The following is a 571,745-nucleotide window of genomic DNA, read 5'->3' as shown; positions in this document are numbered from 1 at the left end:
ACTGAGGGGCTTCCCTGGGCTCAGTGGTAAGGAATCCGCCTGCTAATGCAGAAGAGAAGAGACACTGGTTCACTTCTTGGGTTGGGAAGATCCCCTGGAGAAGGAAACGACAACCCATTCCAGTATTCTTGCCTGGACCTGGAGAATCCCATGGACAGAAGAACTTGGTGGGCTCCGGTCCATGGGGTCCTAAAGAGTCGGACATGATTCAACAGGCACACTACTACTACCACTTCATCAAAGATGCTCTTAAAATCTGGCAAATTTGTGCGGCTGAAGGATGCAGTGACTATGCACACAGTTTGGTGCTATGGCCTCAATTCATGGTTCAGTTCAGTTCAGTTGATTCGCTCAGTCATGTCCGACTCTTTGCGACCCCATGAATCGCAGCACGCCAGGTCTCCCTGTCCATCACCAACTCCCGGAGTTCACCCAAACTCATGTCCATCGAGTCAGTGATGCCATCCAGCCATCTCATCCTCGGTCGTCTCCTTCTCCTCCTGCCCCCAATCCCTCCCAGCATCAGAGTCTTTTCCAATGAGTCAGCTCTTCACATCAGGTGGCCAAAGTACTGGAGTTTCAGCTTTAGCATCATTCCCTCCAAAGAAATCCCAGGGCTGATCTCCTTCAGAATGGACAGGTTGGATCTCCTTGCACTCCAAGGGACTCTCAAGAGTCTTCTCCAACACCACAGTCCAAAAGCATCAATTCTTCAGTGCTCAGCTTTCTTCACAGTCCAACTCTCACATCCATACATGACCACTGGAAAAACCATAGCCTTGACTAGACGGACCTTAGTCGGCAAAGTAATGTCTCTGCTTTTTAATAGGCTGTCTAGGTTGGTCATAACCTTCCTTCCAAGGAGTAAGCATCTTTTAATTTCATGGCTGCAATCACCATCTGCAGTGATTTTGGAGCCCGAAAAAATAAAGTCTGACACTGTTTCCGCTGTTTCCCCATCTATTTCCCATGAAGTGATGGGACCAGATGCCATGATCTTAGTTTTCTGAACGTTGAACTTTAAGCCAGCTTTTTCACTCTCCTCTTTCACTTTCATCAAGAGACTTTTTAGTTCCTCTTCACTTTCTGCCATAAGGGTGGTGTCATCTGCATATCTGAGGTTATTAATATTTCTCCCAGCAATCTTAATTCCAGCTTCTGCTTCTTCCAGCCCAGCGTTTCTCATGATATACTCTGCATAGAAGTTAAATAAGCAGGGTGACAATATACAGCCTTGATGTACTCCTTTTCCTATTTGGAACCAGTCTGTTGTTCCATGTCCAGTTCTAACTGTTGCTTCCTGACCTGCATACAGGTTTCTCAAGAGGCAGGTCAGGTGCGCTGGTATTCACATCTCCTGAAGAATTTTCCACAGTTTCTTGTGATCCACACAGTCAAAGGTTTTGGCATAGTCCATAAAGCAGAAATAGATGTTTTCTGGAACTCTCTTGCTTTTTTGATGATCCAGCAGGTGTTGGCAATTTGATCTCTGGTTCCTCTGCCTTTTCTGAAACCAGCTTGAACATTTGGAAGTTCACGGTTCACATATTGCTGAAGCCTGGCTTGGAGAATTTTGAGCATCACTTTACTAGCGTGTGAGATGAGTGCAATTGTGTGGTAGTTTGAGCATTCTTTGGCATTGCCTTTCTTTGTGATTGGAATGAAAACTGACCTTTTCCAGACCTGTGGCCACTGCTAAGTTTTCCAAATTTGCTGGCATATTGAGTGCAGTACTTTCACAGCATCATCTTTCAGGATTTGAAATAGGTCAACTGGAATTCCATCACGTCCACTAGCTTTGTTCGTAGTGATGCTTCCTAAGGCCCATTTGACTTCACATTCCAGGATGTCTGGCTCTAGGTGAGTGATCAGACCATCGTGATCATCTTGGTCGTGAAGATCTTTTTCGTACAGTTCTGTGTATTCTTGCCACCTCTTCTTAATATCTTCTGCTTCTGTTAGGACCACGCAGAAGCATGGCCAAGAGGAGCTACCCCTTGCCCAAAGTCAGAGGCAGTGACTGAGAGCGTCAGGCTGAGATGGCACGGGAGCAGCTGAAAGAAGCTACCCCGCGTCCGAGGTCAGGGGCTGCGGCCAAGATGAGCTACCCCACGTCCAAGGAGCAGCGGCTGTGCAGGCCCAGGAGGGCTGAGAGGAGCTACTCCATGTTCAAGGTCAGGAGGGGCAGCCGTGAGGAGATACCCCTTGTCCAAGATAAGAAAAACCCAAGTAAGATGGTAGGTGTTGCCAGAGGGCATCAGAGGGCAGACACACTGAAACCATAATCACAGAAAACTAGCCAATCTGATCACAGGGACCACAGTCTTGTCTAATTCAATGAAAGTAAGCCATGCCGTGTGGGGCCACCCAAGACGGACAGGTCATGGTGGAGAGGTCTGACAGAATGTGGTCCACTGGAGAAGGAAATGGCAAACCACTTCAGTATTCTTGCCTTAAGAACCCCATGAACAGTATGAAAAGGAAAAATGATAGGATACTGAAAGGAACTCCCCAGGTCAGTAGGTGCCCAATATGCTACTGGAGATCAGTGGAGAAATAACTCCAGAAAGAATGAAGGGATGGAACCAAAGCAAAAACAATACCCAGTTGTGGATGTGACTGGTGATAGAAGCAAGGTTTGATGCTGTAAAGAGCAATATTGCATAGGAACCTGGAATGTTAGGCCCATGAATCAAGGCAAATTGGAAGTGGTCAAACAAGAGATGGCAAGAGTGAACGTCGACATTCTAGGAATCAGTGAACTAAAATGGACTGGAATGGGTGAATTTAACTCAGATGACCATTATATCTACTACTGCGGGCAGGAATCCCTTAGAAGAAATGGTGTAGCCATCATGGTCAACGAAAGAGTCCAAAATGCAGTACTTGGATGCAGTCTCAAAACGACAGAATGATCTCTGTTCGTCTCCAAGGCAAACCATTCAATATCACAGTAATCCAAGCCTATGCCCCAACCAGTAACGCTGAAGAAGCTGAAATTGAATGGTTCTATGAAGACCTACAAGACCTTTTAGAACTAACACCCAAAAAAGATGTCCTTTTCATTATAGGGGACTGGGATGCAAAAGTAGGAAGTCAAGAAACACCTGGAGTAACAGGCAAATTTGGCCTTGGAGTACAGAATGAAGCAGGGCAAATGTTCATAGAGTTTTGCCAAGAGAACGCACTGGTCATAGCAAACACCCTCGTCCAACAACACAAGAGAAGACTCTACACATGGACATCACCAGATGGTCAACACCAAAATCAGATTGATTATATTCTTTGCAGCCAAAGACGGAGAAGCTCTATACAGTCAGCAAAAATAAGACTGGGAGCTGACTGTGGCTCAGATCATGAACTCCTTATTGCCAAATTCAGACTTAAATTGAAGAAAGTAGGGAAAACCACTAGGCCTTCCAGGTATGACCTAAATCAAATCCCTTATGATTATACAGTGGAAGTGAGAAATAGATTTAAGGGACTAGATCTGATAGAGTGCCTGATGAACTATGAATAGAGTTTCGTGACATTGTACAGGAGACAGGGATCAAGACCATCCCCATGGAAAAGATACGCGAAGAAGCAAAATGACTGTCTGAGGAGGCCTTAAAAGTGAAGTGAAGTGAAGTCACTCAGTCGTGTCCGACTTTCTGTGACCCCATGGACTGTAGCCTACCAGGCTCCTCTGTCCATGGAATTTTCTAGGCAATAGTACTGGAGTGGGTTGCCATTTCCTTCCCCAGTGGATCTTCCCGACCCAGGGATCGAACCCGGGTCTCCTGCATTGTAGACAGACGCTTTACCATCTGAGCCACCAGGGAAGTCCAGAGGCCTTAAAAATAGCTGTGAAAAAAAAAAAAAAAAGCTGTGAAAAGAAGAGAAGCAAAAGGCAAAGGAGGAAAGGAAAGATATAAGCAGCTGAATGCAGAGTTCCAAAGGTTAGCAAGGAAAGATAAGAAAGCCTTCCTCAGCGATCAATGCAAAGAAATAGAGGAAAACAACAGAATGGGAAAGACTAGAGATCCCTTCATGAAAATTAGAGATACCAAGGGAACATTTCATCAAAGATGGGCTCAATTCATGGTAAGCAGCCTTAATTCGTGATAGTTTTGCGTACCATTACTTTTGTATTATTGGTGCAAAAGTCAACACAGTGAAAAAGGAAAATGACATCACAGCATTATTATGAAAATAGTTTTGACACTGCAGATCCCCTGAAAGGTCTCAGGACACCTTCTGGGGTCCTCAGCAACCACACTTTGAGGACAGCTGCATTAGGCCAAGGGACTTCCTAGGTGGCGCTAGTGGTAAAGAACCTGCCTAGGAATGCAGGACACATAGGAGATGGGGGTTTGATTCCTGGTTCAGGAAGGTCCCCTAGAGGAGGGCATGGCAATCCACTCCAGCATTCTTACCTAGGGAATCCCATGGACACAGGAGCCTGGTGGGCTACAGACCAGGCGGATGCCGAGTCGGACACAGCTGAAGAGACTTGGCTCACGTGCACATATTAGACCACACAAGACAAAAAAGGGAAATCCACAGGTATTGATTTTGGATAGGCACTTTCTGGAAATTCTACCGGAACCATATCTTGATCTCACCCTCCCCGCTCACTCTCAGGAAAAAGTGAACAATCTCACCTATGTAGAGGGCTAAGGCTGTCAGCTTTATGTGGTGATGCTGGGTCTTATTGAAGAAGAGGGATGCTTATTTAATTGTAATTTAGTGAAGAGCTCAGTGGGTGGGATAAGGAAGAGTGGCCGGGAATTTGCATTTCTTAACGTCCTGGGCTTGATGCATCCCCAGCCAGTGCTCCACTTCTCATAAGAAACACTTCGATCATTCTGCCTGGGACTGGGGAAGACGCATGGCCCAGAGTTTCAATATGAGAGATGAAATCTGGGTGGGGTCTGCTTTGAGGTTGGGACTAGAGATCAGAACGTTCTTCTTCTCATCACGTTCTTCTCTGATAACCCTCCTAACAGGATTAATAGATGCCCCAAATTCTGCTGGATTCAACACACTGTCACCGGCACTCACTAGTCCAAGGACTGCACTGAATGCTGGGAGCAGGACTGTGGTTGGGGTCGGGGACACACACCCACATCATGGCATCCCCTCCCTTTCTACTGTGGCCTTTTTCTTTTAAAGCTTGATTGTATTTGTAATTTTGTAATTTAATTCTCACTATGTGTTGTGCTGTGCTTAGTGGCTCAGTCGTGTCTGACCCTTTGAGACCCCATGGACTGCAGCCCGCCAGGCTCCTCTGTCCATGGGGATTCTCCCAGACAAGAATACTGGAGCGGGTCACCATGTCCTCCTACAGGGATTTCTCACTATAGAAGCATTTTTTTAAAAATCCAAACAATCCCAAAAACTATAAAATAATATATATAAAAGGTACTGTTTATTTGTCAAGCATAAACTTTCCATATCATCAGTTTATGATCTTATTTAATTACTCAACAACCATTATAATAGTAGGTACTACTGCAAAGAAGAAAGTGAAAATCACTTTAAATCCCACCATCCAGGAGTATATATTATTGGCACTTTGGTAAAATCTTTCTAGAACACTCTCTATGCATTCATAGAGAGAGGTCTACAATTTTATATGAGTGGGGTCATATTTTACAGATTATTTTGTATCTTGGTTCCTTTTATTCTCAACAGTAAGAGATATACATCTTCCCCAAGGGGGTGGATATTATCATATTTAATAATTGTAGAATACTCCATAGTATGTATGTATATGTGTGTGCTTAGTCGTGTCTGACTTTGCGTCCTCATGGACTGTAGCCCTCCAGACCCCTTTGCCAATGGAATTATCCAGGCAGGAATACTGGAGTGGAGTTGCCAGGCCCTCCTCCAGGGGATCTTCCCAACCCAGGGATTGAATCCAAGTCTCTTATGTCTCCTGCTTGGCAGGTGGGTTCTTTACCACTAGTGCCACCTGGGAAGCCCCCATAGTATCCATGTACCAATTTAATTAGGTGATGTTTAAATAGGATAGTTAGTTTTCAGATTTTGACATTACAAACACTAATGTCATAAATTTCTTTGTGCATGCTTCATCCTGAAGCAATGATCTCCTAAATGTACATTCTTTTAAGTAGGGCTGTCTGTGTATTTATTGAAAATGCTCTGCTGTTTTTCAGAAGAGTTTGTTTAACTTCTACACCTCCACAGAGTCTAAGTCTGTTTTCCCAGAACTTTAGCAATTTTCTCTGTATGGAAAGATGCAAGAGTCTAGCTTAATGAAATCATTCCTTTGGGGACATACACGGTGGCCCAGTGGTTAAGACTCTGTGCTTTCACTGCAGGGGGGATGGGTTCCATTCCTGGTCAGGGAACTAATATCCCACATGCTGAAGATCCTGCATGCCAAGCAGCAAAAAGAAAAAAAATCATTTCTTTGATATGCTCCTTAATTATATAGGGTCAGTATCCTGTTCTTTTCCATCCTGGATCCCTTCAGAGTCAGTTGAGGGCAGCTACAGAGGCTGGTGGTTTGACGGCAGGCAGCCTGTTTGTCTCCATCCTGAGTTCCCTCAGGGCACACCGGCAGGGTGGCTGCAGCGGCTTCCTGGCCGCAACACCCTCTGTTTGCTGATACGCAGGCAGGAAGCATCCTTTTTATACACCTGCCCACACCACACAGGAGCATTTCTGCCTTGATTTGTTGCTTTCCTATCTCTTTTTCCTCCTGAGGTAGGAGAAGCAGGACTTGAAGGATGCAGAGAAGGTTGGAGAAGCGGAAGCCCAAAGACTGAAGGGGAGAGTGGGGCCAGAGGATGCTGAAGAGGTAGCAAGTTATGAGCAAGTTATGTCTGTGCATGTACATGCGTTGGAACACATGTGTAGGTACCTCAGTGCTTTTGGTACGTGCATTGTTAGTGTGCTGGTTCTCAAAGTGCGGCCCCCTGGGGGTGGAGTGCAGTGCTCTGTTTTAAGAAGTCCTCCTGCTGGTTGCAAAGCCTGCTTATACTCTCGAACCCCTCCTACAGGATGAGTTTATCTGAACACACCTGTGTGCACCAGGCTTTGGGGTATTTGACTTGCAGGTGGAGATTTGCATGTAGACATCCTGGCAGCAGGAAGCTCACTCCGTCTCTCTTGACTTTGTCCTCTTCTGAGCACTCCCAAGTCTAGGGTAGGCACTCCGGGGCGCTCAGCAGATCTCAGGTAACGACAATGATGACAGCAGCCAGATGCCTCTCCACCCAAGTGCCTATTTCTTACCAGTCTCTGGATAGAACGGCCACAAGCCACCCTTCTTTGATCACAAACAGAAATCTAATCTCAACAGTGCAGGAAGCAGGAAGTTTGCAATGGGAGAGCCAGAGAGATGGCCTGTTGGGAGTGGAAAAAAGTCTCCCAGCACTTCCCCTAAACAGGTTGCTGGGACAAAGAAAGCGATTTCCTGCCTATCCCTGGCTAAAGACTCTGCGTGCAGAGAGCAACAGAAAGGGCTGGGGTGGGGGAGGGGGGACAGGGCCTCAGCCCAATACGGGGCAGGGGTCAGGGTCGGGGGTGGCTGGTGGTTGTAAGAAGGTGTCCTTCTGTCATGGATAATGCATTGTGGAGACCTGGGGAGCTGGGGCTCCTCATGGGGAGAAGGGGCCAGGAGTGCAGAACCCCTGAAGGCTATGAGCTAAGGTTGCATCTTCACCAAACAAATCCCAAACAAATATCTGCTTTGCACCTGGATTTGGGTCCTGGCTCTGCGACTGATCAACTGAGCAACTTTGGGAAGGTTGCTTCATTCTTTAGGTTCATGTTTGATAATAAGCATAGGGAAAAGGAGTCCAGAATGCAGAATGGTAGTGGCTAAAAGATAAGGAAGAGAAAAGCTGGTGAAAATTGAACAAAGCAAGGTCCGAGGACCCGAGTGAGGACCTCAGGTAAAACAAATAACACTCCTGGCTGGCCCAATTTACATAGGACAGGCCCAGGGAGAGAAAACATAAAAAGAGGAGCCTGAGCTAGCTCGTTCGCGTGGCTCTCTCTCTCACGCGCACGCGCTGGGGCACTCTTCTCTTCGCGTCTCTGGGTCGACATGCCCTCACGCCTCGAAGATGGATTTTCCTGCTATCTTCTAAATAAAATAGAGCTGTAACACTGAGCTGTAACACTGATTTGTCTAAGAGCTATAACATGGTCCGCTCGAGACCTGAGAGCTATACCATGGTCTGTCCAAGACCCGAGAGCTGTGACATGCCGAGGGCTTTAATGTCCATCACTCCAGATCTTTGTTGTGGAAGAGACATAACCTAGGAACATACACTCCCGTGATAGTTCAGTTTCCTTGTCTGAGAAACGGTGACAAAAATAGTATCTGTGTTGCAAGGCTGTTGTGTGGATTAAATGAGGGTGAGAGAGGAGAGAGATGGGCTCCAGGCTAGACATTTACAATAGCCCCCTGTTCACACTTCTTGAGGAAGAAAGAGACAGGCTCCAGGTTGGACACTTACTACCAGCCTCCTGTTTACATTTCCTGAGGCAAGAGACAAGTGGGCTCCACGCTCCGTATTTATGACCAGTCTCCTGACTGCACTCTGCTACAGAAACAACCGGAATAGGCTAAATAGCCAGACACTGGACACTTTCTGGCAGGAACAGAGAGGGACTAAGCCCTGTTTAAAACATGTAGAGGTCACATATTTCCCATCCTTGGGACAAGAGACACTACACACGTGCAGAAAGATTCCATAGGGTCAAAAAGGCCAAGGGTGCCAGACCATAGTGAAGGAGGAAACAGACAGAGCTGGACTCCATCTTAGGCCAGGCTGCGAACATTAGGCTACATGCAAGGTCACCCTCCCAATGGACTCTGAACTTTGTGCCGGGTGTCTATAGAAATGGCATACCCATGGAAAACCAGACCCCCAGATGGAAGAGCCTCAGGACTTGTACTTGGACTCTCCGTCACCTAAAAGAATATGCTAATTATCTCTGTAACAGAACAAAGTCATAAATTCCATCATGTTTATTGGGATATGATCACAGGCCTATTGATAAATGTCCACTGTTCAACTATCTAGGCTTATGACACATGAACCATGGGTTAATTTTGATCATATCTCTCTTTTACCTTGTCCAGACTAGTTTCAAGGAATTTGGGAAGGTGAGTTTGAGCAAGTACACTTAGGGTATATAAGGTTTTCACAAAAAGTGGTTGGGGTCCTTGGTTAAGAGGAGACTCTGCCTTGGGCCCGCTGGTTTAATAAACTAGACTCCACTATCTGCATTGTTCTTCTGAGTGAGTTTGCTTCCCGGAACGCATGGTTACAACAATAGTAAGTCTCGTCATCTCCCTCCACACACCCAGATGCCCTTGTACTGAAATCCATCTTGGCTAAGGATACGTGCACACCCAGGAGAGGGTCCTGAGACAAATTAGCTATGGGGTCAAAGAAAGACAGTTGGCCAAGAGGAAAACAAAGATTTGGAAGACTGCCCTCTAAAAAGGATTTAAACTTCCCAAAGATGTGACTCTCTTTACTCTCTTGCTGAGTTCGCCCGTGTGTCTTTCTATATGTATTGTGCTTTTCTAATAAACACTTTCCTTTCCATTATACCTTCTATATCCTTGTTACATTTTTCCTCTCAAGGCAGATGAGGACTGGGGATTTAGACTCTAACTGTTGGCCCCTGGTGTAGTGGTTAAGATTCCAGGTTTCCACCCAGGTGACCAGAGTTCAATTCCTGGTCAGGGAACTAAGGTCTCACTTTCAGCTGCCACTCACCCCTGCATGTGTCAGAAATGAAGAGGACGTGTGTGAACCCATCAGTGCCATGCTAGGCCTGTGGTAGAGGCTCAGTTAACATTGGCTGTTGGTATTTGTATTACCTCCCGAAGGCTCTCCAGAGACCAGAAAAAGGCATTCAGTTCTCTCGGTCACTCCCCAAACCAACTTGATGAGTTAAATTGGATGGATCAGTGGTCCTCCAGATAGGGGTGGGGTTGTCCCTCCTGGAACACCCAGTTCCCTGGCCATCTGCAGAGATACACGGGTCAGAGCAGTGCGCGTCCCTCCGACCCTACAGTCACTGCTGTCTTGTGTCTTTGCACCTGCTAGGACTTTATGTCTCAGTGATCTGCTACAGGGTAGAGTTCACTGCAAAGAGGGTCAGGAAAATGGGGATCGGTAACCCCTGGCACTTGAGGCTGTTGTGTGGGAAGGAGTAGGATGTGCCTAGTTCCCTGCCTGGTACGCCCCAGGTCCGAGAGAGGTGTCAGTTAAGGTTCTCTGGTAGAGCTGGTCGAAGTGTGCTTGGTCAGTACAGGAAAGTCAAGAGACCAACGTTTATTGAGCAGTTGTCATCACCAGGCACTGTGGTGGATATTTTATACATATTTTCCCTATCAATCTTCATAATAACCCCATAGAATAGAGTCCATCAATAATACATCTTCAGGGACTTCTCTGGTGGTCCAATGGTTAAGACTCTGCCTTCCAGTGCACGGGGTGTGGGCCTGATCCCTGGTTGGGAAGCTATGATCCCACATACCTTCGTGGCCAAAAATCCATAACACAAAACGAAGCGATATGGTAACAAATTCAATAAAGATTTTTAAAATGATCCACATTAAAAAAAAAACTTAAAAAAAAAAAAAAAGACCCTCACAAGTGAGGAAATTGGTGCTCGAAGTTAATGAGCTTGCTTAAGACCGATAACAGCACTCAGTTCTTATTAGTGATTATCCATGCTTATTCTGTGGCACCCCACTCCAGTACTCTTGCCTGGAAAATCCCATGGACTGAGGAGCCTGGTGGGCTGCAGTCCATGGGGTCGCTGAGGTCGGACACGACTGAGTGACTTCACTTTCACTTTTCACTTTCCTGCATTGGAGAAGGCAATGGCAACCCACTGCAGTGTTCTTGCCTGGAGAATCCCAGGGACGGCAGAACCTGGTGGGCTGCCGTCTATGGGGTCGCACAGGGTCAGACAGGACTGAAGCGACTTGGCAGCAGCAGCATGCTTATCCTGCAACCAGTTCATGGTCTTCCAGAAGAACCTGTTCTTTGGCATGGAACCTGCAGACGCATTATGGATCTCCCTGCTGAGCAGGAATTATTTGCCAAGGAAGTACATTTACCAGTCTCGCTGTTTTGGCCACTCTGACCCTAGGGGAGTTCATCCCTCTACCCAGCACTGACCTCTTCTGCATGTGTGTGTGTGTTGTTACTTCAGTCGTGTCTGGCTCTTCTTGACCCCTATGGACCATAGCCCGCCAGGCTCCTCTGTCCATGGGATTCTCTAGGCAAGAATACTGGAGTGGGTTGCCATGCCCTCCTCCAGGGGAATCTTCCCGACCTAGGGATTGAACCCAAGTCTTGTGCATTGCAGGGGGATTCTTTACCACTAGCTTCACCTGGAAAGCCCCGACCTGTCCTACTATAGGTAAAATCCCTTCTCTCGTTAAATCCTGGCCAAGGGCAGTGGGGAGCATTTAAATTGTGTGCTCCACGGGCCAACAGTTCTTAGGAAAGAATGGGAGATTGAAAAGAAACATCAGTTGCGTGGTGTCTCTGAGCCTCCCCTAATGAGGAAGGGGAGGGCTGGACTTTCAGTGGAGAAAGGGGCTGAAAACGGAAGCCTGACACCAAATTCAGAAGGCCTCAGCCTCACTGATTCAGCTCCTGAAGCTGGTCCTCTCCCAGGCCCTGCTCAATTTTCTTATCAGCACAGCGGAGCCAGGCTGGGGGCTCAGAAAGTCTGTGTCCAGTCCTCCTGCTTGGGCACCAGCCAGTCAGTCCTCTCTCTCCTCTGCTGGTGGAGGAACCAGATAAGAGAAACAGGCTCCACACGGAAACTTACAAACCCCCCGTGCCTTCCTGGCAGTACTGCTGACTCTGCCAAGCGCGTTCGTCTGCACCTCCCTCACATCTCTTTTTCAACCTCTGAGCCTCAGCCTCCTCTTTTCCCACCCCAACTCCATACGAGTTCTTCCAGCAAGACATCCTTGATTAGTTCTACTTCTTATTCTGATCCTTCTCTTGGAGGATTTTGGTATTTCCACTTTAACTGGGATGTTAATAATTGGCATTCAGAAATACACAGCTTAGTTAATATTTTTAAATAGTTTCCTTGCCTTTAGGAAAGTGTGAGTTTTCTCATCTCCTCAGGACCCTAGAACCCCTAGAGATGGGTTGGGCAAGGGAAGAATGATATGCCAGTACTCAGGAGACCTCACTCTGGTCCCCACTAGACCACTAACAAGCTCTGTGACTTTGAGTCAGTCAGATCCTCTCTCTGGGCCTTTGGGTCCCAAATTACAAAATGTTCTCTGAGGTCTCATCCCTCTCAAATATTGCATGGTCTTGTTTCCTTTGACTCTCCTCCTGTGTCAAGTTCAGGGCTCTCCACGGGGAAATCCCTTATGCCCTGTTTCTTTCAGACTCCGCCTTCCTAAGCCTGTCTGATCTCTCTCACCTTGTGTCTCTGGCCTGGCTTCCTGAAGCTTCAACCCACTGAGTCATGGGTGAAGTGCCATGTGAGGAGTTAGGGGGAGACCCCACTCTCTTTCTCAGTGCCAGGGAGGGTCTGTAAAGATGCTGATGCCCAGGTTGCAGCCCTGAAGAATCTGATCCATGGGTTTGTTGTGGGGGGGGGGGGTGGCTAGTCATCTTGTTTTAGTCATCTACGGCTGCAAAACAATATGCTCCCAAATTTTCTGTTCACTTGCTTATTTATTATTATTTTAATACCTGGAAGACCCACATTTCCTGGACTGAGAACCAGCGTGTTGGGCGTCATGTATTTTCTGCAATGGTTGTGACCTGAAACTTTTTAAAGAACCATCTACTTTTCAGGGAAGAATTTCTGAATTTTCATCACCAACCACTTCTCCTTGGATACCATCATGAAACACCTGTTTGCCAGTTGGAGCAGTCGTTTAATTTGATGCAACTTTGGATCCAGATGAAATATTAAATTGCCTTCCTTTTCCATCAAGGTTATGGTTTTTACACTATCATCGGCATTGCAAGTCTTCTATAAACGATATGGCAGGATGTGCACCAAATTTTCTGTTTAAAACAACGATTTCATTTTCTCATGATCTGAGGAGCAGGAATTCTGGCAGGGCCCCCACTCAGAGGTCTGTGGTCAGGGTCACTCAAGGGGCTGCTTTCAGCTGGGAGCTCAGCTAGGCTAGGCATGTCCACGTGGTGTCTCTCTCTCCCTCCTGGGTAGTCTGACTTCTTCCAAGACAGTAGGCTTCCAAGAGGTGGCCTTCTAAATATTTAAGGCAGAAGTTGCAGATCTCTTAAGGCCCCATCTGTAAAGTTACACGGTGTAGTTCTGCCTCTTCCTATTGCTCAAACCAAACCACAGAGCCAGCCCACACTGAAAGGGGGAGAAAAGAGACCCCACTTCTCAGTGGGACGAGTGACCACGGTTTACTGCAGATGAGCCTGTGGGAAGGGAGAGGCCATCTTTGGAAACACAATTTACCATAATTTAAAAAATAGTCTCCAGATGCATTTGCTGGGCCAAACACCTGTGAACCATGTCTCAGGGAGACTGCTTTCGTCTCTCCCTTTCTCCTTGCTGTCAGACAAGAAACAACTTCAGACTGCCTCACAGTGCCTACGTGGGGACTAATTATGTTGGATAGTGGTTTTTCTCTGTCAATCTCATTCCCGTTTTTTGCATTCAACAAATACCAATTATACAGCAATTATAGGGCTTCTCAGGTGGCAGAGTGGTAAAGAATCCACCTGCCAATGCAGGAGATGCAAGAGATGTGAGTTCAATCCCTGGGTCAGAAAGATCCCCTGGAGAGGGTAATGGCAACATTCGCCAGTATTCTTGCCTGGGAAATGATATGTACAGAGAAGCCGGGTGGGCTACAGTCCATGGGGCTGCAAAGAGTCAGACACGATTGAACATCCTGATTATACTGGCTAGTGGGGGAGAGGGTTAAAAACGTAGGCACCACGTAAGAGTAAACTTAGTTTATTCCCTGGGTGAAATCTTGCAACCCTTCTTCTGATTCTGAAAAAGAAAGTTCTGAGTTAAACTTAGGAAGACAGTTGTGCATTCTCTTTTTAACAAGGTGCCAGGAAGGAGTTGTGTGCCAAGGGCTATATAAATGTTTACTGTTAGAATAAATGGTCAGAATGGGGAGCATTTTAAACCCATCACCTCCCACTAACTACATCTAAGCTTCCATACCAGGCCTGAAAAATGAAAATCAATAGAGATAATGCTTTAAAAGGTAGACATCAAACACGCCTCTGGTCTGAGAGGCAATTTCATGAACAGCATCATCAAAGAGACAAGTGAATTACAGGAGGGTTGAGAGGGATGGAGCTTTTGATGGATGCAGGAGTCCATCATAAACAGAAAGGCAGCGGCTCTATGACCACAAGTGGCCAGGATGCCAGGCCTCTGGCTACTACTGGGTCCCCTTTGGGAGGATGTAGGTTGTTGATAGGTACCCGAGTTTGCCCTGTGTGGAAGCTCCTCTCCCCTCATGGCAGTCAGTCTGCAGGCTTTACGTGAGACTTCCTTATACAGAAGTTCAACAATCTGCCAGCCCTAAATCATTTTTACTTTTTTTCCCCTAAACTCCAGCTCAGGCTTTGGGGTGGAGGTGACGTTGGGGCTGCACAAAATACTAAATGGATTCAGAACAGTCTTACTTGCCTGGCAAACGTGTCTGGGCTAGTGGGTTATCGCCTATTTGCAAAGCTGGTTTATAGACCGAATGGAGATGCCTGCTGGGTCCCTAGGGTTCTTCCTGGCCCCCAAACTTAGCTGCAGCCTCTGTTCTGAGCCCGATCCAGTGGGTTGGAAGACAGTGTATGATGATAAACAGGTGTCTCTCGCCTGAAAGCTGGCTCCAGGCACTCAGGGAGGGGCAGAGAGTTCAGATGCCTGCTTACGCTAACAGGCTGTCAGTTTCTCTGTGCATAGGGAAAACAGAAATGCGAAGCTATTCTGGTCTTGTCTAGGGAGCCATTATGTACTGAATTTCCGACATCATTATATCCAAAGGGCAACATCACTCAGTTTTCTCCCATTTGTATTCACTAGGAAAAGACAAATGGGTGTATCTTTGCAGAGTGGAAAGGCTGGGGGGTGGGAAGGAGTGATCATGTGCTCCAATTTGAATAACCAGCAGCTCTGAAAGAAGTGTGCTCATAATTAGAGATCAGCACCTTAAGTGATGTTACATGCTTCCCAGACAAGTTTAAGTTAATCAGGCAGCAGTCTAAGTTTTCCAGACTAATGGGACTGAGATGAATTTTTCACTTGGAAACAAATCGCATCCATGCTTTGGCATGCCTTGTTTCCTGACATATGTCATAGTTTTCCTGTGGGAAGATAGGGAGAGATTTTATTTTAGACTTCCCCCGCCCTGACTGCCTTTGCTTTTCTTCCTTTTCCAAAAATCAAGATCTGGATAAAGATACCGAAGGAAAGGGACCATGCAGGATCCACTCCAAGAAGAGAGATGCTGAAATTTGTGTTTCTGATATGCTGGCACGCTTATCAGGTGTGTGCCCGTGGGGTTGTGAGTGGCAGGCAGAGGTCTTCTAGGGGAGGAAGGCTTGTGCTGAATTTCTTCTCTCTGGTGATTAAAGGCTGCTCTCCCCACTTGTATCCCTTAGGATTGTGTTTCTGCATGGAACAGAAAGCCAGCTACAGTCAGTGTATGTACTGGGGGCAGGGCGGGGCTGTCAGCCGGTGCCACCTCTAATAGAGGTGAGGAGAGCCGCTGACAGCCTCCAGCAGTCCCACCCTTTGAAGGCTCCAGCCTAGGGCCAGGGAGGGCCAGAGCTTACAGAGGAGGGGAGGCCTGGCCTGTACAAACTTCCCCCCATCCCATCCTTCTGTCTTCATCTTTTAAAACACTCAGTCTGGGAAAAAAAAAAAATTATGTACTAGAAGCTGAGTTTTCTCATGTAACAGGAACTTTGGAATTAGGTTATTCAGACATTGCTGATGGCTCCTTCTAGCTTCCTTTCTTTCTAGTCTGCTATCCTGAGTTGGAGACTTTTTTTCTTCACAGTTGCAAGATGGCTGTGTTATGCCCAAGTTACGAAATCTCCCAATGACCACCAGGGAGCCAATATCCGATGCAAAAGCAAGAGAGTTTTATTACCAAGCTCGAGCTGGGGCTCCCACCGTTACCGACGCAGCGGCTATAGGGAGGAGCCCCGAGTTTTGGGTTACATTGCTTATATAGGGAATATTCAGGTAAAGGGGGATTTTCAGGCTGAACGACATCTGATTGGTTACCTTCTTCTATAGGGTTGTGTGTGGATTCCTGACTGGTTTTTACTTTCAAGGTAAATCACAAGTTCCTGAACGTAAAGTCAGGAGGTTTAACCTGAGGGCCGATTGGCTCGTGAGCAGTGGGGCAAGGTTGGGTAATATCTAAAGTCTAAGTCTGTTTGCCTGGAACCTTTACAAAATGGAGTTCTTTTACAAGATGGAGTAGCTTAGTCTCTCCATTCCCCCCTTCTCAAGGACCCAAGACAGACACAATCATGGGTCTGTGGTTAGCTTTATATTGTCCTTCACCAGGGGTGGGTTTGGTAGGGCTGCATATTGGGACCTAAGCACCATGAGCTGCACCATGTTGATGCGGCCTTTGATAAAGTTTATTAACTTATTTAGTAGACACGGTCCGAAGGTGAATAGCAAGAGTGAAATGATCAGGGGCCCAGCAAGAGAAGATATGAGGGTCATGAGCCAGGGAGAGGAACTGAACCAGGATTCAAACCAACTCTGAGACTTTTCCCTTTCTCTTTTTCTCTGATTCAGTACCTCTCTTATTTTGGCCAGAGATTCCCTGATTACCCCTGAGTGGTCCACGTAGAAGCAGCACGCTTCTCCTAGCGCGGCGCATAGACCTCCTTGTTGGAGAAAAACCAGGTCTAGCCCTCTTCTGTTTTGTAGTACTACTTCTGCCAGGGAGCTCAGTGATTCTTGAAGGTGACTAACTGAGCTTTCTAGTCGCTCGACATTAAAATCAATGGCCGCCCTTAGGCTGGAATAGTGTTGATTTTGTAGCACTAAAGATATTCCGGTTGCTGTCCCGGCTGCTCTCAACCCCAACAAGACTGTGAGGGTTAAAGTCGTAACTGGTTCTCTTTTGACTCGGTGAGAGTCTCCCAGTCGTTGAAGGGAATCATCATTAGAGTGATAGAACAATCGGGGGACTAGTAGTACTAACACACAGAAGTCTTCCGAGTCCTTTAACACTTGCCCATGTATACAAGGTGCTAGGCCCGTGGAGCATGCCTACCAATTTTCTTGGGGCGGTATTAGGTATTCAGTTGTTTCTACAGAGTCTGTGTTGCAGAAGTGCCGGTAGGCTTGGGGAACATCTCCTACACAGAGGCCCTGTCCTGTCACTCTTCGGAGGGTTAATCTTGCATCCCCTCTCTGCTGCCAGCAGCAGGCCCTGTGGTCTTTTGTTTGGATGTAATTTCCCGGGACAGCTATGCCTTCATAATAAGGGGGTTTGATGTCATAACATAACCAGCAACCATCGGTTGGGTCTGGACGAGTGGAGTCCAGGACCCGGTAGGCACTAACTGTCATGCCAAATAACGGGTCTTGATCATCTTTAACATCGGGCTGATCATCTTTGACATCGGGTTGATCATCTTTGACATCGGGTTCTGTAAAGTTGATCTGAGGAGGGTTGTTTGTGTTGGTAAGGCTGGGCTCAGGAGGCGCCCGGGTAGGTTCTCGGGGCACTAAGACAGGAGTAGGCCCTATGCCTTGGCTTGGGCCTGTCTGGATGGGTTGTACTTTCAGCCTAATAGTGAATAATAATCCATTATCATACCAAGATTGATATAGCCAGAGGCCCCGAGATTGTCCCGCCTCCCAACTAGGGAACCTCTTTCCTTTAGTTGAGAATTTAAGTCTAACTGGGTTACAAAGAAACCCTACACAGGGCCCCGCAATTAGAGATCCCTCCACATGTCTTCCAGTCAGAATCAGTCCAGCGGGCCCTGGGACGCAACTCAAAGTGATCAAGTCTCCTCTAGTAGGGGGTTCCCAGTCGATAGTCCCAGTAGACTCGCACCCCCAAACGGCATAGTAAAATTTATCTGCACCCCCACAGTTATTAACTATCGCCCGGTTTCGTCTTCCCCCGGGGCACACGTAGAGGGCAGTGTCCCGCAAGGCTGCCCGTTGAATGGGGTGGCTGCATCCAGGTCCTGAGTTGGTAGGGGGTCGGGTATTACAGTGATTAATGCTGGCCCCGCATTCTGGTTTTCCTGGCGTTTTTACTTCCCAGTCGCTGATGTCCCAAGATCCCGCAGCCAGAAGACAAAGGTCAAATTTTAAATCCGGCCACCAAGTGTTTTTAGGATAGATGGCCGAGGTATAGTTAATTACTTCCCCGGTAGTTGCACTCAGAATGATCCAAGTCAAATTCATGGGTTGATGAGGATTAGTGGCAACACTAAGCCGTAGGGACAACAGTACAAACAGTACTTTTACTGTCTCTGTAGCTTTAGTTTGAGTGGGTTGGTTTTGTCCAGTTTGGTCTTCCACTGGGGGAGGAATTCTTCTCCTAAGGCGAACAGGTCCGCAGGCCGTACGTGGGTGTAGTGAACCCAAGCGGAGACGCGGTCAACCTTGAGAGCAGTAGGTGTTGTCAAGACGACTAGGAAAGGCCCCTTCCACCTGGCCTCTAGGGTCTCTTGACGATGACGGCACACGTACACCCCATCTCCTGGCTGGTAGCGGTGGGATTCAGGTGGAGGGCCTGATTCATATAATGCCTTAAGCCTCTTCCGTGTGCCCCTGTGGGAGTACTGTAAGGACCGGAGACAAAAAAGTAATCTTTGATCATCTATCTCTTTTAGTACCTCTATTTTTAGATTAGGAATTATTGGGGGAGGTATCCCATTCATAATTTCAAAGCGTGTAAGTCCCAGTTGGTAGGGGGAGTTTCGTACCCGGTTACAGGGCAGAGGGGAGGAGAGCCACCCAGTCCCTGCCAGTCTTAGCAACTAGTTTTGTTAATGTTTCTTTAAGAGTTCTATTCATCCTTTCTACCTGTCCTGAGCTCTGAGGTCTATAAGCGCAATGCAGCTTTCCATTCAGTCCCCAAGGCCCGGGCTACTCCCTGGCTTACCTGCGATACGAAGGCTGGCCCATTGTCTGACCCCACCTGTGCAGGAAACCCGAACCATGGCAAGATATCTTCAATCAGCTTTTTGGCCACCACCTGTGCTGTCTCTCTCTTGGTGGGGAAAGCTGCTACCCACCCTGAAAAGGTATCTATGAACACCAGCAGATATTTATATCCATATTTACCCGGTTTTACCTCAGTAAAGTCCACCTCCCAGTAGGCTCCTGGCCGGCTCCCATGTTCTCTAGGTCCTTGGTTGGTTGGATGAGGGACAGCGTTAGTGAGCTGGCAGGCCTTGCAGTTTAATACTATATCTTCTGTCGTTGACGTGACGTTCTTCATGGTAATCTTGGCATGTCTAATCGGGTCCTGCATCTTGCGGGTTCCCAGGTGAGTGGCGTGGTGCATCTTCAGCAACACCTGCTTTCCTAGTTCTTCGGGGAGGATCAGGGAGCTGTCCGCTGCCCTCCACCACCCGGCCAGTTGTTGAGTCATAGGCAGACTTTTTATCCCGTCTAAGTCTCTTGGTGAGTAGTTGAGTAGAGCTGGCAGAACAGGGCTCCCAGGGTCGGGCAATTGAAGGGTGGCTTCTATCACGGTGCCCTGGGCGGCCTCTCAGGCTGCTCTGTCCGCCAAATTGTTTCCCTTTGAGGTCAGAGTGTCTGACTTCTGGTGTCCCGGGCAGTGTATTATGGCTAGTTTTTTAGGCAGCCATAATGCCGCAAGGAGGGCTTTTATTTCTTCTTTATTTTTGATGGTTTTACCCTCCGCCGTGAGGAGGCCTCTCTCTCTCTGTAGATGGCTCCGTGTACATGGGCAGTAGCAAAGGCGAATCAGCTATCCGTAATGATGTTAAGTTTTTTGTCCTTTCCCAACTGAAGGGCTTTTGTTAGGGCGATTCCTTCAGCCCTTTGAGCTGAAGTGCAGGGAGGTAGCGCTTCCGCCCACACGATTTGGGTTTCTGTGGTTACCGCTGCTCCTGCGTACCTGAGCCCATCTCGGAGGAAACTGCTTCCATCTGTATACCAGGTAACTTCAGCATCCGCTAGAGGGCGGTCTTGCAAGTCCTCTCGCGTTCCATGTACGTGGGCTAGTATGTCACCGCAGTCATGGACTGGGGCTTCCAAATCCGGGTTAGGAAGCAGTGTAGCCGGATTGAGAGCAGTAGGCTGCAGAAAGATGGTTCTGGAGGGGTTTAGCAGTAGTCCCTGGTAGTAGGTCAGCTAGCGTTGCTGATCCACCCATCTGGGGGTTGTTTTAGTATGCCTTCAATGGCGTGGGGAGCGGTGATATGCAACTCTTGCCCCAGTGTCAGTTTATCTGCATCCTTGACCATTAGGGACACTGCTGCAATCATGCGGAGGCATGGGGGCCAGCCTGACGCCACGGGGTCTAGGCGTTTAGACAAGCTACCGGCCGCTTCCAAGGTCCCAGATGCTGCATCAGTACCCCTTTTGCCACTCCTTGTTTTTCATCTACGTACAGGAGAAAGGGTTTTGTAACGTCAGGCAACCCTAGGGCAGGGGCTGACAGCAGGGCGGTTTTAATAGTCTTGAAAGATGTCTCCATCCGCCCTGTCCAATTGAAAGGTGTGGTACTTTTTGTGGCTTCCTATAAGGGTTTAGCCAGTTCTGCATAATTTGGGATCCAGAGACAGCAGAACCCAGCGTACCCTAAAAATTCTCTTACCCTCCGAGGTGAGTCTGGGGTAGGGATTCTGAGTATTGTCTTCTTCTGTGCCTCTGACAGCCATCTCTGTCCTTCCCTTAATACATACCCTAGGTAGGTGACCTCTGGCTGGCATATCTGAGCCTTTTTGGCCGAGGCTCGGTACCCTAATTTTCCAAGGGTCTGCAGTAGTTCTCGGGCGCCCATAAGGCAAGTCTGTTGATCTTTTGCTGCAATTAAGAGGTCATCTACATATTGTAACAAGGTTAGTTGGGGATGTTGTTTTCTGAACTCACCCAGATCCTCATGGAAATCCTCATTGAAGATGGTTGGAGAATTTTTAAAGCCCTATGGCAGCCGGGTCCAGGTCAGCTGGCTGTTGATTCCTTCTTCCAGGTCTGACCATTCAAAAGCAAAAAGGTCCTGGCGCTTGGGTGCCAGGGGAAGGCTGAAGAAAGTGTCCTTCAAATCCAAGACCGTGTACCAGTGATGGTCCGGTGGGATGGAGCTCAGGAGATTGTAAGGGTTTGGCACAGTGGGGTGAATATCTAAAACCCGGCGGCTGACCTCTCGTAAATCCTGCACTGGCCGATAGTCACAAGAATTTGTTTTTTTGACAGGGAGCAGGGGGGTTTTCCAAGCCGACTGGCAGGGTCTCAAGATTTTCTGGGCTAGGAGCCTGTGGATATGGGGGGTGATCCCCTGTCGGGCCTCTAGGGTCATGGGGTATTGTCTGACCCGGACCGGGTCAGCTCCTGGCTTGAGTTCTGTGTACACAGGAGAGCAGTGTCTGGCGAAGCCGGTTCCCCCTGTTTCGGCCCATGCCTCGGGGAATTCATCTAGCCATTTTTGAATGTCCACCGGGGGCGATGTAGGTTTCTGGTGCAACCAATATTCATCTTCTAATTGAATTGTCAGTACCCGAATCGGTCTGCCCAACTGGTCAAGTATTTTAGTTTCTCCCGGGAGGAAGTGAATCTGGGCCCCCATTTTGGTTAACAGGTCTCTTCCCAACAGTGGGAAGGGGCATTCCAGAATGACCATGAAGAGTGGGATACCCGGCCCGCACCTAAGTCCACTGATCTTCGGGTCGTCCATTGGTATTGTTTCATTCCAGGGGCCCCCTGCACCCAAGAGGTCTTTCCGGCCAGTTTTCCCTGGGGCTTCAACAAAACCGAATATTGAGCCCCCGTATCGACAAGGAAGTCAATTGGGGTCCCCTCCACTCTTAGGGTTACCCTGGGTTCGGGGAGGGGCACCGAACCCCATCCTCCCTAATCGCTCAGCTCTCCGACGGCCAGGATGTGGGTCTTTTGTGGCCCCTTCTTTGTCTTTTTGGGACATTCTCTAGCCCAATGTCCCTCTTCTTTACAATAGGCACATTGGTTTTTTCCCAATGTTGGTCACGTACGGGGGCGGCTGTTACCTTCAGCGGCCAGCCGACGCAGCTGGCGTTCCCTTTTTTCCGAGTCAGGAACCGTTGCAGCCAACAGGATGCGCGCCATATTACGGGTCTGGCGGTCGGCGCTTTGGCTTGCTTTTCTTCGGGGGTTTCGCGGGTGTTGTAGACCTTTTCTGCCACTATTATTAGATCCTGGATACTCTTTTCACCCAGGCGTTCTAATTTTTGGAGCTTCTTTCTAATGTCGGGAGCCACCTGGTTGACAAAGTGCATCATTAAAGCAGCCTGGGTGCCTTCCTCTTCTGGGTCCATGGGGGTGTATTGTCTAAAGGCTTCCATTAGCCTTTCCAGGAAGGCTGCTGGACTTTTGGTGGGGCCCTGCTGAACATTTCGTACTCTAGCTAAGTTAGTAGGTTTACTTGCAGCTGCCTTAAGCACCCCCAAGAGAGTCTGGCGGTAGACCCAGAGCCTCTCCTTACCTCGTGCCGTGTTGTAGTCCCAATCAGGTCGTGATAAAGGAAAAGAGAGGTTAATTTCATCTATATTAGTGGTGGGTTCCCCATTTATCCCTGGGACCCATTCTGTATTCCCTCTCTCTCTTCTGTGGTGAAGATGTTGTGCCCAAGTCACGAACTCTCCCGATGACCACCAGGGAGCCGGTATCCGATGCAAAAGCAAGAGAGTTTTTATTACCAAGCTTGAGCTGGGGCTCCCACCGGCACCGACGCAGCGGCTATAGGGAGGGAGCCCCAAGTTTTGGGTTACACTGCTTATATAGGGAATATTCAGGTGAAAGGGTAACAAAAAGGGGTGTTCAGGCTGAAGGACTACTGATTGGTTACCCTCTTCTATAGGGTCGTGTGTGGATCTCTGACTGATTTTTTTTTTCACTCACACAAGGAATCATTATTTCACAAAGGTAAATCATCACTTCCAAGGTAAATCACAAATGTAAATCATTACTTCCAAGGTAAATCACAAATGTAAATCATTACTTCCAAGGTAAATCACAGATCCTTGAACTTAAAGTCAGGAGGTTTATCCTAAGGGCTGATTGGCTTGTGCATAGTGGGGCAAGTTTAGGTGATATCCAAAGTCTAAGTCTGTTTGCCCGGTACCTTTGCAAAAATGGAATTCTTTTACAAGATGGAATTCTTTCTGTAGCTCAGGCTCTACAAAGAGAATCTGGAGCAATTGTTGGCAGTCGTCCCAGGTGGGCTGATGAGTAAAAAGCACAGTCTCCAGAAGGTTAGTTAGATCTCTAGGGTTATCTGAAAACTTAGCATTTTGGGATCTCTAGTTATATAGGTCACTAGTAGAAAAGGGCCAGTATTGATGAGGTTGGTTTCCACCTTCATCAGGGGGACCGGCCGCTCGTAAGGGGAGGGCAATCGTCGAGTCTGCCGGTCCCTCCGGGGGTAGGGCTCGCCTGTGGCGAGTATTTTGTGTGGGCCCCCACCCTGTATTTCACCCCTGGGTGACAGGATAACGGGGGCCGGTGGTGATTCGGGGAGTTGGTAAGGAGGAGGAAAGATAAGTTCTGCTTCTGTGCCTCCCTGCAAGATGGGATATAGCAGCGCTGTTAGTCCAGTTTCCTTGGGTTTCTTCAGGTTCTCTCCCACCCGTGTCACCAACACCTGAGTGGTAGAAAGTTCCTGTTGAGGCAAGAAAGATGTTATCCAAGGAGGGCGGTGCACTATGATATTTTCCCACACTATGATATAGGGGACTTGGTCAGGGTGTCCGATCCACAGTCGGAAGATGATGTCTCGGACTCGGTGCACAGTTTCCAAGTCAAACGTGCCTTCTGAAGGCCAGCCCACATGGAATGATGGCCATTCTGTGCTGCAAAAAGTAATAAGTTTATTTTTCTTAATTTCTACACTGAGGTCATGAGCGCGCATCTTGACCTCTTCAAAATGCTCAGTCATCAGAGATAGAGGAGTAGGGCGAGATTGACGTTGCCCCATCGTTCCTGGATCAGTCAGATGTTGGTAAATTAACACAAACAATACAGACAGCCACACAGACAGACAGAGAGACAGAAGAAATAGACCTCTGGGAGTCCAGAGGCAAAACTGAAAGTAGGACAACAGCCTTTGGCTGTTCAGCAGGGGCGACCCGCTATTGTCTACAGAAAACAGGGGCACTCCGTCCCCTCCGAGGGGGTCGGGGACGTCTCCCAACGACCCCCACTGGTGACCCGTCGGCACGTCCACCTGAGTCATATACCGGTCTCAGAAAATAGGCCGTGTCAGAAATGAAAAGAAAAGCAGAAAAAAACTTACCGGTTACAGATAACTCTCTGGATCGGTCTTCCCGTGGAGCCGATGGGAGATCCCAGATGAGCCCCCAAATGTTATGCCCAAGTCTCGAAATCTCCCAATGACAATCAGGGAGCCGATATCCAATGCAAAAACAAGAGAGTTTTTATTACCAAGCTGGAGCTGGGGCTCCCACAGTTACCGACGCAGTGGCTAAGGAGAGGAGCCCTGAGTTTTGGGTAACACTGCTTTTATCGGGAATATTCAGGTAAAAGGGTAAAAGGGGTTGTTCAGGCTGAAGGACAACTAATTGGTTACCTTCTTCTATAGGGTTGTGTGTGGATTCCTGATTGGTTTTTACTTTCAAGGTAAATCACAAGTTCCTGAACGTAAAGTCAGGAGGTTTAATCTAAGGGCTGATTGGCTCGTGAGCAGTGGGGCAAGGTTGGGTAATATCCAAAGTCTAAGTCTGTTTGCCCAGAACCTTTACAAAATGGAGTTCTTTTACAAGATGGAGTAGCTTAGGCTCTCCAGGCGTAGGCCTAACTAGCAGAGCAGAAGTCTCTCTCTACCTGATCTAAGTTGGGGTTTTCCACATCTGAAACCAGCTTCTACCCTTGTAGTAACAGCAATTTAGTTAGCCCCTCTCAGAGATGAAATAGACAAGGGCCAAACCGGAGACCTAACAGGATGGTCATCTCTGGTCCCCGGAAACAGAAGGCAACATTTGGGGTGAGGGTTGCAGGGTTTGTGACCCTTTCTGATTGGTTGGTGGTGAGGCAACAGAGCTGTGCTTCAGGAATCTTGTGTTCAGTCTGAAGTTGCCATCTTCCACCTGGGTGAGGGGCTCAAAGACATTGTTATGCATATTTCTTTGAGTAGGAACCAGGACTCTGTCTGGAGGCTGTACCAACCTTTGATTGTTTCTGTTTTTGTATCCCCTCCCTTCCCTGATTAGTAATTGTTTGAATCCATGATTTGGAATTCAGGGAAGGTCAAGGAGGCTGAACACAGTCTATATCCTACAGATAAGAAATGGAGAACACAGAACAGATCTGTACTCCAGAGCCCCACAGAGTCCTGCTCAGTTTTAATTTTAGGGAACTAGGCAGCTATGACTGTGATAACTTCCTGTCAAAATGGGGCATAGAACTGCCCCAGCTTGGAGTATAGACACTGAATTGGAAGTATTTCTGACTTCCAAGTTCTAGATCTGAGTCTTGTATGACTAAAATCCTAATCCCTTGGTCTGCCATTTTGGTGTAACAAACCCAATTAGAAGTAGTTGGAGGAGTGATAACTGGAATTTAGTAGACAAAATAAATCTCATTTCTTTTTAGAAGAATAGGCCTGAAACCCAGCCTGGACCTGGCACTTCAGGGAGACTTGTAGCCATGTAGCCAGTTGCCTAGTTTTATAAAAAGTAAGGTTACTAGCTTCCAGCAGACATTGTTTTGAAAATGGTGGCATCCAAGCCTGACACGACTCAGAAAACTCAAGTGTTTAGCAATACAAGGTCTAATCTGAAAGTACACCCATAGCATCACCTAGTTATTTCCCAGGATATCTGAACCATAGCTACTCTATTTTGACTTTTAATTGTAAACTGTTCCTTAATAGCCAAAGCAGATTTCACCATTAATGATGTCAGTGTTTCTCTAGGTATGAGAAAATTCAAGAATTGGGATTCATAAAATCTTCTCCTGAAAAGATCTAACTATCTGAAGGCCTGTTCTGCCAGTTTTTCCCAGAGCACAGAGTGCCTCGTTCCCGATTTTCACCCTGAACTCCTTTCAGGGGCATTGAAAGTCGGCAGTTGCAGCAGCCATGATTTAATCTTTGTAGATGTAGATGGCGAATGTCAGTCTTCAGTTGGCAGAGCCCCTTTTGCTCATAAACTTGACCATGATTTTGAAGGGGGTATTTCATGACCATTTTATCCCATGGTGCTGAGAATGTCCAATCTCAGGTTTGGCAAAGATTCTGTTGACAGGCCACTCAATGTGCTGTTACTGGACTAGGCCATAAAACAGTATCCAAAATTCTCTGGACCACCTATCCTACTAGCTTCTTGGTCCAGGAAAATATTCCCTCTTGTTGCTTCTTGCCATATCTAGAGTTACACTGTTACCATCATCGATCTCATATAGGACTATTCTATTAGAGGCCTCACACATATATTTGACAGTGTAAGAAACAGCAATTTTGTAAAACAGGTGAAATACAAATGACATAGCCAGCAGTATTAGTAAAGTCACAAGTAAGACTTATGTTAAGAACTTCCATTAGATGTAGCCCAGTATATCTTCAGGTCCTCTGACTGAGTCTGCCCTGTAGAATCTTTATCTTCCAGGGAAATTATATATTGGCACCATCTATAAGGCACATAGTCCAGTTTTCTAGTGTACTAGACCGATTATCTTTAGTATGAGTCAATTTTTTAAAATTTTTATTTATTTGTTTATTTATTTCCGACACAGAGGAGACTTTAAACCTAAATTACTGTAGCCTGATGTTATCTATATAAATCCATCCCATAATTGTGGGAGATTTTCCTCTCCTTTGTGGAAACTTTTCTTGTTCTGATTGAGCTTGGGTAATAGAAAAAAGCTCAAATTTATAGCCAGAGTCAGAGCAGGCATTATTAATTGGCCCGGTGAGGGGATCCTATCTAGTAATATCACAGTGACCTGAATATGACTATAATTTTTAAGTAAATTTTCTCAGGGCCAACCAGTTAGAGTCTGGTGGTAGAGAAATTTACCAAGGTAACCCAGAACTAGACACAGGTAATTGGCCACAAACCCAACAATTGGATTGATTTTTAAAACTAGCATAGAATCAGGCCTATGATAGAAAAGCATTTGACTTATATGCAAAGGTCTAAGAAGTCAAGAAAACATAAATGATGATACGAATCGGGTCCAGCATCTCGGGGAAGCTGTCTCCCTCTGTTGTCGTCGTCGTCTTCTCATCCTGGTGTAGTGTAGTTTCTCCTGATAAAAAAAGTCCTTCCATCTATGTTGGAGACAGTCCCTTAAATTATATCTTTTTCCAGTCCTGGTTGCAGGTCATGAGGCATCTGATCTTCATCCAAAGATAGATTACTGAGATAAGCTTCAGAAACAAACTTAGGGTGTTCTTCAAGAATTCAATTAAGTTTTACATTAATATCACATAACACAGCAAAGAACTAAGAGATGAGTCTTACTAGATGCAGACCTCCATTAACAAACTGGTATTTAACATTTTGAAATATCTTTTTCTCCTTAAAGTTACCCTTATTTTTATTAAATATAACCAAATTAAGGCTAGTTTGTTTGCAAAATAGGTCTGTTCTCACTAATTTTGGTCTGATGATTTTTGTAACCATAATTGATTATAGGCTTTTTATTTTGCTGAAACATTTATAGAGTCTCAGACTGAACTTTTAAAATAAAACAGGGCTGAGAAACTCACACCAAAGGCTTATCACAGATTTTGCCTAACAAATCTGGGTGAATTCTTTCCTTTTTAAGGTCTCAAAAATTTCTTGAGATTTTTGTACCCATGAGATAACCTTCCTAACTCATTTGATAAACTTACTGGAAACCTAAGAACTTCCAATTTTGGGAGGAGTCAGATAGAAAATATAATTGTTTTGTTTATAACGTTTAATTTTACCAAAGTATTGTCATAATTAGTTTGAGAGGAAGATTTTCCCTACTCCCTGAAAACATAAGATTCAAACCCATAATTTTTCAGATAGAAACCATAAAAGTTATAAGCATATTTGCTGGTTCATTCAGTCCTTTTGTTAACTTTTGTGAAGTCATCAGGTTTTCCATTAAAATACCAGGACATATCAGAATGTTAAAAACTCCATATAATTTCTAGGATATCTGTATTAGTAATTTTACCATACAGTATAACATGAGTGGATTTATTACTCATTTGATAATCTTTTCCATGTAATTTAACCAACCAAATAAACACAGTTTAATATCTCTCTTTGGGATGTTCCAGGGGCCCTCTGAAGCACTCCAAAGTTAGCTAGAGATCAAAAGAACTTCAAAAGAGTTCTATTTAGGAATCTTTATCAAAAAGATCAATTAAAAGGGTTTAGAACATTTGGTCAGATTTTAAGTTATGCCAATCTGGAGAGACTATTTTAGACGGATATTTCTAAAGAAGAATTATTCTTAATGGAGTTTATATAAAAGCTCATATCTCATTTACATTTTTTAGAAGTTTTTTTCACTTGAGGTAATTTCCTTGTTGACAAACTTGTAACAGATATAATATTTAACTTATATTAAACCTAGGTACAATGAAAATATTCTACTTAACGTTAATTACTCTAAGACATGTCTATATTAGATAGGTCAACAAACAAACATTAATATCAGGTATTTAACATTGAATATTTCCCAGTTCACATGAATCTGGAATTTATTGTTTAATTTAGAATTACTTGATTTGTAAGCGCTTACCTTTTTTAAGCCAAATAAATAGAGCTCATATACAAATTAACCTCAAAAATATTACCCAGAGACAGAGACATACCAAGACTTTTTTAGACAGACACAGTGCAAGAGCTAGCTAGCTTCAAGTCTTTTTTTCCTTTTAATTTCTACACTGAGGTCATGAGCACGCATCTTGACCTCCTCAAAATTATCAGTAACCAAGGATAGAGGTGTGGGGCTAGAATGGCATTGCCCCATCGTCCCTGGATCAGTCAGATGTTGGTAAATTAACACAGACAATACGAACAGCCACACAGACAGACAGAGAGACAGGAGAAATACACCTCCGGGAGTCCAGAGGCAAAACCGAAAGACGACAGCCTCCAGCCATTCAGCGGGAACAACCCGCTATCGTCTACAGAGAACAGGGGCACTCCGTCCCCCCACGCCGGGGTTGGGGATGTCTCCCAACGACCCCCACCGGTGACCCGTCAGCACATCCGCCTGAGTCATATACCGGTTTCAGAAAATAGGCCTTGTCAGAAACGAAAAGAAAGACAGAAAAATGCTTACCGGCTGCAGATGATTCTCCGGATCGGTCTTCCCGTGGAGCCAGTGGGAGATCCCGGAGGAGCCCCTAAATGTTATGCCCAAGTCGCGAAATCTCCCAATGACCACCAGGGAGCCAATATCCGATGCAAAAGCAAGAGGGTTTTTATTACCAAGCTCGAGCTGGGGCTCCCACCGTTACCGATGCAGCGGCTATAGGGAGGAGCCCCGAGTTTTGGGTTACGTGGCTTATATAGGGAATATTCAGGTAAAGGGGGATTTTCAGGCTGAAGGACATCCGATTGTTACCTTCTTCTATAGGGTTGTGTGTGGATTCCTGATTGGTTTTTACTTTCAAGGTAAATCACAAGTTCCTGAACGTAAAGTCAGGAGGTTTAATCTGAGGGCCGATTGGCTCGTGAGCAGTGGGGCAGGTTGGGTAGTATCCAAAGTCTAAGTCTTTTTGCCAGGAATTTTACAAAATGGAGTTCTTTTACAAGATGGAGTAGCTTAGGCTCTCCAGCTGCTTCACCTCCAGGCATCACACTCATGTTTCTGAGCGAAAAAGGACAAGATATAGAAAACAAACTTCTGGTCACCACAGGTGAAAGCGGGAGAGGGATAAATTAGGAGCTTGAGATTAACAGATACACACTTTGTTGTTCAGTCACTCAGTCGTGTCCGACTCTTTGTGACCCCATGGACTGCAGCACGCCAGGCCTCCCTGTCCTTCACCATCTCCTGGAGTTTGCTAAAACTCATGTCCATTGAGTCGGTGATACCATCCAACCAAATTGTCCTCTGTCATCCCCTTCTCCTGCATTCAATCTTTCCCAGCATCAGGGTCTTTTGTAATGAGTTGGGTCTTCCCATCAGGTGGCCAAAGCATTGGAGCTTCAGTTTCAGCATCAATCCTCTACCAGATAAAGAACAAGGTGCTACTGATAGCACAGAGAACTACATTCAATATCTTGTAATAAATTATAATGGACAAGAATCTGAAAAAGCATATATATGTCTATATATGTATATGTATACACACAGACACAGACACACACACACACACTTGCATGCTCAGTTGCTTCAGCCGTGTCCGACTCTTTTTGACCTATGGACTATAGCTCACCAGGCTCCTCTGTCCATGGGCTTCTCCAGGCAAGAATACTGGAGTGGGTTGCTATGCCCTCCTCCAGGGGATCTTCCTGATCCAGGAGCCAGGTTCTTTACCCACTGAGCCACCTGGGAAGCCATATATATATATATATATACATACACATACATATACATTGTATCTCCTTGGTGATGGACAGGGAGGCCTGGCGTGCTGTGATTCATGGGGTTGCAAAGAGTCGGACACAACTGAGCGACTGAACTGAACTGACACATATACGTACACGTATATGTATAACTGAATCACTTTGCTGTATGCCAGAAAGTAACACAATATCATGAATCAACTATAGTCTACTTTAGAAAAAAGAAAGAGGAGGGGAAGAAGGAGCAGGAAGATGAGGAAGAAGAAAGAGAACAGAAGAAGGAACAAATGGAAAAAACCAAAGGGCAAAAGGGACATATTACTGTGTCTTTCTTAGAATTCTTCCTCACTATAACTCTGTTCCCATCTCCTTGGCTCAAACTGGATCATATGAATGCCCTTAGTTATTGAAAAATCAGCAGTTTAAACTGAACAAGGACTTTCCTGGTGGTGCAGTGGATTAACAGTCTGTCTGCCAACGCAGGGGACATGGGTTTGATCCCTGGTCCAAGAGGATTCCATATGCTGTGGAGCAACTAGAGCCATGTACCACAACTCTACTGAGCCTGTGCTCTTGAAAGGTTGTTGCTGAATTACGACGCCAGGATTTTTGGCCCCTGGAGGAGAAGAATTTAATTTGGGGCCAGAGACGAGGCTTGATCGCTCAGAGCTTTTGTGTAACAAAGTGTTATTAAAGTATAAGCGAGATAGAGAAAGCTTTTGACATAGGCATCAGAAGGGGGCAGAAAGAGTACCCCCCTGCTAGTCTTTAGCTGGATGTTATATAGTCATCAGCAGTCTGTTAATGAAAGAAAGGAATGTCTCAAAACTTAGAATGGCACCAGGCCCCTCACCCATTAGATGTATTTTGGGATAATCTTGGCACCAAATGGTTCATCTTGGGCCATAAAAGGATTAACTTGAATCTTGAAGAAGGGCAGAGCACCATATAAATAGTGTCATTTATATAGATTAGAGGAACAATATCGGAGTATAATATATTGGTTTATCAAGTAGGTTTTGAGCCAAAAGGTGGAACTGACTTGAAGACAGAGTTTGGGGTAAATGTATAGTATATTGGTATAGCTTAAGATAAAGGTTTTCATAAGAAAAAGGCAATGGTTAATCTTAGGTGAAACCAGGTGTCATGGCAACACAGAATTTTAAGAGAAACCTCCTTTTAAATTCGTATAGAGAAGGAAAAAAAATATCGCTAGTTTGTTTATTCCTGCCGCTTAAGGGAGATAAAAATGTCTGACACCTGCAGGCTATTTTTTCCCTTTGGAGACCCCTGGCCTTCCTGCCTGTTACTCTCTCACTTTAGGGTCTGTGAGCCCCAATTACTGAGCCTGCGTGCTGCAACTACTGAAGCCCGCCCACCCAGAGTCTGTGCTCTGCAACAAGAGAAACCACCACAATAGGCTCACACACCACAACAAAGAGTGGCCCCACTTGCTACAACTAAAGAAAAGCCTGTGTAAAGCAGCAAAGATATAATACAGCCAAAAATAATGAATAAAAAATAAACCAAACATGTTGCAACTGATCTAGGAAAAAGTTCTGATAGAAGGGAAAAGGAAGACATGGATAGAGGAGCCTGGCAGGCTATAGTCCAGGGTCACAAGGAGTTGGGCGTGACTGAAGCGACTCAGCAGCAGCAGCAGACCTGGTCTGCAAAGCCAGCGGTGTCTGCCGTCCTCTGCAGTTTCTACTGCTCCATCCACAGTCAGTGAAGTCCTGCTTTTCAACCCCAATGTCATGTCAGGGTTACCTGTTCCTTCTCTCCTGACAGTCTGGCCTCCTCTCCTCTGCCTGGGGCCTCACCAGCACTAGCTTCCTTACCCGCTTCATCTTGGGATGAGAGAACAAAGGAACTGCATCTCACAGGTGTGGTCTGGGCCAGGGTACTAGTGCTCAGGGAACCAGTTCTGAAAGGTTGTTGCCTGGGAGAGAGATCACAGAAGAAAGTGTTCAAAATGCATCTGGAGAGGTGGGTGAGGGTAGGATCACGTAGGATCTTGTGAGGTGTAATTCACCTAAATTTATTCTAAGTGGGTCACCATGCAAGACAGTGGGGTGTGTAAATGGAGTAAGATGGCTGGCTGATCTCAAGGAGTTCCCATTCTACCAGGGCCTCGTGCCTGTGTGTGCAGTCGTGTCTGACTCTTTGCGACCCCATGGACTATAGCCCGCCAGGCTCCTCTGTCTGGGAGATTTTCCAGCAAGAATACTGGAGTAGGTTGCCACATCCTCCTCCAGGGGATCTTCCTGACCCAGGGATCAAACTGGCGTCTCCTTATTGGCAGGTGGCACACATGAAATTAAACACAGAAAAATTCAGATTACGGTATGTACACGCACAGATGCAGAGACAAGGCAGTTCATGGCAGCATGGACAAGACAGCTTTAATTTCAATAAGGTGATATTTGAATTTCACTTTGCATGGTAGATGCGATTCATGTAAGTAGAGAAGGGAGGAACAGGATGTCTTAAGCAGAGAAGATTATATGAACAAAAATTTAGGGGCAGGCAAGCTGTGAATGGCCCTGTTGGTCTGGGGAACAGCATTTGCCAGGATCGAGGTGACCAGAGCCATAAAATGGGGAGGCAGGGCAGAGAATGGGTCAGGAGATGAAGCAGAAAAGGTAGGTGGGTGTTGGGCGGTAAAGGCTGAATGCTAGATTTTAAGCAACTGGATTTTGTAGAGAATCGGAGTCTAGGAAGGTTTGAATCACATCAGTGTTGTAGAAACTAACTTCCAAACAAGAGTTAGCATAAGGGTGGGGAGACTGAGGCGGAGGCACCAATGGGAGGCTGGCATCGTGGAGCCTGACCTAGAACAGAAGCAGTTGGGGGAGAGGCATAGGGATGGCGCACACTTTTCCAGATGAATAACAGTGTTGGAGCAGTGCCATTTCCAGGGTCAAGGAAAAGCAGGGAAGGAGAGTCAGCCCGGGAGGTGGGGGTGGGGATGGGGTTGTGATGGGGGGAGGGGGGAAGCGGGGTCAGATGATAGATCCAGTGTGAGTACTGCTGAGCCCCTGGAGATAACTCCTCTGAGTTTCTGGAGTAAGGACCAGGCTGAGTGAGTGGGTCATCAGCCCCAGGTGGGCAGCAAAATCATGATTGTGGATTGGACTATCCAGGAACAATGCAGAGCAGAGGACAAAGAGCCCAACACACAGCTGCTTGAGGGAGAAGCTGAAGAGTTGGGGAAAGACCAGGAAAGGAGGAAGGGAGCATGACCAAGGAGTGCTTTTGAAGTGAGCAGAACTCTTTCAGCAAGGAGTTAGGAAATAGTTCTGTCTTAGGATCTGGGGGCTTAGCACTTGGCTGAGGTCTGGGATAGCACGTCTTCAAATTCCTCCAAAGCAGAATGAGTACAAACGGACCCAGAGTAAACAACTGGTGGGTGGGGCCTGCTTGGGACCTGTAGTCTGCACCCCAGGATGAAACAGCACCCAAAGGGGCCTGCTAGGAAGGACAGGGATCTCCTTGGATGGCTTCTGGTCTTGCTGTTTTAATTTTCCCGGCAGGCCCTCTGCCTCCCGTCCATGGCCGCGTGACCTGGGTTGCTGACATGCTGAAGGTCTGTGTCTGCCCCAGTACAAGGCAACTGGGGGCAAGTGCTATCCACAAGGGGTCTTAGCTGCACTATTGCAAGGTATTTCGCTCAGCTTTAAAGCACAGATGAGTTCGTAAGCTTGAAACAGGTACACTGGCCTTCCAAACCTTAAGTCTTGGCATGGCTCTTATTCTGGAGGGGTGGGGGTAGGGAGGATTTTAGAAACAGTTTCTGTCCTTCCTCATCCTACTGTTGCTGTGGCCAGGCAACCCCCCCTCCCCAACCCCTGACCACCACCCCTCACCCCCACCCCCGCTCTCTTTCCTTGTTCCCTGGCCTCTGGAGATGCAGGGCTCCCTTCATTGGGGTGTAGGCCCATTTCCCAGCTTCACATGAGCCCTGCTCTCCTAACAGTTCCTCACCTTTGACTGTGGGATCCCCCACACTGCAGAATCTGCCACTCCCCAATTCTTGCTTGCAACAGCTCTCTTAAGGCCCTTCAGAGGCTTCCCATTTTCCTGAGAATAAGATTTGGATCCACTCAGGAACCACCAGGCCTGCCTGGACTGGCGTCTGCATCCTTCTCCAGCCTGTCTCTTCTGTTCCAGAGCCACGGTGGCTGCTTTCATGCCTGTGCCTTCTGCCTCAGGGCCTCTGCACATGTGGCTTCTGTTTTCGTGTCAGAATCACCATTGCCCAACCCCTCCTGTCACTCCAACTCTGGGCTCCTTCACCTCCTCTCCATAACACCTCCTGACCCTTCAGCTTGCTTCTCAAATGCTACCTCCTCAGGGCTCAAAACCATTTTAATGACACATTTATCTATGGGATTATTTGATAAATCTCTACCTCACCCAGCGGTTCTCATGTGTATTAGTCTCTCACTTGCGTCTGACTTTTTGTGACCCCATGGATTGTAGCCTGCCAGGCTCTTCTGTCCATGGAATTCTCCAGGCGAGAAGACTAGAGTGGGTAGCCATTGCCTTCTACAGGGGATCTCCTGTAGACCCAGGAATCGAACCCAGGGCTCCTACATTGCAGGCAGATTCTTTACCGGCTGAGCCACCAGAGAACTCCCATTGGCTCCAAGGGACCATGAGTTTTCTTTCACTGTGCAGCCTGGAGCTTGGCCCGGGGCTCAGTGCCCAGTAGCTCCTCATACCATAAATGTGTGGAAAGAATGAGGCAGCTTGTGACCTTTCTTACTGACGTCCGCATGTGTCGTAGGGGCTAGATGCGTTTCTTCCTCCCCTAGAAGGGAGCCAGGACGCCTGCCAGAACAAGCTTGTGTGTGACTCCATAGCTGTGTCACCCCTAACTCCCTCAGCTGTGGCCCTGGACGGACCGGGGAGAAGCACATTTTCAGCCCTTCCACTCATGATGAAGCTCCTACTGTCCCCCTGTGGCTCTTTGCTGCCCTGAGGCACCTGAGTAATTTGGCCAAACACGGCATTCTCTGGTAAGAAAAGGGCAGGTACTAACAGGCAGCATGGCTTTGGAGTTCTGCTCCCCCGGCCGGTGCTTTGCCAGACAGACTTGCAGAGCCGGGGTCTGACGTGGTCTCATCAGGAGAAACTCTGAAAAACAACACAGAGAGATGGCAGGTGGTAGCACTCAAGTGCGGCTGCGAAGGACACGGGCCTTGTGAGCTATGTCGCTTCATCTCTCAGAACAGAGCAAAAAGAACAGGGAGAAGGGCAGTTGGACCCAAGTGCTCATGTGCAGAGGAAAAGGTTTGCCCCTGCAAATCCGTGTAAAGTCACACGGATCTGAGAGATCTGAGCCAGGTTTTGATGAAAGAGCTTTGATTTTCACAGGCAACCAAGGAACTCGGGACTGGGCCAGAGTGAGGCGTCCACTCTGTCCCAGGTCTGGTGCTCATGGAGGTTGTCTTGTCCTCTCGGGCGTCCCCACTCTTTCTCAGTAGCCACTCATGGCTTCCGCATCTGGGCAAAGCCTTCTGGAACCCATGTTTATTTCCTGCCTTGGGGTTTTGAGACTGGAGCATTTCTCAAGATGATTTAGTCACAGAGGGTCCATCTGGAAGGCTGTTCTGGATTATCGAGTCCCTCTCCTTCATGTCACAAATGAGAAAACTGAGGGCCAGGGCTGGGAGTGTTGAGGTTAGGCTGGCAGTACCCATGGTTCTAGGGCACAGGGTCTGTGAGGAAGTCCCTGTGGCTCCTCTCAGGCTTGGACAGCTTCTCCCAGGAATTCCCAGCTCCATCCTGCCCGGTCTCCCTCCAGGCTCTTCTGGGCAGCTTCATGGCCGGCAGCGTGGCTTCCTGGCTACCAACCGAGTGGCCAGCCCTTGCTGTATCCGTGGTTTCTGCCAGTGCCTGGCCTGGAGCCCTTCCTACAGGCCCTGCTCCTCAGAGCAGCTGCCTGCTCGCTGAGCGCCCACTCTGTTCCCGGGCTCAGCTCCGGGGGTCAGTGTTCTCACCGCCATTTCACGAGGAAGGAAACTGAGGCTCCAGAGCGCCCTTCAGTGCTGTGCTCAAGGTGGCATCACGGGCGGAGTGGCCGAGCTAGGAGTTAGATCTCACTGAGGCTTGTCGTTCTCGAATTTGGACCTGAGAAGTGGACTGGGGAGGGGGGCAGTACTGTGACCCTGCAGGGGCAGGACGAGGCGCCCCGATGAGGAGGATCTGGGCTGCAAAGCTGTGGTTCCGGCGAGCCCCGCCTCCAGCAGCCCACCGGGCTCTCGCTGAAAATGACAACTCCAGCCAGAACCGGCGCGCCTCCGACACAGCCATTCATGCTTTACGTGCGCATTCCCCTTAACTGCCAAGCCTCCCAGTTACCGTGGGTCGCAGTGTCTGGTGCTGGGTTATTTTCTCGTATTTTCCCGTCCCCCTCCCCCCCCCCCCCGCCCCCCCGCCCCTCGCCGAGTTTACTATTTCGGAGAGACACTAGTTCTGCCATCGTGTTTGTCTTGCTGCCTCCCCACCCTCAGCGGAGGAAAACCAAAAAGCAACAGCTGGCGGCGGATGCGCGCGCCCTGGCCCGTCTCCGCGGCGGCGGTCTCCTGTTGCTTCTCCAAGCGGCCTGCCCCTTGAATCCCGCCCGCACCCAGGAGCAGCGGCGGCGCGCTCGAGGGGCGGGCAGCCCGGCTAGGAGAAGGGGGTCCGCGCGCCGACGCTACCCGGAGGCCGGCAGACGGTGACACCGCGGTCCCCGGAGCCCAGCCCCGGCCGAGCCCCCGCCCGCCACTCCCCACCCCTGCCGGACGCGCAGCTCCAGCCCGCCCCCACCCTTCCCAGCAGGGGAGGCGGGAAAAACAGCGAAAGCCTCGCCCACCGCCCTCCCCCAGCTTCGCCACTCCCAGGCTCCTCCGGACTCCACTCATCCTTCTGGGATTGTCTCGGAGGGGACACGCCGCGCAGGTAAGCTGCTGCAGAGGTGGCGAAGTTGGGTTCCTCTAACGAGGAGGGAGAGGGGCTGGGGTGGGGACCGATCGCGCGGCGCCAGAATGCTGCCCGGGCAGGTTTGTTTCCATGGGTGTGAGCGGTTCTCGCCAGGCACGCCGCTAGGGCAGCGGAGACCGGGTAGGAGATGGAAACCCAAAGGGGAGGTGGGCGTCGGAAGAGAAGAGGGGCGGCCGACGGGAGAGACAGGCCGTGGCGGTGGGGGTGAAGCTGTTCGGACAAGGCGTTTGCTGCTGCCTGGAGCTTGGGGCTGTGGTTTTCGGAGAAGGGGAAAGGGCTGCTCTCCTCGTACCAGGGCGGGGTAGTTTTCCCTTTGTTACTTGGAAGCTGTGGACACTTGAGTGTGCGGTTGTGAAGACGAGGGGAGGTGGCTGGCCATGAGCGTGCACACAGGAGCCATGCAAAATGGGACTTGCTGATTTGGCGCTTGGAGGACGGGGGAGCTGGGGCTGGGCAGTGGGCACCGGGAGGAGGGGCAGGTAAGAAAAAGGGCTGGCGTTCCAGGGCACGGGGTTCAAGAGAGTGCATCAGTGTTCCTCTCCTCTTGTCTAACCCGTTCTGGCTTCTTCCGAGGGCCGGGGGGCGGTGGGGGGGGTGCCTGGTCCCCTCGCCCCATTCCCTCCTTTCCTGGTACCCTGCCCTCTTTCCCCAGCAGGGCTGGCCTTGGCACAGCCTTCCCCATTGTGTCTCTTGGGCTTCCTTGCCGAGTTGGAAGGGGCTCCTGGCACTTGCTTCTGGGCTCTTACAAGTGGTGGCTGGTAGAGGAAGCACCCGAGGGTGGGAGCAGGGAGCAGGGAGCAGGCGTCCTGGAGAATGGGCCTGGCCAGGCCCCCGCTGCCCACATCCAGCCTCAGGGGTTGTGGCTTCCAGGGCTTCTCCCTGCCAGTGTGGCCTCTGTCTCCGCTTCCTTTGTCTTCTTGGCATCGTGCGCTCTGCCTAGGCCCAGATTTCCAGGTTTGGAGAAGGATCAGTGGGCAGCCCATGTCTTGGGTGGAAGGGCCCCCACTCTGGGGTCCCAGTAGCCTCATCGTGTGTATGTGCTGATGTCCATATCTGTTTCTGCTTTGGCCTTTTTCACGTGACCTGCCCAGTAGTTGCCATGGAAACCCCTTTTCAATTCTCAGCCTCCCTCCTTTTCTGCCCATTGCTCACCTCCATATCTCCTCCCCTTCCCCCAACATGGTTGCCTAGATACTGATTACCCCTGACTTCTCTGGGTAGGAGACCCTGAAATGTTAGCTCCCACCTCACACTGATGTCACCCCTAGCCACTCCAGCTCCCCCAACACACAGTACACATCACAAACACACCCCAAACATGCACACTCACCACACCACCCGCACAGACACGCACCTACTTGCCACACACACTGCATAAACACACAGCACACACATATATCACATGTACACCATGTACACACCAAATACACCATGCATGTACCAACCCACAGCACACAACCCACAAGGCTAGGGAGCCCTTCTCCTGCGTGCTAGATGCAAGAGGCTGGGCATGGGCCAGAATTTAAATCTCTCCCCACTGCTTCCTACCTGCCTTGACCCTAAGAAAGCCTGAGGCTCCTAGCCGCTCTTAGGAATCTCAGTTCTGCCCCTGAGCCTTCCTGCCTAACACAGGATCAGGCAGCTCCAAGACATGCTGAGGCTCTGAACCTCCGCAAAGGAAGGAGGAAAGGTGTGACTGTGTTAGGAGAGCAGGGGAGGGCACAAAGCAGGAGAGGAGACAAAGCCTTGAGGAGGGTTGGAAGGAGGAGGAGCCAGCAAAAGAGGAGCCAGGTGTATTTAGAAAGTATGGTAGGGTGATGATGGGCGGGGAAGGAGTGTCCAGGCTGCCCTCTATCCTCCAGGGACACTTTCCTGCTTTCTCCTTGGCTCCTCCAAGCACATCTGTGTGTCTCGAACAGGAAGGCAGTTTGCCAAGGGCTCCTGGATTGCTAGAGCTTTCCCAAGACCTGTAGCTTCTCTCCGGGTCTGGTGATAGACTCTAGAGGCCAGCGTCTCCTTTCTGGCCAACTTGTGATCTTTGGACTGACTTGGGCCCCACTTCATTCAATTATTCAGTGAATTGCTTTAAGTACCTACCAGGATCACGAGGAAGACAGAGTCCCTGACCTCAGAATCCTAGATTTCTCAGAGCCGGAAGGGGGACATCCAATCGGGACATCATGCAAATGGGAAAACTGAGGCTCGGAGGTCACACACTCCACTGTGGCTGAGGCCTCTGACTCTTCAGCCGGGATTTGTGACCCGCCCCCTCCCCCCCCCCTCCCAACACACACACTTCCTGTCACACATCACTTGCTTCACTTGCCTTTTTTCCTTTGTTGCCAGCAATCCTCTGGGGACTACCATGTCCCTTTCAAAGTATGGGTGCTCTAGTGGATGGGGAGCCTGCTTCCTTCTGTTTTCTTGAAGAATGTGGCCAGGAGAAGAGGGAGCAGAGGCAGTTCCCTAGACCCTGGAAACTCCCTGCAGCCATAGGGAAGCCAGAGCATCGGATCCCGGATCCCGTAAGCAGAGCCTGGCCCCTGGCCCCGTTGGGCCTTGCTGGCAGCCATCTGGATGGCAGACTGTGCCAGGCAGCCCCCAGGACTCATTGTCTAACAAATCATCCACCAGCTTCTGCCTGAGCACCTGAGGATGCAGACTAGTCATGAGAGGCCCCGCCCCTGCCTGCAGCATAAAGGAGGTGAGCCTGGGGGTGCAGACCCAGGGGTTGTCCTGGCTATGCTCCAAGGGGGAGTGCATTCATATCACAGATAGCCCTTTTAGATGCAAACTGGGTTTCTGGTGATAGTCAGGAATGGCTTAGACTGATCTCCAGCAACTGAAGCCTCCACAATTTTATTATCTTTTTTAGTTTTTGGCCACACCACGCAGCATGCTAGATCTCAGTTCCCTGACCACAGATGGAACCCAAAAGCCTCCATGGTTTTAGGCCTCTGTTTTCTCATCTGCCATAGAGGGGTCAGATTTCATGATTTCTAAGGCATTTGTTTTCCTCCCAGTTTTTGTAGACTGTACCGTCTTGAAAAAGATCCCTTTTCTCTCCAGGTGCCTAACTGTGCTTATAATTTTATAACACAGGGTTGTAGCTGAGCGGAACAGGGAAGGGGCTGGCCTCTGGTCACCCTGAGAAGGCTCCCCTTTCACCCCGTGAAACAGGAGATGCTCAAGAATCCGAGACTAAGTTCTTATCTCCCAGGCTGCAGCCCCTGACCCTCCTGGACACCATGTCCACTTGGTCCATTTTGCTAGGATAATAACCAGGGCCTGGTGGAGTCTTGGGAGATGTGGTCTCTGAAGGGATGAGGCCAGGTTCATTTGAGTCTATGAATCCTCTGGACAGAGAGCCTCGGGGCAACTGGAGAGCGTGACAGGAGGCACTGGTCAGGGCTGTCTGTCTCTGATGAGAAGCAGAATATCTCTGGCCGAAACAAAACCTTGGATCCAATTTGGCAGCATCTTCTCTGCCCTGGAATGGGAAGGGGGAGGGGAGACTCTGACCTGGGAAAGTATGAAGTTAGCCTGGAGCCCACACAGGAACACACTTGTTACAAAGATGCGAGGGGGAGCGGGAGGCTCAGGAGGGTCACTGGGGCCCAGGGGACCAGGCTGGGGCCGTGGGAATGTGGCTGCTGCAGCTCAGAAGCTCTGATTTGGGGCCAGGAATGAGGGAGGATCTAGTTAGAATGACAGTGACCCTCACGTGGCTGGAGAGCAAAGCCAGTCCTCGGGAGGGGACCAGAAGCAAGGTCTTAACGTCATACATACATCCCTTTAACAGTTGTTAACTGAGTCCCTTCCCTATGCCAGGCCCTGTGGGCTTTCCAGGACCCAGAGCCCTCTGAGATGATGGTTTCATTTCTCTGAGCGCTCCTTCCTGGTCCCTCCCTTTCTCCCTGGCTGACCTTACCCCACCTTCCACCCAGAAGGACCCCCCCAACCTCCATCTTCAACAAGCAGGGCCCCCGCACTCGCTCATGTGTGGCTCACACTTGCACTCTCTTTCCCCTTCTCACTCATACATAATATCCATACCTGACACACAGGCGTGAGCTCACAGGTTCCCTGCGCTCTCTCACCTCGCCCAGCTGCAGTCTCTCACCCAGACCATGGTGATGGGCTCTCTCTCCTTCCACTTTCTCAGCCCTCTTGCTTTTAATTACCACTGATCCTGTGGGCCAGTATTCCAACCTCTCTGTGCCTGTTAGTGGGGACAGGTGCCTGGCTGTGGCCCTCGAAGCTCTCTGGGTCCTGGCAGCAGCTATCGCACCAGGCACCTTCTCCATGTGATCATCCTGAGCCTTGGACTTCCTACCCTCTGCCTCTGCTCAGGCCCTAGCAGGAATGAACCCTTACTTCGGCCTGCGGAGCAGGGGATGGTCGCCTTTGGAGATGCACAGACTTGGGGTCTAATCTGGTTGCTGATGCTTCCTAGCTTGCTTAACTCTTCTAAGCCTCAGTTTCCTTATCTGTCAAATGGGCATGAGGATTGAGCAGGGCTAAGTTATGTCAACTGCTTCTTTGTGCCTAGCACATAGAACACACTTGCTAGATATTAACTGCTATAATAATAGTAATGACACATTATTATTATTATTAGAATTTCTTTCAATTTTTTAGGACTTCTCAGGTGGCGCTAGTGGTAAAGAACCCATCTGCCAGTGCAGGAGACGTAAGAGATGAGGGTTCAATGCCTGGGTCAGGAAGATCCCCCTGAGAAGGGAATGGCTACCCACTCCAGTATTCTTGCCTGGAGAACCCAATGGACAGAGGAGCCTGATGGGGCTACAGGAGCCCATAGGGTCTCAGAGGCGTGGACACAACTGAAGCGACTTAGCACTCATTATTGTTACAGTGTCCTTTGAGGCCCCCTCTAGTGCTCATTCTTTAAGGTAGCTTTTCCTATTTCTTAGAGAACGAAATGGCAACCCACTGCAGTACTCTTGTCTGGAAAATTCCGTGGACAGAGGAGCCTGATGGGGCTACAGTCCATGCGATTGCAAAGAGTCTGCACATTTCTTAGTAAACAGACAAACTTTCCTCTTCCTGGTACCCCTGAAATGCTCTGTTGCTTCTTCCCTTAAAGGCTACTCCCACTGGGCCTGCACTTAGCTACTTACGTCCATGCCTGCTCCCCACACCCTCTCCTGCTTCTTCAAAGGCAAGGTCTGTTTTTTCCCCACATGGCAGGGGGGGGTGGGCATGGTGTCAGACATGGAGCAAGCCCAGTGAGCATCTGTGAATTGAACATATGTGGGAAAAAGTCCTCACGCACCAGGGCATGTTGAAAGCCCACTTGCCCCTCCAGGCTGTCTCCCACCTGTCACTCGCCCCGCAGGTGCACACCACGCACACCCAAAGAGTACATTCCTTTCTGCCCATGGGTCATCTCAGTTTGTCCTGTTTCTTTGGTAGAGTTTGAAAACTAGGAATTTGACCTCATTGGAGGTCTGGGGGCGGGGGGTGCTTCCCAGGTGGCGCTAGTGGTGAAGAATCCTCTTACCAATTCGGGAGATGCAAGAGATGCAAGATCGATCCCTGGGTTGGGAAGATCTCCTGGAGGAGGCTATGGCAACCCACTCCAGTGTTTTTGCCTGGAAAATTCCGTGTGCAGAGGAGCCTGGCTGGCTACCGTCCATTGGCCCGTGAAGAGTCGGACACAACTGAGTGAATGAGCACAGCTCAGGAGGTCTGGGAAGTGCTTAAGGACTGAAGGCAATGGAGGGAAGCTGATTCATCATAGTGTTTTGGTGACTGGTATTTGATGGAGACCTGGAGAGTGGGCGGGAGGAAATGGGGGGAGGGGAGCACTGAAAAAGTCTAAAAATTCCTTTAAAATTCCACACAGATCCTTGAGTTGTTTTGAGCTTAGGTTGGATTTGACTTAAAAGGATAATGGTGCTGAACGTCTGATCCTTCAGTCATCAGCATTAACTGAGCAGCCTCTCTGCAAAGTGTTGGCGATTCAGAGAATGCCTAGAAGGTGCCTTCCTTCTACAGAGCTCATAGTCTGATGGAGGGCACCTGGAAAGAGGCGTGGGCCTTGGCTCTGTGGGGACTGGGGCAATGAGGCATGTAACAGGAAGGAGGAGACAGTACGTTTCCTGAAGCTGAGACAAACAAGGTCAGGTAAACCTCCACGCCGGCAAGTGACCGGGTTCGGCAGGTTTCCAAGTATACAGGTCCATAGGTCAGGGGTCATCCCACGTCATTTCCACCACCAGGCAAGTCAGTGTGAGCACAGACAAAGTGCCCTGTGGGCTCAACTGCCCACCCAGAGCTGTGCTCTCAAGGCAGTGGGCTGTTGGGCAGAGAGAGTGGAAGGGCCAGTCAGGCGGCCTTGTCCTGCGGTCTGCCTGTGGGCAGGGTCTCATGGGCCTGGCCCCTGGGCCTCTGGGCCTGGCAGCTGCTCTGAGTTTCTGTTTCTGCTGCTGGGACTGTTTGTCTGGCCTCTCTTGAATGGTCCTTTGTCAGCAGGCGTGGGGAGGTGATCCCATGGCTGGCCTGACTCACTCGCTCATGCCCGCCCGGCCTGCCAGGGCCCTGGCCTGGGGCTTCTGTGCACCGCGGCCCATCATCCTGACTCCCTGGAACTGGACTGAGGTCCCCTCGGGGGCAGGGGCGTGGGCCCCCGGGCTGGCCGGCGGCAGTAAGTCCCGCTCCCTGACTCACTCTGGACAGCTCGTGTCCTGGGCCTGTGGCGGGGTCGGCCGCACAATGCTGCCCCGTGTGCCCTCCTCTGGGGGCTGTCAGAGGAAGCCACGGGGTGACGGCTGGCCTGGCGCTGCCAAGACTGTCATATTCGGCGGTGACGGGGGGCCGGGGGTAGCAGCAAGGCCCCGAGACCCTGTTGGTGGGCCAGCTTGGGGTCTTTCCAAGGGAGTCTCTTTAGAAACCAGGCCTGTGGCTGTGATTTGTGAGTTCAGTGAGTCGCTTCTAAGAGAGGGCTTTATTTCTTTTCGTGATCGGCTCTTTTCCTTTTCCGCAGAAGTAATTCCACGTTAAAGATAAAGGTGCCTCCTTGTTCAAACAGTTCTCTGTGCTTGATAAAGGGGTTCTGTCCCTCCCACTCCCCCTGCGCAACTGGGCTGGATTGGGCCGGGGCTTGAGGACTGGGAAGAGCTCTGCATCGTGGGGGCCAGTAGGCCCACCTCGCAGCCTCCCTGCTGTTGGGCAGTGCCCTCCTCCATGACGGAAGGATGGTGGGGCAGACCCAGAGGTGGGGCTCCTCAAGGAGACCCTGTCAGGCCTGAGGGGCCTGGGAGGAAGGGGCCACCCTTGTGGGCGTCAGCTGCAGCGATCTGGGCAGTCAGCGGTCCAGCCGCCTCAGGGCAGTGCCAGAATTCAGTGAAGTGACTGCAGCCACCTTGAGCCCCTCAGCCTATTAGAATATCACCACTCTCTGCTCTCTCCTCAGTCCCAGGCTTTGACTTCTCTATGCTCTTCAGCCCTTCTCTGGAATTTTGCAGATAGGCTATTAAACAGAATACGTAATGTTTAATGCTTGTTTGATGAGTATTTAACATGCAAATCAAGGGAAGATGTTGCATTTTCCTCTGAAGCCCACAGATCCATCCGTGACCTCTAGTTGGACCCAAAGCACTTGTTTTAAAAGGCAGCTTTAAAAGCCTTTGCTGGGTTTTTGGCTTTGTGGTTCTCTGAACCATAGAATCCCAGCCCCTATCACAGAAGCATCGGACACCACCAGCAGGGCATAGGGCTCCACGCTGCTTGCCAGGAAGGTGACCAGATGTGGGCTTGATGGGGGTTGGGGAGCTGTTTTGTTTTTTTAACGGATTTAAGAATTTATTGTTTTTAATAGACTTTTTAAAGAAAAAATTTAGATTTATAGAAAAACTGAACAGCTAGTACAGAGAGTTTCAACACAAGCTGCCTGCAGTTTTCCTGATTACTGTCTTACCTTAGTGTGGTATATTTGTTACAATTGATGAAATAATGTTGATATATTATTATTGGCTAAAGACCATATTTATTCAGGTTTCTTTAGTTTTCCCCCTAATGTCCTTTTTTTATTCCAGAATCCCATCCAGATAGCCACATTCCATTTAGTTGTTATGTCTGCTCAGGCTCTTCTTGGCTGTGACATTTTCTTAGACTTGCCTTGTTTTTGATGACCTTGAGAGTTTTGAGGAGGACTGGTCAGATATATTGTAGATATACCCTTCAGTGGGGTTTTATCTGATGTTTTTCTTGGCTTACGGGTTTGGTGGAGGAAGATCACAGAGGTAAAGTATGATTTTCATCACACCAAATCAAGGGTGTGTACCATCAGCATGATTTATCCCTGTTGATACTGACAGGGAGGGCTAGGCTTCCAGTCCCTTTCAGCACCCCCACTTCTGCACAGTCCCAAAGCCTGGTGATAGGAGCTGTGCTCTTTCCCCTCCTCAAGACAAACATCAGTCTGTCAACCAGCACTTGGTGGCTGTCTGCACCACCCCAGCTCTTACAAGTCATGGAGCAACAGAGACCTTCCAGCCAGGAGAACCTTGTTAAAAAGGGAGCGTAAACCAGAATGTGTTGTGTGGCAAGTCAGTGCTAATGACAGATCACTGGTGTTCTTTGAGTCTGGAGAAAGAAGCCTGCAATTCAGTCCATGGGCTGGAGTGGCAGTTGGACAAAGACAGCGTTTCTCAGCCTTGGCTGCACATTAGAATGAGTGTGTGGGTTGCGTGCTCAGTTGCTTCAGTCGTGTCCGACTCCTTGTGATCCTATGGACTGTTGCCTGCCAGGCTCCTCAGTCCATGGGATTCTCCAGGCAAGAATACTGGAGTGGGGAGACATGCCCTCCTACGGGGCATCTTCCCGATGCAGGGACCAAACCCAAGTCTCCTGCATTGCAGGTGGATTCTTTACCGCTGAGCCTAGAATCAGTGAGGGATTCTAAAAATGATAGATGCCTTGGTCACACCCCCAGAGATTAGAATTTGGTGGGACTTAGTTGATCCCCATTATTATTATTATTATTATTATGCAAAAGCTCTACATGTGATCCTAAGATGCAGGATTGAGAACTGGACTACACAGGGAAGGGAAGGCTGTGCTCAGTGGAGGGAAGAGAATACTCAGTGGCTTGGGGCTCGATACAGTGTGGTGGGGGATGGGAGTAGATCGAGGAAATACTAGAAGGGTAGAAAAGAGACAGAGGTATTTCTATGCCAGGCTAAAAAGTTTTGATTTTTTAAAAAGTAATTAGGGTATGGAAACACCATGAGTACACTTGCATTTGATAGAGAAGTGATCAGCATACACGTTCAGTGTATTAAATCATACAGTCCAATTAATGTCCAAGACAGATTATAGGGAGAGGGTGAAAGATAGGTGCAGCCACTACAGTGCTGGGCTTCCCAGGTGGCGCTAGTGGTAAAGAATCCTCCTGCCAGTGGAGGAGACCTAAGAGACGTGTGTTCGAAACCTGGGTCAGGAAGATCCCTTGGAGGAGGGCGTGGCAACCCACTCCAGTATTCTTGCCTGGAGAATCCCATGGACAGAGGATCCTGGCGGGCTACAGTCCATGGGGTCACAAAGAGTCTGAAGTAACATGACTGAAGTAACTGAGCACGCAGGCACTACCGTATTATGCAAGGTACCACAACAGCCCAGGGGAGCAGTGATGAGGGTCTGAACTACAGCCAGCAGTGGAAGAGAAACTTACAGAGATCCTGCAGGAGTAAGCATGGCTAGGACTTTGCCACAGATAGGACGTGGTGTTCTGGAGGCAGGGAGCAAACCCTGTGAGCTCAGTGAGACTGTAAGCTCCATAAGGCAGGGACTCTGTTGCTGCAGCTCCCCCAGTGATGACTGAGGTCCTTGGCAACAGGAGGCCATCAGTACCTATTGTTAATTTGGTTCCTGGAAGAATAATGTTACCATTCTTTCCAAAATTACTCCTCGTTCCAAAATTAACCTCCTTTTCTCTACCAATTTCTCCACCTAAATGCAGGCAGATCTCAGCTGTTTGGAAATCAATCTAATTCAATAACTTGGGCCAAGATGTAAATAACTGTTAGGACTGGAAGTATTTACCTTTCAAACAAAATGTTTGGTGGAATTAAGAACTCTCTCCTTGGGAGAATGTTGCCGGTGTGGATATATTTTTGAGTAGGGATTGTCTTTATTTCAGTTCTACACCTTAATCTCATTTTGAGCCAGACCAGGAGAAAATGGGAGGGGGCGTCTGCAGCTTGGCAGCCTGCTCTGAAAGGCTGTCAGTTGCTGGGCCGGTAGTTCTGTTGGCACGCCCTGTGAGCCTGGTTCCAGTGGCCGGGACCTCCTGCAACCCGTCTGGGATACTGTCTTGCTTCCTGCATAGATGCAGATGTTCTGCTGGGCAGAGAGCAGCAGGGTGCCCAGCAGGTACTGTGGGGAGGCTTGGGAGGGAGAGAAGACAGCCCGAGCTGGTGTGAAGCTCAGCTGAGGGTGAGTGACAGGAAGACCTGTGAACAGCTGGGGTCCAGCGATGGCTGACGGATGAGCCAGCCCTCCTGCCTCCGAAGGGGCTCCGGGGTCCCAGCCTTCACATCAGTCATAATGGACAGAACAGAGCTGGGGAGGAAACTGAAAGGGAAAGAAAATGACATCATCGGCGTCAGCGTGAAAGCTGTTGAATTTTATCTGGGTTATTCTCTCGTCCTGTTTTTTCTCCCCTGGACTGGGTCAGACCACGTCCATCCAACGAGCCCTGCTTGGTCTCAAGTCAAGGTCAGCATTTTTATTTCCCTCAGTGCCCATGCATTGCTGCACTTGCCAGGGGACGCAGCAAGCTCAATGGAAAAAGCCTAGCATGTGGCATCCACAGAATTAGGGGCCGATGCCAGCTGTGCCGTCATTAGCTGTGGGGCCTTGGACAAGTAACGTAACTCTGAGCCTCCCCTTCTCGAATCTGTAAAATGGTGCTGATATCCAGCATCTCCCGCAGCTGCGATGTTTCTTTGAGCTGATGCTCAGGTAAGTCAGGCGTCTTACAGATGTTTGATGTTAGGGGCATCACCACCATCACTGTGATCATCCCCTTCAGCCATCATGGGCAGGGAGCAGGGTGGGTGGATCATACACAACACAGTTGGTCCCCCTTTGTCTTATGACTGCCACAGGTACACTCGAGGGTCTGAGGCTGAAGGACAGGAGTCTCTGCTCCGATACACCTTACTCCAATCTCCCTTAAACCTAGGAGGCAGGAGGACCAGGGTGTCCTGGGCACAGCATCCCAGTCTTGCAGAAGTCCGTCTGGCACCCACCCAACCCCGGGAGTCTCAGGGCCCAAGCCTCCTAGGGAGATACCCTGAAGGGGCCCCTTGTGGGAGGCAGTGGCTTCTCTTGGGAGGCCTCTGGTTTAGGAAGAAGACTAGGCGTGCTGACCTAGGGGTGGGGCACCTGAGGTCCACCAGGGCTAAGCCTCAGGCCCCTGGCCGCTGCCCAGCAGGCTGCTGGGACAGCAGAGACCCCGTGTCTCCTGTTGGGCAGCTGCCCTGCAGCCAGAGCGGGATGTGAACTGGCTTCTCCCAGGAGCTGCAGCTGTCTGCTGACCCTTCTCTCCACACCCAACCCGGGCACATTTTCCTTCCCCTGCTCTTTGGAGCACTGGTGTGACTGGGGCAGGCAGGGTGTGGTGAAGGCTCCGGGGGAGCCAAGGATGGAGGCCCAGCTGGGGGCTCATGGGGAGGAAGACAGCGTGGAGGCTTGCGTGATGTTTCTCCAAAGCAGATTTCTTTTCTCAGCAGTCTCCACCCTCCCCTTGCTTTGCCACCTTGTCCACCCCTTGTTCAGTTTCCATTAGGAGCGCCTTTTCTTTGTTGTTCAGTCGCTAAGTCGTGTCTGACTCCGTGACCCCGTGGACTGCAGCACGCCAGGCTTCCGTGTCCTTCACTGTCTTCCGGAGTTTGCTCAAGTTCGTGTCCATTGAGTCGGGGATGCCATCTTACCATCTTACCTTCTGTTGCTCCTCTCCTTGGCCAGCCTCCATTCTGTCCCGGAGCCTCTTCCTTTTCGCTTTGCCTGCCTGTCTTGCACTTCTCTTTGGGCCCCCTCCCCTGGTCAGCTTCTCTTCTCTGGGATTTCTTTCCTTTTCTGTCTAATGTCCTCTGTCTTGCTTCTGGGTCTCTGGGTCGGGGGCTCCTGCGCTTGGGGCTGGGAGGCTACGTCACCCATCTCAGCTGCCCCAGGCAGATCTGTGCTCCTCACGTCACCTGTCGGCAGCCCTGGGTAATGCAGCCTGTTTTTCTGAAGGAAGAAGAGGGCAGTGACCCCCGGAGGCCTTTTGATTCTGTTAAGCCAGGGTCTGCCTGCTTCTGCTGTGGACCAAGGCCTGTCCCCGCCCCTGTTGTGGGGACGCTGGAGCCTTCCAGGGGTGGAGGGAAGTGAAAGGAGGCCATTGGGGACTTTCCCCAGCTCTGTTCTGTTTCTCTTCCCCATTTCCCAAGAGAAGCTAGAAAATCAAGGCGGAAGCTGAGGAAGGAGGTGGGGGAATGATGATATTAATAGTATCAGCAGTTGATACTTTAAAAGCACTTGCTATTTACCAGGCAGAGACTTCCTGCTGTGACATGGTTCCCCTTCATTGCAAATGATCCAAACCATTGCATCTGGTTGAGGCAAGGCAGGGAGCCTGTGGGAGCGCAGAGCTCACCTGGCCGGTTCCCTCTCCCCACCTCTTCTCCCTGCTTCTCTCTCCTGCCAGCTCTTCCCTGGTGAGTTGCTGCCTGACTTCTCCACGCCAGATTCCCCACCTTGGCTGCTATGAACCCTCTTCTATTGCTTCCAGACTATGTGACAACCCCTGAGGGACACTGAAGTTTCAAACCCAGTCCTTTTAGCAACAAGGGAGGGGCTGCGATTGGCAGCCTCCAGTAGACATTCAAGGTTGGAGTTGGGGAGGAGCTGTCTACTCTCCAAAAGGAGACGCCAAAGGGACGGATGTAGGCGAATGATAACTGCTTATGCACAGAGGCTAGTTCATCTAATCCTCACAGCTCCTGAGATTCCTGTTTTCCAGTTTCAGAAGCAAAGACTCCAAGAGATAGAGTGACTTGTTAAAGACCCCAAAGCCACTGAGTAGCAGAGAGGCAGGATGGTAGAGAGACGGAGAGCAGGAGCCAGACTGACTGGGTTTAAATCCAGGCTCTGCTACCTTCTGGTTCTAGGACTTTAAATAAGTTGCTTATTCTTTCTGGTCTCAGTTTCTCCATCTGTATAATGAGGATAATCATAAATGGAGCCATTTCCTAGAACTACCATGAGGATTGAATGAGTTAGTACATATAAACCACTGAGAACAGTACTTGGCATGCCATGAATGCCTAATAGCTGTTAGGTATTGTTATTACAGAGCTTTACAGTTCACAAAGGACCTTCACGTATATTACCTCACTTGACTTTTATAATAGCCTTGGAAAGTGGGCAGTGGGGCTGGCTGACCCTCCAGATCCCTCCATGCTATGCTGTCAACTCTGACCTAAACAGCTACACAAATTCCATACTCTGTTACCAAAACAAAACAAAACAAAACAAAACAAAACACCCTCTCCAGTGAACAACTCTATTCACAAGGGAATAGAAATTCTTGGGTGTGAGCTGGCAGACACTGAATTCCACTGTGTCCTGTCAGGGATGTGTTTGAGGCCAGCAATGTTAGGACTTGGTTGGTAAATGTTTACCCAGAGACGGGAGCCCCCTCTTTGCAGAGTGCATCTGATTCTCTCCGGGCCTGAGCCTTGCAGCCTAAGCCCACTGGATTGGGACAGCAGCAAGGACTAGAGTGCCAGCTGCCAGGGGCGCGAGCCCTCTGGGAGCAGCAGTGCAGGTGGCCCATTGTGGCCTTTGTCCCTGAGTCGGTGTGAACCCTCCCTTGGGGTGTGGGGCTGGGGGCCCTGGAGTCCAGGGCTCACAGCAGGAAGTTTACCCTTCTTCCCTCAGCAGGGAGGCAGACTGAGCTGGGCAGAAGTATGAAATCCAGCTCTCATCCACCAAGGGACCATTCTTTCTCTGCCTCAGTTTCTTTCCCTTTAAAATGGGTTTGATGGAAACATATATTTTCCAGGCTATTTTTAAGATTCAATGAGAATGAATATTTAAAGTAGTAAGAATAGTACCTGACCGATATCTGTTTATCATGATTATTATTATCATTTCTTATATCTAATCCTGGCCCCAAGCTGGGCTGTAACTGTGGACCCTCCTTCCTTCTATAGGGCCCATAGAATGATTCCAATGCTCCCAGTAGGGCTCTGTCCCATAGACTCCCAAACTGCCAGTCACCAGCGCCTTGCTTATTCCTATAGCCAGGCTCACTGCTGGACGACTCACCTAGAAAACTCACCTGTCTTGGTTCCACATCTGCTCTCACACTGCGGTCCAGGCTTCTGCTCCCAGAAGCGTGCAGTGTGAGTGGGGTGGGGCTTGTGTACCTGCAGGAGCTCCAGCCATCATGGTCCCTGAGGTTCATGCCATTGGCTCCAGGGTTTTGCCTCACGCAGATGGGCCTGGGGGAAGCATTGTATGGAGGCTTCTCCAGTCAAGAAAGCTGCAGCTGTATCTTGCAGCTATATGAGGAAAGGGAGTTTTGAGCCTTCTGTTGTTGTTTAGTTGCTGAGTCACGTCCGGACTCTTTTGTGACCCCATGGAGGTCCTCTGTCCATGGGATTTCCCAGGCAAGAATACTGGATGGAGTAGGTTGCCCCTTCCTTCTCCAGGGATCTTCTTTTAGCACTGAGCCACTAGAGAAGCCCCCTTGAACCTTCCAAAAGTGGCCAAAGAGAGAGGAGAATCACCTTGCATTTTACAAAAACAGATGATGAAACTGGGTGATAACTGATCTCTGGGAGCTTCAAGGTCCAAGAGTATAGGGCACACTGTGGGGGTTTGAGGCCACAGTGTGGTCCCTGCCTCCATTCCAGGCCACTTGTCACATGGACGTGAAGCAAGGGACAGACCCTCCCCATCCTGAAAGCAGCTTGGTACAGGGAAGGTGGAGCGGAGTGCTGAGCTCAGTCAGGAAGGACACCAAAATACCCTCGGGAACAATTCCAAACAGAGCAGCCATGTAGGTGACGACTGTCCTTTTGTTTGCTTTCTTTTTCTCCTGTACATAAAATCCCAAGAGAGCTTTGAATCAAAGCATCTAAGCTGGGAAGCAAAAGGAGATGAGCAGTTTAGAGAGAAGGGCAGCTGCATGTGAGTGGTTTGCTTGAGTGCAGAGGACGCCTGGCTGCCCCAGCGGGGATGGAGAGTGGAAAGACCAGGGGGGCAGAAGGGGTGCCAGAGAAGATCAAGAACATTCCAGCCTGTGTGGCCTGGAGGCATTATGTCACCCACGTTCTCATAAAAGCACAGCGCACCTCAAAGCCGGGCCGGGAGTTGGGCCTCACCCACCAGATTATACTGACCATACACCCAAGCCTCATTCCTGAGCACGTATGATTGAGGACCAAAGGTGCCATTCATGGAGGGCATGCATGACCATTTCATAGAAACAGATGCTAAGGAGGCTTGAAACGGCTGCTGGAGCCAGGCCCCTGACTCCAAAGACATCAGACTTCTTGCCTTCTATAATATTTTCCTCCCAAACAGTAAGACTTACTAATGTCTTAGGAATGTAAAGCATCCGCCTCTTTCCCCATGAATCAGACCAATTTGTCTGTGATAATTTTTAGTCTCTGCTTTCAGCCCTTAGCCCCGGCCTTAGACCATTCACATCCATGCTACAGTGATGTGTGTGTGTGTTGCTCAGTCACGTCCAAGTCTTTGCATCCCCATCTACCATAGCCCACCAGCCTCCTCTGTCCATGGGATTTTCCCAGGCAAGAATACTGGAGTGGGTTCATCAGGGGATCTTCCTGACTCAGGGATTGAACCCGGGTCTCCTGCATTGCAGGCAGATTCTTTACCAACTCACCCACACAGCACAGCCAGAATAATCAGAAAGGACTCTTCTGATCATCTCTTTGCCTCCTGTTGAGAGAGTGAGGTGTTGGCCTCCAATCCTTCTGAAGACCCTTTGTGGCTGTGGTTCTATCAGTCACCTTCCCAGAAGCCAGCACGGCCCCCTTGACATCTGACCAACCAAAGGCAGTCTTTATCTTTTTGGACAAGCCACACAGCATGTGGGATCATAGTTCCCCAAGCAGGAATTGAACCCATGCCCTCTGCAGTAGAAGTGCAGAGTCCTAACCACTGGACTGCCAAAGAGATCCCTAAAGATGATCTTCTCATGCAGAGCTGGGAGCCTGTCAGGGCTTCTCTCCTCCCTCCTCTCTGCCTCGGTCACTGCATTCCTGTAGGTGCCTTGGCGTCTTTCCTGGCTCCAGCCAGGCTACTGGAGCACCCTCAGGCATTGCCCAGCCTGCTTGTTTCCCTCATGGTACTCCCCTCCTCCAGGCCTGGCCTGCCCAGCGCCCAGTCCCAGCATATCAGAGCCACAGGCAGGAGCTGGAGGTGTGAGTTCTGGGTAGATGCACTGGCTACATCACTTCTCTGTTGGCACTTGAGACTCCTCAAATAAAGAACTTTCATCTCAATCATTCTAACTCACTGGCATTCAGTGGTTCTGAGTCCATCTGGTATACCTCACATCATGCTTATATCCTATTTATACACTGCAAAATCTTCTTTTAACAGGCTTCTTTGTTCCAAAGATTTGGATATATCATAGGCTAAATCTTGTCCCTTGGCATGCAATAACAGTCTAGGGTAACCAGTTAGCCTAAACAATGAGGCCCAGGTATTAGTGGCTCAGATGGTTAAGAATCCACCTGCAATGCGGGAGACCCAGGTTTCATCCCTGGTCAGGAAGCTTCCCTGGAGAAGAGAATGGCAACCCAGTCCAGTATTCTGAAAAATCCCATGGAAAGAGGATCCTGGCGGGCTACAGTCCATAGGGTCACAAAGAGTCGGACTTGACTGAACAACTAACGCTTTGACTTTTCCAGGCATTCTGTGACCCCATAAAGGTCCCCTTCCGGCATGTCCTTTCTATGGAGGGGGCCTTCTCTTTCTTTGGGGATCCTGCCAGGACCCAGGCCTTGGTGATCCCTCTGGGCACATTTTTGATGAGCTGAATCCTAAGGAAGGCAAGCAGGTGGGATGCCAGGGAAGGGAAGCGAGGCCTTGGGGGCTGAGTGAGACAGAGATGAGGATGAGATGAAGATGTTTCCCTGTAATTTGGAGCTTGTGCATTTTAAAGGGAGGTTGTTTCTGAGTTATTTTCACAATAGAACTGGGTATTCTGATCTACCTCACTGCTTCATGGAATCAAAAATAATATAGCGTGATGCTATATCATCAGCTCGTGGCTTCTCTTTCTGAGCAGCTTTTACCCGGCAATTATGTGAAATTATGTGACTCAGTATGGAAAGATAATCACCAGAGAAACTCTTCTGATTGCTCTCTCCTGCACATGCAGAAAAGCAACTGTGCAGACGGCAGAGAGATCAGGGAAGGAAATTAACATGGACAGGCTGTTGCCACCCGAAGTGTCAGCTGTTCACCAGTGTCAAGATAAATGAGAGTGTGGAACGGAGCAGGAAAATGAGTGGAAACTGAATTGTTTCTCTGAAGGTGCTTCAGAGGAAGTACAAGGTGGCTGGTTCTGTTTTCCAGATGGGGAGGACAGTCTGAAAGATCTAGAGTTCCAGAGTACCCCACCCCCATCTAACAGTGAGGACTTTGCTGGAGCCCCATCCCGGGGGCCAGGTCCGCAGGCTCTCCCAGATAGGGGGGGTCCATGATCTCACATGTGCAGGTGGCTAATGTGATGTTCCTGAACCCCCTCTCCCAGCTCCACCCAACTCTGCCTTGCTCTTTCGGCTTCCAAAAATTCCCGCCCACTCTTCAATCTGCTACTTAGCCTCCGTGGCCTGGAAATGGAGTTTACCACGCCTGCCACCTCTCAACCTCCCCCAGTCCTCGGCCAGGCCAGCCTCGCCTCCTTTCTGGGAGAAAGGAATGTGAGGGGCAGTTGTGTGGGAGGGAGAGAAGAAAGAGATAGAGGTCCTCAGTGCAGCCATGAGAGAAAGACATTCTGTGTCCCTTCAGAGGCTCTGTCTGCGTCCTTGGCCACTCGACTCAGGGACAGTGCCAGAGGGACCAGCAAGGTTTTTAAAAATGGGTGTAGGGGCCAAGAGGGCCCCCCCAAGGAAGCTTATGCTGAGGTGTGGCTGGCGTAGTCCTGGCCTGGGCAGCAGCTTGAAGGAGGAGAGTTGGTCCCTTTCCAAATCTGTAACAGTCTTTCTCTCAGCTCACTGTAACTTGATCAGAAATGGTTTCTTTAGAATACAAAGACAGGTCCTTACTCTTTAGCCTGGCATGCAAGATCCTCTAGAGGCTGATTCCAGCTCTCTTATCAGAATTCTCGCCACCCACACTCTCATGCTTTGGACAACTCGATTGTTCACTGTTTTGGAAGGTATCTTATTCTCGAAATGGCAAATACTTGGCAGATGGCTCTCATGGCCCCTCCTGCGCTATGCAGACGTCACAGATGGATGAAGGCCCTCACATCTACCTGCCCTCATTCAGAAGCCTTCTGAGGAAGCCACTTCAGGTGGCCACTACTGAATGAAGTGCCTAGAGGTGCAACTTGAACTGAACTTGAAATTGAATACTGTTTGTGATCCCCGTTTTCCCTTCTCACTGCCTTTGCTCATGCTGTTTCCTCTGCCAGAATGCCTTTCCTTTTCTCTTTTCTTAGGCCTGTCCCTCAGAATCCCATCCTGCTTTCAAGGTTCAGCTGGAATGTCAGCTCCTCCATGGAAACAGCCCAGGTGCCCTGTTGTATTCCCTGCTCCCTCTTCTCTGCCCTGCCACGCTGGCTACTCCTTGAGTGTAGTCTCTGCCTCTTGTGAAGCTCTTTTCACATTTGCTGAAATATCTTGAGTCCTCTGCTTTCACACACTGCCCCCCGTCTTGCTTGCCTGTTTATCCCTTGCAGAACCTGGAATTGTATAACTCCGTTTAGGAATTCAGTGCGTACGTGTGTGGGGGCTGGGGATTTGCTTGAACTTAAGCATCTATGGCAGTAATTAGGTGGAGCTGTGGAGAGGTGTAGCGGTGACTAGTGGCCTGGGACCCTTGACCTGCGCCCTTCCTCCTCCCTGGAGGGGCCTTGCTTGCCTCATAACCCCTCTGCCAGCTAGAAGCAGTCCCAGCTGCTGCCCCTGTTCAGGGGAGGGAATCAGACAAAGGCTTGAATACTAGAAGGTTGGAATTACTGGGGAGTGTTAGATCTGCCCCCCAGAAGGGTGAAACGATAAAGAAAAACTGAGTTTACAGCTAATAGATCTCCATTAAAGAAAATTCCAAGATGTTCTCCAGGAATCAAGAAAAATGGCTTGATGGATGCCTGAGATTCAAAAGGAATCATAAATAGATGGGTTAGTAAATACATGGCATGAGTTATCTGTTGCAACATAACAGTAGCTTAAAACAACAAATGGTTATTATCTCGCACAGTTTCTGAGGGTCAGCAGTCAGGGAGGAGTGGAGCTGAGGGGTTATGCTTTGGGCCTTTGATGAGCTTGCAGTCAAACCGGCAGCAGCCAGGGGGACAGTCGGTGAAGGCTGGACGATCAAGCCTGCTTAATGGTTCATGGCAGCCTTACTTCCTAGTGGGCTTTTGAACCGAGCTCCTCGGTTCTTTGCCATGTGGGCCTCTCCATAAGGATGCCCGAGCATCCTTAAACATGGCAGGTAACTTTCCCTAGAGCAAGCAGTCCTTGAGAGAGAAAGCAAGAAAAGAAAGCTGTGGTGCTTATAATCAGATACTGGAAGTAACATCAGTTCTGCCATGTTTTTACCGGTCACCCATACTAGCCCTCGGAGAAGGCAGTGGCACCCCACTCCAGTACTCTTGCCTGGAAAATCCCATGGGCAGAGGAGCCTGGTAGGTGCAGTCCATAGAGTCGCTAAGAGTCGGACATGGCGGAGCGACTTCACTTTCACTTTTCACTTTCTTCCATTGGAGCAGGAAATGGCAACCCACTCCAGTGTTCTTGCCTGGAGAATCCCAGGGACGGGGGAGCCTGGTGGGCTGCTGTCTCTTGGGTCGCACAGAGTCGGACACGACTGAAGCGACTTAGCAGCTGCAGCAGACTAGCCCTGGTGTACTGTGAAGGGAGACTGCACAGAGGTGTGGATGCCAGGAGGTACTGGGGGCTCTCTTGAAGGCTGGTCACTATACACACAGGTGAATCTATAGACAAGTGTTTCTTTCGAAGAAATACAAACACTAATACCTACTTCATAGAATTAAGAACAGAACTGAAATTTTGAAATTTTGAAATTTTCTGCCTGCAATGAGGAGACCCCAGTTTGATTCCTGGGTCAGGAAGATCCCCTGGAGAAGGGATAGGCTACCCACTCCAGTATTCTTGGGCTTCCCTTGTGGCTCAGCTGATAAAAGAATCCGCCTGCAATGCAGGAGACCAGGGTTTGATCCCTGGGTTAGCTGTAGACATTTAAACTCATTGTTAAGGGAATTCCCTGGATGTCTAGTGGTTCGTGGGGCTTCCCAGGTGGCTCAATAGGTAAAGAATCCGCCTGCAGTGCAGGAGACAAGGGGTCGATCCCTGGGTTGGGAAGATCCCCTGGTGGAGGGCATGGCAACCCACTCCACTATTCTTGTATGGAGAATCCCACAGTCAGAGGAGCCTGGTGGGCTGCAGCCCATAGAGTCGCAAGAAGTCGGACAGGACCGAAGCAGCTGCGCATGCGTGCATGCTAGTGGTTAGCCCTCAGCGCTTTCATCGCCAGGAGCCTACATTCTATCCCTGGTTGGGGAACTAAGGTCCCGCAAGCCATGTGGCACGACCAAAAATATAAATTAAATCTTTGTGAAATTGAATATTGGTCTGTCATGACACTGCTATAACAGAATACCATAGGCTGGGTGGTTTATAAACAATAGATGTTTATTTCTCATATATCTGGAGGCTGGGAAGTCCAAGATCCAAGTGCCAGCAGATTCAGTGTCTGATGAGGGCTTGCTTCCTGGCTGATAGACAGCCGTCTCCTCACTGACCCCTCACATGGCAGAGGGGCCAGAGGGTTCTCTGCGGTCTCTTTTATAAAAGAGCACTAATCCCATCATAAGGTCTCCCCCAACTCATGACCTAATTAACTCCCAAAGGCCTACCTCCAAGTACCATCTCATTGAGGATTAGGTTTCAACACATGAATTTTGGGGACACAAACATTCAGTCTATAGAAAATACAAATGGTCAAATTCCAAAGGTAACTACCAAAAGGCTAGAAATAGCTTGGATAATTTCTTAAGCAGTAGAGGGAGAAAATAAATTAGAAAAAAAATCAAGAGAGAAATACACATAAGAAAAGTAGGAGGGAAACAGGTGGTAGAAATCTGACCAAATATGTCAATAGTCACAATAAAGTTAAATGGAGTAAACTTGACAGTTAATAATCAGGTCGAATTTTTTTAATTTAGCTGTTTACTGTAAGATGATATTGCATCTTATACATACAATGCATAAAGAAAAGTAGAAAGGAAAGTAGAATTTAAGACAGGATTCATATGTAATCGTAAAAGAGCCAGCTTGCAGGACAATGTAACAATTTTAAACTCACTGTTATAATATTATAAGAAATTTGGGGATAAATTTATAAATCCTTCCTCACAGTGGTAGATTATAAAGCAACATTCTCAAATTGGTCACACAGTCAAAACATGAGGAAACATATAGAAATTTCAACAATATGGTTAATTTTCTTAATCTAATGGCATACAGGGGCTTCCCTGGGAGCTCAGACAGTAAAGAATCTGCCTCTAATGCAGGAGAAAGTGAAAAGTGAAGTGGCTCAGTCGTGTCCGACTCTTTGCAACCCCATGGACTGTAGCCTACCACGCTTCTCCATCCATGGGATTTTCCAGGCAAGACGACTGGAGTGGGTTGCCATTTTCCTTCTCCAGGGGATCTTCCTGACCCAGGGATTGAACCCCGGATCTCCCGCACTGTAGGCAGATGCTTTACTGTCTGCACCTGGGTTCAGTGCCTGGGTTGGGAAGATCCCCTGGAGAAGGGAATGAAAACCCACTCCAGTATTCTTGTCTGGATGATCCCATGGACAGAGAAGCTCGGTGGGCTACAGTCCATGGGGTCACAAAGAGTCGGACATGACTGAATTGACTTAGCACACACACACAATGGAATATAGAACTTTTTTCCCAACAATAAAAGTATTTGTAATTTAATAGATGGAGTATAGTTTTTGAAGTGAATAACCATATACTAGATCATAAAGCCAGTCTCAATAAATTTCAAGATACCCAAATACTACAGAGCACATTCTCTGACCACAGTGCACTTAAGTTAGAAGTTAGTAACAAAAGTAAATTTAAAATCACTATACATTTGAACATTTAAAAAGCATGCTTCTTGATGCACAGGTCAAATAAATTATAGCACAAGTCTAAAATACTAAGAACTAAACAATAATCAAAGAGTCACATTTCAAAGCTTATATTTGGAATGAAAGTGGCACTTAGAAGATTATAGTAGAAAATCCCTGGAAAATCCCATGGATGGAGGAGCCTGGTAGGCTGCAGTCCATGGGGTTGCTGAGAGTCGGGCACGACTGAGCGACTTCACTTTCACTTTTCACTTTCATGCATTGGAGAAGGAAATGGCAACCCATTCCAGTATTCTTGCCTGGAGAATCCCAGGGACAGAGGAGCCTGGTGGGCTGCCATCTCTGGGGTTGCACAGAGTCGGACACGACTGAAGTGACTTAGCAGCAGCAGCAGCAGCTAATATTAGAAAGCAAGAAACGCTAAATATTAATGGGCTAGACATACAATAGAAGAAGACAAATCTAAAGGGAAAACAATGGAATAAACCCAAAGAATGTTTAAGGGCAGAATTAAGAATAATTTAAAACACCATAAAGAGGATCAACAAAATTAAGAGTTGGTTCTTTGAGAAGACTAATAAAACAGTTAAATCTCTAGTGAGTCCAATCAAGGCAGAAGGGAGTTGTCGCAAATAAACAAAATTAACAATGTAAAAAAGAACATAATTCAGATCCAACAAAGATTTCTAATGATAGCTAGAAAATACTACAAACAACCTTATGGCAGTAAATTTGAATAAAAAAGGAAACATTTCTGTAAAAACTATAACTCACTAACTATATTCAGGGAAGATCCCATGGAGGAGGAAATGGCAACCCGCTCTGGTATCCTTGCCTGGGAAATCCCGTGGACAGAGGAGCCTGGCGGCCTATAGTCCATCAAGAAAAAGGTAGAAATCTTAAGAATGTCGTGTGTGTGTGTGTGCTCAGCCACTTCAGTTGTGTCTGATTCTTTTGCAACCCCCTGGACTGTAGTCCGCCATCCTCCTCTGTCCATGGAATTCTCCAGGCAAGAATACTGGAGTGGGTTGCCATTTCCTACTCCAGGGGATCTTCCAGACCCAGGGACTGAACCTACTTCTTCTGTGTCCCCTGCGTTGGTAGGGAGATTCTTTTACCAGTGTACCATCTGGGAAGCCAAAGAGTGCCGTAACCATTAACTCATTGAACAGACAAGTTAAAATTATCCCACAAAGAAAATACTAAGTCAGGCAATTTTATAGTTTAGTTCTACCAAATGTTCAAAGAACACACTATTTATTTATACTATATTTATTTCAATTTGCTGCAGTCTCTTCCAGGGAATAGCAAGAGAGGAAATACTTGTTCTGTGAGGCCAGTACTACCATGATACCAAAACCAGGCAAGGTCAATACAATAAAAGAAAAATTGCAGCCTCGTCTCATTCATGCACATAAATGCAAAAATCCTAAACAACATATCAGCAAGCCAAATCCATCAGTTTATTAAAAATAATCCATTGGTTTCATCCCACAAATGCAAGGATGATTTAACATTAGATAATTTGACATTCACTTTACTTCATTGATAAAGGTTAAAAAATATAGATGTAGAGTACTCATTCATAATTGATATAAAAGAAACATGTTGGAAAACCAGGATTAGAGGGGACCTTCAAAAATGTTAGAAGAAATCTATTTAAAATCAGTAATCTCCTTTTTTATAAATAAATAATATCCCAGCGCAGGAGATGCCTGCCAGTGCAGGAGACACAGGTTCAATCCCTGGGTCGGGAAGATGCCCTCGAGAAGGAAATGGCAACCCATTCCAGTATTTGTGCCTGGGAAATTCCATGGACAGAGGAGCCTGGTGGGCTACAGTCCATGGGGTTGCAAAGAGAGGGACATGACTGAGCGTGTAAGCATGAGCACGCACACACACACACACACACACACACATAAATACATATACTATATTTTCATTATCCAATCTCAACACACATAGACAAAAGGTAATTATGTGAGGTGATGGAAGTATTAACAAACTTTCCTGTGGTAATTGTACACCTTAAACTCACACAATGTTATAATGTCATATCACAGTAAAGCTGGGGGAAAATTAAAAATAAACATACACACAAATTTAAAAATTAGTAGTAAGACGATATGTGTGTATGTCTTTTATCACTGATTCTATTCTACATTTTACTATAAGTTCTAGCAGTACAGTGTGACAAGAAATATAAATAAACACAATATTCTTCTATTAGAATAGAAGAAACAGTCTTGTATCATTTACAGATATGTCCACAGAGAAACCAAAAGAATCTATAGGTAGATTATTAGAAATAGTAAGAGAGTTTAGTAAGATGATTGGATTTAAGATCAATGTATACAAATCAATTGCCTTTTCCATACCAGCAAAAATTCGCAAACACAAGAGACAGTATTTTAAATAACAATAAAATAATAAGGTACCTAGCAATATATCTAACAGAAGATGTGGAAGACCTATATGAAAGCATTTATAAAACTTTATTGAAATACACTGAGGGACTTCCCTGCCAGTCGAGTGGGCAGTGGTTAAGACTCTGCACTTCCACTGCAGGGGCACAGGTTCGATTCCTGGTCAGGGAACTAAAATCCCACATGCCCCATGGCAGAGGCAAAAAAAAAAAAAAAAAAAAAAAAACAACATTGAAAAGAATCTAAACAAATGAAAAGATTTATTTATAGATAGGAGACTCAATATCACAAAAATGTTAATTGTCCCTATGTTCTGTGAAGTGAAGTGAAAGTCGCTCTGCTGTGTCCAACTCTTTGTGACCCCATGGACTATGCAGTCCATGGAATTCTCCAGGCCAAAATACTGGAGCGGGAAGCATTTCCCTTCTCCAGGGGATCTTCCTAACCCAGGGACTGAACCCAGGTCTCCCACATTGCAGGTGGATTTTTTTCCAATTGAGCCACAAGGGAATAGGTGAATTGTGATTCCAATAGAAATCCCAGTCATTTTAGATGAATTTGACAGACTGATTTGAAACTTTATATATAAGAGCAGAAGACCAAGAATAGCTAAGACATTCCTAAAGGAAGAGGGAAGAGGCAGAGAAGAGGGGAGAAAAAGAAGAGGGAGCTGCTTCCGCCACTGGGGAAGATTGCCATCAAGCTATAGGAACTGAAACAGTGATCTTGATGCAGGAACAGACAAACGGACCAAGAGATCCAAAGAGAAAGGCCAGAAACAGACCCACACCTGAACAGAAACCAGATACGTGACATGAGTGGCCGTGCGCACCGTGCGGGAAGATACCGACAAGCGGTGCTGTCCAGGACATCTGATGGTCAGGTGTAAAGAGCAAGAATTGGATCCCAACCTCATGCCTTCCATAGACATCCATTCTGGATGGAATACAGACTTGAATGTAAAAGACAGAACTTTAACATATTTAGAAGAAACAAAAATTTTTAAGTATTTATTTGGCTGTACTGAGGCTTAGTTACGGCATGAAGGCTCTTCAGTTTCAGCATGTGGGACCTTTTAATTGCAGTGTGAAATCTTTAGTTTTGGCCTGCGGGATCTAGTTCTTTGACCAGGATGAAACCTGGCTCCCTGCATTGAGAGTACAGAGTCTTAACTGCGGGACCACCAGGGAAGTCCTGCAAATCCTTTCTGACTCAGTGCGACAAGGAATATCTTTAAACAAGACAGAAAGATCATTGCATGCAGTCATTCGTATTAATAAATTGTATTCATCGAGAGACAGTAAAAATGTAAAAAGGCAAGTATACTTAATGACAAAACTTTAGTATCCAGAATAATAAGTGAATAATAGTGATGTCAACCCATTGGAAAACTGAGCAGAAGACAGGAAAGGCCCATCACTGACGAAGAAGCAGGAATGGCAAGTAAACAATCAAAAGCTAAACTCCATTTCTAAGGAATCCAGTTGAGACCATAGTTTACACCTCTAGATTGGCAGAAATTAAGCAGTCTAGTAACAGCAAGTATTGATAAGGATGTGGAGTAATAGGGACAGTCATATGCAATGGTGGGCCTTTAAAGAGGGGATGGTCACTTGGAAAATAGTTTGAAAATTTTCTATAAAGTTGATAATTTGTACAACCCAATGACTTAACTCCTAAACTTATCTCTTGAATATAATTTTTCAAACTGCAGAGTGACCCACTAATTAATTTATAGGGCTAGCCATTAATTGGCCTAACCATTTTTTCTTTAAAGAAACAGAATAGAAACTATCAGAGGGCATCATCCTTTTTAAGGCTAAGTATTGTTTAGCAATATTGTTATTTCTGGTTTACATGTATGTATGTTTGTACTGGGTTCCAATGTAAAAAATATTTCCTGTGAAAGTGGTAGTGAAAAGATTTGAAAAACAGTGCCCTTGTGTGCTAGGCAACAAACTCAAAATACGTTTAAAAACTACACTATAATAGCACATAATTGGGGGAAAATCTGTTGATAGAATGGACCAATACATGATAATATTTACCTGCACAGTGGAGTATTACATAACACTGAAAAATGAGTAAACTGTGTTTATGAATGAGTCTTAGAAGTGTTGAACAACAACAAAAAAGCCAGTCTCAGAAGATGAAACAAAGTGATACGATTATAAAGCTCAAAGAAGCTCCACTGATGTATTCTTTAACAGACTGGTTCCAAATAGGAAAAGGAGTACGTCAAGGCTGTATATTGTCACCCTGCTTATTTAACTTCTATGCAGAGTACATCATGAGATACGCTGGTCTGGAAGAAACAGAAGCTGGAATCAAGATTGCCGGGAGAAATATCAATAACCTCAGATATGCAGATGACACCACCCTTATGGCAGAAAGTGAAGAGGAACTAAAAAGCCTCTTGATGAAAGTGAAAGAGGAGAGTGAAAAAGTTGCTTAAAGCTCAACATTCAGAAAACGAAGATCATGGCATCCGGTCCCATCACTCCATGGGAAATAGATGGGGAAACAGTGTCAGACTTCATTTTTGGGGGCTCCAAAATCACTGCAGATGGTGATTGCAACCATGAAATTAAAAGACACTTACTCCTTGGAAGAAAAGTTATGACCAACCTAGATAGCATATTCAAGAGCAGAGACATTACTCTGCCGACTAAGGTCCGTCTAGTCAAGGCTATGGTTTTTCCAGTGGTCATGTATGGATGTGAGAGTTGGACTGTGAAGAAGGCTGAGTGCTGAAGAATTGATGCTTTTGAACTGTGGTGTTGGAGAAGACTCTTGAGAGTCCCTTGGACTGCAAGGAGATCCAACCAGTCCATTCTGAAGGAGATCAGCCCTGGGATTTCTTTGGAGGGAATGATGTTCTGAAGCTGAAACTCCAGTACTTTGGCCACCTCATGCGAAGAGTTGACTCATTGGAAAAGACTTTGATGCTGGGAGAGATTGAGGGCGGGAGAAGAAGGGGATGACCGCGGATGAGATGGCTGGATGGCATCACTGACTCAATGGACGTGAGTCTGAGTGGACTCTGGGAGATGGTGGTGGACAGGGAGGCCTGGCGTGCTGCGATTCATGGGGTCGCAAAGAGTCGGACACGACTGAGCGACTGAACTGACTTACTGAAGTGATAAATATTCTTTAAAAAGAACAAGATATATATATATATATATCTCCATACAATGGAATATTATTCAGCCGTAAAAAGTACTGATACATGCTACAGTATGGATGAACCTTGAAAGCTTTATGCTAAGTGAAGAAACCAGATGCAAAAGGCTGTGTATTTTATAATAGGTTTATATAAAAGACCCAGACTAGGCAAATCCATAGTGACAGAAAGTAGCTAGGTTAGTAACTGTCAGGGACTGTGAGAAAGGGAAGATGAGAAATGACTGGCAGTGGGCACCAGCTTTCTTTGGGGATGATGAATGTTTCTTAGGGATGATAGTTGCACAATTTTGTGAATATACTAAACACCATTGAATTGTACACTTTAAAATGAATTTTTGGTATGTGAATTGTATCTTAATTTTTAAACTTTTTTTTTTAAGAAAAGGAACTGATTAAACATCTATGTTCAGGGTACTGTTTACCTCTGGGAGTAAGGCAAGGGGATGGGTTGGAGGAAATAGAGATAAACGTAGCAGCGTGTACTAAGTGCTGGTTCTGAAGCGGCTTTATGGGTGTTTCCTTTTACTGTTTCATTATGTGTGTTACATGGGTTTTTATACATATGAAATATAATGTGAAATTTAAAAGAAATACAAATATTAAATGAAGTGACATTAAAAGCAAATGACTGCCTTATGAGAAATGCTTCTTGAATTCCGAGTGGAGTCCAGGGTCGCTGCCGTGGTTTGATTGCAGATGGAGCTATTCTGACCTCTGCTGGCCGGGAGGTGAAGGGCAGCTGGGGCCTGCGGGGCCAGGAGAGGCATGAACCCTCTGAGCACGTGTGGTCCTGGCTGCTAGAGAGTGTGCAGGAGGTCAGGCCGCAGCCTGCCTCACCCCACTAAGAAAGGGCAAGCAGCGTTGCGCTTTTCTGGCCTGGGTTTCTTTCCCTTTACGTCTCTGGCTCTCTAGTGCCCTCCTTTAAGCCCAGGGGTGAGGCATGTGTAACTGCACCGAAATCCATCCCTGGGAGGGACCAGCTGCCCTGCCCTCGGCCTGCATCCAGATGGCCCATTCAGGGACCACTGGCCCGAGACCAGGGGCTTGAGCAGAAGTCTCAGGCACCTGCTGGGGAAGGGGGGGCCGGGCGCTGATGCTCCGAGAACCTGTCTCCATGTTCCCTTTGTTTAATCAAACCACCTTTCAGAGGTTTATGAACTAGAGTCTATGAGAGGAGTTGACTTGGGCACTTTGGAGGTGAAAGGGTGCGGGGGCACCTTGAGGGAGAGCTGTCAGCCCTTCAGGGATTACTTTACAGAGTCCAGGAAACAGCAGGCCTCCCACCCTCGCCCCTGGCTGGACACGAGGGGCATTGGTCTCCCTGCCCCCATTTAATCGATAGAAAGGACTTCCGCCAGTGGGTCTCGGTTGTAGAGGACGAGGGCAGAAGTCCCAGGCATCTTAATGAGCTAGAGATGGCCATGTCTCTGGGTGGTCTAGGGAGGAGGACTCAGGTGAGATGTTCTCCCCAAACCCTTGGGGTTTTGTGACTTTGGCACCGGAGAGGCGGCCTGGTGGAGGCATTCCTGAGCTGGGTTAGGATCCAGGCTCTGCTGCTTGCTACCATGAGTGTTATTCACCTCCTTTAAGCTCAGGCTCTTCACCTGCAAAACGAGTTTTTAGTCACAGCGCCTGCTGGTTGAACTGATTCCATTGTAATTGAATTCATGCTTGCAGAGCCCTCTGTAAGGAGTCTGTCAATGGCAGCTGCTTCGGCTTTCAAACCATCCGAGGGGAGAGCTTGGAGTCAGGGTGGGAGTCCGACTGGGCCCCTGGCTGGGCTGAGGGTTAGAGTGGGGCGTCTCCTACCCAGAGAATCATTTCCCTCCCTCTGTCCCCAGACGCCATGGAAGTGGTGCTGCTCTTCCTGTGTGGCCTGCTGGCCCCAGCGGTCCTGGCCAGTGGTGAGTACCCCTCAGGACCTGGCTCGACAGGGTGGCAGCCACAGCCCTTTCTCATGGAAGGTCCTGGCCCTGTGGGACACTCGGGGTGGGGGGTCTGAGATTCGACATATCTGATCAGCTTCCCTGCCTTTAGCCTGCAAAGAAAGTCCTGGAAGGCAGCAGCTAACTCAGCCCCCAATCCAGCCTGCCCACCTCTCTCCCCACTGGCTTCTGCCATCAAGCCCAGCAGGTCCCTGTAGACTCAGCCTGAATACTGGGAGCCAGACTTGCACGTCAGTCTAGACTGTGCGAGTCACATTTCCTCCCTTGGTTTCAGCCTCCCCACCTGTAACAAGAAGAAAATCCCCCTGCCTTTTGGGGATGATTTAAGATTCAGAAGGGGCAATACGTGTGGCTCCTGTGAATACTGACTCAGACTCGGGCTCTGAGCTGCACCTGCCTTTGGCCCCCCGCAGTGACCCTGGCAAGGCTGGCCCAGCCTTCCATGCTTCTGTGAGCGTCTCTGCCTCCTGGGCCCTGCTTTCCAGGGATCCCTGTGTGGGGAGTGAGGCCTGTGAGACAAGGTGGGAGACTTGGGAATCAGGATGTGAGCTGTCTTCCTCTTGACCACGCCTGTTTGTTTTTCCAGCCGCTGAGCAGGAGAAAGAAAAGGACCCTTTTCATTATGGTGAGTGGTGATGGTGGGGGGAGGTGCAGCCCCACGCAGGGGCGGGACCGACGTGCTCTCCCTGGCCCTTCGCCTCTTCTGTCTCTCACCCTTGTTCCTTTCGCAGACTACCAGACCCTGAGAATTGGGGGACTGGTGTTTGCCGTGGTCCTCTTCTCGGTGGGGATCCTGCTTATCCTCAGTGAGTATGTTTGTTCCTCTGTTCACTCTCTAAGGACAATGTCTGTGGCTGTGAAGCACGTGGCATACGGTAGTTCTCTCTCCTGGAGAGGGAAGGAGCCCGTCTATCTTCCTAGTTATCTCCAGAACCTAATACACTGCTGGGCACATAATAGGTGCTCAGTGAAACAGCGAAGCATGAACGAAATAAGTACTCGATGAAAACAAGCACAGATACAAAGGGGCGGGGTGGCTGTATCCATCAGGGCGTGAGTCGGGGAGTCACAGGGGAGAGGAGACGGGGGCTGTCCTCAGAGGGCTCCGAGGCGTGTCCCCCTGCGTTTGTTTCCCCTCATGAGCCTGGGCTGCTTGCAGCTCTCAGCGCTTACGTGGTCAAGAAGACAGTCGTGTTGAACCTTGACATCAGAAGAGCCCTCCTCCAGCCAAGGATCGCCACATACAGCTGTGCAAGTCGTGCACTGCACAGAGTCCCAGGCTGCTGGTCACACAGTCCCACAGACTCACAGCGCAGCCCTGCTCGGGCTAAGCCGGACACTGACCCTGGATGGTTTCTTTGCCTTTCAGGTCGCCGATGCAAGTGCAGTTTCAATCAGAAGCCGCGGTAGGGATACCATTGCTGTGGGCACCTGGGGTGACGCTGGGAGGGCTCAGGGAGGGGCCCGTGGTGTGTGACCCCAGATGAATGATTTCTGGATTCTTGTCTCAGAGACAGGCCATGTGCATTGGGGTAGGGGTAGAAGTTTTGAGGGTTGCCAGGCAGCCTTGGGGAGAAGGCAATGGCACCTCACTCCAGCACTCTTGCCTGGAAAATCCCATGGACGGAGGAGCCTGGTGGACCACAGTCCATGGGGTCACGAAGAGTCGGACACGACTGAGCGACTTCACTTTCACTTTTCACTTTCTGGTGTTGGAGAAGGAAATGGCAACCCACTCCAGTGTTCTTGCCTGGAGAATCCCAGGGACGGCAGAGCCTGGTGGGCTGCCATCTATGGGGTCGCACAGAGTCGGACACGGCTGAAGCGACTTAGCAGCAGCAGCAGGCAGCCTTGAGGGCAAAGGAGAGGTCAAAACGTCAAGGGTCAGCCTGCCCTTCTTTCTTCTGATGTGTGTGGGGGGGGTGGGGGAGGGGGAGGATGCTGGATCCTTGTCTGGAGGCCCTTGAGACAGTTGAGCTTGGCCTCAGGGTCTCTCTTGAGGTCTGTCTCCTCTCCAGGACCTGTGATGCTGCTCTGCGGGTCACCTGTCCATGAGGCTCTTTGATTTTTGTGGAAATCTGGGCTTCCTCTCACTCCCCTTTTGCCCCTACATAAGGGCACACTCATTAGTCCCTATGGTAACCCAGGGCAGCCCTGGACCTCAGAAGTCCCAAGTCAGTGACAGGACACACACCTTCCCAGCACTTACCCATCTTGGGTGCCAACATCAAAGGGTGCCCATCAATTCCTCTGACCTCTCCCCCACCCCATGAGCCCCATAATGGAGAATGATCCACCATGACCTGGAGGAGATGAATCCCTGGGCCCTGCCCCAGCAAGGGGACTGGCAGTGCTCTCTGGGTTTGCCCTGGAGACCTCTGACGGGCTTGCATCTTGTCTGCCGGCAGGGCTCCTGGGGATGAGGAGGCTCAGGTGGAGAACCTCGTCACTGCAAATGGTAAGTGTTAAGACCACCTGCCCAGGTGGGACGGAGGAAACGGGCAAGGGTCCTTGTGCAGCTTGGGGTGGAGCATGGTTGTCAAGTGAGGTGGCTTCTTGAGAGCTGGCTGGCCAAGCATGTTTCCAGGTGCCAGAGAGGGGTCCCAGGTCCTCTGCTCTGTGTCATCCCCTTACCTCCACGAGACAGGCTGCTGTTCCTGACTACTGCTATTTACAGGGACTCTGCTCAGTGCTGGGCATGGTACAGAGTGTTTCACTTCTCAGTAATGGGCACACAGCCCCAGGAGGTAGGCATCACTCTCCACATTTTACAACAGAGGGGCTCAGAAAAGTTCAGGAACGTGCCAAGTCCTCTAACAGGCGAATAGGAGACAGGGATCTGCCCGGGTCTGTCTGACTCGCAGTCTGCATGAAGCACCCCTGCTCTGCGGGTCAGGCTCCCCCCAACCCCCGAGACAGGCATAGCTGCTGCAGGGGGGTGGCCCACTGGGGTGAGGAGTTCATTCCCCCCACCTCCATACATTCCCTGGGCTCCATTCTGGTTCTTTTTCCAGCCACGGAGCCCCAGAAAGCAGAGAACTGAAGTGCAGCCCCCAGGCGCAAAGGTAAGTGCTGTCTGCCCATATCTTCCTGTCACCATCACTGTTCTGACCAGAGTCTGGCTGAGGAGTCATCAGGGAGGAATTGGCTAGCTTTTGCAATGGACATGGCTTTGATCATGAGCGGTGCTCTGCAGAAACTCAAGCCTGAAGGGTGATGAGACAGATGGACTAAAACCTCCCAGTACCACACGCACACACACACAGAACACGCAGTTGGGAAATCGAGCTTCCTCACAACCCAGCAGTCAAGTTGCTCAGGCGTCATCCTAGCTGCCACGTGGGCATGACTTGGGAGGGAATTAGCATTCATGAAATGCTCCTGATATCAAAGTAGTATAAAGACAGTGGCTTCCGGTGATGATTCAGAAAGTTCCTCAGGCCATTCTTTGACGTTAACATTTTATTTTGAAACTTTCCAACCTACACAGAAATAGGAGGATTAGTATATGGCCCCGAACCCCCACCCCCAACACCATACCAGCATTATCAGCTCTTGACATTTAGGGGCACTAAGTTACTGTTTAGTATCCATTTCCATTGTTTGTTATAGTAATACAGGAAAGCAATAATCTAAATGCTTTACAGTTTTTAAATTGCTGCCACATACACAAACTCACTCAAGTCTGCCAGAAAAAGTGAGTAGGACAGGTGGGGTGTAGCCCCATTTTATAGATGAATAAATTGAGGTCAGAGAGAAGAGCCATACAGATGGTAAGTAACGGACTGGAACTTGAGCTCAAGGACTTTGTATTGATAGTTGAGGGCTGGATTCCACCATACCCCTCTGCTCCCTCCTGTCTCCCTTTATGACATACCCTGCAACATACTGGGACATAGCAGGGGGCAGTCTTCTGTTAGCTCACTCTGCCTTTTTTTTCTGTACAAATAAGGGATATGTTGTGGTTTAGTTGCTGCTGCTAAGTCGCTTCAGTCATGTCCGACTCTGCGACCCCAGAGACAGCAGCCCACCAGGCTCCCCCGTCCCTGGGATTCTCTAGGCAAGAACACTGGAGCTGGTTGCCATTTCCCTCTCCAACGCATGAAAGTGAAAAGTGAAAGTGAAGTTGTTAAGTCGTGTCCGACTCCTAGCGACCCCATGGACTGCAGCCTACCAGGCTCCTCCATCCTTAGGATTTTCCAGGCAAGAGTACTGGAGTGGGTTGCCATTTCCTTCTTCAGAAGATCATCCCAACCCTGGGATCAAACCCACGTCTCCTCATTAGCAGCCAGGTTGTTTAACATGGAGCCAGCAGGGAAGCCCCAAATAAGGGATATACTTTATCCTAAATTGTTGAAAGAGTTGAAAGAAATTTCTGGATTAGAATGCCGGTATACCAGCTCTTACCGTGATGCTAACAACATGGGAGCATTTGAATTCACTCCTAAGTGCTTTTCTATTCTCATGACAGCCCCGTGGGTGGGCAGTGTGGGGCTCATTACCTCCATTTTCTAGCTGGGCCCTGGGGAGGTCAAGGATGCCTCAGCTTGACGTGGCTATAGATCCAATCCAGGTGGCAGGTGTCCCAACTGTGGCTCAGTGATCTGTCCACATCACAGCAGCTGGTGGTTCCGAATCTGGGGGGCCCTGTGGGGAGGTGCCAGGGAGGAGCCTTGAGCCAACAATTGTCTTTTTTTTTTAAACTAGAACTTCCTTGGAAACCCTGTTCTCCTGAGTCTCAGGACTGTGAGCAATTCTTGAGGGTGTCCTGAGAAAGAAACCCGGTTTAACAGTCCTTTCCATGTCTTCATCTGCCAGCTTCCATTCCCCTGAGAGAGCCCCCACTGAGCTCCATGCCCTCCTCCACCTTCATCTCCTGGTCCTGCTTCTCAGACTCACCCTCCTTGGTTTACTGGAAACAGGGCACTTGGAGTGGGTCTCATCTTAGGCGTTCCCATGGGCAGAGGGGCTGCCCTAAGGAATGGCTGGGAGACGCGTGGATGGAGAGGTTTGAAAGGAAGCCAGAGGTTTGTTTTAATTTGAATTCTCTTCTGCTTCGACCTCCAGAACCTGAAGGCAGCTGCCTGAACCTTTAGATGCAAATACTGATGCTTAAGAAAACCGGCCACTTCAGCAGCGGGTCTTTCCCCAGGAGAAGCCAAGAGCTTATGTGTCCCCAGCCCCTCGACACCTGTCCTCAACTGAATAATGCAACCCCACCTCCCCCACCTGGAGCCTGTGGTCTCGTCCACCTCCTGTGACGTGTGTGTCTGTGTGTGTGTGTCTGATGACTGTGATCTCTGTGGTTGCTTGTTTGTGGATGACGTTGTGCTTTAGTGAACCTGAACCCACCTTCCTGGGCTGGAGCTGAGCCAGGTGGCTGCCAGCTCCTCTCTCTCTCCGTGGCCCCGTCACCTCCCACTCTTGGGAGTCTGCTTCTCTCTGAGAGACCAGTCCCTTCTCTTGATTTCAGGGTGGATACGGGGGTCTGGTGGGAATCTCCAGCTGGCTTGGGACTTGGGAGGGTTTACATCACCTTCATGACCCTTGTGCATGGCCGCTTTTCACTCCTTTTGTGAGAACCTTGCTTCCATACTTGTCCCTGGACCAAATCTGTGCTGAGGTCTCTTGGCAGTGGGAGGTTCCAGCAAGGAGCTGATGAGCCCACCTTGCCCTCGGGCGGCTGAACCCCTTCCCTGGTGCCCATATGCCCCGCCTTACCCTGCCCCCGGGGAAATGTGCTCCTTGCGTGTCTTCTCAGCAATAACCCCCCGGGCTCTGGAACCATACGCCCTTCTCCAGCCTTCCCTGCTCCAGAGACTCCCATCTATAGCCAGCTCGCCTGGACCCAGACTCTCATCCCTGAACTGGGGCTCTGGCAGGTGATGGCTGAGTGGATGCATTTGGCTGGGGCCCGTGCTCTGGGGAGGGGCAGCATGGAGAAAGAGCAGGGGTCCTCTGCTTGGCTGTCTCCACCCTGCTGGCCAGGCAGCAGTGCCAGCCCCTGCCCCCTCTGCTAGCCTGGCACCAGGTTAAGGAGCGGGCAGGGCTCCAGGCAGCCCCACTGCAGGGGGAGGAGCAGGAGGTCCCAGGTGGTGAAGAGAGTGGAAAGTCAGAGCCCACCCCTCCTGCCCCTTGTGTTCTCGTGGAAACTGACCAAACCGTGCGCTGTGACCAGGACTGCCGTTCTCTGTGTCGTGATCTCTCCTCTCAACAAGGACAAAAAGGAATAAAATACCACTTGTTTCCTAGCGGCTCTGAGGTGCTTTCCTTTTTGTGCAAGAATGTGTGTATTTGTAGGACCTGTGGTGCTCGAAGGGCTGAAGGGGGGGTGTCCTTGGCCAGAGGGAGGAAGTGACGGCCGCAGGGCAGCTGGATGCTCTTTAATTTGGCTGCTTGACCACTTAGCTCCTCCCCGCTGCTTCTCCAGCCACCCTTCCTCTCCCCTCCTTTGCCTGCACCCCCTCCTCCTCCTGCTCCCACCCCAGGTCACGGGGTTCAGGCTCCACCCCACAGCCTTACCCGTGCCTCCTACATGTCCTGGAGAGAGGGGAGTCCTTAGGGCTTGCTGGCCTGGACTAAAAGGTTCTAACCTGTCCCTCTGGTCAGTTCTGGAGCCAATATCTAAGAACTTGACAAAGAGGGGTATGGGTGAGTTATTTGGGTTATGATCAAAGCCCTTACCCTTTCATCTTTCTCTAAACCCTAATACCCCCTCCTCTGTGAAGCCTTCTCAGACTTGAGGTAGATAAGGCCCCTCTTTTCTGTGCATGTAGTCACACTGGCTCCTGCCTTTATAGCTTCGTGTTTAATACTCTATGCCTTGGATCCGTACTGTAGAGACCAGGTGGATAATGTCCATTTTGGCAGTGACACAGGAGATGGGGCATAGGGCCATGGGGTCACCTAGACTGTCCTCCCAAAGGCATTCCAATTCAGTTTTTAAAGAAGGACTGTTGGCCAAACAAACACAGCTGATGGGGCTGTCTTCCTTGGAGGTCATCCAGGTGTGGCCCCCACCTCCCAAGTGTTTTGTGTGTCTTTATTGTGAGACCTGGTTCCTAGGGAGCAAGGACTATGTCTCCTTCAGACATAAGAATGCCTGGAACGCTTTACAGTCTCAGAAAATCTTCATAGAGTCTGTCTAGATTCTATGAGTTGTTTGGAGCTGCAGGATCACAGGCACAGGTCCTGAGGGACTGCGGGGTTCAGCCATGCCCTGGTCACCCCCGGGACATGCCTGTCCTGCACTACTTGTACCCTCAGTCCCCTAGGTCCTTGGAAAGACTGAGGCTTATAGTTGAGATCACACTCAACACTGTCAACCCAGAGATCGTGGTGGCTGAAACAGCTCTGGTCATACTTTGTATATATAAGCTCACAACCACCAATCAGGAACTCTGACTATGGGTCAGGGTGTTTGTAGGCTTTGCAGCAGTTGCAGAGAAAGGCCGAATGAAGATCCTTAGAGGGCCCAGATGTACAAAAGTTAGTGAGGGACTTCCCAGGTGGTCCAGTGGCTAAGAAGCCACCTGTCAATGCAGGGGACATGGGTTTGATTCCTAGTCCAGAAAGATTCCACATGCTGTGGGGGAACTAAGTCCGTGCGCCACAACTACTAAAGCCTGCACGCTCTAGAGCCCAAGCTCCGCAACAAGAGAAACCACCGCAACAAGAGAGGCCACCGCAGTGAGAAGCCTGCGCCCCACCGCTGGAGAGGAGCCCCCACTCACCGCCGCTAGAGAAAGCCTATGTGCAGCAACAAAGACCCAGCACCGCCATAAACGAAAATGAGATTAATTTTTTTTATAAGTTGGTGGTTTTCTCCACACATTCATTATTGAAAAGAAAATATGAAACAATAAAAACAAGTGTAAGCAAGTCCAATGGGGAGGTTCTGATTTTTCTCATAATAATTATATTAACAATAGAAAATAGTAGTTCTCATCTCTAGCATAAACCATAAGATGGTTCTCTCTACTCTGCCAGACTCTGAGCACCTACCTATTTCTCCTGGCGATCTGGCATGATCTCTGAGCTCGATATTCACATTTTACAGCCTCTCTGATAAATCTGTGACAGGTCTAGGGCCACATGACTGGCAGATGGAGGAGCTAGGCGTTGGGTGCAGGCTGGCGGTCTCCAACGTTCTTCACAGAACACACATGGCTTGGCTTCCTTCTTCAGGAGGCTGGCATCCAGACAGAGGAAGAGGATCGTCTGGGCTGGTGAGACTGCGACTGGAGCCTGGCGATCCCTTTGGGGCATCAACTAGCTGAACTGTGCTCTGAGGAGGGTCCTGTGGGAAGTGAGTGGTCTGGAAGCAAGACACATAAAGAACAAAGAAACTGATGATCAAAATAATAATAATGGATGAATGAATGAAGACAGCTGACATTTACCATGCACCTACTATGTGCCAAACCCTGGGCTGAGGTCTTCATGGGTTCCAACTCATTTAGAGCTCAGAGCTATATATGATGGCATCCCTATTTGACAGATGAGGAGGCTGAAGCTCGGTGGGACCTGCCTGACTTTGCACTGCTGCTGGCAAAGCCAAGGTCTAGGCAAGGCCCATGCAGGTCTAAGGCAGTGTGACCCTGTGATTCAGAGGAAGTGACCCAGGGCCATGAGGTGAACGTGAGCAGGAGGCAAAAAGGCAAAACTTGGCCTCATGTGAGTAAGTCCTTAGCTCCCAGGCTATGATGATCCAAGACTGGAGTGAGCTCCCTGTCACTGGAAGTGTTCAAGGTGAAGGAAAAGGACCAGCATGTAGAATCCTCTGGGCAAGATGGGCTCCGAGAACCTACCCAGAATGACCTAAGTGTCCAGGCCTAACTGAGGACCCCTCACGCCCCAACCAATGGATGGATGAGCCAGTCTAGCTGGAGGGCGCAGGTCAGGGGAGAGGAGTCAAGTCCAGGCATGTCTTTCTTCCGGACTCGTACTCCATGCAGGCAGGACCTCGTCTGTCCACTCAGCCTCTAGGGCACTTGGCTTATATTTGTGGCTTGGTTGAATATAACAAGGAGTGAACGGGAAAGCTGGACTGAACAGGAAAGCTGCCGTGATGTGCCATTTCCCAGAAGGGTCTCAGGCAGAAACCTCAGGTTGTCCTACACCTTCCACCTCCCAGCCGCTCCCCCTGCTCCCCACCTCCCCCTGAATTCCGCTCCTGCAATTTTCAAGTCTATTTGCATGAGCTGTTTATGCTGCTTAGCACCACATAAAAATAGGTCAGCCTGCCTGCTCCCCACCCCTACCCTGGCCTGTGGCCCTCCCCTATCACTTTTTTTTTGTTTTTGCAGGTTGTGGATTGGAAGTTGCCACGTTGTTCTTGGAAGAGAGTCAGAGGCAGAGTGCAAGCAGCAGGGAGAGAGGGGTGGGTGAGGGGGTCTCCAGGCTGAAGCACACCCCAAGGTCACTGGGCACCTTTTCTTCCTGTGGGAAGGAGAGCTCTGCCCTCCCCAGGATCCTAGGTTGGCAGGGGTGGCTGGCGGGACAGGGGTGAGAGAGCTGTCCAGCTCTGTCTGGTTCACCCCACCTTGTCCCTGGCTATTCTGCCTCACCCTGGGCCTGGAGAGAGCGTGAGAGAGACTGGGGGCAGGAGGCGGGGTGGAGGGGGCTGGTAGGTCAGGTGTGTTTGCCTGAGCCAGGGGAGGAGCCTTGGAAATACCTGTCTCCAGGCCACAGAGAGGAAGAATGGCCACTTCTCACCATTAGCCTGATTCATTGCTGTCGCAGTTGAACTCCAGTGGGGCAGAATCAGCCAGACCAAGCCAACCGGCTGTTGATTTTATGGGGCCAGCCCCAGCCCCGTGCCTGGTTGCACAATAGCAGGCCACCGGCCAAGGCAGTGATGGCAGAGCAGGTGATGCTGTGATCGGGTGTCCTGAAGGACTCGCGGTGGTAGGGGCTGCCAGGCAGTTGGCCCTCTGCACCGTCCAGAAGAGGGGGTTCCTGCCTCCCAGCCAGTGCCTGCTGAAACTGAAAAAGGCTCAGGACACCCCTTGTGTTCCCTCCAGCTGTGTGATCTGGGCTAGACCCCAGCATCTTTGTCAGTTTCCGTCTCTGCAAAATGAAGTCCTTCCTAGCCATGGTGTAAGCTGGGCTCCTGTGTAGTCTCGGGAGCCTTGGTTTCTTCAACTGCACAATGGGTCCATCAGTATCTTTCCTGTTACCTCACAGGGTCAAAGTGAGATTATGGACATAAAAATACTGAAAAATTTACATGTATATATTATGTTATTGTCAACTGAAGATAAGCATACAACCTTAAAGTTGAGGATTATGTTTTATTTGGGGGTATTATTGAGGACTATTAAAAAGCCATCATTTTGCCAGCGAAGGTCCATGTAGTCAAAGCTATGGTTTTTCTAGTAATGTACAGATATGAGAGTTGGACCGTAAAGAAGGCTGAGCACCAAAGAATTGATGCTTTTGAACTGTGGTGCTTTAGAAGACTTTTGAGATTCCCTTGGACAGCAAGATCAAACCAGTCAATCCTAAAGGAAATCAACTGTGAATATTCATTGGAAGGACTGATGCTGAAGCTGAACCTCCAATCCTTGGGCCACCTGATATGAAGAGCTGACTCACTGGGAAAGACCCTGATGCTGGGAAAGATTGACGGTAGGAGGAGAAGGGGGAGACAGAGGATGAGATTGCTGGATGGCATCACTGACTCAATGGACATGAATTTGAGCAAACTCCAGGAGATAGTGAAGGACAGGGAAGCCTGGCATGCTACAGTCCATGGGGTCACACAGAGTCAGACACAACTTGGCAACTGAACAACAATGAAAAATTACTGAGGACTGTAGTCTGGGAGATGGCCTCTCAAGCAGCTCTGTTGTAGCTCTCAAGCAGTAGAACTGTTCCAAAGAGGTAAGGGAGAAACCAGGATATATAGGAGTTTCTACTGGGGAAAAAAAAGTAGCTAAACATGAAAAGATTACTGCTAATCGTAAAAACCAGGCATCCCAAGTTAAGACTTTAGTGCCTTTCTATGTATGGGAAGATGCAAGATTCTGGGCTTATTGAAATTATTCCTTTGATATGCATCTTAGCTATCTAGGGCCAATTCGCTGTTTTTCTCCACCCTGAATTCCTTCAGGGTACACTGTCATCAGCAGTGGCTGCTGGTTTGATGGAGGGCAGCATTCTTTATTGAAATGGCAGGCAACATTTTTGGGGGGTCTACATTATTAATATTTGTATGACCATTCAGGTCCTCTGTGCCCTTTTTGTGATAGCAGGGTTCCCCTTCTGTCCTGTAGACTGGGGCTCAAGTTCTAACTTACCTACATACCCTGAGAGTCTCCTTCTCCATGACTATCACAAAACCTGCTTGGATGAGTGGGATCAATGAAACAAAGAGACCAGAGTTCTTCAGAACTGTTGTGAATGATAAAATGGATGGAATTGCTACCACGTGAGCAGAGATGGGGGCCAGACTCCAGACCTGGTAATCTGTGTGCTCGAAGAAGCCAGGACAGACTTGGTAGTCTCTGAAGTCAAAGACAAAAATGATTACAAAGCCAGATGTGAGCTATTTGGGCCATGGCAGTGGAATCCAGAAGGTCATGGAGGAAGGGTTGGAACAGCAGGGGGTGGGTCTGCTCCTGGTGGTCTTCCTGGAGGTGGTGAGCTTGGAGCTAGTTTTCAGAGATCAGCAGAAATGTGGTTACTGGAAGGAGACTGTCTGCCACTGGAGAGAAACAGCCTCTGTTCTGTTCAAGCCCAGACGCAAGTTCTTAGAAAAGTCAAGAATGCATTTCTCTCCAGGGTGTTCGCTGCTGGAGAGGTGGGTCAAATGGGCTTGCCCTTGTCACCAGCTGTAGAAACAAGAGGGTGTCCCCAGCTCCCGCCTGCTCAGGGAGCAGGAAGGCCTGGGTGACCTTGACTCTGAGTACATTGCCCCTTGGCGGCTCCCAGGACCTGTGTGCCCCACAGCTCAGGCCATCTTGATGCCAACTGTTAAGGAATGGACCCTCCAGGGTCCACCTCCTCCCAGCCCTGCCTTATAAGACCCCAGTCACCCTGGCACCCACAGCCATAGCAGGAGCTAGTGTTCCCTGGGGTTTGGGACCTCTGGCAGCACAGCTGTGGCCTGAGAGCCACCACGTTCCCTGCCAGGCGACCGTGCATGCCACACGGCTGAGGACGGACCTGAGCCAGGAACCGGACTTTCTAGGGGCTCCTGGCTTCTCTCCAACTGCGAGCCACCTCCAGGACTGGTGGGAAGCCTGGAGTCCAAGGCTGTGCCCACTGCCATGCAGCCCCTAGGTCCAGGGCTGGTGGATCTGGAGGATCCTATCCCAGGGAGGCTGGCAATGAGGGCCTTTGCCTCAGTGCTGGAGACAAGGCTCAGGCGATGTCCCAGCCTCTCAACTCTTCACCCACCAGCCCAACCATGACCACCCCAGATGGCTGCCCGAGGCTGAGGAGTCGGGGTCGAAGGAGGCCTGCTAGGGAAGACAGGGGAGGCTGAGGCACACCAGCTGAGAACATTGTGCCTTTGGACGGGCTAGTGCTGAAGGTGGGGTCTGGGAGTTGGGACCACTTCTCCATGTCTTCCAAAGAGCTCCTTGATTTCTGGGTCTTGGGGAAAACAGCAGAGTGTGCCCCTCTTTGGCTCCAGCCTGGAACAACAGATAAGAGGGGTTGGGGGGGTCTTTGCATTGTAGTCTTTAGATGAAAGAATTGTGTTCCCACCTCAGTTGCCCCCATACCCCAGAAGAGACTGGAAGAACAAGAAAAGGGGCCAGACACCAGCAAGGAACAGCCATGTTGTGTGGGGTGTCAGGGGAGGAAGGGAAGTTTTGGGGTGCTGGGTGGGTGGTTGGCTGGCAGAGATCATGCTGAAGGTCTTGGGCAGAAATGTGCCCCAAGAGCCCACTTTAAAGATCACCCTGCTGGGGACAGCCTGGGGAAGAGATTAACTTTGAGTTAATCTTGTCTCCTGGAGGCCTGCCTAGGGTGGGGGTGGTGAAGGTGGCATCTATTAGGACCCTCTTGGCCAGGCCTTCTCCTACATCACCTCTATTCCTGCGACAGACCTGCAAGGTAGGTGCTATCACCCCATTTTACAGATGGGAGAAGGATGCACAGGATTTAAGTGTGGGTGCTTGTGCCTGCAGGGATCCCTGACCTGCCTGAAGAGACATATAGGGGGAGAGGCTCCCCTGGGCTTCTCTCTGGGGGATGGTGGGCCTTGGTCCAGGTTGAAGGAGCCAACACCTCCCTGGAAGAATGTAGGGTGTCTCAGTGTCAGCTAGGCTGATGAGCTCAGTCAGGACAAGGAAGGGCTGGGTGTGAGTGAGGGGAGAGGGCCAGGACCCCCTTAACTTAAAACATCTGGCTTCCCCTGAATGAACACTTTCATGAAAATTTCTGCAGGGCTCCAAGTGAAGTGCTGGAGGGGAGTTGAGGGGCAGGGACGGGGAACTCCCCAGGAAGGACTCTAGGGGAGCTGCCAACAGGGGATTGGGGGGAGCTGGCCACCCACTCTCTCTCTGTGGGGACAAACTAGTTCTTGCTACTTATTAGAGAGCAGGTGAGTCATGAGAAGAGGTTGCATTAGGCATACTGTGAGTATGCCTGTGCCACTGGCAAAATTATTTCACTTCTGGAAACCATTCATTCATTTAACGAAACCAGGGGTCCACCCAGAGCCAGGCCCTGTTCTGGCACTGGGGATCTAGGAACAAGCACAGCAAACAAAAACCCCCTGCTGTCCTGGAATTTAGTTTTAGTTGAGAGAGAAGTGAGAAGCAACTTAAGGAAAATATAGAATTTATCCGCTGTAGTAAGTGCTACAAAAATATAATAAGGCTAAGAAGGGATCTGAAATATTACAGAGTAGGTGTGTAGATTATAGGCTAGGATGCAAGGAATGGACATTGCCTGAGCAAGTTCAACCAAGGAGTTTTCTGGAAGGAGTGTCTTCAGGAAGAGAGAACAGCAGGTGCAAAGGTCCTGAGGCAGGAGTGTGTCTGGAGGGTCAGAGGATCACCAAGGAAACCAGTATGGCTGGAATAGAGAGAAGGGGCAGGGCAGTCATTAGAGACAAGGTCGGAGGGGTCCCTGGGGCCAGGTGCAGAAGGGCTTCTAGGATACGAGAACAGTTTTGGCCTTTACTTAAGGCTTCTCCGATGGCTCAGCGGTAGAGAATCGCCTGCAATGTGGGAGACACGGAGGACATGGGTTCAGCCTCTGGGTCGGGAAGATCCCCTGGAGGAGGAGATGGCAACCCGCTCCAGTACTCTTGCCTGGAAAACCCCATGGACAGAGGAGCCGGGCAGGCTACAGTCCAGGGGGCCGCAAAGAGTCAGGCACGACTGAGTAACAGCATGCACGAATGCACAGTCCTCAGGGGGTGTGAGCAGGAGAGGGAACCCTCGGTAAAGTGAGGGAGTTAGGGGGATGACCTGGGAAGCTCCTTCTAGTTAATCCATGACACGGGGCTCAGGGTCTCCATTTGGGATGGAGATGTCTTTCTTCACAGCGTTCGTGTCTGGGAGTGTGTGTGTGTGTGTGTGTGTGTGTGAGAGAGAGAGAGAGTGTGTGTGTGTGTGTGTGTGTGTGTGTGTATGTGTGATAGAGAGTGTGTGTTGGGGGTGGGGGAGGTGGGGAGTGGTCCTGGCTGACGCCTCTACTTTCTTTCAGGGCCACTGATAAGTCTGCACCAGGCAACCTCTAATCTGGTCCTGAGATTCAGGAGTTTCTCCAAGTTCCCAGCCTGGGGGATGTCTGCGCTGTGGCTCTGGTCGGTGAGCACGCAGGTTTCCACTGGCAGCATGTGCCCGGGGGCAGGGGGTGGGGGGTGGGGCGGGGGCAGCGTCTGGTGAGCAGCTAGGCCCCTGGGCAGCCTTCTGGGTGGTAGGGAAAAGAGGAAGGAGCCTAGAAGCAGGGCTGCCGGCTGGGGCGGGTATGGCTCCCCAGGACAGATCTCATACCAGCCAGACAACTCCCCCCAGGTCTGCCTGTCTCTGTTTCCGCAGTGTTTTCCAGCCCGGGTGGTTCTCTGGGGGTACATTAGTCATCCCCTTGGGGCAGGAAGTGTTGCTAAGGAGGGGCAGAGTGGTGGGTGCCATCTGACCGGAGCCCAGGCCAGACCCGCACCTCGCAGTCCCTGCTTTTCACTGTCTGTGTCGGGGCGACCCACGAGGGACCGAGGAGGAGCCCGTAGGAGCCCGTGGTCCCCAGTGGGCCTCACAGACTGCTTGCTGCAGGCTCCCTCCAGGCCCTGACAGGGGCCCCAGTGGCCAGAGAACAGGCCTCGCTGAGCTGGGGTGAGTGAGGGGACACTGCTTGCCCTCCGGTTCCCCCGAGTGGCTCCTGGCTCCAGCTGGGAGACGGGCCCTCCCACTAAAAGTGCTGTCTTCCGGCCCCCCCCACCCTGCGGCACCAACAGGCATCCCTCCGGGGCCTCGTGAAGCTGCTGGTGTCTCCAGACAGACAGGCAGGTCTGACCTTACAGCCTGAGCTCAGACCCTGCGGTCCAAGCAAGGGGTCCCAGCCGAGGAAGCCCAGGTTCCTCACCCGCTCCTCCTTGCAGCCCCAGCTGCTCCCCATCTCCGCCCGGCTCCTGGGAGACACAGGAGGCGGCTGACGGCACCCTGGGCCCAGCGCCATGGCCAGCAAGCACTCCCTCCCACCCGGGGCAGCCTCTAAGGGGCTGCCCACCGTCCTGTCCAGTCTCGGGGGGCTCTGGGCTCCAGAACAGGCCCTTGAGGACGCATACATCAGGGCCAAGGCCAGCTGAGCTGGAGGAAGAAGATGTCACTGGGGAAAGGTTTGGGGGGACCCCTGTGTGCCCTGAGTGTCTCTCTCAGATGCCCCTAGCCCAGGGACAGGGGAAGATCGGGGACTCTGATTCCACAGGCTGAGGCCCTGGCCAGGGACTTCCTGGCTCCTGGTGACCTTTGCAGACGCCCCGGGCTACACGGAGGCATCTCACCCCAGTGTCGGGGCTGCGGTTTGTTTGTGGACACTCACAGCTCCCCCCCTTTCTCAGGTGCTCTTGGAGGTCAGAGAATCTGCCCCCTTCTCACGTGGAGCCCAGCCCAGCCCGGCCCGGCAGGCAGGCACGAGGTGAGGGCTCCGTTGCCAGCCCCTCCTCCCTGCCTTTGTCTCTTCCTGCCCGTGGGCTCAGCTGGGCTGTGGAGAGAGGTAGGCCGGCTCTTCGCATTCAGGCCCTGGGTCACTAGCACCTCACGACTCTCTCATCCTCTGAAGACACAGCCAGCAGCTCCTGCTATGGACAGGTGGTACCTGGGTGAGTGCCCTGAACCCCGTCCCTGCCCCCCCGCCACCGTCCTGGATTCTGACACAAGTGTCTACCCCATCACTTTCAAGAGCACCCCCAGCTCCCTAGGAGTATAGGGAAAGCAGCAATGGTGAGAGGCAAGATTTCTAAACGAGGGCACCTCCTTCTGGGGGCCTGGGTGTGTTGTGATCTCTGCCCCCAGCATCTCTGAGCTGTCAAGAGCTGCGAAGGCAACTTGTCCCACAGCCCTCATTCTCTGACAGTCATCTCTCTGTCCAGCTGTAGGAACTCTGAAGCCAGACTGCTAGGTTCAGAGGTTGGTTCTCCCACTTTCCACCCGCCTGACCTCTGGGAAGTTATTTAACTTCTCTGTGCCTTCATCTACAAAACGGGGATGATAATAATGCCTTCCCTGCCTCATCAAGTTGCTGTGATGATTAAATGAGTTGGTTTTTATAAAGTCTTTAGGACAGTGTCATGCACACACAGTTAAAAATGTAACTATTGTAGGCGTAGCTATTGATTTGCTCCCTATTTCTCTTTTATCTCCTGCCCATCTATCTACCTATTATCTAGCATAACCATTGATCTATGTAGCTATGTATGTAGCTATCTATGTACCTATGAACTTTCCACCTATTTTTATACTCCAGAAAGAATGCACGGTAGCTTACAAAGATAGACAACATGTACTAAGGGAGCAAGATAATATATAATAAGGGGGCATCACTCTCTGTGTGGAGAGCCCCAGGAGTTTGGGGAGCACAGTCATGGGGGTCTGGCTTTCTAGCCCTGGATTTGTCCCTGACTGGGTGTTTCAGGCAAGTCGCCCAGTCTCCCTGCCCTCAGTCTTCCTGGGCTGTCCACTGGGGATCATGGCACTGCCCGGGCCAGCTCCAGGGGTCCTTGCGGGGGCAATGACCAGCTCAGTTTCTTTACCCGTGGAATGGGTCAAATGTGGAATCAGCAGGACAGTGCGTGCAAGAGCCTGACACATGCTCAGTGCCTGCCAAATGTCAGCTCGGTAGTGTTTTCATGAATTTCCATCACTTGGCCTTGGAAGCCGAAGAGATGAATGGGTGTCTCAGCTTCTGGTCTGCAGGCCGTGACAGTCTGTCTTTCCATCTCACCCCCATGTTCATTTTGCTGGAAAGTGGGTGGCTTTCTTGGTGTGACAGTGTATAACAGTTAACAATAATGACACTGTGTGCCAGGCCCCCCACCATGCCCTTCACTGCATGATCTCACTTTCTCCTCACAATAACCCATTTTATAGATGAGGAAACTGAGGCATATAGAGATTAAATAACTTGACTGGGGCTACATGCTTAGCAAGTGGAGGAGCCAGGAAGTGAACTCAAACCTTGATCCCCTGTCACTGCTCCAAGAGGATTAATAGATGGAGTCCTTTTGAAGGACTAACCTGCCCTTGGTGGACAATGACCTCTAACCTGGCCTTTTAGCTGCAGTTGAGCATCAGCCTCTTCTGGAAGCCAATCTGACTGATTAGAACTCAGCCAGGAGTATGAGCATCCATGGAGGACCTAGCACCGGGCCCCCAACGTGAACGGGGCCGCAGTGGAGGGAGAAGGAGTCCCTGCCTCCCAAAGCAAGGCCCTGGCTGCCGGTTTTCACCTTGCCTCTAGCCAGCTGTGTGCCCTTGAGCCAGGGCCACAGCCTCTCTGTGCCTCAGATGCCTCATATATAAAATGGGGACATGACACAAAGCACCAGGGAATAACAGTTAGAAACTTAAAAGCAAGGCGTTCTCTCCGTGGTCCGGCTGGGTCCCTTCCCAGAGGAGCCTGTGGCGTAACGTGGGGACTGGCATGGAAGCTGGGCTTCATGGCTGGAGAAGGACATGCCAGAGGCTGCGGGGACAGAGGGCTTAGTGAGGGGTGACTGGAGCCCTTCTGACCGAGGTGTGAGCTGTTAGATGTGGCCTGGATGGAGGAAAAAGGTACAAAGGAAAGGGTGTTCCCGGGCATGAAAGCCTGGAAGCGGGCACAGTGCACCGGGGGCGGGGCGGGGGCTTGAGTGGGTTGAGGGGCCAGGCACCCTGGGACCACCTCAAGAAAGCCCCGAATGCCAGGTGCCAGCCGCACCAGCAGCCTGCACAGTGGTGGGAGACGTGGGTGGCTGCTAGGGTCGAGGGCCTCCGTGGGACCCCTGACCTTGTCCCCTGCAAGCTGTAGTACACGCTGAATGCATTTCAAAACCCCCGCTTCCCTACTGTACCGGCCCCAGCTGTGACTTCTCCACCTGGCGGGTGGACTCCATGGCTCTTCTCTCTGGAAATTTCCTTTGGGAGGGTTGGAAAAACGGCCAGCTCCTCCCTGCCCCCACTGCCCCTGCACCACCTCACGCCTCAGCGGGAGCCCCACTGTCCACACCCGGGCTTTTCTTGTGACCAGGGTAAATATTACCTGGCACTGTTAATGTTTAATGCCCCCACCCCATCTCTGGCCACCCCACAGCCGGGCAGTCTCCCCGAAGCAGAGGCCACGGGAAGAGGGCAGCGGGCACGGGCCTGGTCTGTGGGGGAAATGGCAGAGTTGACAGATGACGGTGAGTGCATGTGTGTGCGTGTGTGTGTGCATGCGTGTATGTGAAGCAGGAGGTGCTTGGACCATCTTTGGAGGGTGAACAGGACCCCCTCTTCCGTCTCCGGGCATCCCTGCCTTCCAGAGCACCCAGCACCCCTCTCTCATACCGTGCGTGCCAGCCAGCCTCCTCTCTAAGAAAATCTGCTTTTAAAAGAGGATCCCACCTTAACGCCAAAGCAATCTAGCTTGAATGGTGGAAAATGGGTGCCACCAGAAAGTAGGAGGTTCTGGGGCGTGGGGGGTGGTGAGCATGCATCTTCTGGACTAAACCGAGAACAGGAGGTGGATGGGGGTGAGGCAGGGCAGCAGTGGGCCCCCCAGTCAGCCTTCTCAGCCTGGCTTTAGGGCGAGAGCCCCAAGGTTCAGGACACATGCCTAGAAGGCATCCTGCGAACAAGGGCAATCAGGTCTGGAATCTCCTGGGCCCGCTGTGGACTGTGGTGGTCTTTGAGCCAGATCTAGAAAAGCTGAGGTCTTTGGGTGGGGTGGGCTCTCCCAGTGGCTCAAGACGAGGTGGTCAGGGAGGAGGCAGTTTCCTGGAGCAGCAAGGGGAGTGGTTAGTCCCATCATGGCTCTGACACTAACGCCCGTGTGACCTTGAACAAGACTTGAACTGAAACTGGGAGACAACCTCAGAGGCCTTCTGCATGGGGACAGGTGCCTGGGGCCCCCTCAGGCCCTTCAGCGGACCCCTCCTAACCCAAACTCTCCTGGCCCAGGGCGTGAGCTGGGCTCACCGGACCCCATCGCCCAGGGCCCAGTCCAGCACAGCCTGGGAGGTGAGGCCTGGCGCGTTCCTTTGACCTTGGGCACTGCTTCCCTAGTGCCAAGAAGGGGCTCAAGCAGGGCAGAGAAGAGGGGCCACCACCAGACATGGCAGAAAAGCTCTGGCCGGGTGCCCTCCAGCTGCCCTCCAGCAAGTGCACTCAGCTAACAGGGCGGAAGGGCAGAGCCATGACCTCTGCTGGGGGCTGCAGACTGCCTGGGACCACCCGTCTTGAAATGTCTCCTTCCCCCTGACCATGTGACAGGCAGCACAGCAAAGGGGTGAAGCACCTCTACTGTTTACAACCAATGGCCTGGGTCATTCCCAGCTCTGCCCCTCTCTAGCTGTGTGCCTCTGAGTGCATTGCCTAACCCCCCTGTGCCTCCATTGTCTCATGGATGATACTGGAAGACTATTAATGCCTCACAGGATTGTCACGACGGTTAAATGAGCTACTGCTTCGTTAGCCTCAGTCTGCCGCATGCCAATATACTGTTTCTGAAATAAATTTGCTTTCCCCTAAGGATAGCAATGTAGGATAGAAGGATCTAGAAACAGGGGTCCAAGACTCATTTCTGCCTCCAACTTTTACCGGAACTTTAGAGAAGTCTTCAGACGGGGCCTTGGTTTCCTCCTGTTCGGTGAACGTTAAGGTTCTATTTATTTATTCATTGGTTCACTTCACAAATATTCGCCAAGTATTGGTTGCCCCAAAAGTTTGTTCGGATTTTTCTGTAAGATGTTATAGAAAAACCCAATACCTTGTGGCTGATTAGTCATATGGAGAGAGGTTGCTGCTGAGGCTTATGGAAGATGCTTCTGTAGCCTCCCAGAAATGCCAGCCCCACCCCACCCCCAGGCACCGTGGGTCCCTACTTTGGAGGCTCAGTGGTGGGTCCCAACCAGACCATCAGGAGCCACCGAGGGCAGATGGTGTCACCCGCAGTGGCATAACCAGCCCCTGCTCCTGGGATGTCCCTCCAGCAGCTTCCCCTGGCCCCCCTGAACCTCTGGGGGTGCTGGGACTGCAAGCACGGGAGTCCCCGTGTTTCTGTGGCTCACCCCACCCCGCACTGGCTCTCTTCTCAGGAGGCAGCCCCAAGGAGAACGAGGACCCATTCTACTACGGTGAGTCTGGCGGGCCCCTCCTCCCACCCTTCCTGAGTGACCCTCCCGGCCCCCGACCACGCATCCACAGTTCCTGGCCTCTCCCAGCCCTGGGTCATGTGCCCCATCTTCCCGAGTTATTACTGTGGGGCTGGGGGAAGGGTCTGTGTCACCCACCCCACCTCCCCGCCCTGTCCTTCCCCAGACTACGAGACCGTCCGCAATGGGGGCCTGATCTTCGCCGCCCTGGCCTTCATCGTGGGGCTCGTCATCATCCTCAGTAAGTGGGGCCGTCCTGTATAAGGGGGTGCTGAGGTGGGCACAGCTCCTCAAAGCCGCTGAGCACATTGGCTTCCCGGGTGGGGAGGGGAGAGCCTCTCACCCGCTTCCTGGGCGCCCTCGCCTCTCCCACGGAGGATGTGAGAACGGACAGACACTCTGATGCAGAGGGGGCTGTTGGTCCGCAGACCACCCAGGAGATGCCCTTTTCCTCGAGTGCGCCCTCTAGTGGACCCGAGGGGTGCCGCTGAGATGGGGAACCGGGTCCTGCTGGCCCCGGGAGGCTTCAGTGCCCTTGGGGCAGGGGAAGGGAGGGAACCAGCCTCCACTGGACGCTCCCTCCCCCAGAATTGAGCGCTTTCTTGGCCCATTTAATCCTCTCGGCAAACTGAGGGATGGCCGCCACTGTCGCCACTTTCCAAATGAAAAAACCAGACCCGCAGTGGTAGGTGCAGCAGCCTGCCTGAGGTGCCGCAGCCAGATCTGAAACAGAGTGGGTTCCAAAGCACCTCACCCCCACCCCGGCCTGCTGCAGGAAGGCAAGTACCCCTGGCAGCCCGAGGCCTTAGGCTCCCTGCTGGATTACCGTGGATCCCTTATTCCCCAGGGCCTTAGTTTGTTCATCTGTTAAATGGGGATGATCCCTCTTGTCTCTCAAGGTTAGGGCTGGCAGTCAAAGACGCGACAGCCAAGGGAGCAGTGTAGGTGTGGGGGGTTCTAGGGGAGAGAAAGCGCCTTGCCTTACCCCGGCCCCAAAGGCACACAGCAGGGGCTTAATAAGTGCTTGCGGACTGGTGCAACCAGAAGACAAATACTCAGAAACACGCCGGTGGAAAGAAGATGCGGAATGTAGCACATCCACTTCCAAGTCCTGGGATTCTAACGGGCGTGTTAGATGGTGCCCCCCCCCCCCCCACCCCTCAACCTGATGCCTCCAATCTGCAGACAGGGCCAGCCTCCCCGATTCCCCTGGCGGTTCCCTGAGGGCCCCGCTGTGGTGTGGCTGAGCTCGCGGTGGCGAAGGCGGATGGGCGTGAGCAAGGGCCTTTGCCCTGGACTTCCTGCCGTTCTTCTCGAGCAGCGTCCACATGCCCAGTGGGGCGTGGGGTGGGGCACGCTGTGACGGCCCCGTCTCAGCACCATTCCCATCGCGCTCATTGTCTGCCACGGACTTCCCTGTAGCTCAAACGGCAAAGAATCTGCCTGCAATGCAGGAGACTAGGGTTCAATACCCGGGTCGGGAAGATCCTCTAGAGAAGGAAATGGCAACCCACTCCAGTACTCTTGCCTGGAGAATTCCACGGACAGAGAAGGCGGGCTACAGTCTGAGGGGTCGCAAAGAGTTGGACACGCCTGAGTGACCAACACAGACACACACACAGTCCACCGTGGAGCCGCCGCCACAATAATCTTTGTTGACTGCCCAGCTGGCTGACTTGGACTTCTGAACGCTTATGGTCCAGCCATATATAAAGAGAGACAGTCAGCTGTGGTCTCTGAGGCGGACACGGAGCAGCGCTGGCAGGAGAGAGGGAAGGAGGGGCTACGGAGCTGAGGCCTCCAGGGTAGAGAGGGTCTCCTTGTCAAACTAACCTCGTTTCTCTCTTTAAGGCAAAAGATTCCGCTGCGGGGCCAAGAAGAAGCACCGGTGAGTGCCGGCCGGGGTGACTGATGGAGGTGGGAGGGGCCGGTGGAGGGTTTGGTCTCTCAGGCTGGTGAGGAGGGTCCCCAGCCTCAGGGCGCCCTGAATCCCGGCCCCCTCCACCCCACTACCGTTTCTTACCTGTCTGCTTTCCTCCATCCCAGGCAAATTCCTGAAGATGGGCTCTGAGGAGAGGTAGGTTTGCGAGGAGCGGGCAATGGCTCTAGATAATAAGGAGAAGCTAAGGACTCGGCCGGGAAAGTTTCAGGGTCTTTCATCCATCAGGCAGGTCTCTGTCACCCTCGTGTGGTTCTTTTCCTTGTTGGTTTTTAAAAATTTTTATTAGAGTATAATTGCTCTACAATATGTTAGTTTCTGTACAGCCGTGAGTATACATATATCCCCCGACCTCTTGAGACTCCCCCCCACGCCCACCCCCATCCCACCCCTCCAGTTCATCTCGGAGCACCGTGCTGAGCTCCCGGTGCTCCGCAGCAGCTTCCTGCTGTCTATCTGCTTTGCACATGGTCCTGTGTAAATGTCAACCCTACTCTCTCAGCCCGTCCCACCTGCTCCATCCAACTTGCGTCCCCGTATCTGTTCTCTGTTCCCACCTTTTAAAAATAATGGCAAAACACACACACACACACACACACACACACACACACACAAACAGAAAAAAAAAAATGTGTGTAGTATGTGTGACCAAGGGAGGCTGCAGAGATGCGCCAGAGGAAGGTAAGGGATGAAATGGAAGCCCCAGCCTCTGCAGCCCTGCTCACAGCCCCCATCCTGCCTTTCTCTTTGCAGAGCCAGCCGTGCCCACCCTTGCACCGGGGCTGCTTGGAAGTCTTCCCTGAGCTGCAGACTTCTGTCCCAGCACTGTCAGGCCCTCGGGCTGAAGGAAGCTTCGGGCTCCACGTGACCCCCCCGGGTGGGCTTCACCTCCTTCCGCCCCATGTTAATAATAAAGCCGGCCTCGGAGACGGCTCCTTCCCTGGCCTCCTCCCTCGCTCCTTCTCTCCTGTAACTGCCACCATCCGCTCCTCCAAGCTGGAGTTAATACAGCCTGGTCTGTGCCTTTTTGCTTATTCGCTCACGTGCCTGTGAAAGTAAGAAGTTCAATGCCATCATCTCCAGGCCTCTCCTCACCCCCCAAATTGCTGAGAGCCTCTGGGACAGAGGACTCAGCCTGCTTTCCAAATGCCAGGCAAAGAGAAAGCTGGCCGAAGGTCACAGGCTCAAAGCCCTTGGGTCGCCCAGGGCCCTGGGTGTGGCTGTAGGATCTCTCCAGTGGGAGTCAAGGCGGCCCTGCCCTGGGCTGCCCGTGTTTTAGTTGTTAGGTGCTCTGCCCACATTTCCCCAAGTGCACCGGCGTGCCAGGATGGGTGGGTCTAGGGATCTTGGGCAGGGGCGTCCTCGGCACATGCTCTCTCCCCATCCCTCACCCCCAACTGTGGTGCCAAGCTCCAGCCATGCCCTTTCCACTCTTGGGGCCAGGGGGCCTCAAGTTTGACCTAATCTTATCCACCTCTTTCAGTGCTGGCTTGGTTAATTTCAGGGCCAGAGGCCAGAGAGTGGACAGTGAGGGTGGGGCCTCTGTAACCTTTTCCCTAGCCCCCATCCATGCTGGTAGGCCTCCACCCTACCTCAACCCGAGATGGTGTCAGGCTAGCCCTTCCACCAGCCCCTGAATTACTGATGCCTGCAGCCCCCAGACAGCACAGTGCACTTTCTGCCCTCTGGAAGGAGCCTGTCTCCCCTTTCCCTCCCTTCCCTTGGTGAGAGGAGAGAGGCGGCTCTGAGGCTGGATGGGACAGTGGGATCATGGCACCACCCAGTGTCCATTTCCTCATCTGAGCTTTTGAGCGTCCAAGGGAAGCGGGGGAGATTGGACCAGGAAACCAAGACAACAGCAAGTCAGCAGAGTTTGAAATGAACATGCAGGGCACTGGAGGCAGTGTAGGCCACACTCGGCTTGAGAATTGAGTTCTTTGTCTTAATCCACTGTCCCCAGGACCACCAGCCCTCACAGAGTCACAGAAGGCTTGGCCACCAAAGGCCTGTAGGGAGCAAAATAGACAATCCTTAATTTTCAGAAAGAGAAACTGAGGTCCTGAGAAAGGCAGCGACTTGTCCAGGTGACACAGCCAGCCGGTATCAGAGACAGAGCAACAACCCAGGTCTCTGGGTCCATTTCAGAGTCCTTCTCATTGACCCCGTGGGTTGGGAGGAGACACTCCAGTGAGACACAGACTGGAAAACTTGGCTCTTGCAACTCAGGGCCAAGGTCTTCGTGACATCCTCCTCTGAATGTGAGCTCACGGATGACAAATAAAACCTGACAGGCCAACCCCCTAAATAGAATTCAGGACTTCCAAGACACTGGAGCTGTCCACAACAGTGGGAGAAATGAACAGGATGGGGCAGGTCCAGCCATGGGGGATTTCAGGGAGGGGGCGCTCCTGAAATTTCTTGGATGTAGCAGCAAGGCAAACAGGAAGAAGGGTATTCCAGGCCTGAGGCTCACCTGAGGAGAAGAGCTGTGGAGAGGAGTCGTGTTTCTAGAAGGTTCTGTACACAGGCCCCAAGCCTGCCAACCCAGCTGCCTTGGAGGGGGCTGGTCCTGGGTGAGTCACTTCAGCCTCTAACCCCCGCTGTAAGCCCTCCATCCCCGTGAACCGTGAGGCTTCCCTGGATCCCAGGCTGTCACCCTGGAGCACCTGGGGTGCTGTGCAAACTACTCAGTGTCCCCTCCAGAACTGTCAAATATTAACCTTGGGGTGGGCCCATGCCAGCTGTTACTTAACCAGCTCCCAGGAGAGCAGCCACTGCTGAAAGCCACGGATCCAGGTAACCTTCAATGTCCTCATGAACACTCTCCCCCTCCCTCTCCATGAACGTCACAAGGACTGGGAGCTACTGAACTTTCACTTCACTTTGGGATTTTCCACAATTCATACACAGATTAAGTCACGAATGAACACCAAGACTGGGACGTGATTGAATGAATTACTTTCAATCACGCAAGAGAGACAAAAACAGCCTTAGTCTGAGGGGATGCAATTCCGTTTGTCACCACCAGAGGGAGGATGTGTCTTACCCCGAATCCTATTCAAACGGCGTTTTCAACTCAGTCTAAGGGCTGAGAGAAGACGGAGACAGAGGATGAGGTGGCTGGATGGCATCACCGACTTGACGGTCGTGAGTTTGAGCGAACTCTGGGAGATGGTGAAGGATAGGGAAGCCTGGCAAGCTGCAGTCTATGGTGTCGCAAAGAGTCGAACACGAAGGAGCGACTGAACAAAGGGCTGGGCGTCCTTTGCCGGAAGAGGCCTCCGGGTCTACCCGGTGCCCTGGTTTCCCAGGAGCGCCCTGGGTTATTTGCATTCTGTGTGCACACCCCTCTGGTGTAATTTGCCCTGCTCTGGGGTCTTGAGCCCTCATTCCTCCTGGAAGGTAGAGACCCTCTGTGGCCTGCACGGACTCCTCGGCTTGGGGTAGTTATGTAGCCTCTAACCACATACTTTGATTTAATCAGTATCATGAGCAGGACCTGCAGAGAGGCAAGCAAGAAAGGGGAGTCCCCAAGAGCCCACCCTGAGCATCCCCACTGGCCCCAACCTGTCCTAGGGGGTGGGTTCCCGGGGCCGATAGGGATGGGGTGGGGCTGGGGGTGCTGAGCTGAAGAGGGGTCCAGGGCAGAGGGGGCTGTTGAGGCTCCCCCAGACCCAGGCCCTCCTCCCACTCACCCCTGCTGGAGAGATTAATGGCCTCCCTGTTGATCCTCGGCTCCGGGCAGCTGAGGTCTGAACTGCAGTTCAGCAGGGCTCTGCGCGGTGGTGACCCGCTCCTTGCCAGGCGCTCATTCTTCATCATCTGCCTGACAAACTCCCTGGGGGGGGAGGGGGGAGGTGGAGATCAGAGGCCAATGCCACAGCCGCCTGGCCTTGTCCTGTCGTCACAGTGAGCCTCTGGCTGGGAAGATGGATCGGGCCCGGGCCTTGGAGCCAGGACCACAGCAGCCACAGGGCCTTGGGAGGGGAATCACGGAGCCAGGGACTGTGCTGAGACAGCCAGGGAGATGGCCGAGTGACCCAGCCTTAGAAGAAACCCTCAGCTCGGCCTCGGTGTTCCCCGCCCCCACTGGGGACACTCAATATCCTCTGCAGTTGAGTGGCTGAGAGCATGGGAAGGAAACCTTTTTAGAACATGGGACCTTGGGGTCCATGACCTCAGCTTGACTCTGGGGGCCCCGGGGGTGGGGGGCGCCTAGGGAGGTCGCCATGGGAAACCAGGTGGGGGCTTTTCCCCAGGGGTGGACGGGCCTCAGGCCCGGACAGCACTGGAACCAGCTGCACCCAGGGTGGTGGCTCCCCAGGCTCTGATTCGGTGACTTATTTAGGGGGACTTTCAGGCTGCCTGCGCTGACCCTACTGACCTCCCCACTCTCCCGGAGGCCCCGGGGCACCCCTGGCTGCCGTTGGCCTCTGGAGCTCTTAAACTTGGTTCCTGTTACAAGAAATTCTTGCTGTTGCTTCCCCGAAGGGCTTCCTTGGTATCACCAGGAGGAATTCCCCAGGTGAGGCGGCCAAGGGGAGGTTATAGGAGGGGAAGTTTCAGGCTGGGGCAGCAGTTTGAGGCCCAGAACCTCATCAGCAGCCCAGTACCGTCCATGCTGGGGACGCTGGTCTCCCTGCCAGCTTTGGCCTCTGCCTCCTGTATGACCCTGAAACGCCCTCGTCTGTCTCTGGACTTGGCTTTGGAAAAAGCAAACACATGACCAAAATTGCAGGTGTTGACTTCAGAGTCAAGGGGCCCTAGGAAGGGGTAAGTGGGACCTGTAGCTGGTCCCCTTGTTACCCCCAGCCCCTAGATGAACAGTGCCCAGGGAGGCTGGGGGTACACACACACACACACACGCTCACTCCCTCCTAGCAGTTAAAACAGAGGTGCCCAGCAAGTGATGAAGGCAGACAAAAAAGATACACTTGACAAAGCAAAGGAGAGGAGGCCGGCTCGGCCCAGAGCCAGGAGCGTGTTGCATTCTCTCGTGGTCTTTGTTTCCTGAAAGGCCTATCAATCAGTAACAGAGTCGTGCCAAACCCAGCTGCCTGGAGCCAAGTGGCCCCGCCCTGAAGTAAATAACATTTCAGGTCTCCTGTCCGAGGACCATCTGCTCCTGAAGCAGTGAGTCACATCACTGGGGAGCGGCCTCAGCCCTCAGTCGCCCGCCCCGAGCAGGATGCGATGAGTCCCGCGGGGTCTCAGCGGCTCCCAGACCCTTCCTGAACCCTGCTCCCAGGGGACCTGTTAGAGATGCTGCGTCTCTTGAGACTCTGACCATTCCTTCATGTCTGTCTGCCTCCGTCTGCAAACCACATGAGGGTGGGCGCGGCATCTAATGGTTTACCCACCAGCCCCCAGTGCCGCACCCATCAGAGGTGTGTAGTACGCGCTCAGTAAATGCATGTGCCTGGCCAACCAGAGGAACGAATGAGGGATCACTTGTGCCTGCTGCTTCCCAGCTTCTCAGGGGGCAGGGAGAGCTGCTGGGCATTGCAGTCCGGTCAGGAGGCCGGTGGTGTGTCTGTGTGCACCCCTGGAGCCTGAACCAGGAAGGGGCTACTAGGGGCCTGTCCTAGCGACAGCCAGCATTTTGTCCCTGATGACAGTTAAGATCACAGGCTCTGGAATCAACCCACCTGGATGTGAGCCCTGGCCTGACCAGTTGTGAACTATGGGATGGTGGCTATGTCCCCGCCCACCCCCAATCTCAGTTTCCCCCAGATGGAGAAACAACGTCTGACTTGAGGAGTCTGGGCTCCAGAATGGTCCTCGCAGACCAGCGGCTGCTTTGTTTATACTCTCGAAGATTCTCCCAGTGTGGACACCTGGTGCTCCTGAACTCTGCAGGCACCCCAGCCCTGTCCTTAATGCCTACAGTTCAGTTCAGTTCAGTTGCTCAGTCGTGTCCGACTCTTTGCGACCCCATGAGTCGCAGCACGCCAGTGCATTCTTCTAGGACACTATTCAGGGCCAGGAGGCAGAGGCCCTGAGTCCACGCTCAGCCCGACACCCTGGAGCGCGATTTGGGCCGCAGTGTGGACATGGCCTGACCCGTCCTGGGAGGCCCCACCACCTTTGGACCCTCTGCCAGCTTGACTGGGCTCACCAGCCCCCCTGAGAGCAGTGGAGGGAGGTCAATGGCTGCTGTGTGGGGACCAGGGAGGGTCTGTGGGAAAACTTTGTGGGTGTGTTGGGAGTGTGAGTGTGTGTGAGTGTGTGTGCATGCAAGTGTGCCTGTATGTTAGAACTGGGGAGAAGCCAGACAGGCCAGGTGGCGGGTGGCCTGCGTGGACCCAAGAGGCTGTGCCTAGTATCTGGGGCATGGGGAACCGGTGGCTCCACCTTGCCAGCCACTCTCTGGACCACGACCCCTCAGCTGAGCATGAGGGCTGGGTTGGAGGTCACATCCATCACTCCCAGTGGTTCTTAGAGGACACGCACACAGCTAGGCAGGGAGTGAGCTTGGAGCCCAGCTTCACTGTGAGGCAGGGCTTGGGGTGAGGGGCGGCCGTGTGGTGTAGAATCCGAGCCTGCCCCGTCCCTTCTTGTGGCGCTAGGGGGAGGCAGATAACCAGATTCCCCGTGCAGTGGCTGGAAATGGAGGTGTCCACAGGGAACTGGAGACTGACTACAGTGCCAAGACAGTGAACTGTCCCCTCCAGAACCACACAGCTGCCAGGGCCCAGGAGAGGGAGGGGGAGGCAGCTCCTGGGCTTCACACTGCCCTGCCCTCCTCTCCATCTGATGTTTTTCCTCCTCTCAAACCACGCAGTGAAAACAATCAGAGCAGGAATTGCAGCGGAAGAGGCGCGGGGGGTGATGGAGCACAGACTTGGGTCTGGAGCCTGGCTCTGCCACTGACTAGCTGGGCAGCACGGGGCCCGCTCCTTAGTGTCTCTGACCCTCAGTTTTCTCATCTGCAAAATGGGGGTCACAATGCCCAATGCATTAAAGAGATTGAGCGAGATCTTCTGTGTAAACAAGATCGGGGACTTCACTGGTGGCTCAGTGGTAAAGAATCCACCCATCAATGCAGGAAACATGAATTCGATCCCTGACCCGGGAAGATCGCACGTGTCACAGAGCAACTGAGCTCCTGCACCACAACTATTGAGTCTGTGCTCTAGAGCTTGGGAGGCACAAGCTACTGAAGCCCGTGGACCCTACAGCCTGTGCTCTGCAACAAGAGAAGCAAGAGCAGTGAGAAGCCCTGGCACCACAGCTAGAGAAAGCCTACCTGCAGCAACAAAGTCCCAGGGCAGCCAAAAATAAAATAAATAAAAATTATATTAAAAAAACAAGATCGGTAAGCCATAAAGCACTACAGAAGTGCAATGTGGGTTTTAATTTCAGTGTGAAGCAATATCAATCAAGGTTTTCACTGGGTTGGGTGATTACATGCATTTCAATATAATTCAGCAAAATATGTATTGGATATTTGAATATCAAGTATGTGCCAGGCACCATGTTAAGTATTTTAATAAGCTTAAGTGGAAGTTGTTTATGAAACTGCAGAACGCAAACCCATAGACCTGCCTGTCTGGTGTTTCCTAAGTGCCAGTCCTAATACCTGTGCTGAGCAGCTGGGATTCAAGCCCCTGGGAAATGTAGAATACAGATCCCTGCTTCTGCAGTCTTGGATCTCTCTTTCTCTCTGTCTTCATGGTTGTGTGTGTGTGTGTGTGTGTGTGTGTGTGTGTGTGTGATTGATTAGTTGAATTTAGGAACCACTGATCTAGTTCAGTCTTTGCTGAGCAGTGAAATCTGAGCTCCAAAGAGGGAGATACTCTCAGAGGACAGCAATCAGAGGCCAGGCCAGTCCCAGGTCCCCTCGAAGGCTTGTCCTCTGAGGAGGTACCTCAGCAGAGCGTCTAGAATAGGGAAGCAGAGGACTTGAGCTGGAGTCTCAGCTCTGCATTTAGTGACTGCTTAACCTTTAGCAGGTCACTTGCTTCTTGCAACCTCAATTTCCTCATCTATAAAATGTGAGTATTGATACCTGTCTCACTGGTGTCTTCCAGGGAGCATGCTTTAAAGCCTGCAAAGCTCTACTTTTTAATTCTGGATAGAGCCAGACCTGACTTTTCCAAGGAGAAATCCCACAGACCGAACTGTCATCCACTTCCCTGAAGTTCAACCAGATCTAATATGGAAAAACAATCCCCTGAATGGAGCAGCAGCCGTCCCACCTCACCCTGCCCCAGTCCAAGGTTTCGGGTGCTAGTCTTTGGGTGACACCTGCTGGCCATATCAGGTACTGCACAATCCTGTCACCAAACAACCGTGGGGAATATTGTCTCCTTGGACACTCACTGCCACCCCACGTGATAGGTGTTATGCTCCCATTTTACAGGTAAGGAAAGTGAGTTCCTGCTAGGCACAGTGAATCTCTGATTCCAGGTCCTTTGCTCAGCTCCATCTCTTCCTTACCTCTTGCTCTTAGACTGAGCAGGGTGGGCAGGAGAGCACCCCAAACCACCTCGAATAGGAACTGGGATTAGGGGCATGGCCTGAGTTGGGGGGCCAGGTCCAGGCTGGTCTAGACTGTTGTCCTAGTGGCAACAACCCCGCCAGGCAGAAGACCTGGTGTTCCCCGTCTCCAGAGAAGCTAGACTGATGGCAGGGGCTGCAGCTGCAGTGAGACCCTCTGAGGAGGCTCAGGGAGACTGTTTGGCCAGGCTGTGAGCTGAGGGCTTTGGAACAGCCCTCTGTGAGCTCAGTTGTTCTGGGCAGTGGCTGGCCTGAAGTGCAGTGCACGCGCGCGTGTGTGTATGTGTGGTCTAAGCTACTTCTCAGTCAGGACAGCATCAAGTGTAGTGATTGAGAATGAGGATTCAGCCTTATCTCTTAGAGATGCGCCCTGAAGGATCTGCAGATGAACTTATATAATGCATGAGATTTGCTTAAAAATATCCTTGCTGATGGGAAGTGAGGGTGGAGGGGGAATACAGATAAGACAAGATTGGCCATGAGTCACCGATTGTTTGCCCTAGAAGATGGGCGCAGGGCAGTTCATTACACTCTTCTCTCTGCTTGTGATACATTTGCAAATGTCCACATTAAAACCTTTCTGAAAACTTGACAACAGAGATGCTACCAACCTCCACGAATGGCAATAAAGAGGAAGGAGACCCTGTGGCCAGTCCTGCTCAAGGCTTGGGCCTCTGACACTTCCTAGCTGTGTGAATTTCCCTATGACTCAGTTTCGCTGTCTGTAAAATGGGGATGATCCTAATGATATTAGTCTTACAGGTTGTTTGGAGGGTTAACTGAGATCATGCATCTAAAGTACTTGGCATAGTGCTGGATCATAATAGGGTTTAATGATAATAATCGTTATTAGGAGCCCATGGCTCTGGTTATAATTTGCCAAAAGAAAAAGCTACTTTGGCTGACTCAGACAAACAACTAGCCAATTCAGTTCAGGTTCTGACCAATGAGTCTTGGAAGGCTCAGCCTTAAACCACCTCATGCCAGGTGTGTGGGTATCTCACGCACCCGTATCTCAGATGGGCAAACACACCCCACAGAGCCAGGTTCATGAAACCCCCACAGGGAATTTGAGATGTCCCAGCTCCTGGTACATCTATTTCTATCCAGCTTTTACTCTCCAGGCTCTTCCCATCACAAAGCCCACTCACATCCTGCCTTGATTTTTCCTAACCACTCCTTTCTCTGAGCTGAAGCATCTGTCTTCACGGTCTCACTGAATCTCAGCCCTAGGTAGAATCTTAAATGTCTTCTAACTGAACACTATGGCTGTGGAGGACAGAGTGGCAGGCAGGGCTACCCAGATGACGGGCGGGAGACAGCAGACAATACAACCTGGGTCCTGAATGCCTCGGTAGATGGAGAGCAGGCCTGGGGTAAGGAGTCCTGCCTGCAAGAGCTGCCACTGACCCTCAGGCCATGTGGCCTGGGTGTTCTTCACCTGCACAGCCACAGTTTCCTCCTCTGTGACACAAGGTGCTCCCAATAGATGGCCTCCAGACCCCTTCCCACTCTGACCTTTAGAGTCAGTGTGCAGACCTCCGCATGCTGACCTCTCTCTGTCTCCTTCCCCTCCGAGTGCCAGTTCACCATGGTAGGGACCCACCTGGGGGCTTTCAGGGACACTGGGAGCTCCTTGCACAGGGCCAGGCAAAAACTTGCTGAGAGTGCAAATAAGCTGACAACACATGCTTCCTCTGAGTTGAGTGTGAGCAGTGGCCAGTGAAAGGACAGAGATTTCAGACTAGGAGAAATGGGAAACCTCCCCAAATACCACACTTTATCCACAACTTGGAGGTTCCCAATGCATCCTACAGTGTTTGAATGGTTCTGGGAAGTCCTTGCAGTGAAAGAAACCTATTTGCCTTGGTTATGCCACTGTTTTCCAAGCCTATTTGACCAGAACTCAGTTTTTGCATGTCACCTATTTCCTGTTCATGAAACTCTTGGGAAATGCAGTATAAGATCATTTTGCCTTGTCAGCTGGGTTTGTTTAAGTACGATCACATGTGGTAGAGATGCCACACTTTCAATGCCATGTGGTCTGAGATTGGGCCTCCCGCTCCTCACACCTACATTCTCAGCTGAGCCTGCGACCCACACTGGACTGGGCTGGGCCTTCAGGGGTTGTTCAGAGTCTTACTGGGGCTTCCCAGGTGGTGCTACTGGTAAAAAACCTGCCTACCAATGCAGGAAACTTCAGAGATACTGGTTTGATCCCTGTGTTGGGAAGATTCCCTGGAGGAAGGTATGGCAACCCACTCCAGTATTCTTGCCTGGAGAATCCGGACAGAGGAGCCTGGAGGGCTACAGTCCACAGGGTCGCACAGAGTCAGACACGACTGAAGTGACTTAGCACACACACACGCAGAGTCTTACCCGGTGTGTGTAAATGATGCCATTTGACCTTGGCAGCATTTCCTCTCCAAACATTCTGCAAAAAGTGTGTCTAGTCATGCCCCGCAACCCCCAATAATCCACACAGGGTCACAGGGCAGCAGCAGCTCATGGGAAAGAGGTCCAGCATCATTGGTGTGTCAGCCCCAAAGAGCCAATCAAATCTTGGGCAACAGAGAAGGTCCAATACCTATCTAGGGAGTGTCAATTTCTGTCCTCAGAACTGCTCAGACCTCATGTGGAGTATTGGGGCCATTCTGCTTTTAAGGGAGATGCAGGGATAGTTAGGGGCTTCCCAGGTGGTGCTAGTGGTAAATAATCTGCCTACAATGCAGGAGGCCCAGGAACTGTGGGCTCCATCCCTGGGTCAGAAAGATCCCCTGGAGGAGGGCATGGCAACCCACTCCAATATTCTGGCCTGGAGAATCCCATGGACAGGAGCCTGGGGGGCTACAGTCCATGGGGTCACAAAGAGTCGGACATGACTGAAACGACTTAACTCGCATGCAGGGGTAGTTAGGGAGTTTGGGATGGGCATGCACACACTGCTATATTTAAAGCAGATAACCAATAAGGACCCATTATATAGCACAGGGAACTCTGCTAAATGTTACATGGCAGCCTGGAGGGGAGGGGAGCTTGGGGGAGAATGGACACAAGCTTATGTAAGTCAGAGGCCCTTTGCTGTCCACCTGAAACGATCACAACACAGTTTGTTAATCGGCTATACCCCAGTACAAAATAAAAAGTTTTTTTTAAAAAAGGAGATGTTTTGAAAGCTGAATATGTGCAAAGGGGAAGACCAGGAGAGCGAAAGTTCTGGAAATTATGCTGGAACAGGAGAGATGGACAGAACTGTGATATTTAGCCTGGCAAAAGGCAGGCTTGAGGTGAGGAGGGCGCTGTGGAGGTTCTTCTCAAATATTTCCAAGACTGTCATCTGGCCGATCCTTTGAACTCCAGAGGGCTAAGGCAGAGCGGGCCCCATAAAGAAAAGAGTGAGTGTGATCACAGAGGGTAAGGTTAGGATGAACTTCTGTGTGGGTAGGGAGCCCCTCGTCCTGGAAGAATTTAACCAGACTGTCAGCACCTGTCTGGTGGTGTAGAGAGAGCATGTGGGTGTGAAGTGGAGCTGCTCAGGGGGGTTCTCAGACACTGCTGGGCCCCTCGCCGAGTCTATGGCTGTTGGGCTGGTACCCTCCACCCTTCTCACCGTTCCCACAATGTTGCCATTTCCCCTGGCAACCCCAAACAGCATTTTACCCACTGCTACAGCACTCCAGCTGTGACTTTGCCCGCCAGCATGTGGACTTTCTGTGCTCAGCGAGGCTGGAGGGGCTTCCTGGTGTCTTCCATGACCCTTGGGCTTTGAGGGGCACTTCAGTCCTCCATGCTGGTGTCCCTACCCCAGGGATGGGAGGGGCATTGTCCCCCAGAGAGGGTGCAGAGGGGACTCTAAGTGGCCTTCTTCCCCTGAGATGCTCTGCTCAGAGAATGAAGTGGCCAGATTTCTTAGGAAGAGGGCTTTGAGCATCTAAGTCAGGGCCAGTTCCACGGCTGGGACCTTGACCTCCCCTGCAGAGTAGAGGAAAATCTCTTCAGGGGCTGTGGCCTTTCAAAGTGTCCTCTGTGCATGTAGCACTGGACAAACACATAAATTACATGGTGTGTGACATCTCTGAGGCAAGGGACTGTGATGGGAATCCAGTCCTGGATTCCTGTGCCAGAATCCAGAAAACCTGCTTCTTGACTCATCTCAGCCTCCACGGTGTGACCCACCCCCTAGGATAGACTCAGGCTCTGTAGGACCTGAAGCTTAGACCATTTGGAGGGCCTTCCTTCAGGAAAACAATACACAGCTATGAATACAAAATGAGGGACAAACATGGTTATTTAGGATGCTAAAAAGAAAAATTGCTGCAAATTACAAATTCTGAAACAACTGGCAGATACCACAGACGTCACACAATCTGGGGAAATAACAATATTTATGTGACCTCACTACCTGACACACTTCTATAATGCCTTAAAAACATTTTTCTTAAACAATTTTTCTGCTCACAATTTTACCAACCAGCTCCTGGCTCCATACATTTCCGACCTGGTTTCTCTTCCATGACGCACATTTCTAGTATAGACATCTTAGGCCATATCATGCTGTGATTTGACTCGGGCCCTGCAACTTTGTGTCACAAAGCCAAGTAAGTTGATGCAATGGGTGGTCATATTCCTACAGCCATTCCCTATGCTGGGATGGCTGCGAAAAAACATACCTCACCAATCCCAGATCTAATGAGTGAGCTATAGGTTCATCTCTCACTCGCTTTGTGGGATCCTGAGTCAGATCCCCAAATGCACACCGGAACCCCAAATGCACACCAGAGTGGAAAAGAGCAGAAGCCGTAATTGACTGCAGATCAACTATAGTATTCTACCAAGTTACCAATACCATCTGACTATGTGAACTCATTGCCGAGACCCTGTAGAACTCTGGGACGTCAATTGTATTAGATTCACGGTAGCTCTGCCTCTGGGCACATCACAAGCCTCTCGGAGTTCCCGTTTCTTCATCTGAAAAGTGAACAAGACCTTTCTGGCCTCATCTGGTCTGTTATGGACAAGGATCTGAAATGAAAGAAAACGCGAAGCCTTTGTGATCCCCAAAGTCCCGCGTGATGATGAACATGAGAAAGACCACAGTGAGGCTGGCTGCCCGGGGATCTGCTGAGACCTGGCTTTAGGGTCAGAGTTCTTGAATCTCTGGCGCTCACCTGTCCAGGCCAGAAACTCTCATCTGATAAGGGGAAAGCTTAAGGCTTTGATTCCAGTTAAAGGACACACTGCTGCAAGACATGACCCATGAAGTTGTAATTGGGTATTTGCAGCCCTGTAAGAATGAGCTTGCCTGGTCATGAAATCAGCATCAAGTGCCCCTTAGTGCAAGGAAGCATCAGGCTCTGCAGGTACAAACCAAACAGGTTCGGAGCAGCCTAGTATTTGGAAGAGGAGACAAGTCAGATGTGTACATAAGTAGTAGCCATAATGCGGGAGGAAGGGGTAAGAGCCACAGGCCAAGGAGAAGTCTGGGGCAAGCTGAGTCCGGAGAAGGGCTGGTCCGTGCTGGCTGGGGAGAGCTGCGGGTGCCTGACCAGGCCTTGCTGCTAAAGGAGGCTCACACATGTGGAGAAGGGGCACCGGGCACTTGAGGAAGAAGGAGTGAAAAACATCTCACTCAGGCTTTCCAGAGAGAAGATGTTCCCGTACAATTTGATGAACACATTTGTGAGTGCCTTGTGGGTCAGGAGAGCTGCAGCATAACCTGGGAAGCTAGCAAAGTGAGCTCCCACTCACGGAATTTTCCTGTTTTTCTTTCTCGCTTCGTTTGGATTCCTCCCACCTTCCCCCGCCCCCACCTCTCGAGAAAGAGCTGGCAATGAGCTTCAGCTGCACAGAATTTGGGCTTCATGGAACCTCTTTGGGTTCAATTCTTAGCCATTTTCAGAGTGGAGAGCAGAGAGAGGACTACGGTGAAGTGGCTGCGGTTATTGAGGGGGTTTCTGCACCCCCTGACCAAACCTCCTGAGACAGTGGCCTGTACAAGGTCTGCGGGCCCCCAGAGGTGCCATCTGTCGGTGGTGGGGAGCCTCAAAGATTGGAGTCCTTTGTTCAGAGAGCTTAGGACCATGATACTAGAATACAAGATGTGGAGAGGGTAAGTGACAAAATGTACCTAGACATCCTCAGAGTTAAGCATACAGAACTTTGGTTTAAGAAATGCCCAGGTAATTTAATGACAGTAATGCCTCTTTATATAAGCATCATAGTCTATGAATTGCAATGATTCACCTTGTCTCAAGACCCTGATACTGGGAAAGATTGAGGGCAAAAGGAGAAGGGGGAGACAGAGGATGAGATGGTTGGATGGCATCATCGGGTCAATGACATGAGTTTGAGCAAGCTCTGGGAGATGGTGAAGGACAGGGAAGCCTGGCGTGCTGCAGTTCACGGGGTTGCAAGGAGTCGGACAGACTTAGCGACTGCACAATAACAACAAGCTTGTCTCAAAAAGACAGAAGTATTCCAGATACACGTGCATGCATTTGCAGCAAAAATGGTTTACTTTGTGTGGTTTACTTCTGAGTATCTGTGTGTGAAAATACATGTTTCTGTCTCTGCCTACACTAGAGAACATGCAGAGGGGAAGAAACTGAGGCCCCAGAAAGATAATGACTTGTCCAAGATCACAGCTGACTACAGTGGCAAAAATAGGACTAGAACCCAGAACTCTTCATAGAACATTAAAATCAATTACAGATTGGAGGGAAAAAAAAGCCAAGGAAATCCTTATTTGTTTTTTTCTCCTCCAACCAAGGAATAAGTACTAAGAAGGTCAATCCTGAATTAGCTATATAACCCCAAATGTCAAGTTTGTACCACTGATCTGGTTCAGTATTGATTCCTTTTATGAAAACCATGATCATACTGAGTTGTTAAAGAATTTCAGAGCACATAGGAAGGCTCTACTAAAATAATTATACGCCTTTGTTTTTGAAGGAAAGTATCCAAAATATATAAGCTGTTGTTTGAATTAAACAATAAAAACATCTGTGGTTTCTCATGATGGCTCTAGTCCTAATATAACATGGCAAAATAATACCCCCCAAAATATCCATGATTAACCTGAATTGGAAAGGGTTCACCTCCCAGCATCTTCATATAGCTGCTTGGTAAAACACTCACACGCACACCAGCTACTTCATCACCCACCATTCTAATGCAATAAAATATTGAAATTAATCACTGGTTTTAAATGAACGGTGTGTCTCTACTGGCAATGAATCCCACAAATTAGGGCATATGCATAGGTGTCAATGCAGGATTTTTGGATTGTATTCAAATTGCATCTGAGCACAGGTGTGCCTGTCATTAAGTGTTTATGTTTACCTGTACACATGGATGTTTGCCTGGGCAACTGTGTTTGTTCTCACGTCGGTGAGCATACATTTCTGTGGGGGTGTGAGGGCTCCTTTCCAAGTTGGGACTCTAAAGGAATTGTCCCTCCTATCAAAATTAAAAAAGAGCCCCTCCAAAATGTCAGCTGTGGGAGGAAAGCATCAGGGTTTGGTGTGGGCGGAGGTGAAGCACGCATCCCACTTTCCTGTCGCTTTTCCCTGGGGGTTCCCTTGCTGGAATTCTTGCTGACTCTGCCAGGCTACTCCCCACCTCCGTCTCCTGTTAAGAGGGGACTTCGGAACATCGCGGAGCCAGACTGTCACTTTCAAAGATGTTTTCCTAAATACTGAGGGACAAAACCTAGGAAATAGAAAATACGAAAGCAGAAGGACCGCCTGTTTTCAGGTCCTTCCTTGAGGACCACCACGCCACGCTTTTCCAGCCTCCAATGCACCTTCCTTCCGTGTTTCTGTGGCTGCTTCCTGGATTCACAACGCCTGAACTCTGGCCTCGCTGCCATATGGACTGCAGAACGTCACCCCAGTATCCTCTCCCATCCAGCTCTTTCCTCCCCTCCCCCGCACAGGTCAAGGTCCTCTGAGCAAAGCCAATAACATTAGCGATAGACGTATTTACCGTGCTTGCTACACGCCAGCCACCGGGCTGGTCTTATTTAATCCTCACGATAGCTCTCCGAGGCGGATACTGTGGCTGTCCCCACGTTACAGGTGAGGGAACAGGGGCTTAGTGCCCATGAATTCCCCAAAGCTGTACAGCTAGTGAGGAGCAGAGTTGGGCTGAGATCTTAGCTCTGGCTTCAAAACCACTCTCTTAACCACCACATTATACATTTAGAGAGCTTCCTTGTGCTAGAGGGAGTCTGCCCTCCTCACCTGCCCACCCCCGCTCCCCATATCCTCGCAGCCTTTTCAGGAGACAGTCAGCAAATGACTTCACCCTTCAGGTCCCACCTGACTCTCTCCACAGGATACTGTGGTCCCTGAAAGGCCCTCAGGTGTAACCAGCATAAAAGGGACACTCAGGTTAGAGGAGGTACTTCAGGTAAATGGAGAGAAGGGGGTCCCCCTCTCTCTTTCCAGCATGTGGGGCCCGAGCAGCTGTGCTGACACCCCCAGGCCCTACTCAGAGGCCGCCCCTCCCGACAGACAGCAGCCCCTTTCATCCTGTCTGACTTAGCAGTTTATTTTAGGCACGGCCTGACCAGGTGCTCTGGGTCAATAGGCTTAGTTTTAAATAACTGGATTCCTGTCGGCAATGGTCTCCTTCAGAAGGGGAGGAACAGGGCAGACGAATGAGCCCAGCAGGCTGGCAGTGCTGAAGGACGCTCTCTGCCAGCAGACTGGAGATTCCTGGGCTCTGTGACTGCCTGAGCCCCGGCAGGCCCCCCGCTTCCTCCCAGCAGACTGGAGATTCCTGGGCTCTGTGGCTGCCTGAGCCCCGGCAGGTCCCCCGCTTCCTCGCTCCGGGTCTCAGCTTCCTCACCTGTCAAGTGGAGGGCGGGCTGTGTCCTCTCAAACACCTGTTGCAGTCTGCCCCTTGTCTCTGATCTAGACCTGTGTGTGTGTTCAGTCACTCAGTGGTGTCCGACTCTTTGTGACCTCATGGACTGTAGCCTGCCATCCTCCTCTGTCCATGGGATTCTCCACACAAGAATACTGGAGTGGGCTGCCATTTCCTACTCTAGGGGATCTTCCCAACCCAGGAATGGAACCTGTGTCTTTTGGGTCTCCTGCATTGGCAGGCAGATTCTTTACCATTAGCACCACCTGGGAAAGCCCATACTTGTGTTTCCAGAGGGCAAAGCACCTAGTGAAAAAGCGTCTTCTGTGGAGTGGTGAGTTGGCGTCACGCAGTAGGGCCACCAGGGGAGGCAGCCCCGCACACAGCGAGCACTTCTGCCCCAGAATCAGGAGACCTGGGTTCCAGTCTTGCTTGTGATACAAACTGGGTGACCTTGAACAAGCCAAACCTCATTTTCTCACCTGTTTAAAAGGGCGTGATAAAGCTTCAAACAGTATTGTGAGGACGGCACAGCAGTCGCAGGTGAGAGCCCTTTAAACTCTAAAAGCACTATAGAAGAAAAGTAAATGCACCTGGCAGGTCCTCAGAAAGTTAAAAATTGAATTACCATAGGATCCAGCAATTACCACTCCCCAAAGAGTTGAAAGCAGAGTCTCAAAGAGATACCCAAACACCTATGTTCAAGGCAGCAATTGTCCATAATCGCCAAAGGGTGGGGGCAACGCAAGTGTCCACTGACAAATGAATAGACAAAACAAGTCTATATATACTGTGGAATATTATTCAGCTATGAAAAGGAATACAATTCTGACACGTTACAACATGGATGAAACTTAAAGACATTATGCTAAGTGAAAGAAGATACAAAGCTGTACGATTCCGCTTACGTGCAAATTCATAACGACGGAAAAGTAGATTCATGCTTACTAGGAGCTGGGGAATACAGAGTTTTTAGCGGGTACCTTTCTGTTTGGATGGTGAAAAGTTCTGGAAATGAACAGTGGTGATGGCAGCACAACACTGCGAATGTACTGAACACCACGTAAAAATGAAATGGTAACTTTTATATCATGTAGATGTCAATGTATTTTAAAAAGTAAATGCCTTGGGCCCCAGTACCTAACCCACTGCCTGGCACACAGCGGGTACTCAACATCCATTTTATAACTGAGAGGATACCCTCACTCAAGCCCTAGTCAATTCCATGCCAACTTTAGGCAGATTGCTCTAAGGAATAAACCAGTTTCTGCTTAGTGACAAAGCTGTGGGGTAGCGGAGATGGAGGAAGATAAAGGAGGAAGATACAGGAGATACAGCTGACATAAAAACTATTCGTTGCAAATAATGTCTGAGTAATCACAATGTGCGTGGTGGGAGGAAAATTCCCAGAGTGCTAGGGTGTCTGGGCTCACCTAGGGCTTCCCACGAGGCAGGCTTGCAGAGGGAACTAGGGGCTGGAAGGGCGTGCAGTTTTCAGCTCTGAGATGGACAGTCACCCGGGGCGGCACCAAAGGATCTTCGTCTGGCTTTTACTCCCAGAATCAGGTTCCCCCACCCAAGTGGTAAACTGAGTTGGGAGGAAGCACGAAGCCTTGGACCCAGGTGACCCGGCCGGGGAGACCCGGGGCGCCCTTGGCCCGAGCAGGGCGGGATCTTAGCACACGTATGGCACACGCCTGTGCGCGACCGCAGGCTGGGAGCCGGTGGGTGGCAGGGACCCCTCGCCTCTCAGACGGCGAGCCCTGGTCCGGGTCGTGGGGTCCGGGCCCTCGCCCCTGTGCCTGGGCTTGCGGGGGTGGGTAGGGGGGCGTCTGGGCTCGGGGCTCGCGCGGCGCTCCCCAGCCCGGGTGCCGCGGGGGGGCGGGGAGAGCGGCCGCCTAGCCCAGCCCCGCGGATGACAGGAGCGAGGGAGCCGAGGAGGGAGGAGCCGCCGCCGCCGAGCGCTGGGCTGAGGAGCGGAGAGAGCGGGGCGCGGAGTGCGGGCGGCTGGGAGCGCGCTGAGCGGGGGAGAGGCGCTGCCGCACGGCCGGCCACAGGACCACCTCCCCGGAGAATAGGGCCTCTTTATGGCATGTGGCTGGTAACTTTCCTCCTGCTCCTGGACTCTTTACACAAAGGTGAGACCCGCGCGGGCTTCAGGGCGGCGGAGGCGGCGGCGCCGGGGTGCGCGAGGCTGGCGGCGAGGCGGGGTGCCCGGGGGTGGGCGGCTGGGTGGGAGGCCTCCAGGTACTCGGGGCTGGGGGACGCACCTCGGCCCCGGGTGGGTTGCACCGGGGGCGGGGCAGGCAGCCGGAGAGCGGCCAGGTGAGAGTCCGCCCTGGACCGCTCGGCCAGCCACCCGCGCCTGCCGTTTCGGGGCGCGCCCGGCGGGGTGATGGTGAGAGAGCCCCTCAGCTCCCCGCTCCCTGCTGGGCTGCTGTTCTGCCCGGACCCCTCCCCCAGCCCCTTGCCCGCCGCCTGCGGCTGGGTGGCGCTGGGACCCCGGGGTGCCCTCCGAGTCGAGAGGTCCTCCGGCCGTGACGGTTCACCTGGAAGTCCTGGTGGAACCGGGCCGCGGCTTACTTCCCCTCTGCCGCCGGGTGCCCCTCCGCCGCCCCGGACCCCCTGCACCGCACCGCATGGCGCTTATCCTTGCCCTGGCTGGATGCAGGGCGAGGAGAGCTAGGGGTCCCGAGACTTGGGGTCCCTCGGATACCAAGTTTCTTCTCCAAACCTAGAGGTAGCCTTCTCCCAGCCCCATCTCACCCCCCACCCCTGCCCCAGGGCACTAGCCTCGGCTTCTTCGCTAAGCCACCTGGCCACCTCGGGCAGCGCGCCCCAAGGTGCGAGATTCTACGCTTCGGCGCCTGGTCAGCCGACCTGGGACAAGACTTGGGTTGGGGCGGGGGCGTGTCGCTTTCCCCGGAGAGAAGGCGTTGCTAGGGGTGGGTCCAGGTGTCCGGCATGTCCAGACCTGCTGCTGGGGCTCTGCGCACCTGATCCTCGAGGCAGCCGGGGTTGGAGGTTGGAAGTGGTCACACATCTTCGACCAGAGTCACCTGGTCACCAAGTCGGCATCAGGCCGTCCCCGGAGCTCGGACTTCCAGGCGTTCGCAGAGGACGTGCCCCCAGGCGCGCGGATGGCGGGAGAGGAGGCGGCCGAACTCCGCGCCCTTGCGCGGCGGAGCACACACGCTCGCTCTTTCGAGCTCAGCTTTACCTGTTCAGCCCTCCAACTTTTCTCCTCCGCGCCCTGGGGGACAGCCTCTCCCCCACTTTGCCCAGGCGGCTGCGCTGGCCCAGCTGCAACTCTTGACCCCTAGGCGATGGGGGAAGGGCAATCCAGCCCAGGGTTGGCGCTCCCGGAGCGGTCTCTAGTCCTTCATTGCCCGAGCCCCAGTGGTCTGGAGTCTGCAACCTGCTGGAACTGGGTGCAGTATCTTGTGGCTTTGGGGGAGAAAGGTGACCCTTATCTTATTTGTAAATACCGCCGGGTCAAAGCCAGATTGATGGCCGAGATGCTGCTGAGGTTTGCCTGGAGACCGGGGTGCGGGGCGAGGGGCGGCCTCTGAACCGTGGACAAAGTAGTTGAGTTTCTCTGACCCAGTGGGGTCCACGGGGTGACACACCAAGGCTGGTCTAGATTGATTAACCCCTTGCCCCCTGCACAGCACCCTCTCACATCACCTCAATGGAGCCAGAAGCCCGCCTCTGGTTCAACCGCGCCCCCACCCACCCCAGTCTCCCTTCTCCCCAGGCTCTTCCTGCCTCCCTCCGCCCCCGCAGGCTGGCTCGGCTCGCAGCTTTAATTACATTAATATTAAAAATACATAAGGTGAAGAGCAGCAGCTTTCTCTCTCTCGGTCTCTCTCCACCCGCCACCCCTTTGCATTTTGTCAGACGAGAAAGCACAGGCCGCCACCACACTGTTGCCCAGCTCGGTCCACACACGCCCCCAGGCCCCCCGCCGCTTCTGGAGACCTCTTCCCGCGTGGCCCATCCCCGAAGGCGAGGCCCCTTAGCGAAGACCTGATGGACTCTCCCCTCCCCCCTTCAGAAGGCGGGCATTAATAAATGAAGCCCAAGCTATTTGATAGGGAAGGGGCAGATGGGGGTGGGGGTGGAGAAAGGCCCAGGAGGCACAGGACAGCCCGAGGGGTTTCCCGAGGGGAAAATCTTTTCCCAGCGGAGAAGGAAGTCGCTCTGGCCTTGGGCCTGTGGGAGGCTGGAGGTGCCAGGTGAGGGACACCTAAGCGGCCTTGGATCTGCAGAGCCCGGGGTGCCCCTGCCATTCAGTCTCCAGCGTCTGTGCTGGGCGCCAGGGCGACTTGCCAGACAGGCCTTTCTTTTCCTTCGTGCCTTAATTGGATCTTAGGTGCCAGGCTGGTCCCGGGGGCCTGTTCTGCTTGGGGTGGCAAAGTGGTGGGGGTGACGAAGGCGGCTGGGGGAGATGTTGAGGAGGCGAGAGCAGCGAAGATGGGGTTTGGTGTATTTTTCTCTCCCGTTGCCAGTCACCCCCGCGGCACCAAGGAAAATGTAAATGTGAATGTTCGAGCCTGTTACAGAAAACAATATCCTCTTGCAATAATTTGTACGTCCATCTGTGAGGAGCGGGAGGAGGCAGGGAGAGAGAAAGAGGAGAAAACAAGATGAGCTGAAGCGTCCTCTGGATGGAATTAAGCAGTTATTGAATGTGTTTTAAGCTTCTGTTATTTCCATTCCTCTCGAAATACCTTTTTTTTTTTTTTTTGATGAAGCCTGAGCTTCAGACTGATTCCCCAGAACTAAAGTGGGAAGGTGTTTTAATAATCGGTTATCAAGTCTCCAATAACTACCTTATTATTGCCAAACGCATCCAGGTTTGGGCAGCCAGATGAACCCCAGTGAGGCTCTCTCTGTTGTTTCATCCAGCGTGCCAGCATCTGTGTTGCCTGCATTTGCATTTTTACTGTGCAAAAGAACAAGCTTCCCCAGCACTAAAATTCCTGTTTTCTAAAAGCCAAAATAATGGGTTGCATTGATTTTTTCATTTCCCACCCCAACCTCTTGGATGGGGACTCCTGGTTCCTCTCTCTTGAGAAGACCAAATTAAAAGGCTTCGTCAAACCATTAAGAAAAATCTCTAACACTCTGTTCAGAGTCTAATTAAAGGCGGGAGGGGGGGCATTCAGCGAGTGTGTTTTTAAAATCTCGACCTGGCAAACACAACTTTGGGAAGCAGGTGAAGGACCCATGAGCATTGGGGAGAGGGTAGGTAGGCAGAGAAGCCCTGGGTGCCTGGATAACACAGGGGGAGAATGGGGTTGTCATGATGCCTGACAAACCTTTCAGATGTTTCGTATTTCTGGGCATCAAAGTCAGCTGCCTTGAATGTATTTCTGCAGCAGACTGGGGAGCTCAATTAGAAACAAAAAGCAAGTAAGCAGTTGACCCAAAGGCAGCGCTTAAGTTGAGCAGATCCCAGGAGACTGGCTGAAGAGGCTTATTTTTCTCAGATTGAGGAATGAAGAGGAGGTGGGCAAGCAAATGGCGGCAGGGGTGGGGGTTGGCCCAGCCATACTTTGCTAAAGCAGCAAGCCCATCCCCACCAACAGGGTGACTAGGAGTGTCCGGACACAGGGTAACTCTGTTGGCTTTTAACAGAGGGGTGCAGACTTCGTGGCCCCCTGACCTTCTCCTGGTCTTTGGAGATTCCATCCTTGTGACTTGCTTGGTCCCCTGCTTAGCCTGATGAAGGATGATTTTATTTATGGATGAGTTGAAGGGAGGGTGGATGTTCAGAGAGCTTTCTTTTCTTTTTATTTTCAGGGGAGTGGGTACCAGACTGGGAGAGATTCTCCCCTCCCATGTGATCCTGGAGGAGGTGTTTCTTGGGGGCAATGGAAGCAGTCAAGAAAAGCCCCCCACTTCCAAAGTGCTTTCTCAGCCCCTAGCTCAGTAGATTCTAGCCACCATCCAGGTGCCTGAATGGGGTGAGCCACAGGCAGCAGACATGGCAGGGTGCCAGGGACCCAAGGGCAGGCCCTGGATTTGCATGTAATTTGCATACAGATTTGCATGCTCACCTCGCCAGGCCAGGAGCCTTGGGTAGCATCTTGATAGCATCTTGATCTTGGCCTCAGTAGAAGCCAGGCAGTGACTTCTTTCCTTGGGTGGAGTGGGAGTGGGGCAAGAGTGTGGAGAAGGAGGGTGTTTTCAGGGGTGCTTCTTTCTTCCAAGTTTTAGCCCCTCAGGGGTTTAGCACTGAGTCCTCCTCCTGGCAAGGCAGACCCTCTAGCTTGCAACGGGGATGGAATGTGTGGCAGTGGCAGAGATGCCTGAAGGCGGACCAGACTTGGGCTGTGGGTTGTCCCACCTGTGCTGCAGAAAGGAGAGAGGGGCGCACCAGCCATGGGAATCCAGCGCCAACATTCACCTTCTGGTGTGCGCACCCTCAGGATGGAGGCAGCTTAGGGCTGTGGTCAGTAGGTGGAGAAGCTGCAGCTGATGGGAAGGGAATATCAAGTGAGACAAAATGCCCTTTCACCCTCTTGGTTTGTCAGTGTCCAGTCTGGGACACTTCCTCTGAGAGGAAGAGGCCCCCGCTTCTTCTCCCTTCGTTAAGGTGCCTGCTGTCACATGCAGCGGTTGGAGTGGGGGGCAGTAGGAAGGCAGGAGCTGTGGTCAGAGGACTGATGAATAAAGAGCTGGGAGTAATGCTTGAAGAGCCAACAGTTTGTGGCAGCTACTGTGCTCCTTCCCAGAGAGCCAGCTGGGATGTCCAAGGTAGGGAGGTGGCTTCGAGAATTATTTTGTCTGCACCTCCAGGGCCTTGGGCAAACCCACCCTGGCAGGTGCAGCTCCAAGGCCTCCCAGAGTGCTTTTCTGCACATCTAATGATCTGGGAGGGGCTTCCCAGGTGGCTCAGTGGTAAAGAATGTGCCTGCCGTCGCAGGAGATGAGGTTCGATTCCTGGGTTGGGAAGCTGGGAAGATCCCCTGGAGGAGGAAATGGCAACCCACTCCAGTATTCTTGCCTGGAGAATCCCATGGACAGAGGAGCCTGGCAGGCTGCAGTTGTGGGGTTGCAAAGAGTCAGACGCTGGCAGTGATCTGGGAGGGCTCTGGTCCCACAGATATTTCTGAAGAACGTGGGGGTGGAGCCTCAGGGGATGGCTAGAGGGAGAGAAGGCCAGTGGGCAGAGCTTCAAGCTCCCCTCCCTCAATTCTTCCAACCAGAGCATTTTGTATATTAGAATTGTAAAGAGAAATGAGATTGCAACTTGATGGTGTCGTGGATATTCTGAGTCAAGGCAAACCTTTCATTCACATCCTGGTTCTGCCCTTAATAGGGGACATTTGGCCTCTGAGCCTTACTTTCTCCAGCTCTGAAATGGGATTAAAGGAGATGATGTATACAGCATAGCTAGAATATAGCTGATTCTCAATAAAGCTTAGATCTCTTCTTTTTTTCTGAACTACTCACTCCCACCCCACCACTGCTGCTGTTTAGTCACTAAGTCAAGTCTGACTCTTCTGTAGCCCGCCAGGCTCCTCTGTCCATGAGATTTCCCAGCTAAGAATACTGGAGTGGGTTGCCATTTCCTTCTCCAGGGGATCTGGGAATCTTTCCCACCCAGGGATCAAACCCACATCTCCTGCTTGATTATTAGGTTCTGTCAGTTGTACTAATGAGCCACAGTTCTGGCCAAGCCAACTGACTTAGACTTTGTAGCAGTAAGAAGACTGAGTGGTGTCCAGGGCAGGGAACGTCACAGCCGCCTCCTATCATCTATCAGTTGGGTAGCCGGGAGGATCCATCCTCAGCCAGGTAGCTGGGGCCATGCAGGCACCTGGGTTTCCCTAGGAGACGGGTGTCCAGCACACTCCCATTCCCCAGCCACAACTACTGGCAGCTGTGGAAAAGGTGAGGGCACAGGTGGGCTCCAGATTTGGATTTGAGGGTGAGGCAAAGGCCAGTCTCATATTTGCCTGAGGAAGGTTGGGGTTGGTTGGTAAATCTCGACTGTGATTGGACAGAGGAAGAACTAGCCTGGATTTAATGCCATGCTGTTGCTGCTAAGTAGCTTCAGTTGTGTCTGACTCTTTGCGACCCCGGAGACGGCAGCCCACCAGGCTCCCCTGTCCCTGGGATTCTCCAGGCAAGAACACTGGAGTGGGTCGCCATTTCCTTCTCCAATGCATGAAAGTGAAAAGTGAAAGTGAAGTTGCTCAGTCGTGTCTGACTCCTAGCGACCCCATGGACTGCAGCCTTCCAGGCTCCTCCTTCCATGGGATTTGCCAGGCAATAAACCTGTGTAAATGTGCTGCTCAGGGTGAGCACCTCCCCCTCCACCTTGTAGCTGGATGGATTTCGCTGTTTTCAGGTAGTTTCATGTAGAGAGAACACAACTGACAGCTCTAGACCTTGGGGATCCCCAGACCACTCCTCCCTCCATAACCCATCCAGTCACCAGGAGGCAGCCAGTGAGCCAGAGGTCAGGTGCTGCTCGTGGCAGGCTGTGGCCTGCGGGCTCGCGAGTGGGGGTGGTGCTGTGGCACAGCCGGTGTGCCCTGTTTAACAGATGTTTGTCCCACGCTACTTTAGCGTGAATAGCATTAGCCTTGGGCACCACCCCTGCCGTTCAGCTGCCCTCCCCTCATCCGTTCAGCCACCTCCTGCCCCACTTCCCTATGCCCTTGCTCTCCTTGATGCTTGTGTTGACGGTTTCCAAGGTCACCATCTTCATTAAGAACAGTTATTCAAAGGCTAGTTGCATCTGTTACACTCTGTGTGTGTCTGTGAAGAAGCATTAATCGTAAGCCTAGAAAACTATGCTCAGTCTAATTTAGGCACGTTACCTAATAGTTCATGTGCCTCTACTTCCTAATCTGTAAAATGGGCAAAATAATCCCAGTCCTGACCATCCCCCCAGGGTTGGTTTTTATTGCCTGGGCACAGGAAGGATGAAAGCCATACAATTGTAGAGCCTGTGACAATGCCCTGAAAGCTGACGAGGGCCACATATAAACACACGCGTGTGAAAAACCACAGCAGACCAGTTTTAGCCTTATAAATGCTCTGCCGAAACGTGAGGTATAATTACTGTCATCTCATCATTCAGGAACAGCTAAGGTCTCACAGCTGTGTGTGGCTGTCTCCCCCTTCCTGGGCGCCCCACATATGGAGAATTTTCTAGCCTTTTCATCAGTGTGGGGAACAGCCAATGTGACCCAGCAGGGCTGGCAACTATCTTCATGGAGCAGTCTTGGCAGATTCCCTGTGGCCCCAGTGCCCCGGGGGTGTGGAAGGAGCTTACCTCTCCTCCATCCCTAGGTGCTTAGATGTCTGTTTACTCCATAGTCCTCTGGACGTTTCCTTGAGGGTATTTTCCCTGCTGGGAATCCATACTTTTGTGTGTGTGTGTGGGAAGGAGAGTAGGCACAGGGTCCCATCTTGTGGGACCTTGTTTGAGGTCCAGGCCCTGAGCTGACTCATTGGAAAAGACTGCGGTGCTGGGAAAGATTGAGGGCAGGAGGAGAAAGGGGTGACAGAGGATGAGATGGTTGGATGGCATCACTGACTCAATGGACATGAGTGTGAGCAGACTCTGGGAAATGGTGGACTGGGCCTGGTGTGCTGCAGTCCATGCGGTCGCGAAGCATCGGATACGACCGAGCGACTGAACAACAACAGGCCTTGAGAACCCAGCTGAGTCAGGGCCACGGTCACCTTGGATCTGGATCTAGAGTGGCCTCCTGGAGCCCTGGGTGAGGAGGACAGGGGACCTGCCTTGAAGGTGTGACTGCCGTGGGTCCAAGTCTTCCAGGTTGGATGTCACATTCAGAGATGCTGAATTCATCCCCTCATCAGCTGCCTGATCCCCTCTGCGCTTTCCCCCCAGCAGTGTTCTTCCTCTGCTCCAGCACTTCCAGGCACAGGAAACTCCTTCCTTTCAAGGCACCCCATTCCCCGCCAGACGTCTCTGAGTCTACAGAGCTCACCCTTGTGATCAGCCAGTTCTGTCTTGGTCCTGACCTCCTCCTCACTGACTCTTGCTCCTACCTTTTAGGCCACATGGAGGCGGGATCTATGGATCCTCTCCTACTTGTCGACACACAGATGTCCTGCCCACCTGAGCCCTCTCCTCTAGGCAGCCAACCAGCAGCCCTGGCCCCTCTAACGCTCGCTCCTGTGCTGTGGCTTCCTTTCTCCATGATGCCTGCCATGCCTGGGTTGCTGGAGCAGCCAGAACTGCAAGATCGGTGGAGACAGGGCTTGGGTCCCAGCCAGGACTCTGGCCAGCTGTGTATCTGGGAGTGTATGACTCTCTAGGCCTCACTCTCCCCATCTGTAAATGGAGGAGATTGGACAAAATAATCTCTTAAGTCCCTCCAGCGTGAACAATCTAAATCTAGGAATCTCTGGGGACAACTGTGCTGTCTGAGCTGACTCCTGGGAAAGACCTTTCTGGCCATAAGGGGCCTTCTTTTGACAGGCCCTGTCTAGGAGGGGCTGGAAGATTAGAGTCTGTTTGACTGTCAGCTGTTGCTCATAACTCCTCCTGGAGTTCCATATGGAGCTGATGGTGAGGGGCCTTGTAGGTTGAAGGATCTTTACTGGATCTCAGAGCTTTCTGATTGCTGGTTATAGGATCTATGTTTGTGCTAAGAATCCTAAGGGGGAAAGAAAGAAAACCCCATGTTTCTGATGGACAGAGGTGGCCACTTGGGCCTTGGGGCATTGCTTCTCATTGGGGTGGTACTGCTTTCTTAGGACTGTTCAGAAGTTGGAGGAGATACTTTGGGGTTGTTATAGTGAGGAGGGTAGGGAGTATATAATGGGGGTGGGTGGGGAGGGATGATTAGGGATGAAATGTCTGATGCCTGGGGCGGTCCCAAATAATTCAGAATTGTCATCCCCCAGATGGCTCTCGTTCATCAGAAAACCCCCATGTAAGGATGATCACATCTTGGAGACATTCTGAGAGTAGAATGCAATGCTCCCGTAGAGAAACACAGCTGGTGGGTGTAAGGTCATTTGGAAATGCTGCTCTGCCAGCCCTGGCTGTGCTGCTGAGGAAATTACTTGATCTCTCGAAGACCCTGTTGTCTCAGCTGTAAAATGGGGTCTTGGGCAGTAGCTCCATTAGAGGGTGCTTGTAGCGATTAAATGCACCATAATGCAAGGAAGGGGCTTCTCACAGCACCTGGCACACAATAAATGCTAAAAAAAAAAAAGCAACGGTGACCATGATGATGGTGAGTATAGACATGAAGCAGGTATGCCAGGTTTGGGGACGGAGGGTATGGGACTTGGTCCCAGCTGCACCATCCTGTCCCAGAAAAGTATCAATGCTCGGATGCTGTCCGGGGAGACTGGCCCTTCTCCGCCTCAGGGGCTAAGCTCAGGTTGTCTCCAAAGTGTGAATACAGCATGGGGGGCTTTCCGACGGTGGGCTGGACCTTGTCTCTCTGGTCCTTGCCTGAGTTTTGGATAGACATGGTGATTAAGCTGAGGCCCCATTGGTTGATCCTCTCTGAGATCTGTTTTTCCAACTATGGAACAAGAACAGAGTGAAGTCAAATGATACATCTCTTTTATGAAAACCTTTGTGTGGAGCTGCAGCGGAGTAATCAACCTTGCAAATTAATCCAAGAAACCTCAAGGGGCCACATCTGCATTAAAACAACAGCTCTGCCTGAGGCCGGAGGAGCTGCGGCAGATGTGGGTATGGCAATGGCCTGTCTGTCGATCACACCGTTATTATTTTATTAACTTGATCGCCAAATTAAGGAAATTAATGCAGGGCTAAGATATTGTCAGCCAAGCCCAGGAGAACGGCCTGTTGTTGGGAGAGTGGGTAGAAATCCAGTATGGCAGATCTATGGAGCATTATTGTGAGTGTAGACAGAGGACCACCTGCCTCAGAAATGGAGTTCCCTGGCCCTTTAACAGACGTGGTGGATCTGGTATCTAAGGATGCGCATGGTAACAAGCTCTCCAGGTGGTTCTGACACACAATAATGTTGGAGATACTGTCTGAAGTTGTCACCGTCATCATCATTGTTGGTGAGCGGTAAGTATTTGCTGAGGGATGTTTATTCCACAAATACTTCCTGTCTGCTCACTCTCATGATAATACTTACAACAGCAGTGAACACTTAGGTGGTTACCTATACCACTTACATATTAACTCATCTAATTCTAACAACCCCTGAAGTAGATATGGTCACCCCCATCATATAGATGAGAAAACCAAGGAGCAGAGAGAGGTGAGGTCATCTTGCCTGAGGTTACATTGCTTGTCAGGGGGGAGAGCAAAGGGCATCAGAGTCTGGGTGTTTAACCTCTATGCTACGCGCCTGGTGCTGTGCTCAGCCCAGGGGACGGAGTGGTGACCGAGACAGCTCACAGTCCTGCAGGGAAGCCCTGCCCACTCCTCCTCTCCCCGCTCCTGTCCAGCCCCACTGCCTGTGCCCAGGTCTGGATACCCCTTGGGGGTTCTTGTCCATCTCTGGGTGTAGGGGGTGGCAGGTGGTAGGGGCCCCAGCATCGGCAGATGCTCCTGGATGAAATATGCAGTGAAAGAGATGGGTAAATATTGTAAAGGAAGAGAAAAAAACTAATGACTCACTTCTCCCGGTGGAGGTGGTGAGGAGTTAATATGTCAGTCCCCTCAGGTTGTCATTTATGATGATTGGAGATGATGACATGGGGACCATTCAGTGTGCACCTGGGAGGAAGCCTCAGCTGGCCAGACACCTCCATCCCAAGTCAGGCAGGTGGGGTGGGGGCCCCTGGGTGTCGACTGCACGCGTGTCGAGTTTCCTTCGTCAAACTAATCCCGGTGGCCAGACAGCACAGGGCAGGAGGACGAGTTGATACGATGGATATTTAGGTTTCAGGGGTGACCCTGGGGCAGCCCAAATGCCTGGGGGCGATTTCTGGTTTAAAAATATTGCCGTGCTATTTCTACACTTCTAATCTCCCAGCCATTTGGAGCCTGTTTTATGAAATGCGGCATCGGGGTGGTGCTCAATGTTAACCGGCGGAGAAGATTAAATGGGTTTAAGTCTGGGCGTCTGTCACATCACAACCAAGCCCATAACTTCCATTTTCTATTAAAAATCCATTTCCCCCTTTGACCAGAAGAAGCTTTGCTGTTGATCTGATCTCTCTCTCTTTATTTATGAAGTGTTTCCCCCTCCTCTCATTCTCTCTGTAAATCTGCCTGGTTCTGTCGGCAGAGGAAAGAAAGAGCTGGGGGAGATGGCTGAGATTTAAGGGGAAAGTCGGAGTTTCCTGTCCAAGGATTTGCTTTCCAAATTAGGACCGGCTTCCAGAGGAGAAATGAAAGAGAGAATTCTCATAAGGCCTCAAACTCTGAACTCTTCAGCGTCATGTTTCAAAAAATCTCAGGCTTGGGAGCCAGGCAGACCTTGACTGAGGGTTGGCTTGGTGGCTCCTGGCTCTACTGTCTTTTTTCTCACTTACAGGATGAGACTTGGGTTTCCCAGGTGGCTCAGTGGTAAAGAACCCACCTGCCAGTGCAGGAGATGGGGATTCGATCCCTGGGTCAGGAGGAGCCCCTGGAGGAGGAAATGGCAGCCTGCTCCAGGATTCTTGCCTGGGAAATCCCATGGACAGAGGAGCATGGCGAGCTCCAGTCTGGGGGGCTGCAAAGAGTTGGGCACGACTAAGTGACAATGTGCACGTGAGATGAGATCCACAGGGCCCACCTTGGACATCTGCGTGGGCATTCCGTGAGAAAATGCCCCTGAAGCACACAGTAGGCACTCAATCAGTGTTAGTCTTCTTTCTTTTGAGAACTATGTACCATCAGCCAGAGGGAGCCTTCAGGGGAGTAGTGTACAGCCAAAATGAAATTAGAGAAAGGGCTGTGAGCCCTTCTGCAGACTCTGCCCTGGGTAAAGGGTTAACCCTTTCCTGCTCCTGTCTCCTGTGCAGGCTCTTGAATGGTGGTGGTGGTGGGGAGGGGGCGGGAACGTTCTCTGGAGTTTGATGCTTTTCACCACACCTAGGGTCCTGTTGAGCACATGGCTGGTGCTGGGTAAAGACCTGCTGAAGGAGTGTCTCCTGGCCCCAAGTCAGGAAGGACCTGGGAGAGGAGATTGTTGGAGGGCGCAGGAGTCGCCCGCAAATGCAGAGCTGCAGAGGGGAGCTGGGCCCCGGCCACCCTTTGCTGTATCTTTCATCTCCCTGGTCTTCTCGGAGAATCTCTGGGACTCGAAGCTAATAACAATCCCATCCCTCCTGGTCCTGCATCCTCATTATGTGGAACCATTTCACATTCTGTCTCACCTGGAGGACAGGTAAGGTGGTACAGTCCTTCCCCTTTTGTGAATGAGAACATTGCAGGCTCAGAAAGGCTAAGTGGTTTACCTGAGGTCACACAGCACTGCAGGCATGAGCCCCAGGAGTGAAGACTTGTCCCAGGTCTCTGACTATTGTCCCATACTTCTGTGCTCCCCAGAGCTGGCTGGGGCTCTGTCACTGCTCTGAAGATTCAAACAGGAGCCTGAGAAGGAGGGAAAACCAGCACCATCAAATCCTCTCCAGACTGTGAGGTGGGGTCAAGGCCCCCAGGCCCTTGCGACTCCCCTTCCCATGGCTGGTGCCTGAGTGTGCTCATTGCTGCTCACTGTGCCCGCCACCATCTGGGCACGTGGTGGAGACTTGAGGGAGTTGGTGCCTCAGTTTCCCCTTTATAGATTTGCTTACTCCTTTCTCTTGGCAGATGGGGTGAGGCTGAATTAATGTTTATTTAAGGGCTTCTGCATTCTGGGCTGACAGGTGCCTTGTGATGGTAAAATATGAACCCAACGTAAGTGCAAAATGCTATTGTTTTACACCTGAGGGTGATGCTTCATAATGGCAATGCACTGTCAGAGCCGTAAGCAGAAATGAATGGTTTGTCTAATCCTCCCCAGCTCCCCCAGACTCGGAAGACAGCGGCTCATATCCCAGGGTAGGAGAAATATGAGGCTACTCACCTTCTGCTATCAATCTGATGTTTCTTCAGCCCTGACAGGTGGCTGGACAATCCCAGTCCATTCATCAATTACATCCACCCATTTGTAGTTCCTGAGAACCTCACGTCCTTGGCTCTGGCAGGATCCAAGGCCCAGAGGGCAGGAAGGCTGTTGCTATTGTGGCTGATGGTCCTTCTAGAAGCCTGGAGCCAAGGGAAGCCCGGGCCAGGGGTTGTCTCTGCAGGCAGGGATGAGGAGACTAGGAATATGTATTTAGGGTAGGTTTGGGAGGGAAGAAAGGATGGGGAGCGATACCCAACCTGGAAAACCAGATTCTGTGGCTTGATTCCTCTTCTCTTCAGCATGTTTCATACAATAGAGCAGTTTCATTCTCAGGATCTGAAGTCAGGCAAAGTTGGGTCTCGGCCCACCTCCAACACTTACACTCTGGGTTACGCTGTGTGAGTTAGTTAACTTCTTGGAGCCTTAATTTCCTTATCTGTGCAATGGGAATATTTCCCAGGTGGCACCTGGTAAAGAATCCACCTGCCAATGCAGGTTTGACCCCTGGGTGGGGAGGATCCCCTGGAGAAGAGGATGGCAACCCCCTCCAGTATTCTTGCCTGGGAAATCCCATGGACAGAGGAGCCTGGCAGACTACAGTCCATGCGGTCACAAAGAGCTGGACACTACTTAGCAACCAAACAACAACCATGGGAATTGTAACCTCACCTGGAGAGTCATGAGGTTAAGTGAGAGAACACCTATAACAGGTCTAGCACCCAGCCCGGCCTGCAGGTAGTGAGATCCGTGGCTGCTAGTGTTACTGCAGTTGGTCTTATCACTGAGGCTGCGTCACACAGATCCTTAAACATTTTCTTACCCGGCCCCTTAAATCAGACAGTTCCTGAGTTCCTCTCTGTCAGAGATCTTTCTCAGTTTCCTAAGTCCATTTGTCAGGCATAATGTAGAGTCTTTCTGTTTCTTGATGGATTTTGGCTTCCAAAACCCATAAAGCTGCCATGGTGAGTGTGTCTGATTAACTAGGTCGTCTCAGGAAGTGCCCAGAACCCCAGAGTGATGCTCCTGTTCCCACAGGCTGAGCGTCGTCTGAAGTGTTGAGTCTGCCAGGGCCCCCTCCCAGGATGTGTGTGTACGCACAGGTGTGCAGATGTATAAATCTTGGTGGTGGTCAGCTGAGTAGGGAAGTTGGTGGCCAGGTGTTTTTTTTTTTTTTTTTCCGGAACGGTATAAGCCCCCTCTTTATTGTTGCACTGGTTACCATCATCTGAGGGTTAAGAAATCAGAATCTGGATTCAGATTGCTTCATCTGCATCCTGAGCCCTTGGTTACCAGTCGTGCGATCTTGGGAAAGTCGCTTTAATCTCTCAGTGCCTTAGTTTCCTCATCTGTGACCTGGAATAATAACAGTATCTCCCTCAAAGAGTTGTTGGGAGGATGAAAAGAGGTCATACAAGTAAAGGGCTTACAACAGGGCCCGGCAGGAAGAAGGTGCTTAATGAATAATTGTTGATCGAATGTCTGTAAAGAAACCTTTGGAAGGTGAGCAGGCTTCTGGGAATCTGGGGAGAGTGGATCAGAGAAGAAACTTCCTAAGCCATAGCCTGCTTACTTGCGAATGGTATAATTTCATGGCCTTGGAGAACACCCAAGCCCCTGTGAATTGGGGGACAGGCTTCTGAGGGTCCCTTTCCTCTTCCACAGAGCAGACTTGCTCAGTGGAGGCAGTGAGTAGTGGGTAGGAAAGCTGTGCTTCCCAATTTCCCCCTCATCCCGTTGCTCCCCTGTAGCCAATAAGGGTGCAGTGCTGGGTGGGGAAAGCAAATGCATTTGCTGCTAAGAGGATGCCCCTGACACCACAGCAAGGAGCCCAGGGATGTGTTTTCCAGCTCTGCTGCTAATGGCTTCATCACGGCTTTTTATGAGCTGATGTGAATTGCTCTGACCAATGAGCCTTAATGGCCTTCCTCAACTAGCTGCCCGGTATATTCTCCCCGGAGGCTCGCTCAGAGTTAAGCTGAGAATATTAATATGGTCTGGATGCAGGCCCTCCCCCTCCTGATAAAGTTGTGGAAATTGAGGTCAAGTTGGGTCCCCTGCAACGTTCTTTAAACAAGCAGTAGAATCGTTTGGTTGCTCCTTGATCTTCCTGGTAGAGAAGGAGTGGCTTCCAGCTGGAGACCTGGGACTGGGCCCCTCTTCCTCTGGGTTTGCCTCCACCTGCTGAGAGGTGGCCCTTCCTAAGGAGGCAGGCTGCTTGGTAGGGAGGGAAGGTCCTGATTCCATCAGGCAGGGCTGTTACCCACAACGGCAGGCGAGACCGAGGTCCTGTGCTGGGCTGAGTGTTGCAGACAGCTGTCCTCCTTGTCAGGCGGCCTTGACGTTGTCAGGTAGCTGCTGTCGTGAGCATGTTCACCTGTGTGATCGAGTGTTGCAGCGGCGATGTGTCAGAGACTCATGGGGTCTTTGCAGTCTCATGGATCCTCCCTCCATTTCATGAGTGAAGGAACGGATGGTCAGAGAGGGGAAGTATATTCCATAGTCGGTCAGTGTCAGGGATGGTTTTAGAACCTGCGGGAGGTGGTGATATCTCTTATTCCTAAGCTTGGATTGATCTCCTCATGGTGCAACCAATCCTCATCCCATCCCTCGGGACAACACATTTTCCAAATTGAGCTCTGGAGGGGAAAGACGGCTCCCAGCGTCTTCTGCAGTCTTCTCTCATCCGGGCAGCATCCCACGTTGTGAGCCCTTCCTCTTAGAACATGGTCTCAGACCTTTTACCTTGTGGCTCTGGTATGTTAGAAAGTGTGCTAAGATCCTATGTAGAGCACTGGGTTCAGATTCCAATTCTATAGCTTATTAGCTCTGTCATCTCAGGCAAATCACGTAACTGTGCTTAGCCTCCAAAAGGGAATGATAAAAAAGAGGCCATATGTTTTGCCAAAAGTTTTACTTTATTTTAGGTTTGAAGGATTTGTTAACAAAGGAAACCACTCATTACATACAAATACATGACTTCAATATTTAATAGAGAATTATTTAACTTAATTTCAATGTACAGTCATTAAAAGAAAAGAGAAAGAGAAACAGTAGAGAACAGCACGTACAGGTTTCCCTGGTGGCTCAGTGTTAAAGAACCCACCTGGATCAGGGAGACTCCCCTGGAGAAGGAAATGGCCACCTACTCTAGTATTCTTGTCTGGGAAATCCCATGGACAGAGGAGCCTGGTGGGCTGTAGTCCATGAGGTCGCAAAGAGTCAACATGATTTAGCAGCTAAACAGCAATAACAACAGCAGCACTACACCACCAAATTGGGCCCACCAACATTCAGGCTTAAAACGGCATGCTGGGAAGTCCCAAGTAACAGCAATCTGGAGTCCCGATGAGGAAAAGGTCCTGGGCAACGTGTCCGCTCCACAGGTGAGACTACAACTTGCAGGGGGTTCCTGCTTATAATCCTGGGCCACAAACTGATGTCATCATCAGTTTGCACAAAAATGCAGCTCTGGCTCTCCGTTAACCTTTTTTACAACACTGTTTGTTTCACATTGTGAGTCATAAGATTTTGTTAGACCCCCAAGAGGTTGGCCTGCCCTCCAAGTGCTCAAGAATTCCAAGACCCACACCCTTTCTTACCTAAAATGTTGCCTGACTAGTTGTGTTTCCAGGCAGGCACAGAATCCGGGCAGTGTCCAGGCAGGTCAGAGGCCTGCTCTCCGGCTTCTGAAGCCTGAACAAGACTTCCTCCATTTTAATTTCTGTAACACCGTGCCAGCCCCTCTCAGGATTATGAAGATGGACTGGGGGACTGGGTGTGAACATCTTTGCATCTAATAGGTGCTCAATAAACATCCCGTATCTAAGCAATGTCAGCATCTCTCATACTGTGGATGCCTGGGAGTGGACCATGGCTTTGGACTTGGCTTGGTGTGGAGAATGAGCCGTTTCAACATTTTGCAGTCCCTGTGCTAGGCTGGAAGCATCTGCAGGGTGGCAACTGTCTCTTTCTCATCCTTGCCAATGCCTGGTGTATAGTCAGTGCTCAGCAGTACTTACTGAATGGCTGGTGCTCCGACGTCTTATGAATGCGTGCTGGCCTTTGCAGGCTTTGTGGACCCTGAGGGTATCCTTAGCTTCACTAACTGGCCTCTCTGCTCTCCTCCTCTCTTCCCTCCCGCAGCCCGCCCTGAAGATGTCGGCACCAGCCTCTACTTTGTAAATGACTCCTTGCAGCAGGTGACCTTCTCCAGCTCCGTGGGGGTGGTGGTGCCCTGCCCGGCCGCGGGCTCCCCCAGCGCGGCCCTTCGATGGTACCTGGCCACGGGGGACGACATCTACGACGTGCCGCACATCCGGCACGTCCATGCCAACGGGACGCTGCAGCTCTACCCCTTCTCCCCCTCCGCCTTCAATAGCTTTATCCACGACAATGACTACTTCTGCACCGCGGAGAACGCTGCCGGCAAGATCCGGAGCCCCAACATCCGCGTCAAAGCAGGTAAAGGACCAGACACGGGCTCCCCTACGTGGCAGGAATGGGGAGCAGGCAGCATCCATTCTGAGGACGAGTATAACAGGGAAGAAGGCAGCCCTTCAAGGAAGGTTGTGTTGTTTAGCTCTGCCACTTCTTGTGTGTTCTGAAGGCTTCCTAGGTGGCTCAGGGATAAAGAATCTGCTTGCAGTGCAGGAGCCACAGGAGCCTCAGGTTTGATCCCTGGGTCTGGAATATCCCCTGGAGGAGGAAATGACAACCCACTCCAGTTATGCTTTCCTGGAGAATCCCATGGACACAGGAGTCTGGCGGGCTACAGACCATGGTGTTGCAAACAGTCAGACATGACTGAGCAACTGAGCACTGTGTGTCCTTGGGCAGAGAACACACCTTTCTGAGCCTCAGCTTCCTCACCTGCAAAGCTGATGTAAGCATCTACCCATTCATCACTATATGTGTTGGTTCAATGAGAGAACACCTGTTTAAATTAAGTAATGTGTTCATTTTAGTACTCGATTCATGAAAAACATTCAGTAACTTCAAAAAAAAAAAAACCCTTTATTGAAATAGAATATATAAAAAGAAATGTGCCTAAGTATATAGATTGATGAATTTTCACCAAGTTTAATATCCAGATGACGGTATCAGCATTTCAGAAGCCTGTTCGTGCCTTTTTTCAGTCACTCCACCCTTTGGGGAATCCACAGTCCTGACTTCTAACAAGATAGATGCTTGCTGTTGCTGCACTTTTTCTAACTGGAGTCCTATAGCACCTGTTCTCTTGAGTCTTTTGCTCACTGTTGTTTGTAGGGCTTAGCCCTGCTGCTGCTGCTGCTGCTAAGTCACTTCAGTCGTGTCCGACTCTTTGCAACCCCATAGACGGCAGCCCACCAGGCTCCCCCATCCCTGGGATTCTCCAGGCAAGAACACTGGAGTGGGTTGCCATTTCCTTCTCCAATGCATGAAAGTGAAAAGTGAAAGTGAGGTCGCTCAGTCCTGTCCGACTCCCAGCGACCCCATGGACTGTAGCCCATCCATGGGATTTTCCAGGCAAGAGTACAGGGTTTAGCCCTACTGCTGTGCAAAGTTATTGGTTGTTCATTCTCATTGCCGTGGAGTCTCATCTGACCATCCTGCACTTTACCTATCCATTCCACTGCTGATGGACATCTGACTATAAGGTGTCTCGTGAGGACAGACATTTAGGTAAAATCCATGATGGAAAACTCTTAGCAGTGAAGGATTTTGGTCTTGGGAAGAGTTGACGGAGGCAAGGAAGTGAGGGCTTTTCAACTGGTCTCTTTATAGAAACTAGAAAGTCTCATTTCTCTTTGTTAGGTCTGGAGACAAGACAGTGGCTTAGATTAGCCAGTCTCTACTAGGATGTCATGATATGCTGGTGTGTTCTAATCCATTGTGCAGTGTGCCGGAAATAGTAATAAAACACTGAGGTTTCGTGAATGATTCTTAGGCATTTTGGGTGGGAGAGGACAGGTAGTGTTCTAGCTAGCCCATTACAATGGCCCCCAGCCTTAGGTGCACCATATTTCCTGGTGATTGTTTTGGGCAGCAGAGAGAGGTTTTCAGGGAAGTCTTCTGGATCTGCCTGCCTAGGGATGGATCCTGCTCTGACTTCCTGGCCTAGCAAAGAGTCAGCCCCTCAAGAAAAGTTGTTTTATTCTTGGGACTCTTAGCAACTTACCTTAGGTGCAAAACACACCTTTCTGAGCCTCAGCTTTGCCTCTGCAAAGCTAATTGCCAATACCTACCCCATTCATAGGGCTTCCCTGCTGGCTCAGAGCTTAAAAGCGTCTGCCCGCAATGCGGGAGACCCGGGTTCGATCCCTGGGTCCGATCCCTGGGTCGGGCTGCAAAGCTAATTGCCAGCACCTACCCCATTCGTAGGGCTTCCCTGCTGGCTCAAAGCTTAAAAGCGTCTGCCCGCAATGCGGGAGACCCGGGTTCGATCCCTGGGTCTGATCCCTGGGTCGGGAAGATCCCCTGGAGAAGGAAATGGCAACCCACTTCAGTATTCTTGCCTGGAGAATTCCATGGACAGAGGAGCCTGGTGGGCTACAGTCTGTGGGGTTGTAAAGAGTCGGACACGACTGAGCGAATTCACTTCACTTCACCCCATTCATCACTGTGTGATGGTCCAGTGAGACAATGCTCAGTTGCATTGAGATCCTTCTGCCTTACAGCAGCCTCTCACATGTACGAAGTTCCAAGTAGTAGGAAATGGGTGTATACAGGGGGTGAGCTGGGTTGACAGTTTTCAATTAAAGAGCTGATCTTTACCCCATTGGTCTTTCCAAGTGGCTCAGTGGTAAAGAATCCGCCTGCCAACGCAGGAGATGTAAGAGATGTAGGTTTGATCCCTGGATTGGGAAGATGATCCCCTGGAGGAGGAAATGGCAGCCTGCACCAGTGTTCTTGCCTAGAAAATTCCATGGACAGAGGAGCCTGCTGGGCTACAGTCCATGAGACCACAAAGAGTTAGATACGACCAAGTAACTGAGCGCAGACTTCATCCTGCTGGTTTGTTTAGAGGAAGAGTCTGAGCTCTTAGCACCCCAGGGCCATGCTTAGCTATCTCCTCTGGGGCTCCACGTGGACCCTCTCTTTGGGGCCAGTACTCTTCCCCTAAGAGGGCCCAGGTGCTGGACTGGGAGCCCTGAGGCCATGGTTTGGAGGCCTGTTCTGGCCTCCACAGCCTGGAGGATTGAGCTAACAGCAAGCGATGCCCTATTTCCTGTTTACCTGAATGTTACTGGGTTAGATGTCAGTTTTCACAATAATCCTGTCTGGTGTTTCTTACAGTGAGGTGTCTAAGACAAAGGTTAAGCCACTTGCCCAAGGTCATCTCACCAGTTGATCCCAGAGGTGTAGCTGTAATGACAAGCAGCACTGCTTTAGTATTTTCCATGTGCCAGGCCTGCTCTATGCTGCTGGTATTGTTTCCTTTTATGAATGAGGAGAGGCTTCAGAATGATCATTAGCTCTTGTCCAGGGTTACAGCGCTGCTCAGAGATGGCGGCAGGGGTGGCTTGTTTGATGCTGCTAGCCATGGGCCTCTGCTAGCCATGGGCCTCTGCTGGCCCTGGGGGACTGCCCCAGCCCTTCCCCCTCCTCTCTGCTCCCTCTCTTTAGTCTCTCTGTGCTCTCCTCACATCCGCAGGCAGTGCCACGTCCAGCGCACAGAAGGGCGGGGGGACCATAGCCCCACAGAGCTGGGGGTGCCTCCCTCCACGCCGCTCTCCTCCATTTCAACTGTGCGTCTTCCCATCACAGCCACGGGGAGGGAAAGAAAAAAGGCCAGGAGAGGACTGGACGGGGCTGGCCTGATGGGAAACGCAGCCAATTAAGAAGCTCTTGATGAAGCCACAGGGGCTGCAGGTGCACAGCCGGAGGGGTTGCTGGGCCCTGAGCATCACCCTGGCAACCATGGCAGGGAGAGCAGGAGGGCACGCTGCCCAGGTGCCTGCTGAGGGACAAGGTCGGGAGGCAGTGGGGCTCTGGCTGCACCAGCTCTGCTTGGCAGAGGAGACATGGAAGGATGGAGAAGGGCCCTGGGGAGAGGCCAAGCAGGGGAGGATCAGAGAGAGACAGAGGCGGGCCCCTCAGCTCTACCCCAAGGCTGGTCCAGCCCACCCAGGAACCCGGACAGGCAGAGCACCTGCAGGTGACCGTGCCCCAGAAACCAGCCCTGGGACCGAGGCAGGAGGCCTCCACTGCACACGGTGAAGCAGGGGTCATCTGAAGGCAGGACCAGGACTGAAGGTCAGGCTGTAGGTGGTGTCAGGTCAGGAGAGAGAGCAGCAAGGTGCTTCTTTTGGGAGAATCTTGGAGATTGCCCATGTCACTGGCGTTCCGCATTTTCAGAGATCTTCACTGTTTCAAATATTCTCTCTCATTGTTCTTATAAACCCCTGAGCCTTACAGAAAGTTGTGCGTGTTAACTACGTTTTCCCAGGCTGCCTTTCACTTTGAAGTGGCACACAGAAACATCTGTTGTTAGATCGTGTCTCACGGTTCTTGTTTCGGCATGTGATGGTCACCGGGCCCCAAACCGTTACCACCCTGGGTCCGGGAATAACGTAGAAAGTTGAGTGTGGTTTCCTTAGAGGCGTTCTGGTACTTTTCCTTATAAAGCACACATCCCCTTATTGAAATGATCCTATTGCAGGGTGGGGGTGCTGCCCTCCAGGCCTGTGCAACCTAATGCACTTTGTTAAAACTCACCAAAACTGGAAAGGCTAGAAGGTGGAGTTACGGTCTTGTAGAGGGAGGCTGGGTGTTTCTGAGGGAGAGTGGGGAGTGGAGGAGGTTGCTGGACAAGGCAGGAATGAGTTCCGTGGCAGGAACTTTTGGGTGGGCCAGGTGGGATGTGGGAGAAGAAGTGATGGTGGGTGAGGCCTGGGGTGCTGAGAATTGGCTTTCTCAGGTCCCCCACCCTGTCCCAGCCCAGCCTGTGACACCCTCTTCTTTCCGCCCTGCAATCTGTCTGCAGTTTTCAGGGAACCCTACACCGTCCGGGTGGAGGATCAAAGGTCGATGCGTGGTAGCGTGGCCGTCTTCAAGTGCCTCATCCCCTCTTCAGTGCAGGAATACGTTAGCGTTGTGTCCTGGGAGAAAGACACAGTCGCCATCGTCCCAGGTAAGAAAGGACCGGGGCGCTGCACAGGCAAGGGCGCAGAGGTGGGGTGCAAAATCAGAGGAGCCGAGTTGGTGGTTGAGCTCACCCAGCTCTTGAGGTTGGTTCTGGCGAGCAGTTTTTATTGTTCTGGTGATGCTTCGGCAAAAAAGTGTCTTCAGTCTTGGCTTGATGCGTCTCTGTGTGAGCTATTGAAAACCCATGTGCCAGTGGCCTGTGTGCGCGAAGGTCCCATAAGACACAGGCTGGTCCTGCTCCCCCGAAGGAGTGGGCTCACCTTCTTTCCTGACCACACTGATGGGTCTGTGATGGCCCATGGCCTTAGGGATGAAAGGCAAGGCTGAAAGACCTTACCTATGAAAGACTGTGGGGAGAGGAGGGATGAGAGGCTGGTATATGGTCCATGTTCCCAGGATTCTCAGGGGACCAGACTTGAGTGAGCATGCATGTGGGACTCTTATTTCATGAGCTAGATGTCCCTTCAGAATCCTAGCTGGCCTCATGCTGTGCCAGGAGTTGGAAAAAGGGGTTAATTCTGTGTTGTAGGGTCTCTTTGTTACAGGCACTGTGATTGCAGTCCCTTCATTGCTGGTTCCTTTTCCCTATGCAGAGTTGTCCCTTCCACAGGAAAACAGGTCTGGAAACCCCAAGAGAGGACCTCAGATCCTCAGAATACCTCCAGGCCTCCAGTTACAAAACCGTGGGGTTTTTCCATTGCTCCAACATTTCTCCCTGCATTGCTGTACATTGCAGAGGCCCTGCCACTTTTTCTTCCTTTCTCCATCAAGGGCCTTGGTTTTCCTTTCTGTAAAATGGAGGCACTTGACCAGATTGCTCGCTGAGTGCCCCTCCAGCACTGAGGGCTCCTCTCTGGTGTATAGGAAATGGTTCTAGTTGCTTGAGTTCTGCAGGTGAGTTGGAGAAGACAGACTTCTGTTCATGACACCAGTAAAGCTGGGGTTCCTAATCTTGCTACACAGCTGAAGTCCAGGGGAGCTTTTTGAAAAAACACCAGTGCCTGGGCCCCATCCCAGATCAGAAACTCTAGCGGTAGAACCTGGACATGAGCAGTTTTAAACCTCCTCCTCCTAGAGTGGCTCCAAGGTGAAGCTGGGAGACCAGTGCTTCAGCATCTTGACAGCCAAGGTGGTATGATTTTTTTTGAGACATTAATTTTTGTTTTGCCTTTGGAACTTTTTCCAGTCCCAAGCCAATGGGCAGGCCATTATATCTCCTGGTCTCAGATCTTGTACAGGAATCAGAAACTACTTGATGATATCTGGTCTTCCTGCCTTTTGTAAAACCATAAGTGAACAGAAAAGATTAGGATGGGTGTTCTGGCTGAGGAGGAGAGCCTCCGAGGGCAGTGAACAAGCAGGAGACAGATGCCAGAGGCAGGGTGGTGCTGTGGGCTGCTCAGTGGGTATGGCTGGAGGAAGTGGCTGGACTTCACAGGGTCCGCTGTGGGTGGCTCCATGGGGTCTGAGACTGAGGATAGGGTTCTTATATTCAAAGGAGGCATAAAGTACACAGCCTTTGACCCAGAGTGTTGATGCAGGCAGGGACAACAGGCTGGTGAGCACCAGAAAGACCCTGGACCTTGGTGCCTCCTGGGGGAAGCCCCAGTAAGGATGGAGATTGAATGTCCTGTCTCTCCAGTAGTCACATGGAAAGATGATCTAAAGAATATAAAGAAATGTGGTATTTTCTCATAGACATGAATTTATAGACCAAGAATTATATTCATTAAGATAATAATAATTTTTGAATGTTTACTATATGCTCAGCACTGGGCTAAGAAACTTATATATGACCTCATTTTATCCTCACAAAAAGCCTGTAAGTGTATTTTTTTCCCCTTCACTTTTCTGAAGAGGAAACTGAGGCTCCAAGAAGTAAAGAGACTTTGGGTTATACATCTTATCGTGCAGAGGGCAGGGCTGAACCCAGGATAGCCTGTGCCCTGAACCCCACATGGAACTGCCTCCTGGCACCCATACAAATGTATCCAAGAAGAGTTACTCTGAGTACAACAGAGGCTTGTGTGCTGTAAACAAGGGGGATCCTGGCCTCAGGAAGGTGAAAAGTCAGTGCTGGTATTTGGGAAAGGTTCACAGAACTGAGTGAAGTGTAATGACCAAGAGCTCAGAATCTAGGATCAGACTGCCAGAGCTTGAAACTCAACCCTCTGGGTAACTTTTACCTCCACGGTGGCTCATTTCCCCCAACAATAATAAAATGGGGTGATGATTGACCCACTTCACAAGGATCAAGTAAGAATGAAAGTAGCTCATGTGTCAGATGTTTCAAATACTGCCTGCCACACACCGAGGAAGGGTTGGGACTGTGATGATAATTATAAGGGGACGAGAGCGTTCTCCTCTCTGTCCTGCTGCTTCCTGTTGTGGGGTGTATATTTCTGTGTATCAGGGTCTGTGTGCCCCACCAGACTGTGTTTCCCAAGGGTGGAACCTGGGTTGTTTTCATGCACACACCCCTGTGGCTCCTAAGACACCACCTTGCACCACAGGACAAATGTCCCGTGGATATGTGAAGGGATGATTGGCAGAGTTCTGAAAGAATGTGGGAACTGCATGCACAGAGGCATTGGGGTAGGCTGAGCGTGGGGGGCGTGAGGTAGGCAGACGCTCATCTCAGACAGGAGAGACGAAGGTTAACCTGGCTCCTGTGTGGAGGAGCTGGAGGCAGTGAGCTTCCCCCAGGCTCACTGTTGCTGGTGCTTCAGGGCTGTCTTTGATGTCAAGCCTGGGCTGGTGGCCCCAAAGGGCATAATTATCAGGGAAGTGGGCTAGACGCCAGTCTGCTGGGCTTTGTGCACATCGGTTCTATAGACCTCTTCCTTGCCTTGAGCCTCAGAGAAATCCCCCCCCCACCCCCTGCCCAGTTCTCCAACTCCACCCAGCATCATTCTAGATCCTCTGTAGCTACGTTTTAGATCCAGGGATGGACTTCCCAAAGCACATGCAGCCAATTAGAACAGCCTCGCAGAGGAATTCATGAGAACCAGAAAGAGTAGAGTTTTGCATCCTTCAGGCTCTGTAGATAAAGGGCCAGAACTTGGGTCTACCTGCCCCAGGCTTTAATTTTGGAAAATGCAAATTGCTTATTGATTTTTTCATGAAAACAGGATACTTCGCTATCCATACCACACTGGTGTTTGTGTGTGTGTCCATGTGTGTGCGCACGCGCTTCAGCTGGGATGTTGGACAGCGGCTTTTCATGGTGATGGGGGAGATATAATGATGGGGTTGCCTTGAGGTTAAGGATGCATTTCCTTAGCAGCTCGAGTGACTTTCCTCTGACACTTTGGGGCAGCTTCTGGAGCAGGGAGAATGGTGCTGACTTTGATCTCTGGGTCTGCAGGGCTGGTCTCAGATCCTTCAACCACAGGGCCAGTAGGTACAGGCGAGAGAGCAGAAGGAGGAACAAGAGGCTTGTGTGGGCCATTCAGGGCCCAGGAGACACCTCCCTTAGGAGGATGGGTGCTCTGGGAGGAAGGGGTGGTTGCAGACCCCTATAAATGAGGAGGGGGCCCTCCAAGGCCTCTCTGAGAGTGGTTGAAGGAATCAGAGGCCAGGGCCCTAAGCAAGCCCTATGGGTTGGTATTGGCTCATGGGTTGGCCTTTCCAGTTGTACCCATTGGGAGGGGCAGGTAAGCCTCCTGGAGCCACTGCTGAAACTCTGAGCCTCTTTGGGGCTGTGCTTTGCACAGATAGGTAGAGGCTGGAGAGACAGCCCAAACTGCTACCTTCCCCAGCATGACCTACCACCCCGCCCATCTCTTCCTCCTCCTTCCTGCCCCCCCCCCCGCCCCCCGAGCTGGTCAACTTCCTCCCATCAGGCTCTTCAGTGATGTATGTAAAATAGCACAGAGCCTCTCACCTAGGAGCTGGCAGAGTGCTACCTCTTACTTCTCTCCTGGGAGACTTGGTCTGAAGTAAACTGGCTCTACAGAGTGTGTGGAGTCGGGGGTAATAGGGCAAAAGGCTGTGTGTAAACATAAATTAAAATTAAGACCTCCAGTGAAGCTGAGATGTGGTTTAATTTCCCATCTGCATGATCACCATTACAATGCATGTTACTGGATATAAAGATAAATCCGGCCCTGTTCCTAATAGCTTTTAATTTCCACCAGACCTGATTATATTGATGTGGGCTCCTTGTGGGAGTTTCCCAGCATGCTCTTCACCAGCATCCTGACTGGTTGTCTGGGCCCCAGTGGGGAGTTTTGGCCACTGCTCAGATGTGTGGACCAGATGTATCTGCCTGGGTGTGGAAGACAAGCCTGGAGCAGCTCCCTGGTCCAAGTGGGCTGGGCTTTTGGCTGCTGGGTTGTCATCAGGGCTTGGCCGAGGTGGGAGTGCACGATGGACCCTGTGTGTTGGGGGAAGAGAGAAGCAGGAGCAAGGAGAGACAGCTAGAGGGTTCTTTTGGAAAATGGGCAGTGTTCCCAGACCACAGGTGGGAGTCAGTGAGCCCACCACCCATCGGCCCCCTTCCTAATTGTCCCCAGTGTTCCAAGTCACTCATAGGTTGTCATACCCATTTGTATTTGGTCCTGCACCTCCTCCGCCTGTCTGCACCGATCCCCTCTTCTTTATTATTGACACTGCACTCTTCTTTTGTCCTTTAAACTCGTTCACACGTGTCCCCTTCCGCGAACCTTAACATCAGCCTGTAGCAGACCTAGGCTCCTCTGGTTCCATTCCTGGAACACTTAATTCACTGTGTCTCACAGTAGAGGAGATTGTTTCTGTCTGTCTGCTGCAGGAGAGTGGACAACTCCATCTTTCCCATCTCTTTATCCCCAGGGCCCTCATAGCACCTATGTTACAGTGTAATAATAATAAGATTAATGATAATATTCGTTATGTATTGAGACTTCCTTTGTGTTAGGCATTCTACATACAGTACCTCTAATCCACACAATAACCCTTTAAGAAAGACAGTTTTTTGCTTTTCTATTCCCCCACCTCCCGCAATTTTGTATAAAAGAGGACAGTGGAGGCCCAGGGAAGTTAAGTGACTTCCCCAAGACCACACAGCTAATAAGTGGCCTGGGTCTGAGCTGGGCTCCTCCAGTTACTCTGTCTCCTGCTGCCTCTCGGGAACAGGCTCCTCATTAGGAATGGCCTGTCCTCAGATTCCAGCATAGGAGGAGGGCTCATCCCTGTTTCCTGCACTTGCTCGGGGGCCAAAACATGTCCCCAGCACTTGCCCTGGCTTCTGGCTCTGTGTGCAGTGACCAGAGGCTTCGGTTTTTCTCAACAGCAACAGCTCTCCAGCTGCAAGATCAGTGAACCACCATTCTAACAAGGAGACTTTATCAGGCCCTGGTTCTGTTTGGGGCCCAGTGGGAGACACAAAGTTGGTCCTGATCTGGGAATTCAGGATTCTGTTCATGTCATCAGCTCTGATGGACAAGGATGGATAATCCCAGCACAATAACAATCAGATATGATCTTGCTTGGCTTTGGAATACAGGATTAGTGTATTAATTGCATTTTGCTCCAGCTGATGCTCAAGCTACTTAGATCCCATGAATCTCCACCAACTTGGACGGGGCATGGCACAGATGAGAGAGCCCAGGTGGTGCTTGGAAAACTGCTGGGCACGTGCAGGCTGCAAATGAACAGAGTCACTTACATAGGGCCTTTAAGGTCATATGGTCCAGCCTCTTCATTTATTGATAAAGAAATGGAGGCCCAGACCAATGCCTTCTTCTGTCCCTTCCCTCTTCTCTCTTGCTCATTCTCAGAGCATAACATCTTAACTACTCATGGGATGCTTTTCTTTTACTATCAGACTTCTTTCCTTCTTTGTCTGTCTAACCTACCCATCTTTCAAAGTCTGGTTCAAATACCCTCTTTTTCCCCATGATGTCTTTCCTGATTTCTGCTAAGAATGGATTTAAAAATCATCCAGATTAACCTCCTTCCAGGGGATCCTTTTCTGAACTCCATCCGAAATTTATCAGTTCCTTGCTCAAGACGCTAATCGTATTTTGTCCTATAATATTTTAAAATCTGTGTTATCCCCACTATGAGAATGTCTAATCAGCAAGAGCGGGAACTGTGTTTCATTCAGACCCCTCCAGTATTCAGAGAAGATGATTAATGATGGTGATGAAATGACAGATTCTCTCTCTCTCCCCTGCTGGACTGCCCTGTGGCAGGCAGGAAGGAAGGAGACCTGCCTAAGGTCACATGGAAAAATGATACTTTACAAAATCTAGGCTTGACGGCATTTGATCTCTATTACACTGAGCTGCTTCAGAGCTACATTGAGAGAGACCACTTCTGTAGATTCCTTCTGTGACACTCTGCTGTTTAGGTGCAAAATTGGGGATCTCAGCTCTTGACTACTTAAGGGCTTGGAGAAAATGCGCTGGGATTGTCGCCTGTACTAATATGAAATAGATGTTATGCTCAAGGTGATTTAACGAGTGGGTGCTGGGCAGAGTCTCATGCCTTACGGAGGAATTAAGCTTAACTATGACCTGTTTCTTGCCTTCAGCAGCTCCTATCTAGGGGTTTTAGTATCTTCCCAATAATAGATGATTTATCAGAGACTGGGGATTCTTTCTGATGATGTCTGCTCAGAAAGGCTCTTGAAGGAGAGGGAGGCCTTGGAGCAGAAATAGCATGTTGGGTAAGGTCACAATGTGGAAAGACAAGGAGAGGATGGGGTGACCTGAGGATGTGGCTGGAGGGTAAATAGAAGCAGTGAGAGAGAAGTCAGTCTGGAAAGGACATCTAACTCATAAAGGTTCTATCTAGTTCTAGAAAAAAAAAATGGCAGCCTGATAATAATGACTAATGTTTATGGAGCACCTACTAAGTTTCCAGGCTCTGTTCTAAACATTTTATATGCTTAGCTCATTTAACCTTCACAGAAATCTGAAGCTGAGTAAATAAGCATTCTCCATTTTATAGATGAACAAACTAAGGCACAAGGAAGCTAATTGAATTGCCAAGTTAGTCAGCAGTAGAGCCACAATTTAAACTTTTGCATCCAGACTCCATTATTTGTGCTTCTGAACCCTTTACTGTGTTGTCTCATAAAAAATTAATATACAGAATATATATATATTTTAAAAACTGCTGCAAATCAACAAGAAAAAGACAACACAATAAAAAAAAGGGTGACAGATACGAGCAGACAATTTACCGAAGAGGGAGAGGCAGGGGAATGTGGCAGAAAGAAGTCAGGCTGTGGAGTCTGCTAGTTCTAATCTGTGACCTGGAGCAACTTACTTACAAAGCTTCAGTTCTTTCACCTATGAAATGGGGACCATGAAACCTACTGTATATGGAATCCTTTAGATGAACATTAGACCTCTGACAAGACTTGGATTCTCAGATGGAAAGAGAGTGGGCTAAGCTCAGAAGGGAAATTGCCCACCCAGCTTCATGATGTGGTCCAACCATGGGCCATGGTACCTTCTCTGGGTACCGGACTGGAGACAGGACACAGGTCAGCCGGGGATGCAGCCTCCCAGAGGATCTGTGATACTGGGATCACTGGAGAATGGTTTCCCCTGAACATGATCTTGAGAAAGCTGTAAATAGCTGGGGCCAGGTGGATGACCACTGCAGTGCTTTTAACTCAAATAGGCCATCATGATATCTGGGCAGAATGAGAGAAACAAAACGGCTGTTGTTTTATTAATCTCTGTATCGCTTATGCCTTGCATGGTGCCGGATCAGAATGATGTTGAGGAAAGAAGGAAGGCGTGTGGTGGTATCAGCACAGCAAAGATCAGCCCCACAAACTACCTGGGTCTCATCCACTGAGTCTCGAACCCTGGCTCAGGAATAACACTAAGCAGTTTATAAGGTGCTTTTACACGATCTCATTGACTCCTCAAAGGAACCCCATTCCTTTCTCCCTTTTACAGATGAGGAAAGAGATGCAGTGAGGTTCTGAGACTTGTATAATTAGAAGAAAAGTCAGAAGGAGGAGATAAACATGTATTAAGATATACTTTTATGCAGGGCCCTGGCACGTACCTGGATATCAGTTACATTTAATTTTCCTCTTAACCCTTTGAGAGAGGCGTGCTTACCCCCATTTTTAAGTACAAAGAAATGAGATTCAGAGAGGCCAAGCAGTTTGCTCCAGGGTACACAGCTTCTCAGTGGCAGAGCCTATGCTTAGACCCAGAGCTTTTTTCCCCAAAGCCCAAGCTCCATTTCGGTAACATACTTTAATGACTTCACCCTGAAGGCTGACCCAGGGACTCACGACAATTACTCTTTCTCTTGTCCAAGCAGTTGTAAGAGGAAAAGGCAACTGATCCTTTATTTTGTTGTTGTTGCTTATTGTTTGCTTTTATGGGGAAGGGAACATCGGATTCAGACTCCCTCATCTTCCTCTTCTGAGGGCAGAGAGAAAAATCCACCTTCAGTGCCTACTGCAGTCCCCAACCTTTTTGGCAAAAGGGACCATTTTTATGGAAGACGATTTTTCCATGGACTGGCGGTGGAGGGGGCATGGTTTTGGGATGATTCAAGCGTACTACATTTATTGTGCACTTTATTCCTATTATTATTATGTCAGCTTCACCTCAGATCAGCAGGCATTAGATCTCAGAGGTTGGGGGACCCTGCCTTAACAGACCCTTTGAAGGTTAGAGGTTACAGGGAACGATTTTGAAGCAGCCAAGGAATTCTCTCCCAAGTCAGATGGCCTAAGGTGAAATGATAATCACAGTGATAGTAATAGTAAGAAAATGAGCGGTCAGTGATTGAGAGCTTGTGTGATAGGTGCTGTTCATGAGTCACTCATTTCATCTTCATAAGTCAGTGCCCTGTGGAGTAGATGGCATGACTAGCTCCATTTTGCAGATGAGCAGCCTGAGGCAGAGAAGCCAGTCCCCTGCCCAAGGCCATAGAGGGCATAGTAGGGCAGGATCTGAGCCCAGATGGTTCAATTTCAGCTCTTAGAGGTGACCTGGGTCACCTTGCACTGGACCCTGACGTCTGTGTCATCTTTCACTTATATATTGCTCTCAGGTTTATAAAGCCAGTTCACGGGCAGCATCTTACTGAATCCTTCCAACCCATCTGTGGGAGACACATTCTTAACCGCACTTAAGAAGCCAGGCTTGGGGAGAGCGGAGGGGCCCCTCCCGAGGTTACACAGCCAGGGATGGGTGCACCAGATCTCTGGTTTGATGCTCGCATCCCAGGAGCTCTTGAGGCTCCCACCTGGAGCGCATGCCCGCAGCTCCCCAGCACCCCTTCCTGTCTCCCTGCAGGCGGGCTGCTCTGCGTTTGCGTGCCAGTTGGTTGGCTCCAGAACCGTCAGCCGCAGCTCCTCAGTCAAGCAGAAATGTCTGTGTTCACAGGTGCCTCTGGCGGTGTGTGCATGTGTCGTATTTTGCTTTTCCATTTAGTTCGTGGCAGGTGCTGCATTTCCCGAGCACCCACTGGGTGAATTTCAGGAGATTTAAGACAATTGCAGATGAATGCTCTGCCCTGGGATCACGCCGTGGCAATGGACACAGAACAAGCAGCATTGTTTGCTTAAGTTGGCACCTCTGTAAGTTACCCTGAAATCAGAGCAGAATTCTTTATAGAAGGTTATCCTACACATAAATCATCATTAGACTACCTCATTTTTGTTTAATGCCTACCTAACTGTGCTGGAGTCTAAAAATGTGTGTTTAGTGAAGTCAAGGGTTGCAGGGAAATTATAGGGTTTTCAAAAACCCATTTGCTTTGCTGGTGCTCACATCAGAATCAATCTTGCCTTTAGTTCTCAATCTCATTGCAAACATGCAGTATGGCTCGCCGAATTCTGGCATTTAATGTAGGGTAGCATTTATTCAGAAGAAGCCAACGGTGCTTACAGAATGGTAGAGCTATGTATAGATGGCACTTCCTGCCAAGCCTGTGATTTTGAACTCTGTTGCGTATCAGTGAGACTTTGCCGCCAGAGCTGGAGCCACGTGGGACTGGCCAGAGCAGAGGCCAGCGGTGGGAGGGGAGCTGGCATTCATCACCCCACAAGCCTCACTGCACGAGCACATAGTAGGTGCTCAGACAATGACTGTTGAGTACCTGGAAAATGTTTAACCAGGAAGGTGACTGACCTTTGGATTAGGTTGTAAATGAAATGGTGTTTTTTTTTTTTTTTTTGGCTACACTGCATACCATGTGGGATCTTAGTTCCCCAACCTGGGATTGAACCTGTGCCCCCTGCAGTGGAAGTACAGAGTCTTAAGCACTGGACCACCAGGGAAGTCCCTGAAATAGATTTAAATGATGGGAAAGATGTGGTCCTGTGGCTGCTAGAATAAAGCCTTTGTTGGCTCCTGGGATGCCTGACATCTGCCAGACCTACTTGCAGCCCCTTTGTGGTGCAGTGATGCTATGTAGCAAAGCTGAAAGGGTGTGGGCTCTGGCCTCCGAGATACTTGGGCTCAGATACTGTCTTGCTCCTTGCTTGCCATGTGACCTTAGTTAAGTCCTTTAACCTCTCTGAGCTTCAGTGTCCTCACATGAGAGCAAGAGAAATTGTGTACTTTTTCTATATAGGGAAAACATATTTTCCATGTATAGTTTATATTTTCCTATATAGACCTACCTCCTATATATAGATCCGTTCTCTATATGTAAGTTTTCCATTTTTCCTGGTTCTGAGCAGGCACGTGATTAACTGTACCAGGATTAGTCATCATCTTGAGACCCAGAAGATCTCTGTGAGGAATGAGATTCCAGGAGTGAGCATCCAGGTGTGAGCATTGTCTCGTGTGTATACAAAAGCGAGCATCCGGGGATGAGCAGCTTGGGGTGAGCAGACAAGGTTGAACAGCCAGGAATAATTATGCAGAAGGATGGTCTTGGCTCTTATTACCCTGGAGGTCACTTAGCCTTCAGGGTGAAGGGCACAAGATTGGAAAGATCAGGAGACAACTCTCAGATGGGGGCAGAGGCAGGGTAAGTCCTTCGTGTTACCCCGCATGGCTGACGCCTGCTCCCTAACATTTAACCTTGGCTTTTGTAGTCTGGGCTTCCCTTGTGGCTCAGCTGGTAAAGAATCTGCCTTCAATGTGGGAGTTGTGGGTTCCATCCCTGGGTTGGGAAGATCCCCCGGAGAAGGGAAATGCTACCTACTCCAGTATTCTGGCCTGGAGAATTCCGTGGGCTGTACAGTCCATGGGGTCACAAAGAGTCGGACACGACTGAGCGACTTTCACTTTCACTTTGCCGTCTACCCAGCATCTTGCTGTGCGCAGAATCCTCAGGAGTCTAGGCATGAGTCTTTTGGAGCTGCCGAGCCTGCCTTTCGTAATGAAATAAATGCAAAGCCAGTCGGAAGTAGAACAACCCTCTGCCTTCCAGTACACGGGGCAGGGAGTATTCAGAGGCTTCCTGTAAATTGGGAATGTTTTCCTCTCACACATGGAGATTCCCCTCTTCCATTTCAAGGCCAGGGCTGGGATCCCCAAGAATCTGGACAGTCAGCTGGGAAACAGATGAGAGTGGGGGACAGAAGCCTCTGATGGCAAGTGGTAGAGTGTGCAGCCAGGCGTTGGGTAACCTTTGTCCTCTGTGCGGTGTTCCAGTGGGCTCTTGGACTTTGTGAAGCAAAGGAATCCCTTCTGAGAGCATGTGGCAGGGGTCCCTCTTCGCTGCCTTTCAGAATGGGACGCAGAAAAGGGAAGGACTTCTATCTGGAATATTCCAGAGCTGTCTGTCCTGACACTGGCTGAGGGATGCAGCTGTGAGAAGTTCGAGGGGCTAGTTGTCCCCGTCAGGTCTACATGCAGGAGGAGGCACAGACTCTGTTGGACTGCTCCTGGTGGTCTCAGGGCCTACACTGACTTCATTCTCTGCATCTCTCTAGGTGGCTGTGTTGGCATCAGCAACAGTCAGGTGGTTGAATTTTCAGTTCATTATTTAATCTAGCAAATGTTTTTGAGCACTTCCTGTGCGCAAGATGCCGTGTTATATAGACAGTGATTCCCGAGGGTCGTTGCTTGAGGATCTCAGGGGATGTGAAGAAATTCCTCTTCCTGCACACCAAAGAAACTCATATTAATTAAAATAAATATGTGTGTGTGTATACAAATAATATGCACGGTGTAACTTGTACAAGTTGAGTGTGCACACACATGTACTCACACACTCATACTCACTTTTCCTTGCCTATGTGAAGGGGTGAGAGATTCACCTATATAGACCAGAAGCACCCCAGAGCAGGGGCCAGGGTAGACACCTTGGCCCACTGTCTATAGGACAGCGCATCGCCATGGGAGCGTAAAGGTCAAAGGTGTGTCTGGGTGAGTGAGTGACTCTGGGCCTTTTCTCCTGAACAAAGAAAACAAATCCTTATTCCCTCCACGACTCCTCATTCAGCTCACAGTCTTCTGGGTTGGGCTGGGAGTGGTCCACGTGTTCTGAATTTCATGGACAGTTTTGAATGGATCGTGATTTAATGAGGCCTGTTTGGTCCAGGAAGGGTGAACGGAAGCTAGAATGATGTGGGGCATGATCTACTTATCTGCAGAGTGCTTGCTGTCTAACAGGTGGGATGAACTGGGGACACAGGTGAGCCCACCACGAGGCAGAGTGTGATGTGCAGACGCACGGCCTCTGGGGGCTCAGAGGCGGGTGCCCTGCCTTCTGTGATTAGCATAGGTGCCATGCAGGGCGGCAATTCCCGTGGGTCGTGGAGGATGGATGTTTTGGCAGGAGGAGCTCCTGCGGGGGAGACTGTTCTAGACCTGTCAGCTCTCAAGTTTAGAGTCGCCTGGGGAGATTTAAAAAAAAACAAACACCAATGGCCAGCCCAACTCCTAACAGTTAAGTCAGGATCCTTGGGGAAGCCCCTGGCACCTGTATTTGTGAAAGCCCCCTGGGTGAATCTAGTGAGCAGCTGGGTTGCAAACCTCTGTTTAGGAGACCATGGTGTGGGGGAGCGGATGTAAAATCCAGGAGCACCAAGAACAAGGCTGCACTCTTTGTGGGGAGAAGCCTAGTTTGGCCAGAGCTCAGAGTCCACGACAGGGTAGGGTGTGGTTGACGCTGCATTGAGTTGTGTGTAATTGAAGGGCAGTGGGGAGCCACTGAGGATTTTGATATGGAATATTCTGGAAGGACTTTAGGGAGTGAGTCTTCTATGATGAAGGATGTTCCTAGAGACACGGCGGTCATCCTTGCTCCGCCTCCTGGAACCGAGGTCAGCCCTTGAATTTCCTAGGAACGACCACTGGGCCTCCTTCAGGCTGATGGCTGTCCCTCACCCCACACTCTCCCTCTTTTTCCTGCCGCTCCCCAGGCGGCTATCCCATAACCCAGGGCACTGGCAAGGTGGACGCGGGAGCTTGCCAGCGAGGCCTGTGGGAGGAAAGGCCCCGTGATGTCACACCCAGAGTTTAAGCAGGATGGGGATCTGAGGCAGGCTCAACATTCTCTTTATAATACGTGTAAATGAATTTATATTGTGCTTTTAGAGTTTACAGTACACTTTTGTGTATGTTCACTTTGACTCAGCACAGTTCTGTGTAAAACAGATGTCCCGACTTACAGATGAGTAAACAGAGGCTCGAGGCTTTCAGGAACCTTTCTCTGCAGCCTCTCTGATTTCTCTGTCCTTGGGAGAAGAAAACCTCTGGGACACAGTAGGGAGCACTTCGGGCCAGCATTTATTCAGCCACTGGCCTGCGGGCCAGACACTGTGCCAGGCGCTGTCATAGCGGTGACCTCATGTTTTAAAGACAGAATCTCTTTTCTGCTTTCTCATGGTCTGTGGCCTGGGAAGAATGGGAAGATACTTAGCTTCACCAGCAGCGATATGACTGGATAAATAAAACCATGGGACCACTGCTCCAGGTCTGTTTGGGGAGTATGCCTCATCAAGACCCTTTTGTGGTATCTCATTTTATTCTTGTGAGAGGTGGTATCACCTCCACTTTCAAATGAGGAAACTGAGGCTCAGAGAAACACCTTCCTCTGGCCAGGCAGCAGAGTCAGATGGCAAGGAAGGTCATGCTGCATGGAGTGCATTGACGCTGCCCTGACTCCTCGCGTGGAGTTGTGGGGATAGTAAAACACACAACACCTGCCCTGCCACTATGAAGAGCAGGATGGAGGCCTTAAAAACTAAAAATAGAGTTAGCCTGTGATCCAGCAATCTCGCTCCTGGGCATATATCCAGAGAAGAATTAGAGTTCTAATTTGAAAAGATACATGTACCTCAAAGGTCATAGCACCACCATCACGAGGGTCAAGACATGGAGACAACCTAAATGCCCGTCAGGAGATGATTGGTTTAAGACGGTTGTGTATGTAAGACACATACACACACAGACACACAGACACACACACACAGACACACACACACTCACTCACTCACTCACAGGAATATTGCTCAGCCATGAAAAAGAATGAAGTAATGCCGTTTGCAACAACGTGGATGGACCTAGAGATGATCACACTAAATGAAGTACGTCAGACAGAGGAGAAGTATTATATGCCATCATTTATATGTGGAATCTAAAAAGTAATACAAATGAACTTGTATACAAAACAGAAGTACACTCACAGACACAGAAGACAAACTTAAGGTTACTGAAGGGAGGATAGATGAGTAGTACGGGATTAATAGACATAAGCTGCTGCTGCTGCTAAGTCACTTCAGTCGTGTCCAACTCTGTGCGACCCCATAGACGCAGCCCGTCAGGCTCCCCGTCCCTGGGATTCTACAGGCCAAGAACACTGGAGTGGGTTGCCATTTCCTTCCCCAATGCATGAAAGTGAAGTCGCTCAGTCATGCCCAACTCTTAGCGACCCCATGGATTGCAGCCTACCAGGCTCCTCCATCCATGAGATTTTTCCAGGCAAGAGTACTGGAGTGGGTTGCCATTGCCTTCTCCGAGACACAAACTACCAAATATCAAATAGAATAAGCTAAGGATTTACCGGAAAACAGAGGGAACAATATTCAACATCTTGTAATAACCTACAATAGAAAATAATCTGAAAAATATATATAACTGAATCACTTTATTGTACACCTGAAACTATTACAATGGTAAAAAACAACTATACTTCAATTTAAAAATATCCGTATAGTGTCTGCTGTGTGCTAGGCACTATTCCAATTGTGCCTATCCAATTCAAATTATTCAGTTTGTATAAACTAACTTGTTTAGTCCTCCCAATATCATGTTACAGTAGGTAGAATGATCATCCCCATTTTAAAGTTGAAGGAAATGAGGCATATGTAGAGTTGAAGTAACAGGAGGTAGAATTAGAGGAAAGCTATGGCAAAGCTAGACAGCGTGCTAAAAAGCAAAGATCACTTTGCCAACAAAGGTCCATATAGTCAGGGCTTTACGTATAGTTGTGTGTGGTTGTGAGAGCTAGACCATAAAGAAGACAGAGCACTGAAGAACTGATGCTTCCAAACTGTGGTGCTGGAGAAGACTCTGGAGAGGCCCTTGGACTGCAAGGAGATCCAACCAGTCCATCCTAAAGGAGATCAACCCTGAATATTCATGGGAAGGACTGATGCTGAAGCTCCAATACTTTAGCCACCTGCTCCAAGCAGTCAACTCACTGGAAAAGACCTCGATGCTGGGAAAGATTGGGGGCAACAGGAGAATAGGGTGACAGAGGATAAGATGGTTGGATGGCATCACCGATACAATGGACATGAACTTGGGCAAACTCTGGGAGATGGGGAGGGACATAGAAGCCTGGCATGCTGCAGTCCTTGGGGTCACAAAGAGTCGGACATGACTAGGCAACTGAAAAACAACAGTGACTCACCTAAGGCCACACGACTGGTAAGAAGTGGAGTGGAAACTCCATCCCAAGGCGCCTGGCCCCTGAGCCCACTCTTCACTTTTCAACCATGAAATCCAGGTCTCCTGTTTTTCTGTTCCAGGTTGTTCCCCTGGACTGGGTTAGGAGTCAGGAGGGAAAACACAAAAGGCAAGCTGCAGTCTGGGCCCTGGGTGTGCAGATCCGAGGCGACCTCATCTGGAGGGAGCATGTCCAGGTGTGACGACTACATCTGGAGGCCAGGTGTCCAGGTGTGACCCCTTTAAGGACCATTCTGCTCTCTGCCTCTTCCCTCTTTCTTTTGGATCATTTGTGTAATGGTCACCAACTCCCCTAGAGTCTGGTAAGGATCAGGCTGGAAAGATGGGCAGGGGCCTACGGTTTCAGTTCCAGCTCTCTCACAAAATGATTTTATGCTCCCTTACTGGATGTCAGTTTCCTCACCTGTAAGTGAAGGAGCTAAAATGGATGACCCCGTAGACCCCTTCCAGGTCGGTTCAATTTAACAAATTCTACTGAGCTCCACGTGCCCTCCATCAAACAGTGATAGGTCTGTGTCCTCCTGGGGAGACAGGCATGTTAAGAAATGAGCTCCAACACATATATTCCTTAAAGAAATTCTTGCACAGGTGCAAGACAGGAATTGTCACGGCAGCCGTGTTTGTGATAGCAAAACAACGGAAACCAATATGGATAAATTAAATCTGTTATATTCCAACAATGAAATACTATACTGCAAGGGAAACGCATGAACCAGAGCTTTACAAATCAACCTGGACATGTCATTGAAACATGCTGAATGGAAAAAGCACAGTGCAGAAGGAGGCGTACATTATGGTACCATTTGCATAAAGTTTGAAAACACGCAGAACAGTATCCCGTGTTGCTTCTGGCTACATGAATATGTAGCAAAAGTACCAAAACACGCAGGAGAATGATAAACACCATATTTAGGGCAGCGCTTACCTCTGACGAAGGAGGCAATGGGCTCACGGAGAGAAACATAACTGCTTTCAGAATGTCTTAGTTCTTAAAATGTTTCTTCTAAAACAGATCACAAGAAAATATTGTCAAAGGAAGCTTGGATATTTTCATATTATTTTTTTCCTTTTTCTGTAGGCATGATAGATTTCATTAGAGAAGTACCCATTTCAACATCATAGGCAAAATGCCAGGAGAGGGATGAGGTTACAGGCTGGGTGCCTCTGTGATAGTCTAGGTCTGGGGGATTGGGAGCAGAGAGCAGAAGTGGGTGGTGAAAGTGAGATTTGGGGGCTGATCCTGGGGGGCCTGAGTTGGTGGGATTGAGGAGGGGCAAGTACACAGCCCACATCTCAGCTATGCCTTCTGTGACCTAGTTCCTGCCCCCTCTGCCTGGGCCACCTTGGCCAGGCTTGGTGCTCAGCAGCTATTAAATAACAACAATGAAACGGTGTAAATTTAAGAGGTGGGGAGATGTGTCTGCCTTGAGATCCCACTGTAATCCATTTCCCGATTTAATGAGAGCCAGGAGACCCAGAGTGAGAAAAATTAAGAATACCAGGAGTATTCATAGGGCTGTGAGACCCCCTTGCTCTCTGAAGCTGGGAACCAAGGAGCATTCTGGCAGTCTTTCCTCTGTCCTTCTGTCCTGAGGGGCAGTTGATCAATGTCACAGGCCAGCTGGGTAGGGACAAGTGACTTGGGGGTGGAAGAGGGAAGTGCTGAGATAATTACCCATTTTGAGAAGTTTACTCCCAATTCCAGCTCAAATTACAAGAGAAGGCTGGGAGGCCAGGTCATGTCAACAGGGAAACCCGAGAGAGAAAAGTGATCTCCCAGTGCTCCTGGGGCCTGGAGAACATGGGGTGTGCTGGAGAGAGGGCAGGCAGGGATCAGCGGATGCTGCCTTCTAGAACACTGAGTTCTGTTCCAGTTTGCCTGGAAACAATGATTTCCCGTCCTGCCTTTCCTCTGCTTCCCCGACCCTCTTACGTACCCAAGTTCCCAGGTGGCACGTGCGGATGGTAGAATTGATGTGTCAGGGCTGGGAGGGGCCTTGGAAGCCCTGGAGCCCAGCCCCCTGCTCATGATATAGATGCCCTTGGTAGCCTTGAAGGAGCTAAGACCCAGTCCTCAAGAAGCATCCCACTGCAGGATGAGGGCAGATGTCATCCTCAACAAGGTGGATCTGGGGTGAGATTCCCCAAGGTCTGCAAGGGTTGCAAGATGGTCTAGCGTGTGTGTGTATCAGGGTGTGTGCGCAGGACAGCGTCTGTACCTTGTTTATCATAAGCAGGCAGATAACAGACGTGTTCCTGAAAAGTGAGGTCTCAATTCTCCTCTGAATACGGAGGAGTGCTCTTTTTAGGAAAAACCTTGAGGTGATGTTGGCAAGCAAGGGAAGAGTTGGGCAGCCTCTGCTGATAGGAGGAGACACCAGGACAGCCTTTCTGGGAAGCAATTTGGCAGTAGGTAGCTGAAGCCGTAAATGTCCATATCCTTTGGGCTCTATCCTTGAAAAGTAACCAAAGATGGCAATGAAGATTTCTGTTAACTGCTGTGTTATTTACAAAAGTGAAAAAAAAAATCCTACATATCCAGTGATAGGAGAATGATTAAATAATTAATCATACAATAATAGAAGTGAAACATTCTAATATATTTTCAATTACATGAAAAAAGATCAGAATATGATCTTAAGTTGCAAACACATTATATACGTATGGCAGGATCCCAACTGGTTAAAAAATACACACACAAACACATACATTCACACTTATATCTTAGATGGATATCTTGACCTACTTCAAAGCTGTTAGTGATTGCTATGGTTCTTTCTGGGTGGTGAGATTAGGAGTGATTTCTGTTTTCTCTTTTATAGTTTTCTACACTCTGCAAGTACATTTTGAGAAGATTAAATGTGAAGTGGTTTTGAAAAGCCATATTTAAGTATAGGTACCTTGCAAAGTAGCTGCTGCTCTCGCTAATTTAGGAAGTTCCTCCTTTATAAGTTCCTTCTTAGGTTGGGCTAAAATCTTCTTTCATGAAATTCATCCCTTAGGTCCTCACCCAGTCCCTTGCCCCTCCCCGCCCCAAACTTCCACAGAATTGCACAGTTTCCTTCTCTCTCCGTAGTACTCTCTGTAACAGGACAGCTGCCATCCTCTCCTGTCTATCCTCCATTCCCCCGGTGTCCCATCCCCCTGGCTCATGCAGCCTATTTCTGCAGCAGGCCCTTGTGTATTTGATCTGATCTCATCGCATCCTGGGTACCACCTCTGGTCAAACTCCAGTTTGTCAATGTCTTTCTCAAAACCCACACTCAGAGTGAGTGCCCTGCACCACAGATGGTAGGAACAGAGGGTTCAATGACACCCTCGCCCCCTCCTTGGTTGGAACATGCTGTCTCCGCTAGTACAGCCTGGAGTCTCCCTTTTTATTATCCACTCATGATGTTGGCTGCTTCTGAGCCTCCTGGCCCTCAATAGCCCTGGGCCCTTTAACCTGAATTTCTCAACTTCCTCATTTCTAATATAGGAGTAATAATATTACTCCACAACCCAGATATCATTCCAATGGTCCCTCCTCCTAAAGCTCTGAAAGTTGTCTCTAATTTTAATTCCACACCCTTAGGAATGTCCTGTGTCCTTCCCAAGATGTCTACAAATTCTGGGAAGGTTTATGGTCTCATAGAATCACTGACTCCTGCTCCCCAACTATTCTGAATCTCCGTTCTTTGCCCTTTGTTTCAGGGATACTCTGTCCTGCTGCTGACCAGATGTAGCCTCGACTTCCTAATTTTCACAAAAGTCCCACCCTCACATAGGTCCGCATGTATCTTGTAGACCTTTCTAGGAACTTTTGGGTGACGGACTGCAGAAATGTACTGCACTCCCTAAGGGTTCATTGGGCACCTGCCATGTTAAGCGGCCTTCCTCCTGTCCCCAGCTCTGAACCTCCAGTCCCATCTCTGAGAGGAGCTCAGCATCATTTTTCCCTTTTCAACTTCCTAAATTAACCTTCTAACAGGGGATTCAGAGGGTCACTAGGACCTTTCACACAGGGAGTATGTTGATATTGATGTATATTAATACCTTTTTATTGTTTTAGTCACTAATTCATGTCCAACTCTTTGTGACCCCAGAGGAACTCTTTGCATCGGGTTCCTCTGTCCACAGAATTCTCCAGGCAAGAATATTGGAGTGGGTTGGCATTTCCTTCTCCAGGGGATCTTCCTGACCCAGGAATTGAATCCACGTCTCCTACATTTCAGGTGGATTCTTTACAACTAGCCACCAGGGAAGCCCATATTAATACCTTTAAAAGTGAGAAAACCCAGGAGAGCTGATTTGCTTCCCTTTCCCTCCTCTGATGCTTCACCAAAGAGCAGGGCACTCCTGCTCCCAGGACAAAGGGCCTTTCCCCCAGGTGGTAGGGGGTGTAACAGAGACTCCAGACATATTGGTGGCTGTGGTTTTGGTGAGAAGCGTACAGGTGTGATGTCTCATCTTAATGATGGGTGGCCAACAGGCTGTCAGTCCGCGACCAGATGCTCCTTTGTTACCATGGTTTCAGCCCCAACACGCAGAGTCTTCCTACCCTACCTTGGGAGGGGAAAAATTTACAATCTGATTTTGTGACTTAATGAAAAGGGAATGTCAGAATTCCTCAAGAATGTTTAAAAAAAAAAATCAAGAACTCTTTAAAATGGCTCATTTTGAGATGTTATGGGGAGGGAGGTGGGAGGGGGGGTTCATGTTTGGGAACGCATGTACACCCGTGGTGGATTCATGTCAGTGTATGGCAAAACCAATACAGTATTGTAAAGTAAAATAAAGTAAAAATTAAAATTTAAAAAAATAAAAATAAAAATAAATTTAAAAAAAAGAAAAAGCAAGAGAATTCCAGAAAAATAAAATGGCTCATTTTGTGTTTCTGACTTGACCCTGCAGTTTGATTGTAGTCAAGAGGAGACTTTGTCTAGTTGGCATTCCTGAGCAAGTGGGACTCTTCCAAAGGCAGGAAGCTCTGATGTAGGGGAGAGAGGATACACTGGACGAAGCGGCAGACTGGGCCTGGGCCTCAGATGGGTCTCACTTGAGGCACTTACTTACCTCTTGGAACTTCCTCGTCTATTGAGTTGGCCAAAAAGTTCATTCACGTTTTTGTGTAATATTGAATGGAAAAATCCGAATGGATGTTTTGATCAACCTGTATAAAATGCTAATGGGAATTATTACTTTACTGGTGTTATTTCCTTGGCTATACCTACCTGATGCTGGAAAGATTGAAGGCAAAAGGAGAAGGGGACAGCAGAGGATGAGATGGTTAGATAGCCTCACTGGCTCAATACACATGAATCTGAGCAAACTCTGGGAGATAGTAGAGGACAGAGGAGCCTGGTGTGCTACAGTCCAGGAGGCCACACCTGTGACTTAGCGAGTGAATAATACCTGCCTTAGCCAGGAGCCCCAGTCAGCTCCTAATACTTCCCTGGGGAATCTGCCTCTTTCCTTTAGGGCACCTCTTCCTTAAATCTCTCTTCTGTCGTAAATCAGCATTCACATAATCCATGGTCCCTCTCCCTGGTCTTATTTGTGTTATAGTTTTCCTTACCAGCCCTGGACAAATCTTTGGGGACTGCATAGAGAAAGAGGAATTAAACTCAAGTCCTGTCTAGTGACTTACAATAGAAGTTACTGAAGGCTTTTGAGGCTTTGTTTCCTTGGACAGACAGATCACAGAGTCTGGAGCCCTAGGGCAGTGCTTCCCAACTGTTTTCACTTTTCATCGTGAGTAGAACAAAGATAATATCGACCTGGCATATTGGGGCAAAAGAATAAGGTTGCCTATTAGGGAAGTGACTGGTTCTCACGGCTAGTAGTGAGGCTGTACCTGCCTGGGACCCGCCCTGACTCATCTTGAGCTGAGGAGCTCTGCACACAGGTTAGCCACCTGTGAAGTCACGAGGAGACCGTGGGGGAATGTAGTGGGTAGGAAGGTACCTGTAGGTGGAGGTGGGGGGGTCAGTTTGGAAGCTGTGATTTTCAGTGGGCAAGAAAGTGCCCTGACAGTGCAGAGCAGCCCTGGTAGCTTCCCCGCCGGCCCCTTCTCTTTTTCTTCCTCCTCTGTCTCTACATGACTCCTCCCAAAGGGACTTTAATTATAAAGTCAATGTTTTCAAGAATAGCTAAAAGGAGGTGAGCCAGCGAGCTGTCACTGGCAGCTTTCAAATCCTTGTTTCTTCTGCCAGTGGTGGAAAGGAACCATCCTGGCCCATGGTCCTTCCTTCAGCTACCTTCTAGGAAGGTGTGTGTGTGTTGATCCATACACTCACCCACCCGTCTCCACCGCACCCTCTGGATCTGGGTCCTGGGTCTTGGCCCTCAATATAGTCATAGCTCAGGTGACAGTCAGGGGAATCTTCCCTTCTCAAGGGGAACTCTCGACATGAAGGTGGGGAAGATCAAGGAGCTGGCTGTTGAGGGGAAAGGGTGATGGAGGCAGAGTGACGGCAGCGAGCTGCATTAATTCCCTGGTGTCAGATTTAATGAAGGGCTGCCTTCTGTGCCGCCTCAGAAAGGCACATCATGGCGTGATCGGTGCTGGATGCACGCACAGCTCCAATTAAGAGTTTCTGCATCTTGCAGGGCCTGGGGTGCCTTTGAATCTCTAGACTAGGGGACTTTGCCCCCCTCCCCCTTCCAGGCATGCACAGCCCTCATCCAAAAGTCAGGGATCTTTGATTCTCTTAAAGGGAAAGGACTCCAGGATCTTTTTTAGCTGTGCACATGTGTCTTTGGTGACCCTTTCCTTCTCTCATCTCCCTTAGCTGTCCTTAGGCAAAGCCCCAGCCTCTCCTTTGCAAACAGTGCCTATTCACTTGGCCTCCAGTGACTGAATCCTACAATCACAGAGGCTTGGCACTGGGAGGGGACCTGGCAGAGTCCCATAATCAGTGATAGTTGGGACTTAGAACCAGGCTCTCTGAGGCCATCTCCCTGGTTTGCATCTCTTCTGGCAGCACGCAGAGTGAGCCACAGCTGCATCTAAGCCCCACTAAGTCACAGGTCCCAGCTGCCAGTTCAAAGCGATGCCCACAACCATGGTAACTTAGCCACATATCACACTTGACAACAAAAGTGTACGCTCCCCATCTTATGTTGTGCGTGCTGCACTGAAAGCCAGCACTTGCTTACACTTGCGTTTGAGTCCCAACTCAGCCACTAACTAATATGTGACCTTGGGCAACTTCTAGTGCTTATCTTCTCGAAGCCTCCTTGTCTCGTTTGAAAATCAAGAATAATAACACTTATTGCACAAGTTCATGACAGAGTAGACTCTCATTTTGTGGATAAAGGATAAGGATCTGAGATGAAGTGACATGCCCCCAACAGAGTGGCAGTGAGTGGCAAAGTGGGAACCAGAGCGCAGGGCTCCTCTGTACTATGTTTGCACCACCTTTTGCTACAGTGACGCTGCCATCCTCCTCCTCCTCCTCCAGCATCCTCATCGTCATCTCAGCTACCATGTGTTGAGACTTTGCTTTGGTCCAAACCCTCTGCTGAGCGCTTTATGGATTTCATACCATTCAAATCTGACTACAAGAGGGAGATAGGTTTTAAATGTATTCCCATTTCACAGTTGAGGAAACAGAGGCTCGGTGTGGCTGCATGGCCTGGGGTGAAGAGCTATTGAGTGCTCTCTGCAGTATTTGCAACCAGGCCCGCTGGACTCCCCACCCATGCCATCACTCCTGTGTCCCCACCCCTCCCGCCACCATCCTGGGGTCACAGCGCTCCTGGGACAGCTGTGGGCTGAGTGACAGGACAGGCTTAGGGACTGGCTCTTGCTGGCTCATGTATCAGGCTCTGTGTTAGCCCAGGGTGGAGAGGTTGGGAGGGGGGACCTGTCTGGTCCTCCTGGTGTCCTTGCTTCTCCACTGGCCCCACATGACAATACCATTCCTGACTTCAGATCTTGCAGCATTTCCCAATAGGGACAGAAATAGGCATTGTCTCCCCTGTTGTCAGAGTAGAAAATTGAGGCCCAGAGAGAAACAGCAGGCTCTCACACAGAGGCTCTAGCAAATCCCAACCTGTGGGTTGCCAGACCCCGCCATCTCCCCAGGCCGCTCTGCTGGAGAGTCCTGATCCTGGTGAGCAGCCCCAAAAGACACATTCTCTGCCTAATACTCAAAGAAATCTTTGTTCTAGTGACCTGTTTGTGGTGTGCTTCTTCCATGTGTCCTGGCCCTGAGGGGTTGGGAGTAAGCCCCCTGAAAGAGCTGGCACCTATCCGCCCCCTGCCCCACAACCAGGGTTCACTCTCCTAACACTTCATCAGGTAAAATGCTGCTGTGAGATAACACTCAACATTATATGTGCCCCAATGCCTTCCTCTTTATTGATGGGACTGCTAATGAGACCCTAACGTGAGTCACTGGAGTAGACGAACACAAATCATCGTCCCGCCCTGTAGGTCTGGACTGACGAAGCTTTCCCCTTCTTGCTCAGCTGTGGTTTTGATGATGAACTTCTCTTAGCTTTTATGGGTGTGAGTTCAGGCCCCTGAGGATTCAGTGAAAGAGGTCTCCAGGAATCAGTGCTCCTACCTCCTCTACCCTGGAACTCAGACTTTTGATCAAAAAGAGAAAGCTTATGCTAGAAAAGGAGACTCTGCGTTCTGTAATACACGCTGGATCTTTTAAGTCACACGCGCGCACGCACACACACACACAGAAGAGGTTCGTGAACTGGTGGTGTTAAATAACAATTAGGTCAATAATGCCCTTTGCAAAAAACCTTTTAATAAACTGCATCCATTGATAATTAGCCCCTGTGAGAATCTTAGTCTGGGACAGCCATGATGGAAATTGGATCCAGACTCAGACCCAGTGCTGGGAGTTGAGACTCTGCTTTCCCAGGAAAAGCTTTCCCTGTTCAGCTCTTCTTGGGAAAGACAGAGTCACAGCTCTGGGTCAATTTCTGCAACTCTTTTTGCCTTGACCTTGAACATGGATGCTATCTTTTCCCAGTCTGGGTCTCCATTTTTCTCCCCAGGTGGCTTCAGGGATGGTCAGGAAAGCTGTGAATTGAGGACCTGTTTCTGGCTCTGTGGCTAAGGGCAGAGTTTGGCACCAAGAGAATCTCTGAAAGAGGAGTGCTTTCTGCTGCTTGTCCAGGGCTTCCCAAAGAAGTGGCGCCTTCTCTTCTTGCTGCTCTTCTGCCCAAGCCCAGAGATGGTGCCCAGGCATGTTACAGAGAGAAGTAGCTTGAGAGGGGTGAGAAACTGTCTGAAATAATTCCATCCTTCCCTGGAGACTTGGCGTGAATTTTATCTAATCACCATGGCAACAGATAAAAAAAAAGAAAAAAGGTGTGAGCATATCGCCTTTGCTGTGATAATTCAGATTTATATATTCAGATCAGATTGGAGTTGGAGATTTTTTTTTTTAAGGGAGCAGATGCAGCAGAAGGTGTGACTGCAAATAATGTAGCACAAATGTTTGATGATCCTGCCCTTTAAGAAGTGGAACGCAGTTTCCTGCAGTTTTTCCAGAATATAATTATTCCATCAAACCCATTGCAATGAGGACTCATTACGGGCCTGGATAATGCAGAGTCACGTCCGTGCCAACAACACGCCTGCGCACACACAAACACACACAAACACGCATGCATGGGTAGCCCCAGCCCCCGCCCCCAGCCGCTGGCCTCCCCCAAACAGAAACCTCGGAAGGCGCCCAAAAAAAGGCACGAGGTCTCAGTAAGGGAAGGCTGTAACCGAAGGGCCGGGCAGGACAGCTCAGATTCTACCCCGGAAGGGAAGAGTCCCAGCTGATGTGGGGTGAAGGGCCCCCGCTTCTCCCTTCATCCCACCCACGTGAGCCTCCTGCCATTTTATAGCATGTAAACCCTCGGGGGGCAGGCACTGGGGCTGGATGATCTTGCTGAACCATGTCTGTCCAACCTGGGGGGTTAATTCAGGTATTTTCATAAAGTACGTGGTTCTGCACATTTGTTCAAGGTCCCATCTGGTCTGAACGGGTCTGCTGACTCCCAGGCCAGGCACTTTTCCGCTAAAGGCTTCATCTGGGATAAGGATCACCTCTTGCCTGGGAAATCCCACGGCCAGAGGAGCCTGGCGGGCTGCAGTACGTGGACGTGACTGAGTGATTAAACCACCATCACCACCAAGACCTGCGCTGTTTTCTTTCATCCTCATCTCGCTCCCTCTGGGGAAGACTGGCATGCATGCAGTGGCCCCTGTGCTTGGCAGCGTAGCCACACCCAGGAGACGTGTCATCAGTGTTTACTGGGCGTTATCTACCCCTTCTCTGCCTGACACATGTGCCCGCAGGTACCATCTTTCAGCAGCTGACAGTTTCTCTAGGTCTCATGGTCTCGAGCCATTGGAAGTTCCACTAATGGGATCACCTTCATAATCCACTGCCCTGGTGGAGACTCAGTCTTCCTCCCATTCTGCCGCAGGAGTAAAGACACCCCGCCCCCAGCCGTGTCCACCCCAGGCCCCACAAAGACACAGGCGTCTACCTGCCCAGGCCAGCCCTTGCCAGCTCCCCCCAGGAAAGAGTCAGCGCAGTGCCGGGGCAGGCAGCAGGATGGGGGGAGTGGGAGGAGGGAGACGGAGCCCCTTAGGGCTTAGTGGGGGGTCCCCCCAGCTCTGCTCCCACTTCTTGCTGGGGGATGCATCCTCCATCATTCTCTCTCCTCCCCTGAACTGACATGTCCCAAATGAGAAACGCAGGCCCCAAAGGGTCACGGGGCTCTTTGGGTGCAAAGCGAGAATACAGACACAGGTGTTCCAGCCTCTGAGCTGTCATTCCTCGGTGCCTCTTGTCAACCACATCAAACCCTGATGTGTTAGACAGTGGCCAGGCACAGGCCTGTTGCCCTGTGTGCCATGTGCCCCCTCAGGGTCCCTACTGGCCTGGCTGTCCGCTATTGTGAAACCCACCAGAACTCAAGTTTGCACAGCCCCTTGGGGCTGTCTTTTCTAACACCTCCTGTTCAGCCATCCTTCTCAGAGAGTAACCTCAAGTCTCTTGGCTGGAAGGTGGGTTCTTTCCATCATTTGCTGTGGGTCACACGCCCTTCTTGCCCAGGGAGAGCTCCTGGCAGACCTGCCCTTTCTGCAATGCAGCTTAGCCTGGGTTCCGTCCCGTTCACAAGCCCCAGGAGTAGGCTGGGTTCATCCGTGTCTGGGCCTCAGCATCTTGCCAGGAAGGGTCCAGGTCGCCCACTGCCACCTCCCCAGCAGATGGGCTGGTTCTTCAGGCTACAGTCTGCTGCCCACCTGGTCCTGTTCTCTGCTGCCCTCTCAGCAGACACTCAGAAAGTTCCTTTTCCCATAATTTACCTGAGATGTTCAGGTGACAGGGTGCAGAGCGCTCTAGACATGGGGCCAGTCCCTGCCCCCACCCCTCACAAGGAAGTAAAGCTGCTCAAGGATGGCTCACTCTCCCCGTGCTTGCCGCCCTCTGAATGGGAAGAGGCAGGCAGCAGATTGTTTGTGTTCGGTATGTAATTTATTTACCTGGGAAGGCACAGTTCCACGGCAGCATCTGGTTTCCAGCATGTTTTTAGGCTCTCATCCTGGCTCACGTCCCATCTGGCTCAGAGGAGACCAGGGAAATGGGGTGGGGGGTCTGGAGAAGGAACCCTTCATTCTAGGCTTAATCTTTCCCCCTCCTACAAGCTTGGGGTGTGGGTCCCCTCTGGGAATGTGCCTGTTCCACCTACCTAGGGCAAGGCTGAGGAAGACCACAGAGCCCTCCCTCGGAGCCTGGCAGGACCCCCAGGGAATATGTGAGGGTTGGTCCTGGGCTATGGGAACACAGAGCTAACTGGAGCCAGATCTAACCTGCTCCACCCTGCCAGCGGCTGGGCAGACGCAGTGGGGCCCTGAGAAGTTACCGCCCATAGCACCCCTGCCTCTCCTGCTGCCGCCCGCAGTGGTGGGTGATGGTGATTGAGATGGACTGGGAAGGTGTAGTTGATGCAGGCCTTTCTCAGCCTCCCTGTGTGGCTGAGTCTCCCTGAGTGGGGGTTCAGAGGGGAATCCAAGTCTCAACGCACTTAGGGTGGACTCCAAGCGACACCGCCAGCCTGAATGGAGCCCCAGCCCTCCTCTCCTCCAAGCCCCATCCATCGACAAAGTGGACTGCGGACCAGAGAGGCCCCGGCCCTGTGACCTACACCAGCTGGATCCTGTCCTCTGCTCTGAGCTACTCCAGGAGCGTGCTGGTGGCTGGTGACCAGGGAGAGTCAGGTCTTGTGAAAAAGCTGGTGGAATCAGACTGTGTGGGTGGAGACAAGACTTTGAAGGACATGCTTCCAGCCTGCCTTCTAATGGGAGGTGTGATCAGAGGGGGAGGGGCAGGCCTACCTCCCTTGTGTACCCAGCTTCAGGGGGCAGGAATCATGGCGAGGATGGAGGTGCTTCAGTACCGACGTGGTTTTTCTAACAAAGTGCTCAAGCAGTGGCTCGGATTCCCTGGTAAGGCAGTGAGCTCACCACTACTGAGTGAGTCTATGGCAGAGCCAGGTGGTAATGCTAGTTACCATTTACTGAGTGCCTGCTATGGGCCAGGGGTTCTGGTTCTGTATTCACTGTCTCCGAATAACACGCTAGAGGTACCATTGTCCCCATGAGGCACTGGTGGCAGTAAGCTCAGAGAGGTTAAGTAATCTGCCCAGGATCACACAGCTTATAAATAAGCAGAGCAGACTTGTCCTGCGGAGCCTGTGCTCTTACTGGCACCTTATGGGGCTTGTGGAGGGGAAGCCTCTGGTGTGGGGGAAGGGGTCACCAGATGACCTCTAAGAACCTTCTCACTAAAGATGTGGTGGCTGACTTCACAGGGAAGTCATCTTTGCTTAGCCCTTTGCCTCTGCTCACCTGGCGTTTCAGTCTGACCTCAACACTGAGGCTCTCTTGGACCTTCAGGGCATGGCCACAGCAGCTTATAAGACTCTCTCCCACAGGGCGCTGTGTTCCGGACACACTGCAGTGGTGTGAGTCAGGCCTCATCCTTCTCCCACGTTACCTGAGGGACTCGAGGTCCGAGGATTTGGGTGGTCTGTCCTAGACCCTGAGGCCCCAAGTTCCATGACTAGGAAGACCCCTGCCTCCTTGAGAGTTCAGCTTGCCCTCTGGCTGCCCTGGGGTGCCCGGCTCTCCTTCCTCGGGGCAGCTCAGTAGGGAGGGCTGTTTTTATTTGTTCAGGTATTTTTTCTGATGGGATGGGTTTTTGTGGAGCCATCTGGAGCTCCAGCCCTGCCCTTGGTGTTTGTGCCAATGGTGGGCTGAGGAGTGGGAAGAGGGCGGTGAGTGCTTATTGATCGACTGACCCCTGGGCACCGAGGTCACTGAAGTCCCCAGGCTGCTTGGCAGGGGTCCGTAAGTACACCCTGGCCAGGATTACATCAAGAAGTACCTAAAATCTGAGGAAACCCACTCCCGGGGCTGAGGGTTTGAGACTGATGAAAAGAGAAAAACTTCATTGCATCAGGGTTGTTACGGGGAGAAGGACTCTAGGTCGGGAAGGTCGGGGTCCAGAGGCAGGGGTCTCAGGAAGGAATAAGAGCCAACATAGCCTGTGGGTGTGGGATGGAGTGGGGTGGGGGAGGAAGGGAGGTGGGCAGAGAAGGCAACAGGGTGGCAGGGGGCCTGGCGTCGCAGCCCCGGGTGTGCGATATCCGGGTGGCCCTTGGCTTGGGTTTGTTTGCTCACTCATCTGTGACTCACTGTGCGCTCTCGGGAGTCACCACCCAGAGGTGAGATGCACCTAGCAGACCCACGGACTCTAAGCCAGGGTCGTGTGTCGAGATGGAGGCATGTCCGGGGTGCTTAGGGAGCCCCAACGAGAGAGGACGAGGGGACCAGGCCTGCCCAGGGAGGGAGGTGCCAGGAGAGTCCTGACATTTCTGCTGAGTCCCGAGACAGAAGTAAGAGCTTGTCTGGTGAGGAGGGGACAGGACTGTGCAAGGGGCTGGAAGCAGAAGAGAGCGCCCTGTGGCCCCAGGTTGCCAGCAGCATGCTCAGAGCTGCCTGGGGACCTAAGGAGGAGGCAGCATGATCGGGCGTCTGTTTCAGAAAGACGCCCTGATGGCAGCGGGAGGGTGGCTTGGACCTTAGGAAAATGACCCCACTCCTGCGGGCTCCCTGCACCTCCCTGGGTACCACTGTGCTTCCCTCAACCTCCCGGCTCCCTGTGACAGGGCCAGGGGCACAGACAGGGAGCCCCAGAGCCCTCTGCCAGGGCACTTCTTCTCAGCCACACCGGACCCAGGTGCCCCTGGCTGCCTGACCTCTGGCCTGCTCCCCAAGGCCCACATCTGTAGTGCCTAACATGTCTGCAAAATGCTACAGTATGACAGCACAGATCCACTTCCGTAGTCCTTACTGTGGACCTGGCACTGTTCTAAGCACTTCACATATATTAATTAAATAACCAGAGTAATGGTATGAGGATGGTGCTCTTTTTTTTTTTGGCTGTGCCATTAAGCTTGCAGGATCTTCCCCAACCAGGGATCAAACTTGCACTCTGCGTTAGGTGTGTGGAGTTTTAACCACTGGACCACTAGGAAAGTCTGAAGAAGGTGCTCTTATTATCCTCACCTTACAAATGAAGACCCCTGAGGCACAGAGAAGTTAAAGGGCTGCCTGGGCCTCATGCCACTAAGCGGCCCAGTGGGGACCTGCCTCTAGGCAGTGGAGCTCAGAGTCTGCTTGCTTGGTTGACTTCGGATCATGAAACAGAAGATAAGCTCTTTAAGAACTAGCCTGTTGAAAGAGGAGGAAGATGCTGGGAGCCTGTCTTGCATGGGTGACATGAGTCTCTCTGGGGGCTGATGTCCGCAGCCACCAGCCCTGGTGAAAGGGATGCCCTCTGGCTCATGGGAGTGAAAGGGATACACGCTTAGGGCACCCAGGACGGCTCCGCCTGGTCAGTGCTGGTCCAACTCCACGTGAAGGACAGAGAGTGGCAGGGTTCCTGCTACCCCGTCCCTGTTCCCACATCCCACCCCGCCTTTTCCTTCAGGGAAGGAAGCCTCCCTGGGGTGGAGCAGCCCAGACTCCCTTGGTAGCCTGCCCTGGTTCTGTTTTCTGTTGTTTTTGTTTTGCGGTTAGGTTGGGTTGTTTTTTTTTTTTTAATTGCCTCTTAAATGAAGTATGACATACAGAAAAGCACACAGACCTTAAGCGTATGGTTCAATGAGTCCTTACAAAATGAACGCACCTGTGTAGCCACCCTCTAGATGCCCCTCCCCAGCACCCCAGAAGCCTCTCGTGTGTTCCTGCAGCTGGTCCCTCCACCCCCAAGGTGACCACCCTCCTGATGCCTGTCACCATGGATCAGCGTTGCGTGATCTTGAACTTCAAGGGAAGGGAAGCACGTGTGTTCTCAGCCTGGGCTCTTGGACTCAGCATGCCGTCTAGGAGGTTCACCTGTGAATTGCATTGTCGTCCTGGTCTTTAATCACCCCGGCTGGCAGGCAGCTCCTGATCTTGCCCACCTATACCCGCTCTGGTTCCTCCACCCTCCGTGGGGTGGGGAGGTGAGGTTGGGCACAGGACCTGTTAGTCTCAGAGATGACCCGCTTTGATTCTATGATGTCCTTTATTCTCATCTGTAGTTCTGAGACCTTGGTCTTACTTTTCTAATAGGAAACCACTGTCTAGAATCAAAACCAGGCCTTGAGGGCTGAGGCTCCATCTCTCAGCCTCTGGCTCAGGCCTGAATGGGAGGCACAGAGCAGGCATTGGGTGAGGTCGGTGTGGACTTTGTCCCCCTGGGGCCCTGGTTACCAGGGTGACTTGTGGCTGGATCTAGTTGGAGAGTGGAGGGAATACCCACCAGCCAAAGCCTGGTGGGATGCTGAGGGGAACTGAAGGATTGCAAAGGTCCCTTCCAGCTCAGAAATCCCAGGGATCCAGGTTTCTTATAAAGATAGTCTTTCTACAGAAGGAAAGATGCTAGTGTGTATCCTGAGGCCTCATCTGGCATCCCCGGGGCTTGTCAAAATGCAGAAGCTCAGGCCCCACATGCCCTGCAGCATCGGCATCTGCATCTAATATGACTGGTTGCTGTAGCATGTTGCAGTGTGATACGTTTTGCTTTAAGCAGCACATTGAGGTGGTCAAGAACTTGGACTCTGGAGCCAGGCTGTCTGGGTTTGGATACTGGCTCAGCCACTTACTGTGTGACCTTTGAGAAGGTGCTTAACCTCTCTGATCTTTCTATAAAATGAGGATAATGATAGTACATACCTCAAGAGGTTGTTGTGAGATTTCATTGAGATAACCCATGTGCAACACTAACCCGTATGTAAGACATGATTAGCCACACATATTATCTAGAGAAGCCAGGGTGCTGTTCACGAACCACACAACAGCCTTAGAGTAAGCAGTGTGATTACATTCGTTTTCCAGATGAGGAAACTGAGGCTGAGGAGCTGCCCTGTCCAGGAGGCAGGAGCCAAAGTCTGAAAGAGGAGTTCTCTTCTCAGGTGGGGTAGAGTGGAGGGGTGGCCAGTAGCCACTTTCTGCTCACATAGGTTAGAGATGGGATTGATACATGGCAGGCCAGGAACAGGCTGCTGGTGTGCTGATGGGTAGTAAATTCTGCCTGTTAATCACGAAGGATTAGTTGTTAAGGATAAGCACAAGGTTTTTCTCTCCCAACAAGCTCTAACTTATATGAGAAAGAGGGAGGCAGAGGCCTCTTGGAAAAGAAGAGAGAGAATACTCAGAGGATCTGGGTTTCAGAAAGGACCTGCTCTCCCACAGAACCAGGCCAGGGGTCAAGTGCATGGTTATGCTGAAGAACAGGAGATACAGGGGTACTGAGCTCCACTCAAGCATCATGCATCTCAGGGGACTGGTGGGCCAATGGGCCTGTGAGCAGCTGGCTTCCTGGGGAGCCTGAGATGACCCAGGGCCCTGGTTGCACACAGGTGTGGTTGGAGATGTCCAGGGCTGAGGGGTCTCTGTGGGGCGTTGGTGCAGACAGGTCACCACCAGGCTCTGTGTCTGTTCCCGCAGACACGTGTGTGCCTGTCTGTGGTCCTCCTGCCCAGCATCCCCAGCTCCTAGCCCCCGTCTCTGGGCCTGGCTGTCTCCTGCCGCTCCCTCCCAGCCTCCATCTGCCTTCTGTTCTTTCTCACCACCTTCTCCCAGATCTGCTCCTCTCCTGCAGTACCTGAGGCTGTGTTGCACTGCATGTTTGCTTGTCTGTCTCTTCTGCTGACTGTGAGTGCCTTGAGGGCAAGAGCCTGTGTCTTAGTTTCCTCTCTATTCGCTCATCCTGGCACAAGGCTTGGCACAAGGCAGGCTTTTTGATGCTGGCTGGCTGGATAAAGGGAAGAGTAGAGAGAGCATTTCCATAGATGCCCTCCCAGAAGGGACACTCAGAGACTGGGAGAGGCCACTTGCGGCCACAGTTCCCTGGTGTTCATCACTGTCGTCTGACTTGGGTCCCTTGGTGTGCCAAGGACAGATTCTAGACAGCAGTTCTCAGAGATAAGACCTGACCCTGCCCTCTCCCCAGTGGCCTTCTTCACCAGATATATTTCTCTGATCCAAATGTATTAACTCTAAAGATAGATTAGTAGCTGAGGGGTAAACCAGCCCAAATACCACATGCATTTGTTGGTAAATGGAGTAACTAGGAACTCAGTTTACTGGGAGAATACTGGGCATGACTGGATGTGTGCGCAGTGCAGGGGCCCCAGGGGCTTCCAGCTGCAGGGCCTCCCCGTGGCTCCCAGCAAGGAGTGGCTCACCCCGGGCACACTCCCCCCGGACACCTCTGCTCCCTACAAGCCCAGGGTGTCACCAGGTAGATGGGATCCCATTGCTTTTCAGAGCATTTGAGATTCCGTGTTTGTGAGCAGGAGTGTGCCACAGCCAGACTTGAGGTGGGACCCCCACCATCCTCAGATGAGCCTCTGCCACGCCTGGATCCTCAGCTCTGTTGGTGAATCAGCTCCGTGTTTATTCCGTCGTCCTCAGATTTGGGGTCAGGAGTTCAGGTTCGAATCTAGGCTTTCCCTTGAATGTAGTGTATGACCTTGGGTTAGGGCATTCTGTTACCCATGCTTCTCTGAGACCCGCTTAGATCCCTGGGAACGCAGTATGAGAGGATGCCCTGTCACCTTACAGGCGGCCAGAGGACCCTCCAAAGGCCCATTGTCAGGGAGCCAGAGCCCAGGAGAGATGATGCCTTGTTTTGCTTCCTCCAGAGTAACCCCTTCACAGTGTGGAAGCAGACGGTGACCATCCAGTAGAGAGAAAACCCAGTGGATGCCAGAGTGAACCCTGCCTCACCTTTCCACTCTTGTCCCCCTGTCCTGCCGTGAAGGTGATACAGGTCAGCCAACTTTGCCTGAGATGTGGAGGCAGTATCAGGAACGAGCTTCTCCCAGGATGCAGCGCGCAGCTGGACAGAGGTTTTCGACCCTGCCTCACCTTTCCACTCTTGTCCCCCTGTCCCACCGTGAAGGTGATACAGGTCAGCCAACTTTGCCTGAGATGTGGAGGCAGGTATTAGGAACAAGCTTCTCCCAGGATGCAGCATGCAGCTGGACAGAGGTTTTCGGCATCAGCAATGCGGTCCACTGACTGTGGCTGGAGCTAGAGAACTCTCGGTGTTAGGCAAAGTGACCACTCATCCTGGTTTACCCACATTTCGTGGTTTAGCACTGAAAGCTCTCTGTCCCAGGAGCTATCCCTGAGACAGTTGGTCACCCTAGTGTTGAACAGCCCAAGTCTAAATTCCGACTAGGTATTTAGTGGTTGTACAACCTAGGGCAAGTGCTGTATGCTATCTATACCTCAGTTTCCTTGTGGATTGCACAGATCCATTTCCATGACTGGACTTTACTGGTGGCTCAGATGGTAAAGAATCCACCTAAGATTCAGGAGACTGTGTTTGATTCCTGGGTGGGGAAGATCCCCTGGAGAAAGGAATGGCAACTCACTCCAGGGTTCTTGCCTGGAAATCCCATGGACAGAGGAGCCTGGGGGGGGCCACAGTCCATGGGGTCACAAAGAGTAGGACTTGACTGAGCAACTAACACTTTCACTTTCATTTCCATGATTAGATACAATAGTCTATGAAAGGAGACTGATCCTCTCTTGCTATGGGTATTAGTAATTGTCCAGCTTCTTTCTGAATCTTCCCTGTGGCCAGGAGCCCCTGTCTCTCCTGTTCTCTCTTCACTTAGCTCTTTCAGCAATCTCTACTCACTGATTCTTCTGAACTCTGGTCCATATCACATGATCATGTGCCCTATTGTGGGGAAAGACGAATCAGTGTAGGAGTTGAGATATACCATCTCTCAGGGGACTGGCGCTGGGTCTGTGGTGAGGGGCCCAGGGGCTCTAGAATTAGAAACAAATGACTCTGCATATGTGATGACGGAGTCCCACCTTCTTACCCTGTTTTGGGGCTTCCCTGGTGGCTCGGCTGGTAAAGAATCCACCTGCAACGTGGGAGACCTGGGTTCAGTCCCTGGGTTGGATGGAGAATGGAACAGCAACCCACTCCAGTATTCTAGCCTGGAGAATTTCATGGGCTATACAGTCCACGGGGTCGCAGAGAGCCGGACACGTCTGAGCGCCTTTCACTTTCACTTTTCCTCCTGTTTCTGGTCAATCTATCTTGCTCGTTGCCACCACCACGTGAGACCAGCAGTGTGGCCACCGCACGTGGTTGGGCAGCGCATCTCCAAGGGCACTATTCCTTTGAGTTGTGCAGTGCACAAGCTGAATAACCACACACAGGGTCCAGTACATGCTGGGGCACAGGGGGAACTAAGGTTGACTTCAGCAAGAGAGCCTGCACGGTGTACAGTTGAGCCAGTTCCTCCCAGGCATGTCCTACTGACACCCAGGCTTTGTGGGATTAAAATCCTTTTGTCTGTGTTATCACGTTGTCCATCTCCAGGTCCCAGGAGAGTGTTCTCAAACTTATGTGTGCATCCGCATTGGCTGGAGAGTTTGTTAAAACACAGACTGGTGGATCCCAGCCCCAGAATATCTGAGTGGCCCTGGGGTGACATTTCTATCAATAGCTCAGGGGATGCTGGTGCTGCTGGTTGAGGGCCACCTTTAAGGACCACTGTCCTGGTCTGACAATTCATAATAACCTGTGTGATGGGAGACAGGATTCTAGGATTCATATCTCTTTACTGCCTCCTCTTAGTGGCAGCAGTTTAAGCCTGTCACCTCACCTTGCTGTGCTTTAGTTCTTTGATCAGTTAGGAGCAGAAATGCCTGCCTTCGGTACCCTGTGGTGGTGGTTGGAGGATCAGATGGGACAACATGTGTTCAAGAGCTGCGAGCTGTTTGCTAGCTGTGTATGTGGTTTTCAGCTGGGCTGCAGGGTGTTTCCCCTCTGTCTTCTGGTGGAATCTTCTTCTAGTTGCCTCCTTTTAGGATGTAACAGCATACCTGTTCATCGCTTATCATAGAAGTTACCAAGATGTGGAATAAGGGACTGGTGGCACAGGGTGACTGCTGGCTGCATCCCTGGTAGCCATCCAAGTCACTTTCCCTAAACAGAGATATGATTATGTTGGTGGAAACCCTCAGACGGCACCTGTGTGGGGCTGCTGCAGGTCATGAAGGTTAGTCTGCAGGAGACGTGTCCTGAACTTCTCCTTTGGGGACCTTGAAAATCCTTGTAAAGCCAGGGAGAAACGCCCAGGACACCCAAGCCTTTGGACCTGGAATCTCAATGGAGAAACCGATAGACCATATTTTTATGAACACTCACGTAAGTACATTTTGTAGAGAGATTCTGAGCAGAGTACGAGGGACTAAATGTACACAGTCACGGGATAGCCAGTGAGGATGAAGTGTGATTGACACTGACGTGGTAGGACTAATACTGACGTCACACAGAGGGCTCTGGCTGCTGCCGGGATCCAGGGGAAGACTTGAAAAGTAGTGAGGTAATTACTGCTAGACTCACAGAAATTCTTCCTAGGGAGGAAATGACCTGAAATGCAAAATAGGTTTCATCCTGTTTGGAAAACTGGGAAGATTCTAGCGAGAAAAGTACTGACGGGGCAGGAATTGCTGGGCTGCCGGCAGAAGGTGAGGAAGGAGCTCAGAGTGTGTGGGTGGTGAAGAAATGAACAGAAGCTATTTGAAACCATCCTGTTCTAGAACAATGCATAACACCTCCCTGTATATAGATGTATACTCACGCAGTCATTCACCGTAAACAGCTGTTGAATAACCTACACTCGGCAGGTTGCAGGCAGCCACCGTCTTTCACCCATGCAACCTGCAATCGCTTCCTAACTGATTTCGGTGCCTCCAATTTCTTTCCACCTCTATCTGAAATAGAGATCTGATCATATCGCTGCCTGACTTTAAACCTTTCATGACTCCTGGATGTCTAGGTAATAAATATCTCCACCCACTGGACTTCTCCCACTTCCCACTGACCATATCATCTCACGCCTCCCTGGATGCCCTCTAGTTGTTCCTGTTGCCTGGAAAGCTTCTTGATGTGAGAAGCCTAAGACGTCTTTCATAAATCCTTCTTTGCATGCATCTCTCAATGAAGCCTTCCCAGGGGCCAGCAAATGAATCTGTTACAGTTACTGGACTGTAGAATGTCATTGATTCTGAGCAGGGCTACCATCCTTTTCATCATAATAAGCAGCATCTTATATGTATCCCAGCAGGCATGGCTTGGTTTCATTGAGTTAGACAAGGCTGTGGTCCTAGTGTGATTAGATTGACTAGTTTTCTGTGAATATGGTTTCAGTGTGTCTGCCCTCTGATGCCCTCTTGCAACACTTACCATCTTACTTGGGTTTCTCTTACCTTGGCGTGGGGTATCTCTTCACGGCTGCTCCAGCAAAGCACAACTGCTGCTCCTTACCTTGGACGAGGGGTATCTCCTTACCGCCACTGTTCCTGACCTTCAACGTGGGATGGCTCCTCTAGGCCCTCCTGTGCTGCGCAGCCACCACTCCTCAGGTTGCTCCTCCCGGCCGCCGTCCCTGGCCTTGGGCTCCGGGTGGCTCCTCAAGGTCACCGCCCCTGGCCTCGGGAGCGAGGTGGCTTCTCCTGGCCGCCACTGGCCTCGGACGCCGGGTAGCTCCTCTCGGCCACTGCCCCTGACCTCAGATGCGGGGTAGCTCCTCCCGGCCGCAGCCACTGACCTCGGACACAGGGTAGCTCCTCTCGGCCGCCGCCACTGACCTCGGACGCAGGGCAGCCCCTCTTGGCCGTTCCTGCACCGTCGCAGCCTGGCACTCTAGGCCGCTGCCCCTGACCTCGGATGTGGGGTAGCTCCTCTCGCCGGCGCTTAGTGAGCCAGCCCACAGCTGCCCACGCTTAGTGAGCCGGCCCGCAGCCGCCAACCCAAGATGGGCGGGTCGTGGTGGAGAGGCCTGACAGAATGTGGTCCACTGGAGAAGGGAATGGCAAACCACTTCAGTATTCTTGCCTTGAGAACCCCATGAACAGTATCAAAAGGCAAAATGATAGGATACCAAAGAGGAACTCCCCAGGTCATTAGGTGCCCAATATGCTACTGGAGATCAGTGGAGAAATAACTCTAGAAAGAATGAAGGGATGGAGCCAAAGCAAAAACAATACCCAGTTGTGGATGTGACTGGTGATAGAAGCAAGATCAATGCTGTAAAGAGCAATATTGCATAGGAACCTGGAATGTCAGGTCCATGAATCAAGGCAAATTGGAAGTGGTCAAACAAGAGATGGCAAGGGTGAACGTCGACATTCTAGGAATCAGTGAACTAAAATGGACTGGAATGGGTGAATTTAACTCAGATGACCATTACATCTACTACTGCGGGCAGGAATCCCTCAGAAGAAATGGAGTAGCCATCATGGTCAACAAAAGTGTCCGAAATGCAGTACTTGGATGCAATCTCAAAACGACAGAATGATCTCTGTTCGTCTCCAAGGCAAACCATTCAATATCACAGTTATCCAAGTCTATGCCCCAACCAGTAACGCTGAAGAAACTGAAGTTGAACGGTTTTATGAAGACCTACAAGATCTTTTAGAACTAACACCCAAAGAAGATGTCCTTTTCATTATAGGGGACTGGAATGCAAAAGTAGGAAGTCAAGAAACACCTGGAGTAACAGGCAAATTTGGCCTTGGAATGCAGAATGAAGCAGGGCAAAGACTAATAGAGTTTTGCCAAGAAAATGCACTGATCATAGCAAATGCCCTCTTCGAACAACACGTGAGAAGACTCTACACATGGACATCACCAGATGGTCAACACCGAAATCAGATTGAGTATATTCTTTGCAGCCAAAGATGGAGAAGCTCTATACAGTCAACAAAAACAAGACTGGGAGCTGACTGTGGCTCAGATCATGAACCCCTTATTGCCAAATTCAGACTTAAATTGAAGAAAGTAGGGAAAACCACTAGACCATTCAGGTATGACCAAAATCAAATCCCTTATGATGATACAGTGGAAGTGAGAAATAGATTTAACGGTCTAGATCTGATAGATAGGGTGCCTGATGGACTATGAAATGAGGTTCGTGACATTGTACAGGAGACAGGGATCAAGACCATCCCCATGGAAAAGAAATGAAAAAAAGCAAAATGGCTGTCTGGGGAGGCCTTACAAATGGCTGTGAAAAGAAGAGAAGTGAAAAGGAAAGATATAAGCATCTGAATGCAGAGTTCCAAAGAATAGCAAGAAGAAATAAGAAAGCCACCTTCAGCGATCAATGCAAAGAAATAGAGGAAAAGAACAGAATGGGAAAGACTAGAGATCTCTTCAAGAAAATTAGAGATACCAAGGGAACATTTCATGCAAAGATGGGCTCAATAAAGGACAGAAATGGTCTGGACCTAACAGAAGGAGAAGATATTAAGAAGAGGTGGCAAGAATACACAGAAGAACTGTACAAAAAGATCTTCATGACCCAGATAGTCATGATGATGTGATCACTAATCTAGAGCCAGACATCCTGGAATGTGAAGTCAAGTGGGCCTTAGAAAGCATCACTACGAACAAAGCTAGTGGAGGTGATAAAATTCCAGTTGAGCTGTTTCAAATCCTGAAAGATGATGCTGTGAAAGTGCTGCACTCAGTATGCCAGCAAGTTTGGAAAACTCAGCAGTGGCCGCAGGACTGGAAAAGGTCAGTTTTCATTCCAATTCCAAAGAAAGGCAATGCCAAAGAATGCTCAAACTACCGCACAATTGCACTCATCTCACATGCTAGTAAAGTGATGCTCAAAATTCTCCAAGCCAGACTTCAGCAATACGTGAACCATGAACTCCCTGACGTTCACACTGGTTTTAGAAAAGGCAGAGGAACCAGAGATCAAATTGCCAACATCCACTGGATCATGGAAAAAGCAAGAAAGTTCCAGAAAAAACATCTATTTCTGCTTTATTGACTATGCCAAAGCCTTTGACTGTGTGGATCACAATAAACTGTGGAAAACTCTGAAAGAGATGGGAATACCAGACCACCTAACCTGCCTCTTGAGGACTCTGTATGCAGGTCAGGAAGCAGCAGTTAGAACTGGACATGGAACAACAGACTGGTTCCAAATAGGAAAAGGAGTATGTCAAGGCTGTATATTGTCACCCTGCTTATCTAACTTCTATGCAGAGTACATCATGAGAAATGCTGGACTGGAAGAAGCAGCAGCTGGAATCAAGATTGCCGGGAGAAATATCAATAACCTCAGATATGCAGATGACACCACCCTTATGGCAGAAAGTGAAGAGGAGCTAAAAAGCCCCTTGATGAAAGTGAAAGAGGAGAGTGACAAAGTTGGCTTAAAGCTCAACATTCAGAAAACAAAGATCATGGCATCTGGTCCCATCACTTCATGGGAAATAGATGGAGAAACAGTAGAAACAGTGTCAGACTTTATTTTTGGGGGGGCTCCAAAATCACTGCAGATGGTGACTGCAGCCATGGAATTAAGACGCTTACTCCTTGAAAGAAAAGTTATGACCAACCTAGATAACATATTCAAAAGCAGAGACATTACTTTGCCTACTAAGGTCCGTCTAGTCAAGGCTATGGTTTTTCCTGTGGTCCTGTATGGATGTGAGAGTTGGACTGTGAAGAAGGCTGAGCACCAAATAATTGATACGTTTGAACGGTGGTGTTGGAGAAGACTCTTGAGAGTCCCTTGGACTGCAAGGAGATCCGACTAGTCCATTCTGAAGGAGATCAGCCCTGGGATTTCTTTGGAAGGAATGATGCTAAAGCTGAAGCTCCAGTACTTTGGCCACCTCATGTGAAGAGTTGACTAATTGGAAAAGACTATGATGCTGGGAGAGATTGGGGGCAGGAGGAGAAGGGGACAACCCAGGATGAGATGGCTGGATGGCATCACGGACTCGATGGACGTGAGTCTGAGTGAACTCCACGAGATGGTGATGGACAGGGAGGCCTGGTGTGCTGCGATTCATGGGGTCGCAAAGAGTCGTACACAAATGAGCGACTGAACTGAACTATATGTATCCACCATAGTACCATGTATCCCAGATACTAGAACTTCCTCATGTGGACTAGCAAGCCTCCTAGAATGGTAGTTTTCTGTGCTGTAAGCTCAAAGTTGCCTGTTCTAGTCACAGAAAGCATCATCCTGTGATCTGCTTTGGGAGTGGCTGACTTGCCTAGTGCCTGGCACATAGTGGGCGCTCAGTGTATGCTTGTGGACCCACCTCTATGGGGACATAAAATGAAGCAGACACAGAACTTGGCCATTGTTCCCTACTTTCCACCTTGAAATCCTGAAAGACTTTTTACACCTATTCTTTCTTTTTCATCATAGCATCACTGGAAAGGAAAAAAATAACAGGAAATGATTTTTTTTTTCTAATTTAAAACTGGGGAACTTGAGGCTCAGGAAAGTTTAAAGCAACTCATCCAAAACCAAGAGCAGAGGTTGAACTTCCTGATTCAGAAGAGAGTGTTCTTTCTCAGCTCTCCAGGGTCACCCCCTTAAAGCAGTGGATATTAAAGAAACAGCACATCTCTGGCAGGAGTCCAGCAACTATGCCATGTACAGTGTTTTACGGGTTCCTACTGTGTGCCAGGGGCTCAACACACAGGATCTCATTTATCCCTCACAACAGCTCTCCGAGCTAGGTCTTTTGCCTCCGTTTCCCAGATCAGGAACCTTAAGGGGAAGGAGACAAATAACTTGCCCACATTTTCAAAAGCTCAGTGAAGTGGGCTGTGCACCTGAGCGACCGTGGTTGTGGTTCTGCCCTCTCACGTTATAGATGTCCTCTGCATTACTGCCAAAGCCATTCACTCACTGGTAAAATCAAGGGATGAAGCCAGTGGTCCTGTGATGCTTTGGAAGTATGGGAGTTGGGTGGTGTGGGGGGAGTAGGGGAGTAGGAAAGGGAGAAGGGAGGTGTTTTAGCTGCAGTATGACTGGCACTGGAAGAAGTTACTGGCATTCAGAGGTCGGGCCGAGGATGCCCAACCCAGTGTAGAGTTGACTCAGCCCTAATACTGCAGCCTTCCCGTGGTAGCCAGCCTCTGGGATGGCCTCCAAGTCCTCCCCTCCCTGCATCCACACCCTTGTGTCATGCCCTCCCACTTTGTACCTGGGTGGCAACATGTGACAAGAGTGTGAGGTCCCTTCCGAGACTGTTGTTGTTTTGGTTTGGTTTTTTGCTCTTCCGGGTCTTCACTGTGCTGTGTGGGCTCTAGTGCCTTGACCAAGGATCAAACCTGGATCCCCTGCGTTGGGAGCTTGGAGTCTTAACCACTGGACCACTAGGGAAGTCCCACTGGCGTTGGGTCTTAAATGACTGTGGCTTTTGACTTCATCTCTGCCTGTGGGTCACTGGCTCTGGGGAAGGGCCACCAGCCAGTTGCGAGTGGCCATAGGAAGAGGCCCACGTGGTGAAGAACTGAAGCCTCTAGCCCACAGCCAGAAGGCCTGGCCAACCACAGGAGCCAGAGTCACCCAGCCTGGCCACTCCCGACTCCTGGCCTCACAGACTGTGTGTAGTTTAGATGGTTGTGGTCTTAAGCTGCTCGGTCTGGGGGTGGTTTGTTATGCAGCATGCGTGAATGTTCAGTCACTTCAGTTGTGCCTGACTCTTTGCGACCCCATGGACTGTGTATAGCCCGCCAGACTCCTCTGTCCATGGGATTCTTCAGGCAAGAGTACTGGGAGTGGGTTGCCATCCCCTCCTTCCGGGAATCTTCCCAACCCAGGAATCAAACCTGCGTCTCCTGCATCTCCTGCATCGCGAGCAAATTCTTTACCCACTGAGCCACCTAGCAAGCCCTTGTCATGCAGCAGTGGGTACCCAATACAGCCCTGTTAAGAGACACTGCCAGTCTGTGATTTCCGGGAGGGCTCTAAGGAGCCCTATGGTTGGGGTTGGATTCCGATTAACAATAGTGATGTTACTGTAGGAGTGTGGGTCCCTGATTGCTCACAGTAGGAGCTGTGTTTGCTCCTGCGTAGCTGGTCTTTGGGCCTCCTGGCTCCTCCCTCGGTCTTGCCCGAGTGTGTCCTTCTCTGTGCCCCTCCCAGGGAGCTCCGGAGTTGGAGAGAAGCCTGGGTGCGGGAACAACCCGGCTGCTGTCTCCTCAGTGGTGACAGTGACAGGACACGCTGGGCACAGCTCTGTTGCCAACACAGTCTCTGCTTTATTACAGCCCCTCTTGTTTTTCAGAACCTCTTTCATTTTGTATGAGGGGACAGATGTGAGGGCCTTGCAGGCTCACACAGGCTGCCGTTCTGGGAAAAGGAAAAAGAGAGTTTGTGTTCCCCTCTCTTCCTATGGAGGTCCAGGCTTCTTCTTGCTTTATTTTTTTTCATGTGTTTTTTAAAGGGGTGATTGTTCCCCTCTTGGACACAGATGTATACACACAGCCACCACTCTCTCCAGGGACAGGTGTCTTGGATCTGCCCCTTTCACTTGTGTGACCTTGAGTAAATGTTGCGTCTTCTCTGAGCTTTAGTTCTTTCATTTATAAAATGAGGATAGTCCTACCTGCCCTGTGCGCTTCAGAATAAGATAATGAATGTGGAGGTCTTCTAGAAACTACCGCAGTGGCTCTTGGGGCTTCCCCCATGGCTCAGACAATAAAGTGTCTGCCTGCAATGCAGCAGACCCACGTTTGACCCCTGGGTTGGGAAGATCCCCTGGAGAAGGAAAAGACAGGCCACTCCAGTACTCTTGCCTGGAAAATCCCATGGACGGAGGAGCCTGGTAGGCTACAGTCCATGGGGTTGCAAAGAGTCAGACACAACTGAGCGACTTCACTTTCTTTCTTTCATAGTGCTTCTGCTTCTGGTGTTCTCACAACCTGGACACAGCGCTTGGCCCGTCCAGGCAGAGTTCTCTTGGTTGGCCTCCTTCCTCCCTGGCCTCCGGGTGGTGGCGGTGGGTGGGAGCACCCAGGAAGGGACACACTGTGGGACCCAGACAGTCCATCTCCCCAACCCTCTGCCTCCCCAGATACGCACTGTGGTTCTGGACTCTTCGGAGGAGCCCCCTGTGTGGAGTGAGGAGGGGCAGTGAGTGCTTTGGCAACATGACCTGATTCCCATTAAATAGCCAAGGCCCCTGGCTTTCTTACGCAAAGGTGACCAGCCACCCAGAGAGGCCACAGCAGCAGGTCCACCAGACTTTGCGGATTGCCATGTCTGAGTCCCTGCCCTCCCAAACTCAGTCCCAGCCTTGCCCTCCTCAGACATGTTCTCTCACACACGGATCATTTACTCACAAAAGTTATGGAACAAAACAGTCACGTGCCTGCCCTCATGGAGCTTACAGAAGAGAACAGTAAATGGATGTTAACCAAAGGTGGCTCAGCTGGTAAAGAATCCCCCTGCAATGCTGGAGACCTGGGTCCCAACCCTGGATTGGGAAGATCTCCTGCAGACAGGAATGGCAACCCACTCTAGTATTCTTGCCTGGAGAATTTCACGCACAGAGGAGCCTGGCAGGCTAGAGTCCATGGGGTTGCAAACAGCTGGACACATCTTAGCAACTAACTTTTAACTTTCACTTTTTCAAACACAAGTCCTGAGTAGAAAGAGTTCATGGGGAGAGGAGTGGAGGGGTGGGGGTCCCAGGAGACTTTTCTGTAGACCTGCTTTTGAGGCAGAGGCTTCAAAGATGAGTAGGAGTTGGCCAGAAGGAATGAGAGGAAGAGTCCAAGGCTGGCCCACTGAGAGCTTGGGACTGGCTAGGAATGGGCGAGCTAGGGCTGGGGAGGTGAGTTCAGGAGGTGAGAGCAACCAGGGTGAGGGGGAGAGGCAAGCAAGACTTTCTGGAGATCTCAGGTATTTCAGAGATTTAGGGGGACCCCACCTGGCCTTTCCTCTCTCTATACCTTTTCCAGCTGTGTTCCCCATCCCTCACATGGTGTTGCTTCTATCAACTGAAAAAGATGTACAACTTGGGAGTTGCGAGTTAAGTTTTATTTGGGGCAAAATGAGGACTGTAGCCCAGGAGGCAGCATCTCAGATAGCTCTGAGAGACTGCTCCAAAGTGGCAGTGGGGGGAAGTCAATATATAAGGTTTTGGTGAAGGGGAGTTCAATACCATGAAGCATTCATTTTACAAAAGGTTTTTTTTTTTTGTTAGTCCTGAGGATCTGATGTCACCATGAAGGGATTTAGGGCTTCTCTAGATATCAGGAGATGCAAGGATTGAGATCATAAAATCTGTTCCTAAAAACATCCAACTATCTAAAGACCTGTCCCACCTGATTCCCTGGAGCACAGAGAGCCTCACTCCACCCTGCATTCCCTCAGGGATTGTTGAAAGTCAACTGCTATAGTAGCATGGGGTTCAGTCTCTGTAGAGGCAGATGGCAAACGCCTTTGTTGTTCACTCATTGGCAATGCTCTTGGTACGTGCCAGTTTTTAGTTGACACGACCTCCTTGTGGTCATAAATCCAACCATACTTTGGGGGGCATCTCATGACCATTTTGTCCCGTGTTGCTGGGAAGGCTCATTCCCAGTTCTGAAGAAGGATTTTGTTGGTAGGCCACTCAATGTGCTGTACTGGACTAGGTCTTAACAGTCAAAGATCTCTGGACTCCTGTCTTCTAGTTATGGTCCAGGAAAGTATTCCCTTTCATTGCATCTTCCCATACCTAGAGTTACACTATCGCAATCATTGATTGTATATTGAGCTATACATTTGATCAACTGCTTCAAGTCTAGTCATTACTATTTTCACTGGCGGCTCAGTCATGCATTTGGTAATACAAGAAGAAATAATCTTGTGAAACAAACAAAATACAAATGGTATAGTTAATACCATTAGTGAAATTAAAAGTAAATATTTTAGCCATGAGCCTCCCACACCAAACCAGTTTTTAAAAGATCATCAAGACTAGGGAATGGGTCACTTAAAGCAGAAGTCTGGTTTCTCATATGGTTCATCAAATGTGTTACATTAAAGGATTTACGAAAGTATAGTATGCACTTTGAATTATAGCACAGATATTTCCCTGAGATGCTGTAAGGTGTCAAGGGCCTTGCAGTTGTGTAGCACTGCCTTTCTCATCATAGAGATCTCAGAAGTCAATAGGCTAAATAGCCTGGTTAATATCATTTAAAGCTTATGAAAGTTGTTAAGGCTTTAATATGGTCAATTATATCCTCTAACCCTATTGAAGACACACACATACGCACACACACGCACGTGCGCGTGCGCACGCACACGCTGCTAAATGGTCATACCAGTAGAATACAGATCCTTGACCCACTGGGATCATATCAATGGTAGATTGGTTGGAGTTACCTCTAATTTGTTAACATGTGCTTAGTCACTCAGTCGTGTCCGACTCTTTGTGACCCTGTGGACTGTAGCCCGCCAGGCTCCTCTGTCCATGGGATTCTCCAGGCAAGAACACCGGAGTGGGTTGCCATGCCCTCCTCCAGGGGATCTTCCCAACCCAGGGATCAAACCTAGGTCTCCCTCATTGCAGGCAGATTCTTTACCATCTGAGCCACCAGGGAAGCCCATGAGTACTGGAGTGGGCAGCCTATCTCTTCTCCAGGTGATCTTCCCAACCCAGGAATTGAACTGGGATCTCCTGCCTTGCAGGAGGAGTCTTTGCCAGCTGAGCTGCCAGGGAAGCCTGGTGGCTGTTCACTATGCTACATGTGAAGTTCTGCTCCCAATCTCCACACACTCCGCCTGGCACATTCCCACAGCGTCTGTCTCAGTGGATGGTGACTCCATCTGCACGGGCCAAATTCCTTGCTTTGTCCCTTATTTCGGGTCCACTCTGAAATCCGGCCAGGCTCTCCTTCAAGATACATCGAGATACTGGCCACTTCTCACAGCCTCCCTGATGTGGAATGTGAGCCTTGGGCACCTCTGACACTGGTGATCTTCTTCTTGCACTTGGCACAGCTGGGTGTGTAGCACACATTGTAGCAGGGTGGGCAGAAGATGGCCCCTTTCTCCTCGAAGAAGCCACCCTTTTCCAGAACCTTCCCACACTGGCTGCACACAAACTCCTCAGGGGAGTATGCGTGGCCCAGCGCCACCAGGTAGCGGCTCCAGATGACCTTGTGGTGCTGGTGGCACGTGGGAGTCTTGCCATTGCTGCCACCGTCCCCACCATGGCCTCCAGCGGCGGCCTGCAGGATGGAGGTGCGGTTCTGCATAGGTGTGGGTGTGGCTGGCTGGGTGTGCCGGGTCAGCACTGTGCTGGTCTTGTCCAGGGCATAGCGCTCAGCAAATGCAGGGTCCACAGCCCAGGGTGGGTGGCTCTTGGGACTGGGGGTGGTAGGGCCAGGCCAGGGTTCCTGGGGTGTAGCTGAGGCTGGGGTTGGGGCTTCCGTCCTGGGCACCTGGCTTGATTTCTTCAGGTGCTCCTCATCTGGGTCTTGCATGAACTCGGTGCCCGTGAGGTGGGCAAGGATGCGGAAGGAACGGGACTGGCCTGTCCCAGGCCTTGCCCACCGGTCCTCCATGTCCTCCATCAGCCACTGCTTGCTGGCATCTGGGATCAGCGGTCAGAGCAGCTGTCCATTCTGCTGCGGGGTGCTGTCTGCAGGCAGGTTTGCCCCAAAGGGTTGGGCTGTCTTGTTGAGGGAGATACTGGGTGCAACATGTATGACCTTAAACTCATGGGAATCCCAGGCTACACCTTCGTATCCATCACTGTAGATGTGAAGGCTATAAATTAGTACCACAAATCCACTGGGTTCCATACCAATCACTCTCTCTAAGGTAATAATGGGCATAGTTCATAAAACATCCAGCCTGTCTCATAATGACCAGTTTGATCATTTTTAGTATGATTTAACCCTTCCCGACATAGAGGAGCTTTTAAACTTAAATGACCATAGCCTGGTATGTAGATCCACCCCATAACTGTGGGAGTTTTCCTTTTAATAGATGAGCTATTAATTTCTTTTATTGAGACTTAGCTGGTCACTCTGATTGAGTTTGAATGACCCTAAGAGAAAACGTAAATCTATGGCCAGCATCAGAGCAGGTCTTATTAATTGTCCAGGTGAGAGGATCCCATCTAGTAATATCATGAATAGGTAGAACAGGACTGAACATTCATCTAAAATAAATTTCCTAGGGGGTATCCAATCAGAGCCCTAGAAAACAGAAATCCACCAAGGTAATCCAGAAGTACTAGACACAGGTAATTGGCCACAACCCAACAATTGGATTGAATTTTAAACTAGCATAGAATCATGTCCATGATAGAAAACATTTGATTGGTAGGCACAGGTCCAAGGAATCAAGAAAACATAAATGATCATACAAGTCAGATCAGCATCTTGGGCAAGCTGTATGCTTCTGATGTCTTCTTCTTGTCCTGGTATAGTGTAGTTTTCTCTGTTTGAGCATTGTTTTAAGGTGAGTTTGAGGTAAGCAGGCCTCTCTATAGACCAGTCCAGCTTAGGGATCTTTGAAAGAAGCAGTTAATCTGAATCAATTTCCCTTCAATTTCACTGGGCATGAACTAGTGAAGAGTACCTGATAGAAAGGTCTTTCCATCCAGGTTGGAGACAGTTCCTTAAATTATGTCTTCTTCCAGGGTTGGTTACAGGTCATATGTGAGGCATCTGATCTTCATCCAAAGACAGATTACTGAGATAAGCTTCAGAAACAATCCTAGACTGTCCTTTAATAATTCAATTAAATTTTACATTAATATACCCTAACAGCAAAGAACTATCCAGGAAATGAGTCTTAGTAGGTACAGACTTCCATTAACAAACTGGATTTAACATTCATTGAAACATCTCTTTCTCCCTAAAATCACTGTCATTTTTACCAAATAAACCAAATTAAGACTTGTTTGTAATATAGGTTTGGTCTCAATAAACTTGGCCTGATGATTTATATAACCGTAGTTGATCATAGACTTTTTTGCTTTGCTGAGGCTTTTATAATCTGACTGAACTTTTAAAATAAAACCTTTCAGGGCTAGGAAAGTCATCCCAAAGGCTTATCACAGATTTTGCCTAACAGATCTAAGTAAGTTTCTCCCTTTTCAGGGTCTCCAAAATTCCTTGAGATTTCTGTACCTGTTAGTGAGATAACCTTCCTAACTTATTTGATAAAGTTACTGGAAACTAAGAGCTTCCAATCTCTGGAGGGTTCAGATAGAAAAGATAAATGTTTCAATTTGTTTATAAAATTTTACTGTCATAATTAGTTTGAGGGAAAGGTTTTTTTTTTTTTTCTTACACTTGGAAAACACAGGTTCAAATCAGTCATTTTTTCAGATAGAAACCATAAAAGTTATAAGCATATTCACCAGTTCATTCAGTCCTTTTCTTAACCTTTGTGAAGTCATCAGGTTTTCCATTAGATTCCTTACCCAGCTCAGAAACTGGTATTTATCCAAAATTCTTTTTTATAAATCTTCTTGAAGAGGAAGCATTTTTGCAAAACTTGGTTAGTGCTATGACAATATTTTGAGATAGTAACTAGAATTATGCCTGATAACAGTTTACCTGAAAAGGCAACCCACTCCAGTACTCTTAGACCTGGAAAATCCCATGGACCGAGGAGCCTGGTAGGCCCCAGTGCATGGGGTTGCAAAGAGTCGGACACAACTGAGCGACTTCACTACACTGCTATCAGAATTTTAGGTGCTGCATACAGTTTCTAGGATATCTATATTAGTAACATTTACCATACAATATAACCCGAGACATTTCTCACTTGACGATACTCCCCATTTACAGAATGAACCTAATTAGTAATATCCCTTTTAGGGATGTTTCAGGGGCCCTCTGAAGCACCCCAAAGTAAGCTATAAATCATCTTCATTAGAATGATCCGGGAAGTTTTGTCAACAAATATCAAAAAGGTTTAGGACACTCAGTCAGATAGGATCGTAGGTTATTGGAAAACAATATTCACTTAGCCAAAGTAACAATAAAGGATTTCAGAACAGATCGTTTAAGAAATCAACTTAAATCTGTTATCAAAGGCAGTTCAGTTCAGATGCCTTATCAAAGGCATCTGAAGAAAAGATGTCCTCTTAACAGAGGGAAAAGCTAAATTCAAGTTTTTGCACCAGCTTACTTTATTCACAAGGTAAACTTAATTAACTTCATTTTAAACTTAGTCCTAAGTTTAAACCGTGTACAAAACTTTCCCCTTCACTGTTTGGTTCACTTTTCACAAGCCTTTTCACTTTCTGCATCCATTACTGTGTTCTTCCACCAAAAAAGCCACCTGTAAGTCAGGCTTACTTCCTTTTCTCTTCACAAAATGCAGTTCCATTCCTCATACCTTCTTTACTGAAAACACACTTCCTACTTTCCTTAAGCAACCAAGAACTGACTTTTATTATTAGCGTTTTATAGATTGGTGAGCATAAATACCAGTGATAATTTCTAAAACCTTTGCTTTCATAGAACATTTTAAGATGGCACCAAGCATCATTCATTTTTAATCTCAAACCTCTTTAGTTTCTCTGTAAGAGGAAATAAGTGTTCAGTAGTAAATGCTCCAAAATGTTATTTTATTTGGCAATGACTTAGCTACTCAACAGACTTCCAACACTTAGATTAGTATAACCCTTAGAAATTTAAGTTACCCCAATCTGGAGAGACTATTTTAGACAGACATTCCTAAAGCACAATTATTCTTAATAGTTCATCTAAAAGCTCATATCTCATTTACATTTGTTTTAGAAGTTTCTTCACTGGAGGTGATTTCCTTGCTGACAAACTTGTAACAGATATAATAATATTTAACTTATATTAAGCCTAGGTATAATGAAAATATTCTGCTTAATGTTAATTACTCTTAGACATGTCTACATTAGTTAGATCAACAAACAAACATTAATATCATGTATTTAATATTGAATGTTTCCCAGTTCACGTGAACCTGAAATTCATTTAGGTTAATTTCTCTTGTATTTAGAATTATTTGATTTGTAAGTGCTTAAACTTTTTTTTTGAAGGCCCACTAGATTAGAGCTCATTTACTAACTGATCTCAGCAATCAGCAATATTATCCAAAAAAAAGACACACGCTGAGACATACATATATCCAAATAGACAGAGATCCTTTAGCTTTGTTTTTCAAACTTAGCTATGAACACTAGTTGTAAAAAATGGTTGGAGTAAGATTTTAAAAGGCTTTTTTCCCCTTTTGGTTTCAGGAATTAGAGATGGTTTAGATAAGTGATCCAGAGAGCTCTGGTCTAAAGTACAGAAGGAGGTATTTCCTCGGGGCAGGAATTCTTAAAGAGATAATTTTTTTCTTCAAGCTTTCTCTGGAGTCTAAAGAATACTGTGACCACATTGTCAAAAATATTTTTCTGTGACCATAGTTTTATAGCCAAAATTTAGACCAGATAGTGCCCAACTTGGCCCTGATAAAAAGGGCAGATTGGTCCCAGCAGGGATTGTTCCTCTGGGGAAGTGGGGGTCATAGTTTGATCAGACCCAGGCTGTTGATTACAGGAGGAAGTGCTGGATGTAAGAGAACTTCAGTCCATTTTCCTATCCTGTGTCAATAAAGATCTTATATTTTTAGGCCATTTTTCTTGTCATTGGGTCATAGCTATAGATGGACCAGTTTAAAAAAAAATTTTTTTTTCCCTAGGGGTTCCCAAGTGGAGTGTGGAATTAGAGTGAGCAATTCCCATATTACTCGAGCGGTTTGCACCAGATGTCTGTCCATTCAAACCAAACCAACAAACCAAAACGAACCAGAGCTTCACTAGCCAGGAGGCACACTCCAAATGAAACAAAAGGCAAAGAGATGCCCAGAAATCAAAAGCCTAGTGGCAAGAGTTCCCCCATAAGATGGTAAAGTGATGCCCAGAAATCAAAAGCCAAATGGCGTAAATGCCAAACGTGACTTCCCAGTTCCACTAGGTCTGTGACCTGGCAAAGTCAGTGCTAGCAGCCTTTTTTAGTTCTGATATAGTTTCAAGCAATTTCTTGTTGGTTTCCTGCAAAGAAGTTACTCTATCATTTTGTTTTAGAAGCTTCATCTAGGATACCAGTCCAAGTAAGCATGGCAGCCTTTTCTAATTGTGCACACAAAAATATCAATTTTGGAGTATCAAAAGAACCCCAATTTGGCCATTTTAGGTTGAGATCTCTTTTAGTATAATTTCTGTAATTAACTAGGTACTTGCAAGTATGAGCTCTGTACATATTGTACATGAATCTGGCTAGAGTGTTAGTCAGAGGCTGGCTTTTTGACACCTCTTTGTTTCTGTTTTTGAGAGATTCTGCTTCACATTTTAAGCTGAATTTATTGGGGATAAAAATCACTAGCGAACTTGTGAAGTAGGCCCATGTGCTGTTTGTGAGCTTAACTCCTCCAGGAGTCATCCCAGAGTCATTTCAGCTGATCTTACATGTCTCGGATTCTGCCTCCGGCAATTTAAGACCACTGTGACTGCTCAGGTTGCTGAATGGCCAGTTCTTATGTGCGACCCCCAGATGAGCAAGTATTTTAATTAATAGTGGGTTTCCCTATGGGACCACTGCACGGTATGAGGACTAGGTCTCTACCACTCCCGTAAATTTCTCAGTCATCTGAGGAAACTGAAACCGGCCACTCTCATATATTTTCCTCTCTTTTATCCTGACAAATTCTATAATGGCAGTCAAATTGAGGAAAAGTGTCAGATCAGCCTCTTAACTACTCAGCCAAGACCATTCAGTCCCCTACAATGAAGCAACCACGGCACCTTTCAACCAAGCCTGGGGTATTCCTCGATTTTTTTTCCCCAGTCGAGCCCCCCTACCCAGTACTTTTCCGCTGGGTGGGCAATTCTCCTGGTATCACCTCAGGACCAAGCAAACCTGGGTGACAGCCTGTGCCTTTTGAGGATGTCCCAGCAGCTGCAAAGACTGGGTAGCAGCTCGAGGAGGCAGGATAAGAGGTGACTTTTCCAGTTGGTCCCCTAAAAGGAAAGCCTCATACTCCAGAATCCCGAGACCTAGGGGGACTCTCTGCCTACCCCCTCCCCGACTCCACATTTCCTTCCGGGACTTGTTGAGGACCCTGTACCAGACTGCTTTACCCTGAGGATCATTTGACTATAGGATTAGGGCAACAGTCATTGGCAGTTTATCTATAATCCTTTGGTATTGGGATGGCCAAAAAGTTCATTCAGGTTTTTCCATAGGTGCCATATGGAAAAACCTGAAAAAAATTTTTGGCCAACCCTAGAGTCAGCCAAACAGCCTGCTGCCACCTGAGTCCACCACCTGGGTGCTCAGAGGGAGAAGCAGTCCTTTGCTTGGAGCAGAGACCCACGAGGACACTTAGCCCCACCCGGGACCTCTAAGCCAGGGTGTGGGGTCCAGACCTCTGCTTCCCTTACCTTTCAGCAGTGATTTGTAGGAAGTCTACCACGTGCTGGCACTGTATGGGTCTAGATGGGGAGCATTTTTAACCATGTTCAACCAGAGTTTCACAATATAGAGCTGGATAAGGCTCGCTGCTCTGATTGCCTGGACTTTGCAGGGCCAAGGAATTACTCCCGATGCCCCTGCTGCTGCTAAGTCACTTCAGTCGTGTCCAACTCTGTGCGACCTCATAGACGGCAACCCACCGGGCTCCCCTGTCCCTGGGATTCTCCAGGCAAGAACAGTGGAGTGGGTTGCCATTTCCTTCTCCTGATGCCCCATCCACTCCTTTTGAATTTCCCAGGGGCGTGGCCTTTGAGCCTCAGGCAAGTCAGCTGCTCCCTCCCCTCCCCACCCACCCCAGCCTGGCTGTCTCTGGGTCCCTACTCCTCCTTCCTGCCCCCACCTCTGCCACAGCCCTTCCTGTCCTCCTCTCTTGCCAGTTCACCCCCAATGATGAGATTCCTACTTAAAAATAAATCGCTGAGATCTTTAATTGCAGACTAAATAATTGCTTCATTTTATTTAAATGTGGCTCTTGGAGGCTCTGGGAACAATTAGAAGAAAACAGAGGGCAGTGCTGGGTGCAGGTTTTCAAGCATATAATTATTTTTTTTATTATTATCATACCGATGTTTGCAGGATCTGGAAAAAGAAAGTGTGTCCTTTCTTCTGAGTTAGTCATGCACAATTTACATGCAATAATAACAATAATAATGATAATAATAATTCCTGGCTTTCCCCGGATTTCGTACTTGGCTCCCAAGGAAGCGGAGAAGTCACTGTGCACTTTGCCGCAGGAGAGGGTGAGAGCAGCTCCAGCCGCCTCCCGCAGACCCCGAGAAGGAACCCAGGCCCTGGCCCTTCCTGTTGGGGTACTGGGTTTGATGTGGGCTGGGCTGACCTAACACATAATGTTCTGAGAAGTTCTGGGCAAGTTCAGTACTCTATCCTCAGGGACCTTCACTGTGTCTAAAATTCTCCCATTCATTCTACATTCAGCGTTAAGAACTGGATGGGGCCCTAGAGGTCATGTACAGTCCTCTTTGTATGATGGAGGAAACTGGGGCCCTCAGATCACAAAGCTTATTAATAACAGAACCAAAAAGAGGCCTTTGTGTATGAAATATGAGAGCAGGGTCCTTAGGACCAGGCAGACCTAGAATTGAATTCCTGTCCTGCTTATCATGATATGTACTATCCTGGGCACATTTCTTTTTTTAAATTAGTTAAGAATATTGGGTTGGTGTCAAAATGGCTAAAGTTAAAAGAATTTTAATTTATGTTAAAATTCAAATTGGTTCAAGCAGTTTGAGGAATTAACAAAAATTTTTAAAATTTATTTTTAAAGTTTTATATAATTTTTAAAGGTTACACTCCATAGAGTGTCAGTTCAGTTCAGTTGCTCAGTCGTGTCCAACTCTTTGTGACCCCGTGAATCGCAGCACACCAGGCCTCCCTGTCCATCACCATCTCCCAGAGTTCACTCAGACTCACGTCCATCGAGTCCGTGATGCCATCCAGCCATCTCATCCTGGGTCGTCTCCTTCTCCTCCTGCCCGCAATCTCTCCCAGCATCAGAGTCTTTTCCAATGATATGGAGTGTATAACTCCAAAAATGTTGGCTGTATTCCTCATATTGTATGATACATCTTTATGCTGTGCTGTGCTTAGTTGCTCAGTCGTGTCCGACTCTTTGTAACCCCATGGACTGTAGTCTGTCAGGCTCCTCTGTCTATGAGGATTCTCCGGGCAAGAACACTAGAGTGGTTTGCCATGCCCTCCTCCAATAGCCTGTCTTATACCCAGTAGTCTGTATCTCACACTCCTAGATTGCCACCCCCACCCCCGCTGACAACTGTGCAGATTTCTTAATCTGGAAAAAATGAGAAATAATAATGCTTGCTTATTTTGAGGAATGAAGAATATAGTCTACGTGAAGGCTTCCAGCACAAGCCCTGCACATGGGAGATGCTTGATTGATGTTTGCCTTCTTTTCTCTTCTTTCCAGTATTCTTCAGTCTTTGAGTCAGCTGGACCAAGTATGCAACGATCCCTGGGAGGGTTAGCGGCTTTGACATTGGGGCTAGAAGCCAGTGAGGAGGAGAAAGAGGCCATTGAGCATGGAGGGTGCCTACTGAGAGGAAGAAGAGGATGGCACTCCATCCTGGCCTTGTGTGGGCTGTGTGGAGACCCCCTGTGTTCCTCCCCAAGTCCTGATGCTGTGTGTCAGCATCCTCACTGCTGTGTGTCCCGGCTGAGTCCTCCCGCCTCTAGGCTGGAAAAGTGGCCTGTCGGGCTGTTTAATCCACACTACTGAGCACCTACTGTGTGCCAGACACTAGAGATACTAATACTACAAAAGCAAGTAAGAGGTAGCTTTGACCTTCAAGGAGCTTGGAGGCTGCATTGACAGAGTCATGGATTGGTTGTGTTTACTGTGATGTTAAATGATCTGAAGAGGATCTTCAAGGAGCTGGGAGCCTGGGAAAGCTGCCCAGACTCTGGGGTTTAGAAAAGCCATTTAGGGAAGCCTCACCTGAGTGGGGTCTTGAAGGATATGCAAGAGTTGGGTGAAGCAGGTTTGCAAGGAGAAGGGGCAGGCTGGATGTATAGGTGATCTCGATGGTTCAGAATTATGCTTGTGTTCTGCGAGGCTCTGGGTGGCTGGTTTTCCAGCGTCCACGTTGGGGACACTGGGCCATCGGAAGGCAACACCTACCCTTCTCTGGAATCACAACTCAGCTAAAACAGAGGGCTGCATATTGTCTACTGGACTTGCTTTGCTAAAGTGGATATAAGAGGCCGTTCCATAATTAACTACCTTCCTAGGGTAGGACGAGGTAGGAGTCTTTTTTTTTCTTTTTAATGAGAGCTTTATTGAGATGAGGGGCTTCCCTGGTGGGTCAGACAGTAAAGAATCTGCCTGCAATGCAGGAGTCTCAGGTTTGATCCCTGGGTCGGGAAGGTCCCCTGGAGGAGGAAATGGCAACCCGCTCCAGTATTCTTGCCTGGAGAATTCCACGGACAGAGAAGCCTGGTGGACTATAGTCCATGGGGTCACAAAGAGTTGGCTACAACTGAGAGGCTAGTACTTTCACAATGATTGAGATGTAATTCACATATCGTATAATTTACAGTTTATGATTATAAAGTGTACGGTTAAATGGTGTTAGTATATTCACAGATTTGTACAGCTGTCACCATCATCAATTTTAGAACATTTTCATCACCCTAAAAAGAAACACCTTCCCTGTTATTAATTATTCTCCATTCTTCCTCCCACCCACACCCTGACTTCAACAAATCCTGTTCTGTGCCTATATAGAATTGCCTATTCTGGACATTTCGCACAAATGGAATCATATAGTATGTGGCCTTTTGCATCTGGCTCTTTTCACTGAGGTTTTTTTTTTTGAGGTTCACCTATGATGTAGGCTTCCCTGGTGGTTCAGAGGTTAAAGCATCTGCCCGCAATGCAGGAGACCTGGGTTCGATCCCTGGGTCGGGAAGATTCCCCTGGAGAAGGGAATGGCAACCCACTCCAGTATTCTTGCCTGGAGAATCCCATGGACGGAGGAACCTGATGGGCTACAGTCCACAGGGTCGCAAAGAGTCGGACACGACTGAGTGACCTCACTTCCACTGTGATGTCAGTGTTTTCTTGATCCATTCATCCATTGACGGACATTTGATTTGTTTCTGCTTTTTGGCTGTTGTGAAGAATACTGCTGTGAACGTTTATATACAAGTTTTTATGTGGGTGTATGTTTTCATTCCTCTTGATAGATACCTGGGAGTGGAATTGCTGGGTCAAACAGTGATTCTTGATTTACCTCTTGAGAAACTGCCATACCATTCTCCAAAGTAGCTGTACCATTTTGCACTCCCACCAGCAGTGTCTGAAGGTTCCAATTTCTCCACATCCTTGCCAACTCTTGTTATTATCTGACTTTTTTTTATTATAGCTGTCTTGGTATCCTGTTGCTGCTGTAACAGATTACCAGCAACCTAGTGACTTAAAACAACACACATTTATTATCTTACAGTTTTGGAGGTCAGAGTTCTGAAATGGATCTCATGGGTCTAAAATCAAGGTGTTGGCAGGGCTGTATTTCTTTCTGGAGACTTTAGGGGAGAATCTATCTCCTAACCCTTTCCAGCTTCTGGAGACCGTCCTGTATTTCTGAGTTCACGGCCCTGTCTGTCTTCAAAACCAGCAGTGGCCATCACTTTGACCTCTGCTGCTGTTATCACATCTTGTTTTCTGACTCCATCCCTCTTGCCTCTCTCTTACACTTAAAGGAATTCTTGTGATGGCACTGGGCTCGTGTGGATAATCCAAGCTCCTCTCCCATCACAAGATCCTTGAGTTAATTGCATCTGCAATACTCCTTATGCCATCCAAGGTGACATATTCACAAGTTGCAGGGATTAAGATGACGGACATCTTTGGAGGACCATTATTCTGTCTAACGTCGATAATGGGTGTGAAGTGGTATCTCATGGTTTTAATTTCTAATTCCCTCCTGGCAAATGATGTTGGGCACCTTTTCACGTGCTTATTGGTCATTTGTATATTTTCTTTGAAGAAAGTAGGCACTAGTTTCTTAGATATGACACCCAAAGCACAAACAACAAAAGGAGAAACAGATAAATCAGATTTCATCAAATTAAAATGTTTTATGCTTCAAAGGACACTATCAAAAAGGGAAAAGACAACAAATAGAATGGGAGAAAATATTTGCAAATCATGCACTGGAAAGTGACTTATATCTAGCATATATAAAGAATTCTTGCAACCGAATAATAAAAAGATAAATAACCCAATTAAAATATGGGCAAAGGGTCATGAAGATTTACTGCTATGTTTCCATCTAGGAGTTTTATATATTTAGGTCTTACGTTTAGGTCTTTGATCTGAGTCAGTTTTTTTTTTTTGCATACGCTGTAAGGTAGGGGTCCAACTCCATTCTTTTGCATGTGGATATCCAGTTGTCCTAGCACCATTTGTTGACAAGATTATTCTTTCCCCAAATTGACTGATCTTGACTCCCTTACCAAAAATCAATTGACCCTAATTATGAGAGATTATAGAGATTATTTTATAGAGTCCTGTTTCTTTTCCACTCACCTGAATTTCTACACTTATGCCAGCACCACACTGTCTTGCTTCCTGTAGCTGTTTGTAAATTTTGAAATCAGGAATCGTGAATCCTCCAGCCTTGTTCTTTTTGAAGATTGTTTTGGTTAATCTGGGTTCCTCCCAATTCCTTATTAATTCTAAGATCAACTTGTGGATTTCTTAAAAAAAAAAAAAAGCCAATTGGAATTCTGATATGGACTGTGTTGAATATATAGAGCAATTTGGGGAATATTGCCATCTTAACAGTATTAAGTATTTCAGTCTATGAACAGGGGTATCTTTCAATTTAGTTAGGTCTTCTTTAATTTCTTTCAAGGATGTTTTGTACTTTTCAGAGTATACATTAGGTACCTCTTTTGTTAAATTTATTCCTAAGTATTTCATTCTTTCTGATGCTGCTGTTTATAGCTAGTTTGTGGAAATACAGTGGGCTTTTGTGTATGTGTTTTTTTACCCTGCACCCTTGTTGAATTCATCTATTAGTTCTGATAATATTCAGTAGAAACCTTGGGATTTTCTCTGTATAGAATTATGTCATCTACACATAGAAGGTGTGTTGTGTATTCAGTTGCTCAGTTGTGTCCGACTCTTTATAGTCCCATGAACTGTTGCCCACCAGGCTCCTCTGTCCGTGGAATTTTCCAGGCAAGAATACTGGAGCTGGTGGCCATTTCCTACTCTAGGGGATCTTCCCAGCCCAGGGATTGAACCCACATCTCCTATGTCTCCTGCATTGGCAGATGGATTCTTTACCACTAGTGCCTGGGAAGCCCTAGAAGGGAATAGAAGGAGGAGAGTTTTATTTCTTCCTTCTCAATGTGGACGCTCTTTATCTTTTATCCTGCTTAATCGCCCTGGCTAGAACCTCTAGTACAATGTTGATAGATGTGGTGAGAGGCGACATCCTTGTCTTGCTCCTGACCTTAGGGGAAGCATGTGCTCTTTCACCATTAATTATGAGGTTAACTAGATATTTTGTAGATCTTCTTTATTAGACTGAGGAAATTTCCCTCTATTTTTAGTTGGCTGAGTGTTTTAAATTTTGTCAAATGCTTTTTCTGTCAATTGAGATGATCATGTGGGTTTTGTCCTTTATTTGATTGATGTGGTATATTACATTAATTGATTTTCTAATGTTAAACCAGCATTGCATTCGTGGGATAAATCCCACCTGGTCATGGTATAGAATCATCTTTTATGCCTTTCTGCACTCAGTTTGCTGGTATTAAGCAACTATTGTGATGTCAAGATTCTCTGGGGAAAGCCTACTATCTGCTCCCTCTTCCCAGACCATCCCACAAAATCATCCTCAAGAACTCTCCTGCCCTTGGCTTCCCTTTCCTGTGTTGGCCCATGGACTGTTAACTGATGACGGTGGGAATGATAATCCCCTGAGTCCACCATCTTTAAGTGTTGGCTCAGATATTACCTTGGGTAGGAGGCCTTCGCAGTGGCTCCCCACCGCCCATCCCAGTAGGACTGCTAGCCCCCCGCTCACCTGTGCTCTCACGCGTCTTCACTCTTTATACATAACTTGCTGCAGGACAAGCCAGGACCAACTTCTCCAAGTGAACCGGGCTCTGCTTCAGATATGGACTGTGTCTAGACATGCTTGACGGGACTTTTGATCCCTGCCGACGTTTGCCTGGCTGTAATCCCTTACCTCATTGGGTTCTGATGTTCTACCATTAGAGAGAGAATTCCTTGGACTTAAGAATTTATCCCAAGTTAAAATGCAGATGCATCAGGAGAGGTGCACTAAGTCCCCCACATATGAATGAGTTCTCTTCTGAAAGCACATTCCTAAGTCCAATTTGTTTATAAGTCCTACAACGTTAACCTGAGTACCCAACTGACACAATCGGCTCTATGGTACTGTACTGTAGGTTTATAATACTTTTTATACAAATAATACACCAAAAAAAACACAAAAATAAACTTTTAATCTTACAGTACCTTGAAAAGTGGAGCTTCCCTGGGGCCTCGGATGGTAAAGAATCTGCCTATAATTGCAGGAGACCCAAGTTCAATCCTTGGCTCAGGAAGGTCCCCTAGAGAAGGGCATGGCAACCCACTCCAGTATTCTTGCCTGGAGAATTCCATGGACAGAGGAGCCTGGTGGGCTACAGTTCACGGGGTCACAAAGAATGGGACATGACTGAGCGAGTAGCACTTTCACTTTTCACCTTGAAAAGGACAGTAGTACAGTACAACAGCTGGCATACAGGGGTTGGCATCGCGTGAGCAGGCAAGAGGAGTTACTCACTGGAGGAAGAGGAAGAGGTGAGAGATGGGAGAGCTGAAGGGCTGTCAGCAACAGGAGATCCTGACGCTGGTGGTTGAACAGGTTGCTTTCTCTACTGCCCTCTTCCCTCCCTCAGTCCTGTGTTGTGGCTAGCGGGGTCCTATCCTGCCATCACAGCTTTCGCGGTGCTGCCTAGCTTACTTCATACATGGCTTTCACTTCGGACCTTACAGAGAAAAAGAGTTGAAGTCCTGGTCTTCTCCCCCGCAGAAGGCCCCTGAGTTCCTCCTGTGTGTGGCCCACCTTCCCACAGTCTGTACATCTGGAGAGGGGCAGCCATTCTCATACTCAGAGCAAACTTCCCGATGTACCCTTTGCTTGGGTCAGGAGCATCCCACGGCCTTATATCAGTAAATACAAAATATAATGTGAAATAAATATAAATAAGCCACCTAAGGGATTTTTCTACCCTAACAACAACAAATTGCTCGCAAGGTAATGCACCTCCTCTCCCTTCCCCAACACAGAAGAACTGGCTTATTGGTTTAAATACCACCTCCTAAAGCACCCAGGGGTGCCCAAGTCCATTTAATCCTCCCAACAGTGGTTATTGTTACGCTTCTAACAGATAAGGAGGCCGAGGCCCAAAGAAGCTGAGTAGGTTGCCAGGCTTTTGGAGCCAGAGCTCTGGGTCTCCACGGTGTCCTACCCTCACGGGGGGTAGTTTGTGGGGTGCAGTTCCTTCCAGGGGTGGTGCATCCAGGCAGGGTGGCCAGTCTGGCTGCAGGAGCCCAGGCTGAGGATGGCAGGCCTGGCTGGGTTTCTTCTGTTTCCTCAGTATGGACCCAGGGGCAGGGCAGCGAAGGTGTGGGGTGGTGGGTCAGGCCCAGCGGAGCAGCTCTGGGGCCTCGAGGCACCCTGGAGCAGAGAGAAGCCTGGGATGGTGTGAAGCCCTGGGAGCTGGGACTGCTTCAAGGTGAGGTCTACTGTCTCTTGCCAGCTACCACCTACCGCCTCATTTTAACTTTTAGCCTAACTGTGGCTCATTCCCTCTGCAGAGGCTCCAAAAACCTTGACATTCCACCTCCCACCCTCTGAAGCTGGGGTCTGGCACCAGCCCACTCTCAGGGAGGGTCTCCCCGACGTCTGTGGATCTCTCTGCCCCACGGCAGCAGGAGGGGTGTGCTTTTTGACTCCGCCGCCGCTGATCTGAACGCACGATCTGTTTTCCCTCTGGTGTGTGCAACAGTGCGGATCGGACAGGGAGCGGAAACAGGAAAGATAAGTGGGAAATAAATCACCCAACTTGATTTAGTCATAATAGTAAGGAGAGGGTGATTGCCGAGCCGCGATCAGGGCTGCAATCAGCACTCTAGGGGCCGGAGATGGAGCTCTCTCTGCTCCGCACCGACCTTCTGAAGCGCCCCACAGAAGGAGGGGCTGCAGGCTCAGAGGTGGGGCAGGGGGCTGTCCTGGGCCCACTCTGAGCTTGCTGGGAGCCCCGTGGCACAGACAGGTGCCTGCTCTGCCCAATAAGCCTCTGCCCTCCAAGGGGGCAGACAAAGGGAACACAGCCATGTGAGGGCCCAGCCCCAGCCCACCTCCCGTCCATGAAGACCCCTGCCCAGTTCTGCTGGGGAAGCACTCTGCCTATTGAACTGCCCGGTGGGAGGCAGTCAGCGTTGGTGGGAGGGCAGGGGAAGTGCTGGCTCAGTCTAATTCCCCCTATGTTTAATGCTCTCCAGAACACAGCTTAGCTTCCTATTTTTCCAGGCAGGACTGGGCCAACTCTTCCAGCCTGGTCTTTGAGGCCGTCCAGGAAGGAGAAGTCACCCTATCTCTCTGCCTCTCCACGCCCTCCCACCACCACATCCCCATCCCGGAGTCTCGCCCCTTGGGATGAGCCCAGATCTAACCTGGGCCCTCCCACTGCATTTCCAGGCCTTGTCCCCTCTGTCTGCGTGGCTGCCACATTCCAGGGAGACAAGCCCTGTGTTCTCCCACATGCCCTGCATGGCCCTGGAGGAAACCTGGTATCAAGGGCCTGGGGAGGAGGGCAGTGATTCTAGAGGCCTGGGTGTCACAAGACAGCCTAGGTGATGCAGGAATATCTATTCCAATTCGCGAAGGGATATCTGCTCTGGCAAGTTATAAAATACTATTTCCACTGAGGCTGTGGAATTACTTATAGGAGCCACAATGAAACCAGACAACCTTTCAATCAAGCTGCCTGTTGTTCCTGCTTCAAGGCTGGCAAAATAAATACTGAGCAAATAAAGTTAGTCGGCATCTGAGCACTTTAATGAATAAAGAGTAGCAGGCGGGCCTGGGGAGCAGGGAGCTGCCGCACATTCCCGGCCTGCAGACGGATGAGGCCCAGGTGACAGCGCCAGGCTGTGTCCCTCCCACCTCCCACCCTCAGTGGTGATGCCTGTGGACAGGCCAGCGGGACCAGGGTTCAGATAACCAGCCCCATGACCTCAGCACTGTATATCCAGCCTCTGAGAGATTCACACTCTCAACAGACTGGAAGGAGTCTTTGGAGTCTGTCTATTGCACTCCATAAGGCAAGGGTCAAGCAGGCTGAACTGCAGATGAGGTGCAGTGGGAGGGAAAAATGACAATAGGGCCTTAAGGGACTTTCAAAGTGGCATTTGTAGCAAGGACGAGGTGCAGGTGTGCAGATGGGGGCAGATGGTGTGGCATTCATGGGGGTTGGAGGGCAGGTAGCCCTGTCTGAGCAGAATGGCTGGGCTGGGAAAGAAGGACCTGGCCTGAGAGAGCCCAAGGTGGCACAGAGCCCTGAGCAGGTCACCAGGGGGGCACTGTGGGGAGATGCTCAGGTGAGCTTGCTGAACCACTGCAGGCCTCCCAGGGGGCCTGCAGAGACCTGGAGAGGGCCATAAGGGGAGAAAGAATAAGGTTTTGCTTTCCAAGGGAGAAGGCAGGAGAGGGTGGCAGATGGTCCACAGAGGGGCTCAACAGCAGCCCCGGGCAAGCTTCTTGCACAGATGGGGTGCGGATGACTGTGGACGCGAAGCAAATGAAGAGTGGGCTGCCTGAAGACGGGCTGCACCAGACAGACACACCTCTTTCTTCTGAGAAGTACGGGTAGGTCAAAAGAATGTCCTGGACCTAGGATGAGGATTTCAGTGTGGCACTTGTCATACCCTTTCATGGCACCCCCTGTGGACAAGCTGGACAGTATCCAGTGAGGAGCATTTGGACCAGGACCAAGACCATGGCGGATGGATCCCTAATGGTTGAGATCAATCTGGAGGGAAAGCTCTGAAGACGTGGGGACCAGGATGTGTTTCCCATGTCCCCTCTGTCTGTGTGGCTGACACATTCAGGGAGATAAGCCCTGTGTTCTCCTGCATTCCCCGCATGGCTCTGGAGGAGCCCAGTGTTGAAGGGCTAGGGAGGAGCGTAGTGGTTCTAGAAGCCTGGGTGTTAGAGAGAAGACAGCTGAGGTGATGCAGGAATATCTCTTCCAGTTCACTACGGGATATCAGGTCTGGCAAGTTATAAAATGACGTTTCCACCAAGGCTGTGGAATTATTTACAGGAGCCACAATGAAACCAGACAAGCTTTTACGTGCTCCAAAATGTGTTTTCTGTTGCTTTGGTGAAGTCGTGGAGGACATACTAACTAAGGTTTGTGGGGACATCCCTGGTGGTCAGTGGTTAAGAATCTGCCTTGCAATGCAGGGGACACGGGTTTGATCCCTGGTCAGGGAATGAAGATTCCATATGCTGAGGAACAGCTAAGACAGAACACTGCAACTACAGAGGCACTTTAACCACATGTCACAACAAAAGATCCCGTGTGCTGCAATTAAGACCTGAGGAAGCCAAATAAATACATATTTTTAAGAAATGTTTGTGAATGGTATATAAAGCTACAAGAGGGTAACAAATACCTTGTATAATAGTGATAAAAAATAATAGCTCATACTGTATAGCACTTACTATGTGCCAGGCTTTGTTCTAAACAGATTCCATGTGTTAACATTTAATTTTTGCAGCATCCCAGTGAGGTAGGCATAACATTATTACCATTTTACAGATAAGCAAACTGAGGATGAAAATTGAGGCAACCAGTTGCAGAACCAGGATTTATTCCAGGCTATCTGACCTCAGACCCTATGCTCTTAACTCCTTGCTAAGATAGAAACATGATACAAAGCAATTTCAGTGGACTAAAATTATCGGCAGAACATGAGATGAAATCTAGTAGGAAAACATGGGAAGTACTGTTTCTAGAAGCAAAGGCTATTAAGACAGAATGGGGTGTCAGGCTTGTTACCAGCATGTCCGAAAAACTCTTAGGAAGAGTTTTTGTTGGCTGCATCTCAACCTAAATCAACAAGGCGACAAGGCTCCCAAGAGATCCCTGGGCAGTGACAGGCCGGTCAGTCCATAGCTGTGCACTCCAGGCTCGTGTTTGTAAAAGGATGTTGAGAAAATGAAGCAGGTCATGGCACAGACAGGCCATGGCAGAAAGGTAGGGGGTCAGGAGAGTACAGATAGCTCCGACTATAACCAACTGAATAAATGATGTCAGACACTGAGGGATGGTTAGAGTAACTGGAGACAGGTTACTCCAGTAACAGGGCTGGACTGGCTGCCCATCTCTAAAGGGAAGCCCCAGGACCCACAGCAGACGGTAAGGGAGGAGCATTTCAGCTCAGGACAAAGAAACACTTGCCAGCTCTTGCATTGTCTGGGGGAATAGCACCCACCTTGCTTAGCACAGTGCTTGATGCATTATACGTGTGCAAAAAGTGGTGGTGGTGATTGTGGTTATGATATCTAACTTCAGCGTGAGAATCCAGAATCTACCGCTGGTTGGGTGTATGGTTCCAGGCATACCCTTTCACCTCTGAGCCTCAGTCTCCTCATCTGTAAAATGGGGGTGATAAGGCCTTAATCAGACAATTGTTGAGGATGAAAATTCAATGAGTCTGTCTGTCTTGGGAGCCTAATTAAAAGCCTAATGTATATAATAGGTGCTCTTCCCTGGTGGCTCAGATGATAAAGAATCTGCCTGCAACGTGGGAGAACTGCACAACTGCACTCATCTCACACGCTAACAAAGTAATGCTCAAAATTCTCCAAGCCAGGCTTCAGCAATACATGAACCGTGAACTTCCTGATGTTCAAGCTGGTTTTAGAAAAAGCAGAGGAACCAGAGATCAAATTGCCAACATCTGCTGGATCATCGAAAGAGCAAGAGAGTTCCAAAAAAACATCTATTTCTGCTTTATGGACTATGCCAAAGACTTTGACTGTGTGGATCACAATAAACTGTGGAAAACTCTGAAAGAGATGGGAATATCAGACCACCTGACCTGCCTCTTGAGAAACCTATATGCAGGTCAGAAAGCAACAGTTAGAACTGGACATGGAACAACAGACTGGTTCCAAATAGGAAAAGGAGTACGTCAAGGCTGTATATTGTCACCCTGCTTATTTAACGTCTATGCAGAGTACATCATGAGAAACGCTGGACTAGAAGAAGCACCAGCTGGAATCAAGATTGCCGGGAGAAATATCAATAACCTCAGATATGCAGATGACACCACCCTTATGGCAGAAAGTGAAGAGGAACTAAAAAGCCTCTTGATGAAAGTGAAAGAGGAGAGTGACAAAGTTGGCTTAAAGCTCAACATTCAGAAAACTAAGATCATGGCATCTGGTCCCATCACTTCATGGGAAATCGATGGGGAAACAGTGGAAACAGTGTCAGACTTTATTTTTGGGGGCTCCAAAATCACTGCAGATGGTGATTGCAGCCTTGAAATTAAAAGATGCTTACTCCTTGGAAGGAAAGTTATGACCAACCTAGATAGCATATTCAAAAGCAGAGACATTACCGACAAATATCCGTCTAGTCAAGGCTATGGTTTTCCCAGTGGTCATGTATGGGTGTCAGAGTTGGAGTGTGAAGAAAGCTGAGCACTGAAGAATTGATGCTTTTGAACTATGGTGTTGGAGAAGACTCTCAAGAGTCCCTTGGACTGCAAGGAGATCCAACCAGTCCTTCCTAAAGGAGATCAGTCCTGGGTGTTCATTGGAAGGACTGATGCTGAAGCTGAAACTCCAATACTTTGGCCACCTCATGCAAAAAGTTGACTCATTGGAAAAGACCCTGATGGTGGGAGGGATTGGGGGCAGGAGGAAAAGGGGATGACAGAGGATGCGATGGCTGAATGGCATCACCGACTCGATAGACATGAGTTTGGATGAACTCTGGGAGTTGGTGATGGACAGGGAGGTCTGTCGTGCTGTGATTCATGGGGTCGCAAAGAGTCGGACACGACTGAGCAACTGAACTGAACTGAATTGAGTGACTGTTAATTTGAGGAACAGTAACTATAATAGGGGCCATTTCTTTCTTAAGCGCTTATTCTGTGTCAGGGGCCATGCTAAACGGCTGGAAAGCACTCTCTCCTTTGATCCTCACAAGGTAAGTAAGGAAACTGGAATTCGCATGAAAGGAGAGCCTAAGTTTCAATCTAGGTCTGGCTTATTCAAGTGCATAACATCAACACCACTCTGCTGCCTCCCTGGGACTCAATGAATTACTCGGCACATGAGATGGAGGCAGAGTGGAGTTTGAAGGTTCAGGGGGTCTGCTCCAGGTTTCCCTCTTTATTCTAGCACTTTACTGTGCTTTATTAGAGCAGAGCCCTGGCGCGGGAAGCTCAGCCCACCTCCTGACTCAGTCCCTGTCTCCCCACCCCCGCCTCTGCCAGCCCCGCTGGGGGGAGTTCCTCTTTCAGCCTGTCTGACTCTATCTATCCAGGCACTTTGTCCTGCTAATTCCGAGAGTGGAGGGCGTGTGCACTCGTGATGCCGTTCAGCCCTAATTAGAAGTTCCTGACAGCTTGTTTGGGGCCCTGTCAGGCTCTCTGACTGGCCTTGCACCAATAAGTAAAAAGGAAAATTGCTGGACGCCTGGGTGTCATTCTGAGCGGTGTGTGCAGGCAGCCGGCGCTCACTGGCTGCTCCTGTTCTGGGACTCCTGTTCTGTGCTGACTCTGCATCAGCAGCCCAGGCGGGGCCTGTGTCCCTCCAGGGTCCACCCAGGGCTCCAGTGCCTGGACCAGGAGGGACCTATTGATTGAGACTTGATACAGCCTTGAAGGGGAGCGAGGCAGACTGCTGGGACTTTCGTATCCAGATTTTAAGTCCTCCATGTGAGTTCAGGGCCAGAAGGCCACAGAGCATAGGAGGCCTTTGTTTGAAATTTTATTTTTATTTTCATTGGAGTATAATTGCTGTATAGTGTTGTGTTAGTTTCTGCCCTACAGCATGAATCATCTCTAGGTACACGTATATCCCCTCCTTCTTGAGCTTCTCTTCCACCCCCCGTATAGATCATCACCCTCTAGGTCATCAGAGCACTGAGCTGAGCTCCTGTGCCATATAGCAGCTTCCCACAGGCTGTGTATTTTACACGGGGTAATGTACATGTGTGTATATATATATGTATATACTACTCTCTGAATTCGTCCCACCCTCTCCTGCCCCTCTGCGTCCGTAAGTTCATCTGTAGTGATGACGATGAACCTAGTCTCTCATACAGAGTGAAGTAAGGCAGAAAGAGGAAAACAAGTATTGTATATTGATGCATATATACAGAATCTAGAAAAATAGTACTGATTAACCTGTCTGCAGGGCAGGAATGGAGATGCAGATGTAGAGAATGGATGTGTAGACATTGAAGCAATGGGCTTGTAGCACAGGAGGCTTTTTTTCCTTGAGACCTATTACAGGTGGGCACAGTGGAGGGTGGGGTTGGATGCAAAATTTTTTTCAGCTATGAGAGAATGATCTAGCAGAGGCCTAACCCCCTGGACTTCTCTGCTTATTGACCTGCCTTGAAGAATGCCTTGAGAGTTAAACAGTTATCACACAAGGCTATGAAGCTGGACAACCTGGCTTCAAATCTCTGTGATAAAGTGTGTGCCTTTGGGCAAATCATTTCGTCCCTCTAGACTTAGTTTCATCATCTGTAAAATGGGAGTAATAATAGAGTTGGAAGGATTAAATTAAAAACTTCATAATAGTATCTGATTCCTAGTAGGCATTCTTCAGATGTCAGCTAGGAGTATTATTATTTTTACAATATAATGAAGCAGTTTGAATTCCAGCCATACTGCATATTAAATTTATGATCTTGGGCAAGAACTCTAACTCTGATCCCGAATTTATTTCTAAAAATGAGTATAAAAAACAGTACCCATCTCCTAGAGTTATTATGAAGATTAAATGAGATTATGTCCCTAAAACACTTAGCACAGCCCTCAAAATAGAAATCAGCAAATTATAGCCTATGGACCTAATTAGGCCCATCACCTGACGCGTAAACCTTTTGTCTGAACACAGCCGTGCTCCTTCCTGTAAGGACTGTCTCTGCTGCTTTTGGGCTGCAATGGTAGAATTGAATCTGGCGGAGAAAGCAATGGCAAATCCACTCCAGTACTCTTGCCTGGAGAATCCCATGGATGGAGGAGCCTGGTAGGCTGCAGTCCGTGGGGTCGAGAAGAGTTGGACACGACTGAGCGACTTCACTTTCACCTTTCACTTTCATGCATTGGAGAAGGAAATGGCAACCCACTCCAGTGTTCTTGCCTGGAGAATCCCAGGGACGGAGGAGCCTGGTGGGCTGCTGTCCATGGGGTCGCACAGAGTCGGACACGACTGAAGTGACTTAGCAGCAGCAGCAGCACAAAACTGAATATATTTCTTATCCTGCCCCATTATAGAAAAGGTTTACCAATCCCTGGCCTAGAACTTAGTAAGTGCTCATTTGGTGCCATTAAACTAGGTAATTAAGAATAGTGCATGGCTAGCGATTAGCCTTCCTTGGTGACTCAGTGTAAAGAATTCCCCTGCTAATGCAGAAGATGCAGGTTTGATCCCTGAGTCAGGAAGATCCCATGGAGAAGGAAGTGGCAACCCACTCCACTATTTTTGCCTGGGAAATCCCACCTGGAAAATCCCGTGGATGGAGAAGCCTGGTAGGTTGCAGTCCATGGGGTCGCTAAGAGACTGAGTGACTTCACTTTCCCTTTTCACTTTCATGCATTGGAGAAGGAAATGGCAACCCACTCCAGTGTTCTTGCCTGGAGAATCCCAGAGGCAGAGGAGCCTAGTGGGCTGCTGTCTATGGGGTCGCACAGAGTCGGACACGACTGAAGCAACTTAGCAGCAGCAGCAGCATCAGTGCTAGCTGTTGTTATTGACAGGTAATTGTCATTGTAATCCTCGTGTTTACACGAGGATCCTCCTACTCTAAGATTTTCTAACCAGAGAAAGTTGTTTCCCCCAAAGGTCTTACATAGTGGAGGGGATTTTTTTTTGGCTGGGCAGGCTCTCTGTTGCTGAGTGCAGGCTTTCTCTACTTGAAAGAGCGGGCTTCTCTCTTTGCAGTGGCTTCTCGTTGCGGGGCACCAGCTCTAGGTGTTCGGGCTTCAATAGTTGTGGCTCACAGGTTTGGTTGCTCTGTGGTACATGAACTCTTCCCAGACCAGGTATTGAACCTGTGTCCCCTACACTGGCAGGCGGATTCTGGACCACCAGGGAAGTCCTAGGGATTTTTTTTTTTTTTAAACGTTGATCTGACTTGCATTTTTAGAAAGGAAAACTGGTTGTGCTATTTAGGGTAGCTATATACCTTCCCCCTGAGTCATAGATTTTCTCTTTTAAGGGATATCAGTAATTTGGGAGTACTTTGAGATTAATCAATTAATCTCATTGATGAATTCTGTTAGTGAGGGGTCCCAAGAAAGCCCATGCTAGATTTCAGATAGCCAAAGCTGTCTGGATAATCCAAGGCCACTGCCTCTGGGCTTAGAACTTGGTTCATGGTCCCCTCTACACAATTTGTTCTTCCAGTGGGGGGGCTTGTGAGGGGTCCTGGGAGCTGCCTCAGGGTCATTCAGGCTGGGAGAATCCTGCCCATTCACTGCAGTTCAGTGGACTCGGGGAGGGTCCTGGGGGTGTGTGTGTCTGGGAAGAGGCTGGGGCCAGTGCTGACCTCACACACAGCCAGGCTATTATCACTCAATTTTTACGCTGTGTTCTGGACACTGCGCTGCCTACCAGCGGAGTGCGGCCGTTAAAATATTAATGTCTGGCGTGTGGCAAACATTTAAAATATGCTAAGATGGGGAGAGCTGCTGAGCCGGCCTTGTTGACACACTGCCTCACCTGGGTGTTGTTTGCTAGGTAAATACCAAGGATTCCTCCCCAAAGTTGGAAACTGCTCTTCTGTCCTGGCCTCTCCCATCCTCCTCTGACCTGATTGGTGGGGCAGGCTTGTTTCCTGCCCCAGCAGTGCCTCCTGGGACGGTTCTTTGGGAACAAGCCACATAGGTGTGTTTTAGTGTCAGTTACCAGGAGACTTTTGGAAGGGCTGGTGTCAGAGTGTTGTCGCTGGCAGCTTCCCGTGGTGGGGTGGGGTGGGGGGGTGCCCTGAGACCAGCTCTGGACCAGGCACAGTGGGAGATGGACATGGCCACTGCCAGCCAGGAATTCAGCTCATGAAGGGGTTGACACCATGCCCCAGTGCCCAGCCCACAGCAGAGCCAGGAAGGCAAGACGCCCACAGTGGGGTCTGAGCCTCCTGTGCTCAGAGCGGCCATCGCTGGCTCATTGGGACAGTCTGTTTAGCTGATCTCCAAGCAGCTCCACCTTCCTCCCACAGGAGGCCACCTCCAGTCAGCTGGAAGCAGCTGACATGAGACTGATTTGCTGTCCTCGGTGGAGGAAAGAGTGACAGCAGGGAAGTTCTGATGAAGTGCCGGAAGGGCTCCGGGGGGACAGAGCCCCTGGGAGGGGGAAAGACAGGGCTGCCTGGGGGAGGTGACCTGTGGGGTGGGGAAGAAGGACAGCACAGGTGGAGGGTGCATTCAGCAAAGGCTCAGAGGCAGGACTGCGCAGCGTGAGAGCAGAATTGGCAAGCAGCGTCCTTGACTCTACCACAAGGCAGGGGCCAACCTGCCCAACCATCCTGGTGGTGGAAGCTCAGGGCTGTCTCTCATCTCTGGCTTTTCCCAGCAGAGTCTCTTTCACGGATCAAAACCTCAGGAGATCCTTTCTTCCTGCTTGGAGTTGAGTCTCCATCCAAACTAAACAGAAAAAGCAAATGACACAAACTCAGACTCTGGCACGTCTAGGATGGAGACGTCTGGCCTCGCCAATCATCTACCCAAGGGTTGGCAGACATTTTCTCTAAAGGATCAGAGAGTAAATATTTCAGGCTTTGCAGGGCCATAAGGTCTCTATCACAACTCTTCATCTCTGCTATGCAGAGCAAAAACAGTTGAAGACAATCTGTGAACCAGCAAGCGTGGCCAGGTGCCCCCAAAAAACTTCATTTATGGACATCAAAATTTAATAATTTAATATCTAGAATTTTTTATGTATTTATTTTTCTGGCTGTGCTGGGTCTTCATTGCTGTGTGTGGGTTTTCTCTAGTTGTGCCGAGTGGGGGCTACTCTCTAGCTGCTGTGGAGCCCAGCCTTCTCGTGGTGGTGACTTCTCTTGTTGCAGAGCACAGCCTCTAGGGCAAGTGGGCTTCAGTAGAGGTGCACAGGCTTAGTTGCCCCATGGCATATGGGATCTCCCCAGACCAGGGACTGAATCTGTGTCTCCTACATTGGCAGGCAGATTCTTAACCACTGGACTGCAAGGGAAGTCCAATAATGTAATATTTGTGTGTGATGGAATATTATTCTTCTTTTGACTTTTTTTTTTCAACCATTTGAGCCACATAAAAACCATTTTAGCTCCCAGGTTGCAGCTGGGAGTGGGCAGAACTTGGACCCCTGATGTGCTTGGACCATCTTGTCTGAAACTTGATTAGCACCCTGCCTTCTGGCTCCTCTGGACTGCCCCCCCCCACTCTTGTTCGGTGTGCTCACCTGTTCCCACAGGAGGGCTGGTTTTGCAGAGCTCCTGCCCTAATGTGGGGTAGAGAGGCTAGAGTTGAGTTGGCCGGGTTAGGCGTTTAAAAAGCAAAAGCCAGACCCCTTGTAGAGGGACAGCTCTCCAGGCTAGCGATGTCCTTTCCTAAGACCTCATTGGTCACAGTGGGGTCAAAGATGAGGAGATGAAGGCCCAGAGAGGGGAACTGATTTGCTCAAGGTTGCTCAGCTGGCTCATAGCACAGCTGGGACAGGACAAGACTGGATTCTTTCCACTTGACATGAGATAAAAGAGTCTCCAGGTTAAGCATCCTCTTGTCCCCCAACTCTAGACTGTCAGGAAGTGACCCTGGCCTTTGCTATCATGATCGCTCATGCCTGCTTGCTTCATATTTCTGAGAAAAGAAGGCCACAACCAACGAGCCCCAGTGTCGGCGGTAAAGGAAGAAGTAAACCATGATAAATTGCTACTAATGCTGCTGGGTGACTGAGATAAAGGCTTGATTGTTTGGGCAGCATAAATCAACACCCCAAGCCGGATGGGAAATAAAGCAATAATTTAAATCTATTTTCAGGGTCTTGTAGGCTGAGCGACTGACCAGGAATTGATATCCGAGGATGGAATAATAGATAGGGGAGGGTTATAGATGGTTAAACCACACCAAGTGGATATGTCCGTACTCCCCCAGCTTGTCGCAAGCTCTGTGGGTGGGCTCCAGGCAGAACCATAACTTCTGTCTCTGCTCTGTAAAGACATCCCTCTGTAATCAGCCCACCTGCCTTCTTCCCCTGCCATCCCACCCACAGAAAAGCCTCTGCTCCTCCTCCAGGCATCCCTTCCTCATTACTCTTCATGCAGGGACTCTTGGTGAGGCCCTGTGCTGAGCACAGATTCGAAGATGCCCAAGACGAAATTAACGTTACAGGATCTAAGTTCCCTGAGGTCAAGGGCCGTGGCTGTCTAGTCCACCACTGTATCTGCCCTGCCTGGGACTGTGCCTGGCATGTAGCAGATGCTCGATATATTTCTTGGTGGATAAGAGACTGGTCAAGCTGTGCCCCCAAAGTCACAATGAAGTACATTAACTACTCTACAGAGAATGCACTGTGGCAGGGGAGCCAAGAAGTGGTGAGGATACTGTTATTTCTGGGAAATCTTGGGAGGGGTGGGAAAGCTGAAAGTGGTGAAACCGGGGTTGAGTCTTGAGATAGGAGTGGAGGTGGTCAGGGGACCAGGGATGGGAGCAGGGCCCTCCAGGTGGAGGGAACAGGCTGTGCAAAGACCTGGAGAAGCTATCATTGCTAATTCTGAAACCAAACAATGTTGGGATCTTGAAGAAAGGTGATGCTAAGCCAGCGGGTTATGGTTTCCAATTCCAATTCATATTTCCCTACACAACTTTCTTTTCACCAAGCACTCGTCATGTGGTTTTCTTAGTTTGCGATAATCCAAGTGGGTGGCAGGTAGACACAGTTGCAAGGCGTGGTGTAATAGAAGGACACTTGGGCTGGTCAGGTCCCTAGGGTTCTAGTCCAGAGGCCCTATTATGTAGCTCTTTGGCCCTGGGCATGTCCCTTTGAACCTTTCTGGTTCTTCTTTCCCTCCTGTGGAAAATGGTGAGATCTGAAGGGTTCTATTAGATCAGCAAGGGTTCTTGCTGATGCTTTAAATCATTTCTGGACAGATACCACCTGCTGAGGCTAAAATGCTCTTTCAACCCCTAACTAAAGGTTAGGCACTTAGTAGACTTTAATAAATATCCAATGATGGCTTACTTAGGGCAGATTTCCCTGCCTTTCCAAAAAGGTAGAAAGATGAAGTTCCCCAAGATACACTGAAGCTATAGATGGTCTCTAGTCTTTATCCAAAGTGCAGTGATAATGAGGTAATAAATAAATACAGGTAACATTGCTGTGTACCATGTACCAGGCACTAGTCAAAGACCCTTAGATGCATTAGGTCAGTTAATCCCAATAAGAACCCTAGGGGATAGGTGCTATCATTATTATCCCCACTTCACAGCCCCAGACAGATGGGCTAGCTTGTCCAGCACCATGTAGTTAGTAAGTGGTGAAGCCAGGTTTGGACCAGGCAGTCAGACCCAAGAGGCTGATCTGCCAACCTGGTTGCTGTGGCCATGCTAACCTGCCCCGCGACTGAGGGAGTTATTTTTCAGCCACTAAGTCATGTCCAACTCTTTCTGACCCCATGAACTGCAGCACACAAGGCTTCCCTGTCCTTTACCATCTCGCAGAGTTTGCTCAAACTCATGTCCATTGAGTCAGTGATGCTACCCAACCATCTCATCCTCTGTCGCCCTCTTCTCCTGCCCTCAGTTTTTCCCAGCATCAGGGTCTATTCCAGTGAATAGGCTCTTTACATCAGGTGACCAAAGTATTTTGAGCTTCAGCTTCATCATCAGTCCTTCCAATGAGTATTGAGGGTTGATTTCCTTTAAGGTTGACTGTTTTGATCTCCTTGCTGTCCAAGGGACTGCCAGAGAGACAGATGCAAAGATGAGTGGCCGGGGATGTGGGTCTAGGTACTGTAGTCAGCAGCAGAGTCTGAGACACTGGGAGATTCCACCTCCACCACCTCCATACGGGCACAGGCCGCTGATTCTACAAACAGGGGAGATGGATGGGCTCTACGAGATCTGTCAAGGCCCAACAAGGGGGCACATCTGAGCCGGTGCCGGAGGTCGTAAATTTTTATGTTCATTATGTTTGTTTTGTTTGGTGTAATTAATGGATCTATTAAGCTTAATCAAGGTCTGACTTCTTTTATAACCATTATAAATCACCCCAAGTAGCTCTGGGAGGGGAGGCTGGTGTCATTTTGCAGGCCTCCCTGGGCAGGAGTGGTCATTCTCTGGAGTGAGGTCTCAGAAATGGGGTACTGGGCAGGGGGAGGGAGGAGTCTGGCATGGGTCTCCCAGAGACTGATTAGGGATAGGGTCAGACTATCAGCAGGGCATTGGGAGCAGAAGGGAAAGGAACCATGGGGAGACTAAGGCAGGGGGACTTGTGTGAGCCCTGCTCTAGGGAGCCTTCATCAATCATGTTTCTGAGTCTTGGGTCAGGCGTTTGCTGCAGAAAGGCATGTAAGCAACAGAATCTCACATTTAACCTCTTCATCCTACAAATGACTCCCTGAGTGATGCACACACTCCACACAGCCCAAGATGGGAGCTGGGTGCAGGGAGGCGAGAGGCAGGGAGAAGACAGAGGAGCCCGAGGAGGCACTGGAGGTGCTGAGCCGCCAGCCCAGAGCATGAAGCCGTGATCACGGTGTCTCTCATTCCATCTCTTTTCTGGTTTGGTGAGCAGTCACTGAGCGTGATTGAGCAGGGTGGCAGAAGCTCATTCTTGGCTATTAGGATGAATGGATCCCTGGGATACCAGCAAGGATGCTATGGGTCTGCATGTGCTTTAGTAATAATAGTAAAGAAACTAACAAAATACCACTCTCCATCATTAAAATGCAGAAGCAGATAAAGAGCAGCTCCTGTGTAATTACCAAAAATTCTTATTTCCATAAGAAACCAGCACTTCATAAATGTTCCAACCTGAGCCTTTCTCTCCAGGGAAACTGGATTTCTATGAATATAGAAATTTGGTAATTGCCCCTGAAACTGCTTTTCTCTGTTAATGAATAGCAGGAGCTTGCTTTTGCTTACAGCCCCAAATGGACCGGTTTCCTTCCCCATCACTGGGTCACTGAGCACCCACCTCCCCCCCCCCCCCCCCTCCCCCCATCCCCCACCATCACACTCATCACACCCATTAGGGCCTCAGGGCTTGGGTTTCAGGAGAAGTGATTTTTTTTTTTTTTTTCCTCCAGGGAAAGAAGGGAGTGGGAGAGGGCCTGCCAGTCAGGAGCCTAGTTCTGCATTTTCCCAATTGCATTTGTATTTTTCCATACCATAGGTATACATTTTATTTCAGTGCAACATGCTTTCAAAAAATGAAATAAAATAAATGCACTGTTAGATTAAAAATGTATAGCATTATATAGCTCATAATGCCATGGTAGATTTTAAACCTCTAAAAGCATATGCATTAAAGCAATTTTCAAAACTAATATAGCGAGAAGTCCACAAAAGCACTACAACATTTGATAATAGTTGCCATCTTCAGTTGAGGATAATGATGTTAACAAATGTAATGGGAGTAATGAGTGGAGATTCAAAAAGCTGCTTTTGTTTAATTTTTTGTAATGCAAATTAGTTTGGGAATGAAAGGGGGGTAATGGGGAGGGAAAAAAACCCTCCTATTTGAAATGAATCTTAATCCTAGCTAATGATAGGCCAGTAGTAAGCAGAAGCGGCTTCACTGTGGAACTGAACAATCCGGAGATGCAATTGTTAAGGTGATGAAGATGAAATTTAAAAAAACCAACAACTGCAGAATCGAATCTTTTCTTGAGCCTGGAATTGCAGATGTTTGAATTTGGAAGCCTCCAGATAACATGGGAGTTATCCCTGGAGTTGTCTGTGCCAGAGACTGGAGACCTGTTCCTGGTGCATAGAAGGGTGTATGTGCATATGTGCTCAGCCGCTAAGTCATGTCTGACTCTTTGCCACCACGTGGACTGTAGCCCATCAGGCTCCTCTGTCCATGGGATCTCCCAGGCAAGAATACTGGAGTGGACTGCTGTTTCCTTTTCTCGACCCAGGGATCAAACTTGTGTCTCCTACGTCTCCATTGGCAGGAGATGTTTTACCATTTACCATTTACCATTGTACCACCTGGAAATCCCTGGATAGAAGGGAGGGGACTTCTAAACCTGGTTTTAGAAGCTGGGGCAGGGAGAAAGGGGTGATGAGTACAAGAAAAGTCCTGGGCCTTCACCCAGGCTGGCTTGCTCTGTGAGATCCTGAGTTATTTTAGCAAGCTCCACACTGGTTCCATTCAGGGACTTCAGTAAGCTGTTCTGCCCATCAGTTTTTCTCTTCTGTGAAATGGTGCAGCAACGGGTACTCATAGCACATTTTTGAGGGTTATGGGGTTCACATCTTAATTTCAAAAAGAAAGAAGGGTGGCACAAAGCAGAGCAGCCATAACTTCTTCCAACATGATTTTTCTTTGCCTTTGATTGAGCTCAGCCTGCCCCACAAGGCAGAAATCATAACTACGACTTTGATACACAAAGAAAAAAGTCTGTTCAAGAATGCCATCCTGGAGGGCTCCTCTGCGGTCACTCAAGGGTGCACTCAATGTCCTAGTTTTCTCTAGAGAAGGTAGGAGCAGCAAAGCTGGAGCCACTGGATACACTTCTCTAAGAGTCTGTGCATCTTGGGAGCAGGGGTGGATGTAGATGGAGAACAGCCCTCACTCACCGAGCTAGTGAAGATACCTTGTGGGTCAGCACTTGGCATGCTCTTTCTTTTGAGTGTGTTCCATTTCCCAATTAGATTGTCAACTCGTAGAGGCCAAGGATGATACTGTATCAATGGTGTTGTTCACGGGGCCCCATCCAGCTACTGGGCTCAGCCGACACTAACAGTGACTATTTACTGAACTTCTAAGTGCTTTACAAAACGCATTTCATAATTACCCCCATTTGACAGGTGGAGAAACTGAGTCATGGGGAGGTTAAATCTCACAGCTTGGAAAGTGCAGAGCTGGGCTCAAAACCAGGAGTCTGCTTCACTGGTTCTAGTCTCAGGATTGTGCTGGATGCATTTTGGGTTGCTAATGTTGGGGGAAGGGGTTCTTTGCCCCAAAAGTATGTCATATCCCACTGCCAACAGCTAAGAAGCCTTAACAGGAGGATTGCCCAGTCCAAGGAAGGCTGCTTTTTGGCTAAAGGAAGATTTGGGGGAATAAAATCATTTTTAGGGAGAGTATCACAAAATGATATGATTTTTGAGAGGGTACAGAGAAGTAGGGAATATGACTTACAGTCCCTCGCCTGGTTTACAGCTTTAATTAATCTGAAATTGCAACATAGATTTTTGTGATTAGCAGGGACATCTCAGTGAGCAGAGAAGGAATCTTTAACGGTAATCCCAAGATGAATCTGGGAGGTGAAATATCCATGTAGTAAACAAGGCAGCGTTAGAGGAAGCCAAGTAAAAGCAGGTCCCGGGCCATCAGAACAGTCGTCTGTCAGCAGGCGTGGCCTTCTCCACTCGGCCCGTTGTGGAAGGGACGGCCATCCTTGCACCAAGGGCAGAACTGCACCGAGGCTGGGCCAAGTCCAGCTGTTTATTCTTTGTGCGTATTACCGAGAGGGCCTGACCAGGGAGCAGAGACTCTGAGCCGGCTCCCTGCTCCTTTGGTCTGGGTCTGTCCCATCGTCATTATCACCTTCAGGGATTGACTCATGGGGGTCCCATGCCTGGCTGGACCAGCTCATTGGAGGGTCTCACCTTTCTCACAACTCCTGCTGAAGCTAAGGGATCAAGAAACACTTGTTGCTTGAAGATGGTGACCTGCTGGCCTCTCCTTTATGAAGCCTTACTCCAGAGCCAGTGAACTGAGAAAGAAGAGGCTAGTGGGAAGGGAGTAGGCGCTGTGATCATGCAGCCATCTCCTTCTCCATGAAGTCTGTTGAAATAAATAGCCACTTAAAAACCCCTTCTGATTAGTTTTTTGGACTGAATATTCCCCTCACCTTCCCCACCAAATTCATATATTGAAGCTCTGCACACACCCCCTCCATGTGACTGTATTTGGAGAGGGAACCTCTAAGGAAATAATTAAGGTTAAATGAGGTCATAAGGATGGGGCCCTCATTCAACAGGGCTAGTGACCTTTTAAGAAGAGGTCCAGAAAATTGCTCACTCCTCCCTCTGCCACATGAGGAAAAAAGCAGCCATCTCCTTGATTTCCATCAACCCAGGAAGACCACCCTCACCAGACCCTGACCCTGACCCGGCACCTAGATCTTGAACTCCAGTCTCCAAAACTGTGAGAAAACAAATTTCTGAGATTTAGACCACCCAGCCTGTGCTATTTTGTTGTGGTAGCCCAAGCAGATTAAGACAGGTAGCATCTGTTTTACGATGGTTAATAGCTGACTGGACCACAGATCAATACTAGGCTGTATCTGAAGTCCTTTAGTAAGGTACCAAGTTTGGCATAATTCAAGTACCTCATCTCAGTTTATCTTGGAATGGAAAGTCCATGAGCTGAGTTTTATCAATATCCCCACTTCACAGAGGAGGAAACTGAAGCTCAGAGAGTTTGGACTTCCTGCCCATATCAAACAGCTAGTGAGTGCACCTGAAGGAGCTTCTCCACCTCTGATAGGCTGGTTCTGGGCTGGGACTCTGGCTTGCATGAAATCAGGAGGATTGACTGGATGGTGCATCCTAGGAGCCTGCACGCCTACCCACGCCCAGCTCATACTCTGCCAGGCGTCTAGGTCCCTGCAGAAAGAGAGAGTCCCTGTAGAAAGGAAGAGGGAACCTGGGAATGGGTAGAGGGGTGTGCTCCTTGGGGGCTCTCCAGGCCTCCAGCAGGACCCCCTGAACCTTGCGGCCCTGATGGACCAGTGTTGCTCTGGCCGATGCCATGTGCCACCTCTGACACACACCCCTCCCATGTCTCCTGAGTGCCTGAGAACACGACTCTTTAGACAGTGCATATCCCTTCTGAAAATGAAAATATCAGGAATGCCTTAGGTGCAAAGGAACATATCAATTCCTCAAAAACAAAATATTAACCTCTAACATTTTTTGAAGGTTTACTGTGTGCCAGGCACTGTATATGTACTAACTCATGTGAGTCACATGAGACAGTCACCATAGCAGTCCTTTGAATTAAGTATTACTATTATCCCCACTTTGCAGAAAGGGATATTGAAGCTGAGAGAAGCTTAAGAAACCTGCCCAAAGTCAAACAGAATTTAATTGGTTTGAGAAGAGCAGGAGAATCTTACCCAACTAAGAGGTTTGACATCAAGCCCGCTTTACAGCAGGGCTCCCAAAGAGATTTGGCATCTTTGCAAGTAGTGAGTTTCTTGTCCCTTCAGGTGGTCCAGCGAAGGGAGACACTCCCTTTATGGGGTTGGGGATGACATGACACAGCTGTAGCTTTATGTGTTGGGATTAAATTGGACAGGTTTGGTCCCTTCCAACTGTGAGTCTCATTGACTCTGCACAGTTAGTGTGGAATATGGGGGTCACACTGTCCTATTCATGGGAGCCAGAAGCAGGGGGCAGAGAGCGGGGACAGGATATATTGGAGACATAGTTTGTCCTTGGCAGCTCGCAGTTCTCAAGTTCACCAATACCCTAATCCATTCTGTGTCTTCACCTCTTGCTAAGTCTACTCAAGGTAAGTCTATTCAAGTCTCTGCTTGAATCTCTCAGGGATGGAGAGGGTACTCAAGCCCACTCCTCAAGACTTGAAAGATAGCCTCATGATACTGCTTTAGAAGCATCTGGTCTACCTGCCTTTAGACAGCTCAGACATCTGCTTCCGCCTGCATTTTGATGTGCCTGGAAGTGGTCTGAGTGTGCTGGCTTGGGAAGACAACTGGAAGACTAGCTTGGGAGGCAGTTCCTTTGGGAGGAGGATGGAGGAACAGAGAGGAGAGATAGTCAAGAGAACCTCCAAGGTCATTCACTTTCTCCTCTTTTCTCTAGAATCCAGGACTCTGGTTCCACCATTTTCCTCGCTTTCAAAAGGTGGTGTTTAGTCACTCGAGATTTCAGCTGACTCTGGGCAGGGAAGTAACTGCCCCTAAATAGTGTTCTCCATCACAAGCTTCCACTTGCCTATTATCACACACCTGCTGGGCTGAGGGTCAATCATGCTGTAGACCTCGAACCTTGACTCCCAGAAAGTACAGGCTTTATAGACAACTTTAAAACCCCCAAGTCACCACTGGAAGCCCATCCAAAGCCAAGCAATACTACATGTTGGAGCAAGAAGAGAACTAGATTCTGTTTGCACCCATGAACTTGTGCATCCGTGCGTACATGAATCCAGGTCTATTTGTAATGATATATTTCCACATGTGAGTTGCTCAGAGAGGCATGTGGCTTCAGACCTGGAACACTGGCCTCACGATGTTGCTTCAGAAGGCCTTTGATTTCCCCCTTTATTGAAAAAGAGAGAACAAAAGTTAAGAAGCAGGACTGTCAGCCTATGGTTTATGAACTCCTTGAGATACTGTGGGATTTGATTCTAATCAGTAATTCTGTGAAGACTCCAAGAATCCACACTTTAAAGTAACGGACCCAAGTGGTGTTTATAGTTGAGGGAGTTTGGGAAAGCTGAATTAAGGGATTCCCAGCTTCCCAAGTGGCACAGAAGTACAGAATCTTCCTGCTAATGCAGGAGATGCAGGAAATGCAGATCCCTGGGCCGGGAAGATCCCCTGGAGAAGAGAATGGCAACCCATTCCAGTATTCTTGCCTGGGAAATCCTATGCACAGAAGAGCCTGGCGAGCCACAGTCCATGGGGTTATAAAGAGTTGGATGCAACTGAGCATGCATGCAAAGTACTAGTGGTCAAAGTGGGGCCAGACACAAGGCCTCCTGCCTCCGGTCACACTACCCGTGTGTATGCAGATGAGAGAGTTTGCTCAGACACAGGCATCTGCACAAATGCATCTGCCTCTGTGGACAGCTGCCACCCTCCTGGCTCACAGCTCACCAGGAAAAGTCAGTCTGGCCCAGAACGTGTGTGATAAAGGGATTCGCCGTGCAGAGGGTCTTTCTGCTTACACCCCTGTTCTAGCCTTTGATCCTGCTGGATTATCTAAACTAAACACTGAACTCTTATTGCTTTCCTCTCTGGGAATAGGCCCGCACTGAGTTGCAGGAGAGTTAGGAGTGATCTGAACTCTGATCTCTATCTGCCTGTAAGCTTCAGTTTCTCCCTGTGTGAGACAGAGGCTGATTTGAAACCAACAAATAAAATTAAAACCCAGGCAAACCTCCCACTAGCAGAGGCTGCTCGTGTCAGTTGGAAGATAAAAGGTGAGCCTGCTGGAGAAGGGTGACTTTGGTGTCCATAGCCAGCATGGAGAAGTCTGGATCCTTATGAGGAAAGGGGAACTCAGTGGTTGAGAGATAATCCTTCATTCCTAGTGGCCTCTCCAAATAATACTCACTGGGCCAAGACTCCCTCATGTTTCCAACTCTATCAGGACCAGTGAGATGGAGGAAGAGGCATACCTTCCGAGGTCACTCTGACTACCCAAGTTCACTAGCAGAGGGTGAGGGTAAGTTGCACTCATAAGCACAACTCTTCCATGCCAGGCAGAGTACTAAGCACATCACTCTGAGTGGGACATCTTCCATCCCCATTGTACAGATGAGAAAGTTGAGACTCAGAGAGAGATAAAGCACTGAACTAAGGTCATGCTTCCCTTCCTTGCCCGCTTCCCACCTCCCCCACTGCTGAACACATGGGAATTTAGAATTCCAAACTTCACTACTAACGAGGCAAAATATTCTGAGACTCTCGGAGGAAGTGGGTGGAAGTAATAAGATATTCACCTGTGTGGGATTATTTAGTTATCGTTCTGCTTAAAGACAGGTGGATGGATAAGTCATGTGATTGAGGTGATCTGGATCCTTACCTGGCTCTTTGAGTCTCCATTTTTCCACTCCTAACGAGATAATTCCAGCCTGCCCCCAGGATTACTTAGAGCCATGAAGAAGTCCCTTGTTTATCACAGAGGGTATCACTGTACAGAATATATGTTAATCATGATAGAGGGTGGCAGTGAAAAGAGGGATTTTTTTAGCAGAGAAAAAATTTAGCATTCCAAAATTTAGAGGAATTTTAGCATGTCTCTGGAGGGTAGAAGTGTCTGCTGCTGCTAAGTCGCTTCAGTCGTGTTTGACTCTGTGCGACCCCATAGACAGCAGCCCACCAGGCTCCTCTGTCCCTGGGATTCTCCAGGCAAGAGTGCTGGAGTGGGTTGCCATTGCCTTCTCCGGTAGAAGTGTCTAGTTTCTAACAAAACGTAAGTATTTGAAATAATCTTAAAAGGAAAACATCACTACTTAAAGTGAATTGCCTTTGGATTAGGAGTGCCCAAGACAAATTTAGACTCTCAGGTTGGATTTACCTGCACCCCACCCCCTCCCAAGCACAAACCTAATCCCTGGTGTCTCAAGAAAGAGTTGGTAAAGAACGTGCCTGCCAATGCAGGAAACCTGAGTTTAGTCCCTGGGTCGGGAAGATCCCCTAGAGAAGGAAATGGTAACCCACTCTAGTATCCTTGCCCGGAGAATTCCAAGGACAGAGGAGCCTGGCGGGCCACGGTCCGTGGGGTCACAAAGAGTTGGACATGACTTAGCTACCAAAAAACAAAAAAACAAAAAAACCCAGCATAAACCTGGCTTCTGTTGCCATCTTCTCTGAGAATGCAAGCTCATTTTAATAACAGCTGAAGCAAAATAAAATGAGAAAGATGATTCTGCTGCCGGGGGAACTCATAGACTGCCAGTCAAAGGCAAACGCACACTATTTTTAGGTTATGCATTGTAGGGGGTTATCTGCATTCTCCACCTCTCCCCCGCCCCCAGACTTCCCTCCCATGGTGTGGGTACGGAGGTTGGCACGCCGCACACACATCCGGGGCGCACAGACAGACCTTGACAGTGCTCTACTTAGCTCACTGCCTTCACCACCCACCTAATGCACATGGGGAAACGGAAGCGCTTTTCCAACGTTCCCCTGAATGAAGAGCTCTCTGTTAGTCACCAGCAGCCTGGCTTGGCCGCCAGTACCATCCCCACAATGAGGTACCAAAATAAATGGCTTTTGAGGCATCGCAGAGGAATATGCTGAGACTCGCGTACAATTCAAACAGTTATTAATACTCACGTTGTTCCTGGGGTGTGGGTGTACGTGACATCTACCTTTTCACTTTGGCTGGAGCGAAACAAGAGAACATATGTTCTCATTGCCGGGACTCCCAGCCCAGACACTGGCAGGAAGAAAAAGTATAGGAAAGCCCAGCCCCTCCTCCAGCCCAGACCCGTCCTCTTGGGGTCTCCGCCAAGCTGCCTGGCCTGGCCTGGCCTGTGACATCTGGGCTGGGGATGTTTGAGTTTTAAGCGTAAGACTTTTCTGGATGTCAATTTTGCCATCAGTCTAAACAGGTTTTTTTTAAAGTGTATGTATAGTGTGGAAAGGGGTGAAGGTAGGGATGGGGGCTGAAGAGGATGAAAGGAGCAGAGAGACTGGCAGATACTCTGACCCACCTTGTTGGGTTGTAAGAAGAAAAAGGAAGAGATGTGAGGGTGCTTTGAGGTTTTCAGGGAGTAAGTCTGAGGAATGATAATTAAGTCTTTATCTTTTTTTTTTAGTAAATTTCATTATCATCGTCTTCTCTGGCTTGCTTCAGGTCAGCCTATTGAGAAATCCTTCCTTCCTTCCTCCCCCCTTCCTTCCTCCATCATTTTCTTTTCCTATCCTTTCTTTTTTCTCTTTCTTCCTCTCACTTTCTCTTTCTTTGTAGGAGTGAGAAGCAAGAAGCTTGAGGTCTGCTGTGTGATCCTAGACAAGTTATTTAACCTCCTATAGCTCAGTTTCCTCATCTATAAATGGGCGTAATAATTCTTGTAAGAATTAACCCAGGTAATACAAGTGAAGAATTTAGCACAGGGGAACCCTGACATGCTGCAGTCCTTGGGGTCGCAGAGTCTGAAACGACTGAGCAACTGAACTGAACCAGCACCTAACGTGTGCCCTGTATAATGCGGGGAAGGGATGGGGTGGGGGTAGTGGTAAGTTGTTATTATCCTCATCATCGTCGTCATCGTTTCTCTTTACCCCATCATTTATTGGGCTGCCTCTAGGTATAGATTCCAGGCCTGGCCTATAGACCATCGAGTAAAGTCACTTTCTCCAGGGCACCCACCGTCTCCTAGGGTAACAGGTTGGCTTCCACTTCCACTCAGCTGCCTTTAGAGAGAGAAGATTCTTGGTGGAGTAAGGCTGGCGACCACAGAAGAAGAAACCTTGATTTCCAGGGATTGGAAAAGGTCAGGAGTAGAACAGAGATTCATATCCTGTGTTTTGGTGGTAGGCTCGCTAATGGGCCTAAAATGTAGCTGTCACTTGGGAACCGAGGTTTCCTGGGACCAGAAAACTAGCAACCACAGAAGCAGAGTTGCTTTCAGTGTCAATATTTGCCACCAGGGGTGAGTAAACAGTCTCTCAGGTCGGAATCCCAGCGTCTGGGAAGGAGAGAGGGCTACAGGCAGGGATCACAGTGTCAAACGGGCAGTTCTCTGAATTGCAGACGGAAGGATCCAATGGGATGGAGAACAAGAAATATCTTTGCAGTTCCCCCTTAGAGCAATAGGTGGGTGGCGAAGGCAGCCAGGCTCATCTCAAGATGAAATAGCCCTGGGGTGATAGAGAGTTGGAGGCCTGAGCTCCAAGCTATATTCCTTCAAAATCGCTGGTTTGCAGAAGGCGGTTGCTGAGCAGCCCTGAATTCTCTGCACCCTCCCGCCTCCTTTCCCCACCCTTTGCCCTCTCCACTGGCTGCCGCACTTTCTCTGAGCTCCCTTACCTGCGTCTCTGTGGGATGAGCCACAGACGCAGTCACATTTTCCAGGAAAATGCAAGTTGGCTCTGCTAATTTAAGGAAACCTCCGAATTCATATTCACCAGGTAGATAAATTAGGAGGTGGTTATGTGCATTCCAGAAAAATCTTCTATTTCACATTGATGCTTAACTACAAGCATCCTTTAACTATCAGTATCTACTAGATGGTTCTGGGCTTGAGTTATCCCTGACAGAGATTTTGGGGGAAGATACATAAAGAGTTAGAACCACTGTTGGTATCTCAAAAATTGGAAGTGAAAATAAAGCACTTCTGATATTAATAATGAAGCTCAATGGGAAACACTGCTTGAGTCACAAAAACTTGATAATTACACAGTTTTTATAGAGTTGTATTAATTTGTTCTTCCATCCATGCAATAAACATAAATACCTACTTATGTGCCAGGAAGTATGATGTGAATAAGATATAATCCTTGTTTTTGAGAAAGCTTCAAGGAACAATAAATCAGTCTTGATGGTGCAGAATGGGAATTGCTGTGAAGAGGATAAGTAAACACAGTGGGCTCATGAGGATCTGAATCAAACTGGAGGAGAAGCAGTCAGGGAAGGCTTCCTGGAGGAGGTGAAGCTGCAGCTGTAGAGAGTCGGTGTTTGCTAGCTGAAGAAGAGGGGAAAGGGCAATTCTGACAGAGGGAAGATTCCACAGGAAGATAGCATGCTCTAGGAGGAGACCCCAGTGGCCAGTACATAGAGGACAATTAGGTTAAGAAGGAGGGCAGAGGAGCGAGCCAAGGTAGGAGAGATGTTCCATGACTGACCGAAGACTGAACTTTTCCTAAAAGCAATGGGGGCTGTTGAATTGTTTCCAGTGAGGGCACTAAGATGATCCTACTGTTATTCTAGGAAGATTATTCTGGCAGCAGCAAGGAGGGTCGACTGGGGGGCCAGACAGAAAAGAGGCAAGCTGGCAAAGAAGTGGCAAGGGCCTGGCCACGGCGGAGAAGCAGGCTCTGGGACAGAGGAGATAGCCAAGACCTCGGCACTGTGTCACTGGAGGGTGTGGACACGAGGGAGGGGAAGGCCAGTACAGGAACCACGGGGCAGCAGTCACAGCTGCAAGGCACGGTGTGTTTACCCTGGCCGGTGCCACGCTGTTTGCCTTCCAGACGGTTAGCGCAGGCTGAATGCCTTGGGAGTGGGGGGGCACGTCCTGCGACATTCCTGGGACGGTCAGGCCTCCAAGTAGGGGGTGAAGACCTGAGCCCGGAGCTGAAGCAGCGGGGTGATGATAGGGCGGGACGGCAGAGCTCTGTGTCCAAATGGCAGGAGTGAGTGCCTAAGGTGGCATTTTCGTTTAAAGATGCAGGAACAAGAGTTTGGAAGCGAGAAGGATGGAGAAGCAGGCTGCCCATCCCCCACCCCCTCTGGCTTGGCTGACTACAGTCCCGGTGAGGGGAGGGGGAGCCCTTCCCCAGAGAGCAGCCATCTCTTCCTCCTCCTCGCCTCCCACCTGCCACCGGAGGCACCTCATCTTGAGTTCAGTGGCAAATATTGAACTACTTTTCAGAAGTGTTAATTGGGATTTTTAATTGACCATAAGCAGGTTATCAAAGCCTGTTTGTCTCTGGCGGTTGTTTATTCTCCAGGGGACGATCCCACCCAGAGTGGTGTCACCGCTCGACAAGCACATGTTCCCTACCCTGCCATCGTCTTTGTTTTGTCTCACTTAAAAGTAAAACTAAAGCCACTCCTGCTGCGTCTCAGAAGGCAGGACCTGATGTGGTTTAAGTACTGGCAGGGAATGCTGAATGGCTGTGTCCCTAATGGCAATCTGGGGCTGCACCGTTTGGTGAGAGTGTTGTAGAAAGGGCTGCTCTGCTTCTGGCTGGCTGGAGAGGGGAGCCCCGGCACCCAACATAGCACTGCTTAGGTGGGACCAAGTCTGGCAAGAATTCACCTCGATCACGTGGTCAACCCTATCGGGGAGTGTGTGCCCCTTGCTTCTCCTCACTTGGCCACTGCCCTTCAGATACGTCCTAAGATATTGCAGGCCAGCCAATTGCTAGTTGGCCTCACACACCCTATTTTGGACCTCATTCTGGCCTTGTGCTCTGAGCCGCTGTTTCTGTGGGTGTGGGTTGGAATTGGCTGGGATGTCACAAGGGGGAAGGGGAGCGAGGGCTATGCATTGCTGTCTGGGGGGCTCTGGACCAAAGTGTTTTTCTGAGCATGAAGGAGAAACAGGAAATAGGGTGGTCTAATCTTATAGAAAGTGCCTCGAGGCTGAGGTCCACTTCTTCAACTTCTCTGGACCTCAGTTTAGCATCTTCAAGACAGTCTTTGCCCAGCGTAGAAAATGAAATGAGAGGTTTCATTTGGGGACGATCTGAGGAAATTTTAGAGCACTATTATGATGAATAAACTCATTCATTCTTTAAATACCTATTGAGCAGAAGCCAGGCACTGTCCAAGGCCCTGTGGATTCAGAGTTGAATACAGTCAGGTTTCTGAATTACCCTCCGCCCAACTCATGAGTTCCCAGCAGGAGAAGGACAGCACCCAAATGGGAGGTCTCCTTATTATGTGCCATCCTGCTCCCTGAAGAATGAACGAAACGGTCCGTGCACGCCTTTGTACCTTCTGTTGCTAGCTCTCCAGTGTCTGTAAACTAAGGCCACCTTTGTTTGGACTACCGTTCAGCCTCTAGAAGTGATGGTGAGATCAAGCCCAGGAGGGAAGTGGGTTTTACAATGAGTCCTCTATATATGAGTCTTCAACTCAGGAACTTTCAAGGATGCAGACGTGCGTTAGCAAGTCCAGCTTCGTAAGTTAGTCCACGTGTCTGGTGTACATGGTGGAACTTTCAAAGATGCAGACGTGCGTTAGCGTGTCCAGCTTCGTAAGTTAGTCCGCGTGTCTGGTGTACATGGTCACGTGTGTGCATCCTCTATGAGTGGTTGTGCTTACGTGTACTTTGTACAGCGCTGTGTAGAGTATAATAGTACAGTGTCTTTATTTCAAGCCCAGAAGCAAGTGTAAACGTGGCGGTGATGTAGCTGGTACTATTGTACTTTTCAAGGTACTGTACTATAAGAATAAAAATGTTTTCTTCATTTCTTGTGTTTGTGTTTTTATGTGTTATTTGCATGGAAAGTATTAGAAACCTATTAGAGTACAGTACGATATAGCCGATTGTGTTAGTTGGGTACCTAGGCTAACTTTGTTGGACTTGCGAACAAATTGGACTTACACCTGTCCTCAGAACAGAACTCATTTGTATGTAGGGGATTTACTGTTTTGGAAAACCAGGTGGGACGTGTGTGTGTGTGGAATTAGATGTCCAGCTAAGGTACTGGGAGAAAGCACTGTGAAATACCAAGAGGAGTGGGAGCAGAGGTCCAGGGGGAGAGCCTTCAGTCCAGCTAAGGTACTGGGAGAAAGCACTGTGAAATACCAAGAGGAGTGGGAGCAGAGGTCCAGGGGGAGAGCCTTCAGTCCAGCTAAGGTACTGGGAGAAAGCACTGTGAAATACCAAGAGGAGTGGGAGCAGAGGTCCAGGGGGAGAGCCTTCAGTCCAGACGCAGGGGAGAAGCCAGTGAGAGGAGAGAGGGACAGTGAGGGACATCGAGGGGAGTGGGCAGAAGGGCCCTGGAGGGCACAGCAGCTTGAGAACCCTACAGCCAGGGAAAGGGGGCTGTTTCTCCCCCATGCTTGAGCGAAGCTCCTCTCTTCCAGCAAAGGCCCCCTCTTGCAGCCAGGAGTCCTGTGTTTGGGCGGGAAAGGCCCATCTCTAGGAACTGGACTGAGATCCTTTGCTGGGTAGCAGTAGCCTGGAGAGAGCCGGTGTTGGTGTGAAAGCAGGGCTGGGTGCGAAGGCGCAGCAGCTGCAGGCTTCTTGGCATTCTTCTTGCAAAGGGAGGTCCAAGCAGCATCCTCCGGGGCCGCAACATCCTGTTTTCCCACACCCTCTCCCTGCTGGCCTCTGACTCCTCCTCTTTTACTGCAACTCCCTAACCTGTGCTCTGGGATAAAGACAAAAGCTCCCGTAGAGAGGTGGGAGGGACAGTCAAGAGGGAGGGGACGTATGTATACTTATGGCTGATTCACACTGATGTATGGCAGAAACCCACACAACTTTGTAAAGCAATTTTCCTCCAATTTAAAAAAAGATTCTCATACACTCACCTGGACCAAAGGTCTTAACCCTTAAGCACATCCTTACTTTCCTCTTCCCGTCTGAGACAGAGCCTGTGTTCCTGCCTGCTCCCTACATAATAATCCCCCCACACTCTGCACACCAAGGCAGGGGCTGCCACCCCGCCACCTTGGCTGAGCCCTACCCTGTTTGCTCAGACACTTTCGGTCTAGTCCCTCTCCTTTACTCACCACCCCTTTCCACCAGGACCTGCCTTCAACCTGTCGGGAGCTGTCTGTCTGGTGGCCCTCTCCTTGATGGATGACCAGGTAGCTACACAGGTTAAAGAATCTAAGCTAGAGTGTTAATGAGTCATAGTGACTTGATAAATTACCTCTTCTGAGTAACATTCACACACTGACGGACCTTTTCAGTGCTTCAGTCCAAAGGAGTGCGGTGTTGTACATAAATGTTCTGTGCTGGCATACCTAGTCAGATGGGGTGGGGCAGGGGAATTCCTTTTTGCTCCCTTAGAGCACTGCCAATGAACTGTCCTGGGAATGTGTGTAGAGATACAGAGGGTCAGGATTTTTTTTTTTTTTTATGTTGTGGTTTAAAGCAACCAGATTAAAAAATGAGTTGAATAGACATATCTCCAAAGGAGACATAAAAGTGGTCAGTAAGCAATTGAAAAGACACTCAACATCACTAATCATTCAGTTCAGTCGCTCAGTCATGTCTGACTCTGCGATCCGATAATCATAGCATGCCGGGCCTCCCTGTCCATCACCAACTCCTGGAGTTCACTCAAACTCATGTCCATCGAGTTCGTGATGCCATCCAGCCATCTCATCCTCTGTCGTCTCCTTCTCCTCCTGCCCCCAATCCCTCCCAACATCAGGGTCTTTTCCAGTGAGTCAACTCTTTGCATGAGGTGGCCAAAGTACTGGAGTTTCAGCTTCAGCATCAGTCCTTCCAATGAACACCCAGGACTGATCTCCTTTAGAATGGACTGGTTGGATCTCCTTGTAGTCCAAGGGACTCTCAAGAGTCTTCTCCAACACCACAGTTCAAAAGCATCAATTCTTCAGTGCTCAGCTTTCTTCACAGTCCAACTCTCATATCCATACAAGACCACTGGATGGGAAACACGAATCAAAACCACCATGAGATACCACTTCATACCCATTAGAATGGCGGCTATCAGCAAAAGAGAAAATAAGTATTGGTGAGGGGGCAGAGAAATAAGAACCCGTGTGCATCATTGGTGGGAATATAAACAGTACAACTGTTGTGGAAAACAGTGCAACTGTTGTGGAAAACAGGATGGTGGTTCATCAAAAAGTCAAACCTAGAATTACCGTATGACCCAGGAGTTCCACTAAAGGGGATACACCCAGAGGAATTAAAACCAAGGTCTTGGAGAGATGTTTGTACACCAGTGTTCACAGCAGCATTATTCACTGTAGACACAAGATGACGGCAACTCAAGTGTCCAAGAACAGATGACTGGATAAAGAAAAAGGTGATGCGCCCATGCAGTGGACACATTTCAGCCCCCCAAAAGAAGGAAATTCTGACACGTACTACAGCATGGATGGATCTTGAAGACACTGTGCCCAGTGAAATAAGCCAGTCACAAAAGGGCGAATACAGTATGATTCCACGTATAAGAGGTTCTTCCAGTAGTCAGGTTCAGGGAGACGGAAAGTAAAGTGGTAATTGCCAGAAGTCGGGGAGTGCGGTAGGGAATTATTGTTCCATAAAGTATGGAGTTTCAGTTTGGGAAGATGAGAAGGTTCTAGAGATGGATGGTGGTAACAGTTGCATAACAATGTAAATGTACTAATACCACTAAACTGTACCCTTAAGATAGTTAAGATGGTAAACTTTATGTATATTTTTACCACAGTAAAAATTTTTGAAAAAGAAGTCATGATTTATCATAAGAGAAGAAAGATAAATAGGTTAACCCAGATTTGGGTGAGGAGCTCTACTCTGTATCTTGCAATCAGGGCATATGACAAAGCAGGATCAAAGTCCTGATCCCAGGTTAGAAACCAGGAAGGGCTGCCAGAGGTTATCCTTGTGGACAATGGGCTACACCAGGGCAGGCAGCTGAGTACGTGAGGAACAACAGTCAGCCAACTGTGGTTGGATCTCTGTGCTGCCAACCCAGTGCTGTGTGACTTTGGATAAGTGATCATACCTCTCTGAGCCTTTGTTTCTGTATAGCACCGGTAAAATAGGGCAACAGTGCTAACAACACCAGAGCTGATGTCAAGCTAAGTGCAGTCTGTTTGTGGGATGGGTACATAAGGAGGTCCCTAGCAAATAGAAGGCTCTTGTTAAATGTTAGCTCCCGTATTAGTCCCTGAAGTTTCTGCGGAGGAGGTAGGGTTTTCAGGCTGTTTAAATGCCAGCGGCTGCCTCTGATGACAGGGGAGGTTGTACTATTAATGGGCAAGCATGTGAGATGTCCTTTTCCATGGTGCTGAGCAGAAATCTAACGTGTTGGAAGTGAGCTGAATAGTGAGGATGAAGCTTGTGGCTCTAACTGTTAGGAGACGCACACTCTTAGCCTGCATGTGGATCCTGGTGCCTTTGAAAGGACAAGAATTACATAAAGGCTCGGGAGCCTCTGCTCTGTGCTGAGGGAGGGGGCACAGATGGGAGGAGATGGGTCCTGCCCCCGCCGCCAGCTGCTCCCAGGCTCGGCAGTGGGAGCAGTGTGAGATGGAGAGTCAACAGCCACCCTGGGGGGCTTTGAGAAAACAGATGTAGCCTCTTCCGTGTCTGGTGTCATTGATGGGTGATCGAAACCAGAATGGCAGAACTCTCTCACTTCTATTTCTCCTTAGTAAATAATTTCAAAGAACATGCTATAAATGTATGGTTTACAGTCTGAGCTGTGCCCCCCGGGCTCCTTGCAATTCTTGTCTTCAATGCCTACTTCATTCTTCTCAGCCCCATTCCAGGCCTTTCCCTCTCTCAGCACCCCAAGCCAGCTCTGCGTGCATGCATGTCTGACTCTGCGACCCCATGGACTGTGTAGCCCACCAGTCTCCTCTGTCCATGGAATTTTCCAGGCAAGAATACTGGAGTGGGTTGCCATTTCCTTCTCCAAGGATCGAACCTGTATCTCTTGCATTTCATGCACTGGCAGGCAGTTTCTTTACCACTGTGCCGCCTGCAAAGCCCTCCAAGCCAGCTATGCCTTCAGTGAAGACACACCTTCACTGACGTGAGAAAGCCCGTCAGGTGTGAACCAACTCTTCTTTCTGTGCTCTGCAAGGAAACTTGTTTGTCTGAAAAAAAGAAATGGTCATACCTCGGGCTTAATTTCCTGCTTCCATCTTTCCGTTTCATCTAGGACCTTCCTTTATTATTACAGATTACCTCTCTGCCTTGCCAGCCTCACTTTCCCTTACCCCCTGTTTTCAGCCATGTTTAAAACCTCTTATCGAAAGAAATATTTTTAGTCTTTTTTTAAAGCTATTCTTCTATTACCCTTTTCACTAAACCTCCAAATTTCTGAATTTTTGGCTAACACTTATTGAACATCTGTCGTATATGCTAAGTGCTTTACCTCTATTATATCTGATCGTAACAACAACCTACGACATAAATCTTGTTATAATCCCCATTCTATAGTTGATGTAACTGAGGCTCAGTGAGTTCAGCGCTTGCGCGGGGTGACACGGCTGGTAAGTGGTGAAGCCAGGATTGTGGCCCGGGTTCATTACAGCTACCCTGTCCTCCAGCCGTGAAAGAAGCCTGTCAGTCACGCCCACCAACTCTCCCAGCACCTCTCCCTGTGGCCTTGTCCTGTGCAGCTCTGTGGTGGCGGTGGTGCTCAGCTGTCCAGTCACGTCTGACTGTGGCCCCATGGACTGCAGCACGCCAGACCGCCCTGTCCCTCACCATCTCCCGGAGTCTGCCCCAGTTCACGCTCGTTGCATCCGTGATCTGGAGCTCTGTAACCCCTCAGTAAGAAGCCCTGGGGATTTGCTCCTTTGCGTCCCAGATACCGCTCTCCTGGTTCCCTCTTCACAGTGCCTTGTGTATCTGTAGCAGCTCTTCTTCCCTTGTCCCCCCAGCCCCGCCCCTACACAAATCAGTCTCTGCCCAGGCTCTGTCCTTAGCCTCTTGTCTTGTTCTGCACATGCCCTCTGGGTGATTTTAACCATGCCCTGTATCTGTAGCCCCACTATGCCCAGAGTCTCAAAATGGACCCATGACCTCCCTCATTTCAATCTATTCTTGCTCCTTTCTTCCTGAGATTGGTTAGCAAAATCATTTAAGCTAGAAATCATGGAAAACATCACCGATGATATCTTGCTCTCGTCTCTAACTCTAATCGGAGAAGGCAATGGCAACCCTCTCCAGTACTCTTGCCTTGAAAATCCCATGGACGGAGGAGGCTGGTAGGCTGCAGTCCATGGTGTCGCTGAGTCAGACACGACTGAGCAACTTCACTTTCACTTTTCGCTTTCATGCATTGGAGAAGGAAATGGCAACCCACTCCAGTGTTCTTGCCTGGAGAATCCCAGGGACGGGGGAGCCTGGTGGGCTGCCGTCTATGGGGTCGCACAGGGTTGGGCATGACTGAAGCGACTTAGCGGCAGCAGCAGCTAACCCTAATGGATAACCAAGTCCTCTGGAGTTTATTGTCTAAGCAACTACAGGCCCTCTTTCTTTCTCTTTAGTCCTGCTGTTGTCACCACCCTGGTTTAAGACCTTATAATACTTCCCTTGACAGCTTATTGTCCTGCTTCTGCGATTGTCCCCGCTAGTCCATCCGCCACACAGCTGCCAGGAGCTTTCTAAAATGAGGTCTATCATTCTGCTCTGGACATGCCCTGTCTTCTGATCATCTAGAGGCTCAAGTTCAAGTCCTGACAGGCATTCAGGGGTGCCTACCACCTGGCTCCTGTGTGCTGGTCTCATCTTCCACAACACACCCCACCTGCCACCCACCTGCACCTTTAGCCTTCATTCACATTAGCTCCTCATAGAAGGAAAACATATCCACGCCAGCATCACAGAGCAGGCAATTCAAGATCTATCTGTTGCAGCGTGCTTTCTTCAACAGTAATGGATGGCTCCCTCCTCCTCAAACTTGGATCAAACCACCACCAAGACACCTCACACACCATTTTTATGGTGAGTTGTTTAAGTGTACCTGTCCTTGGCTACATGGGGCAGGGACCTTGCAGGGACCTCCACAGAGACCAGTTCTGCCGTGAAAGTAGGTGGCATGGGCGTGTAGCACATCTTAGGCACCCTCTAAATGTTAGTTTTCTTTTGTTTTGACACATAAGTGGAACAGGTGCCAGGAGACTGTAGATAGAATCATAGAATAATTTTCAAAAACTGGGAAAAGATAGAGACTAAAAATGACGGTGTGGGGGAGGGAAGCCCCTCCCTTCCACATGAAGCCACACTGTCTTTAGAGAAGAACCAGCTTGTGTTCAGTCAAAACAAGTCATGTCAAAAAAAACCTCATCTCCTGTTTGCATAAGGAAGCTGGACTGGTAGGAGAAGAAAACTTTGGAACCACAAGATACCTTGGTTTGAATAAAGCTTTTTGCCAGAACCTTTCACTGCTCCTTGTGCACAAGGCTGAGACGCATAGTTGCAGCGTAGTCATTGATCCATTAAAGTGCTGAATTGGAAGAGAACTTGGAGCCATCCGATCTAACCCGCTCACATTGCAGATGAAGAAACTGAGACCCTAAAAGGCTCGTTTTTCTAAAGAAAAACAGCTTATTAGCAGCAGAACAGAGCCCATGGTCTATTTCTTCCATTTCCAGAGCCTCTGCTGACACTAGACGTTTCCTAGAGTCTGTTGGTTTGTGGCCTTCTGAGCAATCATGCCCAAAGAAAGCTTTCTCTCTGGCTGAAGTCTGCCTGATGGGAGATGTCAGATGATATGCTGTCTGCCCATTCAGTAATTTATCAGACTTCAGAGTGTAACCCTGAAGGCATGTTTTGCAAGTAAGTGAATGAGGGACGTCCCTGGTGGTCCAGTGACTAAGACTCTGCACTCCCAACACAGGGGCCCTGGGTTCAGTCCCTGGTCAGGGAACTAGATCCCACATGCCTCAGGTAAGATTTTGCATGCCCCAACTAAAAATGATCCCCCATGCCGCAAGGAAGATCGAAGATTTCGAGGGCCACAGCTAAGACCCAGCCCAGTCAACTAAACAAGTAAATAAAAATATTCTTTAAAAAAATAAGTGAATGACACAGATGCAGAAGGGCTGGCTGATACGTGGGACTGCAGAATTGGGATCCAAAATACCTTTCAGACTGGAATGATGGGCCGAAAGTAAGGAGTCGAAACTTAACAGGAATAAATGGGAAGTCTTGCGCTGAGGTTTCCGAAAAAATCAATTCCGTAAGTATGGGCTGGGGAAAACTCGACTTGACGTAGGTTCAAAAGTAAAGACCTGTGTGTCCGAGTTGAGTACAAGAGGATCTTAGGGCCTCTTAACTGCTAAAATAGCCACGGCAAGATGCCGTGTTATGAAATGATGAAAGTGAGATTCCAAAACGGAGGCTGTAGCGCTTCCACCTCAGTTTGTCAAAATTCCTCTGTAAGTGTGATGCTCAGAACTGGAGGCCTGGCTCTGTGAGCTCTAGAGGGCAGAACTTGGGAGCTGGAGGCTCACAGATTTTAGTTCCACTCAGGGAAAACATTTCAACTGGGTTTCCATGACCAGCAATACATCCATACAAATCATGAGCTCTGTGGGCTGGAGGCATGACCCCCTATCAGAGAAGCAGAGAAGAGTCACCTTGGGGGAAAAAAAAAAAGCTAGACTTGAAAACACAATTCTTCTCAGGATAACTGGTAGTTTTAGTTTCAAATTCCAGCCAATAGTTAGTCACTGAGCACCTTCTATGAACAGAATCCTGAGTGTCCACCTACTATGGACAGAGTCCTAGGTGCGTGGGCTTCAGTAGTTTGGGCTTGTGGGCTCAGTAGTTGTAGCTCTCCGGCTTTAGAGCTCAGCTCAGTAGTCGTGCATGGGCTTAGTTGCTTCCTGGCATGGGGGATCTTCCTGGACCAGGGATCAAACCCATGTCCCCTGCACTGGCAGGTGAATTCTTAACCACTAGACCACAGGGAAACCCTGAATAAAGTTACTTTAGTAGATGACTTAGAAATGAGGAAGGAAACTATGTGTTCTGGGCACACTGTACCACTTATACCTATAGCCTCTTTCCTTCCCTTGACACTTTATTTAAAAAAAAAAAAAACCACCTTATTGAGATGTGATTGACAGAAACTGTACATGTTTGTAATATGTACGACTTAATGCATTTAGAGATGCATATGCTCCTGAGAAACCATCACCACAGTTCATGCCAAACACATCCGTCTTCTCTGAAAGTTCCCTCCTTAGTGTCCCTCTAAAGAGGAGGGAAATACAGGAGAAACAGCCTGCACCCTCCTGTACCCCAGAGTAAGGGATGAGACGGTGGGGGTGGTGGATGTGATGGGCAAGGGGGGCAGCGGCAGCCACAGTAAGCATTAGACAGAGGGGGCTGGTTTAGCGAAGGGAAGAGAAGGCTGAGAAAGGGGGCCAGGGAGGTGCCCCAAGCAGCATGGGTGAATCAGAGGCGAGGCTGAGGGAGTGGCGCCCGAGGACTTGTATCATTAGGAACCTTGCCCCAGGATGGGGAGAGCGTGTGCGAACAGCTGCAACGCAGCTTAAAGACTTCACAACCCCTCAGGCCCGGCTCTCCAGCCGAAATGGACTTATTTATTTTTAATAGAGCCCATTTGAGGTAGTTGTGTTTTCAAAGGCTGATGTCCTCGTAAGTACTTTTCATTCTCACAGGTTGAAAAAAATTCCTTTCATGCTGAGCCGGGGGAGCTGGGTGGAGGGAGGTACCCCGCAGCCCGCTGCAGCCTGACTCACTGAGGGGGGAGGCTCACGCCCACCCCAGAGAGCCAGGGATGGTGGAAAGGAAAGTTGTGACTAAAGCAGCGGGGAAAGGAGGTGGACGAGGGGAGGGAAACTGGGAGGTCAGGCCTGGCCGCCCCTCCCCCATCCTTTTCCCTGAACATGGAGTGTCGATGTAGTCATGGCTTTTAAACAACATTACACACACTTGTCGTCCGAGATAAAATGTTATTAAGATTAAATGCCGAGCAGGGAACGGAATCCGACTTCCCACTGTCATATTTCAGCTCCGGTGAGTGATTGCCTTTCGGTAGCCCCGGCTCCTAAGCAGGGAAACGGCATTATTATCATTAATAAGCCCATAATGGGGAAGAGAAATTATAAACATTTCTGCAACAAGCGGCCCTCCAGTGTTAATATTTTATGAGCACACAGAGAAGCCGGCAACTGAATGTAAATGGCAGATTATACGTAACTGTAATGTAAACACGCATAATTAGGTTGGGGTGGTGGGAGGAGGGGAGGCTGGGGGCAGTGGGCGCAGGGTGGCTCTAAGGGTGCTGGGTGGGGCCCCAAAGACAGAGAGTCGGCAGCCCCAGGGCTTCTGTCACCAGTTTCTCCTCTTCCTGCCGCTGCGTGTTTTCAGGCAAGCCTATGTCTCGGGGACCCCCATGGGCTGGGAGGCCGCCATTGATCCCACACCATATACAGCATCCTTTGGCGCTGGGCTGTTTAGACTTTAAGTACTCTGGGGATGGGCAATTATGAGGCCAAATGCTGCTTTCTGGGGCTTTTAAGTCTGTTCACGTGTGTGTTTCCTCCCACTTAAGGTAGTGTATGCATCTGAAGGATGGAGAGCCTGTCTTCTGTGACTTGTGTGTGCCAAGTGCCAAATTCCTGTGTGTTGCAGGAACCCTATATCAATACGCACATATGTGTGTGTGTGTTGTTGTGTAGTCACTAAGTCGTGTCCCAACTCTTTGTGACCCCATGGACTGTAGCCCACCAGGCTCCTCCGTCCATGGGACTTTTCCAGGCAAGAATACTGGAGTGGATTGCCACGTCCTTCTCCAGGGGATCTTCCCAATCTAGGGATCAAACTCATGTCTCCTGCATTGCAGGTGAATTCCTTACCACATATATGCATATATATTTGGTTAATTGTTTTGGTTTGAGTTTTTAGCCATGGGACCTTTGGTTCAAACCAACCATTTCATGGGAGGCCAGTGGACAAGAGAGTTTCTCTGACTAAAGCAGGGGAGGGGCCGAGAGCACCCCCCCCCCCAGCCAACCCCTCCTCTTCCAGGAGCCTCCAGAATCACCTTGGTGGAACACAGTGTGGGGGACTACTGAAAGATTCCCCCTGTCTGTTTCCAGATGACAGAACTGATTTCCAGAGAGGTGACCTGCCTGTCCCTGGACTAGGACCCAGGTTCCCCCATCTTCTAGGAGGGACAGCTTGGTCAAGGAGTGGGAGCTGGATTCTTCCTCCAGCTCTGCCATTACCTACCTGGCTGGTGGCCTGAACAAATCTCGTCGCATCTCTGAACCTCCCTTTCCCATCTGTAGAATGAATAAGACAGTAAGATGACCTGTCATGTTCCTTTCCAGCTCTGAGGTTATATTTTATATAAGCAAGAAACTTATATTTTCCAGGGCAGTATCCAAGGCGACAGGTGTTGAGGCCAGCAAGGGATAACCTGAAGACCTGTTGATACCTCCACACCTTGTGAGGCCATCAGTCACTTGCCCAAGTTCTGCCCTTGGACTTTAAACCTCCCCGGCTGGGACTTTGATTGCCGCCCCCCACCCCCGCATTGTGGTGTTTGCCCACAGCAGGCTCAGCCCAGGAGGATAGGGACCACAGTGCCCAGCATAGTGCCTGGCTGAGAGCAGGTGCCTAATAGAATCTTGCACAAATGATCCGTTGGACTAATGAATTGGTTATAGATTAGTTAATGAACTGAGCGGCTTTCTTTTTACTTTGTTATTGCTTTCAGTATAGTCTGTGATTTCATGAACTATTTATTGAATGCCTACTATGTGCCGGCACTGTGCCACTGACTTTAGAAAAAAGACAGCAATGCCTCTGGCTGGAAGTGGTCTCTTTTCTTCCCCCTTCCTCTATCCCCCGCCTCCTAGATTTTCCCTTTCCCTCTGCTCCTATTCATTATTCCTCTCTGCAGTTATGTTATTATTGGCCTTGGCAAAGAGTTTCAGGGGTGTCGTTTGTCTGAGCAACATTATGCAGAATTAAGTTCCAGGGTAATTTCAGATGCAAATACCTGTCCTCCAGGAGAGTGTGAATTAAGCCTGCTGGTCTCAGCTCAGCAGAAGCGGCTGCATTTGAATCCAGGTCCCTAGCAGTCAGGAAAGCTGGCTTGAGGGGTGTGTGTGACCCCTCCCAGAGCCTCCTCAGGAGTCTCAGACGTGGCTCCCAAGGGTGGGAGGCAGCCTTGAGCAGTCATCACGATCATCCCTCATCGCTCAACTGAGCATCTAGAAAGCTGAGGATCTCTGCCCTGGCCTCTTCCCTCCCCTCCGTAAGCATATTTTATAACCAGCTGGCAGGAAATTTTTCTTTGCAGTTAACCTGATCTTTCTTGCGATGTGCTACTCTCCTTTAAATACATACTTCTCAGATTGCAATCTGCCTCCAAAGTACTGGAGGATCTCATTTAAAAAACAGATTCTGGGGTAAGGCCTGAGATTCTGCATTTCCAATCAGCTCTGTGGTGATGCTGTTCTGCAAAGCACACTCCAAGTAGCAAGGTTTTAAAAATTAGATGGGCAAAAAAGACAGAAGGCAAAACAAACATAAAAGCAAATAGCCTTGCTGATTTGAGTTTATTTGTACGGTCCCTTAAACATTTCCATTTCTGCTGGAAACTACTCCTTGTCTGCCAATTCCTTAGCCTCTGTGGGTCTTGATTTCCTCATTAGTGAAACAGTGAAGCAATTCTCTCCAGAGTCGTGATGAGGGTTAAGGTTCGGTACCTGGCCCAGAGGGAGAACTCGGCACCTGTGGACGGTACGTGTTGAAACAGAAGCCCCCAGAAAGAGGAAGGAGGGTAGCTATGCCACTTCCTGGGGTTATTAGGTAAGAAAGGGATCCATGCAACCCGGAAGTCCGTCCTTCACATGGACCAATCCTCAATGACACCTGGTAACCAAGTGCTGAAAACGTTACTCAGCTTCCATAGTGAGTTTGGAGGGTGCCAATCTGCTTAGGTTGGCCTTGATTTAAAAGGAAATAAAGGACTTTGTGTAGCTTGCTGCTGCTGCTGCTAAGTTGCTTCAGTTGTGTCCAACTCTGTAGCTTAGAGTATCTTAATAGCACTTAACAGATTTGAAGACGATGCTGGCAATTAGATTGGACATTCATTTGGGGTTTTTATTCCTTTCAAAGTTTTTTCCCATGCCTTCTCTTCACAGCCCTTTAAGGCAGGTAACACAGATGTTAATCATTCCCACCCTGTGTATGACACAAGACGTGGAAGGGTTCAGGGACATGCCCAAGGTCAGGTGGGTTGTCTTTGATGAAGCCTAGCCCAGACCCCTGCCTCCTGTTCCGCGTTCTTCCTGCTGCCCTGAAAGATGGGGGCTGCCCGTGTATGATGGGAAGAGGCAAGGAAGAGGGTAGCTCTTTGCTCTGACATTGACCAAGGGCAGCCCCTCCCCTCCCCAGCGTTTCCTGACTCTTGTCCTGCTGGGACTCAGGACTCTTGTTGGGGTACTCAGGCCTGGCCTGGGTCCAGCTCAGGGAGCAGAGCCCCCACACTCCCCTGGCTGGAGATGAGAGGGGATCATGGGCTGCCGGTCCCTCATGAACCCAGGGGCCATGTGCAGTGGTTCATGAGCACAGTCAGCCATGGTCCTCCCACTCAGCCCCCTGGGGTTGACACCTCCGTGGCACGTCTACGCTCCAAATTCTCTGAGTCATTATCTTCCCAGACACCATTCTTTTCTTCCTTGATGTTGCTGCTGCTAAGAATTCACCCTTCTGCCCCGCTTCTCCCAGCACTGGCCTTCTTTCCCCTGGGGGTAGGGGGTGTCCAAATGAGTTTCTCCTTCCTCTGACAGCTGGCAAGAAGAAGGGGCATTGGGTGGCCTGTGCCTCTTCTGGACCTGGGTTCTGTCTCAGGGCTTCCCCGAGACCCCCTTGTGGCTGGAATGCCGGGGCCTGTGAGGCCACAGGACAGCTCTGGTCAGATCCAGGTCCATGCTACACAGCTATCTTTTTCCTGAGGTCCCTGGGCACCTTTGTGTGGGAGTGCAGGCCACCTGCCTCTCTAAGCTTCCCTTAACAGTTTTGCTAATTTTTCAGAGCCATGATTCCTTCCCTTGCAACCTAGAGAGACTGCTCTTCTAGGCTTTGATTCCTTCACTTTTCAAACCACTTTTCAAAATGGTAATATTAACCTCCCAGGGTCTGAGGGAGTGTTCCATGTACCATACACTGCTAGGCACACAGCGGATGCTCAGTGAATGGTTATTGGAACAAAATGCTGCAGAAGAATTAGGGATTTAAGTTCAGATTGGTTCCCCAATCCAGGTAGCCCTTGACCTCTCCCTCCTCCATTCATGTCTTCTACTGTGAGCTCTACGGTTTCCTCCCCCTGTAGTCACTTCTCCTTTCTCTCCACTTCCTGTACATCTTCTTCTATACCCAGTCCTGGGCCTTCCTCTCACTGCTCCGCATTCTGCATGACTTTCTGCTTCCCGTGCCTGCAGCCTCTGGAGAGAGAGGATCAGTAAGAGACTATCCCCAACCAGCAAGCTCCTCACAGTCACAGACTCTTAAAGAGTGGAAGACACATCTGGTGCGTCACCGTCCACTTTTCTCCCCTGTGCCTGAATCACACGTTTCTGGAGCCAACTTATGAAGACTTTGAAAAGACACAGCTAAATCAGTGGGGGTCCTCATGACCATCATGTGAATCATTGTTGCCGGGTTGGTGGAGGGTGGTCCTTGTCACTGTGGTTAAATTTCAGAGGTCCTGGGGTCCTGGTGACCACACTGCTTCTTTCTCCATCCCTAGGTATATGCTTGTGGTTGTTTGATCACTAAGTGATGTCTGACTCTTTTGCAAACCTGCGGACTGTAACCCGCCAAGCTCCTCTGTCCATGGGGTTTTCCAGGCAAGAATGCTGTAGTGGGTTCCCATTTCCTTCTCCAAGGTATATGTCTGCCTCATCCTTAAAACTCTGAATTCACTGTGCACGCATGTGCTCCCAAGAGAGGCTACTGGAAGGCTCTACAGTCATTTACCCCTGAGGGATTCTGAACTGGCCACAGGCAGTGGAGGAAGAACTTGGCTCAGAAAGGAGACACCAAGTTTCAGAGGAGCTCATAATGGAGCCCCTGCAGAGGGAGGCAGGGACCCCAGGTGCAGAGGCTGGGGAATAGCCCTGAACTAGGCTCTGTTCTCGGCCCCATCAGCGGCATAATCGTGCCCAGTTACTCTTTTCCCAAAAGGCAGGGTTGAGCCCAGTCCATGCCATGCTGTGCTCTATAAGTTGCTCATGCCTGATCCTCATGAAGGGCTGTATGAGCCCTTTTACTGCACCTCTGCCAACGTGAGGGGCAGGTCAGCGTGGGGGATTTCCTCCAGCTCCTGGAGTAAGCCAACTGTTCCCTCCCCCACCCCTGCTCTCCCCCATCCCAGGCTGCCTTTCAGAGTCAGGCTCAGTTCTGCCTGCCTTGCAAGCCTCAGGCCAGGAGCTGGCACCCCTGTGGAGTGGGGAAGGGAACTTGGAGCCTCGATTCTGGGTCTCAGCTTCTCCCTAGCCCTGTCTCAGCAAGCTATTGCCTCTGAGCATGCTCGTCGGCCAGCAGGACAGATACAGCTGCAAATAGAGAATCCACCAGTGGACAAATTCCTCCTGGTCTCAAGGAAAGAGGTCACAGCACATCTTTCGGGGATTGGCTCTCCCTAGCTTCTGCTTTCCAAAAGTAAAACTTGAGGTGATTTCAAAGTATCCAGGCTTGCTGCCCATGGGGTGCTCGTCATACCACTGCTAGCCATCAACATCTTCCTTCACCATGACCTGGCTGTGTAACTTTCAAGACTATCCCGTTCATAGCTACCTTGTCACAACCTTGGCAGTAGGGCAGATAAGGGGAGACTTAGAGAGGTGGAGTTGCTACCCAGCGGGACATGCTTTCTATCTCCTCTTGGGGAACTCAGAGCTCACAACAGCTCCATGAATACTGGAGTAGGTTGCCATTTCCTTGTCCAGAGCATTTGTAGGTGCCTATGCAGAAATCTCATCCCCTCGGGCAGCAGGCCTTGCATCCTACCACAGGCCCTGCAACTGGAGGTGATGGGGCCTCAGACCTGCCCTGGGGTCATGAATGCCCCATCACTCTGCCTGAACTCAACTCTGCATGCCTTTCCCATGACCCTGGTATTCACTGACCTAGCCAGAAAAGGTGGGGATGAGAGAGAGGTGGGGTGATGAAAAGAGCAGCTGCCTGGGTACCAGAAGGCCTGGATTCTACCTTTGGCCATTCATTTCCTGGGTGACCTTGTCTAAGTCATACAACCTCTCTGAGCTTCACTTTCCTCATTAGAAAAGGGCCAGACTGAATGATCCCTAAGTTTCCTTCAAACTCTGAAATCCTGATGCCTACAATTTCTCCCACAGTTATATTGCCCAGTGTGTGACATCAGTTAATGTTGAGAGATTGAAGGAAGCCTCTTGGAGATCCCTATATACCTCCCTTTGGATGGGGGAACCAGCTCCATTGCCACATTCCCTGTGATGTACTCTGGGTGCTGGCTGGACTGGTCTTGACCTCCACTGGGAGTGAATTTTTGAGCCTTCTTCCCCTCCTAAAGAATTGCAATTAGGCAAGCAAATTCCAATCCCACCCTTTGGCTAAAGATCTGAGCGCTCAGCAAGCCCCAGCAATATATAAAGAGAGGGTTACTCACTCAACGCTGAGTTCTGTATTTGTTCTCAGGCTCTCACACAAATACCCTTCAATTTCACATTATTGACTAAAAGTGTTTAACATTCAGTAATACATTTTAAATTACGCAGAGACATCTTATCAGTGTAGAAAAACCAGCACAAAGACAGAATGGGCCACCCTCTTCCGAACCTGGTCTTTTCTTAATGAAACTCCGTCCCTCCCCTCCACCCTGCTCCTGGTTGACGCCGAGTCTCCGTGTATAATTTAGTTAAATGGATTTGTTATGCTGGCATTGTCACCCTGCACACCCCCTTTCTCTTTTTGTCCATTAACGAAGTGTGTGAACAGTTCGTTCCCAGCTGAGAGCAAGTTCCGTGGGGTTCATAGCTTTCCACGTCGGAGGGAGAGGCAGGTCCTGATGGAGGCGCTGGCTGGCAGTGGGGGAGGCAGGGGAAAGGTCAGGACGGAGCTCCGTGTGTGGTGTGTCCACCTGAATGCTCCCCGTGTCCGGGCCCTGCTGTGGGCACAGGGACTGGGACAGGGCCCACCCCCTTTTGGAAATGAATTGGCACATCCATGGCCCAGGAGAAAGGGATTGATGCTGGGATGGCGTTCATGGGAAGAAAAATCCTCCTAAGGGTGTATTCCCTGCTGTCCATTCCTTGGGAGAGAAGGCAAGGATGGATAAAAAAGTTCTTATTGTCTGGCTCGAGGGTACCAGCAGCATATATGTATCTGTGTGCATTGGTGTCCACCCTTCTGTCCCTCTTTGAAACCCCTATTGGGACTTTGATGGGGGTAATGGACAGGTGATAGCCAGCTGTGTGATCAGATAATAGAAGCAAACATTTTTCTGATTCCTCATGCCAGCCAGGAGTCTTCGTAAGTGCAGTGCTCACTCCTGAGAGGTACCTTATTTCCCCCTATTTTCTGTATGGGGAAATAGAGAGGTTGAGTAACTTTCCCAAAGTCACACAGCTTTTAAGTAGTGGATCCAGGACATGAACTTGGGTAGTTTGGCCCTGGTGTCCACATACTTAACTCCTGTGCTCTACAGGAAAGGGCCTGGCAGCAGATGCCTCTGTGGCCTGTCTGCTGTGTGGCCTTAGGCCGGTCACTTATCTCTCTGACCTTCCATTCCTTACTGGGTTACTAGGAGACTCAAAGACAGAAGTGCACATCAATGTACTTTGCCGATTTTGAAGGGATATTGATGACTTCTGAATAACTGAGCCCAGGCTTTCATCACTATGTTCCAAAGGGATCCACATACTTGATGTATGCTTTACACAGTAGGCCTGTTGCTTTTTCACTTAGAAGCAGTGCAGTCCAGCTTCCGTTGATCTTTGGCGCGATCTAGGCCTGGATGTCCTGGGGACCAGCCATGCTCTGGCCTCTGTGCCATTGTCCTGGCCATTCAAAAGGTCAGCATCCCCTCATTTCATACATCATCCATCATGTCATCAGAGGTCATGATAGTGTAGTTGTCTTTGTAAGCTGCTTCTAATTCTTATTGGAGCAGGATAAGCTACAAATTGGTAAAACAAATAACATAGCTGGTGGTCAATAAATACGTCTTAACTGATGGAATAAAGGAATAATGGAATGAGACTGAATGAATAAGTTGGTGAGTGGACCATCCAGAAAAGGGGCACGTCCTCTCCAGAGGATGGCAAGTTATTGGGGCATGATGGGGAGTGAGTAATTATGGGTCTGATTTCCATTTCAGCCGTTTAATAACAATGGGATCTTGGACAAGTTGCCTTCTGCTTTGAGCCTCAGTATCCTCATCTGAGAAACAGAGGAGACAGTGGGGAAGGACAGAGAAGCCTGCTCAGGGAGCTGTCTCCCCTCCTGCTTCCCGCCATGGCTACTCCAGGTAGCCTTGAGCCTTCAGACTTTCCTGGGAGAGGCACATGCCTGTTGCAAACCCATCTGTCACCCCTAGTCTCTGGGTCATGGATCAGACTCCCTCCAGAACTCTGCAGCTCATGGGGGCTTTCTGGTATTGGCTAGGGTTAGGGGCTAGGGTAAGGGGTGCATTCTCCTTGTTGCCCCCACAGGGAAAGAGAACACTGAAGAACTCATTACCAGCCATCACTCTCTTAAAAGAAACCCTTTCCAGCCTTTTAAATGGGAGGTGGGCTTTGGGTCAGGGTTACTGCGTACATCCTGTCTGCCTGGTTGCAAGGAGGTCTGCAGAGGAAGGTCTGTCGCCTCTCATTAGGATGTGGGAGTTCTTTTCACCTGTTATGTTCAGAGTTTGGCTTCAGCTGAAATTCACATGCACACTGAAAAGACCTGCTTAACCAGGGGCATGAGAAGTGGCGTTTGTGTGGGATCTTGAAGGAGAAAGAAGAGGAACTTTCAAGGCCGGCGGGGAGGGTGGAGACGCTTTTGGGGGAGCGGGAGGGAGTGGTTCCTGTGAGGGAACCTTCAGGTTCAGGCTCACAGCTGGAGCAGGTGGGAAAGCAGGAAGGCAGCAGAGGTAGGGGGCAGACAAAAATCATGGGGGGACCGGACTAGAAAGACACTGGACAGGCTGGGTCAGCAACCTCCTCTCACACCTTTCTCCATGGGGCACCACTAGCATTTGAGGGGTGACCCTTAACACCCAGACACCCTGTCTTTGTGACAACAAAAACACCCCAGTTTCCAAATCCTGCCCAAGGGGAAGGGGCTTGCCCTCACTGAGACCCACTCTGTAGGTGATGAGGGGCCCCTGAAGGATGAAGCCTTGGCCTTCAAAAGCTCACAGCAGTGCCCGAGTGGGGATGGTGGAAGCTGGGTGGCCAGTTAGGAGCTTAAATAATTCTATGAATTTGTGGTGATATTAATAGAAGAGGCTCTTGTGAGCCAAAGGGTTTTATGTGGGTGTTTGTGGTTCTGGCTGGTGCCTTAGGAGGATTCCCAAGGAGGCAGTAAAGAAAAAGCCCAAGGATTCATTTATTAAATTAATTAAAGAAATGGTATCCATTCATAAAGTCCTCACCTGGGTTTTCTGTTTTCTTTTTAGAGGGAAGGAGGGGAGGATGCTGGGGGTGAGGTGGGGGAGAAACTGAAGGAGAAGGCAGTCTCTGATCAGCCATCACAACTCTGCAAATTAAAAAAAAAAAAAAAAAGAAATTCAATAACAGCCCAGCAAGTCAAGAGATTTTTTTTTCCTGCCTCAACTTGAAATCCTCTCACACACACATCCAGGGGGCCTGGCATGGTACAGTCTGTGAAAGGGAAGGGGTGCTTGCTTTCCTAGGCTCTGCAGGACCTCATTGTCCTGTGGTCCAGCCGAGGGGGGGGTCTTCAAACTGGGGAAGCCCATGTGCCCACAGCCCAGCAAGGCTCCCCAAACTTCAGTGCACCTGGGGATCGTGCAGAGGCTGGTCATTTGCTTTCTCGGGAGAGGTCCGAGGTTCTACGTTTCTAACAAGCTTCCCAGGTGTGGCAGGTCCAAGGACCACACTTTTGTGTGACAAGACCCAGAAGCCTTGATGATTCCACCAGGCCCATCCATTTGCAGAGGGGTTGCTGGGTGTTAGCAAAGATTGAAGGTCCTGGGAGGGAAAGAGAAGGGCAGGTCTGAATCTGTGTGGGATTTTCACCTCCGGTCTAGAAAATGTCAAATGACAAACTGGTCTCAGAAGGAGGATGGAAGAGAAATCAGAGAGCAGAGCCCCCCCGGGACAGTGCCTCCTCTCCATGCCACCCTGTGGGCTTTACCTTCCTCACCCCTGTACTCCCGGAGCTGGTCAGTTCCTGAGATCCTTCTCAGGAAGGATAAATAAATGCAATCTCAAGCTGCTACAAGCCCCGCCCATGCTCCTTTGGAGGGGAGGGTCCCCAGAGGACCTGCCCGGTGGGGTGAGCTGGGCTGTCTGAGCTGTGAAACCCTCTCAAGGTGCCCTGCTTGATCTTCCCACTTTTCAGGTGGATTTGCAAAGCACGAGGGAGGGACAGGACAGCTCTGGTGATCCCACAGAGAGATGGAGGCGTGTAACCACGGACAGCAGCCTGGCCGCGTGGTGAGGCTGGCAGGATTGAGCACAAGGCAGGGCAGTCAGCTGCCTTGTTCCAGACTCTGGCCTGAGTCACCACGCACACATCCCAGACAATTCCCAACAGTAAACTAGAAAGTCCCTTTCAGCCCTGGGACCCTGCTTCCGTGCCTTGGTGGGGAGAACTTTCTAGATCCCTGGGAGGCCTCTGCAGCTCTCGGAGCCCCCCTCCAGGAAGACTTCCGCACTTCATGCTCACTGAGGGGGTCTGAGGGGACCTTGTGTGGGAAGTGGCAGGTGGGGGCTCCCCAGATGGGGGCCCACCAGGCTTGGAGGTTAGACGCTGGTTCTGGTTCTTGCTGGCAGTGTGGTCTGGGACGAATCATTTGGGTTTTCTGGCTCGGATCTCATTTGCGCAACATGCCCTTTTAGTTCAGGAAGATGGTGGGAGAAAGAATGCCAGGTGGTAGAGCTGAGCCAGTGCCCGAGTGCTCACGTGTTGAGACTCCTGTCTTCAGCCTTAAGATGATGGCATGTTCACCTGCGGGATGAGCGCGGGATGCGGGAGGCCCAGACAGGTTAACTGAGATGCTGAGAGTGAAGAGATGGAGTCCAGCACTGAGAGCTCTTGCCGGGTGAGGACTGTCCGTATCCAGAGGATTATGAGGTGTAACTTGCCAGCCTCACCATCCCCTGCACGTCTGTGTCATGGAGAAGAGGGACTCTGATCCAGCTTCAAAACCCTTTACAACCATTGGTGGGGACAGTCTTCATGGTGAGCACCTGGTAATCATTCTCCCTGGAGTTTGTGAAGCTTAGCTTTCCTCTGCAGAATGAGCTGGTGAGTCCACAGGCCTCCGCTGTTGTCCTCAGATCCAGGAGAACTCAGGCAGGTTTTCGGTAGGTTGCATTCAATAGGTTATGGTAGAATGGGCTTTGGGCCCAGACAATAGAGAAGGTGAAGGTGTCGGCCACAGACACCCAGGACCTCGACAAGGACAACCAGACTGGGAGGAGTCCCTGGAGTAGATGGGACTTTGGGGGTGAGGGGCATGGCCAAGGTCATGGGGGCATGGCTGCTCATCAAGGTCCAGATAAAGTACCCATCACCCCCCAGCAACAAGATTTCAGAACAGCTGTTGGGTAGTTACCAGCTTTTTTCTTACCAATATATATGTATTTTTTTAACTGAAGTATAGTTGACTTACAATGTTGTATTAATTTCTGCTTTACAGCAAAATGGTTCAGTTATATGTACATATCCATACTTTTTTTTTTTAATGTGGCCCAATCTCAAGGCATTCTCAAGTATTCCCCCTCTTGGAGGTTTTCCCTGATCCTCTCAGGGAGGAAGGTGACTGCCCTTTCCTGCTGCCCACAGCTGAGCCCCCTCCTGCAGCTCTGACCCGTGATACCTTTGCTAGAGGCCAGGACCTGGTTCGTGAATCCTGGTGCCCGCCAGGGCCCTGTCCCTGCCACCTCAGATCTAACAACGCCTGGAGTGCTCCCTGTGCTCCTGCCTAGCCTTGAGCACCAGAGAGCAGCCAGACCCACGTCAGCGGTGGGATGGCAGTGACCCTATCTCTACCCTGGTGCAGACCCAGAAGCAGTCCTCCCATCCATCTGAAGGTCTTGCAGCCACAGAGACCCAAAGCTCTCCCGTGTATGTTAGCTTTGGCTGCAGGGAACCTTGCCTTGAATCCTGCTCTTCACGTCTCTGAGTCTCACTCTGCTCATCTGTAAAATGGGAGGGGGGGAGCTATCCTCTACTTCTCAGTGTTATAATTCAATGAGACAGGAAGTGTAAATACTCAATACACTGCCTGGTACCAAGAAGTGCTCGGTAAAGATTTGCTGAAAAGCCTTCTCAGAACCACATCAATCAGTGCCAACATCTTCACTTTATTGAACAGGCTGGACTCAGAGTGTACTCAGGAAATCGCTTGATTTTCTTTCCCCATCTCTGCCCTTCCAACCTGCTCTGTTACATTTTCCTTCTCTGCACGACCTCTCAGCCGATCCTGCAGCATTTCTGCTCTCTAGCTTTCTAGTATTAAAATCTCCAGTTGCTCCCGCACTTAAAACCCTCTAACGCGGCTCCCCTCTCATTCGGAGTCCAAGTTGAAGTCCTTGCCTGCAGACCCCAGCCCTGCTCTGTGTGACCACCTTCATCTGTTCCCACCCTCCCCATGCCCTGTCCCAGCACCGTAGCTCCTCACTATGTCTGACATGGGGTTCGTGCTGACCTCTGGCCCTCCTTCTGCCAGATATCCCCAAGCCTCACTCCCTTACTGCCTTTGGGACTCTCTAAAATATCAGGAGTTATTAGAAATGCCTTCTCTCACCCCTCTATAAAGTAACAACCCCTCCCCACCCACACTTGCCCTGCCCAGCCCTTGCCCCATCCTCGTACTAAACGCCCTCCAACACACACAGTGTTTACGCCTTCATTTACTTTCTGCACTCCCTCCGCTGGGTGGTAAGCCCCAAGAGGACAGAGAGATTGTCCGTTTGCCTTACTGCTGTAGGACCTGAGAGAGTTTCTACACATTGTAGATGCTCAGTGAATATTTGTTAACGAGTCTCCGTCAAAACTTCAGTGTGCCACTCATCAGGGCTTCTGCTCTCCTCCCGCCCTGAAGCCTGGGCCCCACCTGGGCCGGGCAACCCCCAAGGAAAAGGTGGGATGAATTGTTTTTGCACACTCCTGGCTTCACTGAGGGAGGGAGGTGAGGAATGGGCTGACGGGTCGCGTCACTTACTGGGGTGCTGCTGTAGCCCCTGCAGTGCCCCCTCCCTCGCAGATGACTGAGTGAATTCTCTGGGCCACTAACACCTCGTCCTTCCCCCGTGCAGGTGGTGACCCTTAAGGCTGACGTCTCCTGCATCCTCTTCAGCACTTGTTCTAGACGTGCTCCGCAGCCTTTTCCTTCGGCCCCGGCTGGCAGTTCTGGGGTGCAGTTTCCTTTAAGCCAGTTCCTCAGGGGAGCAGAGCAGCAGGGAGGGTACCAACAGGGCTCAGGAGCAAGGATGCCTGGGTTCTCACACCAACCAGATGCTCAGTCCCTCGGTGACCTTAAGCAAGTCCCTGCACTTGTCTGAGCCTCTGTTACCTTCTCTCTAAAATGGAGTTAATAGCAGGATCTTCTTAGTGTAATGTTTAAGTGAGATTCTGTGTGTAAGGTTCTTGAAACAGAGCCTGACCCATAGGAGGTGCTTAATAAAAATGAACCCTGGTAATGGTCCCTTGTGCCCTCCATAGTGTCTAAGGACCCCTCAATAAGCAGAAGCCCCATGCCTCCACGGCAGCCCTCCAGAGTCTTCTCTGCTGCCTCTGCCCTGGGCCAGGATCACCACCAGCCCCTGCCTGCAACCCTAGAGTTCATGTCTAGTTCGCCTTGAACTCCCCCTGCACCTACCCCCAGATTCTCAGGGCTGCATGGATTCACAAACCCCTCACTCAGACCATGGGTGACATGTAGTCTTCAGACACATGCAGAGACCCACAGAGTGCTCCGCTTTCTTCAGAGAGACCCCCCTTCTGTCATCTCATTGGAAGTTTTCGCTACTTTCCCAGGCAGGAGCAAGGAGGAGCCCAGAGCCTCAGGGCCAGCTCCCCCCACCCCTAAGCAAGCCCCTCATGGAGAGCCTAGGACCTATCCTTAGGATGCCCTTGTCCTGCAATGCTCAGCTCTGGGCTTCGCGGGGAATGATGAGACCATGGGAAGCATCCTGTTTTTGTTATCCTGCTCCTGCTCAGTTGCTCAATTGTGTCTGACTCTTTGAGACCCTATGGACTGTAGCTCTCCAGGCTCCTCTGTACATGGGTTTTTCCAGGCAAGAATTCTGGAGTGGGTTGCCATTTCCTCCTCCAGGGGATCTTCCCAACCCAGGGATCGAACCTGCATCTCCCTTGTCTCCTGCCTTGCAGGCAGATTCTTTCCTACTGACCCTCTGGAGTGTGGTAATGCATTTGGGTTGTTAGAGCAGAAGGGAGACTTGATGTTCAAGTTCAGACCTTCCTGGCAGATGTGAAGAAACCAAGGCCTGGAGAGATGAAATGATGGAGCCAAGAGTGCTCCACTGGTCAGTGCTTTGCAACCTGCCTCTCAAGCAGAATGGGCCAACCCTGTCTTCACGAACGGCCTTCCTTTGGCTAGCAGAGTCCCTGCGGCTTGTCCCCACCCCTCGAGAAGGAACTTCGGCAGGGGACTGGCCGGCCTGGGCAGAGCTCACAGCCCACCCACATGCCTTGCTTCCCAGTGACTGAGGCCTCGGGCCTGCTGGAAAGCCTGTGGCCCTGGGTGCTGCCCTGTGGGGAGTCTAGTCCTGCCCTGCTCCCTGGCTTTGTGAAGTGAACCCCCAACATGGGCTGCTCGTTTGACAGGATGTCTGCTGAGCAGATTCTGGTCCCTCCAGACAGCTCCAGGCCCTCCCGGGCACCCATAATGCAGGCTGCCTGGGGGAGGCAGCAACTGAGGCCAGCACAGAAGGGCAGGTCTTGGGAACAGCCCCCATCTGAGCAACGGTGGGGATGTAACCCTCGGGCCCTTCGGGGGAGAGGAGCCCAGACTGTGAAGAGTGGGTTTGGTGCATGCTGTGTCTGGGGCCATGGGACTAGAAAAAAGAGACCCATTTCGTGCCCTACAGTTGTTGGAGGTACTTGCATTTGAAATGCAGGGTTAAGATATTGACCGGCAGAAGAGTTTTCCTAACCCTGGTCCAACCTCTTTCTAGACCCTTTTGTAAGGTTTGATTCATAAACCTCTACTATCTAGTGGTGTAATGGTGTCACTTTTTTCTCCCTTCCTCCCTTAGATTGATTTTTTTTCTCGTAATCAAAACTATTAATAGCAGTGATTTTTTTTTTTTTTTGGCCAACTTGCAATACTATTGCCAGTCCTTCCATTGGCTCTCTGCTCTATTTTATCTTTTCAAGCATCATGAACTTTTTAATGAGAAAATCTGGTGAGTTTGGAACCCATTAGCAGAATCGCAACTCAAAACCCTATTTCCACCTCTACTTCCTGGTCCCTCCCTCAGACCCCTAGCCCTCCACTCATAAAGAGATGTCCCTGGAGTGGGGATCACTGCAGGAGAGTGATCAGCATGGAGACAGAATCATAATCAGGAGAGTCAACCGTTCGATGCAGTTTGCATTTTACCGGGAGCAAGTATTGATAAGATAGAGACTGAACTGGGCAACTGAGAGTCTGTGGGTTACTTTCAGGGTTACTGGTTGGGGAGGGATGAGAGCTGATGTCGATAGCTGACCTTTACACCGACCGAGGAGCGATGCCCGGGGTCCTCCAGCTTCTCTGCTGGGGAGTGAGGGGGAACTGGTACTTAGGAAACCAGCCTCCCAGCCAGGCGCATCCGTTTAGTGATCCCATCCAGGAAAGGTTTCCTCCCACAAGTCTGGCTGCAGACTGGGAGCCAGGCTGAACGAAATAGGCGGCCCCTGCCTGGCCAGGGGTACAGAGTTCAACTCTGATATTTTGTGATATGTTTAGAAGTGTCCAGAGCCTGGCCATGCTGTGAATGTGTGTTTTGAGAGCAGCACAGTGAGGAGATGGGCTGTCCACATGGGTAATTACAAAAGCTACTCTGTGTCCTTCATGTCTAACAATTCATCAAGTCTGCAGCCTTGGGAGGAATGTGGCTCTTATTATCTTCATTGTACAGAAGTGAAGTGTGAGGCTCTTATTATCTTCATTGTACAGAAGTGAAGTGTGAGGCACAGAATGGGCAAAAACTTACCTAAGGCCACACAGCTGGGCAATAGCACTGTCAGGACCGGAGCCTAGGCATCTGGCTCTGGCATCTGTTCTCTTAACCATTCCGCTGTCCACGCGATAAGATACTTGACATTCCACAAATCTATACGCTTATCCTCTCCTCTGGTCGTAAATACCCGCCTAGGGCAAGCAGCCAGGGCCGATTCACTCCAAGTGTAGAAATACAGGTTCAGCGAGATCATCTAATTTGCCCAAAAGTCACTTGGCAGGGAGCAGCTGAGGAACCCAGAGGACACAGGTGGAAGAGATTTAAAGTGCCGTTTCTTTGTGGACTTTGAGTATATTGTTTCTCTTGTGCTACCCGCTCAGCCCTCTGTAGGTATAATCACCCCTCTTCAGTGCACTCAGAAGAAAGCGGGGCTTGGTAGGGGGGCCCTGTGGAGGGTGGAGCTCCTGGATCTAGATGGGGGTAACCAGGTTGCAATAACACGCACCCAGTAGTGTGGGGACACTACCTTGGTGAGTATCCCATTAATATCCAAGGGAGGGAGAGTTCCCTGGTGGTCTAGTGGCTAAGACTCTGAGCTCCCAGTGGAGGGGGTCTGGGGTTTGATCCCTGGTCGGGGAACTAGATCCTGCATGCTCACATGCCATAGCTAAAGATTCTGCATGCCACCACTAAACAAGAGTGTGTATCCAAGAGAGGCTTAGCACGTGGGCCAGGTGGCACACAGCATGAAGACAGGGTGTGCTTGCCACTGGGGGCCCGGTTCACCGAGACAACCGTGTCAGCTCTGTCTGGCCCATCAGAGACACCTGTACCTGTAACCCTCTCACCTTGTCACCAAGTGGGGCTACGACTCCTGCCTCCCCCTCCACTGAGAACCTGAAATATCCGCTAGTCAGGAATAACTGCACCCCACTGCCAGCCTAGGGGCCCCCATCCGTAGAGGCAGGCATGACTGGGAAGCCTCAGGAGGGAGCCCCAGCTTTGTGCCAGGCACTGCCCACAGCCTTGCACACACGTGGGCGTGAGTCAGAGTGGATGGGGCAGACTGGCATCCACACAGAACACTGACAAAGTAAACTGCCCTGGATGGAAGTGCCATCCTTCCTTCTTTCCATGGAGAACCTCCTATTTAGGGCTGGCAAGGTGAGGGGATGGAGGGAAACCCACCACATGGGTGAGACTCAAGGAAAGAAAGGAGTTTAAGGGAAGAAAGTGGAGTATACGCTTCCAGTTGAATCCGTTTCTCGGCACCGCCTTCCCAGTCCCGGTCTAACTTTGTGAAAGTGCACGGAAATAGATAAATAAATGCCCGAGTTCCAGGGCAGCCTAAAAGGTTGGGGAATGAATCGATGCTCTCCCCAGGCAGCTGTCCGAATGAAGTGTAATAGTTAATAAAGGCTGATTGTACACACACAGCTGGGCCAGCAAACAGAGCAAGCCGAGGTCTGGGAGGCTCATCCTTTTCTCCAACCACCCCCTCCCCCAAGTGGTGATCACAGGCTGATTAAATCAGACTTCTTCTCAGCAGCGGATCCAATTAGTGGGGAGCGGGAGCTTGGATGTTACCAATGACTGCACAGGCCACGTCCAGTGATCCTTCATCTCTCTGATTTGCTACCCTGGCCTTGGGGCCGGGGGTGGATTTGGTTGGGGGAGGGTGGGGCGGAAAGGATGAAGGTAGGGACAGACTCCAGAGGAAAATAGGGCATTTGGCCATCCACACTTGGGGTAAGCCCTGGTGCAAATGCTCTCAAACACTATGGGGAGAAAGGCAGAGGAAAAGGCAGCATTCCTGCCCAGGGGGAGCCGCCCAGCTTCTGGTCGGAGAATCCTACACACAGGATGTCTCAGGAAGGCGCTTAACATAAACAGAAACACCAGCACAGATCTTCCAAAAGCAGAGGGTGATTCACAAATCATTGATAGTTGGCTTTGGAACGTATTGATTTTCCTCCCAGAAGATTTACCTACCTAATTCCGCTTGGCTTAAGCAAGTAATAAAAATGTGTTTGCCTTTCTTGATCACATTTAGACTGGCAGTGAGGGGCAAGGGGGCTCCAAATCCTGCTGGCTGGCTGGAGAAAGGTACTTTGGGTTTACAGCTTGTCCATTGAGAGCCATAAAAGCAGGCAATGAAAACCGCCTGGGGAGATAGACGAGCTCAGTAGAGTACAAATGGTCGGGAGAGATGGGACGCTGGTGGGCAGTCTAGGGCGGCTTCCTGGAGGAGTTTCTACCTGCCTGTAGGAACAAACACAGAAACTCACTGTTCACCCAGATGTCCCCTCCTCCACTTCCCCTTCCTCTCTCTAGATGTAGGTAAACCAAATGGCATTCGACGCCCTGCCTGGCATGCAGACTGCCCATCCGGCATGGATGATCGCCTTTAAGCTTGTCACATCACACCGTCAAGTCTTTGAATCGGTTCAACAAGTATGCCAGGCCCGTAGTGGCGCTCAGTCTAAGGGCTGCAAGGGAAGCATCACGCAGAACCCTAATGTTTAAAGACATGGGCTGTAGGAGAAAATGAGACACCTTTGACAAACAGAGCAGCGTGCGTCCGTCCGTATGAGCTGTCCGCTCGTAGGATTGCCCTGGATGCCGTGGGCTTGTTCTGAGTTTGCTGCAATTGCTTCCGCAGAAACTGTCGTGCGCGTGTGCTTAACTGTTGAATTTCTTGAGTGGCAAACCCTTGTTCAGGGAGCATTTTTCCTTCCAACTTTGCCAAAAGAAGGGCCTTGGTGTACAAGGTGCCTCCATGAATCTGTGTGTTAATGGACAAGTCATGTGTTTGGGGTGAGGGGAAAACGGCCACTTGGAAATCTGAGTGCCCCCAAGGGAAGAGCTGCTGGCAAGGCATTGATGTTACTTCCACACTCTGAACTGTACAACGAGGACTGCCTGCCCTTCTCTTAAGCGGCACTTGGCTGGGAGGCAGGAGGTCTAGATCTGGTCCTTGCTTTAACACAAAAGGGCTGGTTCCCTTGGGTACAACCTTGACCTCTGAGAGCCCTGGTTCCTCATCTCCAAAATGAAGGAATCAGATTGGATGATCCTCAAAGTTTCTTTTGTCTCTGAAGACCTGTGATGCTGTGAAATAAAGTCCCCCCACCTCCCCCCCTCCGCTCTCTGACTTTCTGATACTGTGGCCACGGGCCTTCTATTTTTATTTCCTCTCATGTTCCAGGATCTGAGTATCACTTTTGACTGACTGTAGGTGTAATAGAATTTGTACTTTCTCAAAATTTAATTACTAGCAGTAAACAATCAATCCATTGATTAACTACTTATTGATTCCCCGCGCCCCCCCCCCCCCCCCCCCACCGACGTGGCTCTGAGACAGGCAGGCTGCATTTGAAGCGCAATCCTTTGGTAATTGGCTTATGCTGCCAGGTGCACAGCCTCTGTTAAAAGGCATTTGGGTCTTGGTAAATGGCTTTTTTAAAGTATGTATTTCTCAGATCCCAGGACTGCTGTTGGGAGACATTTTATGTGTGCACTGGGTTTAGCAGGTAAGCCCTGATATATAAACATAGACTCCACATGACTGCCTGACATTCAGTGCGAGAGAGTCAGACCCTGTTTAACTGAGGGTCTCAGGATAAGTCGTTTCAGCTCAGTGTGCCTCTGGTTGTTGTTGTTTAGTTGCTAAGCTGTGTCTGACTCTTTTGTGATGCTATGGACTGTAGCCCACCAGGCTCCTCTGTCCATGGGAATTCCCAGGCAAAAATACTGGAATGGGTTGCCCTTTCCTTCTCCAGGGGATCTTCCTGACGCAGGGATTCCAGGGAAGCCCTTGCCTCTGATAGCAGGTCTATGCTACTGCTGCTGCTGCTAAGTCGCTTCAGTTGTGTCCGACTCTGTGCGACCCCATAGACAGCAGCCCACTAGGCTCCTCTGTCTCTGGGATTCTCCAGGCAAGAATACTGGAGTGGGTTGCCATTTCCTTCTCCAGTGCATGAAAGTGAAAAGCGAAAGTTAAGTCGCTCAGTCGTGCCCGCCTCTTAGCGACCCCATGGACTGCAGCCCACCAGGCTCCTCCATCCATGGGATTTTCCAGGCAAGAGTACTGGAGTGGGGTGCCATTGCCTTCTCTGTAGCAGGTCTATAGCAAGTTTATAAAATGAGTGTGTGGGGCTCCATGATGTCTAAAGGCTCAGATTCCTTAACTCTGATTCTAACTCTCTGTTTCACAAACAATCTAACTTAAAGAGATGAGGATTTGCATATCAAACGCTGCTGCTGGCTCAGGTTACCCAGTCTTTATTCCTCTTGGGGAAGATGTGGACCCAGTTGGTGCTTTGAAGTGTGAGCATTAAGTGCATTCTTTATGCCAGGCACAGGCCACAGGGAATTGGCCCCACAGTTTTCAAATGTGTACCACTTTCAAGGCACAGCTAGCTCTTAGTTACCCATGTAGACAGAAGCATGGAGGAAGGAACTGCAGGCGCACTTCATCTACCCTGTCCTCTGGGCTCCTCCCCTTCTGTCTAGTCCTTGTGTGCCCAGGAGGACAAATTCATTTCATCGTCAACATTGGCAAAATGACACTACAGGACATGTCTGTCCCTTCTTCCTCTGTGCCTCTCCGCAAACCTTTGCTAAGTCCCTTTAGTCGTGTCCAACTCTGTGTGACCCCATGGACTGCAGCCCACCAGGCTCCTCCATCCATGGGATTTACCAGGCAAGAGTACTGGAGTGGGTTGCCATTGCCTTCTCCACTGCAAACCTTTAGTGGATTCTAAAGTCAAGAAAAGAGGTCCTTGGATTATCTGTTGGATCACAGTATCAGATTAGGGCATATGAGAAACAGGAATACACTAGAAGTTAGGAACAGAACATCAGCCTAGCACAGAGGTGCAAAGCTTTCATTCTGTCCTGGGAGCTGGCAAACGCCTCCAGGAGGAATTGCTGCCCATCATCATGGCCTTTGACTGTAGCCTTGGTGAACCCATGTAGTTCCCACTAAAGCCACACACCTCAGACCGGGACTCGAACCCACAATCTTCTAACCACACTCCTTTGGTTGGGGCTCAAACCCAGGCACATTTCAGATGGGACTTGAACCCATAATCTCTGGCTTGGGAGGGGATGTTAATTCACAACCTCCCCGCTGAAACTGCACACCTGGTCACAGGAATTCAACAGGATGCAAAAGGATAGGTAAGAAGTAGATTTATTAATATAGGAGTCTTGTAAAATGTACAGGCAGGCAGGCAAGTGGGGTCTGCCCTGAGAATTAGGTGGGAAAACAGGTTTATTTAGGGAGGTACACACTTCATAGACAGGGTGTTGGCCATGTCAGAGGCAAGAGGCTCTGAAAAACAGGATGATTAGTTTTTATGGGCTGGGTAATTTCATATGCTAATAGGTAGAAGGATTATTCCAATCATTTCAAGGAAGAGATGGGGATTTCTAGGAATTGAACCACCACCCGCTTTTGGGCCTTTTATGGTCAGCCTTGGAATTGTCATGGCACCTGTGGGTGTGTCATTTGGCATATGCTAATGTATTACATATGCTAATGTATTACAGTGAGCAAATAATGAGGCTCAAGGTCTAGCGGACCATCTTGGACTGAATCGGTTCTAATCAGTTTTCATCATATCCTCGATCGCTAATGTCATCCTTTTGAAGGCTGTGCCCTGCCCCCTTCCCTCCTGTGTCACTTCCACACTGCAGCCAGAACCTCCTTGTGTAGTTCAGACTCGAGGACACCACTTCCTTCATTTTAAAACCTTTGTTCAAAGGATCGCCAGGGTTTATAATCAAGTCCAGGCTCCCTGACGTGACACCCAAGGCCTGTCCTGATCCAGCTGAACTTGCCGCTTGCCTCCTGTCCACCTATCTTTCTGCCCTGCACTTAGTAGGTATTCAGTATTTACTGGAGAGAATAAAACAGTGAATGAGAGAGTTTGGTCTTAAATGATAAGGTTAAGGCACATAGAACGTACCTGAGATTACGGCGACATGCATCACAACTGCTGTCTTAATTTTCCTTTCTGAAAGGTAAGCAAAGGTCCCTGAAGACCTAGGGGCCAGAAAGGTTCCCTCCGCTAAAGCAGGTCTAGCATCACAGGCTTGGTCAGGCCATCAGCCCTAGTTTGACACTTCCACTGTTAAATCCAGATGTCTCTCTGGGGCCCAGGGCCCCCATGGTCTGGCCCGTACCATTCTCTGACCCCATCTTGTGCCACAGTTCTCCTGGCTCATTGAGCAATAGCCACACCTATCTCTTAATTTCTCAGTCAAACCAGGGTGTTTCATCAACCCCAGGGCCTTTGCATAGACTGTTCTTCTGCCTGGAAAGCCCTTCCCCTATACACTTCCCCACTGGCTCCATCTGACCTCTGTCTGTCTTGGGCACTGGTATTTCCCCATGGCATCAAGAAAGTCCTTTAAAAAGTTGTTGAATGAACAAGCAAGCCAACGTAGACAGCTTGGACTGGAAGAAGCTACATCAGCTCTGGCCTGCCTCCATCTCTCATCCTCACCCAGCTCAGGCAGATGGAGACCCTGAAGTTCTCCCAGGACCAGATGCTGCAGCCAGCCACGTGCAGCAGGGTTTTCTCAGAGCCTGCCCAGGGGTCCTGCCCAGTCATATGCCCACCCAGGCCAGTACTGCCAGGGCCATTGAGGCTGCCCTTCAGTGAAGAGGCTTGCTTTGAGGGCTGCTCTCCCTAGTGGGGAGCCCTCTGGCTCTCTCCTTTTATGGGGAATCTTTGCTGCTGGATTGGCTGTAATTGTCGGATTTGCATTTCGTACACCTGCAGCGAGAGGCCCTGGGGGCACCTAGGCCTTTGGAAATCAATAGGAATAAACAAACAAATATATTCATAGACTGGGACCTGGAGAGGAGGGGTGGCTGGAAAGGAGGAGAGGAAACAAATCAAAGTCCCTGGCTTACCGTCTGCAGCAGGGGACCCACTCCCCACCCCCATCCCCACTGCCCCCACCAGGCCCAACGGAGCTCCTTTCTCAAGTACCCGCCTTCTATCCCCACAGTGAAACTGAGACTGTAATTTCAGTGCTAACCTGAATGGGTTCGTTTCCTTTTGTTAACTCCAACGTTGGGGTTTTAGGCAAGTCGGCTATTGTTCGAGCCACACTCCTCTCCTCTCTACTCCCCACACTTTGAAGCAGCAGGAACAGCCAGAAGGAGATGGCATTAAGCTGCAGAAGTGCCTGGTGTGAGCCCAGGACGCCCTACAGTCAGATGGAAGCCAGTAGCGGAGCAGTGGTGGAGGGGCCAGGGAGGGCCAGCTCTTTCTGCCTAGAGCCCAGTGTTGTTCAGAGTCCGGCCCAGGTGCCTTCCTGGGTGCACCTGCTGGGGCCCCACATTTAGAAGGGGACTTGGCCAGCCTTGTAAGGACCCACTGGACTCCAGCATCATGAGGCAGAAAACAACAGCACACTGTGCTCTGTGGCTTACAAGACTCCTTCACACATCCGTGTGTGAGAGCCAGTTCCTGCTGAGAGCTTGCCCAGACTCCTGAGACATCCAGCTGCTGGGCGCTGGGGTGGGGGGCTGGGGGGATGTGCTCTGGCATGAACTGGCCCCACGGGATTTGTAGGCTGTAAAGCACCCTGCGGAGAGGTGCCAGCCTTTCCTCCTGTGGCCCGTGAGCTCCCAGGAGGACAGCTGTCTCATCATCAGTGTACTCCTGGTTCCATTTCCGGCCCGTCATAGACTTTGTAAAGGGATGAATACATGAAAAATGAAGCAAAGAAAATAGGGATAATAATATCCACCTCCCAGGATTGCTGTAGGGATAATAATATCCACCTCCCAGGATTGGTGTAGGAATAAATGAGATAATGTGTCTAAAGCTCTTCACACAGAATAAATGCTAATGGTGTTTGGTGGTTAGCTTTTCCCCAGAGGATTAAGTTACTTGCACCAATGTCAGATGCCTAGTGAATAGTGGATCTTCTGATGCTGGGTCCTGTATCCCTTCTTATCCAGGAAAGCAGTCATAAAAATAAATGTGGCTTTAACTGTGTTTGAATACAGGTGGCTCCTAGACAGGAACAAACACTGGGGAAAGCTTTGGGGGAAAAAAATGGTTGGGAATCGGTATCTCCTCCTTCAAGCGTGAGGAATCAGTCAAGGCAGCAAAGAGCACTGGGCCTAGGAGGGAGGTCCCTAGGGCACTGAGTGACCCATAGCAGCTGTGGCTCTGAAGGTGCCCAGCAAACTGCAGCCAGAAGGGGACGTGTTAAGCTGCTGGCTCGGCTAAAGTGAAGCCAGGATGCGTGGGGATACAGAACTCCACTGTCATGGATCTGTGGGCTTACTCTGTTTACTGTTATTATTATTATTAGAGTATAGACGGTTAACAATGTAGTGATGGTTTCAGATGAACAGCAAAGGGGCAAAGGGACTCAGCCATACATATACATGGATCCTTTCTTCCCCAACTCCCCTTTTTCTTTCAAAGAGAGTGGAAACCTTCGAGAATGTCAGCTGTCCCTCATGGCTCTGTATATTCTTATTAGCCAGTATACCAAGCCGTTGGGAAATGGTTCTGCCGAACCTATGAGTATTCACAGTGTTTGCCAACCAGAAAGCCACTGGACGATCTTTCTGGCATATCCACTAGGTGCAGGCATTGTGCCGGGTACTTGGTTTTGTTAATTGAGCCAAAATTCACCTAAAGTGCTAGGTACTTTTTAGACATGAACTCAAAGCTCCCAAACAGCAACACCAAGTGGGTATGTGTATCCTTATTTCTGCAGAAATGGAAACTGAACCTCAGAGGCATGGTGTGACATGCCCCAAGTCACACAGCAGGGAGGTATCCAAAGAGGCATGGGAGCATAGTTTTGTCTGAGTCCAAAATCCATACCCTTTCCATCCCACCGCAGTGTATAAATGTACGGATTTATTTAAATTGTGAGATAATTAAAATACCTTCTCATGAAGCCAGTGTGCTTTACTGAGTGTCGCTGTTGATTTGGCTACCAGTGTGCCACAGGCCCCTCGTGGGTCCAGGTCTGTGGTTCTCTGCAATCCTGGCTTCCTGTAGACCCCTTAGCCATTTGCCTGGAGAACCCACCATCTCAGCCTCTCTCTTCCCAGGCCCTGCCCCTCTGCCCCTGGTCTCCGGATGCTGTGAGCCACAGCACTGTCTGGGGTGCACTGTTGTGTAGCAAATGCTCGCTGTACTTGTTACAGCTCAGTGGAAACACCATGCTCTTTGGAAGAGCAGGGGAGGAATAAATGTTTCAGTCACGCTATAAATAATGTAGCAAGGAAAGATGTTGTGAAAGTGGTGCTCTGGGTTTTGCCAGGAGGTATGTTTTCCTTCTTTCTTTCTTTCTTTCCCCCCACCCCTTTTACCTTCCTCCCCTAGCCGCCCACGCCACCCCCCCACCCCCACCCCACCACCGCCGCCCTGCCTTTATTCAGTCCGGTACAGAATGCCTCCCACCAGGGATCAGAGGAAAACAGCCCTATTCCAAGGGAAGGAGAAGATTAAACTGTTGAAACTAAACAAATCAATCCCTGTAGAGAAAAGGCAGAGGGGAGGGGAGCTCTGGCCCAGCCGGGCCCTTGGCAGTGATTTGGGGACTGAAAGAGAGAACCTCCTGGACAAGGCCCAGTGTCATTCATGCTGGCAAGGGATGGGAGTAGAGAGGAAGTACCACTGGCAGGGAGAGCTGCCTGAAAAAGGAGGGTGGGGATGAGATTCTAGACCTTTCATCTTTCTTTCTCAGCCCAGCAAGTGGGAGAGCTCTGGCTGGGTTCTGCTTGCAGGACTGGAGCAAAAAATGGCAAAGGAAGTGATGGGGGACAGCCCCAAAGGTGTAGGGGGCTGGGTAGCCAAGGTGATGGAGCCAGAAACGGAGCCCAGATCAAGGGAAAGATGGGAGCCAAAGACAGAACCCCGGGAGGAGAGCCAGGTGGAGCCTTGGATGGGGCGATATGCAAGGCCAGAAGCATCCAGGAGACTGGCGAGCTCTCAGGGACGAGTCTATGATGTGGCAGGGTACTGGAGGCCAGCTTTTCTCTGACAGCAGATGTATTGTTTGGGGGCAGGTCTCATGCTGAAAGATGCCTTTATCTTCTGGCTGCTTGGCCTCAGAGTTTCCTGGGGTCCAATCAGATGAGATGGGGATCTCTTCCAGCTTCAGGGACAATTGGATGTGGAAATTCAAAGGCAATAGTGGCTCTGATGATGTTGATATCAGGGAACCAGAAGGACCCAGGGCTTTTTCGTGTAGGTCTGCATTTCTTAAAGTGCAGGCTGGCAATCCTAGGCATAGAAATCATCTGGAGCTTATTTTAAAATACAGATTTCTTTCTCCCATTTGAGATCTACTGAATCCAAATTTGGGATGGGGCCCAAGAATCTGCACTTTAAATAAATATGTACATAACTCCTATTTATATGGATTTCAATAACCCTTCTTAGGAGCTACATTCATTTCCTTTGATCAGAAAGCGGTTTGCTGGAGAAGGTCTTTACCCTGTACTTGAAAGCTGATTTCCTGTGAAATATAATATTATCCATCTGACAGTCTGGAAACATTGAGTGCTTGTGTACAAGGTGCTATGCCAGGGGTTTTGCCTGGGGTCAAAGACAGAGTCTTAGGGTGGTTATTGTTGTTCAGCTGCTAAGTCCAGTCTGACTCTTTGCGACCCCCATGGATTACAGCACACCAGGCTTCCCTGTCCTTCACTATCCTGGAATCTGCTCAACTCTTGTCCTTTGAGCCAGGGATGCCATCCAAGCATCTCATCCTCTGTTGCCCCCTTCTCCTCCTGCCCGCAATCTTTCCCAGCATCAGGGTCCCTTAGAGTTAAAGAGACCTCAAAAATCATCAGCCACCCAGAGAGAGCATCTTCTATGGCCTTCCTGAAGACTGGCCATCCACGAACTCACTACTTGGTGAGGTGGCCAAGTTCATGGTTGGTTGACTTGCAGGTCTCGAGTCTGCTTCCAGGCCCAGAGGCCAAATCTGCTCCCTCATACACAACAGCTGGCTGTCATGTTCCCCTGGAATCTCTTTTCCAGAAGAGAAACTACCAGTTCCCTTAAAGGGAGAATTTGTCCAGACCTTTGACCTTCTGGCTGCCCTTCTCTGAGTCCTTGGGGTGGTGGCTGACCTTCTCCAAGGGAGGCACCTTGTTCCTGGAAGAAGGCTGACCAACAGAAGGGAAGGAGTGAGACAAGTCCCTCTCCCCCTTTTCTGGATACAGATCAGCCTTTCCCTGGAAAGTTTCCCTTGGAAGAGGGAGGCGATTTCTTCCTAGGATAACTTTTGAGGGGTAGGAGGAGTCAGGAGAAAGTGGAACCAGGCCACTCCAAGCCTTCATCTCTCCCAGAAACTCACCGGCCTCGAGTTTCTATAACAGCATCCAGCCTTTGAGAAGCCTTTTGCCCTCCTTTCAAAGGGCTTCCTCAAAGGAGATGGCTTCCCTGGTGGCTCAGACAGGAAAGAATCTGCCTGCAATGGAGGAGACCTGGGTTCAATCCCTGGGTCAGGAAGATCCCCTAGAGAAGGGAATGGCAACCCATTCCAGTATTCTTGCCTGGAGAGTCCCATGGACAGAGGAATCCAGTGGGCTACAGCCCATGGGGTCACCAAGAGTTGGACACAACTGAGCAACTAACACAGGTACGTGCACATTTCCCAGCTCCAGCCAGCAGGTGGGCTGCACCCCCAGACTGGGCTGGGAGGTGCTGACTCCCGCCCTTCTTCTTCATAGACCCAGTCTCCACAGCTCTGTTCATCACCATTTGACGTCCTCCATTCTTGCCCTCCACAGAGGCTACACCAGGAGAAAGCTGCTCATTAGCCAGGAAGGCAAAAGGGAGAACAGTACCTTTTGATGGAGACAAGCCTCAGAAAGGACTATGCCCTGGATTGTGCTGTCACCTTGGCCTTGGAGAGGGATGCGGGAGAGGAGACCTAGAAAGACCAGGTGGCAGGCGAGGAAAATGACTTGAGCAGTGGCATTTGGGACTGATTGGAGGGGAGAAAGTCTGGGGCTGGGGAAGGTTCATTATAATAATTGTATCCTTCCCCTGTAGTTACGACCTTGCAAAATGTAAGCTGATGTTTGTAATGAGCCATAATTAGACAATCACCAAAAGTTGCAGTGAGTAGAATGAATGGAAACCCAACCAGCAGTGGAACTCACTGTTCTCAGGCACCTGTTGTGCTCTTATTTCCCTCCTCCCTGTGGTGGAAGCCCCAGGGGGAGGACTTCCGTGGCTGTGGTCACCTCCTCCGCTGTCTGTTTTTCGCTTGGCCAGGCTCTGCTGTCCTGTGAGGCACCTCCCTTTGGTTTCCAGCCCTTGGATTTCCTCCTGCCACTTGGGTTAAGTCCCAAAGATCATCAACCCGAAGAAGGCTGAGCACAAGCCTAGGATTCTTGGTCCCAAGAAGGAGAAAGTCCAGAGACTGGACCATTATAGCACCCCTCATCCCTAGTAAAAGTGTCAGTCGCTCAGTCATGTCTGACTCTTTGCAACCCCATGGACTGCAGCTCGGTGCCAGGCTCCCCTGTCCATGGGGATTCTCCAGGCAAGAATACTGGAGTGGTTTGCCATTCCCTTCTCCAGGGAATCTCCCCAACCCAGGGATCAAACCTGGGTCTCCTGCATTGCAGGCAGATTCTTTACTGACTGAGCCACCTAGAGAAGAGGCCTAAGCAGCTTCATCACTTTTTCAAGGAAAAAATAGGACCTGTGCTCAAGACTGCACAGCTAGAAAGTGACCAGAAACAAAACATGTTACCTCTTCTGCGCTATTTATCTAACAGGATCACCATCCCTAACTCAAAGGAACCCCTAGTGATAGGATTTTATATAAAATGTATATATAAAATATGTATAGATGTGTACACGATGGGATGGAAAGGTATATGGGAACCAGGGCTCTTTCTCAAAATCAAGCCTCAAAATCTAGAGATTCAGCTCACTAGAGGACACCCTGCATTCTTGCATGGGTGTTCCATGCACTCGAGATCCCTAATAGAATTTTGCATCATCAACTATACAGGCAACTATATGCTATGCTTATAGTGGCAAATAATGCCCTGACCCCTCTCAGCAGCTGGGGCCCAGCTTCCAGGGTGGAGTGAGTTTGAATGTTGACAATATTTACATTTTAATTAAAACCCTTCTGGACTCTCCAGAGTTTCCATGAATCTATTAGCCCCTGCTACAGCCTCCCCTTTATAGCAAAGTCATTTCAGAGGATGAAATTTATACTAAGGCTTTCCTCTCACTGCTTGTCAAATGAGTCCTCACAGAGACTCAGGGAACAGGAAGAAATTCAGAGATTATAGGATCCAACCTGTCAGTTTTAAGACTGAAGCCTGGATGTCTAAGTCACTTCCTTCATGTCCTACTCTTTGCAGCCCCATGGACTGCAACACCCCAGGCTTCCCTGTCCTTCACTGTCTCCTGAAGTTTGCTCAAAATCATGTTCATCAAGTTGGTGATGCCATCCAACTATCTCATCCTCTGTCATCCCCTTCTCCTCCTGCCTTCAGTCTTTGCCAGCATCAGGGTCTTTCCCAACTTTTCTGGACTTCAGCTTGGTAGCCTGTAAAATGAGGGGATTGAACTTCATCGCCCTTCATCCCCTTCTCAGTGGATCAGGAAGGCCCCTTTGACACCAGACAGTGACAGAGAGGGGGCAGCTGATCACATGGGCCTGGTCGCCAAACCTGTCAAGCTGAGACCATCATCTGATACTGAGCCTCAGGTGAGCATGTGGCGTAAGTGCCGAAGACTAAGGCTGCTGAAGGGACACCGTGGTGGTTTCCATTTATGGTTAAACATGGATCCTAACGGAGCCTGGCTTTCTGTTCTGTGCTCGTTGGAAAGACAGCCCGGTGACTCCACGGTCCCCGCCAAGCCTTTGTTGCCAGTTAGCAGGCAGTTGCATTGTGGAAGGACCATTGTTCTCAAGTAGTCAGCTCGCTGTGCCTCGTGCCAGCTGGCATCCGGCAGCCAAGCCCAGCTCCAGGGCCATAAGGTGATGCCGGCAAGAGCAGGTGTGCGTTCATTGTGCGGCACCAGCCACACACCAGAGTCAATCACTCCTCGACATTCTGGAAGCACGCATCCTTTTCCAGGAGGCAAAACAAGAGGTTTGGCTTTTTGTGTGTGTGGAAGACGAGTGTGGCAGACTGTTGAGCCCAGTCCCAGAATCTCAGAGTGAAAACGGGGTCTTACAAGGCCACCCATCCAGTTCCCTTTTGATGCGAAAATCTCCCTCTGTGGTCCAGCGGCCATCTATGATGTGTGTCCTATCAGCTTCCAGAAAGGAGAAGTGAGCCCACTGACGGTTACAAAGAAAGTCAGAAAAGGAGATCCCGCTTCGATGAAAGGTTGGGATGAGGAGGAGCTCGCGCTACCAGGGACCTGGGATTAGATGGTTACTGACGGTGAGCACTAAATTCAAATCTGAGCTCTTCTGGCAGCAGGGGCGAAAATGGAAATATGATTGTTATATGGGTGTCTGACAAAAGGACTCATGGCAGGAGAGACATTCTTTTCCCTGGTACTAAATTCTAAAGCAAGCCACAGTCATTTACTGGCCAGGGAAGGTGACCCTGGAGGTTGGGATTTCATTTCTGTTTCCCTTTTCCTACCCTATTGCTGTATGTTCCGAGATTCTATATGACTTCTCAAGGCTTACTCTGATCAGCTCGTTTTTCTTCATTTCTTCTTTCAAGAGCCTGTTATGTGTGAACCTGAAGTCCTGGGGAGCCAGATCCTCTTTGGAAATTCCAGGGGTTTTTGAAGCTCTGGGAGGAGTTTGACTTGGGATGTTGATGCTGATAGACAGGGCAGGGAGGGCGCGTCACCTGCAAGGACCAGCCGCCCTGAAGCCTGGGCGCCCTGCGAGGCCCGGGTGGTATGCAGCGTTCCTGGCAGTGCAGCCCACAGACCTACCCAGCTCGGGGGTTCTGCCAGCCTCCAGTGGCTGGTGTAAAGACTCCTTGTGTGAGTCAACAGATACGCTGTTTAATTTTTTTTTCTCTTAGAGTAATAAATACATTTCTAGTTCTTCATTAGTCAATGGTGGCATCCCTGATGTGACTCTGGCACCTCCTGGCAAGCCTCCAGTTCCTTGGGGGGGCCTGGGATGTTTGAGGACCATGTACTGTCCCTACTAAGTGTGGCAGTGTCCTGGGCATGCTCTGGGCACCACGGCTAGACCCTCCGTGTGTCATCCTCAGAGGCCATACAATGTGGTGATGAAGACCACAGACTATAGTCAGTCTACACAGGGCTCATATCCCAGCACCCCCACTGACTTGGTTCTGTGTCCTGGGTTAACCCTTCTGAGCCTCAATTTTTCATCTACAAAAGGGGAAGAATAATAATACCTTGGCTTCCCTGGTGCCTCAGAGGTTAAAGTGCCTGCCTGCAATGCGGGAGACCCGGGTTCGATCCCTGGGTCGGGAATATCCTCTGGAGAAGGAAATGGCAGCCCACTCCAGTATTCTTGCCTGGAGAATCCCATGGATGGAGGAGCCTGGTAGGCTACAGTCCATGGGGTCGTGAATAGTCGGACACGACTGAGCAACTTCACACACGCAAAAAATAATACCTTACTGGGTGGTTGAGAAGTGAAATTGATAGGTGTATAGGCAGATAGATAGATGTTTCGGTAGTTATTTAAAACAGTTGTTGCTGGCACACAGTAAATGTTATACAGACCTACAATTATCCTCTTCCTCTTCCTCAGAACGTCTCAGAGGTGTTGGCATTATTAGCCCCATTTTACAGCTGAGTAAACTGAGGCTGGGAAGAGCTAAGTTGCTTGAAGGCAACACCACTAAGTGTGGAGCCAGGATTGGGATCTAGCCCTGCCTTACTCTGGACCTCGACCCTGTTCTGAAGAGTACAATCAGTCTTCTGAGGTAACGGGCATCTCTGCCCTGTACTCTGGTCCCACAGCGTACTGCCTGCTCTGACCCAGCACCTGGATCAGTGGACCAGCATCAGGTCCACTCAGTAAGGTATTATTTTTCTTCCCCTTTTATAGATGAAAAATTGAGGCTCAGAAGGGTTAGCCCAGGACACCGGATTGGGAGAGGCCAAGGCAGTCTCAGCAGGCGTGACACGGGGAACTGAGGGATAGGGCTGGGGGGGCGGGCCAGGCTCCTGCTGAATCCAGGTTTGCCTTCCAGGCTTGGCCCTGAAAAATATACCTCCGCTCCCCAGTGTCTGCATCCATTAAACAAAAATCCCCTCTTGGCACTTGACAAATGTGGTTTGAGACTGGACCCAACTCATGCAGGGGCTGAGACAGAGCTGAGATGGCCCTCCAGAGAGCAATGGCTTTCAGGACCCCTGAGCTTTCTGTCACTGGGGGCTCCTGGTAGAAGACCTGAAGGGCCTAGGGTATGGATTAGACTTTTCTACCAGTTTTGCATCAAACAGACCTAGTTTTAAATCCTGTGTTTACTGTTAGCGAGCTGTGTGAGTTTGGGCAAATTCTTAACCTCTCTGAGCCTCACTTTCCTCATCTATAAAATGAAGATGGTAATATGCCCCTCATAGGTTTCTTGTAAGTACTGAATTGTAATACCTGGAAGTCTAAGCCTATAATAAAATAGAAACTATTTATTATTATTTTTTGTTAGTATGATCATTATCATTATTATATGCTGCTGCCCCAGAATTCAAACCCTGAAGTAGCCAGCTGTCTTCTGCCTCTACATTGAACGTACCGCTGTTCTAAACCAGGGTACACTCAGATCCCTTTGATACACAAGCCCCAGCAGGAGTGGATCCCCACTGCAAACAGACCCCAGTATGAGGATAGCAAGAAGGCAGCTGGGACTTCAGGCCTGGAGCTGGGTCCAGGGGTGGCAGGAAAGCTCACGTCACAGCTCAGCCCTGGGCTGTGCACTTAGGGTTTGGAGGGAGGGAGTGCTGGCAGCTGTCGCAACATCTGGACACCTGGCACTGGGGCTGGGAGGCACGCGTGGGAGGAGGGTTTTCTCTTTCAGGGAGCTTGTTGCTTCTAATTCTATATTTTACATCCTGGGGTTGAAATGGGAAGAAACACTCTTCCAGGCGGCCCCCCAGAGTACCCTAAGAAAAGCATTGCCACTCCTTCCTGCCGCTTCTTCTTTCTCCCCTGGGCTCAGGACCCCCCCGACCCAAGCTTCAGATGAACATTTGTGGATGGCGATGGTGGGGGGCACGCACACTTGGACAAGAACAGGACTGACCTAGCTGAGTTCCTGATGGCTCTCTAAGGTGCCCCGCAACTTAGCATTCTGCAGGACTCAGAGCTCGTTGCTCAAGGACACAGCAGCTTCCTCGAGCAGTGACAGCTCGGCAGTAAATCTTGCCCATTTAAATAATGCCTCTGTTCCTGTTCCACTTGCCAGGGTACCTGCCATCCCCTGATCCCTGCTGATGCTCCGCAGAGGTAGGCATTAGTCTCTCCTGTCTCATGGATGGGCCAGTGGGGCTCAGAGAAGTCAAGGGCTTTCCCAGGGTCACAGAGCAAACTGGTGGAGTATCCAGAATGTCAGCCTATGCCTCCTGGTTCCAGTTGGATGTTCTAATTTTTTTTTTATACCAGCTTTATTGAGATATGATACACATACTTCACAATTCACCCATTGAAAATACGTGATTCAATGAGTGAATTCAATACGTGGCTTTTAGTATGTTCACAGATATGTACAGCTGTGACTACAATTTGCAAACATTTTCATCACCTTGAAAAGAAAGCCATGCCACTTTAGACAGCACCCCAACTGCCCCCCAATATCCCCAAGCCCTAAGCAGCAAGCAATCTATTTTCTATCTCTATGGGTGTGCCTGTTTTGGAAATTTCATGTAAATGGAATCCTGTAATATGTGGCCTTTTGTGACTGGCTTCTTTCACTTAGTATAATGCTTTCAAGATTCATCCACATAGTAATATGTGTCAATACTTCATTCCTTTTTATTGCCGAATAATATTCCCTTACGTGGATATACTACATATTATTTATTCATCAGTTAATGGACATTTGGGCTGTTTCCATCTTTTTGGCTGTTATGAATAATGTAGCTATAAACATTCCTGTATAGGTTTTTGTGTAGACATATGTTTTCGTTTCTTTTGGGTATCTACCCAGGATCGGAATTGCTAGATCAATGGCAACTTGATGTTTAGCCATTTGAGGAACTGCCAGACTGTTTCCCAAAGTGGCTGGCATTTACATCCCACCAGCAGTATATGAAGATTGCAATTTCTCCACATCTGCAATTTCTCTAAATCTTGCCAATATCAATGTTCTCTTAAATCTTTATCTGGCTTACAAGCAAGCCAGGGAATCTTTGGGGAGGTGAGGATGAAATGAGACAAGGCCGATTTAGGCCAAGTGATAGATGAGTGAGCTGGGGGAGAGGGAGTAGGAATCTCTTCTAGAGAGCTCTGTGTCCAGCCTTCCAGAAGGCATTCTCTTATCAGGCTTGACCAGGGATCGGTGATGGTCTCCATGGAGATCAACTCAGATCTCCAGAATATTGGATTCACTTAGTGGCTGGGGAGAAATCACAAGAAAGGTGACTGTAGTTTCCTGTATAGCTGATGACTTCAGGATTGTAGATTTTGTGTGCGAACTGGCCACTTGTCCCCAGAGAGGCCTGGCAGGGGACCTGAGTGAACGGGGAAAACTCTGCTTCTAGTTCTGGCAATTCAAAACTTTCCAGCAAGGCCAGGGAGCTGGCTAATTGTCCCAAGCAGTGGCGGAGGTGGGGCGCCATGGGGAAGCAACAGCTCCACCTGTATGCATTTCTTCTCCCATCGCCATTTAGATGCCAGGGCCATACGTTATTACCCCAGAGTTAAGCAAAGCTAGACACCGAACTCTAAAGAACCAGGGTGTAGGCTAGTGTTGGAGAGAGAAAAAGAAAACTCATACTGAATCAAAAAAATGGAGCAAGAAGGAGAAGCATCATGGTAGAAAAATGGCCCCAAGCTTCCTGTGGCTGTGAAAAGATGTCCTGAATCCGTTCACGCCTTCAGTGGGGCTGGGGAAATGGGAACAGGCGAACACCCTGCTTCCTGCCACCTCCCCAGCACACGGGTTATAAACGTGACAGTATTTTATGACTGTCCTAGTCCTTCATCTGCTAATCCAGATGCTTCTGGAGGGAAAAGCAAGGGTCTCATGGTATTCTGAAGCTGAGCATGTAGGTTCAGACTTGCGTGGGTCCCCATCTCTCCACCACCCCGTCTAGCCACCCTGGGTGAGACCAGAGCCATGGCTGATGAGAGTGTGAGCATCTCTCCTATAAACGGGAGCTCAGTGGAGCTAGAGGAGCCCCAGGGGCCTCCTCGCCCACACCCTCAGTCACCAATGGGGAGGGAGGAGCTGGGAGGGGATGGCAGCGGTGGGGCAGCAACTCTGGAGGAGCGGGCATGTGTTCCTGCTCCATCTCCTGGCCCTTTTCTAAGGGGATCAGCACGGCTGCCTTCCATGGCCCAGGAGTGACCTCATGGCAGTCTCTAGTTACATTTCCACAGCCCAGGTGACCTCTGATAACTGAGAGGAAGACCTCAATAGGCAGCACACCTGAGACTAATCCCACCGATGCTGTCTCCCCGAAAACACCCTACTTAGTATCTGTTTCGAAGTCGGGGGCTTCCCTGCTGGAGTCCACCTTGGTCCAAGGGTTCACATTCAGCCTTATAATATGAGAGCTCTGGTGAGGAAGGAGATTCAAGGAGGCACCAGAGCCAGAAGCCCAGGTCTTGCTGGTTTAGAGGAACTACTCTGAAGACAGACAGGGGCAAGCCTGGGCTTCCCTGGGCAATAAGAGGTGGTGATAACCACGCTGGGACATGGTGTAGACGCTGGCGTCCCTGATGACTCTCTGGGCCACGTGAGGGAATGAGAACATCAGCCTTGAAGGGATGCTGTGACTCTAAGACCAGATCATGTCAAGAAAGTACTTTGAAACTCTGAGGGACAACAACATTTTAAGGGTCCAATTCTTCTTACTTTGCTCAAGTGCAATGCAGGGTTCAGACGGCTGAGCAAAGAATCCATGAGCTTTGGAGCTGGGCAGACGGGGGCCACAGGACAGACGTGCTGCTGCTGCAGCCTCTGCCAGGGTCACGGCATCCGTTTCTCTTCCTGGTCCCCTCCCCGGGCTGAGACCAGAGCCGTGGGACACTAGGCCGGCAGCTGTGGACAGTGGCAGCTGGGACAGGCTGTGATAGCAAAGCACTTTGGACTGAGGCTTTGATCCGAATGTGGCCTTCATCTGCACCCTGGAATTCTGGGACGTGACCCACTAGGCTGTTTCTATTTGCCCACAGTCATGGGGTTGACCTCCAGGGTCCCTCACCCACCCACTGGACACATTCCTGCTCGTGCCCTGGAGGCCCCTGGGGACTCCTCACTGCCTGGACTTTCTTGGGGCCGGTCTGGGCTGATGTAGAGAAGCCACTGTGAGCCCACATTGCAGGTTCCCTTGGGGTTCCAGCCCCTGACCATAGCCGCAGTGGGAAGCTGGGCAATTAGCTGCCTCACCTGAGCAGCCCTCTGCCAGTCCCCCTAATCCTGATAATCCTAGCAGGCCATCCACCTGGAACCCCAAGCCTCATCCCCACCCCCCCCACAACCCCCTCCCCACATATACCACATACACATACACACTTTACACACACTTTACACACACTTTACACAGGGTGATTCACACCGGCTCTGAGGACAGCCTCTGATGCCCGTTTCAGCGCCATGGCCTTCCTTTAGGTGTGTGTTCCGGCTCTCAGAGGCCCAGCAGCCCCTCTGCATGAGATTCCATATGATCCTTTCTGGCTTTCTACCTAATTATCCTAAAGAAACTGGAGGGGAGGGTTTATAAAGAGTTATAGTCGCTTCTCTTCAGGGCATTACTCATTTGTTCAACTAACATATATTGAGCATCTGAATTCCACAACTAGGCCTTGGGAGCCTGCAGTAAAGACATGGGTCCTGTACTCTTGCATGTGAAATCTGCAAGAGCTATCTGTACTAAACCAATCCACATTTACAGCTTCTCTAGTTCAGGGACTCCCCAGACTGGCTGTGACTCAGAATCACCTGGGAAGTGTTCTCAGATTCCTGGGTCCCACCCTACAGATCCAGACTCTGAAGCCCAGGGTGGGGCCTGGAAATCTGGGCTTTCTGGAATTTTCCAGATGATGCCAGAGAGAGCTATCTCCAAGGACCCCTGATGTCATCTATTCCCTGATTTCTCAAATCAGGAAACTGAGACACACAGAGGACTTATTACCTTGCCTGGTTAGAGGCACAAACCTCTCATCAGCACCATTTCCAGGATGTCCTGCCAGCCAAAGGAAGGACAGGATGAGCCAAGCAAGTGACTCTGGCAAGAGACCATCTAAAACAGGGGTCCCCACCTCCCCCCAGCGCCACAAACCTGTACCGGTCCATGGCCTGTTAGGAACCAGGCTGCACAGCAGGAGGTAAGCAGTGGCAGGCAAAACTGAAACCATCCCCCCATCCGCAGAAAAACTGTCTTCCATGAAACTGGTCCCTGGTGCCAAAAAGGTTGGGGACCACTGATCTAAAAGGTTTCCCAAGGGACAGTGCTTGGAAGGGCTGTATTTCAGAGAGAGGAAGGAGGAAGGACTTTAGAGGCTCAGGGGACATGGAGGGGACAAAAGTCTCAAGGTGAGAATTCCCTGGGACTTTGGGGCAGGGTGAGAGTGTAAGAACTAGGAGATAGGTCCAGAAAAGTAGATTGGGGCAAACTTGGGACCAGGGAACTCATCCATTATTCAGGAGGCATTGGGAAGGTTTTTTTTAGCCAGTGGTATGTTTGAAACAATTATGCTCACAACACTGTGAGCGCTTAGCTCAAGGGGAGCCAGTTGTGAGCAGGGAGATCAGTGAGGAGGGAACCCAAGTCTGACCTCTGGGTGGGGGGTGGGGGCTGCAGTGGGCCGGGGAGCCAGGCCCAGAGACCGAAGGTGATGGTGGGTCAAAGATGTGATGGTGTGAACCTTTTGTGTCTGGAAATGTGACAGGTGGAGCTGGGGGGCCTGTCTGGGGCGAGAGATGGACTTTAAGGGAAAGACTTCTCCTTTGGGTGTTCAGCTGAGTTGATATAAGTAAAGCACGATCACAGTTCCCGGCCCGAGAAAATGCTGAAGAATTTACTGCTGTTCCTTGTTCTGCTGCCAGCTCAAGTCTGAGCCTGAGGACTCTCATGTTCCCCACCGTGGTTGGTTCGCTCTCCCTGGCAGCTCACCTTCCCGGGAACCACCAGACCTTTGACTTTGCAGAGGTTTTACCCCATCTCTGGAGGAGGCTGCCTGGAGCCGGGGCCACCCGGGATTGTCGAGCCTGGAAGGAGCCAGAGAGCAGGGGCGAGACCTTTTTATTGAGCAGCTCCTGGGAGTGAGTCTGCCCCAGGCCTGTGTTGTGTGCCATTTCTCTCTCTCACTCCACGCAACCCCCAGCCAGGGGTCACCACTGTCCCCATCCTGCAGAGAAGTGAGTCACACCTGGGTCACGCTGTGACCAGAGATAAGGACACACACCCAGTGTCTGCTGACTCCAGAGCCCGCCTCCCTCACTCCCCTCATTGTCCCCCATGTCCTTTGCCCCCCCATCATCCTTTCTTCTCTTCCTTGATCACATTTGATTTCTTCTGACACGCAAGGAATTGAGCTCAGCTTCTGAGTGACAGGAGGCCAGCTGAGGTGAGCCACAGGGAGGTCTGTTCCACTCTGGGCACTGTCCTCTTCAGGAAGGGCTCTGGGGCTTGGGCCGTGGCTGCCAACTCAGCCTTGAGCCTGCCCCTCAGGGGAGCCCAGGAGCACCCCCTCACACCCTGCCCCATCCTTCCCCTCGGTTTCCAGTGTGGAACTAATTTACCCCAAGGACACACAGCTGGGCAGAAAAACCAGCCCTCCAGTTTTCCAGGTCACTGCAGCTCCTGCTGCAGAGGGCGAGGGTATGAAGCTGGGCACAGATGGTGCTGGCGGGAGAGGGGTGCAGAGGGCTGGGGATGGGGTGAGGGCTGGGCAGCACCCCCGTGCAGGGCTGGGTGGCGTGGCCTTCTGGGATGCTTCTGGGCCCCGGCAACTGTCAGGGCACCTCTCTGAGCTTGTGTGTGGACCGCTGGACTGGAAGCCCCAACAGGCAGGCTGCTAGGGCACAGGGCCACCCGTGCTGCCGTGAGGGAGGGGAGGGCGTCCAAGGAGAGGGCAGGTCAAGAAAGGATCTTGGGTACAAGCCCCCCCTTACTCCCTCTTTCTCTCTGGGACTCCCTCAGCTGCTCCCGCTCATCCTCCTCCACCTTCTCTGCTCTGCTTTGCTCTCTCAGGACCCTGCCTTGTCTTTGCTTTCTATGGGGTTGGCCACAAAGTTCATTCAGGTTTTTCCCGTAACATCATCATCTTATAGAAAAACCTGAGTGAACTTTGTGGCCAACCCAGTACCAGCCAGAGGGCTCTCCTCTCCCCATCTCCCCCCACTTTCTTCAATTGTCCTCCCTATCCCTCTTCTCTCCCCATTCCCTTTCTTTCTCCCGTTCTCTCTGTTTTTATCTAAGCATCTGCCTCTTTCTTAGTCTTGGGTGCCATGCTCACACCCTAATGACATGAAAACCTGGGGAGGCACCAGTTTGCTTGCTCCCGTCTTCCTCATGTCCCTCTGCCTCTTGGCTCATACCGCGGTCTGGGGAGTGGACCCCTTCTCGACACTGCCCACCTGCCTTGTTAGCCTTGGTCCATTCGGGAGTTTGCTGAGTGCCTACTGGCCCTTTCCTGGGAAAGCAGAGAGAGGCCAAAGGGACAGGAAGCACCTCAGTGCCCCGTCATTCCCGTCTCGGTGGCTTTGCTGATACCTCTTGGGCTCTCCCTCAGGGAACTTCATCCCTAGCTCCAGCAGCAGAGCAGGCTAGGGACAAGGCATCAGATGTGGTGTAAAATGTATTCGGAAAGGATGCTGTGCATTGTAAGACCATCTGTGACATTAGTGAGCTTTGTGACCTTGGGCAAGTCACATCGCCTCTCTGGATTTCATTTTGTTTCCTAGCATGAGAGGCTTGGACAAGATAACTTCTAGGGACCTGTCTAGCCACAAAATGCTAAGCTGTGGATGCTTTGCTGAGGTAAAATGCTTCTCTCATATCTGAAATTCCACCATTTGTGATTCATTCCTTTGGCTATGGGATGTTTTTCTTCTCCAGGAGAAACCTTTGAATGCAAGTATTCTTGGACCAGTTAATACCACTGGTATACTGGCAAATGGTGAACAACCAGCTCTCAGGGAGAGGAGAAGCCCCAATGTGTAGTGTTTCCAGCTTGGTTTTCACAAGTTAGATACCCTTATGGTGGCCAGTTGCAAGCTACCAATATGATATCACTGAATGAGGAGTTGGGAAGAGAGGCACAAAATAGACTCTCTGAGCCAGTATGAGCGTCCCCAGCACCTGCAGTTAATGATGTGTGGGCACCTTGACAGGTGCACAGATTAGATGCTAAATAAGGCCTGTAAGGTAAGAAGCAGCTGGCAGTAGCCAGGAGCACAGGCCCCCCAGGTGGGGCTAGTGGTGAAATTAGAGCCCGCCTGCCAATGCAGGAGATGTAAGAGACACAGGTTTGATCCCTGGGTTGGGAAGATCCCCGGAGGAGGGCACAGCAACCTGCTGTAGTGTTCTTGCCTGGAGAATCCCATGGACAGGGGAGCTTGCGGGTTATGGCCCATAGGGTCGCACAGAGTGGGATGAGGCTGAAGCGACTTCGCATGCATGCGCACAGCCAGGAGCACAGCCTGCGAGAGGGGGTGCAGAGGCATGTAATGCAGGGCAGTAAGGGAAGAGGAGGGAGTCTGGGCAGGACAGGGAACCTGGCGGAGCTCCCCCAAGATTGGACTTTCTACCCCATCTCCCTTTCTTTCAAACTCCTCGTTGGTCATCAGTCATGCTGATGGGTGGGGGTCCACCTTGAAAGTTCAAAAGAAAGCATTTCTCTTGGGTTCCACCTCTCCAGAGTCTGGGGAATCTGTTACAACTTCCCTCCCTTTCAGTCATGCCGGACCACGGCCTCAGAGACTGTCTTTCCAACAACAATAGCAAAAAAAATCAGGACCCTGGTCTCACAGGGAGCTTTCCCCACCCCTCATTTTGACTTTTTAAGTGAAGTCTTCCAGGGTCTAAAAATTAAATCCTGGTTATGTACTTAATGAAATGCCTTTATTAAAAAGAATACAATTATTTTACATTTGAATAGAGCTATAAAAATTCAGCTAACCATATAGCAGCTAATACCATATTTGAAAATAGAAATCGCTCAAGTTATTAGGATTTGTTAATACTGGGTAGTGGGCACACAGATATGGGTTATATAATTCTTGATGCTCTTCTGTACATTAGAGATAGTTCATAAGCAAAAAGAAATTACTCAAGAAGCTTGACTCTCCTAATTTCAGTCCCAATCCTCCCAGGAATTTCTCTTCCCACCCCCTTTAAATCACATGGTGGGGAGGAGGAGATTAGCCTCAGTTGTCCTTGTCCTCCAATAAAGGGGCACAGAAGGGACCCTGGGTCCCAGTAGGTGGAAGGGTGGGTCCTCTTGGGTGGGTAGGTGGGGGACCCCAAGCAAACCCCTCCTGTCTCTGTCACTCATTGTCCCCAGTCATCAAGTCGGGGACAGAGTTTCGAGGGCATCTGGGTCCTTTGAGGTCCTTTGGGGCTGTGGCCGCTCTCCTAAACTCCTTCCTTGGGCCAGATGAGCCCTGCAGACTGCTGTGAAGAGTGCTTCCATGCTCCAAGGTGAACCACCAAGTGGCAGGATCTCTCAAAGCGTGTCCCTGTCTGTCTAAGCCAGGACAGCCCGCACGGGGGCATGATGGTCCCCACACCTCGCGCTCCCAGCTCCCATCTGTGACACCAAAGTGGCTGCTTGGGGTTTGGGACAGGGAGGCAGTGTATTTGCTCTTCACTGTGCCATTTGAGGTGGGGTCCAGTACGTAGGAGGTAGGTGACCTGCTGGGTGGGCTCCATCCTTGACCGGCCAGCCCTAGCTGAGTTTCCTTAACCCCCTCCCCCCAACCATAATCCCCAGTGTCAAGCGCATTAGACTTTGCGGTGCCCCTTTAGCTCTGCCTGTTATGGAGAAACATATGTAGGGTGATCCCCGACCCAGAGGTTGTGATGCCGGCTGCACGGCTGAGAGCGCTCCCAGCCTCCCCCTCGGCTTCCCTGTGACAGCTACAAATAGGCTCTTGAACGGATTTAATAAACCCGGGGAAGGAGTCGTGGCCGTCTCGCCTCTGCTGGGGAAGGTGATGGATGTCTTCAGTGGGGAGAGGAAAGAAAACTTTCTAAATGGGCTCAATTTAAGGAAGGAAAGCGGTCTGGAGGGAGTTTTTTGGGTGTGAGCCACGTACGCGTGAATGTGCAGTGAAGGATAAGCATCTTTGGAGCCCTGGCTGGAGCTAGAAACTCCTGGGAGCCATAGTCTACGCTTATCTGTGCTCACCTCCGTGCCCAGGATAAGTGAGCAGCACCTGGGGAACCAGGCAGGCCCTGGAAAACTCTTCTCCACACAGGACTTTAAAGTGCGGGTCAGGGGATTCAGCCATTAAGAATCCATCTGCCAGTGCAGGGGACACAGGTTTGATCCACTTGCATGGGGCAACCAGGCCCATGAGCCGCAACTCCGGGAGTCCTCGAGCTGCAGCGAGAGAAGGCACCACAGTGAGAAGCCCACCCGCCGCAATTAGAGTAGCCCCCGCTCGCCACAACCAGAGAAAGCCCTCACACGGCAACAAAGACCTAGGGCAAGCAAAAATAAATTATTTAATTAAAAAAAAAATAAAGGATGATGCCTGGTACTTTGGGATTCTAAAATCACCTCCTTTTTTCCCAAGAGGAGGCTTTGCATCTTGTACGGGAAACTTGCAAGATGTGGGGAGATGTGACTGCCAAATATATTTCTCTTAGAAAAGAAGAAGCATGCAAGGCGAGGGGTCAGAAGGACTGTGTGACCTGAGCCTAGGATATGACCATGGGCCCCCAACTGGGTCTGTCTTTGCAGACTTCTTTGAAGAGCTGTGACCCAGAGGAAAGGAAAATTCTTTGGGTAGGAACTGGGAGAACCAGGCAGGTATCCAATCAGCCTCTCTGTTGTTCAGCTGGTAAGTCATGTCCAACTCTTTGTGATCCCATGGATGGCAGCATGCCAGGCTTTCCTGTCCTCCCCATCTCCTGGAGTATGCTCAAGTTTATGTCCACTGGGTCAGTGATGCTATCCAACCATCTCATTCTCTGTCGTCCCTTACTCCTCCTCCCCTCAACCTTTCCCAGCATCAAGGTCTTTTCCAATGAGCTGGTTCTTCACATCAGGTGACCAAAGTATTAGAGCTTCAGCCTCAGCATCCGTCCTTCCAGTGAATATACAGGGTTGATTTCTTTAGGATTGACTGGTTTGATCTCCTTGCAAGGGACTCTCAAGAATCTTCTCCAGCACCATGGTTCAAAAGCTCTACCCCAACATTAGTATCATAGCCCACCTGTCCACACCGCCCATCTACACAGGTTTGTACATAACATTTCACTCTGTCCTCTGCCCACCTTCTGCCTGTAGACTAGCCTTGCTACTTTTCAAACCATTTTCCTCACCTGTGGAATGCAAAATACAGTTGTCCATATTACGCCACAGGACAAGGGGAGGATCACAGGAACCGAGGTCTTCGGGGTCTCTGAGCCTACTGCAAGGGTGATGATTGTTGGTGTTGTCAGGTGTATGGATGGCCACCCAAGCATTTGTTTCTATGCGGTGGGGGCGCCATCAGACAGTGAGCATCTGAGTCAGTCCAGAGGCTTAGGCTGGGCCGCCCAACTCACTATAAACTAGGCAGGTGATTCAGCAACTGTTTTTGGATGAGTGAAAGGCTACAGAGAAGAATCCTCACCCTCTGGACAATTAAAAGGGAAACTTGCAGAAGTCTTTAAGGGATCAGCCTTGAATTTTCCTCCCCATACTAGCCTCAAAGAGTAGGAACATGGACCAAGCTAAAGACGGGAATATTTATTGGGGATGATGGGATGTACTCCCCCACCACAGACACGCACAAACTCACAATCACATACACAAGATCAGATACTTGGTCTTCTTCAATTATCCATCATCATCTGACATCCATGAAATAAGCTCAACCCTTTCAGAAACCGTATTTTCAGCTTGTCCCACCTCTAGGGGCTAAATGACCCCTAAGTTTACAAGCTTCCGTATGAAGTCACCCTTTCTCTCTCAATCTTAAACTAGCCCCCATAGAATCTTCAAAGGGAGCTATGTGGAAACAAGCAGATATAAAGCACACACAGGGTGGATACATTTGGACTCAGAAGTAGGCAACAAGCCCACCAGAAGTGAAGTCTGAAATCCCTGCAGGTTGAGGGTTAAGGGTTGAATGGAGTTTAGCACGGGTAAATCAGAGGAGTTTTGTGTTTCTGGAGAGCAAGGCCGGGAGAGCCGTCCTGCCTTGTCCTCCCATTGCTCCTCAAGGGCACCCTGGAGGAGGCTACACTTCCTAAGCTGCCAGAACACAGAGTGGCTCTGGCAGCCAGGGCTGGGAAGAGCGTTCTAGACAGAGAGCTGGAGGTGGAAGGAGGAAGACGGAATCCGAGAACAGGAGGGGCATTGCCACAGGCAGGATGGGTATTTCGTGGCCCCTCCACTCTGATGGCCTCATCCTAGCAGCAGCAAGACCTGGGATCATGATGACCCCTTGACCCACAAAGGAAGCAGGACCCGCAGAACCAGTTCTGGACCACCACAGCCGTGGCCCCCAGGTACTCCTTCCCGTCCGCAGGCTCACAGCCCTCCTTGTCTCAGGGTCACTCCTTTCCAAACCACCACCCGGTGCCGTGGTGCTCCTGCTCTCCCAGCAGCCGCCATGTGACCTTGTGAACCTGGGGTCCCACCAGACACCTTGGCCTGGGGGCCAGATTGTTCTCGAGTTTGTCCCCCAGACTGTACCCAGGGACTGTGGCCAGTGGGGGCAAGGCACCAATTTGTATAAAAATGCAGATTCTCGCAGACAGTTCCAGAGCTCAGGGAAGACCAAAGGAGAAAGAGAGCTCAGAGCTGGACAGATGGAGATAGTTATACTGTTCACCCACTGGGGACTGGGCGGATTAAAGAGAGGATGCACTTTCAGAGCTTAGCACAGGGGCTAGCTTGTAAAGTGCCTAGTGAATGGAAGCCAGTAGCTTGGAGCCCTGGAGGAGTCACCTGGCTTCGGTCATGTGACAACTGAGGTGGGATTTCTGTACTTAACAGAGCTCAGCTACTTCTTGTGTGTTTTCTGCTACTGGGGGCTGTCAAAGGTGGGCTTTCTACTAAGGGAAGGAAGCTCGATCTCTGGGGAGCATGGAAAAGGAGAAATGCAAAATGGAAAATGATTTAGTGAGCACTTTGCGTGTGCCGGGCTTCCCAGGTGGCTCAGTTGTAAAGAATCTGCCTGCCAATGCAGGAGATACAGGAGACGCAGGTTTGGTCCCTGCGTGGGGAAGATCCCCTGGAGGAGGAAATGGCAACTCACTCCAGTATTCTTGCCTGGAAAATCCCAGGGACAGAAGAGCCTGGTGGGCTACCATCCGTTGCATCTCAGAGAGTCGATCACAAGCACACAAGCATCACGCATATGCCAGGACAAAGTCCTCAATGCTTTTAGCATCATCACCTTTTTGCATGTATTATTTTGCCTCTTTGGGGGTATTGTAATTATGAAAAATTTTTCAAATATACACAGAAGGATAGAGGTTAGCCAATGAATGCCCTTATGCTCATCACCTAGTTTTAACAGTTACTGGAATTTTGCCATCTATGTTCATTTCCACCTCTCACTCAGCCCTTGCCATCAAGAAACAGCCCCTGAGCTGCTTCTGGTTTGTAAGCCCCACTCTCAACCCCACTGGATCATAAGCTCCTAACAGGCAGAAACCATGGACTTGGGATCCTGTCGTATCTGAGTCTTAGGTCGGTTCCTCGTCAGCTCCCTGACCAGGGATCGAACTCAGAGGCCCCTGCATTGGGAGCACAGAGTCTTAGCCACTGGATCACCAGGGAAGTCCCCATTCCCCCAGCTTTAAACACGTTGCTCTTTATCCTTATCACCTCCCTGTTAAGTCAGGATGCGTGCTCCCAGTGACCCATAAGTCAGAAAGGCTACATAGTGTGCCAGGTCCCCACCCACCAGGAATCAGCCGAGCCCTGCCAGTGTGTGCCTTGCCCACGTGCTCTCCTGATGCCAGGCTGGGGGTGGGATGGCCTGGGAAATAAGGGCAGAATCTGGTTGACGTCCCCCCCTGACACGTGCTTGTGCTGGTCCTGGTTCACTCTGGCAGGCACCGTGAGCCTTACCTGATAGCTGTTTATAATGCCCAGAATCTGCTTAGTGAACAGCACTATGGTGTCCAGAGCATCCTAAGACTCAGATACGACAGGATCCTGAGTCCACGGTTTCTGCCTTTTAGGAGCTTATGATCCAGTGGGGTTGAGAGTGGGGTTTACAAACCAGAAACAGCTCAAGGGTGATTGCAAGGGCTAGGTGAGAGGTGGAAATGAACACAGTGGGAGGTGCAGGGGAGGGACTGGGGGAGTGGGAAAAGCTGCTGGGGAGAAAGAGGCAGGCTGGGGAGAGAGGCAAGCTGGTGTGGCAGGAGAGCACAGGCTGGGTGGCCAAAGACATGAGCTGGAATCCGAGTTCTTCTACTTACCAGCTACGAAACACCAGGCTCTCAAGCCTCAGTTTACCTGATTGGTAAAATGGACGCAATTATGCCTCTTCAGGGCACATGAAGGGCTGAGCTGTGAATTATAAGCGTCATTGCTTGTTTCCTTCTCCTGTGTTCCAGTGGGGGTGGGGGTCGCACACCCTGGAATGAGGCAGTGGGCTGATGGCAGTGCAAGGTCACATCCTCGGCCTTGGTTCCCTCTGCTTCCTGGGGCAGGAATCAGCAATCAGTGATGCTGCTGCCATTGCCTCCAGCCTCAGTCTCTGCTCTCTCTTCCAAGTCCATGTCTCTCTTCTGAGTCAGGACCCTCCCATCTGGGAGCTGGAGGAGGTTCTGGGCTGTCACTCTGGAGCTGATGCTGACCCGACCCCCCTCCTTTCCTCCCTAGACAATTAAAAAGCCTCCACATAGGTCCCCACTGGCCGGGTCACATGGGAAAGCTGCCGCAGTCACAGACAGCTGTGTGCAGAGGCAGAGAGGGTGTCTGCTTGGGGGGCTGAGTATACGCGTGCGTGAGACACCAGGGAGGTCATTATAGGCTTGTCTTGGATGCAGACAACTAACTGTAAGAGGCATTCTCGCACTAATGTGCTCGCAGAGGATGCTGAAATTAGACTTGAAAGATAAAGAGCTGAGACTAGGATTGCCCCCTCCCTAGCAGCCCTGCAGCCTTCGGAGTGATCAGCCTCCATTGTTAGGGTTGGGAAAGAAGGTGGCGCTTAGCCATCTATGTCACAAGTGATCTCGATTCAGGACCCTTGGGTCAACCAGCTCCCAGTCCTGGCATCCGATCAGACCAGAATTGCTTGGCAGGATGGCAGGAGGGACTGAGATGCGGCCTCGCCCCGACTGGAAACACACAATCTCATCTTGCCAGTTGGAGTGGTTCTAACCTGATTAGCTACAGAACGCAGTGTGTGTATTTCCCTCTCTCTATTATAAAAAATAAAGTAGGGGTGGAATAAATAAGCTTTTGATAAAAGTATGGCTATGTGCCTGGGTTTCGTATTCTTTTCACTGAAGCCAGAACACATCTGTGTTCATGGACACACTCGTGCGCGCGCACACACACACACAGCGGGAAACAGATCTCATCTCAGTTCTCTTATGCGACACGTCTCAGTGAGTTGCAGCTCCAGGCCTGCACTGTGCAGGGGAAAATGGAGGGTGGAGAAGAAACGGAAACAGACACAGGGGAGGAGGCAGGGGCTGGCCTGCTCGCAGAGGCCAGGAAGGGGCACAGGCAGGCATGGGGGCAAGGTCTGTGTAAGAGGAAATGAACGTTGGTTTGGGGGATGAGACGTGATCAGATTCAAGGGGCATTTTGAAGGCAGAATGAGGAAGGTTTTCCAGTGGGTGAGATGGGCCGGGGATTAATGCTCAAGTTTTTTGGAAAGTGTATGAACAGACCAGAACCCAGAGGCTGGCTTTGAGCCCTAACCATGGCATTTGCCCTGAAGGATTCGGAGGGAATCATTCAAATGAACTTAAGCCTGTGTGTAAAGTAAGAGCCTCCACCTTGCATTGCCTTTGGGCGGGAAAGCCGTATCTTCTGTGTGACCCTAGTGAGATCGCGTGGTCTACGTGTGCAACGGTCGTTTCCATTGCCACTTTTCCCTCCCCGTTTTTCTCTAGCTGTATCTCATTTTCTCCCATTTCTCTCATGTATCTGTTTTTGAGCATCTGCTGTATACAGTGACATGGGTCTGTACGCACGCTCAAGGTCTGGATGCTCTAAGACTTGGACCCTGCTCTTAGGGGGCACACAGTCTCAGAGGAGCTTTCCAGACCCTCACACAGACATTATGGATGCTCTGAGAGAAACTCTGGAACTGCAGAGACCCAGAAACCTGGGTATAACTGCGGCAGGCCTCCACGCCTGACAGGGAAGGCTTCTCCGGGGAAGTGACTTCCAAATCCAGAGTTGATGGATGAGCAGGAGTTAACCAGGCAAAGCGGTAGGGATACAGGGGTAGAAAGTGGGTTCCCAGTCAGGGAGTGTCATGTGCAAAGGCCAGGATGCAAGAGGAAGTATGACCCACCCGCTATAATGGTTAATTGAAGAGACTCCTGTTTTCATGAAACAGGATATGTTTTATCAGGAACTCCTGGAAGTGGTTCCTCTATCTTGTCTACTAATAAAATAAGAATAGGTAATAGTAATGGTAATAGATAACAGCTCCGATTTGTTTTTTAATATTTTAAAAAGTTATTATTTGGCTGCACTGGGTCTTAGCTGCGGCATGCAGGATCTTTTTCAGTTGTACCGTGAAGACTCCTAGTTGTGATATATGGGGGCAGGGATCTAGTTCCCTGAGCAGGGATTGAACCCAGGCCCCCTGAGTTGAAAGCTCAGAGTCCTAGCCGCTGGATCACCAGGGAAGTCCCAGCTCTGATCCACTTACTAACTACGACTTAGGCACTGTACTAATTTCTTTTCATGAAGTGAAAGTCGCTTAGTTGTGTCTGACTCTTTGCGACCCCATGGACTATACAGTCCATGGAATTCTCCAGGCCAGAATACTGGAGTGGGTTGCCTTTCCCTTCTCCAGGGGATCTTTCCAACTCAGGGATCCAACCCAGGTCTCCCACATTGCAGGCGGATTTTTAACCAGCTGAGCCACAATTTCTTTTCATATGTAAGTTCTAATCCTTTCAGCAGCCCTACAGAGAGGATATAAAATTCACATTTAAAGTTAGGAAATTAGAGCTCAGGAAAAATCAAGGAATCACCTAGAGTCACACATCTAAGAAGTGCGGACAGTGGGTTTTAAGCCCACAACTACCCCATTCTAACACCAGTGTCTTGCCAGCAGTGCTTTGAGTAGGAAGTTTTGGGGGTATCAACACGTTTTGGGGAGACATGGCTCCTACCAGGTGGTGCTACTGGTAAAGAATGTGCCTGCCCTTGCAAGAAGCCTAAGAGACTTGGGTTCGATCCTTGGGTTGGGAAGGTCCCCTGGATGAGGGAACGGCAACCCACTCCAGTATTCTTGCCTGGACAATCCCATGGACAGAGGAGCCTGGTGAGCTACAGTCTGTAGGGTCTCAAAGAGTTGGACACGACTGAAGTGACTTAGCATGCACACACATGGCTTCCTACCGTGTCCCTTAGAGAGAGAGGAAAGCGTGGTACGCCCATCCTGGCCCTCCCCAGATGGACGGCCGGAGCCTGCTGGAAGCCGTTTCCTTGGCTGGGAGGGGAGGGGCAGGTGTAGAGACAATTTCTGAGGAAAATAAGTCTGGTTAGTGTGTTCCTACATGCTGAGTTACTGGGTCTCAGGTGCTGGTTTTTGCTAATCCCAATACATTGGGAATTGTTTAATAGGATTTTTCCTTTTAATTAAAATATGATAATGAAACCTACTGCTTCACTCTTAAAAAGGAATACTTGAAAATACTCACCTATTCCCCAGATGTCTGGCCAGGAGAAACACGGGTGTAATTTTATTCACTGTAGCCGTAATGCCAGCAAAGGGCTTAGCTTTTCCTTGGACACGCTGCCCCCCATCAGTATCATAAGAACCAGTTCTGATTCCTCCCCCACCTGCCAGGACAAGGCCCCTGGCTTCAGGGAGCAGGGCACTGGCTATGATTTGGGTGTGCACAGAAGAGAAATTACAAAAGCCCCTGCATCGGAATACAGTTTGGTTGGCTACTCTTTGGAAGGGGTAGGGATGAAAGAAAGGAAGGGTGGGGAGCCCAGAGAAGGGGGTCAACCCTGGAACAAGTTGTTTGAATCAGGGGTCCCCAACCCCCAGGATCTAATGCCTGATGATCTAAGGTACAGCTGATGTGATAGTCATAGAAATAAATACACAATAAATGTGATGCCCTTGAATCAACCCAAAACCATTCCCCTCATCACGGTCCCTGGAAAAACTGTCTTCTATGAAATCAGTCCCTGGTCCCAAAAGGGTTGGGGACCACTGGTTTAAATGATCTGAGCCTCCACTACTTGCTCTGCTCCCCGAAGCAGGTTTCCATGATTTTAACCCAGTTTCGGCTAAAGTGACCTTTCCGAGTCAACATCACGACTTTGCTGTATCATCACCTCCTCTCTTGCGTGTCGTAAAGGATGGATTCTTCTTTTTCCCATTTCTTCTCTTAGATTCTCTGCTCTTCTCTCCCACCTCCATCCATCTCCTTCATGCCTTCTCTCTTCCTTCCCTTCTTCTGGGCCCCTCTGTCCTCCCTTTTCCTCTTTCCCTTTCCTTCTCCCCTCTCCCAGACACAGCCATTCCAAAGCTCATCCTTGTTCCTTCCCCTGAGCCTCCAGGGCATTCTGGCAAAGGGAAATTCACAAGTGAGTCACAGGAATTTTTTTAAAAAGCGGTTGGGAAGTTCTGCATTTAAAGCCATAAAACCCAACCACCGGCACCACTTCCCTCGTATACCCGTGATTCGGGCGCTGTGGAAAACAACCCACAGCTTGCTGCATTCCTGACCAGCCAGGGATGAAATGGTAAGGCCGAATTTGCCCGGAAAGCATGGGCAGACGGAGCTGGGCTGGCTCTCCCCCTCCCCCAGCCCTCTCTCCGCCCTCCCCCTCCCTGTGCACCAAACCGAATGTGATTGTTTGCTGCCGCAGAACATCAAAGAGCAGAAGAATTGCTTAAGAAGAAAATATCAGGGTTATGCATTCGAGAGCAGCCTGAGCTTCCAGTAACCTTAGGGACCGCACATCCATCTTTAATCAGCCCCCATAAGGGTGATTTGCTCACTGTTGAACAGCCTGTCGGGGGCTCGGTGGGTGGCAGGCATGGCCTTGCCAGCCAAGGGAGGAGAGGGTTTATGGCTTGGCCGCATTGCTGCCTGTACCTGGTTACAGCCCAGACGAAATCCGACTTCAAGGCCCCTTTATAACCAGGGGCCTTGCTTGGCTTTCCAGAGGTATCCCACTGCAGCTCCCTCGGGGACTAGGAGAGGAGAGCCCAGCTCCTGGGACTAGCCAGGTTCAGGAACCACCCAACTCTGATCTGTGACAAAGATCAGCCTTGAGGGGCAGGCGGCCACCTTGCAGAGGAACCCAGATGTTGGTGAGAGTGGAGGCGGTGGGAGGGGCTGGCGAGAGGGAAGAGGATTTGCAAGTGGAGGTGGCTTTGGGGCCCAGCTGATCAGCCACGGCCACCAGAGCAATTCCAGGCAGCACAGACTCCGGGCCCTGAGCAACTTGGATGAAGCCTGCAGGCCTGCAGCATCTTATAGAGTTTGTTACCTTTTCCTGATCTTCTAAATAAAGCCTCACATAGGAGCTGGAAGGAGCATTCAAGACGGCCTGTTCTGCCAAGCCAGGCAGAAAGGAGTGCCAGGGCAGTGTGATGCCGCAGCATGGAAGCAGAGGCTGAGAAGGGTGTAGGGCACCTGAGTGCCACACAGCAGGTGACAGTCTGGCCCGGAATGGGTCTGCCTGAGTCCCGCTGGCCCGCTTCCTGTTTAATATGGGACAGCCTTTGAGACCTCCAGGATGCCAGCCCACAAGAAGCACAACCCCATCCATGTTCCCCCATGCTTCCAGGAAGCCTTGTACAAGAGCAGAACTATCTTCTTTCTCTGTCCCTTGCTGCTCTGTTAGAGCCCTTGCCCCGATCCGTCCCATTTCAGGATTCTCTAGATGTATAATTGCCTTCCCTGCTCGACTGTAATTTCCCCAAGGCAAGGCTCAGACTTTATTCATCATCACATCACTCGCAATGCCCAGCACACTGCGTGGCACACCATAGGTTACTGGTAGATGCTCATTGAACTTGAATTTGAACCTTTCCCATTGCTTCCCCGCCTTGCTCATGGTACCCCTCTGAGCACAGGTCAGTGTCAACCTATGCCAAAGTGTCTGACCCTCCCTCCTATGCACAGAGCCCCACTTAGTGAGCGTGAGAGTCTGGAAGACAAGAAGGGTCAATGCCGTTAAACATCCAGGTGGCTCTGTACCTTCCCCTCGCCCTCCAGGAGGACGAGCTTCCGTTTGCCGTGTTGAATTTTGAAGAGACAAGTGTCTTCCCCAACCCTTCAATCCCGAGGAGGGATTTGCACTTTGATTATTTTTGAAAACAGGTTTGTGTAAAATTTGATTTGAGAAAACATTCTTCTCCCACACGCTGAAGGATTGAGGGTCTGTAATCCCTCTCAAATCACCCAGACGAGGTTGGTATTGCAATGTCGGCATCAGAGCTAACAAAGGGGGATTAGCAAGGAAAATTCTACGTGAAAACCTGCCACGTGCTGAAGGCTTTCAGTCCAAAGCAGATAAGATAGGTACAGCCAAGCCATTTTTAACCCAGTTTTTAGAGCACCCAGAGCCCTCCTTCTGCGCTGACAGGGAGCAAGGGCTGGATTTAGTTGCGTCTGTATCTTCCCTGGCCCTCTGGCCCTCGCAGCTGGGAGACCCGTTTTTAGTGGGAGGACAAGGGTCCCCTTCTCTGAAGAGTGGCTGGAGCCCGGGCTGGCGGAGGTGTCTCCTGCTGGACCTCTTAGCCGACGGGTACCTGGATTCCCACAGGCCACCAGGTGATACTGACTGTTCCCAGCAGCCTACCCCTCTTGGTACAGTTGTCACCCCAAATGCTAGATGCTTTGTGTTGTCTTTTCTGATCAGGAGGCTGAAGGACAAGGTGATATTGTCTCCAGCAAAGTTCAGATGCTTAGCACCCACCTGGATCAGCCTGCTCCTGAGCCTGGTAGGAAATCTGGCTTTGAAGTAGACACTCCCTATTAGAGTAAACATAGGCAAGTTAATCTGTATAAGCTTCAGCTTCCTTTTTAACTTTTTATTTTATATTGGAGTATAGTCCATTAACAATATTGTGGTCATTTCAGGCGGACAACAAAGGGATTCAACCATATGTATACATGCCTCCATTCTCCCCCAAACCCCCCTCCCATCCAGGCTGCCACATAACATCGAGCAGAGTTCCCTGTGCTCTAGAGTAGCTCCTTGTTGGTTTTCCATTTTAAATATTTAGCTTCCTTTTCTTTCATAGACAGTGTCTGCCTCTAGCTTTGTTGGGAGAATTTAATGAGATGATACATGTAGAGCCCTTTTCATGGTGCCTGGCATATAGTAAGTGCTTACTAAATGGGTAGTGATGGTTACTCTGAATTAGTATTGCTCTTACATATGGAGAAATTGAAGGAAGAGAGATTCACGTTAGCCTGAATTTTTTGAGAGTTCTTGGGTTCATTCCCTTCAACAAAGTCCAGCTATCGGCCACATGCTGGACCTGTGTCATGAAACTCAATGTAAGTGTTGGCCACCCCCAGAGTGACTTTGTGAGCCCTTGTCTTTTGACCAAATTGCCTGGTGGCATGTCAGCTCTCAGAACCAATCCCTTTGATGACCTGCTCCCTGCTAGGATAAGGGGTTCAGGCTGGTAAGGGGATGGAAAGGTTTAGAAGAGAAGGCTTTGAGGAAACACAGTGCCTGCCTTCAGCTGCCTTAAGGCCCAGGAGGAAGCAGAACCAGTGCCAAGGGGTGGGGGTTGGAGACATCCGACTGTTTACTATAACCTGACCGCTCAAGTGGCCTGAGGACACAGTGGCCTCTCTGGAGAGGTGGTGAGCTTCCCACCCTTGGGAGCATCTCAGACTGCATGTGGCTAGCCTGTGATAACCAGGCTGTAGAAGGCGTCACTCTCTGGACTAGAGGCTGCAGCAAGTTTACTTCTAGCGTCCCTCCAACAGTGCATCAGGCCCCAGGGCTGTGCCCTCTCTAGGCTACAAATGAGACACTTCGGTGCCTCCGCACGGCTCCCTCCAGCCAGCTCCTCTGTCTATAGACCCTCCCCCTCTGCTTGGGGGCTTCTCCCCAGGGTCAGGGACCAGGTTGCTGTCCTCTGTCACCCCAGAGCTTAGTTCAGGGACTGGCCACAGGAGAAGGCTGAGGAAAAGCCTCAAAAGTGGAGGTTGTTAGTCCAGGTTAGATGCATGAGGCAGGATGCTCGGGGCTGGTGCACTGGGATGACCCTGAGGGATGGGATGGGGAGGGAGGTGGGAGGGGGGTTCGGGATGGGGAACACATGTACACCCATGGCTGATTCATGTGAATGTATGGCAAAAACCATCACTATATTGTAAAGTAATTCAGTTCAGTTCAGTTCAGTCACTCAGTTGTGTCCGACTCTTTGCAACTCCATGAACTACAGCACGCCAGGCCTCCCTGTCCATCACCAACTCCCAGAGTCCACCCAAATCCATGTCCATTGAGTCGGTGATGCCCTCCAGCCATCTCATCCTCTGTCATCCCCTTCTCCTTCTGCCCTCAATCTTTCCCAGCATCAGGGTCTTTTCCAATGAGTCAGCTCTTTACATCAGGTGGCCAAAGTATTGGAGTTTCAGCTTCAACATCAGTAATTAGCCTCCAATTAAAATAAACTTTTTTAAAAAATTTATTTTAAGTGGAGGTTGTTGGAGGTTAGATGGGCAGATATTTGTCTTAAGAACACCCGAACACACAGTCGCACACATATATCTGTACACACACACATACATGCACACATACGTGCATACATGTCCACACATGCACACACAGACACACATGCACACACAGAAGCTCACTAAAATAGTTGCCTGCCCCCGATGACTGATATTCTGATATATTCTTTCCTGATAAACAATGTTCTCTTCCTTCGGGCTTCTTTCAACATACAAATGTCCCCAGAGACTGCACTTTAGGCTGAACTGACTGCCTTTCTCTAGTCTCTGAGCATCCTGGGGTCCAGTACTGGGCCATGAAATAATAGCTTGGGCATGATGACTGTTGCTAGTGAACACTGGCTGGGCTGCAGCTCTGGGGGTCTCCTCCTTTGCTTCCCAGGGAGCACCAGGTGTAGAAGCAGGTGAGGTCCTGCTTCCAGAAGCCCTGCTGGAGCCCCTCCCCTGGTCCAGCAGGGCAGGTGTCTGCAGGAGAGCTCTCAGATGGGCCCATCCTCTCCGCTGAGCGAGGATAAACAGGGCAGCACCAAAAGGCCCAGGAACCCTGGTGGGGGGCTCCTCCTGGATGGACCTCCAGCCAGAGGGCTCTGGGGTGGACAGGGTGTCTTTCCAAGGGCCCCTTCCTTGCCTGTCACCCATCCCTGCCCCACCTCTGACACCAGAGCTCTCCTGCCTATAAAATATAAATGGCTCTCGTTTACTGAGTGCCTGTGATGTGCCAGCCACCCTTCTGAGCACATTATGTGCCCTATTTCATTTAGTCATCTCAACCCTGGGACTTCAGTGCTGGTTTCCCAGTTTTATAGATGAGGGAACAGGCCCACAGTAGTCATATGACCTGCTCAAGGTTGTACATCTGGGAAGCAGATCAGAGCGGGAATTTGAACCAGACACTCTTCTCCGATTGTGCTCTAGTCACACCCTAAAGCAGTCAAATATGGACGATATGTAGGACAAACTCCTCTCTCCCAGGGCCTAGCATCTGGAGCCCAGATGCCTGTTTTCAGACCCTGGCTCCACGCTCTGCCTGCTCTCTAAGCTTGAGCAGTGTAGTTGCCCCTCTCTGCCTCAGTCTTCGAACCTATAAATTGGGGGCAACACCATTCTTATTTCTCACGGCTGCTGTGAGCCTTGGTGCAGCGGGGCCACCAGTTTCTGCCAGACCAAGCATGTGGTCACATGGGTTAGTGGTAGCAGAGACATAGCCCGGACCTCCCTTAGCCCTTGTGGGAAGCCGCTTGGCAGGGTGGGCTGTGTGCCTCCTGCCCTCCAGACCCCGCCACCCCCACCCACCCCAGTGTGTTCTACCAAGCCTTCACCTGAAATGGCAGGACTCGCTGCAGGGTCTTAAGAGTGGAGATCTACACGGCTCCCTGGCCTCTGAGCTGAGCAGATGTGTGTTTTGTTTGTTAGGCCAATTAGCAGCAGGCCTATTAAGTGCATTCAATGACCCATCCACAGGCCATGTGGCTGGGCCCCCTTTGGCCTGTCTTGCTGTCTCTTTCTCTCTTTCCAGCAAGCTCGGGGACTGTGAGAAGGAGGACAGAGGGGCCCCGGGGGGGGGAGACGTCACCCCCGTGCCCTGCCGCAGTGCCGGGAGGGTGGGGGAGCAGTCTGGCCACTGTTCCACCCGACTCTGAGTGAGTCTCTGCAGTCAGTTGTCCCCCGCCTCAATTTGCCGTCCCCCGGTCCCGTGAGGCTGCACTGGGCTCTCTTCTCTTCTTTCTCGCTTCCCTCCCTTCCCCCACATTTCAGAGCCTCTGCTGCGTCTCCCCAACCGGCTCGGTGTCTTCCATTGTCTGTGTCTGTCACTTGCCGTTTCCGCGGCTCCCTCTGCCTATCTAGGCCCCTCTCGCTGCTGCCTCCTGGGTGGGAAGAGCACTGTCTTCTGTCCCCAGGGCTCCCTGGGGGCTGTCCCAGGTCCCAGAGCAGGCCTCCCGCTGGCACGTGGCCACCCACACGCCCAGCCCAGGGCTCAGCCTGGCAGCCATCAGCTCTGCGGCCCCCTGGCTCAGGGAGGAGTAACCTTGGAGCTTCCTGGCCCAGTCTGCCCGGCAGTCATGCAGACCTCTTAGAACAGACCCAGAGGGATAACTGGGGGCGCTGGGGTCTTGGCACCAGGGAAGCTGCCTGGCCAGAGGCACTTGCCTGTCAGCATCGCTGAGCCTCCAAACCAGACCTCACACCCCCGGGGTACCCAGCACAGACACATCCCCCTCCCCGCTTCCAGAGTATGACCTATATCAGTAAAAACCCCTAGACCTCCTCTCTGTGGAGCAGATTTACACTTGAAGTAGAGCTGATTCTTCTTCATCTTTTTTTTTTTCTAATCTCTAGGTCTATATTTTTGGGTTTTTTAAGCCTCATTAGCACTGATCAATCTGCCATTTCTAGTTTCCATCTGAGTCTGGAAAGTGCATGTTCCATGTGGGTTTGCCATGCTCAGGGCCAGGCTGGGGCCACTCTGGAGGGACTTGGAGGGACTTTAGCAGATGGAGCAGGAGCAGGACTGATGTGATAGCCACACGGGTATATGCGACTGCAGGGAAGAGGCAGAAGCACTGCCTGGGAAACCAAGTAGTGACCTAGCTAGGCATGGAGAAGACACACCAGACCTGAACTCAGAAAGTGGAAGAAAAGAAAGGTAGATGGATGGATGGGCGAGGCTTTGTGGAGGTATGTGCATCCTGGGAGGGCCAGGTGAGCAGGCTGGGAGAACCTCTGCAAGGAGGTGGCCTGGGGGGATGCCAGGCTGAGTAGGCAGTCAGGTCCTGTCTGGGAGCAGGCAGCCTGGGAGAAGTAAGCCTGGAACCAAGGGGAGAGGAGTAAATGGTCAAAGAAAGGAAGAAGTGTGTGGAAGAGGGTCTGTGCAGGCGCAGGTGGGTCTCGTGTCAGGAGCCTAGCTGTTCTTCAAGCAATCTGGCCCCTGTGCTGGAGATGCGTGGCCATGTGAGGAGCCCCTCCAGGCCAGCTGAAGGGTGCTTAGAAGTTGGCAACGGATCAGCTGTTGCGGGCAAGAGAGGAAAAATCAAAGCAAGCCAGAATAATAAAAGCTGACATGAATTGAGTGCTTACTACATGAAGGACACCAACACGATCTTGGTATCATCATCCCCATTTTACAGATGAGGAAAATAACCCTGAGATGGTCAGTGTGTTGCTCAAGGATTTGCATCTGGGAAGCAGAGGCTGGAATGTGAACAGGAAGACTGACATCAGAGTCCAGGCTCTTAGTCATGACATCTAAGTTAGTCTAAGGTCTGAAATCCAAGAAACACAATAAGAAGTTTATACTGATGAAATGCAAAGTCTGGCCTACAAGCATTGTATGATCTAGCCACTGCGCCTCCCCCCCCCCCCCCCCCCTGCCGCCCCCTCCCCACCCTCCAACCAATCCTGGCTCACTCTGCTCCAGTCTCGCTGGCGGCAGCCTCAGGGCCCTTGAACTTGCTGGTTTTCTATCAGGAACACCTTCCTCCCAGCCATCCACGTGGCTCACTCCAAACTGCCTTCCAGTGTGTGCTCCAGCATCACCTTAGAACAGAGGCTGTCCCTTACCCCCTGTATGAAATAGCAGCCCCTCCCCATCATTCTCCTTCCCTCTTTGCTCCCTTTATTTCTCTTCATAGCACTTATCAACTGCTTGACCTACAGCGTCAGTTTCCTTATGTGTTGATTGTCTCTCTTCTCCAGCTAGAATGAGTCCCTGGCACATAATGGGCACACAGTAAAGCTTTTTTAAAATAGTGGTAAAATATACACAACATAGAATTTGCCATTTTAACCATCTGAAGGGTCCAGTTCCGTAGCATTAGGTACATTTGCCTTGTTGTACAACCATCACCACCACCATCTCCAGAATTTTTCCATCATCCCGAAGTGAAACTCTGAACTTTTTATTCAGTAACTCCCCTTTCCCTGCTCCGCCAGCACCTGGCAACCACCCTTCTGCTTCCCATGCCTCTGAATTTGACTACTCTCAGCGTCTTATGTAAGCGGCATCATATAACAGACATTCTTTCGTGTTCAGCTTATTTCACTTAACATAGTGCTTCGAGGTGCATCCATGTTGTAGCATGCAGTCAGAATTTTTTCCTTTTTAAGGCTGAATAATATTCCTTTGTATTTATATGCCATATTCAGCGTATCTAAGTGTCAGTGGACACTTGAGTTGCTCCCACCTTTTGGCCATTGCAAATAATGCTGCTGTGAACATGAGTGTCCAAGTATCTGTTTGAGTCAATGAGGACTTTTTTGAATGAGTGAATGAATGAATGAAAGCTCAAGGAGGAGCTGTGAGGAGTAGGGAGAGATATATTTGAGGGACAGGCTGAAGCTCAGGGGCGAGGCTGGGGCTAGACTCAGGGTGAGGGCCCGACCGTGCAGTGGTGACAACTGAAGTGGGTGAGTGCATGCTGAGATGGGGAGGCTTGTCCTGCTCTGAAACCAGTGGTTCTAACTGTACCAGGAAGGTGGACAGGGCACGCAAGGCCCCCAGGGACTCAGGCTCCTGCTGCTTCCTCCTGAGCTCAGAGGATACGGGGAGCATACGCTCTCGTGCCCCAGGAAAGGCCCTGAGCAGAGGCTGCCCCTGTGGGTTCATTCGTGCCATCCTGTCCTCAGTTCCATAAGCTGGCATTGTGGCAGCGATGTCTCGGGACAGGGTGCAGATCTGATTCTATTTCTGTCTGTATGTCCACCCAGCTGTGTCCTCCTGGGTGCCTCTGTCTCTTATCCTTAGAACTGGAATAACGATGTAAGGATGTCTCCCTCATGTTGCAAGGTTCACATGCAATCTGGGGTGGTAGTGGTTTAGGCGCTGAGTCGTGTTCGACACTTGCCACCACACGGACTGTAGCCCACCAGGCTCCCCTGTCCACGGGATTCTCCAGGCAAGGATACTGGAATGGGCTGCCATTTCGTTCTCCAGGGAATCTTCCCAACCCAGGAATCAAACCTGGGTCTCCTGCATTGCAGGCAGATTCTTTACCGACTGAGCTATGAGGGAAGCCCCCATATGGGATGGACAGGCTTTATATTATAAAACATGTGTTTGTGTACTTGGTCATGTTCAATTCTTTGTGAACTTGTGGACTGTAGCCCACCAGGCTCCTCTGTCCATGGAATTTTCCAGGCAAGAATACTGGAGTGCGTTGCCGTTTCCTCCTCCAGGGGATCTTCCTGACGGAGGGATTCAGCTCTTGCGTCTCTTGCACTGGCAGGCAGATTCTTTACCTCTGTGCTACCTGGGAAGCCCTTATAAAACATAAGTCCCTTTAAAATGTCAGGATAACAAGTATACTCCAATAAAAATTAATTTAAAAAATATATCAGGATAACAACTGAGAGGTCCCAGGTGTCCAGCCCATGATGGTCTCTGTGGAAATCTGGGACAATGGAGTATACAGAGGTGGCACTTACAGTCTCCTTGGAGAAAAAGAGTGGTCCTGACCAGAGCTGCGGGAGTTTGGAAAATGAAACACTCAGGTGTGAGAGGGACGTGCATGCGTGCTCAGTTGTGTCCAACTCTGCGACCCTATGGACTGTAGCCCACCAGGCTCCTCTGCCCATACACTTCTCCAGGCAAGAATACTGGAGTGGTTGCCGTTTTCTCCTGCAGGGGATCTTTCTGACCCGGGGATCAAACCCGTGTCTTCTGCGTCTGCTGCATTGGCAGGTGGATTCTTTACCACTGCACCACCCAGAGGAACACAAGGAGCCTAATTCCTGATAAAAAAGAGAGGAATGTCAACCATGGGGTCAAGGGAGCAAGAGAAAGTGCATGGGCTCTAAGCCAGATGCCTGTCCAACTTGGCTGCATCCCCAGGTGCTTGATCCTGGACAAGGCACTTAACTTCATTGAGCCTTAGTTTTCTCAGCTCCAAAATAAGGATATGGAAACCTCCTTCAAAAATTTAATGAGGTAACATGTGCAGTGTGCCTGGTTCTGGAGTCGCCCATGTTCCCTGTTGGGTGCTGAATGGGTACACTCATGCACAGAGTTATGGTTACTGAGCTGAAAGCCAAGAGGAGCCATGGTCCCAGATGGGCTTTAATAGAAAGGGGTGCCTGAGCATCCAGATGGTAGGGAACATGAGTGCCGTGGCTCAGAGGTGGGAGTGTGTGTGGTGATGGGGGCCTGGCTGGCTGTAGCCGATTCTCCCCCATGAAGGGCATGAGACAGGCCTCCAGTCAAAGCTTTGAAGATCAACACCAGCCCAAGTGCCCGAGGCCTCAGGGAAGCTGGGCAGATCTAAGGAAAATCATCCCCAGATGGTGGCAAGGAAAGAGCTTTTGCATGAGAACAGTTTCATTGGGAGAGGAGGGCTAGGAGCCACTGGGACCCCGGGGAGCCTCTTGGTGGAAGAGGGGCTGGAGGAAAGCTTGCCTTCCAATCTCAGGATGACGAGACAAGCCCTGTCATATCTGCCCAGGAAGAAAAGGGATAAATTATGTTTCTCTTGTAATATGTGGCCACCTTAAAAAAAAAAAAAGAATTAGAAAATTAATTATCTGCTGTAATTAGTGTAATGACCTACACCATTAGAGGTTATTTACCACAGAAATAAAACTTTCCACGTAAATGTCAGCTCATCTTCCTACATATAAAGTCTCGCAGGAACCATTGCTGACAGGCCTGACTGATATCTTTTGCAGATTTTTTCCCCTCTATCTTTCTTCCTAGGAAATGAAGGTGTCCTCATGGGCAGGCAGCAGGCACCATGGGGTACATATGAGATTTGCCCTACTGTGTGTCTGCTGCTTATTGCCAGGCCCTCTGGACCCTGCCTCAGATGGGCAAGGTGTGGGAGACAGTCCTTGGAACAGCAGGCCAGGGGAGCTAGGACCTGGCAGGCCCAAGGTGTGCAGGCATGGGCCCTGGAATCAGAGGGGCATTGAGTGCCTAGAAAGGTGATGAGAAAATCAGTACCCTCAGCATGCAGGCACGCATGCTAAGTCACTCGCCTGTGTCCGACTCTTTGCGACCCCATGGACTGTAGCTCGCCAGGCCCCTCTGTCTGTAGGATTCTCCAGGCTAGAATACTGGAGTGGGTTGCCATGCTCTCCTCCATGTACCCCCTGCACAGAGGGACTGTTTTGCGTAGAGCTTTAGATTCCACCACATACTTTCACATGCTCTGCCTCATTTGCTGCTCACTGTGATGGGGTAAGCAGCTGGTGGTTGTTGTTTAGTTGCTAAGTTACGTTCAACTCTTTGCAAGCCCATAGACTAGCCCGCCAGGCTCCTCTGTCCATGGGATTTCCCAGGCAAGAATACTACTAGAGTGGGTTGCCATTTCTTCCTCCAGGGGATTTTCCTGACCCAGGGATTGAACCCACATCTCCTGTGTCTCCTGCTTGGCAGGTGGGTTCTTTACCACTGAGCCATCAGGGAAGGAGCTGGACCACCCCCTTTATGGATGAGGAAACTGAGGCTCAAGAGGATACAGGAAGCCCAGTGAATAAATAAAATGGCCCTGGACGCTTTACCTGGTAATGGCCTGTCAATCTAACCTCGCCTCGCTGTCAGATCAAGAAACCTTGATTTGAAGGAGAGGGATAAGCACCCTAGATTAAGGGGCGAGTGGTACCCACAGTAGGCAGCCAGGCAGCAGCATGAGTACCCAAATTCACCACTTAGTGTCCTCTCTGATCAAGAAAGGGCAGCCCTCCCAGCAAGCCCTTGGCTCTGTGTGGCACCCACAGGGACCCAGGGCTGCTTGGGCTGAGCATGGGGCAGATGGTTATTTGGTCTGATTCTTTGTCTAGGTCTATGGGCAGAGAAACCTGGCAGGTTACAGTCCATAGGGTTGCAAAGAGTTGGACACGACTGAAGCAACTCAGCAAGCAAGCAAGCAAGGCCAGAAGCGCAGAGCGTCCCAGCAGGAGCAGGCTGTGTTGCACACCATCCAGGGGGCATTTTTACCCTCTGACCTGAAGCTGCTGTGGGGGCATCTCCAGCCTCCCTTGTACCCAAGGCTTAACTCCAGATAATGGGGCAGAGTGGCAGCTGTGGGAAACCCCACTGCTCGGGCATGGGGCACACAGTGCCTGTGGAGCCTCCCTGGGGGTAGTTGCTTCCTTTGCCAACGTGGAAGCTCGCAATGGCCTTTCCCAATGGCTCGCTCTCGGCCTTTCCCAATGGCAGAGCTCGCAATGTGGGACCAGTGGGGGGTTTGGGGGAAGAAGGGCCTCAGAAGCCACTGCAGCCCAGGGGTTAATAATGTTTCTTGGGATTTCCCAGGTGGTCTGGTGGTTAAGACACTGTGCTTCCACTGCAGGGGGCATGGGTTCGATCCCTGGTTGGGGAACTAAGATCCTGTATGCCACGTGGCATGGCAAAAAAAAAGAAAAAAGGAAAAGTAGTGTTTCCAAGGGGACACTGATGGCCCTTGGGGCTGGACCATTCTTCCTTGGGCAGCACTGGCCCATGCACCACAGGGTATTTAGTGTCTCTGGACCCCGCTCATCAATGCCAGCAACACCCATAGACATTGTTGTGCTGCGTGCTGTGCTGAGTCGCTTCAGTCATATCCGACTCTCTGCGACCCTGTGGGCCATAGCCTGCCAGGCTCCTCTGTCCATAGGATTCTCTGTCCATGGGATTCTCCAGGCAATAATACTAGAGTGTATCCAGGGTATCTTCCTAACCCAGGGATCAAATCCGTGTCTCTTACACCTCCTCTTATGTCCCCTGCATTGGCAGGAGCATTCTTTACCACTAGTGCCATCTGGGAAGCACATTGTTGACAATGAAAAAAATGCCCCTATATACTTCCAAACAGTTTCGGGGGCAGCATGGTGTCTCATACAAAGATCCACTGTGGACACCTACGGGATGCGCCTTCATTCTTCACAGTCAGCGCCAGCCCCTCACCAAGTTGTGTTGAGAGTGAAAAGGGTCTCCTCTGCCCCCAGGCTCAATGGCTGACCTGATGGACAGATGGGTTTGGCAGGATCACAGCACACCCCTGGGACCCCGCTTCCTCATTTCTAAAATAAGGGACCTCCCTCCAGCTTTCCTGTTCTCACAGGCAGGCGACAGGGCTGAGCCTCCCCTCTTCCTCCTCATCAGGCCTGTAGAGCGTAGTATGAATTGGAGTCACTCTTTCTTCTCCCAGGGGCGTTGCTGTTCTAAGCCTTCACTCTCACTGTGGAATAAAGAGCTTTGTCGCAGCAAAGGGGGCTGCAGGTGTCAGGGAGTAGGCAGAAGAGGTATTTTAAAAGCCAGGGGGCACTTTGCCAGGGCTCTGAAATCCCTTTCTTAGACACTGCCTTCTCAGAAAGCGGTCGTGCTGAGCCGGACGCCCCTAGCCTAGCAACCTGCGAGACCCCCGCAGAGATGAACCGTGTGCTTGCGGTGGGAGAGGTGGAGTCTGGGTGTGCATAGAACTCCTCCTCCCAGGGATCCCAAATCCCCCACGGGAGTGGGTTAAAACATCCAAAGCCCGAGCTGCAAGGAGACTAATGACAATACAGTGTGTGGGGTGAGTCTGGGTGCCAGGGGGCTGATTCCAGTTGCAGACAAGTTTGGAAACCACCGACCTTGACCCAAAAGCCAAACCTGCCTCCCAAACTTTTTCTCTGTCATCTGCCAGGCCACACATTCATCCATGCCCCTGCCACAGAAAGCCTTCCTAGAAGGTTTCTCTGCCCCACGAGCTGGCTCCCAAAACTGTGATTCCAGCCAAGGTTTGCATTAGAACCTGAGGGTTATGATGCTTCTCCGTGAGAAGTGGATGTGGGTGCCCCCTGGACCCGCCTGGGGAGTGAAGGAGTTAAAGGGCTGAGGAGGGGCTGCAGGCTGTATTCTGGGCCACCAGACTACCTGCCGATGTCTATCACGATAAAGGATTATCTCATCCAGATATGAACAGACCATGAATAAAAAGGCCAGAATATAGAACAAAAAGGGCAAAGCCCAGGTGCCCCTGATGCATTCTTTTGATCTCATAATGGACTTACTTTCTACTGTCTCTCTCGAAGCCCATTTACAGATCAGCTTGGAACCTCCAGATCCCCTTTGATTTGGAGGTTAAGATCACCTTACTATTCATCCTTCTGTCAAGGGCCACAAGGTCAAGAATGGCTGCAGTCATTCTCTGGGGGTTCAGGCAGAGGCACCTCCTCTTCCCAGGCCTTGCTGAAGGGCCCCCCTCTGGCTGTTGGTCGCTCCATAAGCCTCTGTTCCTAACCTTTCTCAGCCTTCTCTGTGAGCACCCGTGACGCTCTCACTCCAATCCAGCTCACTTCAATCAAGCCGAAGCTGGTGGGTGGCTCTGCAAGTTGGCTAGACTTGCTTTAATTTAGAATCAACAAATGGTAAAAAGTTCATCATTTAATAAGCTGCTCTGTCTCTTCACTCTGCCTTCTGTCCAGAGAGCTGTCTCCCCCTGTCCTTGGTGGTACCTGAATGCCCGCCGTCCTGCTGTTTGGTGGACACTGGAGCTCTGGCTTCATGCGTGGGAACACTGAGCCACTGCCACTCGGGTGCACAAACTGGTCTCCATGTCAGAGACCTGGATTCAGATCCCAGGCGTGTCTCTCGGCAAGATACTTGTGTTTTTTTTTTTTTTTTTTTTGAATTGAAGTATAGTTGATTTACAGTGTTAGTTTCTGGTGTACCATGTAAATACATACACATACATATTTATCAGATTATTTTCCCCTGTGGGTTATTACAAAATACGGAGTGTAGTTCCCTGTACTGGACGGTAGGTCCTTATTGGTTATCTTCTCTTTTCATTTTTATTAGAATATACTTGTTTACAATGTTGTGTTACTTTCTACTGTACAGCAAAGTAAATCAGCTATATGTATACACATATACCCCTTTTTTGGATTTCCTTCCCATTTAAGTCACCACAGAGCGCTGAGTAGCTTTTTTGAGTTATACAGTGGGTTTTCATTAGTTGTCTGTTTTATACATAGTAAGGTAAATATGTCAATCCCAATATCCCATTTCAGCCTACACCCGTCTTTCTCCTTTGCTATCATCTATTTTATATAAGTATTGTATATATGTTAGCCTCAAACTTCTCATTTGTCCCTCCTCAAGCTACTTAACTTCTTGAGCCTCTGCTTCCTCTTCTGTTAGGAGTTTAATTAATAACGACAGCTAAGATTTGTCAAACATTTATCGTGTTCCAGGCACTGAGTTACGTGTTTTCGAGGCATTTGTCTTATTTAATCTTCACAACAATACAATGAGATTGGTGTTAAGATTATCCCCATTTTAGAGGCAAAGAAACTGACTCTCAGATTATTCAACTTCCTCAAGGCCCCAAAACAGGTGAGTGATGGAGCTTGAGATGAACTGACTCAGGTCCCATGCTAAGGCATCTTTCACTGAAAGAGTTTAGCATTTTAGACGAGCGGATACACTTTAACATCATGAGGGTTTCCAACTGGTGTTAGCTGATGAAAAGCAGGGTTCTCATGTCCTTTAAGAGTAAGGAGGGGTGGAACTAGAGCTTCAGGATATTGAATGACATGCCTGAGGCCACATGGCTAGTAAGGGTAGAATCAGGATGTAAGCTCAGACTAGCCTACTGTCAAGTTAGTGCTCACGATGGCTACACTCTTTAGCCCAGCAGTAGAGCTTGTGTGTGTGTGTGTGTGTGTGTGTGTGTGTGTGTGTGTGTGTGTGTGTGTGTGTGGTATATGTGTGTGTGTGTGCCCAACTTTCGGAGTCTGATACGCAGAATGGACTCTGAATATTAAAATATAAATAATTATAGATTATTTACTGACTCTGTTACCTGTAGGATCCTATAGAATCAGCCTAGGAAGCATCATGCGTGCTGAGTGCCTTAGGAGTATGAGGAGCACCAAAGTATATGTCGTTAAGATGAAGCTGGTTTTACTACAAGCCCTGGGCCCTAGCGCCACCATGGAGATACACACCCTCTTTGGCATGAGACGATGAAGCGGAGAAGCCACCATCTACAAGATGTGATTTTGATTTGTCTTCCAGGAGCAGGGACAGGTTATACAAAGTTGCCCCCCCTTATTTCTTATTTTCTCCTGGGATGGATGGGGCACCGGTAGGAGGGAGCTGGCTGGCAGTGGTGGTGAGCCTGACAAACTGATAGGTCATGTGTAGATCAGACATGCAGTCAGCTCGGGCTTTGGGGAACACTGTCCTAACCAACCCAGCCACTATTCCCTCCATCCTCTCCTGGAATATTTTCATGTGTGTGTTCTGGAATTTCACTCCACTGCTCAGTCCTGGATGAAGCTTCCTATCTCATGTCTGGTTCATCCTACTATATTCAGTTCTGAAGGACCAGAGTCCTAACCCACAAAGGATGGGGGGATGCCAGGACCCAGGGATTTTAGCAAAATCAAGTTCATCTTGTCTACAGAGCTTCCAGGCTGCTGGCCCTCTGGCTTAAGCAAAGCTGAACATGGATCTAATGGGAAAAACCAGTCTGGTAGTAGCTGGTCAAACCTCTTCTCTTTCTAAGGAAGTCCTCATTTTGGCAAACATCAGAGCCTAACCTAGGCAAATGAGCTCTCAATCTGCTATTCATTCATCCAGCAGAAATGGAATGAGGGTCAGGACTTCCCTGGTGACCCAGTGGTTGAGAATCTGCCTTTCAATGCAAGGGACATGGGTTCAATCCCTGGTCAGGGAGCTAGGATCCCATAGGCTATGGGGCGGCTAGGCTGGTGTGCTGCAACTACTGAGCCCACTGCCACAACTAGAAAGATCCCCCAAAGTCACCACAATGCACACCACAATGGAAGATCCCCCAGAGTCGCACAGCTAATAAGCAGTGGAGATGGCATTGTAGCTCAATCTATCCAACTCCAAGTCCACTCCATCTAGCTTCCACACTGACTCTTAATTCTGTGTATTTGGTCTGCACTTATCCCTGTGGGGGTGGGTACCCCACCCAGCCCGTCTGGACTTAAGATGGATTTACAGAGGCAAGGGTGTTTCCTCTGTGGCATGGGGGAGGGAAACAAGGAGGTGTGGCAAAGTTGGGGCCGCCTAGTCCACACTGCTGGCAAGCAGACAAGCCTGTCTGTGCAATGGCTTGGAAATCTCCCCCTCTGGAGTTAATTTCAGTCACAGTGTCTTTCCTATTAAATGGAGCAGTTGGTTGGCTGTAGGTGTCAGAATGGACTTATAAAACTGGAATCCAATCTAATCTGAGGGGGAGGGAAGCATGTGTGTGTGAGAGAGAGAAGAGGTGGGAAGGAGAGGGGAGGGAAAGGGAAAGAGGAGGGAGCTGGCAGGGTGTGCATGTACCGGTGGGGTAAAGAGAGCAGTTTGTTAGTTCTCCGCTGTTGGTGGCTGATGAAATTCAGACCTAGTTCTGGTGTGTGCAGGGAAGCTGGATCATGTCCCCACATCTGCTGGTATGAGCTGCTTCCTCATCTACTTTCAGAGCTGTTGCCAGGCTTTACCTGCTGTTCCGGAAAGCTAGGACACTGTTTTGGGACCATTGACATTTGGGACCTCAGAATCACATGGCTGTAATTGACCAGGCTAGTCTTCGTTCAAGCAGTGATTTATTGTTTCCAGTGAGTTAAGCACTGTGCTGAGTGTGTGACCAAATTGGTTTTAACTAATTCTGTCGCCGAATTTATACGGGATTGAAATTATTATCTCTATTTTACAGCTGGGAAACTGAGGCTCTGAGAAGTTGCCCAGGATCACAAAGATAATAAATACTCAGGTTCTGAAAATTATTTCCCCTGCATCATGCTATTTAGTACCCTGCCAAAAGAATTTCCTAAGGGAGGGGGAAGAAAATTAGATGCCCTGTGACCTGCGGTGGATGTGTGAAAACATATGAAGATGTATCTATAAACTACTTTACTAGCAAAAAAAAAAAAAAAAGTAAGATAAAATAAGGGAAACTTTGCATTTCCCAAAATGTAGCCATGTTTTTCAAATCTTCATTTATACCCTGTAAGTATACCAACATGAACATTTTGGAATCAAAATATGTTATCCATAATCCACTTTTAAGTTCTTTAGCTAAAAAGGAACTACAGATTTGCAAAGGGCACAAAAAAAGATTAAACATCTTTTCCCTTATCCTCCAAATCTAAATTTTTCTGGAAAGGATCTCCACCCTGTGGTCTATAAATTCACAATGAGTGAGACTCTCCAGCCCGGGAAGGTCTTAATCGTCTGTGCTTCTCCAAGGACCTGGGTCCTGACCAGGGGCAGTTCCTGAAGAAATCTGGCCTGGATGCCCATCCGGTGTCCTCAGCCAATGGCCACGGCCCTGCCACACCACTGCCGCATCGAGGCTCGGCCCCAGCGCGGTAGCCAGGCTGTTTCCTAGCGACCAGGTTGGGCAGAGAAGGCCTCAGACCCGCTGCCCAGGCTGGAGTAGAGTCACTGAGCCCTGGGCCTGACTTGGCAACTCTTGCGGGCAGCATATGGGGCTGAACAGATGGGCTGGCACGGGCACCCCCAAGCCAGAAATATGAAGGCAGGAATGGAGCTGGGCAGGGGACAGAAAGGCAAAGAGCATGGGTCAGGAGCTGGCTCCCTGGGCCAGCCTTGGCGAGCCACTCTGGGGCAGGCTTGATGCTAGGATGGTGCAGGCGGAAGATACAGCCTCTGCGTTATTCAACAGTCCTGTACTGGAGAGTCCTGCTTTCCCAGGGACACCCTCCCCAGCGAGTGGTAATGGCACTCAAGGCCGTCCCAAGTGAGGGACATGCCTGCAGATACCAGGCAGTCTTGGGCTGCCTACAGCAGCCTTAGTAGCAAGAGGTCCTATTTCTCAATCTGATGCTCTCCTTTGCCCCATTGATGTGTCTCTCTACTCCCTGCTGCTCATTTTCTCCAGCCCAAATGCAAGCATCGCTGCCTGCAAAGACCTGGTCTTTTTTTTTTTTTTTTTGGTTACTCCATGCAGCATGTGGGATCTTAGTTCCCTGACCAGGGTTCAAACCCATACACGCCCCCCACCCTGCGCTGGAAGTGCAGAGTCTTAACCACTGGACCACCAGGGAAGTTTATTTTTTTAAGCAAACAAAACCTATAAAAGAGAGGTTGACAGCCACATGAACATTTTAAAACTAGGGACCTATTTTGCTTTTGAGCTAGACTTTGTATATATTTAGATGGATGAGTTTCTGAAGTTGGCTTGGAATGGGAGGAAAGGTTATAAGACCAGGGGATCACCAGACTGCAGAAGGGAAGACTTGGGGTGTTTGGGGGGAAATAGGACTCATAGGTATTGAAAAACTGAAGAACTTTCATGTGAAAAAATGAATTCACTTAGAGTAGAACCACCAGGTGGAAGTTCCAGAGAGATAAATTTAAGTTCCATTACGTGGAATTTTGTCCTCATAATTAAAGCTGCCTTAAGATGGAATGACGCCTTTAGAAGGTAGTAAACTCCGCATCGCTGGAGGCACTCTAGCAAAGACTGAGCAACCACCTGCTAGAATGTTGGAGAAGCCGTCCAACCGTTGAATGAGATTAAGACCCTTCCAACCCTGCATGTTTTTAATGGTATGAAAGGAGCTATATTGAATAGCTCAAAAATATGATTCAAGAAGTGTTGAATTCTACATACGTTGGCAATTGTCCTTTTTGAATGAGACATCATCCTGGGAAAGGTATTGTAGAGATCAAAGCTAACATGAGAAAGAGTGAGAGAAGAGGGGGAGAAAGAGAGAGGGAGAGGCAGAGGCTATTATACTATGATAGACCTAGTTTATTAAGAGTCCTTGCCAGTCGCCCAGGGGGCCTTGTCCTGTATGGGCGTGGATAGACAGTGTGTCCTTCAACAAGTGCCAGCACGACCTGGCCTTGCAACCCCTCTGCCTAGCTAGGTGGGGGGAGGGAGGTGCAGGGAGTATGCGGAAATGTGGCAGGGGCCATTTCTTTTCTAGTATCTCAGAGAATCCCCACTATCCTGTATGCTGGAAATGGGGACTACTTGTGGGTCACAGGACCGCAGGGAGCATGTGAGTGTGTGTGTATGCCTGTATGTTGTCTTGTGACAGTGTGTGGTAGGTTTTCTTTTTTTCCCCCAAATGGCTTAATACGCCAATGTTTGTGGAGCATCCTTGGAATCAAAGTGTCTTTGGCGTAATTATTGTTAATTGCTTAGACTATTCTATAAACTCATCCAATTAAGAGAAAGTTATTAACTTTATAAAATATCGCAGGCATCCCACAGTGCCGTGTGTAGATGGAATAACAGTTTGAGAGGCAGAGTCAGCGTGAAATATCATGCAAATGAGGAGGCTTATTTACTTCTTTTTAAAAGTACAGCAACATCTACACTGTGGGGGTGTTTCCTCTCAGTTGACCAGAAATACTTGGGCCAGTGGCTGAGCCTGGAGGGCTTCCCAACCTGACCCAGCTTCCCTAGAACTTACCTGAGGGTATTTTTCCTTGAGGCATCCAGGAGCTCAGACAGGGTTCCCAGCAGACTTATCAGCTCCACCGCTCATCAGCTGTGTGACCTTTTAGTGCCTACCTAACCTCTCTGAGCCTCCATTTCTTTCTTTGCAAGATGGGAATACTGACTTCCTAGTGTTATCTGAAGGACTCAGTGAATTAATACACAGAAAACCTTTGGAGTCATACCTGACATGTGGTAGCAGTAGTAGTGATAGTCGCTCAGTCGTGTTCGACTCTGTGACCCTACAGACTGTAGCCTGCCAGGCTTCTCTGTCCATGGGATTCTCCAGGCAAGAATACTGGAGAGGGTTGCCATGCCCTTCTCCAGAGCATCTTCCCAACCCAGGAATCGAACCTGGATCTCCTCGTTGCAGGCCGATTCTTTACCATCTGAGCTACAACATGTAATAGTCAACAAATTTCGGTGAATAAGGGTATCTTTATAATTGCTAGACTTTTCACTATAATTCTGTGAAAGGGTCAGTGTTTCCCGTAAAGTTCTCCTCTGTTGTACCGCAGTAAGAAATTGTAAAGTTCCATTATTCCATTATAGTATTATTATTGCAAGATCAATCATGGTTGGGCTGAATTTTTTGTTAATCTTTTTTCCAGGTTTATTGCGATATATTTAACACCTAAGATTGAATGAGTTTAAGATGTACAATGTGATGATTTTAGGCATCCGAAATGATTACCACAATCAAGGTAGTTAACACATTCCTCACCTCACATAAATACCATTTTTTGTTGTTGTTATGGTAAGAACATTTAAGATCTACCATCTACAACACAGTATTTGTAGCTATAGTCTTCAGTTTTTGTGTTAGATTCCCAAATTTTATCATCTTTTAACTGGACGCTTGTAACCTTTGGCCAGTATCTCCTCATTTTCCTCACTGTCCAAGCTCTAGCAACCGCAAATCTATTTCTATAATTGTGACTTTTTTAGAGTCCACATGTAAGTCAGATCATACAATATTTTTCTCTCTCTTATGTTAAGTAGCATAATTTTGTCAAGGTCATCTTTGTCACAAAAAGCAACGTGGTATTCTCTCTGATGGCTGAAGAGTATTCCATTCATCTTTTATCCATGGATGGACACTTAGATTGTTTCCACATTTTGGCTGTTGTTACTAATGCTGCAGTGGACACAGAGGTGCAGATATGAATGTGAGATAGTGATTTTAATTCCTTCAGATAAATACCCCGCAGTGATATTGCTGGATCATACTTTTATTCTGTTATGAACAGTTTGAGGAACTTCCGTAGTGTTTTCCCAAGTGTCTGTACCAATTTACATTCCCACCAACAGCACACAGGGTTCCCCTTTCTCCACATCCTCCAGAGCAGTTGTTATATCTTGTCTTTTCCAGGGTAGCCATTCTAGTGGGTGTGAGGTGGAGGTGCTCGCTCAATGTAGTTTTGTTTTATTTTGTCCCCGAGACATGTGGATCTTAGTTCTTCCATCAGGGATCTAAACTTCACCCCCAACATTGGAAGCACAGAGTCTTAATCACTGGACCCAGGGAAGTTCCCCCTATATGTGGTTTTGATTTGTGATTCCCTGATTAGTAATATTGAGGATCTTTTCATGTGCCTGTTGACTACTATTTCTTTGAGAAAATGTCTGTTCAGTTCCTTTGCCCATTTTGTAATTAGATTATCTCTGGTTTTGCTGTTGAGTTCTCTGAGTTTCTTATATTTTGGAATATTAATCCCCTGTCAGTATGTGGTTTGCAAATATTTTCTTCCATTTGTAGATTTCCTTTTCATTTTGTTGACTATTCCCTTTGCTGTGCAGAAGCTTTTTAGTTTGTTGTACTTATACTGGTGTAACATACATGTGTCAAAGGACATAGGTTGCAGATGTATGGCTTGATGGTTTTTCGCAAAGTAAACATTTTTATGGTCACTAACATCACCAGCACGCCAGATACCCTTTGTGTTCTCCTTCCAGTCACTAACTTCCCCCTTCCTGAAAAAAAGCACACACGTTATGCAAAGTATATTCTTTTGAGGAGTCTGACTTCCTTTGCTCAAACTTATATTTGTGATTTACATTCATATGAGATTCGTTCATTCAGACTGGAACAAACTCCAGTATCCATCAGCAATAGAATAAACTATTCTATATTGATGCAATGAAATACTGCACAGCAATGGAAAGCAATACACTTATGTACACCAGCGGCAGTGCAGCCTCCCCGCTGAGGACTTGAGGCTATTTGTCAGCCCTGACACTGACCGGAGATCACTGAGATTCTTGGGCCACCAACTGTGGCCACCTTCCTGAGCCCCAGTGGCAGCTCCAGCAGCAGAGCCAGTTTCTCAAGTTTTGTCTCTCCTGGTGACTTTTCAGACTGCTGAGAGTGCCGCACCATGCTCCAATCCAGTAGGACAATCAGTAGTGAATTGGAGTGGAAAACTTGGTAGGTGATGAGCACCCCATCACCAGAGGCCTGAAGGAGATGCTAGAAACCTGCTTGTAAAGGGACATTCAAGCCCCAGAGGGCTAAAAAGGGGTCTTCAGGCACAAAGCCTAGCCGTGAGACAATCTCAGGGCTATTTGGATTAGATAAAAATGATGTTTGCTAGCTGGCTGCCAGTCCCAGCTGCATCCAAGTGACCATAGCTTTCTAGCAAGAATCTGCATGTCCCTCCTCTGCTGGGATTCTCCATGCTGCCCCACCCCTGGTCGTGGGAGCAATGCTCAGTGAAAGAACACTCAGCGATGAATGACCTGAGGGTCACGGATGAGGACCTTTATCCAGTAGCCACTTGGTCAGCTGGCCCAGTCATGTGCGGGAAGTTGCATTTGTGAGGATTTCCTTCCCAGGAAGAAGATGCTGCCTTCCCACACACCAACAGTACCTGCTTGGGACTTAATGAGGTCCGCTGCCCAGGTGTACTTCCGTCTCTGTCACCCGGCCAGCCACATGGCCTCAAAGAGGATGGAGAACATCTGGGGAGCTGCCACCCTGACGGTGAGAGACGTGCCCGCACCTCTTCCCAAAACTGACCTTGGAGACCAACAGGTTCAGGTCATTGGACTTCACCCCAGCCACTCCCCTATATACATGCCTGTTTCTGTGAGATCTTCCCCAGCTCTAAGAAAGCAAACTCATGCTGGTCCAAAGTTCACACATGGTGCGAATAGGTTGCAAATAGGATTAGCTGGCTCCTCTGGCAGGCCTGGCGTCCCAGACTTCAGGGTGTGATGGGGTGTAGGAAAAGGAGGCAGAGGCCAACAGCTCTTCCCCAGGATGAAGGGCACAGAGGAGCAGCTTCTTTCCATGTCAGCATCTTTGTCCCTGTTTTCTGATTTCACCATTGCAGTGGCCCATCCAGAGGGCAGTTTTGTCCCTATTCCCCAGAGCAGGAAAACAGTGCTGCTGGGGACCTGTTACTTCCCCTCGATGGACAGATCTTCCTGCCGCATGAACCAGAGGCAGCTTGGGATGGGCTGTCCCACTGTTGGTTCTTTGCCAGCTTTCTGCCAGGCTCAGTTATGTGACCGCAAACTGTTCCCTCTGTCTGTCAGCCCTGGACCCACCCTCTTGCCCTGGGCTGGCCTCCAGCCTGATGCTGCCCCAGGCCAGGCTCCGTGCTGAGCCAGTGCCCGCCATGCTATAAAGGGACAGATGCCGAGTCTCGTGTGGCTTCTCCTTGGCCACCTAGGTGTCTCTTTCCTTGACTCCAAGAAATGAGCTGCCCTCTGTTGCAGGTCAACTCCCTGAGTGTGCCGACCCCTCTTACAATTTCCACTGGAAGAGCAGCCTGGGCTGGGCACTGCCAGGCCCCAGGCCTCTGTCCCAGCATCATCGTCCATCTACTGTGCAAACTTGAACAAGTCACACAGTTCTTTGGAGCCTGGGTTCCCCTTAAGTCCCACAGGAATAATAATCCCTGCCCTGCCTACCTCAGGAGATTGTTTTAAGACTCAACAAGAGGGCATTAAAGTGGGGAGGAGGAGGAACCCAGAATCAGCTGAGAGAAGGAAAGCTTTTTCGTTAGATAACGTAGCTTCACTTTAGAATCACCCGGGGAGCTTTTAAAATTCCGGATGCTCATGTCACACCCCAGACAGATCAGAATCCAGGCATCCAGGTGGTTCCACTGAGCACCAGGGAGTTGAGAACCAGTGGTGTGGTCTTCTGCCCACCTGAGCGGTGTTGGCAAGATTGGCATTTCATCTGTTAATCTGCTCACCAAGGACCTCCCCACACCCAGCACTGGGCTAGATTCTGGGGGTGCGAAAAGGAAGCAGGCACAGGACTCTCGTTCTTAAAGAGCCCTAGTGTATGAAGAAAGCAGACATCAGACGGATAACCATCTGCATGGGTGCAGGGCGCCTGATGGGGAGCAGGCTCTGTGGGAAAGGCTTGCAGAGACCTGCAAATCTTGGGGGTCTTTTCTTCCCTGTGGCGTCTTCCCTCTGCTCTTTCCAGGGAAGCATGCAGGAAAAGTGACCCTAAATATCCAGAGAGCCCCTAAACTTCCCCAAAGCCCTGCCCACCCCAGCATCTGGATCAGGACGAAGCGGGCCGCCCTCTCGACTCCCCGCATTTGGATAAGAGAAGGGGTGGCCGGGGGTGCTGCCTGCAGCCCAAACCTCGGTACTCTTCTGGGCCTGCTCCCACCCTCCACTGGTCCCCTCCCCTGGCTCCGGCAGGAGGCAGCTGAGGAAAGCAGCCTGAGTCCCAGACCCCCTGGGGCCAGTTATATTTGGTTGTTAAAGTAATGACACGTCTCCACAAAGTCCTCCCTCCTTCCTGCCTAACACGGTGAAGTCTCCTGGCAGGGAGGGGGCTGGCTTATATTTAGGTCTGGCATTCCCTGGTAGGCATCCTGTTCTGAAATGGAAATTCTTTTAATAGCCAGCCAGCCCCGAGCATTTAATGAGCTGGTGTTTGACTTTTTGATTTCTTGTTCTTGGTGGAGGACTGTGAGCTGCCTCAGCTAATTAGGGGTCCCCCCCCTTTCACAAAGCATCCTATTTTTTGAACATGGGGAAGAGGAGAGAATATTATTTCTCAGTGTCCCCTTTTCCTTTTAGATTTCAGCCTCACCTGACAACTTTGCTTTCTGGGAGAAATTCACCTCTTCCAAGAAGTCTTCCCAGATATACCCACTTACCTCCAGCCATCTCCTTACTGTGACTCCAAAAGTGCCCTTGAGTCTTTTGCTAAGGTGCCTGCCACATGTTTCCTGCAGCAGCAGCAGCAGCAGCATAAGAATGCCTGTCTCCTCTTTGGAATCAAAGCATGTTACAGCTGACTTGACCATCTAGGGTCAAGGATCCTTTCAAAGGCCGGTGTGTGGGGTGGCGGAAATGGGGGTATTGATGACAGGGAACGTGGACCCTGTACCCAGAAAAAATATGCATCTGCACAAAATGTGAATACAATTTCAGGGGTACTTGGACCCTCAAAACCCCATCCATGGACCCTAGGTGATCTAGTCCAACCTCCTTGACTCATGGTAGAAGGTAAGACCAAATTAGAGATGGAAAGTGATTTGCTCAAGGTCACACAGCCAGTGGGTGGCAGAACTAGGACTTGAACTCTGGCTTGTTCTCTGAGCCCCTCAGCCCACTGGGCTGCTTCTATCAGCACCACTCAGCAGTGCCTTTTCATGGGCTCCTGAACCCCCATCCCCCAGAACATCAGCCCACAAGGCCCAGGGCAGCAGGCTGTGCATTCAGAGGGTGCTCACCTCTTGACAAAGACAGTGAGGAGAGACAGGCTGATTTGGTCCTGGGCTCACTGAGCCTCTGCAGATGCCCAGGGCGTGGAAGAAGGGAGGTATGGCATTTTGGACAGGGTGGGCTGTGCAGTGGTTCTGGTGGTGGACGCTGGCCCGCTCACTCCTGGGCAGTCCAGGGTAACCAGTATTGATCTCTCTATTCCCTCCTGGAAGGGCAGCTTCATTTGTCAAGCACAACTACCTTTGTATCTGCAACACAGAAATCGATCCACAGCGGGGCTAGTGGTTGGCATGTTAGGGGTGGGAGTGGGGAGGCAGGAGAAGGAAGCAAGCTGGAGAAGAGATTGATAGCATGATGCTGATGTGGAAAATGAAAATAGAAACCTTCCAGACGTGATGGGAAACATCTGCCTTGTCTGATGATATTTCCTGAGTTCTGGGATGGGGATAATGCAGTTTGAAAGTTGGCGAGCCGTGAGGTTTGGCATGCCTGTGCTGAGGAACAGGGGAAGGAGGAAAGAGGCTCTCTGTCTATGGATTCTCCAGGCAGGAATACTGGGTTGCTGTTCCCTTCTCTGGATCAAACCAGGGTCTTCTGCATTGCATTCTTTACCATCTGAGCCACTATGGGGCTGTGGGCGAGGTTAAATTCAACTTAGCAATTTCTTAGAAAAGCTGCAGTGTGTTTCAAAGACTGAATAGGACTTCATGAGGCAAAGGGAGGAGGAGAGGGCACTTCAGGGAAGGAAATGATTTAAGTAAAAGCTTAGAAAGGAAAGTGGAGTTTCTATAGCCATGTGAAACGATTTGACAAAGAAAACGATAGCGTGTCTCACCAAGGAACTGATGAGTCTCATCAAGGGTACTAATCCTTACCCAGAAATGAGCACAGGATGAGAAATGTAGGGAGGGAAATGATGAGTTAGTTTGACTTCTGTTCAGTCATCCAGTAAACATGTTGGTCTCTCCTGTAGACCAGTTACTGCGTCCTGCTCATGGAATACTATGGTGATCAGACATGGTGCCTGTCCTCATGGAGTTTAGAGTCCAGCCGAGGTACAGACATTTATCAAATAATCCCTCAAGCCACAGTATGGGGCACTGTGCTCCAAGAGCTCAGGGGTTGAAGAACTCGCTAAAGAAATGATGGGTGGCTGAGATCTGAAGGATTCGTAAAAGACAGAGAGGAGCATCCGGGGAAGCGGATAGTGTATGCAAGGATCATGGCCAGCAAGGAAGGAGGGAAGGGAGAGGGGTCACCCTGTGGATATTGAGAAGAGGCAGGTGGGGGCCAGACCTGGGAGATGTTTCATGGGCCATGTTGAGAGCTGTGTCTTTTTCTGATTGCGCTGGCTGATGTGGGCAAAATGTCTCTCGTGCAGCTAGTCGGAAAGGGGGTAAACAGGCACATCCTCCCTGTAGGGGGGTGGGATGTGTAACTTGCCAGGAGACAGAAATACTGGGAATGTGCCCTTTGACTCAGCCATTCTGCTTCTAGGAATCCCCACTACAGAGATGTTAAGTATCCATTAGCACATGTGCAAAGAGATCCATAAGTCTTCCCAGGTGGCTACAGTGATAAAGAATCTGGCTGCCAATGGAGGAGACAGGGGTTCGATCCCTGGGTCAGGAAGACCCCCTGGAGAAGGGTATAGCAACTCACTGCAGTATTCTTGCCTGGAAAATCGCATGGACAGAGGAGCCTGGTGGACTACAGTCCATGAGGTCACAAAGAGTGGGACATGACTGAGCACAACACATAGCTCGAAAGAGATTTATGTAAGTTTGTTTGGGTTTGGGGTTTGGTTTTGTTTTGTTTTGCAGTATTACTTGTAGTTGCAGAAACCTAGAAGCAACTTCAATTCTCCAGAATAGAGAACTGGTTAAATAAATGGACATAACTGTGTGTCACTAAATACTGGGCAACCATTACAAAGAATAGAGTGACTCACTGCATGCCTGTAAGAAATAACTCCCCCAAGATATTTTACTTGGGAAAGAAACGCAGAAAAGAGGAGGCAGAAGGTACAGGGAAAAGAAACGCAGAAAAGAGGAGGCAGAAGGTACAGTGGACTCCTCTGAGAGGTTCATGGCGAAGACCACACCTCCATCACCTGTTCCTTCCAGTCTGTCCTTCCTGCTCATCCCCAGCAGGCCTGGCTCCTGCTAACTGATGCATGTTTTTGTTGTTGTTCAGTAGCTCAGTCGTGTCTGACTCTTTGCAACCCCATGGACTGCAGCACGCCAGACTTCCCTGTCCTTCACCAACTCCCGGAGTTTGCTCAAAACTCATGTCCATTGAGATGATGATACCATCCAACCATTTCATCCTCTGTCACCCCCTTCTCCTCCTGCCCTCAGTCTTTCCCAGCATCAAGGTCTTTTCCAGTGAGTAGGCTCTTTGCATCAGGTGGCCAAAGTATTGGAGCTTCAGCTTCAGCATCAGTCCTTCCAATGAATATTCAGGGTTGATTTCCTTTAGGACTGACTGGTTTGATCTTCTTGCTATCCCAGGAAGTCTCATGAGTCTCCTCTAGCACCACAATTCAAAAACATCAATTCTTCGGCACTTCTTCATGGTGTCACTACATTTAGGGCTGGGGAGAGGAGAGGTCACCCCCATAAACTAACTAGAGATGCTTGTTGACAAGTTCTCTGTTGACTCATCAATCCCTTAGAAGGTCAGGAAAGAGCTTCCACCACCTGCCCAACACTTTACATTTAAGGGGTGAGGAGGTGTGCATGTAATATGTAGCCGGTGGGAGAAAGAAGGTGTGACCAGAAAATACCGTTGTAGCAACCAAAAGGGGTGGCGGCATTCTCTGTGGACTCCACAGGAAAGAAGTGGAGTGATCAAGTGTCTTGTTGGCATGAAGAATGTGCCCAGTCCATGGGGACTAGCCAGTTTCAGTCCCCAAGCCACTGGCTGGGAACTGTTTGACAGTCCAGTTACAAACTGGTGCCTCTTTGAGTGGGCAGGATGCACTGTTGGGTGTGCTGAGGGTTTATTCCTCTTTTAGAGGGAGGTGGGAATGGGATGGTTTCCAGGTCAAGAGTGATCACTGGGGCTCCCTTAGAAATTCTTAAAGAGAAGTTCATTAGGGCTTGAGGATCACAAGGCGACCAGGTCAGATGCATACAGCTCTCTGCACTGTCCCATTACCGCCACAGGAGAAGGTCAGAGTACAAAGACAGTCTTCCAGACTCTTAAACATTATATCTACCACTTCACCTCCTCCAACATGTACTGTATATGAAGTTAAAAGGCAAACTACAAGTCAAAAAACTATCTGGAACAAATACAGCAATGGTCAAAATTGTTGTTGTTCAGTTGGTAAGTTGTGTCTGACTCTTTGTGACCCCATAAAACCCTTCAGATAGAGCACTCTTCTAGATCATTAAGAAAACACTAACACCTGAGAAGAAAAAGGAACAAAGAACATGACAGAGAGTCACAAAGAAATAAAAACCGTTGATACAAATATATTTAAGAATCAACCTCACTAGTAATCAAAAATGCAAATTAAAGCAAGCTGCCATTTTTGCCCTTTCAGTGTAGCACATCTTTTTAAATATATAATGCTCAGTGTTGGCAAAGGTCAGAAGGACTCTTCAGTAAACTGCAGATGATAGCAAAAATTGGTACAATATTTACAGTGATATGTGTCAACACTTATGGCAATATTTGTCAAAGAGCCTTAAAAATAATGTCTCCTGTAGATCTAATAATAATTTCATTTCTGGGAATTTATCCTAAGAAAATAACCAGAAAAATATAGATAAGTATTTTTAATGATGAAAAATCAGAAATGGTATAAATATCAACAGGGATTATTTAAATATATCACAGTGCATCAGTATAATGGACTGTCACCTGGGCATGAAATATACTATTAATAGTTTATAGAGACTATTTAAAGCTATTAAAATGAAGACAAAAATAATGATAAAATGTTCTCAGTTGAATCTGAAGAAAAATGAGCAGGAAATATGACTATGTACAATCTGATCTCAGCTATACTGAAGTGTGTGCATGTATCTATGAAATGTGTATATGTGGGTATGTGTGTGTTTAAAACATATATAAAAGTTTAAAATGATATTAAGGAAATTCACCAAACCATTAATAGGGAAAGTTGGATTGTGGACTTCAATTCTTTTTTTTATATTTTTCAATATGTTTCAATTTTTTATAATAAGTATACTTTCTTTTTATGATCAGAAAAAAATGACTCAATAAAAGTTACATCTATTTGCAAGGCTGTGTTAACCATACCAGACCATTAAGTATTGATGTCATCCCTCCATTGTGGAATTGCTATATTCCACAATCACACTGCTGCTAAACTTTTCGTTTGTTCATGCATATTTCCCACCCAGATTTCCTCTGAGGCCTCATCCACCTGCCTCACCCACAGTCTTGGCTCCGTGCCCTTACACAGGAGGTCTCAAAGCACACGTTGTGGGGTCAAATGTATACACCATGATGCTGATGAAACTTCTGTTAGTTTCCACGAGCGACCTCATTTCTCAAGATCTGCTTTCCTTCTAATGTAAATGGAGAGAGGAAGTTTTATTTCAGTTATTTTTATTGAAGTGTAGTTAATTAGGGACGTTGTGTTAGTTTCAAGCGTACAGCAAAGTGATTCAGTTATACGGACATGTATATTCTTTTTCAGATTTCTTCTTCATTATAGGTTTTTAAAAGATATTGAGTATAGTTCCTTGTGCTATACTGTAGGTCCTTGTTTATTTTATCTATTGTTGTTATGAGTCAACAGAGAATTTGTCCACAAGCATCTATTTTATCTATTGTTTATCTATTTTATCTATTATCTATCTGTTGTTTATCTATTTGATATATAGCAGAGTGTATATGCTAATCCCAAACTCATTATTTACCCCTACCCCCCTTCGCCCTTTGGTAACCATAAGTTTGTTTTCCACATCTGTGAGTGTATTTCTGTCTTGTAAGTTCATTTGTATCCAATGAACTTATTGGAGTTTTTAGATTCCACGTATGGTAATATCTGGATACCATATGGATATATGGTATCATATGGTAATATTCCACATATTTTATAATATATATTTGTCTCTGTCTAATTACTTCATGTAATATGATCACCTCCAGGTCCATCCATGTTGCTGCCTATGACATGATTTCATTCTTTTTATGGCTGAGTAATATTCCATCCTGTAAATATTGCAGCTGTGAAGAATCTGCCTGCAAGGCAGGAGTCGCAGGAGATGCAGGTTCCATTCCTGGGTTGGGAAGATCCTCTGGAGGAGGGCATGGCAATCCACTCCAGTATTCTTGCCTGGAGAATCCCATGGACAGAGAAGCCTGGCGGGCTATCATCCATAGGGTCACACAGAGTAGGACACGACTGAAGCAACTTAGCACAGACGTACAATATTGTGTTCTGTAAATATACCACGTCTTATTTATCCATTCATATATTGATGGACGTTTAGGTTGCTTCCAGAGAGAAAGTTTTAAAGTCACCACTTAAAGAGACTGCGGTCTCTTCCAGTTTAAAATAGTCTGTTGGGACTTAATGAGTAAATCCTCTTATGAGTTCCCGTGCTTTGTCAGGAATCTTTCCTCCCCACTGATGTGGCCTCTGGATTCGTCCTATCCAAGATGGCTTCTGGGCACAGGAAAATGTTCACCTTCTGGCATTTGGAATTGACCCCTCTGGGTCCTGCACTCCCTCTCGCTGCAAAGTTCTGTCCTCACCGCCTGTCCTGCTAAGGTCTTCACAGCTGGTGTGACCCAAAGTGTATTCTCTCAGCAAAGACAAGGCATGGGGGGACTCCCCTGGTGGTCCAGAGAAAGGGGGTATTATCTATGGAACCAGAGTGGGGTTGGGATGGGTGGGATGAATGGAACCTGTGTTAATTAAGAATGACTTCTTGTAAGAGTATATTTGGCTTCCCTGGTGGTTCACCAGTAAAGAATCCACCTGCCAATGCAGGAGGTGCAGGGGTGGGTCAGAAAGGTCCCCTGGGGGAGGAGATGGCAACCCACTCCAGTATGCTTGCCTGAAAAATCCCTTGGACACAGGAGCCTGGTGGACCACAGTCCATAGGGTCACAAAAGAGTTGGACACGACTTAGCACTGAACAACAACAAGTATGTTATATCTAAGGGTGGAAAGACTATAGCTATCTCCAACACTTGAAGGGGTATCATATGGAAAACAGATTACACTTATTTCAAGTTATAGCTACTAGCAGTGGGTAAACATTTAGGGAAGGGGAGTTGTTTGATTCCCAGAGCTGTTCTCAAGTGGAACAGGCAGGCTGGAGGCAGGGTTTGAACAAAGGCTGAGTTCTCCAGGAATACTGAAGACTCCTTCTGGAGGCCACAGAGGTCCAGAAAGGAAGAGAAGGTACTCCTATCCCCTGGTTTCCTCTCTGCTCCTCATTATCTACTCATGGGGGAACCTCAGGAGGAAGGAAAGAGGAGCCCCCAGCAGACCTAGAGTTCAATGAGAAGGGGTCATCACTACTCCAACAGTGATTCCCCACATTGCCCACAGAAAAGCCCCACCCTTGCTCTCCCCAATACACAGAAGGGAAGACTGAGACTAGAGATTGGAAAGGATAATAAACCATTGCTGTATTCTGAGCACTTACAGGCCCTGGGCCAGGCATTGTGTATGTACAGCCACTGACCCATATAACTGCCTACAGGGAGGCCGGCATTTGCCCTGTTGACAGATGAGGAAACTAAGGCTCGAGGAGATTAGGTGACTGCCCCACCCTGATGGCATGGCAGGAGAGAACCCACGCTAGGGTTCCAATCCAGGTCTGCCTGGTTCCAGCCCATCACAATGCTCCCTGGGGCAGGAGAGCCTCACCTAGACAGCTTGAACTAAAGCCTCCTTCCACACCCTCTCATCTCTCCCCATCACCCCAACCTCCCTGCCATTTGTCCAGCCCTCCCGCCCAAGCACCTTCCTCCTGCAGGCCACCCTGACCTACTGCGGAAATCTAGTCCAACAAAGACAGACTCCGTGTGCCCAGAACTAAAAGAAGCCAGGTGGCAGAGTAAATGAAAGTTGGCTGAGGGCCTCTGCTTAAGTGCTTTTCCATTCTGCCTCGTCTCCGCATTCTGGGCTGCGCTGAGTTGCATGTGACTCCATGGGCAGGGAGAGAGCGCCGTGCTTGCTGCAGAGGGAAGCTTTCTGAGTTGTGATGGGGAATTGATACAAGGGTGTAGGAGGCCTGAGCTGAGCTCCTGGAGACAAGGGCAAGGTCAGCCCCAGTTTTCCCAGCCTAATTAGTGTCCCTGGGAAGTGTTGGTCAGACCAGCTCTGCCCTGGGGTAGGGAAGGGAACACAGGCATGGAGAAAGGTCATGCTGATCTAAAATCCAGGAGGGTGAGCGAGGCAGAGCAGAAGGGAGAGGATGCTCTTCAGCTGCTGTGGTTCCCAGAGCACCTGCCTCGTGTCCCCGTGGCAGGGCGCCCTGGATCCCAGACAGGCCTGGTTGCCAGAAAGGCAGGGCGGGCAGACTGGCATGGGAAGGGCTCTCCTTCCATTTCCATCTCTGGTTCCTCCATCCTGGGCTCCCAGGACAATCAAGCTCCGTGGCTCCTCACCCAGTCCTCCACTGGAGCCCTCAGAGAGAAGCTAGAAGTGGAAGGAAAGAGGGTGGAGAGCAGGATTCGACGCGGGGAAAGCTGTCTATGAACGGGCTTGGCCCACCCCATTTGAGCATGAATAAGTAAACAACTGCAATAATGAGGCAGCCGCCTTGCCACGCAGCTCCACAGCCAAGAGAGAATTCCTTCAAAAGAACAGAGCCGGTGCGGGTTCATTATTCATGAGCAGCGCCCTCCAAGGTGGGGGCCTCTGTTGTTTGTTGCAATTTAACACAGGCCTTGATGGAGAAGGAGGGCGGGGGGACACAGGCAGAGAGGTAGATCTCTGTGCATCAGCCAAATGCGTTAAGGGGCCAAGTTCACAGAAGCAGCCCCATGGCCAAGTTCACGGTCAGTGCAGTTTGCCCTCCTCTCTGACAACAGCAGGGGAGCTGTGGCCCTGTTGGATCACACACAGTACCTGTCTCTCCACCGCCCAGTACATGAACTAGTTTATGCCACCAAATGTTCAGTTCATTGTCAGGTACTGAACACCTGCCGTGGCCAGACACTGTGCACACATGCAGGGCTCCTGAAGATGAGCGAGACGCCGGCATTACCCGCAAGGAGCTTATGCTCGAGGGCTGCCAGGGTGTGGAAGGCAGTCTGCTTAGGAGAAAGACCAAGCTTTGATTCAGACGGGCTTGGGTTTGAACACCAGCTCTCCCAGCGCACCAGCCATGGTACCTGCTCATCAGAGCTTCCTTGTCAGTTAAATGGGGATAAGCCCGCCTCCTTTGAAATATCATTTTAAGGATTATATTAATGAATAATGTTTAGGCACAATTCCTGACACATGGTAGATGCTCAGTATATTAGAGCTGCTGATGATAGTAAAAGAATTTGACCTTCCCACAAATCTCTCTCTCTCTTTTTTTTTTTTTTGGCCGTGCCGTACAGCATCTTAGTTCTCTGATCGGGGATCAAACTGGCATCCTTGGCAATGGAAGTGTGGAGTCCTAACCACTAGACCACCAGGGAACTTCCCCAATATCTCGATCTTCAAGATCATTCAGGAAATTGTCTAATGCTTTCTGTTTCTAGCCGAAGGTTTGACATTTCTCAGAGTAGCCCTCCTTACCCCGAATGATTCCACTCTTGTACCTCGCAGGAGGAAAGGCGTGCATCTGACTTCTTTGAGTGTAAAAGTCTTCCTGCGGGATGGATCCTGCTGCATGAGCTTATGACATGCGCCTTAGGCTTTAGGAAATGATACAAGTAAATCGCTAACATTTGCTGGGTGCTCGCTATGTGTCAGGCGCTAGGCTAAGTCTCTTATGGCCTCCATCTTATTTAATCTTTATGGCAAGCTCTGACACAGGTAGTGCTCTGTCACCCTTTTACAGATGATGAGACTGAGGCCCAGAGAGGTTCACTTGCCCACAGTCACACGGCAAGTGATGGAGTGAAGGTTCGGGTACGCCTGACCCTGAGCACTCAGCCACCGGGCTGTTGACACGTGGGTTTCCTTCAGCTTGGAAGCCATGTGGATAGCACGTGATGCAGGATTGGGACACCACTGATGGACGAAATTCGGGCCAAGTTTGGTAGCAGTTTCAGGGTGAGTGTTGTAGCACACTGAGAATTCCCAGGGCAGGAGCTGGAAGATTCCCCGTCCATAGGTAAGCCGGTAGACTGTCTGCTCCCTCTCCTGTGGGGCCTCACTGCTCTCTTTGTCTTAGCTGTGTGTGACATACTTGCCTTGCTGAAGACTATGAATTACTCAAAGTCAGGGACTGGCAACCAACAACCAGCATTTGTTTATTTATTTTATTTGGCCGTGCCGGGTTTTAGTTGCCGCATGTGGGATCTTTAGTTGCCGCGTGGGAACTCTTTGTTTTGGTATGTGGGATCTAGTTCCCTGACCAGGGATTAAACCTGGGGCCCCTGCAGGGGGCATGGAGTCTTAGCCACTGGACCACCAGGGAAGTCCCACAACTAGCACTTATTAGGCACCAGCTATGTGCCTTGCCTTGTGCTGAGTGCTGCAGAGTTTAAAGAGAGGGACCTTGCCTGCGAGGAATCACAGGCAGAGAAAGAACAGACGTATGTGCGCATGTGCCAAGACACCAGGCCACCTATGCCCAGGGCCTGATGTGGAGCAGAGGGAGCACTCTAGTCCCAGGGCCTGATGTGGAGCAGAGGGAGCACTCTAGTCCCAGCACCAGATTAACCATCTGCCTGTATCTGGGGGCACAAAGTGAAGTTCTGTGTTTGGACATCACCTAAAGGCAGCCCTTCTGGGCATGCCCCCAACAAAGATGCCAGTTGTGAGATGGGAACAGACACAGGAAATGCAGCGGTCCTTTCGGTAAATCCGTGCCTTTAAAAGGGAAACGAGCTGGGGCTTCGCTGGTGGGTGGCCTCATCACAGAAGCAGGAAATGCAGTGAGACTAAAAAGCAGTCCTTCCAGCGCTTGTCTGTCCAGGGATTGAACCCAGGGCTGCACTGTCCTGGGAAACCTAAATTCAGAGAGAGGACATTCAGCTGAGTTGGCCTGAACCCCAGTGTGCCCAGGTCTCTCCACCCAGGAACCGATGAATCAGAACTGGCTCTGGGGAAAAATATGAGGGCCTTCCGCACACAGATTCCTTGCTCTTCATTTTCCCTTCGGCTGGTGAAAGCTGTTTCCACCCATTCCAGGGAATAAGACTCTTGTGTCCTTCTTCCTTCCTTTATAATTGGTTCTTACTCTCAGAAAAGGCTGGAGGAATTTATCCTTCCTAAAGAGTAAATAACTGAATACATCTTATCATGTTGTCTCTCTTGGGGGTATTTGCACTGAAACCAGGATCAAGGGTTTAAGTGAAAGGAATAAAACACAGACAGTGGGATTTTAGATTGTAGTGGATGCTGAACAGTGTTTTGGATGGTGGAGTGCTTCTGGATCTTTCCTAATGGTCCCACCTGCTCTAGGCATCTCCGCTTGGCCTCTGAAGGTTAAAGTAGGTCTCCTTGCCAAAGCGTTTCTGTCCCCTCCCCGCACCAGCCATAGGAATCTGACCTTTGGATCTCAGTCTCCTGTTCTGCTGCGAAGGGTTTATGATCAGGATTGGGGCATCAGTGTGAGATTCTCAGCCTTTAAGTCTTTTTTGTTTCTATGTTTCCTAAACCAGAAATGCTGGACCAGCATAACTAGACATCGTAGCCTTTGGATCACACTGTGGTTTATTTAGAGCTGGAGATGGGGGAGGGACAGAGGGGAGAATTAGTGGGTGGGAGGGGTGGGGGAAGGGAACAGCTGCTACAGAGCCTGCTCTCTGGATATACAGCAAAATTGTGGCTTTTAATACTTTTCAAGGGATAATCGCGTTCAATAAATTCCAGCTGAGGGGGTGGGGACTACCCTCAGATGATTCCTGCCCTCCCTCCATCCCCCTCACCATGGCCTGCCAAGACCCCCACCGGCCTCCAACCAGTTGGGTCTATGGGGACCTATCACCTTGTCTCTGCCCCCTCCTCCTCCTCCAGCCCTGGCTCCCAGCCTCCTGCAGAGGCCACCTAGGGTGGGAAGAAAGGTCCTTAGTCCTTCATCAATCACCTCTCCCTGGCTGGCAGTACCAGGGAAAGGAGTCGCCATCTCCACGACCACGTGGCACAGTTACCAGCAATGCCAGGAGATAATGACAGGTTGAGTGTTCTCCGCCTGGTGAGGAGTTGCATGCAAATGACTCAGCTCTGAATGAATTTAATTGTCACTGCCTAATGTGGTGGCTCAGACCACCCCTCCTCCCTCCCCCGGTTGGGGGGGAGGAGACAACGGGGAGCAAAGGGGATCCTGCGGTTTGGAGAGGGATGGCTCAGAATGATCAGTGGGACCCAGAGCCCGAGGGCAAGAGAAGCTGGCATTTCCCCTCTGTGGGGCCAGCCTGCTAGTGCACAGCTGTGAGCAGGGAGCAGGGATTCACCCCCAGACACAATCCGGAGTGAGATGTAGCTCTACAACCGTAAATCCCTTTACGCATCGCAGCTCAGCCGCGAGAGGCTGTCATGTGCCTGCAAGACGTTCCCGCTTGGCCAGCCAAGCCCCAGAAGAAAGGGGAGGGGCTGCAAAGAACAGGCAATAAACGCTCTCCTTGTGTACGCACGCAGCCCTGCCCCGGCCCACCCTCTGGGACTCTGGCGCGAGTGCTGGCAGAACAGGGCACAAAGACTAAACAGGGAAAATGCGAGGGTGATCAGTAGTAGAGACAGCCGATAAGTATGGGCTGCTTCCTTCATTTTAGTCATTTTCTTAAACCAACGCTTATTCTCAGAATAAACTCATCCCCTTCTCACCATATTTCTATAATGTTGGATCTGTCACCAGCACCCACCATGTTTGCAGGTAAATAAAATGAGGCATAGAGAAGTTAAGTACAGTCATCCCTCGGTATCTCTGGGATAGCTTCAAGGGTCCCACTCCAAAATCTATGGATACAGAGGACCAAGTGTAACTTGCTCCAGATCACACACTGTGGCAGGGCCGATTCATATACAGACCCTGGCCCTACACTTTGCACCCTGCCATTCCCCTCCATGTAGTAAAGCCCCACCGCCCGACCCCAGTCCTCCTAGAGTTACTGGTCAGTCCTAAATGCTACTGTGGTGTCTGTCTCTGAGGACACAGCATTGTTGATCTGATGTTTGTACATCTGTGTGTGTTCTGTGCCCATCTTCTGACCCAGCTAAAAGTCATTTGACCCAACCTCGAGCCAGGGTCCTGCAGCCTTTACTCTGTTGGCTTCTGAATTGGAGTCCGGAATATATCTCGATAAAGAAGCATGGGGTGGTAGCAGTTGCCTAGTGTTCAGGGGAGAAGTCTGGAGAAGTCAGTGAACATGTTCACCCAGTATGGAGGGATTAGGGGTGCTGCTAAGCAGAGAGAGCTCTGAACCCCTAACAGGGGCCTTATCTAGGGCATCACCTTTTTCACTCATTCAATACCTTGGGGTTCCATGTAGAATTTCATTTGGAGAAAAGCATCCGTACCCCCAAAGAAAAGTTTCCAACACTAGAGGGTTTCTAAGAACCTATTCCATAATTCTAGAGCCTAAGTAATAAGGAATCACTGAAGACTTTTGATTAGGGAAAATCATCTGGAAATCTCCTTCCAGTCACTAGTATCCCAAGGTTAGGAAAGAGTATGGACCAGAACTAAAGCTGGACATCCAGTGGCCAAGGGCTGGAAGCCTGCAAAACCAGAAACCACCCCCAAAGTTCACCCCAAGCTGCAACAAAATAGTTCACATTAGATAGTTCTCTCACCACTGAAAGGAGACGCCTTATCACTGTGATAATTCTGTGACTCCACCATGTTAGTGTTATTTGAGTTCACTGAGTGATTACTCCCCAGGTGTTTAAATTCTTAATGTTTTTATCCTTTCAAAACTTTGGGCACCAATGTCAAATAAAAAAGACAACACCAGAGACCCTACTCCAAAAATGGGATAGTCAGAAGCCTTCCTCCAAACTCAGAGCTCTTAATCAGTTTAAGCCAAAGCAGTTCAGCCCTGATTTTGAGATGGTGACAAACATACCTTGGGTTCTAATTGTGCCCCCAGGTTGCTGTAGTGAAAGCTGGCACTGCTCTTCCTCACCAAGCAAAGAGCTCCCCTTGCCCCTTCTTCAAGCCCTACCCCCCCCACCCATGCCCCAAACCCTGAAATGATAGAGACAGGACAAAGAGACATTTGGAGCTTACGTTTGGGGAGTAAGAGATCATCGGTTTTGATGATCCTGAATGTAAACAGAGATGAAAAAGCCGAGTTTCTTTAGAGTCAAGAGCTTCTAACGTGAGCAGAAAACATAATGGAGCCCGAACCGAGTTCGACCTAGTTTCCAGTGCTGCACGTCAACTAGCTACCATCTCCTAAGTCACCCTAGACACGCATGACGTAGCAGGATGTATCTGGGATTGGGATAATCGGAAACCTGAGTTCTGTTCCTTCCTTTGCTCTTCAGTCTGGGGCAAATTGCTGAACTAACTCCTACTCTTCAGCTAAATTGGGTAATAAGTTCTCCCTTTAGGATATGGGGAAACATTAAGGTTCTATGAAGGCTATTATTGTTTTTTATTTTTGTGTTGTAAAAATGCGTTACACCAAAAGGTAACCGTCACTCTAGATCTCTTTTACATAGACAGTGGGAGAAAGGAGAGATGGAGAGAATGTTTGAAAGTGTTATATTCTACGTTCTGTCATAAGCAGCAACCATCCACCCTGTTAAGAGAATATTTTTTTAACAACTAAATGACCAAGAAATTTATCAACTATATATTAAATGTATGCCTCCTCCAGCGCCCAACCTAAGTTTGCGGATAGGGCTCAGTGCGCCCATACACTCAACAGGCTTAATGTATCTTTGGTTGGATTTTTTTTTTCTTTAAATAATGATGATGTTCCCAAAGGTGGGGGAAAAAAAAGTGAGTATATGGGTGATGATTCTGGGGTTGGCAGTTTTCTTTTCAAATTAGAGAAGGCACATTTAAGCTGCTAAAAGAGGAGGTCAGGAGAAGGCCGCACCCTAATGAAAAATCAGAAGTAATCCATGGCAGTTCCTTCTCCCAAGCTGACAAAAGCCCTGGCCTTGAACTCAGCTTGGGTCTTAACTGCTCAGGGCGCTGTTGCCATACACCTCTCAGTTTCCCTTGCAGTGGTCTCTCTGGCAAGTAAGGTGCCCGTGGCCCTTCTGGTGCTGTCCCAGGTCCTGAAATGTCGCGGGTTCTCGGCTTGGTGATTAAAGTGGTTCCAGAGCGCTCCCCTCTAGTCAGCTGTTGTGTGGAAACTAATTTCCATATAATAACATTTTGTTATTTGTAATAAATCATACCCACAGTAAGGTGACTGGGTTATGTCATTATTTGCAAACCTACAGAATGTAATTATAATATGTCTGAAAACCTCCATGCAGAACAGTGCAGTTGCAGCCACGGCACCATCCAATAATAATAAAAATTTATATTGTGCTTTATGTGACCGCTCATCACATAACCGTTCTATGCCAAGGGAAAAGAAAGCCCACAGCAGTGACAAATTCACGGACGTGGAAACCTTGCAAATGCCAAACTAGTTGATTCCAAAGCTAAAGCTAGCTCCTGGGTTTCCTCCTCTTTTTTCCTATGAACCTTTTATAGTAACAGACGGGGTGTCCAGGTTTGCCTCTGCATTCAAAACAAGGAGCTCCTTTTGGAGTTTCCTTTTTATGCGTTAAATGCACGTGCATTCACCTCGGCTGATGTTGGTTCATAGGGATTAGCTTTTTGAAGAGTATACCTATGTGTTTCCTTTCACATCTTTCTCCCTGTGTCCTTGTCTCCTATCTCCCATGCCTCATCTTACTTTTCTAGAATGCTTTCTGTGAGCATAGTAAAGCGTGTTCCAGGGGCAGTAACTGAGACACATCCTGTTATTCATCTTGCATGTTTCCAGCATTTTCTCTTGTTGAATTTCACTCAAGCATAAAAATACATTATTGCACATGCAGTGGGTTCTCCAATACCGCTATCTCTCCTCACAATCTGCTATTTCCCAGGCCTTTGGCACATCCTGAGATTTTTTTTTTTTCCCCTGAGAAGAATTGCAAATCTGACTGATCAGAAGAAACTCTGAGCTTCCAGAGAGGTTGTGTCTCCTGGTTGTAATCCTCTTCAGCATAGAGCTTATATTGAGTTGACCAAAAAGTTTGTTCAGATTTGTCCATAAGATGGTATGAAAAACCCAAACTCTGGGGTCAACCAATAGTTTTTAAAAATCTGGACTTAAGAGTGGCACTCTTCACCGTCTAGTACCTTGAGATCTTTTATAATGCCCCCCCGTTTTAGCTGAGGTGGTCTTACTTTTAGTACATGTGTGGTGGTAGCAGGTCACTAGAGTAATTTTGCTTAGGGTTGTGAGATTTACCTTCAAGCCCAAAATTGAATTCAATCTACTGTTTTCAGCAGGAGCTATGGGCTTGTGTGTACATCTCTTTTCCAGGTATGTCTGCACTTATTGATGCTGAGTGTGGTCATTTATCACAGATAATACAGAACCAAAAAGAATTTATTGTTAAGTTTCCTGCTGCCACGTAATTTGTCTTAGAGCTTAAGATGTGACATTTTTTTCCTTAGCCACTTTTATTTGCATATTTCCATATCTGCCTCCTTTTATCCCTTCACTTTGGGAAAAATTTGTTGTTGAGAAAAGTTGGTCTTATGTCAGTTGTCATGCTTGAAAGATTGTTTTTGTTACCACACATGGGGTTGACAAAAATACATCTCAGGGTGGCCTACACAAGGGTAAAGATGGACACTGCCAAGCTCTTTATGACTGCGAAGTGAGGGGGTGGACTACATCACCGGGAGAGGAGTTAATGCTTTGTCTCACGAGGTTATTGTGGAAACATTAGGTGGGGTCAGTCCTAACATCTTAGGGTTCTGGGATGCCTGGAAGGCTTATCACAGCCTATCCATAGAAGGAAATATTATGTAGTCCTTAAAATGAGGGCTTTGAAGATGATTTAGTGATACATAATAAAAGCTCTTACTCTAAAAGGAAAAAGCAACATATAAAATTGTATATGCAACCTGATCTCGACCCATCTCCCTCCCCTGTGCAAAAAAAAAAATAAATAAAGAGTGGAAGAAAATGTACCAAATGCGTCCCCAAAAATCAACTTTTTATCTCATGTTGGTGGAACTACAAATAATTTTATTTTCTTATTTCTGCTTTTCTAAATTTTCCAGATGTCTTACACTGAATTTGTATATTTTAATCAGTGGGGGGAGTAGATATTTTTAAAAGCACTTTAGAGACAGCGGCTCCACTGACTTCCTTGATTCGTATTCTACTGAGTTGCTCCCCAATCCTGCCCCAGCTCCACTTGGAAGAAGGCCTTTCTCATTAAAGCTCCCCTACAGCCTCCCCTTGCCCTCATGTCTTCAGAGAAGTATCTTAAGGAAATATCAAAGGATGCGTGTGTGTGCATTGTGTGTGTGTGTGTTGTATATATGCACGTGCACGTCTGTGTGAGTGAAAGAGAAAGACAGAGTAATCATTAAATAAGGAAGGAAGAAACTTACCATAGAAATGCAAAACAGAGCAATGAAGAGAAAGGCTATGGGTGAACTACAGAGGAGTCCCACCTTGACAAAGATAACAGTGAGGAGTCAGAATCCCGCCAAAGAAGCTGTCAGGAGGCAAGGATGACAGGAGAACTGGATAACAGAGAAGGTCTATCCAGAGGGGAAAGGGACACGCCCTCGACCCTTCCCTGGCCCACTTCCTTCTTTAGGCTCCAACCGCAGAGGACCAAGGATAAGACGTCTTGGGAGTCGAAGGAGGATGCCACAATCCAGGGAGGGGCCTGGGGAAGCCAGCTGGAGAGAGAGGACCAAAAAGCTGGAGTCAGAGAGGGAGCTGGGGCTGCTTCAGGACCTTGGGTGGCGGCCGTCTGACCCGCTGGGGACCCCTAGAGTTAAGGTGAGGGTTAGATAGATGTCAAAGCCACGGCGCAGCCCCCTGTTTTGTGGAAGAGGCTGATGCTTACAGGGAAGATGTGACTATTCCTGGAGCCTTAGGATGAGAAGCCCAAGCAGATGTGCCCACCCTGCTAAGAGCACCGCGAGTCGGATGGGCTTCTCCACCAGGGATAGCATCACTCACCCCCACACCCCAACCCACGTGGGTGTCTGAACAGGGTGGGGGTGGAACAGGCGGCACATCTTATTGTCCCAAATGACTGAAGGTGCGCCCCACATTCAGTGCGTGAAGATGGGGTAGACTCACGAGGGAAGGTGCCTGCCCAAATGCCAGCATTGCCCCATACTGGGAATGGGAAATTTAGCGCTGAAATGGACTCGAAAGGGGGCCCAGTATCCGTGCACCTCTCCTGCAGTTCCTTGAGGCTTACCTTTAGAGCCCCTTGCTCCTTTCCTCTCCTGTGGCAAGGATGAGGAAGGCTGGAGTCTCACCTCCCTGGATAACCATGCCAGGGGAGGCTGGGCTGCCTGCTTAAAGGGCACTTAGAAATACAGCTGATACAGTTCAGTGCTGTGAGGAGTATGGGAGCCCCGCATCTCTGTGATGAGCGAAAGGAGGCTCCCCACTTTGCTTCTGTGAGGACCTCAAACCCAACCCTGGCCTTTGCCTAGTAAACGAGGTTCTCGTGCTGGCCTAGCACGAGACCTCTGGGACTAGGGGTGGTAAGAAGCCTGTGGGCCAACCGGGGTGAGAGCCTGACGCTCCCACTGCAGGGAGCCTGGGAGCCTCTTCCACTCTCCCATTTTGTTTGTCATATTCTAATCAAGGGACCCGCACATCAGCCCTGGGGTGCCGCAGGGCCCACAGCCCCAGTGAGGCGCGCGGAGAGGCAGCTTCGTGGCTGCCGGGGGTGGGGAATCTGCCTTTCTAGGGAAGGTGTGCCAGAGACAGGTGTGGGGGTGGAGCAGACAGCTGTGCTGGAGGGCACAGGACGGCTGTTTTACTCGGGTCCGAGGCCAGAGTTTGCCCACCACTGAGCATCTCTGTGTAGAACAATTTGGCCAGATACTGCCAAGGGTGGGACAGACAAACACATGACCTTTGACCGTCTATCAGTGGATTGGGAAGCTGGGCTCCTCCCACCGCTGTCTCTTCTCCCCTCATAAGTGACTCAGGAGTGCCAGGTCCTGTGCTGGACACTTTGGAGACTTATGTTCATCTCATCTTCATGCACCCCCTGAGGTGGGCGCTCTTGGCCCTTTGTAGGAGAGAACACTGAGCCTGGAGGAGGTGACCACACAAGGTGGCAGTGCTGGAGTTCATGCGCAGAGCTGCCAGATGCTGAGCCCTTCCTCCCGAGCCCTGCCAGGCTGCTGCAGCAGCCGGAGCTTGGGCTCTGGGACCAGGCTGCCTGGGTTCAAATCCTGCTTCTCCATTTGCTAGCTGTGTGACCCTGAGGCCTGAAATCAACCTCTTTATACCTCAGTTTTCCCATCTGAAAAATGGGCTAATAATAGTACCTACCTCATAGGGTTATTGAAGGGACTGTATCATTGAATACTGTAAAGCCCTTAGAACACTGCTCAACACACAGTGGGTGCTGCAGACTATTAGCTATTAATACAGCGGCTGCAGTCCATTAGGGAGCCCAGGCTTCCTTATCCAGTCTTCGATAGTGAGAGACCTTCACAGTTAGGTGTCAGGGTGGAGGGGTCTTTGTAGACGTGTGACAGACTCTCGGAAGATATAGGGAAGGAAAAGACACAGGCCCAGCTCTCAGGGGGCTTTCAGGAAAATGAAAGACCCTGGACATGCGTGCCAGGACACACACACACACACACACTCTCAGAATGCTGAAGACACTGAATGATGATAGTGTGAGCTCTGGGTGTGCCTGCTGGACGACTTCACTCCAGGAGCTGTGGAACCATGGCTCCATCAGGACTGGCTGGTGTTCTCAGCTGACTCCATGTCCAGGAGGAGGTACACTGTGAGTTAGGGAGCAGAGGGGTGATAGGCTAGGGCTTAGGAGAGAATGTGAGATGGCAAACCCAGCAGCCCAGAGCTGTGGGGAACCTGGTATGCTGGGTATGCTGGGCCCCTGATGACTGGTGTCTGAGGCCCCGCCACTCACAATCGGCACAGTTCCCACCCTGGCCCAGGGGTCCTCCGCCTGCCCCCCTGGTGGAGATGACCAGCTCAGATCAGAAGCCTGGGCCCAACCTGACCCAGGGTATCTGAGCCGAGGCCTGTGGCCCAACCCCCAAGCTGTGGCCTCTCCTGCCAGGTCCTTGTGGGATGCCCCCTTGACCCAGCCCTGCCTCCCCTTTGTCCAGACCTAGAGAAACCCACTTAGAACCGAGATCAAAGACCTGAGAGCCTGTAGTCTCTGATTAGGAGTGTTCAGCATGGAGGTGGACCCCAGGAACAGGCCTGGCTACACCAGGAGGCAGAGTCCTAGGGAAAGAAGAAACTCCCGGAGCCGCCTCCCTAGCAAGCGCACCTCCCTCTTTCCAGAATGTGCAGTGAGCAGGGCTCCCCGAGGCTTCAGTGACACAGGAACCTGAAGGAGAGAAGTTAGACGCCAGCACCAGAGTCCGTCAGAAAGCAGAGGTAATTTATGAGGAGGACGCTGAAGCAATGCAGGCAGAGCAGGGGAAGCAGAAGGAACGCAGCCCAGACACATAAATATCAAAACCAGAAGCGTGGGTTCCTACCTCTGCACGTCCCCAGACATATAATATTACCGGTTGCGGCTTGCATGGCGCTCGCATAATCCTGCCGCTCGGATATGGTACAGCAAATGCATTGTGACAGTAGCTGAGTGGATTCTACGTGCTGAACAGATGTCTTCTAGCAGACGAGGTTTCTGTGACTGTATCACATTGTGCTTTCATCAATTATACATCACTCCTCATTACAGAGGCAGGCGCTCATGACGGCGTGCATGGCTAGGTGAGACACCCAGCCAGACTGAGGAGTGCAGGGCAAACTCTGGGGGAGCTGGGATGCCCACTGGGTCCTGGGGATGCTGGGACCACCTCCTCTGCCCAAAGACCCTGCATCACTCCTCCTCCCTGCTGCCTCCTTCTAAGTCTTAAAACCCTGTTTCCTACACTAGCTAAGCTAGGGTCACTTTTTTACGCCCTTCAAAAAATAATGATTATGAAGCATTTCAAAGGGTGTGAAAAAATGAATTGCAGATGCCCATCACCCCATCATGCAGATTCAATGACTGTTAAGATGTGTCCACCTTGGCTTCTTGCCTCCCCCCAACTTCATGCTCAAGTGTTTGAAAGTTACCCCCAGGCCTCCTATGATTTTGCTTCTATAACTCATTGTGAATCTTTCAAATATGGCCATTTCCCACAGAACCATGGGCTTCCCAGGCAAAGAATCCACCCACAGTGTAGGAGATGCAGGAGACTCAGGTTCCGTCCCTGGGTAGGGAAGATCCCCTGGAGGAGGGCATGGAACTCGCTCCAGTATTCTCGCTTGGAGAATCCCATGGACAGAGGAGCCTGGTGGGCTGCGGTCCACAGGGTCACAGAGTCAAACACGACTGAAGTGACTGAGCACGCATGCGTGGAACCATGAGGTCATTATCACTGCTTATAGAATCAACAGTACTCCATTGTCTTCGTGCAGTAGTCAGCCTGAAATTGAGGGTCTTTGGGATTTATGGCCACATGTCTCTTAACCATTGCTCTGTGACTTCCCCAACCTTGGCCCCCCACCCGCCAACGGCACTCTCCTATTAGAGTGTGATCTTTCTACAGCAGCTCTTAACTCTCCGATCCCCAGACCCACCAGGAACTCAGGCAGTATTCTGCCTTCAGCCTCATGCCCTCCTTCTAGGCTATGGCAGGGTCATAGGTATGAAGAGGACCTACTGCTAACCCCTGGGAAGACTTCTGTGGGAGGAATGATCCTTCCTGGCAGGTGTTGGGGCAGGGAAGTCAGTTAATGACAGCTGAGACATGCCAGGCTACTGCTTTGGGGTATAAGTCAGTGCTTCCCAAAATGTGGTGCACATGGGCAATTCTATCGGATAGATAAGCATTACAACAACAAAAAAAGAACTAATGTATTTATTTTCATCTTCATTTCAAAATGTCAGAATTGTACATCAAGCCCATGATTTCATATATATCATTACAGTCAACGAAGCCAGGCAAAAATGTTTGGCAATTTTAAGGTCGATTTGGAAAAAAATGTTAAATAAATAATCATACAGAGGTATTTGGATAAGGAAAAAAAATTCCTAGTGTGACCCAGTCCCTGAAGTCTAAGAGCCCTGGTACAATGGAAGGAGAGGAGGTTTAAACTAAGGTCATATTAGTCCAGGCTTTACTAAGACCCCTGCTTAATTATTAGCCAGCAAGCAAACCACTTCTCCTCTTGTGGCCTCACTCTTTCACCTGTACAATGGGGCTATATGCCTGTGTGCCTTGTTGATGTCAACCTCAAAGAGGGCAACTAAGACAAAGACAAGTTTTAAAAATAGGCTAGGAATGCTCCTGATTTAAGCCTTCTGTACCTCCTGTCGCTTACCCCACTCCCAAGGGTCTATGCAACACAAAACCTGGATCCATCCACTCCCATCAGCTCTAAGTGCTTCAGGTCGTTAAGCCTGGCCATTGTAATAAGCATCGATTACCATTAGCAACATTATTATATTTACCCAAGTTCCCTGGTGCATACGGAAATGCAGAGGGCTCTCCCGCATCTTCTGCTTTACAAGAACAATTTGCCGTGTCTAAAAACCATTTCTAGAATTAATTTGCCTACTGCAAACAATTTATATTAATGAAAACACATTGAGTTGGGGGAGGTTGGCGGGGGGTGTTCTGCCTGCAGAATATGTTTGCTTTGTTCACCTAGAATAAAAAGAGTTTGCATGCGTGTTTGTTTTGAATAAATGAATAGCTGGGTGACAGGAGGAAGGTCTGCCCGTGCATCTGATCCAACCTGGTCTAGCAGTCCTCTCCAGGGCGGCTGGGGACGTGGGCAGGAGACAGGGCCGGTTGCGTACATTTTAATACACGATGATGTCTGTCATCTGCTTCTCTGTATTTACGACCCCCTCACGCTTGCATTTGATCACGGTGGAGGAGGAAGCTGCCACCCCCTTCCCAAGTCACATCCAAGGCTTGGTGTCAGCCCAAGTGGGGGCCTCTGAGTCCACAACCCCAGCCCTCCCTGCATGAATCTCTGAAAACCATGCCCTGTTCTTTGCAGCAGCCACTCTCCCCCTGTGTGTGCTTATTTTATTTATTTGGGTCGATGAGGCTCATTTTCCTCTCTACAGATGGCGGCAGGGTCCCCTGATCCTGCATGATGTTCCCCGATTGTCAGAGCAGGAGGGAGATGGGAGGAAGAAGAAGAGGGGGAGAAGGATCCAAGGGGGTCGGGGGCTGTGAATTTGGGGACAGGCAACCTCACACATCCGCTTCCCATCCTGGGCATTGATGTGAACATTTGGGTCGCAACCTCCCCCACGCCACCCTACTGGATCCTTCTGTTTGGCTACAAGCGTCTCAGATGTTTCGTGCTCGACAGTCCCTTGATGACAATGTACTTCAGAGCTTTCTCCAGTAGCCGAGCTGAGGCTGTGGGGTGTGAAGGCTGCGGCTCTGCCTCGCCAGCATCCAGGGTACACGTGCGTTTGCATAATAACCCACAAAATCCTTCTTGCCCCTCGATGTGCCTGCTCAGGGGCCTTGGGGAGGAGGGCTTTGTCATCACAGCTTTGTGTGGGAACTGCAGCCTGTGTTAGCCTGGATTAATTTGCCCCTGCAGTTTGCATGGGCTACCTAAGGTCAGAAAGGAAACCAGAAGTGACAAGAATGGGGTCTCCCATGACCAGGGGGGCACTTGGACCTCAATGAATGCACCCCTTTGTCCCAGAGAAGGGAAGGCTGCAATACCAGCACACAGCTCCCTCCCAGGAGGAGCCACTGAAAAAAACAGCAGCCTCAGGGGTGTGTAAGATCCAGACCCTGGTGCCAGATGGCCTGGGCCACTCCCAGACCTGCTAGCTTCAGGCTATGTCCCCTGAGTGCCTCAGCTTCCTCACTCTTGAAATGAGGGTAACAGTGGGAACCTGGCCCAGAGGGTTGTCGTGGGATTAAGTGAGTTCATATCACCAATGTGCTTAGCATGGCACCTGCCTCGCTAAAGTGCAATGTCCGTGTTTGTGAAGTAAATATAATGTACTTTGTCACCCCCAGTGGTGAAAGGTTACCCGGAGGTTTAGAACGATAGTGTCACCAAGTCACAGAGGTTAGACCTCAAGATCTGAATCCTGGATAAAGAAGGGCAGGGACCTTCAGGCCCAAGGAGACTCTGCACAGCCCTCCCAGTGACCCCCTACCCCACCGAGGAGGGAGCCCTCGAAAGGCCCCCATTGTGCAGGCTTGCTCTGCCTCTGACTCTCGGTCAGGTGGGAATAAGGGACACAGAGGCGGTGTGAAATCCTGAAAACCAAGGGAGCCTTTTTTAAAATTTGCAATTCCTTCCCTTTCAATCTCCGCTCCCAGAGGAATAACTGCTCCGATTCTGTCCCCTGCCCCGTTCGCTCATCATCTCGGTGACGGCTCTGCGGGACAGCCAGGGCTCCAGGCTGCAGAGAGACTTGGAGAACGTTGGCCTGACTCAGCTCTGACAGGCAGCTCCTCCATCTGGGGTCCCAGGCTCCCTGGAGGAGGTTGGGGGGGCGGGGGATGACATGGAGATGTCATCAACACTCAGAGCCAGGACCAGGCTGACGGCACTTTTTACATCCCTCAGACCTGCAGTAGGGCTGGGGAGCAGAGCAGGTGCTGGGAGGCAAATCACAGGATCACAGAGAAGCGAGGTGGTGGCGGGGAAAGGGAGAGTGGAGGGTGGCAGCATGAGGGAGGTTGGAAGGGGCATGGATCTGGGTGTCAAGAGCCTGTCTCACGGGAACCCAGGCTTCAGCATCTCCTAACTGGCTGACTTTGAGCAAGTTACTCACCTCCTTTCACTCTCAATTTCCTCCACTATTAAATAGAGTTGATAATAGTGTCTGTATCACAGGACTGGTTTTTTGAGAGAGAATTAAATGAGATGTTTGTAGCTCTGATTCATTGCCTGGCACGTCAGCTATCTTGGTTACCCAGACAAGTGAAGGCAGTGGTGACAAGTCTTGGCCTCAGAAGGCATCCCCAGGGGTGGCAGCAATAGGAATGACTCTTGGAAAAAGTTGAGTGGATGCCATGGCATGTGGCCACCTGCCCAAAGAACTTGTCAAGTAAACAGCCATCCTGACTGTATGTCTGTCCTGGAGGACGAGATCAGATAGGACTGTAGGAGGCTGTTGGCTAGAACCCCAAGGGGCCTCACACCTTGTAATAATCACTGTGCTCCAGAAAGGTGAGCTTGGCCTTGGCACTGGGCGATCTTTACCCTCCAAAACCAAGGTGCCAGATGCCAGATCACTGAAACCCAGGGAGATGTCATCCTAGGTCCAGAAAATGGTTTCTCCTCCAGGAATCAACCTCAGTCAATGCCCTTTAGTGGATAAGAAAGCACTCTATCACCCAGCTCATGTAAAGGCTGCATTCTGAAGCCTCTTCCCTGCCCTTAGAAACCCATCACAGAAGCATTGGCTGGACGGAGAGAGGGTAGCCTGCCTCTCTGGAAAGTTCTGACTGGCTCCCTACATCCAAAGAGCCTTGCAGGAGACCTTCCCCCAGTTGTCTTGATTGAGCACTTTGGGCCCCTCCCCTCCAGCATTTCCCCTCTAGCCAAAGAGAAGTGAGGCCAAAGACTGGGGAGCTGGAAGGGGCAGGCATCAAGGGAAAGTCCCTCTGCAGTTGCCAGGACATCACTGGAAGAGGAGGGAAGCAGGAAGGCCTGTCAGGAAAGAACCCCGGGGAGAGTTCTGCCTACCCTGTGCTGTCAGCCCCTTCCCCAGCACCACAGAGACCCCAGCTGTTGCTTCAGGAAGGGAAATGGGAACTGGGGAGAACATGGTTCAACCCAGCGCTGCTGTGGACTCTCTGATCTCCTGAAAAGGTTCAGGATTTAGATTTTGTGTCTCATGGCAAGCTTCAGTCTGCCCAAAGGACCAGTGGGATGTGTATTTGGAGCATAGGCAATAGGGTGTCTGGAAAGAGAACACTGGAAAAAAGAGGGTGTCTTTGCCAGGACTGACCTGAGGGGGAAGGAGAAGGGGTGAGATGCATTCTTAGCCCAGGGTGAGCTTTATTAGAAGTGGTACCCAACTTTGGTGGGGGTTAAAGCTCAGGCTGCCCTAAACCTAGGGGCTGGGAAGTTACAAATGTTGGTCTTCCCACTGGGATGTTGCAAGGGGGTAGTGGGCCCTCCCACACTCAGATGGCTACCTTGTTGGGTCACAATGGGAGATATGAAAGAATGCCTGTGTCCTGTACCTTGGGGGTGGGGTCCCCAGTTTCCCCATCCATGCTCCCACGGAGCCCCGATCATGCCCTCATGTCCACAGATGGAAGAGCGGGTAAGGTGGGAAGCAGGCAGCTGCAAGGTGCAGAGAACAGCACTCCGGGTCCAGAGTCAAGAGCCCTGCATTCTCATCCTAGCTCTGCCACCAACTGTGCGACCTTGGGGATGTCCCTTCCCCTCCCTGGTTTCTATAAAAGGAGGAGGTTGGTCCAGCTGGCTCTCAGGTCTCTCCTCCTGGATGCTAAGCTTCTAAAAGTGGCCAGTCACACCAAGGGCATTCATGCCATTATCAGCAAACGTTTACTGAGAGGCTCCCCGGCTGCAGGCATGGTGCTGGATACTCAGAACACCCGGATAAATCAGGGAGCATCCTGCCCTCAGGGCGCTAGAGGGGACAGACCCATGGTATAAAGGCAAATGCTATGAGAACGTGGAAAGGTATGATTCATTCTGACAGGAAATTGGCCAAGAAGGTTTCACAGAGGAAGTGACATTTCAGCTCAGCCTCCAGGAATGAATGGGGGCCCCCTGCCCTGGTGACTCGCATGCCCTGAGCTCCTCGACAGAATGCACCAGTTTTGCTCCCAGTCTTGTCCTGCTGCCGTCTCCTACGGCACAGCTCGGTGAAGACCAACAGGGGGTGCTCTTAGAAGTCAGCTGTATGACCCCAGAGTCCCGATGACATCCCCAAAATGCCAATGCCACTGTTTATGTACTCGTACAGATGTATTTGTAGAAACTATGAAACCGCTCACTTGAGACAACAGATGACTCCCCCCAAATCATCTCCATTTGATTTGAAATGCACTTTAGGGGGTCGAAAATATGAATTCCTAATTCTGTTTTGCTGAGCATCAGGATGAGATGAGTCACATGGAAACACTGAATGACTGTGAAGAGAGGAAGCCCAGAATAATCTCGGGGTAGAATATTGGCAGAAATTATCTGGACGGTATCATCAAAATGAAACAGTAGCAAATAGTCAGGCCATCCATTACTAACTCGTAATCTTCGCTCTGGCTCTAAGTCACGTTATAATAACAAGAGGTAACATTTCCTTCCGACCAGCCCTGTGCCTCATCCTCCCAACAACTCAGTGAGGTCGGTCCTGCTGTCAAACCAGTCTACAGAGGAGGAGACCGAGTGCCCTGACCTGGGCCCATGCTCTTTTCCTCTGTGCTGCACGTGAATGTACCATACCCTCTCTGTTCACTCGGGATGATTGCATATTGATTTTTCCTGATTTAGAACATGGGACAAATAGTAGACATGCCAGGAGCCACCCAGACCCTGAGAAGGTTCCTCTGAGGACCCTGAAAGGTGGAGACAGAAGCGATCTAGTTTTACCCTAAGCAAGTCTCATTGATTCCACCAGGCATCCAAGGGGCACTCTCTGGATCTGGGGAAACCTGGTCCCAGGCAATTCCTTGATACAAGTCCAATGGCAGACAGATACCTTGCTTCCCAGCTCAGCTTTGAGATTGGTTAGTGAAAAGGAAAGAGAAAATGTTAGTTGCTCAGTCCTGTCCAACTCTTTGTGACACCATGGACTGTAGCCCACAGGCTCCTCTGTCCATGAAATTCTCCAGGCAAGAATACTAGAGCAGGTAGCCATTCCCTTCTCCAGGGGATCTTTCTGACCCAGCAGGTCTTCTGGGTCTTCTGCTTTGCAGGCATATTCTTTACCATCCGAGCCACCAAATGCCCCATCTCAGGATTGAGTTTCCCTCTCCTCCTCCTGTTCCACACCCTCCAGGAGCTGGTAGGACTCTTCATCTGGTGGGGTGGGAGTGGGGGTGTAGGGCAAGTAGTGAATTAGACTGAGATCCTGGCATCTGAGTCTCCATGTAGAAATGGAGCTAGAACAAAGCTGGGATCCCTGCCCCTCAGGGTTAGAGCCCAAAGTTAGAGACGAGGGAGATGAGGCCAGCGTGAGTCAGTCATCTGAATGCAAGAGGACAGAGGCGGAAAAGAATTTAAATGTGTTTCTATTTTCTTAGTTCCCAGAGGGTCCCTTCATTTTGCAGGGGGAGGTAGGGGAAAGGCAGTAGGGAGTAGAATAATCTCCACACAGCAGGCTTGGCCCTTGGCCATGAGGAGATGACCCCCAACAGGGTACCAGGAAGCCCCCAAACCCACCCCAAAACGTCAGAGCTTCTTTCCTTTCCTGAAAGCGGCATGCCTGTTAAAATGCAAATTCCTGGAGAAGAGCTGTGCTGGACCATCAGCCCTTTTTGCCCTCTGTCTGAAGGGGTCCAGCATCCCTCACCAATCATAGGGAATGTGGGGTTGGAAAGGACCTCTAAGATCTCTGGGCTCAGCCCGCTCCCATGTAGTGGGGGAAGATGTGGAGAGGGCATGACCTGCCACAGAAAGTGGGGTTAAGGAGGGGTCTGGAGCTATGGTGTCAGAGGCTTACAGATCACAGGCTAATCGGGGGGCGGAGGCAGACAGGGACTTGGAATGGGGTAGCTAACAATGCACGGCCAAGGGTAATGGCACTGTGACAGGGGATAAGGGAGACAGCGGTGTGGCCTGGCACCATCAGGAAAGTCACCCAAAGAGCTGGGGCTGCAGCTGAGCCATGCAGGCTGGCGGGTATTTGGATTGAGATGGGTAGAGAATTCACACAGGAGTGAGGTGGATTAGGCCGTGGAGGCTGAACAGGCAGGCTTACACTTCGGAGAGCATCCCTTAGAGAGAGGGGAGCAGAGGACTCTTTAGAGGGTTGCTGAGGTGGGAGCAGTGTTGAGAAGATACGGGTGGCAGAAGGGTAAGCAGAAGGAACTGGAAAGGGACAGACACAGAGGCAAGGAGACTCAGACGTGAGCGGTCTGGTGATGGAAGAGGCACTGATAGGAAAGAAGAAATGAGGGGCAAGGATCCCAAGACTCTCCAGACCCCCCAGAGCAATGTGGAGAAGGAAAAGGCCATGGTTTCATGAATCAGAAAACCACCTAGTCACTGGCTGGCCGTGAATCACTCGCTTCATCTTTCTGGGCCTCAGCGTCCTCATCTGTAAAATGGGAATGACTGTGTTAATAATATCCCTGCCTCCTGTGCAAAGTTGTAAGAACGAAATGAGATCATGATGTGTGAATGGATTCTGGAAAGAGTGAAGGGCTGGGAACATCTTCTGGTCCCCTTTCCCTCTTGAAAATCAGTACTGAAAAGCTATGCTCACATCCTAAACTTCAGCACATTCAACCTTATTTATTTCAAAGCACAAATAGAACCTCTTTCTTTCCAGCACACTGGGATAAACTAACCAGACTCCTGGTGGCCAGAAGTTGTTAGTCGGGGCTTTTACGGGCTCACTCCACTGTGCGGGCCTCACCCAGCAGCACTGGGGCCCATGGGAATCTGCATCCAGGCACAGACATGATCCGCTAGCCAGGGCACCAAGCTCAGCCAGCCACAGAAACGGAGGGTCCTGGCACTGAGGCTGGGCCCTGTGGCTGCCTTCCTTTCCCTTAGAGTCTGGTCCTCTCTGGTTTTCACTCAGTAGGCTTGCGGGCCCCTCATTCTCCATCCAACCATGAGCAACCCTCCCCCTTCCTCCCCACATGCTTCCCCGGGCATCCTTAGGCATAACCATTTAATTTATTTATATTTATGAAACCTCCAACTAGGTCAATGCACTTTCATGCACATCTTAATAATTGTTGATATAGTGGGAGGGGTGGGTAGAGAAAAGGGTCACATGGGCTGTGGAAACCGACTCATCCCTCTCTCCACCAGCGAGGTCATCAGGGACCCAGTGCAAGGAAAATGCCTTTGTTCGTGTACTAATTGCTGAGTCCGTATCAACGCTGCCTTCCACAGCTCCCGTCAGCACTTCTCCAAAGAAATGGAGAAGGGTTTTGTGGTTTCAAACCGCATTGCACCCCCAGATCCCATTGGACTTGTAAATGGATGCAGAGCCCCAAATCAACAAAGCATCAGCTGAGATGAATTTAGACACTGAGTCCAAAAGAAAGCAGGCTGTGATTCTCCCAAGAAAGGGAACTTAACCTTTCTCTTCTGCAAGTCCTTGACGCCTTTCTTGTCCCCTGCACTCACCCTGTCTTCTCAAAATGAGCTTGCTCTTACTTGATCCAGAGACCTCCTTGAGAACTGTGCTGTGTCTTACAGGAAGTTGTAACCTACGGGTCAGGTGCGGGTCTCTAATGCATACACAAGAGGTGAATTTTGAGGCAACAGGAATGAACTCAGAGAACAAGAAGGGCCTCTGGAAAAAGAGAGCAGGATCAATTCAAACCATGAGCCAAGTCTGCTGTGTTGGTTTCCTAGAAAGACTCTGCCCTGCTCTGCTGAGGAAGTGTCACAGTGATTAAATCCATGGGCTCTGAGATCAAAAATCTGAGTTGAAATCCTGGTTCCAGTTACCTTACCAGCTGAGTGACCTTCATCAAGTTAACTAACATTTCTAAGCCTCAATTTCCGCGTCTATAAAATGGGGATAAGAACAGCACGTAATTCAGAACTGTCTTGAGGATGAAAAGAGATAACGCGTGCACGTGAAATCGTCAGTGTGCGAATTTTACATGCATTAATCTCAATGCATTATGCTCAGATGCATTGTACTCGGTGAAAGAAGCCAGTCTCGAAAGGCTACCTGCTGTATAATTCCATTTATATGACATTCCAGAAAGGGCAAGACTGCAAGGACAGAAACCAGATCAGTGGCTCCCAGTGGGGATGGCCACAAAGGGAATGAAGGCGTCCAGCAGGTGATGACGTTCTTCTGGACCTTGATTATGGTGTTTGCAAGACTATCGGCGTTAGTCCAGATTTTTAGAACTGCACACTGAAAGGGTGAGTTATACTGAATGTGGATTGTACCTCATTAAACCTGACTTCTCCAAAAAAAGAGAGGATGCGTTCATGGGAAACCCTAGATGCGTGTTGTTTACTAGAAAACTACACTTTCACGGGTAGTAGGCAATATATGGTGACTCTTCTCATGATCACTCTGGTGGGGAGTCCCTTCCTGCCTCAAAGCCCACAGGCACCGCACGTTCTTCAAAGGGGCGGAAGGGCCGAGTTCTCCGAGGAGACAGCCTTGATTCAGCCACCTTCAGTGGTCCCTTCCAGTCTGTGACATTTGCTAAAGGTACTCCACCTCCTTGGCTCACCACGGAATTTTGCGTGCGAATGACTGCGAGTTTTTTGTTCTGGTTTGAAGACCTTGGCAGGCTGGCAGACCTGGGGCCCCAGCCTCAGAGCTTAATAGCCACTTTCTCAACTGTCATTGTTCTGTAATCTGTATAATTTTAGGACCCTGTACGGCGCCTTCTCTAGGCTCATGGTTCCCATTAATAATCATGATCAGCACTTACCTAGGTGCTTTTCATTTTCAAAGCCCATTAATTAACACTAATTAATCCACACAGCAGTGCTGGAAGGAAGGGGAGCTATCATTATCCTGGTTGTAAAAAAAAAAAAAAAAAAAAGAAGCAGCAGAGACGAGGAAGGCTCCAGGTGACTTGCCTGTGGCTGCAAAGGGTAGGAAGGGACGAGGAAATTCTAGGCAGAGGATCCTGGGACCCAGGTCCCAGTTCAAGGCTGCAACTCTCAGTAATGATTAAAATGACTGACATTTACTGAGCAACTACAGTGTGCAGGGGACCCCACAAAGATCTTTCCGTGCATTTTCTCAGTTCGTCATCACAGCAACCCCATGAGCACCTCTGACTATGAATCATTCCTTTTTCTGAAGAAAGAAATGAAACAGAGAGATGAGCACCTGCCCGAGGTCACAGAGTACACACACAGTCCAGACTTAACAACTCATTGGTCTCACTCTGCCTCCTGGCCAGACCGCCCTTAGAGCTAACGTTGACCTCAAGTTCCTGGAGGTGGCAACCAAGTGGGACAGGTGCTGGGGACTTCGCATTGATCTCACTATGTACAAGGAAGGATGGAAAGGAGCTTTGGAGGCAGCCAACCCAGACAGTAGAGAACAAAGCTGACCCAGAGCCAGCCAAGTGTACATAGCATCCCCCCACATCCTCATCACATTGCTTCCTCCTCCTCGTCCAGTTCCTTCCTTAGCCCAAGAGAACACTATCCGCTCATGCTCTTCACCAACATCTGCGGAGCTCAGCACAACCCTGAGCTCTGGGAGCATCTAAAGATGAGTGAGGCCTGGTCCCTGTTTCCATGGAATTCACCGTGTCTCCTAGAAGCAGAGCTTTGAAGCTGGAAACATCCAGAAAGCTCAGTGGCTACAGGAAGCAGTGAAACTCTTCCTCAATTACTCTATATTCAAGGCCACCTTCTTGCGCTCCACAAAACTTGTACACGGAATAACATAGTTAATTATTCAGTATTCTTTTTTTGGATAAAGAATGTTCATTTTTAGTTTTTTTTAACTTGTTACACAATTTGAAAAAATATTTTTAGTGGGGTTTTGGGTATTTTTTTAATATTCATTTATTTATTTGACTCAGTTTTGAAATTTATTTGGCTGTGCTGGGTCTCGCAGCACCCAAGATCTCTCCTTGTTGCAGCAGAGGCAGCGATAACTTGGAGAGAAGCAGGTGGATCTGGGATACCTTTGTTGATCAAGTCAACAAGACTTGCCAATGACTGGATAAGGGCAGAAAGAAAAAAGGCTAATGTGTGTATTTGGGGATTAGCATCTGACTAGGTTAAAATGGAAATAGAGTAGATTTATGGAGACTAGGAAGGCTGGAAGAAACAGGTTGGAACGCTAGGTTCTGTTGTGGACATGTTGCCTTGAAATGACTGTTAGACATCCAGGTAGAGGGGAAAAGGAGGCAGTTCTTTTCTTACTTTGGGACGATTAGGGCTACAGATTCAGACGTGGGAAGTCGTTGGCAGATGGGAGGGATTTAAAGCCATGAAAGTAGATACGGAAACCAAAGCAGAGTCTAGATAGAGAAGGAGGTTTAGGACATTGTGGCGCACCCCTGTTTAGACGTAGAACAGAAGAACGGAATCAGGAAAGGAGAGGGAGAAGGTGTGGCGATGGGGAGGGCGTCGGAATCAGGATAAAATGCCATCATGGAAGCCAAGAGAAGTAAGGGTCTCAGTAAGGAGGGGTAAAGGCCTCCGATGGGACAAGTAGGACAAAAAGGTCTTCCCTGGCCCCACAGTTCCCAAGCATGAAAATCACTGTGGGTTTTTTTTTTTAACATATTGATGCTCAGGCCCTACCAAGAGCTTTTGAATTAGGCAATCTAAAGGCAGGACCGGAATATCAGTACTTTGTAAAACATCCTCCAGGTGATTTTGGTCCAGCCAGGCCATGGACCAGGACCAGGGAACACTACTCCAGGTCCAGCTCCTGGGCCAGAGGCCAGAGAGACTCAGTAACCTTGGGTGATACCCGTACTAGGAGACTCTAGGGTTAGACCACGCTGCCTATTACGTGGTTTGGTGCTCTGTCCATTTCACAGCAATGTTACTGTGGATTTGAGGGAGTGAGGATAGGGTTTACTGTGTAGAAATAAGTTGTAAGATAAATTTAAATCAGGGACTCAGTTTCAAAATGAAGTCCCAGCCATGTGTAAAATGTATTGCCTCTGTGTAAGATGCCTAGAATATTCAAGTCAATGGTAATTAGCCTTTGAAGGCGATCGTTGCTGTGCCTGCAACCCAGTTCTCAATTACGTGCACTTGGATTATCCACTTGCAGTGATGAAAATGTTGACTCTGCAGCTGATTGTTTCCTGACACTCAGGACACAGCGGGATCCTTCTCTCCATTAGCTCCTGCCTGATCAGGAACTGAAAGCAAGAAGGGTTTAGGGTACAGAGAGAAAAGAGCTCGCTGAGAACAGTCAGGCTTCGCTTGTGTTGTATGAGGCTTTGGGAAGGGGTGATGGGGAGGCTTCCTTCTCTAACCATGTCTCAGGTGCCAGGCACTGTGTTAGGAGCTTCCTGGATACTCTCTTCCTTAATAAGCACAGTATCTTAGCTCTCTAATTCATTTCTGTTGACTGAAAAGACTCTGGAAGTTGGAGAGTGATAAAAAATGTTGGCAGTAAAATGAGGGGGGATGAAGTAGAAAGCATCCAAGTAAACGTGAGTAGGTTCCAGTGCTGAGAAAGTCACCTGCTCGCTCGTAGGGTGGGGAAGGGGAAGGCCGCACCCGCTGGGTGAGCCAGGTCAGTGATTATGCTCCACGGTGGCAGCCCCCTCGCACCCTGGAAAGATGGTTGACCCTTCCCCGTGGATGAAAACCCCCTCGTGGACCAATGTGGAGTTAGCAAAGCTGAGAATGAGGCCCTCGCCCCCAGCAGGCCAGCTGCCCTCCCATGGCAACTTGCCCGCAGGCCCTGTTGTTAAGTGGAAGCAGGTGGCCCCGGAGGATCTGGGTGAAGGGCCCGGACGCCTCATCACTGGAGTCATCACAGGGAGCTGGTGGGATCCAGCTTAGAGCCGGCCTCTGCTGACAAAGGACAGGACAGGAGCATCACTGGAGACAGGCTGGCCTTCACGGAGGCAGAGTCTGGGAATTCCAGACTTCTGTGCATCCTACCCAGAGCCCAGGCAAGGACTCAGGGACCAGACAAGAACCCCAGGACCAGCCACCCTATCTCTGTTCTACAGTTCAGACAGGCCTCTCTCCCTAGCCATGTGGACACAGACTTTACTTTCTGAAAGCCACCCTACAGTATACCGCCGTGTGTGGAGAGAAGAGCCCTGCCTGCTATAGAGACCACGAATCACAGCACCTTAATTAGGGGGGAGGGAGGCCAGGTACAAGCCCCTCAGCCCCCGTTGTGCACCAGCATCTCCAGCAAAAGCAGATGCCAGGACCCCACCGCAGCCTACAAACTCAAACTTCACAGGTAGAGCCAAGGCTTCCAAACTTTGAAAAGTGACCCTAATACGCAAAGATTGAGAACCATTAGATCTATTATTTTAAAACTATTTATTTTTGGCTGTGCTGGGTCTTTGTTGCTGCGAGGGCATGTCGCTAGTTGTGGCAAGCAGGGGCTGTTATCTGGCTGTGGTCGCGGGCTTCTCACTATGCTGGCTTCTCCGGCTGTGGAGCACAGGCTCTGAGGCACACAGGCTTCCGTGGTTGTGGCATGTGGGCTCAGCAGTTGCAGTCCCCGGACTCTGGAGCACAGGCTCAGTAGTGGTGCACAGACCTGGTTGCTCCCCGACATGTGGGATCTTCTCGGATCAGGGATCGAACTTGTGTCTCCTACCTTGGCAGATGGATTCACCACTGGGCCACCAGGAAAGCCCCAAGAACTACTGATTTAAAGTCGATCATCAGGTCCCCTGGAAGCCTTTCCCCTTCCAGGCAACTCATCATAACTGAGCTTCCCTTGAAACCCCATTGGCTCACATGGACCTGGGCCCCTGCGGTTTCATGTGGCCAGGTCTGCCGGGCCAGGCCCCCCCTTCCAGGCCTGTGCAGTGGACTCCATTTTTGCTTCACGTGGCACGGTTGGTGCTGGTGCCCAAGGAGTTCCCAGGTTTGCCATGGGCCCCAAGGCAGGTGAGAGCCCAGAGGACCTGATGCCCTAGTGCTCACCTGATCTGGGGCCTCGACCTCTGTCCTTGGGGGGTGGGAGGGAGCCAGGTTCAGGGGCCACATGCCTGGGATGGTCCTCAGAGGAGAGATCACAGCAGAGAGGATGCGGGTTCCTGGGGTTCCCATGTGAGGGCTGATGCTAGAGAGCCTGCGGGCCGGGGGACAGGCTACCCCACAGCTGTCTGGTGGAGGCTTGTCTGAGACAGAGGGCAGGGGGCAAGCAGACCACAGCAGCTCAGCTTCCAGGTAATAACAGCAGGCAGCCCCGTCCTGAGCCCACCTACCTTGTCTCCTCCTCACACTGGAGGGTCTCTAGGATCTTCTGAGAGCAGCACAAACACCCCCGGGCACAGGCCTCTGGGGACCAGCCAGGGAATCATAACGTGCTCTTCCTTCCCCGGCTAATGACACAGCGCCCACTGGTCCTGCTGTGGAGCTGGATCCCACAGGGGATACCTGAGACCCAAGGGCCAAAAAGAGGCCCGCCCAGGGTGGCCTGGGAGTCGAGGTCAGAGGTCAGGTGGGTGCTCTAAACCTCCCTCCCATCCAACCAATTCCTGGAACAAGAGTTTTGGCCCTCCTTCCTAGCTCCAGAAAACCCTGGGATTTTAGAGCTGGAGGGACCCAGGAGGGAGAAGGGGACCAACATAAGTCCACCTTAAAGCAGCTTTGGAGCCAGCCCTCCACTCCAGGGATGGAGGGATTTCCCCTAGAAAGCCTGGGTCTGGAGGAGCTCTTGGAGTAAGCCGACTCCTCACCAAGCTCGTGCCACAGCAGCCCTGGGCACCCAGGGGAATGGCTGTCCTGGAGGGACGGGAAGGACCCAGGACCCCAAGAGGTGTGTGAGGTCGAAGCCCAAGACACCCTGGCTCCCCAGCTTCCAGCCGTAGCAGCCTCACCCCCGAGGCGTGTCCTGCATGAAGGCCAGAAGGAGGACCTAGCGCAACAGCCTGGGGGCTTCAGCTGATCCAGAGAAGCCCTGGAATGCACATGTCTGCAGACAAGCCTTTATTCCACTGTCCTTCCTTCCGGGAAGGCCCAGCCCCTCCACTCTGTTAACCAAATCGCCCCTGTCTTTAAAGCCTGAGCACCTGATATTCAGCAGAATCAGAGATGCCTTCCCTAAGTCAGCAGACTTACTTGTTTCAATCACGCTTAGTGGAACCTGGCTAAACACCTGTCACCCGTGTCAGCCTCATCTCTCCAACTATACTGTATCCTCCTTGAGGGCAGGGACTGTTAAATAGGCAGCTTTACATCATTTTCTCCCCCTTGCCCTGAATGCACAAAACACATATGATTAATTACTTCGTGTATATGTGTGTGTCTATGTGTGTGTGTGCACACGAGCACACACAACAGGGTGGGCCAGGCTATGGATCTTCAAAGTTATATTGGCTCAAACACAGTAGAGGTTTATGTCCAAGGTGATGGCCTGGTCTGTAGGTGACTCTAGGCACCCAGGCCCTCTCCCATCTTACGGTTCCCCCACCCCTGGGGTCTCACGTTGGCTGCATCCCACCACAGAAGGGGAACTAGAACTTGGATATCCACTGCTTTGGAGAAGTCTTGGCCCCACAACAGCTCAGAGAGGGCTGGGAAGTGAGTTCTGTCTAATGCCCAGGAAGCAGGGAGGATGCTACTGAGTAAGCATTAGTGGCCACCAGGCTGCCCACCACAGCCTGGATGAGATGCCCAGCCCAAGTGATCAGTTCAAGTTCAGGGCTGAGGGAGCCCAGCAGGGGTCTCTCCTCCCTTTGGCCCTCAGTTTCTTTGCAAATAAGTGACCATAAAGCACCTGGCTTTCCCACAAACAGGATGGTGATGGGACCCAAAAGATGGAACAGCCCCTACGAGGGTTTCATACTTGACAAGCGGGAGGGCTTTTGTGCTGTTATTGGCACTGATGGGTCCTGCCTCCTCTTTGGCTCCTGGTCTCCAACAGCATTCGCCTCTCGAATGTTCCGCCAAGTGTGAGGGACCATACATCAGAGGAAGGCGGTCGTAGCTGGCAGGTGCAGGGTCTTCTCCTGCTATGCCGGGGTTCCCAGAAGGGTGTGATAGGCTGGGTCACAGGGAGGAAGTCAATGCTCTCCTTCATTGGGAAAGGGGCGGCTGCCTGCCCCCCTCCAAAAGTCTCCTTGGGATGTTGCCCTTGGCTCTCCCTTGAGAAGGTATAGGGGAGAGCTTGGCCTAAGAGAGAACCTAGCACTCTAAGGGCGTCTGAACCACCCACATGGAGCTGGCATGATGGGCAGCAGAAGCTGCAGGGCAAAGAGGTTGCTGGCTTCACTGGGAGCTGCAATCTCTGCAGAGCCCCTGGGTGTTGGGACTCCAGGATTTCCACTGAGGGGGGATCAGCTGGGGCTGATGGAGCACAGGTGTGACATTCTCTGGGGCCAGGGATGAAGGGCTCAGGGGAAGGCTCTCAGGAATGGAGAGTAGACTGCCTCCTCACTGAAGCCAGGAGCTCAGGAGTGGTCTTGAGAGATTCCTCCAGACTGGAATCTGATTGGTCAACATCAGTACCCATCAGTAAGGACCCCTGGAGGCCGGACACAGGCTTGCAGAGAGCAGATGGACAGTCAGCTCTGGGCATGACCCTCTGATAGGAGCAGATCGGGTTTGGATGTTCACATCCCTTCCGTCTGCTCCAGGATATGTGTGTGAGCTTTGGGTGCTGGCTAGAGCCCCTTAGCAGTAGCAGCAGAGTGACCCTGAATGTGTCCCCTGACTTCATCTCCCCATTTGGGGAAGGGGCTGCTGAAACAGTTCTTTCACATGCTGTTCTGAAGAACAGCTAAGACAGTATCAGTGAAGGTGCCGGGCTTCCAAACTGTTAGCTGACATTACCGAAGTCACCACTGTGACTGCAAAGGCTGGAAGAGACCAACACAGAGAGGTGTCTTTTCCCCTCCCTCCGCCCAGGGCAAAACCTAGTTGACCCCAGAGTTTGTGAGAACAGGGACTCTGAGGCTCTCCTGCAGGGTCTGGTTCTACCTGCACTTGAATGAGCCGAGGGGAACTTGAGCAATGATCTCTTATCTAATGAAAGAAGTACAGCAGGTAACCCGACTTTATTTCCCTTTCAGTGGGCAAGAATGGCTTGCTCACCTTCACGCGACTGAATTTTGAGGACCAGCTCTTTGCAAGGCCCATTCCGGCAGACGGTGGTCTTCATAATAATTCACCGGCAGGTACTTACTGACCATCTTCTAAAGGCCCAGCATTGGTGTTAGATTGGAAATAGGGCCAGCATGAGCTGAGTACACACCCCAGGACAAAACGGGGGTAGGGCAGGAAGGCCCTGGCAGGGAACCCAGGGATGGGGAGGGGAGGTCCCCAAGGACCATACCTCATAGCTTAAACTCCATGCTAACAATGACGACTGGGAAACACCAGTCAGGAATCTGGCTTTTCCTCCTGGCTTCTCCGCCACCAGCTGGCTGCCCTGGGACCACCTGCGGCCCCTCCTCAGCCTCACTCACCTCACCTCCCAGGACTAGGCTGGGAGGCCAACGAGGCCACAGCTGAGGGAACCCTTGTGGAGCCGCAACGAGCTTCTGCCGTGTGAGGACTTTGACTTGAAGAGCAAGGCCAGTGCGCACAGCTGGAGCTGGGGGAGCATGGCGTGAGGCCCGGTCTTCCTCCGCCGTCCTCTCACTGAGCTATTTTGAGCAGGAGAGCAGAGGACTTGCCGGGCCCCAGGGCCGAGTCTTCGCCCGGGAAGGCCTGGATCACAGGAGCACAGAAGGGCAGGCTCTAGGGTTCCAGGAAGCCACGGAGAGTGGAGGGAAGAGCACTGGGCAGCGAGTCCAGGACTGGGTTCCTCCTCCCAGCCTGGCCATCACTCACGCCAGGATCCTGGGCAAATCTCCCTCTCTCCCTCGCCTGCTCCCCTCCACCTCCACCCCACCCCTCCCCACCCCGTGCGCTTCAGTGTCAACATCTGTCAAATAAGGACATCGATCCCTACCTCTACGATGTTGAGAGTGCTCTTACCAATGTCTCGTGCATAGTAGCTGCTCAGTAAATGGTAGCAATGACTGCGGTGATGAGGGTCCTCTACAAAACCCCTTCCTGCTCTGCGGTCCCTGCTCCCACCCCAGAGATGCCTCTCAGACACTGACAACCACAGGTGCTTGAGCAAACTGAGCTGGGTACAGCCCCTGTCCTCCCTCCAGAGCTCTGGTCTCCCCATACCTTCCCCACCAGGGCTCAGGTCACTGGACCCTGCCTCTTCCCCTGATGAAGCTTGGATTTCATTATCTCATTTGCCTGAGCTCCTGGTGTCCAGCTGAAGATCATTTGATTCAGGAGCTGGGTCCTGCCCAAGGCCGGCATTAATCCTCAGAGCTTAGCCTCTCCCCTCAGCTGCCATGTGTGGAAAGCTGGCCTTGCAGCTGGCATGGAGCCAGGCTGGCGGGGAGCACACCTAATCCCACTTTGAGCTCTTCAGGGAGGAAGGCCCCAGCCTCAGCACCAGCTTCCAGCCGCCTTGGCCAGGGATGTCCCTGTATTTTAGCTGAGCCTCCCCACCCCCAACACATGAAGGGTCACGGCCCTCAGTGGTCCCTAGGGTCAGTAGGCATAGTCAGCAAAGAACTCCACCATCTGCCACTGGCCACTAGAGCAGCATTTCCAAAGTGTGATAGTCAGGAAAATTGTAATTGGTCTCCTACACACAGGAACGCTTTCTTTACGTAGGACTTCTCAGAGCCTTTAATCGCTCAGTCACCAAAAATACAATGAGCACCTGCCAAGTGCCGGGTCTGCGACTAGCTGCTGGGAATGGATGGAGAATAAGACAGACAAGTTTTGTGCTCTCACGGGGCTTACATTCTAGTGGAAGGAGATAGAAGATAAGCAAATGAGAGCTTTAAATAGTGGCAAGCGCTATGAAGCAGGTAAACCAGTAAAGGCTAGAAATTGATTGATGGGTTAGTGTGTGTTGTGAATCCCCAGGGGCAGGCAGGACCGAATTTTCTATGAACAGTTCTTAAGACCAGGATTCCTTGGAAAGGTCTTGAGGAAACAAGCACTAGAATGATCTTTCTAAAACTCAAATTAAACATGTCAGTCTTTAGCGTTAAACCCCCTGAGTTCCCCGTCATCTCCAAAACAGCATGCAAGGTCTTCCTCTTGGCTGACCCCCACCATTCTAGCTCATTTGTCTCCTTCCCTCTCTAAAGGTTGCTGGTTTGACATGCTCCCTCACATTCCTAAGTTTGTCCAGGGTGGTCTCACTTCTCAGAAAGTCCTCTCCACTTTCTTTCTCTTTGCAAACATATCCTTCAGGGCTCTAACAGAAGGTAAGCAATCTGCTGTAATAAACAGCTCCAAGATCTCAATAACTTAGTACCTTACAAGTTTATTTCTCACATCACATCCCTCTGAGTCAATGGGGGCCAAGTTCTTCTCCTGAGGTCTCAGAGCCTTCCACCCAAATCCAGGTATGCGGCCAATAAGTGGAGAAGAAGAGGCGAGTGCGGAGGAACATGCAGCAGCTCTTGGGAGCCAGGCCTGGAGTGGGTGCATCATTTCAGCCTGCATCCCACTGTTCAGTCATACAGGCCTACTTGGCTGCAGGGAAGGCTGGGGAATGTAGTTTTCTCTTGGCCAGTAACAGTTATCTGAGCCACCAAGACCCAGTTCAAATGTCACCACTTCCATGAAGCCTGTCTGACTTATCCTTAGCAAAAATTAGTACAGAATAAACTAAAGGTGGTAGTTTAGTGTGATGGGAGGCAGGATGGGAATTAAGAGGCCTGGGTTCATGTTCTATCTCTGCAGTTTGCTTGCAGGGGTGGAGGGTAACCTACCTTCTGACTCCCTCACTTGCCCAGCTCTCTTAACTTTGCACAAGTTACTCTGTAGGTCTCCATTCCCTAAAACAAATATCATATAAAATAGATGATGATGATGATTAAAATCACCTGGAAGGATAGAGTAACTCAATCCACGTGAAGTGCCTGAGCCATAGTGAGCATTCAAAAATACTATCTGTGACTAGCATAAGCACTGAAAACTGGGTCAGGTCATCAGACCCTGGGGCGGGGGACACAGTTCCCCAGGAGACGCCTGCCCGTCTCACAGATGAACTGACTCTTCTGCAGCTTCGAGCTCCTGCACACGGGGTGGGGGTTGGGTGGGGCGTCTCCCCCATCCCTGACCTGGCCCTGCCTGCAACTTCCGGCTGCCTTTTTCACGCCTTGTGTGGTTTCCTCTCTGCCCTCGGTATGGTCCTCTCTGTCGCACAGTTCATCCCCTGGGGAAGCAGGGCAACATTTGTCATTTTCTCTCGGCTTCTCATTTTCCAGATTCTCCCCACGTCAGTACCCACGCTAATAGGTTTCTTCTTCGGCCCAGCACTTACTAACTCTTGCTGCTTTTACATTTTCCAAACAAGAAGGAGTTAACGTGATGGTGGTGAAATGCCTCAAAACTAAGCACAAACAGCAAGTGTGAGAGGCACACACGCCGTGACAGAGGAGGCCCAGATGACACAGGAGGGCGTTAAGGACCTCAGGGCAGCCGATGAGACTCAATTTCCCTCTGGCGCGTAGCTTTGTTCACATCTGTGAAAGTTTGGAGGTAGAAAGTTCACAAGGAGAGGAGCTTTTATCCCTTGTTTTTAAAATGCAGCTGGCCCCCGAACCCTCCTTCCCAGCCCTGCCTGGTTTCCGCCACAGTCGGGGTTGAGTATTTAACAAGCTTCTAGAGCTGGAGGCTTGGGGGTGAGGGGTAAGCCGGGCTGCCTGCACCGCGGATCCTGCCGCGCTGTCTACCTTGTACGATGCTGGTTTGTTCTTTGGGTGTGCTTTTTCCTCTCTTTCCTTTATCCTCATTTTCCTGAATTTTTTTTTTAACTTTCCTTCTATGTGCAAGAAATAAGCACACTATAATAAAGCAGCCAATTGCCCCCCAGGACTGGTGTTGGGGTGGATGACACACCAACCAGGAATTGGGTTTGGTGCTCAGGAATGATTTTTGACATTCATCTCATGTCAGTAAGCAGTTGTCTGGGATGGGAGGTGTGGGTGGGGCACGCTGATGAATAGCAATAATTTTATCTATTTATTTTGGGCTGCACTGGGTCTTCGTTGCTACGTGCAGCTTCTCTCTGCAGTGGCTTTTGTTGTGAGCGTAGCTTCGAGAGTGCAGGCTCAGTAGTTGTGGCATATGGGTATAGCTGCCGCATGGCATGTGGGATCTTCCAGGACCAGGGATCGAACCTGTGTCCCCTGCATTGGCAGGCAGATTCTTAACCACTGGACCATCAGGGAAGTCCCGATGAGTAGCAATAATAGCAGCCCTTTATTTTCTACATTGGACCTTTCTATGCGGTGTCTGTCAGCCTTACAACATTCCTATAATATGGGAAAGAAGGAACTTGAGTCCTGAAAAGTGAAGCACCTTCACTCATTCACTCATTCATTTATTCACAAAGTGCCTACTCTGTGTCAGTTACTGGCAGAGAACTAACATTCAGCCCAACTCTGTTGGTTTCCACTAATTGATTCTTCCTTGACCTTGGGCCTCAGAGAACTTACCTTCCACCAAGGACACCCACATGTCAACATTTCAGTGCAACTCACAATAGCATTAAACGCATGCCATGAGGTATGAGGTCTCAGAGCAAGAAATAGTTCTAAGGAGATCTGAGAAGTACACAGAGGAGGCGGTGTTCCCACAGAGGGTTGCATGGAGTCCAAGCACAAGGGGAGAAGGGCTGTGATGTGTTTAGGGAGAGGCGTGCCCTAGGTGGGGAGCATTCGTGGGGCTCAACGGGCTGCCTGGGGACTCATGATATGTTACTAATGGGAGCTTGAGCTCTTCAGCCCCTCCTGGAAGGACGGCACCTTAGAGGGCCACGTCCATACTCTGTCAAACCCACAGTCCCAGAACGCCTGCCCCTCTGAACCAAGGCTGAAGGCGGAAGGGCTTACCTCATCAGCCATTTATGATAGCCCATTCTCTCCCGCACTCTCGCCAGCAGAGGCTGTGAGGCTATTCTGGCTGCTTCCCCACCCCCTTCCTTCCCTCACCCCCCATCCTTGCCCTGAAACATGCGCCTCCTGGGCTTCTAAGCCCGTGGAATCATTGCATGCAATCATCTATTCATTCCGCATCCACCAAGCCACGCTGTGCAAGGCACTGGGGATAAGCTAGTGCTTATCCCATCCTCAGGGAGCACATGCTTGAACAGAGAAACGTGTCAAAGGCAAATGCACACAGTGGTGTGCAAGGAGCCCAGGGGCTCTGCCGCGTGTACAAGGGGCGTCCAGCCTGTCCCAGATGGTTCCTGCAGAGTGTTCAGTGGAAGTGAAAGCTAAGCTATGACTAAAGACAGGATGTTAGTGGAGGGAGCAGATGGGGTAGGAATCAGAGGCCCCAACCTTCACCGGCAGGTGGGGGAAGGGGCTTCCTGGGCAGAGACCCCAAGGAGAAGGAGAGAACTGGGGAAGGCTATGTGGTTCTGAGCAGATGGACTAAGGTGAGCGGCAGGGGACAGCTGGACATGTGGGCAGTACCCTCATCAGGAAAGGGCTCATGGAAGTTACAAAGGAGTTCAGCTTTCATCCCGACGGCAGCACAATGCCACAGCGGGGTTTAACAGTAGTGGTGGCATCAAAGTGCCCCAATTGGGCGAGGTCTAAAAAGTCATCTGGCCTAGTCCTCATTCTGCACAAAGAAGCCAGAGCTGGGAAATGGGAAGCAAGGGTCCAGGATCTCTTGGCTGAAGTGGTCAGGACACAGCCTCCTGATGCAGAGCTCAGCGCTCACTACCCCGGGTGCAGTCTAACTTCCTGTTAAGGGGTGATCTGAAGGCGCACGAGGAAAAGGGCATCTGCCTACCTTGCATTGCTCGAGTGAGAGGAGGGTCTTGTTCCCCGGGGTAGAGGGGTGCCATCCCACACAGCACACATGCCCAGTTTGCTACATGTTCCCTAGTGATCCCTATACCCCAATCGCCTGGAGCATCTGCTTCTGCAGCCTGAGCTGTTCTGCTCATCTGTGGCTGTGCCCAGGAGCCCTGGTACCCACCCTCCAATCTCTGTCCCTGGGCAGCCACGGAGCCCAGGCTTCGAGGCAGTTCATGGTCCAGGCCAGCCAGGACTGGGGAGTTTACGCTTTGTTAAGCATTTCCTGTCACTGCCTCATGAATTATTTAGTAAACGAAGATTAATTTTGCAATAATAAGGAAAGCCTCGAGGGGATGGGCAGTGGGGAAGAAGCAGTGCTGGCATGCCCAAGATGAAAGCCCATGCCCCACAGGCCAGGATGGCTGGGCAGAATCTTACGCCAATGTGCTCCCAGCCCATGGGCCTCTCCCAGGCCTGGTCCAGGGAGCTGGTGGGGTGGCTCCGGCAAGCTGCACAGAAGCTAGGTGCAGCACCCCTATCGTGAAGAAGCAGAGGCAGAAGCGCGGCAGGAATGCTTGCCCTCTCCAAGTTCTAGAGAGTTCTGGAAATAGCCTCAGCTAGGAGTCAACAGGCTGAGTTCTAATTCTGGCTTTCCCACTGGTAAACTGGGTGTCCTCACTTTTCTTCAACGTAAAGAGGATTAGTGGTCTTTGCCCTGTCCGCTTCACTGGGCCATGTGCGTATCAGATGAGAGAGGACCAATATAAGGTATTGAAAGGATGTGACAGTAGAGACAGGGACTCTGCAATGATGACAAGGCTGCTTCTCACCAGCTTGGACCATCACTTCACCCCTCTGGGCTTCTTTGTGTACTACACTGAGTTATCATGTTGATCAAATGAGATACTTTATTAAAACATCTACCACTGTGCCTGGCACGAAGCAGATGCTCGACGGCCAGCAGCTGTGTTAGAACTATTAGAATTTCCACCATCAGCATCATCCTCATTGCTAAGAGAATGCAGTCTTCTCCAGCCCCTGACTCCTTCAATATGTCCCTGGTCAGAGTGGTCCCTCCTCCCTTCCAAGAAGAGGCCGACTTCAGCCCCTCCTTTGCTCATTCTGCTTGCACCCTCCCTCCCAACAGCCAGACCTGTTCACTTGGGGAACTGGCCTCAGGAGCTCTGACCCAGGCTGCAGCTTCCTTGAGCTTGGGGCAGACCCTTCCCCTACCCCAACCCTACACCCCAGCTCCTGCTAACCTGGCCCTGACTCACCCCAGCCAACCCGCACATCTCTGCACCTGAACAGCACCCTTCACGTGGCCTTTGACCTTGCTCAGGTCTGTAGTCCAGTCCTCTCTCTCTCTGCCCTTCTTCAGCCTGGCCTCCTCCTTACCTTGCATTTCTCCAGGGCACCTGGACCTGGTGTAGTGGGTCCTGATGGCAGCTTCTCAGCTTGTTCACAGCTGAATGGCCACTGCTGCTTCTGCTGACCCCACAGCACCGGGTGCTGCCCTGAGTCTGAGACACTGGCTAGAGCTGACTCCCCATCCCCCTCCTCCCTGCTTTTTTCCCCCCCTCTCTCCTCTGATTCCACCCAACCAGGACTTCTCAGCCTCATCACTGTTGACATCTTGGACCTGATCACCCTTTGTTGAGGGGCTGCCCTGTGCTTGTGGGATGTTTAGTAGCATCCCTGGCCTCTACCTATCGGATGCCAGTGACAACTCCCCCTACCCAGGTGTGACAACCGAAATGTCTCCTAACACTGTTCCTGTCCCCTGAGGGGCAGAGTCACCCCCCCACCATGGAAACCACCATTCTAGGCCTTTCCCCCCTTGGTCCCTAATGCTGTCTTCCTGGGGATTGTCCCCTCTGGCCTTCTCCTCATCTCAGAGCCATACCCCCTTCCCTCCCATTACCACCACCAACACTTTACACCCCAGACTGGACTAATCACCTTCTCTAGCTAGAGCCACTGCTCTTTCCTCCAGTTGCCTAAAGCCAGGCCACTCAAGATGGAGACAGCAAATGCAGATTGCACGTAGAAAAATGCTTTGTTGGAGCCTGGGGCCTATCCTTTGTTTTCTGCTCAGATGAAAGGGAGGAAGATGGACTGGGGCTCTGGGAAGCTGAAGCTCCACTCCCTCCCGACTTCCACTGCACCCAACCCCACTGTTGACCCCGGGGCCTGGAATTGAGGGGAGGGGTGGTGGGGGGAGCAGGGAGTGGGACTGGGACTGAGGGCCCAGAGGGGCCTAGTTTCCTCCAGGACAGGCGGCCTGAGCCAGTTCCATGCTCTGCAAAGGTGCAGAAGGCAGGTGGGAGCGAGGCTAAGCCTTCTCCCTGGAAGCCAGGGATCCCAAGTCCATGTCTGTCCCAGGGAAGCGGCCGGCAATGGCAGGGGCACTTGCAGCCTCATCCAGGAGGTCCCTTCTGTCTCCTGTCAGCGCCTCCTCTGCCAAACTGTCTCTGCTCTTGCTTCCCCAGGTCCCCATGCACTTGACCTCCCATCCATGGCAGTTGACCTCCCATCCGTGACACTTGACCCTCACTAGAGTTTCTAGGGAACATTTTCACTTCTTTTAGTATTACCATGAAGGCCTCCAAAGAAATCCTCTTGCTTGTTTTAAAGGATCCCTCATCCAAGGTCTAATCCAGCTTCAAGCCCAGCTGGTCCTGTCTAGACAGGCCCTTCCCTGCATCCATGTGCAGGAAAGACAATGCTCCCCACTTACTGGGGAGATGCCAACATCTCACCTCTTTATCAGCACTCTCTGCCCCACAAAACCAATTTAACCCAACAAAAGTGGATCAGCATCACAGCTAAGAAGATGCAGGTAAATGGACTGTTAAGTTCTAGGTGGCTGGCTGCAAAATGATGCCAACACTTCCTCCAGTGCATATAAATCCTGCTGGACAAGTTTATTCCTCAGAGCACTTGACCTTCACTTGGAGGCGGAGGACATGACCACATCCATCTCTTCAGCTCCCGGCCTTCATGCGGGCACACGGGTGGTGTGCCTGCAGCACCAGGCAGAGTCTCTGCTACCTGGGCTCTGGAGTCAAGCAGGATCTCATGTAGGGCATGTTGATAGGATCTTGTTGTCTCTAGCTTTTCTCCATGTCCCCTCTACCTGCTTCCTCTTGGACCCACTAGTAGGGCCAAGTTGGAGGATGGGAGAGACTGGGCAGGACTTTGATGACTGTGAGCTTGGAAAGGAAAAAGTCTGGTTCTCTCTCACTCACCTCCCAGTCCCTAGCCTCTCTCTCTCTCCCCTTCCCTCTTTCTCCCTCCCTCCCCCCCCCTTTCCCTCCCTCTCCTTCTCCCTCCCCTTCTCTCCTCTGTAGACACAGCCCAATTCATCCTTCTAAAGCACTCTTCCCATCCTACACACCACCACCCAGAAACCTTCAGATAAGCCCAGACTCCTTGCCCTGGTCTTCAAAGGCTCTGCCTTCCAGCCCTCCCCTGTCAACCCCCTGGACCTCCTGTAGCCCCCAGTTTACCCCTCAGCTCCATGCACAGGTTTTTTGGTCCATAAACCTCCCACGGGAGCTAAGGACGAGCCCGCTCCCCCAGCTTCCTTCAGGGTCACAGAGCACCTGTGTGCCTGGCCTCGTGCTTATCACTTGTAACCTTTGAGTGAATGAGTGAGTGAGTGAGTGAATTAGTCTCATGTAATTGACATGACGTGCCTGAGATAGATCCCATGATGAACCCTCTTTGGCTCATGTGGAAACTAGCATGGAGGCCTTGGAACCTGGCCTAAGTGACATCAGTAAAGGACAGAGTCAGGTCTTGGCCCCAGACTGCCGTCTCCTCTCTCTCTCCAGCAGACCCCTCCCTCCTCCCTTTCCTCCTCGTCCCTGCCCCGTCTTCTGTCAGGTACCAGGATTCCTGCAAAGGCTTCCTGCTGCTGCCATCTCTGGATTCCCTGCTGCCGCCCCCCACACTTTTGCCAGAGAGCTTTTCATGAATCAGAGTGGATCGTGGTGGTTCAGCTGACGGGTCTGCAGCGCTGACTGTGTGCCTGGCTCCTGAGCGCCCAGCCACGATGACACTCTCTCCTCAGCAGCCCCTCCATGCAGAGACTACAAGGCAAGCTCTTGACACTCTGGCCCCATCACGTCATCGCCCCCTGCTCTGCCCTGATTCCCAGAGGCCCCCAGCCCTGTCATGCCTTATGCCTTCACCCCCACACTGGGAAGCAGGAACCCCCACACCAGGAGGCAGACACCCCAACTCCGAGAGGTGTCCTTCAGACCTCAGCTCAATGGTGACCTTGTCTCTGAGAGAGTGGTCACTTGGTCCTCTGGGTTCCCCAGAGCCTCAGGCCACCCCTCTCAGGGAACCGTTTCTATGGGTCTGAATCCTCCTCATCCAGTTATGAGCCCTTGGAAATCACGAAGGTGCTGGTCCACTCATCTTACCCATCACCTGCCTCGAAAGACTAGGGGTCCAGACCTTAGATCTCGCCCTTCAAGGAGCTCACTGTCTAAAGGGGAGAGAACACGAAAATAGCCCCTCTTGAGAAAAGTGATAAATCCCATGAGAGAGCTGGGCATGGAGTACTAGGGCAGTCTGGACAAAAGATAACTCACCCATCCAGGGCAGTGCCCACCCTAAATGCAAAAGGCCATGGAGGATGCCTTTGGGCCAATAAAGGAGCCCACTCAGAAGGAAGGGCTTGCAGAGGGCCTGGGGGGCACAAAGGCACAGGGCCAGATGTTTCTAGAAGATACAGGGCCCCATCATGTCAGAGAAGCTGGAGCAGGAAAACTAGAGGCTGGAGGGGTGGAAGCAGCCAGAGGCAATGAGCTTCAGAAACTGCCTCCGTTAGGACGGCATTTGGCTGCATGTAACAAGAAGTCATCAGCAATGGCTCAGCCAAGTTGGAGAGTTGTTTTCCTCATATACCAGAGCCTGGGAGTAGGCAGCTCAGGGCTGGCCCAGTTGCTAAGAAACCAGACTTCTTTTCCCTTCCTGCTTTGCCACCCTCATGACTACCAGACAGGCTCTGTGCTTCTGAGCCATATATCCATCTTTTTAGCAGGAAAACGAGGAAGGGCAAAGGCTAAAAGTTTTGTGCCAGTAGAATCCGCCCTTTTGTTATTATTTTTCATTATGCTAGAATACACATAACATAAAATCTGCCATCTTCATCATTTGTAAGTGTATAGGAGAAGGAAATGGCAACCCACTCCAGTTTTCTTGCCTGGAGAATCGCAGGGACGGGGGAGACTGGTGGGCTGCCGTCTATGGGGTCGCACAGAGTCGGACACGACTGAAGCGACTTAGCAGCAGCAGCAGCAGCAGCGGTGGCATTAAGTACATTCACACTGTTGTGCATCCGTCTTCTAAATAGTAATGTTTAAGTTCAGTTTGCAAAACTGAAATTCTGTACCCACTAAACAACAACTCCCCATTTTCCTCTGCCCTTGCAGTCCAAGGGACTCTCAAGAGTCTTCTCCAACACCACAGGTCAAAAGCATCAATTCTTCAGCACTCAGCTTTCTTTATCGTCCAACTCTCACATCCGTACGTGACTACTGGAAAAACCATAGCTTTGACTATAAGGACCTTTGTCAGCATCTTTGTATCTGTCCCTAATTTATCACAGCACCAGGTATATAATAAGTGCTCCATAAATGTTGAATGTTCCCCTGACTTCTCTTTATCTATCTATACCCCACACATCATTCAGCACCTACTGAGAGTCCTGAGTCCTCCAGGAAGCCCTCCCCCCTCCATGACTTTTTGTCTGGCCCTTCTTGCTGTGCCTTTGGGTCTTTGTGGGAATGAGGGAGACACCCTGACTTGAACTGTTTTCATTGCTCCATGGATGTGACGTCTCCTTCTCACCTGGATGCCAAGCTTCTTAAGGATTAGGACTCTGTCCTTGACCTCACTCTTTGTTTCCCCAGGCCAGCCTGGGAGAATTCTGAGTGCGTCATGGGCCCTTAATACACAGATACTAGGTTTGTGCCAAATGAAGTCCCTTGTCTAGTCAAAGACAAAGCCATGGAGTGATCTCCTGGCAGCAGAAATGACTGGATTTGAAACTAAAGTTTCAAGCCCTGGCTTCCTACTTGCACGTCCTTACCTCCAGTAAGACACTTAACCTTGTTATCTCGACTTCAGAATGACCCTGACAGTCGCCTCTATTCATGTAAATGGTTCACAGATTGCAAGGTCCTCTTGTCCACGTTGTCCTTTTAATCCTGACAAGGACCCTGTGAAGTAGGTAGGGCAGGGTTTGGGCTTCCCTAGTGGCTCAAACGGTAAAGCGTCTGTCTGCAATGAGGAGACCCAGGTTCAATCCCTGGATTGGAAAGATCCCCTGGAGAAGGAAATGGCAGCCCACTCCAGTATTCTTGCCTGGAAAATCCCATGGACGGCGGAGCCTGGTAGGCTACTGTCCATGGGGTCGCAAAGAGTCGGACATGACTGAGCAATTTCACTTCACTTCATACTCAAGATGAGAAAATGATTGCTCAAGGAGGTTAAGTGATTGGCCCAAAAGCATAAGCTATTAAGTACAAGCAAGGACCCACTGAGCTCTGAGCCCTATAGTTCCCTCTCTGCCTCTCTCATGGAGGCAGAATCAGGGAGAGAAGTGAGAAGCTGGACAGAAACATGCTTGGCAAACCCAGGGTGTTCTTTGCTCGATCCGCAGCTGCATAGACAGGGATGGTCCTCTTTGACCCACGAGAGATACAGCAAGATGGGGATTTGGTGAAAGAAAGAGGATTGAGAGCCTGCTTTTCTCCAGGCACCTGTTGTTCGGTCACTCAGTCGTGTCCAGCTCTTTGCAACCCCATGGGCTGCAGCACTCCACGGTTCCCTGTCCTTCACTCTCTCCTGCAGTTTGCTCAAACTCATGTCCATTCAATCAGTGATGCCATCCAACCATCTCGTCCTCTGTCGTCCCCTTCTCCTCCTGCCCTCAATCTTTCCCAGCATCAGGGTCTTTTCCAATGAGTCAGCTCTTCGTATCAGGTGGCCAAACTATTGGGCACTTATGGGTTCAGACAATTGGCAGGGCACGGAGGGTATTCCCAGCAGGGACTTAGCTGTCAGGGAGGGGGGTTGCCCCTGGCCCCCAGGGCAGGGATGGAGCAGAGTTCTCTTTCCCCGAATGCCTGCCTCTCAGAGGCCTTCTTCCCTGGAACCTGCATCTCTATAACCACAGCTCTCCTTCCTTCTCCAGGGCTCAGCCCCCATCACACTCTCCCTACCTCCCCTTCCCCTTCTTGCTTCCTCCTTTCGAGAAGCATAATGAGTTTGATAAGAAATTGTCTTGTTAACAGGATTAGCCACGGAAATCTCTCGTCCCCTCCCATTCATTCTGTAATGCTCCTGTCTCATGTCCTGTAATTTTCTGCTGGTATCAGAGGCCCCGGACCACCTCAGGAATATTCATTTCTACTTGTTCTTTGATCGTGTGACTGCTGATATGCCAGGACACCCCCCACAGCCGCTGGGCCACCGAGGCCTTGTGAAATTACACCGAGGCCCTCACTGGCTCACTCCCTCCAGAGCCAGCGGCTTTCAGATTTTCTGCTGCTGTGACCCACCCCCTCCCACCCCAACTCCTTCCCACCTCAGCTGCCAGTTCTATTGGTCTTTAGCTTAAAGACCAAGGAGGCAGATGTTACACCAAAGCTTTGTTTTGTTTGTTTTAGTTGCCAAGTCGTGTCCTACTCTTTTGCAGCCTTGTGGACTGCAGCCTGCCAGGCTTCTCTGTCCATGGGATTTCCCAGGTAGAATCTTCCTGACCTAGAGATCAAACCCAGTCTCCTGCACTGGCAGGCGGGTTCTTTACCACTGAGCCAAAAGCGCATGCTGGAGCTTACCTGGCAGAAGAGTGCTAGATGAATGCCCCACCCCCATGGCCTCCTTTCTACCCTTCCCCCTACATGTATCCCTCAGAAGATTCTAGAAAAGGAGAATACAGAAGTGTTTGGTACGGTGGATGACAGTGTCAAGCTTTGAACCTGGGTTCACTTCCTGGGTCTGTGGCACAGACAATTTCCCCAGCCTCTTTGGGCCTCAGTTTTCTCATCTGTACACTGGGAATGATGATGCTCATCTGCAACCCACGGAGTATAGTACCTGATACATAATAGCAACTCAGTTCATGCTCTTTTCCTTCTCTGCTCTTTCAAGACAGGAATGCTCCTGAGGGTGGGGCATACTTGGGATTTACCAAGAAATTATTGTTTCGGCTTTGACTCATATCCCCAGATTCTTTCCTAATACCAATTCCTTCTGACCTTTGTCCTCCCAAATTTCTTTCTCTTTACACTCTTTTAGGGACTTGTGCAGAGGAATCTTGATGGCCCCTTCAACATTAATTAAAAGAAAATGCAGCATATAAGGTGAATCCCAAGAAAAGACAGCGGGAGAAGAAAGGAATTGCCTGTCCTGTGCCCCTAAACCATGGTTGAGGGCAAAGCAGAGGGTCATGCTAGGCAGAAAGCCGGCCTCTGCATCAGTAAGTGATTTTCAGGGAGAGGCAGAGATACAGGGGGGCGGTGCCAGGAGGATGTAACCTACCCAGGAGGTAGAGAGGAAATCACTGGAGTTGGAAGAGGGGTGACTAGAGCTAAATCTAGGTTAATTTGGAAACAATTTTGTGATCAATTACACAGAAAGTGCCAGAGAGCAAGAGGTGGGAAATTGCACCTATGTGGGGAATGAGCTCAGAATTCCAATTGTGTGGGGAAGCCAGGGAGTTGGCGCCACTCTGGGCAAGGTGAGTGCAGCAGTGCGTGCCCAGGGGAGCTGGCGGGGCCAGAGCTGTGCTGAGAGGCCTTGTGTGTAGCCGGAGCCAGTGTCGCGCTCAGAACATACACACACCAGGAGCGTAGCCTCCCCGTGCGCCGGGCCAAGGAGGAAGCACTTACCTTGCTTATTTCTCATTTCTCGTTTAATGTTTGTATGTCCCTGAAAGATGGCTATGGTCAGCAGCTCACGTCAGTAACAGACCTACCAGGCCAGACCCATGAAATCCCATGGGGGATCTGAGGTGTCTGTCCTCAAGGAGCTGTGCAGTCAGACAAGCTGGGTCCAACTCCCAATTATGTTGTTTTCAGCTGAGTGACTTGGGCAAGCTTCTGCGTCTCTGTGAGCCCACTTTTCTCATCTGTGAAATGGGAATGCTACTGCTGCTCTCGGGGTTAAACTAGAGCCATGCCTGTGAGCTATCTAACCCTCTGGCTTCACATAATGGAAGTCCTTAAATGAGAAGTACCTCCCTATCACCCTAGCCTTTTCCTCCCCTCTGTGTGCTGCCACCAAGGAAGACGCCACTGATGCATAATTCAAATCAACAACAAAAAGCAAGTGTCTGATGAAAGCTGGATAAGGGGTACAGATCTTACAAGTTAGGGGAGGAAGAGATGAGAGAGAGCTAGATGGGGGAGAGGAGGTTCCTAGGTACATAGGATGTAATTTAGAGCCCAGAGGTGCTGAGATTGCAGGGCTTTGGGGGACAGTGAATGCGCTGGTGGAGTTGGGGCAAGTGCTTCTGTGTTAACATCACTTCTTTGAGACAGACTTGTTTTGAGAACTGATGAGATACAAATGTGGATGGGACTGTGAGCATTTCTACCTTTCCTGATAAGCCGGCAGCGCTGGTGTGTCATAGAGTCACGTTGATTAGCCTGTAAATAACAAAAACAGATGTTCAAAATAGCAAAACTGCCTAGGGAACAATCTAGAACCACCAACATGAGTGGTCACTCCAAGCTCCCAAGTGGGTTGAAGTAGACGTTAGATGGATCTCCCTTCCCTGGAAGCTGGGTAGTCATAGCAATGAGAGCTATTGCTTATTTGAACTTTCACCATGCAGACACCAGTCAGGTGCTTTAATTCTTGCAACAACTCCAACTCTGTGTGGTTGGAACTATCACTGGCAGAATTTTAGAGAAGAATAAATGGAATCAGAGGGACGAGGTATGTTGTGAAGATCACACGGATGGAGCCAAAGTTTGGCTGACTTCAGAGCCTAAGTACTTACCATGGGGTAAAAAGGCTGAGACCCATGTGCTCGCTCCATTCATCATGCATTCGCTCAACAGATATGTTTTTGAGCATCACCACGTGCAGGTTGCTGTACACAAAACTGAGCAGTCGCTGCCTTCATGGAGGTCATGGTCTCATTCGTGAACACGCCCTGGGCCAGGCCTGGGCAGTGCTGGGGACTGGAAGGCAGAGGTGGACAGCCTGCCAGCTGCTCTCAGCCGCTCATCATGGGAGCATCATCTCTGCAGCGTGTGGACACGGAAGGCCTCTGAACCAGGCCTGGGGGCGGGAAGGTGGTGAGTCTGGAGGCAAACACAGGAAGGATGGAGGGATGTCTCCACTGCTGTGGCAGGGCCCCTGGAGCCACATAAGATGACTTCGAGAGGCCATGGTACTGTGTCCCTTTTAGCCACACCTCCTTCTGGGACACTGTCAGACCAGCTTTCTCCTCCCCATCGTCACCAAACAGAGCCCCAAGGAAGGGACAGGACAAGAGGAGGCATGAGCTTCTGTGGGGCACTATCTCTGCTGCAGACCAGAGGCCTCACAGGCCCCAGTATCATCAGCACCACCTCCTGGACGAGGGGCTGAGGCTCAGAGGGTCCCTCTCGGGCCCTGCAGATACTAAGTGGCAGAGCAGCTCTCCCACCGGCAGATCCGGTGCTCTGTCAGTTGTGTATTTGCAGCCCTAGCCCAAAGGTACTGGGAGTTCAGAAGAGTCATGTATGCGCTCTTTAAGGCACCTGCAATCTACTGGGGATAGAAGAATGACCCCGCAGAACAGGTGGGAACATCCAAATGGGAAACTAGAGGCCCTTCCAGGTCCCAGGGTGCAGCCCCAGAATCTGAGTCTGCAGAAGGGGAGAGGGTTTGCACTAGCTGGACTCTCCAAGGGGCCTTCTAGAAGGAAGGCTTGAGAAGGACCTCGCTGAGTGCAGGGGAGTGGATGGCCCTCCATGCAGAAAGGGACCAGTGGGAATGCCCGTGGTACCAGGATGCATCAGAGCGAAAGCACAGCTTTGGGTTCAGATAGCTCTGCTTTGTGACTTGGGGCTAATTGCTTTGAACCCTCTGATTCTCAGTGTCTTCATCCTTTAGAGAAGAAAAATCCTCTGCCACAGTAAGGCGAGATGAAAGGAGAAAGCCCCCGGCACAGTGCCTGGTTTCCTTCCCATTGTTTTGAGCCTTTACCCCAGAGCAGCAGCCAGGACCCACCCTGCCCTGCCCTCAACGGGCTTGCAGTCTAGGGACAGTGCCAGGTCTTGAGCGACAAGTGTTCAGGGAAGAGGATGGGAGACAGAAGACATGTGGAAGCGTCTTCTTGCGGAAGGGAGTGTGAGCTGAGCCCTGGGGGATGGGGGCAGCGGGAACTTTGGGAAGGAGGTGAGAGAAGTGTTCTGAGCAGCAGCAAGGCACGGGAGGAGGCAGAAGCTGGGCACTGTAGAGGACGGAGGAAGGCCGTGGTGCCTGGAGCTGGGGCCAGGGCCAGAGGTGGAATGAAGGAGGGCCAGGGGAAGGATGGCGGGCTTCAACCGCCCTGTTAAGCATTTGGGTCTTCATCCTAAGAAAAATGGGAAGCCACAGGATGGTTTTCAGTGGGATTAGATGTCCATTTTAAGAAAATCTGGCTATAGTGAAGGGGAATAAATTAGATGAGACCACCAGTAGGTATGGACACCTAGTAGGCAGGCCCTTGATCCATAGTAGGCCATTTATGGTACACCCAGTGTGTGTGCTGTGGAGAGAGTCCGTGCTCTGGGGAGGGGGTGGGGAGCATGGAGCAAGGCCCTGGGGTCAGAATGGATCTCTTGCATCTGACCCTTCAGAGCCAACCAGGGTAAAAGAAAAATGCCAGCTACTCAGCAGCCCATGGGGATTCTGGGTGTGGGTGGTCATTCAGAGGGAGGGACAGTGGGGTGAGGGTCTGGAAGCCGAGCATGGAGGTTGGTGGAGGCGGGGAGACGGTGACCATCCCTCCCCGCTCCTGCAGGCGATGGCCTGGCTACTGGGGTTCTGTCGAAGCAGGGCAGCCTTCCCAAATTTTAATAACAGTTATTTCTATTACACCGCAAGCATCTGCCACAGGGCACAAGGAGCTATGTAACCCCCGCAGTGGGCACCATAAAAGTGGGGGTGGGGGCTCCAGGGGGAGGGTTGGAGGCCGCCGCTCCCCGGCTGGGCTCCACCATGTGCAGCAGGAGGAGGGCTGAGAAGAAAGAGGCTTATTTCAGCACCCTGTTATTATGGCATCTTGTTTTCATAGTTTGTTCAACAAACCTCTCTCCCTCTCCGTCTCCCCCCACCGCTCGCCTCTTTTTTTTTTTCATCTTCCTCTCTCAGCAAATCCATTTAAATGCAATTCTATTCTTAAAGCGCCCCTCTCATGCATGTCTAATGAATGTCAGGGAAATGCTATTACAATGGGGCCGAGGAGGATCCGATCGGCGGTGTGTGTACAAGTCATTTGAAAGGAAGCCTGGGAGCGCTCCAGTTTTATTACAGCATAATTAGAAATAAAATCTTGTTGCAATAGGAGAATGAGAGATGTGTGCTAATCCTGTGGTGCAGGGAGATAGAGCTGTGTTTAGAGGAAAGGACTCAGGCAGAGAGAGAAGCTAGCCCCTGGCCTTCTCCAGGATCCCCTTCCCGAGACCCTCCATCCACGCTCCCACTGTGGTAACCCCAGCTCCCTGGGCACTGCTCTAGACACAGCACAGACCCCCTTCTAGATCTCCGCTGCCCAGAGCGGTCAGTTGGCAGGCTCCTGGGGAGCTGAGCCTGGTCTTCCTGGAAATTTACATTCTCCCACCTGTGAGAGGCCAGTTGTGGGCAGTTGGGAGGCTTGGAGGCTGAGACCTCAGTCAAGTTCTGAGTCTGCCCCCCTTACAGGGGTTATACATTCATTCATTCAATCATTCAGACCTTCAGTAACCACTGACCTTTTGTGTGCCAGGTACTGTGCTGGGCATGTTCATTGACGTTTTTCACTCTCCTAGGAAACAGGTTCAGAGAGGTTCAGTGATTCATCCAGCATCGTTAAACTTGAGAGAGGAGTACAGTTCCAACCCTGCATCTCACTCAGGCCAGACTGTGTTTGCTCCATCATGCTGTTGGCTTGCCGGGTCCCCCCGCGGTTTCAGACACCTGCCCCCCCCCGACTGGAACCCCTCTCCTGTAGAGCCCCAAAGGCAGAGCTGAAGATGGGGACCTGGCTAGTCCCTCTTCCTCCTCCTCTTCCTCGGTTCGCTCACTGTGTCTGACCCCTTGCAACCCCATGGACCGTAGCCCGCCAGGCTCCTCTGCCCCTGGGATTCTCCAGGCAAGAATACCAGAGTGGGTTGCTGTTTCCTCCTCTGGCTGATCCCTCCTATGGGGTAGAAAGGGGCATCGACCCCTAGTTCCACATCTTCTTCCCTGACCACTCGCCATGTTATCTCAGAGGTGGTGGAGATAAAGGAGGGGCAGAGGCCATTCCCACAGGCCCCTGGGGACACATGTGGGAGGTGGGGCCACCCACTTGGAGCCCGTCACACTAGCCCCCCGCCCAGCCTGGCATCACGGCTTTGGAGATGAACACAAGATCACGGTGTCTTCCCAAGCACCTGAGAGCCCCTGTGCCAGAAAGCAGACAGTGGACCTGTAACCTGTCCCTCAGAGGCTGTTAAGCTGCATACCAAAGGCCCCACCTCCGTCCATCCAGGCTCCCTACGACCCAGATATGCTCGCTCTGCCTGATTTCAGTTCGGTGGGGAAAGAGCAGTGGGTCTGGAGACAGGAGCCCTCTCCCGACAGCGCCACTCTGACCCAGACTGGCTATGTGACCCTCTCTCAGCTCCCTCGGATGCCCTGTGCAGCAGTGGGTCAGGCTGAGTGGTTGATGCCAAGTGTGGACGAGGCTCCCTGAGTGATCGCAGCCCCATTCCCTGCTCTGGCGCCCAGCCCACCTCATCCCTCCCTCTGCTATCAGCACCCTGAGGGGTCTGGGGACCAGTCTCTCCCCACCCCTCACGCTGTCACTCTCTGACCCAGCCTGTGAGGTCCACCTGATGCCCGTCAGGACCAGCTCGTCCCTGTCCTCCTCCCCATTCCTGCCCTCCAGTCCTCACCCCAGTGTCTTATGGAGCAAGAGCCAACTCCAGAATCTTAGCACTGAGGGTCCTCAGGGAATCGCGTGTCAGGAGGGAGAGTACATTCATCTTCTAGGGCTTTCATGACAAAATGCCAGACCAGGTGGCTGGAACAACAGAAATGCAGTTCTCATAGCTCTGGATGCTAGAAGTCCAAGTTCGCAGTACTGGGCCCTCTCTGCTTGGCTTTGAGAAGGCCGCCCTCCCCCACATGGTCCACCCTCTGTGCCCTCACATCCCTGGCATCTCTTTTCTTCCTATCAGGATGCCTGTCATATTGTATTAGGGACCCTTAAGGCCCAATCTTCCAAAACAGTCCCACTGTGGGGTAAGGCTTCAACTGGGGAATTTTGTGGGGACACAAACAGTCCATGACTGGGAGGATCTAGGACTTAAAGCAGGCAAGCCAGAGCCAGGACTTGACGCTCCCCCGTAGCGTCTCCACTCTGCTGTAGCTCTCTCCCTGGGATCTCAGGTGATGGGATTACAACCCTGGGGTCCAAGAGTCCAAGGAAAGCGGAGGAGGCAGAACCAGGCCTTGGCTTCCTTTGGGTTTTCCAAACCCAGGCTGGCAGGTTCCCCCAGGTCCCTCACCATCAGCAGGAATCACAAAGGAGTGAGAGGAGGGTGCTCCGCAGAGTCAGCCTCCAATAGGTGCCTGTAGGCTGCCCTGGTGCCGGGCCCCCAGCAGGGCTAACCCTGCCAGCCCAGAAGAGCTGATCACCCCCACCCACCTGCCCTGGGAGGAGAGAGCGGTCCTGCCACTGGGGTGAGTCATCTCATTGGTGTCACGAACCACCCACAGGCTCCAAGCAGCAGGAGGCCCCCACTGTTTTTGTAAATCTCCATTGGATGGAACAGGAACTAGTAGCCTGTACTGACTGCAGTTTTTTGGGAGGGCTGGGGAGGGGGAAGTGGGGGTTCCTTGGGGGCCAAGTGAGGCATCCTGAGGCCACCTGGGGAAACTCTGGGCTTGACAGACGATCTCTTTTCACACAAGAGAACCGGAGACCGAAGCCTGATCTCAGTGAAAAGCTTCATACATTCCTCCTGCCTCTCTTCCCCTACACACCTCCCAGTGCTTCCTGGGGCCTTCCTTGTCAGGGTCGCCCACCCCCAGCTTCTCTCTACTGCCAGGACTTATTCATTCAACACAATGCCAACACAAACACCTACACCCCACATACATGTTATGGACACATACACCCTGCGCTTTTACATACTTCATATTACACAATAACATGAAGTTATTACCTTATTGCTTATTATGACAGTAGCCTCTCCTTACATGTATACAGTGCCGTACAGGCCACAAAGCCCTTCCACGGCCATCATCACGTGGGCACTACAAAAGAACCCTGTGAGCCCAGAAAAACCAGGGGTTAGGGTCCCCAGTTTGGAGGTAAGAGATCAGAATCCCAGAAAGGTTAAGGGATTTTCCTAAATCCACACAGTTGGTAGGTTGGTAGGTCTCAAATCTCCCATTTCTGACTCCAAATACAATGCCCCATACACCCACTGTAGCACAGGCCCCTCCTGAGCTGCTGCCTGGGGCTTCCCTGCTGGCTCCCACCTGCAAATGCTAAAGACATGGGGTCGATCCTGGGGAAGATCCCCTGAAGGAGGAAATGGCAACCCACTCCAGTACTCTTGCCTGGAGAATCCCCATGGACAGAGGAGCCTGGCAGGCTGCAGTCCATGGGGTCACAAAGAGTCAGCCACGACTGAGCAGCTGAGCAACAACAGCAAGCTGCTACAGGTCCCTGGACACAAGTTTCCTTTCTCAAAGGCCCAATTCTGGAAACCTCTAAGATGCAGCAGGCTGAACTCACCCCAAGGCAGGCTGAGACGGAGTCACTCAGGGCAGTTCAGTTCCTGAGCTCGCCTCTTTGCAGAGGGGCGGGGTGCCACGCTGCCACCATGGCTGCGTTACGTTGCCTCGTCTGATTGTCGGCCCCGGGACTCTCATGTGGTTCCATCTCGGAACAGCGAGCTCTGTTAGTGGGCAAGGGCAGCATTTCTGCTCCAGTCTCCTAAGGAGGAGGCAGGTCTTGATCAGGGATGGGTAATGGGGGTCGAGCCTCAGGTCGGCTGGAGAAGAGGTGTCCTTGTCCCTCCCTTTCCCTGGGCCCAGCCTCCATGGGTCTCCACGTGTTTTAGGAGCTCCTGGGCAGTGTAGAGCCACCCCCTGGCTAGGGGGCTCTCCCTGAAGATGAGTCAGCCAGGGTGTGCACTCCAGACTTCCCAGCTCTGGTCACTGTTTATCTCCTTTTTTTATTTTTTCCTTTAGCTCAGTCTGGTTTTAGTGTCTCAGCCTGGAGCTAAGAGACTGAAACAAGGATCGGTGGTCTCACGGGGGAGCAGCGGCCCAAATCATTGCAGCGTGGCAGCAGGGGTTAGAGAGGGAAGAGACCCCAGGGTGGGAGGGACCTCGGCGCAGGACCCAGGCCTGAGGTGCAGCAGTCTCAGCCCGTTGGAAGTGCCTGCTCTACGGCAGGATTCATTCAGTCAGCACGTGTTCACTGAGCATCTAGGGAGCCAGGCACGTTCTGGAGTTGGGATGCTAAAATAACTCCTCTCAACACCATGTGCTCTGAAGACAAGAATTTTGATAAAGGGGTCAGGCAAGGCCTCTCCAAGGAGCTGGCATTTCAGCTGAGACTGAATGGGACGGGGTGTGAGTCAAGGAAAGAGCATGCCATTTCTACCCCAAAAGGCCCGGGGGTAGAAATGAGCACGTGCACACTGATTTGACTTGGAAAACCACTGTAACAGATGATGTTCACGAGGTCTCGCTACTCAGCTTTCTTTAAGCTAAGAATTTTTAAATTGCTAGGAGGAAGGAAACTTAAAAAGTATCAGTTTAAAAAAAAAAAAAAAAAGTATCAGTTTATTTCCCTCATTTAATACTTAAGTCTTCTATGCAGTATCTCAGTGCTTCTTCAGCCTCTACTGAATTACCTCTGGTAGCAAGAAACTCACTACGTCACAAACACACTCATTCCAGTTCTTCATAATCTTGACTTTTAACATTTTAATTGTGGTAAAATACATATAATGTAAAATTTTCCATCTTAACCATTTTAAGTGTTCAGTAGCGTTTCAGCTTACAGTTCACTAATGTTTAACATTATGGATGAGATGGTTGGATGGTATCACCGATTCTATGGACATGAACTTGGGCAAACTCCGGGAATTGGTGAGGGTCAGGGAGGCCTGGCGTGCTGCAATCCATGGGGTTCCAAAGAGTTGGACACAACTTGCTGGCTGAACAACAACAACAAGCACGTTAAACAGCTCCTCATTCCACCCTCCCTCTAGCCCTTGGCAACCAGCATTCACTTTGTGTCTAGGAATCTCACTATTCTAGGTACCTTTTATAAGTAGAGTCACACTGTATTTGTCCCTTTGCGTCTGGTTTATTTCACTTAGCCTCATGTCCTCAAGGTTTGTCCATGTTACAGCAATGTGACAGAATTTCCTTCCTTTTAAAGGCTGAGTAATATTCCATTGTATATATAGACCACATTTTCTTTATCCATTCACCCATCAACGGACACTTGTGTTGCTTCCTTCTCTTGGCTATTGTGAGTAATGCTGCTGTGAACAGGGGTAAACAGGTATCTTTTCAACACCCTGCTTTCTTCTTTAGGATATTTTCCCAGAAGTGGAATTGCTGGATCATATAGTAATTCTATTTTTAATTTTTTAAGGAACTACCATACTATTAAATCTTGACTTTTGAATGTTCAAAATCGTTATTTTTGAAGGTCTAATTGAGTAGAGTAGAGAAAATGATTAGCAGTGGCAAGAGGTTTGCCAGACGTAGAAACACTCAGAAATGGGAGTGGGCTAATCTGGGAAGGCTTCCTGGAGGAGGCAAATTTAGAGCTGGGAGCTGCTTTTTCTGAGTTGCACATGAGGATTAAACAATGGTAGAATTTGGGGAAGTTTCTTTCATTTATTCATTCATGTATTTATTCATTTCATTCTGGAGATATTTATCAAGGGTCTATTTTGTGACCAGCACTGCTTTCGCACTGAATGAAATGGGAAACTATTGGAGGGCTTTAAGCAAAGGAGCTGCGTGAATCTGACTGAGACTTTAAAGCATCACTCTGGCTGCCTGCTGGGAGCAGAAGGGGTGGGAGCAGAAGCAGGGAGGCCAGTAAAGAAGCTGCTGTCCTGCTCCATCCTTAATTCCCTTCCTTTGCTCTAGAGGCTGCGTAGGATCTGTCCAGTTCACACCTTCCAGCAAACCCTCACCACCCCCGCTCCTCTGCCCAGGACCCTCTCCCGACCAGCTCGTGCCTCCTGAGAGCAGGGAGAGAGAGGGGCCCACCATTGCAGAAGGCAGATTTTTCTCCCCCAGCCTTCAAGGGCCGCCAGGAGCCCTGAGGTTTCTGACCATTACCTTTCTGTGATTACTACAGCTCCAGGGAGTCTCCAAGGCCCAGCTCTCTGACCTCTTGGAAAAAGACAGAAAAGTTGCTGTCAGCTCAGTTATCACTTGTGTCCAGGGCCTCTGAATTGCCAAGGAGGGCCTCCTTTAGTTCCAGGTTCCTGGGAGGAAGGGGGAGACTGCAAGAAACCTGGCCATGGGACGGGGCAGAGAGCCCCCCAACAGCAGCCAGCCCTCCATCTCTTGAGATGGAGCTGCTTGTGCTGACATTTAACGAGTACCACCCAAGTGCTGGAGACGGTTCCCTGCAGTAACTTGTCTTTCATCCAGTTCTTCCAATACTCCCAACAACTGTGTGACCTAAGTCCTATTTATTATCTGCATTTTCCTGAAGCAGAAATGGGACTCAGAGAAGTCTGGTGTAATTATAGAGACATCCACTGTCAGAGTGAAGGGCCTTACAGTTTGGTTAATCCAGGGGTTCTCCACCCTGGCTTCACATTACATCAGCCAAAAAGCTTTTTAAAAATACCAATTTCCAGGCCATACCCCTAGAGATTCTGAGTTTAATTTTAAAAGCTCCTTAGATGATTCTAATGTACAAACATAGTTAAAAATACATATCTCCTCCACCTCTTCCCTCCTTGTACAGGTGGGGAAGCTGAGGGCCTGAGAGAGGACTGGACTTCCTTCAGGTCACCCTGCATCCATTTCCCAGGGCTGCCTTAACAAATGACCACAAATGGGTGGCTTAAAACCACAGAGATTCACTGTGTCACGATTCTGGAGGTCAAAAGTCCAAAATCAAGGTGTGGGCAGGGCCCTGCTCCCTCTGCAGGCTCACAGAGGTGAGGATGGTAGGAGGGGGTGAGGATCTTTTCTTGCCTCTTGCTGGTTTCTGGGGTCACTGGGAATCCTTGGCATTTTTTTTTTGACCATGCCACCCAACATATGAGATCTTAGTTCCCCAACCAGATATCAAACCCATGCATTGGAAGCATGGAGGCTTAACCACCGGACCACCAGGGAAGCCCAGCCCTTGGTTTTCTCTGCTCACAGTTACATCACTGCAGTCTCCACCTCCATCTTCACAGGCCTTCCCCTTGTGTGTCCCTGCCTGTGTAAGGACATCAGTCATACTGGATTTGGGGTCGACTTTATTCCATTATGGTCTCATTTTAACTTGATTCTATTTGCATTCACGAGCTCTGTATGGACACTTTTGTAGGGGACGCTATTCCACCGAGGATATGCCTCCTCATTAGTGGCAGAGTTAGGGTGCCAATTCAGTCTCCTAAGTCTCAGTCCTGGGCTTGTCCCCAATGCTGGGTGGCTTGGCCCCTCTTTATCTTCCTCTTCTCACTAATGGCTTCCACTGAGCCCCCTTGTCACCCTCTACCAGTCCCCATTACTAAAGGCTCAAGCTTCCCTGGTAGAAGAACATTCTTCTAACTGTGGAATCCCAGAGGGCAGAGGGCAAATTCAGGACTTCCCCGTGGAGCCCAGTTGAGCACACAGGGATGCTCCATGGAGACTTGATAAATGGGGCCAAACTGAATCGAATGGATGCCTGTGCCTTTGTGAGGAAGTGAAGACCCTTCTGATAGAAGCAATCAAGCAGAGGCTGGCTAAATGTATGTCTCTATAAGAGGTGCTGTTATTCTGGGAGAGTCAGCATAGCACAGAGCTTTAGAGGAATGTAGCAAGTAGACTAATGGTCTAGGCGCTACCCCTTATTTTCTGGGTGACTGTGGGTGGTTTATTTAACCTCTCTGTTCCTTGGCTAGAAACAACAATAATGTCCATTTCAAAGGAGTGTGGGGGTTAAATGAAATAATGTTCATAAAGCCCTTGGCCTAACATGTAATGGGGGCTCCGTAAACCAGATCACCAGGAGAAAGGATAATAGAGTATTCAAGTAATAATAAAAAGAAAAGGATTCATTAACCACGCACAGCACTCCCCTGGTCTTGGGTGTGTTCACAGATGACACTGCAGACTTTGAGATGTAACAGACAGGCAGCGCCAAAGGCAGAGTCCACACTGGAGCATAGTTCCATGTCCTCGTCCTAGAGCCTAAGGGAAAATGACCCTCCATGGGCACACTCTTCGCATTTAGAGTAGAACAGTTGTTGTCACTCTGACTTGACCACTAAATGTCATTAGTACACCCCCCAAGTTTTGGTAACAACCAAAAATGCTCCCAGACACACATGTCCAAGTGGCCTCAGGGTGGAGGCCAGACGTGGTAGTCCTGCCTGCCACTCCATCCTTCCTCCAGCTGGACGCAGCCTACCCCAAGGAGGAGAAACCAAGACATTGGGATGGTAATGGCTCCTCTCCCCAATCCAAGGACAGGTGGTCCCACTGGGCTGCAGAGGATGAGCTGCCAGACTGCCAGGGCAGCCCCCTGGAGCCAGCCTCGGAGGCTAGCCGTGTTTGGAGTCCCGGACCCACCCCCCACCAGCAGACTATGCCTCCTCCCCCTCCACACCGAATGCCTTTCACTCTGCAGGCCCCCTTCTCCATCCTTCCCCAGCGGGGCCCATCATCTGATTCTCATCAAACATGCAGAACTGATGTCGCACACATCCCCCCAGTGGGGATTAACATAATACCCCTGATTTCTCCTTCCCCTCTTGCTCGCCATGCATCCCCCTGACTGCAGCCTGCCTTTGTTTCAGGAGGAGCGATACACTGTATCTGGAAATGTTACTGCAATTAAATATGCACAAGAAGGGGGGAAGGGAGGGGGAAAATGAGGACAATGAAGGATGTGAAACATCAGATGCAGCAGCTGCTTGTTGCTATAGAAACCCCAGATCCCCACCACCATCACCACAGCACCCCTCCCCAACTTAAAATTCCTCAGGGCCAAGTGCACCATTGCTGGTGTCGATCTGAGGATAACAGGGTCCTGGCTGTCCAGGCTGGAGCACCTGTGGGCCGCTAAGGCTGATTTTGGGGCGTTTCCTGTTTTTCCTCATCCCACCACCTCCAGCCCTCATACTTCTGATTGGCAGCAACACCCTCCAGTCGTCCTGCATTCCAGCCGCAGTTACATAATAAATTACAAGAGCGCTTCCACGTTTGACTTTGGGATGTCTCAACATGGAGACAAAGCGGCAGGTGCAGAGTCTGGGTGGAGAGACTGGCTTCCTCCGTGCTTCCTGCTGGTCCTCTGACTGCCAGCAGCAGAGCCGGGCTCCTTCCTGCCTCTTTTTCTTCTTTTACCCACAGCGCTGAGTGGGGGTCTATAGAGCGTGGTCTTCGTGTTGGAGGGGGCAGGGCGGGGGTCCGCAAGCTCCAGGCAGCCTGCCAGCTGGCCAAGTGTTCCTCTAAGGAGATTCAACAAGATGTTACTCAGTAGGGATCTGCATGAAGTCCCGGACCCAGATCCAATTAGCCGAGGGTGTCCAAGAGTGGAGAGAGGGAAGGTAGCCTAGAAATAGCTTGTGGACACATAACAAGGACCTTTAAATCAGAGTATGAAGCAGTAGTAAAATTGATCTGCCCCTCATCCCTACTCAATCCCCCCTGAAAAGTTAACGCAGCTTAGGTGGGTGGTTGGTAGCCCTGCTCTATTCTGCCCTCCTCAGATAGATCCCCACCCTCAGCAAAATGCCGGGCACCTAGCAGTCTCTAAATCATGTCTGAGTCTTTGTGACCTCTTGGACTATAGCTCTCCAGGCTCTTCTGTCCATGGTATTTCCCAGTAAGCATACTGGAGTGGGCTGCCATTTCCTTCTCCAGGAGGCCTAGTCATGTACAAAGATATATGGGAAGGAGAGGAGAAGAGAAGGGGCGTGGGGAAGTGGGAAAGAGGGAGGAAAATTTAAGAGATTTGTAGATAAACCAAAATGTATTAAGAAGCCAGAGACCAGCTAGATTGAAGAAGCTATTTGAAACCCTACTACATAACAATTAAAAAATATAATCCTTAAGACTCTTGAAAAGTCAAAGAGCCTGATTGCTGCCTTCCAGTGTGTGAGGGAGTGTGTCAGTCACATGAGTTTAGGCTGCTCTGTAGGGCTACTCCAAGGAGTAGAAACCAGGATCCATGGAGACCAGTTGTGACCAAGGAAGACCTTTCTCAAAGTCAGCACGGTCAACTTCACAATGGGTCGCTGAATGAGGTAGTGAGTTCCCCAGCCCTGGAGGTATTCAGATGAAAGCCAGAGAAGCTTTGTCAAAGAAGCAGTCAAATGCATTCAGCTTTTCAACCCTGCGGTTCTCCAGGTTTCATTGTTGGAAAATGTCCTTTCAGGAGGTCCCTGTCCATGGTGCTGAGATCTTGGGCTTTTGCTTGGCAGGATGAGACACCGCAAAATACTCCTAACCAGAGAGTGTCAGAGCTCTTGACTGAGAGGGTTCACTCAGCCCCCAGGTGGGAGGAAGCAGACCTCAAATAACAGGATTTGAAGTGCATGGGGCTCCCCAAAATGTTTCCTTGTGAAAGCCTGGCAGTCTGGTGTTAGCAAGTCCTTTGTCTGAGGTCAGCATTACCCTCTCTCCAGCAGCTTTCTTGTAAGTCATCATCACTGTCCTGATTCTGATGCCCCCTCTTGTAGAAATGGCAGCCTGGGCTCTTCTGTGTCTGCCTGGGGAAGCAGCTACGCCCTCAGAGAGCAAGGATGAGGGACCCTAGGTTAGCTTTTCCATCTCAGTCTGGCTGGATCTTGGGTGGGAGACCATAAGCTTAGAGAGTCCCAAAGCCAAATACAAGCCTTTCCCCAACTTTGAGTCCATATTCTCCCCATTTTAAAATCAGCCCTAAAAAAAACAAATAAAACAAAACAGCCCTGACCAAGCTCAAGTTCAGGGTTTGCCTTAGGATCTTGGACGAGGAAATCCACTCTACCTCTGAGTGGAGTCTTATCTTATAATCAGCCAAATGGGTGAAACTACTCTTTCCTTCCCGCTTCCCAGCCAAGTCACCACAGGGAGACCACAGAGAGGGCAGGGAAAGTAAAACACAGTACAAGCGCCTTGGCCTTGCACGATGAGGGCTTCCCTGGCGGTCCACTGGCTGAGACTCTGTGTTCCCAATGCAAGGGGCCTGCGTTCGATCCTTGATTAGGGAACTGGATCCCCCATGCCACAAGTAAGGATCCTGCATGCTACTACAACTAAGACCTGGCACAGCCAAATAAGCAAAATAAATAAACAAATAAAAAAGAACTGCATGATGAATTAGCATCGTAGCTCTGCATCTCCGCACCCCCACCCTTAGTATAACTTAGTCTCAGTAATTGTTTCTTGAGTGAATAAATAGCTGACATTGAAAGAAAAGAATTTAGGCTTGTTTGGCTCAGTGCAGGGGGAGAGCTAGGTGCTGGCAAAAGGCCTGAGTTCTGATCCACTTACTGCCTGTGTGATTTTAAAATGGGGATGACACCTCAGACAGTTGTAAGAACAAACAAGCAACGATTGTTAAAGCTTTGCAAACTCTTGCCAAGAGATAGGAAAGAGGAGGACTGATACTCCGTAAGTGAGCACTTGCTGAGTGCCAGACACTTTATTATTTTTGTCATCATTATATCCACTCCATGAAGTATTATTTGCACTCTGTTGTGCAGATAAGACTCAGACAGCTTAATTAACTTCCCCACAGTCACACAGCTAATAAGTGGAAGAGTCAGATTGGAACCCAGATCTTGACTCCAAAGCCCTGCATCTTTCTGCGAAAAGCTGAAGCATCTACACTTAAAGGAATAATTATTGTGATTTCTCTTTGTTTACACGTGGAAAATGCTCATCTGCGAGAGATGCTCTCCTCACAGCTTCAGCCCCTTTTCCCCATCATCTCCCATCCCCTGGGCAACAGGGCAACCTGGCCGAGCAGAAGTCCAGGTCCAGGCCCGAGTTGCTTCTGGTGGCAGGTCCAGCCAGAGAAGTAATCAACTGTGTCCTGATTATGTCTCCAGAGAACAGGTTTTTTATCACTTCCCACGGCGGGCTGTACATCTCTGACGTGCAGAAGGAGGACGCCCTCTCCACCTACCGCTGCATCACCAAGCACAAGTATAGCGGGGAGACCCGGCAGAGCAACGGGGCCCGCCTCTCTGTGACAGGTAGGCCGGAGGGCTGCAGACGAAGGGAGGGTACCAGCCCGACCCCAAGACCGGGTGGGCATGTCGGCTCCATGGATCAGGGAGTCTGCCGTGTAATCAGGGCATTCAAGAGAAGCAGATTCAAGAACACAGGTACAGAAAGCATTGAGCAGACCTTGTCTGGTTTGATTGGGGATGTTTTTCATATCCAGAACTCTACAGTTCAATTCTTTTCAGGAGTCTGCCTGAGAAAGCTGAAGGCCCCTGAAGAGCTGTTTGCTGTTTTTGTTTAGTCGCTCAGTCATGTCCATTTCTTTGTAACCCCATGGACTGTAGCCTCCAGGCTCCTCTGTCCATGGGATTTTCCAGGCAAGAATCCTGGAGTGGGTTGCCATTTCCTTCTCCAGGGGTTCTTTCTGACCCAGGGATCGAACCTGCATCTCCTGCATTGGCAGGCGGATTCTTTACCCCTGTTCAGTTCAGTTCAGTTTAGTTCAGTTCAGTTCAGTTCAGTCGCTCAGTCATGTCCGACTCTTTGCGACCCCATGAATCGCAGCACGACAGGCCTCCCTGTCCATCACCAACTCCTGGAGTTCACTCAGACTCGTGTCCATCGAGTCCATGATGCCTTCCAGCCATCTCATCCTCGGTCGTCCCCTTCTCCTCCTGCCCCCAATCCCTCCCAGCATCAGAGTCTTTTCCAATGAGTCAACTCTTCACATGAGGTGCCCAAAGTACCGGAGTTTCAGCTTCAGCATCATTCCCTCCAAAGAAATCCCAGGGCTGATCTCCTTCAGAATGGACTGGTTGGATCTCCTTGCGGTCCAAGGGACTCTCAAGAGTCTTCTTCAACACCACATTTCAAAAGCATCAATTCTTTGGCGCTCAGCTTTCTTCACAGTCCAACTCTCACATCCATACATGACCACTGGAAAAACCATAGCCTTGACTAGACCACTGTACCATTTATCAAATAATGGGGGATATGGAGCCCATCCCCTCTCTGCTTTTTTGCCTTTGCCGCCTGGAAGCTCATAGATATAATCTACTGCTCCAACGCAGTAATGATTGGATTGGATTGGATTGGATTAGGGAGATTTTGTATTTCCTTGTGTCTCTTCTTTTTTTTTTTAAGATTCTATTAGTTTATTTATTTTTGAATACATATATACCTTTCGTTAGGGGCTTCCCCAGTGGGTCAGCAGTTAAGAATTAGTCTGCAATGCAATGGCTTCAGGAGGCACAGGTTTGATCTCTGGGTGGAGAATATCCACTGGAGAAGGGCATGGTGACCCACTCCAGTATTCTTGCCTGGAGAATCCCGTAGACAGAGGAGCCTGGCGGGCTCTAGTCCACAGCGTCGCAGAGTCGGATACGACTGGAGCGACTGAGCGCTCCTGCATGTTTTTATTACAGCCTACCTCACAAGATTTGAAAGTAGGCAAACACAAGGTAAAAAAAAAAAAATCTCTAAATTAAATAAAGGATCTTTATTCTGGAGTGGCTTCTTACAGAAGGATGGAAGCTGCTGTTTCCTGAATCTCCAAGTGCCAGAAATTTCATGTATGTACTGTTTCTTAGGCACTATCATAGCCGGGTAAGGTGTGCACTGCACTTCGTATTTCTATAGGTAAGAAAATCAGACCTTAGGGAAGCCAGGCCACTTATCCCAACTGTTCAACCAGTGGGAGGCACAGCCAGAATTCACATCCTCCAGCCACAGACCCCCCATGGAAGGGGCTAATCGAACACCATACAGATGCTCCGGTTACAGAGGAAAGAAAGTCACCTGGTGCTCTTCAAGGGAGGCCTCCTGGAATAGCGCTTTTCAGACTCTTGACAGCGATCCTCAGACATCATCAGCGATGCCATGCATGCATGGTGTTTCCTACCACACACCCTGTGACGCACTCTGATAGTTCCTATTCTACTCTATCCTGTCTCAGTTTATCTAAATGCTGGTCACCACTCACCACATGGATTCCATCACTTCCCAACCGTGTGTGACCTGCAGTTTGAAGATTCCTGCTCTTATGGAAGTGGGGTCAGAGTAGCTTCTGGAAGGAACATGAACTGATTGTCAGAATACCTGGTTTGGGGACTAGTACCACCAAATCGCTCAACCCCTTTGGGTCTCTGTAAAAACGAGCTAGATTAGGTGACTTCTCAAATTCCTTTTCTTTCTTTCTTTTTTTTTTTTTTTTTTTTGAGTATAGTTGCTTTGGGCTTCCCTGGTGGCTCAGAGGGTAGAGAATATGCCTGCTATGCAGGAGACCTGGGTTCGATCCCTGGGTCTGGAAGATCCCCTGGAGGAGAAAATGGCAACCCACTCCAGTATTCTTGCCTGGAGAATTCCATGGACAGAGGAGCCTGGCATTCTACAGTCGATGGGGTTGCAAAGAGTTAGACACGACTGAGCAACTAACACATAGCTCATATAGCTGCTTTCCAGTGTTAGTGTCTACTCCACAGCAAAGTGAATCAGCTGTGTGTATACACATATCTCAGCTTTTTTTGGATTTCTTTCCCATTTAGGTCACCACCAAGCACTGAGTAGTTTCCTGTGCTACACAATAGGTTCTCATTAGTTATCTGTCTTATACACAGTAGTGTATGTCTCAGAGAAGGCGATGGCCCCCACTCCAGTGCTCTCGCCTGGAAAATCCCACGGACGGAGGAGCCTGGTGGGCTGCAGTCCGTGGGGTCGCGAAGAGTCGGACACGACTGAGCGACTTCACTTTCACTTTTCACTTTCATGCATTGGAGAAGGAAATGGCAACCCACTCCAGTGTTCTTGCCTGGAGAATCTCAGGGACTGGGGAGACTGGTGGGCTGCCATCTATGGGGTCGCACAGAGTCGGACACGACTGAAGTGACTCAGCAGCAGCAGCAGCAGCAGCAGCAGCAGTGTGTGTTTGCCGATCCCAGTCTCCCAGTCCATCCCACCCTCCTTCCCCTCTTGGTGCCCATATGTTTGTTCTCTATCTCTGTGAGATGACTTCTTGGATTCCGTCTCTCTCTCTCCTGTGATTTGGGGAGGATTACCCTGACCAGCAGGTGACTGTATCAAGGGCCCCCTCTTATTTGCCTGGTGCATTTTGGGGGCAAGACCAGAAGCCAGAAGAGCAAGGATCGGGCTCTCTTTTTCTCCCTTGTGTCTCCAAAGCTTGGACCTGTGCCTGGCACATAGTAGGTGCTAAGTCAATATTTATGGTTAAAACTAACCAGTGCCAAATGAAACTGCACTGTCACATGGGGAGGAGACGGGACTGCACAATGTGGCCCCATCTTTGTGGCTAGACCTTGCCATCTGCAGCCCAGTTCCCAAATGTGCCAGTGGTTCCCTTCCAAATTATAGGGACTTGTGTGTGTGGTGTTTTGCATCTCATTTGCATGCCTCTCATCCGGCACAGAATCCCCCATCCTGCTGGTCTGCTGCTTTCCCTTGCATGAATATTTAGCCCCTTCATCCTACTAATCTTACTTCTGCTCTTGGCCCTCCAAAAAGATACCCTTTAAACTAGAGAAGGGACTTTCCTGGTGGTCCAGTGGTTAAGACTCCGCACTTCCAGCGCAAGGGGTGCAGGTTCAATCCCTGGTAGGGGAATGAAGATCCCACATGCCACATGGTGCTGCCAAAAAATGGGGGGCGGGGAACTGGAGAATATGCCAACCCTTCTTCCTCTGGGGGGCTGTGGTGAGTGCCTGCCAGTTGGGGCTGGGGGATGTGGAGAATGGGAGATGCCACTCAGAGACTCAGAGATAAAGCCTAGAGAAACAGAGAAGCAAAGACAGGGAGGCACCCGGATGACAAAAGAGGAGAGACGTGGGCTCAGAGGGAGCAAGACGGGGACGGAGGAAAACAGAAACCTACCAGAGAGATGAGGTAGACAAGACGACAGCGGCAGGGAGACAGAGACCCAGAGGAAGCCACTGGCAGCGCAGGGGCGCCCAGGGAAGGGGCCCTGGGACTGACGCGGGCCCTGACATCATGCGACGTGACGAGGAAATCTACACGCTGCTTGTCTTGGCAGAAATGCAACTGATACCCAGGCAAGGAAGTGCAGAGGGGAATTCGTGCCAGGGGGTGCTCAGGCCGCAGCCCCCCAACCTCAATTCTCAGATCCATTCCCTGAGTCGAGGGTAGGGATCAGCTTTCACCTGAGCAGAGGCAGACTTAAGGAAAGTCTGAGCCCCCTCAAAAAAGGCCTAATAATCATTCGACACATTGAGGCGCTCTTTAGACTTTATTACCCAGTGCTGTCATGAGCATCTTCTCTGTGGAGGAGGCACCTTCATCTGCATTCATAAAGGAGGGGACCTCCATTCATAAAGAGCGACCAGAGAGGCTGAGAGGCCACACCTGAGTTCCCCAGCTCACGGGATGCCAAGCCGGGTGCAGAAGCCATGTTCCAGGGCGGCATTGTCCAGCCAGCTGGGGGAGGTCCCAGCAGCATCCCCCCAACTCCAGAGCACCCTGACCCCCTCACACCAGCCCTGCCTTGGCCCCAGAGATTTCTCAGGGCCAGGCCATCTGTCTCCCCCAGCCCTGGCAGCACCCGATCCCCCCAGGCTATCGCCGTACACGCCACGGCATTTTACTTCTGCTCCCGAGTAATGAAAGAGGTTTCTTTCCTTCAGAATTTAATTTCACGCCTGAGACTCGGTGATTAATTCCCTCCCACCGCCCCCCACCACCACCGCCCCTTCTTCCACCGCCCCGTCGGCCCCTCCGCTTGTAAATTCTGCGATGTGCCACGGAATTTGTGTATTTTGCATCAATTAAGTGTCACGTTGAGTAATTCTTCCCTGGCACCGGGTTTGTTTATCCCAACCGTTCCCACAGGGTTGTAGGGGAAGAGGCCGCAGAAGCTGGCGGGGAGGGTGGGCGGGCACGGAATAGTAATCGCCCAGCGCATCTGCGTGGCAGCTCAGCGTCAGCCTGGCTCTTTGACATACGCTGTGCTTTGTTGCCCACCACAGCCTGGGGAGATCTGGAGATGGCAGTGTCACCTCTGCGTGCAGGAGGTACAGACTCTGGGAGGTCATAAGACACCCCCACCCACTCACCCAAGGTCACCCAGCTCAGCAGTGATGCCGGCCACTGACATCAGGGTCGCCTGATTCCCACTCCCCAGCTCCTCATGAGAAGCCCTGGAGGGTGGGAAAAGAGCAGAGTCTTCTAGAAAGTCTTTCCGCAGGGAGGAGCCTTCCAAGCGCAGCCCCTCTCCAAGGGGGGGGGTAGGGGGCAGTCACAGGGTGAGCCGAGAACAGAGGACATTTCCCATTTCATCAGGAGGGGCCAGCGGGGTGTCAGCGCTCTCACCATTCACCCTGGAGCCGGATCCAGTGTTAGATTCTTCCGTCTCAGAGCGCATTTACTGAACAAGCGTGGGGAGACCTGGTTTTAGATCCTGGCTCTGCAGTCGGATCCTGGGCAGGTCACTGCACTTCTCTGGTCTCAGGGTCCCCATCTGTGTGTGCCCCCCAAGTCCCTAAGGACCTCCCCCTGGTGGCTCAGAGGGTAAAGAATCCTGCAATGCGGGAGACCCAGGTTCGATCCCTGGGTTGGGAAGATGCCCTGGAGAAGGAAATGGCAACCCATGCCGGTATTCTTGCCTGGAGAATCCCATGGACAACAGAACCTGGCGGGCTACAGTCCATGGGGTTGCAAAGAGTGGGACACAACTGCGCGACTTCACTTTCACTTTCCAAGTCCATAAGTCGGCTCTACTGTTCCATGAGCCTATGAAGTTCCTCGATGTGGGAAAGGCAGACCGCTGGCCCACCCCCTGCCCCTGTGCCTCCATTCACCCTCCCTCGGATGTCTATGGCTCGGGCAGCCCAGGCACGTGGGGATGCCACAGGGGATCAGCACTGCCTCAAGGAGCGTCCAGGGAAACCAGATACACGGCCTGGTGCAGACGGCTGCTGGCAAGAGCGGTCGGGGTGAGGGGAGGGGGCAGCAACAGTGGTTGCCTCTGGGAGGGAAACGGGGCAACTGGAAGCGCAGTGAGGGGCCCCCCTTTTCACTATATGATCTTGTCTACTTTCAGAACTTTTGCCATGTGTGTGTATTGTGCTTTTTTTTTTTAAATCTTTTAAAAAGAAAAATTTGCTTGAAAATAAAATGAAAGAAAAAGAAAACCCTATGGGAGTCCAGTGAGGGTGGCCTGGGGGAGATGTCCAGAAAGGGTGAGATTGAAGCTTTTTCTGAAAGATCAGCAGGAGCTGGCCAAGCAGAGCGGGCTGGTAGGGCACTCAGGTGTCAGGCAGTGTGCTGACAACGTGCCTGGTGTGGGGAAGTGGTGACATCAGAAGGTTGGGGCAGGCCAGGCCAGGGAACCTGGTTGGGGTAAGATCACAGATCACAGAGGCCTAACTCAGGATAGGAAGTGGGGATTGTAATATGTAGGTAAAGGCAGCCTGTGGGGTGTACATCAGGGGAAGGTCCCTAGTGGGCAGAACACCCAGGCAGGCCTTTCAGGGTGAGAACTAGACTGAGGCAGCAGCCAGAATGTTGCTCAGATGGCAGGGATGCGACACACCGAATCCCACCAATGAGGGCCTGGTCTCCTGGAGTGTGGGGCCGCAGGCCCACAGTCACTGCTTGCTTGTGGTTTGGGAACACAAAAGAGAGGAGCATTGCTGGATGGCAGGTGTATTTTACAGAAGGCTTAACTTCTAAATCTTTCTGGGCTTGGGGAGAAAAACACTACCTCCTCTGAGCCCACCCAGATTGCAGGTGGGAGCAGACAGGACAGAACCGAGGTGCCCATCCTTGACAGACCCAGACCAAAATGGACCAGAACTATAGTCCCAAGAGGTCGTGGTCTTCCTGCCACGGGGACTGTGTATATGAACGTCTCTCCCTCCCTCTTGTGGTTTTGCTTTCTCCCTCTGTTTGTCATTCTAACCTAGCCTGCCCACCACATCCTCACCTCCCTCAGCCCCCGCTCCCAGCCATGCTTTCCAGGGCTTCCATCTGGCTGAGCAGGAGAGTCTGGGCCAGAGTCTGGAGCACCAGGGGATCCAGTGAGCCATCCCACTGGGCATCACTCACTCCGGGCACCAGTGGGCAGCAAGTTCTGGGTGCCTGCCTTCCCACCCCGACCCCCACCCCACCCTTCCCAGGACTGCCCAGGACCACTCACGCTCTCTGCCTTCCAGATCCTGCCGAGTCAATCCCCACCATCCTGGACGGCTTCCACTCCCAGGAAGTGTGGGCCGGCCACACCATGGAGCTGCCCTGCACCGCCTCTGGTTACCCCATCCCTGCCATCCGCTGGCTCAAGGATGGCCGACCCCTCCCAGCTGACAGCCGCTGGACCAAGCGCATCACGGGGCTGACCATCAGTGACCTGCGGACCGAGGACAGCGGCACCTACATTTGTGAGGTCACCAACACCTTTGGATCAGCAGAGGTCACAGGCACCCTCACAGTCATTGGTGAGTGGGGGAGCCCCTCTTCCAGCCCCAGTAAGCTTTGAGAGCACTGCCTCTGGTGGGGAGGGACATGAGGGCAGCCCAATGCTTCTGGCTGGCCACAGAGATGATCCCCTCGTTGGGAAGGCAGGTTGGTGCCCTGAGAAAAGCACTGGGTTTGAAATCAGAAGACCTGCCTTTAAAAAGACCTGCCTTTGATGTCATCAGATAGTAACTGACCTGGGGAAAATCATATAACCATGAGTATCACCTCTGTGCCCTTTTCTGTCGAAGAGAATAATAATACTGCCCCTCCTACATCCTAGAGGTCATGAGGGTCATAGGGAACAATGACGGTGATGTGACAATCTCATGGGGCTTCTCAGCTTCTTGGGAGGAGGCAGTGTCTATACTAAAGGGAACGACACTGATGTGAATCTAGTAGAGGACATATGAACCCATCAGCGGCGACATTCAGAGTATTTAGGGATAACTTCTAGGGAGACATTGGGGGTAAACACCCAGGGCAGCCTTTCCAGGACCTGCCAGTTGGGCATGAACTCTGGTCCTTCCTGTTGCTCCTCCCATTCCAGAGCCCCAGGGTCCAGGGAGCACGGGTGGAGAGCAGGAGGCCTTCACAGACCCCTGCTGCTGCTGAGCCCCTGGAAGGGCAGAGGGGCTGAGATCGGGGTGGGGGAGGGGGAAACCCCTGGAGGGGAAGTGATGAGACCCAGAGCATTCTTCCCCCACCCAGCCTCATCTCTCTCTAGGGTTCCCTGCTCTTGGGGCTTCAGGGAAGGTGTTGGCAGCAGAGGGGCTGAGACTTGGAGACCCTGTGGGATCTCAGTCCTGTGGGGCAGCAAGAGCCTGAGTCCATGAACTCTGAACCTAATGACATCATGGGGGATTCAGCCTGGGCAGTGGAAAGAGGCTATCCAGAGGTGGTCCCGTCCCCATCCCCCACCTCTGCCATTGAGATTGACCAAAGAGACTCTCTGCTCAGCTCACCCCCTGTCTCATAAGCACAGAGCTGCAGGTCTGCAGACCCTCAGCTGGACCAGGGGACCGCACAGAGCCCACCTCCTCTGGGCTGACCTTCTGGGCCTAACATTCTGTCACCCTCAGCCCAGATATGGGCCCAGTCTCCTCCCCATAACCGCAGGGATCTTGGCAGTTGGGGCATGTTTATCTGCAGTACAGGGAGGAGACCCTCCCCATGTGAATTCACTGTGAAGCTGGAAGAGCAGAAAGAGCCCCAAGAAATGCTCTAGGAGCAACAGTTTGTGATACAAACACTTAGGTTAAAATGCTGGAAGCTTAGGGGCGGGGGAAGGTCCTCTCATACAAACAAGATGTGGACCACAGAGTAGGCAGGTAGGAGGACCGGGATCCATACCCTCTTCTAAGCTCCATCCTAAACTGTTTGGCCTGCAATGCAGGGGACCTGGGTTTGATCCCCGGGTTGGGAAGATCCCCTGGAGGAGGGCATGGCAACCCACTCCAGTATTCTTGCCTGGAGAATCCCCGTGGACAGAAGAGTCTGGTGGGCTACAGTCCATGGGGTCGCAGAGTCAGACATAACTGAGCGACAGATCTGAACTGAACTGAACTGAACTGAAGGCTCTTGCAGGTCTCTGGCTCCTGAAATCCCCAAGCACACAGTATTACTTTCACCCCCTTCAACCTCTTCTGCTACACTCAAACACATACGCACACTCACACACTCACACTATCTCAGGGAACAGGTCAGGAGGGCTGTGTACCCCCATCCTTGAAAATTAGCACACCTCACTCTGAGTTAATTTGATGTTCCAAGCTCCAGCTTCAGTACAGACAGGCAAGCAAGTACTTACACGCACACATCCAGGCAGATGTGTTGGAAGCTCACATGCCTACTTCCCTGCACATACATGCAGACATACATGGTGTCTGTGTGCACCCACAGGCACACACGCTCATCCTAGAGCACATGGACACACAATAAGTAACTGCCTGTAGCTGTGTGCACACGCTCTGCCCCTGTGGGCATGGATAATCCTGACGCTCTGAGATGCAGAGCTCCCCACCCTCCCCCTCACTGGGCTGGGCTGGATAACCAGGTTCAAGAGGAAGTGACATGGCTTTTCTCTGTCTTCCTTCCCCTCTGATAGCACCTCTTTGCCAGGTTCATGGAGAGGAAAGCAGTGTTTGTTTTCATATCCCCCTCATTCTGCCACCCAACCTCCCACCCATCCTCCGTGAGGCCCTGTGCAGAAGCAATGAGGAGAGAGCTGCTGGCTGGCAGGTCCTGGGAGCCCTGGCTGGTACCTGGGGCGAGTGGAATGCCACCTGCATCATGGCGCACTGATGTTCCCTGGGTAGCAGGCAGAGGGTCTGGGAGTGAACAGGCTAAGCATAGTGTGAGCAGACTCCTGCATGCTTTGACTGTGTCCACCCAGGCAGGCCTGCCGTATGCCCCTCTCCTGCAGGCTCCATTACTGGGGGTCTAGACAGGGAGGCCTGGTGTGCTGCAATTCATGGGGTTGCAAAGAGTCAGACACAACTGAGCGACAGAACTGAACTGAACTGAAGGCTCCTGCAGGTCTCTGGCTCCTGAAATCCCCAAGCCCATGGAGATCAAGGAAGAGAGGCCAGCTTGGGGCTGGTAACCAGCCAGCCAGTCAATCAATAAACATGACTCAGACAGCAGTTGTGATACAAAGATGAGAGTCGCTGCCCTGCTTTCAAGTGGCTCACAGTCCAGAGGGAGAAAGAGAAACAAAGTGGCGATTGGAAGACATGAGCTTGGTGTTCTGTTAGTTACACACAGGGAGCCTCGGAAGAGGAATCCTTAGCCCAGTCTGGGAGGGGAATAGTATCCAGGAAGGCTTCTTGGAAGGGGTGGCACCTGAGTTTGGTGTGAAGGATGAGTAGGAAATAGGCAAAGGGGGCCAAGAGTGCCCTGGGTGTGCGGGAACCACAGGCAGGATGCTGCTCTAGAGACTGCATAGCTGAGAAGGGGGCCAGGTCTCAAGGGCCTCCATGGCCTTGGATGCCGAGCTGAGAGTTGTTGGGTGCCATGGAAGTTATGAGCAGGGCAGTGGCTGGCTGCAGTGAAGAGGACCGATGGAAGGTCATGAGGAAAAAGGAGGAATGGAGAAGTACCGCATGGGTCCAGGCCTGGAGCTCTGGGCCTGCAGCTGGACAGGGGCAGTGGAGGTGAAGAGTAGGGAGTTCACTGATGCGTATAGAAGAAGTCAGACCAGCAGAAGGTAGCGGCTGGTTATCTGGATAAGCACGGGAGACAGGTGGCGGGCTGTGGGTGTCTCCCTGGTTTCTAGGGTGGGTGACAGTGAGAACAATGAGCCAGCCAAGCTCCCATCCTCCTCATGAGCCAAAGGGTGCTTTCCAACCCCTCACCCCCACCCCGGGCAAGGACCCCACATCAGGACAACACAAGCCATCAGAACAACAGGTGCCAAGACATCCTCTGGCCTGACCCTGCCATTTCACAGATGGGTAAACTGAGCCCTAGAGAGAGGAATTCACTCAGTCTGGTTCCCACCCATGCGCCCCCCGGCCCCGACACACACGCAAGACATCTTGGAGACAAAGCCAGGGTCTCCTGACTCCCAGGGCCTTTTATGATCGCCGCCCACCCACAACCACACTCCACTCACACTGAGTCCTTTTGCTTTTCTTTTCCTCCCCATTTCCCCTTGCCTTTCCCCTGCCTGGTCCGGCCCAGACCCCCTTCACGTGACCCTGACACCAAAGAACCTGAAGACTGGCATCGGCAGCACGGTCATCCTCTCCTGTGCCCTCCTGGGCTCCCCGGAGTTCACCATCCGCTGGTACCGCAACACCGAACTGGTGCTGCCCAGTGAGGCCATTTCCATCCGCGGGCTCAGCAACGAGACGCTGCTCATCACCTCGGCCCAGAAGAGCCACTCAGGGGCCTACCAGTGCTTCGCCACGCGCAAGACCCAGACTGCCCAGGACTTCGCCATCATTGTGCTGGAAGGTGAGTGGGGGGCGGGGGGCAGCTGGGCGGGTTCCGGATTCCTGCAGCCAGGCCAGGAGGTACCCCGCCCTCCCAACAGGAAGCATTCATCCAGCGCTCACTACACACCAAGGAGATGCCCTGCCTTATTTCATCCTCCCATGGGCCCTGCTTGGAGGTATTTTTTAAAAAATAATATCTATTTTGCAATTGAGGAAACTGAGGCTTTGGTCACTTGCCCAAGGTCACACAGTTCTGCCAAGGAACTGGGTTTGAACTCAAGTCTCTTCAACAACTCCATTGCCTCTACAAAATTACTAGAACTGCATTATTAGAGGGTTTCCCAGGTGACGCTGCTGGCAAAGAATCCACCTGACAAGGCAGGAGACACTGGTTCTATCCCTGGGTTGGGAAGACCCCCTGGAGAAGGAAATGGCAACCCACTCCAGGGTTCTTGCCTGGAGAATCCCATGAACAGAGTAGCCTGGCAGGCTATAATCCATGGGGTCTCAAAGAGTCGGATATGACTTAGCAACTAAACCACCACCAATCCTTTATAGCATTCCTGCGTGGAAGGATGGCCAGTGTTAATGATTACATACCCATGATCCATGGAGGAAGTGGGGGCCTGGGGGCCCAGTCTTCCGTTAACTAAGATTTAAGCCCCATCACAGACACCTCCCCCCACCATGGCAGCCTCTGGGCAGCTTGCATCTTAAGCCTCAAACTTTCAGCTTTTTGACGCCACCCCTCCCACTGAAATGAGCTGGAATTAGATTCTTCAGGTCCAGTCCCTTCAAGTCCTGGTTCCACACATAGTTAACCTCTGAGCCTCTATGTCTTTATTAATAAAGTTAGAATAAAGAGGTGGAAAAGGAAAAGTTGAGAGGATCTAACATTTATTAAGCACTTACAAAGTGCTGTGTAAGCATCTTTAATGCATTAATTCATTTACTCCTCACATCCATATAAAGATATAATCATTGCCTCCATGATCTCCATCGTCCGTGGAGGGAAGCTGGCAAGACTCAGAGATGTTAAATAACTTGCCCAAAGACACAGAGCTAACCAAGCGACTGAGACTGGATTCAAATCCAAGGGTCTTCATTCATATGCAATAGTAATAGGGCACCCAGCAGGGTTTTATGGATAGCACGTGATGAGGTGCGGTGACCTGGTGGGGACAGTCTCTCCATGACTCAGTGACCCTGAAGGGTGCTCCTCACTCCCTGCAGATGGCACGCCCCGCATCGTCTCATCCTTCAGCGAGAAGGTGGTCAACCCCGGGGAGCAGTTCTCACTGATGTGCGCAGCCAAGGGCGCCCCGCCCCCCACCATCACCTGGGCCCTGGACGACGAGCCCATCGTGCGGGATGGCAGCCACCGCACCAACCAGTACACCATGTCTGATGGCACCACCGTCAGCCACATGAACGTCACGGGGCCCCAGATCCGTGACGGGGGCGTGTACCGGTGCACGGCACGGAACTCGGTGGGCAGTGCTGAATATCAGGCGCGAATAAACGTAAGAGGTGCCTGTCTACATTTAAATATCAGAATAGGCTTTTAAGTTCCTTTGCCATCTCTGTGGTTACCATTATTCTTGTGGTGATTAGTACTTATTATTATTCGTCATTTTGATTTTAGTAGAGGTCTCTCTCCTGTCCTCCTCTCCCTGCCCCCCGCAAATGCCATCATCCATTTGTGTGTGTGTGTGTGTGTGTCTGGTACTGTTCACCCTCTTTGCATTCCCATTCTCCTCCTCCCTTCACACCTCCCACAATCCTGCCCCCTACCCCATCCCTCCCCATCAGTCTCTCTGGCTCCAGGTACATTGAGCACTCCACTGGCATCTGCGTCCCACCCAGGCCTTGCAAGGACAGGCACAGGGCAGGGGGCGGTGGCCCAGCGTGCCCTTTGGTAGAGATGTCCACCAAAGCTTTATCCCCATGTACCCCTACGGAGCCACCCCTGAGGTGCTCCAGGAGCTGTGAGCAGCCAGGAGCCAGGGAACCATCTTCTCTCAATCCACCATCTCCTGGCTACCCTCTAAGACCCCAGCCATGAAGACTAGGGGGTTCAGGCTGGGTGAGGGTGCCCCAAGGCAGGCACCTCCATGAGTGGAGGAAGGAGGCCTCACGGCCGCCTTCCCCGTGCCTCAGGTCTCCAACTTGCTGTGGTGAGAACAGAGGCTCCTCTGAAGCGCTCTGTAGCCACGTGGGGTCAGACTAGTCCTCGTCTGACCCTACCAGTGAGCCCTGACCCAAGAGCAGAGGAGGCGCAGGGGAGTGGGAGGGCCCTGGTCCAGGGGCGCTGGTGGCTGCCATGGAAACAGGGAAGGAGAGTGGCGAGGTCATGCAGAATTCATCTGTGCCAGGTCTCTGACCCTGACATGAGAAACGGGGTCTCCTTTGACCACCCTCCTGCCCTCTGAATTGGAAGGGGACAGGCTGCCCAGTCATGGGAGATGCCTTGGTCCAGCCCCTCATCTGCTGGGTGAGGGGGCAGCTGGAAGCCCAGAGTTTCATTTACCTGCTCCAGCACTAACCCTTCCTGGTAGCCTCTGAGCCCCCTTTGCAATTCCCATGAAGCCAGCTGCCCACTGACCCAGCCTATGACCCTCCCCACTTCTGCCAGTGTGATCAGAGCCCCTCTTTGTAGCCCCTTCCCAGGGGCGCACAGAACACATTTATTGTTGAAAGAAGAGCATCCAAGGAAGACCTTCCTATTGTCCTTTAAGTAGTTAATACACGTGAGGTCTAAGACCATTGTGAGCAAATCGAATGAAAGTAACAGCATCTCATCTTAATCTCCTCCTAAATGAGGACTCACCCTCCGAGATCCCCATCACTTCTTGGTGAGGCTTCGGTTTGCTCATCTAGCCCATCCCAGTAGGGGAATGGATTCTCGCCCCAGGGCATGAATGAACTGTCTCTGCAACTGTTTGAAGCTAGTAACAGTGAATCCTGGAGAGACCCCAGGTGCCCCCAGTTCCAGCCGCTGCCTCGTAAAAAAAAAAAAAAGGCCTCCCTTTCTCCCTGCCGAATTTCCATCCCCTAAGAGATTCCAAGGCCAAACAACTGAGAAGAGCACCCCAGGGCGATGCCTGGCTGTCCCTGGCTAACCGCACCATCACCCGTCCTCTCCTCCTCCTTCCTGACTCCTGCCCAGGCCCCCCCAGCATCCGGGCGATGAGGAACATCACGGCCGTGGCTGGGCGGGACACCCTTGTCAACTGCAGGGTCATCGGCTACCCCTACTACTCCATCAAGTGGTATAAAGACGCCCTCCTGCTGCCCGACAACCACCGGCAGGTGGTGTTCGAGAACGGGACCCTCAAGCTGACGGATGTGCAGAAGGGCATGGACGAGGGGGAGTACCTGTGCAGCGTCCTCATCCAGCCGCAGCTCTCCATCAGCCAGAGCGTCCACGTGGCTGTCAAAGGTAGGCTTTCCCCCGCTGCCACCCAGAACCGGAGCACCCCTGTGGTCACCCAGGACTGCAGGCTCCTCTCCGCAGCTGCTCAGCTGGCGGCACTCCTGAGTGGACTCCAAGAAAGAGAAGGCTCTGGCCTGGAGTTTGGAAAAAGTGGGGCAGGGAGATTGCACGGGGGCAGGGGCACAAGAAGGCCATGGGTACCTCTACATCCAGTTCTGGCTGTGGGCTGCAGGTCAAGGCCGCGCTGGCCCCAGAGGTGATCGGCTATATTTTTCCCCTGTGTCAGCATGGAGCCACCCAGAACTCAGCTGGGCCCATTAGAGACCAGCAGGGGCGCAAGGGGCAGGACTCAGAATGGAAGCAGCAGGAGGTAGGGTGGAAGGCGCAGGCGCTGGGTGCCCTGACTCCCTTCCGGGGCTCAGACAGGCGAGGCTGCTTTTCCATAATTGACAAGGACCTTTCAGCTGCTAAGGGCTTCACTGGTGACTCATATGGTAGAGAATCTGCCCGCAGTGCAGGAGACACAAGTTCAATCTCTCAGTCAGGAAGATCCCCAGGAGAAGGATATGGCAACCCACTCCAGTATTCTTGCCTGGGAAATCCCATGGACAGAGGAGCCTAGGGGGCTACAAGTCCATGAGGTCACTAGGAGTCAGACACAGCTGAGCGACTAACACTTTCAGCTAATGCTGCTAGAGGCCTGGAACCTAAAACCCTCATCCCTCCCAGGCCCTCCACGCTCACCTGGGTGAGGTCTGTGTTCTGCTCAGACACCTGACACTGTGCCTGGTACATGGCAGCCATTCAGTAAATGTTTGTGGATTGAAGCAATGAAGGCATATAAGCAAGCAAATAAATGAATGCCTGACTGAGACAGACGTCCCCCGGGGTCAGGGGCTGTGTGGTGCTGCGAAGCTCCCTCTCAAACACATTCTTTGAAACTGACAGGCCTGGAGATTGTCTGGATGGTGGGTGAGAGCTGGGTGGCCTGGTTTCCCAGGGGGCAGGGTGGAGAGGTGGGGCCTGCCTCCTGGCTGAGGAGAGGTCCCTGAAAGCCAGGCAGCTGGGGTGCAGGGTCATTGGGCCAGTGGTGGCCGTGACGGATAAGGGCATCTGTCCCTTTCTGAAGAGCCGGGGCAGGCTCCAGCATATCCCCAAATGCGAAACATGAACCCAGAGAGGAAGCCAGCCTGGGCCCTCGAGCCCACAGGAAGGAGAAAGCTGTGGGCTCCGGGCTTGAAAAGGGCTCTAACACGGGGGGAGGGTCCAGGGGGCCCAGATTTCTGAAGCAAGATGGAGTGGAGGTCTTGTGGACAGGAAGAGGGGGTCTCGGGGGCGTCTGGGCCTTGTGGACAGGAAGAGGGTGTCTCGGGGGCATCTGGGCCTTGTGGACAGGAAGAGAGGAGTCTAGGGGAAGGATTGGTTTGGGGAAACAGGTGCTGCCTCTGGTTTAGACCCCTCCAAGCGTGCGGTGAAGATGGGCCATCCAGGGGGCAATGTCAGAACCGCTGGGGAGATGGAAGGTGCAGCAAAGGGCGCAGTCAGGGCTTCGCTCCTCCGCTGCCTGTCACCCGGGCTCTCTCGTCGGCCCACCGGGGCCGCGTCACATGCCCCCTCGTGCACACACCGCCTGTCGCAGTGCCAGACAGTGTGTGCTGCTGGAGCCAAAACTCAGACTTTAGTCTGGGTTGCGGTGACTTTCCGGGAAGCCTGGCTCTGAGCCTGCGAACTGGGGGAGGGGCCGTCCTGGTGGCCCTTTCAGGCTTGGCGGCGAGAGACCTCAACAGCATCTGCCTCCTGCCTCCTCACTGCTGCACCCCAGACAGTCAGAGGGCCATTCTGGCCCCTCTTTCAGCCTGAAACCTCTGCCCAGCCCAGCGTCCTCATGCCAGCAGGAACCTCCCAACCCCCGTGCCCATCCCCAGCCTGGCTCCCGGCATCACGGGACAACCTGCCTGTATCCATTTCTGTTACACGCAGTGGACTGTGAGTTCACAGTGTAAACATCACATATTAAAACATCTAACCTTTGCTCTATTCCCTTCGCCCAGCCGCACCAGCGAGCATTCGGCCGGATTTGTTGACTTAAAAAAAAATAATAACAGGGCTCCAGTGAGCCTCGTAGTACACAGAACATCCTGAAAGCTGCTTCTGCTCATCAATTATTCAACCCCATTCAGGGAGCGATCAGCCCTAATGAATTGAATCTGATGCATTCCGTCTCAGCGACTCGCTGGGCCTGTTGTGATTGTGCTGAGCGACAGTGTCTCCGGGCCCAGGGCGAGGGAAGGGGTGTGTGTGTGTGTGTGTGTAATCCCAGAGCGCAGAGCCACTGCACTGGGCACGTCTGGCTCCCAGCATGCAGCGCGAGCTTGGCGTTCACAAGCAGAGATGTGATGTGTGTGTATAGTGCACAGGTGCGTGTGCACACGCGGCCCCTTCCCTGCCCGCAGGGTCTGCAAATCCAGCCACAGAAGGGGTACAGTCCTCCGTTTTCTCTCCAGACCAGTGCAGGGGCTCTGTGACCCTGTGCCCCTGCCCATCCGAAAGCTTAAATCCATCCTCCCCCTCCTTCCCAGACTCCCTCTCCCCACCTCATTAGAATGCGCTTTTGCAGAAGAATCCATCAGAGCTGATTATGAGCACGCTGCTTGATTAGCTGATGTGCTGTTCGAAGAGCTACTTGAGGAGGAGGAGGGTGGAGGAGGTGCCTCTGGGTGTGGAAAGGGGACCCAATTCTGGCGGGGGAGGAGACCCAAGGGCAGACCTCTAGACCCACTCCTGCCTGTCTGCCTGGGACATGCGTCCCACCCAGAGGATCAGAGCAGAGATTTAGAGTGTAGGGATGGGTGCATAGGGGTGAGATGGGGCACTGGAAGCTTGGGATCAGATGGAAGTCCTACCCCCTCATCTCTCTGTAGGGCCAAGTACCTGCGGGAAGGGCAGGGCACGGCAAAACCCCACACTACTCCGTGAGCTGGTAAAACCCCTGTTGACTCTATTCCTTCTGGGACTGCTTGTCTTCTGATGAATTTTCCAAACACTGAGATGAGACAAGCAGAACACACCAGACACACATGCATGCCCACGCATGTGCGGAGAGCTGTGTGCATGGGTACACACGCATGGACACACTGTATGCTTGTATGCGTGTGCCTGCAACAGACAGACGCACGTCAGCCTGTCCACACTTCACACATACCACACGCAGTGGTATATACTCCAAAGGTTCCCTCTGTCCACATCCTCCCGTGAAGCGACATTCCTGAGCCACGGACGGTAGCTGCAGGTGCTACCGTAGAGGAGATCCCCCAAGTGAGCCTGCTGTGACCAGCAAGGCAGAGAGGGTGAGGGTGCTTCCACGGCTGCCTGGACTCGGGTGCGTGTGACCCTGACTGGCAGAGGAGAGCCAGGCTGTGGGAAAGGCGAGGTTTATCTCTGGGCATCCAGAAAGAGCCTTAGTAGGATGCTGAGAGGAAGGCATGGAGATTCAACCTAGATTTGGTGTCTTTAGGGCCCCCTGTAGCTGAAAAATAATGTAGCATAAAAGCATCTCTGGGCACGCAGGCTGAATGTTTAATTACCTAAGAAAGCAGGGCTGTAACAGGAGCTCCTTGGCTTTGGCCCAGCAAAGGAACATCTCCATCCCCACATCTGAGCCTCCGGAGGCCCTTCAAAACAAGGGCATGAGTTGCTCTCTGCCCATTCTCAGTAAGGCCAGGACCCGGAGGCAGTGCCAGGTCCCTCTGGATAGCAGAGAACACACACATGCAGGCACACACTCTCCCAAGCACACTCCTCACCCACACGCCTTCCCTCGCTGCTCAACCAGTCCCTGCTGTGTGCTTGGGGGCTCCTCCTTCCCCCCCCCCGTTTCATCCTAGAGAATAAGGGTTTCTACGGTCGATTGTGGGGCTTAAGAGAGAGCTGGTTCCCTGGCCAAATGCATGCCATTGGCACAGATGGAGATTTAGAAGGAACCCACTGGAATCCACAGGAACTGGGCATGACGGGTTCCCAGGGGCAAGTTGCCCAATGCAGTGGGGGAAGGACACCGAGAATGCTGCTGCCCACAGCCCTGTTCCTCAGCAGAGGAAGCCAGGGGCACCGGAGCAAGCCTCCTCCTCACTGGACAGACAGGGCTCACGCGACGGCAGTGCTGAGGATGAAGCAGCGTCTATCTGTCCATTCGGAGAGGTTGACTGTGCCCCCACTCTCTTCCAGGCACTATGCTATGAACACCATTGTGCTCAAGACAGGCAAAATTCCTGCCCTTGGGGAACTTACATTCTGGTGGGGAAATGGTTAGTGTGTGCAATAGGTGAAAGATGCTTCATGGCAAACAGGGAGTGGGGAGCAGAATGCCAAGGGGCGTGGAGAGGGGTTTGCAGTTTTAAATAGGGCGGTCAGGGAAGGCCTTCTGGAGAAGAGGGGGGCTATGTTTAAAAAAAAACTGAAGTGACCATATTCCTAAAATATGAGACTTGTTACAACTGGAAGATCAGTGTCAGGCTTTAGTGCCTGTTGGGTCCAGCTGCCCCATTTTGCAGATGAAAAACTGAGGCTCGGGGGCAGAGCAGGGTGGTGGCTAGAGGGCAGCATGCCCACATTGCTCTTGGATAACAGAGTCTTTCTCCATCTCCATGCTGCACAAGCAGGGAAGCTCCAACTTTGCACGGTGCCCATTCTCTGCCAAATAGTGTAATAAATAAAAAGATTCAGTCTTGAAGAGAGCTCATGAGAGACACCATAAAGTGTTTATGGGCTGGGCTGGTGGTCAGCGTGGCCTCCTCTGCACAGCGCCCCCACACAAGCAGCCGTAACAGCTTTATGGTGGCCGGGGACGCCAGGGACTGCCACGACTGCTCTGTCATCTGAGCCACGTGAGCCTCTGACTTCTTCGCCATCACAACAGCTTGCTCCGACCCTGTGTCCCACACAGCTGAGAGTTGCCCTCTCACCAAAGATGACTGTGGCCAGAGCAGGGCTTCCAGAGAGAAATCCCTTCATTACATGGCATTCATGTCCCCTACATTCAGACTGTGTGCTAGGGAGATGCTAGGAGTCAGGGCAGGAGGGTCCCTGAAGAAATTCCTGGGCATCACTGCCATGGAGGTGATCTAATCCTCAGCTTCTTCTTTCTCAGATGTGGGGATGGACACACACACACCCCACACACTCAAGGAGCCTGTGTCCACCTCTGAGTGCGGGGGAGACACCACCACAGCCCCCGTCCACATTGCAGGGCCCCTGCCCTGATTCTCAGAACCTCCCACTCACAGCCTCCTCACGGTGTTCAGCGAGCCCGTGACGGAGCCACGGTCCCTAGGCTTTCTTCTCCTCCAGGCAGTCCTTGTGTGCCTGGATTTATGGGGTTGTAGGAATGCCATCCTGGAGCCGAGGAATTCTGTGAGCAGCTCTGGCCTCTACCACCCTGTCCAAGGAGCTTCTCAGGGGACATTTATCCCCCACAATACCATACCTGCCCATCTACTGCAGCAGGGGGCAGTGGTGAGGGGAGCAAGGAACCTTACTCTTTGGACCCCCGGGGGGTTGTCTGGTCCTCTGCCTCCTGCAGGACATCAGTGCAGGAGAGCTCTGGCCATCCCAGGTGACTGTCTAACCCCCAGGATGGATGTTGATCGCTCTCTCCTTCCATGGACGCTCATATTGCCATCAGTATGATTCTGGGAGACCAGAAGGGAACAATAGGCCGTGATTGGCCCCTGCCTCTCGGCTCAGCCTTCTCCTGCATTCTCACTCATATATTTTGTAGAGCACATGTGTCCTTTAACTCTGTCCAAATGCCACTTCCTCCATGCAGCTGCAGATGCAACCAGATGACATGCTCTCTGCTCTGAGTTCAGCATCTGTGTTTTCGGGTGGAGCTTGTTCAGTAACCACCAAGGGAGATGTCTTACCTTCCTAAGCAAATGCTAAGCTTCCGGAGGTACTATCCACAATTCAAAGCATGTTCCTACTTTCCCCAGCCCACAAGGAGCATAATGCCTTCACAGTGCAGGCATTTCATAAATATTTGATGAATTAGTTAATTAATGAATTAACCTGCCTTAGTAACTTGTTCCATTATCTAACTCCCTTCTTACTGAGAGACGATCTTCCCCTTGGCCTGAGCTAAATCTTCCTGCCTCATTGCAGTCTCCACTTGCTCTGTTCTCTATGGAAATGGAGTGCTTGGCCATCCATCCCTGAGGCACGGCCCTCTCCTCCTAGGTAGAGCCACCTGCCCCATGCCTTGCTTGCCCCACAGACTTCTTTCATAACTGTTCGAGTCTCCTCTCGTCCATGGAGCCGGCTCTTATTCTAGGACAGCAAGTGCCTGACCCCCGGGGAAGAACTAAGGGAGAAGCTCCTGGCTCCCAAATCATGTCGCATCTTGAGACACACGGTAGAGCTCCCTCTTTTCTGGACCAACCCCCATCCTGTGCTTTCCCCACCCCTTGCCCCCCTCTAAGGTCCACACAAGAAATTATAGCCAGACATATATTTACTCATCTGACAAGCACTCACTGGGCTCTTTCAATTTGCCAGGTATAATAAATACTGCCCTGTAGGGGCTCTCAGACCTCCCAGGGAAGGTGGTACTGAGAACACTGACCTCACTGGCTTGTGATCAGGGCCATGATCAAGTGTGGACCAAATGCTGCAGGGCTGTGCAGGAGGAGAGCAGGCTTCACAGAGGAGGTGGTATGGAGCCAGGTCTGAAAGGATGAAGAGGAGTTTCCCATGAGGCCTCCTCAACTCTAGCTTTGAGCCTTTGTGGGAAGAAAGGCTGGACCAGAACTGGTTCTGCTAAGCCAAAGGAGACACACTGGCTGGCAGATCTGGGTCTGTGCAACAATTCCATCAAAAAGTCCATGGTGGCCAGAGGACTCAATCTGATCTAAGTTCCCAGCGAAGGGAGGATGGAACCTCCCAGGAAGGTCAGCGGAACCCAACAAGGAATCTCTGGGAAACTTCAGCAATGAGCACTGGGCCATTTCTAGAGTCAGGGATCCAGAGACATCTCATTGGAGATATGCAAGATCCAAACCACTCAGAATATGGGGATAAGACCCTGACCCAGAGAGCAGCTGCAGCCAGAGGTTGGGACGCAGAGATCCAAACCATGACCAGAGTCCCAGAAAAGCTGGCTAGACTGAGGACCTGGACTGGGGCTCATGGTGGAGCCCACATGGTAGTTATTTCCACCCAGTGCCCAGCTGTGTTCACTAGGCCTGGGCTGAGATTTCGGAGCTGTGGGTGTTCATGGTGAGCTAATGGAGCCCTCATGGTCAGAGTGAAGGGTATGGTGGGAGGTGGCGTTGAGAAGGTCAGGTCAGTAAAGGCCCCTGCTCCATCCCATAGGCCTTGGGGATAATGTCTCTCCACAGTGTCACTTCCTCTAGACCTAGAACTCTTGACCAGGAACTTTCCCAAAGGTCCAAAGGGCTGCCAAGGGTTTTGCCACACCTGGTCGCTTCTCAGGGGCTGCTCCCTACTGAACCCTGAAAATCCTTGGGGTGCAGGGAGAGCCTGGGACATGCGTATGATGTCACTCACCCCTTTCCCCTCTAGGTTGATCACCCCACCCTCACCTGCTGTGTCCACTCTGGGTGGGGAGGATAGGCTGGGTGGGGAGGATAGCAGGCTTCCAGGAGGGATGGGGCTGGTGCCTGGGAGGAGGCCGGAGGACTGTGGACGGCTTGGTAATTTAATTATTTGACTGCAGAAGGAGATCTCATCTACTGGGTGCTCATCCTTGTTAAGCTAATTGTCTGTCTCCTTCTCTCTCTTCTCCCCCCACTTGCCGGGGAAGTCGCTGTGGCCTAATTGAGTTATCATAAAGATAATGGCTGATGCTCTAGCCAGGGCTGAGAAAGGAGGATCCCTCTTACAGCGGCTCAGGCTCCAGACAGGCACCCACCCCCACCCAGGAGCTGAGATGTGGGCAGTAGGTGGAGGAGGGGGTGGGGAGGCTGAGTGGATGAGGCTTAGCCAGGTGAATCTACTCACAGACGACAGGGCTCCCCCTCTGCTCTTTCCTGCCACCCAAGGAGAGCTTGTGAATGAGACAAAAGAGTCTCTGATCTGGGCATGTTTGGGGCTTTCTCAACAAGGCAACAGGGTAGCATAAAGAAGAGGTTTTGGACTTGGAGAATAGAGAGACCAGGTTTTAAATCCCACAGTCCCCTCTTATAAGCTGGATGATGGAAGGCAAATGATTGCTCTGAACTCAGTTCTCTCATCTGTGAAATGGAGACAGCTCAGCTCACATCACATTCTTGGTGGGAGGATTCAACAAGAAGGTGTGGATAAAGCAGCTGAAACAACCAGTGACGGGAGCTTCCATCTGCCTGTCCTAACACCCGATGGCAATGGAAAGGGATGGGCTGGGTGACAGGGCCTCCGCAGGAGGAGGCGAGGATACAGCAGCCTGGCTGGGGGACAGCCCAAGCACCTGGGCACCTTATCCTTATCCATGCCAGGCCCCCAGACAGCTGGAGATGCAGCTCTGGGATACCACGGTGAGCACAGGGGCAGTGAGGGATGGCAGGCAAGTCAGAGTAAAAGCTGAGCAGTGTGTCAGCAAGCAGACAGGAGTCAAGAAGCACATGAGTCGTCACCATTCAAGTTCCAGGACAAAGCTGAAGGTGATGATGAATGCAGGCCAGCCCAGGCCGTGGAGAGAGAGCAGATTCCAGGCCCGGGTAGGCAAGCAGATGGAAGCCAGGGGATGATGTCAGGGCACCCGGGAGATTCTGCATTTATATATATACATAGGAGAACAGGCACCCGTGCCCAGGGGACTCTGACTGCAGCCCACAGGGTTGGGAGGAGCCGGAAGTCCAGGCAGGGGCGGGCGTGCTGCCAGCTGGGCTGGGGCACACGGGGGCCTGACCGCAGCACCCCCCTGCCTTCCCAGTGCCCCCTCTCATCCAGCCCTTCGAGTTCCCGCCTGCCTCCATTGGCCAGCTGCTCTACATCCCCTGTGTGGTGTCCTCGGGGGACATGCCCATCCGCATCACGTGGAGGAAAGACGGGCAGGTGATCATCTCAGGCTCGGGCGTGACCATCGAGAGCAAGGAGTTCATGAGCTCCCTGCAGATCTCCAGCGTCTCCCTCAAGCACAACGGCAACTATACGTGCATCGCCAGCAACGCAGCTGCCACCGTGAGCAGGGAGCGCCAGCTCATTGTGCGTGGTGAGTGGGACAGGCCAGCCCCATCGGGGGAGCAGGGCCCCAGCTCTGCTGTGGCTGGATACAGGCTCTCTAGATTTCCAGTCTGAATCACAGGCTCAGAGAAAGTTGACTCCAGCAGGGACGTTAAGGATCAAGAGGTTCAAACCTCTTACTCTCCGGGAAACTGAGGATGAGGGGAGGACTCAGTTGGTCACTGGTGATGTCAGAATTGGCGCTCAGAATTCCCAGTGTCCAACGTGATATGACTGGCAAAAGCTCTCAACATCTTGGGTTTCAGAGGTGTCTGCTCCCCAACTTTGTAATGGTCCAGGAGGGTTGACGTTAGCTAGAAGGTGCCTAGAGCCCCAGGAAACCTATCAGGGACCAAGATGATCTATTCCTCCCCCCACCCCCCTCTTTCTGTAGTGCCCCCTCGATTCGTGGTGCAGCCCAACAACCAGGATGGCATCTATGGCAAGGCTGGTGTGCTCAACTGCTCAGTGGATGGCTACCCCCCACCCAAGGTCATGTGGAAGCATGCCAAAGGTAAGTCCCTGGCCAGCCAGCATCTCTGACACAGCCGGGTGGGGAGGGGAGGATGCTAATGTGACTGAAGCCTAGTCCCTATGCAGGACTCCTGGTCCTAGGTTCTGAGCTCTCAGGGACCCCAGGCTATACCTGAACAGGAGGTCCTTCCCAGCCACCCCCAAGGGTCTATGGACGAGGAACAGCTGGGGTCAAGCTAGTTCTGAATTTCCTGTTGTCCCCATAGATTGACCTCTGCCGTCTTCTCTCCAGCTCTAGAACTCAATCCAGTCCACTTTCCCTATTCCTCCCCAAGTCTCCCCAGCCCACCCTGGGATCCCAGAGCCTCATCGACCCCTGCTCCTCACCTGTCAAACCTATTCTGGGATCTCGGTCCCTCTTGGAACCCGACTTCATCCCAAGGATGCGTTTGGTATCTGACAAAGTCCCACACCAACCTCTTATCCTTACTGTGTCCATGGCTGACTCTGGAGGAAGGGGAGGAGAGACTTGAAGCCCTACCCACCCCCAGCCTTGGAGGGTGGCTGGTCTCTTTCCCAGGCCTGACTGCCTAAGACCAGGCAAGTACCGCACGAGGGATCAAGTCTTCCCTTTGCCGTTTGCCAAGTGGCCCAAAGATAACTCTTTCTTCCTCTCCAAGGAATTCAGCCCAAAGGAAGCTCAGTGCTAAGGCGGGCATCAAGCTGAGGCCCCCGAGCCCGTCTCATTCCTCAGATCTGGGGCAGGCTCACCCTCTGTGAGGGTCTTTCCTGTTTCCCAGGAAACAGGAACTGTGTGAGCTCCCAGCCCTTTGGGGATGCTTCAAAACGGCCCTAAATCAGCAAAAGAAAGGTGTCGGGGCTGTTCCTTGAGTCACTGTGATCCCCCCAGCTCACTCCCTGACCCGGCCACCGGCCCTCCTCTCTTCTGCCTCCTTGCAGGGAGCGGGAACCCCCAGCAATACCACCCAGTGCCCCTCACCGGCCGCATCCAGATCCTGCCCAACAGCTCGCTGCTGATCCGCCACGTCCTGGAAGAGGACATCGGCTACTACCTCTGCCAGGCCAGCAACGGCGTGGGCACCGACATCAGCAAGTCCATGTTCCTCACCGTCAAGAGTGAGTTTTGCCCCCGTGAGCCCCTCCTAGCACTCCCTGATCACAGGCCAAGGGCCCATGCCTGCACTCACCCTGCCTCCCCGCCTGGTCTCCATTGCTCCTTCTGGGAGAGGGAAGCAGGAAGGATTCCTAGGCAGAGGTGGGCTTAGGAACTCTGAGGACGGATTCAAAATCACTCTTATCTGAGACAGTGGCCTCACTGTGAATGGCCCCAGCTCACTCTGCTCTTAACATGATAAACAGGTTAGGTTAAGTCACTAAGTCACGTCTGACTCTTTGTGACCCCATGGACTGTAGCCCACCAGGCTCCTCTGTCCATGGGATTTCCCAGGCAAGAATAGTGAAGTGGGCTGCCATGCCCTTCTCCAGGGGATCTTCCCAACCCAGGGATCAAATTCGGGTCTCCTGCATTGCAGGCAGACTCTCTACTCACTCAGCCACTAGGGAAGCATTTCCTATACCAAAGTATCATGTGGCAGCCTATTTATTTTGCTCTGTAGGTTGGCAATTCCATCGGAATAGTCATGTCGAACAATCTTTTTTTTTTTCTGTTATTTAAATGCCTGCTTGTGTATAACCTATTAGTGGCTTAGAAAAGAAGAGAGCATATACACAGTATAGGAGAAAAGCCTGTGGGATCTGGGTTCTGATTCCAGGTCCACCTTTTGATCTTCCTGGCTTTGGGCAAGTGACTTAACATCTTTAAGCTCCTTTCCTCACCTGTGCTAGAGGTTCATTCCCAGACCACTAGGCTCACAAAATCATTGTGCTTAACCCAGGAAATGATCATGGAAAAGGGAAGACAATTCAGAAAGGGCCAAAGAGCAATACAACTCACCTTAGCTCAGTGCCATACCTCTGGCTTCTAAATACCCAGACCTAGAGTCAGAATCAATCGCCTTGAAGTCTGGAATAGCCTTGAGTTCTGTTAAGTTACCCACAGACATTCCTACTGGGCAAACCTATCCCTTCATGCTGTTAGGGGTCTATACTTATGATTCATGGGGTCGCAAAGAGTCGGACACGACTGAGCGACTGAACTGAACTGACCTAAGAGTCATGTCAGGGCAGTGTCTGAAACAGACCACAGGCCACAGAGAAGAGCAGTTAAACCCTGAGTTTTAGCATCTGGCCAAGCCAGCTGTGAATCTGGGCATAATCACTGTGACCTCTCTGGGTTTTCTTGGGCTCTGTATCTCACGTTCCTGCTGTACAAAAATGAGAGTCACGAGAGCACCTTACCTGTTATATTTTGTATCAAAAGTAGGGCAGATGACGTGTGTAACGCAACCAGTATGGTACCTGGCACCCAGTAGGCCAACAGAGATTCAGCCACCAGTTTTGGTTTTAATGGGAGACCCTCCAGGGTACGTGTAGGAAAGGCTGATGAAAGCAGTGCCCAGTGTACGGTCTGCCCTGCATCTCCCTGGAGGCCCCGCCTTTAAGAGTCATAGTTTCTTTATCGCTTGCCAAACCCATGTTCAGCTCAGCACAAGACGGGGAAGCCCCGGCCATCGATCGATGCTCAGGGAGCTCCGGGCGCCGGAATCCCCGCCCTGGGGAGCTGCTTCCCTCACACTATCAAAAAGCACTTTGTCCTTAATAAAACCAGGCAATCAATCTACATCCCTCAGCCAGGGAGAGGAGAACACTGCTAATTCTGCCTGCGTGAGGCGAGAGGAATAGTAGGCACCTCGTGGAACTAGCCTGGCTCTTTGATCCTTATCTCCCCACTGTCAGCAGGAAAAAAAGAGCTCAAACTCTCAGCCTTTTCTTTTTTTTTTTGGTTTTTGCTCTTTTCCTCTAAGTTAAAGGATTGCACTGGGCAAGCGTGGCTGTATCTTTGGGCCCGTGGTTCCTCTGTGTCAATGAGGCAGACGTGGGTGATGGGAGATGTGGTGATCAGGAGGTGGGAGATGTGTGGGGAGAAACAGTTCACATCAGGCTGTCCCTGATGTCCTGGGGTCCTGGGCAAGTCACCTCCCCCCACCCCCCAGACCTGCATTTTTCCGGGCCGTCCATCCTCACTTCACAGCCCAGGCAGGAGCTACAAAACCGTGTTTTGTAAAAATCCAGGGCAGCCTCATGAGCACGTGCAGCAGCAGATCACACGCTCAGCCACCCACATTCACAGGAGTGTCCACCTCTGGCCCCTCTTCCAAGGGATGCCGGCAGCTCCGCACTCCTTGTCACTTGTGGGCAGAATCTGGCCCTTGATCCTCCCGCCCCCTCGCCTTGTCCTGTTTCAGCCACTTTGTCACTTGGCTCCGCCTCCTTCCATAGTAAGGCGCACGCACGGGGCTCTCCCTAGGTCTGCGTCCACCCCGTCCCACAAACTCCTCCGGGTTTTTCCCACTCACTGCGCCTCGCTCATCTGCCGCCTGTGACACAGTCTCTCTGCCCTGCTCATCCAGCCCTCTGCCCTCTCCTCCTCCAAACTCCCCACAGGCTGCTGTTCAGCTGCGCCCCCGCGCCCTCTGCACACCTGGGGTCCCCCAAACCGTCACCCACAGGTGCTGCCTCGGATGGCCCTTTCTTCACACCCCTTCTCCATCACAGTGCCTCCTTCTCTTCCCACTTCTGCTCTCCCCAGTGACCCGCCAGCCACTCTAAAGGCCCCTACACCACCCCAAAAGCCAGCAGGAGAGGGGGAAACAGGGGCTGGGGCATTTGAGGTCCAAGGGCAGTCAGTGTGGAGGCTGAGTGTGGCCAGGGCCTCTGCTGGGGGTTGAAGGTCTGACTGCTTTTCAGTGGTGTCCTCAATCATTCACACAGCGCCCGGCTGCCAGAAGAGGCTCCTGTGACCATGGGGCACTGCCGGGGCATGGGAGGGGGGCAGGAAAGGGGCCAAGAGCTCCCAACCTTCTTTGGGAACTTCCGCTGTGCCTCCTGCTGCTTTTCTGTGGGCACATTGCTCCAGGCAACCCACGCTCAGCTCCTCCCGGAGAACATCCTTCCCCCCCGACCCCCACCTCCACCTCCTCTGCCCTCTTCCTCCTTCATTGTCCCTCAACCTCTCCCACCTCCCCACAGGACACAGGTAGATGGGGAAAAACCCCACAGGATCTGAGTGCGTGGGTCACACAAGGGATTGCCAGGGCAAAGCGCCTCCTGGTCATCCCTCAGTCCATCTCAGACAGCCTGCACCAACACTCCCCCACTCACCTGCAGGCTAGCTATGGAAAAACCTGCCATTTGCTAAGTCAATGGCACGGCTTTCCTTGATGCCTCTAACACTCTCAGGAAAATGTTGCCCCTATACGGCTCCACATTGTCAGACCTCACACTCGTGTGACCTGTCAGAGGGCAAACTGAACTTCATCCCTACATTAGCCAAGTAGAAGTAAGAAAGTAATATAGCTAAGGGACATACATCATAAAAAGCATTCACAGGTCAAACTGGACTTTTGTGGTTGGCCTCTGTTGGAAAGTGTCCTCACCATTGACCCTGATGGTTTCCGATGATAACAGAGGCTCTCTGGGCCCTCACTAAATAATCCATAAATCTCTGTGGATTAGAGCACAGACTTTAGAACCAGACAAACCCGGGTTCAAACTCCAACTCTGCCACTTGATGGTTGTGGGATCTTGGACAAGAAATGGTCTCTGTAAGCCCCAGATTCCTCCTCTGTAAGTTTGAAGCTATAATGCCATTTATTCATTGGTGAAATTCAAGTGAGACACGCACTTAGAACATTAACACAGTACCTGGCGCAAAACTCACATCCAGTAATCATTAGCAATCATTAGTTTTAGGTGCTGAAGATCTAGAGATGGATAAAATGGAGATGCTATCCTCAGGCAATTTAGAATCTTGAAGAGGACATAGACATATACCCAAAATAGCTATGGTACATGAAGCGATAGGAAAGTGTGAAAGTGTTAGTCACTCAGTCATGTCTGACTCTTTGTGACCCCCTTGGACTATAGTCCACCAGGTTCCTTTGTCCATGGAATTCTCCAGGCAAAGATTACTGTATTGGGTAGCCATTCCCTTCACCAGGTCTTCCCAACCAGGATCTAACCCGAGTCTCCAACATTGCAGGCAGATTCTTTACCATCTGAGCCACCAGGAAAGCCCATAAGTGCCTTAAAAAGCTACAAACAAGGGGATACAAAGAGAATCAGGATCAATTTTAATTCAGGTAGCCATTAAGGGAATATTAAGAAAAGTTCCACAAAAGGAGCAGTTGCTAAGTAGGACTTGAAGGATGAGAAGGATGCTGACAAGATCCAAAGGAAGCCAAGGTCTTTCCATTCCAGGATGAGGACAAAGTATTGCAAGAGTGTGGAAGGTAGACAAGTCCATGCATTCCAGGTGGAACTTAGGGTTTCTGGTGGAGAGTGAAGGGAGGATAGGCAGGGAGAATACACATGAGGTGCTTGTGGGTTTTGGAAGCAAAAGGTTTTCTTTCTATGCTGTGTTGACTCTTGATATCAGGCACCAAACCAGAGTTGCAGAAGCCCAGGGGTCTGGTGCAGGTTGGGATTCCAGAACTGGTTCTTGGAGAATTCCTTTCCTCAAGGCCCCAGATTTCTAAGAATTTGTTAGAGGAAGCAAAAGGCTTTCCTAGTCTCTGGATACGCTTGTTGGCAACCATCCAGGCCCAGCTGGTCCCCAGTCCTCCCTGACCCCCAGAATGTGGGTGCTGCTGAGGCCATGCGTACCTGAGCATACATCCCAGCCTCAGCACTGTCACAGCACAGCACTTGACAGTTTACAAAGCCCATACCCAGCCTGTGATGTTGGCGCACAGTAGTCCTTCTCAGGAAAGGAAAGATCCCAGATCAAAGTGACTGAGTGATAAAATCCCAGCTGAGACAGGTGCTTGCCTCTGTGGACTCATGTTTTGATAGAGACAGCACAGACCAAGAGATGGAAGACTGGTTGCTGATCCCGGCTCTGTGACTCACTGGCTCTGTATCCACGAGCCATCCTTTCCCTTCTCTGGGCGTCAGTTTCCTCGTTTGTACAGTGACCCCTGCACTAGAATCTAGGGCATAGCTGATCCCAGGGTCCCCATCAGCTCAGACAGTCTGTGATTCTAGCTATGTGCATGGTCCTTTTAGGGCACCAGACCACCTCCCAGAACTTGGTTGAAAATAAATGTAATTAACAGATGAAAATACTGCATCCACGGGACTACCTTTTATCTCCCTGTTAAAATGTAAAATGAAACAAGAAAGATAATGACCAAAAGGAGGAGGAGGCAGTCCCCCTCCATCTGACAGTGGGGCAGAAGTAAAGCATCTTCAGAGAGAATGCTTCACCAAGAGGCAGGGACAAAGAAAGGCCGCTTAGTCTGAGGTGCAAGAGCCAGCTGTGTTCTGATGCCACTGCTGCATGGGGCTCAGTCGTCCCTTTGTGCCACAGGTTACCTGACTAGACAGGTTCTGTTACACCCCCAGACTCCCCTCCACTCTGTGAAGGCTCCAGTGATGGGCCCAAGGCAAAGCCCACGGCCGATTAAACCTATAAGGGCTCTTTGTTTGGTCTGGGTTTTGATTTGTTTGTTTAGCAAAATGTCAGACCAATTAAAGCCAGATCCAAGAGCCCTCCAGAGCTCGCAGGCAGCTGCAGAACCACAGAATTCAAGAGGGAGGAGAGGAGGAGCCAAGTGGGGAGAAGGGGGGAGTGGAGGGAGGGGGACCCACCCTGGTGGAAGGAAGTCCCGGGCCTGGGTAGACCAGGTCATCTACCAGCGGTTGACCATTGGTGCAGAGGCTGGGATGCAGAACCTTGGAAAGACAATTGTGTATCCAGTGACCTGAGATGTTCCTAATTTCACATTTGCTCAAAGGTAACTCCTTCTGTTGGGCAGAAGCAGCCCCTCCCTTGGACCTGGTGGCCAGGGCTCCTGGTCTAGAGCTTCTTCTGCCCTCCTCAGCCCCTACCCTTCCCACAGGGCAAGGAACCTATGACCAAAGGGCACGGCTGTCCAGAACCCACTCCTCCCTTTCTCGACCATGCTCCAGGCACCCAGGCTGCAGACGTCCCGTCATCAGGCCAGGCTCCCTCCTACGGCCCCCACGGAACCCTGGTCAGGAGGTCCCAGTCTGAGCACACCCACCCTATGCAGGACCCAGGGAGGCCAAAATGAGTAGCCGTAGCTTAGCAGACAGGAAGATCCTGACCAGGGAGACAAGAGTCCCGACTTCCCGTCCCCATGTGCCCCACTGCTTCCGGATAAACCAGGGTCAGTCCCTCTCTCTCCCTGAGGCTCAGATTGCTCCTCTGTTCAGAGAAGTCATGACCTTTCTCTCCCTTTGCCTCAGCCCCTGAGGCGTTAACAGAGCTCAACAAGTGAGTGATACTTGCTGTGCCAGTGAAGACCCAGTGGGGCGTGTGAGCACAGCTCCAGAACCTACCTTGCAGAAGCCCTTGGTGTTTCAGGGCAGCGGTCACCAACTTCTTTGGCCCCAGGGACCGCTTTCATGGAAGACAGTTTTTCCATGGACTGGGGTGGGGGGTGGTTTCAGAATGATTCAAGCATATTACATTTATTGTACACTTTATTTCCATCATTTTTACATCAGCTCCACCTCAGGTCAGCTGGTCTTAGATCCCAGGGGTTGCACGCTCAGTCGTGTCCTACAACTCTTGCAGGCCCATGGACTGTAGCCCCGACTCCTTGCATTCCCTGCCCTTCGTCCCCACCAACCCTCAGGCTCCCGTCTGGGCCTCTCAGGTCTACAGAGACTTGAGACCTGCAAAGTCAAGATTCTGAGAAAACTTCCTCCTGCTCGTGTGATTCACGCCCAGGCCTGCCACTCCCACAGGCAGCGGGTGCCCACCCCAGGGCCAGGTGCTGTCCACAGCGCTGAGAGTGTGATAGGGGTGAGCTCCCCACAGGGCAAGGGCAGTAACGCCCACAACCTCCCACCTCAGGCAGCCCCTCCAGCTCCACGGGGACTGGCTGTGACTGTCCTCCTGGACTCAGCGTAGGGAATTTCTGTCACACACTGGAACCTTGTATTTGCTCCCTAGAGCCGCTGTAACAGAGTTCCACAAACCAGGTAGCTTAAAAGAACAGAATTATATTCTCCCACAGTTCTGGAAGGCTCGAAATTCCAGGTGCCAGTAGGGCTGTGCTGTCTCTGCAGGCTCTAAGGAAACCTGTTTTTCTTGCCTCTGCCGGTGGCTGCCAGCCATCCTTGGCATTGCTCCCTCAGATGGGAGTCTCTGCCTGCATCTCCCTGGGTGTCTTCACGCCAGCTTCCCTCTGTGTGTGTCTCCCCTCTCCTTCTTATAAGGACACCAGTCATAGTGGACTACGGGCCCTTCCTACTCCAGGAAGACATCTCTTTAAAAAATATCTATTTATGTGTATTTACTTGGCTGCGCAGGGTCTTAGCTGTGGCACACAGGGTCTTCCATCTTTGTTGTGGCACACGGGATCTTTAGTTGCAGCATGTGGGATCTAGTTCCCTGACCAGGGATCGAAGTCGGGGACCCCTGCAGTGTGGGAGCCTGGAGTCTGAGCCACTGGACCACCAGGGAAGTCCCAAGACATTACTAATAGCTGATATCTACAAAGATCCTATTTCCAAATAAGGCCATGTTCACAGGTACCAGAGTCTAGGACTCGAGATATCTTTGGGGGGAACATGAGTCAAACCACAACAATCCCCAGGCCCAGTGGTTTAGTGTTCACAGCTGCTTCCTAGAACTCTGGGAGCAGAAGTGCCCTCCTTTTCAGGATGCCACCACTGCCCTTGTCTGAATACACCCAGCCTCCTCACCAAAACTCTTTCTTGGTCGAGCGAGAGCTGACGAACCCAGCCTCCCCTGTGCATTAGCCCTAGAGCAGGGGTCAGCAAATGGCCAGTGGCCGTATCTGGCCAGCTGCCCCTTCTGCTGGAGCACAGCCGTGCCCATCCTTCACACCCTATTACCTGTGGCTGCTTTCAGAGCTACAGGCACTGAATTGAGTCACTGAAACACAGACCTGTGGCCTTCAAAGCTTAGCATATGTGTAAGTACTGTGGGTCTTTTGCAGGAAAGTTTAGGGTATTCACAACAATGACCCCAAAATACTACCTTCTGAGTAATTAAAGAAAGATGGGGCAATGTCTCCTTTTGCCTCTAAAAGGATTCTGATGTTCAGGCTCATTTCAGAGTGGAGTGTTTTCTCATCTCTAAGGTGGGGATAAAAGTACTACCCACCCCCTTGGGTTGGAGCTGGTGGATTTAATGAAATAATTCAAATAGAGCATTAACCAGGGTGCATAGCACATAATGAACAATCAATAAACATCAGCTATTTTCATTATTGCTGTCATTTTCCTGTTATTCTGGGAAGTGTAGAAGACCAAAGGTGAGGGAAAACCAGGTCTCACCCTCACATGAGAAAACTAGCCCCCACCTCCTGACCCCTGACCCTGTGCTTCTGCTTCTCAGCAAGCAGCCAAGAGAGGGACTGACTGATCCATTTTCTGGCTGGAGAAAGCGAGGCCTGGTGAGTTTGAAGGCCTTGGCCAGCCCACCAGGCAGCAGAAACAGGGCTGCAGTCCAAATGTCAAAGGCTCCACGGTTCTCCATGACCCGCACCCCACCCCCTTCAACACACACGCTGTTTGTCAGTTCTGTGCCCCATGCACACGGGCAGTGGATGGCTAGGGTCCCCCCCGGCACCTCCCCACCAGCTCTTGGAGCCAAGGCTGATTGCTTCCATGCAATTTGAATTAATCTCATGCTTCAGGTGGAGCTTGGCTAATCAGGGGAGACAAGAAGCCGAAGTGGGTGCAATCAAATTAACAACGCTAGGCCCTGGCTCTTTAAGAAGGAGAAAACAAAGCAGGCACCAGAAGGCACCTCCCCCCACCCCAGCCAGCTCTTCCCTGGGGAAGCCTGGCATGGCTGCCAGGGCTGAGCAGAGCTTCTCCCACCCTACCCCACCCTGGGCCGACCACCCCACGCGCCAACAATGCCCCTTTGTGGCAGCTTATCTCACACCGCCAAACAGCCTGTGGTTCTTGTCGGCATCTTGTTAACAAGGAGCAGAGACACAAGCCTTTTCGGGGAGGGGAGAAAGTGGGCTGAGTTGGGGGGAAGGAGGGGCCCACTCACCTCGAATGGGTGAATGGGTGCCTGTATTCCTTTCAGAAACAAAAGGAGATGCGAGCCTCCCAGCTGGGCAGCTCCCTTCTCCGCTGGGGAGGAGGGCCTACAGAACTCTCTTGAGCCTTCAGGGCATGTGCTGTCCCCTGGAGAAGGAGTCCATCCAGAAAAGCATTTTAACATGTCAGAGAGTGCATCCTTTTTAGCAAAAAAAAAAAAAAAAACTACGGGACTCCTGGAGAGATTTCAGTTAGACTCTCAGAAGGACTTCCTGAAACAGTCAAGTCAGGTCCTTGGAGTTGATGAAGAATACTGTGACTTTGCTGCTCTTCCAACCCTCCTGGCCTTGAGGTCGTCCTCCCTGAGGAGAGGAGGGACCAGAGGGGCATCCACTTGAATGGGGAGAGGAGAACCATCCAGCCCTGTGGTTCTTCCCTCAGACCTTGTGAGTAGCTCCTGAAGCCCCTCTCCCAGGCCATCCACCTGGAAAAACAGCAGCCTAACCCCTGGGCGTCCCGGCTCCCAGACCCATCTGCCTCACCCCCAGTTTGGCTGCACTTCTCTTCAGGGACACGGCGGTCTTTGCATGCCCCTTCTGCTCCCCCACCTCCTGCCCTTCTTCAACCAGCGTCACATCAGCGGTAAAATCACAGGTGCCCTGGATCCTGGCTTTGCTGCTCTCTAGCTGTGTGGCCTTGGGCGGTTTACTTCTCTAAGCCTCAGTTTGCCCATCTATAAGTGAAAGTGTTAGACGCTCAGCCGTGTCCAAACTCTGAGACCCCTGCCAGGCTCTTCTGTCCATGGAGTTCTCCAAGCAAGAATACTGAAGGGCGCTGCCATTCCCTTCTCCAGGGGATCTTCCCAACTCAGTGATGGAATCGGGGTCTCCTGCATTGTGAGCAGATTCTTTACCATCTGAGTAAAGTGGGAGTAAAAACAGGGTTGTTGTTGTGAGGATTAAATGAGTTAATGCATTTGAAGGAATGCAGAATAGTGTCTAGCAAATAGTAAGCCCTCAATAACGTAAACTTCCAGGATTATCCTGTACTGGTGCCTCAAGCTTCTTTTTTTTTTTTTAATCTTTAAATACATATTTATTTTATTTATTATTGGCTGCGCCGGGTCTTAGTTGTACCATGCGGGATCTAATTCCCTACCAGGGATCAAACTCAGGCCCCCTGCATTGGGAGTGTGGAGTCTTAGCCACTGGACCACCAGGGAAGTCCCCCAAGCTTCCCTTTGAAGCGTAGCATTCCACACCCCTTCCCCATTTTATCAGGCTTCTCCCAACAGCTGGTGGCATTCACGTCCTTTTTCTTCCACATCCTCCTTCCCACACGCACTGCTCTTCTCCTCTGGGTATTGGGAACTGAATCTTCCCTCCCTGGTGATTTGGGGACTGTCAGAAACACCAGCTGAGCTCCAATCACCAGCGGAAGAGAGGGAGGGCCACAGAGACAGAGAAGGCCAACTCATCGCCTCCCTGACTCCTGCCCCCAGGCCCAGCCAGCCCTGGACTGGCCCCCTGGCCCCGCCCTCCTCCAGTTCTCAGCTTCCAGCTCTCCCTTTGGAATTCCTCCATGCCATGCCACTCCCACCCAGCTTCCCACTTCTGGGACAAAGCCCACGATGGGAGAACAGCCCACCAGGGCAGCAGGAGAGAAGTCTGGATCAAACCAGAGGAAGGGATGCTGGTGAGCTGTCGGGACTTGGGGCGTCTTCTTGGCACTCCCCAGCTGTGTGACTATTTAGACAAACCACGTCGCCTCTCTGAGCTTCCATTGCCTCACTGGTACTCTTGGTGCTAAAATCCCCCAGGCCACCTTCTTGCTCTTAAACTGCAAAGATCAGCCCAACCCAGCTTATGCATGGGACCCCAGAGAAGGGGGAAGCTGGAGGGGCCAGGGAGAGTCCAAGTAGGTGCAGAGTTTATAATCCTCAAAGCAGGGTCCAGGGGCCCTAGGACTCCATCCCCAAGCCTGAGGGGCTGGTCAGAAAGTCTGTGGATGCTGGGGGTGAGAGGAAGCAGAGCTGTCTCCTGGTGTTTTAAAAATCTATCAGCCTCTCACATCAAATTAAAATGTAAATAGCAGCTGGTCTGGGCAGGACCTGGGGGTGACAGGAGCCGGCCTGCGAGTAATTTCACAGACGGGAAGCGGTTCCATCGGATTCTGACAACTGTCTTGTTTCTGAAATTGATTTCCTCTCCCCTCGCCTTGCTGCCCCAGGAGGGCCCTGGAGCGCGGGGAGGGGGTTGAGTCCGCTGCGGTAGGGCGGGGCAGCCAGTGCCTTTCTCCTCGCTGTGGCTCCTGCCAGTAAAGCCCCATCAGGCCCGGGAGGAGGAAATTTGGGAGTTCTGCAAGGCTCTAAGGCCACAGGAGAGGCGCCCAGGGCCTGGGATCCTGCATCCTTCCCACATATACATGCTAGGTCCTAAGCAGGTGCTTGTACCCCAGAGAGTCTCACAATCAGAGATGAGGACACAGCAGTATGACATGCACCGTGCCAGGAACGCTTGATGCCCATAGGAGGGGTATCTGCAGTGACATGGGTGTCAGGGGAGGGCCTTGGGAGTCATCAGGAAGCCCCTTTGGGTTCTACCAGGATTTGCCCCAATCTGGCCCAGTGCTGGAGGTTGGCACCAGGGTTGTAAAGCTCTAATCAGACTGGCCCAGCTCCCCCCAGGACCTCCCACAGGACCCCAGGGAAGAACCCACCCTCCCTACCTAGAGCGGTTGTGTGTTCAGGGGCAGCTCACCCACTTGGGTCTCCCTGATGCCCTCAAGCCTGGCCTCTCCCTGTTGCCCAGTCCCCAGAGAATCTCCCACCACACCCTTCTTTGTAAAAAGAAATTAAGTTTCCTTGGCTGTTAATTGAATCACACTGCAGGAAAGCAGAGAAGTTGTATCTCATTAAAGCCTCCTGGGTCCTGCTGGGGCTCTGTGTTGCCTCTGTGGCTGCTATTAGCGCTTGTCATGTAGAACTCAGCCCTGTGTGTGTGCAGCACCCCCCACCCTCCTGCCCATCTCTCGCGTGGACAGTGAGGCTGGTAAGTCTTACTTCTCACGGTCATTGGTGGTAGTGGTGGCTAGTGAGCCATGAGCCAAGAGGCCAGAGCATCCGTCAGATAGCCTGCTCCATCAGGGGTACTGTGGGCATAGGGAGGCCGTGGTACTTGGTCAAGAAATACATTGGGACCCAGGCTTTGGAGCTGGGGAACAATAACAGTACCTACCCCAGATGACTTAATTCATGTAAAGTACTAGAATACTGCCAGCACGCAGTACAAGGACATTCTCAGTAAAAGGCAGCCGTAAAAATGTGTGTGTGTGTGTGTGTGTGTGTGTGTGTGTGTGTGTGTGTGTAGAGGGAGGGTACGCTTTTGTAATGCAGGGCTGTGGGTAGATATGTGTTAGGCAATTACATCAGGCTGTTGACATGCAACTGAAAACTACATCAGGTTACACGTGTGTCACACAACCTGTGAGTTTGCAGTAAAAGCATCGAGTGCAGGCTGTGAGGGTGACTGTGTTTGTGACGGTCCGTTGGGGGCGTGTTTTTGACATTGTCTGTGTGCAATGCACACATTGCATATATGTGCCCCTCCAGGTGGCTACACCTGAACATCTCTCTCAGGACTTCTCTGGGTCTGCCTTCCACCCAGAAAGCGCTCTGGGGCACAGCCGGGTCTCAGTGCAGTGAGGGTTCAATTGTGTTTACCAGTGCGATTCAGTGGAGCAGAGAGACCTTCTGATCCAGAGCAAGAAGCAAGGGGGAGACCAGGGGACTGGAGAGCAGATGGGGCGGGGCAACTGTCGCCCTGGGCTCCGCTGTGTTAGGGGGCTGCCTCATTAAGTGCAGCAGCCACAAAGGCGGAGGCCCCGAGTGTGTGACTCAGGAGGGCATCCAGGACCTGGGAGACCTGGACAGGGCCTGGGAGGAGGGGCGCAGCAGCAGAGTCCTGTCTGTAGTTGACAGGCAGGAAAGAGGAGGCAAGTCCCCTGTTTCTTGCCCAGGACGAGGGGCTGCAGACCCCTATAAGCAAGAAGAGCTTGCCCAGTGAGCCAGACTGCCCACCACCTTTCATCTCTCCTGAAACCTGGACATCCACGGAGGCCCAAAGCATGAGCATCTCTCCAGGTCTCACTGGAATCTTCTCTGTGCTGCCTAGGCGGTCTAGTGTGGGGAGCCGACTGCCTCTGCTGCAGCCCTTTCCCTAAACAGCAAACACCCCTGGAAAACTGCTTCTTGGGCCAAACAAGAAGCCTGCCTTCTCCCTTTGTAAAGAGCTGCTGTTTACAGCCTCCCTTCAAACTGCATGAAGTCAGTCTTCCTGATCACACTCCAGCTTGTCAATGTCCTCCGTCAAGTAGAGAGCCCAGAACAAGACATGATGCTTCACAAGTGATCTGGAGCTTGCCATTCTATGTTCTGAAGACCTGAGCACTAGTTTTCATGGCATCAGCTCACCTTCCACCATTAGTAACAGAGCTTCATGTGTTAAGAATCATCTCTTCCCTAATATCTCTAATAGTGGAGATTGAAAGTGAAAGTTGTTCAGTCATGTCTGACTCTTTGTGACCCCATGGACTACACAGTCCATGGAATCCTCCAGGCCAGAATACTGGAGTGGGTAGCCTTTCCCTTCTCCAGGAGATCTTCCCAACCCAGGGATCGAACCCAGGTCTCCCACATTGCAGGTAAATTATTTACCATCTGAGCCACAAGGGAAGCCTAAGAATACTGGAGTGGGTTCAGTTCAGTTTAGTCGCTCAATTGTGTCTGACTCTTTGCAACCCCATGAATCTCAGCATGCCAGGCCTTCTTGTCCATCACCAACTCCCGGAGTTCACTCAGACTCACGTCCATAGAGTCAGTGATGCCATCCAGCCATCTCATCCTCGGTCGTCCCCTTCTCCTCCTGCTCCCAATCCCTCCCAGCATCAGAGTCTTTTCCAATGAGTCAACTCTTCACATGAGGTGGCCAAAGTATTGGAGTTTCAGCTTTAGCATCATTCCTTCCAAAGAAATCCCAGGGCTGATCTCCTTCAGAATGGACTGGTTGGATCTCCTTGCAGTCCAAGGGACTCTCAAGAGTCTTCTCCAGCACCACAGTTCAAAAGCATCAATTCTTTGGTACTCAGCTTTCTTCAAAGTCCAACTCTCACATCCATACATGACCACAGGAAAAACCATAGCCTTGACTAGATGAACCTTTGTTGGAAAAGTAATGTCTCTGCTTTTCAATATGCTATCTAGGTTGGTCATAACTTTTCTTCCAAGGAGTAAGTGTCTTTTAATTTCATGGCTGCAGTCACCATCTGCAGTGATTTTGGAGCCCCCAAAAATAAAGTCGGACACTATTTCCACTGTTTCCCCATCTATTTCCCATGAAGTGATGGGACCAAATGCCATGATCTTTGTTTTCTGAATGTTGAGCTTTAAGCCAACTTTTTCACTCTCCACTTTCACTTTCATCAAGAGGCTTTTAGTTCCTCTTCACTTTCTGCCATAAGGGTGGTGTCATCTGCATATCTGAGGTTATTGATATTTCTCCTGGCAATCTTGATTCCAGCTGGTGCTTCTTCTAGTCCAGCGTTTCTCATAATGTACTCTGCATAGAAGTTAAATAAGCAGGGTGACAATATACAGCCTTGACGTACTCCTTTCCCTATTTGGAACCAGTCTGTTGTTCCATGTCCAGCTCTAACTGTTGCTTCCTGACCTGCATACAGGTTTCTCAAGAGGCAGGTCAGATGGTCTGGTATTCCCATCTCTTTCAGAATTTTCCACAGTTTATTGTGATCCACACAGTCAAAGGCTTTGGCATAGTCAATAAAGCAGAAATAGATGTTTTTCTGGAACTCTCTTGCTTTTTCCATGATCCAGAGGTTGTTGGCAATTTGATCTCTGGTTCCTCTGCCTTTTCTAAAACCAGCTTGAACATCTGGAAGTTCACAGTTCATGTATCGCTGAAGCCTGGCTTGGAGAATTTTGAGCATTACTTTACTAGCATGTGAGATGAGTGCAATTGTGCAGTAGTTTGAGCATTCTTTGGCATTGCCTTTCTTTGTGATTGGAATGAAAACTGACCTTTTCCAGTCCTGTGGCTACTGCTGAGTTTTCCAAATTTTCTGGCATATTGAGTGCAGCACTTTCACAGCATCATCTTTCAGGATTTGAAACAGCTCAACTGGAATTCCATCACCTCCACTAGCTTTGTTGTGATGCTTTCTAAGGCCCACTTGACTTCACATTCCCGGATGTCTGGCTCTAGGTGGTTATCTGAACCATCTAAACCATCGTGGTTATCTGCGTCATGAAGACCTTTTTTGTACAGTTCTTCCATGTATTCTTGCCACCTCTTCTTAATATCTTCTGCTTCTGTTAGGTCCATACCATTTCTGTCCTTTATCGAGCCCATCTTTGCATGAAATGTTCCCTTGGTATCTCTAATTTTCTTGAAGAGACCTCTAGTCTTTCCCATTCTATTGTTTTCCTCTGTTTCTTTGCACTGATTGCTGAGGAGGGCTTTCTTATCTCTCCTTGCTATTCTTTGGAACTCTGCATTCAGATGGGTATACCTTTCCTTTTCTCCTTTGCCTTTAGCTCAGTTTCTTCATTTGTAAAAGGAAGGGTCTGTGTAGATCATCTGTGTACTTAGTCACTCAGTTGTGCCCAACTCTGCGACCCCAGGGACTGTAGCCCACCAGGCTCCTCTGTGCATGGGAATTCTCTAGCCAAGACTACTGGAGTGGGTTGCCATTCCCTTCTCAAGGGGATCACCCAACCCAGGGATCGAATCCACATCTCCCACATTGCAGGGTCGTTCTTTACCATCTGAGCCACCAGGGAAGCCCATGGATCATCTATACCCATGCCCTTCAGTAGAAACAAAATGCAAGCTGGCTATATAATTTAAAATCTTCTAGTTGTCACATGTTCAAAAAATAAAAAGAAACAGGTGAGATTCACTGTGATTGTATATTTTATGTAACCCAGTATATCTAAAATATTTACGTGTGATCAACATAAAATTATTAAGGAGCTGTTTTACATTCTTTTTCTTTTCTTCCTGTGTTTTTGAAATCCAGGATACACTTTACATCACAGCACAACCTACTTTAGACCGGCCATGTTTCTAATGGCCAAGAGCCCTGTGGCTAGTGGCTGCTATAGTGACCGCTATCTGGGTTCTGCAATTCTAAGACTTTGTGATTCTGTAAAATAGCTGGCAAGTGACATCTTAAGGTGTGCATGTATTTATCTGATGCCTTTCTCAGAACAGGAGAGGGACATGAGACCCTTAGGGTGGGAACAGTATCCAGGTTTCTTGAGGAGTTGCTACATGGCAAGCGCTTCATATATACAAACCCTGATTGATTGCCCCCATAACAGCTCTGCGGGATTAACACCCTTGTCTCCACATCACAGATGGTGAGTCTGAGGCTTGGAGAAGTCAAGTTGCCTCTGCTAAAGACCTCATAGCTGGGTAGAAATGCATCCACTTGGCCCCTGAGCTCTTCAAGCTGGGGGAGTCCACAGAAACAGTCTCTTCTTCTTGACAGACGGGCTCCCCTGAACCTGCCCTGAGCTGTGGGGCTCTGAGAACACTGGGGCTGTTGTGTGCTGCTCTTTGCCATAACAATGGTGAAGAGAGCCCACCCCTGACCGCAGGTGCCGTTAATGCTCAGGGCTGAAGGACCAGTTAGGCTCTTGAGGTCTGATTGTCTCTGATTGTCTCTGTGTCTGTCTCTTAACAAGCCTGCATGGGAAGACTCTGTGAGGCAGGACTGGCATGTATGGACGCACAGGCTGTGCTCAAAGGTGCATAGCCTAAGGGACAGGTAGAGTCTGGAACCCAGTTCCTACTCTACTGGCCAAGCTGTGGCTCCTGGCACCATGGGGCAACCAGCCAGAGGAATGCCTTTGTAATTCACATACAGGCCCTGGACAGGCGGGTGCAGCCCCACCTGGAGAGCAACACACACACACACACACGCACACACACACACACACACACACACACACACACACACGCCTTGTCATGAACATCCCCTGGCCTCCTCTTCAGTTTCAGCAGCAGCTTCTTGATAGCAGGGATTCCCCTTGCCTAGGGGCTAGGCCCTCTTGCCTAAGGGGCTGAGCCTCTCAGGGCTCAGGCCTCCCAGGGGTGCCAGGTCACAGGCTCTGGCCATTCACGTCTGAGAAGCAGAAACAGCCCTAAGGCCCCTCCCCACCCCCACATCCCAGCATTTTAATCCTTCAGGAAAAATGGAGGCTTCTGCAATGCAAGGCCCGACTTGTTGATGTAAAATCTTACTCTATATTCCACCCAGGTTTATACGAGTGAATTATGCAAATCTTTGATGGAAAAATATTCCTCCGCACATCCTTGAGAGTGTAAAACCTTAGTCAATAATTCATACTCGCATGTCTCTGACTGCAGGCTTTTTCTTCATTATAACTTGCACCTCGTTATTTGTCTTCCGAGTTTTATTGTATATCTTGGTGTAATGCCGTGCATTATAAAATTTATCTGCTTCATTATTTGATGAGCCAGGGCTGAGGATTGTGCTAAGATGTTGGTGTAGGGGCCGGGGGACCAGGACTGCCTTCAGGATCCAGCCTCATGTGAGAGAAGGTAGAGGAGGCGGCTGGCTGCATGGTGACTTCAGGGGCCACCTGAAACCACCCTTCACCCCCCACACTGGTTCCAGATGTCCCCTCATGCACTGACTGGCATCCCAGGTCACACCATTACAGCGCCTTGCCTTCATTTCTTTCTCCAATGGCTTGCGTGTCCTTAGAAGTCAGATGACCCTGGAGAGTATGCTGGCAAGAATGTTGTCTGAGTAGGTGTTTAAAACTGGAGAGGAAGGAATTCCCTGATGGTCCAGTGGTTAGGACTCTGAGCTTCCACTGCAGGGGTCCTGGGTTCCATCCCTGGTCAGAGAACTAAGATCCTGCATGCCCAGCCAAAAAAAAAAAAAAAAAAACTGGAGGGCAGAGAACTCCTGAGGATGCTAGGAGGGAAAGGAAGGGGCAGCCACTGCAGTGGATCAGGGATGCAGTACCCAGAGGGGAGTCCGCAGGGTGAGGAGCATAAAGAGAGAGAAGACAGGTTCCTCGTGTGCCATAACCCAAGCAGGCCAGTGAGGGGAGGATGCTCAGTGTGAGCAGAGGGCCTCCCCTAATGGCAGGGGTGGAGAATGCAGTGCCCCCTAATGTGTCTGCTCTAGCATGGCTCATGGGTCCTCCTAGGAAGAGAGTCCTGGGGACCTGTACTCTAAGAAGCAAGGTCTCCTGGGAAATTGGTGAGGAAATGGCAAGGACAGGGACGGTCCTCCAGCTGTATTGGATCTCTTACCTCTCTGGGAACTGCCCTGCACATCGTTGCCTCTGGGCCTTTGTTCCAGCAGTTTCCACCCCCAAGGGTTCCCTTGCCTCTGCTCTCCCCATTTGTATCACTGCACGTCAGACGGTGAGCAGTTCTCCTAGCACAGTGCTTAGCAACCTTTCCTGGAGCTGCTGTTGTGCTGTCTGTTCTCACCACTGCAGCGAAGCTCCCAGAGGTCAGGTTCGTCCCGCTCACCATAGCTCCAAAACCCAGTGTAGCCCTGTTGCCTAGTAGGTGCACCATCAGTGTTTGTTGAATGGCTGGGTGATGCCCTTGCAGATGCTCCTTCGTCAAAATCAATTTCTCCTAATACCTCCCTGAAAAACTCAGGTTTTCTTCATGTTCATGTTGCTTAAGCAGGTCTCTACCTCTGCCCCCCTTACCCCCTCCTCCCAGGAGACAAGGATCCTGGGGCCGAGACCGTCTTTCCCTCTGCCCCACCTTCCTCCTGCTGCTGATGTTCAGGCCCAGAGGAGGGTCAAGAATGAGAGGGCTCTGCTCACGGTAGTGGGAGGCTCTCCTGATGGCCAGCCAGGGCCTTGATTGTTTCATGACGATTATTTTCAGGTCAGTGGTGACGGGTGGAGTGGGGGAACCTCTTAATGCGCTTGTAGGATTTAATTATGATGCTGCTGGCCAGGGTTTTCTGTTGCATTTTGTTGGGAAGAACTGGGGAGTTTCTCAGCTGCCTGGGAGGGCCCTGCTGTCTAGAAGCAGGGGCTAAACCAGCTGACCTCTGTGAGAGCTTGAGCCAAGGACACAAGGCAGAGACCTCAGGCATGTCATCTGGGGTCACAGGCCTCCCTGTCGAAGGTGCGTGGATCCAGTTCAAGGGATCCATGAATTGGGGCTGGGGTAAAATGGCATTTGTTTTTCACTAACTTCTAACTGAAATTTTGTACTTCTATTCTGAACCATAAGCAACAAACCACAGTGGTAGCGGCACCTGTGACTGTCATTAATAGGTATTTTTGCATCACAGCTGTGGCAGATATCTGAAAATATCATTCATACTCATCACTGTTATGAAATTGTTCTAATATAACTCACCACTAGAACTTATTTCATAAAGAATAGTGAATAATATATATTATGTGATGAACTATATCAAAAGTTTGCTTTTGAATGTTATTTGTATAACCATACTTTGGTGTATCTGGTTTCCTTTGTCATTTTATGTATGATATACATTTCAAAGGATTCTGTTTATTGCCTTAAAGTGAATGAATGAATAGATAGATAGACTGATTTGAGAAGGGGTCCATGGAATATCAGAACCCCTGATGAAGACAGAGGCTGCTCAGGTCATGGGTGGGCGGGGAGAAGGGGACAGGCAGTGAGGTTTTCTGTACCCACCTCCAACCATTATTAGACCCTCTCCCTAGGGCAGATGGGGCTTCTCTAGAGGCTCAGTGGTAAAGAATCCAGCTGCCAATGCAGGAGACTCTGGTTCCATCTCTGGGCTGGGAAGGTCCCCTGGAGAGGGAAATGGCAACCCACTCCAGTATTCTTGCCTGGGAAGTCCCATGGACAGATGAGCCTGGCGGGCTACAGTTTGTGGGGTTGCAGAACAGTCAGACACCACTGAGCAGCTAAACAACAATCCGTGGATGACGTGCTCCTGGGAGAGCGGCAGCCACGGGGTCGGGGCAGCCACGGGGTGGGGTCATCCAGGGAGCGGGGCAGCCAGGGGGCGGGGCAGCCAGGGGGCGGGGCAGCCAGGGGGCGGGGCAGCCAGGGGGCGGGGCAGCCAGGGGGCGGGGCAGCCAGGGGGCGGGGCAGCCAGTGGCGGGGCCTCTGCGCAGGGCAAGTGCCCTCCCAGGGCTGGCTTTCCCCACTCACTGGGACCTCCTGCACCTCCTTCGTTCCCCAGTCCCAGCCATGATCACCTCCCACCCCAACACCACCATCGCCATCAAGGGCCACGCCAAGGAGCTCAACTGCACAGCACGAGGCGAGCGGCCCATCATTATACGATGGGAGAAAGGGGACACGGTCATCGACCCCGACCGCGTCATGCGGTATGCCATCGCCACCAAGGACAACGGCGATGAGGTTGTCTCCACGCTGAAGGTAAGCACCCATGCCTGTCTCAGGGGGAACCCAACTCTCAGAAAGTGGGGAGCCCACAGCTATTGCATCTGAATCCAAAAGAAGTAAACAGGAGTCTGGGAGCCCCACCCGGAAAAATACCTCTCCTTTCCTACCTATTTCCCTCCTTCACCCACCAGCCAACGCCTTGAGCCTCATCCTGTCTCCTTTCTGACAACTCTGCACTTTAAATGTATGGGATCCTCAGCCACGCCCTCCCTCTCCCCTCCTTCCTGGACCCCTGGGATCCTCCCTCCATCCTGGGACCCCTCAGCGCCCCCTCTCTCATGGACCCCCAGCCTCCCCGCCTCCTAGAACCCCTTGACCTCTCCCTGCCCAGACTCTTCCACACTTCCATCCATTGAACTTTCTGGGAAGGGGAGCTCTTGACAAACCCTGGGTGGGTCCCCTCCGAGAAGAAGGTGGTCTTGCTGATCCCCCACTAGATGGGCCCCCTTCAGCAGATGGGCTGTAAAAGACTCTCCTCATTCCTTCCTCTCTCCGTACCTTCCGCCCTTCTGCCTGCCTCCCAGCTCAAGCCTGCTGACCGTGGGGACTCTGTGTTCTTCAGCTGCCATGCCATCAACTCATATGGGGAGGACCGGGGCCTGATCCAGCTCACTGTGCAAGGTACCCACCTGCCCCACGGCCCAGCCCCCTCCTCTGGGCCCCGGTGCTCATTGCCAACTCCCTGCAAGAGTGGGGGACACTCCACACCCAGGGGAGGTGACAGGAAACAGCTCTGGAAAAAAGCCTCAGTCCACTCTCCCTCTTGCCCAGAGTGGTGCCATAGGGTCCTTCGAGGACACTGCAGACAGCGAGGTCTGTGATGGCTGTAGCCCCCATGGAGCACACTGTTGCCCCCAGAAGTGGGGGACCTGGCTTTGTGGGCCGGGACCCTGGGGGAGGTGTGAGGAGGGAAAGTCGAGATGGAAAACCTGGGAGCTCTGCATGGAGGGAACCAGGCCATCAGCTGTGAGGGGTCCCTCCAGAAGGGGCTGAGGAAGAGAGGGGAACAGAGCGGAGACCCAGCACGCCCGCCTCTGCCTCTGCGCCCTGCTGCCAAGCCCCTCCACCCTCATGCTGCCTTGCCCAAACTCCAGGGCTCAGGACCCTCAGACAGACCCTTGTGTCACCAGTCCTCCCAGCACAGATCCCTTGATCTCTGCAGAGGGTCAGCAGGAGGCTGAGCTCTCTGCTGCCATCCTCACCCCTGCCCCCTCCCTTGCCACTCCCCAGAGCCCCCTGACCCCCCAGAGCTGGAAATCCGAGAAGTGAAGGCCCGGAGCATGAACCTGCGCTGGACCCAGCGATTCGACGGGAACAGCATTATCACAGGCTTTGATATTGAGTACAAGAACAAAACAGGTAGGTGAGGGCTCGGCCCACCATGGCGCCTTGCACCACCTGCCTGGACAGTGTCCTTCCAGTGGGACGGCCCCTGGCTGTCAGGGCTGCCCATCTCAGACAGACACACAAGCCCTGTGTCTTCCAAAGGGAGGGACATTGGTCAGGTTAGGAAACCAGGGGGCAGATGGAAGGACCTCTCCAGTTGATAGGGAGGAAATGTCAGTCCATTCTTCCCAGGACTGACCCTGGGCAGATCCATAGGCTGGTCTCATTTAAAGCAACTTAAAAGGCCCTGAGCCAGGAGCTACTGGCTGTATCTGTGGGGTCAGAGACATCACAATTTCACTGGATCATCTAGGCACTCCGGGTTTGGGATGATGGGGTTGCTTGGGAGTCAGAGAAGCTGGTCTTTTCCCAAGAATGAGTCACTGGGGAGGTAGGAGTCCCTGGAAAGTTTAGATCTAAGTTTCTTCTTAGAAGCCCTCCAAAACCCCTCCCTTGGGACTCTATTAATAGCTTCTAAGAGGTTGCCTTCTACTGTGAAGCCACTTAGAGCAAAGTGAACAATGGACCTCTGTGTCTCTGGGGAAACCAGGGACCCACAATCAAGTGGCAAGAATGGCAAGGAGGGGACAGATGACCTGGACAAGAGGCCAAGCCGTAGGTGATCACGTTTGTATCTGTGTGACTATTTCTAAAAGGTACAAGCGACAGGGGTCTGCCCCAGAAAGGGCCTCAGGGTGGCTTCAGTGCAGGTGAGAGAAGGAGAAACATACCCCTCCTCTTGGGTCCTTTCATACTTTCAGAATTCAAGACCATAAGCCCATATAAGCCTTTCAAAATAATTTTAAAATAAAACACAGAAAGCAAATCCAGAAAACTGAAGCCTCCCCAACCGCCCTTCTCCCACCAACTCCAACTCATCTTCCAGGCCTCAGCATAGATCCAAGGTTTTGTTTCCTCAAAAGCCTTCCAGACCCTTCCTCTCCTCCTTAGCACAGCACACGGTCATTGGCTGGCTGACTGTCCGCTCCACCAAAGTGTTAGCCCCAGGATGGCGTCCACAGCTGTGTTTACCTCTTGAGAAGCCGCTCCGTCCAGGGCACTGGGTTCATCATTCCTGATGCAGGTTTCTACAGGAAGGAGCCCTTCCCCCAGAAGATTACAGTCTAATTGGGGACAAAAGTCAGCTCAGAGCCAGACCTCCCGAGGTCACTGTCAGTGCAGAAGGAGGGCCACAGAGGGAAGGGGGCGCTGCACAACAGGGGTCGTCAGAGCAGCATCTCTCCCGTCCTTGCAGACGCTGCCTTGATTTGGGAGAAGATGGGGAGCTAACAGGGCCTAGACTCAGGGAGAGGGACAGGGCCGAACCCCAGCAAGTGCAGGGCACTCCGGGGAGTGGAGGGTCTGGCAGAGGGTTCACAGACCCACTGGCGCTAGTGGTGAGGAATCCGCCTGCCAGTGCAGGAGACGTGGGTTCGATCCCTGGGTCAGGAGGATCCCCTGGAGGAGGAAACAGCAACCCACTCTAGTATTCTTGCCTGGAGAATCCTATGGACAGAACAGCCTGGCAGGCTACAGTCCAAGGGGGCACAGAGAGGTGGACATGCCTGAATGACTAAGCACACAGACCCAGTTTCTGGGTTTTTAGTCTTATTAGACTAAAAAGTGCTCTGGGCTCCAGGTTGGGAGGGGGCCTGTGGACTAAGCTTTTATTTCCTTGGGGAAGGTCATTGAAAACCACTAGCCATGTCTAAGATCCTAGTGAGAGACTTAAGCACCTTGGCAGGGGTCATCAGGCGTCAGTGGGGAGGAGGGGTGTCCAAGAAGTGAGTGAGCAGGCTGCCACTGTCCTGTAGCTGGGACAGGTGATGAGCAGGGGCTGGGCAGTGGTGCAGGCAGAGGGCACAGAGAGGAGAGGAAGCTCGCTGGGCTCATCTCACATCTCAGGGCTTCCCAAGGCTGGACACAAGCTTCCTAGGAGCCAGACAAGAAAGGGCAGGTCTGTCCATAGCCAGCATCTCCCTGCCTGGTTGATGTAGCTGGCAGGGCTCCGTTCCTGTTGGGGGAGTGGATGCCCAGGCTGTCACTCGGGCCCCTCCCCTACTGCTCATTGGGACTGCCTCCCTGCCCTCCTCCCCCATGCTGCCCCATTGCCCACCGTCCCCCTCCTCCACTGACCACCTTCTAATGTGTGGAAACCTTTCCTGGGGCGCTGCTCAGCCAGGCAAAACTGAGAACATCACACATCTGGAGAGCTGTGCAGAGGAGAGATGGGCAGGGAAGATGCTATTTTCAGAGCTCATCCACATCTTCCCCCAACCCTGTCTGGCTCTCCTGAAAGAGAAGGAACCATCATACCCACCCCAGCACTGGGGTACCAGGATGGACAGAAGGGAGAGGGGAGGGTAATGAAACTCAGCCTCAGACTCTCCCATCCACAGGAGCTTTGCACCTGTAAAAAAAAAAAAAAAATCACAGGATCAAGAGCCCAGAGAAGCTGGGCTGGTCCTTTCTCCGGTCTTCAAGTTGGCCTACTCTGGGCCATGCCACTCAGACAGGCATCTGTGCTGGCATCGAGGAAAAGGAGTCCCATGGGAACTGGTGAGCGTTACCACTGGAGTCAGGCAGAGGCCATGAACACAGCATCGCTTCCTCATCTGAGAGGTGGAAATAGAATGCCTGTCTTGTGGGATTGTCTTGAGGACTGAAGAGAAAGCAGCTAGCATGGGGCCGTAGTTCCTCTCCCCCTTCTAACTGAAATAGCTCGTGTGGCAATTTATAGTCCTGTGGGACTTGCAGGCTGAAATGTGTGTCTGTCAGTCAGCAGCATGTACTGAGTGCCAGTAATTCTGTAGCAGAGTCATGCTTCAGCCATGTGGTGGAAAAGAGAAAGAACCAGGAGACAGAGCATTGCCCTTGGAGCTGATAATGCAGCTGCAGTGAGAATATAGAGATGTACACACACTTGAGCGCACACACACACACACACACACGCACGCAGGTACTTTCAGGACCATTACAAAGCACTCTCCAATCACATGTAATATACCACAAACTAAATTACGTGACAACTGAAAAAGGTATCCTAGGGAACGGATGGGTGACTCAAAGAAAGGAGGGGCGTGTGTGTGCATGTGTGTGTGCGTGTGTGTGTGTGTCTAAGTAGATCTTCTGCCTGCATGGAGAATAGTAGAACAAGAACAAGTTTCAAAGCAGAAGACTTGGGTTGACCAAGTGTCAGGGTTGTGTGATCTTTAGCAAGCTACTTAAGGTCTTTGTGCATCTCTGTCAGTACAGACAACGGCGCATAATCCAAGGTGGCTGCGAGAAATATGTGAGAGTGAAGATTTATGTGCCCATGCCTAACACAGAGCCTGGCGCACGGGTCCCCGCGCTGTGACTCCTGTCCCTTCCCTGTCCCTCTTGCCCCAGACCGCACCCTCCTGTGGCTGGAACATCTGTCCCTGACCCCCTTTCTTTGTCACAACTGCGTCTTTGCCAGGTTTTCTGCCATGTTGCTCATCATGCTAATTTTCCCAGGGAAATTACCACGTCTGCCCTTTCTAAGCCATCGTGCTCACGCTGACTTCTCCTGGCCCTAGGCAGCAGAGTAATAATACATGAATGCTGAATGATAAATAGCACCGTCCACACAAATCTATCAGACAGCGCTGCGCAGATTTAAAAATGCAGACACCACATTTCGCCCCTGTTTTCCAAGCAAGGAGCAGGGATGGGTTCTTTGAGGATGGCCCTGAAGGCAGCCTCATGGTGGGAGCCATCAGCCATCATGGGCTGAGCCAGCCCCATGCAGCATGGTGTTGTGTGGGAGTGGGGCTGCCAGAGGGTCTGGTGTTGGGATGTGGTGAGTGGTTGCGGTGATCCAGGAAACCCCTTCTTGGTGCAGTGGAGATCACCACGGTGGGCTCAGAGCTGTGATGCAAGGAGGAAATCAGAGACGCAGGGTGGACTTGTTTCCCCAGCACAGGCAGCTGAATGCTCCAGATGTGGCTTTTGTCCAAACGCTCTCCCTTCTACAGTGAATGTGTCTCCTGAAATACCAAAGCCCCCAGGTCCCCTCCCAGCAAGCAGCCCACTGACTAGAAGGCACTGACATCTCCCCAGCCGCTTCCTTATTTTTTAAGAAGAATATTTTGCATCATAAACCCTTTGATGAAGAAAGGGAGAGAGAGCCCTTAATGAAATATGTTAATCTGGGTAAGCCAGGCTCATATGAAAGGGAATATTAAAAGAGACAATATTCACCAAAGCCAGCTCAGTACTCTGAGAGCTGAAAAGGAAAGGGAAGAAAATAGGGCCACTGATTTCAGCTATTCAGGTCAGAGAGATGGCAGCGATCAAGTTTGGAAAATCAGCGAGAGACCTCCAAATTTGACTCTGATGCATGAGCCTGCAGGGGCTGTGGGGAGAGAGCTGTTTTGTGCCGACATCAAAGGGGATCTGGGAACACAAGGACAAATCCACCTGCAAATCACTGGCAATAGCAGAAAAAAGGGGGCCCCTCTCTGGGACCCCCCAGTCTTCCTATGACTGGCAGCTAGGGAGGAGGCAAGCAAGGGGAAAGCAAAGGGTATTTACTGTGACTGCAAAATGTGGAGGAACCACAAGTCCAACATCCAGGACCACAAAGTGGGCTCTGATCTAAAACCAACAGTAGGTTTTAAGTGCCCAGCGTGTCCCAAGTGGGTGAGATGGGCAAAGTTGTAGATAAGGTTCCTGCCTTCAGGGAGCTTCTCTGTGTGTAGACGGAAATAGAATCCAGGGGTGGGAAAAATGTATGGAGTGAGAGGAGAACATAGGATGGAGCCTTGAAGAACTTGAACCACAAGGTAAGAAAGATGTACCTGCAAAGTGAAGAGATAACCCAAGAGATTAGGAAAAGCTAGAAAGTGAAAGTCGCTCAGTTGCGTGTGATTCTTTGTGACCCCATTGACTATACAGTCCATGGAGTTTCTCCAGGCCAAAATACTAGAGTGGGTAGCCATTCTCTTCTTCAGCAGATCTTCCCAACCCAGGAATTGAACCAGAGTCTCCTGCATTTCAGGTGGATTCTTTACCAGCTGAGCTTCCAGGGACTCCCTAGGAAAAGCTAGAGACAGTTTTAATAGGCACCCAAGAGAAGAGTGTTTGGGGAAGGGACGGGTTTAAGTGTTGAACATACCTGGAAGGCCAAGTGAGAAATCGGACTTGATGACATCAGCGTCACCTGTACAATGGAGACATGGTGCTGACGTCATAGAAAGGTATGAGGAGTAAATGGTGTCATCACTGCACCTGGCACATCACAAGTGCTTGGTAAATATTAGCACCTCTTTTTTTAGCCTCTTAGTTTTCAGACACATCATTTGGGTCTCCTTCCTCTGCCTGCACTCATCAAAAATGAATGCACTGACTCATGATCGCTGTCCCTCTCCTATAAACATGGGCAAATCAAATATGATGTGTGAGCTGGCACCAGTTCCCAGGATGCCACAGAGAGAAGTGAACACCTGTCTCCGCATTACTAACCCATTTCCTCCCAAACCAAAGTAGTACCCTCGGCAGGAAGGAGTCTGCATGTTTGAGACTCTGGCTTAACCTCCCATCCCCAGTGACTTTCGGGCAGTTGGGGTGTTTTGAAAAGACAAGGAGAATAAACAGTTTTTCTGAGCATCCACAGTCTGCCATTAGTGACTTTGGCTCATGAAACCAAAGAATTAAATGCAAAACTGCAGATGGGGAACTGGGCCAGTGCTCTTCACAGATGCCAAGCTGGTGTGGCTGAAAGAGATGTTTCGAAAAGCATCAAGACCTCAATTAGCCAGAACCTGGGGGATGGGATAGTCTCTTTGGGTGAACTGATGCCCCTGGTTTACCAGGCATTAGCTTAAAAAAGAGTCTTCCTAAAAAATTCTGGAATATGCCATCCTCCCTCCCTGATTCAGGGATTAGACTGTAGTGAATATAATTTAATCTTTTCTACTGACAATTTTCAGAATCCTCTACTGTGGATTTAAAAGACATGGAAAATTAGACTGAATAGTCACATCAGGACATGCCCTGGGAAGATTTTTAAGCCCCACTATCAGCTAGTTTCCTTGTGCTTTGCCTTTTTTTTGTCTTTTCAAAGCAAAGTGCCAATCATGTAATCTGGTTATGAATTCTGGGTTTGGAAGGTACTAGCTGAGACATTGCTGTAACTGCAACCCCTTCCATTTCTCTCTGGAATCCCCTGGTAGGTGCACAGGAAAAAATGCATTGAATGAATGACTGGGTTCCTCTGGAGATGCAGAATGTTTCCTGTCACAGTATCCCTGAGTGGTATTTATCGGGTATCTTTCACATTCTACAATTTCGCTAAACATTAGCCCTGGAATGGGCTGCCAGTCCCCCTGGATGAATTGGGAACATGCTCATCGCTTTGTTGGCTTCTGACTCTAGAGATTCAGAGACCATTCTCTTGCTGGTGAGAGAGGAAGGGGTTTGCCTAGGGACTCTGCCACTTGGTTTATTCCCCTCAACAGCCTAGGTTCAAGACCACCACCACACAAACGCACAGGAAAAAGAAATACAGAAGCACACACAGAGGAGGAGAAAGGGGGATAAGACCTGGCTTCCCCACTTGCACTGGAATCGTGGGTGGAGGGGCTGTCTCACAGTTACAACACATCACTGATGTGGTGTGAGAGACCAGGAAAAGGGCATTGGCCAATGAGACCCTAAGAGATAGCGAGCATTGGTGACCTTGTCAGGGGCCATAGGAAACATCTCACCTGAGGTCTGAGTTTACCAGGCGGCCCTGGGTAGAGAAGGGTTAAGCTTCCTGATTCCCCAAGCAGTGGACTTCCTGTTCCCATCCTCAGGTATCCCTTGATCTCCTGAACTTCATGGAACAGAACAGTTCTCTCTGAAATTCTCTTGCTGCCGTCTCTGTAAACAGGACCTCTCTGGGCATCTAGGTTGAGATTAGGATGTTGCTGCTGCTTGAGGCTGGAGAGGGGTCCTGGAGTTTGTCTGGCTGAGGTTAGAAGTGGGTGTCCTCTCTCCAGATTCCTGGGACTTCAAGCAGTCCACACGCAACATCTCCCCAACCATCAACCAGGCCAACATCGTGGACTTGCATCCGGCCTCCGTGTATAGCATCCGCATGTACTCCTTCAACAAGATTGGCCGCAGCGAGCCGAGCAAGGAGCTCACCATCAGCACTGAGGAGGCTGGTGAGCACCTCGCCCTGTCACCCCTGCCCATGGGCTCAGAGATCAGGGACATCTGGGGCCCTCACCCACCCTGTCCATTGGCAGCGGATTTGCAATTAGAAGAGGAGAGGGGGGGAGATTCCAAGGTGTGTGTTTGTGTCTCCCTGTGGATCAGGAGACTCTTATGCCTGACCTTTTCCAAATGGGGTTCTAGACGCAATGCTCCCAGGAGCTGTCCATGGTTCTGCTTCCACTCCACTGGCCCCAGCCTGTCTGGCAAGGACAGATCTGCGAAGGATGGGGGTACCAGTGCCCTGGATTATCTCCTGTGACTTTTGTCATGAAGTTTTCCTGAAAATTTAAGAGAGATTTCCCTTATTGTCATTGCGAAATAGAAATTAATACCTAAAAGTACATATACCTGTGCAGTTTACACATAATAATAAAGCAAAAACTAGTATAACCAACACTCATTATCACTTCCCAGAGGCCTTCTGTATACCTCTTCTCAACCACAACCCCATCCTTTCCCCTGAAGTAACAAACATCCCAGCTTCCTTGTTTTCTTTTTCATACATTTCACTAGTATATGTACATATAGCCATACAGTTTAGTTTTGCCTGTTCTAATAGAATGTATGCACGAAATAATACTTCATATATTCTCTTGTGTTTTCCTTGTTGTAGTCTAGATTCTTTTTGTGAGCTTCAGTATAGCTGCATGATTTGGCTATTTTCATTCCCCATCCAAGGAATAGAAACAGTTGCAGAATTACAGACTTAGCAGATGGACAAACTTCTCCCTTTAACTGAAAGGAAAAAAAAAAAAAGCCAAAATGTTTTCCAAAGTGTTGCACCAACTTTCTCTCCCATGGTTAGTGTATAAGAGTTCCTGCCACTTCATATTTTGGTCTGCACTTTGTACTATCAAACTTTAAAAAAAAAAATTGCCAACCTGCTGAATGTGGAGTCATACTTAATAGTCATTATTTGCTATGTTTTCAGCAAATTATGGAGAATGAGTAGGAAATTTAAACCCTATGATCATCTTAAGAGGGACTCAAACAGAAGTTCTCTGCTGCCTTAGACAAGCTTTTTCTTTCTCTGCAGCAGCCCTCCAGCTCAAGGATGGGACCGAGGGCATAGGGCTCTTTTCTTCCAAGATGTGACTCATAACATTGTTTCTCCTGACCCCACCCCAGCTCCTGATGGGCCTCCCATGGATGTGACCTTGCAGCCAGTGACCTCACAGAGCATCCAAGTGACCTGGAAGGTAAGCAAAGTCAAAAGCATTTCGCCTAAATGCCTCTCTCCCTTCCCCATCCTTAATCTTCAAATGAAGCCCCAACAGACTTGCTAGTGTCTGGTGTCTTGCAATGCCCATGCCTGTTTATTGCTAAATACATGAGGTTGAAGGAGTGGAAAGAGAGGAGGATAGAGGAACTGGTCCCCCACCAATCCCCACTCCCTTCTCCACCATGGCTTTCTGATGGAGGCCTGTGCTTGGAGTGGGATGAAGAATTTGTCGGTGCCAAGGAGAGAAGATGATTCTTTTACCATGCTGGTCTGTCCTACAAACCCCACAGGTTGTAATATATCTAGAGCTGGAATTGATTTGTACATTTCAAAGGGGCTCTATGGATAACAGGAGATGAAATGACAGGGTCTCACCCTTGTCTTGGCCCTGTAACTAGAGCTGGGAAGTAGGGTGAAACCATACCCTGTGTTCTCATGGTCAAGACTTCAACAGGGAGCTTGGTCTTTTCTTGATTTCCTCCTCTGTAAAATCAGGATGGAAAAATAACTGCCCTCCCTAACTCTGGGGGAGGGGGAGCGGTAGAGAAAACAAACCATTACGTGCCACAGCCATTTCTAAGGGGAAGAAACTTGCAGATCTAGAAGGTATCCGAAGACTGTCACTGATGGGAAATATTAGAGGCAGTTCCACAGCAGGGCAGAGGAATAGCATAACCTTGAGCATGACCGAGGAACGCTTTCCTGGGAAACCCTGGCCTCATCACCGCATCCCTGGCATGGGCGCAGAAGGGCTGCCTATTCTGATGGCTTCCTGCTGCATTTTCCAGTGTTGGGGTGTTTTCTTGCACTAACTTATCTGTTCCTGTGGAATGGACAGAAGAGATATTTCTCCTTCCTATCAGAGGCGGCCACGCAAGGTGACCGCCGTGGTCATTCAAGCCATGCCAGGTGCAGAGCTTCACTGCACATAGTCTGGAGCCATATCGCCCGCAGAAGCCCACTGTCCAGAGGTCAGGAACACAGAGTTTCCTGAGGCCCATTCATGCTCTTCTTCTTGAACAGCAGGGTTTAGGGGGCTACCTCATCTACATCTGGGCTCTGAGGCCAAGGTCATTTTCTGACTCTAACTCCTGGTAGAAAAAGTCCAGGCACTTTAGTCCTCCTCCTAGTCCCTTCATAAAGGTAGGCTTGAGAGTCAGAGAGATTCAAAAGGGTCTAGTAGTATTTTCCCTAAAAAAGACTGTATGTTTGGGACCTCCTTGGTGGTCCAGGGGTTAAGACGTCACACCTCCACTGCAAGGGATCCGGGTTCAGTCCGTGATCAAGGAACTAAGATCCCACATGCTGTGTGATGTGGCCAAAAAATTAAACAATTCTTTAAAAAAAACAAGGGAAAAAAGACTGTATGTCTTGGCATGCACACACACACACACACACACAGAGACATACACACAGACACACACTCACACACACACACACGCACACGCACACACACACACACGCGGCGGCAGAGCCTGGTTCCTTCCCGCCCCAGAGAAATAACCAGGACAAAAGTGGGACAGAGGCTGGGCAGTTGGTCCTCCCTGGGTACCAGCCCTCCTGGTAGATAGATACCTGGAGCCCTGGTTCCCTCCAGGTTCAGATCTGGTTGCCAGAGCTTCCCTCAGAAACTGGGAGTGAAGCCTGGAGTCTAGACCCCGAGTCTTATCTGCATCCTGACTCTGCATCCGTTTCCTAAGAATACTCCAAGGAAGCCTGGAGGAGGAGGTGGGAATGAATAAGTGTGTAAACCTCTGAGACATTTGGCTACAAAGCTCCAACCCGGAGGTCGATAAAAATTTAGAATCAGATTTATTTCTCCAAAGTCTCATAATGAAAAATAAAATTGATTAGAAAGTTAGAACTTCAGAATAAACCAGCCTATCAATAAATTTTGGGGCTGACTTCTCAAGGGAATTTTTTTTAACACCAAGAAACAGATTAATGAAAAATAAAGATTCACTTGAAAGATAAGTCACTTCATTTTAAGACTCTTTCCTTGAGATGGATCACCACTGCTTTATGACATAAATTTGCAATCAGCTCTATTGATTTCTTAATGCTTCAGAGAAATATTGTTAAGATTGATTTAAATCCTGAGTGTGCCTGTTTAAGGGGGTGGGGCCGTACAGGGAGAAGGGAGAAAGAAGGAGGGAGGGAAGATATGTCAAGATTTGTAAAAATGTGTGAATATCTATATGTATGTAGCAAGGTATGCCTGAATGCCTACCCAAGGCCTCTGCCAGTATATGTTGATGTGAATATTGTGGTACAGGCGGCTCTGGGTGTGTAGGTGTGTGTCACTGTGCACTGCTGTATACATCACTGTATATATCTGTATATTGCACAGATGTGTAATAGAGTATATGTCAGTGTGAGGACAAGAACACTCTGAAGATATGTTTGTGTCTATAATAAGTGCCTGAGTGTGTGAGTGTGTAGATTATCTGTTGTTTAATCACTAAATCGTGTCTGACTTTGTGAACCAATGGACTGTAGCCTGCCAGGCTCTTCTGTCCATGGGATCTCCCTGGCAAGAATACTGGAGGGGGTTGCCATTTCATTCTCCAGGGGAATCTTCCCCACCAGGGATTGAACCCTCCTCTCCTGCACTGGCAAGTGGATTCTTTACCACTTAGCCACCTGGGAAGCCTGAGTGTGTAGATACAACACCCACATTCAGAAATTCTCCCTCTTACCAACTAGCAAACAGGACTGTCCAAGTGCAGAGAGAAACATTATTCAGGCATCAGCAAAAAGTCAAGTCAATTAAATACACACACACCTAGTTAGTGAGTTCAAAACAATTAAGTTAAATTTAAAACTTCATTATATTGAGTTAACAGTGAGCTGAAAAATGCAGTTCATTTAAAACATTCATTGAATTTTAAAAAATGAGCTGTTTTACTAACTTAATTGTTTTTGATCACATTATTTTTTAGTACAGTAAAAGGTGGGCTTTTAAATTAACTGCATCGTCTTTAAAACCCTGATTCAAGCTGTTTTTCTATGTACTGGTGTGTGTGCTCTCTCTCAGTATATAGATGGGCATGTCCCCTCTTTACAGGAGCTGGTTTCTATTTGTGAGTCTGTATGTTTCTGGCCGTGGGTAGGTGTGTACTGGGATGTTTGCTTTGATGGGTCTGGATGTGTGTGTGCATGGTTCAGATGTAAGGGGACGTATCAAGATCCTCTGTGTGTGTGTGCGATCATATGCGAGAATGTCTGTGTCTCTGTTTCCCTGTTGATGTTTTCTCTCTCAGAACACCTGTGTGTGTGGCTGGTTGTGTATCAGGGTTCCTGCTGGGGGTGAGAGTGTATTTTCCACCCCAAGACTAACGCCAGTGGAGTCTTCTCCCTTGGCCTACCCCCTTGGGATCAGCCCTTCATTCCCGCAGAGCTCCGAGGTCCCCCCGTCACCCTCCTTGTCACTCCATCTCTGTCCCTCCATCCGGAAGCCAGCTTTAGGCCTGGGCTCTCCATGCACCCCAGCCGCTGGCCAGGATGTCAAGGGCAGTCCCGTTCCAAGAGGGGCTGGGCTCGCATCAAAGTCAAGGACTCTTATTTTTTAACTTGTGGTACCATACCATTTTATGTACATAAAACGGATCATTTTAACCATGCTCATAGGTAGAGGTCAGTGGCATTATACACTTACAGCGTTGAGCAGCCGTCACCACTGTCCATCTCTAGAACTTTCTCGTGAAAGAGAAAGAGAAACTTTCTCTAGAACTCTGCTGGCCCAACCATCCTAGCCCCCAGTAACCTCTGTTCTACTTTCTGTTTCTGTAAATTTGGGAACTCTGGGCACCTCAGAGAAGCGTCATGCAGTATTGCTCCTTTTGTGTCTGGTTTATGTCACTTAATGTATTTTCTAGGTTCATCCATGCTATAGAGTTTATCAAAGTTTCATTCCTTTTTTAAGGTCGAATAATATCACGTTGCATGTATGGACCACATCGTCTGTATCCATTCACCTGTCTGTGCACACTTGGGTTGCTTTTCCTTTGGCCTTGACTTTGGGTGAGATGGGAGCCTTGGAAGGCTTGGGAGCAAGCGAGTGACATGACCTGCCTTTGGGTTTAAGAGCATCCCCTCAGAATGTCACTGTGTCTTGGTCTCCCCCCACCACCCTCCGACCCCACACTCGCAGGCACCCAAGAAGGAGCTGCAGAACGGCGTCATCCGTGGCTACCAGATCGGCTACAGAGAAAACAGCCCGGGCAGCAACGGGCAGTACAGCATCGTGGAGATGAAGGCCACCGGGGACAGCGAGGTCTACACCCTGGACAACCTCAAGAAGTTCGCCCAATATGGCGTGGTGGTCCAGGCCTTCAATCGGGCTGGCACGGGGCCCTCATCCAGCGAGATCAATGCCACCACCCTGGAGGACGGTGAGGGCACCAGTAGAGGGTAGTGGGTACAGATCTCAGCTGTGGGCAGAGCCACAGGGCTGCCAGGGAGGGCTGGAGGCCCTTCCCTGCTCCTGGGCCCCATCATCCTGTGGATCCCTCTATCTCCTCTCACCCGTTGGCTTCTCAAGGGATGCTTGGTCCATTTAGGCCTCCGGGCCTCTCCATCCGTTGGCTGGCTCTCTATCCATCGCTTTCTAATGCTCTGCCCATCAGTCTCACTATTGAGCTGCTGGTCTGTCTGAGTGCCTGTCTGTGCATCTCTGACTCTCCATCCATCTTCTCCCTCCACCTTTCCCTCTTGCCTCATCCTGGCCTCTCACCGATCTCTCTCCCCAAGCTCTTTCCTCTACACCCTGGGTCCTGTTTCTCCTCCTATAGGCCCTCCAGGTTGGAAAAGGGGCAGAAGCCAAGTTACCTCTGTACTTCTGAGCTAGAAGCTGCCCACCATCTGTTTTAGGGACCTGAGACGAGGCTGTGGAGTGACAAAGTCCCAAGGTCCGTGGACAGAGGATTTGGAGCCCAGTTTCTAAAACTGAATTCTTTGAGGATTGGAGAGGACTCCAACTTTGAGTGAATGATGGGGCCTGGTTTCTCAGGAGGAGAGGGTTAAGAGGCAGCAGGAGCATGCCTGCTCTCCAAGCACAGAGAAGAGCCCACTGTTACCTGAGCTTGTGCTAGGAAACGAAAGGAGACATGACCCTTGATACCCACCCCAGGAGATGGAGCCAGGCTGGACACAGCCCTCCAAAGAGCAGAATACATAGAGCTTCCTTAGTGATACCCCAGCCTAAGACCAAGATATGAGATTAAAACCTGTCACTGAGTGTGAGCCTTCCCCCAGCAAAGGGAGAGAACTGACTGCCCTGGAAACATGGTGCCATTGCCCCATGGAATTCTACCATTCTACCCAGAATTCTACCATTAGAGAGTCATTCCTTTTGCTAAGCAATGTCCTCTCCCTACCTCATTCTCTCTGAAAACGCAGACACCCTTGGGAGGGAGGATGCATCAGAAACACCAGAAGGTTAACATCAGTAGATTAACTCATATCAGTTGTTCTTAACTTTGGCTACAAGTTGGAATTATCTGCGGAGTTTAAACATCCTGATGCCTGGCCTCATCCCCAGAGATTCCCATTTAATTGCTCTGGGGCTCAAGCTAGCTGTGAGAGGGAGCAGATGTCAGTGCACTGAGCCCCTGGGGGAAAGGGAGAACACAGAAGCAGGGAAAGGTGCATAGAATGCAGAGAGGTCCAGAGAAGCACCTGAGCGACACACCATCCGCTCCCTCACCCCCTCCACCAACCCACATCCTCACCAGCCCATCCCCCACCGCCCGCTGCTGGCCACAGGCCTGGCCGGATAGAGGAAGACCAGCCTGTCACCATTAAGTACCAGCGGTGCCATCCCAAGCAGTACTCTGACACAGTGCTTCTCAAACCTGAGCGCACATCAGAGGGTTGTAAACAGATTGCTGGGCCCTCCCCCAGAGCTCTGTTTGAGCAGGTCTGGGGTGGGAGCCAAAAATGTGCGTGTCTAATAAATTCCCAGGTGATGCTGATGCTGCTTGTGCAGGGAGCACCTGTGAGAACCTGAGCACTAACAGCCAGGTTATTGCCCATAAAAGGACCCAAGACTCACGGAGGTTAAGAACCTGTCCAGAATTGCCCATCTGATGAAGAAGAGCCCAGGTCAAAATCCAGACCTGAGCCTGAATCCCATACTCTTTTCTGCTTCACCCTGTTGTTACCCTCTTGCTTGGGAGCGAGGCTGGATGCAAGACCAAACGACATGGATGCAGGATGCTCAGGGAAGTCACCTCCAGGGGGAACAGCTGCCCCAAGTCCACATCAGCACACCTGACCAAACACTAAACTCCATCCTCCAGGGCCATCCCAACCTGGGCAGGCCCACCCTTGCTTCCATCAGGGCCCCACATCCCTTGCTTTTGAGGGGGCTACAGGGGGTCTGGTATCACCAACAGGGAGAGATCAGCATGGGCTGTGGAGACATTTTCCAAACAAAGGAGGAGAGGGGGAAGAAAGTTTCCAGCAGCATTTGCTCAGCAGTTTTTCATACTTAATTAAGGCCCTCGTTAGCCTGTCAGATCCTGATCGTTTCCTGGCAATATTAGCACTCCTCCTGGGGTATTCAAGGGCCCCTGCCTTAGCAATAGTGTCTTTTCCATAATTATATTACCTTCATTTTGTTCGAACGGGCGATCTGTATTAGTTTATTACACTGGGTCCCTAATTACATGGTGCTTATATTTTTACACCTAAGTAATATGAAACAATAATCATTCTCAGAGAGGATCGTTAGGATGATGTATTATCATTTAAATGCTCATAAAAATTAGAGTTGCCTCTTGTGGGGCAATGGGATCTAATTACCTCCCATCCAGCCTGTGCCTCCTTTCTCCCACTCAGAGCGAAGCAGACGTGGCCTTCCCTTTTGCTCCGAGCTCCTCGGAAACCAGTGGAAGTGCCACCAGAGTTGTCCCTGGCCCAGGTGGCTCCTTGGGGCCTGGTGTTGCTCCTGTCTCTCGTCTCAGACGGGCGAGCTGCAGCTGGGCCACCCCCAGAGGCTGGGACTTAGGTGAAGTTCTCAGATGCAGAGGGTTAAAGGCAGGGTGGGCCACCCAGGCTGGTCTTAGTGTTTTCCCTCATCCAGCGCATTTCGGTGTGTTGGGTGCAGGGACAAGGGACAAAAGTGCAGTGATTCCAGAAGTCCTAAAGGTGTCTGAGGGCCCTCTTCTCTCCTGCCTCAGGGTTATTTGAGAGCTTCTTTCCTTCTTTTCCTTCCCTTCAGTTTGGCACAGGGGCAGGGACACACATGGCTGGCAGCCATCAGATAAGAGCATCAGTTACAGATTCCCCCCAGGGCTGGCTCGGTCTTCCACATTCTGTTACGTGCAGTGGAGGTGGGCTCCCTGGGCTATGGTGCCCACTGGTGAACCCCCAGGGCTATGGTGCCCACTGGTGAACCCCCAGGAGCTCATGCCTGGAGTGTGTCACCTTCTTCCCTGAGCACTTACCCAGAATCAGGAACATGCCAGCCAGAGCCCAGGAACCAAGCTGGAAAGATCTCTATTCACCCAGATTTTCAGGGAAGGAGACTGGTTTCCCTTTGCAACCACCAGCCCAAACTCTCGAGACTCATTGAGTCAGGAGGGCCTCCCACTTGTGTGACCCGAGGTTCGTCTGGCCGGGCTGCAGGGTCCTGCCTGCACGTGTGTGTTGTCCTGTACCTCCCTGACCAGGCCCTTTGGCTCTCCCCTCCACAGTTCCCAGCCAGCCCCCCGAGAACGTCCGGGCCCTGTCCATCACTTCCGACGTGGCTGTCATCTCCTGGTCGGAGCCCCCACGCAGCACTCTCAATGGCGTCCTCAAAGGCTATCGGGTCATCTTCTGGTCCCTCTACGTTGACGGGGGTGAGTCTACTGGGGGTGGTGGTCGGCTCATGGGGTGAGAGGCCAGGGGTTGCTGGAGGCCCACACTTAGAGCTGAGCATCTTCCCGTGGGATGTCAAGCGGAGGTCCAGCCTCTCCCCTGCACCTGTTATTCCCGTGCCAGAGCCAGGGACCAGAGTGAGAGGTGGTGTGCACGGTCACCTTTCTGCTGGGGACAGACACCAGCTGCCCCTGTTCAGCAGGATGTTGGGCAGTGGCTTAAGGGGTGAGAGGGACACATTGGCTTTTCTGATAGAATGTGTTGGTACGAGGACTTTGTGGCCATGTCAGTCAGGAAACAGGTGGTATACTCAAACGGGGCAACTGAGACTTTCATGAAGGTGCTGCATTCAGAGGAGTGTGGAGGGAAGCTGGGGCCCCGGGGACTAGCACCAGCAGGTAGCTGTCACCTCCTAGGACTGAGGGGCAAGAGGAGGAAGCAGGGTCCCTTGGCCAGATGGATGGCGAGGCCTGTGTTCTGTGCAGCTGAGCTGCCCAGGACCTGGAGAAGAGCGGGGAAGCGTGCACAGTGGAGCTGGGGGAAGGAACGGCAGAGGGAGGAGAGCCAAGACAGTGGCCCAGCCCTTTGGGTGCCTTCCCACGGGAGGGGCCAGCGTAGCCCCGCAGACACAGCAGCCCCTGCCCACTGGTGCAGCAGAGCCCTGGACCAGGAAGTCACACAAGCCAGAGGCCCAGCATCCCAAACTGTGGACGCGAGTTTGCCTCGCCATATCCTGAGCCTTCTGCCACTGGTCGCCTGGCCCGTTCCTTCTCTCCTGGAGGTTCTGGGACTCCAGCTCACAGCCAGCCCCCTGGGCCAGCTGTCCTCCCCGGCCCCCACCCAGGTTCTGGTCTGCACAGAGGCACTGCTGATAGGAATTCTCTCTCCCTGCCACACCTCCACCTTCTCCCCCAGGAGTGCGGAGGCCGGCAGGTCTTCCCGGGCCTTATGTGATGAGATGGCCTCATCTCATCTGGGCTGAGCCACAAAACGGAAGGGTCCTCATTTTCCAGAACTCGCTCCCCCTTTTCGAACCCTGTGGCTCCCCAGTTCAGCCCTCAGGTGAGGAAGGCATCAGCTTCACTAGTCTCCAAAGGCCCCGGAATTGACGGCCAGGCTGCCCTCCTCTTGCGTCTTTCTCTGGCTCTAATCCTAGACAGGTCCCCTCTGGTTTCTGACCTCCTGGAAAAGGGAAGTCCCTCTTCTTGGGCCTCTGAGGCCCTCCTCCACTGACCCAGAGTCCCCTCAGGCTGGGCCTGGAGTCCTCACCCTCTGGACCCTGGCAAACTGTGGCCGTTCTGCGGCTAGGCCCAAGACCAGGCCTCTGCCTACACCGGGTCCCTCGCGAGGCGCCAGGGTGGGTTTGCTGGCACTTGTCTTCCACACGGCCTGTCCTCAGCTGGTGTCTGGGGCTGTTTTCTAAAAATTCCCAGTAGTCTCAGGGGGATGGTTGTCAGCGCAGAAGCCTCTTTCCTCCTCCTGAGACCCTGGCTGTCCCACGGGATGCTATCCCTAAGCTCCTCAGTGTCTACAGCAAGTTCTTCGCAGATCCAGGGTGACGGGTCCTCGCTGAGCCCGAGGAAGGCCTGGCCCTCCCGGCCACGGCTGTCACTCCAGCAGCCTCACCTATGTTCTCTCTACGGGTTCTTTGCAGACAAGATGTCCTTGATGTGGGGGGAAGGGAATGGGGACTTAACCATTTACCCTCTCAAGAGTTCAGGGTGCCAGTCCAGGTATGCCCAGCCTGTCACAGGTCACACCACCTGGATCTGTTGCCTGTGAGAGCCGAGAACCCGAGGAGGTGTCTACTTCAAGAGCGGTCACAACCTGAAAGTTGAGAGTTATTAATATTTCGGGTGGGAATTTTCAGGACTTCAAGCCTGGGAGATAGCATCTCAAGTAGCCCTGAGAGAAGTGCTCCAAGGAGGTGGGGGGAGGTAATATAGAAGTTTTGCCACAAAGGCCAGGTAGTCTGAAGGTCAAAAGTATTTTTGTGAATGAAAGAAAGCCAGACATTCCAAGTTAAGGAATTTAGCCCTTTTCTGTGTATGGGAAGATGCAAGAGTCTGAACTCAGGGAAATCATTCCTTTCATATGCAGCTCCCTATCCTGCATTTTTTCACATCCTGAGCTCCTCAGTGTTTACTGTAGGGAGTGGCTACAACCTATCTGCCACGTCACCCAGGTATTCTTCTCTTTCCTGAGTGCCCATAGGGCTCAGGGATTCAAGGGTTTAGAGGGCTAGAATGATGATTGTGAAATCCTTGTTTACTGATATGGCAGGAAATACTCCATTTCTCAGAGGTGCTGGGCAGCCAAGAGAAACAGCTGCCAACTGTCCACCTGGCCAAGGCTCCTTCTGGGTTCAAGTCACTCCTGGGGTCCCTCACATGGAGAGAGGGGTGGGTGGAGGACAGGGAAGTGAGGTTCGGAGAGATAGAGAGGTAGAAGTATTTTATAGAGAGAGTATTAAGTTGAATTTGGTACAGGGTTGACTAGGGGCTGAGGCCCAGCTGGCATTTGTGGGTCACCCTGGTTGGGCCACTTGGGGAGAGATACAGCCTAGGAGCAGTGTCGCAAGTCTGCAACCATGACCTTGAGGTGAAAGGTCCCCCTCGTTGCCACCACCGTGGAGTCAAGGTCCGAGCCCAGGCTGGTGGAGGGGCAGTGGCTGGGGGACCGTGGCCTGGCCTGGCCAGCCTGGGCCACACTCAGAGGATGCTCGTGTCGGCAGAGTGGGGCGAGATGCAGAACATCACCACGACACGGGAGCGGGTGGAGCTGCGAGGCATGGAGAAGTTCACCAACTACAGCGTGCAGGTGCTGGCCTACACCCAGGCCGGGGATGGCGTGCGCAGCAGCGTGCTCTACATCCAGACCAAGGAGGACGGTGAGTGCGCTCCTCCCACCCAGCCCCGGCACTCGGGGCCAGCTCCCAGGGCTTGTTGCTCCAGCCTTCCACTGCTCACCCCACCCACAGTTAAGGGGGAGAGCAGAGCCCCGTCCTTTCTCCTATCCCTTAATTCTCTATAGAGTGACTCATTGGAAAAGACCATGATGCTGGGAAAGATTGAAGGCAAAAGGAGAGAGGGTGGCAGAGGATGAGATGGTTAGATAGCATCACCAACTCAGTGGACATGAACTTGAGCAAACTCTGGGAGACAGTGAAAGACAAGGAAGCCTGGCATGCTGCAGTCTATGGTGTTTCAAAGCGTCAGACACAACGTAGCAACTGAACAACAAGGGTGACTGAGAATTCTGGGAGCGCTGCTTTGGAAGAGTACAGCTTACCACAGTTGGTGGTGAAGTGCCCCAGGACTCATGCCTAAACATACAAGCCACCATAACCCTTTCCCCCTGCAGCACTGGGGTCAGAGGCTAGACACAGCCTCTCCTCCCACCCCCATCCCAAAAGCATCCTCTTTGTGGCATCTGCTCCCCTGCAGGGTTCAGCATGGTCTTCTCTGGATACAGATGGTTGGGGATGCCAGGAATGGGAACATCACCCGGGTTAGGGACTTGGTGATCATGCTACAGAGGCCCCAGAGTGAATGGGCCAGGCCCTAGACTCTGATGGGTGTGTGATTGGGGGGGACACTCTCAGGACTGGGATGTGCCTGCATTTGGATCTGTGATCTCAAAGCCCCGCCCCTGGAAGAAAAGGGAGATAAGGAGCCAAACCCCCAGGGTAGAATGATTTAGCCAGATGGGGAGAGGCTGGGAGCTGAGTCAGCCCAGGAGGGATCAGGTCCAGACAAGGGTCAGACTTCCCACCCAGGTCAGAGTTGTACCCCTCAAGGGGCCTCACTGGGGAGAGGAGGTACCATATGTGACCCTTTGCAGCTCTGGGCTCCTCTTCCACTTCCTTCCTCACCCCGCCAACCCCAACACTTAGTTGATTCTAATTCTCCTTAGCCAGGTGCAATTAAAGAGTCAATTGATATGACATGCCTTGCATCCAGTGGGTGCTTCATAAACAGTAACGAAGGCTGGCATTTTGGTCTCTTTCCAATTCAGCCTTGGTTTTTTCAAAGGATACAGAGACCTGTGGTCCTGTGGTCTAGGTCCTATTTGGCAGAAGGAGCTGGAGGGGTGAGAGGAGTTACAGAGGGGCAGCTCAGGCTGGGAGTGATAGTGGACCTCTCCCAGTGCAGACCAGCTTGGTGACTTGGTGACGGGACTAGCTGTGATTAATGCTCCCCACTCTCCCTCAGTCCCTCCCTTTCCACCAGATCAGCCCCCTCCCCCCACTTAAGCTCTTAGCAATTAAATATTTACCAACCTGCCTGCCCTACTTTTCCTGTCATTAATCCCCGCATCAAGGTTTCCTGGGACAGCTCCAGGCAGAGCCACCTGCTCTTGTGTGGAGACCTACCGGGGATGGTGCTCGGAGCCTGCCCCCTTTCAAGGGCCTCAGGGACACACATACACACTGGCACCTTCTGGCCTCTAGAAATTAATCACCCAGACCTCCAGACTTTCTTGCATCCTATTCTGATGCAAGGGGCTGCCCAGGAGGCTCAGTGGAAAAAGAATCCACCTGCCAATCAAGAGACTTGGGTTCAATCCCCAGGTCAGGAAGATCCCCTGGAGAAGGAAATAGCAACCCACTCTAGTAATCTTGCTTGGGAAATTCCAGGGACAGAGGAGCCTGGTGGGCTATGGTTCACGGGGTTGCGGAAGAGTTGGACATGACTTAGTGACTAAATAACCATGACAATTCCAAAGGCCTGAGTTAGAAGCATCTCCACGTGTTTGACTGACCAAGGTGAGACCCAGGAGGGAACCCAAAGTCGAGGAGCATAACCCTCCCTCCAAGAAGCTGTCCTCCCCCCACCCCCAGAGCTGCCTATGGAGTCACAGGGGCACACACAGCAGGGGCCAGGCTCCTAAGGTGGCAGCTTCATGGGGTGGGGGGAGCAGATATGGGTGCCACAGCCCTGCCACTTGTTGGCAAGACACTAACCTCTCTGCCCCTCAGTTTCCTCATGATAAAACCTGTCAGCTGGTTCGCCTCATCTAGATGTAAGAAACAGCCTAACCATAGAATCCTTTCTAAAATGTCAGGTGCTGGCAAATGGTAGTTGGTTTACCCAGAGCTGGCAATGAAATGACTACTTCCGGTGGACCCAGGTGCCCTTGGGGGAAGCCTAAGCCGAAAGGAACCCACTGTCAGATGAGATCTCATCCAGAACAATGGTCATAACTTGACATGTGTGTGATATGCCATCATAAGCGTGATTTAACTTTCCAGCACCTGGCTTCCCGGGTGGCAAAGAATGGTAATGGTAAAGAATTTGCCTCCCGGTGTAAGAGACGCAGGTTTGATTCCTGGGTTGGGAAGATCCCCTGGAGGAGGAAGTGGCAGCCCACTCCAGTATTCTTGCCAGGAGAAACCAATGGACAGAGGAGCCTGGCGGGCTACAGTCCATGGAGTTGCAAAGAGTCAGACATGACTCGCATCTGAGCAGCAGCAGCAACCTTCCAATAGCCCTTTGGGGAGGGTATTATTTCCATTTTAGAGATGAGAAAACGGAGGCCTTGAGAGCTAAAACAACTTGCTGCAGGTCACAAAACTGACGGGTGGCAAAGGAGAGCTTTCCTGCCTCCCCAGCCTCTAACTTTCCATCATACCATTTGTGTCAGTTAGGAAGCTTTTGGTTGTGAGTAAGGCAACTAAAAAAAGATTGACGCAATAAGCACATTTATTATCGCACATAACAAGAAGTCTCGAGTAGGGCAGCTCTGGGGTTGGGTAACTCACTGGTTCCCATCTTTTCTGCTCTGCCATCCTCAGCCTGTCAGCTGTTCCTCCCATGATTTCAAGATGCCTGCAGCTCCAGGCATCACGCCAGACAAGACAGAGTTCAGAGAGAAGCAGTCTCTTCCTATGGGCGTGCGTCTCTTGGGAGTAAAAGAAACCTTTCCCAGAAACCCCCTCAGCAGACTTATGCTCATTTCCCATCAACAACAGCAGGGCAATATGCCTCTCGCGAAGCCAGTCACTGAGAGGAGAATGGAATTATCATGGCTGACTTACTCCAAGCATGATAAATCCTCTGGTGTGGGTGATGGAGACGGCTTTCTCTGAAGGGTGGAGGAGCACGGGTGACCCAAGCAAGAGTGAGACTCTGTTTGCAAGGATTAGGGAGAAATGATGGCAGAGGAGTTGGCAGAGGAGTAGGCAGACGAGCGAGCCCACCCCACCTTTACTGCTCCACCGCCACCAGGTTCTGCAGTTTGTAGGTAGCAGTCATAGTTATTACTCAGCTGACTTGGAAAGCAGACAGATCCATGTTCTAGTTCCAACTCCGCCATGGCACCTTGGACAAATATCCTAATCAGAAGACACTGCAACTTCCCACACACCACCCCCACCAGGCCCCCTCAGGATTTTGCCAAAGGAAAAAAAAATTGACAGGGAATTTAGAGAAAAGCAAGATAAAATGCAAGCATATCAATTCAAGCTCACTTCTTAAGTCCAGATCTCTCAGTCTGAGCTTGGTTTCAGGCTGGCTTGGCTATATTCAGTTCTTTAGCTCGAAACCTCTTGCCTGCTGCTCATCTGCCCTGTGAATACCAGACCTAAATATATGGCCTCAGAGTGCAAAGTTGGGTTGGACTTAGGACCACTTTAAAGGTTTGTAACTGAGGAAGAGGCATGAACTAGATGATAACTCTTGTAGAAGCACTGAGGATTGGTCATGGGAAGGGAATAGGGGATAAGGACTGGGTTGGGAGAGGCCTCTTAGAACCTGTGGGCCTCCAGGAAAAGAAAAGGAAGGTGTGTGGAAGGGCAGCAGCAATGAGGATGAAGGGAGGAGGGGCAGGTTTAGGGAAACATATCAAAGGGTTCCACTTCCAGGAATGGTAGAGAGTGTAACTCCAGTCCACTCTCCTCCTTGTTGACGACACTAGGAAATCTGAATAAAATATTTTTACACACTTGCTTGAAGGTAATCAGAGAGCTGGCAGGAAAGTGAAGAGTTACTGGGCCAGGATCCAGGGGAGAATAGAGGCCCAGGAGGTGATCTTGGTATTTGGGACAGCTGCTCCCCCAGGGGATGCTTGCTGAGTCTAGAGGCAGTGACTGAGAAGCTGAGCAGTGCCAGAAAGACATGCACTGGAGGCCAGGGCCTGCTACCGCGCAGACCCTCCTCTGCTCCCCACCCCAGCCTGCTTTGAGCTGAGATCATGAAGGGCAGAACTCTAAAAGTGGACCAAAAGTAAACAGCTCAGCCTCAGATCCTCTCAGTCCTAGAAATTAGAATGAGGTGACCTCAGGTTGCTAGTGTCCCAGAGTGAAGATGCCTGTTGGACGCAAACATGAATTCTCTCTTTAGGACGATTATATCATCTGAGACCTCAAATTATTTCCACAAACAACTTTGCAAATAGTGTGTCTGGCATACCATAAAAACAATGGGGACAATGTGAATAAACGCCAGCAGAAAAAGACAAAAGCAGCAGCTCGGCAAGAGTTCCAAATGGGTTTCATTAAATTTTAAGAGCATTGGAAGCTGTGAAATAAAAAAATCTAGAAACAAAAACTACTAATATCTGAAATTAAGAACTCACTAGATGGGCTTAATAACAAATTAGACACAGCTGAAGAGATAACTAGTGAACTAGAAGACAGGTCAGAAGATAATATCCAATGAAGCACAAAAGGACGAATGAATGGAAAATAAAAGAGCGAATAAGACATAGAGCAATGATTTCCAACCTTTACTGTGCATACAAATCACTTGAGGAATCATGCTAAAATTTAGATTCTGATTTAGTGGGTCTAGGGTGCAACCTGAGATTCTGCATTTCTAACATGCTCCCAGGAGACACTGCTGCTAGTCCATGGACCACATTCTGAATATCAAGGACATAGAAGATGTGAGAAGATAGCCCAAAGAGGATAAAGAAAATGGACGAGAAGATAAAGCGTCTGCAAACTTTTCAAAGCTGTGAACGATATCAAGCCCAAATGCAAGAAGCTCTACCACCTTCACAAGGAATAACTTAAAGTCCACACCCAGGCTTATCATAATAAAGCTACTGAAAAATAAACAAATAGAGAAAAATCTTAAAAGCCACCAGAGGATGAAAAAACCAGTCACCTTCAAAGGAGCAAAAATAAGACTGTCCGCTAACTTATCAGAAACAGCGGAAGCCAGCAAACAACACAATGAGATATTTAAAGTATGTATGAAAAAAAAAAGTATTTATTAACCTGTGACTTTATACCTTTTAAAAATATTTTTCAAGATTAAGGTGAAATCAAGGCGTTTTCAGACAAAAAAAAAAAAAAAAACTGAGAGAACTTATCACCAACATAGCTGCCCTGAAAGAAATACTAAAGGGTATTCTTTAACTAGAAGGAAAAGGATCCCGGATAGGAGCTCAGTGATGTGGGAAGAAAGGAAAGAAGAGCAATTAATGGTGGATATATGGGTAAATTGAAATCAATATTGATTGCATAAAATGATGATGATATAATTACCTTGAAAGGGGTGTCCAAATATTTACAGAATTAAAATATATAACAATGGCATGTAAATTGAGAGACAGTAAATGGAAATTCCAAGTCCTTGCATTATCTGTGAAGAAAAGCCACAGTTACTAGACTTTGGTAAGTCAGAGACTCACATAATCTAAAAGTTATGAAAGTGCATAATAGCAAATAGAAGGGGGAAACAGAGTTTCTTTTAATGCACAGTCCAAAGGAGGGCACAAAGGACAGTAGAAAGTAAAATAGTAGGTGGGCAAGGAGATCCAACCAGTCCATTCTGAAGGAGATCAGCCCTGGGATTTCTTTGGAAGGAATGATGCTAAAGCTGAAACTCCAGTACTTTGGCCACCTCATGCGAAGAACTGACTCATCGGAAAAGACTCTGATGCTGGGAGGGATTGGGGACAGGAGGAGAAGGGGACGACAGAGGATGAGATGGCTGGATGGCATCATTGACTCGATGGACATGAGTTTGAGTGAACTCCGGGAGTTGGTGATGGACAGGGAGGCCTGGTGTGCTGCGATTCATGGGGTCGCAAAGAGTCGGACACAACTGAGCGACTGAACTGAACTGAACTGGGACAAATAGAAAATAGTCAGTAAGGTGGGATAGTTAAACTCAAATGTATCAGTAGTAAGATAAATTGGCTAAATTCTCCAGTTAAAAGATAAAGACTGCCAGACTGGCTAGCAGTTTAGCAAAACTCAAATATGTGCTGTTTTTAGGAGACATCAAAACATAAAGGTGTAGAAAAGTTAAGCATGGAAAAAGATAAAAGATGTACCATACAAAACTAAGAGAAAACTGGAGTATTAATATAAGATATAGTATGCTTTAAGGCAAAAATCATTCTTAGAAGGACACTTTTGTTACGATAAAAGACTTAATTTACCAGGCAAATAAAACAGTTGTAAATTTTTACGAACCTAATAACATAACCTCAAAATACACAAAAACAAAACCCAACAGAACAACAAGGATATATAGATAAATCTACAATCACGGTGGGAGATTCCAACATATTTCTGTTAATAACTGGTAAGAAGTGTGCAAGGACAGAGAAGACTTGAGCAGGGCAGGTGCCCCAGTGGCCACCCATAGACACCCACCCCCTGCGTCCCAGAACAGCAGAGACCTCTAGCAGAAGTAAATGGCAAGGCTGTAGTAGTGAGGAATGGCAGAGTCAAGGATGACTGCCAGCTTCTGGGCTCAGGCCCCTGGATGGATGATGCTGTTTCTAATTATTTTATTTAACCTAGAATTGTTGACCACTTATTAGCTTTTTTAAAAATGGTGGTAGGTGTTAAAAGCTGACAGCGCAGGAAGGGAGTGCAAAAGTACTGTTACGATTTATTGAGTCTCTTCTGTGTTAGGCACCCTGCCAGGTGCTTTATCTTAATTAGCACTGATTCTCACTACAAACCTTTAATGTGGTTCTTATGTCCATATAGATGGAGAAACTGAGGCTCAGAGAGATAAAATAAGTTGAATAGGATACCATCACAACCTTCAAAGGAGCATGAAAGCTCCCAGGAGAGAAGACAAGTTACAGCAATACAAGGAAAAGATGAAGGAGAGTATGGGCTGGAAACAGGATGCTGCTAGGCTCCAGGCCCTGGGGTCCCAGCCAGGCCAGGCAGGCCCAGCACGGGAGCAAGGGGAGGTCACATGGCTCAGATCCATATGGCTCAGATCCACTTGGGATGGGTTTCTCAGCCAATTCTAAAGTAGATTTTCCCTCCTGAAAAGAGAAGGAGCCTGCCTAGCACCCCAAGGGCAGTATCCCGAGTACATGGCAGGAAGCATAGTCACCCACTGGCTGACCACTGACCTTTGACCCTCAGGAGGAGGCCTGCTCTGTGAGTCTCTAGAGTCCCCAGCCTCAAGGAGCTCACAGGCCAAAAAGAGCAAAGTGACCAGTATATCTGGCCTAAATACAAGCTTAGTTAGTAGAGCATTGGCTAGGGGATCAGGTTAGGACCACTGGGATCAAGATGAATTCATTATGGGCTCTGTTTCTTTCCTGTGTATCTTAAGTTCTTGGTTCTGGCCAAAGAGTTCTGCAGCTGGCTGCTCCCAATGCCTCCATCTCAGAGATTTTTGTTCCAAGCCCCTAATGATCACCTTTATCCTCTGACCTGTTTGCCATGCTAGAACCTCCTCCTTTAAACCAGAGCTCAAAAATGCCTCCTTTAGGGAGCTCTCCCAGATTAATCTGCCTTACTCTCTCCACCTTGTCATTGTTTCCTAAAGGCTTTGTTCCTCCGTTCGCTGAACTGACCCCACCTTCCCCCTGCTCAGTTCCAGGTCCCCCTGCTGGCATCAAGGCTGTTCCTTCATCCGCCAGCAGTGTGGTCGTGTCGTGGCTCCCCCCAACCAAGCCCAACGGGGTGATCCGCAAGTACACCATCTTCTGCTCCAGCCCCGGGTCTGGCCAGCCGGTAAGTGGGCCCAGGGCTGAATGTTGAGCAGGGCAGGGGAAAAGGAAAGTACCCTATAGATCAGCTGCTTCTGGGCCAAATCCTGGGGCTGCTTATATCTGTGTTTCGACTTGATTCATGGATAAGTATGGGCACTGGTCACCCAAGAGTGGTTGAAGCCTTACCCAAGTCCATCTTGGGTCAGTCCTCTGTTCCAGGGACTGCAAGATTATCACAAGCCCTGGAGGCTTATTTGAGTAGGGGTCTTCTTCAAGCAGGTGGGAGAGGGAGGACAGGGCCTCAGCTCTTCTGGTCTGGCTGACCAAGGAAGCTCCTAGCAGATCCCAGAGCTCTGGACTGAGCACTCGCTAGCCCATGGCTTTTGGAGGTGACTCAGCTTTTCAGCATGGCCAGTCTGGGCTTAGAGGGCTGCTGAAGGTCTGCCCCAAGTGGCCCGCTCAGCATGGATCCAGTTAAAGAGGGGAAAAGACGGGGGACAGCTGGGGGAAGACCAGGGCATCTCTCTCTGGGCGCTGCCTTCCCAAACCTGGGAGTTTAAAGTAAGGAGCCTCCTGGCACTGGGGCACAGTGTGGGGGGCTGGCCCCTGCCCTCCACCAAGGGCTGCTAAGAGGGAGGATAGGATGAGGGCAGGTTCTCATCCAGGTTCTCATCTCATGCAGGTGGCCATGCACCCACATCCCATAACAGGCATCTTCCCCTCTGCCCCTTTCCTTATCTCCAGCCACTCAGTCACAGAGTTCTGCTGGTGGCTGATCTGTAGTATACCTGTTCTAGTTGTGAGAGCAAGTGCAAAGAAACACGTGCCCTTGGGATGCTTCCAGGCTAGTGAGGGGAGCAGAGGGGATGCTCCCGGGGGCGGGGGCGTGAGTACTGTTGAGAGATGTACTCAGGATGGGGGAGATCAGGGAGCAGGAGAAGGCCGGCTGCTCTCTCCTTCAGCAACTAGTGATGTGACAGCAGCCCCAGCACCTGCAGACAAGCTTCTGACAGCCCAGAAAGCCGCCCTGAAATTGCTCGGTAATTGTGTCATCATCTCATCCCCCGCTCTCCGCTTTCCTGTGGTCTTTCTGAATTACCCTCTGAGCCATAGGCAGCCCCACTCCTCGCCAGTGAGGCCATAGCTCTATTCCCAGAGGAGAAGCCCAGTAATGTCTTTTCAGTGACTCCGCCCCCTCCTCTCCATCCTCACCGTCACTATTTCACATGCAGGAAAGTACACATATGATGCCTGTACAGCTCCATGAATTTTCATAGCACTTCCAGGCACTGAGTGGGGGGATTCCCAGAGCAGGAAATAGGGCAACACCCCAGAAACCCTCCCCCTACAGGTATAACCATCATCCTGACTTCAGGTGAATACGATATGAAGTACAAATACACAATATATATGGGCTTCCCAGTTGGCTTCGTGGGTAAAGAATCTGCCTGCAATGCAGGAGATTTGGTTTTGATCCCTGGGTTAGGAATATCCCCTGGAGCAGGACATGGAAACTCATTCCAATACTCTTGCCTGGAGAATCCCATGGACAGAGGAGCCTGGCAGGCTCCAGTCCATGGGGTCTCAAAGTGTTGGACATGACTGAAGTGACTGAGCACGCATGGATGCATGCATTATATATCTGCGTGCATTATATGTGTGTATACACGCGTGCATTATATGTGCGCATACACACGTGCATTATATGTGTGTATACACGCGTGCATTATATGTGTGTATACACACATGCATTATATGTGCGTATACACATGTGCATTGTGTATACACGCGTGCATTATGTGTGCATACACGCGTGCATTATGTGTGCGCAACATGCGTGTATAATATGTGTGCATACATGCGTGCATTTTATGTGCACATACACGCGTGCATTATATGTGCGTATACATATGTGCATTGTGTATACATGTGTGCATTATATGTGTGCATACACGTGTGCATTTTATGTGATGCATTATGTGTGTATACATGCATGCATTATATGTACACATACATGTGTGCATTATATGTGTGTTTACATGCGTGCATTATATGTATGTATACATGCGTGCATTTTATATATTTTTATATATATATATATATATATATGCTGCTAAGTTGCTTCAGTTGTGTCCGACTCTGTGCGACCCAATAGATGGCCTCCCACCAGGCTCCCCCGTCCCTGGGATTATATATATATATAAAATCTGCCTGACTTCTTTGACCCAACATTAGTTTGAATTTGTGAATTTCATCCATATTGTTGTGTGTGGTTAGAGATTATTCACTCTCACTTCTGTATAGTTTTCAATTACATGTATATATCTCAGTTTATTTATAATTCTCCACTGACAGGCATTTGAATAGTTTTCCGTTTGGGGCTACTGCAGTTGGTGCTATTGTGAACTCCATGTCTCTTGGTGCTCTTGTGTATATATTCCTGTTGGGCCTGTGAAAGGAACTGCTGGGTCATGGGGTCTGCAGATGTTAGGTTAAAAACTCTGTCGTTGTGGGGGGGGTGTGTGTGTGACAGTTTTCCAGTTAACGTGTTCAGCTGTGTTTTCTGCCCCTCTTTGCCCCGCCCCGCCCCTCCCCCCAGTACACACATACCTTCCAGGCTCTTTTTACACTAGGCTGGTCTGCCCCTACTGATCCTACCAGCCACGGCATGTTCTTCATCCTCTAGCACATGCTGAATGTGTTAAACGGCAGTTGCCCGCTCACTCACCTGTCTCCCGCACTGGTCTGCGGGGCCCTGTGAGGACAAGGGCGGCATCTTTTCATCTTCAGGTCCCCAGCCGTAGAACACTGTGCCTGGAACATCCTTGTCCGGGACATACATTTGATGAATGAATTGCTAGCAGCCTAGCAATGGTGAAGTCTTAGACATTGGGCAAATTTCCCTTCATAAAGTTTTGAGAGGGTGGGAACTCCTTCTCCAGCTTGGGTCTGTATGCGCATTACCTCCTCTGATAATGAAGTCTTTCAAAGGGATTGGTGTCTGGGAGCAGAGCGTCCTCGTTAACTCAGTCTCCAAGAGCCCCAATCCACTGGTGGGGACACCTCTCCCAGGCTCCAGAGCAGAGCCCCTGGTCCCCATGCCCTCCTCCTGCTACTGCAGATCCGGGGACCCTCCCTTCTTCCCCTTCATGTCCCAAGCATGGAGGAACCACCTCTCTCCTGCCGGTGGGGGGCAGATGTGCTGGCGTGATGAGAACTCAGTTCAGCCATGTTGCAAAGCAAGGACTGGGCTGAACAAGGAGCCAGGGAACCTAACCACCACCTGCAGTTATGGGATGCGATCGTTTTACGGAAATATACTCCAGGTTCCAAGCAACTGCATCACAAATTCATGTATGAAAGAGCTCCAGGATTGAGGACACACTCATGTACATGGGATGAAGCAAGACTGTGGGAATGATTGTGGGATGAGAGGCAGATGCACGTGTGTCTGAGTCTGAGTGTGTGCATACATACTGGAATGCGTGACCTTGTGTGTGCAGAATTCTCAGAATAGAGGTGGGAAACTGCATAAGGTGCAAGATACCAGGAATTCCACCCTGGGGCTGGCCAAGGCTAGCCAGAGCTGCACTGAGTCCTGTTAGAAATGTTTCCAGTTTAATACATTTGCTGTTTTTCTCTGATTATCAAAATAATACAATTTTATTGTAGAAAATTCTATAAACATATAGAAGAATAGAGAAGAAAATAAAAATTACTTGCATTCTCGCTCTCTAAAGATAACCACTGGCAATATGTTGGGGTATAATCTTCCAGTCCTTGACCTGCACGTACACTATGGTTTTGTTCTGGTTTTTATAAAATTAAGATAAAAGTGTAAAAAATGTTATATAATCTCCATTTTTCATGTAGTATATGTAGGCACTTTTCTACACCATTAAATATTCTTTTTATTGAGATAGAGTTGACATCAAATATTCTTTTAAAATATTATCTTGAGTGCCTGTATATACATAATCTATTTAACCAGTCCCTGAATTGTTCTGTGTTTAATCTATTTTCAGTTTTTCACCATTATAAATAATTTTTCCTGGAGAATTCTTCATAAAAGTCTTTATGCTCATTGTTTTATTATTTTCTCAGGATAAATTTTTATAGGCATCCATAGATCACAAAAAGTATAAATATTTTTGAGGTTTGCATGCACATTTGCAAACTACTCTTCAGAAAGTTTGTACCAACTTACACTTCCACCAGCATTATGAGTAGCATATATTTTTCCCTTGTGCACATGCTAATCTAAGATATTATATATTTTTCATTTTCTGTCAGTTGGATTCTAAACTAGTTAGGCTGATTATTGTTGTGTGTTATGTGATTTTTGGCTTTTTGCATCTTTGGATCATTGTCAATTCATGTCCTTTCTACATTTTTTATTTGGGTAGACCATGGTTTTCTTCTTATTGATTTGTAAGTGCTCTTTCCATATTAAAGATAATAACCATTTTTGCTCATATAGGTTGCAGGTGTTTGCCAGCTCATTGCTTGCCTTTTTATTCTAGTTTTTATTATACCATAGGTTTTCTTTTCATATAACTCAAATTTATAAATCACTTTAGTTATGACTTTTCTATTTGTGATTTTCTATTTTTTTATTTTTTGATTAGAAAGATGGGTAAATAATTAATCTATCGTTTCTCCTTGCATAGGTTTACCTTTTTTTTTTTTAACCTTTTACCTTTGATTACTGTGATTTTATTTTGGAGTGTAGTTGTATGTTTTTGAAAGTGATTTCAGGAGATTAGGGGGGTGAAAAGGAAGGCACCCAGGACCTGGGTAAGATGCTAATACCTTCAAGGGGAAGCCAAAGCTTTCCTGCCCTGTGTAGACACAAATGTACAGTCAGGTACACACTGACAGACACAAGCAAGTATACTTAACTTTTCTCTACACGTGCACACACCCTTCCACCCTCACAGAAACACATGCCCCCATTTACAGAGGAGAAGACCATGTCCCCACTTACAAAGGACTTGTGCACCCCTTGCCTCAGGTGCCCTCACTGCGACCAGTCAGGGCAGGCAGAGCTGGATTGCTTCCTTAGTTTGCAGGAGAGAAAACTGAGGCCCCAGGAACCGTGAGAGACACTGGGGTCCATATGGTAAGAAAGGCAGGCAGGCGTCAAAGCCACCTTATTGCCCTGCCTCGTGCTCAGATATGACCTGCAGATACCCACACGGTCCCCGAGCGCTGCACCCCGAAAGGACTTCCCAGCTACCAGGGCTCAAGGTGGCTTTCAGGGAGCTCCTGAGCCCAAGGCCAGCTCCCCACAAGAGAGACAGCAGGAGGGGTCTGCCAGTGAGCTCTGTGTGTATGGCGGGGATGCCTGTGCCCTCTCCTGAGCATCTTCTTACAGATGGTCTGGGACCAGAAAGGATGTTTTCTCCTGTTACAAGTCATTGGGCCCCTCAGCCCTCCCATGGGTGGCAAAGAATGTCCCTCTGTGACCCCATGTCTGTCTGGAGATCTGTCCCTCAACATGTGCTTGAATGTGTCTACACGTCCGTGTGCATGAGAGTGTGTGCATGGGGGCATGCGTGTGCAACATCCCCTGACTGCAAAAATAACTAATTATTAGCTCCCTCTGGCCTCGGGGCCCCCCATCTGTTCCAGGGGCTGCTCCCCCTCCCTAGACTTCCGCCCTGATTTCAAAGAGGCCCTGGTGCTGTCCTGCTTTCCCTTCCCCGCGGCTGACCAAAAAATAAAATGAAATGAAAGTCAGCCCCATCCCGCCTGCACCAGGGAAGGGGCTGACAGGAGGTCTGCAAACTAGCGCTTATCAAAAGCTCCTTCTCAAATTCATTTCAATATCTGAGCCTCTGGTTTCCAAGGCAACATAATCTTTTCATCAAAGCAACTGGTAAAACCACTGGGATCCGATATTGTTTTGTTGGCAACTTGTCAAAACTGTCATTTGGTTAAAAAAATTTTTATAGATTTATATAACCTACAAATATATACAGTGATCTATACCACTAATAATCATTAATAAAGTGCTGCCCCATGAAGCTCTCATAGTTCTCTCTCCCTCCCCTTCCTCCCCCAGAATGGAGGGGGGGTGGCGATAACAGGTGGTAGGAATGAAGGAGACATTAGGCAGTAGGGCCGAGAGGTGACTCTGAGTGGGGACAGGCTGGGGGAGCCTGTCTACAACCCTAATAAGGCAAACGCAGTCATTTAGCTTCTTCTCAGAGACTCCCTTTCCTCAGGGTTTTCCTGGGACTGCACGCCCACCCTCCATTCTCCCTTCTCCTGTCTCCCGCCATCTCTCACCCACCGGAAACACTCACATTTCCTGGCCTGAAGCCATCGCAGCCAGCGACTGGATCAGTCCAAGAGGCGAACTGAAACTGACCCAGCAAACTGCCAGAGCCGGCCCATCAGTGCCCAGGGCCGAGCCCAGGGTCAAGTCTAGGGCAAGCTGTTCAGTGTTGCTCCAAAATTAGAAAGGGCCAACTAGGCAGGATCCTGTTTCCACCGCCCATCTCCCTGGCCATCGCCCCCACTGAGCCCAGGGCCCCCAGGAAGGGTGGAGGTGGAGACCCAGGGGCCTTGGCTCTTAGTATGTGTTCGCCTCTGCCCTGCAGGCGCCCAGCGAGTATGAGACGAGTCCGGAGCAGCTCTTCTACCGGATTGCCCACCTAAACCGCGGGCAGCAGTACCTGCTGTGGGTGGCCGCCGTCACCTCCGCCGGCCGGGGCAACAGCAGCGAGAAGGTGACCATCGAGCCTGCTGGCAAGGGTGAGCAGCCTGGGGCGGGGGTTGAGGGCAGAAACAGCCAGAAGGCCCCTTCTAGAATGATGGTTCTCCCCAACACGAGTAGTCTCCCTCCACCCTGTCTGTGGCCTGGCTGTAAGGAGCTGGCTGGCCGCTTGCCTCCCTCCTGCACCCATCAAGACTGGGCCTCTGCTGCCCCCTGACTCCCAGAAAGGCTCACAACAGCCTCGAGGCCACGCCACTAGTCAGGGCGCCCAGCAGAATGTACCCTGGTCCCCCACTCCAGACTCTTCTCTGGGGGTGAAAGAAAGGGGTGTTAGCCCTACCCCCAGCTCAGCTCCTCCAGAGGGGACGGAGGTGGGGTATGCTGCTTCCATGGAGCAGAGGGCTGCAAAGACAGCTCCCTTGTTCCAAACCCTGGTCATCTCAGGCTGACATGAGCCCACTGATCACAGATGTTACAGAGGGCATGCCTCGAAGGAGGCTGTGGGCTGGTTGGGGTGCATGGGGTGAATAAGAACATGATTGCTCTCAAGCGTGCCCCACTGAACCCCTGACCTGGGCATAAGTGTGGCATGGGGGCATGTGTACCCCTACTCTACAGGCAATGATAGTTCTGAGGCCTTAACCCAAGACCAAGACAGAGGCCACCTCACAGAGCTGCCAGGCTCCCCCATGCCAACCCTGGGGCACTGGATTTAGCCACACAAGCCTAAGACTTCCAGCTTCTACCTTGACTCTGGGCCTCCCTGGGCCCTCCCTCCTGGCCCTGCCTCCTCCCACAGCCACCTGTGTCTATAACCCTGAGGCCCCAAGCCTAGGACTCAGACGGCTGGTGCCTGCCTCAGCCCAGCCCAACTCCTGGGGTAACCGGCTTCCTCTGGATGAGATAACAAGAGGCGTCAGCCCTCCCCGCCTCAAACTCAGAGTCAGCGGGCACTGAACAGAGGGCCTGCAGCTGCCCTGACATGAGGGTTGTCATCCCATTTTCCAGGAGACACTCTGAGGCGGAGTGGCACAGCCCTCGAACACAGCAGAGTGGTGGGCCAGCCCTTCTGGCTCCAATCTGGGGGCTCTTTCTACAAAGTCTCAAGTTTCCTCCCTCCCCTGATCCCTCCTCCCAGCGGTGCAGCCAATCCCTTCTCCTGAACTTATCTCCTTCCAGGAGGGAAAGGACCTGGGACCCCCACCCCACCCCCGCCACAGACACACACACAGACACAGACACAAGACACACACACACCCCACTGAGAGGTCCCAGGACCAACCCCAGCCACAGGGCAGAACTGGCTCTAGAACAGTGTCTCTAGAGCATCATCAAACATCCTTGGCAGGCAGCTGGGGTTCCTCTAAAACTCCACTTTGAACCTGTCACTACTTCCTTGTGAGCCTCCTCGTGACCTTAGGAGGAAGCCCAGCCTCCTCGAGGTGCCAACAGAGCCCCAGAAGCTTCTCCTCCCGCTCACTGCTCCGACCCCTACTCTGCTGCCCTCTCTTCACTCACCCTGGGCTTGGATCACCCCGGAGGCTGGAGCCCCTCCCACTCACCATGGGTTTCAGGCCCCCATGCCTCTCTCAGTTCTGTTCCCCCTTCCGACACACCTTCCTTTTCTGCTTACCGTCCATTAACAATGTTGTGATAGTTTCAGGTGGACAGCAAGGTGACCCAGCCAAATATATACATGTATCCATTCTCCACTCCCTTCCCATCCAGGCTGCCACATAACACTGACCAGAGTTCCCTGTGCTATACAGTAGGTCCTTGTTGGTTATCCATTTTAAATACAGCGGTGTGTACATGTTGATCCCAAATCCCCTGACTATCCCTTCCCCCCATTCTTATCCCCTGGTAGCTAGTGAATCCCTTCTTTGCCTTCAAGATTCAAGTCCAAGCTTCCAATTGCAGAAGTCACCCCAGGCCTTCTTCACCTCCTCCATTCCTCCTTCCTGCTCTCAGGGCTATTGTACCCACCCCACCATAGTATTTTTCACTCTAATGATCTGAAGTGTCTGTCTCCCTCTTGGATGGTAAGCAACTCGAAGACAGAGACTAGATTGTATTCATTCTGTGGCTCCTCAGAGCCTCCTATGATACCTGGTCCAAACAGGTATCTGATAAATGTTTGCTGAATGAACGATTTCCCCTCTGAAAATGAAAATGAAAACATGGGGTCCTTCTCATCCTCTCTTCCCTCTAGCCCCAGCAAAGATCATTTCTTTCGGGGGCACCGTGACAACACCCTGGATGAGAGATGTGCGGCTACCTTGCAATTCAGTGGGAGACCCAGCCCCTGCGGTGAAGTGGACCAAGGACAGGTGTGTGCAGGACCCTTTAGGGATGGTGACCCCCAAAGATGGGCACTGCAGAAGAGCCATGAAGAGAACTAATGTCCCTCCCTTCCGGCTGACTCAGTCATCTCCAGCCCTGGGGAGGCCCTTGCTGGGTACATGGCTACACCCTCGTGCTAGCCTGGCCTCCCTGGCTGCCCCTGTCGGCTGCCATGGATCTCCCTTCCCTGGGTGGTTGAAGAGGCCATGGTTACTAGATATCCCCAGGAAGCGCTGAGTGAAAACCCAAGAATCTAGGGTCCTGGAGCCAGTGCCTTACTGCTCCCAGCTCTAACTGCTTGCAAACCTGGGGGAGGCTCTGGGAGGGGATGCCTGCCATAAGCCGTCCCCACCCCCCACAGTGAGGACTCGGCCATCCCCGTGTCCATGGACGGGCACCGGCTCATCCACACCAATGGCACGTTGCTGCTGCGCGCGGTGAAGGCTGAGGACTCAGGCTACTACACGTGCACGGCCACCAACACTGGTGGCTTCGACACCATCATTGTCAACCTTCTGGTGCAAGGTGAGAGCCTGCGAGGTGGGCGGGGCTCTGAGAGGTGGGACCCTGTGAAGTGGGCGGGGCTTTGAGAGGTAGGACCCTGCGAAGTGGGCGGGACTTGAGAGGTGAGACCCTGAGGTGGGCGGGGCTCTGAGAGTTGAGACTCTACGAGGTGGGCGGGGCTCTGGTGGGGACAGGGATAGCTAAGTGGGAGGAATTCCATCAAGAGAGAGACAGAGAGAGAAAGAAAGACAGAGACAGAGGAGTTGTTAAATAAAAAAGACCAGCCACCAGGGAGACAGACCCTTGGTGGATCAGAGGGGCCACGTGGGAGAGGAGGCAGGAGGGGTAGAGGGGAGAATGAGTAGGCATTGGGGAGGAAGCAAGAGGGCACCCCTATCCCCCATCATCAGAGGTTAACCCTTTGTGGGCTCCTGACTCTCCCCTCACAGTTCCCCCGGACCAGCCCCGTCTCACTGTCTCCAAAACCTCGGCTTCGTCCATCACTCTGACCTGGATTCCGGGTGACAATGGGGGCAGCTCCATCCGAGGTGAGGGGGGCCTGGAGGAGGAGTGCGGAGAATTCCGGGCCAGGGGCAGAGGAATTGTTTCACTTACTCCCACTGCTTGTCCTCATAACGCTTTAGAAGTGATGGGAGGAGGGGTGGTTTGGACCACGGGGGAGTTACCCAAGCGCCATGGAAAATATACCAGCCTAGACAGCTGGACTTTAGAACACCCACCCCCGCATTGCCAATGGTGAGCTGTGTGAACCTGAGGAAGTCTGTTTTCTTCTCTGGGTCTTAGTTTCCAAACCTATAAAATCAACAAATGTTCTAGATACTTAAACTTAAATATGCATATGAATCACCAGGGGATCTTGTAAGAACACAGATTCTGATTCGGGGGAGCTGAGAATCTGCATATCTAACAAGCTCCCAAGTGATGCTTTGGGGCCAGGGGACCGTACACAGAGTAGCAGGGTCTCAATAGGACCCCTTTGAAGTCTCACGGCTCCGGTTTCTGCTCCCCTCCCCATCCTGGCTTCTAAACCCTAACACAAGAGCCAATGGGAGCGAGTCCTACAACTCACCCAAGATCCTTCCACTTTTGCATCTAATTGGCATCCACCCCATCCTAACGGCCAAAAGTTCCCCCTGCTGGCCCCCTGCAGAGCCCAGTCCCATGACAGCTGTTGAGGGACCCCAGGCCCCACGCTGCCCCTCCTGAGCCAGGCAAACCTCCCGGCCAGGCTTCGTGCTACAGTACTCAGTGGACAACAGTGAGGAGTGGAAGGATGTGTTCGTCAGCTCGAGTGAGCGGTCCTTCAGGCTGGACAGCCTCAAGTGCGGCACGTGGTACAAGGTGAAGCTGGCGGCCAAGAACAGCGTGGGCTCCGGGCGCATCAGTGAGATCATCGAGGCCAAGACCCACGGGCGGGGTAAGGCCCAGGACAGGGTGGCAAGTGCTGGGATGGGGTAGAAGGGCACAGGAAGCACAGAGATTCCAGGGAGACCCCACCTAGTTCCATCGCTGCAGCATCTGGATGAATCATAGTAGGAAAAATTGGCCCCACTTCCCTGCAGGCGGTGGCAGACAGATGGCTCACCTCTTCCTTTTTCCTTCCTCTGTCTTCCTCCTGGGCCAGGCCTTGCTCTCCTTGTCTCTCTCCCTCTTCTCTTCTTACTCCCCTTCTGTCCCCTGGAGCATCCCTACTCCCATCCACACCTCCCACCGATCCCCCGGTCCCAAGCCACCCCAGGGAAATCCTTCCCAGTCTCTCTAACCTCTGTCTCTCCCTCTGGCCCCCCAGAGCCCTCCTTCAGCAAAGACCAGCACCTCTTCACCCACATCAACTCCACGCATGCTCGGCTTAACCTGCAGGGCTGGAACAATGGGGGCTGCCCCATCACTGCCATCATGCTGGAGTACCGGCCCAAGGGCACCTGGGCCTGGCAGGGCCTACGCGCCAACAGCTCCGGGGAGGTGTTTCTGACCGAGCTGCGGGAGGCCACGTGGTACGAGCTGCGCATGAGGGCTTGCAACAGCGCTGGCTGCGGCAACGAGACTGCCCAGTTTGCCACCCTGGACTACGATGGCAGTGAGTCGGCAAGGGCAGGCGGGGGCTGCTGCTGGGGAAGCTGGCCGAGAGGCAGACACGTAAAGAGATAGACAGCAAATTGCAAAGAGGTATGACTCTAGTCAGGGACAAAGGCAGATGGGTGAGTAATCAAGCAAAGGACAGGCAAAAGGAGCAGCAGACAGGTAGGCAGATAAGTGGGTAGATGCACCTGTGACCACACAGATGGATAGGCAGGCATCAGGTTAGTAACACTGACTTCAGTAACACTGAAGACAGGGGATCTTTGGGACTTCCCTCGTGGTCCAGCAGCTAAGACTCCACGCTCCCAATGCAGGGAGATGGGGCCAGCTTCTATCCTGGTCAGAGAACTAGATCCCACATGCCGCACCTAAGAGTTCACATACCACAACTAAGACCCAGCAAGCCAAATAAATAATAAAATTGAAAAAAAAAAAATAGAGGGTCTTTGAAGGTGCAACCCTTGCTCTCCATTGCCTTAAAGAGATGAGAGGAGGCAGAGAGGTAGTTGATGTCCTGCTCTATAAGAACACTCTGCTAAGATGGTACATTAGCCAGGATGGGGTAACCTATGCTGCAGTAACGAACACTAAAAGCTTCATAGCTTGATCCAATGAAGATTTCTCACTCTCATAACATCTTGTGAGGGTTGGCTGGCCACCATCATTTAGCCATGTTAGCTATGCCATCTTGAACATGCAGCTTCCAAGGTCACGAGCAAGAGAGAGACAGAAAAGACACCGCAGTTCCTAACTGCCCTGGCCAGGGGGTGACAGACACTCATCATTTCTATTCGCATTCTGTTGTGCGTAACTAGTAACATGGCTCTAACCTAACTGCCAGGAAGTCTGGGGAATGTAGCTGAGCCCATGGGTGTTTTGATGAGCACCAACTGGTGTCGGCCACATGTGGATACCTCACAGTCATGCACGCACATGTTTAAGGCACATAGAAGGCTGAATTCATGGGGACCAGCTGTCACAAGCTTAACTGAATCTACCTGTGTGTTAAGGAAACAGAATAAAAGTGGCATCTTCAGGGTATTTGCTCAAAGAAGGAAGACTTCGTGAAGAAGATGACTCTTAGCTGAGGTTTTGAAACAAGTAAACATCAGGGCTTGGCAGAAGGCTCTGTCAGCGGGAGAACTTATCATATCTCCTAGCAGCCCCCAGGGTTAGCAGATATCACCCATGGGGGAGAGGGGGCAGGGAGAGACTGTGGGGTGTTGAGTGGCTTTTGCCCCCATCTGGGAAAGAGAACACAGGATCCCACTGCCCTGACTTCTGTCTCCTGTGATCCTCTTCATCACCATCCCTCAACCTTACCAGCTGGATGTGGGAATCTAAGCCCATCAGCTACCCTCTAGAAATGAATTCTGAACTCCAACAGGCAGGAGACTATCTCTGAAAGGGTTCAGGATGATTCTAAAGCAGGCCTAGGAGTCTTTAATATCATATGCAATATAAAAACTACACAACCATTCATGGCTGTCCTGATGGGACCAGAACCTGGGGGAAGCAGAGGGGAGAGTTGGGGCTCTGAACTGCGAAGCAGAGATCGGAGGAAGACCAAAGGCAGCAGGAGAGGTCCAAGGGCTATGTTGCCCACGAGACTCTGCATAACGCTCGACTCCTGGGGACATCTGACTCCCCTCCTCACCCCCGTTCAGGCACCATCCCGCCCATCAAGTCTGCGGAAGGCGAGGGGGATGACGTGAAGAAGCTGTTCACCATCGGCTGCCCGGTCATCCTGGCCACACTGGGGGTGGCACTGCTCTTCATCGTTCGCAAGAAGAGGAAAGAGAAGCGGCTGAAGCGGCTCCGAGGTAGGAGAGTTTCTTTGTGCTTCCTCAGCTGCACTGGCCACTCTGCACTGGCCTGGAGCACTGTCTGGATGAGAGAGGGTGTCTGTGTCCCCTTGAAGGGAGCACTCACTCCAGCTGTCACTTCTGAAATCTCCTTAGCTGTTCACTGCTTCTTCCTCTGTGTCCCCAAGACTTTGTGCCTGCCCTCACCAGGTTGACTTTTAGCGGTCCACACTGGTAAAACCATGTTGCTGGTTAAGACATTTGAACAATTCCATAGCTGGCTGGTAAATAGATGTTGTTCCCTTCCGCCCTGGATGCTCCATTCTCTCATATAGGACCTCTGCAACTTTCCTAGGGCCCAGCCACTAAAGACATGCACGTGGTCTCTAGGACCTTGCTCAGCTTTGACTGAGCTGTTTCCATGCCTTGTCAAGTGTTAAATATTTTTAGTATCCTCCCCTGTCACAACACCTGATACCACAGTCTGGCATGAATGGGCTTGATTTGCCCAAGACCAACAAGTTTCTAAATAAATGTCTGTTCACGTATTTGGAAAATATTTATTGAGTATCTGCTATATTGTAGATACTGCCGGACATTAGAGATATAAAAATGAATGAGAAAGAGCAGCCCATGCCCTTATAGAGTTCACAGCCAAGGCACAATAAGAGCACAAAAGAGGCAATAACTAAGGCTGCCTAGGGTATTTAGGAGCTGGGTAGATAAAAGGATGGTTCATTGGGTGGTTGATAGTTGTTAAGTGGTTGGATGGATGGATGATTGGATGTCTGATGGACTGATAGTTGAATCACTAGATGGTTGGCTCGATGGAGGATGGATGAATATTTGAAGAACAGATGGATGATAAAATGGGTAGATGATTGTATGGTTGTATGAATGGCTGATTGGATGAATGGTTGAATAGATGAATGGATAATTAGGTGAATGGTTGGATAGATGCTTGGATGGGTTGATAGCTGAATGGATGAATGGTTGGTATTCATTGGGAAGCCCATCAAACATCCAATCATCCATCCATCCAACCATTTAAAAGCCATCAGCCACTCACTGAACCATCCATTTATCTACCCAACTCCTGGTGGGTGGATCACTGGATGAATGGGTGGCTAGATAGATGGTTGAATGTATTCATAAAGCTAGATTCACTCTAACCAGTCATTCTCAGTTATCAGAGGTCTAGTAGATTACCCATGTCCTTTGTTTCTCCTTTCTTGTCGATTCCTAACCTTAGAGTCCCAAATCTATTCAGGGTCCCTTTGAGATAGAACAGGCTCCCTGAGTGGCTCAGTGATAAAGAACCCACCTGCCAGTGTAGAAGACATAAGAGATACCAGTTCGATCCCTGTGTCAGGAAAATCCCCTGGATAAGGGCATGGCAACCCACTCCAATATTCTTGCCTGAAGAATCCCATGGACTGAGGAGCCTGGTGGGCTGTGGTTCATAGGGTTGCCAAGAGTTCAACACAACTGAAGCAACTTAGCTCATGCATGCATGAGATAAAACTGTGACCTTCAAATCCATCCATGTACTTTTGGGGACAGATGCCCTAGAGATGGAAATAAACCTTCTTGGTTGATGTCATCTAGAAGTGCCCACTGACCACCTGTACTTCATCCCCAACTCGCTCCTCTCTCCAACAGATAACTGAGGATAGATCTACCACTGATGCCTATTTCCAACCTGCTCTGATGTCTTGTTTGATTAGAGTCAGTTCAGGAAGCAGATGGAATACTTTATATACTGTCTCCCTATTAGATAAAAGTCTGAGAAAAGGAAAACAGACCTGAGTCGAATCCTGAATTGGGAGCAGTGAGACCTTACCATGTTTTGGATTGTCTCCAAGGTCCTTACATTTCTTCCCAAGAAACCAGCCCTGGCCCCATTTTAGGGAATTCTCTCACCTTGCTCCCCATACCTCTTCCAATTCTGATCCTGCTCAGACCCCATTCTCACTCAGTCCCCTCTCTCTACTGTTTTGCAGATGCAAAGAGTTTGGCAGAAATGTTGATAAGGTGGGTGTCACACCACTACTTCCTCTCTCCTCCTGTTTCCCTCCCCTCACCCAGGGTAGAGGCTTCTAAGACCCCACTATCCTGAAAAACCTCTCCCCCAACCCCTTGTGCCTGCCTTGTCACACACCTCCAGCCCTTCTCCCCACAGCAAGAACAACCGAAGCTTTGACACCCCCGTGAAGGGGCCACCCCAGGGCCCACGGCTACACATTGACATCCCCAGGGTCCAGCTGCTCATCGAGGACAAGGAGGGCATCAAGCAGCTGGGTGAGTGACAGGGGCCACGAGCTCTGTGTCCTGCTGAGGGGGCTTTCCCAGGCCACATCTCATGAAGGGCGACCACCAGTCCTCAGACAGTGCCCAAGGTTCTAGAAGCAGCCCAGTCAACAACTCCACAACCTCAGAACTCACTGCAGCTTCTCTTAAGGACTGGGTTGCCTCCTCTGTTCATGGGGAGACCTCACCTGACCTTTATTGTGTTCAATGTCAGATAAAGACAAAGAAAATTTGGGAAGCAAAGATGGTGCCCAAACAGAAGGCCTCCTGCTGATTGTGCTTCTTCCTCCAGGAGATGACAAGGCCACCATCCCTGTGACCGATGCTGAGTTCAGCCAGGCTGTCAATCCTCAGAGTTTCTGCACTGGAGTCTCCTTGCACCACCCAGCCCTCATCCAGAGCTCAGGACCCCTGATCGACATGTCTGACATCCGGCCTGGCACCAGTAAGCACCATCCCCAGGGAGACAGCCCACCTCCCAGATGAGGTTTCTTGGGCACAGCCTAATGCAGAGGTGACTTTTTTTTTTTAAAGGAGAGGAGCAGCATGGAAGAATGGAAAGAGCACTGGAAGTAGAATCTAGAAACCTTGATTACAGACCCACTAGCTGTGGCCTTGGGCATATCACTCACCTTATCTCTCTGGGCCTCACTTTCTCTCCCTAGAAATCTTGAGAGGGTTAGTGGTTCTTTCTCTCCAAGGGCCTCTGCATTTTTCACTGAGACTCTGGACGTAAGGACAGGATACATACAGGCCTGTAGGGAATGAATGGACAGTCACGAGGCAGCAGGAGAGGAGGTTACATTCTTCCCAGGCTGTAGAAAAGATGGGGTGGCCAGGGAGGACTGGGGTGCTGCCCACTGCCCGTATCCCTGACAGTGCTGCCCTCCTCCTCTGTGGATAGCTCTGTGTTCAGGAAAGGCAGCACACTCAGCTTTCCCAAGGGAGCTTCTGCGGCGGCTCCTGCCTCTTCCCTTGCTCCCTGCCACCCTTTCTGGTAAGTGCCAGCTGCCCAAGCCTGAGTGGCTACAGCTGGAGGGTGCTAGCTCTTGCTTCTTCTGTGCAGATCCAGTCTCCAGAAAGAATGTGAAGTCAGCCCACAGCACCCGGAACCGGTACTCAAGCCAGTGGACTCTGACCAAGTGTCAGGCCTCCACCCCTGCCCGTACCCTGACCTCCGACTGGCGCACTGTGGGCTCCCAGCATGGTGTTACTGTCACCGAGAGTGACAGCTACAGTGCCAGCCTCTCCCAGGACACAGGTAAGCCCAGGGACCTGGTTCCTGCTCACTCTCCTCAGGCTCCCCCATTCCCTATCTTCTATTTTCCCCACTCCTACCCACCAGCTCATGGAGTCCAAGGGACCAGTCAGTTTCATTTCCAGCTGGTCACTGACTTACCCTGTGGCTATAACAAAAACTCTTGACCTAACAGCTCTGCTTATCAAGGATTTCACTTTGCTCTCCCAAAAGATGATGGAGAAAATGGTGTACATGATATTTGTTGGAGAAGAGGTTAAGGCTTGCCCAGAGGGTGATGCTTATTATCAAGAACAAAAGCTGTGGGTGGGCTTCCCTGGTGGCTCAGGCATAAAGAATCCACCTGCCAATGCAGGAAACACGAGTGCCATCCCTGATCTTGGAAGATCCCACATGCTGCAGAGCAACAAAGCCCACGTGCCACAACTATTTTGTTGCAGCTACTGAAGCCTGAGCACCCTAGAGCCTGTGCTCCACAACAAGAGAAGCCACCACAATGAGAAGTCCACACATCGCAACTAGAGAATAGCCCTCACTTGCCTGCACAGCAACAAAGACCCAGCACAGCCATAAATAAATAGACTTCAAAAAGAATGAAAGATGTTTCGCTTTTTGTTAGTCAACGATCCCACTTTTTTAATTAATTAATTTTAATTGGAAGCTAATTAGTTTACAATATTGTGGCGGGTTTTGCCATATATTGATATGAATCGCCCACGGGTACACGTGTCCCCCATCCTGAACCCCCCTCTCACCTCCCTTCCTCCCTCTGAGTTGTCCCAGAGCACCGGCTTTGAGTGCCCTGCTGCATACATCGAACTTGCACTGGTCATGTGTTCTACGTATGGTAATGTACATGTTTCAATGCTATTCTCTCAAATCACCCCACCCTCACCTTCTCCCACATAGTCTAAAAGTCTGTTCTTTATTATCCCACGTTTGCCACCACCACTACCTTCACAGGGAGAGAGAGCAGGGTCATGTGAGCCTCATCCACTCCGTAGTCAGGCTTTCAGATGGCTACTGGGGTTATGGTTAAGGTAACTGCTCAACCTGGTCTCATTTACACCCTCTCCCCATAAGCCCACTTTATTTTTTATTGAGCTATAACTTATATAACTTATACATTTAGTTTCAGGTGTACAACATAATGATCCGATATTTGTATACAGTGCAAAATGATCGCCACAATAAGTGTAGTTAACATCCTTTACCACATACAATTACAGGGTTTTTTCTTATAATGAGGACTTTAAAGAACTACTCTCTTAGTAACTTTCAAATATTCAATACAGTGTGATTAACGATAGTTATCCTGTACCTCATATTCCCATGACTTGCTTATTTTATAACTGGACGTTTGTACCTCTTGACCACCTTCACCCATCTCCCCCAACTCCCGCCCCCTGCCACCACCTCTGGCAACCACTAATCTATTCTCTGTAACTGTGAGCTTAGGGGTTTTGTTTGTTGTTATTTTGGGGTGTTGTTAGAGTCCGTACATATATAAGTGCTATCAAGCTGTGTTTTTCTTTCTTTGGTTTATTTCACTGAGCATGATGCCTTTGAGGTCCATGCATATCTTCTCAAATGGCAAGACTGCCTTTTTTATGAATGAACACTGTATCTCACTGTGTGCAATTATGTGTGTGTCTTTTTAGTCTCTTTACCCACTCATGGACACACAGGTGCCTCCGTGTCCTGGCTCTTGTAAATAATGCTGCAATGAATATGGGGGCGCCACTCATTCCCTTTTAACTTTGTGCCCGCCATCTCCCAAGACAAAGGACGGAACAGCATGGTGTCCACTGAGAGTGCCTCTTCCACCTACGAGGAGCTGGCCCGGGCCTACGAGCACGCCAAGCTGGAGGAGCAACTGCAGCACGCCAAGTTTGAGATCACCGAATGCTTCATCTCTGACAGCTCCTCTGACCAGATGACCACGGGCACCAACGAGAATGCGGACAGCATGACGTCCATGAGCACACCCTCAGAGCCCGGCATCTGCCGCTTCACCGCCTCCCCACCCAAGCCCCAGGACGCTGACCGGGGGAAGAACGTGGCTGTGCCCATCCCTCACCGGGCCAACAAGAGTGAGTGCTCAGACCACCTCCCTTGCTGTGTCCCCGCCTTCCAACCCCCTGAGCCTAGGCTAGAACCTAGCCCTGCCTGCACCCTACCCGCCCGCCCAGCATGGCTCCTTGGCAGTGGGGTATAGTGCAGAGAGCAAGGACTTGGGAGCAAGCAGATCTGGGTTCACATTCTGTCTCAAATGCTTAATACCTCTGTGACCTCAGGCAAGTCATGGAACCTCTCTGGCCTTAATTTTATTGTTTTTGAAATGCAAACGAGAGCATATACTTTGCATTGTTATAATGAGCATTAAAAATGATGTACGTGCCTGGCACAGAGTTAAGGAGCAATCCTGGCAGCTACGTCCATGGTGGTCAAACCTCATGGTGGGCAGTGACCCAGCCTGACAGGGAACATCTGATTCCAGGGCCCTGGCCAGAGTATATGCCCTCTGAGGTCAGCAGGGCAGGTCTAGGATAACCAGGGGGAGGGAAGCAAGGGTGCCCACCAGTAGACATCAGGGCCACCATATGCAAGGCACAGGCTGTCAAACCAGGCAGTCTGGTCTGCCCAGCACTGGCCTTGCTAAGGGGCCACGCAGAACTAGGGGTTCAGGGTCATCTAGAGAAGAGCACAGGTTAACAGAAAGAATAGAGACCTAGGAGTCCAGCAGCCCTTTACGACTCCCCCTCCCCATCCAGCTCTGTGAATTTGGGTAAATTACTTACTCTCTCTGAACCTCAGTTTCCTCATTTGCAAAATCCAAGCAGGTATTAATGTATCCAGGGGTCTGCGGGGTCTAAATGAAATGACCTGAAGAGTGCCTGGCATAGTGGACAGGAGAGGGGCCTGTGCACAGGGTGCTCACAGTGGGGAGGGATCAGGATGTGGGGTCCTGGAAGCGTGTCCTATGGAGGCACTGTGAGAAAGGAGGAACATTCTGCCTGGAGGAGGAGGACGGAGGAGAGGGATGCAGAAACGAAGCGGACTCAGACGTCTGAAAGGAGGCTTGGGAGAGGCGGGAGGCCTGCTCTGGTGGCCCTCAGCGGACAGAATCAGGTTGAATGTGGGGAATTGACAAGAAGTGACATTCCTTTCCTTCTCAGGGTATAGGAAAGCTTTCTAACAGCCAGAGCTTTTAGGATGACAATGTTTAAAAAATGAGCCCACCCGCAGCTGAAGCTGATCAGTTATAGTGAACAATTAACAATAGGGATCAATCTGTTGAGCAATACTGTGCCTCTGTATTGCAGCCTTTTCCCTGTGTGTTAGTCGCTCAGTTGTGTCCAACTCTTTGTGACCCCCATGGACTGACTATAGCTATCCAGGCTCCTCTGTCCATGGAATTCTCCAGGCAAGAATACTGGAATGGGTTGCCATTTCCTTCTCCAGGGGATCCTCCCGACCCAGGGATTGAACCTGGGTCTTCTGCTCTGCAGGCAGATTCTTTACCGTCAGAGACACCAGGGAAGCCCAACACAGGAAATTTGACTCAACACTGGAAACCTCACCCAGCCCCAACATGGGCAGGATTGACTGATAGCTCTTTCTGGATTCTGTGGATGGTGGTGCATGGCCTTCATGGAGCGATTTTTCTGGTTAATTCCAATAAGGAGCCTTTTCCCTACTTTGTCTCATTCCCTCCTCACAGAATTCCTGTAGGGAGATGAGATTATCCCCATTTCATAGATGAGGAAACCAAGGCTCAGAGAGGCCAAGTGACTAATCTTTCCTTGACTGGTTACTGCCCATGGGTGGAGGGACTGACTGAGGGCTGGGGGTGGGGGAACAGGCTGCTTCCAAGAGGTGTCTGCCGCTGACACAGCGCACTTCCTCCCTTCCAGGTGACTACTGTAACCTGCCCCTGTACGCCAAGTCGGAGGCCTTCTTCCGAAAGGCAGAGGGGCGTGAGCCCTGCCCCGTGGTCCCGCCCCGCGAGGCCTCCATCAGGAACGTGACTCGAACCTACCACCCCCAGGCTCGCCACCTGACCCTGGACCCTGCCAGCAAGCCCCTGGGCCTTCCGCACCCCGGGGCCCCCACGGCCGCCTCCACCGCCACCTTACCTCAGAGGACTCTGGCCATGCCGGCACCCCCCGCCGGCCCGGCCCCCGCAGCCCCCGGTCCCACCCCCGCCGAGCCCCCGGCGCCCCCCAGCACCGCCCCTCCGGCCCCCAGCACCGAGCCTCCGCGGGCCGGGGGCCCACACACCAAAATGGGGGGCTCCAGGGACTCACTTCTCGAGATGAGCACGTCGGGGGTGGGGAGGTCTCAGAAGCAGGGGGCCGGGGCCTACTCCAAGTCCTACACCCTGGTGTAGGGGCGCAGCCGGAAGGGCAGCCACGAGCCTGGACCTGTCTGCACCTCCGGCCCTCACACAACAACTTGGCTGATTTCCTGCATTATTTATATCAAACTGACAAAAACCCACCAACAAGGAAAAAACAACCCCCCGAGTCATGAACGCCTGTACATAGAACTCTTTTGTACAAATCAAACTATTTTCTTCTTCTCCATGAAGCCAGGGCACAAAGAATTTGACAGTACACGTCAAATCCCCCCACCCCACAAAATCTGTGTGGAGAGATATATACCTATATAGAGAGATAGGAGCACAGCGAAGAGCTATATATCTATATATTTCTCTCACCTTATTTTGAGACAGAGGCACAAAGACTCAGCAGTTTTTCCCTCCTACTCACCCTCCCTCCGATCTAGGTGGTTTTGACAAAGACCAAGATCCCAACTCAGAGACACTGCATGCAATTTTACTGTTCCAAAAAAAAAAAAACCAGGAGTTGCTTCAATTTGCAGATGCTTATGTGTTAATACCTTTTTCTATGAAAAAAGACCCAGCGCCGTGTGCAATAAAGGTTATGTTTCTATGTGGTGGCTTTTTTCCCATCTGGCAAGGGTCAGTGAGGAGGCAGGGACAAGAGGCCCCTCTACCGGCTGTCGGTCTCTAGGGGAGAGACTTTGAGAAGCCCAGCTTAAGCTCAGCATGTTAAACTTTTTAAAAAGCTTTCCATTAGCCAAGCTGCCTCCTTGGGCACCTGTTCCATTCTCTGTTCTGTGCTGGGCCCTACAAGGGACCAGCTGTGTGTCTTTGGTTTCCTAAACCTCTCTGAACCACAGTTCACTTGTCGGTAAAATGAGGCAACCTCGGTGAGAGCACTGGGGAACCGATATGGGGATAGGGGGCTGTATTTACTGGCTTCTGCCCTTTGGGAGAATGCAGTGTAGCCAGGTGAACAAAGCTACTCTAACAGCTAGTGGGCTGTTAAGTTGTGTAAACGGTGCCTCTAAACTGGGAGGGAGAGATTGTGTTATCCTGGCAGGGACCAGCCAAAGCTTGAAGTTCTCAGCTAACTCTTGTTAGGGCAAGATGAGCCCAAAGGGAGAAGGAGTGAGGTCATCAGAGGTCCGAGAGGTGAAAAGGGCTCACAAGGAGGGGAACAGGGTTCAGCCAGCGAGAATGAGGCCAGTGAGCATACCAGGCGCCACAGCTACTGTCAGAGGAGTTACGTAGAGTTAGATTCAGGTGGAAGCAATCACGCCCACGTGCAGACGCGCAGAGAGGGTCAAAGAGCATGTAAGCTGGGCCAGAGTACATAAGAGTTTGGATAGGCGAGGGGAGGGCATAGACCCAGAAGATGCCAAGGCTTCTGGAAGTCTCCCTCCATGGTGGCCCGGCCCCCTGGGTGAGAAGGAAGGGCCCCTCAGAAGTGCACAGGAAGGTCCTGCACTCAGCACCCCAAGTCATGGCTGACTTGTGGACCCCGAATCTGGAAGGAAGGTGAGTCTGGGCCCTTCTGGTCCCACTGCCCTTCCCTCCAGAGGAGGAAGTGAGAAGGGGACCCCAGGGGTGGGTGGGGAGGGAGGAAAGGAAGGTTTGTGCAGGGTAGGAGTAGTATCTGTCAGTCTGGGCCACCAGAGAGCCTCCCCTGGGATGCATAACCTTGAATAGAAGCGCTTTCCAAAAAACAGCTCATTCCTCAAACATTTCCTGAGCTCTCGCAAATGCAGACACACGAACTCCAGCCCTGGGTAGCTACATGTCAGGTAGCTCATGCTGTTGGCATGAAAGAGGGGAGAAGGCAAAGGTTATGTGTTCCTGGGTGACTTCTAGACCCTTGGGGAGACTCTGTTTCAGGCCCGCAGGATCCACCAGGGGGTGGGGGAACCAGCTGATGTCGGCATTTGTGAGAAAAGGCCCTCCAGGCTCCTTGCGTGACTGGAGGACAGGGCTGCCTACCAGGGCTGCACATGCCATCTGCAGGTCACCTCCCAAACTGTAGGCACAGTGATCAAGCCCCGAATTCTCGCTGAGGGCTGGCTAATAAATTCACGGCAGGTTAGGGAAGTAGGCATCACGATCTCCACCAGGCAGGCGAGAAAGCTGGAGCCCTGGAGGGCTGAGTAAGTTATCCAAAGTCAGAGGAGCAGGGAAGGATGGAGATGAGGTTCAAACTCAAGAGCTGAGTCCTTAATCAGTGAGCCGCCCTGCCCTGTGTTCCACTGTTCAGAGACTGAGTTTCAGTTCTACGCTGAGGATGACGCCTGGTGAACAGTCCGCCAGGTCCAGGGGACCCAGCTGGACTTGCTGGCAGGAAGGTGGCCACTGTGGAACTGTTCATGAGCCATTCAGAGACGAGAACCAATGCGACGCACTGGGTGGGCGGGAGTGAAGGAGCATCTCTGATGGACTGACTCTGGCAGGGGACAGCAATAGGAGGGGAGAGATTCGGCTCTGGGTGGGGGGGTCTCTTGGGGAAGGCCTGGGACCAGGGTGGACCATGTAGGAGGAAAAGGGCTTAAAGAGGCATGAGACAATGAAGCACGAGCCAGCTTCACTTGTGCTCAGTGGAGTTGGGCCACTTACTAAGAAACACAAGTCCTGGAAATTCAGACAGACTTGGGCAAAATCCACACAGTTTTGTAAGTTGATTATTTCTACCTTTGATGGGTTTTTCAGCTAAACCGCAAGGTTGCCTGGTAGGATGGGTACGCAGGAGCTAGTTCATTCCTCAGATCACCCCCTGCTCACACATCCCCAGCTCCACATCACTGAACTTTGTCTGGAGCAGCTGTCTTAAATATTTCTAGTTCCTTTTCAGATCTCCATGATCTCTACCACAGATAAGGCCACCATGTGTCTCTAGAATCTAGATACTCAAATTGTGGTCCACGGACCAGCAGCATCACCTAAGAGCTTGTTAGAAATGTGAAATCTCAGGCCCCGCCCTTGAACCACTGGATGAGAATACAGTTTAGCAAAATCCCTAGAGGATTCATACGTGCCCTAGAATTCAAGAAGCCCTCCTCTAGAAGGGCTTCTGAGAGAGCATGCCCCTGCTCTCTCCCTTCTGCTAAAAACCAGAGCTAGACCTGTGGGTCTTAGTTGCACATCAGATTCACCTGAGAAGCTTGTTAAAAAGAAAAAACAAGCAACCCAGAATTCACCAATTCCAACTGAATCACAATTTGTGGACATGCAACCCAGGCATTTGTATTTTTTGTACATGTGGAAAAAGATACAACCTAACATTTACCATTTTAACCATTTTTAATTTTATTTTATATTAGAGTATAATTGATTTACAATGTTGTGTTTCAGGTGAACAGCAAAGTGATTCAGATGTACACACATTCATCCTTTTTTAGATTATTTTCCCATATGCTGCTGCTAAGTCACTTCAGTTGTATCCAACTCTGTGCGACCCCAGAGACGGCAGCCCACCAGGCTGCCCAGTCCCTGGGATTCTCCAGGCAAGAATACTGGAGTGGGCTGCCATTTCCTCCTCCAGGGGATCTTCCTATCCCAGGAATCAAACCCAGGTGTCCTGCATTGCAGGCCTATTCCAACTGAGCTATGAGGGAAGTGTTCTACAGTAGGTCCTCATTGATTATTTTATATATAGTGGTGTGCATATTTTAATCCCAAACTCCTAATTTATCCCTCCACCTACCTTTTCTCTTTGGTAACCATAAGTTTGTTTTCAAAGTCTGTGAATCTGTTCCTGTTTTGTAAATAAGTTCACTTGTATCATTTTTTATTCCACATATAGGTGATATCATATTTGTTTTTGATGTCACTTAGTATAATAATCTCTAGGTGCACCCATGTCTCTGCAAGTGGCAGTATTTCCTTCTTGCTTGTGACTGAGTAATATTCCATTGCGTATATGTCCTCTGACGATGGACATTTAGGTTGCTTCTATGTCTTGGCTCTTGCCAGTAGTGCTGCAGTGAACACTGGGAGATTTTGCTTTTCTCTGGATATATGCCCGAGGGTGGGATTGCTGGATCACATGGTAGCTCTGTTTTTTAAGGAACCTCCATACTGGTCTCCATAGTGACTATCAATTTATATCCCCACCAATAGTGTGGGTGGGCTCCCCTTTCTGCACACCTGCCCCAGCATTTATTGTACCTTGACTTTCTGATGACCATTCTGATCAGTGTGAGGTGATAACCTTATTGTAGTTTTAATTTGTGTTTCTCTAATATTTAGTGATGTTGAGCATCTTTTCACGTTTTTGTTTTTGTTTTTTTTTTTTTTGACCATCTATATGTCTTCTTTGGAGAAATGTCTACTTAGGTCTTCTGCCCATTTTTTGATCCGGTTGTTTTTTTTTTAATATTGAGCTACATGAACTGTTCATATATTTTGGAGATCAATCCTTTGTCAGTCGTTTCGTTTGCAAGTATTTTCTCCTATGGATTGTCTTTTTGTTTGTGGTTTCCTTTGCTGTGCAGAAGCTTCTAAGTTTAATTAGGTCCTCTTTGTTTGTTTTTTGTTTTTATTCTCATTAGAAGGTGGATCTGAAGATTTTGCTATGATTTAGTCAGAAGTGTTCTTCCTATGTTTTCCTGTAAGAGTTTTATAGTATCCGATCTTACATTTAAGTCTTTAATCCATTTTGGGTTTATTTTTGTGTATGGTGTTAGAGGGTGTTCTAATTTTCATTCTTTTACATGTAATTTTTCAGTTTTCCCAGCACCACTTATTGAAGAGATCGTCTTTTCTCCAGAGAAAAGATTGCATCTTGCCTCCTGTGTCATAATTAATTAACCATAGATGTGTGGGTTTTTTTCTGGACTTTGTACCTTGTTCCATTGATCTATATTTCTGATTTATGCCAATATCATACTGTTTTGATTACTGTAGCTTTGTAATATAGTCTAATGTCAGGGAGCCTGATTCCCCCAGCTCCATTTTTCTTTCTCAGAATTGCTTTGGCTATTCAGGGTCTTTTGAGTTTCCATACAAATTTTAAAATGTTTTATTCTAGTTCTGTGAAAAATGCCATTGGTAACTGGGTAGGAATTTCACTGAATGTGTAGATTGCCTTGGGTAGTATATTTTGACAATGTTTTTCCTTCCAGTCCAAGAATATGGTATATGTTGTCTTCTGTTTTCTTCTAGTTCCTTTATCAGCATCTTATACTTTTTCAGACTACAGGTCTCTTGCCTCCTTAGGTAGATTTATTGGTAGATATTTTATTTTTTTGATGCAGTGGTAAATGAGGTTGTTTCCTTAACACTTTAAGCCATTTTTAAGTGCACAATTCAGTAGCGTTAAGTATATTCACCTTGCGGTGTAATCATCACCATTATTCATTTCCAGAACTTTTTTCATCTTCCCAAACAAAAACTCTGTACCTATTAAACACGAATTCCTCATTTTCCCCTCCCCCAGCCCCTGGCAACCACCATTCTACTTTCTAATATTAATAACTTGACTACTCTGGATACCTCATGTCAGCGGCATCACACAACATTTGTCCTTTCAACTGGCTTATCTCACTCATCACGTTTTCAAGGTTCATCCATGTTGTAACACGTATCACAATTTCATTCCTTTTGGACTTCCTTGGCAGTGTAGTGGTTAAGACTCCATGCTTCCACTGCAGAGGAGCACAGGTTTGATCCCCAGTTGGGGAAGTTCTTCGTGCTGTGCAGAGCGGCCAGAAAGAAAGTCATTCATTTTTAAGACTGAATAATGTACCATTGCATGTGTATAACACACTTTTATCCCGTTCACTTCTTGATGGACACTTGGGTTGCTTCCTTTTGTCTGTGAATACTGCTGCCGTAAGCACTGGTATATGAGTACTTGCTTGGCTCCCTGCTTTCAGTTCTTCTAGGCAGATAACTAGGGGTGGAACTGCTGGATCAAATGGTAATTCCATACTTAACTTTTTAAGATGAAGAGCATATTTATTTTTATTGCGGTATAGTTGACATATAATATTGTATGTATATGATTTGATATTTGTATACACTGAAATGATCACCACAGTAAGTCTAGCTAATATCTGTCTCAATACAGAGTTACCAGATTTTTTTCTTGTGACTTTTAAGATCTACTCTTTCAGCTGTCAATACAGTATTATTAGCTATAGTTACCATGCTGTATGTTATATCCCCATGCCTTACTTATTTTATGACTGAAGTTTATACTTTTTTGACCCCCTTTCATCCATTTAGCCCACTCCACCACCACCTCCCCAAGCCCCACCTCTGGCAACCATTATCCTGTTGTCTGTATCTATGAGCTTAGAGTTTTAGGGTTTTGTTGCTGTTGCTTTAATAGTCCATGCATAAGTGATGCCATACAGTATTTGTCTTTCTCTGACTTTTTCACGTAATGTCCTCAAGATGCATTCATATCATCACAAATGGTGAGATTCTATGCTTTCTATGATATTGAATAGTGTTGCACTGTGTATGTTGCATCTCCTTTATTTAGCATTAGTGGACACTTAGGTTGCTTCCATGTCCTAGCTACTGTAAATAATGCTACAAGGAGCATGGGGATATAGATATATTTTCAAATTAGGGTTTTCCATTTTCTTTGGATAAACACATAGAGGTAGACTTGTTGGACTGTGTGATAGCTCAATTTTTAATTTTTTTGAGGAAACTCTGTACTGTTTTCCATAGTGGCTATACCAATTTAAAGTCCCATTAACAGTGTACAAGAGTATACTTTTCTCCATATCCTTACCAACACGTGTTATTTCTTTTTGATAATAGCCATTCTGATGAGTGTGCTGTGCTGTCTTATTGTGATTTTTATTTTTATTTTTATTTCTCTCATTAATGACGCTGAGCATATTTTCATGTACCTGTTGGCCATCTATGTGTGTCCTTTAGAAAAATATTCAGATTTTCCTGCCCATTTTTTAAAACTTTATTTTATATTAGAGTATAGATGATTAACAATGTAATAGTTCCAAGTGGACATCAAAGCGACTCAGCCATGCATATACATGTATCCATTCTCCTTCAAACTCCCATCCTGCCACATAGCATTGAATCTAACCCATTTTAAATCATATTTTTTCATTCAATATGTTTGAGTTCTCTATTTTGGATATTAACCCCTTATCAGGTATATGATTTGCAAATATTTTCTCCCATTTAGTAGGTTGCCTTTTCATTCTGTTAAGGTTCCCTTTGCTGTGTAGCAACATTTTACTTTGATGTAATCCCACTTTTTAGTTTGATATAATCAGAAAAGCCCTGAAGTTGGAAAAAGTTGAAGAAAGGAGAAGGGGACGATGACAGAGGATGAGATGGTTGGATGGCATTACGGACTTAATGGACATGAGTTTGAGCAAGCTCCAGGAGATGGTGAAGGACAGGGAAGCCTGGTGTGCTGCACTCCATGGGGTCGCAAAGAGTTGGACATGACTGAGCGACTGAACAACAACACAATCCCACTTTTTAATTTTTGATTTATTGGCTTCCCTTTGAAGTCAGATCCAAAAAAATTATCACCAAAAATGAAATCAAGGAGCTTGCTGCCTATGCTTTCTTGTAGGAGTTTTATCATTTCAAGTCTTCCATTTAAGTCTCTAACTCATTTTGAGTTAATTTTTTGTGTATGGTATAAGACAGTGGTCAAGGTTCATTCTGTTGCATATGGCTGTCCAGTTTTCCCAACATTTATTTATGAGACTGTCATTTCCCCATTGCCGGGGTCCAGCCCCAATGGATCCAGGGTGATTCGAAGGTGGGAACGGAGTCAGCGTCCTTGGAAATAACTTATTTAATTACAGATAGAGAGGGATTCGAAAATTAGCAGAGAAAAAGAGGCCAAATAACTTGGTTTACATGGAATACCAATCACCACCTACATAGGCCGCAGGCGTCTTCCTGTTCTCCTGAAGGAGAGGAGGCACTGAGGCCCCCCCACCCCTGGTCTGATCAGAAGCCCAGGCAAAATTAGCAGGCTTGGTGGGTACCCATGAACCAGATGGGAATTTGGCCAGAAAATAGTAGGAGAGAAAAAGAGGCTGAATAACTTGGTTTATGTGGGATACCAATAAAATTCCAAGACAAGGAATTTGCACCATCTACATTGGGCCACCGGTGCCACTTGAATATCAGAAGGTGCTCCTCCTCGCATGGGCTTGAAAGCCGGGACAAGTAAGTAGACACGGCAAGCACCCACGCTCCAGATGGGAATTCAGCCAGAAAAATGGGGAGCAAGAAAGAACGACATGGGGGAATCAGTCTTTCTGGGAACTGATCCGATTTCTTTATTTTGGGGTTTGCTTATATACCTTTTGTTACACATAGGGATGAATACAGAGTCATGCGGGGGTCAGCAGTCCTGACCTTTATCAAAATCAGGTGCTTTACATAAAAAAAGATCTTAGGGGTTTTACATCATCTTCTGGCCATGAGGCCTGCTGACATTTTATGACCCTTTCTTTCTGATAACCAAAAAACTTATTTTTTCCAATGGTGTTTTTTCTTAAACCAGGCACCACCCTCCGAATAAAGTTGCATTCCTATAGGGTGAGGGTGTAGTGAGTTACAATCAAGAAAGGAATTTATTTAACCCAAGGTTAACATGATTAATCTTAAAGGTTAATACTTATAATGAATATAACTAGCATATAGGAGAAATAAGGGCAGGGAATATGGAGATTTAGCAGCAAACATCAGCCCAACAAATGAAAATCCTTTCACCAGTGCTCCCCTTAAGATCTATTTAGTCTTAAGATAGTGATAAAGTTACATTTTTACATAGCAAGGACACAGTGATTTATAACAAAGTACAGTGATCTATTACAAAAGAGAAAATTCATTAACTCAAAAAGTCTAGTATTGTTAACCTTAAAAATTACTATATTTCCTTTTCTATATTCCAAATACATTGATTAATATATCCCCAGGTGCCTAAGGATATGGAGGCCTGGCGGCAATCATGGACTCGACAATGAGAAAAGCCCTATGCTAATTAAGACTCTCAAAATACTCAAACTCTGTGCTGTTTATGGTTGAGAGGTAGTAAACAATCATGTGCATAGTGGCAGGAGTATGGATAATCCTGTCACACAAGCTAGTTTGCCAGCAGAGAGGTTTGACTTGAGATACCCTTGTCCCACCCAGGGCAGGGAATTAGCAACAGTTATTGGCACAACAAATGAAAAACCCTTCACGGATATAATTCCTAACCAACCCACTATACTGACAATTTCCCAAAAGAATTTGCCTTTATTAAGTCTAAAACATCTCGTGCCTTTCAGGTTGGGAGGCTGTAAACAATCACATGTGGCCGGAAGAACCTATACAGGCAGGCTAGATAACCTTCAGAGGAGTTCGTAAGTTGAAACACTCTTGTCACGCCCAGGAATTTTTATTGACTTGGAGCTGCATGTTTACTCCTCCTCCGAGAGAACCGGTGGGGAACAGCCCCCCATAAAGTCAGAAGTGTAGGCGAGAGCACGAAACAGTAAAGTGGATAGACTGTGGTCTTGGGGGTAGATGTTCGGGAACAGGGGTTTTCCTGAGGCTTGATCACGCCTTTGTGTATGCCAAGCCTCCTTCCTCGTGACCTTTTGCCATGGGCGGGGTTCCTCACACTGGCTCCCGGCACCCCATCATGTGTTCTTGGTGCCATTGTCATAAATTAATTGAGCATGTCTGTGTGGGTTTATTTCTGGGCTCTCTATTCTGGCCCAGTGATCCATGTGTCTATTTTTATGCCATTGTGTTTTTATTACTATAGCTTTGAAATATAGGTTGACGTCAGGGAGGGTGTTGTCTCCAGCTTTGTCCTTATTTTTCAAGATTGATTTGACTCTTTGGTATCTTTTGTGATTCTATACAAATTTTAGGGTTGGTGGTTCTATTTCTGTGAAAAAATGCTACTGGAATTTTGATAGGGATTACATTAAATCTTTAAGTCTCTTTGGATAGTATTAACATTTTAACAGTATTCTTCCGATCCGTATTCCAAATAGAATATCTTTCCATTTATGTCTTCAATTTCTTTAATCAGTGTCTTGTAGTTTCCAGAGTACAGGTCTTTCACCTCCTTGGTTAAGTTTATTCCTAGGTATTTTATTCTTTTTGATGCAATTGTAAATGAGGTTGCCTTCTGATTTCTCTTTCTGATAGTTTGTTAATAGTGTATGTAAACATAACAGATTTTGTATATTGATTATATCCTGAAACTTTACTGAATTGTTTATTCTAACAGGTTTTATTTTGGCAGAGTCTTTAGGGTTTTCTATATATGAAATCATCTCATCTACAAAGAAGGACAGTTTTACTTCTTCCTTTCCAATTTGGGTGCCTTTTATTTCTTTTTCTTGCCTAATTGCTCTGCATAGGACTTCCACACTATATTGAATAAAAGTGGAGAGAATGGGCATCCTTGTCTTGTTCCTCATCTTAGAGGAAAAGCTTTCAACTTATCACTATTTTGTTAACTGTGGGTTTGTCATATATGGCTTTTACTGTGTTGCAGTATATTCCCTGCATACCCACTTTACTGAGAATTTTTATCATAAATGAATGTTGGATTTTGTCAAATGCTTTTCCTGCATCTATTGATGATCATATGACTCTTATCCTTTAATGTGTTAAAGTGACAGTTGCTCAGTCGTGTCTGACTCTTTGCAGCCCCATGGACTATACAGTCCATGGAATTCTCCAGGCCAGAATACTGGAGTGGGTAGCCTTTCCCTTCTCCAGGGGATCTTCCCAACCTAGGGATCGAGCCCAGGTCTCCTGCATTTCAGGCAGATTCTTCACCAGCTGAGCCACAAGGGAAGCCCAAGAATTTACTGTGTTAATGTGGTGTATAATGTTGACTGATTTGCAGATGTTGAACCATCCTTGAATCCCTGGAATAAATCTCACTTGATTGTGATGTAGGATTCTTTCAATGTACTGTTGAATTCTTTTGCTAATACTTTGTTGGATTTTTGCATCTATATTCATCAGGAGTTTTGCCCTGTAATTTTCTTGTGGTGTACTCACCTGGTTTTGGTAGTGGGGTAAAGCTGGCCTAACAATGAGTTTGGAATTGTTCCCTTCTTTTCTATTTTTTGGAAGATTTTTGAGAAGGATTGGTATTAATTCTTATAAGAAGGTTCAGTAGAATTCACCAGGGAACCATCTGGTCCTGGACTTTAGTTTGTTGTTATTGTTCAGTCACTAAGTCATGTCCAACTCTTTGTGACTCCATGGACTGCATCATGCCAGGCTTCCCTGTCCTTTGGTATCTCCTAGGGTTTGCTCAAACTCGTCCATTGAGTTGGTGATGCCATCCAACCATCTCATCCTCTGTCACCCCCTTCTTCTCTTGCCCTCAATCTTTCCCAGCATCAGGGTCTTTTCCAATGAGTCAGCCTCTTCGCATCAGGTGGTCAAAGTATTGGAGCTCTAGCATCAGCCCTTCCCATAAATATTTATGGTTGATTTTCTTTAGGATTGACTGGTTTGATCTCTTTGCTGTCCAAGGGATCCTCAAGAGTCTTATCCAACACCACAGTTTGAAAGCATCAATTCTTCAGCACTCAGCCTTCTTTATCATTCAGCTCTCATATCTGTACACAACTACTGGAAAAATCCTAACTTTGACTGTACAGACCATTGTCATTCAAGTGATGTCTCTGCTTTTTAATACACTGTCTAGGTTTGTCACAGCTTTTCTTCCAAGGGGCAAGTGTCTTTTAATTTCATGGCTGCAGTCACCATCTGCAGTGATTTTGGAGCCCAGGAAAATAAAATCTGCCACTGTTTTCATTTTTTCCCCACCTATATGCCTTGAAGCAATGAGACCAGATGCCATAATCTTAGTTTTCTGAATGTTGAGTTTTAAGCCAGCTTTTTCACGCACCTACTTCACCTTCTTCAAGAGGCTATTTAGTTCCTCTTTGCTTTCTACCATTCAGGTGGTATCATTTAATTCCTGATTCAATCTCCTTTCTAGTAATTGGTCTATTCAAGTTTTGTTTCTCCATGATTCAGCCTTGAAAGTTTGTATTTGTTTCTAGGAATATATCCATTTTGTCTTGGTTGTCCAATTTGGCATGTAATTGTTCATATTAGTCTCTTAAGATCCTCTGTTCTGTGGCATCAGTTGTAATACCTCCATTCATTCCTGATTGTATTTATTTGAGCCCTTTCTTGTTTTCTTTTCAGAGAACCAGCTCTTTTCTGTTGTCTTTTTGTCTCTATTTTATTTCGTTCTACTTTGATCTTTATTTCCTTCCTTCCACTAACTTTGGTCTTCATTTGTTCATTTTCTGGTTCCTTTAGGTGTAAATTTAGATTGTACTGAGATTTTTCTCATTTCTTGAGGTAGGCATTTATCTCTCTGAACTTCCCTCTTACAACTGCTTTTGCTGCATTCTGTAAATTTGGGTATATTTCCATTTCATTTGCCTCAAGGCATTTTTTAATTTCTCATTTGACTTCTTCATTGACCCATTCGTTGCTCAGCATGTTGGTTAATCTTCACATATCTGTGAATTGTCCAGTTTTCTTCTTGGATCATTTTAACCATCTTTAGATGTACAGTTCAGTGACATTAAATACACTTACAATGTTGTGCATCACCACTCTCCAATTCCAGAACTTTTTCATCTTCCCAAAGAAAAACTCTATACCTGTTAAGCACTAGTTCCGCTTTTCCCTTCACCCAGCCTCTGGTAACCACCATTCTGTGTTCATTTCTATTAATGTGACTAATCCAGAAAAAACATGTAAGTGGAATCAGAGTGTTTGTCTTTTTGTCTGTTTTTTTTTTAATTGGCATAATGTTTACCTGGTTCCCCCATGTTGAAGCATGTATCAAAATTTCATTCCTTTTTAAGGCCAAATAACATTCCATTGTGTGTATATATTACACTTTTTGTCCCCTTCACTTATTGATGGACACTTGAGTTGTTTCCTTTTGTTAACTGTGAATACTGCTGCTATGAACATTGGTGTATAACTGATTATTTAAATCCCTGCTTTCAATTCTTTTGGGTATACAACTAAGTAGAATTGCTGGATCAAATGGTAATTCTGTGTTTAATTTTTGAAGAACTGCCCAGTGGTTTTCTGCCAGACATCTGATTAAGTATTTGTAGCCAAAAAATGATATTCAAACATCCATTTACTCACCAAATACCCTGAAACCCTTCTTATGCCCTACCACTGAGCTAAGAACTGGGGGTGCAAAGGGCCAGTGGATCTCTTCTAATGTTCAAAAGGCTCTCTATCTGCTGTGTGTCCAAACTGTCAGAGTCCTGAAAATGGAAGCCTGGGGGAAGAGAATATATCATAGACAGCTAGCTGTCTGCCAAAGCCTCTTGCTTGTCCAACTATACACACACACAATCACACTCTGCATAGGTGCTGGGAAGTCTGCTGGCGACTACAGTTCCTAGTTCCCTGACTTCTGGGTGGGGCCCTAAGACTACGTTCTGTCCAGTGGAATGTGGTAGAAGTGATGCATGCTATTTTCAGGCCTGACTTGGCCTCCCATCACTTTTCTCCAACTGGATGTCAAGGTGAGCTCAGAAGCCACTTACTATCGATAGCAGAAACCACTTACTATGGGTGGCAGAGCCTCAATCAGCCTGGGTTCCTATCCATCTATGCAGATTGTGCCCCCCCCCACGCCCACCAATGCTAACCGGACTTCCTATGGGCAAGACAACTGACTTGTGTTAAGTCACTGAGATTTCAGAGCTTACCTTTACAATGGCAAGCACCATCTTAACCTACGCAGAAGATGAGGAGGAACTTGACCCCCCATAGAAACCTTCCTTCCATAACTCAGATGAAGAACATCTCCACAAAAGCCATCTCTGCTTCATCCACACCTATGCAGGCGAAGTGTTGGGGAACAGCAGCTGATGACTTTAGAAAGGGGAGGATTGAGGATGAGAGAACCAATTGCAGGATTGCAGGATGAGGGTGAGAGAATCAGGGCTCTGTCTTTCCTCCTAGAATCCATATCTTCTGGGCAGTGGCAGGAATACTCCTAGGAAGAAAGGGCAACAGCTGTCAGATGTGTGTTACCCTGGAGGTGTAATCCATGTTTGGTTTTAGTGTCTCTAAGAATCATTGACTCTCAGGATTCAAAAATGCCTTCAAGTTTACCTAGTTCAGACTTCCACCCAAATCTTGAATCTCTTCTGCAAAAAGTAAGGATTATCTGGCCTTCACATGCTTTACCTCCTGATAGAGAATGCATCACTTCCCAAGCCAGCACGTTTCACCTTTGAATGGACCTTTGACTGGACAGCTCTGCAATGCCCCCTTTACAGTAAGCATAAAGTTGTTTCTTTGGATTCTTTTTTTTTTTTTTTGCATCTTAATGTAGGCATTTATTGTTATGAATTTCCACCTTAGAATTGCTTTTGTTGCCTAGCATAAGTTTTTGATACATTGTGTTTCTAGTTTCATTTGTCTCAAGGTACTCTTATTTCCCTTTTAATTTCTTCTTTGATCCGTAGTTGTTTAGAAGAGTGTTGGCAAATTTCCATGTATTTGTGAATTTTCCATTTTCCTCCTCTTACTGATTTCTAGTTTCATACCGTTGTGGTCAGTGAAAATACTTGGTATGATTTCCGTCTTCATGAATTTTCTGAGACTTGTTTTGTGACCTAATACGTGGCCTATCCTAGAAAATCTTCATGTGCACTTGAGAAGGATGTATATTCTATTGTCCAGTAGAACATCTGTATATGTCTGTTAGGTTCACTTGGGCTAGTCTTATTCAAATACTAATTCTCTGTCTGTTACTAATTCTCTGTCTAGATGATCTATCCATTGTTGAGAGTGGGGTATTAAAGACCCCAACTATTACTATATTACTGTTTATTTCTCCTTTTAGCTCTTAACTTTTGCTTTATGTGTTTATGTGCTCCAGTGTTGGGCACATAAATATTTCCAATTACTTTATCTTCTTGATATACTGGCCCTCTGGTCATTATATAATGATTTTTGTCTCTTTATCACTTTTAAAGTCTGTTTTGTCTGATTCAAGTATAGTTACCCCTACTTTGTTGTTGTTCTTACAATCTGTTTGAAACATTTTTCCATCCCTTTACTCTTAGTCCATATGGCTTTAAGGCTAAAATGATTCTCCTGAAGGCAGCACATCTTTGGATCTTTTTTTCCCCATTCAGTCATTCTGTGTCTTCTAGTTGAAGAGTTCAATCTGTTTACATTTAAAGTAATTGATGATAAATAAGGACTACTGCTGCCATTTCATTTTCTAGATCTATTGTTCATTGTTTCTTATCCTGCTGTCTTTTTGTGTGTTTTGATGTCTTCTGGTATCAAAATGTTTTGACTTCTTTATCACATTCTTGTGTATAATTACTACAGGTTTTTCCCTGTGGTTACCATGAGGCTTAAACAAAATATCTTAAAATCGTAATTCCCTATTTCTTTACATTTTTATATTAAAGTATAGCTGATTAACAATGTTTTAATTTCAGGTATACAGCAAGGTGATTCAGTGATACATATACACGTATCTATTTTTCAAATCCTTTTCCCATTTAGATTATTAAAGTGTATTGAGCAACATTCCCTGTGCTATACAGTAGGTCCTTATTGGTTAAATATAACAGTGGTAACATTCTGTTTTAAACTGATTACTTCAATAGAATTTCAAAGCTTGCCAGTTTTACTTCTTCCCCTCACATTTTAGAGTATTGATGTTGCAATTTACATGTTTCTATATTGTATAACTAAAAGATATTGTTAAAATGGTTATTACTACATTTGTTTTCTAACTTTTAAACTAGAGTTGTGAATTACTACTATTACTGAATCTGACTGTATATTTACTATTTATGATGCTAACTAGAGTCCTTTAATTTCCACTCAAAGAATTCCTTTTAACTTTTCTTATAGGGCAAGGGCTAATGGTGAATTCCCTCAGCTTTTGTTTGTTCAGGAAAGTCTTTATCCCTCCATTTCTGAAGGACAGTTTCATCTAATACAGTACTCTTGGTTGACAGGGTTTTTTTTTTTTCTTTCAATATTTTAAATATATTATCTCATTCTTTTCTGACCTAAAAAATTTATGTGGAGAAATTTGCAAACAGTCTCCCCTTATACATAACTTTTCTCTTGCTGCTTTAAAAATTATTTGACTTTTGACAATTTAATTATAATGTGTCTCACTGCAGCCCTATTCAGGTTCAACCTATTTGAGGTTCTCTTGGATCTGGCTATCTATTTCTATCCCCAGGTTTGGGAAGTTTTCAGCCATTATTGCTTAAAATATACCTTCTATCCATTTCTTTTTATCATTCCAGAATTCCCATAATGTGGATATTTTTTCTTTTTATTGTGTCCCATAAGTTCCATAGGCTTTCTTCACTTTCTTTTTCCTTCTCTGACTGTATAGTTTCAAATTTCTTACCTTCCAGGTTACTGATTCTTCTGAATGCTGTCTGCTTTTTTTTCTTTTTTTTTTTTTACTCTACATTGAATTCTTCCATTATATTTTTCAGCTCTGATTCCTTTGTTTTTGATGGTTTCTGTTTCTTTGCTGAATTTGTTGGGTTCATGCATTGTTTTCCTAATTCCATTTAGTCATCGTGTATTCTTGTAGCTCACTAAACTCCTTTAAGAACATTATTCTGAATTCTTTGTCTGACAGAATGTAGATCTCCATTTCTCTAAGGTCTGTTTTTAGAACTTTATTAGTTTCCTTTGGTCTCATACTTATCTGCTAATGATCCTTGATTATGTATGTTGCTATCTTCCCACATGAGTAAGGTCTCCCAGTCTTTGCAGATTTGTCTTGGCAGAGACAATTTACCTGTCAGCTCAGTTTAGTTCTGGATATATCTGTTGGTAATGTCCTTGGGCAGGTGGGGCCTGCTAATAGGATCTATTCCTGTTTGAGGCAACTGTTTAAGCTCTGAAACTGGGGGAGGAGGTGCCACTGGCTAAGAACAGTTGGATAAGACTGCTGGCATGGTTCTCTAGCCAAAGGAGCCTGTAGGATAGGCTCTGCGGTTGCCTGAATTCTCTTGTCAGGCTTCCTACACGGTGGGGCTGGGTACTATACTTAGCAGTTGGTGGGGCTATAGCTTAGCTTCCCTTGCCCTCATGGGACAGAGGAATGGGACCCAGGGCCTGCATGGCTCCTCATTTGGGGACCCAAATCAGGCAAAAGTTGTGCACTGGATATCATTATCAGGTAAGGCCAGTAGCTTTGCTCTTAAGACAGGGAAAGCCACGGGCTGTGCTCTTTGTCCAAGTGACACTGTAAGCAGGACTGTTGGATGGGCTCTATGCAGCCTCTCTCTGGGGGGATTCCCTGGTCAGGTGGGCCAATGGCTGCATTTAGCAATATCAGTTTCTCTACCCAGCTGTTCTTGGGAGGACAGCTCCAAGGCCGGGAAGGCTGTCTGTGGTCTTGACTGAAACCAACCTGTGCCCCAAGTTCCCTGGCCTGACCAGGGCTACTACCCTTGCTCTAGGGGTGATCAGCTCTGCCCACCTGCCTCTGGGCTCAAGCATTGATGGATTACATAGCAGTTTTCAGGTGTTCTCAAGCAGCCCTTCTTCTTAATGGGCATAAAACAAATTGGCAGCAGGTAAGGCTATGTCTGTTCTCCCGCCTGGGTGCAACTGGGAGGCCCACTTCAGACAACTCCCAGATTTTTCCAGGCTTTCTGGCTGGGAGAGGCTGAGAGGCACTCCACAGCTGGTAGGACTATATAACTCAACTCTTCCATCTTGAAGTGAGCTGACCAGGCTCCGGGGCTGGTGGAACTCCTCTTTTGAGGACCTGAGTCACGCAGACCTGCATGCACTCTGCCAAGTTCCCTGGCCATGTGGCACCACTGATTTGCTCTGCAGATGAGCAAAGCCACAGGTTGGGACTATAATTGGTCTCTGCAGGTACAAATGTGATCTGCCAAGACCCAGTACTGGAAGCCCCTCCACCTTCTCCATCGGATTCCCAGTGGCTGAGCCTTGCAGTCTCCTGTGACCCCAGTGGGGTGAAACCAGAGCGAGGACTCCCATGAACTGACCCACAGTGCTGGAGGTGCTGGATGTCATCCCCGGGCTCTTTCCCTCTGGAAGAACCGTAGTCTCAGGGGAGACCTCTCCGTGTGGGGCTGTGCCAGCTTAGGGGAGGGGCAGTGTGGTCAGTGTGTAGAGCTGTTCCCCTCACCCCCTCTAAGGCAATATGCCTGGGTCTTTGTGGTACAGAGGGTGCTTCAGCCTTGCTCCCAGGTTCTAGGATTCTCTCAGTAGTCCCTTATCCATGAATAGTTGATAGTTGCTATTGTGAATGGGGGAGTCAGGAATACCCTATTCACCATGTTGGTGACACCATTCCCCTTACTATGTGTTGAACACTGTTCTGAGAACTTTACATGGATTAACTTCTTTAATTCCCGTAACAACTTTATGGGCCAGATACTCCTATTTCTTAATCTTTTTTTTTATTTTTAAATTTTAATAGTTGATTTACAATGTTAATTTCTGCTATCCAGCAAAGTGAGCTATATATTTCTCAAATTCTTTTCTGTTATGGTTTAAAACAGAATATTGAACATAGTTCCTGTGCTATATAGTAGGACCCTGCTACTTATCCATCCTATATATACTCATTTGCATCTGTAATCCCAAACTCCCAATCCCACAAATCTGCTCTGTGAGTCTGTTTCTGCTTCATAGATAAGTTCAACTGTGTCATATTTTAGAGTCTACATATAAGTGATATCACATGGTATTTGCCTTTTGCTTACTGACTTCATTTAGTATGATAACCTCTACATCTATTCATGTTGCTGCAAACGGCATTATCTCACTGTTTCTGTGGCTGAGTAGTATCCATTGTATATAGGCACCACATCTTCTTTATCCATTCATCTGTTGATGGATATTAGGTTGTTCCCATCTCTTGGCTATTGTGAATAGTGCTGCTGTGAACATAAGGGCGCGTGTTATCTTTTTGAATTATAGTTTCGTCTGGATATATGCCCAGGAGTGGGACTGCTGGATCATACAGCAACTCTATTTCTAGTTTTTTTGAGGAACCACCGTACTATTTTCCATACTGACTGCACCAGTTTACATTCCCACCAACAGTGTAGGAGGGTTCCTTTTTCTCCACACCCCCCTCCAACATCTGTTATTTGTAGACTTTTTAGTGGTGGCCATTCTGACTGATGTGAGGTGGTACCTCATGGTAGATTTGGTTTGTATTTCTCTTAATACTTAGTGATAATGAGCATCTTTGTAGAAATGTCTCTTTAGGTCTTCTGCCCATTTTTGAGTTGGGTTGTTTAGTGTTTTGTTGTTCAGTTTGGCTAGATTTTGCTATTTAACCTCATTTTAAAGATATGAGACTCAAGGCACAGAGAGGATAAAGTGAACCTTTTGATTCACACTTCCACTGCATTTAAACCTGAGCAGGACCCCTCAAGAGCAGATGCCCTTCTCCCCCATGATGAAAAATGGCATTACCCTGCCCTTCCCTGGGCCCTCTGTGTATGTACCTGCTGGAGGTGGCAAAGCCAATCAGGGAGGCAGGAGAGGAGGACTGGAGGTGCAGGAGGAAAGGAGGAACGAGATGTTCCAGTTCATCGACACCGCTGAGGGCGGGTGCTATTTTTGTTTAAACCATCACTTCCCTGCCTTCCCCAAAGAAGCTGCTGGAGGAACAGGCAGCAACAGCTGCCAGCACCCCTGCCCACCCCAGCTCTGAGTTAGGCCACTGGATGAGGCAGCTCCCCACCCAGGGCAGACCTCTCAGTCACCAAATCTAAGACAGCCACCCTGCTTCATCCCTGGACTGTGCATTCAGGCTTCAAGCTTTTGACCAAGGAAGACATGAGCCCAGAAAGGACCTGTTGAGGTCACAGAGCTTGTAAATGTCAGAGCGAAAAGTAAACCCAGGTGTCCTAAGGCCAGGGTTATTTCCCCACTCCCCATACAGCCATTTTGTGTGGAAGCTTCCATGGTAGAGGGGCTATAATCATGCCTAATGGGTCTCCCTTAAGAAAAAAAGGAAATAAACCTATCACAGAAGAGCTCTGGGAAACTGTCTGATCCCCACAGTAGGAATGACCCTTATCCCACCTGTAAAAGGGAAGTAAGAACAGTTTCCTTTTTTTTTTTTTTTCTATTTGCATAAAATCTCCAGAAAGAACTGGTATATTTGTTACCTTCAAGATGTCCCAGGGATGAACTGACTTTTATACCAGTTAAATACGAAGCCATGTGAATGCAGAGGCTGTTCAAAATAAATGTCCTTTTTAAAACCCTCTTTCCTGAAGCCCCAGTCAGGACTGCTCAGGTCTGGTCTCACCTCTGCTGCACCAACTGTACTTTTGGCCTCTCCCAGAATCTCTCTGGGCCACCTCCTCCGCTGTGAGATTAGAGTGGACTGAACAAGTTATCTGCAGGCTCCTCTCAGCACCTTTCTCCCTCCCATCCTCAGAGCAGCTCAGACTCAAAAGGCTCGGTACCTTTGTATGTTTGTCTTTAAGTTGGTTTTCTTTTGCAAGTCCATGAAATGCAACTTTCTCAGCTGGTTCTTCTGGCAATTTTGTTGCTATAAATCCAAGACCACACAGGCTATTCACACCACTGGAGCAGGAAAAAAAACCACCTGACTTTGCCAGCTTAGAACTTCAGGGAAGCTCACCTTTGCGTAAAGAAACAGGGTCAAGTAGCCCCTGGGAAATGGCATGGTGAGTCTCCAGCTGGTAGGTGGAGCTAGGGTGTGATAAGGGAGAACTCAGCTGGGGGCTGAGTGCCCCCAGCACTGCTCCAGGGAGCAGGGTGCTCTAAGGACACAGCCACGAGGTATAAGGCTCCGTTCTTGTAGGGAGCTTCAGGCATTTAAACTCCAGGAGTTCAACTCCAGGACTTCAGGCCCTGGTTTTCTCACTCACAGAAATGGAGCTGAAACTAACTACGAAACAGATTTGTTGTGACTAGGTTCGATACTGTGGTATTCTTTTTGAAAAATATTGTACGCGTGGCTTTGCTGGGTCTTTGTTGCTGTGCATGGGCTTCTCGTTGCGGTGACTTCTCGTTGCAAAGCACAGGCTCAGGAACTGTGGCTCACAGGCTTAGCCGCTCTGCAGCATGTGGGGTCTTCCTAGACCAGGGATCCAGGCTGTGTCTCCTGCACCGGCAGGCAGGTTCTTTATCACTGAGCCACCAGGGGAGCCCTGGGTATTCTGTGAATATTCATCTCCTTCCCTCTACCCTTAAGCAAAAGGAAGCAAAGGCCTTCAAAAGGAGACACATTCACACAGCTACTGTGTAGCAAATGGACCTGCAGAGATTTAATTGATGTAGAAAACACAGGATTGTCACCAAAGTTGGTTGCAGCACATGAGCTAGTCCCAAAGCACACAGATGAACAAAAGTGGACATCCTATGCGGTAGACTGATGCCAAAAAAGTACCTGGGGGTAAACAAGTCAATGGGATCTCAGTTCCTTATCCAAAGAAAGGGGTGGAGAGGCAGGGGAACCCCCACCGCTTTCAAGACAAGAAAAGGGGGGGGGGGCATTTTATTTAAACGATGGGGCAGATGTTAAGCACTGCCTGCATGTCCCCTCAAGGAGCCCGCTGATGTGGGAAGGGTGGCAGGGTGCTGTGCCAGACGGCAGGCATGGGCCCAGCCCCTCACCTCCTTCAGAACAAGTCTCCAGGCTCTGAGAAGGGGCGGCAGGGACGGCACAGGTGGAAAAGACGGACGGATATAATGCACATATACACCCGAGTGCTCCAGGAAGAGGAAGCCATGGTGAGCCCTCCCAGTCTCTTCTGTGGCTCACCAGCTTCCTGAGACCTGAGAATGTAGCTGGGATGCTCTGGGGAGGAGCCCCAGGGCGGGGGGAAGGAAGTGCTCCTGAGGACAGCCCCTGAGGAAAGCCCAGGACCAGCAGAGGGAAGACAAGTGGCAAAACTTCTGGGGCCAGCCACCGCCCACAGGGCTCTGGGCCCAATCCTGAGATAAGTCAAAAGGTGAGACAGAGTGCTCAGGAAAGGGGACGTTAAAAAAAAAGGCTTGATCTCTACAGGGCTGAGGTATTAGAAAGGCGGGCCCTGGTCCCAGAGGACAAACATGCCGGGGTGGGGGGCTTTGTTCTGGGGAGTGAGGGACCACATATGTGACCCTGGGAGCTCCAAGCGGGCCCCACAGGTCCAAGAGACCGACTCCACTCCAATGGAGTCCCCTGGCCTCTGAAGCAGGAGCTCCCCCAGCGCCACCTCTGCCCCACATCAGTGTCGCAAGGCTCACGCACAGGCCACACAGGGCAGCCTGAGATGCTACAGTCTAGGGGTGGCTTACTGTTCCTGGTCACACCCTCCGTTTCCCCTGGTGCCCCGGGGCTCCTCTAAGTTCCAAGTGAGGCAAGCAGCACAGAGGGGGGCCAGGAGGATGCTTTATCAGGGAGTAACGTGCAGGCAGCAAGTAGGGCACATGGTCTGGGTGCAGGAGAGGCCAGGCTGCCCCCCGGCTCAGCGCCTCAGTAGTGATAGACTTTCAGTCTGTTGTTCCCATCCAGGTCCAGCTGTAGGAGGCTGGAACCAGCTGCTGGCTTGGGCACCAAGGAGAAGAGAGGTCTGGCCACAAGGTGAAGGAGAACTCCACAGTCAGCTGAGCACTGTTGGGGAGGAGTCATGGACCAGACGGGACCCTCCTGGGACACCCCCACCCTGCCTAGCTGGGACACCCCCACCCTGCCTAGGGCCCACCTGCCCTGGCATTTAGAGCAGGAAGGTAAAAGGCAGGTAAAAGGATACAACTTGGGGTCGTTCTTGTAATGTTCTAGCCACTTTCGGTTAGCCGCGATCAGGTCCTGCAAGTTGGAGGTGCCCACCTCAGGGACTCGGGAATAGGGACGCTGCAGGAGGCGGAGCTGCTCACTGCGGGGAGGGGAGAGGAGGCAGGAGCATGGCAAGAGTGCCCCTCTGGGGTGAGGAGCATCTATTTCCAAAAGGGAAGAGGGTGAAGCCTCCACCCTGGGTGAATGCACCTGACTTCAGGGCTCCCATGTCTGCCTGTGCCCAGCCAATCTCATCAGTAAACACTTTCCTCTCTATCAACTCAAATACCTTCCCAGCATCAGCTCCCAAGCTGGCCAAAGGGTGAGAGGGGCTGTGCTTATGGTTGGGGGCCTGCAGGGACACATCAAGGGGGGGTACATTTGGCAAGGAATAAGATGAAGGGGGAATTAATAACAGGTTTCAATAATTGCCCATCTGTCTCCCCCACAGGGAGCCCCCACTCCCTCCAGATGTTGCTCAGCAGGTCTGGGGGAAGAATGGAGCTGTGCACAGCAGACAAAGAGCTCAGGGCAGAGACGAACGCCTCACTCCACAGCCAGATCCCATTTCTCCCCAGGGTGCCACTGGGCAGTTTCCTCATGGGGCTGGCTCAGGTAAGGCCAGCCTGGCCCCACTGGGACCTCAGCAGCTTCATGGCCTGGGGGACCTGCCTAATGTCTGGGTGACGTGATAGGGCCTTCTGGTCCCTTCACCAGGTCCCACCTGCCCTGGGAGCTGCAGCTGAATGGAGTGGCTCCACCCTGAGCCCACAGGGAGGCTTACCTGGCAGACACATACCCGAGCCTGTTTTCCAAGGGGGCAGGACCACTGTTGAGGAACGGGATGCCAGCTGGAAAAGTGTGAGGGAAGCAGTCAGAAATGAGCAGCAGTTTAGCCAAGCCAGCCCCCTCTTGCCTCCCCCAACCCAGAAACTGCAAAGGCAGTGCCCCAAACCAAAGACAGGAAAAGCTTCTGAGGTTGGAGGTGAGAGAGATTGTACCCAGAAACTGTCCTACTTATTTCTAAAACTGAAATTAGAAGCTCTTCCTTCAAATAACTTTTTATGGATTTTCACATTCCTCAGCAGGGGCATGAGACCAGAGGAAGCCACATACAGCCAAAGGGTTACAAACCCCGGAGTCACAGACATGGGGTCAAAATCCAGTCTGTTGCTTGCTCCCTGGGTACCCTGGAGGATATTATTTAACCTCTGAGTCTGTTTCCCCATCTGTAAAATGGGGATGAAAGTGTGGAATAACCTCAGAGGATTATTATAAGGACTCAGTGAAAAACCATATATAAAATGCCTGGCCCATAATACAGAACACTCAAGATGGCAGTGATCACAACTCTGACAAGTGACCTCCTCAGGTTCAGCTGAGCTCTAGAATCCATCATAAAGGCCCCATCAGGTAACCTGTCCTTGACCCAGAGGGCCTCCAGCCACAGGGCGAGCAGCAAGGTCCTCCCAGGGACCCTGAGAGTCCGGGGGCCATGCCAAAGCTGGGGGTGAGGGGCAGGCAGAGGAGGGAGGCGGGGAGGCTGAGCCAGAACCGTGCACAGCCCAGAGGGAGGCTTACTTGGAAAATACTTGCGCCACTTCTCCACCAGGAAGTCGTCCACGGTCTGAGCCGCAGAGGAAGAGAGCCTGGGGCCCAGCCCCGGGTCCCAGGTCCACTGGGCAGACGTGGGCTGAGCCAGGGACGAGGCTGAGCCCCGGGCCAGGGAGGGGTTGGGGGGAGCCGGGGTGCTCCTGGAGGCCTGGGTGGGGAGCGGCACGGGCATGGAGAAGAGCGGTGGCGGCTGGGCGTTGAGGCTGCCCAGGACACCGAGCACCCCGTTGAGCTGGCTGCTGATGCTCTGCAGGGAGCTGCTCAGGTAGTGGATCTTGTTGGGGAAGGTGGGGCTTGGGGCCAGGTTGACTGCAAAGGGAAGAGGCGGAGGGTGGAGAACAGCCTGGCTGGTACTGCACCCTACTGGCCCACATTCCTACCCCTTCCCCTGTTCCTCTCAACAAAAGCCCCACAGCTTCAGTGTTTCAGAGCGTCTATAGGGAGAGGCCCTCCGGGAAAGGCCAAGAGGGACGCTCCTCTTGCTGCGAGTCCCCCGAGCCTCTGGGCCCTGTAAACCCAGCCAGCTCACTCCTGCCAGGGCATTTGCTGACCACTTGCTCCAGACACTGGCACAGCAAGGGGGCCCTCTCTTGCTGGGCTGTGGGGAGGGGCTGCATCTCTGGTCCTCCCCCAGCCCACTCACAGCGAGGCAGGGGGCAGGAGTCAGAACTGTCACTGCTCCCATCTTCCAGGTCGCTGAGGTCAAAGGTCACCACCTTCTTCGTGGGGGGTCCTCTCAGCGTGTCCTCATCCGAAGCCTGGTGGGAAGACACAGCAGTTGAGGGCGGCACCTGCTCTGTGCTTCCTGCCCTCGTGACAGCTGAGGACTTGGTGGATAGGCTCTTTGGGTCCCAAGTTCTGGGGGAGGCACAGGCTGCCTTGCAGGTGAGGCTGAGAGAACTCAGCCACTGGAGATATAGCCAGTAAGGCCACCAGGGTCAGGCAGGCCCCCACCCTCACCCAAGTAAACACTCCCCACAGTTTCTTTCCAGCTCCTGCTGCACCCATATCTCAGACATCCAGAGGAAAGCCTACGAGGCCCAGGGAAAGTAGCGAAACCAAGGAGCCTCTATTCCTGGCCCTCAAGGCACACCTCTCCTCGGGCACCAGGGCAGGACCAGTCCTCTCCTGAGAACCTTCAGCAAGAGGATCCAAGTCTGCTCAGGATGTCTCAGCACAGACCCAAACCCCCAAATGTGCTTGACAGTCAAAGCTGAAGTCACAGCCACTTTCAGCAGCTCAGAATCCCCAAGCCTACTGCCAATCCTGGACCTAAGCTACCCCGACACGGGACCCAAGAACCCCCACCGAATCCCAGGAACAGAAGAGGGAGGCTGGGGCCAGGCTGGGCTGCACCTCTTCCTGGAGAGAGGACTCCAGCTGATGCAGCTTCTCCTCCTTCTTCTTCAGGAGGTCATGGCCTTTCCGCATGGCTGACTTCATCTCATCCAGATGCCTGGTCTCCTGCAGCGAAGGAGGAAGACGGTGACTAACCACACCGGCACATAGAGGAGTCCCCCCTGCTCTTCCGTTTGTTGGCTGGGTGAGCTTAAATTACCGAACTCTGGATATTCATCTTAAAAAAAAAAAAAACTTCTCATAGGGTCTTGAAGATTAGAAGAGATAACATGATACATGCCCTGCACTATGCCCACACCTAATAAATTCTCAAAACAGTTACTATTAAACAAATGGTTATTATTATTATCACTGTTCCAACTACCATTACTACCCCCATCCTCAACAGCAGGGATTCAGCAGAGCAGTTCCAGGCCCTGCGGATGGAATGCAGATGCCCCTGGAAGGCTGCCCCTCCAAAGGTACTGACCTCTGACCCTCTGCTGCCCCCCAGCCAGACTTAGGGGCCACAGGGCCCGCAATCCCTCACCAGCTCTAGGCATAATCTGCCAAGATCCTCACATGGCAAAGAGATGTGTGATCCCACTAATAACCATGAAGACATGTCCTTTTCATTACAAATTAGGCTCTCAGAGAAGGAAAACAGGGAATTCGGCTTATGCTGAGTGTGCTCAAAAGATTTTCACTTATGAGTAAAGTCTTGAGTGTGATGGAATGGCCAAGCAATGTGGAACTTCTAGAAAATGGGAACACCACTACAACCCTGTACATTGTCTCTGGTTACTGTGAGGCCCAAATGACTTCCTAATAGAGAAAGCATTCTGCACTGCTAAGTGAGTGTAAGGAGCTTCCATCCTTGTGGCAATCCATAACCTCCATCTCCTCCTGTCTGGTCTCCCTAGACTTGTCCAGTGACTCTGCGCCTACCTGGGCATGATCTACTGAGGGCAAGCCCAAAGGGAGGGCCAGCTTCCTGCCCCCGGCCTCCCCAGCGTGGCTGAGTCCCCCCCGGGCTCCTGACCTCCTCCAGGTCCTTGCACATGTCCTCCAGGGCCTTGGTGCCTGGTGGGTCTTTGGCCGCCTCCTGAGCGCTGGCCAGCTCCTGGCGCCAGTGCTCCTGGGCAGCCTTCAGAGCTGTCTGCCGCCTCCGCATGGAGCGTGACTGTCGCACGAGGAACTCTTTGGCATTGCGGAGAGCCACCCCTTCAGCAGAGAGGTAGTGCCGAGCGCTGCAGAACAGGGCAGGGGTGGAGCGGGGACACACCCACTATGGACTCCTGCTCAGGTGTCCAGCCTGAGCACAGACCGCAGGGCTAGGAGAGGGTGGGGACACCGCTGCTCAAGACCCATGGCATGTGGCACGGGCACTGTGCATGCCAGTCCTCCCACCCAGACCCTGACAGGAGCCGCACCTGAAGCCTCCAGAGACGGCCAGACCCTCCCATCAGCCTGACCCTCGTGCAAGGTCAGTCCATGCCAGCGTGCTGTGTCAGTGATCACCCTGGGCACCTTCCTGGCTTGTCACAGAAGACTCCTCAGTGCCCCAGCCCCTATCCTCGAACCAAGCCCCACTGGAGACCATGGGTCCAGGTCAGTCCCCGGCCCTGACACACGTCCTCACTCAACCATTCCTGGATCCTCAACCCAAAACAGGACAGGTTATTGGAACGCACCTGTCCAAGGATAGGTCAGTCTCCTTGCTCTGGGAAGAGAGAGAAGGATACCTCTTTAGTCTGGTTCTAAGACACACGCAGTAGAAAACGCCCACTGAATGTAACAACATCAGGTAACTACAGGCTCAATAGACCCCGAAGTCCCTCCTAGAGGCCCAGATGATGGTTCTGCCAGCCACCGAGCACCAGTTACTTACAGATATAATTTGACTGATGCAGAAGTAGGGCTAGGAATGGTAATAGGAGACTAAAAAGTCCTGGGCAGAACAGTCAGGACCCTTCCTGGAGCCCCCCCCCCGCCCAGGGGCCCTCCTACCCACTCTCCCCCCGATGCAGCCCCATCCCTCCTGGACCTCAACCCCTCCGAGAGCCCCGCCCCTCGTGGAGCCCTGCCCAACTCCAGCCACCCTGACCCTTCCAAGAGAAGCTCACCGTCCGGGGGGATCTCCTCAGGTCCTCAAGGAGGAGACTGGGCTCCAAATGTGGGGAAGCGTTACTGTCCTTTACCTCCAGCTCTTTCAACAAGTCCTGCTGCTTCTGAGCCTGGACCTCCAGGTCGCTGTGATGGGAAATTGGGGAGTGGGGGGAGTTGGTGAGGCAGGGTCACATGTTGTAGCAGGCCTGGCAGCACCTTTCAGGACTCCTAGCGGGGAAGGGGCAGAACCACCTCCACCCTTTCAATCCTGCCAAAGATGCTGGGGCAGGGACCCCAGAACCGGGGGACCCGGGCTAGTCCCAGCCTCTTAACGCCCCCGCTAAGTCCCTACGAAACACAGCCCCTCCGTCTGGCTCCACCTCTGCCTGCTAACTGGGCCATGAACAGACAGAGCCCCCAAGCGGCAGAGGTCAGAAGGCAGGCGGGAGGCGCAGGGGTGGCAGGGCGCGGGGGTGGCAGAGCGCAGGGGTCCAGACCACCTGACATGCTTCTGCAGCCTCTGACTCTGGGCCTGCAGCAGCTCCACCTGGGACTCCAGCTCCAACTTGCGGGCCTGAAGCTCCTCGAGGATTCTTCGGAGCTGCCGGTTTGACTCCAGCAGGTGGGCGTGCTCCTTCTTTGCCTCCTCCAGGTGTTGATGGGTGGCTGTGGCTTCCTAGGGGGCAGAAGGAAAGGCAGAAGGAAAGACAGAAGGACCTGGAGACGTGGGAGGGAGTGGACGGGGGTGTCACAGAGCAGACAACGGGGAAGCACTGGGGGAGAGGCTGGGCCAGGCCCCTCCCCTCAGCGGCCCCGCCCCCCAGGGTTGCCCGAGCTAGTCTCCCACAGAGAGGCTATCCATGGGATGCTAGCCAACAGAGTTTGGAACCCAATTCCCCGACAGACCAGGGGAATGTAGGGGCTGGGGGCGGAAGGAAGTACAACAAGGGAGGACAGGAGAAGCAGCAGACGAACCTCGCTCTCTAGCGCGACCTGCCTCTGCGCATCGAGGAGCTGCTGCTTCTCTTTTCGGGCCGCCTCCTTCTGCGGAGCACAGAAGGTCTGGCCGTCAGGCCGACTCCGGCCTCCCCTGGGGGAGCGGACTTACAGGTCAAGAGTACCCGAGAGCCTGTCCTCTGCCCCTACTCCCGCACCTGGACATCCAGCTGAGCCAATCGGGCCTTGACATCCTTGGTTCTGGTTTCAAGTTCCACCTCTAAATCTTGGAGCTTCCTTTCCTGCACCGAGTGTACGTAGAGAGAAAGACAGGCATGCAGCCAGTGCCCAGGCCCGAGCTGAGGGCCAGGAGGAGTTCGCGAGTGTGCCCCATACCCCGTGCTCCAAGCTGGGCTGGGCTCCCCCAGCAGAGCATCACCCCTTGCTTATTTCAGGGGGAATGGTGAGCATAGGCAAAGACACCAACCCCAAAGCCCGAGGTGCACTGACCTCTGCTTCTTCTAGTCCTGGGGATGCTCCTTGGCCCAGAAACCAAAAGAGCACGGATGCCCCAGCTTGGGGATGGCCAGAGAGAGACCTCCCCACCCCTGAAGCCGTCAGGCTCCACCCCACCGCTGTGGCAGTGCCGGCCCCCAGCACTCTTCTACCCTGGGTGGAGGGGTTGGGGAGGGTGGGCCCCAAGCACCGTCAGCCCAGTGCCCACCTGCTCCCGGTGCCGCCGCCGCAGGTCCTCCAGCTGCCTGTCCTGCTCCTGCCTCGCCGACTCCAGCTCTCGCTCATGGGCCCTGTGCAGGCGCTCCAGCTCTCCCGTCAGGTGCCCCAGGAGCTCAGCCCGCTGCTTCCTCTCCTGACAGAGGGTGGGGCCGTTGGTGGGAAACCACGGCGGCCCTTCCCAACCCTTCAACCAGAGCTGCCCCCTACCCCCTGCCCTGCCGCCTCAGGTCAGTAAGATCAGGGACCCCACCAGGCCTCTAAGGCCGGCTCCTGGAGATAGTGCCCAGGACCACGTGGTCTCATCCCCAGAAAGCCTGCAACCCCCTCTCTGCTGCTGAAACAACACTAGACAGATGTCCTGAGAAATCCCTGGTGTGGACACCTGCCTCTCTTACCACTCCCCACACACACAGCCTTCCTTCCTTAAGGGAAGGGGTTATTACTAAAATGTCATTATTCTTCAACAAGGGCAGAATTGGTTTAGGAAAGGAGTCAACTACATTTTCCTCTGGGCTGCTATTTCTGCCCTGGTGCAGAGTCTGGGATACTGGTTCAAGTTTCTGGAGGCGAAGCCTAGAAACTGGGGACAGAAGCCCATCCAGCTCTGGGCTAAAGTCAGCCACCAGCCCTCCCAGTTGTTTACCCCAACGTGAGCGTGCCATCGGGTCCACTTAGTCACTGAACTTTCCCCTCCAAGCCAGAGACTGAAGATGGGCAGGTAATATCTAAATAGTGGTTGGCTCTTGCCAATCTATTTCCGGGAGTCCTGGAATTTCTGTAGGCCTGGAGGCACAGCGTTGGTGGTTAAAAGTCGAAGGCTCTGGAGTCAGATAGCCTTGGCTTGAATCCTAGCTCCTTTACTTATCAGCCAGGGAGGCTTAAGGGAGTTGCTTAAGCTCAAGTCTCAGTTTCCTCTTTTTAAAATGGAGAGGAGGATAGTACGGATGCCCCCCACCCAAGGGTATTGTGAAGACTAAATGAGGTTAACGTGCAAAGAGCTCAGGATGCACCCGGCACAGCGTATAAGCTCAATGCACCTTGGCTGTTATTAACAGGAGAGCAAAGTGCAGCCTGATGGCGGGGAGGAGCAGGCTTCCCGTAATGCTTTAGTACAAAACTGAATTTCACCACTGCTGGGGGCCAGGGAAGAACACTTCCCACCACACCTGACTCCTTCCAAGGCCCTCCGGACATCTGGGAAGGACCCCAAGGGGTGGGTGGGTGGAAGTGGGTGTGTGTGCACGCACACACACGCATGCGCCAGGGGAGGTGGCCCAGTCACCTCGGCCTCGTACTGCTGCCTGGCCTCAGCCACCACCTGCTGGTGCTCCTCCTTCATCCTGTCCATCTTCCGCTCGTGCTCCCGCTCCACCTCCTGGCGCTTCTCTCTCAGGAGGCCACTGAGCTGCCGGGCAGGAGGCAGAGATGCGACATGCAGGACTGAGGCACTTGAAGGACTCACACACGTGTGCAACACACGCCCACCTCCCCCTACATTCACACGTGGCCACACCCAGCACCCCCTCCCACTCCACTCACGTACAGGGCACAGGGTGGAGAAGGACTTGGCCTCCAGGGAACTAAGGCACAAAAACAGAGCCCCAGCTGAGCCGTCCAAAGCAAAGCAGAGGCCCCTTGGGCCAGGACGGCTCGGCCGGCCGCCCACGACTCCGGGCCCCTAGGGCAAAAGGAGCAGACCGGCACGCACCTCCTGTTCGTACTCCAGCACCTGGTATGCCTTGTGATGGGCTCGCTGCTCCGCCCGCCCAAGGCTCTCCTGCAGCTGGGCCTCCTCTCTCTGGTGAGCTTCCTGCATCTTCTTCTGGAGGCTGGAGACCACCTGAGGAGGCGCCCGCACCGGGGAGCGTGACCCTCAGAGGGCCCTACAGAGTGGCCGCTGGCAACTCGCTTCCCAGGGACCCAGCCCCCAGACCCCGGGGCTGCAGGAGAGGGAAGCTAGTGGCAGGGCCGGGATTGGGGTGGAGTTCTGCCGACCAGCCAGCCGTGAAGGCTCAGAGCCCGGGGCCCAGCACACCAGGCTGTGCCGGGCAGGCAGGGCCGCCGCCCCTCACCTCCCTGTGCTTGGCCTCCAGCGAGGAGGAGAGCCGCTCCAGCTCCTCTCTGTGCTCCCTCTCCAGCGCTGCCGCTGCCTAGGGTGCAACACAGGGCCTGTGAGGACCAGGGCAGGCTGGCCAGGCTCTGACTCTGGGGAGAGGAAGAGCCAGGAAGACCATCCCCAAGGCCCTCGAGCTCAGGGGCCAAGGGGAACCACAGGCACATCTGTATTCCTCCAAAACAGCTGTCCCTCAAGTCTGCAAGCAAACGGGGACGTGGAGGCCGACGTGGAGGGAAAGCTTCAGTGAGGCTCGGCCATGGCCCTTCCACTCTCCGGCCTCTGGGCCAAACCACCGCACACAGGCCACACTCCTGCCTGTGAATAAAGGCCAGGAGGCCTGGAGGCTCAGCACCGTCTCCCTGAGCACGTGCAACACAGTGACCTCCCCCGTAGGTTCCCTTGGTCTGGGAACTGACACTCCACCCAGAACCAAAATAGAACACCAGTTCCACTTGGCCTACTACCTAGAGACAGACCACTGGATGGGAGGGATAGTGAGTAAGGATAAAGAACAAACTCCCCTGAGTGAGCCAGCCTCTCACTCTGAGGCAGGGGAGGGAAGGAGAGATGAGAGGTCATCACAGCTGCCCTCAGGGACAAGGACGGGGACACTGCACCTCCGTCTCAAGGCCTCTGGTCTGGTTTCAACTCCTTCAGCCATGGAGTCTTCCCAAACCCCCGGGTCCTTTCCCTTCAAACTTCTTCTCTGCTGCTGACAACTCCCAACAGGCCCTGGAGGGGGCCCTCTGGACCCCACCGTGGAGACCAGGGCAGCATCTGCTCTGAATCGAGCGGGCTCTACATGGGCCCAGACGGCCGGCCCAACATCGCCACGCCCTTCCACACAGACCCCGCGCTGCTGGCTCCCCTGGGCGCCAAGGCTGGCTCTTGTTCTTCCTCAGCACGCAGCCCTCCCCAGGGACACACAGGGGTGGAGAGGGGCACTCACTTCTTTCCTCTCCCCTTCCAGCTGCTCCCTCAGCTGCTGCAAGGCCCTCTCCTTCTCCACCTTCAGGGCAGCCTGCTCTCTCTTCTCTGAAGCCTCCGTCTCTTCCCTGAGCTGCTCCAGGGTCTGCCTGCTTCTCTCTTCCAAGCTGGCCCTCTCGGCCTTCTGCAGAGACTCCAGCTCTTCTCGCAGCCTCTGCAGGGAAGCCTCTTGCTCGGCCCTGGGCAGAAAAGGACGTGGGGGTGGGTCTGGGCACTTGTGTTGGTCGGGGTGAGGTGGGGGGTGCCAAGAGGGGTGAGCCTCCGGGGAGGCCAGGCAGCCCACAGTCCGCACCCACCTGATTTGGTCCTCATCGGCCTCCGAGCTGGACTGCACCTGGGCGCGGAGCTGGGACAGCCTCTGGCGCTCCTGCTCTCTCATCCGGGTCTCCTCCTCCTCGGTGGCTCTCTGCAGCTGCTCCTTCAGGGAACTGCAAGGCAAAGACAAGTTTGCTGGCGGGACCACAAGGCCTTCCCCTTTCTACACCTAACCCCTGGCTCTCAGCCTCCAAAAGCCTGGAGCCTGCTTGTGAAGCTTCCTACGTCTTAAGGACAAGCCTAACCTTAGCTTCTGGGTCCTGCTGCCTTTAATACCTCCCAGGGCGAGAGGGGCTATGAACTCCACCTGCCCTTTGCCACAGGAAGCAGATCACAAGCTCCATAATCCCAAAATAGCATTTCTGCCAAAGGTTCTCCTCTGCAACCAGGTGGGAGGCATTTACTTAAGGTCGGATTCTGTCTGACCCCAACCCAGCTCTGGCCACATCACATGAGCCAGCATCTCCAAACCCCACCATACTCCTCCCTGCCTCCTGGCCTTTGTTCAAGCCAGCTCTCCCATTGAGAATCCCATTTCCTACCTGACGAACCCATGTTCCATGTTCAACACCCAACTCCCTCCTCTCGGAGAAGCCTTTCCAACTCTCTCCAAGCTCATCAATCCCCTTTCAGCTCCCATCACACTTTATATGAGGACCTTTCTTATCCATGCCACTCCCTGCCATGCATAACATCACACCATAATTCAGCCTTTGTATATGTGTTTTCCTTACAAGTATGGGAACATCTCCAGAGAAGGAATCTTGTCTTAAAATCTGCTATCTCCCAAGTGCCAAGCACAGTAACAGAAATGGAAGTAGGGACTCCATAAATGCTGGTTGAATTTGGGCAGTATCACCCAGGCCCAAACTACAAGCAAATTATCTGTGAGGGGTCCCTTATTCACAGACCGAGGTGGTGACTACCTCATCCCAAGCAGACAACCCTTGCGTGGCCCCCACGTGACCAGGGGCTGTCACGTGACCAGTGCTGCACACTCAGGGAGTTCAAGCCTGAGAAAAACATGATTCAGAAGACAATCTCTCGGAAAAGCTTCTGCAGTGAATTCCAGAGCCAGAAAAGACTTCAGATAGTTTTCTATTTTCAGCTATCAACACCACTGCTCTCTTCCGTAATGACAGAAAATTTAACGATTCTTCCTGCTAGATTCCCCAAGAAACCCTTTCTCTTTGTCCCAAGGCTAAATTTTACACATATTGCCACAGAATGGAAGGGTCTTTAGCAGTTAAGTCCTGCATTTTACAATGCTCTCCTCTCTTCATCTTACAACCAAACTCTGTTTTATAACTAAAGAAACTAAGCGTCTGCCTGCCTGCCTGCCTTCTCATTCAAGAAATATTTGCTACAAGGTCAGTTGTGGCTTCCAGAAATTTCTACCAAGTGGTAATTTCCCAGTAGAGAGGAGACCCTACCTCTCAAAAAGGCTCATGTGTAAATAGAAACAGGGTTCTCATGACTACTTTGAAGAGAGCCAGGCAAGGCACTGCCCACAGAGAAATCACTTGGTCAAGACCACTAACACTGTACTGATTTCAACTGAAAATACAGCCAAGAACCAGCTTTATTGAGCAACTATCAGGTTTCAGGCCCTGAGTCAGATACTTTTCAACAGGCTGGTTTTCACTGCAATTTAGGAAGGCTCTGGGAGGCCGCTTTGAAGTTGGGGGGTTCAGGAAGGGACAGAAAGCAGTCAGCACAGCCCAGGGTGGCCAGGGAGAGAGAGGAGCCTGGTAGGGAGACATCACCAGTATTTCTTCCTAGGCACTGCCTCTCGAGGTAAGCTGAGTCGCACTCTGTTTGGGGAGGCCCCCTACCCCAAGTTCCAGGCGGCTGGAAGAGGATGCCTGGGACCATCTATTCTTTGGGGTGCTCTCTGGCAGGGGGATCCGGGAGGGGTGACATAGGATGGACTCTGGTCAGCAGAGCCTGTGTTGGGCACGGGTCTCGGCCAGGGAGCCCACCCCTCCTCCACCCGGGCCACAGAGGAGTCATCCTGGAGGGGCTGGGCATCCCAGTGGCAGCCAGGGTGGCTGGGCCGGGGGGCGGCAGGACCTGAGAGCCTTCTCTTTCTGCTGGTGAAGTTGCAGGGCCTCCGCCTCCTCCTCCTGCCACAGCTTCTCCCGCAGTCGCTGCATCTTCTCTCGCTTGGACTCCAGGAGCCGTGTCTGTTCTTGCTCGAGTTCTCGGGCCACCGCCTCTTTCGTGGCCTCCAGCGCGGCCTCTGAGAGCTGCTCCCGGGGAGCTGCGGGCTCTGCAGATCGCCTGCCAAGGGCAGGAGCAGCGTTTCACTCGGTCTACTGTTCACCCACCTTCTGGCACCAGGGTTTATACAGATACCGAACATCCCACACGGAGCCGTAACGGAGGGCCCCTGGTCAGGAGTCGTACGTGCACGTCAGGTCGCCCGAGGGCGAGCAGCAAGGCTACCCTCTCGAACACAAGGGCAGCATCTGTTCCACAGCAGTGGCCCCCAACCTTTTTGGCATCAGGAGCTGGTTTCATGCAAGACAATTCTTCCACAAACCAGGGGTGCGGGGATGGTCTGGCGATGATTCACGGGCGTTACATTTACTGGGCACTTTATTTCTATTACTACTGTATCAGCTCCACCTCAGGTCATCAGGCATTAGATCCTGGAGGTTGGAGACCCCTGCTCTATACAGTAAGCCCCACTGTGGCTGTGTGAGGGAGGGCCTGAGTGCCTAAGGAGCGGGGTGACGCATAGGAGGCTCTCAGGGGACTGGGTAGGTTGTGGCCTGAGTAAACACCCCGAGACATGGCTCAGGGGCTGGCGGCAGGAGAAGAGGGCAAACTTCTGTCCCTTGTGGACTCCTCCCGAGTGGATTCATGGCCCTGGTTCCATCTCCTACCAGGGTTCTCCCTGTTACTTGAGGGTCATGCCGGCAGTTTAGGAAGTCCCCAGAGGCTACTCCCTGACTCTCAAAACTGAACAGAGGTCAATGCTTATGAGTCGGCAGGAGAAGCAGCAGCATGTCTCCTAGCCCTGAGGCCCAGAATAGTCCTTGGAGGCCCAGGAGTGCACAACCTCTTTCCACAATGCCAAGGGAGCCAGGCAGGAGACCCTTCCCTAAGCCAGAGAGAGCAGCAACAGCACATCTGAAAGGCCAGGCTCTGTTTCTCAACACTGCCACAGCTTCATCTGCTTAGGGTGACTTCACCACGTGGAAATGGGTACCTCAACACTGCCACAGCTTCATCTGCTTAGAGTGAATTCACCGTGTGGAAATGGGTAAAAGGAACTCTAACTGGGATGCAAAAGGCAGGTGGTGAGATAAGGAACAATGGGATTGGTTAAAGAGATGTCTACAAAGTCATGAAGGCTGTTCTGTTGAGCACATTTTGGCTCTTGAAGGAAATAGCCAAAGAGTAACCCCAAGAACACTTTAAGCAATGGAAACGTAAGTAGGATAAAGTATTTTGCTTCCCAGAGTGGCTTTCCTAAGGCCAAGGGCGCGTGTGCAGGCCCAGGTCCTTAAATCTTACATTAGAAATTGGTCTGGCCACCAAAGCACCACCTTCTCCTGCGATGCTCAGCCTGTGGCAGGCCTGGCCCCGTGGCCAAGTGGACCACAGCAGCACGCAGGCAGGGTCTGAATCAAGGAGGGGTGGGGCCAGAGTTCGAGAAGGGGAGCCAGCCTGCAGGGGATGCAGAACCCCCTCCGCCCTCAGCCCCCGCTCTGCAGCAGATGGAAGGCAGAGGGTGGGATCAGACTAGCACAGCAGAAGGAAACGAGGGCTCTGGAATTCCCTTCCAGCCCCTTGAGGCCAGAGACCGAGGAAACAGACAAAAGGCTACCGAAGTCTCTGAAATACCATTAAGATCCTTCCTAAAATCGTGACTCGGACCAGAAATGGTCCTGAGCTCTGTCTTCAGTCCCCTTCTGCTCCCAAGCCCATCTCCCTCCTTTCAATTCCCACTTCCTCTCAGTCCCCTGACACAGCCCAGACTGATGCAGATGTAAGATGTAGCCACCACCTCCTCTGAGAATCCCGCCCGGGAAAGAGCCTCCCCCCAACCCTGCCACTGCCACAGCTCTCCGCCTCATCAACCCTCCAACTCATTTCCAACCTGAGCTGAAAACATCTTTTTTTTCCCTGAGATAGTACCTTTTAATGTCTCCCTCCCCTGTGGGCTGCAGAGCTATGTGGGGCCCTAGGGACAGATGCTGCGGAGAGACGGAGCACCAGCCGGCGTGACAGCACGCACCCAGGCTGCACGCACCGCTGACCCTGCCTGCACGCCTGGCATGCAGGCAGATTGGGGCTGCTTTTCAGCGGGCCTCTTCACCGTGTCCCTGTTTTCAAGACTGAGTATCCCAAACTCCCAGCTTAGGTCCAACACTGTCAACAGTGAGCCTGAAAGATCTATGACATGCCTGGGAAGTCAAAGCCTCCAGGAAAAGAGGCAGGTCTGATTTCTAGGCCACTCCTCAGGTATCACCATCAGTGAGACCCAGTTTCCAGCAGCGAGTGGCCAAGAGGAGGCTCAGCAGAATGTCGTTTCAGGCTGCCAGCCGAGTTACTCTGAGATATATGAGGGAAAACGAGGAGGGACGGGCAGGGAGGGAGGAGAGGGAAGAGGGCGGTGGTACCCACAGTCCTGACAGGGCCGTGCCACCACTAAAACTCAGATCACTATGAGGGATTCTGTCTCCACTAATTTTCAACCCAGTAGTTTGGTTTTTTTTTTTACTTTTTATTTTACATTGAAGTGTTAGTTAGTCCCTCAGTTGTGTCCGACTCTTTGTGACCCCACAGACTGTGCCGACCAGGTTCTTCTATTCTCCAGGCAAGAACACTGGAGTGGGTAGCCTCCCTTCTCCAGAGGATCTTCCTGACCCAGGGATCAAACCCACGTCTCCTGCATTGCAGGCAGATTCTTCACTGTCTGAGCCACAAGGGAAGCCCATTTTAGATTGCGGTATAATCAATCAACAGTGCTGTGACAGTTTCAGGTGGACAGCAAAAGGACTCAGCCATACTCCCCTAAACTCCCCTCCCATCCAGGCTGCCATATAACACTGAGCAGAGTTTCTTGTGCTATACAGTAGGTCCTTGCTGGTTATCCATTGTAAATATAGCAGCATGTACCTGTCCATCCCAAACTCTCTTAACTATCCCTTCTCCGCAACCATAAGTTCACTCTCTGTCTGCGAGTCTCTCTCTTCAGCGCAATGGTTTTAACCCATTTGCCTTCTCTCTCTACAAACACCTCAAGAAGGATGCTGGGAAGACAGAGGGAAGGGTATGCTTATTTCCCAGACCCAGGCCTTCCAGCCATAGAGCCCACACAGCAGTCGCTGCTTGCTGGACCCGCCTGCACTCTGACCTGTCTGTGCTCCAAACTCCTCCTGATTCAGCTTGCCAACATCCATGTAGGTGACAGACCCTCCCAATCATGTTTTTTATTCTCTATATTTTACAGTGTTACAATATCTGAAGAAGTTGGCTGGTCAAGGAGAGGGTGCCCCTCCCCAGACCAGGCAATCCTTATAGAGAGCACAGGGATATGTCTTTCCTAAGCAAACCCACCCTACCATCTCCTAATCTATTTCCCATGCCCCAGATCACCCAGGACCGAGCCCCAGGCAACCAGAGACCATGCCAGAGCCCAAAGCCATCCAAAATTATCCAAACTTCACCCCCACACTCGCTCAAGTACTCACCCCGCCTCACCCATTGCTTCCCACGAAAACCCCAATAACAGCTCCTGGTCATGCTCTTCCTTCTCGCTTCTTTCCCCTCCTGACCAACTCTGGTCCTTCCCCACGTGGCCCCGCCTGGCATGGCATGCCCTCTTCTCTCTGGAAATATAAGGAATAAATTCTTCTTTCAGTGGCATCGGCCTCTTCGTGTTGTCACTCAGTCACCTCTGCAAATTAAAATTCCATGGATACAAATGAGGCACAGAGTCACTCCCCTGAGAAACCCAGAGAACAAATCCATTCTTAAGGCAGCTGTAAAGGTCAATAGCAAGGAAGTTCTCGAGCCTGAGAAGACTCCAGGAAAGGAGCAGAAGACATCTCCTAAGAGCACCGTGTAAACTGAAACTGTGGGGTCAAGGAGAGGGCAGCCCAGCGGGGACAGCCTCGCGGGGACGGGAGGAGACACAGAGAGGAAGTCTTGTCAGCCTGGGCGGCCGGGAGGAGCCTCACTGCACAACTTCTCTCCCAGAGGCCCTGGGAAAACCCTCTGACCCCAGACCTCTGCCCAGAGGGTCCTGTTTCTGAAGCCCGCTCACCTCCTGTCCTCATCACAAGCACCCTGATCTGGCTGTCCACAGCCACCAAGGAGATCAGGGAAAGCCCTGTCGTTCCTCAGGGGCAGCGCTGTCACGGTGGGCTGGACCACCACCTGAAAAGGGGGCCAGACCTTCTCCACATCACTCCTTCAGCACTACAGGAGAACATGCGTTCTTGGGTCCCGCCAGCCCTTGGAGACACTTGCTGTGAGTAATCAGTGCGTGAACCTGTCTCTGCTCAACAATCAGCCCCAATCCTAAAGACTCTTAATCCTTCTGTACTGCTCAGCTCACAGGCAGGAAAAACTGTATCACCCTGAAACCCTGACACCATGCAGGGAAAAGACACAGTGGCTGCGGACCAAGAGACAGAAGTCAAGGGCTCCAGAGACTAGAATCTAGATCTAATTCCGCAATCAACTAGCAATGTGACCTTGGGCAAATCCCTTCACCCCTCTGAACCTCAGTTTCCTCATCTGTAAAAGAGGTGAAAGAGGGGGAGAAGAGCTAAAAGGTTTCTAAGTTTCAGAAGTGTAACAATGCAGGTGAGCTGTGAACCCAGGCACAGAAGAGCTATATTGCGTCCTGGATAATTCCATTCAAATGAAGTTGGGAACAGGAAAAATTAATCTATGTGACAAGTGAGGAGAGTGGTGGCCTGGGGCAGGGGGACTAAGAGGAAAGGAGCCCAAGGAAGCTTATAGGAGGGACGGAAGTGTTCTCAAAGATCTGGGAGGCTGTGATACGGTGTGTGAAACGTGTTAGTCACTCAGTCATGCCCAACTCTTTGCAACCCATGGACTGCAGCCCACCAGGCTCCTCTGTCCATGGAATTCTACAGGCAAGGATACTGGAGTGGGTAGCCATTCCCTTCCCCAGGGGATCTGCCTGACCCAGGAGTTGAACCCAGGTCTCCTGCATTGTAGGCAGATTATTTACTGTCTTGAGCCACCAGGGAAGCCTGTGACATGGTGCATATGTTTATAAACATTCATTGACTTGTACAATTCATGCGTACATACAACCAGGTACACAAATACCTCAATAATTTTTTAAAGGAAAACAGGGCTTGATAGAGAGGAAAACGTGGTTGACCAGGTTTCTGCTAAGGACCCAGAAGGTACTCTGCCCCCTCGCTTCCAGCCTCATACCCTAGGTGCTGATGAGGGGAGCCCTGGGGGCTGCTTAGGGGTCAAGGGTGCACACAGAACCAAGGGTACACTCACTTTCCTCCCACTCCACTCCTTGAGCCAGGGCCAGAGCGCCCTCTCCCCACCACCCAAGACGAGATGGGCACTAAAGCAATCTACACAATGGAGGACAGGGGCAGACATGGAAACTGGCCCTTACACCTCTGGAGAGCCTGGCGGGGTGGGGCTGACCGCCACCTTCTCCTCGGGCTCTTCCTGCCCAGGATCCGGCCCCTCGGCCTGGGGACGCCATTCCTCGCCCCTCTGGTGGGCGGCAGGTGGGCTTGGGAGCGCCTCCCTTGACAGCAACAAGGAAGGAACTGCGTTAAAGCCAGAGGAAGGTGAGAGGCTCCAGGTGTACCCCACTTGGGGTCCAAGGGCTCTGATGGGGACAAGGGAGGAGGCAGCCCCAGCAACACGTGCCGTCTCAGGCCTCAGGTCTCAGCTCTACTCCCCACCTCCCCACACAGCAGGGGCTCCGGGGTGCTGCTGCTCTGCCTCCCCAGTGACTCAATTCAGCCAGGTGAGCTCTAAGGCCAGCATCCTTCTCTTCCTGCGGGAAGCCCAGGGCACTGCACCTCCCTGACCTGGGGCCCAGCACTAGCAGGGCTCCCTCCACCCGCTGGGCTTGCTGAATGACTAGCGGTGGGATGATCATGGGGAAGAAGGTGGCTGGCAGGTGGGGACCGGGAGACATGGCCACTCCCCAGCAGGAACGGCCCAGCCCGGGTGACAGCAGACTCTGCCCTAGGCCCTGGCAGGGGGCAGCTGGGTCAGAAGAGACACCTCCTGTGCCAGAGTTTCTAAGTTCCCCTAACCAGCCTGTGCACCCCGATTGTAGCTACAGGCTGCAGACTAGGAAGAGGCAGAGTTCCTCCCTCAGTTCGTGTGAAGCACTAACCAGAAACCTCCATTGCTGCTGCTTAGGCTGCAAACCTGCCCCCTGCTCGCCCCACCTCTCCAGACCCACTGCCCCACAACCCTGGGAGGCTTCCGGCCGCCCCTTACCTCTGCAGGGAAACAGAGGGTGGGGGGCTTCCCAGAGAGCCCTCCTCAGGCTCTGCTGCCTCCTTCTGCTCAGGCTGCCCCTCTGGGGCCTGGGGAGGCCCTGCGTCAGTGGCCTGGCTGTGAAGGAGACTCTGGAGCCGCTCCCCACGCAGAAGAGGGGGAGATAACCTGAGCAGAGAGCAGAATCAGGGCCTCCACTCAGACAGCAGCAGCAGAACTGCAGAGTGGAGGACGTGGACCCAGGTCCATGCCTCCTCCGGGCTGGACCCCAGTCCTGGCCCCACCTCCATGGAGGGCAACACAGCCAGAAAAGCAGGACAGAGAAGCTCCCTACTGTGCTTGCACTCTGCCTGCACTGGACTCGGCCCTCCCAGGACCATGGGCTGCATTTGCGTGGCCCAGGAGTGACATCTGGCCACACTCACAGGTGTATCTATCCCCACCATCTCTGGGGTCTGGGAGTTGGGGAAGTGATGGAAGAATTGAGCAGAAAGAGGGAGAAAAACAGAAGCCAGGCTCAAATGGTCACTCTAGAAAATGCGTGAAGCCGTAGCTTTGAGGAAGTAAAAATGCTGATAGCTTTCAAAGGTTCAAAAAGTAGAATGACCACCCCCTTCCCCTGCCAGGGTGGCAACCCGTCTCTTTCATGGGCCCAGGCCTGAGAAGCTGGAAGCCCCTGTCTCTCAATCACACAGACACACACACACATACATACACACACACACACACACACACACAGCTGCAGCCATTTCTGAAGTGGCTAGGCCTGGCTCAGAGCTCTAAGCTGCAGCACCGATCCTCTAGCATGGTCCCCCAGACCTCCAGCAGAGTATCCAGCCCTGACCCATGACCAAGGACACATGAGGCTGCATCCAATCGGGTGAAGAGGACAGAGCCCTGGCCCACAACAGTGCTGTGGGCACAAAGTCCCACCAAACGCTGCGGCAATACCTCCCACTTCTGTCTTGGTCTGCGTGACGCGCACACACACACAAACTCTGCAAGGCCATCCACTCAGTTCCTCACCTGCCTTCAGCCAGGAGCACACAGACACATAGACCAAAGGCAGGAATTCTGGCCCCAAGTCCACGCCATCCCAAAGTCCCCAGGGGCCGCCTCCCATGCACGGTACCTCTCCGAGCCTCCGGACCGCTTGCTCTGCAGCGCCTCTTGGCTGGACTGGCTGGCATCCTTGTCTTCTCTTCCCAACCTCTGGGCCTGCAGACAAGTAGCATTGGAAAGTGCTCACTGGGGTGGGGGGTCTATACTGACGCCCATGCCAGGAGGGGCCACTGAGAGGTGGCTCTTGGTGAGGGAGGGCCACTTGGAATGCAGAAGAGAAGGCCTGTCTGCTGTACAGTGAAGCCCCTGCAGCTCCGGCTAAGCCCCGAGGCTCACAGCTGCTCCCAGGGCTGGCCTTGCTGCCCTGGGGAGGATGAGTCAGACAACACAGCCACTGCAGGCAGAGTCAGAAGCCACAGGCTGAAGGAGGACACACAAGAAAAAGAAAATCCTGCCTCCTGCAGGTGGAAACATTCACTGCCAGCTGCAGAGAGAAAGCAGAGACGTCCGTGAACAACCCAAATCCACGGGCCCCCGACCACCAGAGCCACCGGTCATCAGGAATGCTGAAATTCAGTGAGCAGGACTGGGGACAGCAGACAAAGGGCATCAAAGAGGAAGGATCCCGGAGAGATGGAGACGTGGTAAAACGAGAGACAGCTATACTCCAGATGAGAAGGGCACTGCGAGGGCAACCTGAAGGGAGGAAGACGGAGCGCTCCTTTGCACCATTCTGAGATCCCCGACACCCAGGTGCCCTCAGTAGACAATGATGCCCTCTTCCTACTCAGGAATTATACCTGCCAGACAGTGCAAAGAAGAAACGAAAAGAGTCAGCCCAAACCTCGTTTTAAAGTTTGGGTTTCTGGGCAAAGTTAGCAAGCTGGTGAAAAGGACTGCTCTTAATACATTCACCAATTTTCTGCAGGGGTAAGGTTACAGGGGTGGAGCAGTGCTGTCAGCCTGGACTTAACCCTTAGTTCCAGCACCTCCTCCACTGCAAAATGGGATCGCAGAGCTTCCCTTGGGTTTCCCTGGTGGCTCCATGGTAAAGAATTCGCCTGCAGTGGAGGAGAAGAGACATGGGTTCGATCCCCAGGTCGGGTGGCTCAGTGGTAAAGAATTCGTCTGCCAGTGCAGGAGACACAGGTTCCGTCCCTGAACCGGGAAGATCCCACACACCCAGAGTAACTAAGCCTGTGTGCCACAACTATTGAGACTGTGCCCTAGGGCCCGGGAGCCGCAACTACTGAAGCCCCCGCGCCCTAGAGCCCGTGCTACATGCAACAGGAGAAGTCACCACAATGAGAAGCCCAGAGCCTGCAGCTAGAGAGGGGCCCCTCTCGCCACAACAAGAGAAGAGCCCGCACAGCAGTGAAGACCCAGCACAGCCAAAGGTAAATGAATAAAATTATTTTTTAAAAAATGAGATAGTGAGCCACAGTGCACAGGGCTTCTAGTGGGGCCCAACTCCGGCCCAAAAAAGGCAAGCCACAAACACAGCTCTCCTCACACTCCTCCCCCTCTCCCCCAGCCTGGGGGTAAAAAAAAAAAAAAAAAGAAAGAAAGAAACCCAGCTTCGCCAGTGCCAGTCCCCATCCTAGGACCTGCACTCCTCCTGCCACACTCGCAGGGGCCCCGTCTGTTCTGGGACACGAGGGTTAACAGGAGAGGTGGGGCTGGAGACAGCCCACTCCATCTTCCCTGGCGGGGTTCCGGCCGGGCTGGCACACCTCCGTGTCCCCACCCCCGTGCCCGCAGCCCCCCACGCCTCTCCACTGGCAGCCTGAGCCCCGGCAGCTGTGGCCGACTCTGCCATCTGGATGGGTGAGGAAGGGCAGGGTCTGAACTAAAAGCCAGCTCCCCCAAATTACATTAAAAATAGAAACGCTGCCTGGGAGTGCCTCCCGGTGCCTGCAGCAGAAGGGCTCCCTGCCAGCGCTGCCATTCCTGATCGCATCAGCCGGGCAGAGCCCACAGACAATGGCGGGGCGGGCGTCCTTCTCCCGCCCTGCCTCCTCCCCTTCCAGGGCTCAACTTGCAACTAAAAGATCACAGATCACACCACACTCAGCAGAGAGCACCCCCCTCCCACAGGCCAATCTATTTCACAAACTAAAATATAAGATGGGTAACAAAGTACAGTGGTCGTAATAAATATTGAAGGGCTGAGCCCTGAATCAGAAAGGATGAGCTGCGGACAATGTCTGTTTCCTTCTTGATTCACCTTTCTGCTAGAGACTCAACCAGCCCTGAGGCAGAGAAAAGGGGACACCTTGGGCAAGTACCCACACAGAGGCCCTTTGAGCAGAGTTTTACTTGCTCCCTAGAACTTTCTGCCCCAGAAAGGGAGTCAAAGGAACCAGACAAGGCCATCAGACACTCTTCAGAACGAGGAGACACATGCCTGTTCTAAGCCTCTGGCCTAAGACTGCTCAGGACACCCCTTCCCTAACCTAAACTCAGCTCTGGGGTTCTGTTTTCGTTCACGATTCAGTCTTCACTTTAAGTAAATCACAGGGACTTCCCTGGTGGTCCACTCTTTTGAAAAGCCTCCCAAGGAAATCTGGGTTTTTTTGCCTTGTGGCTCAGCTGGTAAAGAATCCGCCTGCAACGCGCGAGACCTGGGTTCGATCCCGGGGTTGGGAAGATCCCCTGGAGAAGGGAAAGGCTACCCACTCCAGTATTCTGGCCTAGAGAATTCCACAGACTGTGTAGTCCACGGGGTCACAAAGAGTTGGACATGACTGAGCCGGACATGACTGAGTGACTTTCACTTTCTTTCACTTAAGGATTCTAATATGGGCCAGATTTTAGAGTCAGAGCAATGGAAAATCACCTTGCCTGGCCAACTCGGTAACTTTCCCACTTAACCTGCTGCCAAAGGTACCTCACCAATCACCTGCTCCAAACCCTTCCTGACGAACACCACCTGGCCTTGTCTGTGCCTTTACAGACCTCCAGTGCTGCAAATGGTGGGCAGGCAGTGAGGGGGAGAGATCCAGTGTCCAGCAGGGACCTGGTGGCTAAGCAGTGGCCCAGGAAGGCTTATCAGCCAGAGCTGAGAGGAACATGTCAGGCTCCAATCAATCGGACTCACAACTCTACCCCGACTCAGGACTGGCTTCACTAAGGGCTCCCAGGCTTGATTCACATTAAATACTTTGTTTGTTTCACCCAAACCAAATGCCCCCTCAAACCTGCAGAGACCGCATGTCAGAACCTCTCTCCTCTCAATAATCCCACAGAGGAGGCGAAAGTGATGTTGGCATTTATGTTTTACAGATTTTTTTTCGAATGGCCATTCCAGCCAGTCTGAAGTGACACCTCATTGTAGTTTTGATTTGCATTTCTCTAATAATTAATGATACCGAGTACCTTTTCATGTATTTGTTGACCATCTGTCTGTCTTCTTTGAAGAAATGTCTGTTTAGGTCTTCTGCCCATTTTTTGATTGGGTTGTTTGATTTTTTTGGTTGTTGAGCTACATGAGCTGTTTTGTATATTTTAGAGATTAATCCCTTGTCAGTTTTGTTTGCAAATATTTGCTAGTGTTTCACCATGATATTGGTGCTTGTTTTGAAAAAATAAAAAAAATTTTAGTCATGTTAAATAAATGGCTTCCTTAATGCTATTATTTTTAGAAATCAGTATTAAATTTTTGTCAAATACCTTTTGATCTCAAAGTGATCAGAAGGCTTTATCCTCTGATTCACAGATATCATGAAATATATTTAGAAGATTCATAATATTAAACCATCCTTCAATACTAAAAGAAAAAATTTAAAAATGACCTTGGCTTCAAGCTCCTTGCGGATAGGACCTGTGTCTGAGTCCTCTTTCTCCCCTACTCTGGGTTCAATGACACCCACGCCTGCCCAGAGCTTACATCTGGCAGGGGAGACAGAGAACCAGAAAACAGAAACAGCGGCACTAAGGGAAGCAGAGGGAAGGACCGAGTCATCCTGCATGCAGGAGGGGACGTCAGAGGTGGGCCTCCGAGACCAAGAAAGAGCTCTCAGGGCACAAGGGGAGGCAGCTGGCAGGCAGGGTGGTGAAGCAGTGGACAGTGTGGCCCCGGGGAATGGTGAGTGGTGGGCACAGCCAGGGCATGGCAAGTGGGCTGAGGACATGACTGCAGAGGTTGAATGGGCCAGGTTAGGAAGTGCCCTGAAGTCCACAAGCTGCACAGTGCTTTTTTGCACAGTTTCAAATGGTCAGCCCTCAGGTGCTAAATGAATAGATGAAGAGACAAAAACAGGGAGTCGGGGGGCCCTTAATTCACGGCAGCAACCGAGCATGAATGCCCCATCGCAGGCACAGTCAGGGCCTTGCCTTGATGAATCAGAAGGGAGAGAACTCCCAGAAATGCACCCTGGGATGGGTAAGCCTCAGCTCTTGATTATCCCCCAAAATGAGGCCCCAGCCCAGCCCCAGAGAGACTCACCTCCCAGTGGGCTCCATCCAGGACGGAGGAGTGCACGTCCACATTCAGCAGGTGCTCTGAGATCTGGCTGCGGAAACCGAAGTCCTAGAGATGGTGGAGACAGGAAGGTCAGCTCTCCCCTCATCACGGTCAGTGCCCACCAGAGATCAGGGCCTCTCCTCCACCCCCACCTTCCCGAAAGACGCCTACCACGTGCCAGACACCGTGCCAAGCATTCCAACACCTACTCACTAACCTCATCTTTAAAATAACACTGGGCTTCCCTGGTGGCTCAGACAGTAAAGAATCTGCCTACAATGCAGGAGACCCGGGTTTGATCCCTGGGTCAGGAAGATCCCCTGGAGCAGAAAATGACAACCCATTCCAGCATTCTTGCCTGGAGAATCTTATGGACAGAGGAGCCTGGAGGGGCTACAGCCCATGGAGTCACAAAGAGGAGGACATGACAGAGTGACTAACACTTTTGCTTTCCTTCAAAATAACTCTGCGACTGGATGGAAAGGTATGTGGTAAAGCAACTACGGTATACTGCTCACTGAAGACTCTAGGGGGTAAGAATGTAGGTATTCGCTATAAAATTCTTTCAATTTTTCCATACGGTTGAAATTTTTCATAATCAAATTACAGGGGAAGAAAGTAACCCAATGAGACTGTCCTCTTATTTTTATCTCACAGAGTAGGAAGCCGTTTGAGAGCCCATGTAACTTGCCCAAGGTCATGCATCTGTTAAGCAGCAGGGCTGGGGGTCAGATGTGTCCTGGGCCGACTCCAGAGCCCAAGCTCTCTGCCTGACATGTGCTGCAAAGCATGTCACTTTCCAGCTGTCTCTCCCTCCTGGCGCCTGACAGGAGGCCTAAGTGCCCAGAAGATCCGTGGACAGGTAGGAAACAGGGCTTGCCAGGCCCCTCCCAGCGGGTTCTTTCCCCTTCCCATACAGGTGCCCCTCTGGACAATGGGGATGGATCAGCACCACTTTCTCCACTGGCTTCTCTTTGGGATGGGCAGCAAGGGCCCACGCAGGTGCCAGCTCCCCGCTGCCCTCTGGCTGCTGCAGAGCCAGGACCCCGCCCCCTCCGAACCCAGGAGCCCCTCTGGGCTAGGTGATGGATTGCTACCCGACAGCACGCTAACAGGGACAGTTCTGTCATCAGCCCTGATGAATGGCGGGACGCCCAGCCAAGGTCTGGTCCTGCTGGCCGTGGCTTCCTCCTCCACCCACTCCCGTAAAGAAGAAAAATGCTGACGGACACACTTCTCCACAGGGCGACTCCCCGAGAAGGGCCAGGGCCCTTGCTTCAGAGAGCTCTGTGGCACAGTGACTCTTCGTGATGGTTTCCGCCAACAGTGACTTTGCCTCCCCTTCCTAGCTTGTGGGTTTTCTTTGTGGATGACATTTTCCTTTCAGCGTGAGTTCTACTCCACTCAATGCAGCTGCCATCTGGCTCCTTAAGCCCATGGCTCAGCGAGGGGCTTGAGCGCACACAGCCTCCTAATTCCTCTGCACCCCCTCGTATCACTACTGCTCATCCCTGACCCTCTCCTACTAATCCCTTCCCTTTGATCTGCCTCCTCCAAACAGATGGAGCATGATTTCTGGAAGAAACTCTCTGCCAAAAAGCACCCCAGACTACTCCCCTTAGATACAAACCTGGCAAGTGAAGCCAGGATTCGGGAGGCTCAGTGGAAGGTGGAAGGGCTGGAACAAAGACACCGTGGATAATGGCATTCCAGAGGAGTCTTCACTTTGGAAATGACCACACTTCAACACACTTCTTGGTCAGAGCCTGAGGACTGGTCCTTCCTTGCCACAGTTCAGTGATCCCATAAACACATATACACACAGTCTCCAATCTCCTACGCTCATACGATGCTCTTGTTAAGAGCCCAGAGGCCATGATCTCATATGATCTCACAGGCAGTTCATGCAGCAGTAGCAGTAGTAGTAATAACAACTATACTTGTTCAATATTCATATGCTAATAATGTATATACGCTTTACCCCACCTTCTTCTCACAACAAACCTAAAAAGTAGGCAGTGTTATCCTTGGTAGGGCGAGCTGAGGAAATGGAGTTAGACAAGACCCAAGTTTGAGTCCTAACTTCCCCACTTACAAGCTGTGAGATGCTCAGCAAATTATTTAACCACAGTAACTTGCATATCTATGTTCTTTATCACTACTCTGCTGCCCACCGCCCCACCCCCAACTCCCATCTCAGACTCAGACTCACCAAGCCAAGGAAGGACCTGGGGTCAGAAGCAGCAGAGTCTGAGAGCTGTAGTTGCTTCCCGGGTTCACTGATCTCCGACTCCTGGGAAGACAGACACAGAGAAGTCCCCAGAGCAGAAGACAGAGGGTCGTTACCAGCCTCCACAGCGCCCACACAGGGCTGAACCCAAACCGAAATCCACCTCCTCTGGAAAACCTGAAAGAGGCCTGTGGACCTTCCCATTCCCAGCCCCCAGCCCATTCAGGCTGGGCAGCCCAAATAGGGGCAACACTCTAGACGTGGAGGGACAGCCAAGTGAAGCAGAGTGGGAGGTGGTTAGAAAGTCAGCGGTGGAGAAGTCTGCTGCTCTCCTAGAAAAACATGACGAGAGCATCTTTTCCAGAAAGCAGTGAAAAGCTCTTTAATGAATTCCCTCACGATCCCCCTGGAGGAGGAGCAGGACTGAGGGTTGGAAAATGAAGACACCAAATGCTCTCGCCCCTGGCTCCTATGTCTGTCCATCTGGGTCACTGGCCTCATCTTGCCAAGCAAGACTTCCTGTAACCTGACTGACCAGTGCTGGGGCAGGACACACCCAAATGTGCCCCCCAACCCCGACCTCCCTCAATGCCTCCTCTCTTTATAGGGACATAAGATGCAACCAGGAATAACTCAAAACTGATGTCAAGAAGTAGGAGAGGGAGGTGGGAAATGGCGAGAGGAAGTAAGTGGGAGCCCAGAAGAGCATGAATATCCCAGGAGGGTGCCCGTGGAAAAGCAAATGTCTGCTCTGAATTTCTAGTGCCAGCAGGTATGGAGTTTCATTCAGAATTTTACTGCCTGCTGGGTCTGGGCATATTTGTCACAATTAAGGGTTCTGGCTGATGTTGACAGCCCATTGCAGGGTCTGCAAATGAAGCTTCTGACTCAGTAATAAAGATGAAAAGAGAGAAATGTGCTCTGGGCTCAAGAGAGCAGAGAGGGCTGGAGCCAGCAACTGCCCGCGGGACCGAGTGACTTACTTCACTCGCCTCTGATCCGCTCTCTTTCGGGACAGAGGCCTCCTCCGTTGGCTCCTCTGCTGCCTCTTCCTTCCTGGAACCCTCCTCTCCTGTGCCCACCAGGTTCTCTGGTGCCTCTTTTTTAGTGGTATTGGCAGCCTGATCACCTCCGGGGTCCACCACACTTCCGGACGTCCCAGGATCCTTCTTCTCATTCTTTCCTTTTTCTGGGGGCCAACTTGCCTCTCCTCGCTGTTGCTCTTTGCCATCAGCACTGCTCAGGCTGCTGTCTGCACCTTGGCTGAAGGGCTTGCCTGAAGTAAGGGGGCCGGCAGCATCGGAATCAAGAGAAACGTCCTTCTCCTCTGGCTGGCTTGCTCTTGGAGACTCCTAAGGAGCAGCCAACAGCGTCAGAAGGGAAGATGTCAGGAATTAACGCAAGGAGTTTGGAGACTTGATAAAACAGAACTGCCATTGTTCCCTGAGGCCTGCAGTTCTGAAACCAGTGGTTATCCCATACCTCAAAAGCTTTTAAAAACAGACTCCTGGCTCCAGCCCAGATCCACTGACTCTGAACTTCCATGTGAACTTGGATACACCCAACCTGACGCCCCTCCACTGAAGGGCTTGGAATCCAGGGCGCTGGACAGTGCCTGACTCTGTGACAACCCATCACATCCTCAAGTAATAAATCTGTCTCATTCTAGTCCCACTGGCCAAACCATAAGATTGCAGGCTCAGAAGTCAATACTTGTTTCCGATAATGATAACAGAGAACCGCATGAGAGAAAAGTCCAGAGCTTGTGTTTTTCATTTTTAAAAGGTAGCAGGGAAGAAATATCGAGAGGGTGCCCCTTCTCCATAGCAATGAGGGTAGCTCTCTCCCTAAAGCACCACCCTCCCACCTGCCACCAGGAGGCCACACAAGCAGCCCGGGAGCCAGGCTCCTCTGCTGGAGGACTCTCAAGTGAGTCCTCTGAGCAAAAGGTGCCAGATGGGGTGAGGTGTGTAGGAGACTTACGGGGGGAAACGCCCATAAGAGGACACGGAAGGTGGGGAGAGGCCTGGCAACACAGGTCTGAGATCTGTGGCGGGAGAGAGGGAAGGAGGGGGCCGGAGGAGGAGAGCCTCGGGCCACAGCCCAGGTCTGAGAGGGTCTCTAGCCCTGTGGAGAGTCCCGCAGTCATCAGGCAGAATGGCCCTGCTCTGGGGCCTGCTGCACCACCACCGACGCCGTCAACAAGCCGAGCCTTGGCACGAGCCGGGGCAGATCAAAGGTGCAGGAGCTGCAGGCCGTCAGTCCACCAAGGTCCCCTCTGCAGGGTCTCCTCACAGGAGATGGGAGCAGCACCCCTCTACAACTGCCACCCTGCTTCTCACTCACAAAGCCCATGGGAAAGACCTAGAGACGAGGCCTAGGAAAACGCTAAGAGCTGCCACAAGAAGAAAAGGAACCCCCACCCTTGGAAGCACAGCCAGCGATCCCTCCTGGGCTCAGGCAGAGAAGACCTCCTCCCAGAAAACATCTGGCCTGACACTTGGGCCGTCAGTGAGAACAGCTTATAGGCAGAGACTTTTGAGACCTCTTAACCCCTGACTCTGGAGACTCCAACAAGAAGCCCGATAACCAAAGTACAGAGGGCCAAGGAGAAGCCCCAAATCCAGCATTCACCCATGCCGTCTGTTAAAGGATCCACTGAACTCAGAGCTGTGACCACCCACTGTGGGTCTGGCAGCCGACCAACCAGCCCACCCAAACTTTCCAAGGATGGTTAAGAGAGAGAAGCAGCAGAGCGCCTTCAGAGCCCAGCTTCGGGGGACAGAACACCCAGGTTTCAAATCTTGGCTCCATGCTTCCAGGGACCTCGTGCAAACTAAATTTTCTGTGCCTCAGTTTCTCCCCCTAAAATGAGGGGGTATCCTAAGGCCTATCTCATGGGATTGTTGGGAAGATTAAATGAGTTAATGCTCATCAAATGAGTAAAGAGCAGAGAACTGTACCTGGACACTGCAAGCGCTCTGTAAACGCTAACTCATTTTTTCGTGTGCTTATTTGGCTGTACCAGTCTTACTGTGGCAGGCAGGATCTTGGATCTTCACTGCAGCATGCAAGATCTTTTTCAATTTTTTTAAATTGCAGCATGTGAACTCTTAGTTGTGGCAAGTAGGATCTTAGTTCCCTGACCAGGGATCAAACCCAGGCCCCGTGTGTTGGGAGCATGTGCACTCTTAGGCACTAGACCACCAGGGAGCTCTTGAAACCTCATGTTTTATGATGAGACCCACACGTTCATTCACTGAGCCCCTTCTCAACCCTGCCATGGGGTCCCAAATATGAAGACCTATCCTGCCCTCAAGGAATTCAGCTGGGTCTGGAGAAAAGTGAAACATCCCTGGTGGCCCTGGCTATGAGCCTTGACTGCCGGAAGCAGAGGGCATGGGACACGGTGCTGCTGCTGTCATCAGCCCCAGCCTGTACCCAGGGAGGGAAGCGGAGGCTGAACAGAGAAGGGGTGGGCTTCCCTCATGCCCTGGCCGCACCAAAGCACAGTGCCCTCCAGTGCTGCCCGCCCTCCCAACACCCCAACTGCAGCGTGGAGGAAGTCCGCACAGTCGGCTCCTCCCTCCTCTTTGAGAGGCATCTGCAGGGCAAGGCCAGGCCTCCTCACCTCAGTGTCCCCACAGCGGCCAGCTCTCAGCAGTGGCCAGCATGCGGTGACTGGTCGGGGGCTCACGGAGGATGTGGGTAAAAAAGGTGTGGCACGTGTCTATCACGGACTCTCTATTACTCAGCCATGAAAGGAATGAAACCGCGCCATATGCAGAGACGTGGATGGACCCAGAGACTGTTACACAGAGTGCAGTCAGTCAGAAAGAGAAAAACAAACAGTGTATACTAATGCATTTATGTATAATCTAGAGAAAGGGTATAGGTAGTCTTCTTTGCAAAGCAGAAAGAGAGACAGACACAGAGGACAAACGTATGGATACCAAGCAGGGAGTGGGGGTTGGGACTGACATATATACTCTATTGATACTACGTAAACAGCAGGCAACTAATGAGGACCCACTGCACAGCACAGGGAACAGGGGCGTGCTGCACACACAGCTCAGTGCTCCGCGGTGGCCTAAATGGGAGGCAAATCCAAGGGAGGGAGTCCATGTAAACACAGAGCCGATTCACTCTGCCGTACGGCGGAAACAAACACAACACTGTAAAGCAACTATAACCCAACAAAAATCAATGAAAAATCTTACGGAGGAGAAGAATGTCGGGGCGTCTTGGGGGGAGTGAAAGGTGTCTGGCCCAGCGAGCAGGACCAATCCTCCCTGGCCATGCTCATCTCCTGATGAAAGATGGGCAATAGACCTCTGATCGGAGGACAGAGAGGGTATCGGACCACAGGTTCATGTCTCCTCGCACGGCTCACAGCCCTTCTCACCCAGCCCTGCCTGCTCCTCTGAGGTCATCTGAAGCCACACACATCCTGCCTGCAAACAAACATCACGCTATTTCCCTGCTCTGCCATGCGTATCCTTAACATACACACAGAATCTACCCTGACAAGCTCCCACTGGTCCTGACAGCATCACCTCTTCCAGGTGAAGCCTTCCTGAATTCAGCCTGCCCCACCCTTTTGCACAACCACTACTGTACTATAACGGCTGACTTCCTTGCCTGTGACCCCCACCACATCAGCTCCCTAATATCCTCAGTGCCTTCTGGCACATACAAATTGCTCAGTCAGTGTTTGGGACGCAATTTTTAAAAATGATTAAGTGCGTCAACACAGAGAGAGGAATTCCTACTCTGTAAAGTGGTACCTACTTTACAAAGCTATACAGAGATCAGATTATATTTGTCACGGTGGTTATGAGATGGAAAATAGCTAGACAAAAGTCAACTATGGATATTCACAATGATGGAAAAACAAATACGCTATCAAAAACCAGAGGACACCAGATCCACGTGGAGATTCCCATTCTTACACATGAGAGAATACGGCCAGACGGCAAGAATGTCAGGCCCAGGCTACGCCACTCTCAAGCCTTCAAACGAAGAGCGTTTCATGACAGAGCTGAACCTATTCTGTCTATCTAAATAGTAAAATATTAAAACATGGCTAACATTAAAATAAATGAACTTGCATTCCCCATGCCCATGTCAACTAACTGCAGTGACAGGGCTGGCGGAGGGACATCTTGTGGGGGAAGATGGTAGAGGCATCTGTTGTGGATTATCCACAAATGGATGAACGGGAGCTGAGTGTCTGGAAAACCCAGCCACCTCCATGCTCTTCTTCACCCCTGCTCCTCACCCCACCTCGGGGCCCACGGCCTGAGGCCCCGCCCAGGATGCACGCCCAGGCCCCTGCACATGGCCCCCTGCACCAGCGTCCTATGGGTGAGAACGGGGACACACCCCCAGCATGGCCCTACTCCCAGTTCAACCATGCTCGCGCTCCTTCTGTCTCCTCCTGTCACAGCCCCTGGTCCTTGAGTGTCTCAAGGCACATTCCTGCTGTTTATTCCAAAAAGATCTTGCCATCTGCATAAAGGGGGGTGGGGGAGGGTGCAGGAGAGTGCCTGTAAGAATCGGTTCATGAATATTGAACATACCCCTCCAAAAGCTCTGAGGTCTCCCACACCGCAGTCCCCCTCCTGCAGCCCAGAACACAAAGGCAGGGGCCCTACAATCTACACGGGGGCTCAAGGGTGGGGAATGAGGGAGCTGAACACCACATCCTTGCACTGATCCCGTGCTGGGGAGACCCCCACCAAGCCAAACGTCAGTCTGGTTTCTTTCCCACATCTCATTCCCACCCAGCTCTTTGCACTGCTCCCCGGTGGTGTGGTTAGCGCTTTCCAATCACACTGACATCATCCTGTTATTTCTAAGCGCAGCTCCCTCCCTCCCCTTTGATCTGCTGATGGGCTTTTCACCAGCTCCACAAGGCCACCTGCTGCCTGCTCGCCTACCCTTCAGCCTCCCCTCTTTCACTCCCTTCCATTCTTAGCGTCTGTTCCAGGAACCTAGCGCTTTTGATTCTGTAATAGACTAGAAATGGGTTTAAGCTGAAGGCAGGAGAGGAGGGGGATGGAGAGAGAGAGGCATTCTCGCCACCCTACTGCCCTCTCATGGAATCATGAGCAAAGTGACTGCTCACAGCGAGACAGGGTAGAACAAACTATAGGATAAGCTCTCCATCTCGGGCAGCCTGAGATGCCTGAGAGCTGGAAGAGGTAGGCAGCTCAGAGGACCCACGGTCTACACTACTGCTGTTCAGCCACCAAGTTGTGTCCGACTCTCTGCAACCCCATGGAGCGTAGCCTGCCCGGCTCCTCTGTCCATGGGATTCTCCAGGTAGGAATACTGGAGTGGGTTGCCATTTCATTCTCAAGGGGATCTTCCTGACCCAGGGATCAAACCTGGGTCTCCTGCACTGCAGGCAGATTCTTTACCGTCTGAGCCCTACCAATAAACTGGGACAAAAGCCATTTTAAAGGGTATGGCAATCAGAGACAGCTTTGTCTGTCCTGAAACTCCCATTCATCCCCAACACAAACTTTCCCCACCACGCAAAGCCCCAATTCCTGCCTGAGGCTAGAACACAGGATTCCAACACTCCATGTGGCAAAAAGAACGAAATCTGCTGGGACACTAGAGACAGAGGTGGGGAGTGTATGTAACACCTCCCACTCCAGACATTTCCCCTCATCACACTGAGTTGCCTATTTATATTAAAGAGGTTATTAAAAAAAAATGCGCTTAAAAACTCCCACTCCTTCAAAGAAGCACATAAAGATCAGAAGGGAAGCGTATGAAAATCCAGGACATGTCAAAGAAGAAAATCCCTTTTTTTGTTGACATTTATATTATAAAGTAAAAATTAACTCTTCCAAGTCATAGTACATTATCATAGGTCCATATGGGGATTTTCAATTCACCAGCTGAAGCAGGGACCAAGTATCCACTCTAGCCAGAACCTGGGAAAACCCAGGGAAGAAAGAAGCACAGTGAGACCTGCCAGCATATCCTCCGGTCCCAGCGTGGCTCAATCACTCACCTATTCATCCTCTCAAGAGAAAGTGAAAGTCACTAAGTTGTGTCTGACTCTTCGCGACCCCATGGACTTAGCTACAAGGCTCCTCTGTCCATGGAATTCTCCAAGCCAGAATACTGGAGTGGGTAGCCGTTTCCTTCTTCAGGGGATCTTCCTAACCCAGGGATCAAACCCAAGTCTCCTGCATTGCAGGCGGATTCTTTACCATCTGAGCCACAAGGGAAGCCCAAGAATACTGGAGTGGGTAGCCTATCCTTTCTCCAGTGGATCTTCCCAACCCAGGAATCGAACTGGGGTCTCCTGCATTGCAGTGGATTCTTCACCAGAATCTTCACCAGAATTCTTCACCAGGGAAGCCCTTCATCCTCTCAACTGCTCAGCAAAATACACCCATGTATTCCTAAGTACCACAACAAGCCAGGTGAAGGACACACAGGCATGAATAGGCCAGAATCTTTACTCTCGATTTGCTCGGTCTCGGGGAGACTGCCCTTTCTCCAAAAGCCAGTGAGTCCTCCTGACACTGTATTCCTATTCATGGTCATCCTTCCAGGCTCAGAACCTGACCTACTGCTTCCAACAGCATCGTAACATCTTAATGGCAAATGAGAACAAAAAAAGTTATCATTTCAAAAGCATCAAAGAGACACAAGGCTATGGATTTAATGCCAACAGACCATGCCCCACTTGAAAGGAAGAGTTTCAAAGTACACCCAAATTAGGTTGATGACACTCAGAAAAAAGTGTCACACATGGCAGAAAGCGTCATAGTCATAATCAAAGCATACATGATTGAGCAGAGCCCAAAACGGAGACAGTTTCTGAGGCAACAGAGACAGCTCGGGGACTCCCCAGGTGGTCCAATGGTTAAGAATCCGCCTTCCAACGCAAGGGACATGGGTTCGAACCCTGGTTGGGGAACTAAGATCCCACATGTTGTGGGGCAACTATAAGCCTGCATGCCACAACTAGAGAAACCCCTGCACCCTGCAACGAAGACCCAGCACAGCCAAAAGTAACCTTAAAAAATAAAGCCAGACAGCCTAAGTATAAAATGGGACCCACCTAATGGCTAGAGTGGGGTCGGCTGAAAAAGCCCACCTACATCTCAGGACAAAAATTTAAGCAACCTCCAGAAGATGGTGAAGGACAGCAAAGCCTGAGATGCTGCAGTCCATGGGGGCAAAGAGTCGAGCACAACTGAGAGGCTAAACACCACCTCAGGGGTCAGCGAGCATCCTCAGTCTCTGCCAGCCTGAGACCTTCCCCGGCTCTCGAGGAGAGCTGACGACCACAAAGCAAAAGCCAGAAACAGAAAGGGCGTGAAAAGGGATGATAAGGATATAATGCTAAAAGATGATAAGGCAACAGTGAAAGCCATGATACACACAAGATAATAAGGAAACAGTGAAATCCATGATACACACAAGATAATAAGGCAACAGTGAAATCCATGATACACACACTATTGTTTCATTGGTCAGTTTTATGACCATTCTAATAAATGTGAGTGATCTCTTCATTTGAAAGTATTTAAAGTCTAAGAGAATTTTCTACTTTATGGAAAGTTTAACTGACCTGGCAATCAATATTTCAGTGTTTGGGGAAATCTGAGTTGCTGACTTCATGATGTATTGGTTGTTTGAATACTTTGAACTGAACTGAAGGGTGCCCAGTCGCTCAGTCGTGTCCAACTCTGCAACTCCATGAATCACAGCACGCCAGGCCTCCCTGTCCATCACCAACTCCTGGAGTTCACTCAGATTCATGTCCATCAAGTGGGTGATGCCATCCAGCCACCTCATCCTCGGTCGTCCCCTTCTCCTCCCGCCCCCAATGCCTCCCAGCATCAGGGTCTTTTCCAATGAGTCAACTCTTCACATCAGGTGGCCAAAGTATTGGAGTTTCAGCTTTTGCATCAGTCCTTCCAATGGACACCCAGGACTGATCTCCTTTAGGATGGACTGGCTGGATCTCCCCGCAGTCCAGGGGACTCTTAAGAGTCTTCTCAAACATCATAGTTCAAAACCATCAATTCTTTGGCACTCAGCTTTCTTTACAGTCCGACTCTCACATCCGTATGTGACCGCTGGAAAAACCATAGCCTTGACTAGACGGACCTTTAGAGAAAGCTTAATTGTCAAAAAATTACTAAATTAGACAGTAGGCCAAGAACAAATAGTAGGCAATGTGCCTTTTTCAGTAGAAAACTGCATTGGAGGCTTTAGCTATTACAATGACATGATGAGTTTTAGGTTTTGTCTGTTCATTTTAAAGAACATTCTGGTGGGAGTGGAGGCCAGACCGAGGAAAGAGATGAGAAGCAACACAACTGCTGGGGGCACAGCCTGGAAGCTCTTCCCGTCCACAGTCTGTGGTTCCCAGGCCTTGCGTCTTTGTCCAAGCTGTTCACTTGCCTAAAACATCCCTTCCTCTCCCACGTCTAAAACTTAACTATTTCTCTTCAAGATCCAGGTCAAATGTCGTCTCTTCCAAGTTCTCCCTGATCTCTCGGCAGGTAATTTCTCTCCCCTCTAAGGACTTCCCTGATGGCCTGGTGGCTAAGCCTCTGCTCTCCCAGTGCAGGGGCTCCCGTTCAATCTCTGATCAGGGAACTAGATTCCGCACGCCTCAACTAAAAGATTCCCTGTGCCACAACCAAGACCTGGTGCAACCAAATAAATAAATAAATTCTGAACAGCGTAGCTGTGCTAGAGCTCTTTACACACCCTCCCCTGCTTGAAAACTTCCTAAATATTCATTTATTCAGCACATACTGAGGGCTCACCAGAGTACCCAGCAACCTTCCTCTCTGACCGCACACTCCTGGAGGCCACCCTGGACCACACCTTACCAGTGTTCGGGTTGCCCACAGAGTCCAGCACACGGCTGCCCCACAGCCAGCACTCAATGGACGTTAAGAATCTGGATGGCGGGACTTCCCTGGCAGTCCAGTGGCTAAGACTCCCAATTCAGGGAGCCCGGGTTTGATCCCTGGTTGGGAACTACATCCCACGTGCTGAAACTAAAGAGCCTGCATACCACAATGAAGTCTGAAGATCCTGAGTGCTACAACCAAGATCGAACACAGCCAAATAAAAAAAAATTTTTAATTAAAAAAAAAAAAGAATGAATCCAGATGGCATTACACTTCCATTCACACCCTCCGATGGCTCCCAACGCCTGTGTAATTCAGTCCCAGCTTCTCACCCAGCACTCAGGCCTTCCATGACCCAGCCCAACCCACCTCCACAGCCCCACCTCCCGACCCTCCGCCACATGTGCCTGAGCTCCAGGTGAAAGAATGGCCCTCGTCCTCCCCTCCTGCCTCTGCCCATTCAGTGCCCTGCAGCAGGCTCTCTCCTCACCGCTCGCCTCTGTACACCCAGCCATGCTACCGTTCTTCCTGGCTCACCTCAGGTGTCAGGTTCTCACTAAAGCCTTTCCAAACAGACGGGACACCCCCAAATTCTGCCCCCCAACAGCACTGCGGTTTACTCCCCGGATGGACTCCCTGCATTCTACTCTTGTGTTCTGGGTCTTTTATGAGACTATAAACTCTTCGAGGGCAGGAATCACAGCTAACTGAGGCTTGTACGGCTGAGAGTGAAGTGCCTCACATAGAAAGAGCTGACAAATGGCAGTTCTTTGATAAATGTATAAATGGATGAATTCCTTTCCCCGCTTGTACTTCCCCCAACCCTAGGAACCCCATCTGGACAGGACGGGGACTAAAGAATTCTCTTTCCAAATATGTCTCCCTGAGAAGAAAGGCTTAGGAAGGAAGGGGGGAGCCTGCCAGGCTGAGACGTCTGTCTGCAGGTGCTTCAGGCTCTTACCTCATACTCAAAGTCACCCCCCAGCGCCCCGATGTCCAGGTGCAGGTTCCTAAGAAGCTCACTTGAGCTGCGGACACTCTGAAAATGAAAAGGATCACAAGGAAACTGGTCAGCCCCAGGTGCAGGACCAGAAGCTCCGCACAGGTGCAAGAGCTCCACTTCCTGGGTCAGACCCAGCAGGGATACAGGCTGGGCAAACAATGAAGCCGTGGGCTGGAAAACTGCTTTCACTGATTTTCAAAGTAGCACAGAGGTTAAACCAGAAGGTTAAAACAGCTCAAGCACCCACCAACAGATGAACGGCTGAATGGAATGTGGTAATTTCATACAACGAAATACTATCCAGTCACACATGCTACAAAACACTACGCTATATGAAGGAAGACAGACACACAAGAGGACAAAGACAGTATGATGCCAAGTATACGAAATATCTAGAGCAGGCAAATCCACAGAGACAGGGAGCAGATCAGGGACTGGGGGGTACAGAGCGTCTCTGGGATTATGAACAAGCTTTGGAGACAGATGGTGATGAAGGCTGTATAACACTGTGAGGGTAGTTAAGGCCACTGAACTGTACACTTAAAAGTGGTTAAAATGGTAACTTTCACGGTGTATATATTTGACCACAATTTTTTTTTTAAATGTTTTTTTAACGGCCCAGAGGATTTTCAGGCCAAGAAAAGGAATTCGCTCTTACCTGGTTGTCTCTCTCTGCCTCGTCCTCCTCGTTGGTCTCCTCCCCTAAAGCCAAGAGGCTGAGAGCGTTCTTGTCCTCGTGGATGGAGCCCAGGAGACCTTTTGCATAAGCAGAAGGCTTGAGACCCTGTGACGGCTCCAAAAGGAAGGAAGGTCAGGGCACTTAGCGGGAAGACCCTCAGCATGCTTTCACGTCTGTCAAGATGGCGCCTAGAGCGAGGCCACCACGTCTGAGAAGCTGACCCAGCAGCTCCAGCTCACACTGGTCCCTCCCTGCCCAGCTCCTACTGCTCTGGCCGCAGGGACTGGGAAATGAGCCCTGCGTCTCTCTGACCATCCTCCATGGTGCACCCATGTTCAGCATCACCCAGGTGTGACTCACCTTCTTCCACACCATATGAGTGTTGAGGACTCAGCCTGTGCCCTCTATTTCTCAATGGGCCACGGCTCCTAGCAAGGAACATGGAGGCCCCACGGTAACCAACTACACCGTACACAGAGAAAAAGCATTTACCAGCAAGAGTTCTCCGAGCTGACTGGACTCCACCGAGCTCCCCAGGCTCACACTCTGAGGTCCACGAAGAACAGAGGCCGGGGCATCCACCAGGCCCCTTAACGAGGCCAGGCCCCCAAGAGGAACGTGGACGGGGGCTAACGAGGAGCCCAGGGCCTGGGCAACAGAAAACATCCTGTTAGAAACCCAAGCAACCACAGGGCTCTAAGTGTGGAGATGGGTGTAAAAATAAAACATCTAAGTCCTGCCCGCTCAAATTTAAACCACCTCCGTTCAGAGGCTGCTAATGAAACACAACATCCAGAAGTCAGCATTGTGCCAACCACGTGAGAATCATGGGCTGGTTTCCAGATTCTCGTAACTCTGCTGCTATCTCCCAGCAAGCAGCTCTTCCACGTCTGGAGAAGCTGCCCAGGGCCCTACTCTCCCTTCTGAAGCCACAGAGGAAGCTGGGGAGGGGGTGGGGAGCAGAGACAAAAGCCTCATCTCCCAGCATGAGAAGACTCAATACATAAAGCTGAAAACTGACGAATCAAGAAAAGGCCGCCTAAGCATGTTATTTGCAAATATGGAAGCGGACACCAGAATAAAGGCATTGCCATGGTGGAGGTGGGAGGGGTACCCACACCGGAGAACTGCTATATTTTGTTTTGCACCTTTTGGCTTGTCTTGGCATTGTTTAATATGGGCATGTATTACTTTGATTAAAATAAATATTCACTCTGAAAAACACTCATGAGGGTAATTCCCTGGCGGTCCCGTGGTTAGGGCCCCATGCTTCTACTGCAGGGGGCATGGGTTCAGTTCCTGCTCAGGAAACTAAGGTCCCACATGCCACACTGCGTGGCCAAAAAAAGGAAAAAAAAAAATGTGAGAAACAGAAGAACTCTCTTTCTGCTCCCCACTGAGGAGCAAAGAGGCTGGAGAGAGATCAGCCAGAGGACTACAGCGCCCGCTCCTCTATCCTGTTCTCGGGATGGCAGGCTTCACGCTGGTGAGGACTGGGGAGAGACACCAGAGGATGGCAGAATCTGTGAGACTCGGGCCACTCACAGAATCCTGGATTCTCGGTTTACTCATCTGCAAGTCACAGATGATATGTGCATGCTACTTAAGGTCTGCTGAGAACTTCAAATGAGATACTGAATGTAACAAGCATGTGTGCGCGGCCCGGGCTACCCCAGCGCACGTGTGTGAGGTCCAGGTTCCCCCAGAGCATGTGTGCGCGGCCTGGGCTACCCCAGCGCATGTGTGTGGCCTGGGCTACCCCAGTGCTATGGAATTGCTATCATGACAGATTAGTATTACAATGATCTGGGCTTAGAAACTGAGGTAGGAGAGCATTTTGGTTACGGTTTACAATGAGCTCCTCAAAATCTAATTCTTAAACTTAAAATGTGTATAAAACAAAAATTCCATTCCTCTCTAATCCCACAGTGACTGAAAAGAGAAAGAGGAACCTGAGAGAGTCAAGATGAGAGGTTCAGGTGGCCTATCTTCTTACCTGTGGCTGGGCCTGAGGCCAGACCATTGGGTAGGTCCGAAACACAACCTGTTTGTGCCCAGGAAGGGCATTAGACTCCCAGCTGAAAGGCGACATGAGACGGCCCACTGCCACCCCCACCCCCGAAATCTTTGTATTGGGTTGGTTAAAAGTTCGTTTGGGGTTTTCTGTATCATTTTATGGAAAAAGCCCAACTTTTTGGCCAACCCAAAGAGATTGCCAGTCATCTAGCCTGTTGCAGGGTATCTTCTCGAGGCAGAAAAGGAGCTGAAAATAATAAAACTGGCCAACATTGCCTGAGCCCTTGGGCTCCTGGGTAAAAGCACCTGTCTCATTCCACTCTCAAAACCATCTGAGGCCCCAGTCCCCACAAGAGCAAATGGAGATTGGTGAGGTCAAGGCCTCTGCCTGCCCCAAATCGCGAGGCCAGCAACCACAGGAGTCGATATAAAAAGCAGGGCAGTGTCTCAGCCAGTATCTCACACTGCCTCCTGGCTGTGGCGGAAAAGGAGCCCAGGAGAGCTGCTCTGCGGTGCACTGTGCGGAAACCTGACTGGCTCCTCCCAGCCGCCCAGCCCACCCAGCAGATCAGTGAGCAAAATTCTTCCCACATCGTATTTATGGAAAATTACAGACTCCTGACATGGCTAATTTGCTAACGTGCTGGGGGCCTGAGGGAGGGGGACATGCCCGCTGAGGGCTTTGTTCTCCCAGGCCTATACCACATCAGCAGTTAGTAGGGAAATTATACATCCCTGGCTCCTAGCTGATCAGCTTCTATAGATGGCCATTAACTTTGGCTAAGAGCTGTGCGTGGCATTGTCCTTCAGAACGGATAAACTTGCCACCATTGGGCTAATTAAAACTTTGCAGGATAATCTGCAGCTTATCTGATGTTTATAGTGCTACAGGGGTTATTAGAGCTAATGGAGAACCCAGGCATGACAGCAATTAGGAACTGAGGTAACAACTGAGTAAAGCCACAGCTGGGCAATAGCAAAAGAAGCCAGGGAAATGCAGATAAACCCCATGGTCTGTGATCCTATTTGACTTCTGAATGAAGAAGGTGGTGACTCTTTAAAGGGACAAAGGGCCCCGAATGACAGGGCAAGCCCACTCTTTGGTAGATCCCACTAGGGGAGGAAGTGGTCTGTGCAAATCTGACACAGGCTATTCACATGGTTCTGAAAACCCTGGGAAGGAAGGAGCAGCAGCAGCCACTGAGCAGAAGAGAGTCCGTGCTTCAGCCTCACCTCTCAGGTGGCGCTAGTGGTAAAGAACCTGCATGTCAGTGCAGGAGACGTGAGAAGCTCAAGTTCGATTCCTGGGTCAGGAGTAGGGAATGGCAACCCACTCCAGTATTCTTGCTGGGAAAATTCCATGGACAGAGGAGTCTGGTGGGCTACAGCCCAGGGGATCGCCAAGAATCGGACACAACTGAGCAAGTGAGCACACCATAGGACGGTATTAACTCTCTGTGCTAAGTCACTTCACGTCTGAGTCTCTGTGACCCTAAGCACTGTAACTCACTAATTCTGTGTGATTCTGAGAAGGGACTAAGTTCAGAGGCTGGGGGCAGGCTGTCTGCTGGGGAGGACCTCTCTATACTGTCAGCTGATGGGGAAGGCGTCCCGAATCCTGGAACAGTACCCACATCCTGCATGAACGCCATGACCTGTGCCACCTTACTCACCCTCAAAACAGACCATCTTCAGGGCATGTAAAGCACCCGTGAATTACGGTCAGATCAAGGGAAGTGAAGCCCAGACACCCTCCGCCCCCATCTTGTAGGTGATGGGGTAGAAGAAACAGGAAATGCATGTCATCCCACAAGATGGCCACCCCGGGTGGCTAAGGGCTCCCTGGTCACCGAGGAAGGACAGGCACCAGGAAAGCTGACCTGATGGCTGGGTTAAGACTGTCAGCACAGCCTGCTCCCTCCCTGCCGAGTTCAGTGGGCCTGAAGGCCGTGGTGCTCTCTGAGAAGCCTACCTGGTCGAGAAGCTGCATCTTGCCTGGCTCTGCCGCAAGCCCTCTGCTGGAACTCAGCTCGACCAGCCCCTGCCTGAGGGGGCTGCTGCCTGGCAGGAGACGAGAGGCCTCCTGCACGGCCGGGGCAACGTCCACTTCTGGAGGATGCTCCCGCGGCTCCGGCCCCCAAGGCAGAAGCCCGGAGTCCGTGGCTCTGACGGCCTCGTGCTCACCCTCGCTAGACAGCCTGGAAGACTCGGTGGCCAGGCAGCAGATCACGCTGGCCAGGTCTTGGCCCGGCATCTCCTGCGCGCTCTCGGGCAGCCCCAGGCCCTCTAGCCGCCGGGAGATCTTGACCATCTGCAGGATGTGCTGGTAGAACCTCTGGTCCTCAGAGTAGTCTTCGCTCTCTGAGCACTCCTCAGCGGAGCTCTGCATGGGGAGCAGCTGGGGCGCCAGGAAGGCGCTGGGGTGCCGCTCTGTGGGCCCAGGGCCTGACTCACCCACGCCCCACTCAGATCCCCGCGGGATCTGCAGGTCCCACGGGAAGTTGGTCACCTCCCCCAGGACCTCCGAGCCAAGGTGAGAGGCCAGGCTGCTGCTGCTGCTGCTCTCCAAGTCAGGCTCACAGGCACTCGCCCTCCTGTCCTCTTGAGGGGGCTCTGGAGAGCCTGGGGGTGGGCTCTCCTCAACGGCAGGAGGCCCCCCAGGAGCACTCCCTGCAGGGGCGCTTTGGACCAGTTCTGAGGCTAGGGTATCAGGGGGTATTAGCAACAGCCCCTGGGGTGGACCTCCAGCTGAGGCCCCTGGAGCCTCAGGGTCATCAGGCTCGGTTTCCTTGCCGCTCCTGGAGGCGTCCTCGTGGACAAGCTTGGACACCTGCCCCATCCACAGTCCTGGGGGCTCTCTTCTCCTCCTGCCTCTGCCCATGCTCCCGGCTTCCCCAGAAACGCCCTGCCAGCTCTGGTCTTCAGCTGGGCTGCTGTCTAACAAGAACCTGCTCTTCCCAGCAAGCAGCATGGGGTCAGAAGAACAAGGGGACAGCGAGGGGGCCTCCTCGGGGGATGGTGAGGGAGCGGGGCTCTGGCCCTTGTCCCCCCCAGGGCCAGTGGAGCTCCGTTTGGCCGCGCTGTGCCTGTGCTCCTCCCTTCTCAGCTGCGGGCCCTTGAGGGCCTCCGACAGCTTCGCGTGGACAGCGGCCTTCGTCTTGCTCTCTAGCGCATCCTGCCTGCTCTGGAAGGGCCCGGTGTTGTCAGGGCCCTGCGTGACAGGTTTCAGCTGTCTGCTCCTCATCTCCAGCTCTTCTATTTCAGGGTCTGAAAACCCCAGGTAGATTTTCTCTGTCAGCGGCTGGGGTTTCTCCAGACCCTGCTGGTCATCTAATTCTGTCCTGCAGTGGGCTGGGGCCCTGCCTAAGATTTTCTCCACATCGGCAAAGATCTGGTGGGTTCGGGAAGCTTGGCCTTTGAAGAGTGGCTGCAGCTTGCTGGGCAGGGAGCCCGTGAGAGGCCTGGGGTTGTCACCCAGCACACATGGGCTCTTCCCTTTCTTAAGGGAGCCCTCAGTTCTAGCCTGGGTCTCTTGATCTAGGTCCAGATCAGCCAGCCCAGGTGCTGGGAGAGGGGACGGGCCACGGAGAAAGGAGGAAGAAGGCAGAAGGCCCTGCTCAGGCTGTGTTTCCTAGATGGGTATATAAAGAGGCAGAGAAAACGAAGACGAAGCACTGCTGACTTCCACTGGCTACCACAGCTGCTGGCAAACCCTTAGCAGAAACCCACCCTCCATTCACAGTAAAAACACAAACCAAAGAGGGAAGAAAAGCTAAACACTCCCTTGGGCTTTGTTGTTTTCTGGGCTCTAGCTTCCTTATCTACAAAGAAGAGACTTGACAAGATCCACGGCTCAGGAACCTTGCTCCACATGGCACCTTGGGGCCACCACAGTGGGTATGTGGTGGGGAAGGAGCATCACCCAGACCCCCACTCCCAGGTTCAACCAGAGCAGCTCCGCTTCTTTAGACACTGGCCCTCCATAGAGGAACTGATGTGAAGATGGCGTCACTACCAACAAAAAGTCTGAAAATCTCCAACTAGGTTATCCTGGAAGTACCATCAAGCTCTCAATTCTGTCACTGGTTAATTTCATAAAAATCTACCACTCTTATCAAGGACTATCAGAAATAATCTAAGAAGGGAAGGAAGAGGGGAAACATGAGCAGCGAGCTGAGCCTTGAACACTCAGACTAGGTCTTCTACCAAATGAGCTGGTGCTGCTCAAGAGAGGTCCACACAGTCAGGGAATCTTAGGGTAGGAAGAAAAAAACCCTAGGGACTTCCCTAATGGTCCAGTGGTTAAGAAGCCACCTGCCAGTGCAGGGACATGGGTTCAATCCCTGGTCCAGGAAGATCCCACATGGCACAGAGCAACTCAGCCCATGTGTCGCCAACTACTGAGCCTGCACATCTGTGGTGGAGAAGCCACCACAAAGAGAAGCTTATGCACTGTGACGGAGGGTAGCCTCCAAGAACGCCCACATTCAGCAACGAAGACCTAGTACAGCCATAAAGAAAGAGAGAAAAATTCCTAAAAGATCAACCACAGTCTTCAAATGCTCACACTAAACTCCACCCAGCTCTCCTCCAGAGAGCTCAAACTACCTGAGCCCAGATCACCCACCTGGTCAGGTTTGCCCCAAAAAAACTCAGGTTTCAGGCACCTGTCCTGAGCCCTAAGATCCAGACTGGCAGCCCAGGCCTGTCCACTTGCCCTAAGCTCTTGAACCACAGGAGGAATCCTTTGTAACAGGGAGCTCCAGGAACTCAGTCAAATACCCAGAACTAGGTCTATTACCCAACTCTCCAGCACAGAACCCTCACTTAATTCCCTCTCTCACCTGCAGCCATGTCAGACTACCCAGATGCCGACTGTCATCTAAAATAGGCCCCGACAGGAACTCCCCAATGGTCCAGTGGTTAAGACCACTTGCACACTTTCAGTGCAAGGGGAATGGGCTCCATCCCCGCTCAGGGAACTAAGATCCCACAAGCCTCGCGACCAAAAAAGGAAAAAAAGAAAAGAAACTAAAATAGTATGAGACTAGTGAAAAGCCCATTATCCATCTTTTACCTTGCAAATACTTGCCATTAGAAAATTCAGCCTCTTTGGAAATGACATGTCCTCTTTTCTCCACCAGAAGAAATGGGTTTGCTATCTTATTTCTTAGAACCATGACTAGTAATATGGGGTGGGGGTGGGGGTATGGAGGAAGCCTATCGGTAGAGCTTGGAAATGATAAAAAGGATAAATTCATCAGCAACCATCCAACACCAGAACTGACACCTTGGGAAGGAAGGCAAATGGGGGAATTTTTGCTGAGAAGCAAGCACCTGGCGCCGGTGGTAAATAATGACCCTAAACAAGAGAGCAAATCAACTCGACCACTGAGAGGGTTGAGAAGGTATTCCCAGTGCTTCCCGCCGGGCTGACCTGGGTTCCCAAGCCCCTCCCTCTCCTCAGTGTGGCCCACCTGCCGCACACCTGGAGGGACACAAGACAGTAATGGGAAAGAGTATTTTCAAGTCTTGAGTGAGAAAGCTGCTTGGGGAATAAGCTGAGGGCACCGCAATCAAACGTCGGTGTCCACCACGAACCAAGGACATCGGCCGCAAAGACCATCCACGGGAGCAGATAAAGTCTCAGACTTTTCCTTTCGGATCTTGAAGCCACTGGTGTTCTGACAACTGAATTATGGCCCATGAGACATCCAAGAATCCGTACCACTAGGACACACAATGAACCCACTCGGGGCAGGCCTGGCTTGGAAAGGAGAGCGGAGGCACTTGCTCCTCTAGGCTCTCTGCCCTCTGCCGACTGCTCCCTGAGACCCGGCTCTCCATAGAGGCAGACGGCATCAGTTCTCAGACCACTGCAAAACCCTGTCCCCAGTCGGGCACTCGCTCACTGACCCCCGTTATGTTATATATGCCTCCCAATAGGGAGGGGGGCAGAAACTGCTTAGCAATAGTAAGCACTAGTTCTAGAAGCTAAAAGGAAAATCTGCCAGAAAACAGATACAATTCAGATGATGTACTATCACAAAATTACTATTGTTGTTGGTCTTAATCGCCCAGCTATAAACAGCCAGAGGTTCCCAATACCCCCTCAGGTTTCAGGCCTGGTCTCTCTGGGAGCTGGCACCCACTAACTCACCAGGGGACTCTTGGAGGTCTCTTTATCCTTCTTGTTTTTCTTTTCCTTTTTCTTTTTCTTTTCTTTCTTCTTAGTGGCCCCAGGAGTTGACAGCTTGCCCCGCTCTTGGATCACCAAGTTCCGATAGTGTTCATCACAGGGGTGGTCCCACGTGGACTGCCCGTTGGCAAAATTGAAATAGTAAATATCACCTGTGATGTCCTGGCTGGGGGATGAGCAGAGGTCACAAGTTAGTCCCTGCTCAGGTCCAAAGCTACGCAGGAAAAAAGAAAAACAACAAGGAAGCAGAGAAGAGGGAAGAATTGTGGGGAGAGGGAAAGAGGGAGAGAGGAAGAAGAAGAGAAGAAAGAATTAACACAAAACTGGCTAGATGTGGCTAAGAATAAGGAGTTAGGTTAGATAGAAACAACCAAATAGGATATTAAGGACTTCTCACATGGAGATGTTTAATCATTAGGTTTCCCGAGAATTCATGCTAGACTAAAGAAGGAAAACTTGATTTCAGATGGATAAATACAAACACTATGATGTCTTGGAGACAAATTCTAGGATAGACGTTGCTTAATATTTTCATAAATGATCTAAAGAAAAAAATATGTTGTGAAAGTTCTGATTTTGCAAAAGACTCTAAACACATAAGAGGCAACAATCCAAGTTAGTGTGGTCAATCAATAATAAAAGAAAATAATGTAGGTGGGCCTCAAGAATCTGTTTCAGCATGGCAAAAATAAGTCTAAAATAAGTCATTCATCCCATCCACCATTATCGGTAATCCATTAGGACAGCTAATAGGAAAAAACCCATCACAATAGCAATCAACGTGAAAGATAAAATACCCAGGAATAAATTGTGTGCAAGACCTTCATAAAGTTTCACTGAAAATTCGGGGGGTGGGGGTGGGGAACAACTGGTAAGACACCCCGTGTTCCTGAATAGGATTCAAGTCTGTAAACATGACAATAATCCTCAAATTAATATATAAATCCAATACAATCCTAATCGGGCTCCTTATGAAACTTGACCTTGTCTTGGCCAAGAAGCACATGAGAAGATGTTCAACATCACTCAACATTAGGGAAATGAAAATTAAAACCACCATGAAATGCCACTTCACACCCATTAACACAACTATTATCAAAAGAGCAGAAAATAACAAGCGCTGGCGAGGATGTAGAGAAACTGGAACTCCCGTACACTACTGGTGGGAACGTAAAATGGTACGGCCAAAGTGAACAACAGTATAACAGCTCCTCAAAAAGTTAGAATTACCGAAGTTCCCTGGTGGTCCAGTGGTTAAGAATCTGCCTGCCAATGCAGGGGACACGGGTTCAATCCCTGGTTCAGGAGGATCTCACATGCCACAGAACAACTAAGCCCTGTGCCACACCTACTGAAGCCCCTGCACTCTAAAACCCGTGCCCCGCAACAAGAGAAGCCACCGCAATGAGGTGCCTGAGCACCACAACTAGAGTAGCCCCTGCTCTCTGCAACCAAAGAATGCCTGCACACAGCAACGAAGACCCAGTACAGGCAAAAACAAAGATAAATTTTAAAGATATAGCACCATATTAAAAATATGAATTACCATATAAACCAGCAATTCTACCTCTAGGTGTACATCCAAAAAAATTGAAAGCAGGAATTCAAACAGGTTATTTGTACACCAATGTTCATAGCATGTTATTCACATAGCCAACAGAAAGAGAAATTCTCAGAGGCCAGAAACAGAAAGAAAGCATGAAATCTGAGTAATAAGTGCATGAACTGACAGGTAGGGATCTGGCCTGGATATAGGCCCAGGGAACTTGAGTTTAAATGCCAATCTAGAACAAAATGTGGCCTTAGGGGGTCATAAGTTTGGAAACTAAAACTGAGACCCTACACATATCTGGGGCTCTTCAGGCTGTTCTCGCCATGAATAAAAAGCCCTAGTGGGGCACGGAAGTAGCAGAGCAGCACATCGCCCACTCCAGGTTCTAGGTGGGGAAAATAAAATTTAATGAAAAACTGAAACCCCAAGACATATGTACATAGAGTCCAAATGTGGTAAGAAAATGCCAGGTCCAGGAAATTAATGTAAAAATTTAGTCCTAAAGCACTAAAAAATCCTTGGCAGAAACCACTGTAAGGCTACTCAACAACCCAGGAATGAGACACTCACAGAAAATAAACCACTGCAGAAAATGAATTCACAAAATGCATAAGGAATAATTACAAACCATGTGAGGAGACACTTCACCATGAGGGAAAATCAGTAACACAATGAAAAGAACTGAGAGTAGAACAACCAAAAGAAGACTAGAAATAACAATATTTTAAATTATCCGAGGGATAAAAGGAGGAGAATCCATAATGAAAGAACAGAACTCTTTAAAAATAAATAAATAAACCTACACACATTGAAAAGAACTTAAGGGGACCTCCCTAGTGGTCCAGTGGTTAAGACTCCACGCTCCTAATGCCGGGCGCCTGGGCTCAATCCCTGGCCAGGGAACTAAGATCCCACATGCCACAACTAACCCACACACCACAACTGGAGAAGCGGGCATGCCACAACAAAGGTCCACTGCAGCCAAAACGAAAAATAAAATTTAAAAAAGAAAAGAACATAAGAGAACTTGTAGGAATTCGTAGTCATTAAATTCAAAAACAAACAAACAAAAACACGTTGATTAAGCAGCAGATTTGACATAGAGGAAACAAACAGTGACTTGGGAAATATATATGCTAAAGAAAATTATAAAGTCATTTTTTAAATATGAAACAGAAGTTAAGAGACATGGTGGATAAAAATAACTAGGTCTAATATATTTATAGTAAGAGTTCTAGAAAAGAAAATGATAATGGTTGAGAAGTTTTCAAAACTGAAGAGAGACATGAGTCCTCAGAGTAAGAAAGCATTCCAATTCCTATACACAGTAAATAAAAGTGAATCCACACCTAGATTTACTGTAGTGAAATTACAGGACACCAAAGATTAAAAACAAAATGAAAACAACCAGAGGGGGAAAAAATTGATTACCTACAGAGGAACAACTAATAAAGCCAAAAAACATGTCTTATTAGCAAACCCAGCAGACAGAAGATCATGGTACACAATATACAATATTGTCAAAGGGCTGTTTGACAAATCTGTACGCAACTAAACCATTATTCAAGAGTGAGTCCAGGAAATTCCCTTGTGGTCCAGTGGGTAGAACTCAGCACTTTCACAGTCAGGGCCCCGGATCAACCCCTGGGTGGGGAAGAGCGAGACCAGACAACAATTACTCAGGACACAGGAAGATCAACACATTTAGCATGCTTGATAAAAAGGACATTTAAGAAACAGAAACAGACTCACAGACAGGAAATAAGCTTATGGTTACCAAAGGGGATGGGGAAGAACAAATTAGGAGTTTGTATTAACAGATACAATAAGGTCCTAGTGTTTAGCTCAAGGAACTGTATTCAATATTCTGTAGTAAGCCATAATGGAAAAAGACATAAAAAAATATTTCTTATACATATATATATAAATACACACACATATACATATATACATAACTGAATCATTTTGCTGTATACCAGAAACTAACACAAAACTGAAAATCACTATACTTCATTCTAAAAAATGAGAGACCACATTCTTATCAAGCACACATAAAACATTTAGGTAAGCAGGATCAATTACTGAGCCAGAAAAGAATTCTGGAACAGCATGTAACAAAGAATAGAATAACGAACAAATAAAATTGGAAATCAATAATTCAAAAAATACCCAACTCTATCTCATCTCCTTCAAGCTATCATTTTGGAGAAAAGATACTTAACAAAATTTTAATAAATGAAATCCAATAATATGTAACCATTATCAAGCAGTTTACCCCAAGAAAGCAAGGTCGATCTAACAATTGAAAGCCAATCAATTGACTGTATTAGCAGACCAATATAGAAAAATCATGATTCTTCTGTATATGCAGATGCATATATAGATGCAGGAAAAAATATTTGACAAAATTCGATATCCATTTCGGATTTACACTCAGCAAGTTAGGAATACAAGGAACTTCTTCATCCTGACACACGACATTTAGAAAACCCTACAGTTAACACTGGCTAACGTCACACTCAATGGCGAAAGACTTAAGAGGAATGCTTTCCCTTAATAACAGAAATAAGCCTAAAATGGTCACCGTCACCCTTTCTATTCAACTATATTAAAGGTTCCAGGCAGTGCAATAAGGCAAGGAATGGAAATATAAGGTGTCCAGGTTAGAAAAGAAGATGAAAAAATGTCTTCATTCCCAGAAGACATACTATCTATGTAGAAAATTCTATAGAATCTACAAAAAAAGCTACTAGAACTAACGTAAGTTTAGCCAGGTTGCAGGCTAGAAGATCAGTATACAAAAATCAATTTTATTTTATATGAATGCAACCAACACTTGGAAATTGACATTTTAAAAGATAACATTTATAAACATAATGGAAAAGAATATGAAAAAGAATGGATGTATATTTATAACTGAATCACTTTGCTGTACAGAATTAATACATCATAAATCAACTATACTTCGATGACAAAAATAAATACAAGATACCATTTACAGAAGCATCAAAAAAGGAGATAAATCTGACAAAATATGAGCAAGATGTGTAAACTAAAAACTAGAAAAGATTTCTTAGCAATATTAAAGAAAGCCTAAATAACTGGAAACAGACTGTGTTCATGGGCTGGAAAACTCAATATTGTTTAAGATGTCAGTCCTCTCAGACTGATTCATAGACTCAGTGCAATTTCAGTCAAAACCCTAAACAGGATTTTTTATAGAAATTGACAAGCTGATTCTAAAATTCATACAGAAATGCAAGGGACCTAGAATACCACTTTGAAAAAGAAGAAAAAAGTTGCAGAATTTACTCTAAATGATATTAAGATGTATAACAAAGCTACAGTAACCCAGACAATACTGAAAAGCAGAGACATTACTTTGCCAACAAAGGTCCGTCTAGTCAAGGCTATGGTTTTTCCAGTGGTCATGTATGGATGTGAGAGTTGGACTGTGAAGAAAGCTGAATGCTGAAGAATTGATGCTTTTGAACTGTGGTGTTGGAGTGGACTACAAGGAGATCCAACCAGTCCATTCTGAAGGAGATCAGCCCTGGGATTTCTTTGGAAGGACTGATGCTAAAGCTGAAACTCCAGTACTTTGGCCACCTCATGTGAAGAGTTGACTCATTGGAAAAGACTCTGATGCTGGGAGGGATTGGGGGCAGGAGGAGAAGGGGACGATCGAGGATGAGATGGCTGGATGGCATCACTGACTCGATGGACGTGAGTTTGAGTGAACTCCGGGAGTTGGTGATGGACAGGGAGGCCTGGCGTGCTGTGATTCATGGGGTCGCAGAGTCAGACACGACTGAGCGACTGAACTGACTGACTGAACCCAGACAGCATGGTATTTGTGTAAAGGTAGACAGACAGACCAATGAAGACAACAGAGAATCGAGACCTGGAAGGAATTTCCCAAGTGACAGCAATTACTCACGGGACTGGGTGTAAGGGTGAAAGAGGACACATATACATAAGGTTCCTTTTAAGTAGGAAGTAGAAATAAGTTTATAGAAATGAGATAATTTTTTCAGTATAAAGCATGATGATTTGATAAACTTCTTTACTATGAAATGATCACCACAGCAGGGTTAGTTAACACCTCACTACCTCCATAATCACCTTTCCTTTTTTGTGGTGAGAACATTTCAGATCTGGGACCTCCCTGGTGGTCCACTGGCTAAGACTCCATCCCCCAGTGCAGGGGGCCTGGGTTCAATTCCTGGTCAGGGAACTAGATCCCACATGCCACAACTAAGAGTTCGCATGTAGCAATAAAGATCCCACACGCCGCAACTAAGACCCAGCACAGCCAAATAAATACATTAAAAAAAAAAAAAAAGAAAGAAAGAAAAAGAATAGAGAGATTAATGATGAGGCAAATGTGGCTAACATGATGGAGACTGGAGACCAGCAGAAACCACGACCCTACAAATACAACCATGAAGCCCCAGCACCTGGAATACCACGCATAGTGCTGACGGCTTTCCTACAAGAAAGATGTCATAAACTGGAGAAGGTCCAAGGAAAAGCGGCTAAAAAGGTCCAGAGAACAGGGAACCTGCCACGCAAGAAGAAGCTGGAAGGATTAGGCCTCTGAGGCGGCGATGAGTGAGGCTACAACAGCAGTCCTTCTGAAGCACAGCCAATGCATTCAGTGGTTCAGGAAAGAAGAGAATCATCACACCCTGTACACACGACTGCACAATCCCAGCAGAAGACACGACCCCTCCGGGGCATCTGAGGGCTAGTATGGGACAAAGGAAATCCCATCCTTTAGTAAAAAACCTGGATCACTTACTGTAGGGAGGCAGCGTAGAGAGAGCTCTGTGTACACGAGGAAGACAGAGCTGGATCTCCAAGAGTGAAAATCCTGGTTTGGGGGGAGGATGTGGGAGACAGAGGTGGATGGCAGTGGCTGCCCCACCTCAGCCAGTCTGATCCTCACCGTCAACCTCTGTTCACCCGAGATGACCAAAGTGATGCCTGCTCCTCACAATTCAGAGCTCAAACTGAAACTAGAAACCTAGACCCATTCATGAACAAGTCACACAGTTCAGGGTTGGGCAGTCCAGGGAGACAGAAGCCACTGCCGGTCTGTGTCACCGCACGCAAACCTCTCCAACACCAGCATCCACTCTGGACACGCTGATGAGGTCCCAGTATTGCCACTCTCCATCTCAGTCAGCAAAGAGTAACAGTGATACCTCCTCCGTGTGCTGAAACGGATGGTGGCACTCGAGAGCTTGATGCAGGGCAGCAGCTGAGATCCTGGGACCCTGGAAGTCTGTGCTGAGACCCTCCGGGACCAGAAAGGTAGGCTGGTTGCTGTTGTTCAGTCGCTCAGTCGTGTCCAACTCTGCAACTCCATGGACTGCAGCACACCAGGCTTCCCTGTCCTTCCCCATCTCTGGGAGTTTGCTGAAACTCATGTCCATTGAATCGGTGATGCCATCCAGCCATCTCATTCTCTGTTGCCCCTTCTCCTCCTGCCTTCAATCTTTCCCAGCATCATGGGTCTTTTCTACTGAGTCAGTTCTTCACATCAGGTGGCCAGAGTATAGGAGCTTCAGCATCAGTCCTTCCAGTGAATATTCAGGGTTGATTTCCTTTAGGATTGACTGGTTTGATCTCCTTGCAGTCCACAGGACTCTCCAGCATCACAGTTCTTCTCCAAAGTCACAGTTCGAAAGCATCAATTCTTCAGTGCTCAGCCTTCTTTATGGTCCAACTCTCACATCTGTACATGACTACTGGAAAAACCATAGCTTTGACTATACAGACCTTTGTCAGCAAAGTAATGTCTCTTTTTAACACACTGTTAAGATTTGGCATAGCTTTTCTTCCAAGGAGCAAGCGTCTTTTAATTTCATGGCTGCAGTCACCATCTGTAGTGATTTTGGAACCCAAGAACATAAAGTCTCTCACTGTTCCCCTTGTTTCCTCATCTATTTACCATGAAGAGATGGGACTGGCATCTGCTGGATCATTGAAAAAGCAAGAGAGTTCCAAAAACACATCTATTTCTGCTTTATTGACTATGCCAAAGCCTTTGACTGTGTGGATCACAACAAACTGTGGAAAATTCTTAAAGAGATGGGAATGCCAGACCACCTGACCTGCCTCTTGAGAAATCTGTGTGCAGGTCAAGAAGCAACAGTTAGAATTGGACATGGAACAACAGACTGGTTCCAAATTGGGAAAGGAGTACATCAAGGCTGTATATTGTCACCCTGCTTATTTAACTTGTATGCAGAGTACATCATTCGAAATGCCAAGCTGGATGAAGGACAAGCTGGAATCAAGATTGCTGGGAGAAATATCAATAACCTCAGATATGCAGATGATACCACCCTTATGGCAGAAAGCAAAGAACTAAAGAGCCTCTTGAAAAGAGAGAAAGAGGAGAGTGAAAAAGTTGGCTTAAAACTCAACATTCAGAAAACTAAGATCATGGCATCTGGTCCCATCACTTCATGGCAAACAGACAGGGAAACAATGGAAACAGTGTCAGACTTTATTTTTCTGGGCTCCAAAATCATTGCAGATGGTGATTGCAGCCATGAAATTAAAAGATGCTTGCTCCCTGGAAGAAAAGCTATGACCAACCTACACAGCATATTAAAAAGCAGAGACATTACATTGTCCAACTAGTCAAAGCTATGATTTTTCCAGTAGTCATGTATGGATATGAGAGTTGGACTATAAAGAAAGCTGAGTGTCGAAGAACTGATGCTCCTAAACTGTGGTGTTGACAGTCCCATGGACTGCAAGGAGATCAAACCAGTCAATCCTAAAGGAAATCAGTCCTGAATATTCACTGGAAGGACTGATGCTGAAGCTCCAATACTTTGGTCACCTGATGCGAAGAAGTGACTCATTGGAAAAGACCCTGATGCTGGGAAAGATTGAAGGTGGGAGGAGAAGGGGTCGACAGAAAATGAGATGGTTGGATGGCATTACCAACGCGATAGACATGAATTTGAGTAAGCTCTGGGAGTTGGTGACGGACAGGAAGGGCTGGCGTGCTGCAGTCCACGGGGTTGCAAAGAGTCGGACACGACTGAGCGACTGAACAGAACTGATGGGACTGGATGCCATGATCTTCTTTTTTTGAATGCTGAATTTCAAACCAGCTTTTTCACTCTCCTCTTTCACTTTCATCAAGAGGCTCTTTAGTTCCTCTTTGCTTTCTGCCATAAGAGTGGTATCATCTGCATATCTGAGGTTATTGATGTTTCTCCCAGCAATCTTGACTCCAGCTTGTGCTTCATCTAGCCCAGCATTTCGCATGATGTACTCTGCATGTAAGTTGAACAAGCAGGGTGACAATATACAGCCTGGACGTACTCCTTTTCCAATTTGGAACCAGTCCATAGTCCCGTGTCCAGTTTTAATTGCTGCTTCTTGAACTGCACACAGATTTCTCAGAAGGCAGGTAAGGTGGTCCGGGTATTTCTATCTCTAAGAATTGTCCACAGTTTTTTGTGATCCACACAGTCAAAGGTTTTAGTGTAGTCAATGAAGTAGATGTTTTTTCTGGAATTCCCTTACCTTTTCTATGATCCAACAGATGTTGGCAATTTGATCTCTGGTTCCTCTGCCTTTTCTAAATCCAGTTTGAACATGTGGAAGTTCTTGGTTCATGTACTATTGAAGCCTAACTTGGAGAATTTGGGGCATTACTTTGCTAGCATATGAAATGAGTAACTGTGCAGTAGTTTGAACATTCTTTGGGAAAAAAAAGAAAGGTGACCTGGGCTCTGGCCCAAAGCATCAGGCAGCTCAGCAGAGGGATGGCCCACTGCTGTTTCCAATTCTATGCAGGATAGGCTTCAAAAGGTGGCCAAAGGATTTCCCTGGTGGTCCAGTGGCTAAGACTCCATGCTCCCAAAGCAGGGGGGCCCAGGTTCAATCCCTGGTCAAGGAACCAGATCCCACATGCCACAACTAAGATTAAAGACCCACAACTAAGACCTGATACAGCAAAATAAATAAATAAAAATGAACATTTAAAAAAAAAAAAAAAGGTAGCCAGTTAAAGCTGATCTCCTCCCTCTGCCACAGGCCAAGCCAGAGGACCACACCCACGCTGAACTCACCATGGTTTCCACTCCACAGGCAGTGGGGCCACAATGCCCTCCCGCGCTAGCCACATCAGCTGTGGTTCCTTTATGGGATCAATACCAATCTCTCTGGCAAATTCAAGAATTTCTGCAAGGAGGGGCAGGGAGGTGGCAAGGTAAGAGAGATGGGGGTGGGAGGGGGTGGGTACAAAGAAGGAAAAATCACAATCAGTCTTGGGAGATAATGAGAGAGATATATTGCTCTCTGCCCCTGTTCCAGCTAATACTTGGTCTCTGGCCCTAGTTCCTGACACTGAGCTCCTACATCTTGTGCAATTTCCTGAGTGATGGGAGGGTCTTCCGTCCCAGTGAGGCGACTCTGGGTGGGCTCCTGGGTGCAACCTCGTCACCAGGAAGACCAGTCATGAGTAGAAGCTTGGAACTTTCAGTCTCACTGCCTCCATTCTCTAGGGAGGGGCTATAAAATGAGTTAGTAGGCGATCATACCTACATGATGAAGCCTCCATAAAAATCCCTAAACTCGGGTTCAAAGAGCTCCCAACACTTCCACGTGCCAGTAGAGTATCACATCCCAGCTCCACCAGGACAGGAGCTCCAGCACTTGGGACCCTCTCAGGTCTTGCCCTATGTACCTCTTCATCTGGCTATTCACCTCTACCCTTTATCCTATCCTTTTTGGGCTTCCCTGGTAGCTCAGGTGGTAAAGAATCCACCTGCAATGCAGGAGACCCGTTTGATTCCTGGGTCAGGAAGATCCACTGGAGAAGGGATAGGCTACCCATTCCAGTATTCCTGGGCTTCCCTTGTGGCTCAAATGGTAAAGAATCCACCTGCAATGTAGGAGACCTGGGTTCAATCCCTGGTTTCGGAAGATCCCCTGGAGAAGGGAAAGGCTATCCACTCCAGTATTCTGGCTTGGAGAATTCCATGGACTCTATAGTCCATGGGGTTGCAAAAAGTCAGACACAGCTGAGTGACTTTCATTTTGTGGGTCACCTCAGTGGAGGATTTTGGATGCTGACATACCCAGGGACTAGGAAAGGCAAAAAGGACCAGCTGAAATGTAGCTAGCCAAGGACTGTGTGTTCATTAATTTCACAAATATCTTCTGAGTGCCTTCTATGTGCCAGTCACCATGTGCCAAGACTACAAGAGAAATGGCCTCTGTCCCTATGGAGCTTACATGCTGGTAGAAGAAACAGCCAGGAATGACATAAACAGATAAATATACAAGGAATTAAAGATTCTGATAAACATAATGAAGGCAGTAAGTGAGGTATGAGACTGAGAATGTTGAGGTAGAGGGGCACTCCTTTAGAATGAATGGGCCAAAAATCTCTCAGAATGGTGACGCTTAACCAATTCTGTGGGAAGCAAAGAAGCCAGGCGTACAAAACACCGAGAAATGAGCTCTCAGGCAGAAGAGCAGGTTCAAAGGGCCTGCAACACGTAGCAGCCTGACCTGTCCGGGCATGGTCAGAAAGGCCATGTGACCAGTAGAGGGAGGGAAAGGCAGGCAGTGAGTCAGCCTGGCCAGGAGGCAGGGCCGGGTCATACAGAGTCCTGCACATCCCACTAAGGGCACTGTGCTGAGTACAATGCAAGATTATATGGAAGATTATGAAAAGCAGAGCCCTGATAGGATCTGCTTCACACTGCGCGTTCACTCTGGCGCTAAGTGGAGCACAGACTGGAGGCGGAGGAGGAGAAGCAGGGAGGCAGACTAGGAAGCGGCTGCAAGCCCAGGAACAGAAAACGGGGGCTCGAACTCAGGATGTCTGCATGTGACTGAGCAGAAGAGAGGTTTTTTTAATAAAAATCCCGAAAAAAAGTTAGACCCCTTTCACAATAGCAAACCAAAAATAATAAAATATTTAAGAAACAAACTGAGGGGACTTCCCTGATGATCAGTGGTTAAGACTCCATACTCTCAAAGCAGGAGATGTGGGTTCAATCCCTGGTTGAGGAACTAAGATCCCACAAGCCATATAGCACAGCACCCCGCCCCCTACCCCCCCGGCAAAAAAAAAAAAAAAGAACTGAGCAAGAAGTGTGCAAAATCAAAATGAAGAAAACTTCCAGTTACCCCTGAAGAAAACAAAAAAGATGCAAACGGAAAGGAACAGATGTTCTTTGATAGTAACCCCCAGGTTGACCTGGATGTATAACTTAACTGCAGAGATGGCAATCCTCCACAGGCTCATTCATAAATTTAACACAATTTTCTCTAATTTTTTTCTACTAACAGTCCCCTAATACACAGCCCTCCCCAGAAAGATAGGGTGATTATAAAATCCATGAGGAGATAAAGCAGACAAGATAACCAAGAAAACTTTGAAAAAAGAAGAAGAAAAAGAAGGGCATTTCAGCCTTACTAGACACTGGAAGGCTTATAACCGAGCCTCAGTAATTCAGAACACAGCTCTGTATGAACAGACAGCCTCAAAGAATAGGAGAGAAAGTAAACCCTCATACACACGCAGCACTCAACCAGTGGGCAAAGGATGAGCTATTCAGTGAACGGTGTGGAGACGAACCCGAGGAAAACCTGAGAGCAGGGGAGCTTTTCTAACTATGATCAAAATTCAGGGGCCATATGAGAACTGGCTTATCTATTTAACACAAAGATTAAAAATTTCTACATGGCAGGACTACCCCTAGCGATCCTGTGGTTAAGACCTCGTGCTTCTGTTGCAGGGGGTGCAGGTTCAGTCCTTGGTTGGGAACTAAGATCCCAGGTGTCACACAGAGTAGGCAAAAAAAAATTTTTTTTAATTTAAATTTCTACATGGCAAGCAAACAATAATCCTATGCTATAACAAATCCTATCCTATCCTAATGTGGGATCCACAGATCCAACAGTTCTTCCCCCAAACTGGCTCACAAACCATCTGAACTATAAGCAAAATCTGTGTGTCCAGGTCTGCAACTCAGGAGAAATTCAAAGAAATCTTCACCCATCAAAACAGCCTAGTGTTTCACAGTGAGGGCCCTGGAACTAGAAGACCTGTGTGTGGGTCGTAACTGCCCTGTAGTAAACTGTGTGACTACTGGGAAGTGACTTAACCTTTTGGTGTCTTGGTTTCCTCATCTGTAAAATGGGATAATAATAGTGCCTCAATCATGGAGTTGCTACGAGGGTTGAAAAGGAAATAACATGTAAAGTTCTTTTGTAGAGAGACTGGCACATGGTAGCACTCAATAAATGTTGTTATTGTTACTAATAATGCTAGTGTTGTTTTTAAAAAACACAACCACTTCCTGGTGGCTCAGACTGTAAAGAGTCTGCCTGCAGTGCAGGAGACCCGGGTTCAATCCCTGGGTTTGGAAGATCCCCTGGAGGAGGACATGGCAACCCACTCCAATATTCTTGCCTGGAAAATTTCAGGACAGAGGAGCCTGGAGGGCTACAGTCCATGGGTTGCAAAGAGTTGGACAGACTGAGCGACTAACACACTTTAAGAAACTGAGTTTCCCCTAGCCTCAGCACATACTGTATTTTATGATATCTTCTTAACCATAACTTCTTGAACTGAACTGGTGGTTCAGACAGTAAAGCGTCTGCCTACAGCGCAGGAGACCTGGGTTCGATCCCTGGGCCAGGAAGATCCTCTGGAGAAGGAAATGGCAACCCACTCCAGTACTCTTGCCTGGAAAATCCCATGGACGGAGGAGCGTAGTAGGCTACAGTCCATGGGGTCGCAAAGAGTCGGACACGACTGAGCAACTTCACTTCATTTCTTAACCATATTTTCATTTAAAATTAATCACTGATCTGACCCGAGGTCACCAAACTTTTTTCATAAAAGACCAAACAGTAAATATTTTAGGCTCTGTGGGCTGCAGTCTCTGGTCACAACGACTCAATACTGCCCCTACAGTGTGAAAGCAGCCATACACAACACATAAACAAGGAAGTGTGGCCGTTTCCTAATAAAACTTTATTTACAAAAGCAAGCTTCAGGCCAGGTGAGGCCAGCCCCGGATCTAACCCAAATATACTGAGCAGCCCTGAGCAGCCCTGTGCACGTTCCCTCCTCTGCACTACAAGGACGAAAATTAAATCAGAAACAATTACCCTCACAGAACTATCACGACACCCCTGGGGCCTCTTACCATGCTCGCTGGGGATGTAGTTCTCATCATAGTCTTCCTCCAGAACCAGCTGGTCTCCTATGCGGATGGGTCTGCCGGCCATGATCAGTCTGGGCTCCAACGCCTAGATCCCCCAACCCAAAGAGAAAAATCAGTGCCCTAACTTAGAAGGGGAGAAATTGGAGCTGGTCTTGGGGCACCTGGGCCAAATAGGAGGTTTCTCCAGACACCGGGGAGAGTGGAGCAGGGAACCAACAGCTCAGAACTTACAACCCTTGTACCCGGGAAAGTTCCTGGAGACACACCTCCCCCAAAGCCTTGCTGAAGACTCCATGGACCACAAAAGTTCTGGAAACCCAACTCTCTCAAGGGTTTGACTTCATACATTTGCCCACAAAGACGAGTAACAACTAACAGTCTACGAGCCCTGCTAGAAAACCCTAAATAGCAAAATAACTGGCAGCACACGCACCCCCATACACCAATGTCCCCTGGTGAGCGCAGGCTGTCTCAACCTGTGGCCCTCTTTGCACATTCCTACTGACATTCAGCGAAGCCCTCAGGAGGCTTACAGTCTAGTGGAGGCAGGCACACAGCTTCACCAGAAGTAGCAGGCAGAAGAGAAAAAAAAAATCCTGCTCTGGGGAGTATTAAGGAAGAAGTCACACACTCCCAGTGCAGGGATGAAGGAAGACTTTGTTAAGGAACTGGGTTCAGAAGGCTGACAAGAGTTCTGAGGACAGAGGGAAGAACCCAGGCAGAGGGAACAGCCTTTGAGGCAAGGCATTATGCAGCGCCAATGCCAGCATGCACGGCAGGGACCGCGGGGAAGCCAGGCCCAGTCACGGTCATGGAGAGCTTGGTGGACGATGCTGAAGGGCCTCGACTCTTCCCTGTAGCAAAAGGGAGTCACTGAGGGCTTTGGTGGGAGAAAGTGACACAGAGTGGCCCTTTTTTTTTTTTTTTTCCAAGATGAGAACTTTGGCAGGAGTGTCCTGGCCGGATTGGAGAGATGAGAGACTAGCGTCAGGAAAATCACTAAAGAGGCTATGGTCCCTGGGAAAGATGATGAGGGCTTAAACTAGGGCAGAATCAGTGGGAATGGAGAAAAAGGGACAGACACAAGGGATGATATGATGTTAGGTTTAACGTGAGAGAGTCAATTCCTAGGCAGGTTGATAGGAAGCCCGGGGTTCCTGAGGAGGAGAGGGGTGTCTGGGGCTCTCGAAGAGGAGATAGGGGTCTGGAATTCTCAAGGAGGAAGAAAGGACAAACACTTTTTTTCTCTACATTTCTTGGTCTTAGGCACCTAAAACACTTTTTTTCTTTAAGCCTGGAACTGATGATTACACAACAAAAAACTCAGTTTAAACTCTGTAACTAAGAATTATATATCAATGTATCCTGCTTGAGGACAGTTTCTCCTTCCTGAAAACCTTCTGGCTAATCCTGTTATCTTAAAATGTAAATTATGGGAGTGGGTCTAGTAAGATCTTTACAACCTTGAGACATTCTTCTGATTTATCGTAATAACTAATTTTAAAAAGTATATAACCCCCTTGCATAGACTAGCAAGGGGGGGCTTTCTCCATCCCTCTTCTGATGTCTATGTCAGAAGCTTTCGAAGTCCCTTTTCACTTCAGTGAAACTCTACTACACAAAAGTTCCTGGTCCCTGGTCCCCAAGTTAAATCTTCTTTGGAGATCACGAATCCGACACCTGTTCACCTAAGCTGTCAACAGGACCAGGATGGGGGCGGGGCGGGGGCAGAAGAGTGGAAAGGAACCAACCTGAATGCAAGGTTTTTAGCTCAGGGAGGGGGCAGTATCACATGCTTCAACTGACAGGCTGGTGCGGTTCCACACCTGTTCCTCCCTTCGCATTCCTGCTCCTTCAACAACCTCAGGACCCCAGGTCACAGCACCAGTCCCCTGTGGGAGCTCGCACACTGAAGCCTGAAGATGCCTGGACAAGTCAGCCTGTAGCACGTGTAGACAGCCCCTTCGGAGGGCCTCCTCCACTAAGGCACTGTCAGCCGCCCCGCTGTGACCAAAGGGAGGAGACTGGAGGAACTTTCTGATGTCTCCTGCAGCCGCCTCTTCAGAAACGGGCACTGTTCACCTGGGGCAGCAAGCATGACAGGGGAGTAAGCAGAAAGACCTGGTCAACAGAAAGGAGGCTGGGATACAGCTCGTGAAGAATGCTCAGGAAACAGCCAGGTCAGTGACTCTGAATCTGCTCCAAGATCCCTGGAGGGGGCCCCTGATAAACACAAAGGATCTGAAGGACCATTCCGTGGTCCCCACTGCACCCTGGCAGGTGAGAGATGGACATGGGAGGTGTCTTGTGATAGGACTCACAAAAGACGGTTCCCAGACTTCCCTGGTGGTACAGTGGAGAAGAATCCACCTGCCAATGCCGGGGACACAGGTTTGAACCCCTCGTCTGGCAAGATCCCACATGCCGCGGGGCAACTAAGCCCAAGGGCCACAACCACTGAAGACCACGTGCCCTATAGCCCGTTCCCCGCAACAGGAGCCACTGCAATGAGAAGCCCACGCACGACAACTGTAGAGTAGCCCCTGCTCATCACAACGAGAGAAAGCCCAGGAGCAGCAACGAAGACTCAGCGCAGCCAAAAATAGATAAAAAATGCCTTTTAAAAAAGATACTTCCCTTTGTCCATCACTGGACCCAACGGAGCCAGCCTTCTGCCACCCCTGATTCCCACCACGACACCTCCAAGCAGTAACTTAGTGCCTCAGGAAGAAAGGCTAAAGAAAGAAGCATTCTTTCCCGCAGTACTTAAGCCCAAGTGAGACGCGCTCTCCCTCCCCTAAGAACACGTAACACCTGTGGATGTAATGCTTGTAATGCCCCCACATGCAGTCTGCCATAAGTAGGGCCCTGATACGGAAAAAAGCAAAGCAGGAAAGTACCAAGAACCAGGGCAGTAGAACGTGGTCCACAGGCTGGGGGCTTAAAGAGATCTCAGAATCTTTAATCCTCTGAGTCAGGGAGGAGAGAGAAAGAAAAAGGGAAAAGATCTCTGGGGGTGGAGGAATCACAATGGCCTGAACATCAGGCTGTACCTTATTCAATTCAACAGGCAGTGATGAATTCTGCACTGCACCAACTAACTCAAGGAATCTGAGAAGTTCTGCCTTTAACAGACTTCCCTATCCCTAGACACGTGCCATCTCCAGAAAGAGGGGGCAGGTAAAATCTCTTGTCTTCCTGGCAAAATGCCTCATTAGCTACTTACAAAACTGTCTGTGTTTAACTATTTATAAAGTTTGGGAAGAATGTGGAAAATCTAAATTCCTGAATCACTCAAATGTCAAACAAATCTTCTGCTGGAAAAAAAAAAAAATTAAAATGTGGGTGGTCTATTTCCTGGCTTCAGGAAAGAGGTAGGCAAGGCCAGGGCAAAAAGAACAGGAATTGCAGGATTGAGGAAGGTAGTGGAAGAGAAACCATATTCGTCAATGGCAGCTGGAGATCATTTATTCATTCCAGAAATACTGGGTCAGCCCAAAATGTGTGTTTGGATTTTCCCTTAATATCCTGCAGAAAAATCCAAATGAACTTTTTGGCCAATCCAATATTTATTTATTGCTGGGCACTGGAGAGGCAATTAAAAACAGATTCAGCTGCTACTCCCCTGGAACTGGTTTAGTGAGGCAAGGAGACAAACCAGTCATAGGAAAGCGTATAGTTTTAACTGGGGAGGAGCTCTGAAGGAAATGTGCCTGATTTAGACGAAGCCCGTGCTGAGAAGTGAAGAATGAATAGGCAGTCACCAGACAAAGAGGAGGAAAAGGTGTTCTAACAAAAGCAGCAGCAGGTGCAAAGCTCCAACAGGAAAGAACACTAGGCGAGGAGAAGGGTTGTCGGAGACGATGCTGGGCAGGTGGGTAGCAGCCAGGCCACGCCGAGAACTCGGCCTGGAAGGTCCAGAGAGCTGGAAGTGAGGAAAGGTGTTTCCAGATACACATTTTGAAGGAGGTTACTCCAGGAGCCACTGGAAATACAGACAGGAACGGAGGCCAGGTTGGAAAGAAGAAAATCAGAGTAGCTGCAGAGAGATTAGGAAGGAAACCATGAGCCAATCTAGACGAGAGCTGATGATAACCTGGGCAAGAGGGGGTGAGATGAGAGGTCTAAGAAAGCAGCCCTGAGGTCAGCTCCAGCAAACACACGACACGTGTCCTAACGTTTCCCACCAAGCCCGAGACCCCGAGGGACAGCGCTGTCAACCTTGGCCCCCTCACGAGGCTTCAGGACCATCAACACTGCACTCCGTGCAGCACTTACCAACCGAGCAGATGAAACCTGATGACATGGGCGTGCCACCAAGCCTGGCACTCACTGTGAGCCACAGAGCTTTGGGGGAGGCTCACCCAACTGTCCTCATCCATCTCCTGCCAATCCCAGAATCTACCAAAAAAAAAAAAGGAATGGCTCATATACCTCCTCCAGGAAGCCCTCCCTGACTAACCTCAGCCTCTCCTGTCAACTTACAACCACTTCAGCACAAAGCACACAGGTTTTCTTGTGTTCACAGGCATATTATTTTCCACATGACCTTTTTCATGGGAATGTGTTCTATCTCTCCTGTTAAACCAAAGACGTCTGAGGCCATGCCTCTGCCTCCTTTTGCCTTTTGCAACCAAGCCTAAAATAAGCTATGTAAAGGTAGAAGCCCAGTCACTGCTCTAAACTACTAACAGACAACCGAGGAATCTCAAAAGCCAGAAGAAAACCCCAAGAGCTTTGGTCCCACTGCCCTTCCCATGCCAAATTTCTCCTCTGTGCTTTGTGTCAGACAGCATTAATGGTCGAAGCACCAGTTCGGGGGCCAGAAACACGCGAATTAAATCCCATCTCCCTTGCCTACCAGCTGTTTGACCTTAGGCAAGGTACTTCCCCTTCTCTAAGCCTCAATAACCTCATGCGCATAACTCATACAGCCATGATAATCTACTTCACAAGGCTGTTTGAAGATGAAACAATACTTGTACCTAGCACAGTCCCTGATACACAAAATATGCTAAATAAATTTCACAAGGCTGTCTGAAGATGAAACAATACTTGTGCCTAGCACAGTCCCTGATACACAAAATACGCTAAATAAATTTAGCAGTATTACTGATATTACTGCCAATTCCACGGTTGGATCATTCTTAACTAGTAAACGGTCTCTCTCACCTTAAGCCAAAATCTGTTTCTAAGAAACTTCCTCCCATTTGTCCTGTTCCACCCTCTGGACCCACAGAGAGCACCCAAGGCGTCTCTACTCCAAGTCAAGTTTTCCCAGCTCCCTTCCCTTCAGCACATGCCATTGGTTCCCAGTCTCCCCACGTCGTGGTTACCTTCCCATGCATGTGGTCTAATTTAACAGGCAAAGCCAAAAAGTTCTGCACACCTGCATACTCACCCAGCACACACATGCATATGCGTACTTAGGGCTCCCCGAGTGTCATTTCTTCCACCCTGCTTCAACAATTATAAGGAAAGTTCACTACCAGAAGAGAGAAGATTTACTGGAGAAGGCACTGGGGAGAACGCTGAAGCCATTAGAGCTGATTAGGTAGTGGTAATGAGCACAGGCTTGGGAGCATTCTTGGCTTTGAATCCCGGCTCTATCACTTACCACCTGGGCAAGTTGCCTCAGTTTCCTCACCTGTAAAATGGGGTTATCTACCATGTCTATCCAGAAGGGTTATGAGGACTAAGTGACTCAATACATGTAAAATACTCAAAACATAGTAAAATCTCAATAAATGTTAGTTGTTATTGTTGTTCAGTCAGTAAGTCGTGTCTGACTCTTTGCAACCCTATGAACTGCAGCACGCCAGGCTGCCCTGTCCTTCCCCACCTCCTGGAGTTTGCTCAGACTCACATCCATTGAGTCGGTGACGCCATCCAACCGTCTCACCATTCACTTATTTAAAGGGCATGGTCTACATTGCTCCAGAGGACAGATCTAGCACTGGGGAGTATAAACTAAAGCCCTTCAGACATCCAATAACCACTGATTGACTGGTCAGGCACTGTGCCGTCAGGGCTACAAAGCTGGGAACACTTCAGCTCAAGCTAGCTGTGAAGCCACATATGTAGACACACGATTATGCAGTGTGTTAGCCGCATTAAGGGAAGTAACAGAAAATGCAACAGGACACAAAGGCAACGGCGACCTATCCTACTTTGGGAGATCAGGAAAAACACTGCCGAGGACCATAGAGATGGCTTTGGAAAGTTAAGCAGGAGCTCATCAGGATGAGGGAGTAAGGTTATCTGGAGACAAAAGACACAGCTTGTACAAAGGCAAAGAGGCAGAAGAGAGTATGTGGCAGGTGCAGAGAATTAATGAAGACAACAAAAGCTTATATTCACTGAATACTTTCTATGTTCCAAGAACTGTACTAGTGCTGTGTATACATCATCTCACCGCATCCTCTCTGCTAAATAGAGATTTTTATAATCTCTTATTTTTCAAAAAAGTAATCTGAGGATAAGCAAATTTAAAAAAACTTGAACTTGCTCAAGGTTTCACAGCTAGTAAGTGGCACAGCAAAACATGCATGCATCCATGTCTATCTGACTCCAAAGTCTTGAGCTCTTAAAAAACACCCTTTTAGACCTAGTTATATCCCCCATTTTACAGATGAAGGAACTGAGGCAACTTGCCCAGCTGGTACATGGCAGGGCTGGGATTCAAAGCCAAAGATGTTCCCAAATCTGTGCTCACTTGTTGTTTTTGTTTAGTCACTAAGTCGTGTCCGACTGTTTTGTGACCCCATAGACTGTAGCCCGCCAGGTTCCCCTCTCCATGGTATTTCCCAGGCAAGAAAACTGGAGTGGATTGCCATTTCCTTCTCCAGGGAATCTTCTGGACCCAGGGATCAAACCCACGTCTCCTACGTCAGCAGACAGATTCTTTACCACTGAGGCACTAGGAAAGCCTCTGTGCTTATCACCACTGCATAATCAACTCTACTGTCTTCCATGTTTTCCTCAGGGCCTTCTCCAGGAAATATTCTTTTTCGGTGGTGAGCTTTCTTTATAATAGTTCAAGCAGGGTGACCAGCGCACAAGGGACAATGGCAGGAGAAAGACGTACAATGGAAGGCAAGGGACACATGATAAATGGCTTGGGAGGATTGTGGCTGCATCTTGACATAACAAGGAGCCATCACAGGATTTCACAAAGGAGACCGGCCTGATCAGATCTGTAGTTTAGAGAGATGATTCTGACAGCTGTGTAAAACTAATTGGAGAAGGGCAAGAACAGAAGCAGAGAAAGCACTTAGAAAGTTATTCTGAAAACACAGGCAAGAAATGATAAACGAAGTCAGTAGCTGTGAGAATGAAAAGGGCCAGATTCTAGGTGTTGTAGGAGGCAGAATAGTAGTACCTGATGTCTGCAGTAAGTGAGGGAGAAACAAGAGGACAATCAGCACTTAGGCCAGTATATTGTGATCATCTGTTCACTGCTGTGCCTTGCCCAATAGCCCCACCTAGCATACGGCCTAGATATAGGAAATGTCCAACAAATGTTGGCAGCATATTCTAGACGAATGAATTACAAGTGCAGATGTGGCTGAGTGAGTGAAGGGGTGAAGTCCTTCACTGAGACAGGAGCTACAAAGGAGGAGCAGATCTGAGGGACCAGGAAGGCTGGGTCAGCATTCAGCTGGGGATGATCAGTAAGCAAGTGGATCTCAAGAAAAGAGGTCTAATGGGAGCCAATTGGGGAGTAACCGTTAAACAGATGGTAATTGAAACTCTGGGTGAAATAGCCCCAAGACGGAATGTGGTGGGTAGAAAGCAGGGGCTTTGCGAAGGCTGATGGGGGCGGGGGCTAGGAAACCAGAGAGAAAGGAGTCTTAGAAGGCAAGTGAGGAGGGCAGTTCCAGAGGGAGAAGGTGGATTTTTTAATTAATGCAAAGAAAGAAAAAAGCAAAAAACTTACTATCTTCCCCAGCTGACCGAAAGACGGCAGAAGGTTGGGCCTGCCCGGATTCGGACATGGGGGAAGCTTCCCCAAGAGAGAAGTACTCAAGCAGGGTTTAGAAGGCCGGCCTTACACAAAAACTGTGAACAGGACAAACAAGCTAGAGGCCCCGCCAGCTGACACTCGTGGCCCAGGGCCCGCTCTCACTGCCCCGCCAGCACTCCAGCCCAGGCCCTTCCGCCCCTCGGATTTTGGATACAGCCGCACTGATCAGGCCGCTCCATCCTCACTTCTTCCTTCAGTTCCCGCCCACACTCGTGCACATCCCGCTGGGTGGCACACGAATGTGCCTCGATTCTCCCGCTTCCCTCCGTTCCCCGCCAACCAACCTCTCCCGCAAGGGCGTCCTCACCTGGCCCCCACCCCGGGAGGCCCAGGGCGCTAGCTCCCGGCTCTACGCGGTTTCCCCAGCACCACCCCGGCTCCCGCTTCCAGGGACGCCGGGGTGTTGCCCTGCAGCGGCCAACAACCACTTCCGGAAAGGGTACCAGCCTAGCAACTAAGGGTACCGCCTCTACCTGGAGTCAATAGGTCGCTGAATGAGAGCCTAGCATCAGATTGGTTAAAGGTCCCGTCGAATCACGGCGGCGTTCTGCACGTTTCCCGTTGTATGATGGGAGATGTAGGCCAATATAGTAGATGGGTTTCCGCGTGAGTTTAAAAGAGGATTCTGAATTTAGACATGAGGGGAATTTCTTCCTGAGCAGGCAAGGATCATTCATAGTATCGACAGTAACGTGTATTAACTAAGGTAATTTTTTGTCATCATTTTTAGTAGTATAATTAACATCAGGTGAATAATACACTGGTCCTCAATAATCAACCTACAGGCTTTAATAAACAAAAGACTCTCACGTGCTACTCATGAATTAAGAGACCACTACCCATCTTTCGGAGAAGGCAATGGCACCCCACTCCAGTACTCTTGCCTGGAAAATCCAACGGATGGAGGAGCCTGGTGGGCTGCAATCCATGGGGTCGCTAAGAGTCGGACACGACTGAGCGACTTCACTTTCACTTTTCACTTTCATGCATTGGAGAAGGAAATGGCAACCCACTCCAGTGTTCTTGCCTAGAGAATCCCAGGGACGGGGGAGCCTGGTGGGCTGCCATCGATGGGATCGCACAGAGTCGGACATGACTGAGGCGACTTAGCAGCAGCAACCCATCTTTTTACTGGAGCTCAGGGCTCAGTTTGCATGTCTGCAAGAAGAGGATAATAATATCTGTCTTAACTATTTAAAATAGTCTGTTTAAGATGAAGTGACATAATGTGTAGCCCCTCCACACACCCTGTCTAGCAGAAGGGTTACTACTAATATAATTTCAAAGCCTTTAGTTTTGTTTTCACAAGGGCACATCTTCCTTTCTCTTACATGTCCTTAACCTCTGAGGAAGTTTAGGACAAGCCCAGCGCTGGCCACGACATCAATGGTGTAGGGAAAGAACAATTGGCCAGGTAGCGGTGGTCAAGAATTGATGCTTTTGAACTGGGGTGTTGGAGAAGACTCTTGAGAGTCCCTTGGACGGCAAGGAGATCCAACCAGTCCATTCTGAAGGAGAGCAGCCGTGGAATTTCTTTGGAAGGAATGATGCTAAAGCTGAAACTCCAGTACTTCGGCCACCTCATGTGAAGAGTTGACTCATTGGAAAAGACTCTGATGCTGGGAGGGATTGAGGGTAGGAGGAGAAGGGGACGACAGAGGATGAGATGGCTGGATGGCATCACTGACTTGATGGACGTGAGTCCGGGAGTTGGTGATGGACAGGAAGGCCTGGCGTGCTGCGATTCATGGGGTTGCAAAGAGTCGGACACGACTGAGCAACTGAACTGAGTGGTGGTCAGGCTCTCTCGTCCCACTCCACTCATGTCCTACAGCTGAGGTCACGTGTGGCACTGCGAGCGCGCCGCCCCCCCCCCGCCCCCGGCACATTGTGGTGCGCTTGCTTGGCTGTCCTATATAAGCACCGCCTGAAAAGCTCTGGTGGGTGAGTTGAGTTCTTGCTGCTGAATCAGCCGTTAGAGAGTAAAGCATGTCTGCCTTGCCACTGAATAAAGAATGTCTGCGGTTCCTATGGCTCCTTACATCTTCTTTCAGCTTTGCCTTGGCTACCCTGGGTTCAATGATCAGCAAGACAAATGGGAAAACCAGGGAGCGAAAAAAGTGAAGTGACTTGTTTGGTGAGAAAGATGGATCACCTGGAGCAAATCCTCACAGGCTTCCTAGGGGAGATGCATCTGGCTCCTGTTAAGCCCAGAATCTAGTCCCAGCACCACGCAGGGCCTGATCCCAGAAGGAGGAACTCAGACCAGTGTTCTTGTGGATACCAAAGCAGATATCCAGAATGTATTCCTCGTGTTTAACGTCAAGTCTTTCCCGTGGCAGTCCTGCCTATACTCCTTTTTATTTTTCTGACTGTAGATGACAGATCATGGCTCCCTCTTCTTCTCCACACTCCTTAAAAGTCTCACAACCACTGAAGCCCACTGTAGAGCCCAGTGCCCTGCAACAAGAGAAGTCACCACAATGAGAAGCCCCTATACACAAATAGAGAATAGCCTCTGCTCACTGAAATTAGAGAAGGCCTGAGCACCGCAGTGAAGACCCAGCACAGTCCAAAAAAAAGTCTGAGAGAGAGGCCAAGGGATGGACTGGGAAGAGACTCTGAGAACCCACCAGTTCATCCACCACGGTCCTTGCACAAAACTGGGGTTCAATAAATCATTCATAGATTTGGTCCCTCCATCCAAGAACTCGCAATTAATCTAGCTGACATTAATTGTCATCAAAATTCTTAACTTTTGTTCCTTAGCTTGTGTCACTAGCTCTCTCATGGGGAAAGCTAATAAAATAAGGGTTACTATAGAATTAATGAGGTTACCCCACACAGATAAGCAATTTGCATTCTATCAGGTTTCCCTGTAGATTTGTACTCAGAAATGCAAACTAATTTTTAAATGCCCTTAGGCAAACACAATTAACAAAGCAAGTCTTTGGGGGAAAATAACAAAAATGACACCTCAATTGATATGCCAGTACAGTAAGTCCCCTACATATGAATGAGTTCTGAGAGCCCGTTCGTAAGCCCAATTTGTTCTGAAGTCCAACAAAATTAGCCTAGGTACCTAAGTAACACAATCAGCTGTATAGTACTGTAATATAGTATTGTAATGGGTTTATAATAATTTTCACACAAATAATATGCACATAAAAAGACAAAAAATAAAACATTTTTACTGTCATCGCACCTTGAAAAAGTACAGTAGTAAAATACAACAGCTGGCATATAGGAGCTGGCATCGAGTGAACTAGCAAGAGTTACTGACTAGAGGAGAGACAGAGGTGGGAGCTGGTAGAGCTAAAGGGTCATCAGCAATAGGAGACAGAGGGCAAGCTGCAATCTGAGTCACACCGGACACTGATGGCACAGCTTCTGGTTCCTTGCTGAACTCAATTCTATCTACTCTCTTGAAGAAACAATCCAGTAATGTCTAGGTAGTGGCTGTTCAGTCACTCAGTCGTGTCCAACTTTTTGCGACCCCACGGACTGCAGCTCACCAGGTTTCCCTGTCCTTCACCATTTCCCACATTTCACTCAAACTTATGTCCATGGAGTCGGTGATGCCATCCAACCATCTCATCCTCTGTCGTCCCCCTCTCCTCCTGCCTTCAATCTTTCCCAGCCTCGGGGTCTTTTCTAATGTGCTGGCTCTTCACACCAGGTGGCCACAGTATTGGAGCTTCAGCTTCAGCATCAGTCCTTCCAGTGAATATTCAGGGCTGATTTCCTTTAGGATTGACTGGTTTGATCTCCCTGCTGTCCAAGGGACTCTCAAGAGTCTTCTCCAACACCACAGTTCAAAAGCATCAATTCTTTGGTGCTCAGCCTTCTTTATGGTCCAACTCTCACATCTGTACATGACTACTGGAAAAACCATAGCTTTGACCATACAGTCCTTTGTTGGCAAAGTAATGTCTCTGCTTTTTAATACACTGTCTAGGTTTGTTGTAGCTTTTCTTCTGAGCAGCAAGCATCTGGGTAGTATCTCTTTTTTTTTTTTTCTCTCATCACAGATAACATGGTGACACCGGTCTCATCACAGATAACATGGTGGCACCAGACTGCATTCTGAATGACTGCTATAAACTTTGTGTACCATTCTACATTTAGATCTGGTGCCTCAAAATCCAAGTGCCTCCTCAAAGAAACAAACTTCTCTTACCATTTCCTGTGTCACAAATCTCTTTGGTTCTTTTTCTTCCTCTTGTCTCTCCTCCTGTCCTTTCTCCTGGCCTCCAATTCCATCAGGTCTTCACATTCTCATCTCTGTAAGTTCACAACTTGGAGGTTCACATGTAGGGGACTTACTATAATATATCCAATGAGTGAGGAAGCGAAACAGAATTTCACACATTGTAAATTATCCTTTGCAGTCAGGAATGAACATTTAGGAATGATTTTTTTAAAAAAGATGGAGGAGAAAAAAACAAATTATTCTCATGTGTTATGCCACACTCCCAAGTCAGAAACTCCACTGTTAGAACTTTTTCTTCTCTTTTCATACTGTTTATTGTAATATACAGAAAACCATCTTTATAATAAGAAAAACATTCAATTCTACCTTTTTCTTTTCAAAAAGTATGTAGAGAGGTGAAAAATTTTCCTCTACACTTTTGATCCACCTTACTTAAAGTTGCAAACTGAGGGGACTTCCCTGGTGGCCTAGAGGCTAAGAGTCCATCCTCCTAGTGCAGGAAGCTTGGGTTCAACCCCCGGTCAGGGAACTAGATCCCAGATGCCCCTACCAAAGATCCTGCCTGCTGCAACTAAGATGGTGCCACCAAATAAATAAATATTTTTTTAAAGAAATAAATAACATGACAAACTGGAGACTTCCCTGGTGATCCAGTGGTTAAGACTCCATGCTTGCTTCCACTGTTGGGGGTGTGGGTTCAATCCCTGGTCAAGGAAGTAAGATCCTGCATGCTGGGGGGCCAATAAATAAAGTAATAACCTTAGAAAAAATAAAATTTCAAACTGCTTCTCCATCTTCCTTCTCTGCTTTATCTTCAAAGCACATAGCACCATCTGAAATGCTATAATTTTTATTTCTTGTCTGTCTTCCTACCTTAGAATGCATAAGCTACATGAGGATAGGGATTCTGTCCATTTTATTTATTGTGTCCACAGTGCCTAAAACAGTGCTTAGCATATAGTAGGCATTAAACAAATTTGCTGAATGAACGAGTGAGCAAAAGAAGGAAGGAAAGAATCCCACACTTCAGACAGAGGAAACCACTGTTGACATTTCAGTCCCCACCTTTGCTGAAGACATTTTAATGTCTATGCAGATGTAAATTTATGTGCAAACATGTATATGCACATGTGCATACATGCTAATTTTTACAGAAATGAGATCAAAGATACATATTATTCTACAATGTCAAACAACTGAACATGTCATAAACATATTCCAGGGTGAGCTCATAGAAGTTACTCCACTCCTTATAATGGTTATATAAGATTCCATTGATTGAATGTCTCAAGTCCCTATTGATAATCAATTTTTTGCTTCCAGAGTTTTGATGTTGTACCTAATGCTGATACTGTTGGATTTTTGTCGGATAGGATTCTAGAAGTGACACTGCTCAGAGTTCACACTTTTTATGTTTTTACCAACATTGCCAAATTTCTCTCTAAAAATGGAGTAATTTACAGTCCAACCAATACCTTCACCAACATCAAATATTACCAATGTGAGAGGCAAAAAAAATTAATGATGATGGTATCTAAATTTATTTTGTGTGCTTTTACTATTAATGAAGTTGAACTTTTTTTCATATGTTTAATGGCCATCTGAATTTCTTCTATCAAATATCTGTTCACATTCTTTGTTCATTTTTCCCAAGTTGTTGGGGGTTTTATAGACTTGTAGAAGCTCTTTGTATATTACAGACATTTACGCTTTGTCTCTTTATTGTGTGATCAATATACTGTGTGACCGGGGATCAAACCCATGCTCCTGTGATTGCTTGCCGGGGTGATTTCCCTGGTGGCTCAGTCAGTAAAGACTCTTCCTACAAGGCGAGAGACCTGGGTTTGATCCCTGGGTCAGGGAAGATCCCCTGAAGGAAATGGCAACCCACTCCAGTATTCTTGCCTGGAGAATTCCATGGACAGAGGAGCTTGGTGGGCTACAGTCCATGGTGTCACAAAGAGACGGACACCACTGAGTGACTTTCTCTTTCACCCTTTGTCTCTTTATTGTGTGACAAATACATTGCGTGACCAGAGATCAAACCCATTGTCCCTGTAGTGGAAATGCAGAGTCTTAACCACTGGATTACCAGGGAAGTCCCTGTAATTTTATTTTTTTAATGTTGAGCTCTTTGATCTGCAGTTTATTTTAGATGAGACAGGGATTTAGTTTTCTTTCCTCCCAAAACGTAGCCAATTATCCCAACAACAGTTATTAGTAAATCCATCCATTTCCCTTTAATATGAGTGTCATCTTTATTATATATAAGGTTTCCCCATATATATATTTATATATTGATTTTAAATTGTTTAACCTGTGTCCAATCATCTTATTGGTTAGAATTTCTCTATCCATATTATGTGATTTGTAAATAATGATCCTTTGCTTTCTAACATTTGTTCCATTTTCTCATCTTACCAAATTAGCTAGACTGATCTAACCTAGATAAGAGTGGTGATAATGATCTCTTTCCTAAAGTGAAGTTGCTCAGTTCAGTTCAGCCACTCAGTCGTGTCCGACTCTTTGCAACCCCATGAATCGCAGCATGCCAGGCCTCCCTGTCCATCACCAGCTTCCAAGTTCACCCAAACTCATGTGCATTGAGTCAGTGATGCCATCCAGCCATCTCATTCTCTGTTGTCCCCTTCTCCTCCTGCCCCCAATCCCTCCCAGCATCAGGGTCTTTTCCAATGAGTTAACACTTCGCATGAGGTGGCCAAAGTACTGGAGTTTCAGCCTCAGCATCAGTCCTTCCAATGAACACCCAGGACTGATCTCCTTGCAGTCCAAGGGACTTGCAAGAGTCTTCTCCAACACCACAGTTCAAAAGCATCAATTCTTCAGCGCTCAGCTTTATTCACAGTCCAACTCTCACATCCATACATGACCACTGGAAAAACCATAGCCTTGACTAGACGGACCTTTGTTGGCAAAGTAATATCTCTGCTTTTGAATATGCTCTCTAGGTTGGTCATCACTTTCCTTCCAAGGAGTAAGCGTCTTTTAATTTCATAGCTGCAGTCACCATCTGCAGTGATTTTGGAGCCCCAAAAAATAAAGTCTGACACTGTTTCCACTGTTTCCCCGTCTATTTGCCATGAAGTGATGGGACCGGACGCCATGATCTTCATTTTCTGGATGTTGAGCTTTAAGCCAACTTTTTCAGTCTCCTCTTTCACTCTTATCAAGAGGCTCTTTAATTCCTCTTCACTTTCTGCCCTGAGCATGGTGTCATCTGCATATCTGAGGTTATTGATATTTCTCCCGGCAATCTTGATTCCAGCTTGTGCTTCTTCCAGTCCAGCATTTCTCATGATGTACTCTGCGTAGAAGTTAAATAAGCAGGTGAGAATATACAGCCTTGACGTACTCCTTTTCCTATTTGGAACCAGTCTGTTGTTCCATGTCCACTTCTAACTGTTGCTTCCTGGCCTGCATATGGGTTTCTCAAGAGGCAGGTTAGGTGGTCTGGTATTCCCATCTCTTTCAGAATTTT

General features: G+C 50.1%; 4 protein-coding genes, 4 long non-coding RNA genes and 1 pseudogene across 35 annotated transcripts; 4 read left to right on the top strand and 5 right to left on the bottom strand.

The window, feature by feature from the left end:
• Positions 1 to 37,621: 37,621 nt before the first annotated feature.
• FXYD6 (FXYD domain containing ion transport regulator 6) lies at positions 37,622 to 73,913 on the top strand. 5 transcript variants are annotated; one of them, XM_027979244.3, is made up of 8 exons: positions 37,622 to 37,664; positions 67,558 to 67,620; positions 68,249 to 68,287; positions 68,394 to 68,468; positions 69,032 to 69,068; positions 70,071 to 70,120; positions 70,677 to 70,727; positions 72,730 to 72,896. In XM_027979244.3, exons 2-7 carry the CDS (start codon positions 67,563 to 67,565, stop codon positions 70,703 to 70,705), a joined length of 288 nt encoding a protein of 95 aa, XP_027835045.2. In that variant the 5' UTR covers positions 37,622 to 37,664; positions 67,558 to 67,562; the 3' UTR covers positions 70,706 to 70,727; positions 72,730 to 72,896. The 5 variants fall into 5 exon arrangements, with proteins under 5 accessions (XP_027835045.2, XP_042088616.1, XP_060255715.1 ...); XM_042232682.2 differs by having other exon boundaries at positions 37,622 to 37,826; XM_060399732.1 differs by lacking the exon at positions 37,622 to 37,664 and adding an exon at positions 37,748 to 38,185.
• Positions 47,843 to 52,291, bottom strand: LOC132657856 (uncharacterized). The gene is made up of 2 exons (XR_009596584.1): positions 52,063 to 52,291; positions 47,843 to 48,305 (listed from the first exon to the last, which is right to left on the bottom strand). It is a non-coding gene; the product is annotated as an uncharacterized LOC132657856 (long non-coding RNA).
• Positions 73,914 to 75,455: 1,542 nt separating the features above from the next.
• LOC121816630 (uncharacterized) lies at positions 75,456 to 77,433 on the bottom strand. Its single transcript, XR_006056274.2, has 2 exons — positions 77,339 to 77,433; positions 75,456 to 75,979 (listed from the first exon to the last, which is right to left on the bottom strand). It is a non-coding gene; the product is annotated as an uncharacterized LOC121816630 (long non-coding RNA).
• A 6,358-nt stretch (positions 77,434 to 83,791) lies between these two features.
• On the top strand, positions 83,792 to 91,426 carry FXYD2 (FXYD domain containing ion transport regulator 2). Of its 2 annotated transcripts, none has more exons than XM_027979246.2 (6): positions 83,792 to 83,944; positions 88,397 to 88,435; positions 88,620 to 88,694; positions 90,305 to 90,341; positions 90,500 to 90,530; positions 91,146 to 91,426. In XM_027979246.2, exons 1-5 carry the CDS (start codon positions 83,926 to 83,928, stop codon positions 90,522 to 90,524), a joined length of 195 nt encoding a protein of 64 aa, XP_027835047.1. In that variant the 5' UTR covers positions 83,792 to 83,925; the 3' UTR covers positions 90,525 to 90,530; positions 91,146 to 91,426. The 2 variants fall into 2 exon arrangements, with proteins under 2 accessions (XP_027835047.1, XP_027835046.3); XM_027979245.3 differs by lacking the exon at positions 83,792 to 83,944 and adding an exon at positions 86,419 to 86,503.
• On the bottom strand, positions 90,655 to 95,055 carry LOC114118393 (uncharacterized). Its single transcript, XR_003591759.3, has 4 exons — positions 94,777 to 95,055; positions 94,088 to 94,230; positions 93,439 to 93,891; positions 90,655 to 92,878 (listed from the first exon to the last, which is right to left on the bottom strand). It is a non-coding gene; the product is annotated as an uncharacterized LOC114118393 (long non-coding RNA).
• A 14,681-nt stretch (positions 95,056 to 109,736) lies between these two features.
• On the top strand, positions 109,737 to 473,838 carry DSCAML1 (DS cell adhesion molecule like 1). 3 transcript variants are annotated; one of them, XM_027979838.2, is made up of 33 exons: positions 109,737 to 109,903; positions 126,947 to 127,264; positions 131,769 to 131,915; positions 376,854 to 377,000; positions 384,150 to 384,428; positions 388,132 to 388,407; positions 389,622 to 389,918; positions 391,558 to 391,830; positions 400,751 to 401,029; positions 401,435 to 401,554; positions 402,475 to 402,651; positions 422,986 to 423,185; positions 423,737 to 423,833; positions 424,443 to 424,571; positions 431,606 to 431,773; positions 432,954 to 433,024; positions 437,201 to 437,441; positions 440,748 to 440,894; positions 443,648 to 443,803; positions 451,719 to 451,858; positions 458,445 to 458,598; positions 460,773 to 460,890; positions 461,265 to 461,428; positions 461,857 to 461,955; positions 462,657 to 462,845; positions 463,218 to 463,505; positions 465,175 to 465,330; positions 467,316 to 467,346; positions 467,495 to 467,613; positions 467,915 to 468,067; positions 468,689 to 468,883; positions 470,662 to 470,973; positions 472,798 to 473,838. In XM_027979838.2, exons 1-33 carry the CDS (start codon positions 109,858 to 109,860, stop codon positions 473,271 to 473,273), a joined length of 6,162 nt encoding a protein of 2,053 aa, XP_027835639.2. In that variant the 5' UTR covers positions 109,737 to 109,857; the 3' UTR covers positions 473,274 to 473,838. The 3 variants fall into 3 exon arrangements, with proteins under 3 accessions (XP_027835639.2, XP_042088594.1, XP_042088595.1); XM_042232660.2 differs by lacking the exons at positions 470,662 to 470,973; positions 472,798 to 473,838 and adding an exon at positions 469,321 to 469,471; XM_042232661.2 differs by lacking the exons at positions 437,201 to 437,441; positions 440,748 to 440,894; positions 443,648 to 443,803; ... (12 more) ...; positions 470,662 to 470,973; positions 472,798 to 473,838 and adding an exon at positions 436,973 to 437,180.
• LOC114118346 (PDZ and LIM domain protein 7-like) lies at positions 179,070 to 179,984 on the bottom strand (annotated as a pseudogene).
• Positions 473,839 to 494,522: 20,684 nt separating the features above from the next.
• Positions 494,523 to 564,465, bottom strand: CEP164 (centrosomal protein 164). Of its 21 annotated transcripts, XM_060399719.1 has the most exons (37): positions 564,341 to 564,465; positions 560,286 to 560,408; positions 557,759 to 558,089; positions 555,990 to 556,092; positions 551,889 to 552,000; positions 542,193 to 542,397; positions 538,005 to 539,663; positions 534,509 to 534,664; positions 533,996 to 534,130; positions 533,296 to 533,373; positions 523,413 to 523,781; positions 522,412 to 522,492; positions 520,182 to 520,265; positions 515,805 to 515,890; positions 514,673 to 514,840; positions 513,825 to 513,962; positions 511,900 to 512,037; positions 508,265 to 508,474; positions 506,173 to 506,304; positions 505,839 to 506,055; positions 504,846 to 504,923; positions 504,482 to 504,613; positions 504,056 to 504,178; positions 502,763 to 502,906; positions 502,257 to 502,340; positions 502,078 to 502,146; positions 501,603 to 501,778; positions 501,120 to 501,246; positions 500,688 to 500,716; positions 500,036 to 500,243; positions 499,214 to 499,231; positions 498,964 to 499,119; positions 498,299 to 498,413; positions 497,623 to 497,964; positions 496,826 to 496,892; positions 496,019 to 496,141; positions 494,523 to 495,838 (listed from the first exon to the last, which is right to left on the bottom strand). In XM_060399719.1, exons 4-37 carry the CDS (start codon positions 556,069 to 556,071, stop codon positions 495,742 to 495,744), a joined length of 6,138 nt encoding a protein of 2,045 aa, XP_060255702.1. In that variant the 5' UTR covers positions 556,072 to 556,092; positions 557,759 to 558,089; positions 560,286 to 560,408; positions 564,341 to 564,465; the 3' UTR covers positions 494,523 to 495,741. The 21 variants fall into 21 exon arrangements, 20 of the variants coding, with proteins under 20 accessions (XP_060255702.1, XP_060255701.1, XP_060255703.1 ...); XR_009596583.1 differs by lacking the exons at positions 557,759 to 558,089; positions 560,286 to 560,408 and having other exon boundaries at positions 494,523 to 494,670; positions 494,898 to 495,838; XM_060399718.1 differs by lacking the exon at positions 557,759 to 558,089.
• On the top strand, positions 499,090 to 500,041 carry LOC121816628 (uncharacterized). Its single transcript, XR_006056270.2, has 3 exons — positions 499,090 to 499,198; positions 499,403 to 499,475; positions 499,917 to 500,041. It is a non-coding gene; the product is annotated as an uncharacterized LOC121816628 (long non-coding RNA).
• Positions 564,466 to 571,745: the final 7,280 nt, after the last annotated feature.

Source organism: Ovis aries, chromosome 15 (genome assembly GCF_016772045.2).
Source record: "Ovis aries strain OAR_USU_Benz2616 breed Rambouillet chromosome 15, ARS-UI_Ramb_v3.0, whole genome shotgun sequence".
Lineage (NCBI taxonomy): Eukaryota > Metazoa > Chordata > Mammalia > Artiodactyla > Bovidae > Ovis > Ovis aries.
Note: the sequence above shows the minus strand (reverse complement) of the source record. Positions and strands in the feature narration are given on the sequence as shown.

Coding starts and splice junctions, on each gene's coding strand:
- FXYD6 (XM_042232682.2), top strand. CDS start 37,751: ATGCTGCCCGGGCAGGTTTGTTTCCATGGGTGTGAGCGGTTCTCGCCA. Junction 68,469..69,031: donor GGGGATCCTGCTTATCCTCA/GTGAGTATGTTT, acceptor TTTGCCTTTCAG/GTCGCCGATGCAAGTGCAGT. Junction 69,069..70,070: donor AGTTTCAATCAGAAGCCGCG/GTAGGGATACCA, acceptor GTCTGCCGGCAG/GGCTCCTGGGGATGAGGAGG.
- FXYD2 (XM_027979245.3), top strand. CDS start 86,482: ATGGCAGAGTTGACAGATGACG. Junction 88,436..88,619: donor CGAGGACCCATTCTACTACG/GTGAGTCTGGCG, acceptor GTCCTTCCCCAG/ACTACGAGACCGTCCGCAAT. Junction 88,695..90,304: donor GGGGCTCGTCATCATCCTCA/GTAAGTGGGGCC, acceptor TCTCTCTTTAAG/GCAAAAGATTCCGCTGCGGG.
- DSCAML1 (XM_027979838.2), top strand. CDS start 109,858: ATGTGGCTGGTAACTTTCCTCCTGCTCCTGGACTCTTTACACAAAG. Junction 391,831..400,750: donor CGTCCACGTGGCTGTCAAAG/GTAGGCTTTCCC, acceptor CTGCCTTCCCAG/TGCCCCCTCTCATCCAGCCC. Junction 461,429..461,856: donor TGTCAACCTTCTGGTGCAAG/GTGAGAGCCTGC, acceptor CTCCCCTCACAG/TTCCCCCGGACCAGCCCCGT.
- CEP164 (XM_060399721.1), bottom strand. CDS start 556,071: ATGGCCGGCAGACCCATCCGCATAGGAGACCAGCTGGTTCTGGAGGAA. Junction 520,266..522,411: donor CCAGGTCCTTCCTTGGCTTG/GTGAGTCTGAGT, acceptor CACCATCTCTAG/GACTTCGGTTTCCGCAGCCA. Junction 504,614..504,845: donor TGGAGGCCAAGCACAGGGAG/GTGAGGGGCGGC, acceptor GCGCCTCCTCAG/GTGGTCTCCAGCCTCCAGAA.